The sequence below is a fragment of the Leuresthes tenuis genome, unplaced genomic scaffold (assembly GCF_036924035.1).
Source record: "Leuresthes tenuis unplaced genomic scaffold, fLeuTen1.0.hap1 SCAF_7, whole genome shotgun sequence".
Classification (NCBI taxonomy): domain Eukaryota; kingdom Metazoa; phylum Chordata; class Actinopteri; order Atheriniformes; family Atherinopsidae; genus Leuresthes; species Leuresthes tenuis.
Genome location: NW_027325361.1, coordinates 11788872 through 12364621, shown reverse-complemented (window position 1 = coordinate 12364621; position 575750 = coordinate 11788872). Strand labels below are relative to the sequence as shown.

The following is a 575750-nucleotide window of genomic DNA, read 5'->3' as shown; positions in this document are numbered from 1 at the left end:
TCTTTCTTTTTGTTACGATCAAGCAAATGCTGATCTAACCATATCAGATTTACTGAGAAACTATTTCTGAGTCTACAGATGATAGGTCAGCAAAGTGCATCCAACCCCCACTACAGAGCATTTGGTGAAATTGCTCGATGGAGACAGCTTTGGTTTTGAGGTTAGTGAGGTGGCTTGGGACCTGAAAGTCACTGTTTCACATCCCTCACAGGAAAATGTGGACAGGGCAGTGAATAATACAGTTCAATTCAAAGTTGTTGGTAAGCCGCCTTTGAGCAAGGCATCAAATTGCTTGATTGCTCCCCAGGCAGTGTAACAATTGCTGTTCATGATATCAGATAGTTTAATGAAGAGATCGTATGCCTGTGGGTGTATAAGCATGCTGCCAAATTAAGATTCTTCTTAGTCTAAAAACCTCCTCCCACACCTGTTATCCACTTCTGGGTTCCAAGGTTGGATTAAATCAAGTGAATCCAACGTATACAAAGCATTAGGGAGAGAAAAAAATGCACCCCAAAGAAGTGGATTTTCTTTATCACTGGGAAACACATTATTTCTGGGCAGCCACCCAAAAGTGCTCATAGTGAGACTTAAAATCCTAAATCCTTTTTAGTATTTCCCCATGCCTCAACAACTTTTACCTTTGACAGCATTATTGCTTATGGAGCTAAATACTGAAACTCTCCTCTGCCAAATATATGCTCTCACCAGGGTAGCAGCATCATTGTTTGCGGTGTGCAGCCTGGACGCAGGGCACAAATAAAACAACCTCACAGAACTATCACAAGACAACAGGCAGAACAGATTTACCACCCCATTTAGCCCGTCGTGTTAAGGAAAACTTTATATTCGTACACTCAACAGGAAAAATCTCAGGAAACAGCCACCCAGTCATCAGAGTACAGGGTCTAAGCTTATTTTATGCGCGCTATGGGTTTACGAAGAGATCGCTTTCAAAAAGCCCTCATGATTCTCACAAGGCATTTTCACAAAAATGTGTATGCTGTTAGGTGAACATAATAGCAATAAAACATCTTTGAGTAATATATGTTTTTGATACATTTGTGACCCCTTAACAACAGCGATAATAGATGGTATTTTTTTATTACTAAAAGCTTTCGATACAAGCTTTTATGTCTTTTTTTTAACATAAGAGGTTACAGCGATTAGATTATGGAAAAATAAATCTGACTTAACTCAGTTTTCATAGATCGTTAAGTGACAGGGTCCACTTTGTTTCTGTTTCCCACAGCTCTATAGCTCCCTCTAGTGCATAAGTATGTATATGCAGGCTGTGAACTTTATTACTACACTGTGAATATCATGTTTCAAGACATTGGAAAGGATGTAACGTTCAGCCCACAATAATGTATTTTTAGATACATTAATAATACAATCCAGACCTTTTAATCCTGATTTATATTTCCATAGTTTAATATTTTGGCCTATGGATGACCCAAATGTCATGTTGGTTTACAGCGACTTTGTAAAATCAGACATATTCAGGAGGGTTTTGCTACTGAGACTTAATTTCCGGGCAATAAAAACAAAGTCTTTTCTAACTGATTGTCCTAAGAGACTGTGGAACAACCTCTCTGAGAAGCTTATAGCTAATTCATTATCACATTTTCCTAATGAACACAATTTTATAGACTTGTTTTTATGCATTTCCATCTTATTTTCTCATGCTGCCCTCTTGGTTTCTTTTGAAAATCTCACATATTTATTATCTTTTTACATACTTAAATGTTGTGTTTTATGCCCCCTGCTTGCTTTTGGAAACCATATTTTTGAATATGCTTCATAACATAAAGACATTTATTATTAGTACTGTCATTATGTAACTTACAGTTGTGGCCGTAAAAGTCTTGGTCTGAATCCAAGTTCCCAACGTTAAAGCAGTAAAAGCAGTGAACTTACTACTTCATCTCCTCTACCCTATAAATCTACCAACACCATGTTTATTCCGTTAAATGTCACTAAATGGTAATGCTCCGAAGAATTACAGGTACATAATAAAAAAGCCGGGTGGTGCAGTGGTTGGCATTTTTGGCTAAGGGCAAGAAGATTTTGGGACCTGCTGGTCAGCAAAACTGTCTGTTTTGTCTGCTGGGATGGACTACCCACAACCGTCCACCTGCTGGATGATTTAAAGGCCGGATTTGAAATTTTCACCCAAAATGATGTCTTTACAAGGTGTCATAATGGAATTGGTCATTTAGGAATAATGTTACTTACTGCCCGATATCTAAGTCCCTATAGGTAACAATGTAAAAAATGGACAATTTTACAGTTCAGTGTAAAATTTCCAAATTTCCACACTATAGCAAGCAGTTTCATAAATCAATCTGCTATCTGATTCACAGGAAAGGATAGAGGAACCAACCAATCTATCCTTATTCAGAATAATAATAAGCTGCCCTCCACAGCCAGTTGAACCCTATACTGTCCCACATGTGACTATTAGTACCACCTCCTCTCTCAAAATCAAGGCAAAAAAATGTGTAGCAACTTCAATTTTCCAGTTCCAGTGAAACACAGACGCCCAGAGACATGGCATGTAAGTGCACATGGAATGTTCTTTTTTTTTCTTTTTTTTCATTTTTGAAAACATTTACAACTATTTGAGACAAAAGAAAAAGGTAACAAACAGAATTGACCTGCAGTTTGCATCCATTTTCAAAATGTTACATAAATAAAACTCATATTTATAAATATCTCTTTTTATAAACATATAAATATTTTTTAAACATAAATACATTTATGCAGCGGAAGATGAAGTACTTGAATGTACAGCAGCGGCAGCAGTAATATACAGCTTTGCAGTTTGTAGTTTTTACACCATTGTCCACAATGTTGTAGTATATATCTGTTTGTATAAGTTGATCATTTTGTGTGGTATACATATATGTATATATACCTGCATATTTACTTAATATATATGTATTTATATGAGGATTTTGTAGCGCTGTCATCCCAGTGCTTGTAAGTGCTGGTTCAGGTCACTTTCGTACCAAAAATCTTTTCACTTGATGATTTTTCTTTTTTCCTCAGGTGAGAACAAACTCAACTCTTGTTGTCCAAACCCATCGTCCAGGGATCTAGGAAAAAAAAGGAAACAGAAGACAAAGCTTAAACCGATTACCAGGGACAACTTAGTAAACACACTGTCATCCATTCTGTGATTTGTATGTGTTCATCATCTCTTCATCTTCCTGTGAATTTCCCAATTTACTTGTTGTATTCTCAACAAAAACTGTTCCCCTGTCTATTCACCTAACAACAGAAAGTCTGAATTCATAGCTAACGCAAACTTTCACATTTATGGGTGAGCAATAGGTAGTCACAAAATCACCCACCCTCATTGAGATTTCACAGTTTGCCACAACCACAAAAGGCCTCAGTCCTCAGGACTAATTATGCGTCACCTAGCTTGTGTATTTCTCCATTCACCAGTTCATTCCCAGTAAAGAGAAAATGGGTTTCCCAGAAAGACCCTGACCACTGCAGGATACTCTGTTTTCAAGAGAGTGTATAAATGTGTATGTCTGCATTCCCATTTCCTTCCTCTGTCTCTCCCTGACTTATTTTCTTCCTAAACAAGATGTATGTTACTGTTTTCCAGATTAAACAAATGGGCTCATTCATAATGATGTGTATGAATAAAAGAGTGAACTTCTTAAACACCCACTGGATTGTTCCCAAATACATCACTGTACATCACTTTAAGTGGGCTTTCCTAAAGGGATTCCTGCCCTTCCTGGGAACACCGCTTGACTTGACAATATATATTTTTCCTTTAGCTTAATATCGTTTTAAGTTTCAAGGAGGAGTTGCACAGACAGCTAGAGTCAGTCATATATACTTTAAATGTGATTTCATACATCTACCTGACCTCTCATATTCAAAATATAATCTATCACTCAATGCAACCAGAGACATGGCCTCAGCTCTCAGACTTTTATAATGCTTCCACTGATTCCAGATTTCTATTCTACCCTGGTTTAACAATGAATGCAAAAAGCACACATTGTCCTGAGATGAACTTGAAAAGAAAAAGCAAAAAAACCCCAAACATGTTGTCTTATCTCTTTTGCATGTATTCTTTCACTCATTCCCTCCAACCCTTCCCTCAGCCATTTCTGTAGCTATTCTGTAGCTATTCATAGACCCACTAAGGACCTTTGATAAACCAGTAATAAAGAATCTTTTTTATTTCTCTGTTCTTCCTAATTGTTTCCTTCCCTCTGTCACCAACATTTCAGCGTCACATGATAAAACATCTGCTTTCTTGATCCCTATTTGCCTTCTTTCTTTCCCCATGCTGCATATTCCTCCTTCCCTCATTTCTCAACACCATTCATAATTTCATTTCACCGTGACAGTGACTCAATCGAAGAGTGAAGTGGGACGACCGTTAGACCTCACTCACCCTCGCTGCGCTGCGCCGACCCTAGCAGCCCATGCCGCTGATGGTCCCTATCCTGTCCATCTTATGTCCGAAACAGCCACTCGTGGAGCCCCCTTTCTTGCTGCCTGATTTGTGTTTCCTCGTTGGGGGTTGGTCGTTAAGGAGACGAGCCCACATCCCTCTGGCCCGGGTGTCCATCCTTAAATCTCGCAGTAACCGCATCCGAGAGCGCACAGCGTCTAGCCGCTTCTCCCTCTCCTCCGACTCCAGAAACTCTGCCAACTCCTCGCCCAGCAAACTTCTAAGAGACTGGAAGATTAAAGAAAAAAAATAGATAAACAATGTATCCCGTGGGCAAATACATTGTGCAAAGAGATCGAGTTGTGATGGAATTGCAAATACTTAGTGCTTGTTTGAGCAGAGCACTCGTTTGCTATTTGAGGTAAGCCTCAACTGATACACATTTAAGCACATCCAAATAAGCGTTGGCAAAGAGAGGTTTTGACAGTTATTACGAACGGATTCGGAAACCTGAGCGGTCATTCTCTTTGATCAAAATCAAGCAATGCGATAGATACAAAAATGCGGCAATCCCGGGAATCAAACCTGAAGCAAATCCCCGATACAGCCAACCACTCGAAGGTTTGGTTTTTTACCAAGTGACAACAAATTTCTGTCACTGCGCCATCAGAGACAAATCCGGCTATAAAACAGGTGCCCGAAGCCCACCGCTTTGCTCTGAACTGGAACACCAACTCCAGCCTTCCTAAATTCAAATGATCTATGCAAATAACCGTATAATTTATTTTCAAATAATCTAATTCCTCGCTTTTCAAGGCGACTCTATTTTACGCTTCTTCACTTTTACGCACAAAACTGTGTTGTTGTTTCGTATTGCTAAATAATGTGAGAAAAAAAAAACAAGATAATTGGTGATGATTATCTTCTGATGTCTCTTCTAAAAGAGGTTTCACTAGAAAGTATTTAATCTTTTTTTCGAACTATTTACTGCACCTATAAATGCTAATAGGTATACAAATGATGCTGTGGAGTAAAAAGCTGCATCAATCGGTGTTAGGCATCACTGAAACAAACAGTTTTAAAAAGTTGGTTCAATGGGATAAAACAGCGTTTACAGCAATGTTTCTGACTCCTCATTTGGAAAAAATGTCTCTGCTGAATCGCTACACACAACTGAAAGTATGAAATATGATGCGTAAAACACTACAGAACAGCTGTTCACTCATGAAGCAGCATTCAGCTTCCAACATCCAGTTGAGGGATTTTTGTGTGACTTACCTTCTGCTGCGCCTGAGTCAAAGGTTTTGCCCCCATCTTTTCTGAAAGCAGGGTGACCAAAAGTCCACACGCAACAAAGTATGACAAGTTCATTTTGACAAGTCTCGAACTCTTTCGGGAACTCCTTGGCGGTGGCGTCGGCCAGTCAGATGTTTAATGTCAGATTGAGCACGTCCCTTTCTCCAAAGCTCCTCAAGTGCTCTTCTAACTCTGAGCATTAGTCCTCGCCGCTTTATAGCCAGCCCATAGTGATGTCATGCCAACCTGCGTAATGATCTTCCTCGCCAATTTCTTGTTTTCTATACCTGACTCCGAGTACGTCACGCAAGGGATTAATGAAACGATACAAGCTCCGGTCATCGGGGCTTTAGAGGAAATTATATCGGGTATAAACTAAATAAAAAAACCCACACACTTTTAACTTTCAGACCTCAGGCTGGGATGAAGCAACTGAAACCAAAGGTGCTTTCAAAGGCTGTGCGTCAGGAGCGACTTTGACACAGACATATCAATGACTTCTAAAATATCAGCCGCCCGTGTTGGGAAACTTCTTAGCAAGTCAAATAGTATGCTAAGCGTGAACGGCATATTTGATTGACACATGAAGTAAAGGCACTGACATGACACCGGAAATAAAAGCGTATATGGTCGTCTTTGGTGCCATCCATGAAATCCACTCATATCTCGGCTTTTGTGCACCTTTTACAAGCATCTTGACTAAGTGTGACTCTAAAAAGAAGCCCGAGTTTGTTTTTTTTTTGCGGCGAAATTCAAAAGCTTAAATGTGATCACAACTCTTGATTTGTCAAGGTTCAAGGTTTCAAGGCTCGAATGGTTCATGCGACATAGAGGACTTATACAAAACAAGAAGATTCTTATTAAATAACTCATGCGTCTTGTTTGTAAAGATATAGTGGTCAAACCCATCATCTGGACGGGATTTGTGATCTGGTTTTGTGGATCCAAGAAATGGGCGCTTTTATGTCATGATGTGACGTCTGTCATCTGTCATCATTCACCATTAACCAACAAATGTGGGAATGACCATAAACTTTATGTCAATCTGGGCCTGAGGCCCAACCTCACACAAGGGGTGTTTTGAATGGCCATGTGTGAGACAACAACCTGGCCACACTAAAAAGGAGACTGATTCAGACTCATCTGGAACTGCATTGGCACTAAGATGTCACTGTAGGCCTACTACGATAATTTTTATTTAACAAATTATGGTTTTGCATGCTAAAAGAAGATAAGGCAGTGGTATCTTTTTGTGTCGGCATTCTCTGTTGTTATTGAAAAAAAGTTTAAAGTCATTAACGACTTTTCCTACTGCTCTAATGAACCTTAATCACCTTTTCACAGCATCACAAAGCCTTCTGGAGTGCATGGCATTCTATTGCTGATCATTTCAAATTTTGTAAGAATGCTTTTTAGAAAAGAAAAATGACACCAAAGAGATTCAGTAAAAAGGAAGCATAGAGTGCAGATGGTTTAATGGTAATGGTTGAAGGTGTATTTTTAAAGAGCCATTTTCCGATACACTATCAAGCCTGACATTGATATTCAGTTACCTTGACGACTTATGTTATCTCCAGTAATCAAAACGTGGGATAATCTCCACAGGGGTTTCTCAAAAACACAGGACTTTTCTGGTGCACTTGCACATTATCAAAGCATATTTAAACCAAGCCACGTCACCATGGTAATTCACTTAAGAAAAATATGTACACAATATGTAATGACATAAAAAGTATTGATGAATTTCTGTAGTTTGTGCTGTGTGAAGTCAATGCGAAGCCGTGTGGGTGCCCTAAGAGTGGAGTGACAATCTCAGGCAGCAACTTCTATTTTGGAACACAGAGTGGCAGTATTTGCTGTGCCGAGAAGGGAATACGCTTCACAGTCACCTGTTTAAAGGATCAATACTTTCCTGTAAAACGACAGTCAATGCTCTGGTGATCACGGGCATATGGAAAAACAAGTTACACTGATAGGAACAGTTAAGGCATATATGTGATTTTACCTGAAAATGTCAGACATACAGTATTAGCAGATTTAGCTGGATGTTTTGGCCTTAAAACATAAAGAGTGTATTGTATCTGTGATGATGATGTTTGAATCATAGACAACTGCATTGTCACCCTTTGCATTTGCCATTGTACAACATACACAAAAAATTGTGAGCGTTAAAGCCTAATTAGCGTTGTTTTGTTGCCACACAAAAACCCAGTCATTAAGGGTATCACGCCACCATTTTACACGGATAAAGAGTGAAATGATCCAAAATAAAATTTACCATTGTGACTCCAATTACTCAAATTTGATCTGTCCAGTTTCTACATCTGCTCTGTCCTGGTCAGCACTGAGGCTGGAGTCTGTCTGATATTTGGAGAGAAGCAGGATACAGCATGGAACCCCGAGCCTATCACAGGACACACAGAGGAAGGTAACATGCACACTCATTCTACAGCTTCTATGGCTCATTTAGAATGTCATCAGAACATGCATGTCTTTTAACTATGGGACAAAAGCTATAGAGGCACAGGGGGGACATATAAGTTCAACACAGAAAGGCCCCAGCCAGGTTTGAACCAGATGCCTCTCCAAACAACCACAGACAAAAAGTCCAAACTCAGAACAATGTGCAATTGAATCAAGACATTAGCCAATCAAAGAAAGCAGCAATATCCAATAAAAATCTATTGTAATACTGTAAATATGGATCTGAGATTATCATCAGTAGGAGATTTGGTAAATATTGTGATGATCACTTCTCATACCAGTTCCCAGCTCACTATGCCCAGAAATAAATGTAGGAATTGCCGGGCAACATTTTGCTGGAATGAGCAACCAAACAGTGAAACAAAAGAACGCAACCTTTCATGGAATTAATGAAATCAACAATGTGAAGCTGATATTCATGTATAAAAAAAACTACTAAAAACTAAGAACTATAAAAACTATTCAGGGGTGTTTTGCTTCATTCATTCTCTGCTCAGAAGTGCCAGCCACAGACAGTTTTTTTTCTTCAAGAAAAAAAAAAGGAAGTTGAAAAGAAAGCTGCTTTTTTAATCACCAACAACATGTAGGTTTCTGGCATGAGTCATATATCTTTAAACTTGTAGGGTGCATCACTAAGTTGGCGCTACTCCCACTGACTCACACGTGTTGACAAACAAGCACACTGTTAATGTGCATAGCATGCATCATTCATTTAATGTAGCGCCTTTCTCAAAAATTATGCTGTTCTTAAGTGAGTTTATTCACTTCAGTCAAATTTTGTCCAAAATATAGTTGTTAGGGAGTGGGTTTGAGGATGAAGCGCAGTCCTTTTGAGTTTTATCTCTGAACTTAATAAAGATTTGGTCTTGTAGTAAAGATGCCCAGTCTCTTGGAGGAGCCACTTTATATCAAACCAATCTCCAGCCAACTTCCCTTTATAATAACATAAAACCACTCAACTCTGCTGACATTCTGTCCATGACGGCTTCTCTGGTTTTGGCAGAGCATTTTTCTGTGATTGCTAATTTCTTTATTTTGAATTTTAACAAGTGAGTGACACATTCTTCCTTAATGCCACAGCTGTTGTGTCACAAGTTTGTCTTTTTTTTTGTGACAAGTTTTTTAACAGTGTTACCCACTTTTCCAGATGACATCACATTGCTTACTGAGAGCACTTCTTCTGCTATGTCCTTCTGTTATTCTACATTCTTGTTCTGCCTTTGCCACAAATTGTTATCCGCTTGATTTCCAGTCAGTTTTCTTAGCTTTCAAGTGGCTGAGTTAAAATGAGGCAAGCTAACTTACTTGCATCAAGAAGCTACATAAACCTATGGAGGGACCATGTGCTGCAGTGGACCTCGCAGTGAGTGTGTATGGGAGGGTTGGGTGTCTTGATTCCCCCTCTGGGGTTTGTGTAAGACAAACTACAAGCCTGTTATGGTCCTATGAATAACGGTTTTATTGCATGTGGAATTTTAATGCTTTTTACACAAGCGCTCTGACGGCTTTTGCATCTGCCAACAACTCGCTTGCCTTTATTGGCCATGGGTGAATACTCAAACTTCAGACTAATGTATATACATATATCAAGGTTAGGATTTCCATAAATAAGGGTTTCCCCTTACTATTGAATATTTAGTGGCATTATTTAGAAGTTCCAGGCAGGTATAATGAGCTCTGAAACAATTCTTAAATTTATTGTTCAAATATTGAGATTTGCAAAGGCAAACAATGGTGAGAGATGAAAAAATGTACTACAAGTACAAAAACTGGCCACCTAATTCAATCAGTTTAGTAGCAAGTAAAAATAAAAAGATGGTCAAATTAATATTAACTGTAAAAACAAGGAAATAAATGAATACTTGTTGAATAATGGATGGAAAAGATTGCGGTTAAGTCTTAAATATGTAATTTTATAACCTAGTCATTATGTTACAGTGTGGCATTTGTTGCTGGTTGCCAAGGTAACATGTCAACACTTCAGTTCATGATATGAACCAATGGGCACAGCAGACACTTATTAGCCTATATGTGTGCATGAATATGCACTGATAATATCTTTAGATTTGATTAGAATGTTGTAGACTTAGAGCAGAGAAATATTCAAATACAAGTTTACATTTTATTTCACTTAACGTAGAATTTCTCTCTATATCACAAATATTGTAGGCACTACTGTATTTCATGTTTATGTTATAATTCTATGTTTAGTTTTTTTTTCAGTCTTAGTATCATGAATCTGACTGCTGGAGCCTGCCATCAGGAAAGAGGTCACAGTCTAATGCAGGTGTAATGGTGAGACAGATACATTTTCTTGAAAGTCATGGAGTCCCTCCATAACATTGTTCAGCGCTGCTCATGCATGAAGCCAAATACAAAGGATGAAGTAACCACAAGTGGAATACAGTCATATGAACAATAGAGTTTTATTGCCTGTTCCAAAGCATGCACTTGTGCGTTTATTTTATTGCAGTTCCATAACCAAAATATACTGATGAGCTTAGAGCAGACATTGAGATGAAAAGAAAAATGTGGAAAATATTCAGTCACTTAACAAAGAGTTCAGAATAAGGTTTAGATTTTCTTCACATATGAGTTATGGTATTGAAATTTAAAACCAATTCCAAGAATTCAAAACGTCAAATGTAAACAATATTGCCAGCTCCTTGTTAAACTTTTGAATTAGAAAATACAGCACTACTATTAATGGCATGATGCAGTTGAAAAAACTGCTAATATTTTTAACTGATGTACCAAAAATACTCTACAAACTCTAGTGTCTAATTTATTTGGTCTTATATCATATTGTCTCAGTTAGAACAACATTCCAAACTGGAGGCAGGAAGAAAGAACGTATGAAAGAAGCTTTGAGGTCAACAGCTATTCTTGTACAGATATTTTGTTTTCTGGACCACAAGAGATGCTGTCTGTCTCTCCTTTTACTGCGTTTGTGTTTTCCAGCTACTGTAAGTGATGCTGCGTCCTTATGCTACTTGTACATCTAAGCACCATTGACATTGAACTGTATGTGCAGCTTTTAGAGGAGCATATGCTCAGGGGAGATCTTGCTTATCTGGGCAGGACAAAGCCACACCACATTCAGCGCATATCATGTTCATATTTATATTTTAGCTCTCAACAATTTTGGAAACTGGGTTGTATTAAAACCATGAATGTGAATAATTTTCAGTCTGTTTTAAAAGCATATATTCCAGTTCTCACAGCACTACCACACATATTTGGTGGAGGAAATGTTTTTTCAAAGCCATTCTAATGCTGGTGTGCCACTTTTTCAGGCTGTGTGGAAAAACGCGTGTTTGGGGTTTGGGTGGCACATGCTGCGACAAAACCACATGGAAACAGGACATTGCAGGGCAGATGTATAATCATGCAATAAGGTTACAAATAATTTGCTTGACTGTGAATGAGGAGTCCTATAGCTCATGTCACTGCACTAAAACACTGTAACGCAGTCTTTCCCTAATTAATTTTATTTGAGACCAGTATTTCCATAATATCTAATTTATGAGTAATTGCTTTTAAAACTTGCAATGAGTCACAAGTATTATTAGTAATTTTATATGAACTCCCCATATTCTCATGCTGTGTGTTGCCGCTGTACGACACTGCATATCGTCTCAAAAAACACAGTTGAATATAGATACATTGGAATTTAGCCATCCAGAATAGATTGTTTCATGAAACATTTCATAGACACCATCATTTATTCAATGACTTTTGTCAATGAATGATGTATAAAAATGTTGTATTCTGAGGAGGCCTCTTGCAGGGAGACCCCAAATAGTGTCACTTTATTCACCACACACCACTGAAACATGCCACTACTTAACAAAACACAATCAAAGAACCATATCAGTGATACTAGAGATTATAAGGGAAACGTGCCAATCTGATCTAACTGTGTTTAAGCAAGTTCACCTCCAAAACATCTGCAGGCATATAGTAGATTATTTAATGTTTCAAAATGAATGATTAATAACACTTTCATAATGATAGCACAAATACTATTGATGCCATATTAATTAATGTATGAATAAAGTAGCTCCAGATGAACTGTATACAGTCAGAGTACCCTAATAATAAGTTATGGGTGCACAATAGGAATTCATATTACATCCTTAAATTATATATCAATTAAATCATAGTTAGTAGTTCATTAGTTTATCATTACGTGTGTATTTGAGTTGTACCTTCATTATTAAGTATTATTGTACAGTTCAGATTATGCAAAAAGCATAAGAAATACAACTGGGCTGCAGTGTGGTGGTTAGTACTGTCGCTTCACACAACGAAGGTTCCTGGTCTGAAACTCAGCTTGGGCCATTTTCTGGCTTCTTTCCACAATCCATACACGGACATGTAAGGTTAATTGATGATTCAAATTGTTTGTAAGAGTGAATTTGAGCATGCATGTTTTTTTTTTGTTTTTTTTTATCTTCATGTTGGCCCTGTGATGTCCTGGTGTACCCGGCCTCTCGCCCGATAACAGCTGCAAAAGGCTCCAGACCCCTTAAGGCTTCTGGCCTTATGGTACAAAAGCTGTTCTGTAAAACATGTAACAAACTCAGGTCTTTATAATACATTATATATTACGTATTCTCTATAACTATTCATGTCTCTTTAGAGTAATTTCTGATTCCATTTGGAAATTATATGGGTTTACTAATTAGTATGAAGACTTTCAAGCTCAACAAGATATATTTTATGCATCCCATCACATCACATCAAAGCTTCTGTATGCTTTTCAGCTGAATAGGAAGGCTGTGTCATCAGGCTTCAGCATGGGAATGCACCCCAGTGAGGTCACACGGTTCATGCAGGGCATTTTACTCAACTAAAAGTAAAGCAACCAAACAAAATTGTTCATCACTATGATGAATTAGCTATTAGTTATGTTGAGCACATTTCAAGCCTCTATAAATAGATTTTTTTTGGTATACTGACATGAACTAAAACCAATGAGCCTTTCAAAGGAAGGAAAAACTCATTATAAAATTGACACGTCTGTCGGTAAAGTAAACTTTAAGTACACAGCATTTACTTGACTAAAACCACTGGAATGGTTGTTTAAAGTAGAAAAATAGAACCAGTCAAGACAAAGTGGTGTAATACAATAACTTTACTTGCAACTAAAAAGTAACGGGCTTTAAATCATTCCTGTTGTCATGTCTGAGGACAAACAGCATGCATGGAGCAATGTATCCTAACATCAGCTGAGCTGAAAATCCAGGGCTTCAGACGTCTCATGTGAGGTCACTGCTTTATTCCACTTGAAAAGCAACATGGAATGTGTGTCAAAGTAACCACAAAGGAAATCCAAAGGCTTGGTAGAGGTTTTAGGGCATCCAGCTGATGTTTCTACACAGGAGCCATTTGAAATTGATAATTTGAATAAAAAAAAGCTCTTGCACAGGGCAATTTATCAATGGTTTAAAATAATCAAAAACCAAGTTATTCTTGTGAACTGCGAGGAAAGCAGATGGTTGTTCAAACTGAAATCTGTGCTTGGTAGAAACTGGTGAGACAATATCCCACGTTTCAGGAAGGCCCATTAGAGACAGAGAAGAATAGATTTAAGGGCTTATCATATGCCAAATCACTGCTCAATGTTTGGATACAAAAAAGGAGGATTTTACACACCTCTCAGAAATTCTTAAAGTCATCAACAAAATGATCAAAGTCACCAGCTGTTGACTGAACTGATCAGCTAAACTCCATATACAAACACTAACTAGGAGACACATTGTTCTCCTCAAATTCTCTGCTTAAGAGAATACGTTCAAAATTCAATGTTTTAAGTAAAATGTCATAAAGCACCACAGAGCTTCAATCTATAAATCTAAAAACTACCAACCAGGCCAGAAATCTGGGTGTAGTGATGGACTCAGACCTAAATTTGGACAAACACATTAAGGCAATAACAAAGTCAGCCTACTATCACCTTAAGAATATATCAAGGCTAAAAGATCTGATGTCTCAGCAGGACCTGGAAAAACTAGTCCATGCATTTATCTTTAGTAGGCTTGATTATTGTAACAGCATCTTTACAGGTCTGCCTAAAAAGTCCGTTAGACAACTGCAGCTCATCCAGAACTCAGCTGCTCGAGTCCTCACTAAGACCAAAAAAGTGGAGCACATCAGTCCAGCTCTGAAGTCTTTACACTGGCTACCTGTCCATCAGAGGATAGACTTTAAAGTTCTGATGCTGGTCTATAAAGCTGAATGTTCAAGGACCAAAATACATCAGTCACCTCCTGACCCACTATGAACCTTCCAGACCCCTCAGGTCATCTGGATCCGGTTTTTTATCAGTTCCCAGAGTCAAAAACAGACATGGAGAAGCTGCATTCAGCTTCTATGCTCCACATGTCTGGAACAAACTCCCAGAAAGCCTCAGATCAGCTGAAACACTCAGTGTATTTAAGTCCAGGTTGAAGACACATCTATTTTCAGCTGCATTTGAATAAGCTTGAGTTTCAAAACGGAATCATATTTTAACTATTGATTTTATCTTTCATATATATCATATTTTCTGATTTTATCTATTGTTCTTATTTCTTTCTTTTGTTTAAATTTTAAATCATGCTTTTTAGTTCTTCTGTTTTAATGTCTTTGTAAAGCATTTTGAATCACCTTGTTGTTGAATTGTGCTATACAAATAAACTTGCCTTGCCTTGCCTTGCCTAATGTGAAACCATTTTGTCTTTAAAACTACAAACACACAGAGTTTGCCCAAAGATACTGACATGACTATAGCAGAAATGAGGGCTACTTTAGTGTAATGGGATAAAGGGAAATAAACTTGAGTTGAATTTTTACAAAGCACTGCCAACTAAATGATAAAGTTCAAACCGAATAAAATACAGTCATGTAATCTTAAAAGACTTAACTCACCGAACTTTCTGAGCTGGGAGACATTGCACCTTCCTATCGTATGCTTTGGCATAAGACACAGTCCAACAAGATGAGAGTAAGTTACCTTGTTATGGCACTTGAGAACGAGTTGTTATTAAGTACAGTTCAGACTCATAAGCTTGGAAGAAATACATTCTTGGAATACTGAATAAGCCGTGTCTGTCACAAAGACATCCCCAACTTTCTCCCCAATAAAAAATCTAAATAATAGACACAAATTGATGTGGAAAATTAGACTTTCACACAAAAGGAGTTTTTAGCCTCCCAAAACAACTCAACTATGCATTCATGTTCCTTGATTACTATATGAATGGAGGCAGAAGCTGTAAAAGTCAAAAAGATTGTTTTCATATGACATATTACATTTTTGACACCAGCTTATATAGTGGCTTGCAAAAGTATTCACCCCCTTTTATTTTATGTAGAGATTTTTTTTTTTAAATCAACAAAAAATCTTTGTTATACACAAGAAAAATTTGAAGGGGTGCATGCAAATGTGTTCAGTGTCTGGAAATTGATTGGACATATTTCTTCAAGGCCAGAGAACGTGTCAAAAGCTTGTGTTTTACTGACAAATGATACTGTATTTCTTGCGTTGGCTTGAGTAGATTAACAGTCTAACTCCACTGAGGAGAAGCACCGATGAACTTTTTGTTGTTCAAGATGCTTTGATTTTCACAGAGCAGAAACTGTAAAAAGAAATGTGTTAACTGCACATTTGAGTTTAAAGTAAATGAGACAAGTTGATATTCTTATTAATAATACGACTGAAAGATTTTTTCGTCATCTCATATTAACCTACAGTGCCAGATTGCTGGTGAGAAAACTCAGATGGAAAAATGAGATAATGTTCTAGCTGGCGAGAAATGAGCAGCGATTATGGCTTTGCTTTTCACTGTAACCCCTATTTAAAAGCCATTGCTGCTGCTTGGAGCTGTTATAGCCACTTGCTCACCAGAGCAATTTCAGACCAAATGAAACATTTGACAAGTGTCGTGGTGACCATGTGAGGTCCAGCCCAAATTAGACAAACCAAGTCAGTCTGGCAATGAGGATTTCACAATAACCTTCACTCTTAACTTCCATGTGCCTCTTATTTAGTGGGTGATCTTTGACGTCAACTTAGGAAGACCTGCGCAAGGGCCACACAGGTCCATAATGAGCAATACAGTGGAGACCAAAAGGCAGACTCTTTATATTTACAATATATGTGTGATTTGCATTTAGGGCAATTTTATGTTCTTTGGTGGAGCGAGTGTTTGTTTTAGTGAATACAATACATTCATAGTGTTTAGGAGTCTGGATTTGACTCATAAACTCATTTTGCCTCAGTCTTTATTTAATAAGCACGCATTTAGGGTCTTGTATGACCCTGCAGACGTACTATTGTTTGATCTTGTTTATTTGATTTTAACTGTATAATTTACATAAGCAAATACCTTATTTGTCTTTGAATGACTGCACACAAGGGCATTGCAAAGCAACACGGCAGAGGTCTGCGATCCTTAAGCATGAAAAGAAAGCTATTGGCTGAAGACCTGAGAAAAAGCTCTTAGATTGACAGCAGTTGACTCTACCAGCAGAAGCTAACTCAATAAAGATCTTTTTTCACCCAGTACTCCATAGCCAAGCCTAAAATCAAAGAAGATAGAGACAGCAACTCAAGAGCTTAGAAAGGCTGTCTGCGCCATTAAAGGGATACTCAAGCTTTTGTCATCCAGGCGCTGTTCTAAGCAACTGGACTGGTTGTGAATTGATTTGAATTGAATCTAACGGAATTGAGTTGAATTTAATTGAATTATACTTTATAAATCCCCTATGGAAAAAGTATAACGCTGCAGTATAAAATATTGAGGGAAAGCAAGATAGAATAGAATGAAAATAAAAAAATCACTCCACAAAATATTTTTTTATGTTTAAAATATAGTTTATGATGTGTCGTGCTTGTAGCTTGGCAACAGCTGAGCTGATGACGTCTGATGTAGCATCAGCAAGTAAAACAGGTAAAATCTTTCTGTAGACAACATGGACCGAGACTCCCATCCAACAATGAACAATGACCTATCTCAACCAAACACTAAACTCTTTGTTGGTGGTTTGATTTACACATCAAAGACAGGTTTAGTGTTTGTGAATCACACATTTACCTTACATTGTTCTTAACTAATTCATAACTACAAACATGCGCTTAACCACAAACTGAGCCGCTTGCATCCGCAATGTCATTCTTTCGGTCACTATGCAAATCTTGTGACCATCGGTGAGGGTTGGAATGTAGATGGACCTCACCTTTCCTAACTACAAGGCAGCGCCCTCATTACTGCTGACGAAGCCTGTATCCATCTGTCCATCTCCCGCTCCAACTTGCCGTCACTCGTGAACAACATCCCAAGATAATTAAGCTACTCCGCTTGAGGCAGTGACTCATATCCAAATGAGAACCATTGCCTCAAACTTGCAAGGGCTCACTCTCATTCCAGGCACTCCCACCCTCCTCTGCAAACTGTTTTAAACTGCATTCTCTGACTATGGGGAACTATGAAACTATACATATCACATGTATATATATATATGTCTATATGTATGTATGTATGTGTATGTAGGTAGGTAGGTAGGTAGGTAGATATATAGATCTATATATGGAGTTGATCACAGAAATAAACTTTCCTTAAAAATTACCGCTGCACTAAGTCAAAGTCCTCGTTTTAGCATCAGTTTGAAGGCCGGGCAGGAGCAAAGGACTGTCTGCTTGGCCAACAGTGACATTTCGTCTAAGCTTTTACAGATGAAGGGAGTGAAGCACACCATGGTTTACCTCTATACTGGGATCACCAGTTTTATGAAGGTCCACGTCTCACAGTCACATCCCTGCATCTCTTGGCTTTTTTCCAGCAGCTGGCGTATACTGGAAAGCTTTCACATGGAAAAGCTGTTAAACTGCTTTGGTACCGAGAATGAGAAACAAGTTTCCATCATGTTCTGACAAGCAACAAAGAGATTCACATATTATGGTAGCATATGGATTCATAAACTGTACAAGTTATTTAATATTTGTGTTGATATTTATTTGAAGGCAAGGTTGTCATAATCCCTGTTTTTTCCCCCTTTTCCACACCCTGTATGTGCATTGTCATGTCTATTTCCTCTTGGTGTTTGGGCTTACCTATGATGGATCTGACTGAGCTTGTTTTTGCATCATCTCTGTCTGTTGCCATGCAGACTAACTTTTCCTTTGGCTAGGTTTTACTAGTTCTTCTTAAAGACAAACCCAGTCCTGATTCTTCCAGATTGTATGGCTAAATCAAATCATGGACTGGTAATAGCAATAGTTGTTGTCTGTGGCATAATACTCAAGGGTGTGGGCCAACCTCACATTTCCCCTCCACATTTCTTTCGGTTCTAGTCTACAAAGTGGGAATTCTCAGCTTGTTTTCATCAACAACTAACCAATGGGTTTTGAAGCTAAAACATTAAACAGATAAAAAAAAAAATATATAAATAAACAGGAGAATGTGATATTTCACAAATCAACTCCATGGTTATAGTGTGCTAACTTGTAAATCATGGTTGTTCTTCCATGAATGGGCCCAGTGCTCTGCAGTTGTTTCTAGTTGATTTGAGGTGCATGTTCTAGTCTGTTTTGTGTGCGTGTTTTTTTTTTTTGGGATATACAGGAATCCCACCGCATTTACCCACTTCAAAGCATTAATAACTACACCAAGAGCAATTTTTTATTTGCTTATATTAACTTAACGCCCTGTGCAGATAAACTGTATCACTTTGTGGTATCCTTTTAAATCACTTAGATATGTAAACAGTGGCCAACATATAATAACTCATTACCAACTGTTGACTGCGGCTGTTGTTTGGTTAGTTTTATCCTCAAATGCCCTCTCCTGTGGGTACGTGAACACTGAATTATTGTATGCTTTCAATATCAATTACAAAAAACTGCCAGCAATAAATTTTGAAATGTTTCCAGACTCCACTCTTGTCATTATTACTTTTTTCTTTCTATCACTTCACTTTTTATTTCCCTGCAGGACCCCAAGGCTTTAAAATTATCATGTGGCATTTTGCTGGCGCACTGATAACAGGTAGATATCAATCTTGCATTTCTAAAAATGTATTCCACGCTTCTTTTCTTGGCTTTTGATGTGTGAGATTAGCGCAGTAATGATTACTCTGTTGCTCAACATCTGTCAGTCTTGTCCAGGCCCTCACGTATTCTGACTTGCAGAATTCTCTTAGAAATAAACACAGATACGATCTCTGTTTATTTTGCTTGAGCTGAGTCACTGTCTCTGCACATACACGCCTTTTGAAGAGCATTACAGCAGCAGGGATATGCTAACACTTGAATCAGACATTTATTTTCAGGTTTTTTAAGCTCTCAACAAGCCATTCATAAGAGAATGCTCCAATTATTCTATTTGATAGGGAGCTTGCTTATTAGTAAATAATAAATGAAGGTTCTGATAATACTAAACTGTGCATTTTATGTAGTCATGAGAACTGTGGTCTGTGTTGCAACATGGATATTCTGCAGTTAAGAAAATGCAGTGACATTCTATATGTGTCTAATTATTAGATTCTTTCTGTTGATTTGCATCTTTGTGCCATAGGACATTTCCTTATTCATTACTGCAGTATAAGACAGTCTTGGACTATGCTGAGCAGCAAATACCAAGAAGGATAAGATGGCTTACAATAAGCTTTACTGAAATATTCTTGTATCTGATTGATTCTCTTGTTTGAAACTGTCTTCTTTTGTCTGCCAGTGAAATCACTGCACACTGCCCTGTACAATTTAGGTCTGTTATGCCTGCTGAGAGCTGACCACTCAAAAACAGGTGCCCATGACTAAATATCAGACCTGAACCCGCTGAAGACCTCATAAGCCTTACTGCTCTGTTTTTGATATATATATAAATATGTGTAATAATTCTATTTACCTTTACTTTAAAACTGGATAAGTGATAATCTGCAACCTATACTTTTTAAAATGACTTTAACCAATGCTGATGATACCTGCCTTTCACCCAGTGGTGGCTGGGAGGGGCTCCACCTACAAGCCCACAAAGTAAGTCTTTCTTAACAATGACTTTTAATAATAATGGTTGACCATGTGTGTTGTGAAGCATGATTAACTTCCCTGTGAATCACAATATCTTTAAGGACTGGAATAGAATATTTAATGTGAAAAAGTTTAAAAAGCTCCACTTAATCAATAATCTCTTTGCATGTAATTTTGAGTGTCTTAATGAATGGTTTCAGCATATTCAGAAAGGGCTTTTAGCCACTGCAAACGAACCCTTGTCCTCACCATGATGTAAGGGACATTTTAACCACAAGGGCACCCTTCCACCTTTCACTTGAAATTGTCTGGATGTAAAAGCCTGCCTTTTTTTTTTCTTTTAACAACATGACCTGTAGCTACTTTCCTATTTGTGAGGCACTCTCTCTGAAATTATTGCCATCATTTGTTGCTGAACTGTTCCTGCAGCTGGCAGGGAGCACTGGAAGCAGACTTTCCTAAAACATTATAGTACCGGATGATGTTGTCAAGCACTGGGGTTAAAGGATCCTTTGGCACTTACTGTAATAAGCCATGAAGCAGTTTGGTAACAGCACTCCTTATGTGTCACTCTCAGCTATTATTAACTTACCTCACTGACAAGCTAAACATTAAACCTTTTTCCGAGTTCACATTACAGTAAAGCAAGTTTGTAACCAACATTGCTTAAAAGCTAACTTTATAGGAAACTGACCTCTGATTTGCTGACGCACTCGCTCACTAATGTTCATAAAAAATTTGAATATATTTGCCCTTTTTTTGTTGTTTAGTTTTAAAAGTGATTATTTTTGAAGATGCATAGTTAGTCTCGGAAATCTGACAAATCAGTGGAGTGATCAGACAGTTTGGCCAGGGTACAGAAACCCAACCTCAAAAAACCCTGCTGCCGAGAAGCCGTCTGCTTTTGGCCTGAAGCTATAAATGGCGCAATTGTGATGTAAAAAAAAAAAAAAAAAAAAAGGGAAGGAGGGATGAAAGTATAAACCTCCAGAAAAAAATTATTTGGAGACATCGGATGTGTTTTTGACGGCTCATTTAAAACTCATGTCAAAAGTGACTCCTCAGTGACAGATGATGTCAAACCTGTGTTTGCTATAGACTTTCTTTAAAACAGACTCAGGTGTGTAATAAATGAACAGTTCAAGAACCCTCCATGTTGTGTTTCTCTTGCACAGCTTAAGTTTTATGTAGGATAACATTTAGAAATGTTCAAATGCTGGATTAGCAGATCAATTCTCAACAAATATTGATTTTCTAACCTACATAATGACTAGCTGCTGTCAATAAGTGAGCCCAGTTTGGCTCCCAAAAGACAAACTGACAAAATCAAATGTCCAAAATACTTTTGACAAATTTTAAAAGAATCAGAGAATTGAAGCTATGCAACAACATGGAAAATATTAAGCATCTTTTCACCTTGGTTAGGTTTTTCATTTACACATCCCTAGAGTGGGGGCGAATATGCCGTGCAGAAGCAGTTTGGTTCAATGTCGTGCCCAGGAAGACATCAGCACGTGTGGAAACTCAAAACCTTGATTAGTAGAAAACCTGCTTTATGACATTAGCCATGGCAGGTTTTTTTTAAAAGGATTTTTGCAGCTCTAGTGGCCTTTATTGGAAAGTTGCTCTACAGGAAATGAGGCAGAGAGAGAAGGGGAGGACATGCGAACGCATGCAAACACAAAAGACCCTGAGCTGGGACTTGAATTCAGAATGGCTGCGTCAGGTAGATTCAGCCAGTTGAGCTAAAATCAAAATCATTATAGTCAGAGTCATACCAGCAGCATGGTATGTATGTTGCATAAGCATAATGCTATGATTTTTTTAATTTCACCTCCTATGTTAACAGATTAAAGGATGCACAGATGCTGCATGTGATATTCTTCTCAAGTGTGTCTTAAATCGCGCTGTGCATGTGTGTCATCCAGACTTTTGGCACATTGTCTCCTGCTGTTTTTCATGTGAGGTCAGTATCAAGGAGGGGGATTTCAACAATAACAGACAAAACAGTTGTTGGTCATGATTTATCTTCATATGTGCAACAATAAACGTTGTTTCAGTGCATAAACCATATGATACATATGACATTAAGAATGTATTAGCTTACATGCTATGACAATGACACTGTCTGAATTTACATTACAGCAGGGTTTCTTTAGGTTGAGAATTTCTATGATGCACTTGAATACAGCATCAAAATGTTCAGAATTTCACAGACTACAGGATGTGTTGGTCACATTTGCAACCTTAGACAGCATAAATGATGACCAATGATGGGTTATGGCAGATATGGCACTGATGTGCAAGTGCCTTGGAGAGTAATACCACTAATGACAACTACTTGTATGCGCCAAAACTTCTCTTGCTCCAGCAGACTTTTTAAAAAAAAAGTCAACTTATCTTATGAAGTACTTGGTCAATAATTGCTGTTGAGTTTTTCAAAACTTAATTCAGCCCATGAAAGTGTTGATGCTATCCTAAAGTTTGGATGTGGTGATTTATTTGCGTGTGGTCTCTCTAATACCGTTTGTTCTGGCATTATTTTTGAGATGGCAAAATGTTGTACAAGCTTTATACAGACTAGTGCACATACTCATTTTGTAGGTGCATGGTCAAATCTTACTCGACAATCTGGATGCACATGCACTGTTTACGTGCATGAGGCTGACGGAACTTACATTTAACCAAGGAGAACTTGTTTGGCTGCTGCAGTGAAGTGCTGTGTCAGCCGAGGTCCGCCAAACTACTCTTGGCATTCAGCCATGCACTTCAAGTGTTCCTGCTCCTCTTGCCATGTTGTCTCCTGCTGTGCCGTATCCTCCCTGAGGGTGATTTCCCTCCTCCTCCCCATTCCCTCACCATCTGACTGACAGTCCCTTAAGGCTGTGCATTTTTGCACAAACACCGTCGATCAGATACAAGTTGTAGTTTTACAGAACAACCATTTTAAAATAATCAAGCATAAACAATGTGGGTTAGCCAAAGAACTTCAAGTTTTCTGAACAGGTAATGTCATAGTCATCACAAGCTATGTACTATATGCTTGTTTGTGCTCCTATTTTCTGGTGCACACCACAGCACTATTATCTAATTTAATATATTTATCAATTTGTAGTCTGAATTATTTTTGGTCATTTGATTGGACAGGAAAAATACATGAGAAAAAGAGTTAAAAAGATCAGTCTTTGATCTGCTGATACACTTGACGAGAAAAGGCTCCTTGGAGGGCTATCAAAGACTATAGGAACACGGCTGGAGACCAAGGCTCATCCTGTGAAATCTGTTTTGAGAGTCATCTGAGGTAGACCATTTGGTCTGGGTGGGGATGTTGATTCGAACTAAATAAAGGGTTTGGAACCTAATAGTTGTGCTTTGAGTGGAAAGAAACACCCAAAAGGCATCTGACTAAAGCAATAGGGTGGAACAAAAGGCTTGGTCTCATTAAACAAAATACTATTAGTTTGGATAATGTATTTCTTGACTGTTCTGCATACACATTAGCCTAAAGGCGTCATTAGAGAGGCAATGATCATTGTTGCAAATTGGATTGATATCAGAACACAACGTTTGAAGGAGTATGCTTCTATTACATTAGTGATATATGATTAAATGTTAATTGCTAAATTTGTCTAAAGATGTCGGGTACAGCAGCCAAAATAACGCTCCACTTATCAAAAAATGAAAGGATAAGATGATGTGCAAGATAAATGATGAATGAACTATGCAATTTATGGGCAAAAGGATAATATTTAAAATGAAAAGTGCACACTCCTACATCGAGTGTGCACTAAATGGGCACCTACATCGATGTGTAGGAGATCATCTCTATTGTAAAATTACTTTGATGCAAATAGTCTGAGCTACTGTATATATGTCAAAAACAAAAGCCAGCTAAATTTATCCTTTTAGGGAGCACTGGGCCGCTGCATTTGTGTACACAGGCATTTAAAAAAATATTAAGGTGTCTGTCAGTAAGTGCAGGAGCTGTCTTACTGTGAGACCCCCACACACAGCCTGCAAACTGTTTTGCCCTCTGACGGTGTTGTGAACAGACATTAGGTACTTTTCAACCCCAGCATCCCAAACTTAAATGGCCCGGAGGAGTTCAGGGAGCTAAAAGATTATTTCAGCCCCGTGTCTTTGTGCTTTGCTAAACTGCATAGATCAGGCTAATTAAGTCGGTTGTAGCGCGTTGCTCTTCAAGTCAGCATTACAAATTTCTGCTGACGGTGGATGCTTATATCTGTGCCACAGTGAAACAATGATTGATTTATGTTCTATTGCTGTGATTTACTGCTTCCTTTTTACAATTCAAGCTACTTCTCATTCATCCTGCAGCTTGCTGGACCATTGCAGCTCACTGTGTGCCTGTGTATTTTCAGCTAACTAAAACCAGACTGAAAGACTGCCTGACTTTTAACGTTGTTCATCAAACTGTTCCTGCACCCCAACTTGAGTTCACAGATTTTACCAACTATTGTGGATATTAAACAGAGATAAGTGAGACAAAATGGTGGATTGTTAAAATTAGAAGTACTGATTCAACTGCTTTACTTAAGCAAAAGTGAAAATGTACAGACGGTACAGAAATAAAAAGAAACCCTTGAGAGGACAGTTTCCCTGGCTGTTTTAAAGCTAAGCTAATTGATATTCACATCATAATATAATTTAAAAATGCCAAATCTTTCTTTTCTTAAAATGTTATTAAGATTCATGTCACAGTGCATTTGCCAGGAATTGTTCTTACAGACAACTAATTCAAGCAATTCACTTAAATATATCCATGGATGAGGAACAACTTGCTGCTTTAGAATTGCTTGATCTTTAATGTACACTTTCATCCAGGTCACTGGTTACAGGCTCTTTTTGGCACAGACATCGCATTAGAGTCTTCCTCTTGTCTGTTTAGTGGTCTTTTGTCATTATGACTCCTTGCATCTGTAATATACCAATGGAAAAACCAGCGGATCATCATTTCTAAATGCTACTGTCCCATTCATGTGGGTTGAATTTGATTTTGGTCTTTGAAAGGAGCACAGTGTAATGTGCAGTGATTTCACTGGCAGACAAAAGAAGACAGTTTCAAAGTGAAATAAATAACACACAGTTTCCATCAAATACATTAAACCATAAGTAGCAATAAGGCTCCAGAAAGTGCAGATCATTTAGTTAAAATGTAACAGGCAAATGTAAAAAAGTAATCAGAAAAGATCTATTCAAAGTACAGATACCTGAAAATGACATACAAATTAAAAGTATAGTAGTCGAGCATCTGTCACTTTTTACTCTGGAAAACCTCCTAAAATGCAGCCATAGAACTGCACTCATCTTAACTGTACTGACTGTAATGTGTGCTGAGAAAACCTCAGCCATTCTTAGTTCTAAAGTACTAATCTCATCTCATAACTTGAAATGTCAGTGGATAAACTTAAATTTTGGACCGATCTGTCCACAGCAGGATTGCTTTTCAAAACAGTCCAACACTTCAGTAAGTAAATCTTGAGTTTGTTGACACTGGGCTTTAGAAGGTTGATTTTATAACTGCTTTCAATTAAGGTACACAACTTGTCCTTCTTTGCTGGCAGATTACAGTCTATAGTTCCATATTTATAACATTTTATGAGCCATTAAATTGATCAAAATTATGTTTTTTTTCTGTGTATGTGTGTGTGTGTGTGTGTGTAGACAACATGTCACTTACCAAAAACAATATGACTTTGTGGATGTATAATCTGCCAGTTGCAGAAAAATGATGAAAATAATTAAATCCATTTATGTTTGGACACATGTAGGTACCGCAAACCCCTTTTTGTTGGTCAAAAAATAGCAGTGTCAGTGTGTTTGCTCACATTCTAAACTGACTCTGGGCGTCAGTCTTTCTGTTGGTTTGGACACAAAGGCCTGCACTGGGTAATTTTATGGCAGCACGTCATCTAAATCTAAATGTTTGTTAAAGAAAATCACTGTATTAATGTTCTCCGTGTTGATCCTGACAATATCTTCTGAGTTAAGCTCAGAGTGGAGAACATTTAGCTGTGCCAGTAATGCTAATGCTTGGAGAGTAGCAGACAGAGGGGCAGCTCTGTTTAAAAACACAGATTTACTGTGTAAAGTCACCTTTAACCTGAGTCCGCTTCTACACACTGAGAGATTAAACCTGCAAAAATGTACCAATGATTGAGACAACACTAAAATGTTTATGTCTGTTTATGTCTAAGAGTATTATTTGTGACACAAGTCAACATTTGATGCCAAAATCTAAGTTCAAACATACATCCATGGAGGCTGGAGCCTATCCCAGCTGTTATTGGGTGATAGGTACAGGTCACTAGCACATCACAGAGTCACATAGAGACAAACAACCACCCATGCTCACATTCACATTCAATTTAGAGTCACCAATTTGGGTGGTGGGAGGAAGCCAGAGTACTACCCAGAGTGAACCTATGCATACAAGGGGAGAACATGCAAGCTCCACACAGGATGGCCCCAGCTGTGATTTGAACCTGGAACCCTCTTGCTGTGAGGCAACTGTGCTAACCACCACACCATCGTGTAGCACACATTTGAAAATTTAAACATATGCAATCTTTTCATTTTCAGTTAATGATATAAAGAGGGGAAGAAGTCAATAAAAGAGTACAGATTATGCTTATCTCATTTTGGAACAACTTTTCTCATTTGTTCTTTAAATGTGGGAGTGGAAATTTGATCACCACGACTTTCCACAAAAACAAAATTAAACAAATAGGCTATTGAGGGGGAAGTGAGGGCTTAGTGGCATTTTTTGCAGCTGAGGAGTTGAAGTATGAGTCAACAAGAACAATTAAGACTGCAGAGCATCAAAATATACTTTCTGTTAGTTGTTATTTAGTTTGTGGCAGGAAGCTGAAAGCCTTGGATGCATAATACCTCTCCAAGTAATAACCAAACAACATCCATTTCAGTGATTTGTTTTGTTGTAAGTTCAGTTTAATTACACTTAATTCTTTCTTGTTCTTTCCATTCCCGTCCCCCCTTTTTTTTTTTTACAAGAAGAAGTGTGTGAGCTGTCAGGAAGCATCACCCTGAGCTGTTAACGTGGGTTTGAGTGAGGCATTTTTCTCTTGACTCCTGCTGTTTTAAAAACAGTTACTGTAAATTTTGCAGCCTTTAATGGGTGTGACATGTTTTCTTAATTGGACGACTTTATGGTGTCTCCATATCGCAGATTATTTTGTCACTTGATGTGTCAGTTAATGAGTTCTATATACACCATACAAATGTACTGCTTCAAGAGAGGCTAACCCTAATCCAAAAAATCCAAAAAATGCATGAAGGTGAAAAAAACAGAAAATATGTACAACAACACTAAGAGGTAATTGATACAATCAAACTGTACCAAGCTTTGATAATCATTCCACAATTTAGATTTTCTGGCTCTAACAAACAGGCAATCTGCAAATTAGACATCCTACAATTACAAAGTTTATGATCATGGTTTCCCAAAATGTTTGGCATGTGACCTGCAAAATACACCGATGTCTATTAAGAGATCTATCTAGTAGTTCTGTGTGTATGGTGGCTCAACAAACATTAGCAATAAAACAACAAAAAGTTTACAACAATGTTTGGAGTCAGTATAAAACTGTTTAGCCAACAAAACTGATCTTGAAAGAAACACTATGAAGTCTGCAACCTAGAAAGGACTACTTAATAAGGAGAGGAAAAGTAAATCAGCACATATTCAGCTACAGTACACTTGGAAGAATATGGCAGTTTGCATTACTTCACTTGACTCAGTGCCTGTCGCAAAGAAATCGAACTCCCTGGTCCCACCCAGCTTGGTGAACCACAACCTTTGGACAGGAATAAGGACAGCAGGAAAAAGCTCATCAAACTGCTCTTAACATCTTAGGAAACTGTTACTCAGACAATGATATTAAAGCAGTTCGACTTTACCATCAACCAGCACGTGGCCATACAGCTAACCAGACGGCTTCAGCTTTCGTTCTGTAAAAGTTCAAATAATCTGCTGTAACACTAACCATACTTGGCACTATGACTCTAGTCAAACTGGTGTGACTACCGCAAGGTCTAGCCACAAGAGGTTACCCCGACTGGCATGGATTTAAATGTTACCATATGTATGTAATCCTAAGATGTGTTGCTGAGCGCTGTTTTCATGTGTATTTGGTTATGGTAGTAATAGTGATATAATATCATCAGAGAAATGCACTTCCTTTGGCTGTGTGTTTGTGCCCAACTGTTTTGAAGTTCAACTAATATTCCTCAATATCCTCATTTCTGTCATCCTGGCAGCATCATCTGTGTGAAGCATTCACTGCTGTGGCATTCCTGATCCGTTCCACCCAAAGTTCACTTGTCAAACAATGTGGTTTATACTTTAATGTATTTTCCTTGGATTTTCTTTTGATGTCAGTGTTGCTTATACCCGGGACCGAGGACTGTATCTCTGTATTTTCCTGTCTAATCAAAAGTTACTACAAGAAAGATGAGATATTGTCACAAACGAACCTGGTTTGATAACTTAAGATCTTGAAAAGCGGCATTCGAAAATCCATTCATCGATCCATCGCTCAGGTCGCGGGGGGGCTGGATCCTATCCAAGAGGTGGGGTACACCCTGGACAGGTTGCCAGTCCATCACAGGGCCACACAGAGACAAACAACCACACTTGCTCACACCCTAAGGACAATTTTAGAGACACCAATTAACCTAACATGCATGTTTTTTGATGGTGGGAGGAAGCCAGAGTACCCAGAGAGAACCCACACATACACAGGGAGAACATGCAAACTAGACACAGAAAGGCCCCAGCCGGGAGTTGATCCTGGAACCCTCTTGCTGTGAGGCGATGATGCTAACCACCGTGCAGCCCACATTCGAAAATCCATCGCTAAAAACCTGCAGTCCAAAACTAATATGCCTTCTAGCCAGCAACAGAGGAAGTCACAGAGCCAAATCAATGTGTGTCTCTGTATGTGTTAAGGAAAGTCGAGTAGAACACCTCTCTAACCAACAACACTCTTTTAAATCAGCAATAGCAGCTTTCTATTACGTGCTTAACACTGTGGCCCTATACCACTTCTATTTGGTCAGTGTGAACTATCAAAGGGGAACAGCAGGGGCTCAATGAGAATGTTTTTTTTATGCCAATATAAGAGTTTTCTTTTATTTTGTCTTTCTTAGCACTATAGACATATTTTTATACTGTCTTCCTCTTGAAAACAAGCCGACGGGTCATTTGCTCAAGCAAGACAAAGATTATGCAACTTCTAATGGTTGTGAATGCAACTGCATGTGCATTACAAAAATGGTATCTATGAAGGTGAAGGTTGTGTTGTCTTTTAGCCATTACCATTGTTGCTTTCTAACCCTAACCAATCAGTTTTAATTTCTAACCCTAACCAAGTTATGTTATTGCCTAAACCCAATCGGGTATTGATAAAGTTTTGGCATAACCTGTTAGGTTAACATGTAACCAAGTCAATAAGAAAAATAGCATCAATGAGGAGTATGGTCGTGTTGTAAAAAGAATGTATTTTAGCCAGAACCAAGATTTTTTTCTTACTCTAAACAAGTAGTGAATTTTATAAACCCAACCAGGAAGTGACCAAGTGTTGACTGAAAGTAACTCTAAAGTAAAAAAGCAGACAATGCCGCTCTTGCACATGTGTCCCGTGTTTGAAAATTTATGAATGATTGAAATGTCTGCGTGTAACCAAGACATCATACCCCACCCCTTCTTGCCTCTTTAATGTGGCTAGTTAAGAAAACACTTAAGAATGACATTTGCAACCATGCAGAAATTATCATATGAGTGTGTTTTTCCACCTTCTGATTGTGGGGGTGATACTTTACAGGACGCTTTTATAGGTCATATTTAAGAGTAAGAACAAGACCTACAAGGTCATTTTTACTGGTGAACTTGTTGGATTATTTTCTGAGTTCCAGCTTAATTATATTTCACCTCAGACTAAGTTTTGACGACACAATTGTATGCTTTATTTTTAACACTTTATAACATCTTTGAAAGTCATTGCCGAATGGCCCATGTCAAACTAAAAAGGGAGTTTGATCAGCGGTCACAGATGTGTAAACGCCTCGTAGACGTGGTTCGTGAGGCTTGCTGATATGTTGCACACTCTAACTAAGTATATAGTAAACGAGATGGAAGAGAAGGAGTGAAGTATTTCAAGGTGGTCGCAACTATGAGAATGCAAGAGATGGGGTGAAGAAAACAACAAAGAAAAACATTGTGGAGAACATGGCAAATAATCTTCTCGATGTAAGAAACTGAGCAAAATTTAGTTGAACTTTGCCTTGAACACCTGCACCTTTCTGATGTCTCCAACATAGAACATAATGACAGAATCAAGACAGTGAGAGGGCATAGAGTGACTGAAATTGCATTTCAAAAACAACATGAGTAAAAACGGGTAATTCACCTGAAGCTATCTGTATCATAGTGTGAGGTTTATGACGAGAGATAGACCTGCTTTTATGATGCTTTAGGACAACTATAAATGCTTGATAAAGACCAGAGACCCCATGTTACCAACTAGTCTTGTAGTCTTGTGAACCCACTTGACCTCAATATCTTTGATCACAAAACAAGCACACCGTGCATTGTGCACAATTCAACAATCAAACACCGCTTCTTTTATATACACAACAGAGTTACTGACTGATCCAACCAAGTAGTCCTAATTGCTTAAATTTGCCGTGTTTTAAAGATGAAGCCTAGATAACAGATGAGCCAACCATTCACTGTCAGAAAGCTAATATCAAAACATATCATTCCTCCCTTTTAACAGCTAACGCCTAATGAAAATCAATTCCAGCTTATTTACATGACGACACTCCACACACCTTCAAGCAAGGAAAAAGGAGACTTGTCAACCTGTCAGAATTTCTCATCATTATTTCAATGAATCCTGTTTATCATGATGAATCTTTTGTTTTCTTCTAGCATGTTGACGGGTGATGGTGACGGGAAACAGATATTTCATAGCACATGACTGAAGATCAACTTGCTGGATTTAGTGGGTGATTATGAGTTGGTCCCTGCTCATGAACAGACCCCCACCCTCCCTTTCCTTCCACCCATCAGCCCTCCTTGTTATTCTGTTCAGATGTTTCTGTTTTGTATCAGCCTGGTTTTCCATATAACAGTTTTTTTGTGCAGCTGTATTGCTCTCCGTGAGACCTGGTACACTGTGGTCTGGTACACTGTGGCCTGGTACACTGTGTTAATTTGCTTCAGAAACTCAGCTCTGTTACAGTTTTGCTCATGTTCAATCCTCACACATTCACGCATCCAAACACGAAGTGGCGGTCATCTATGGTGTAGTTGGCAGTACATAGGGTGCATGTGTGTGCGTGCATTAGAAAGGGTTGCTGGGACAAATTTTCTTTCATAGTTCACCAACTTCTAAACAAAATAGCCCATTAACTTGAAACAGTGATAAAAGTGTGTACATATATTTTTTTGTGAGATATATAAGTGAGATATTTCTTGAAAAAATTACATAGATTTGAAATAATTGAGTTAAAAAAATTATTACATTCTCAAACAACATGTGGATTATTATATCAGTTAAAGTATCCCAACTTGAAGGGAGAATTGTTTTCGAGCTTTGCTGCTTTAAAGTCTAACATCTGTTGGACATGAAATTCCTGTCTTTGTAAAGGGCATGATGACCTTTCAATAAATACCTCAAAGCTATTGTAAACTCATGCTTTCAGTTTTTAGATCGAACATGCTGGACACAATCAGCAGGCAAATTACAAAACGTCAGAATCTTGTGATGTGATCTTTTCCAAACCACTACCAAATCTGACCCAGGAACCCTCATACTTTAACAAAACAAAAAAAACTGCTAAAAATTAAAGCTGAAAATGTGGGGTTGCAATGGCTTAACTCTCCCGGTTCACGGTCTAAGGTCCTATGCTATTCAAGTTCAGCATAGTGAATTTGCATAACATTCTATGAAACTGCCATCCCTATTAATTTAGAGAGTTCCATACTCTTTGAAGTTCAGGGTATAGACAAAGGATCCATGTAGTTTTTTTAGACTTGAGGACAGATAATCAATCTTCCATTTCGAAGGAAAACTATGACTGATACACGTGAAAAAATCTTGTTCATCTAGCTATCTCTTAAGAGCATAAACTCAAGGATACCAAACCAATTTAAATAAACTTCTCCATATTGTCATCACATAAAATTCTATGTCAGATGCATTGTTGATAATAAGCTAATTGATAATGTCAAATTTATAGCGTTAAGTGAAATGATAAATTCTGCAATTTGGTCATTCTAATATTATGATATTAATAATATTATATTATTGATACATTCAGTGTGATTATGTAAAACATTATGATTAATGTAAATTGCATCATAATAGTTTTAGGAGAAAAATTATACTGTTGTGTCTCTGAACAAATCTTCAGGAAAGGTGACAAGCTGCACATATGACTCAAAGATAAGAGAAAGGGTTTCTTTTTGGGAGTGGTAAGTATTTAGTTTCAGAAACAAAGGACTTGAGCTATGTTCCTGTTAATTCTTACATGACATACGAGTGCAGGGAAATGTCAGCGTGCAGCTTCCGGTATGACTAAACCCTGCCGCTAAATATTCAATGATAATCATACAGTTCAAGGATTTGATTCTTTTGTTTCAGAAGACACAGCTGTGCTTGAAAAAGAAAGGTCTGGTATCTGGTAAGGTCATATAGTATATTTTAAGTTAAATGTGATTTCCAGTAATATTCAGAGTTTATAAATAACATTCTATCCTATCTGTTGTTTTAGCATCACAATATTACACAGGGTCAGTTCTGGTTTCTGCCCTCAATTTAGAATTCAGCTCACTGAGAAACCAAGGCCTTTTGATATTTTGAAGCATTGCAATCCTTAAGGGCGCTTCTAGGCTTGCACTTAAGAGGCCCTTGATCACAGCTTGAGTAATGTCTGAGTAAGAGCCAGTCAGCAAGCTTCCCTTGTTTGGAGATACAGAGCAGGAAAAACTCCACCAAATTATTACTGCTCAGGAACCTTAACAATGTTGAGGAGGTGGAGAACCATGGGCCTCTCTGATAACCTCCACCCAAAACAATAACCCTTTTTCTCATCCTGTCCCTCCTTGTTTAACTTAGCTTTTCCTTCTTTAAGTATCCCTCTCATGAGTATAGCAACTTTGGTATCTTCCAATCTTCATTTTTTTAAAGAAGAAAAGACAAAAAAATCTGTATATTATAGTGGAAAAATCTGAATTAAGACAGACACAATGTCTATAAACATCTGCAAACCAAAGAAATAGACATTTCTCAATTTTCTAATCAAACCAGTCTGAACTGTCAGAAATCTTTGTATCTTCCATGGGAGAAACAAAAACTTATATAAGCTCACCAGAAACCAAACTCCATGAGTCTCAGCTGGCAATTAGTAACAAGAGCCATGTGAATTAGTAACAGTGACGAGCTCTGCGTCACATTTTCCCTGGTGGCATTGTCTGTAGCAAGAGTCAGTTTAATCCTATCAAAATAAATGTTGGAGAGTTCTGTAGCACCTGTAGCACTGTGGGTATGACTGGTCTGCAGTTCCATTTGAGAGATTTAATTGTCTCAGACCAACCACCACCCATGTTCAGTATACATATTGTTTCATTTTTGAGCTTGTCTGCATGTTTGCATGTCAAGCCACTGACAAAGTCATAGAGACTGCCATGTACACAAACCAAATTTGAGAAGTAAATCCACATCAACACTATCTGCATTACAAAATCTGGTTTGGAGAAATGAAGCACAGCGCTGCTGAGTTGGTTAAACCTTGGGAGGGAGAAACTACGCTTCTGCTGTATGAAACAGGAATACAGGACATAGAAGTTGTACTGGCTCAAAATGCATCCAAACCACTAAAAAAAGCTTTCGTCTTTAAAATCAATGACCTCCTTTGATTTTGTCAATAAAAATCTCATTATTAATTCTATTGCACTATATAGTCGAAATTGAATCTCTAAGTTTGCTCTGTAATGGAATAATACATGTGGACATAGGTGCTGAAATAACAAACTACTATATTTAAGGCAGTATCTGTATATGAGGTAATTTAATGGGATTGAAGGGAGGTTCAGCTTTAACTATCCTGCCTTTTGTGTTTTTTTACTCCTTAAGATAAGCCAGAGAAATGTTTTCCTCCACTCTTTATGATTTCAGCATATATGCCAAAATTCACTGTTAGAGCCTATTCTACTCCTGTGGCTTGGTACCGAAAATTGGAAAAAAAAGTAAATGGATGATTTGCAAATGAAATCCTATTGGTGCATATTATTTTATCTAAACTAGAGTAATTGCATAGTTTTTATATCTTTATGTGCTGCATAGCACATATCAAACCAGTCTGCAACTTGATAAATTGAAGAAATTCAGTTCAATAACAGATTTAATTGAATAATATTTCTATTAGTTATGTAACAACAGATGACCGTATCCTTCATGACATTCCATGTTATGGGATGCCTTTATTGTTTGACTTCAGATATGTTGAAAAAATAAATAAATAGAAAGAAAACATCACTTTAGACTAAAAAAGACAAATAATTCTGTTCTCACAGTTCAACAAAAGCACAGGATAAATACATTGCAGGAATGATCTTTCCTTTATCTAAGTCTTTGATAAGGGAGGACCTCTATACCTCATTTTGTAGAGTTTTCATCCTGAGAACAGGAGCTAAGGCCTCCCTGCGACAGGCCCTGGCTTAAGTCCAACCCCAAGCCTTTTACTGCATGTCATCCTCCACCAAATTGAACGCATTCAATCCTCCAAAATTCTGTTAACACTACCCATCTGACAACAGACATAAAAAAGAACACAAAACACAATGGCAAACTTGAAAAGAGTGGCAGGCTGTATCTAAACCCATGCCTTATGGGTTGCACGTGTCTGTGCATAACAGAAGCTCAAATCACATGTGAGAACATAAACAAACCTGCTTATCTGAAGATGACTACATGTCTTGTTTAGAACTGGGCTTCATTTTAATTATATAACACAATAATAGCTGTAACATCTCATTGTGATAAAACCATGTACAGTAAATATTATTCCAGATTATCCAAATCTCAAACTGACCTGTTTTCATTCTATACAAAGCAGAGGATTTGAAAGGGGGGTCTCAGTAGGTTGGTGAATTAGCTGAAAATTTCTATTGCTTTCTTTGGCGGAGGACCACTTCCTCTAGCAGTGTGAGTGCTGCGTCCCAGGTGTGCTGTTCTTGACCTCGAAGTTCTGTCTTAAAACACATGCGGCAAACCGCACTAAGCAACATCCACCAGCCACTTAAAACTTCATTCAGATTCATTGCTTTTTGCCTTTTGCTTGTGTTCACAGCGAATACTCACATCATTCAGCTGGTGTTGCTGCAATGCACTGCAATGCACTTATTCAAGGCTACTAATAAAACTAATTTATCATTATAAATGGTCAGTTTACTGTATGAGTAGTTTCGATCTTTCAGTCCCATCTTGTTTGATTCACATCTCTGGCTTTCAATGACGTCGCTGTTATTCTAGCTTGGCAAACATGAGTTTCACCTCCTGAATGTTAATTTGGGTGCTAAGACTCTGTTCTTCTTATTATCAGTGGGAGCCTCAAATGAGTGCTGCCTGGTGAAATGCTGAATTTTATTTATAAAGCACATTTCATTACATGTAAAATAAACACACTTTACATTTACAGATATTATTCACAAATATAAGCAAAAACATAGAGAAATAATTGACCGTATGTATGGGAACTGGAACGTTTTAGGCTTAATTCTGAATTCAGACATAGTGACAGATCTCAGGTCAGCAGGTAGTTTGTTGTGATGAGCAGGACTACTGTAAAGCAAACTTGGACCTGATTCTGGGATCCACAAGAAGACCTGAGACGTATGTTGGGTTATACAGAGTGAGAAGGTCAGAGATGGATTAGGTGGCTCAATCATTAAGGGCTTTATGCACTATTAGGGGGATTCTGATGGCAAGCCAATGAAGTGACTTTAGTTCTAGAGTAATATGTTGAAGTCAGTGCCATCCTACTGACATTTCAATTGGTAGAAATCAGCTCTACTAATGACAGTTTTATGATTTCAAAAATTGAGACCAGTGTCCATAATGCCCAGTTTTTTCAGTTCCGCTTGTTGATGAGTAATATAACATAAAACAAACAACAACAAAAAAATATTACAACATCTGTATCTACATACATAATTCAATTATGCCTCAACAATTAAATGCAAAGAAAAACTCTGACGTTACTGTTACACAACCAAATAGGTTTGAGGGCCTGATCACACTTTCCACTTTGCAAGGCATGTGCTCTGGTTCCAGATGTTCGTCCTTGTGTCAGAGACTTGTGTCGCCAACGGATATTCTCCTTGTAATCTCAAATCCAGATTTCATTTTTACATCATGTTAACCCCGAGCACCCAAAATCAAGACTTGCCCTGCCTGTTGATGTAATGTGCTCCACTGCGAATGAGCCAGACGTGGCGGTCTGATGAAGAAAGTCATTCCAGAATTGGATGTTCCAGCAAGTACTAAAAACAATGAAAACCACTAAATCTATTCCCACTCATGATTAAAAAACTTTAAAATGCATCTGTGGCCGAAGTACTTTGCTGTGTTACAGTATACAGTATGTAAGTGTCATGGAATACAACATCGATCTATAAATCATTTCATTACCACTGTCATAATTAAGCATATAAAAGAAAGTCAAACATAAAAAGAATGTATTCAAAAAGAGATTTTGTACAGTTATAGGCCGACTCATGAAGGAACAAAATGTGTCAACCCAACCAAAACAGTGCATCTCTGTTTATGGTTGTTATTCCTGGGTAAGCTGGGTAACTTATAACTCATTAGTGTGGCTCAACATGTGGTAGTTATCTACAACAAACATAAACATATGAGATAATACATCCTCTGGCTCACCATGGAGCCACAAGAGGTGTGGCTTTGTGTAGACCCACTTTGTTTTGGAATCCCACATAGTAATTTGTCTCATCTTTCCTTGTCTGCTGTCGGCTGCCAAAATATGGCAGACTTCTGTAATATAAAACAGACTAAGGCTCTGTCCCTGAATTCCCTTAGGAGCTTCTGTTCCTGTCACTTGCTGTTGATGTGATGGCTAGAGGAGAAGTAGCCAGCTGCCTGGGTACCACAAGCAAGAAAAGTTCCCGCTTATGAAGTGTTTTGATTTTTGCATTCAGCTGCTGCAATAAAGTTGCGCTGAAGCTGCTAAAAGTTCTTATCTTGGGGTTCAAGTTCTGCTGTTGCACTGCCCAGCAGGAAGGGAATGGTGACACTGATTCCGTTTTCATATTCCCATGACGACAGTCTCTGTGCTTCCCATTAGGTGAACACTGCCCTGCTTCCTTCCCCACAAAACTGGAAGAAAGCTGAAGAGCTATTTTTAAGTCTGAGTGGAGCTTTGCACTAAAGTGACCACAACTTCCAGTGACCCACAGTAATTTGAAAAGGAAGTGTGTGAGTTTACGGTTGGGGAAGTCTTTATCACAGCTTATAGAGTGGTGTGCATGATGACTAGTTAACCAAGCCTCATTTTTAAGGGCTTTTATTATGTGATGAGTGACATTATAAGTCTAAAAAAAAATGCTTAAGTGGTTACCTCAGTCTTCCAGCGTAACCTGTCATCTTGTTAGATGTAGTGCAATAGAAACACATTATATGCTTAGCTTTAATTTGTACATCTGTCAAAATAGATTTAGATGTGTTTTTGTAAGTTCTGTAATAGTAGCAAGTATCTGACAGTGCTTAATCAAGCCTATTAGAAAAGCAGCATATGTAACATAAGAATTAAAATGGTCTCCCATAGCCCTCACCCCATATAAATCCCTGCAGTGTTGTAATCACTTTAAATCAACATGAGGACTGGTATGGCCAGTAATTGGACCATGATGTTCTGGTTGATGAAAATGCCTCTTTTGCCAATTTCTGTACAATATATATTGTGGCGTAAATTAAATTAAAAATTTAAAAAGAGAGGTATAACATAACATGGTGGGGACTTACAATCTGCAGTTGCGAAGAAAGTTGTAATCCAGCTATCTCATACTAAAGAAGGCTAAATGGCTCATCCATCTGACCAAGATGCCCACCAATCACATTGTTTACAGCCATGTGGATTACATTCATGAACTGAAATTGGGTTTTGTACAACAGTTTGACAGGATATATTAATCTGTAATAATTATTTGGTATTATACTGTACTATTAAGGATACTGCTTTAGAAATTTAGCGGCATTATTTGTAGATGATGCTGTGAAACTGTGATGATGGTAGTGAAACTGTACATTGCGAAGATCACTCTCATTCCAAGCAGAAACTACCCTACTTCAAAGCCAGTGTTTAGTCTGTTTATTATCACAAGTATATCTACCATGTATGTAAGTAATGCATTGGCATTAAGGCTAGCGGAGACCAGGGACCTGCATGAGGAGACTGTTAATCAGGCCCCTGAACAATTAGCTAAGTGAATTTACCGCACATCAGTTTCAGAAGAATTACACAGCATTTGAGTTCTGATACAAACACATTTGTTACAAACTCTAAGAATGTGTAATTTTATCTCTAAACCAAGCTTACATACTTGATGATCTTCATTTGAAGCATCAGTAGAGAATCTAAGAATCTGCTCTTGGGCTCTTGGGCTCCTACAGTTGAAGAATGTAATACCACTGTTGTGGAAACAAATCTTCGTCTAAGCCCTCCACATGCAAAGCCATACACGTGACTCTGTTGTCATAGTGAAGACAGTCACATCAACAACTTCAGAGGCCACAAAACATTTCAAGTGACAATGTAGAGTAATGTTACGGAACCTAACAAAAATAAATCTGCATAATTCTACAAACTAAGATTTGAACATAACACTGGTTCACTGATGGCTCATATGCCTAAATCGATGATTGAAATTTGGCTGGCATGCTTGTATGCCATGAGGCAATACCTAGTCTGTTGTCTGACAGATGAACATGATATTGTGATGGCTTGTGATGAGCACGGCCTACATTGATAATAATATGATTATTCTAAGGTTATAGAACCACACAAAGCCTTATTTTCACCCAATTATACACTGATGAACACATAGTTTTGAATATCATATTGCATTTCTGCAAACACATTGCCCTAAATGTTACACACTTAAGCTTTAAGGGAAACCCTGCAAATCCATCATTGTTTATCGCAGGATACATAACATCATTGACATGATATCTAACAATATGGGAAGAAATGTTGAGTTTCCATCACTTGGGCAGATACATTTTAGGGAAATTAAATCAAGAACAATAAATCATATAAAAAAATAACTGGAGAACAAACAATAGTGTAAAGTTCAGAGCTGGAAAGAAAACCCACCTACCAAAAACTAAGCTCTCAATATCTACAATGAGTTAGTGGCAAATACGCTGAGTGTAGTTTAAGTAGGATGGCAGTGAAACGGGTATATAGTATCAGGTATCTACCGATAAAACAGATGCAGAATTAACAAAGATGAAGCAACTCACTGACCTTTTAAGATAAAGCCTTACAAAGTACCGTGGAAGTGCAATGGAGTACTTAGAATTGAAGAGAGGCTTGATGATTACCCACATACCCCTTTGTTTTGTAAGTGAGTGGGAAGTATACACTGTAAAAATGAATTACTCAGTGACTTTTCCTTATAACAAACCAATAAGTACCTTCATATTTCCAAAAACTAACAATATAAAATACGTACTTCATGATGTTCTTTGAAGACAGTTTATTTCCCCTCTGAAGAGGCTCCCTATTTGTCATTCTAGAGCTTTACTAAAATTGCAGTCTGAAGAACTCGTAATCCAGTTTTCTGGATTTCTTCTTCAATCTTTTAGAGTGCAGTGACCACTGCTCAGTGCCGAAAGTTCAGAATAAATTACTGTCCCGATAATAAAAAAAAAAAAGAAAAAGAGGGAAAGTCTGGCAGGGGTGTTTTCTCTTTTCTCACTAGATTATGCTAAGAAGACCTCCTGGTTTTGTGCTTGCAAACCCCTTTAGATTGAAGGATGATTGCTGGCAAAATGGCACACTCATTATGATAAGTTTAAAGACCCGTCCTGAGTTGGCAGCAATCCCAGTACTGTTTTCACTTGTGCTGCGCTTTGATGTCTTTGCAAGTGTGAGAGACTTCTTTAGGCCTGTTCAAAAGGCTGACTTTACTTTTGTTTTACTACTGACGGCACTTTTCAGGCAATTAGTGTTCAATAGAGGAGATGACTGCAGGGAGCTTTTACAGAACAACTCATAGACTAGAGCTGCTCAGTGGGGACCACTACAAGTCTTTACTTGTCTTTACTTATGGTGGTCCCTACTGAGCAGCTCACTTAAAAGTGTATTTTTGCATGCCTGTTTTGCCAACTCACTTATTCTTATCAACCTTTATGTTTGTTAGTTATAATGCTCAGATCTAAATGGAAGTCTTCATAATCTGTTTAATCAAGGGGAAGCACCAAGTACACAGTTTTGAACGTTCGGCTGCTCAAAAGAAGTTATCACTCCATTCTCACAGATCATTTACTTGCAGTTAAGGCCAAATTTTGATTTATGTGAATTTCATTTAACATGATTTCTTCAACTTTGGATTTTAAAGTCTAAAGTCAAGTCTTACCATTGAAAGTATAACTTTGCATTCCTTTTTAAGATTAATGTATTCATTAAGCATTTTTTTCTCTTTTTCAGTATCCCATGGTGACAATGGGAGGGAAGTTGAGCTCTTCCTCATCAGCTCTGTCGCCCATCAATCATTTCTTGCTTGTTTAATTTTACCTAAAAAATCATCACAAAAAAAAAAAAGAAGCTGACTTAAAACTAACAGTAAGAGGGACATGTGCTAATTTTGAGCTTAAGATATAAGACCCGCAACCCTAAATTGGATCAAGCGGGTATAGAAAATGGATGGCCATATCAAACAGAGGAAGATCAGCACCACATTAACACACACAATAAGTTGACATCATAGAATCAGCTGAGAAATTTAGAACTAAAACATAGGCAGCCTCTACAACATTAACAATACAAGCTCTTTACTAACAAGTTCAGAAGGAAAGTTGCAAGCTCTGCGTCTGATTTTAGTTCTTTACCACCCGTAACCCATAACCTGTCTCCAGAGATGAAAGCAACACCAGAATTGACTTTTGTTTTGGCTCTTTTTCTGTAATTTCAGATCTTTGCTGCTGAATATGGTTTCTTTGTGGGAAAGGGTACTTGCAATGGTGATATTTGCTTGCCTGGAGCGTTTACAATTGTTGTGTGTTCTCACTATTACTTCTCTCTATGCTCTGTTAGCTGGTAGTTTGTTTGTTTGGTACCGGCATTGCTGGCCACTGCCTCCTTCTTCTGTTGGCTCCAGGGCCGGCTAGACACTTTGATGATTCACATCCCATCTAGTGGCACAAAGTAGCTTTACAGGAAAGTCCTGTCTGCCCCCCAAAAGTTTCCCAGTATTTATTTCTCATTTTTCAGAACGTTATATGTATTGCTTTTTTAAATTATGTTGATATATGTAGATTAATTCCTGATGTTTTAAACATTTTTTAAAACTAACAGCACCTTTAAACAACAGTTTTCTCTTGGTTGGAAATTACATTACCAAGTGAGAAAAAATAGGCAACCTTTCTTTCACATTTTTACTAAAAAGACAAGTATCAAGTATCAATCAAGACAAACATGTCTTGATTGAGAAGTGTATCAGTCTGCAGAAAAACTTGACTATGGTAAAAGAAGTATTGCAATGCTATATATCTACAGAGCAAACAGTTGTTTGCTGTTGTGTTAGGGTTTTAGAATACTGTACATTAAGACTTTAAGATAGCTATAAAAAAAAAGGCCTCCTTAACCATCTCTCCTGCAAAGGTCTAAAAAAGCCAGGTGGACCTGATTGATGGCCAGTTGTCTTCCTCTGACCGTGTTGTTTCTGTTTCTAAGTAATATTGTTTTGAACTCTGCAACATAGGAAAAATCAGGCTGTGTCTGATTCAGTACACCACCTACTTTATGGTATAAGACATAGTTATCTCTTACCTTGATAACCGCAATGCAGGCCTCTGTGTTTGCTCAATAGAACCCCTAAAAATGGTCCTGAATGCCAAAGTGCATGTGGTCTTTGACCAAATGAACATGGCTGCTAGAATCAAGTCACTAATTATTGCATACAGAATGACTGCACTAAGCTATCTAAACTAAGTCACACATCCTCACTTATATGTTGCTTAGAATAAAAGCATCTGCTAAAAATACTTATTAAAATGTAAATGTAGAAGTAAAACCTTCAGAAGTCAGAGAGAGGTGGACAGTTGGTCAAAAAGGAAACCAGTGCAGACAAAGAGCAGGCACAATGACAAAGACCGGAGGCAAACCTTAAATCTAAATAAACAATGCATAACAACTTGAAATGACTAAGAGTTGTATGTAGGCAGGAATTCGACGTGAATCATCACTTGAAACATAAACTGGATTAAATTGTAACTGGACTGGAATTGAACTGTATGTTACTGAAGCCCTGTGATGCACTGGCGATCTGTCCAGGGTGTACCCTGCCTCTCGCCCAATGATAGCTGGGATTGGCTGCAGCTCCCCTGCAACCCTAAAGCTAGATTTATGCTCTTCCAGAACATCGACAATGTCAACGTGACGTCGTCATTGAGCATTCGAAGTTCTGCGTCGAGGGAACACGTTGCTCTGCACAGCACCATGCCGGTAGGGAGGTGTGGCTGTATGTTTGTGTGGTTTCAGGGGTTATAGCCGAATCCTTGCTTTTTCTTCTGGTCACAGTTAACGACAGTAAACAATGGCAACCGAGGTGGAGCAGCAGTATTTGCAGTTGGAGCTCATATTGAAGAACAAATGCTTAAATTGCAAATGTTGAAGCGCAGGTGACAGAGAAGACATTCGCGGGGGTGATCAGTACGACTGTCTGAGGCTGGGAACGGGTGAATTTACAACCTGGATGAACAAATGCACTTTTGATAATTTCAAATGTCAACAAGCTTCTTCGCCGTATACAGCCATTAAGACCGGAAAAGGCAACTGCCGGAAATTACGCTCTGAGCGGACCAATCACAGCCCTTACAGCCTGCGTCTACGCGACGTGTAGTTAGAATTCTTTGGAGGTGCATGTCAGGCTACGGCGGAGGGGTCAACGTCGACTTAGTACAAACGTCGTCGACATGACGTTAAAGCATAAACTATGACTAAATTCGATTAAGCGGATATATAAAATGGATAGATGGATGTTACTGAATTTAAACTGAACTTGTTCCCTTTCTTTGTGAAGTGCCTTTAGCTGACCTGTCTTTTAGCACTGCATAAGTCACAACAAAGCTGGCTTATTTCACATGCAAGTATAGTTGTTAAAGTCTTCATCTAGCCATCCACCTCGCTTTCCACAGTGCTCGGGTTTAGATTAAAGAACAGCTCAGTGCAATATGGTGTAAATCTTGTAGTTTTAGTCAAATTCACTACAGCTGTGTGACTGAGAAATTAATACCGACATCTTAACTGAGCAGAACTTTAGCTTTGATGTAGTCTGTATCCAATTGTTTTTTTCAAGCTTGAACAGCCCGACTTGTCACTACAAATCGTTCCATTTGGCTGAGACAATAAACAGATCACCTATTTGTCATTGTTGAAAGACGGCAAAATGTTCTGCTTTAGCATTAAGGGCAATTAAACAGCTCTCCTTATTTGTCACTATGTCTTTCCCCTGTTTTTCTTCTGCATACTGCCTGATCTTAATGGTAAGATATTAATCCCAAAGTGTTGGCTTGTCTCTGCAATAACTAGTTTAGGATATTAATCATTTATAGTGGCGATGAACAGCAATAAGAATGATATGCTGCTGTAAATGGGTAATCATTCTCAACTTGACAGCTAACAATTAATCTTTTGGTACCGCAATAAGTCAGAAAATCTTAACGTGGTAAACCGTGAGTAGCAACGTCTGCAGAACAGCTGGGATGCTCTCTTTAGTTGACCTTATCACTGAAGTTAGAGGCTCAGTAAGTAGCTATATCTTCCTGTAAAGAGTGTTCCTAAGTAATATCATTACTCTAAAAGATAGCAGGTAATTAGGTACAATGTGGCTAATTGCTCTAATTACCTGATGAGAAAAACGATTGTCTCCAAGGGATATGCCACTTTCTAGCTTTGGAACCACACGCAGCTGTTGGGTGACTTTAGCTTTATAAGAAATAGACCTCATTACAGAGTAATTCACAGACATTACTGTCTGTCTAATGGACATGCAGTCGTGAGAGGAGAGGAAATTTGGGATGGTGGGGGATGACGTGCGGGAATCCAACCATGCTGATACTCAAGAAAAATCGTTACACTACATAAAGGGGAACATCAATGTTTTAAAATCCTTTCTGAGAACTGTCCATGTTTTTAGCTGTTGATGAGGTAGAGGAAAAGGAGCTTCCTATTTTTTTCACAGCCAGATTTTTCACCATACAATTTAATTTTCCTACCTGACTCCCCATCATCATAGATTATTGTACAGTCGCATGATAAAAACATACAAAACAAAATCTAATAATAATTTTTAAAGTGGCTTGTAATTAGTCACAATAAAAGAAAATCTCCTCTGCAACTTCAAGTATCTATACGGCTGAAATTCTGTAATTTTCAGGTATATTTTCTTTTTTATAATATTTCTTTTATTTTCCCCATTTTCATCTGCAGCTGCTATAATATGTCTCAAACTGTGAAACTGTGTGCTATTTTCTGTCACAAGATGGTAGTTTGCCTTTGGCAAAGTGAGATCAATGCATTTAAATGTGGAATTGAGGGTAAGGGCCTGCCTTTAATTCCTTTAAGGATGTGACCTCAGACATGAAAACATGGGAGGCATGTTGAGCCACTTATGGGTAGGGAACATCAGTGGAACCCGACTGTAAGAGGTTGGGCACATTGTTAGTGCTGATAGGAAAATTACTGCTGAATCACTGAGATTTCCCTATAGTCTATAGCATTGATAACTCATTTGAAGCTGACTGCCTCAGTTTGTGTGATCTGTATGTATGTTTTGTATGTCTGCATGGTGCATATGCTCTTTTTTTGTGTTTGGTTAACAGAACTACAAAGGAAGGCCGTAACCTGATTAATCCGTCATGCTTGTCTGCAATCCATGTGTGATACAAAAACCTAATTTGGCCAAAAAGTCACAGAATATCATTAGAGCATTAGAGGGCACAGTACTTTGTTCCATACAACCTTTGAGATAGAAAATTTGTTATCAGGCTGCTGATCTTCCTCCACTTAATTTTCAGGTAACGCTCCCTGTGGCTAAGATCCACTTCGATGCAAACATACTTTGAAATGATTTGTGTCTCTATTTCGATTCAGCGTGATACTTAAAGTTTATTTAGGTCTTCGGAAATGTTTAGAAACGCAAATATATTCAATAAAAGTTTACAATAACTCCAGCAGCCAAACTTCTCTGTTTAAGAAGGTGGCATTGTGACTAATGTGCTTGTAATGTAGCTGATTTGGGAAATAAGATGCAGCTGAGGAATATGTCCAGGAAGAAGTGGTTAAATTACTCATACTTAAATGTTCAGATGGCTCAAGTTTTTCAATATAACTGTTATATGAAGCTACGATAAGTACTACGTTGGGAGGAACAAGAAAACGGTAAATATATATTAATAAATATTACAAACAAACACTGAGTAACTACAGCACTTTTGTTGATTTGCCTGACACCTTGACAAAATAAAATAAAGCCGCATTAACACATCAAAAATACATATTTTCAAAAAGCACTATTTTCAATGAATATCTGCGCAGTTGCATGCACAGTTGAGAACTACGGTAACAGTTTGACTTCGCAATGCAAGGGAGCGAGACTGATCAATGTCTAGATGTTGCAACGTTGTGGGCCGTACGAGAAAACCTTCAAGACATTCTGTTGCTTTAAATAATTTTTTTTTGTAGGAGATCATTGTACATATTTTTGCCAAAGTCATTGCACAGACGATGGCTTTATTTTTCCTTGAATAGTTATTTGTCAGATGACACTGCCGTGAAGATTTTATTAGAGCTGAATGTCCAGAAATGCTCAATTGCAATAGCACTTTTAAGCTGTCTGACAAAAGAACGGGAAAAACATGCAAATGTGAACAGGATTATTGAGAACTTGGCTATATTTATACGCTTACATTTTAAATTTTTTTACGTCCTTCTGATGCTAGAAGGAGTAATGAAAATCAAGCTAGGATAAATGTCAGTTTCCATTTAAAAACAAAAAAAAAGATCACGTCAACCTATGGAGCATGCTGTATTGTTATAATTGATATGGTGAAGGTAAAGCAGTGAATGATGTGGAGGGGGATTAATGCCCCAATGAATCCTCGGCGCTCCCTGTGGTAAATTCAAAATGGCGGTATCCGAGACAGATTTTGGAATCCGGTGCACACATAAAACACACTGGATTATATGGCGCCGTTTTTGGGGAAAATTTAAGGCTTTTAAGTGCGCCTTATGTTGCAGAAAATACGGTATGTGCATCCTCTTTTCTCCATTGACTTAATTTTTTTTCCCATTCCACCGTCTGAGGATTTCAATATTCCCTGAAACAAGGAGGGTTGAGGAGCTCTGGGTGAGGAAACAGGTGTATCAATTTTTTTTATAAGTGGTGTGATGTATAAATACCATGGATCTACATGTAGCACAGATTTTCATATCACTTAAAACTGAAAATGTCCCAATCTGTGTATATTTCTATTTAGTCTCCAGTTAGTTTAGCCTTGCCATTTCCTCACCTTTCCTCAGTTCCCTCCTGCCAGTCGTCAGCTCCACTCCCTTCACCTATGTTAATTATCCTCAGCTGTACCTTCTCACTAATCACCCTCCCCACAGTACAGTCTCCCAGTTCTCTTCGTTCGTTGTCAGATCCTCTGTCAATTTACCCATGGTTTTCCCTGGCAATCCAATTCATATTCCTTGTTACGTACAGTCTAGTTTTTGTTATTTTTCCTTCGGTGTTTGTTGTTTTTTTCTAGTTTTGTTTTTTTGCTACCCCAGCGTTGTTGCAATTTTTAACCCTAACCCCCAAATTTAGTGCTTAGTCATAATCCAAATCAGGCCTCCATTGCTATACCTGGCCTTTCTATTTTCTATTTTCTATCATTAAAAAGGGTGTGTGTGTATATATATAACCTAGATTATTATTATTTTACTCCTATGCAAAATGTCATTTTAGATTATTGTTATCATATAGTTTTGTATGGTATGTATTTATAGAGTAATAGTTTGTTTTTCTTCAAGCTGTTTTCTGTGAAAGATGTCTCTTTGTCATTACTGACAGCACACTTAAACATCTGTCTATAGTTATATAATTTCTGAAACCCATCCTTGCAACTAGACTTAGGAAGGAATAGGAATGAATAGGATCATGTAGCTCCAGATCTGGTGGCTTCTATTGCTTTGTTTATACATGTTCCACTTACAGGATACGGGAAGCCTTTCAAAAAGAACAAACAAAAAAAAAGAACAACAACCAGACTCTGCAGGTAGTTGAATGTTTGCATTCTTCGTGCAAAGTTTAATTTGAATGGGTGTAAGGGAGGTGTTTTCTCTTACGAGGGTTTCTGTAAACTGCTTGCACTTTGGACAGTAATTAAGGGTAGATTCATAATTGCCATGGGATTTGCATGGAAATCAACTGAAACACAACCACTGAATGTTTTTCCTTTCATCGTAAAGAAAATTCTGGTAAATTACCCACCTTTCTTCAATGATCTACTTAAGAATGTTTTGTCATATGACTGTTTAGGATGCACTCCTCAAACATAGTGGTGAGTAATGTGTAGGATCCTGCTGCTCACATTACCCCCATTCAGCATTGCAGTATGAGACTGAATGGATGAGTCAGTGTAGGATTTTCTGCATTTCCCCACCAGCAGTGAATAATGTAAAACTGTTGAACTTGGCAGACTTTGATGTTTTGATCTCACAGCAGAGCTCGACTGGAGGTCTTGTGTGACTGGTGGCTTTCAGACACCAGGCTGTGGGCTGTCATGTTGGTTTTATCAGTTTGCTGCCTGCCAACTGCAGAGACCTCTTTGTCTCCATCCTTGTCCCTAATGGGCCACAGTGGCACTGAGGAAATATTGAATCATGCTTTTAACTGATGTATTTTATGGAAGACTTCAGTATATGCCTCTTTATGAGCTAACAGCAGCACACAAAAAATACCCTGCTGCTGCTTGTGTGATGAAATGTCACAAAACACAGTCACTTTCAGGCTTGGGTAGCTTACTCAAAGCATGTGATATTTTAACAGCACAAAGAAATGGGCACATTCCCTATGAGTACTGAAGCTACATCAAAGCACATTCCGCTTGGTGTGAAGTCTGTAGTGTTTTTTAATTGATACCAGCACTTTCTGTTTAATAACCCATCTGAGATTAGAGGGAGCCTTAATGGAATCACCCTTTGGCTTCCAAGGGAAAGAATTTCTTGGGTTGAAATCTGTTTTTGATATGGGAAGACAAATAATCAGGTCATTAAGGGTAACCATAAAGTGTGTCGGAAATTTGAGCAAAACACACGGAAAAACCCGACTGTTGTGAGACTGGAGGGAGGCTGTGTGGCAAAGAAACTCTGAAAATAAATTAAACTTCTATAAATAGTGCAGAATTGAAGAAAAAAGAAAAGGGATGTTAATACCAAAACTGGATTTGCAAATGATGCCAAAATGAAATAATAGAAACTTTCTTCTGCATGTATTTTCATTGTGAGTTGGCTCTGGGAGTAGAACTGGAAGTCAGTGTTACATGAAAAAGCCCCACAAAACACACCTTTTCTGTGGTGTCTGCACATGTAGACTGTTGCAGTATAACTGCTGTTTTGCTTCTTTGACCCCTATTATAAGTTTATTCTTTAGACAGAAGCATGCAAAGTCACGATAAAGGCAGTAAATAAGTTGATCCACCCTCAAACTCATTATCCAGCTATAAGTCAGGCAGCCCTGGATGTGAACAGGCGTCAGGAGGGGACAAAGGTCTCAGAACAATGTGTGGGGTGGGGGGTGTTGTTATCTGTTGGCTCCACTTTGTGTTGCATGGATGCTTTTCTTGTGCATCTTCCAGCCCAAACATTGCATAAAAGGATATGTTGACCAATAATTAGAGTGTGTCTTGTGATGACGTGCATAGGTGCCTTTTATTTAGCCCACTTACACTGATCAGTGTCATTTTCTGTTATCTTGTGAATCATACAAAAACATACAGTGGATGTGTAGCTTTACCTGATTTAGGAAGATCCACTATATATTTATATATATATATATATTTTTGGATTTGAAAAGCAGTTTGAATGCAGAAAGAAAGATAAAAGAACATTATCTTGACACAGAGGCATTATGCATCTGGCCTTAAGTAAGGGATTATGAACTGCTTTAAAATTCCAACATTCAACTATATAGGCTGTTTCTTGATCTGGTACAAGCATATTCTGTTTCACAAACAACTGCTAAAATCATGTTATGGTAAAGAAAAAAAAACACATGCATCCAAAAGGACCTTTACTTACATCCCATCATCCTAGAAATTCCCAGTAAATCTCTGCACTAGTCTTGTTTAAGAGCATGGAGGCCATTTGATTCCCTATGGGGAGGATTTTTACAGACCACTGATAAAACTCAGACACCAGTTCATTATGGATATTTTAAGCCTGCTTAATTTTTCTGACAGTGAATGAGGCAACATTATGCTGTTAAAATTAATTTACCAAAACATTTGAATGTGATCAAGCTTAGTTTCCTCTGAATAAATTGTTCTCCCTGCTGTGGCATTTGCCACTTTCCAAATCGAAACCACTGTACCTGTAAAGCTTTTAGACCTTTCTGGTCATGATTTTAACAGTGAGATGTTTGATGTGCTAATTCACATAAAAAAAGGGGGTCCTGGGCAGGTTTTCAAGCAGTAACAGGGAACATTTCCATTGAAATTCCATGAGACTGTTTATAGAGGTGTTTCCCAGTGAGAATGTTGTGTTGCAAAAGCTCTGGTTTTGTTTTGTTTTTGCTCTGGATATTGGAAAGAATGTGTTTCCAACATAGATGAGCCATGCCAAAGACCTCTTGATGATGCCTCGTCCTACAAAACCACTCCCAGATGCTCACCAAGTTTTACGAATACACTTTCCTCATTATTTGGGGATTTACTTGCTTGGAGTCACACTGGCCATGTTTGCCAAAAGTGCAAAAGTGAATGTTTGTTTGTTTTTAATCATAAAATGTGAGAAAGCAAAACTTACAGATATGGGCTCCACTTAAAAGTTTATGAAGACAGCAATATCATTTTAGATTGTGTGAAATGGGAGAAACAAAGAACACAGCTTTTTTTTTCTTAGTGTTTACACTTGCAGTTGTGGTGGGGTGGGGGGTGGGGGGGTCTACTTATCTCGAAATCAAAGAAATATTATTCAGTGAAGATCACATTGTAAGGTTGACATGTCAAAATATTTTCTTATTCATACAAATGGAAATTAAGTTAAATTCAGTGTATATAAATTTGGGATCATAGGGTTTTATTCAGCATTATCATTCATTTATTTGCCCTAACTGCTCTATGTTCTAAGGACTGCAGCCTTAGATGAGAGCCCTGAACAGGTGTTATTCCAATCTTAAAGTCAATTTCAGGTTTTGAGGTTGGTTAAAGCAAATCCTCCCTTTCCCATGACTGTAAAAAATGAATGACTTGTTACATTCAAAGGAAAATTATAAGACCTGCTGATTTTCCTTTAAAGGTTATCCCACCCTCTTCCTTGCAAACAACGCAGCTTAAACCTTAAACCTGCACCTCGGTTGGTTCTTGTTTAATGACGTAACCCTTTTACAGCCTGGTTCTGCTGGTGCCTCTTTAGCTAAGTGAAATATCCAACCCAAATAACTGTGGGTTTGGGGGTAAAAGGAGAAGTGTTTCTTTGCATGCAGCATTAATTTGCACTGTATGAAACTCACTGCTGTAATTTGACTGCTTAAAATAGATCCCCAGTGTGGAATAACTGTGGGAAATGGAATTGTGTTTGGTCATAAATTCAATAGCTTTATACCTTTTTTCCCCATTGAACATTCTTTGATGGAGTGAAAAACTGTTAATTTAAAAGTAGGGATGTTTCTCAAAGCTGCAGATGCAGATATCCCACCTCTCTGTAAAATGATTATCAACTGAGAGAAGAGAACGGGAATTGTTAGGTTGTGTCTGAAAGTCGTGCTTATTATACAATACCTTTGTTGCCGATATGTTAGCTTGAATTGCTGAGCAAGTGAATTGTTGTTGTGAAAAGTTATTGTGCTTGATAAACAAATACAAAACAAAAAGCTTTGCAGCACACAGCCATTTAGTTTCTGCCATTTAAAGGCTATCTTTGTGATCAGTTGGTCAAGTTGGAGTCAGTCGATCTTAGTCAGACCCAGATCATTAAGCTGTTTGATCTCACCCCCAAACACAGCGGCACAGTGTCTCCTGACATGTCCTGGGAACAGGGAATTTCACAACAAACAGGTGATTAGCATCGGAGGGGAAACAAATGGTGGACCTGACTCAGAACCAGCAATGCAGCCTTATAGGGAAGATTACTGGCAGGTGGGGCCAATTGGCCAACAATGGTCCTGTCGCGGGTTTGAAGGCCAGATGATTGCTGACAGATGGAAGCCTCCAAGTCTAAGAAGAAAGCAATCAGGTGGGAGAGGAGGATGTGGGGGGTCAGTTAGAGGAGAGTAGCACCAGGCTACCAGGCTACAAGGCAGATAAAAGGTCGGTATGATGTCAGCCTGACTCAGCGTACACAACCACACTTTCCTTGGCCTCAAGCAAAGCTGATGTAATGCCTCCCGCTCAATGATGGATAAGGTTATTTGTCGCCATGGGGGTTGGAAGGGTCACAAGAAGCAGCTGAACTACTTTTACTACCGGACAACTGCAGCTGGGCAACACGAGAAGCTGAAAGCTATCACGTGAAGCCTTTTAGAGCTTCCCTTCAGTGCTTCTGCATCACTTGGCTGCTTGTATGTACTTTGATATAAGTTATTTGTGAATACATTTTATTAAATAACATACTTCTGTAACTATCAATAAAGCTAATGGAAAGGACTAAATTGTTTTGGTGAAAGTTTGTGTATTCAGTCAGCAGTGTTGTGCACTTTCCGAAGAACTTGTTCAAAGTCCAGTTTATTTGCTTTATCCCCCTCTAATTAAAGAAGAAATAAAAAAATAAAAAATAAACTATCGCAGTTTATTTCAGTGTGAGGAACAACAGGATAAGGGTGAATCATCAATAAGCTATAATCAAAGACATATTCACATATCGCATGAATCTGACCTGGGAGTTCACTTTAGAGGATCTTTTTTTTTTTGCTGTCGTCCAATATCAGGAAAGTCTTACATCACTATACAGACAATTGCAGCAGTCCTCACTGTAGTTTTTCTTGCCCACTGTGGTGGATTCTAACTTTGAACTCATTTATTCAGATCATTAAGTCAGCTGGAAAAATCAGCTAGAGAGGCTAGAGGGATGTGTCATTTTTCATCAGTGCGTTTTGCAGATATAGGATGGATGTAGATTAATAAAGATATACCACAACAAGTTAATGACTTTCCAAGGTATAAGAATTACTCTTATCTCATGTAGGAGCTTGAAAAATGATCTGAGAGCTTTTACTCTGGAAAGCCATTGGTCATCCAAGGAGTATGGCCATACTTTTCATCAGATTCCCAGCTTTAGGCTGCTAATGTGAGCCCCTTATGACCCCTCATGGTCTTAAAAAGCTGATTGAGAATAATTGTTTCTTTCAAATGTCTGAGAATTTAGATAGAAGCCAGAGTCAGTCTTTCTATGTCAAACCAACTCAACCTTATATGTGGATGTAAAAACAACAATTTTCTCTTTATCACATCAGTCAGTCAGGATAGCAGGAACAATTTACATAAAAAAATAAGATACTCAAAAACAATTGTTCAGGTGTATCAGTGGTAAATGTAGAGTCAGGAGACAAAAATGATCTTCTGAAATCTTTCCAAAGCCAGCATGAGGGGTGAACACTCATTACCTCTGCCTGCTTTATTTTTCTATAAGGTACAAATGTGGTCATTCCCAGAGAACGCAGAGCATCATGCATAAAGAAATACATGTCTTTAGGGTTCATGCTCAAAAAACGCATTCTGACATGTCAGAATAACGCACCACACATATTTGTGGTCAACATTGATGACTCGTGGACTTTGGGGAAATGTGACATAGACGCAAATGGAATTTTATATATAGAGATGCAGCTATAATTAAACATAACAAGACAGTTGCCGTACACCTAGAATTCCTCCCAAGTCATACCAGATGTTACCATAGCTGAGTCTGGACAAATACAGCTGGCAATTACGTTTGAGACAGAGACAGACTAGAAAAGACAGTGTGAGATATTCAGAGGAAAAAAATCTAGATAGTGGCAGAAAGAGCACAATCTAACATTTCCTCCAACCAAGAGGAAAGAGAGTATAAACAAGCCAAGGTACTAAAGTATGGTTAATATTCAGATTGTGGTGGGGGGGTTCCTGACCGTGACACTGTATGTCCATGCTACTGCATCCTCAGCTGTGCTTACTCTGACTTTGTAGCCATGTAGATGCAAAAGATAATGTGATGAGCCACTGTAGATCACCCAGCTCTCTCAGTGATCACTGCTGCAGCTGTCTATAGCCATGATTACAATTGTAATCATGATCTAACATGGATATCATTGCAACCATGGCTGTAACCATGTTTGTGTTTTGGTAATTCTGATTATGGGTGAGTATCATTTGTTTATAATGTGTGTAACAATACCTAAATGCAGCGGTAAGCCACGGTATTAATAAACACCTGAGGTTAGTTAGCAGCACATATGTAATCTGACAGAAATGCAGGAGTTTAAAACAGCCAAAGACATCCATAACACCCTAGTTTTAACCGCACATACAGCCAACGTCTAAGCAAAAACCATATCCACAGTCACTGCATCACCCAGTGCAGCCAGGCAAATCAGCTGCAGCTGTGCTCATATCCAGTAGCTGTATTCTGTTTCAGGTTGGCTTTTTGGAAGGAATAATGAGCAATAAATACATGATGCAAAGTGTCACATCATTTCTCCTTGCTGTATCTGGTGAAGATTCAGTAACTGTTCTGAACTAATTATTATGGGTCAGAGGACTGCAGACATTGTAAAGGAGTAAAAGACATGAGCAAAAGCAAAAGTATTGGGATGGAAGACATGATATACAGATATAGATTTAGATATATAAAAAATAATCATATACATGGAATCCTGTTCAAATAACCTGGCAGTTCACTTTCTCATAACGCAATCTTGTCTTTTTAAATCATTTTAAAACTCCAACATAATGACCTCACCAACGGAGAAAAACCAAAAGTGTATTTGTGTTAGTGTTACAATGAGGTTGCTTTACAAAAATAGTGAGACAGAGTGAAATATAACTCATTTCCCTCCACCATTTCCTCTGGCGCCACCACTTTCATTTGTCAAAAAACCAGAAGATGTCCAACAGAAATAATTTCAGAGATTCACAGAAATGTATTTTTAGAACACGATTATGGCAGTTTATACATATTTTCCAATAAGCAAAGAGGGTCTGCACAACAAAGAAGGGGTCTGCACTCCAACAAAATGTTTCCTTTACTATGCGCAAAACAGTGACCATATTCCAATTCCCTTGGACAGCGCTAATCGGCTCTGTAGCTGAGCAACATACAAACACACAAAGGTTCATTTGTTAAGCAGATGGATCAGTTACATGATACCCTTCCACTTAAGTCATGGTCTGGGTTCCTGGTTTTCTTATCCCTGGCAGCAAAGCAAAAATGGAAAGTATGAATTAAATTAGTTTTATTTTGCAGCTTTTCTGACTCCCAATATAACTTTCTCGTGATTGTGCCACCATTGAGGTTTTGCATAATAAGAATTGGAATTTTGTGAATTAACTCTCCTCTCTCTCTGCCTGAATTTAATGTATGACACGCACATGTCAACAGAGTTCAGGATCTGTGTGTCTGGGGAAAATCCATTATTGGTCAGGAACATGGTTAAAACACTGCTTTGTACATGAATTATCAAGACTTTGAGAAACTTTGTGATATTAGACACTAACATGTGTTGCAAGTTTGTTGGTGGACTTTTAACTGATTAATTGCCCAGATTTACTAAAATGGGCAATATAGCGAGTGGTCATAATCAGAAATTGTGCACTCCTCCAAATGGTCCAGAATTAACTGGACTTAACTAACATTAACTAACTGGACTTCGTTGGCTACCCATGCTCCAAACCATATTCATGTAGTTAATGTTTGCCAACAGAATGACAGCAGCATATGCACCCAGCCATCTAAACTTAGTTCCGTTTCGCTCTTTGTTATGAGGAATATGCATATAGTGATGGGTTTAGATTTGACTTATGTATGGCATAGGGGACATATTGCATGACTATACTGTATAACTATACTATAAACTATACTGTACTGTATAAAATGGAAACAGGAACATGAATGGAATATTCTACTCAACGCATGTAAGCACCATAACTGCAATACTGTCTAATTCAAAATGAGATCATTTTTCAGAATAGTGGTGTCCATGTGAACATGAACATAGCCACTACTGCACTGACTATTTTTCTTAATGTAAGCTAAATAACTTGCACTTCGAATTTAGCAATTAATTACATATTATTACCACAATACACCCAGTATATGTCACCATATATGCTTGTGCACATTATCCAACAGGCCATGCACTTGGTGTGATGTTTGATCTTTTGAGAAAAGGAAACATTACCTCAGTCATTCAGGCAAAAAAAAAAATAGCCTCTGGTTAGTTGTTTACATTTGATTTGGAAAGGTGAAGAAACGAGAAAGTGAGATTGTGGTTGAAATAATGTGGAAGGAGGCTCAAATGAACTAATATTTCAGTAAATGTAAAATCAGCTGGGTTTATTTTAAAGCAGCCCACTATTTTTATAGTAATTTGTGCTGCTCATTTCATAATGTTAGTTTTGGACCTGGCTTGGTGAGAGCGCAGAGCTGCATTAGATTAGCCATCTGCACAGTGTAAACACAGACCTATTCGGCTAAGAAAAGGAGTGCAGGGAGGGTTGAGATAATCTTAGTGATATCTTGTTAAAGTCACACATAGGACCAGCCCCATAACTTGTTCATGCTCTCTGTAAATGAGAGAGGCAGTTGACACGGGTAGAATTAATCCCCTTCATAACTATGACTATGAGTATAATTAAATCATGTGTGCACACAATCCAGACTCAGCCACATCAAAACGGTGTAAACCTTCCCTGCTTCGAGAGAAGCTGAGCATGATGAGTACATGGCAAGGGCGTTGTCCATTAAAAAGAGCCCCTGATTTTTCTCACACATTTCTTGGTTTTTAGAACTGCTTTTTAGGTGGTCCTGTGGAAAGTCAAGCACCAAAGGGCTCCAGGGGTCTGTATAGTGTTGAACTTTTTTTTCTCCTGGTCCTTGTGTAAAGGCCAAATGTTATTTTTCTCCCCTCTCTTTCTCTCACTCTTCCACTTGTTTTCGCTCACCTTAATGAGACATCAAAGGCCAACAGGCCAGAGCAGTGATTTGCTGTTATGTGAAGTCATCGAAGAGGAGGTTTTCATGTTTGCCAGTGTTGGGTCAAATATTCACGCTATCGAGTTGCAATTAAACATATGAGCTGTGGTGTAATACAAAGGTGGGGTATGGTGGAGATCAGTTTTCTGCTGAGGCTACTGAACTCTTGCATCAAAGATCAATTCATGCTGCAAATTAGCAGAAAATGTTTGTCTGGGTATGAAATAAGCATTACTGTAGAGAAGGTTACTAAATTACTGAAGAAATGAAAGAATATAACGTTTTGCAACCTGCTCGCTCATTATTTGCCCTGGGATACAACAAAGATACGCTACCGCCAATGAATGAAGCTTAGACTACATTGCTCTCTCCTTCGACTTTGTACCGGAATGTGAGAAAATAGCCCTGAAAAAATCCATTCATTACCTCTTTTTTTTCCTCTAACACTTGAGAAACTTTGAAGTCTGACTTCATTTTGCTGACACAACATCCTTTCAGGAAGGGGAGGGTTTTCATTGTTTCTTAGATAGAATCCAAAGTTCAGTGTCAGAGTTTGATTTTTTTTTCTTTTTCTTACTTCGTTACTCTGATCCAATATTTTCAGAGAATCAGAAAACATCAGTTGCTATTATTATACTAGGTACTCTACAATGGTTTGTATTTAAGAGTATGAACCTATATATACCTATATGGCTATTTTGATTGGAGGACTTGTCTTTACATCTTTTGGATGTTTTGAATTTGACCTTAAAATAAATCCAACCTTCAACTGGTTAAACTGTTCCACTTGCTGCATGATAATCTGAAAGCATGATTGTTCCACCGCTGTGCTTAACAGTTGAAGAGGTGTTATTCTCAAGAAATTGTTTCAACTTTGCCTCAACATTTCTTTCATCATTGCAAACTGAAAACAAAATTGTATTCAATCAGCCAAACGGACTTCTTTTCTGAATGAATTTAGGTACTGAGGCAGGTTTTCATTTGCAGACTATTTTGTTTAGATAATATTTGCGCAGATGTGATTGTGCAGGAGATCCGAAAAACATCACACAAAATCTGTTAAACCCTCCTAAAGATCTTTTGGAGTCAGACAGAGGTTTGATTTGTCCCTTTACAAATTCTATGAACAGTTCCCACAATTTTTTTAAAAATTTTTTTATTTATTGATGTGAGAAAACAGCAGTCTGAAAATACTTAACACTCCATTTTTAGTCCTCTCCTTCTTTGTGGGCATCAGTTATCTTAGCCCTCAGAGCCCCAGGCATCTGTTTGAAGAAGCCAATGGTTGCTGATTGTTGGAATAATCTGAGGTGTCAGAGTCAAAGTTTCAATTTGTCCAATTCTGAAACTTGCGTTACTTGTCTCATCCCAAACATAACTGTGAGCAGGCCATGGCCCTAATAACCCACTTAGATTAAAGTCTGAGAAATTAGGAAAAGTTGTCTTTGAGTTCAGTTTTCTTTAGTTGCCCCAACTTTGGCACTCTATTGTTTATTTTCACACAAAAAAAGGTTCCCTTCTGCATGATATTGATTATACAGCAACCTTGGAAAGCACTCTCTAAGTAGACCACAGAGAAGAATATTGACTTAAGAGCATCATACATTTTAAAATATTTGAGTTCCAAAGAAAACCTGAGTGCAGTAATGTTTCTTTTTCTTTCTTTTTTGTCCTGCAATCACAGATGCCATCAGATTAATGATAGATGAGGACTCCCCTGGGGCCCAGAAATAATCATCTTTGGCAGGTATCGAGAACAGCATACAAAGTCATTAATTAAAGCTTATGCAAGTGGGACAAAGGGCTTGATAAGAGGAAGAAACATAGGATGTGTTATTCATGAAAATGTTTACCATAGATGACGACATAGGGTAGACAAACTTATCTTTTCATGTCATGCCACAGTTAATATTTTAAAATTCAACTTGTAAACATATAGTACCAGTCACAACTTTGAACACATTCACCGGTAAGAGTGGGCAGATGTGCGTAAATCTTTGATTGGTACTGAATTTGATTCTATCTCATATATGTATTATTTCTCTCTTTTCTGAAGACATATTCATAAAAATATCTCCCCCGATAATTGGAAAGCAACTTGAAGCGGAATGCACAGAGGAGCAAGCTTATATTATCACTAATAAAATGTTGTTTTCTGTTGTGCAGTAAACCCATTCCAGATGCTGTTCTGATTCTTCATTATCCCTAAAACTTTTAAGTAATTCTGTCTGTTCATGCAGGTTTTCTATATGTTGTACACTAACTCTGAAAACTTTAGTTTAGCTTCCACTCCATTCGATTAGCTCCCACTCCATGTAGTTGCTCATTTGCTCATTCTAAGTTCACAGAATAGAGATGTTCTTGTCTGTAAACAACATTTGAATAAATCCAATGTGCTTCCTAACACAATGGACTCCCAATCAAGAGGCTTTGCAAGATAAAACACACAGTAGAGATGTTTTGAATTGCATAGAACAGTATTTATTTATTCACGTATAAGATATTATTTTGCAAAAACAGTGAGAAACAGCTTTCTCCGTTGGGGTCTTTTTGACTATGTGTATGATCCTGATGTGAGTATGGAAACTGAGCACTTATCACTCCAAGGGTGAATAACAGTAAGTTTTGCTTCACAGAGAATTGTGGGACTTCATTTGTTGGAAAGATTACACCAGATAATGCTGGTCTTCAGTTTGCAAAGTAAATCATTCACTGATTATGAATAACACTCAGTGCATGTAGCATTTCTGAGTAGTTGTTGTTAAGCAAGGCTTGATTACAATGATGGACTTTTTTGTGCATCTAATATTCTCTCCTTTTGCACAGAAGCTCGCCGTGCACAAATTGTTCATGTCCGTCCCTCCTTTTTACTCTGTCTTTTGATTTGCTCACAGTCGAGGATGATTGTTATTCTGCAATCAACAATGATTCAGTCTGTTTTCCCCGCTGTGTCCCACTAGAGTAAAGTACGTGGTCAAGCTGCAGACCAGCACACAGGTCGTCAGAGGGAGGGAAGAAACTGGGGCAGAAGAGAAAAAAAAAGATGTGAAGCTTGTGTTTTAGAGTCACAATACCAATGACCTTAAGCTTGCTTCTTTTTTATTACTAATTTGATTCCATAAACTCTACATGATTCATTTCTATCCCTTTTTCTGAGCGAGACAGTGTTTTCAATATGATGAAATGTATTACTATTTTGGCATTCTGGTCCTCTTTAAAATTCATAATGTCTTTCCTGCGTCAATTCTTAATGGTCTTTTTGAAATATACCAGATTCATGTTGCAGGAAAAGGTCACTAATGATTCTGAGGAATAAATAATTCCAATGAAAATGATCGGTTACTAATTTGACTGCAATTCAAATGATCCAAGTTCTCTCTTGGTTCCTTGGCAAGTTGTCTCTTCTGACCGTCTGAGGGTTATAGTAATTTCTCAAGGTGGTTTTCTTAAGAGTGGTAAAATTATTGCTTTTTTTTTTACTTTCTTCCTGAAACATTTTTGCAGATATACATATTTCATGCTATTTCAGTACTGTAATTCAAACATTTACTACTTGCGTCACATCACAGAAAACATATAGTCTCAATTCATTGCAGAATAGTAGCAAGTTAAATCGAGCCATGAAGTGATGTCATGTAAATATTTGGTCACGACTTCTGCATCAGATAGTTATGTATTCTGAAGAACCAGAGTACGGGGCAATCAAAGAGAACGTTTAAAAAGAGAAAGCCAAAGGCGCTCAGCCATTGTAAGATGTTTTAAGCATTATTTTATACTTTGTGTAATTACTGTAACATTCACTACTTATATTTCAGTGTCCACATTAGCTCAAAAAAGGATGTTTTCTTACAGACTTTAGGGGTCTTTGTCTGATCCCTGTATATGCAGGTCAAATGATCTGATGATGTGAGAGATGTCTTTGCCAACCCACGCAAAACTTTAGGTGTGTACACTGAGATCTGTTACGCACCACCCGTGAACCCCAGATGCACAAACATAGAAACAGTAATGTGATCTGCCATCTTTTCCCCTCTAGGCAGATTTATGCACATAAATCATTTCCTACTCTGTGTTTTGGGGGATTTATAGCAAAAATAGGCCATCTCTGCCATTCCCATCCAGTTCCCTCGATGCAATCCCTGGGAAAAAACCTCACAGGTCTTAACTTTTGGTCACATCAGGTTTTCAATTGCAACATTACCTTTTCCTAACCTCAAGCGTGAACCTAATCATGTGTTTCCATAGAGTTACCTGCCTAATCTGATCTCTAAGAGTTTTGAAACAGAGGCAGGCTAGAGTGTTACAATGTTTTGGAACATGTACACATGAACCCTCTCTGCTTTTTGATCATGTTGATTTTACAGGGAGGGACCACTGGTAAAACATGGAGATTGCCTGTACAATAATATCGCCACTGTCACATCTAATAGATGTCTTGAGTGTGTGTCATTCGCAGCTGTGAAGTTCATTATTGTTTTGTCTATAGCAGAGGTGATGTTGGGTATGTGTATGTTGCAGTGTTTTTTTTTACACACGTTTTAGACATGACATGGTCACGTAAGTGGGATTATCATAGAAAGTGAAGTACAACCTGATTCCCCCCACCCAAAAATTTAACAAAAAGTTTGCATACTAGACTTTATGTAAAAAAAAAAATCAAAATGAAATGCAATAATTTGCTAATCATTGAATTCAGATAATCTAAGTGTCTCTTCTATTATAATATTTGCAGAATGTGGTTTTGTATTGTCTGGTTGAAATATGCACTGCTCTCTATAAAGGAAAAAAAAAGACAAACCTATATATCCTTCAGCATTCAGTGCCCCTTCATGTGCATGTTTCCCATGCCATATACACTAATGCACTCCCATGCTGTTTAGGAGGTTGACCATCAAACTGTGTGCTGATAAAAAGTTGGATAATGCCTTTCCTCTTTAGTCTGGAGGATGCAGTGTCCCTGTTTTCCAAAGATGACTTCAAATCCTGATTCTTCAGACCACAGGACAGTTTCCCATTATGCCTCAATTAGTTTGAAAAGTGCTTTTGGATCATTCTCATAAATTATTTCATTTCTTATTTTCTTTTTTTTTTTTTTACAGTAGAATACATATTTGCAGTTGTGGCTGCCACAACTAACTGTGTTCTCTTACAATGGTTTTCAGATAATTTTCTGAGCCAATACATCTGTTTTTACTTCAGTTGTTCCTGGTGATCACAGCCATTCAACAATTATTTTCAAACTTGTTCCATGCGCATAGATATTTTTCTGGATGCTTTTAATCTTTTAAATGTTTTTTGGTCTGTAAATGAAGAAAGCGCCAATATCTTTGCAATTTTCAACACAATGAGAAACGCTAACACCCTGTTCACTTAAAATTGGTTAATCACAATATTACTGTGCCAGGGCAGCTGGTCACCATCATAATCATTTGAAATCTCAGAAACTCGGTTTTTGATAAATAGATAATTGTTTTTACAAAGTTGCATGCACAATATGATTACCAAAAGTGCCTGAAAGCAACAAACAAAAAATATTAGATGTTAGATTTCTGCAGTGATATGAAACTACAAAAAGTGCATTAATTGCTATGACATGCTCTTGGACTTTAGTGATTTGTTTGGACAATTAAATGTGCACGTGGCTGTTGATGGACTCAGTGACATTAGAAGAGAGCAAAAGTGAACTCCATGGCACTGGGCCACCCTGCTGCCTCACAGAGGGAGGGCACAGCTGTCTGAGCAATAAATGTGGTTAGTAGTAATGGAGGATAACACCATCCGTAAGCCGAGGAGCCTTTTCAAGGTTCTCTCCTCTTTATGACCACCATTAAAGGATACTACTCACTCATTTCCCATGAAGTGACTGTGTAACAGTTTTTATAGAGCAGCACAGGTTCGATATCAGAAGTCTTCTTTTTTTTAAATCCTCAAGGAGGAGTTTTACTGCTTAGTTCATGGGACCCTCTGAGGGAAGAAAGAAGAAGGAAGGGTGGATTGCTCAAGCTAGTGCTGGGAGTTAAACTGGTCAAAAACCGTTGAATCAGCACTATCCCCTCTGCTTGTCCAAACTTAGATAACCACTGTTTTTAAAGTGACAGGGGAGGCACCATTGACGCAGTGAGGCCAAAAGTGCAGCAGGGCGTCTGAAAGAACTTCCTAAGTTGCAAACCTCTCGTTTATCTGCTTCCTGTGAGTATTTTTTTTTTATTTTTATTTTTTTTACTTGCAGAACAGTTGATATAAGCAGGCGGGACTTTTTTTAAAGTTGCTGACCCACTAAAACTACCATCTCAAAAATGTTGCCTGATTTTTGTGCTGTACGTTATATGAGTACTGGCAAATAAAGATTACATAGATTATCTTTGGTGTCTGATCTGGTAACTAACCCTCTTCCAAAGTTTGAAGAAAGAGACAAAGCTGGGCGACATCCGTGAAATATGAATTTATAGTTTAAGATGTGGGCAAGTTCAGTGTGATTAAATATTTCTTCCTTATATTTATAATTTTTTTGTTTTTAGACATTTGCTTCTCTTTACACATAATTGATTAATTTGTTCATACTTTGCCTTTCTTATAATAATACATGCTGAATTCCAGCCAAGCTTTTTCACACCATAGAGTGATACAAATGGGAACTAAAGAGAACGTCCTAAAGGACACAATGTCTTTTGTTGATCATCTGTCACAGAGTGAGGCTGCACTATGTTTTAAGAATAATTTAGTTTGTGTGATTCATGATGCTTTATGTGTAAGATCTGAAATGATATACACAGAAACTTTCTTCTTTATAATTGTGAGCTATGATGCTAGACATTTAAAATCAATTCTTTCTGGTAGATGGAAAAAAAAGAAAAAAGTAAGACTTTGGCTTGTTGTGCTTTTGCTCACACTGCCAAAGCCTGTTACTTCACAGCACAACTGATTAGACACTGCTGTCTCCTTTCGATGTGAAGAGCTATCACCAAAGAAGTGGGAGAGATATTTTGGTTCAGCCAATCAATGACATCATTGAAAAGTGCACCATCGTTAGCAAAAGGGAGGGAGAGCAATTAGCCTTTGCAATTAACCTTTAAAAGGCTGCCTATCCGGAATGAGCGCGGATGAATAATCGTCAGGTCGCATGTATAAATCTAAGGCACTGCCATCCAGAGATCCTCCCGAGAGACTGCCTAGGTAAATGGCTGCAAGGGCACCATTCGGGAGTTTACTGAGTCAGGAATAAGAGAGATTGCAAACTTCAACTTCGGCATTACTAGTGGAGTTGGTAGGTTTTAGAATATATTTGTTTTTAGAAAGAAAATATCACCTCAATAAATGATTGCCTTCCTTCATCCACCTAACATCGTTTTCTGAGACATCTGCAAAAACTGAAGATGTTACATTGCATGGAAGTGGTGACAGCATTTAAAAAAAGCTGTCTCCCATTCAGGTGCAGTGAATCGCCATTCTCACGTTTCCCTCCCAAGACTGGTTCAGTGGAGGAAAAAAAAGTAAATAAACAAATAAATAAATAAAATTAAAGCCCTTCCAGCCAATATCTCAGAATGTAATTCAACCTCTGCCTTAATATGAAACACTTATTAAAGTGTCAGAGCCGCACTGTGCAAGAGCGACTGGCTGAAGATTAGAAAACAGGAGCATACATCACTCCCACAATTCCCTGCACTGACAAATGCGACAGTGGGATGTCGTCAGAGTGACGTCTGAGAGTGCTACTGGTGTGAGAAAAAGGGCTTGTGCGTGTTTAGGTATGATAAGGGTCAGTGTGCATTTGGGGTCATTGTTTCCTCACATTAAGTTCCCACTGCCACCTTGGCTGCTGCCACCAACTAGCAAAGAATGGGTACATGTGAGTAATGTGATGATTATTCTTCAGTCTGAGAGTAGAGGCTGCAGCAAGATTTATTTGTGTGTTAATTGGGTGAGTGAAACAAATGAGAAATACCAGTTTTTTTTTTGTTTTTTTTACAACATTTTTATTGTTGTAGCTTTCGTATTTTCTGCCGTCCTTTACCCCGCATTAGAATCAGCGGTACAAACTGACATTCAAACGCATATCTTTGTGTATACAGTACCACACTACTGTTACATTTCCTTAACAGAGCTAATGCAGCCCAAGGAAAGAACAATGATTCTAATTACCCTCACAGATTGTTTCTGCATGCATTGGCATTCACCCTGTTAAACTATTGTTCCTATTTAAGCATTGGCTGGTTGTTGACGATATCTATTTTTAAACTATGACTTAATGAAATGATCCATAATGGGGAGCTTCCATTTTTACAGGTTACTTACTTTCCCTTGCACCTTCAGAAAGTTTCACATGAAACACCACTTAATATGGAGCTACACTACATGTTTTATGGTGTGTTGACTGAAACCTGGAGTGAGTTCTCAGATGTCACGCTCGACTGTGTTTTATCCTGTAAGAGCACTAATAGTTTTCCTCAAGCAAGTGTAATGTTCAACAGTTGCAGCAATAAAGTCAAGTTCCTGGTTTGTTTTAATGACTTTGATGGTGTGACTGTATTTTTGGAAGGTGCAGAGGTGTTAATTATGGAGTGAAACATTCATTTGTCTGCAGAAGATGATGATTAAGCTCAAAGCTAATAGAGACAGGCATAAATATCTTTGTGTAATGGGATGCACAAAAATATGAATTACCAATTCGTATATGTTGTCTGTGAAGATGGCGGTAGTGTGAGGACAGGTACCTATTAACATGTGATCACAAACAAACTGGAAATGTTTGTTTTCCTTGTTTGAACATCTGCGTTAAACGATAAAACTGCTTCTACTTTGTCATGTTTCACAGGTTTTTGCCATTTCATTGTTATGTGCAGTCGATGTATATGTGGTCATACGCTACGTGAGTATGCATGGGTATTTTTATCATGTGGCTGTATGTGTTTGAGTTGTTTTTGAGCACTTATTTTCCTTAATCAATCCTAAACACTCCTCCTCAAACCTTGTTTTGGAATTACCAGCACAGCCAAAAGAGATGAGGGATAATGCACGTACTGTAATCTCAGCAAAAACAGCACCGAAATGCTCCAATCTCCTCAGCCGTGTTAAAGCAACAATTACAGACGTTATCGAAGTGGTTTGATTTACTGCCAGTCAGTATGAAATCATGGCTGAAACAAGTGTATCCCCACAGAAAATACAAGATGGAGATCACAGTAGGGCCCACAAATGCACCATACCCACACCCATACAAACACCTACTCTTGCTGATATAAAGTATGCATTAATTTGTTTTTTTAATAACATCATTTTTGAAAATATAAAACTTTTATGATATATGAAAATCATTTAAACGCCACAGACTTTGTGTCTGAAGTGGATGTAGGTAAAGCTTCAGTTACTCACATTAGTAGATGAAGTGTATTTCCAACAGATGCAAGCCATTACAGTGCAACTGCTACACTGATTACCCTGCAACGTACACTCAATCTGTCTCTCACACACATCTTGATTCTTAAAAAGAGCATTATGATACAGTTTTGTCAGACCAATCCAGACCCACTGCAAATGCACAGGAGGCAAAAGCTTATAGTAGTGTGTCTGTGACTGTATTGCAGTATTTTAAATTCTAGTCTAAATAGGTAGTATGCAGAGTTCTATGATGGCATAGGCGCCTCCCTTCCTTCCATCCTCTGCTGTGGGTTATAAGGTCTTATTCCTCCACATACAGTAGCTGCAACAGTACCTTATTTAAAGATTGATATCTGCTTGAGCAAGGGGAAATAGTGAACTGCAAAGAGTGGTTCAAATTCAAAATGTGCACTCTGTAGGTAATTCAGACCATAGACTGCAGACAAAATTGCATCAATTTATTGAAAGTTCGATGCCTTGTTATCCACCAAAGGACCCTCTAATATTGTCTTGAGATTATTTATGCCCCGTTTACTTTTTAATATACTAAGCTAATGTTATTTCCTGCTAAAATTAAGTAACCTGACAGGTAAACCCGAGGAGACAATCAAACCACCAAAGCAACTGTGAAGCATTGTTTGGAAGTATTTTTTTACTTTACAGCATAGATGGTAAAGTAGAGAACAAACAGAAGGCTCTTTTGAATTTATTCAAACTAGCTTTGCAATGACAGCATACTCATGTAGTTTTACAGGTTATTTGTTCACATTTTGTGTGTTTTGACCTGTCATTTCTACTAGTTTTGACTAGAGCCCAACCAGGTCTTAAAGTGCGCAGCCAGCTGTCTTGCAAGTAAATAAAATACCTGATAACAGGCCGATTGGAGACGGAGTTGATAAATACTCTTAACTACTGCAGGGTCCTTTGAGACAGGACTGAATGGAGATTAAACCATTTTTCCAATGCACCAAAAGCCACATGTTAGTTGATAAATGGGGGTGGGGGAGTGTGTGTGTAGGTGTGTGTGTGTGTGGGTGTGTGTGTTAGAAGGGGTAGAAGACTGAAGAAGGCTTAAAGAGGAAGATAAGACCTGACTATCTAGATCTGGTTTTACCAAGCCGAGAGATCTAGAAGCCCTCCTTGCCGTTGGAACTCTATCAGCAAATATTCACTGACTGCACTGAATCATTATTGTCACTGAACCAGTTCGCAGATTTTGGCAGTAGAGCTCCACACTGGTTAGATTTTGCTCCCAAGTGTTTAATTCAGCATTTAAGGAGCTTTTGGCTACATCTTACAGCTGTCTGCAGCTGTTCTGGTTCAAAACCATCACACACTACAAAACAGATTGGGGCAACAAGGGAAATTTTTATATTTTTGCCCTGTAGGCATAATAGATTATCGGTTTATGAGGGAATATAAATCAGAGGTTATGATGATAAGCAAATTCACTCATGGCCAGTCCTACATTACTGGCCTCATAGCTCTAAACAGCTGTTCCAGCTGTAACGATGCATAATAGTAACAGCTCAACAAATTGAAAAAGGCTTTTCTGGGAAATATTGTCTGATAATGCAGAGCAGCATGACCCGGACACACAACACCTCAAATCTGGAACATGGGGCAGACGATTTGGGAAATTTAAATGATTTATTTAAAGGTAAAAGACATAAATGATAAAAATTCTAATCAAGTCATTTCACTCTTACTTCTACTTGGTCTCAGGCCATAAACAGATTTTCACTGTGAGGCATTTACAAAACAAGACATACAAAACAGAAGTAGAAGGAAGGTAATGGCACAAAGGACTGATGAGCCGCTGCATTCTTAAATCTTCATCATAAACAACCTAACAGGAAGTCATAAAAAAGTCGTCCGATGTGTATGCTGAAGTAATGAGTGCGTTTTGATTGAGCAGCCTTGTGTCATTTCCCCAAAATTTAATAAGATTGAACACAGTAAACAGTTGTGCATAATGACACTGCAGTGTGGCTCTATGCTTTTATTTATCAGCATACAGTGTTGCCATCAGTCTCCAAGGACTGAAAAAAACAAAAAAAAAACAAAACAAAGCTGAAGTTTTTAACAAAGTATAAAGTAACTGTAGACCACAGGTGCTGTAAGGATCACTTAAACAAAAGTCTCAATACAGACTGTTTCATATATCAAGCCTGTTTCATACAGACTGACATACTAGAGAGATATGGTTCTGAGATCTATTCTGAGAGTTATGTATTTACTTGTTTTCCACCAAAATACCAACAACTGACTTTCTTTTTCTTCATTTGGATGAATCTTTACAGTGTTCCTTCTGTCTCCTCAGGTATAGTGATTGTTTTAAGAGGCATCTGTGTGTCCTGAGCGTATCTGGCATTTCTCATGTTTTTTCGTGGCATTTAAGACTGTTTGGATAATGACATTATGTGTGCAGTTGTTTCGATCACAATTACTGAAAAATATGAAGACATATCTCATATGTGGCAACAGTGTAACAAGCACTAAAATCCAAGTGCTTATGGCAATTGTCAACTGCCATGACTTCCAAACACTCAGTATCAGCTATGGAAAGTTTCAAATGAGAGGAAACTTTCTTCTTTTCTTTTTTTACCTCTCCATGTGCACTTTGTTTAATGTAAAAGTTGGCTGATATTTACAGCAGAATGACAACTCTTATAGTCTCAGGTAAATAGGCAGTTTAGGAAAATAACATGAAATTGACCTTTAAACATCACTCTGTGGTCTAAACTTTCCGGTTCTCTTCAGATTTAACCGCACAGTGATCCTTAGCCATGTGGCAGCAGTTTTGAATGAAACAAACCATAAAGCACAGCGACAAAACAGTGTTTTTCCTAAGTCTCACATTGAAAACTTGTTTGGAAGCCTTGTTTGCTAAACAACACTAATTAACATTCCCCATGTTACTGAGGACTTCCATTCCAAACAATTAGTATTACTCAAGTTTATCTACATATACAACTTTAACTACTAGTCTTTGCAAAATTAACTTAATTTCATATGATAAATCTCCTATCCAGTAAAAGCTCAGTAATTTTATTTTTATTTTTGACATTAGCTCTCGGATCACTGAGGCCTTGGTCCGTAAAAGCCCACTTCCTTCCGACTGGCAGGCTCTGCGGACGTTTGACAAGAGGCAGCATCCTGCATATGCAAGTACTGCCTCATTTTCATGCAGGTGGGAAGGTTGTGAAAGCAAACTGTAAACCCCCTAAAAACTATTTCTTGCTCTTGAGTAGAAATGGCGACTCTCAAATCCATTAAATCATGTTCTGACTGTGGATTTTGTCTTTTAGTCATGGTCTCTAAAAATCTTTCTTCATGTTCAATTTAGTTTAGTTTTATTTGTATGGCGTCAAAACACAACAAATGTCATCTTGAGGTTCTTAAAATATACAGTCCAATTAGAATAGGCCATTTAGAATCCAGTTCATTGTAAAACAGTCATATTCCAATCAAATCAAATTCATTGAATATTAGTCAAATTAGTCCAAGTCATAGAAAGCCAATTAAAAAGATAACTTGTCTAGCTAAGGAAACCGATAAATTGCATCAAAACTTTGAACCAATCCCCCATCCTGAGCATGAACGAGGCGATGGTGGAAAGAAAAAACTTTTAAGATGAAGAAACGTCTGGCTTCACCAGCTATCTGCCTCAAACGACTGCGGTTTGAGAGGACAGCAAAGAGGGGAAAAAAGCACCATGACACAAGGCCAGGGATACCTGCAGAGAAAGAGAAACACAAGTTAATAACAACAATAATGTTATATGTATGTGGAGAGGCGTATCATAGGATGTCCTTCAGCAGTCTACAGCCTAGAGCAGCATGAATATGGGATGTTTCAGGGTCACCTGAGCCACCCCTAACAATAGATTCCATCAAAAAGGCGGGTTTGAATCTAATCTTTAAGGTAGAAATGGTGTCTGTTTCCTGAACGCTACGATAGCTACAATATTTTTTGGAAATTCTAGGAACCACAAGTAAACCTGCAGTCTGAGAGCAAAGTGCTCTGTTAGGAAAATATTTAACTATAAGATCGTCAAGATATGATGGAGCTGGGTCATTAAAAGCTTTATATGTGAGGGGGAGAATTTTAAATTCCAGTGAATTCAACAAAACAATTGACTGAAAGTGACATGACATCAAATATTGAAGGTAACATTGCTTGAATGTAGCCAAGGAGTTTTTACTTCAGCTTTCAATCCATACTTGGTCATATTAAGAAAATTTACTATTTTGTTTGGTGTGAGCGAAAAATTATTTATAAATAGCATTTTTAGAAAAAGATGAACAGCTGGACATTACTTGAAAAAACAGTAAGAGAACCAAATTGTTGTTATTTTCTGAATGAAGTGCAGGCTTGTTTGTTTTTGACATCATTCGAACCAGGAACCTTCTTGCTAGGAGGCGGCAGTGCTGACCACCGTGCAGCCCACTGACACTTAATCCAAGTTTAAAAGGAATACACAACACTGTAACACTATATATAGAACAAAATGAGTTAGGGATGTAAAATATCAGATAACAATACAACAGTAGCTTTTCTAAACAGTGCAAGAACAGCAAACTCATGCAACACTTGGCAACTGTAAATATCATTGTTGTGGCATGGATATATAGTTAGTTGAAGTTTTCTTAAGTGTGTTTGTTTGTTCAATTGTCCAGCAATTGTGTTTTCCAGATCTGGTGTCTTTGAGGAGGAATTTGCTGTACAAACATTTTCTTAAAGGAACGGTTTTTCACATAAATGTTATTCTAACTTTAGTCTCTAAAGTTTTTCAGTTTAGATGTTTTATCTGGCTTCTTTTGAGCGCTTTATAAGGCTGAAAAGTGGTATCATTTGATTCAAAATTTTATCAGCAGTCACGTGTATGGAGTGTTGCACAATCAGGAGGACAGTGTGTGTCCTTGGTAGCATGGCCGCTGGTGATCGGGGGTGAAACCGCTTTTATCTTTGAAGATGATTGCGGCGAAAGATGAAGAGAGACGCACAGGGACAGAGGTAGCAAGACTACACCAGTGACCCTTGGCTGAGCTCTCTCACAACTTACACCAGCAGAAATGTGGGCGGGTGGGGGAGCACTCACAAGAAGTGCAGTAACACAGAAATAGGGAAAAGAGCAAAAGAGAGCAAGAAGCTAAGGGGAAACAGAAACAGAGGGGTGGGGCGGAAACAGAGAGAGCAAGACAACGATTAGGGGTTCAGGTTTACCAAAACATGACTTAAACGATTAACCGTGAACAATCTAGTCAAGGATATCAGCTAAAAGTTGAGGAGCAGTTCCTGAAAGCAAAGCCACCGCCAATTAATTTAAGCTGTACTTCCGACTGGCTTGTTGTCATTTCAGTTGCCTTTCAGAAAATGGTCAAGTCTTTGGTGGCTGTCTGATGAGAATATTCTTTTTTTGTTATTGATTAGTTATTTGAAGTAATTAGTTATTAATGTTATTAATTATGGACCAATATCACTTTATTTCTTCCTAATGAGAAAATCAGTGAATTTTCTTTTCTTCCACAGACATGTTAATCTTCAGCAATATGATGTCCTCTCATTAGAGTTCTTAAAAATTTCTTCACACCATATGATATACAACATTATATCCATAAAACTACTCCTTATTCAATATTTTTGTTGTGCTAATGGTACAGCACAAGGGGAAAGATTTCTGAGAAATCCCTCAATTGAAATGACAACATCTGTGTCACCCACGCTGCATGCTTCCATCCACAAACACTATTGAAAGGAACTTCGTCATTTGCTTACGTCATTTTGATCCATGTATAACCAGGGATGTGGTTGATTGACTAATTTTATTAACATGCCTTAATCTTAATATTCTTTCAACTTTATTTGAAGGTAAAATGAGCTTTGAAATAGTGTAGTAGTTGTTGTTGTGTAATACTTCAGTCTGGGAGTTTCTTGACCATGTCCAAGTTCTTTTGAGCTCAAACCTCTTTTGAGATCTGTCCTACAGCCTTCACCTACCATGCAAATGTGTATTTGAACACAACTCTTAATAACCCTTTAGACATTTTATTACTGTATGTGAGAGCATATAGTACATAGCCTGAGAGCTCACACTAGCACACAAACCAAACTGAAATCACAGTAGCACAAACCAAACTGATAGAAAAATATTTTCTATGGTAACTTTAGTCTGAAATACATACATTTCCTTTATCAACAGTTCAGCTACAGGTCCAATATAATATGTAAACATTTTTAAATCAGTTTGTACGCTGTCCACATCCAGGGAAGTGGAGTCGCAATCCAACAAGTTCATTTGTACAAGAAACAAAGGCTTTCCCAAGAGTGAAAAGAGAGAAAGGGAGAAAGAAGGGGAGAAAAAAGAGGCTTTTGAAAAAGTGATCGATGAGGTAGCTTTATTTGACTTCAAAGACTTTGAGAGTCGCTCAGGCTCAGATTTGGCCCTCTCATTGCTCTTTCAGAGGTTGCAGCAAAACAAGTGATATGCCTCAGCTCTCACTGGAAGTCTACCCCTGCTGTTGCAAACAAAAAGATAAAAACAATACAACTTTCTCTCCATCTGGCAAAACACATCAGTGGCTATTTTTCTCCATTCCCCACATTTTCCGCCTTTTTCTGTCCTTTTGGCATTCATTTTTAATGGCTGCCTTGTTTAGTAGCCAGTGCCCAGTGGTCCTCAAGTAATAGATGCCGCTTTTCTTTCCATCTCTTTCTTTAGTGAAGAGGTGCGTGCTGGGAATGTCTATTGCTACTCATATCAGAGGTCATGTAAACCCCGTCTTTAGGGATTTATGTGTTTTAAAAATTTTTTTCTTTGTATTGTTTCTGAGTGATGCAGAACATTGTGACTTAATGAAGCAGCTACTAATCCAATCAAGGAGGCTGACCTTGTTTTCATATGCAAAAGTTCTGTGTCTCTGGGCATGTGAAAAAGGGCCAAGAAAAAGTTCCTCAAACAATTATTATAAGATAAGATTTAGAGCTTTGTCTTGTTGGGTTAAAAAGAAGAGAGAATTTTTTTCCCTTTTTTCTTTCACTATAGCCAGTATGATCTCATCTTACAAAAATAAAATTTCAGCACTACAATTATACAATACAACATACTAGTAAGCAACTTTTTTCCGCACTGTGACGCTTTTATTTTTCCCATTTACAAAAAAAAAAAAAATGCTATGTTCATTGCAGTACGGCCACATCATCTACTACACAAAGATGCAATCAAAAGCCGAACAATCTGTAAACTATCCAGGCTTTGGCTGTGCCTAAAAATTATGTCCATATAGGTTATGCCTTTGCAGAATCCAACATCCACTTCAAGTGAGTTTGATTTACTGCTGGTAATGCATAATGAGCTCTCACTTTAGTTGTAGAGGGGCTGAATGATGAAAGTGCCTCCCACAGGACAACCTGAGAAACATGGTCCTCAGCCCTCTCCTCTAAAGTATCCATGAAACACATGGAGACTGTTTGGGTGAAGTCCCAAACACCATCTACCAGCATCTTGTATTATAACTATCCCACTTCAAACCAGATCAAATGGATTTTTGAAAGAAAACTCAAAACTGAGGTATACTTGGAGGATCAGTATCAGGAAACTGAACAATCATATTACCAGTAATGTGGACCAATACAAATTTAGTTTGCAGTAACCTGACAATGTCAAACATTTTATGATTTTGTATATACTTTAGTATTATCAAAAATGTCAGATGCAGACACCTTGAAGGGATCAAAATACTCTGCATGAATTATGTTGTAAATTACGAATTTTACAATTTTCGAATTCTAAAAATGAACTTGAATGAAAGGTATCCATACGATATTTATTTATTTTCTAATTTCTTTATTTCCAACAAACTTTTGTAGATATCTATGGAGTTTTAAGGCTGTGTGACACATTTTCTCAGATGAAAAAGCACATGTGGGAAAAATAGCACACACATGATTTAAATACATGTAAAGAGCCAAATGTGATGTATCAAATTTGAATTTTTATAAAAAAAATATTATGTAACCTAATTTTTGTGACTAAAATTTTAATGGCCACCATTACTTAAAATTCAGTCCTTTGAATATATTGAAACAAAAAAGAAAAGAAAAATGTGACAAAAATTTCCACTTATAGATTTACAAGAATAGATGTCTTTCAAAATATGATTGAATATGTAAATTATGTGTTATATTAATCAATAGGCCCTAAATCAATACTAAAATGTAGATTTGGACATTTTTCAAACATTACGTAAAACTGAATTTCACAAAAGCAAATAAACCCAAATATTAGCATAAATTAAAGAAATGACCAAAAACCTTGTAGCCCACTTACATATCTGTCCTCAAAACTAAAATATGATACCTAAGATCTAACTTTTTTCAGTAGTTTTTTTTTTAACTGCTAAATCTTCTCACTAATTTAGGTGATTTATTAAAAACTCTACATAACTTTCATAAACGTGGCTGTTACCTGATTAATATTTCCCTCAGGACGACAGTATTTTACTTTTATACATTATATCAATGATCTTTTTTTACCATAGACTCAATTAATTCAAGGAAATTTTCTTTATTTCCTGTTAGTCTCACGTCTTGGTCGACGTTTAACACTAATAACATTTAATAAAAACTTCCACAGGTTTTTTTGTTTTACTTTGGTAATGTGGGCTCCTTCTTTTTATGTGGGGTGATTCACCATCTTTAACAGCCACCAGTAAGTCAAAAGGATTAAGTTTAGCCCAGGCAAGCTTCTTTCAAGCACAGAAATGAAGTAAAGAAAACTGAGTCATAGAAACAAATTTCGAAATTGTTACGTTCTTTTGAAATGTAAACTGTGCCTTTTCATTTTCCTGTGTATTACAGTAGAAACCAATGAGTAATGTATACCAGACATAGTCTTTTAGAGTGTGTGCTGGTTGTCACATTTCCTCATACTGTATATGTTGACACATTCATTTTTATAACTCAGTGAACCATAAAAATATATATATTCAGTACTTCAAAGTATTGTGTAAATGAAGAGCAGAAGAGAGTTCTTTGGTGCCTACTTTACACTAAAAAGCATTACAAGATAGAATGTTAATTTCCTGAACCCTCAGGCTGTGTTGAACATTATCCAATAAGTCCATGACTAAAAACATGTAGCCTGTCTTCAAAAATCAATGTACTTTATGAAAATATGTATAATAGCTATTGCAACCCTAGAGGAGATTCTGTACAAAGCCAAAATTTTACCACCCTGAGCGCTTTGGAGAAAACAAATTTGGCATGGCAAAACTGTTTTCCCATGGGAGTATTCTGTGTTCCTTGCCATTCCATATGCTTTGTCACATCCAGATACAATATGCTGAGGAAAGATGCGATGATTTTACGAGGCCTGACAATCACCAAGGTATGACTGGCATAGGCAGCTTTGACGATAACAAGGTTGGAAATACTAGCCTTTTTGTAGCTTATCAACAGGCAACAGCAAAGCACATAGAAGTTGTGGCATCAGTCACATCCCATTTGGTAGCTGCACACTTGTTTATAAGTAACGAAGAGCTCTTTAAAAAAATCACAGGGATGAAAAGATCAGTAAGTAATGTAAGCAAAAGGATAAATCAATGATCAAGAAGACTAATAAATGTTTAAGTAAGGTACAAAAAGCATTTTTATTTTGTCAAAGCACACATTTTTGCACAATTGCTTGTGGTCTACGAAGGGTGAAGTTTGCAGGGCTGTTTTAGAAATCAAAGTTGTGGCAAGGTTTGCCTCACAAATGGAAAAGGAACTTGTTTTAAAATAGAATATTGCCTTATTTTATTCTATTTTATTTTTCTGAGAGCAATCAAAACAAATCCGTGCTGATGGGCGGAATGTATGAGGCGCATGTCTGCTGTAGCATTTGACTGCTTTGCGTTGCCTCAAATATTTCCTGCTGTGGATACAGTGTGGAACCACTGAGCTCATACCTATGTTGTATCTGCATGAGTTCAGTTTACTCTTGATAAATATTTTCAAAATACTCTAAACCCAGAGGGAGATTTTTTTCCCCCCTAAATTTTTTGCAAGTGAAAATGACGCATTTTGTACCTGGTATTGCTGATGTTGTGACAGTACACATCATATCAATGCATTACTCTGTTACAATTATAGATGTCATAAAAACAACTTAGCAATTCTGTACAAAAATAATGAGATTTGACAACTTGTTTTCCTCAGTGTCTTGATGACATTAGCAAATATATATTGGGCTCTGCATGCTGCCACAGCATGGGTGATCTACATGTCAGGGCTGTGCCTGAGCGTCTCCTCTGTTTATACAGACACTGAAGTTGCTAATGTGCTTTTCATGCTATGCTGTCTATATAAACAATGTAAGAGTCAGCCCCTTGGGCGGCAACATTCTTTGATCTGCTGATTTATTTTTTCCTAAATACTTTAAATGATTAGATAACTTTTCTTCAATACACCTCATTTGTAATTACAGAGCCAGGAGCATCCCCATTTGTGCACAGTCTGGCAAAGTTGCAGTACAGTCACTTTATTCAACTCCTTTTAAAGAATTGAATGCCTTTTCATCTAGTCACCAAAGCTATTATGACAGGGGAAAATGACAAAACAAAGTGGCATACGTAGGTATGAGGCCCCAGCGTCCACCTAGGGACAAGGACTGGGTGGGGAGAAGGGTGAAAAATATTGAACTTTTAATATGGGAGTCTCCAGTCGTTTCCCATTTCCAAACAGTTGTCAGTGTTTCTTTTAACCATGACAATTACATAACCTTTATTATTCGCAACCATGACTACAAAGGTTCTTTGTTTTTTTTCAAAACCAAGTTTTTTTTTTCATCTAATGCAGCCAAAATGGTGAAAAACATCTGTGCTATACTTACTCATATTTGTACTGTAATTTTCTCGTTATAAACGGTAAGATGTGGATAAGGTGAAATAAATAGAAAGCGAGAATCCTGGCCACTGCTTCAGTGACATGCTTGCACACCATCACACAGGGCCTCTCCTGCATGGCTACTGAGAGCTCCACAGGTTGACCAAACTGAAAAGCAGAGGTTGCTGTAAGTAAAGGCAGAGCTGCATATATACAAACCTTTGTTTTGTAGGCGAGGCTCACTGAAGTACAGTCTGCTTAATTTTTATTCTGCCTCACCCTGTATATACAACCCTATCTCATAGCAATCAGTGAAATAGTTACGTAAATTGAATGTGATATGCATATGTTATTTGTAACATATAATATCTAATGAGCGACTATTGTTCCTTTTTGACCAAATTTAATAAGCTAAGATGTCATGGTTTTGGGTTCCAATTTAGTTAGTTTCCTGTTTTATTTTGCCTCCCTCTCTTAATTGTTTATTGCCATTATATCCCCTCCTTCCTTCTATAAAATATATAATCCCCTGCTTCTTTTGGTGTATGTCAGATTGTCTGTATATGTGTCAAGCAAGTTTTTTTCTTCCCTGATTTGAATTTTTTGTGCACTTTCCACTTCTCTTCTTTCCTACTGTTTTTTTTCTTTTATATTGGACTTCATTATTTGTTTAGAAATCACTGCTTGATAAGTTTGATACTGGACTTGTTTATAATGAAAACAAAACTAATCCTCGGTCATGTATTTCACTCAGACCTCACTTTTGTCACAACATGTCATATTTTTTTTTTAGAGAAATATCTCTGAAAACTGCAAAAGAGAGCATTTTGCTGAAGAGCATCCCTTAGAATGTGATGGTTCCTTCAGTGGACCAAGACTAAATAGCCATGGATGCGTTGCTTGGTAATCCTTTGTCTTTCCTGGGACATAGAGGTGCTGTCTAGAACAGCAATAATCTGGGATAAGGCATCATCCAAAGATCAGGTCAGGCCACCAAAGGTTGGAAACTCATGCCTCTTGTAAAGTATTTAGCTTTCCACTGTATAACACAAGGAACTAAAATGTTTTTGCTGTGTGCTGCCCTGATGATTTCATCCTGATGTTTTAAAGTTTTTCATGTGCATTGTTAGGCTCTTTTGTGTTTGTGATGCCAAATGTTGTAATGTCAAACTTGTTCCACCACACAAAGGTTGACTTAACATCAAGACCATTTATGTCCTCAGTCATCTCTTGGCCTCAAGGAATATGAACTAAAATGCCAGCAACATACTGTATTTCCCATTGATTTTGTGAGAGATGAATGTACTGTAATATAATTATTCCCGCCAGAGAAAATAGTACAAAGAACAAGTGTGTCTTTTGTGTGGGTGGTGCCAAGATGTGGTTGATGATAAGTGGTCTATTTATCTGATATTAGAGACCTCAGCTGCATTTTTCCGACCTCTGCTGTTATACTAAGCAGGTAAAGACATGTCTGACAGATTTTATGTTTTGAATTTAAAGTAAACAGTGTTACAAGGCTTTATCTGTACATCATTTGGCATGTCCTTACTTTATTAATGATCACCACTGTAGTCAAAATCAATACAGTGTAATATTAATCACTGAATTGTGTTCATTGTTTCAATACATACTTTTTTACTTCCTTCTCCGTGTATACATTTAATTTGTATTGAGACATCTATAAGAAATGCTTTGCACTTGATAAAACAATCAAAATAATTAAAAAAAAACTATATCTGGTTTCAATAAATGGTGACGGTGAAATCAAAAAAGAAAAACTTCCAACAATGCGCAATAAAATTCATACATTCACTTTTGCCAATTTCAAAGAAGACTTGATGTACTGTATGTCAGAGGGAAGAGATAAAACTTTGGAAATCGCATTTACCCTGGCAAAGAATAAAATTACATGACTCACCAGCTGTTTTTGGTCTGGGCCAACAAACAATAAACTCACATGTCTGACCGGCATCATCTCAGGTATGATATCCCAGATATTCCCAGAGATTAACGTATTTCCTGAAGAAGAGCAAATTTATTTATCTTTCTATGTATTTTTCCTTCCTTGAGATTTGTTTCCATTTAGGAGACCCACTGCTTCAAATGAAATATGACCACTAGCAATGTAGCTCATACCACCACTCTCAGGCAAAATGCCCAGACTAATTTATTCACTTAAAACCAGTCAATGGGAACATTTCTGTTTTTTACATTTCTTTTTTTGAGCTTTTTAAAAATCCCATCGTATTTGCATAAATGGAAACCTGGCTTCTTAGTGTCCTCAGAATTCTGAAAACTAATGGTTTTGGTCATATGATGGTGTCATTGAAAAATAAAACCTGAAGCAGTCTTTGCAAGAACGTTCTTCCAAAAGCTGATATAAATGTGGTGAAATTGCATATTCCTGTTATTAATTTATTTGGAATGCCACATTATCACAATACAATTTTGGGGCCTTGGGACAGAGAGGTTGAAATTTCTACATTTTTTTTTTTTTAAGGGGATCTACCAGCAGAAGGTTTGTCCAGGAACAGGCTCTCACCAGAGGCTTGGCTTTGTTTCTCAGCGTAGGACCAAGTAACTCCACTGAAGTTACCGTATAGTTTCCAGAGCTTGAGTGGAAAATTAGGCTGTTATCCTGAAAAAGAGACCACACAAGAGCCGCTTAGGTATTAAACTTTCCCACTAAAAGTTTATTGAGTTATTTTTGTATGCAAAAAAAAGAGAAATAAAATATCCAGCATAGTAGCTTCTCACAGTAAAACCAATCCCCTGAAGCAGAAACGTGCTGGGCAGGTAAATGCTAGCAGGGAATCCTCAGGATGTTTCACAGTGTGAAGGGGTTTCCCATAGTTCAGGAAGTGCAGAGCTAAGTGCACTGCAGGCCTGCCCATCTGTCTTCTGACAATTGTATTTCTCTTGCACTCCTGAACTTTAATGGTCTTGATTCTTCCCAGACAATATCTACAAGTTCATTTCAGTTGACATTATTCCTTCTCCTCTTTTCAGTTGTTTAAGCGGTTGTTCGGTCAAACTGCCACCTGATGACTTATTTGAGACTTGGAAAAGTTAAGAAGTCAATGGGACTTGTAATAAATCTGCAGGGGCAGACACTTGGGTTCTTTACAGACGTATTGAGAAATGGTCTGCCTGCTTATTCTCAAGTTAGGGCCTTCACAAAGAGATTTATGTTTTCCCAAGAGCAAAGAGGATAATGACAGATAGCATGTAGGAATCACCCATGGTTTCCGGATGACAGTCATGGTAATACACTACTATAATTAGAAAAGCACCCTTAATGAGTGTGAATCTCTATAACTACTTCCGTCAGGCTGAGCAGCAATCATGACATAACGAATGATGTCATCACTCAAGGGGATTTCACAAGGGCATTTGTATCATCTCTTCAACAAAGTGGAAATCCTTTTTCATCATTAGCTCCTTTGTTTCGTGTCCTGCATGTAGCAGAAAACTATATTGAAACTATATTTCACTGATATAAAATCTTACGTTTATATGCCAGTGAAAAGGTACATACTGTACTCTGAACAAACTGACAAGTTTTCACAACATTTTTTTATTTTTTTAACTGCTGATGCCTATAATTGTTCATTTTCCCAGGCCAGTAATGGAATAGCCTTTGTTCTTTGGCAGCAAATGTGGAAACCTGGACAGATACTGACTTTATGAACACAGAGGCCTCGGGTTAATGGGAGTTGTATTGGGTGGTGAAACACCCACTGTATGGAAAAGCGAAGGGTGATACTTTTTTGACCGTAGTGTTGGGATACAAACTTTTCATAATAATCAGTTTCTCTTAGAAATAAGCTATTTGGGCACTGACTGACACTGACACAGCTGTATATTTTAGATTTCAGTAGTCTAGTTGCACCTCTATGAAACAGAAAGAGGCTAATGTTATTAATTAGTCTTGAGTATACATATATCCATTTATGAACACACATCTGTCAGAAAAGCAACTTAAAGACCATAAACCTTTTTTTGTAATTCTTTTTGCTTTCAAAAGCTTTGTTAATAACTCATAAAACTCAAAGCATTGGAGAAAGAGGGGCCCCTTTTCTTTGGACTTCAGCCTAGAAGCTTGTGAAAAGACTTGATCCCACTACAGTAGCTGCTATTTCAGCCATATTAGAGTTTCATTTTTGACATGTTTAGGATGCCACATATGGATTTAATCTTTGGGTGATATAGAGCATGTTGCATTTCAGAGTGTCTTATACACATGTGGTATTTCTAAAGATATGATATGAAAACTTCTGAAACCTCTTTTAATCTTGCTGTTTAGTCATGGATGTCAACTATTTTCAAGAAATCCATTATGCTGGTGTGTTTCTTTATTTTCATGTGATGACTGCTCAGCATTAAAAACTGAATTGACTTAAAGCCTCTGACCAGCCCTGTGTGTCATGTTCAAGGCCAGTGGCCAGTGTGGAGCTGTTCTTCAGCACCATAGCTATAAGCGAAGAAAAAAAAAAATCCCTTCCTCTTAACCTCTGTGCTGCTTTTAAAGTTGTCTTTAAAAAGGAGTTCTATGCGGACGTAGATGGAACACTGAAAAAAGGAGTCACTGATTATCTGTTATTAAATATTTTTATATATTTTTAACAGCATGGCAGCGGGTACATTTGAACAGCATTAGTCTCTCACATTAGCATTTCACATCACGTTTTTTGTTTAATAGAACACTATTTGTTTCATTAAAGTCCTCTGCTGAGCTATCCTTTGTTTTTCTTTTAACACATACCTAGCTATCATGATATATGATATGAGGATATTTTTTTTTGGTTCTGTTTTTTCTCATGAAAAAAACAATTTCTAATTGAATTACATCGTTTGACATTCATTAATGTCATGGACCGCCAATCCACCATCTCCTCCCTTTAATGAAGTCATTGTTTGGGTTTTGACTTTAACATGCCCTGATCTCCTTCTGTATTTGTATTAGTCACAACTTCCTCAAATATGACTCAGCTATCCTGAAAAGGTAGATCAAAAGCTCTGCTATCAGAGGGCTAAGCAGTCTCCTCGACTTCTGCCTTGACCTCCCACTGCAACTTGCAGCACCCAAACAATTGGGATGAGAGGCAGAAGCTAAGATGATTTTCCTGTCTCTATTCTTTCAGTTCTCACTGGAAAGGCGTGTAAAACAGTTTTGTAAGTATTCTAAATTTTCTGTTATAGCCATTGTCAAAAAGATGACACACAGCTCACAATTAAATTTATAACTGAAAGTATTTACCACAGTTTTAGTTAAAACATCAATTTCATTGAACCAACAAAAATAAGTTAAGCCTCGATGGCATCATTAGATTTTATAATATAGCCCAAGATGGATATATTATCAACCCTGGGTTAATGATGATGATTTATGAGGTGGATGACTTTTGTCTCATCAGAAAATACCATGCTGTAATTACGCACTCTGTTCTCTATGTACCCTGTTTGAACTGTTCCGTTTACAGATAACTTGATTCCAGTGTCACAACAGAGGCCTGAACTGAGATTTAAGATTCTGTCAAACCAAGTAATGCAGGTTCCCTTTGCAAAGTCTGCCCAAAAGGAAATGATTCCTTCACCCAGCCACTTTGAAATTTAATCAAACTCTGGGTCCAAAGGGAAAGGGTTTTCCATTCAAGTGCCTCTCATAGAGCACAAAATCCCTTTAAAGTATGAGTTGGCAGAATGACCTTGGAAGATCAAACTGCTGCTGTTGTCAAAATAGTGACATCATCAATTTAAACCAAATTAGAGATGACCGGAATATAAAGAAAAACTGAACTTGAGTTAATTTGGCTTTCAATTACTGTGACCTTTTCCAAACTCTGACGTCTTAAGAAAATTAATCAACAAAACATTCTGTTCTTGGATCAGTTTTCACCCATAACATAATTCACTCACTGTTTTGTAGTCCTACTTTTGATGCTGAGACACAAAGGTATGTGTAGGCACGTGTCTACTGGACCACAGAATGGAGGAGAGATAGGACAAAGATAATAAACAGATTTGAAAACAACAAAAAAACCTTTAATAATAAGTTGAAAAGCTTACGGATATAACTCTATTACCTGTTTTATCTGATGTTTTTTGCAAGAGCGCGGTGTACAGCAACATTTCAGTAATTTGAAAAGAGGCCACTGAAGAACCTTCAATTGATTTTAACAGTACAGTTTTTTAAATACAAAATAAATAAATAGCAAAAATAAAACTGAAATAGATGCAGTGCTACCTGACTTGCTTGGATTATTATGTCTAGCAGATGCCCTTCTTTTTCTCCTAGTATGCTTTCATACCATTATCCCACCTTAGTTAAATGAGAAAGTCTAAATTTGGTAATGGAGATGCTGATAGAAACGTGGGTCTTCTGCTGCACCATCATCCAGGTGACTTCAAGTGCCCTGTGAGTTTTAATACTTTTAACTTTCCTTTTTTTTTAAAGCCTTTTTGTTTTCAGTTACTGTTTAGTAAGATTTGGACAAAGGAAATACTTGGTTATAGAAGTTCTCCTTTATTATCTGTGAACACTGAGCCAATGCTATCATGCAGCCCTGCCTCCTGCTTTTTTGACTAATTTCTTACACTCTGAACTCTGCAGTAATTCCTTGATTGATTTATGTCAGTTCAAACTTTAAATCAGACATTAAAATAGCTGCCATACATTCAACCCAAGCCAGTGCACACGTGAAAGCAGTTCAGCAGAACAGAACTGAGCATAATCAGCCTCCTGAATGTAATTTACCATTTAGCAAACATTACAAGCTAAACTAAGATAGTAGAATTGCTCAATGACCAGTTTTAAGTCAACACTTAATGCAGCAAAAATGGCATAAAAGATTTTAATGTGATTCAAGTTAAAACATTTGTGAAGCTCTGAATCTAATCTAATCTATGAATTAACACAAGCAACGCCTTCTTGTCTTATGTTAGATAAAAAAATTCTTTCTTATGTTAAACCAATGCAATGGTCTCAAGGCAGCATGACAGAGACGCTTTTGAAATTATAGATAAGCGCAAAATGAAGCAGTTTCACATTGAACACTCAAAAATAGTAAAAGTAACACAATTTGAAGAATCCCATGTTTGCGTTTAAAAATCTTGAAACATTTACATTTTGTATTGAGTAAAAATGTCACACTAGTGTTGTTCCAGTGGCAAAAGACAACTTAGATAACAATCAGTCAACAGGAATCCAGCCAAAATGAATGGACATCATGGGGAAGTTATGCTGGATTTCAGGTGTTAGTTTTGTCCCATTGAGAGAAAAAGCCATTTTGAGACTATGAAAGCTACAAATTGCTGCATTACTCAAAACCTTCAATGACAGAAATGGCTGCAACAAAGAATGACATGCCCTCCTATTCTCTAGCTTTTCAGCCGTCACATAGAGCAAATCAACCCTCGTGGGAGAGGACTCCCAGCACTTCTAAAAGTTTTTACACTGGGACCTTAAATCCCAACGTTGAAACGACCTTCAGCAAGGCTGCATCACTCAGCATCTACCATCACAGACTAAAATAACTTTTGTTGAATAAACTTTTATTTATCAAAATGGCTAATATTTACATGTTTTCAAAAACTGACCGATGGGATGTTCATCGTAGTACCTCCCAAAAAAGAAATAGTGAATAGTGTTAATAAAGAAGTGTTGTAGTGTAGTAGCTGCAAGCCAAAGTCTGTACAGTAATGATGTGTTAAAGGACAACCCAGTCTGAGTGGACGGTCAGCAAAAGAATTGATTTTAACAAATGCCACCACTGCTGATTTCTAGTTTCAAGCTGCTTCTTAGTTGCCATTGCATTTACATAAGACAATGAGCGTTCATCTGTCTTTATTCATTTTCCTAAATCTAAGCTGGCTATTTCTATGACTAAATCTAACCAATCAAGAATGTAGAGATAAAAATAGTCTAACGTGTTGCTCAGGTAGGTTGTTTAGATATGTACTGATTTGACTGCATTTATTGTAAAATGTATTGTTCCCAGATTCCACATGAACATTTATGTTTATGCATAAACATTATGTTGGTGAATGTATATATATCTAATGTATTTCAGCCCCACCTGTCCAGGGTGTATGCCACCTCTCACCCAATGACAGCTGAGATAGGCTCCAGCCCCCCCATGACCCTGAGTTGGATTAAGTGGTTTATGTTTATGCATTTAGCAGACACTTTTATCCAAAGCAACTTACAAATGAGGATATAACATTACAGCTAACAATAAGCTAGGAGGAAACCACTTGTCAGACTATGTCAGAGGTGACAGGGGTGACAGGTGTAGAAACAGAGTGCAGGCATAGACGGAAGTACAGAAAGAGAAAGTGCAGTAGAGGGGGTAGGGAAGAAATAGATTAAGTGCGAGGATAGGAGATGCTCTCTGAAGAGCTGGGTGTTAGAAGAGTTTTTTGAAGATAGACATATAGAAGAATATATCTACAGTATGCCGAAAAGAGCACAACATATTTAATACATTTAACCCTCCTAAATTTAAAATCTGCAAGCACAACATTTGCTGTTACTGCATTGCTATGTGGCAGAGGGTGCTCTACTGGTTTGACTATGCGTTTGGACAGTTTCAAGCTATGTTGATCTATCACCAAACTAAAGTTAAGAGGCTCTTCTTAATTCTCTTATTTGCACCTCCTCATCTTCTTGCAACCATCTTTCTGCCTATTATCTGGAAATCAATCTCAGCACAAAAAACCAAGAAACTCTACCTGCAACTGGAGGGTAGAAGATAAAGGATTGAGAAAGCTTGTTGGAGGAACTGTGAGTGAAGATACACAGGTGTATTATTTGTAGAAGTTCGAGTTAAGGCTCGAACAAATGAAAAGAGGACGATTTCAGATGGGAACGGTAGTTACTTTACAGGACTAGCCTTCCTAAACAGATAATCATGTCACAAAGCCATCTGAAAAGCTGTGTGCGGAAGTATTTTGTAAATAATGGAGAGCTGTACTTGATCTGGTTAGATGGTTCTTGTGAAAAAAATGGTTGTTAAAGGCGTGTAAAGCATGACCATTCAAATTAATTTAAAGTTTATTTAAACTTCCATTCATCTATTTTCTATCCCGTCAATCCGTCGGTCGGGTAGCGGGTGGGCTGGAGTCTATCTCAGCAGTTTTATTTAAACTTGATTTTTGGAAAAAGTGGCCACTCTATTCTCTAATCCTGTAGAAAAGGATATAACAAAATCCAGAATCTAAAATCTTTATCTATTTCATAGCTTTTATTTGTTCTGCATCAGCTCTCCATCTTTCACATGATCCTCCAAGAAGCAGAATTTCATCCAATCTCTTCATCGCTAAGAATACCTAATGTAAAGCATAATCTCAACTTTCATTATCTGCTCTCACTCTTTTTACCTACTCCTTTCATGCTTTCTTCCTCCAGCTCTCTTTATTATTTCTGTCTCTCTCACTTTTCTTTTTCACTGTTGCAGTTAACCACTGTTCCCATACGCTTCAGGCGTGGTTATACCCAAATCCAAGAGGGAATTACTGAGAAAACATCTCTGGTTACCAAAGTCTCTGTGGCTATGCTCCTTACCAATTTTTACAACTGGTTTGTTTGAAGTCATGAATGACAAATGACAATACCCTCTAGTTGGTGAGAATTGTTCAGAGGCAATTAGAATCCTCACATAAGCAATGGATGTAGGTGTGTTGCTCCTGCTTCCCATTTCTCTGATCAAAAATCTGAATCAAGGTTCTGCAAATGCTTCCAAGAGTAAACAAAGTGCTTCCTAAAAGCTATGCAGGCACAAAATGGTAAAATAAGGTTAGGGTTTGTTAGTGGTTAATAGTGGTTTAAAGGAGGCATTGCACGGATAAATATATTCTTCTCCAGCAAGTCTAGAACAATAATTAATTTTTTTAGAGTAGGCTTCAATTTTAAACAGAATGATTTTTATCCATATAGAATTTAAAATGTTACAGCCATGATACCAAATATGTGTTAGTTTGTTTGCACCTACTGTAAGGTACCTCAATAGGCTTAAAGGTTTATGAATGCAAATCCATTGAATAAATTGTATATCCTTCTCTTTCTTCATAGAAAATGTAACATAGCAATGCAGCACTAATTTGTACTACTCCGAAAATGTAGAGTAAAATCTCGAATCTGCACTTCATGTCCTAAACACATGCCTTTACAAAGGCCAAGTATCAAACTGCAAATTTTCAATTTCGATCTGGTTTTTCCAAGCGCTCTGCAGAAACTACTCAGAATAAGGTAGTAAAACACTGAAAGCGCCACTGACTTCTTATTTTTGAGTACGTTGCTAATTCAACCAAACAAAAAACAGTTTAGAACAATTTATCCATAAATGTTGGTGGTTGCACTGTGGCGCAGTTATTTAGAAGACCGATTTAGAAGAATGTATATATATCTAATGTATTTCAGCCCCACCTGTCCAGGGTGTATGCCACCTCTCGCCCAATGACAGCTGAGATAGGCTCCAACCCCCCCACAACCCTGAGTTGGATTAAGTGGTTAAAGAAAAATGGATGGATGGATGGATTTCCACCCCGAATGACGATCACTTTATACCCATAACAGTCACATTATTGCCCAAAGCCAACTAGGAAGTGAATAGATGTTGTGAACTGTTGTATTTATATGTACAGTAACCAGGGCAACCAGGACAAAGGCATCCCTGAAAGTAGCAGTCATGTTGTAATAGTGGTCATGCATTGGTTGTGAACATGTGTCATGAAAGCATGAATAACTGAAAGTGGTGCTGCCTCACCTTCTGCTGCTTTCAAGGTCACCACTCCAGGTCGTGTCGAAGGTTATGAACATATGATTTATATGGCTGTTTTGAGTGAGAACTTGTTGAGTAAGGAATAGGAAACATAAATCATGAAATTGCTCCTGTAAATTTGAACATCTGTAATGAGGACAAAGGTCAAAAAACTCTCAATTAAACTCTCTACACCTACAACCAAACTGATTTTGTGGTCAGAGCTTTCTGCTCCTTTGCCCACACATTATGCACTGGTGTCTTGTTTTTGGCTGCTTTAAATTAATAATTTTGTATATACATAATTTACTTTGACCACTGGAATAGGCTCCAGCCCCCCCTCTACCCGACCGACGGATTAAGCAGGTGTAGAAAATGGATGGATGGATGGATAATTTACTTCATAATTTGACACATTTCACTGTGAAAATTGTGAGGCATGAAAATTCACGAAATGATCATTAATAAAAGTCATGTCAAGTATTTTTTTTTCCAAGACCACTCTTGCTGCTGAAGTTAAACACAAAAAATTGTTTTTATGCCTGAATAAGAGGGATATTCGAGCAGAGCTGTTCTTTGTGATACTACAAAGGGGGAAAAAAGCAATGTGCCCAGAATTTGCCTATTAATTGCCTTTAAATTAAGCTCATTTTGATGTTCGAAATTGAAAGCTTTGCTTGTCACTGGCCTAAATGAATAAATGATCCTTTGAATTAGACATTAACAAACAACCCCTCACTAAAGCACACCCACACAGGATTTACTTCTCTCCTACTGCCTATTAACCCTCACTCCTCTACACAACCGACCACTTAGACAATTACAGAGTCTGCTCATTTTGCCTTGGGAACTGTTGGCAGTTTATGGGCCAGATACTCCACTTAGGAAGAAACAATTTGATACAGTCATGAAACAGCAGAATAAAAACTACCATAAAAAGCTTTGCCACGTGGTGTAGGTATAGTAAGATGCTCTCCCCTGAGATAAACGGTCAGACTCGTACCTTTTTCCATCTCTGAATATTGCTATTGTGGAACATTAATGGTAAAAGCTTTATGACAGGCAAAAACAGACAGAACCTCATTTCTATTTAGTAAATTATCATTTAAAACCTGCGGCCAAATATTTTAGTTGCCATCATGCGGCCTAAAGTCTGGTTCCTTCAGACATGGTTAGCTAGGAATTTGCAGTGGCATTAGTGACCAAGACATCATCATCAACAGTTCAAGTCCTGGTCGTGGATCTGACTTCTTTTGTCAATGTCTGGCACGTGACACGTGATTGGCTTCAGATCTGGGGATATTGGAGTTCAGTTCGTTCTCTTTCTCATGTTCCTCAAATGATGAATGTGCTGTATGCTGAAAGAAACAACTGCCATCATTGAATATCATTGCAGTGATGGTGGTCTGCAACAGTGTTTAGGTTGGTGGTACGTTCTGTCATCCCACTTTCCATTTCATTGCTGTCTTTCGAAATACAGCTCAAAAACTGGTCCCTCCTGGTCACAGCCCAGTCAATTTATTTGATTATTTTCCCTTTGACCAATACACTATTATGCTGTAATATCCATCGCCTTTTTTTTTTTTTTTTTAAACCATGAGCTCATCCTTGGTGTACATATCTTTCTGTTGTTCTCCACTCTCCTGAGTGTGCATCCTTCAAGGTTGCTGTTCTTATATCTCATATCCACGGCCCTCAAGGCTGTCCTCTTCCCGTCTTCTGTTCTTGTGAGGTTACTTACAGGTTATGCATGCAAAACACACAGTTAGGACAATACATAGAGTGGCAAAACATCAAGGCATGAATGCAGCTGTCTCTGGGGCTTCTTTTTTCTCTGCATTTGTATCCCTGTATCCACTGGGAAAATATCAGGCGACGATAAGTAAGACTATGCTCACCTAAAATTCACAGAGATGATGCTGCTAAAGAAGGAACTAATGTCTCCAGCTTCTCCACCTAAGCAGTCGAGTTTTTAGAATATGATACTGGAATTTGTTTAAATACTTTTATTTTCCAAATTAATATAGGAAATGACTCTTACTTTTGTGAAAACATTGAGGTGTCAAAAAATGCTATATTAGCAAGCAGTTATTTAAAACTATTATACCCTGAACTGACTTTAAGTCCAGCCCAAGTACCTTCAACCTCTCGTGAAGTAACCACTGAACAGACAGTGAACAGATGCTGTTGTCTGCATCTGGAAAAAAAATCTCCACGATGACATCTTTGCCAAAGTTCTTTTCTGTTTCTGGTGATGAATGGTGACAATATAGCAGAGCAAAAAATAACCATTTCGATCATGTTCAAGCCATCAAGTGCCCCTCAGGCCCTGTTTGATGTCTCTTTCAAACAAAGGGACAGAAACCCCCCACAGAACAGAACAAAGGCACAAAACACTTTCCATATAAATGTGGAATGGAAAGAACACTAAAACCAGAGTAAGAGTGAGCAGATGTGCCCAACACAGAGATGACACCATGTCGCTGGGCTTTGAAAAAGCCACATGTGTCTGATGTTGGGGACATGTAAAACATCTTTCGTCATTTGAGAGGCAGAGGGAAGAGGATCTGTGGTGGAGAAGCTGTTGGGTCTGTTGTAATTTTCTTTTTTGGGGGTAAATTATCAGCACTGCTACTCCTGCCACCTTCTGGGCCTTTTTTGGGACATATAAAACCCACAAGTCAAAGCATGCAAACGACCTCATCCAAGAGGAACTTCTACAAGAGGATGCAAGGAAATTATTCATTAATTGTGATGCTGACAATATATAGTCATTTTTTTTTGTGATATAACTTGATTTTTACAAATTAGTTTGTGCAACTTGAACAAAAGGCAGACAATATAAAATGACTCTGAGCAGGGAACTAACAACTACAGTGGCTGAAATTCATGAAGAGAGGCAGAATATTATATGTGAATGATATGCATCTACAGTACGTATGTTAGTATGATGTGCTGTGTAGTTTGGCATAAAAACTATTTCAAAGTGGCTCTGAACCAAGACAACAAGCTTTATTTCTGGCTGGTAGTTATATTGTTTTAAGGATGAAACATTATTAGAATTCGAGCCTGTCATATGAACCAATACATCATTTCTGTTTTCAAAGACCAAACATGAATCCAACTTGTGATCTAACTCGTGACCTGTGATTAAACACAAAGACAACATTGTTTCACATTTTGAATTATTAATTTCTACATGTACAACTTACTTATGCTTTAGTTAATCAAAACAAGGAGAACTTTTGATAAGGTCTGAGTGATCAGATCAGAAGCTTTCTCCATGCATTCTAAGTGCATTCTTTCAAAGTAAGCTGTGCATTTATGATCATATCATCACAGACGCATCTTAATATCATGTGATTTGACAAGGAAACACTTTGCAGCTCTTTTTTATACTCCAATGGGTGCAGAAAGTGTTTTTTTAAACACTGTTTTTTTAAACCATTTAGCCCCCACGTGGATTTTATAAAAAATGATTCCAAAGACTTTATTTTGTACTGCAGTACAAATTTATTTTTGAAAAGTGGAGGGAAAATACTTTAGAAAATAAAGTTATTGCAAGATTTTTGTTTTAAATAATGTGATGCAGATCAATGCTTGGTGTGGCCATCTTTTAAGCATTCAGACCGTTTGCTGAGAAATAAAAGGTACCGTGACATTGGTGTAAAGCTTTCTTAAAAATACTCGTACTTGATATCGGACTTAATATGTTAAAATAACAAATTCTACTGCAATTGCAATCTCTTTTAAGGTATTATGCAAGTACCGTAGTTAGGTTCCAATCATCTTGGGAGAATTTGTTCTGTGGCTCTGTTGACTCATACTATAGGTTTGACTGTGATAGATTTCAGTTGCAAATTGTGATGGAAGAGCACCTCTTCTGCTCTTGTGTAAAGTGCAGAAAGATACAAGAGCTTGATACTTGGTTGTGTGAAAACAAATACATAGACACAGAATATGCTTTAATGTAATGATATTTCATAAGCAATGTTCTATACATAGAGTAGCTAAATTGTATTTTTATTAATCCAGCTAAGTGGATTTTTGAACCATGAATACCCAGATAAACATAGATAATTATCATTCTCTTTTTTTCTTGCCATAAATACAGGAATCCCATTGAGTGACTCTAAAATTAATTTGCCTGGTTTTATAAATCCTCACAGACATCAAACTCTTTGATTTACAACTGTCTTTGTATCGTATTATTTGTGGCTGTTATCCCTGCAACTGTATCTTTAAAAAAACTGGGGCTTACATTGAAATAGATTTCAAATCTCATTAATATTAATCTTGAAAAGGAAAAAAAGGCAAAATAGAAGTAATACAGTCAGTGGAAAAGCTTCAGATAGCTCTAGAAAGCTCCACAGTTTACAAGACCAGGCCGTACAATTTGGGTTCTGAATGACCCATATTCCAGAGACAGGATACTTGTCCTCAACACCACCAGCTCCACACACAGCCCAAGCCAACACAGGTTAACTGCAGAGGGCCTATTGATCGTGATCCAATTCGACCCAGTGCTAATTCTCTGGTGAAAGCCACCCAGACGGTCCAGTGATGCCTCAAAACCTCAAGGTTTATATTAACAAGCTCTGTCCTGAATGGGAACCCAGGAACTAGGCCGGTAATAACAGACCTCAGTAAAAAAAAAAAAAAAAAATGCTTTGACCGAAGAGAGCACAGTGAACAGAAACTTACCCCATTCACCCTCTTGTTTTCCTTCCCGGCAGGTTTTGGGAAAATGTTGAACACGCTTCCTGTAAAGCGATGTAGTATTTATTACAGCCTCCGTTTTTGATGGCTGGGGTCATGTAGCCTGCTGTCTATTTATCCTACAGGTCATTTACTACATTAGGCCTGGTTTCTGGGCCAGGAGAGGAAGAGAGGAGCGAAATCTAAGATGCAGGAACTAAATTGGTAGCAAATGTAGAGCCTCCAACCTGCCTGTTGGCCTCAATGCGTTTTTCAAGAGCCCTGCCCACTGTGCTCCAAGACGTGAGGACGGCTTGCCTCTGAAATAATATTTCAACAGTGGCTACAGACGTTAAACCGGCGCCATCTCTCAGCTTGGGTTGTTCCCATCAAAGTGCTGCATAAGGGATTTTCCTTTTAAATCTGGGAAGATATTATGCTTTGCTTTGTAGTGGTGGTGATCCTAAGGTGAGAAGAGACTCATGATCAAAAGGCTGCAGGTCTGAATTCCCATGATGGCAAATCAGAAAGAAATATGCTAACTTCCTTTCACAGCTCTGCCAAGGAGGTGCCTTACTCGGAGGCTGAAGTGCCATTCTGCTACAGCTAAAATCGAAAGATGACTTTGACCATCTGATTTTCATTTAAATGGCTCAATGGAGTCCCATTTGCTCTCCACTTTTGTGCAGCCCAACAGGCTCAATAAAACCTAATGAGCTAATACAAACAGGAAAACCAAGTTGTTGTCTTATGCAGATGAGCATATGGTATGCTCAGTGTGGCTGCACATGGCAGCACTCCTTCAATTTCAATTGCTCCTCTTTATCAAGTTGTCCTCTTGCCATCTGCACAGTTATGGAGTTGCAACTCGAAGTTTCTTTTGTCAACACTTTACAAAACTCATTCAGATGTCATATGCAAATATCTTAAAGCTTGATTACATTGAGATTGGTTATAGTTTTTGCTGTTATGGTTACATTCTATTTAAGAACATGGATATTTTACCTTTGAGGAAACATTAATATTTTTACTTCCATTTTAAATATTTTATGCATATTACTCATGAAATGAACTCAACATATTGAAAGAGTGGCTTTATGTGCTGTTCTTCATATCCCCCAACAGAAAATCTCCTACAAGCACCTTTACCTAACTGTTAAAAATATAGAGGTTTCTATAGATGGTGCATTTTTCAGCTTTTGTGAAAGCAAATATTAGTGTTGCTACACCTTCAGCAGGTAAACTTATCTCTTTTCAAGACTTTCTGAGAGAGACATATAGCATCACATCCAGTTTGTTGCTTCCTCAGGAATCAAACGTCACAAATTGTCGATTCCTAGCAACTTTACTTCCAACTCATCTGTTCTCACCCAGTTTTCAGCAGTGTTTGAGGATCGCTCCCAAGACCTGAAAAAAATAAAGAAGCTGGATGTGCCTCGTCAAAATGCCAGGTTCTGATCAGCAGCCATGCATGTAACTATCAGGATGTTGCAGATGTTTAAGAAGATGTCTCCTTCCCCGAGGCAAAGGGAAATTAATGGTCTATTTATGAACACCTGTCACACAGCCTTGATTGAGCAAAGCACAAGGACTTCCAAAACCAATGAAAAACAATGTTAGACTCTGTAGTGGTTTCTACCTAACCTTATAGTTAATGACTGTTGAGATGAAGTCCAGCAAACATGGGCTTCAGAGAAAACCCAAAACAATTTGTGGACAACCATGTCTGATTGGGAAAGGAACATCCATCCCTTTTGGATGGTACACCGCCATAGACCTATTGAAAGTCAAGTGGTGCGTGATTTTAACCATAAGGTGAGCCAGCAAGTGAGTTGACACAGTATTGGTCTTAATACATACAAACTCCTGATGTACACGGGCGGATGTGGCTCAGAGGTGAGAGTGGGTCGTCCAATAACCTGAAGGTTGGAGGTTTGATTCCCACTCTCACTGCTCAAAAGATTGGTGAACTGACAGTTGGAACTGGATGAGGTGCCCTTGAGCAAGGCACCATACCCCAATGCTCCCCAGGCTCTGTGAATGGCTGCCCACCGCTCCAGTGTATGACATCTGTCTCTGTGAGTGTGTGACTATGTGCATATGTGTCAACAGGTGCCAACCTGGATGGGTTAAAAGCGGAGGACAAATTTTGTATGTATGCATGACAATAAATCTGATCTTAATCTTAATCTTTAGATTAGTACTCAGTTGCCATGGGCTATTCTTATTAGTTCCAACTGACTTGTAAAGTGCAACAAAAATCAATTCACTATTGTATGTATTATATGTGCACCTACTCCGGTTTGTGTCCAGAGAGACCTCACACTGAAGAAGCTGAAGCTATCTGCATCCATGGCTTGTCTTTGTAAATGAGATGTTATATTTGCTTAGTAGAAGTTAAGCTGTGGCAGTTGATGGAACAGATTGCAGGTTTTACTTTGTCCATAGCCAATGAATAGCTAACCCTAGCTAAAAAAAAAATAAATACCACGCTGTTGTCAAGAAGTGACACTGCATCATTCATTCCTCTTGTTTAGCAACAATGAGAATTTTCCATTCCACTTGAATATTGGTTAATATTAGCCACATCGCTATGTCTGCCTTTATTACTACATTCAATGTACTCACAATCACTTTAGACCCTCAATGCCTTGAGTTTTTTCACTTTGACTAAAGTCACATTCCCTGACTTTACTTTTGACAAGAATATGGAAGCAGCCATTTAAATAAAAATAGCTTATTGTCATGCTATGACAATAACACAGGACCCAGGCAATTTGTCAAAACAGTCAGGTTCCCAATACCTTAAGAGAGTGAAAACAACCAGTGGAAACCAAGTTGATAAAACACACCATATCTTCCATATCATATCATCCCAACAGCACAATTTGCTGTCACAGTCTAGATAGTTTGGACTGACTCAGGTGACTCTGAACTATCCTGAAGTCTCAACAGTATAAGCCCATGTTTATGGAGGACATCACATGAAGCGCTGAACACCTCTGATCTCTTTCACTTCTCCTGCATTTACACCAGTTCTGCATGTTGATAACATCAAGTCCTCCTTATCCATGCATTCTTTCTGCAGGTATCTCTGCCGCCAGATTTACGAGTGTTCGATCTAGTGGTCCATGACCTGTTCTAAGTAAACCGTCTGTTGTGTCGCAGTATCCATCTCCTCTCTTCACTCTCCACACTGAGACAGACTCTGCCACAAGTTTCTACCTGTTAAAACTGAGTTTTGCTACCCCATTGTTGACATGCTCGAGTGCTCTCTTTAACATAGAAATGGCCTTGCATTTAATTTACAAAGTTTCTTGACTTTACCTATATTGTATTTGGGCACTATACAAATAAAACTGATCTGAAGGGAAATGTTTTCTTTTTCTGTGGGCCAGAAGCTGCAGGGGCTGCAGTGGAGGAGGTTATCCACTCTCTGGCTCACATTGAAGGTTTGTACTCTCAGTCTTCTCTCTCCTGTAGTTTTTGACAGGAAAATGTGTGTGTGTCATAATTAGATTAATACGATTATTTGAATGAATAGATTGCACCTACCTGTTAGGATATGTTACAAAACAAACTCTGTGTTCATTACATTCTATCCAAGACTGATGTTGAACACAGACACCTTTTGCATCAAGGAGCAGAGCCAAGGACTGTAGCTTCCCAGCAGCTTGAGTCGAGTCACAATTATTTGGTAAATCATACATGAACGGAAGTTTAACTCTCCTGTATGTCTGTCTGTTTGCCTCTCTCCATTGCACATTAATAAGGAAATATGATGGCAGTAATCTGTGGGGGACTCAGTTCACTGTCTGAATATTCACACCATGACCACTAGGTGGACTAAAACTTTATAAAACATGTCTGGCGAGGTTATGTATCTTTTGAGGATATCATGGGACTCTTTAAGATGTGTCTCTGACTTCCATAAACTTAATTTGTAGTAGTAATTTCAACCATTTGATGTCCAATCCATTCCTAAATTTGAATAATTTCACATTCTCCAGTTTTAGATGTGAGATCAAATATTACATGGACGGATACTTCTGCTTAAATCTACTATTTAAATAGTTTTTGAAGGTTCTTTGTGTGTTCCTTTTTTAAATAACATATGTCATCTAATAGGAGTGAATATATTGCATTTGACCTCTGTGAACACAACTTGAAACAGTTAATATTTTTTAGATCATCTCTGTCTTGTGACAGTTGACTTTCCATTTTAAGTGTGTTTCTGCCCTCTATCTGAGACAGAACTGTACTGCGTCTGTTCTTATTCTATTTTCTGTGTTCAGGGTGTCTCTGCTATGGGTATCATAGTAGCTTTCTGTGACATCTCGCATTTCTGTTAACATTAATTAGAAACTCATTAAAGAGTTGAAGAGAAAAAAAACGAGTGAAACGTGTATTTTATTGTAACAGAGGTATCAAAATAAGCAACAGCAGACAACAAAACAGTTTAAAAAAGGTTCAGTTAATGAAAGCGACATTTCATCAATGCTATGAAAGTCCAGCTGCTAATGAGTACGGGTGTTTTATTAGAAAATTATTCTGTTGATAGTCGATACTAGCTTACCATCTATGGACCATTGAGAAATGTCCGCTGTACTTATGACTAATCCCAGCAAAATAACAGTATGAATGTTAATTCATATTTTCACTATATCGGCCAAAAGCTGAAGCAGACTCACAACATTTGATTAATCTTTAAATTGTTTTAATTATTCACTTTTGTAAAAAAGAAAAAAAAAGAAAAGAATTACTTTGATGCATAAACCTGAAAACCTCATACAGATGCTTTATTACATGCGTGACAGAGAGGGATTTTGACCCTACAACTAAACATGTTATCCCCGAGGATTCCCCTGAATGTAGCAAACGCTTCCCACTGTGAGTTTTAGCGAAGGAATGCAAACCTTCACCGTAGGATGTTCCCTGCTTTGATATTTGATAAATCAATCAAAACCTTGTGGCGTCACGACGTTTCCACTCGGCTGCCGTTATAAAACCCTGTTTTCTGCGGTCTGCAGTATCATCTACAATTTTTATTCATCCGCATCTACAAGTCAACAAAAAAAACACACTTTGGACAAAACGACTGCTGGACATCCAGAAGCTACACCTTGTAGGAGTTCAGTCGCTTTCTGAGGATTCACTGGAACTAGAAGAAGAGGAGGAGGAAGATGAGGAGGAGGATTCGTGTTTCCTTTTCTTCTGTCTCTTTTTGTGATGCTTCCCCTGCTCCTTTTTGTTCTTTTTGCTTTTCTTCTTGTGGCTTTGTTTCTTTTTCTTCTTCTTCGCCTCCTCTTCGTCTGACGACGAGTGTGATCTGTCGCGCCTCTTTTTCTTTTTTGAAGTCTCGTCACCCGATGATGAGTTAGATCTAGGTGGAGAAGAGGAGCCAATTGAAATCCGGCCAAATGGATGTAATTTCCAATAAAAGTAAAAGAACACAGAAGAAACTCTGTAAACAGAGTGTGCAAACTTAATAGTCTGACTTTAAAAAGCTTTAACTATTATATCATACACTATTCAAAGTATTATCAAGTATCAGTGGAAGAATCAGTGCCTTGAAGTATTTATCTGCCTTGACCATGTAGGATGATATCGATCATATTCAATCAACAGTAGCTTTTACTCTTGTAAAAAAAATACTACATGAGAGTAAAGAGCAATGCTTTTAGGTTCACCGTGACATCAGAAACATATTAGCCCAAGTCAAAGATTACCTTTTTCTTGATTTTCTGTCTTTGCTCTTCTTTAGTTTATGCTTCTTCTTTCTATCATCATCATCGTGGGAACCTACCACACACAACATTTGGGGGTGGAAAAAAAGCACAGCACTCGTAAGACCAGAAGATCGACTGAGATTAACAACAGAACCATTTACGACAAACACTTCAAATCGGGCTAAATAGTTTTTCTTGACGTAAAGTTACGCCGAGGTTTGGATTTTTTTTCATATTTTTTCAACTGATTGTATTTTGACAAATGTACAGTAAATGGAATCCAACCTTTCCTATACTGGCCACTTCGACCCAGCTTCTCATTGTGCTGTGGAGCAGGTATGTCGTCTTCGCTCTCCTCAGTGCTGGTGCTGCTTACATCCAGAACAATGTCTTTCTGGGGATCAACTCTGACAAAATTTCGGCACTCAAACGTTAAATGGCCCGCTGAGAAACAGATAAATTTAATTTAATTTAATTATTTTCTTTATATACACACACACACATACATGTTCCATTGGCAATCCCCCTCCTCAACGTGGTAAGGTCGTTTCTTCTTGGCTGTCCAGGCACCCCACTCCCTCCTCCAGTGAAAGTTTGAGGATTTTGGAGTTGGAAGCCCTCATTGTTCCAGTTAAAGTTTTAAAAATGATCCAACTCAAATGGTGGGGCATACTTAACCGTTGCAGTCCCTCACAGACATTAGTGAGACAAATTTTACGGACTTTTGCCTGCTTTCTAATGTGTTGTGTCTCTGTGAAAAGGGAGGGGGGGGGGGGGATCAACTATTCCCTGATCATGACAACTCAATGCAGCCCATATTAATATTTACCACAATTAACAGATATGAAGAGGGGACTGATAGCAAAACACACACAACAAACTCGTTTTCAAAGCGATTGAAGCTTTACTTACGATATCCACATTTTTTACACCCAGCTCTGATATTGTCCTTATTGGGACCTGTAAGACATGAATATGAATTTTGAAAATAAATGATCAAATCATGATCATGATCAAAAAGTGATTACTAGTGTGGCAAAGCTCTTATTCATAAGAATGATAGCAAAGACTAATCGGAGTGGATGTTAAATTTCCTCGCTATTAAACACAGAAACGGTACACAGAACATCCACACCGTCTGCTCTTTAAATACTGTGTATACCACAGCAACATGATGTACACATGTGAGGAGATATGTGCAGTGGCTGGTGAGATGTTTATCGTTAGAGGTCCTTAAAGTTAACGTTGAGTTATCGGTAAGGTTAGCACCTTAGCACTTAGCTTGACTAAAATATCCGGAAAATCGTCACATTTTGAGTGTAAATTACTAAATCAATAAACCAGAAAATAATAACATTAAACAAATACCTGGCACAGCCATTATACTTGACGCGAAAAAGCCAAATAAAGCACTAAACTTATATTTGTTTTAGCGCGAAGCAATTTATGTGAGTCCACAAGCAAAATAACGTCGACCAGAAACTTGTGTTCTCGAAACTACGGTTCCCTGTCGCATTTCTTCTTTTTCCCATTCAAAGGCGGTTTGAAAACTATATTTGCGGCGCATTGTCGCCCCCTGCTGTATGGGTGCTTGGCGCGTCAGACTGCACAAAGCCTGGGTCACGAATAAATTCCTCTAACAACACTGACAAAAATTAGAAAAGCATTTTAATCCACATTCAAAGAACTTGGAGATGTTATAAGTTGTCAAGCCTGGAAATTAACTTGTGGGCTTCTGTTATAAATCATTCAGCTGAGTCTGTGTTTTGTCCATTATGAGGTTTTCAAAGTGCCACATGGTTAACACGTGGTTGTGTGCCAAAACCATCACACCTCCTTACCATCACATAGAGAGTTTGTATTTCAATTGAGTATATCATTTTACTGTATTAATACTCTGTTATAACAAGAATTACATTTTTTCAGTAATATTTGCTCTATTCCTGATAGCTTTCCCAGTAAAACCAATTGTGGCTTTTGTCAGGGGTTAATTGAAGGCTGCCAGAGTCAGACTGGCAGCTGGAAAATGTTGACAGATGAGGGGCTCCCAGACATGCTCTCATCATCATGCCTGTGGCAGTGACAAAAACACACGCACAAAAAACACACTCTAAATTCTGAGCTTCTGTTACTCCTCCAATTATTTTTATCTATTGCAAAAAACTTTAATTGTTAGTGCTGTTGAATAAGACGATTCCTTATAAAATGCTGCCACACAGGTCTTGATAATAGCTCATCCCGGAGAACTTTGATCTGTTAAACCCCTCCTTATCTTGTGCTCTTGCAAGCACCTCATAAGCTTAAATAACACATAATGTTACACTTTTACATTTCAAACCTCTGGTAATAGTTGCATAGTTTTGCATTAAAAAGTTGTTTGCAAATTCCTTATTGATCGCTCCTTAAAGCCTTTTATGTTCAAAGATTTTGTTCTTTAGATATAAGGGATAAGGGTATTTTTTCTTGTTTTTTTAGTTGCATTAGAAACTGAATTTGATCTTTTTGTCACAGTATTTTGTCTCTTCAGCAAGCTTAGCTTTTAAAACAAGTCTTTCTCAATATTGTTAAAACAAAGTTGAGCCACTCTAGACTCTAGACTTACTGTTAAAAAGCTCAACAAACAAAGCTATGACACAGATCAAAGGTGCATGCTTTATCCCAGCTGCTTTACTGCCTCCACAGAGATAGAAGCAAAGATTATAGGTGAGAAATATGCAGGTGTTTGCACAGACTTGTTTTTCCCTTTTTTTGTGGAGAAAGTTACCAGTTGATTCACTTTCAGTCAGTGGAAAGTTCAAAGAGCACTTTGCAAGAGGCAGAGACATATAGTGTGGTTGAGATTAGTGGGTGAAATTGCTGTTATAGTACTGAGAACAAAGTCAGATACTTAATCAGTGAATAACACAACATCTTGGAAAGTTCATGCATTTATAGGATTTAAGTTCATCATGGGGAGAACTGAAGTGCGCACATTTACTGTCTAGAATTTAGTATTAGATTATTCTCTGTATACCCAATAGGAGAAACCTATTGGGTATACAGTAATGTCCATAACCTATACCAATGTAAAGGATTTCTAAGAATAATACAGTCAGCTAACCTCATGTTGCTTAACAAGGGCATATTTTTCAAGCCAGTGCAGGCTGTGCTGTAAAGTGTGCATTTTTGATAGCTGTTATTATCAAGTAGAGCAAAATTATTAGAATTAGACTCATTGCCAGTCTAAAACAGCAATTTTGAGAGTCAATACTACTCTGTTCCGAAGACAAATACATTGTTTTTTATTCTAGAGATTAAGACAGTATAGACAGTAGTGTAGAGTCAACTTTACATAGTCTAAAAGTAAGTGCAAACTCATTGAAGATTCCCAACCTACTCTATATTTCTATCAACCTAGTTTATATTCTGAATTATAATCAAGAAGGAGACTAATTAACAGGTTTTTTCTTATATTCTTACCTCACCAAATGTAAACTCTAGTTCTCTGAAAAAGGGGCGTATTGAACTGCCCTCGTTTTCACATGTGAAAGCTCTCTGAAAATCCTCATACTATAGTAGAACATACTTTAGAGTTTGTGTCCTCCATTTTGCCCTCTATTATCTGTATAAAAAACAACAACAAAGAACAGATGTATTTGTGAGTATTTCGAGTCTCTCAAGAAAATAAGAAACATAACTTTTCAATTGTCAGATTGAAAAATTTCAGTAAGCAAAAAAAGTGCCTTCAGTTTGTGTGTATTTTTCATGTCTGATATTTGATTTCGGAGTTACAATACATGCAAGATGTCCCCAGTGTAATCAAATACATGGGATTGACTGTTACTTAGAAATAAGGTAATAATGCTGTAAAGAAACACGCACACAATGTTTTACACTCTGAATAACAGTACATTAAGTGAAAATGCAGAAATGGACTTGTGGTGATCAAAATTCATCTGTGGTGAATCATTACCGTCACACATATTATAATCATTACAAAATGACTGATAAACCTTTGGCAACTCGTTCTTGAGAACAGTTGGAAATATTTAAAACAGTTGAACTGGAAAGCCTCACAGGGATTTTAAGTTTGCAGTGTGCTCCTGGTTTACCAGCATGGATTCAGAGTCATTTCTTCAGATGTTTGTGGCACAAACACAAGTCAGAGACACAGCTCCAAACTGTGTACATCAAGTAAACCGGTGGTTCCTCGAACCTTTTTCCTAACCAGACTGTTGTTGTCAGATGTTTTTTATGTTACTTAAACAAGCGTCTGGAGAGTTGAGCTGGGGTAGCTGAATGATTAAATGTTAGGGACTAAACAAGAAAATCTAAAAACAAGAAAAGTTTTGATAAATTAAGCTTGTTCTAGACACAAAGGAAAAAAAATGATTGTGTTAGTCGGACCAAAACCAGACTTGACTTATAATGGCATCCAATAAAGTATTGCCCTGCTTGAAGCAAATGTGACACATAAGGGTTTTCACACTGAAGCTGACATCTGTGTCAAGCCCATTGTTTAACAAGCCACAAAATCAGCCAAAAGAGGAAGGAAGGATCATTGAATGAAGCGGCTGAGTGCTGTGGTTTCAATCATGGAACTTTGTGAGATGTAAGATTGAGACCAACATATATTCCGCCAGTCCCGACAGCACTTCACTTTTTGCCACTTTCTGGATGGGTTTAGACAAAAACACAAACATTTTGGTGCACTTACAAAACATTATGGCATGAGCTATTTTTTTCTTTTAACAACACAACAATCACAAGCATGGACACCATTTGACAGGTTGCCCCGGGTACATGTAAATACAAAATATCACGATAAATCTGTCATTTCCGGCTTCCTTTTAGGTAGTAACATAATTCGGTTTGGGTGAAAAATTTATAATTTTGGCTGAAATACATTCTTTTTACGACAAGACGTGGACATCTTGAACACCATTTTACATTTCACCCGCAGTTGCTCACATGACCACTAGAGGTCACATATTCCTTAAACATAATTATAGTCTGTATATACAGTACCTGCATGAACATAAGCCACTTGGTTACATTATGGTGAGGAGGAAAGTTTTTAAAATGCATGTAAACATGTTAGTCTGACCAAAATCATTCAAAATCAAACTTCTGAAAGTTGGACTGACACACGTGGATATACACGTATCAATAAATATACTCATGTATCAACTAGACTTAACATGGTGGTAATATGTTGAAACATGGGTGCATACCCTCTATAGAGAATCTGAAGGCACATCACACTATGTTTCATGCTGGGACACATATGTCATCATGAAAGGATTTCTGTTCCGTTACCTCTTTCGTTGTTGCCTTGTAGCTTTTTGTTTTGCTAGGCTAAAAACAGACACATCTAACAGAGAAAGAAAGAGATGAGAGAAAAATATGGACTTGACCAGTAGTAATTGAATCGCGCCACTAACTTTTTTTAGCCAATTCATCAAAGTAAACTAACCATAAGACTTCCAAATACATTCAGCAGTGTGTTTGTTTCATGGAGTCAAAGTCTCCATACAAAAATAAAGATTTTTTGTTTTAATCTTTTTTTTAATTCACAGTGGACAGATATGTTTGACATTTGGTTATGAAGAGTAGAAATGGAATGAGACATGATTTCAGTATTTGATTATTGAGTTTGATAATAAAAACACTATTCTTAAGTTAGGATGCAGGGTCCTTGTAAATAAAAGACTGCCTCAAAGCAAGCAGGAATACAATATGATTTCGAAATAAGCCGACATGTGTCCTCAATTTTGCATTCTTTATAGGCTGGAGCATGAGAAAGGCGTGGAACAAACCCACGAGGGCAAAAGTTCACTGCCTATGAGGTAGAGATAAGTAAGACTATTTGGTAGGTATCAATTCAAAAATACCCCCTTCCACTTACTGAGCAGACTGTTCACACAAGCTTAACCACTTCACTCACATGATGAAAACATGTTTGACAAGGTTTTTATTCTTTTTCCAGAATACAAAAGAATCAAATGAGCAAGTGATGAAGTAAAGACTTGGAAAAACATAGTATTTATGCCTTTCCAAACACCGTGATAGAGTTTAGTTTCACAACTTTTCAAAACAGTGTCTGTGCAGTGATTACAGCTATACTAACATGTATGATGATATACTACAGAGAAAGTAACAAGCAGCAGAATATCTTGAATGTTCTCTTACAACATTGTGGAATTGGACCTAGTTTAATGTTTAATGGTTGATGGAAATCAAGGAAATCAAGGAAATAAGAAAAGTGGCCAGTGCGAGTTTATACCAAATTTTCTTCTTAATCCATCATGCTGGACTGAGTAAATAGCAATCTAAAACCTTCATCATCAATAGCCTTTTGATGACAATAGCAAAGTGGTGTCTTATCATAAGACACAGTTGGAGTTGCAGTGCTTGCAGGTCACTGATGAAGCCTGTGGAAAAACGTGTGAATTCCAACCTATCGGACAACAGTTCCTACAGTTCTCTGGGTGGTCCAGTGTGGTCTCAAAAAATTTCCACCACATGCCGACTGGTAATCCAGGTGGGAGTGAGTGAACTAAATGGCCAATTTGTAAATGGAAATGAATGGCTCGGTACTAGCTGAATGTGGCAATATGTCCATCTCACAGCAGTTCTTGTACTATTAACACATTCCCTCTGGTTGGCACCTGGGAGACACTGAGGACGCTGCAGAGGATGTTTTTGGACAGAGGTTTTACTGGGAAAATAAACCTATGTCTGACCTCAAGCGCCAGTCGCAGAGTCTCCTGACCTCACCATCTGACAGTGCTCCTCCCACGAGCACAGGCATCATGCCTGGGTGGCCATGTCGGAAAAGGGAACTCTTTTTGGCTTCCTTTCAAAAGGGAAAACAAAAGCTATGAGGAAGAAGAGCAAGACCCTGATTTATACTTTTTGCCCTTCATTTACTTCCCCTCAAGCTGAAAAACTGATTTATGAATCTTTTTGCACATTGTTCTTTAATAACTGTTTCTGCCTTCCTTGATTAAGTTCTTGCAATGTGATGCAAATAGCAGCACTATTTGTTTTAAATGATGCCTCTGTATTCTTTGGGTGTGTTGCTGGTCTGCCTTACCCCCCCCCCCCCCCCCCCCCCCCAGCTCTGTTTCCCCTCCCTGAACCTGTATATGCATGTGTGATGGCTTCTGTAATGAGAGTTCTTTTGATGTAGAGGAGATCTGGGGTAAGCAGAGTACTTAAATGAGTTAGAGGTAAGGAATGCAAGGCAAGTAGACCCAAATTGTGTTGATTAAAACCAGTCTAGCATTAAACTACGCTTGACCAGCCTGAATATGAATGCACCTCTCTTAATTTCCACAGTTTCTCTGCACAATTCTGCATCTCGTCTCTTACATATTGCTTTGCTTTCCTTAAATCCTTTGTCCCACTTTGACTCCTCTAAAAGAATTCAGACATTTTCTGCAGCCAACTACAAAGCCTGGATCTATGTGATCTTCTGTCAGACATCTGTCCTCAAAGGACAGAAAGAAAGAAACACTTCTGAGTTGATGCATTGTGTGGAGAGGGAAATGGGCCCACTCTCTGATTTGATGGATATTTCTGACGTAAACTGGTAAAAGGTGAATGTGGGTTTCTACTTCTCTCGTTGCCTTTCTCTCAAACAAGAGATTCAAGCCAAGGCTACAAAATAATGATGGTGGGAGGAAATTAATTTGACTTTTTTTTCACTACATCAGTTATTTATTGCTTCTCTGGACACCTTGGGGGTGAGAAGGTTTGCCAACCATTGTTGCAGAACTAGTTATGAGAGGCAGATTGATTGCTTGGTATTTAGAGACCCAGGAAAGTGAGAGAAGAAGAAGAAGAGCAACAAAGAGGGAAAGCGGACTAAACTATAATAGTGGTGGGAAAGGAAATGTGGCTCTGACTGCTGAAGAGATTTCAAGGCTTGAATGATACTGTTTATTATCATACTGCTCCTGACTGAATGTGGCTGTACAGGTGAGTCAGAACTTTTGTATTTGAGGTGTTGCTAGGGGAGAGCGTAAAACAGAACAAAGGCTAGAAAAACAATGAGTTAGAGCAAAGATTTGATGTGGTCACCATAAGCCCATGAAAGCATTTTTTTATGACATGATGTCAAGTGCAATATATTCTTGAATGCACACAGTAAAAGTGGAGCTACACTCAATGCCTAAAATGTATTTATTGCAATTTATGTTCCTTTTTTTCCCCATGTTATGACTTGTTGGTCTGAAATCAGACATAACACAATTGTAATACATCATAGTGGCAGACAATGTTTGAATACACACACCCACCCACACACACAAACTTGTGCATATGTTCTCATTAGGAGAGGGAATTAACTCAATTTCATTTCAGACAGGCTAACCTAAATCCTAACTTTAACATAAATTCAGCTCACATCTTATCCCTGACCTTAATCATGACAACTAGAATTAATCTAATTCTAGCCTAATTGGAACAGGCCTTTAATCTGAATGAAGATGATTGGTCCAGGTTGGTCTGGTATTATAGGAGAAAAGGGTCCCTAAAAGGTAACATAGTTAAAAACACACCTACACACAAAAACAAATCAGAGTCTTTAACAGATTTGGATAAGGTTACTTTCAAACGTTACCACTTAGAGATTACAATATTACCATTATTTCAAGTAACTACATGCATAACTAAGTTTGTTGCTGATAACAGTAACTCTTGAAAGTTAGCTACTTCTGTATTGACAAATGCGAACACCCCTCTGAAATTTGATACAAGACTGGCTATGAATCAAAGGCCTGGTCTAGTGAGGCAGCTAACCTGTACGACTGTAGCATCACCGGTGTTGTAGAGCTGTGCATCTGAAGAACGTTTTTTTTTTCTCACTGTAATGCCGTTCATGTCCTTTTCACAAATAAAAAATCATGTAAACAGTATGACAAATTGCTGCCCTTTGTCATTATGCCAGCTGAATGAGATGCACCTTCCCTCTAAAATGCAGGACTGGCTGCCTTAAGACAAGTATAAAAAGTATTTTATGTATTTCGAAACACTTTTTGAATGAATAATTTTACATATAGGCAACTTTCACACTGCAGGTCTTAATGCACAATTCTGATTTACTGCTCAAATTTTTTTTGTTTGGCTGTTCACATTACGTCTGTAAATGTGGCCTGTCTATGGATTGCTGTGTGAACAGCTCATGCTCCTGAAGTGACCCGCATGCGCAGTTGATCATTGATGACATCACGCCCATAGACCACGCCACAATGGTGTTTACGGAAGCGACCATGGTAACGGCAACTGGTACTGCAGAACTGTATGGCTTAAAGGGGAACTGTCAGGATTTAGGTTTTTGTTTCATGTATTGTTTTGTCACTTCCTGTTTTATTTTGAAATATTGGCTTCTCCTCTCATTTCAGATAACTTGCTCTTCCACCCGTGTCCAGTGTCTGGTTGTCTTCCCTGATTCCCTAAGTGTTTCCACCTGTTCCCCTGGGATCCTCATGTGTTAAATAGTCTTTGTCTCCCTTTGTCCCATGCGAGTGTGTTGTGTCTCATTCTTGAGCCTCTCATAAACCTCTGAAACCCATGTCTTTATTTCACCAATACTTTAAGACGAATGAAAGAATGAACGCGTACTACTGCAGTGGTGAAATAAAGACAAATAATGCCTTATTTAGAGGTCGTATCGTCTATGCCCCCTTCATGCCGTTATATGGATCTTAAGAAATCTAAATATCTTCCGAAGGACGCCGACTTTCCCCAAACTGCTCTCTGTGAGTAGTTGAATGTATTTCATGCCAGAAATAATGTCTAGGTTTAAAAATACCAGAGTTCCCCTTTAATGCTAAAAATAGTGTGTGGTGGCAGCCGGCAAATCTGTAAGCAGGTGACATCACGAAGGAGGAACAGGAGGAAGAAAATTTAGATGTTAATGATGGCTCTATGGGAGCAATAACCGCAACATCCGCCCAGAGAAGTATTTGGATGCGGCGTCGGATCCAGGAGTGGGGGGATCAGGATGTGGCTGGTTACACGGTGCAGGAATTCTTCCAGAACTTTAGAATGTCGAAGAATACCTTTCATCACATTTGTCAGCGCTCTCCCCGAGACTTTCAAGAGGCTTTCGTTCGGGAGATCCATCTCCTTGAGAAAGCGAGTGGGAGTGGGGCTATATTGGGTAGCAACGGGGGCGGGTTACCGCACCTTGGCCAACCTGTTTGGCATCGCAAAGTCCTCCGTTTGCGCTATTGTGGCTCCTGCTAATCCCCGCCTGTGGCACACTTTATTTTCTTTTTTCAATTAACTTTATTTGTCATTCATTTACAAAACAGTGCAGTGCGGGTCAGAATGACATCAAAGTCACATTAAATGCGACCTGGCTGTTCATGTTGCAGTCGCATTAAAAAAATCAGATGCATATCCGATTCAGTACCACATTTAAAAGTGGCCTGATTCTGACTCGAAAATGTCAGATTCAGTACAACTTATTCTGTTCACACTGTCAAAACCAAATCAGATATGGGTCACATATGAACAGAAAAATCGGATTCAGGTCACTTGCAACTACAGTGTGAACGTAGCTATATATGTGCATATTCAGAAAAGATTAGAATGAGAATAAGACATGCAGGCTTTGTGAAATAGGATGTTTTAAGTTGCATTCTACTGCATCCTATTTAAAATAGGATATTTAAAACTTCACTGTATAAGGCATAGATTGCTCTGAAAATTTGTTTGAACACAGGATCTGAAGAATGTGTGATATGTAAATATTGTCACTGCACATCTTTCTTTCATAAATGTCAGTTTTAAGAATTAATTTAAAGAAGTAATAATCCGTAGTACTTTTAGTGTTACTACTGACACGCAGGACCGACACTTTTGCCATGAGAGAGTCACAGATCAGAAAACTGTATTTGTGCTAATGGGGACAAATATTGTTATTTCATTGTTCCTGACACCAGGAACATGTGATCTGGGTGTCCAACACATTTGTAAGTTTTGTTTTTATGCTGTAGTTGGGACTTGGTTAATACCAAGGAAAACTATATTGATATGCAATGCCTTTTTTATAATGTCTGTTGTAATGCAAGCCATGATGTTTTCCAAACCTCTAAAATCCATTTTCACCCATGTAATACTTAATACCTAACCTTAACCAGATCGTTATGTAACTTGTAAAACAGTGACCAAATGTGAGTGAGATGAAGAATAAGAAAATAGTAACTCAATGCAGAAAAATGACTTGAAAATTCTTGCGGTCAGGAAAGGAATCAATCTTGACTCTCCTGCGTGGGGGTTGTGTGTGTAATGCCATCCCCCGACACCTCTGACCTCCAAATGTGGACTTTTTTTTGCCTATTAAAGGTGAAGCAATTGTCAATTCGTAACTATTTGAAAAATGGTGACACTGCACTTCTGTTCATGTCCAGAAGCAGAAAGAGTGAAAATTGTGTCTGTGAATGTTTTTTTTTTCTCATGTTTTTCAGTTTTCATGACACAACACAATTTTCCATGAGACTGGTTTGGTGGAACAGTGGGCCTTAGCAATTTGGGATTAAGAGGATTGAATGGCTGGTGGCAATGGAATAAGTTCAATTCTCGTTTGTTCTGGATATATGGGTTTGAGTCCTTTATAGGCTTATAATCAACCATGTTGATTGGTTAGGTTTAACTATCAAACTGTTGCATGAAGGTTAGGGTTTTAAATACGAACCACTCAACCCTACATATTCCAAAGTTAGGGCCAGAGTGTGAAGAGTTTAGAAGAGTTTAAAAATGGGCTCTCTTGGTTAAGGAATATTGAAATTAGGTTTAAGCTGATTGGTGTTTCTCAGTAACAAAAAAGGCCACCATCATATTCAAGTGACTGGGGTGCCGCAGATAGTTTTCTTTTAAGGTCCCTCATGCTCATGTGATCACTCTTTCTTGCTAAACGAGTATCTTTAATTTGCTCTGTCAAAACACATGCACACACACACACACACACACACGCACACACAGTGTAGTGTAATTAGGATAAGCTCCATATTTTTTTATGAGTCAAATTAAAAACTAAGAGGGGCCACTTTTCAAAGCTGTCAGACTGTTTGATGTTAAGGGAGCAGCCTCTTACCGTAGCTTCTGTCTGAAGCTGTCTTGAGCATGGATGTGGGTCTTGTGGTATTTCACCTCTAATTGTTTCCCTGTTGAGTTGCATGTCAGCTGCAGATTTTTTACAACTGGCTGTCCAAGTATTCTGAGATATTAGTCACCGATGCTTCTCATAAATAAGGGTTATATTATTTATGGTACCTTCTTAAATTGATCTAGATACATTTTTCCATCTGTTGTATGGATGTAACTCGCTGAGTATGCTTTTGAGACAAAGCCAAAATAGATCACAAGCATCACTGCAGACATATTTTAATTGTTCCACCAGCACTGTCTCTGTTTTTATTCTCTTTAATAGATGGCAACCAGTCTGTTTTTCCCCTCTTGAACTCACACTCTCCTTCCTTCCTGATACCATCTATAGCAGTTTAAACCACCATTTTTTCCCCTTTATCTTTATCATTTACAATTTTTCTTTTAAATGCTGCCTTTTACAAGTCAGGGGAAAGGATTTGGATCTGTCTTTGGGGTGGTGTGGTCTGGCACCACCCATATGTATATACTCGCTTTGACAACCTGAACCTAAACATTTCCCTGCATGAGCTGTAATCTAAACGCAGAATGTGGCCAGCCACTGTAATCTACACAATCTATAAGTTAAAGGAGCTCTGCGTGTTATGAGGAGGGAGGAGGCAAGGACAGCATTTGTAATTCACTGACAGAGGAATCAGACTCAGGAGCCTGGTGCTGAAATGAAGGAATCCTTGTGTTTGCTTTGTGTGTATGCTGATATGGCCAATGATTACATTAAAGGAAAACATAATCTCTGGTGGTCATAAGTTCAGCTTCGTGTGAAGGGTAATGACAGTATGGTTGCATTCTGAAAAGAAGTTTTGTTTTTTGTTTATCTCGAACCATGATTGTTTTCTGTGTTGTTGTGTTACACTGATGCTAATGTAAGTCCTATTTCCCCACTGCTGCTTGTAGGGGCGGTACTTTACAGGACACTGTTATGAGTTGTATCGATGAGTATGAACTAACAACTTACACTGTAAAACTGTTTTAGTTGGAGGACATATTGGTCTGAAGAGGTATGCATGTGACTGTGTTTTTCCATGAAAACTTTAAAGAAGTCTGCCCTTTTAGAGACCAAAGGTCATTCAAATAAATAAGGAAGTCAATACGACTGAATTACGACTAAATAAGTATTATCACCTGACAAAACTAGCAAAAAAAGAGGAAATTACTATGTGATCTATGTAAAGCAGGTGGTTTTATAGATTTGAAATGAGAAGCATGATAAAAGCAAGTTTTCTGCCAAGGATACATTTAACAGGTTTACAAAAGTGATCTTGGTCAGTACTGACATTTATACAGTTCTTTCTATACGTATGCTACATCCCTTTTAAGTTTTATGTCAATAATTTTTGTGTTATACTGGTGATAGACAGACAAAACAAACTACAGTGATCCTAAACATTCTTTTTAGCTCTTGCCTTGGGAAATTAATGTTAAATAATACTGTTTCAGCAGCAGTTGGAATTTGTCCCCTTCAAATGTGCTCTTTGTGTCATAAAAGACAGGAAGTGTAAAGTAACCCCTCCCCCTGTTCAGCTTCCACCAATTTGTGATGTCAGTAGAGAACACAAGTCGCCATCTGCTATACTATAAATATCACATATGCACTCAATGTCCACCAGAAGCCAGGTTAAGAAGTGATGACTGTTTTAGTTGGTGAAAATAAAACGCAACTATGTTGTGAAACCTCTTATCCCAAATTATTAAGTGATACAAAGGTATGATCTTAAAATAACTATTTGACAAGTATCAGGGAGATGCTGTTTGAAATGTTTTTTTAAAAAGTGCAGATTTACAAATCATTTTCAGTGTTGAAGTTGAAATTTCTTTGCATTTGCATTTCTTTATTTGACTTCAGCAACATTTTATACAGCATCCCAAACATTTTGTAAACAACTTTTTACAACATTTGAACATGAGAGTGGATCAGAAATATGGCTTTAATTTAGACTTGTTCCAAATTGTTCCATTTGACTGTATTGAGTCAGTCACTGAAATGTAATGTAGTATACATTGAGGTTGTTGTGGTGGTGTTTTATCTTGTTTATGTTTGTCTTCTGAACTCCCATGAGTTGACATGTTTCCATGACCAATACTCGGGATTCCCATATAATTAGCCATCAAAGGCTCCAAAGCATCTGATCTGTGGTGAGAATTAAAACAGCCACCAGGTGTTTACACTTGTCATGCAAGAAACTAATTTGACGTTCAGAACATAAGCTAGACTTTCTCTCAGGGGCAAACCCATAGCAAATCAACTGAGAGTCATGCCTACACAAATCTTTCAGCTCTTGCACATTGCTGCTGTGATTTCCAGTTCATGTGGTATGGACCACATCATGTGAGGCCTCTTTACCCAGATTGCTTCTATGATTTTATTGCAGTCTTGATTAGGTACATGTGACCGACTGCAAACCCCTGTTGGCAATAGGAGAGTTGTTGGAAAGCAGAGGTCTTCCAGAGCTCTTGATTGTTACAAGATTCAAAATGTTCACAAAGCAAAAGCAGTTCACCAGGAATTTGATTCTTCTGGGCTTGTGGAACAAGGTTGGCCCAACTCAGCCCATTTCACACATTAACTGTTGTATTTGTGTTGCCGAGAAGACATTTTCTTTCGGCAGACGGGCTCCACTACCTCATGGAAGAAAAATGCTAACCCTGCTTCGCTTCCCACAGAAAAAACAGCCAAGATGGCTTGGTGAGGGAAAATACTGGGGTCGTTTACATACAAAAAATCAAAGGGGGAAGTGGAAATATGACCTTTTCCTTACAGAGAAAGCAGAGTACATTAAGACTCACTCATGATATTCTCAAGAATAGTTTGGACTGTTTTCCATTTCTTGCTTTGGAGTGCTTTGCCAGGGGATGGGGGCAAGAAATGGAAAGAGACACAGTTGTAATTTGTATCGTGTTGGATGCCAATATAAATTGAACAGCCATTTTTTTCTTTTCCTGTTAGAGTGATGGCTGCATAATAAAACATAAAGACATTTACCACATCAGAGAACCATTAAGATTTCTATCACACACAGAGCTGGGGAACCAGGGAAGGTAGGAAGACCAAATCTGATGCAACATTTTTTAACAAAACGGAACTAGGGCAATTTTCAAAATCAAAGTAAGTTGTGAAGCTGAGATGCCACACGTCTCCTGTGTGGTCTAAACCTTACCCGCTCCTTCTCTGTCTCTCCCCTTGCTCGTCCTCCTTCTCTAACATTCTCTCTCCCCTCTTTTGTGGCTGTTAGCCTATGAGCTGGCGTGGGCCCTTCCTTATTACACACCCCAGCGGGGCTTTATAAAGGCAGGGCCGGAGGTCTCAGCAGCCACTCACACTCTTTGCCTGTGCCTCTGTTTTTTGGTCTGGTGTCTGCTCTGAAAGCTGGCTGTGTCAAACTCTCCAACCCCAGGTCGTGTGGATTAAGGATGCTGTCTGCACATTGCAGGAACTTCAGTCTTCAGGTTATTGTTTTGGGCCCCATCCTGATGGCTATAGGCTTGGCTACTATGGACAACCAAGGTGAGAGTTAATATTTCTTGCCCAAGGTTGGGATATTTGTAGTACTCTGTGGGCAGACAAATGGACAGAATCAGGTAACTTCAATCTGGAAAGTGTGTGGAGTGGAGAGAATTTTTAGAGAATTTGAATGACATTGATGCATGATCATAAGTCAGATGTGTAGGTGTAATGGAGAGCCAGGGTAGATGAACAAAACCTTGACTCAGTATATATTTTTGACTGTGTCAACCTGTTTGCGTAAACTGTGGGAAGGACTATTTGTCTTTCCGTTGTTCTACTGTTTTTTCTGGAGGAATGTTCCTTAAACTATACTCCCTTCACTGTAAGCCTCTCAGTGAGCATGAATAGACAGATTCCAATTTATCTTGGCAGTTACTTACTTAAAGTCACTTTGACACTTCTTGAGTAACCCGTTCCTCATCCAAAGGCAAAATGTGGGTTAAAGTGTCAGGGAAAGGAAAAGAGAGATGAATGTGTGCAGTCAGGGACACATTTGAATTCAGGTGAATTCATTCTTTGGCAGAAAAATCTCAGAGATCTGCCAGTACCTAACTACACTGTCCACAGGCCACTGTCACTTTCCATCTGTGTGTTGTCTTTGAGCAGTGCCACATAAACATGAGAAGGAGCCAGCCTACTGGGATGCTCAAGCAAAGCAAACACTGGATGCTGCGCTGAAACTTCATCCTCGACAGCACAGGGCTAAGAACATAATCTTGTTTCTCGGTGATGGTAGGTACAGGCTATTGCCTTCCTAACTAATATAAACTGTCCAATATTAAAGGACAATGGGTGGTCATGCTGTTTTTCCTCTTTAAACAGTGGATTATACAGAAGACTTACATGGTGGGCTGTGGGAAGTTTTGTTAATTTGTGTGAAGTCATGTTATGTCTGTTGGATAGGAGTGGAATGGAGTGGATATTGGACTATTATTTACCAGATAGCAAGACACATGAGTCCTAAAGAATTGTAGTAGTCAAATCTCTGACTGCCATAAAATGCATGTACTTTGTTATGTACGTAGAACATTAATGAATTTTACTTTGTGTCTTAGGCATTCAGAAGGTCAAATGGCTCTCAACTTCAATTACAGGAACATAATGCATTTACTAACTCTTAATTGATAACATTTTTGCCATTATTCAATTACCTATATCAAATAACATTCTGGTACTCTTAAATTTGTCTTTATCCTGATGTCAAAACATAAAACAGTTTCTAAGAAGTTACCAAATTATGTTAAAATCCATTCAAACAGCAATACATTTCATTTTGATCTTCTGTACATGGTGTCATGTATGCCCCTTAGTCAGAATAATACACGTGTACAATAACATGTTCCTTTTTAGCCACATAACTTTTTTTTTCATTCACTACATGCTGTTTTGCAACTCTGTAATCCAGTAGAGAGTCCATTCATTTATGATTTTTATCTATTTAAGATTCTCCAAAACGGATAGGTTGACTTGTTGGAGAGTAAGGTCAGCTAAAGTTTGTAAACTTCATAGTATTAATTGTAAGTTAGCAATTAACACCATGTTAATGTTTCTTATAGCTATAATTTGTTTTTCTATCAGGATGAAATTATGTAAATATGTACAATTACACAAAATGAACAAACAATACTATACTGAAATGAAACATATAAGAAAATACAGATGAAAATCCTGTAATTCCATGTTTGAACTGAGAGTAGCAGCATTGTCTCAGTCCTGCAACCCCTAAACCTATACTCACCGATAGAGAAGTGTGCTTTTAGTGTAGACATAGTTGCACAAAGATGCTAAAAAGAGATGCATTACAACATTTTATCTAGATAACACATAAATAAAAAATATCTTTGTTTTTGCCATAATATGCGCTGTAATCAATGTAAGCAATATGATTTTAGTGTGAGAGTCACTGTTTCACATAAATGTCTGTTGAAGAATGACCTGAGGTATGTAATGTATTTAAAATGTATTTAAAAGGTAGAAATGTAGAGCTGTCTTTCAACAAAGTCATCTTCACCAAAACAAACCAAAAGTGCTGAGTGTATTTTCCCCCAGGCAACGTTTTTGCAAAGTAATTTAATTACATGTGTTATTTTGTGCATTATTTGCACCCATGTTTTCTTGATGGCTGGCTACTTTGTTGGCATATTGCTGAATCTAATGGCACCAGGTGCTGATTAGCTGTGGTGTGAGTAAAGCCTGTAAACAGCATGGTAAAAGACTTGGCAAAAACCATGTGCTTTTGCTCATGCATGTACACCTCCCCACATTTTTAAGCGATTTATAATTAAAATTTCTTGGTGTTCAATGACTTTGCAGGTTACTTTGAATGGATGCAAAATATATCCTCCCCTTGTTGTGTCATCTGGCAGTGCAGTGTCTGTAGGGACAACTAAAAGCCAAAAGGAGACACTTTACATCTGGATTAGATAAAAGCTCTGTTTGTGTGGTATATTTACTGCTAGCGATGCATTAAATTATTCTTTTTCATAGAAACTATTTAAAGGCTCAAAGATTAAAGAATTGTTTTCCAGTTAACTACTACAATATCTGCTTTAAATCAAACCTACTTGTTCACGTTTCTGGGTGGTCGGCGCTGAGTTCTCTTTGTGTGCCTCTCCTACCTTCCTTGCCCAGAGCCTATTCTCAGTTTTATGACTGTGATTTTTGTGTTAAATCCAAGACAGCTGCTTTTGTCAGCTACAATATTTTTAAAGTCAAGGGCAAAGTCCAAAAGATAAAACGCATCTCTCAATTGTTTTAGCCACGTCATCAAATGCACATTTGTTTCAACACAGCTGTAACTTATAACAATAAAAAAAAAACAATTGTAATATTCTACCAATAGTATGTTGAAAGTTACTCTGCAGACTCACTCATAGTGTCTGTGTTGATTTTGTAAGAAAAATATGTTTTCATATTCTAAGTTTATTTGAGTGCTGGTTGATGTTAATGGAATTAACGTGTTTGCATATTTACTTATATGTATTACTGGATAAAAATTATTTCCTCATTATATAATTTGAGTATTTCTGGTGTAGATATTTTTAGGTATTGATAAACTGGGCCCAGACTCTGTAGGGTGACGTAACGCCACTTGAAAGGGTTCAGAAATGTAAACTGATAGAGATAGTCAGGCTAAAGAAAAAAGGAAGATAAATCATGTCTATCATTCTCTGGCAGGAATGGGCGTGTCCACGGTGTCAGCAGCTCGAATCCTGCGTGGTCAAATGGATGGTCAGTCTGGGGAAGAAACACAGCTCGCCATGGACACATTTCCATATGTGGCACTGTCAAAGGTGACAACACACCACTGCCATCATGCAGGTTTTCAGTCAACAAACCATAGAGCAAAAAAAATATTGCTTTAGAGACCCTATGAGGCGTCATTATATATTCTTTTTTAAAAATGCATAGGTTATTCACAATTTCATTGGTTATTTCCCACCTAAAACAAAACATAATCATTTCTCTTGCCTGTTCTGATCTGATGAGTACTTTTTTATACACAAAACCATTTAAAGATACATCTACATCACTGGCTAAGAAAAGCATGGTTCTTAGAGTGGCTATCCTCCAAACTGTCAGTTTGATCCCCAGCCCCATGTAACAACTGCATCTACAATGTCAAAACATATGATAAAAAAACACTGTCAGAGTGTTTGTGTGAAAAATATTAAGATACGAGATGCATTGTAGGGCACGTTGCGCAACCTAAAAACAGTAATATCACCGATTATGTATTTTCATTGCCATGTTCCTCAAAAAATTCTGTATTAGCCAGCTCATTGAAGACTACTTGTTTGGGTACTTTTCAAAATACAGAAGAGAAACAGTTATGACTATTGAAAGAGTTTCCATCAGCAGTTATTTTCATGTGCATTAATATAAATCTTTACATGTGCGTGTGGTGGCTGGCTGCTTGGTAAAGCAACACAGTGAAGGGTGGGTCAGGGATTTGCATAATTGTTTATTTTTCTCATGCTTTTCCTCAACATGCCACATCTTGTTTTATAATGGTGCCCTGTAGTCACAAGTCCTCAAACCATTGTGAGAGAGGAGATCTAAGGGATTTTGTTAAACTCAACATTTCAGCTGAAAATGCTGACAATGACTTAGAAACAGTGAACAGAGATTTATAGACCCATGCAGCATTCTCGGCAATCATAATCCCTAAATTATTGTAACTTGAGAGTGATTGAGAGGTTGTGTAAGTATCTAGTATTTGTGGTGTATTTATCTCAACCTACAATCAAGACAGAGTTTACACTTTTTTGAGAACAATATATATAACATTTTCCAGGAGACTAGACTTTGTGGATCTTTCCCAGGAAAATCTGCTGCCTGAGTGACAGGCATATTTTTTTTGTTTGAATTGACTTTTTAATTTAGTGACATTTTTACACTACATTTTTTATTTCATCATTAAAGAATATTGGGTGTGGACTGATGTGCAAGGTTATTACATGCGAGTGAAGAAAGTGAGGGCATCTAAGGTTTAATTCACTGTAAGTTTTTTTGCTACCCTGTTTTTAATTATGTTCATGTCACATCTCTGCAGACCTATAGTGTGGATAAGCAGGTAGCAGACAGCGCTAGCACAGCTACAGCTTATCACTGCGGGGTGAAGGCCAATGCCAAGACGATAGGAGTCAGTGCTAACGCAGTCGCCTACGAATGTAATACCACCTTTGGGAATGAGGTTTTCTCAGTGCTCCGGCGTGCTAAAGCACAAGGTAAAGACAGTGGGTGACTGACTTGACGTACAATGGAAAGGTCAACCAGTTGTGATTATACTTATCTCAATATATAGACTAAAATGTGTGGAGCTAATGAATGATCCGATAAGTATGCTACTATGTTCATGTCATATGTTAAGTTTGGCAGACAGTGCAGCACATATACAATGTAAAGTCAGTAGATTTACCAGCTGTTTTCAGAGATTGAGCCAGATTTTTTGCTAAGTTTAAATCAGTGTCACCAAATTGAACCCCTTCACTCTGTATTTAATTTGTAATCAACAGTATTAGGTCTGATTAGTGTGTGTCTTTGTGTTGTCCAGGTAAATCAGTAGGTATAGTGACGACCACCCGTGTCCAGCATGCCTCCCCAGCTGCTGCCTATGCCCACTCTGTCAGCCGCAGTTGGTACAGCGATGCAGACCTTCCCTTCGGTGCCCACCAACAGGGTTGTGTGGATATTGCCACCCAGCTGGTCACCAACGTTGACATCGATGTAAGAATGTACAATTCTGTCCTTGACTGTTTTTTCATAACAAATCAGATTTGTGGTTAATTAATTACTGTATCGTGTATGTAAAAAAGAAAAAAAAAATCTGAAATGAGCACTCTTCAACGTGACTACATCCTGTCTGGTGTCTTTTTAAGGTGATTCTGGGAGGAGGCAGGATGTACATGACACCAAAAGGCACTCCAGACCCAGAGTACCCTACCTCTAATTCTCGCAAGGGGGACCGCAAAGACAAGAGAAACCTCATCGATGTGTGGTTAAAGGCCAAACCGGTAGAATTATTCAACATAAGTGTGACCTATTTTACTATTTTTTCTTTGTTAAGATAGCAATAAATAACATTCATGTGACATCTGATTTGTGTTTCAGAACAAGAAATCCCACTACGTTTGGCATAAGAAGGAGTTTGATGAAATAAATGTTAAAACTACTGACCGGCTTATGGGTTGGTATTCACCACAGACATACAGTTTATTTGGACTTGTTGACAAGACCTCATAGTTACAATACATCTGGGACTCAATTTTGGCTGTCATTTCTTGTGCTTTACATATATAGTTATGGCACTGTCTGTATGTTATCTTGGTTATAAAACCTACCCTAGGGCTTAAATCTAGAGTTGTTTCAACTCCCATCTTTACAGCCATGTGAATTAGTCATGCTAGTCTATTAAATTTACTGTCAACTGGAATTATCAACCCATACTACAGTGATAACAACTCAGAGGTATGTTCCTTCTTGTAATATATATCACTTTTATAAAGATGGCTGCAAACAGCACGGTTATATCAACCTGTTATCATCTTGTCTACTGATATATATATAGCTTTCAAGTCCCTACACTTGCACTAGACTTCTAATCTAGCTTTTTATTCAAGGACCTCTTATTCTCTATCCTAATACTGCTAATGTAGCATTTCTGTCTGCAACTGCATCCTTTTTTCATATCACCAACTGATATTTTACTTCCTTGTTGTTGGCGGTTCCAGGTCTTTTTGAGCCAAAAGACATGAAATTTGACGTTTACCGGAATGAAACGCGGGATCCATCCATTGTAGAGATGACGGAAAAGGCCATTCAAATCCTCAGGAAGAATCCAAAAGGATACTTTCTGTTTGTGGAAGATAAGTACTGTATAAATAATAATAATAATGATAATAATAATTCAAAATTGCTGTGAGCATATTTGTCCGTGATGGTAAAAAAAATGTTAATATCTTAACCATAATGGTTTATCATTATAAAAAAGGGGGAAAAAGTCCATACCAAATGTTTTCTGGCCTTGTCTAAATGTCTTGCTTGTTATGCTTTGTTACGAGGGAGAATTGATCATGGCCATCATGATGGCGTTGCCAAACTGGCACTGACAGAAGCTGTGATGTTTGATCGTGCCATTCAGCGAGCTGCAGAGCTCACCAGAGAATCTGACACGCTAACCGTGGTCACTGCTGACCACTCACACGTCTTCACGTTTGGTGGTAACACACCACGAGGAAATCCCATTTTTGGTATGATTTAAAATACAAGCACTTCAATATAGTCCATATCAAAAGTTACATGAAAATTATTAAAATACTACGAGATTAGAGAATAACAAGACAAACTAAATGGATTTGAGTTGATATCAAATATTAAAAAAATTGTGGAACTAGACATGATAAGTCTAATTTTCAGTCGCATGACAATGTAAGATTGAAATTACTTAACTCAAAGTCATATGTGAGTGTTTATTTTGTTTCTGTGTAGGAATACTGCACATGACCACTATGACTCATATTCCCCCATCATCCTTCAGGTCTTGCCCCAAAGAAAGCTGATGACAAAATGCCTTTTACCAGCATCCTTTATGCCAATGGCCCTGGTTATGTGCATGTTAACGGAACCAGAGGGAACATCACATTGGTAGATTATTGTGAGTACAAACTAATATCTTTCAGATGCAGGCATTTGTCTTTGCTAATGTGTATATACAGAGCTTGAAACGATGTGGTTATTGCTGACTCATGCCTGTGTTTTTCTTTGGAAACCAAGGATGAAATATGTCGTTTATGGCAGTCACCGTTCATTTTTTCTTTTATTTTCCCTTTATTCTCTGGATAGAGCCCACTATGTCCATGTTAACTGTACTTATAAAAGCTATTTGCATTTATTTGTGGAACACTGGACTGTAGTGATCCAGTTCCTTCTCTTCTTGTTCTGCACCATCTACTTTAATCATTGCATGATTATGTATATCTTAAAGAGAAAATACCTCCACTGCGAAAGTTTCCCATGAACTACCCGGAAAAACACCCAATTTTGTCTTTTTTAATGGACTGGCATTATTTTTGGAACCAGCATGTGTCTCAAAAGTTCACACTCAACCCATTTCGCACCTTGAAAGATTTATTTTTAAAATGTGTCCATCTGGATAAGTATGAACCGCTGCGAAAGTCGGCATATGTATGCTTCTGATGAAGGATAGGAGATCTAAACTCTACTGCAACATTAGAGAAGTAGAGGTACAAAATAATAAAGCTTTCCAACTAACTTTTCTAAAAATCTACACGCATTATGGAAAAATAACTCTTTATCTAGTGCATGTAATGTTTTTATCATAATAATTAAAAAAATACTTGACCTCACATGCATTACAACATTAGTTAATTTCACATAAAAAGTCGGGACTAGTTCCCATAATATTCATCAAAAGGACTTACAATTAATAACCCTCTGGGTATTTTAGAAACTGTAATGAGTTTTGATTAAATAAATTACAGAAGATTTGCAAAGCACCATCTTATAAGCCAAACAGCAATAAAAATACATCTATGAAGTAAATGCAATCAAGGTATAAATCCAATCTCTTGTACCGGCAACATTAAAAATACTAAATGCCAGTGAGACAAAGACGGGATACTCACAACATTTTTCTTCAATAGTATTATGAGCTGTCCCTTAGGAGTTTATGGGGTTGCAGGCAACAAAGTAACAGTGGAGGCTTAAAGTAATCTAGATTGACATCACGGTTAGTTTATGGTGGTTTTTGTACTTGAAGAGATATTTAGTTTTTTCTTCTAACTGGACTTCTATGAAGTCCTTAGGTACAGTCAGTAAGCACATTTACATGCGCACATGAGTCGAGCTATTGTTACAACTCCGCAGTGGGATAGAGCTGGACTACCATCTTTGTCCTAGATTGAGCAAAATAGTTATTGACTGACATGTGTCAGGTACCACAATGGTGCGGACTGTGTGAGTAAATGTTCAAGACATTCTGTAACTTCTAGCTCTGTGTACAGATGATGTTGCTGGTTTAAAATCAGGCTTTTATTAGAGAAGAGCAAGAATGTGATGAAAGAAATGGAAAAGTCTGTGGTGAGAACCGCATTATTTGGAATTTGCCTATACACTGATACTTTGAAGCATGTACAGAGTGCCTACGCTCACTTGAGTCTAGTTGAGTGGAGAGTGGATACCCGACCGCATTATTTCCAGTTTTGGTCTTACTGTCACAGTTTTTATAGTGTCATATCTTGCCTAGAGTGGACAGCAGTCAGAGCACTCTTAGTTTTAGGAGCCAGAGGATTTCCTGATGGAAGAGCTAAGCCTCAAGCTACTCAGAAAAGAGCCTCACTCAACTTAAACATCTGAAAAATTCCATATCCTTTTTAGCAAGAGCTATATTGTGGATATTAACATCACATCACATCACACATGCACCAGTTGTTAACTTCATTCACTTTATGTCACTACATGTTTTCAACTTCAGAAAATTTGTGTAGCAACAGTGTGTTTCGAAACGGCCCTGGCTGCAAGAATGTGTCACTAAATGGGTCATGTTACATGGACCCGCTCTATGTAACAGTATGATGCAGAAATTAAATGGTCTAAAATATTGTAGCACTCACTCCAACTGCTATGACAATTTTGAGGTTTGACTTGTTTTAGATGGAGTAAAATCCAATCATCTCACTACACTACAATATCTCGACTACACCCAAAATACCTCGCATATCCCTGCTTTAAAAGAAACTGAAATATAGGTTTGATATTGATGGCACTTGTTTTTCTGTAGATGATGAGGAATACATGCAGCAGGCTGCTGTCCCATTGGATGCTGAGACACATGGAGGAGAGGATGTGGCCATCTACGCCAAAGGCCCAATGGCTCACCTATTTCATGGGGTGAAGGAGCAAAACTATGTGGCACACGTCATGGCCTATGCTGCCTGTTTGGAGCCATACACGAACTGCCCCCCTCACAGTCATCCACACCCTCACAGGCATTCATCAACTGGGTGTGTGAGCACACATCTGGGCCTCCTGTTTGGCATGCTTGCCCTCCTCTGGTGGTTCAGATGACCCCCAAACATACACATCAATACAGTTACTTTGTATGCAGCAGTACGAACTATGCACTAAACACACACACAGCATATGTATGTAGGCTGGCAGATCAGAATGCAAGGACAAACACCTATGGTACTGTATTTGTTAACAGAAAATTATTCACATCAACTACTCTTTATCCACATACTCACACACATACACATGCACACACACTTTCTATATGTATTAGCTCCTCTCAGGTGAATACTAACAAAAGCAAGCAATGCTATTCAGGTGTTTGTTGTTACCGTGCAAGCAGTTCTTCGGGGGGGCACACCTTGAAACTGTTTCTATTGCAAATCCAATGGCACTTCCAAAATTTCATTTAAACAATATACAATTTCAGCGAAACTACTACCTTGCACTAACTTGTCATTTCATCCTTTAGTTTTTCCCCTCCTCTTTTTACTTATGTTATTCACAGTCCCTGCTCTCTAAAACATGTCAAACATTTCCATGTACTGGCAATTTAGAATGTAAACATTAATCTAGTCTTGCCCAGAATTACAAAAAAAAACAAGCGGCGGGAGGTTCACTGACAGGCTTCAGAACACATTGACAGAAGACTCAAGGGAACATGACTGTCACTGTACTAAAAGAAGACATGACTCTATACTGAAAACAGATACCTGAACAATTAGCTGTCACATCATGCCAAGCTGTAACATGTCGAGATTTTTCTTAAGATGTTTGCTTTAGTACAAAAGGTACCTTTTTTTTTTATTAAGTATGTATTTTGACATCAGTAGTTTCTAATCCTACCTGTTTTATATCAAATGATCATTATGAACATACATGATATGAGATAAAATCTGCTTGAATTGTAAATGAATGTATTTTGTAAGCAAAATGTAAATGTATTTTTATATAGGTTTTTTTTTTTCTTGAAATGTATGAGCATAAAATATCTACCTTTCTTCATGAGTCTTTTCTCCATTTCATTTCATAGCAGTTTTCTTGACCTGTTCAGCCATAAGACTCTTTCTATGGGTTCCTGTTTGAAAATGCCCTAAATGATCTAAGTATTTCTCTGCAATTACAAACCATCTTGGTATCAAAATAAAGCTAACACTTGTGAGACTTCATCAGAGCTGGATCAAACCAGATATTCCCCTCCTGTCCCCAGTTCTGGGGACTCCACGGTTGAATAGATTAATTTAGCATCTTATTTTGTGGACTTCTCAGTTTCATTAAGAGAACCTTATTAGATATACTGTATGTGTATATTCCCTGTATATGGCTTGTTCATTTTATCTATTTATTGAAATACTCAAGTGGACTTGGTACAGTTTTGTCCAATCTACCCAAGTATGAACAATCAAGCATTTGGCCTTTAGGTTTTAACACAAGGTCTGAATATAGTAGGCTCAAAATAATGGTTAGTCTTAGTCTAACTGTCAAAGTCAGAGTCAACCATGGTTATCACTTTGTCACAGTTTCGCCAGAAAACAGTCAAGAAGACACTCCTTCTTATAATAAACAGACATAGCCCTTTTGGAGAAGCAGACCTGATGTTGGTATATTTAATGTGCTGTGGATGTGTCAAGCTTGATATGTCTATGGAGATTGAATAAGGACTCAAGGTGCTGACAGCATTGCACAGGGAGTTAATGTCAAATAAACAAAAACAAAACAACCAACAAGTAAAACACGATGGACAGGAAACTTCAAATCAGGGCAGGGCACTGGAACAGGATAATAAGGAATATCTGGTAGTGAGCACAGCAAACCTATGAATATAAATAGAGAAGAAAATGATAAAGAAAGAGGAAGCAGATGAGCTTATAAGGAATAGGGAGCAGGTTGGAAGTTGGCAGTAGGACTGATAGTGAGGTCACAGGGGAATCAGGGTAAGTGGAGAAAACCACTGGAACTAAAGTACAAACTAGAGGAAGCATAACAATAATGAAACCACAGACTAACTTTGATTGTCATAATGAATTTAATTTGAACAATAAAAATGAACACACCTTTTTTTTTCCATATGCCATTTTTATCAAATCTTTAGCTTTAATAGGTCAAAATACAGCTCCAGCCCTGCCCCTGTAACCCTGAGTTGGATTAAGTGGGCATAGAAAATGGATGGATGGAAGTCAAGATACCGACTAAGAAAAAACTCTGAAAATCTTTGTGAACACCCTGTTCAATATTTGAATTGCAGGTTAAGTCAGTCTAGGAGTGCTACGGTTTTTAATCATACTGCTGAAAAACACTATTCAGTCTTATACAAATACTCACACGTCTTCAGATGATTTAGCAACAAACTCTTAGTTTAGTTCTGTAGAAAACTTTGATGTAAAAACTGATTGGATTCATACCCGCTATGTGCTATAGAGATCAGTACTACTGCATGGCAGTCCAAGATAACATGAAATATTCTATTTATCATGAGCCTGCCATAATATGATCATTTATTGGTACAATAGAATAATAGTGTAACTGTGGTTAACAATTACCAGAGTGGCCTGATATACATGGTGAAAGGTGATATTAAGATAAAAACTGATAATGCATTCATTAAGTCATATTTAAGATTGAAGAATAACAACCTCATTCCCTCTCCTTCCACTGTCAGACAAATAGTTCAGAATAATAAACTTATCAATTGAGAAAATTATCAATGCTATAATGTGTTTTTGATTTAGTCAGGGAAGCATTAGAATAAACAGTAACAAAACTAAATGTTGTAATGCACAACGAACGTGGGACTGCGTAAAAAACCTTTCACGCCAGATATTTAGATGGCACTAGTTGTGTGAAAATATTTCTCAAGTTGCCAGCAAATCTGCTGTCCACCCTGTAATGTATATAGTAAACAACATAGACTCCTGTCATTTACCAACTTATTAATCATACCCAGGATTTCTACTTCGGGAATCTAAAGCTTGAGAATTTGGATATTTTGTAAGAGCTAGTTTACTGCTTCATTGCCCTTGTGTGTGTGTGTTGTAAATAATCATGTGCTTACATTTCAAGACTTTTCCAAGTGCTCTTTGCTCCTTGACTGCAGTTATAAAGGGACCTCAGTTAGTGGACAAGTAGAGTTTTATAAATCCACAAGTCGTCAACACAATGGCGAAGAGACATAACCTCATTCTTACTGGATTGTTGACTATCATTTCAGTGCAATGTACTTTGTGCTTTTCAGGTAAGGATTTGTTAGATATTTCTGCTATAAAGTCTCTGGCAAAAAATTAAATATTGCTTGCAGATGAGACCTGTTTTTTAAGGACACTGTAAAAAAGTTCCAGATATTTAATTCACATATGTGAATGAAAATATTGTCAATCTATATTCTAACAACTTCAGATATCAGAAAAATGGAAAAAAAAAGACTTCAAAGTAAAAAATTCAACTTGCATTTGTTCCTTTTTGTTTGTTCCTTTATTCGGCTGTCAGTTTGGTTTCCTCATCATGCAATCATTATACATTTGCTTGTACAGTTGATGCAAGACTTGATTAATCAGAAATTTCATTCAAACCAACTGAAGCCATCATATGTTGTATACTCATGTATACAACATGAGTTACATCTGTGGTTGGCACCTTCATACTATATTTTTCTTACTCGTAGAAGAAGAGCTCCAGGCAAACTATTGGAACAATAAAGGGAAGCAGGCTCTTCATACTGCCCTGAATATTCAGCCCAATGTGCACCAAGCCAAGAACTTCATCCTCTTTCTTGGGGACGGTGAGTCTTTCCTTCCATTTAAGCATTTTCTTTGAATTGTCAAGTGTTTCACTCTGTTTATTCCTTCGAGTCTTTTGAGGTGTAATTCACAATCAAAACAAGATGCTGCAATTGAAGCCAAATACACATTTGACCCCAAAAATGATGGGCTTATGTGGAAGCCATTTATGAGGAATAGCGGCGAAACAGTCCGCACTGCACCTGATACCAATTATCATGTGATATTAATTGGAGTGAAAAGTAAAACAAAGAAAGAAGCATAACATAAAGATTTGAACAGCTCCAACTTCCATGGTTAAACTGTCTTCTATTAATGCTCAATATTTACTCATTTCATTTTACAGTAAATACATATTTTCTGGGAACCCATAGAGTGCTTCCTCAGATGCATTGTGTGACATTTTAACACAATAAAGTAGGAAAATACTAAATATATACATATATATATTACAAAAGCTAACATGATGCAGTCTTGAACATAGCTTTAGGCACAGACCCTTTTTACTATAAGATACAATAATAAAGGACACTTTACAAGCCCTTATGCCAGTTAATATTGTGCTTCAGTGGCATTTACTACCTGATAAATATTCAATCAAACTAGCACAAATCACTTTACACTCTTCACTTTTTCCACTAAACAGTACTATGGGATACTAAGGACTATGGAAAACAAATTTCCTGTAATTTACTGAGAAAAGAATCCTAATATCAACCCAATCCTGATCCTGTTACAATGACAATGACGATGTTGATGTTTTTTGGTTCATTCTGTGATTCAAAGTTCTCATTTGGCCAATCCACTGTACAAATTACACATTTAAAGAAAAAATGTCATTATGGTGGCATGGTTACAGCTGCATCCACTCCCTCCCGCAAACATGCTGATTACAGCACATATTTATCAAGATTTTATCAGCAATTGAGATTGATCAGTAACATTTAGTTACCTCATAAAAGCCAAGTTTATGACAACAGAGTTATTTTTTAAAAGACCTGATGGAGATGTGATGTAAAGAAGGAAAGTAATATTTTACCTTAAACATAGACAACTTCCAGTAAGTTCCAATATTTTGATTTTCCTAAAAAGCACAATTTCTGACAATGAATGTGTAACAGAAATAAAAGGATATTAAAAAATGTTGTATATTTTTGATTTTCACAGAGTACAGTCTAACCAGGTGTGTTTCCAACTGCTTTCAGGTATGGGTATAACCACAGTGACTGCTGCTCGGATCCTCAAAGGTCAGTTAGAAGAAAAATCTGGAGAGGAAAGCAGTTTGGTTATGGATACCTTCCCTCATGTTGCACTCTCTAAGGTCAGCCTACTCAAACACCACATTCAGACACCTAAATAGGAATGTGTCTTCAGTTGTTAAACAACTGCATAAGTAATGGTTTTGGAGTTGCATACAGCTTAAAATGAAAAAGCCAACAGATAGAAAACATAGTAACATGAAGTAAAAACACTTCTACATTTTTTTAATCCTGCAGATTCAGTATGCACTAATGATACTATTTCGGCTGTCTGATTGTTAAAAACATCCCAACTGATTATATGACTTTGTTTAGTTAGTCAGAAAATTTACAAATGAATTGCTAATTAATTCTGTTTTTCAACATATTGTAATTTTACCTAAATTACGGATTTTTATATTGAAATATCCTCCTTACAAATTCTCTTGTACTGGGACACAACAAATGCCCCCCCGACAGAGGCTCCTTGACAAAGACGGTTAGTTAACTCAGTCGCTATCTTGATGGGCCCAAGTTCAAGAATCTCTAATCTAAATGTTGTTCACTATGCACAGAAGTGTAGATAAAATTTATGTTACTACAAAGTCACGTTCTCCATTACTGCCAGTAAAAGCAGATTAGTAGCCAGACTTTTCCTCAGGCTTCAGACAATGTACAGTTTATGTGTGTTGCTATCAGCTTACTGAAACAGTAAGTTACTGTTAATTTCCTGGAGGTGGACATTTATCATTTTTCACAGATAATGTGTCTCGTCATCAAGAATAATGCTGTTGATGTTAGATGTATGCTTGGCTGGCATGCGATCTTGTAAAGTAAGCCATCTGACCCCTCACACCTCACACAGCCACACATCCATACCGCCATAGCTGGTCTCACCCAGTGATTTTCTATATTAACAGGTGCATGCTGACCCCAAATCATTGTTTAACTAACACCTTTTGCAACAGCTGACTAAAAGAGTAGAGTATGATTCCCCCGTCTTGGTTTCCATGGAAGATGCTAAAGAACATCAAAATATCAATAAATCTGATTTGTACCAATTGCTAGATTTGAAATAGCAGAGAATATGTTTCTTTACAAGTAGCTGGGTTTCTGATTGAAGCTCATAACAGACAAACTACTTAATCTGTAACGAAAGGGTAGATAACTTAAGTTCAGGTAAGAGCAGCACATGATTTAAACTGCTCCCCGTCCCAGTTCTGAAGGCTCGCTGTAAACAAACTACATTCAACTTGTTACTATTAAACTTGTTAAAAAACGGAGTCACTCATTAGGGAGAAAGAGTGTTAATTAGCTGAAATATCAAAAGTGAATGCATCCCTTTCTTCAGCTCTCTTTCAGATGTTAAACTCCTACACACTGGGTTATGTGGCTGAAAGAGAAATTTCATGGTCTTATACAGTATGGAAGTGGAAGTCTCTGAAGCTGAGTGAAAATATAGATCTATTGATTTAAAAAATACATTTCTTGAATGTTTACAAGCTACAGTGACCAAAAAGGAAGTCGTAGGTTTATGGTAAAACTAACCAGAAAGCATTTTGTTTCCTTGCAAAATATTTTCAATCATGCCTCAACCCAAATAAATCAACTGTGATCAATCAACTTGGCAATCATGCCTCTAAGACTCCTCCAAAAATTTGTACAAACAATTACTATGGTGCAGTGAGTGAACCATATGTCTGACAGCAGTTATTTCAGCTTCACAAAAACAAGTTCAGAATAAATGTAGCTTAAATGATTACCAGGACATACGTCACATGTATAGTGTCACCACAAGCATAATCTCTACCGTTGCTGGTTAGATAATAGTGTTTTGTGAAATATTCTGAGCAACTTTGTTCTTCATTTACAGAGTCAGGGCTTAACGCACAACCTGAGAATTTTACAGTAAATTTACAGAACTGAATCATAGTGGATTGTGACTTGTTATACACTAGATATGATAAAAACAGCATCAGATTAGAGCGACTGAATCAACCTTTACCCTGTTATTACCCGATGCAGCATATGAGAATACAAATTCCAAAGTTAGGAGGTTACCACAGTTCTTAATTAAATAAAACAGATACACTCAAAATGCTTGTAAAGGTTGAGGATGCATTATCAGAGAAACCAATTTATTTGACTGTTGTTCTGAGTGTAAGTTATTATGTATAAGAAACAGCATACTTGAGGTGATATATCTTGATGTTTATGCATTTGACTATATCTGGTCCCTGCAGACGTACAACGTGGACCAGCAGATGCCAGACAGTGCTGGCACAGCCACAGCATACTTATGCGGTGTGAAAGCAAACTACGGCACCTTGGGCCTCTCCGCCGCCACCCCGAGGTACAACTGTAGTGCCAGTCATGGGAATGAAGTTAAATCTATTCTGCACCGCGCCAAGAAAGCAGGTTGGCCCCCACATACACAAAGCTTTCCCAAAATATCTTGACTCCAATGAATCAGATTGGGATTATGTATATAGACCAGCACCTATACGATATAAATTATATATGTATATATATATATATATATATATATATACAACACAGACTGCTTTGGAACTGTTTCTTCACACCATAAATGTTTGTTAAGGGCACAGGGAAAATAGGGCTAAGATTTGTTCAAGCTTAATCAAAGCAACAAAAAAAAAACTGAAAAATTTACTTTATGGATAAGTCTATAATGATGGCTTACTAACCGACTCACTATCCAAATGCATTAAATTAAATGAAAACATATGGCCTAGTTGAGTTTGTACACTCTAAAATACCAAAGAAAAAAACCTTCTGTAATTCTGTATGTCTATATCTGTCTCCTGTCATGTCAACCAAAATTGTTGAGTTTTGTCAGTGTTTGGGGGCTTAATCAGCCATTATAAAATGTGAAATCTATAAAGAATACATAGTTATTATTGATTTATGTTCACATTAAGACAACTGTCTTATGTTTTAGGAAAATCAGTTGGAATTGTCACAACAACCAGAGTCCAGCATGCCTCCCCTGGTGCAAGCTACGCTCACTCAGCTGACAGGGACTGGTACTCTGACGCTTCTCTCACCTCTGAGGCTATCCAAAATGGCTGCCGTGACATTGCTTACCAATTGGTTCACAACACACAGATAGATGTAAGTATGGATAAATCGCTGCCTCTGTACATTTTCAAGACCAAACTTCAGTCTAGTTTTCTGTAACTTGGCTGACAGAGAGGACCCATTGTAAAATATCCTCAGGCAGTTGGTCCCTCATTCTGTTGAAGCCTTTAGAGGGGGAACTTTTAAACACTTGCAGTGTTTAAAAGAGAGAATATCAGAGAGACAGTGGTGACACACTGGAGAAGTGGAGGTGCTAAAATTCATAAGGATGAGACATAGAAAGTCTTCTCATGTCTTCAAATCCAGGTCATTCTCGGTGGCGGTCGTCAGTATATGCTTCCAAAAACTACGCAAGACCCAGAGTATCCAAGCCATACAGGAGAAAGAAATGATGGACAAAATCTTATTGTGGAGTGGGCAAAGAACAAAACAGTAAATATCATTTTGTACATATGTATTTATAGATTTACATACAATTCCTTTGTTTTATTGTTGTCGCCCCCCCTGATTTATTTTCCTGTACTGTTGTATATTAACATACACGCTTTCTAACTCTGTTCATTTGCTTGTCTTTGCTTGTGGCCTACAGAGAGCTAAATATGTTTGGAACAAAGCTGATTTTGATGCTGTCAATCCTCAACATACAGACTTCCTTCTGGGTATGAACTGTTTAATACACAAGTAACAACAACATTCTAAACTGTATAGAATATATACAATAGGAAGAGTGACAACTTTCATAATCACAAAATGTTTTTCAGCACTTCATCAAGTAGAAAGCCCCCATGTTCCTGCTTAAATGACCACCTAAACTGCTTGAAATGCCTTAATCAGAAGAGAGATGGGCTTTTTTGTCCATATACAGTCTAAAAAGCAATGTTGAACGATCAGACAAAGACCTCCTTTCAATGAAAATCTCACAAATAAGAATTGACAAGAATTAGATGTGAAAACTGAGATCTGAAAATTTGCTCTCCGTGTAGGTCTGTTTGAGACCAAGGACTGCAAATATGAGTTGGATCGTGATCCGTCCATGGACCCTTCACTTTCAGAGATGACAGAGAAGGCAATTAAAATTCTCCAAAAGAATCCCAAAGGATTTTTCCTCTTTGTTGAAGATAAGTATACATTATTTAGTTTTTGGTGAGCACTTTTTTGCGAACAGATATAGTGTGACATATTTGTTGGAAAATACAATCAGACCACAACCCAAATCTGGGTTTAAAAAAAAAAAAAAAGCCCAAAAATTTATATTTATATATGATTGCATGTCTCCACTTCATCTAGAAGCGCAAATTTAGTTTTGCTTGCCTCAGAGACATTAAAAAAACAGAACAACATCCAGACACAGCTTGTGCTTTTTAATCTTGAACACACATGATGCACAGATTTGCTACTTTATGGACTTCCCTCGATGAATATTTGAACTTACATGTGGAAATGATAAATGCTCATTTTCAGTTTCCCATTGACTATTTGATGCATCAGTCCCTTTCAGTCACTTACAACTCAGACTCTTACGGCCATTCTAGTGTCTGGATATAACATGAAAGCTCTTACAGTCTCAAATGTCTCAGAATTTTTGCACGACAACGGGACTAATAAGAGTGATAAGGTACGCCTGCAGAAACAGTGGAAATGATGTCACTGTAGAATTTTTAGGAATGTTGGATGAAATGTGGTTTTGCGCTCAAAGTTGTTCAAACTGGATTGTCAGGACCCCAGGCAATGAAAACCCATTTGTCAGAAAACATTTAATTTTGATTGTTGACATTTGGTAAACGCCAAACGCTTCTGATAAATCATATCACACAAGTTTTGATTTCCACAGTACGTCGCACCTCACAAGGGGTTATGACTCTCCCTCACTTTTTCTTCAATTTTGAGCCATAAAAATACAAAAGCATAAATTAATGTAGTTAAACTGAAGAGTAAGCTATCACATGGAAATGATATGCGGTTATGATGGAAGAATTGATATTTTTCAAAGTACTACTGATAAACAATCTTTATTGAACTGTACTGAATAGTGCATCTAAAGATCCAACATAATTTGACCTAAAGAATATATTGAATATTTTTCCTGAGCAGGTAATTAGATTCATGCTTACATGTCTTAATCATCAGTGTGTTTGTTTCTTTGCCAATCTGTGCTCATTTGTACTGCTCCTGGCTGACTGCTTGGGCCATTAATGACACAAGCTGGTTGTGCTTGTGTTAGTAATGACTGAGGATGTCCCCACAGAACATGATGCTGCCATCTGCACTATTTCTTATTTGCAACAGCACACACATTTCTGTGTGACAGTCAAAATGAACCATTGTGTGCTTCTGCACTGACAATGGAATTCAAGAGACTTAACTCTTCTGATTAGCTACAGAACATGATTTATTTTATGGAGGAAAAAAAACATTTTCCTTTGATTAAAGTTAGGACTGGGCCATTCCAAAACACTGACTTAATTTTTTTTATTAACTCTGCTATTCTGAGTAACACTTCTTTTTATTCTTTTTTTTTTCGATTTAGTTCATGGATGGATTTCCTGATGTTTCCCTTTTAGAATTTACTGATAACTATGAATTTGTTGTTCCATCAGTGATGGCTTCAGCATATTGTCTGCTCACACCTGATCCTACATGCACCTCTAATTTCTCTTTTCACTTTTCAGTTAAACGCTAACTCTCTTATTAGTTAACTTAATTTAGCAATTCACTAATAATGGACAATTTCTCATAATAAATCCAATGTCATGTAAAAGTTTTATGTTTCTTCTCTAAAGAAATACAGAAAATTCCTTCATTATTTTTGTTTAATTACACATAACATGAACTACTCTGTGAAAGTAAGCAGAATACTCTTATTGAAATATTTAATATTAATATGAATATTTATTGATATTTAACTTATAGCCCTGGGATTAAATCAATGTTGTCAATGAATGATTATTTACTAATCAGATGTACTTGTGATGCTTATTTGTGTTTCTTTTGGATTTTTCAAGTGGGAGAATTGACCATGGTCACCACGCTGGGGTAGCCAAAACAGCCCTGCATGAAGCTGTAGAGTTTGACCGGGCAATCGGCCGAGCAGCTGAACTCACCAGTGAACTGGACACCCTATCTGTAGTCACTGCTGACCACTCCCATGTGTTCGCTTTTGGAGGATTTTCTCCAAGAGGAAACCCTGTTTTAGGTAAAATGCACTTTTGGTAACTGATAACAGCTGAATATGCAAAGCTTTTACAATACAAAGTGATCTCCTATCATCTCATCTTGGTTCTAAGACACGAGTTTGCCCTTTAATTTACAGGGGTGTCCAGAGTACTGGCATCAGACAAAAAGCACTTCACTACTGCAGTGTATGGGAATGGACCGGGATATCGGAATGGAACTCGCCCAGATATGAATGAGTCAATTTCATGTAAGTGCTCACTAGTAATCTTTATAAAGGAGACTTAGTTGTACAGTAGCTCCATCTAATGGTGTAACAGGATATCTACAGAACAGGCACAAAGTAAAGTAAATCTATCTTTTTGTCAGACCAATGACAGAAATGTTGTTTTATGTTTTGGACATTTCACACAGCATATTGCAATTAACCACAATTACAAAGAGAATGGATAGAAATATTTAAAGACAGTCTGATATTAAAGTCTATGAAGAAACATGATGCATTGCTTTAATGACCCTCAAGACTGTCAAAAGCATTAAATAATATCAAGTTTATGATATACGTGCTATTTAGATTTTATCATATCATCAGTTGTTCTTTCAATTTCAACAGCCTTATGGGGTGTGTATAAAGAGGACCCAAACACATGTTCACAAGCAACAGCAAGGTGGATGAGAATATAAACTGAAACAAAGCTAAAAGTGTTGCTGTGGCAGCAAACCCAAACACAGAAATCCAAATCACTGAGCTTAAAGAGGCAGGAAGAGAAGAACTTAATTTGGCATGAGGGATGATATACACAAGAGCAAACAAAAACTACGATTTGGCACTGAACAGAAGAAACCAGGAAGTATTTGCCCTGACCAAGATCGATAACTGAAACCGGAGAGAATAACTGGAAGTAAAGCTTAACACTAAACATGGTAATCTAAACGACAAGATCAAAGCTAAAACAGAAACAAAGAACACAGCAAATCCCATAAATATGACACAACAAACAAAATCCATTGACCAGGATAATCCCATTTCAGCATGTCTCAACCACTTAATCTCATCCTGTCTCCCTAGCACAAATCACACTTGCAGAACGTTAACAGTTCAAAAAATGACATTGTGACATTCACAGATGTTTGTTTCCATTTATGGACTTATATTTATGGCAGATATACTGTTTGCTTCCAAGTGATCTGTGGGAGAGCTTTGAAAACACTGATCCAAAATTAGTTAATTCCCTCACACCCACTGTGTGCTAACAGTAAGTTTTCAGTGTGTCTGTTTATGTGGCATAAAACTAAAATACAACTAATATAATTATGCTTTATCTCATTTTCCATTAGCAAGCAATGGCTACCTTCAGCAGGCTCCTGTCCCTCTTGTAGCAGAGACCCATGGTATAGAGGATGTGGCCATCTTTGCCAAAGGTCCGATGTCACACCTTTTTCACGGCGTCCAGGAGCAGAGCTATATTGCACATGCCATGGCTTATGCTGCCTGCATAGAGCCCTACACAGACTGCAACCTCTCCCCGCCAAGCTCTGCTGTAACATTTCATCCCAGCGTGCTGCTCCTTCTGATGGCCCTCCTTCTTACACTCTGCTCTGCCTGAGATCTCTGTCCCAGGAGTTATCCAGATTTTGTAAAAAATCTATCAACAACTTTGACTGAAATGTAAATTAGTACTTAACACTGTGCTGTGTTGAATTAAGTATTATATATTTGCTCAACTTTGAGCAGTAGGCTACAGTTTTGTGCAATTCTTACTTGTTCAGAAAACTTTGTAATGAAAAGCATTACTATCATTGCTGCATAGAGTCATGACTTTCAACACTATTAATCCTATGCATCTTAAACTGGTTGTAATTATTATTTAAATCTAAATATATCCTTGATTAAAGGGCAACCTGTCCAAAGTATGCACTGCTTATTTACTCTTGCCAAAATGCATGGACTGTCGGCACACTAACTGTATAATATATAAATGGATTGTCAATACCCTGGCAGTGAGGCATTATTGATGAATAAATACAACTTCTAAAAGCTGTTGCAGGGTATGAGTGAAATGAAGCAAAGTTATACTTCAACAGACTACAGTGTTATTTGTGGCTAGCTGTTTTTAGAAAAAGGTGACCGGAGTAATACACAAACTGTACAGTAATAGACAATGGATTTCAATTATAGCCCCACCTGATTGGTGAAAATATATCCAATCAGGGAGGCCTCTGGGCGGGACTTCCGTTTGCTCATTGGAGGGAATTTTAACCAAAATATACACGCAGTTTAATCGAATCTGTGGATAACGTTTAACGTAGTGAATGTTTAAGAGTATTAAACTCACCAACATTTGAGGGGCAGATGAACTGATTGCATTAATTTGTTGTGGGCTACTTTCCCAGAAAAAAACGTAATTAAATCCTTGAACGCGATGGATAGTCGCCTCTGGAGTAGCTCCGTCAGCTAACCTCGACTGGAAGTTATCCATTGCTCACTGTTTGATTTTCAGGCATGAGCTGAAGTGGAAGATGTCAGTCACAATTCAGGATAACTTGTAAACTAATATCGGTGACCATGGATCGCAACAGGAGGAGGCTCGCGAGTCAGCTTTGTGCCGCAGTGATCAATGGAGATCCCAGGTTATGATCGACCCTCTTTGTCTCTGTTTTTGCCCAGACATGTCCTTTGTTGGAAAAGATGCGACAACCACACGAAGCCTATAAATTTCGATTCCTCTGTGTGTTTTGTCATCTTATTTTGCCACATTTTAGGTTGAACTGTTGAGCCATTTTATAGTAATCGAGTTAGAATCGCTCTTTTAGTGTATCCTGAGAAACTAATGCTTGCAAACATCAACCCAATGAAGCTCACGATCCTCTATGATTTAGTTTATTATAATATACTGTGTTCATAGCTAATTGAAAATAAAAAAATAAATAGTAATAGTGACATACTAAATTGCTACGATGATGCAAAATTCTTAGATAAAATTGTTTTGCCACTGTAGTCCGGCCGTGACGTTTATGCTGACCATAATGCTCTTATTTAACGAACACAAATGTCACTGTGGAATGTAACAAGTTTTTATTCCGTGACAGATCTGTGCAGCAGCTTCTTTCGGAAGGTGCCAGCCCTCACCTGGTTGGCAGTAAAGGAGTGGCTGCTATGCACTTGGCGGTTGGTAAAGAAACGGAGAAGAACGTGCGTTGCTTGAAAATGTTGCTGCAACATGGAGCAGATCCCAATATCAGGTAGTGAATTCAACCCCCCCCCCCCCTTTTTTTTTTTCTTTTCCTCTCTATTTGACATTGCTTCAATTCTGCAACAACCAATACTGATAGCTCAAAATCCTATTTCTCTCAGATCATCTGAGGGCCTGACTCCTCTTCATGTTGCTGCACTGTGGGGATGTTACCACAATCTCAAGCTGCTCCTGATGAATGGTGGGAACCCAACTATGAAAGATAACGTAAGGCTTGAATTCAACTCCTAAAATGGTATTGGATGGATCACAATTTGCCAGAGCAGAACACGAGGAATCAATTCCTACTTAAATTTCCCTGTTGTATGAGTGTTTAGAAAGTGCTTGTCAGTGCTGTTTAACAGCTTTCTTGACATAACGTGAGTCTTGGTTGATCTAATCAAAAGGAGATGGCTGATTTCAGTTCAGCCTTAGGTTGAAATAGGTTAGGATTGTTCTCCATACTCCTCTACCCACTGGTCCTGTAACACACAACGACAGTTTCCCCTCGCTCCAATGCTCCACGTTAAGTTCCATCACGTTGCATTGAAATCCCAGTTTGTGAAACAGAAATATGAGGTTCAGCTCTAAAGATTCAAGATGAATATTGAAGAGAGGCCCCTGGAACGAACCTACTGAACAGAGCCAAAGACTACTTCAGACAAAAACAGAAATAAAGAGTCATTTTCTATAAGTGACACACGTTAAGACTGATTTTTGTTTCTGATACCATTTTTTTTTTAAACCCAGTAAACACATCAGGCAAGTAGGTTGCTTTTATAGCGTAAAAAGAATGTGGCCATATGTGTCCCACACCGTCTCAGAATGTGAGTGACAAGATCTCTGTTGGTCCTCGGTTTAATCACACATGCGCGTGGAACTGTCTGCTTAAAATCCAGACTCTTATGACACACATGTTAACACCGGGTGTAAACATGGCCTCGGGAGATACCTGAATGATGGCAAGATCGAATTATTTTTGGCTTTAACTTCGTGTCTCAGTTTTCCTGACTGTGTCTTGTGTTTGCTCGTGCAGGAAGGGAACACACCAGGGCAGCTTGCAGAGCAACAGGAAAATCGACAATGTGCCCACCTCCTTCTGGAATACCAGGGCAGCTCAGCAGACACCGAGGAGGATGACGAGCCCAAATTTCAATACTGTACAGTAGCTTCTTTCAAATATGCATCGTGTATCTGATTGCTCAAAGAATTTCATCCAGAGAAAGTTACAGTTGATTGTCCAGTTAGTTTTTTTATTTACTATCACAACTATATTTACTATGTTGACTATTATATTTGTCTGCCAGTGGATTTTTACATCCTAGCAGCTGCAGAATTGTTCCGCTAATAGCAAAATAGTAACGTATTTGGCACTTTAACTTATAATACTTTAAAGTATAAAGTCCTTTTTTTTCGAATTAAAGGGGAGCAATGTATAATGTGCACCTTATTCACTTCAACATTTCCCACAAACTCACCATTTTCCCTTTTTAGATAAACAAAAACACAAACTAGCTCTGTTGAGTTCAAAGACTGTCATATAAGTTGTAATTCCAAATACTGGCTCACAAGTGGAAGTTTATCATCATGGTATGAACTGCATTGATTTATACTGCCTTCATTTCTTTCTTCTCCACAGCTGTGTACTCAGACCAGACCAACATGTCCAGCTATCCTGAATTGGACTACAGCTTTAGTTCCCAGTCATCTGTGATAAGTGACTTTGGTGAGGCCCCATTAAGCAGCACAAGGCGCTCATCTTTTTTCAACCTGTCTAACATTGGTAGAAGACCAAACTGCAGAGGAATATCATTTGATAGACCCTCTGGTCCGTCCATCCTTTCGAGCACTCGCTTGTCCGCAGTGGAACCTGCACTTTCAGAGCGTGCTTCGTGTACTGATGAAGGCATGTTCACATCAAAAGGAATGGAAAATGCAGGTGGTATTATCCCTCCTTCCAGACGAGACACTCTTCCAGCCTTTTCCTCCAGGCGAGCAAGTCGGAAGAGCGTGAGCTTCAGAGATGTAGACACATATTTCCCTGTTTTCAGCCCTGAATCTCACCAACAGCACCCTGCTGGTGAAGGCGGCCACAGCACCAGCAGCTTACCTTTTGACGTGTCTGAGTTCTCGGACTTCCTAGATTCGGAGCGCATGGCCACTGTTTTACCCAGGCAGGGCATTGATGTCACGTCACCGGATCATGTTTATGTTTTCTGCAGGGAAAGTAGCGACAGCACAGAGGAGGACTTGGAGAAAACTGTCATCGGCCATTTTGCTTTGGAAGTGAGTGTCGATGAACCGGAGGAGCAAAATGTGAAAGAACCTCAGGTGATTGCATCTGAACCACAAGCACATTTCCATGTTGGCAGCAGCAGCAGCAGCGGGACCGGTAGCAGCCATTATAGTAGCTGTGACAGTGACCATTACACCAGCGCTCTGGATGCTTGCGTAGACCCTGGGCATCTTTTACTCCCTGTGGTAGAGGAGGTTTCTCCTGTGGCTGAGTCAGACAAAAGCACTCGGGTCTCTACAGACTCTGATAATGAAATTACAAGGCAAGATGAGAATCTTTCTCTTGTTCAAGCAGAAACTGATATAGGTTCAAAACCTGAAGCTGTAAAGCCTTTACCTGATATGCTCGACCAACTTACCTCGTCTGAAGGGAAACGCCCGAAGATTGAGGCATTGGAGGCTTGTGGTGTTACTGTCATGGATGCTTCATGTAAAGGAGACGTCGCCAAGCCCTTGTTTGATCTTACTCTCACTCCCAGTCCTTTTGTGACGGGCAGGACACGCTCGAGGTTGAGTCGATGCTCACTGAGAACAAGCAAAGCCCCCGACAGCCTCGTTACGTCTTCACTCTTTGAGGATACCCTACCCACACCAGTAAGAACACTCCGACAGACCCCCAGATCTCAGAGCAGCGGACGTTGTTACAACTCCCCGCAAGCACCTTGCTACACATCATCCTATTCGGGGGGAAGCGAAGAGGGAGACTCCTTGTCTATGAATAGCCAGGACACACAGATCGGCACCCTTAGAGCCACTTCAAGTGTGAGTAATAGCCAAGCTGATACTCTCATTCTTCCTAAGACTGTACCTGACTCTGCTGGCGAATCCCAGTCTTTGTCTGACACAGTTATACTAGAAAAAAAACAGGACGATTCAGTTAACGCTTATGAAAGAAACCTCGCGGACATCATTCGTGCTATGCGAGGACAGAACATGGCTCTTTCTGAAGAGAGGGAATTTCTAACTGATGATCTGACTAGCGGAGATGAAGCAAGTACAAAGGGAAAGGCGAACGATGCCCCTGCTGAGGACCTGGTAGACAGACTAAAAAACGAAGACGTTTGGATCGCTGAGGACTGCAGCTCTCAGTCAGACTCTGCTTCATCTTCATCAACGTCCAGCTGTTTTTCTCCAAGGAGGTCCAGGGAGGACTCCGACCCTCCTTGTACTCCAGGCACAGGGTGCACCCCGAGGTACAGCATGAGCAGGCTGTCAAGCGGCCGTCAGCCACAGCGCCTGGCTGACCTGTCGTACACCCCTGGCGGCCGTCCACTCATTCAAGACCTGGACGAACCAGTGGAGTACCTCTACACTGATACAGAACAGGGCCACAAACTGATTGAGACTCATGTCCCACCTACAACGGACACCTCACTCAGCTCCAGCATGAGCACTACCGGCAGTGAGGAGACTATTCTCTACGACTGGCGTTCCTTGCAGACTGAAATAAAGGGCAACGATGGAAAGGAGAACCAGCGACCCCAGATGATGGTACAGGAGGAGCAGAGTAGTGACTCTGCGGACACTTTGTTGCCAGAAACCAGAGGGATGACTGACAAGGAGCTGAGACTGAGGTTGGTGGAGTTTGGGGAGAGCCCAGGTCCCATCAGCAGGTGCACCAGGCCCACCTACATGCGAAGGCTGTGCCGCCTCTTACAGGAGTCCAAGTCCTGCTCACCAAATCAACAGAAGCAGTCAGAACTGCCACAAACAGGTGATGCCAATTAATAATATTCTAACTTGAGCTATAATTCATAAACGATAGTACATGCTGGTGGGGTTGTGGGCAGTTTTTGGAAGAGAAGGGGTGTGTTGGATAAGACCAATGAAACATGAAAGAAATGTATAGAATAAATTGATTATCTGTTTTTGGGATCTAGTTTGTTATAACAATCACTCTTCTTTAGAAATGTTATTTTCTATTGCAAGCATTCAGTCTCTTTGGGGGTGGATTACATCAGCACCCCGAGTGTATTAGACATCTTGCTGCAATAGCTCTCAGACTGCTTATCATCACTGTCATTAACACAGCATTCACCTTTTGTTTTTTTAATTTTAATTTTGGTAGATTCAAGTTATAGTCCAGAACTGCGTTGGGTCCTGCAGACCTTCAAGCTGCCCGACTGCCACGCCGATGAGCAGGCTTTGAGTCAACAGTTCGACCAGCCAGATCAGAACAGGAAGTGGAGGGAAGGCATAATAAAGTCCAGCTTCAACTACCTGCTGCTTGACCCAAGGTCCTTTGTCTTCTTGTTAAATATACTACATTTAGTTAGCTAAATGTAATATTTTATGCCATTTTTAGCTTCGTATAACCCACGAATGTGTCAGCAATTGTAACTCACCACAAACTGGGCTACCAGGAAAGGTTTAATGACAATTTGGTCCCTACCCAAACCCAGCCCTGTCATGCAGATAAATGCCTTTCCTCTTTCTCAAAATAATTAAATGGGTGTTTTTTTGTCCCCCCCTCGATAGAGTGACGAAGAACCTCCCCTTCCGCAGTCACACCATGACTCCACATGAGTGTTTCCAGACTTTTATCCACGCTATATTCTATGTGGGCAAAGGAAAACGCTCCCGCCCCTACAGTCACCTTTATGAGGCTTTAGAGTACTATAAAGGTGACAAAACCTCCAAGGTAAGGCATCGTCTGTCTTGGTACATTAAAACTGACAAACATCCAAAAGAAAAGGTGTGTAAAACCTCTTTGTCCTTCCTTGTGACAGAAACTGTCCCTGAAAGTGCAGCACATCCTACAGGTGTGGAACGCCGGGCAGGGAGTCATCTCCCTGCATTGTTTCCAGAATGTTATTCCAGTGGAGGCTTACACCAGAGAGGCCTGTATGGTGGAGGCCATTGGTGAGTGTGAAAGGGAGGGGCAGCACTTAAATTCACAGAAAAAAAAAGTATTCATTTACACAGCCATCATCTACTGTTGTAACATGTTCTAACGGCACCCCGTTAAATATCAGCCAATAGATAAAATCTCAAATTAAATGCACAATGTAACTGAGGTGAAAAGGCAACACAAAAAGCTGATAACTCTCGACTTCATTCTGACTCCATCTAGACTAAAGGAGCGTAAGAACAGTTCAATTAAAAATGTGTCCTTTTTTTTTTTTTTACTTTTTGAAATGAACTTTTTTTGTTCTTCATTTTACTATCTTATATTTGTTGGCTTTAGTTCATAAATATGCGTCTCCTACATCGACCTCAAGGTTTTAAACATTTTTTAATGCCATCTCATGCAGTTCCCTGTCAGGGGAAAGTACCTCCAAACCTACTTCTAAATAAAATATTATCATTAAACCAGCCGACAAAGGCAGTGTAGTGGTGGTGATGGACACGGGGCAGTATTTGTGGGAAGGATACAAACAATTGAGAAATGACACCCTAACCCAACCCTAACCCCATTGAGAAATAACCCTAACCCATACTATTCCAAATTAAAGAAACCAATTTACTTAGATACATTAACCCAAATTGTCGCCATTTTCCAAAAACTATATGAGAAAAAATGTATTAATGCTAAACTTAACTTATAGATTTATACATGGATAACTTCAAAATTGATGAATGAGTAACATCTGCAACTCGCTGAGTTAAGAAAAGAACGCATGTGTTGGAACATCATAGGTGATATATGAGAAATTGCTCAAAGGCAGCACATTCGGACACAGCGTTCTTACACAAGTACCAATTTATTCCCCCCCCCCACTATCTTAGGGCTGAAGATGCTCACAAATCAGAAACGTGGGGATTTCTACGGCGTGGTGTCCAACTGGCAGCTGAAGAGGAAGCGGGAACTCGGCATCCACTTGTTGTATCGGGCCATGCAGATCTTCCTGGCCGAGGGCGAGAGACAGCTCAGACCAGCAGACATCAGGCAGTAGAGACTCTCACTGGAATGGTCTGTGAAAAACTGCGAAACGCCAAGACGCAAAGGGGAAAATACCACTTCTTTAGAATACAAAGCGGCCCCATCGTTGGTCAAAGGCTGCGTGACGTTTAAAACCTAAGGAGCACTTGAGCTTTTATCTGGAGTTTAACTGCTTTTCTCTTGTTAATTAACTCAGATTTCTTAATCTGCTGCAGCAGGATGTGGTATGTAGCATCAGGGCTGGGGTACAGCACCTTTTTTTTATATTCTAGCACAAAATCTATCTTTATACACAGAAAATCATGGATTTTGACCCCAATTGTTTAAAATTCAGCATTTGAAACAAGGTAACTGAACGTGTCAAATAATTAATTTGTCAAACTCATTACCATTTAAAATTCTGTTATGATGTCATAATGTTTATGAACTGAATAATTTGATTAATAACAGCCTGATGTGACATCTTCTGGCAATTTTTTTTTGCTTGTTTGTCTAGTTTCATCTGCTTATGGATTTCACAGATTTTTGTACATTGTTTTGTCGGCATTGCGACAAAAAAATAACGGATCCAAGTAAGATGGTGGAACGTAATCACTTTCAGAAGTCTGAGGCAAACTTATTCAGGCAGTCAAATCGATGCACGGTGAAGTTCAGGTGCATTTCAGCCTTTTTATCTGATTTGGTGTCACATCTCAAGTAAATAAGTTTGACCCGTAACATCTTAAAAAAAAACTACCAGATATTTACAATGAAATAAAATAAAAAGAAATAGGTGATACCTGGAAGTTAAGTAGGTTGTAGTTGTGTATGTACAGAAGTCAGACTGATGTTTGCTAAAGTATTTTAATACTTGTTTACATGGCTGGATGTCCACGTTGTGGTTTTTTTTTTTTGTAAACAGCTGTTAGCTCTTAGAATGATCGTACCCAGTAGTGAGTCTAGGATGTACTTTTTGTCTAAAAGTGTCGGACGTTTGGCCAAATATATTAATGTGTTCTCAGTAGATCCACAAACTCTAAGCTTTAGTCTTCAGTCTTTGAGTGTGCAGGGTAGTCAGACTGCCTGCCGCATCTCTGGGGTTGCAGCTGTTATTCGGTGTCATCATTTTGTCATTTTTCTCATTTATTACACATCAGCGGCCCGACTCGTGAGCCCTCAAAGCGCTCATTATCTCCTCAGGTTATTATGCTTACTGAGTTATCTTGAAGTAGCACATATATTTTTTTATTTTTAAACCACCAAAAAATGCATTATTACTAACAAAAGCAGACTTTGTATTTCAAGAAAAAAAACTGTTTACTTTATATCCCAATCCCCGGGTTTAATGTCGGGGCATAGAATGGTCTGGGAGTAAAACACCTGACTCAGAGCATTAACTTTCACTTTTGATGACTTGCATTAAAGTTGTTCGCTGTTTGGATTCATCTAAAAATTGTTAAAAAAAAAAAGTGAAAGGTGAACGGACACCTTCTGATTTTACAGGTTTCCCAGTTTTAAAAATAAAGCCTCTCAACTGTGATCTACTACTTGATGTGTTTTCTTGACTGATTTTCGATCCATCACGTTCAACGACACACCTGAAGTTAACGAAGGGCTCTTTTCCGTTGTGATTACATCAACTGCAGCTTAGTTCTCCCACCGTTTCATTGCTGTCATAATTTTGTTTATTATTAGTTTATGTGAATATAAGGGGAGTGAATGTAGAAGGCATAAATAACCTCCTGAATTCACAGGCTTATTGATGTACTTCTCTTTGATGTCCCTCTAGTGGACAAAGGAAGTAATGCATTTTCATCCTCAGTACAGAGCCATGCCCTTCATATGGTCACAGTCTTCACCTACTGCTTTGTGGTTAATTAAGATAAGTGTTGTTATTAGTGGGCGTCTCGTTCATGTGAATATTTATTTTCTTTTAAAAAAAAACAAATACCTCTAAACTGCAATTTTAACAACCTGAAATTTATTTCTGTAATACTAAAACAATTTGTACAAATGCCAACATGAGCCTCAGTGGCCTCATTCTCACAAAAATAAGTTATTGATAATAATTCATATAAGCATACACTTACTTTGTCAGACTGAGTTTTTGAAGGCGCATATCTAATTTTGTAAAAATGGTCTTTTAATTACCGTTAACATGACTCATTTGGGTACAGCTGTAGCTTCTTGCTCGTGGTTAGGCAGTAGTTTCGTACAAGCGTCATGGTCCCTCTGACCTGACTTACAATAAATCCTCTGAAAGACAGTCTCAGATCTCTTCTGAGGATTCTCTTAAATGTTTACATGTTTCACAATTTAGACTCCTTAGCAATCTTCAAATGTACAATACTATAAAGAATTTCACAAATTCTTTGGTGTAACTGGAGAACACCAGGTTATGATGCTATTTTGAAAGCCAAAGACTGCCGTGACCAATGTGTTGTGTAAATAAAAGTAAAAGACCAGGGGTTTTCCAGTTGAATCATTACTGTTCATCATATTTGATGGTCAAAAAGTGGTTTTAATACAGAATCGGCACTCTAAAGTCCTTCATGTCAACACTAAAGCTGGTACTTTCCTGACAGGGTAGTGTGGCAGTTTTTAAGAGAAAAAAAAAAAAAAAGCCATCGGCCCCGTGATGGACAGGCGACCAGTCCAGGTTGTACCCTGCCTCTCGCCCAATGACAGCTGGGATAGGCTCCAGCCCCACCCGTGACCCTGAATTGGAATAAGCGGCTATACAAAATTAATGAATGAAAAAAGCCATCAAGTTCACCCAGCAGTGTTGTGTAAAAGTGGAAATATGGTACACACACACACACTTAAGAGACAATGTATGAGACGTGTTGGAACACATCCTCATTAAAAATATATGCAAAAATCCATATAGGATAGAATAGTAAAGAACAGAAATATCTGTTACACTTAGTATCCCAGTTTTTACTGAGGTATGAAGTACTTCAAGCAAGACCCATTAAAAGGGGTGTTTTTAGAGGTTGTCACCATCTATGACATGTTCTTTTCACTTTGAACACCCCTGACTGCTCCGTCATTTGTTTTAGTTGCATTGTGTGCACATTTATCCCAAAAAGCTTCTGTAACTATGTATGGGTTGTGCCACCTACTCCAGGATTAATAAAAAATACATGGTCATAAAAAATATATAAAGTAAAAGACCACTTACACTACATAATTTAGGTCCAGTTTACTCACTCTTCATTGCACAAAAACTAAAAAAAAAAAAAAAAAAAAAAAAAATGTTGCCACTGTGAGGAACTTTTGTAAATACGATAAGCAATCATAATTGCAGATTTTACTGTACATTTGTCAAGTAAATGAGTGTAAAATTGATGAAATGCTGTCGTTAAAAGCAGAAAAACAAATATGGAAGCTGTTTTTAAAAAGTAGTAAGACTAAATGTAAACCAGATTTAAATGTGCATCACATCTGTGGCGTGGCTCTTTGATCAGTAGCATTAATACACTGCAGATAGCTTCTAGTTTTGTGAATGTTTAAAAGAAAAGGCTTCGAGTGCGTTACATCCAACCTCATCAGTTTCACATGTCCTCCAACCAAACCAAGACGCAACATGAAAGACCCACAACATCACCGAAGGCTGAATGTGAGATCATTTATTTGATTAAACTGTATCAAAGAAAGAACATGCAGTGTTGTGACAATCAGGAACACGGTTCAATTAAATAACATGAAAACTCCTTAATGGTTTGCCACAAAAAAAAAGAAAAACATTACAAAAAATGTGTAAGAATTTCTTCCAAATCTATCATTTTTTCTATAATCCTCTCCCATTAATTCATATTCATATCTATTCACATTCAGCACCTTGTTTATTAATATCTAAAAATAAATCCTGTCCAAACGCAACTACATCTCAAATATATATATATATATATTTTTTTTCTCCTGCTCTTATAGCCAAACTAAAAAAGAAATAGCTGGAACATCAGTTAACACCTTGCATGTGACCGTTGTTGCGGGTAGGCAAGGCAGAGGAGAAATAAATAATGCCTCCTGCAGCATACTATGACAATATTCCTTGTGACGGTCGGATGAAATCTGGGACACAGTTGCATTCATCGTTCAGTGAGCTCTTCCACACAGTTAAACCCACCGACAGCAATGAATGTTGATTGTGACCTTTGCTGTTAACTGCAAGTTCTCTGCTTGTTTTTGCAGAGAAGGAACGTGGCGTTCTGCGTGCGATTTTTCATGGAGTCAGTGGCCACGCCTGTGTGCAGGTTTCTGCTGGACTTCTTTTTTTTTTAAGACACCAAGTGACAAAGGCTCACCACAGGGTACAGTCAACGGTCGATGGTTTTTTCAATTTAGCTCAAACTCACCGACAGCGTTGAATGTTCACTGGGGCAAGAACAGACCTGATGGTGACATGGGATGACAGTCTGCTTAGAGGTGAAGAGGGAACCCATCTCCTCTTTTGTCAGTAAAGCTTCTAAAATTCGCACTTAATCTTGCTTTCATTCTCAGAAAAAAACGAAGAATTATGTAAATCCCACCAAACAATAAGAATTCACTCTTTTTCCAATTTTAGCTTATCAGACAACATCAGATGCACAGATTTAATATTACCCCACACTTATATATTAGTTGCATTAGTTATTAAGAGCTACAAAGAAAAAAACGTGGCAAAGAAAAAAATTTAGCTTTTTTTTTTAAGCAAGATTACATAATATAAATTATTTCTGCAGGATCAACTATGAAAAACCTACACTGCTCACATTGTTTGGACCTTTTGTTCCTTGTTCACATTCAGTATTTCAGAGGAGGCATAAAATAAAACGAAAAAACACTTTAAAAAACGAAAATACACAAATGCAACTCAAAAGTTCTTCCTCTAAACATTAAACTATCGCCCTTTATTTAATTGCAAAATTTTGAAAAAACAACTGCAGCCATTCCACCACAAAAAAAGAAACAAAAGTGACTCACCTTTAAATCCTAGCAATGTATTCCAGTGTTGTAAGGACAACTTTACTCCCAGGACATACAGTCTTTATTACACCCCTTGTGAGAGCATGGGAACACATTTCATTTTGCTGCAAGTAGCAGTTAGAGATGGGAAGTCATCTTGAAACTCCTGACTCATTGTAGGTTTTGGTAAACACGCCACCTGGGCGAAGGCCGCAGCCAGTTGTTGTGTGCTGTACAGAAGCACAGCTGCTCGGCCTCTAGAGAGGCACAAGCGTGCCTCAATGGCTTCATGCAAGGTGGAGCATGAGGAAGACAGCGAGTACGAAACTGTCGACTCACTCTGATCAACAACGTCCTTTGTTTCATTATGATGGTGCGTTTTCTCCTTGCACAAATACCAGAAAACTCTCCACCAGTGTGCTGAATCATTGCTTATCGTAAGAATAAAGAAAAGCAAAAACAAAAAGCGCAGTTTGCGAGAGGCATGGAAAGCAAATGCCACAGAGCCGCTCCAGCCTTTAGACATGACGTGACGGCAACTGTGGCAGCAAGTCAAGATGTGGTCAGATGATAAATACCATGTTGGGACACTTCCAGAGCAGGATAAGGAGTGACTAAGATGATGTGCATTTCTCCTCCTGCTAATTGCCCCCTTCACACATAAAACTTTGGTTTGAAAATAACTGCACGTCTTACTTTACTACAAAGCAGCAAAACAGTGAGTAATAACAATAGTGCAGATGAGTAAGGCGCCTCTTTCTCACACCACAAGAGCTGCTCTTTCTGTGTCATGTTACATATACGTGTTCTTATGAAAAACTTTTCAGTTCGAAGCTAAAACAAAATAAACCCTTAAGACGTCAGTCCAAAAAACAATTTCTAAGCTGATGACATGTCACCAAAGCTTGGACCAAAAAGCACAGTCCTTGCTGCGAGGGACACTGCTTACTTAGTCTCTCACAGTCCTCAACGCTGATTTGAGTGACACTTTTGGAACTGACAGAGGAGGATGAGAAGGAATGTAGCTTTATAAGGTCTCCTCTGGCCGCGGGATGAGGGTGACAGCGGGAAGAAAGAACCGGGACACGCAACTAAGGAGAGAAGAGCCCTGAGCTGACAATGTGGCCTTAATCTGAATGACAAGGTCTGCACATCAGCCCTCAAACCAGCCTGGGTTGAGTGAGTGGGGGGGTGGTGGATGATGTGGAAGCTGAGGGGAGAGCGAGAGAAATAAGAAGAGACAGAGGAAGGAGGAGGGGAGGGTGTCCTTCCTTCAAACATGCTGGCCTTAATGGCACGGACAGCTCTGACATTTAACCACTGAATCATTTTTACATAAGTGGATGCGGTGAGGGGAAGTTGAGAGTCAGGCTAAATATAAGGAGCTTTGAAAAAAGACAAAAAAAATAAAAAATATCGCTTAAGAATAATGCTGATCTTGGGTGATCGAGCCAATGAGTGAAATCATATCATTTCAAGAGCAGTGCTTTGCCACTTCAGGGGTAGCAAATCAGGAAAAGCTGTGCAGGTCATCTGAAGGCTTTCTGTTTATTTTGAGAGTCATTTTCAGGTTTTCTTGAGGAACGATTCAACGCAGCAGCTCAAAGAAGCTGCTGGGTGAGACATCAAAACTATCCGAGAACTGAAGGCGTCCCTCAAAGTAGCGATGCAAGATGTCGCAAACGAAGGCTCCATCTGCCGAGAAGACTGAACGAGGGACGGCTACAAAAAGATTTCTCAGCAGGAAGATAGCAGAACAAGTTTGTGTAATGAATACTGTCTGTGATAAATAATTAATACTGTGGACTGTCAAAACAGACTTATGGTTCCAGACAGACAAATCATACAGACAGGGCTCTATTTTAAATGGTCTTTCTTCAAATTTTTAACTTATGGGAGAATGTGGAGATAAAAACAACGTGGCCAGTGGAAAGATGGAGCATTTGGAGACAGCTTTTTTAGCTACTACTCATCCATACAAAGCTTGTACTTTCACCCTCGTGTCGATCTGATGCCGCCATCTCTTTTCATCGCTGGAGCTAATTTTAGGCTTGCAAGAGTAAGCTTTTGCCAACGGAAAAAAATATGCATGAAAGTTAAAAATAACATCAAGAAGTCAAGGTTTCTATAAAAAAAAAAAAAAAAAAAAAACAGTTACAAAAGTGGCAGAAACAAAGAAAGTCATTTCTGAAAAGCAACTAATGACATATGAGGAGAACTCTACAATAAAAAAGCATCTTTTTTTAGTTTACAGTTTGCCTCAGCGCACTTAATTTAAATATGATGAAGTTTATGAATATCTTTATATGCTTAAGGTGGCTTTTGATGTCACCCAATTTTCGAAATCTTCTACATCGTTTTCATTAATTTACTTTAGAAATACTATGCAAAAGATGTGCCTTATAGTCTAGAATCTGACCAAAAAAAAAAAAAAAAGTTAAGTCATTTTGTGATAATGAAATAAATAAATAAAAATGTGAACTGTGGAGTGTTTGGGACGGGTTTAAAAAAAATGTAGGTTTGCAACAAAAAAAAAAAAAAAAACTGGAAAGCCCAGTCTGCATCCCCCCCCATCCTCTTCCTCCCACCGCCAGGAGTGGAAGGAAATTCCTGGCGAGGGTGCTGTGAGCTGTTGCTCTCTGCCTGCAGGTACAGACCGGCCCCCTCTGTCTGCCTGTCTGCAGATATCATACCGCGACGTGATCTGTTTAGCTCCCTGACTTAATGCTCACCTGTTCATGCGCCGCCGGCTCTGCATGTGTTTGGCTGCATCTGTGTGTGTGTGTGTGTGTGTGTTGCCTTCTTCTGTCTCGTCACAGCTGGAATGGCGTCTCCTTTTTTATCTGCTGCCCTGCAATTACAGACACACACACACACGCGCACACACACACACAAAAACAAAAACAGGCAGTGTGATAGATGGATTTTTACAACAAGAACAAGACATTTTGGAAATAATTTTAATCATCTAGCGAACAATATGCTGTAAACAGGACTGCGCACAAAGGTCTGAAAATCTCAAACGGAAAGACGTGGGTTCATTAAAGTAATTACTGCAAAGTAAATATGAAAAACAAATGGTAAAAATAAATCATGAGACTTGCGAGAATTATTAAAAATGGATAAAAAAAGGATAAATCTCGTGAGGATATTTCACTTTGAATAGATTCCGAGTACATTAATGCTCACTGTTTATTCAACTTGAAACATCCATTTCTGTGATTTGGCAATGTATTCTATTAATCTTGTTTTTTTGTTGTTGTTCTTTCTTTTTGTTTATTTTCTCTGGAGGTCTTTACTGCACTGACAGATGCAAAGTGACTTGTACAGCCACACTCGAAAAAAAAAAAAAAAAAACACACACAGACACACTTGAGCTGGGGTCTGAGTCCAGCTGGAGGTGGTCTCCTGCCAAACCTGCAGGCAGGCTGACTGTATTTATATTCATCAAACACCCACTGATTGGAACTGGCAGGACACACACACACAGCTGGGGAAAAAAAATAAAATAATCTACTGGTGAGCAAATCAATATTTCAACTGCAACTGGCTTTCCTAAAGATTTCATAACAAGAAGCTATTTTGTTGCCTCGGTTGCATTATATACGACTTATTTTCCTGGTATTTTACCTGCTGCTGTGGGAAATGTATTTGCAGTGCACATTTAAATAAAAGAGGACCATTGATCAAAAGGCAAAAAGATGTGGATATGGAAAGGAGGCAGCCATGAGTGGATGAAGAGAGGAGTGGAGTGTGCAAGAAAAGTGAGAAGTGAATAATGGACAATAGGCTGGGAAGGCATCAGTACTGAGAGACACAGAGGAAGAGAACCATTCTGGACTCTCTTTGTCTAACACACACACACACACACACACGCGTGCGTGCACACACAAATAGCGGAGAGATACTCTATGGGGTGCCAAATAATAACCTTTCTTGTCATTATCATCGCATAGCCAACCCGCTCTCATTTCAGCTCCTCCTCCACCTCCTTCCTTCTTCAACACAATCACTGCCCTATCGTTTACAGCGCAGTGCTAAATGGGAACATCAATAGACCCATCCATTAGCAGCGAGTTCTTTCCTCTATGATATTCAAGTGCTTTAATAGCTGGCATGTATACGCGCATCCCTCTCGCGCTGCACCCTGACCGACAGTTAACCAAGCCAGCTCCACGCAGGTGAAGCTGACCTGATCTGAGTGCATCATTAAAGCTGCTTAATGACATGGTTGCTGTCAGGATGGTGCCGCCAGTTAACCTGAGCCTGGAAGTGAATGCTACTGCTTTCCTACATTTGTAGTTGGTGTCATCAAACAAATTATTTTATTTAAGCCCCGCCCCCCATTTTGTTCATCTGTGTAAAGTGAGTGGCTCAACGTAATGACATTTAGAAATATAAAGCAGAATACCAAGGAAAATTAATTAGTTTTTATATGATAATTGTGTTGTGTTTGTTACTAGTCATGGAACAATTTTTCTTTAGTAATTAAAGCATAGGCTATAACTGTAATTATCAAAGACCACCAGCATGAAAAAACATTTGGGACTACATTCATACCATTTTAGCCTCATTCTGACAATGTTGATGCAAATTAGCACAGGCAGCTGTATGTCAGTTTAATGAACATTTAAATCAACCCTGCCCGAACTCACCCGAAGCTGAATGAGTACCAGATAAGGAGGGCGAATACGTCGAAGGGAGGGAGGGGTTTCCCACAACGCCGCACTGTAATTTCAGCACGTAGGTTGGGGTTTTTTTTTTTGGAGGGTGTGCTGGGCAGGATGCTAGGAAGCCTGGGAGGAGCACTGGGTGGGTAATATGGGTCGGTTATGGAGGGGTTGCGGGACATGTGGTATGGCTGTTAAACTTATGTGGGCTGGTTTTGACAGACAGAAATAGAAAGGGAAAAAAAAATAAAAAAATGAAGCAGGCTTCCCTAGCAGACCGAGACGCCTCAAAAATGACTTTGACGACAGAACACACGCTTCAAAATAAAAAAAAAAAACGGCTCAGTTTTTAAAGTATCTTGTGCTGTAGCTGAAGTCAGATATATTTCTTTCAATACTGAATTCTTTAACAATTGATAACAGAAGTTATCCATTTCTCTATGAATTAAAGTCAGAAAAGAAAACAGCAGTGGATAATGACTTTGTTTTTACATTCCCACCATTACAATCCTCCTGACTCGGTGGTCTATGATTCTTACCGTAACATTCATGCGTGCGTGCGTGCGTGTGTGTGTGTACGGCAGGATGGTGGTAGACCGCAGACAGCCTCTAGGTGCCATTGCACTGAGCATGTGTGTGTATGCTTGCGTGCCTCCTTCATGTCTGGACCTGGGCAGAAAACAGAGCAGAAGAAAGAACGACATAAAAATCAGGTGTTGTTTGGTAAACCGTGTTGTTAAAATGTTACACACACACACACATTCACAAAAGGACACACTCACTGGATGAATTAAAAGGCAACACATGCACAGACACTCAAAAAGGCACACACACACACACACACTCACAACTAATTCTTATAACCAACTCAATGTTTTATTCCACTATATTTTAAAGTCTTGTTCTAACTCTAGGTGATTCACATATGGCTAAAATTCCAAAACCGTTTGTCGTGGTGAGCAGTTATTCAGCTGATAAACTAACAGTATTTGCTTTAATAAGTCGACACTTCAAGCCCTTTAAAGAACACGTGAGATCTTATGCATACAACAAGCCCACTCTCAAGCAAAGTGCTATCCACAGCCTGGGTGGTCCTTAGTAACACTTACAAAGAGCCAGCATGTGTGTACATTAACATGTGATTTATGTAAAAAAAAAAAAACAGCCTCTTTTACTTATGGAATCAGCCCCCAGAGTCACTTGGAGTCTGTAAAATCAGGCCTTGATAAAACATACTGCGGACTGTTTGTTGCGACGGCTGTTATGTCTCCTTCCATTGAGCTGCTGTGTAAATGATGTTCTTTTATGTGGTTCTCCAAACATAAAAAAGAATCTCAGCATTATGGGGCACTGACTGTAATGCATTATATGCAGCGTATCTCAGGCAGGCATGCCCACAGCACGGTGAGGCTGAAAGGAGACGTGCGCCGACACAGAATGAATCATCAAATAGAATTTCCAAGTTCAAAATTCTGAACTGACCAGATGGAGACGGAGAAAACTATACATACAGAAAATGTATTCTTGGCTTAGCGAAACTGTTGTAAACGTGGAACACCCAAAAAAAGAAAATCTAGGACATGACGACATTTCTTGTTTTGCTGAATCAAAATTGAACTTTTTTTTCCCCTTCTTTTAGAGAAACTCATTAGGTGCTGCGTTCCAACCTGTCCATGCCTCCCTATGATAATTCTGTTTGGAGGTTTATTGAACAGATTTAATTTCTTCTTTTGGTAAAACAAAATCTACACGCCTCGACAAAGTTGGACAAAAGTGGACACACACCCATATTACCATGACCGATATTATTGATATTTGTTTAGAGTTGAATCATCTCCGTTTCTCCCGTCATGTTTTTCTCTGCATCCACTGATGTTTTCTTTTGTTCGAGTGTCGTTTGGAGTCCCATTGTGACGGATAATGAGTCATACTGTGCACTCTGAAATCTGCTGGTTCATTTGTGGTCAATAAGCACATCAAAGTTTCTGTGGAAGTTATATTCATTAAAGCTTTTTTAAGCCACTTTAGCTGCATTAATGATTTCTTCAAGGGCCCTGCTGTTCATAGTTTTAAGTAGTCCCTCGGAGTCCTTTTTACTTCCATCTTCTTTGGTTTAAAATCTTCTTGCCCCTGAGCAAAAACTCTAGCAAGTGGTCATAATTAGACGTGGCAAGTACAAGCGCTTGTTACTAAAGATCTAGAAGGCTTAATGGGCTTGGTTTAAGTTCTACTTCTTGTAAACAGCACAAGTAGAGCTTGTGCTGCAAATCATGCAGAATCTAAGTTCAGCTTTAGCATTTTATAATTTGTTGTAGCAATCTTTTATCTTCATATCAATCTTTTTTTTCCTTTCATATTATATGCAGTTAAATGTTTTTATGCATTTAAAAGCCATGTACAGTAACTCTAATGGCACTCGTGCTAAAGAATAACACCACAGCCGTTATAAGTGGACCTGACAAAAATACTTCCAAATGAAAACTTGCAAAAAATTAAATCTGTCTAAAAGGTGATTTAAAAAAAAAAGGTAGCTTGCTAAAATAGACATGTCAGTGAAATATGGTTTCTCTGAACTCCTCTCAGCCGGATCTGCATTCACAGAAAGAACAATGATTGACCTTGGCCATAAGAAAAATTGCTTCAATTGTTCATGCTTCACTTTGATCTTTCATTCAGTGAAACGGGGCAGCACAGGAAAGCTGATTGCTACGGACGAAGGAGAAATTAAACCTTTTATGCCGACTAAGAACTTCCTCCCGCGTTTCTCTTTTTGAAATTTCCCCTCAGTTCTATGGCTGGCATCTGCCACTACCAGAATATATGTGAGATTTACTATTTCAGCCTGGAGGAGCTAATGCATCATTCAGTTACTGCTCTTTTCTAAAACACATTGCTGTTTTTTTATTAACTATTTCCTGCATCATTTCTCCTCGAGCACTCGGTTTCTCCGTGTTTTTCACTGCTCCATCTCTCTCTCTTGTGCCTCAGTAACCAGAATGGTGCAGACCAGGGAAGGTGCCTCAGTCATTAAAGCCACAGCACATTCACCAATTTCTACTCTCAGTACATTTAAAAGAAAAATAAAGACAGAAAAAGAATGGGGACCACCCGTGTGAAAATGCAACAGGAAAGATCTGAATTCTCCCAGCTGGCTAATGGAGCCAGTTGACAAAAAAGGAAAAAATTAACAGATATTTGAGGGCTCGATGAAACACATGGGGTGTTTACGCGTTAACGAGAAGACGCTATTAATCAGGATTGGTCGAAAAGCCCTTGTTGTGGGATTGATAGGGATTAAGTTTTCTTGGATGTTTGCATTTTTTTCCCCCAACAAAGTAAAGGAAGCCTTAAATAAAAGATTTATGATGCTTTAAATGTTATACAAACTTCAAACAAGTAACTGCCTAGTGCTGTAAAAGAGAGATCGCAAAGCAGTGTGCTTGACGGCATGATGCACAGTCACAGGATATTAAGTCTTCTGACATATTCCTCTCTTCCTCTTTAAGGTGAATTCTGCACTTGTGGTCCTCTGTGGTTCAATGAGCAGAGAACAACACACAAAGGTTTGGATGAACTACTTCCACTGGGCCACCCAGGTTTAAAACACAAAATACAGGAGGCTAAGAGATGATAAGTCATTACTGGAAAAAAAAGCCTGCCTCTCTGTCTCAGCTTTTGTCAGGGTGCTCTAAGAAAGTCATTTAAAGAAAATAAATGCATATCAGAGACTAGAAAAGCATGTATGGTTTTTATGGCTACCTTACATACATAAATATAAACCCCTTTAGATCATCTGGCTTCTTTTCAATGCCTAAATACAGGCTCGGATTAAGGCTAAAGTTAGCAGCGTGATGAAATGCAGGAGCCACTGATTCACAGTTGCTGTTACTAAAGCAAAACAGTCATGTTTAAGTGCACATCTATGACAGTCAGGTAGTCTAACAACAGCTTTGATCAGAGGTACCAGAGCAGGAAACGAGTGACAAAGTTGTTTTTTCATGCCTATATATGCTAATCTTTGTGAGTCATCAATGTCTATTAGTTCTTAACACATTGTGCCTGTTTTTAATAAAACTAGTGCAGACATGTAGAGCTAGACCACCCAGAGGAGTTACCCAAACACCCTCCACAAAAGGACAAAAAAAAAACAAAGATAAAAAAAAAAAAAAAAAAAAAAAAAAAAGGCACTCGTCTTAATTATATCCATTCTCTGGGCGTGTCCTTCTGCTCAAAACAGACATCTGAGCCACCCCCCCCCCCCCCCCCCCCCCCCCCCCCAACCAATAGGCCACAAACCTCATGACAAGGCCTTATGGAAAGAACTTTTTGGTGAACACGCCGACCTTCGATGGAAATAAACATATTCAGTGACATATGGGGTCACAGTTCTTAGTTGTTTGGGTTTTTATTTATTTTTTTTTTTGTTTGTTTTACTGAGTCTATGAAGAAAATCTGGCAGGAAGGTGATTATTTTTTTTTCTTTACAAGATCACAAGAAGCTAGCTGAAAAAGGCTATAGTTAAAACAAATACCTGACTGACAAGACTGAGCATTTCATAAACAGGGGGAGGGAGAGCATGTGAATTATGTGCATGTACTGTATTATGAATGCAACGTCTCCACGGAGGAGCTTGTTGTGACGGCACAGTCTAGTTTTCAACTTGGCAATGTGAGGGGGCAACTGTGTGGGGTGCCCGTTAAGACATGAAGGCACATGAGAACCGAATGAGAGAGCGAGATAGAGAACACAGGCAGGACCCCAGCAGTTATCTGCCAGACAAATCCAACCAGTGCTTTGATCCGCTGCCCACCTTTCCCTTTGTGGTTTTTGTTTTTAGGCAAACAGCTGTGATGTTTAGGGGAAGAGCAATAATTCCATGGCCTGAAGGAGAGATCTGCTGAAAAAGGAGCTAATTTGACACATGAAAAGGCTAAAAATAAAATAAGATCATCACACTCTCTACAGCTTATTTCCTCACATTTTCAATATGCTATCCTCCGAGGATCAAGGGGTTAATCTGCCTCTCTCATAGTTTAGCTGAGATGCTATCGAAAGCCATTTGTTCCAAGTAGCGAGGCTAATGACCCTGATCCGACGCTTGGCGTTCGGCAGGGAGCAAGGGAAGGTAAGTAACCTCATATATTCTCAGGGGGCCCGGCTAATGAGAGGGAATGGGAACACGAGCTACGGTCCATCATCTACTTAGGAACTAGACAGCGGTGCTGTCTCGTCTCCACCCCCCCACACAAACACACACGTACGGGAGAACGCTAATAGAACACCCAACTCCTCTTCTGCACCTCATTTTACTCCAGTTGTGTTAAGTTAATGTAAAAAGTGTCACATTTTGTCATCAATAAGTCAATAGCCCATTAATTCTGGGATACTGGTATTATTACTGTAAACAAGGAGTTCCATCATCAAGATAGCTGGCTGTTTCCACAGCATTTCACCACTTGGTTGGAATTTGTCGACCTGTCGGGTTGCTTTACTGAACAAAACTACTTAACAACACAAAACAAGGGTAAATGTGCTTTTTCTCTAACACAAACAGAAGGAAGCAATGTCTTGGCAAACGGTAAAGTAAATCTACCGGTTTTTGGCTTTTTGCTAATGTTTGAAGGTTTTTATCGTTTTCTTTCTTTCTTTCATTTTTATTTTTTTTTTAAACCGATTGATTTTCTCATTTAGGAACAATTCAACTCCAGCTAAACGTTCAACGAAGCATTTCAAATGTGTTGCACTAAATTCTTCTCGTTCACATATCGTTTCTTTACGTAGGATCTCATAAACATCTCTTCTCTTATAGTTATCTATGTATGCACACATGTTCAGAGTACTCTGCATTCTTTATCAATAGAAGCTAAAAGCTGCCCAAAGTCTCTGCCATACATGAAGGAGCAGAAATGCATACCCAGACAATATATAGCTGGGCACTGATGCCTCTGCTATGTGAGGCTGAGTGAGTTCTGCTGCGATGGGAAAGCAGCAGGGGATCCACTCCTCTGCATTTATTCGATTCAAGTCGAGCCCGGCCGCCTCTTTCACTTTTGGCTCGCACGGGAATATTCATGCGCGCATATATGTGGAAAAAGAGAATGGGTGCAGGAACAAGTACCCCACTGCACTCTGTGTATGTGAGCATGTTTGTGTGTGTCAGTAATAGCTCCAATGGCAGACTAATGATAGGTCTTATCGACACCCAGCAGTGAATGCGGGCCTTTGTCTCCTCTCGGGACGCATTATGAAAAGCTTAGGGGGCTGCCTTTGACTCCTCTTTCATTCGTTCAGCCACTGATAAAACCCGGTACAAAAAAAAAAGGCAACTGTTATACGGCTCCTGTAGCGTGGCAAGTTAAGTCACAATACAACCCCCCCCACCCACCCACCACTGCTCACTCGCAGATGAAATGGGGAAAAGTTAGAGGCGCAGCTCAAAAACTCATAAGTCATGAACAATAGGTGAAGATTAAGACTGGAATTTAAATTTTTTGCAATAAACAAAATCACAATGCCCCAATCCCTGCTCATTTCAATACATTACGAAGGCCTGGATAGGGGTCAGGGGGTGGAATCTGCTTGGAGCACAGTTTAATTTTTTTTTACTGATACTCACAACACAGCACTGACAAATGATCATGCCATATAATCAGTAATATAGAATTTGCACCAGCATCTGTTCATCTGGACATATTGTGATATTTTTTTCCAATCTGTTGACCAAATACACATTTTTGTCAATGAAACTTTCATAATAATTCACAGTAATTGTCTGACTGTGCTTACTGCTGGGCTAAAGGTTGGAGCCGTGTTCCTTAGGCAAGCGGTTTATGAAATGAAAAGGTTTTCTTTTCCAATAATGGTAAATGTTACGTCTCACATCTTTAAGCATCTTTATGAGACACTGAAGACGACGCTGCACTGATCCCAACCACTTCTCAATTTACCAGTTCCACAACGTCCATCATTTTTGTCTTTTGCGAGATAATTCTGTAACGCTCACTTTAAAATCTGACGACCGGCATCCCTATCCTTCTGTTGCCGATTCCTCTCTTTCATCTTTCCCGTTTTCCCATCCCTACCTTCTCATCCCAATCCATCTTTCATCTATGCCTCCATTTTCAAATTTCAGTGGCTTCAAACCCCAGAAAAGCTTCAGCACTTTCTTTGTGACCGTGTGTCTGTGACAGAATAACACTCTGTTACCATTTTTCCCCTATTGTCCTTTTAGGTTTTCATGGTTGTTCCCCAGCTAAGTACGTTTCCGCCCTTACCATTGTAGACCATTCTGCATCATTTGTGGGTTATGTTGTGTGAGCATGAAACTGACAATTACTTGCTTTGTCCCCCATCCCGCAGTGAATCAATACGACATGACAGAGTGACTCATTTGCCTGTCATTTTCCCGTATGCGTATATTTGAAAAATGAACCCTCGTGACACACTGTGGCTTGAGCCTTGCAACCTTGCCTCCATCTACACAAACAGCCACCGAAAGAGAACCCGGGCGCTTCTCGAGTCCTGCTGCTTTAAAAGCCAGCTTAGACAGACTCTGCTGCCCCTGAAAGACCTCCTTCCATGGGAAGACACACTTGAGAGGAAAAAGGGGGGAGAGGAAAGAATGGTGGCATGTCTGGATATTCTCTTACAACATCCTCCACCTTTTTCCTTTCTTTCTTCCTGAGACCACTCTTGCATCATTTGACAAGTCCCTAAAACAATGGGGTTGTGTGAAGTTGTACAATTTATGCCTCCAATAATCCCAGATGGCCAATACAGGAGGCATCTATCAAAAGAATGATGAAAGGAGGAATTTCTGTCCTTAAACATGTTTCAAAGCACTTCCATTTAAAAATATTTCTTCTTGTCCAGCTGGGGTGAGACCCAATAATTATTACTTTGCTCTACACCTCATAATCCTGGGAAGTCGTTTCATCATCACCATGTTGTGTCTTTTAAAATGTTGAACGTTCCCCCCCCCCATCTTAGAGGCATTAATGGCAGCAATGAAAGGCAGTAAATAAAGATCAAGAGTAGGTGTGTGTGCAGGAAACTTGAAAGAGGAGAAAAATCTGAATTTGAAGGTGATCGCTCAGGAGTGAAAGAACTGAGAGGAGCCGAAAATGGGCTCAGGCACACAGAAAAATGGTGATACAAAAAAAATGGGCTAGAAGAGAGAACTGAGGACAGCTGGAATGGGTTGATGATAGGAGGTAACCTGAAATTAAATGCAATGAATTTAATTTTCTGTCTTCTGTGTGCAGTTCATATTGAAAGTTTCGAACAAAGAGCTGGAGTAGGGGACAGAGAGAGAAAAAAAAGTGGACATTTTCCCTGATTGAGCACATGGGAGAGAGCAACACATACAAAGACTGAATCTCCCAAAAGAAAGGAAATAGAATATGTGCACAACTGCACATTAAGTTTTTATATAATCTGAGAGAAAAATAAAGAACGAGAGATGGAAATTCTACGTCTAAAAATAAGAAACCCTGGAGTAAACCCAACAAAGCTTTGGTAAAATATCTAACCATTGCTTTTGCGACTTCTATGCGGAAGGCTGAAGTGGAAGAGTGTTTCATCAGAAGGAAGGTTGACAAAAAAAAAAAACATATTCCTCTCACTGCATCTGCTATTTAACCATCCCCGTGTCTGGTGGCAGCCATTCTATTCATGCCTGCATGGTAGAAAATGATTTACTGCTGCTTTCAGGCTCACACAGAGAGTGAGAAGATTACTCTCCGCGAGACTGCTCACTTTGGAAAACACTGAAACACAGTTAAGACAATAAGGTGGCTCCCCTCCCAGTTTGTTTTGCCTTGTGGGTTTGTTGTTCTCCGTCTGTTTTTTTCCTTCCCTACACAATCCTCACGATACGAAATGGATTATCTGTGATACCACAGGTAGATTTAGTATACAGTAAAATAAGGTAAAACTCTTTTGCTCACTTTAACTCAAGTGCTCCTGACCAACGACTACGTGAAATGGAAGTGTTTCATACATTTCTTAGGATTCATGTCAGTGTGGATTTAAAGTTCTTCTCTTGGTGTTAAATCACTAAAAGCTTATTTCTGTTCCTCAAAAATCCCCTTTCTGCAGTTTTTTTTTCTTTTTCTTTTTTTCCCTCCTTATGAAAATAATCCTCTCGTGACTTAAAACAGCTTAGATGTACTTCAACACCTTAGCCTAATTTAGAATGCATGGCTCTATGAATATGCTAATTTGTCCACGCCTCCATTCCCACTGCTCGCTTGCAGCCTGCGTATACCTGCTCATCTCCAACTCTGCTCAAAAACTGCATGGGCAGAGGAAATGCAGAGAAGAACAGGGAATTGTTCGCGTTTGCCTTCAAGTCGATGTGTTTGAATGGTAACATATTTTAAGGATTGCACTCAACAGTGCTAGAAACGCGTAATTCAACGATGTTATGGAACGACCGATACCGTGTCGGTAATTGTTATTTAATCCTTCTTCTGCGTTTTTGAGACTGTAACTGATACGCAGCAGTTCCAGGGTAGAACTGCTCAGCCACGGTGTTGATGGCTCATAAATACATCTCCATTAAGATTTTATTTATTTTCTTAAGAAATAAAAAGAAGAAAAGCACTGCGCTGCACTGAAAACAGCAACATCAACATGACAATCACTGACATGTCCCTCAGAAAGAGGTAGAGAGGATGGAGGAGGAGCAAAAATAAGATAAAGACAATAGAGATGCAGTTGATGACTCAGACAGGATGCGTTTGTCACCTGTTGGCCGTGGCTTGATGCAAGGATCACCCACACAACACAAACCGTCTTTGGCAAACGCACGCACGCAAACATCAAACACACCAGGTGCAAAGCTGACACAGAGACATACTGTACAACTAAAAGCAAACTTAGCTTTCTTACCGCTCACTTCTTTCCTCGTACTTTGCCTTGTGGTGGATGGAGGGTGGGGGGGTTCCAGCTTCTTTCGTTGACCTGAAACAGGAAAGAAGGAGAGAAAGAAGACATTAAGCGACTCTTTAAGTCGGGCAGAAACCGCTCTACGTGCACCTCAAGCGAAACACATACATAAGACTCTCTTTTCAGTTAGTGGGGCCTTCTGGGAATATTCAGGTAAATTCAGCTGTTTTTCACATCAGCTTCTTAATCGTGGCATTAAAATTTGAGGAAAAGACACATTAATGGAAAAAAATGTGTATAAAGCCAGGATACATCTGATGTGTTGCGTTTCAATCCAAGTGTTGAATGAATAAATGTTTTATAAGGGACAATAAAGGACTGCATGAGTATCCCAACAAACAAATATACTAGTGTTTTATTTGCTGTGCAAACAAAATGGCTCACCGTAACAAGGAGAGAGATTAAAGTTAGGGTCTGAAAGCACTAAATGGCAGACAGTGCCAAAAAAGAGACGTTAGTTAATGAATTAAGATATTAGAAGTGTTCTCTGGCTGTATAAGGGGCATTACAGATTGCATACCTGTTTTTACTGTCGTCCCCCCCTTCTTCTTTTGTTTACATAAACTGAGTTGACATGGGCTGTTTGGACAATTTTATCATGTCTGCACTGCTTTGCAACAATTGCCACGGTTTGCTTTGTGAGTGTGCGTGTGAGGAGGTGTCTTACAGTGCACTGATGAAATTGCTAACAGCTGTGACAGCCGCCATTGAGCACACAAACATCCTTTTCGCCATATCATTTGTAGCATACAGCTGCACAGATAAAGCATGAGGGTTAAGCAAATATTGCACAATGACCAGAATACAATGCACCAGCCCCATCCCACCCGTCCAACACACACACACACACACACACACACAATCACGAAGTGTAACTGCAGCTTTGCTAAGAGTGTGCCAGCTGCGTGTGAAAAAAAAAAAAAGACTGGCACTGCTTGTCCTCTTTATTACTGTGAACAGAACAGACACCCCTGCCACCCTCCCATTCATTCTAATCTCTTCTCTTAATGATAAACCTCCTCAGTCACACTCTCTTCATCTGTACCCCTCCAACCGCACCCCTCCAGTCTGGTGTCGACCCTCGAACAAGGCAGCAACAGTGCTCCTTTGTTTGTCCTCCTCCCCTCCTCTCTTCTTGCCCCCTCACCCTACCCGTGTGCGATGCTGGCGTTGGCGGGGACCGAGGCATGCCTCAACAGGAACAACGAGGAAGGAGGGGAAAAAAAATGTAGGTTGAAGGGTTCACAGAAAAAAAAATTATTATAAAAACATATATACACATAGTCCATTTTTGCCAGGCTTTCGCTCCTCTTTTTTATTTGCACACCTTTCTGAAGGAGCTCACAGAAAGCGTTTGTGGGGAAAGATGATGGGTTTCAAGTGACCACACCCTCAGTGAACCCACCGACTCAGCATTGCACACAAGTCTTTCGCAGAGGGCCGCCGCTGTTTTCACCGGGGAAGCTAATTTTAAACTCCTCCGTAAAGATGGAGAAGGCAGAAGAAAAAAAAAAAAGAAAAAGAAAAAAAAACATTTTGATTTTATTTCAACTCTTTGAAAAATAGTTCTGTTCATTGGCTTTCATGGCTGGCCCCCCCCAAAAAAAGAAAAAAAAAAACAGAAAAAAAAAAACGTGGGTGATATTCAAACAGGGAATTCTTAAAAATAGCCTTTAAGTACACAGCGTATAATTTCTCTTTTATGCAAAGAAAACCCTGGCCTGCCCGCTGAGGTTAGTCAAAACATAATTTTAGCCATTTCAGTCAATTCCCTAATAGCAAAAATACTGCTTTGGTAATGGTGACTGGGGAATGTCTCATTTGGAAGTCAGGGAAACAGCACAGTTGAACAGTATCTTTCAGCCCAAAACACACATGCGCACGCTCACAAACACAGTGGGAGTTCGGAGGCAATCAGATCATTAACCCCAACTAATCTACAAACATTATCTTTACTGAGAATGCCTTTCCAGCTTAGGTGCGTACACAACTGAGCTGTGTTCATTCATTTCGAGCGAGAGGAAACCACATACAGTGTCATATGCAAATCACGTCTCTCAGTATTCATGTAGAATAATGTGTCAGCTCCTTGTGCCTACAGTGTATGCTGTGGCAGACAGAGAGAACATGACAGAGACAGTGAAACAGTGCGTGAGAATGCGTGATAGCATTTGTGTGAGTTTGTGTGGCGTGACTATGTCAGGGTTGCAGCTCGCAGCCTTGATCTAGACTCCCGCCTCTGTGTGACACCCGCTGCGCCCGTTTCATTAATCAATAGGACAGATGAAGACAGACTCCTGCCGCGCTGCGAGGGGAAAACGGTAGCTTGTGTTCACAACTGTGTGTATGTTTCCGCATGTACCACAACGAGGATGCCCTCGGGTAGAATGCGGCAGACATGATGCAAACCTTTAAGGCTTCCTGCCCACACACATCCTCTGCACTTGATTTGCCTCCTTGTATCTCCAGTAAAAAAAAGTTTGATCATTCAAATACACCGATGTTTGCCAGTGTGTTATCTCCAACATCTGCAAAGCTTCAATTTCTTTAAAAGAATTCCAAGAAAAAAAATTAAAAAACATTGACATTTTTACCTTTACATTCGTAGGACTATTCCATTAAAGTCCACCTTTTTCTAACATCTTTTGATGTTGTACGAAATGCGAGTGTGAACGGAATGTGGTACGGCAACTATTTAGGGAATTTAAATCAAAAAGTAAATAAAATCATACGGACTATGAAGCTTGTTTTTAATAATATCAAAACTATTCTCACTCATCTATATTTTGTTATAAGCCTTCAGAAGTACCATTAACTTTTTTATATTGGTCAGTACACACACACACATAACTGTAAGTACTTCCGCCAAAATGCACACGCACAAACAGCTATTGGTGTGTCTATTTACAGTCCCTTCAAACCTAAACTATATATATATATATAAAAATTTTTTTTTTTTATATACCTCAAGGCAGTAAAAGCAAGTGAAAAACTGCAAAACTAACCAACACTTTCAGGTGAGACCAATGAACTGGGCGGGACTCGGTGGGAACACATCAAATTGCCACTCACACAGGCTACAGTGACCAAAAATAGCGTCTTGGGTGCAAGAACTTATGTGGCTAGATGAATGGATGATGTGCACACACAAAAACCATGTATACACCTTTTCCTGCACAAATAAAAGGTTTTCATAGAAAAGTTTTGTGTACTGACAATATGCACACCTCACTTATTCTTCAGACGATGCATTCAAATGTTTTTAGAGCAAGGAAAGAGGTAGATACAAAAAAAAAAAAAAAAAAGAAGGGATATAATTGAATATAACTGACAAAACAGACAAATTCAAGTATCATAGGGACTTTCTTTTGGCCGGACTTTGTTTCTAATTGCTAACGTTTAAAATATAGTCCATTTCAATATTTCAATAACGGAGGCTGAAAGATACGACAGCCATTAGTAAAAGACGTGCGTAATGGTTGTGAAAGATTTTGCTAATGAGACTTTTGGCCATTACGCTTTCTGTCACAGTCGAAGCACCGCTTTCACATGCTCACAGGAAAAGTACGACGCCTAGTTGTCGTAAGTGGTATTACACATGAAAACGCTCGTGGCTTTGTGTATTATCTATATGATCTATGAGAGGGGGTAACAGAAAAAAATTCCCAGCTGAATTTCACAAAACTCGAAGTTGAGGTAGGAAATGGGCAAACGGGAAGAAACCGTAAAAGTTCAGGTGTTCAACTAAATCAATTTCCTTAAAACTAGCCTTAAAACTGAGTGTGAATGTTATCCGAGTACACTTCTAGTTAATGTCTACGCTGACTTGATGAGCATCTGAGTTTCTATTTCTCATTAATTATTCCAAAATTAAACAAGACTGAAATTACAGGACAGTTTTTCGAAGTATCATGTATTACAGTGCATGTTAATATGGAGGAATGCTGACAAACTGGTGTCTAAAGATATTTAACTTTTTCTGTGTTTGACACCAAATATCTATTTTTAAGTGGTGGAGTGCAATCATGTGAATGATTCAATTTCATAATTTCTAGCAGTCATTAATGGTAAGTATTTAGCCCGAATCACGTAGAAATTGTAGGAAGCTGGATCCAAGATTGTTTTCTTACTGGGAATGTGGAATGTGTGTCATTTCCTGGCATTCCAAATGGCCAATTGACTTAAATGCAAAGCCACAGGAGCAATTGCTCCCATAGAACCTAAATCCAGTAGAAGTGTTATCAGTCATAGGGAGGCTTTGCCTCCTCAGTGTGCTGCAAGACCGTTTTGTGTGTTTTCAATGTAACTTGTAATATTTGGCCCAGACTCAGTGCCCTCTTTGTTAGCCATTGTGCAGAGATGAATGAATCTTTCTTTCAAATTTCATAAAGAGATGCACTGTGTGAAACCATAGAGACACCTTTGAGACCACTAAACTGACGCACAGACTGTATGTGTGGCCCTTAAGAATAGGACTCTGTATATGAACTGCCAATAAGTAAGCAGCGAGATTACACAACAATATACGTTAAAGAGTTTTCTACATTTCTTTCTGGATGTTAGCTAGACTCAACTAGAACTTTTTTTGTTAAAACCATTTTCTTTTTCTTTTAGCTAGTTATTTTATTGTTTTTCAGATGAATCAAAAGAAACATCATTCTGGTTAAATGATGAGTAATTCTCCCTCTTTTGTAATGGGTTTTCCTTGACATAACAGTTAAACATCAGTGTGATAGAATATAGAGTGCTTGTCGACTATCAGTGACTCATACCAAAACCCTTTGTTTACTCAAAGAAATCCACCTCAGACCGATAGGATTCTGAGAATATTCTTTGGCAACTTCACATGCATGACATGCAAGTCATTTACAGAAATTCAAAAGCACACGATATACCTGCAGAATGGAACAAGAAATCTGAAACCATACTGGTTTTTAAATATTTTTAGATCAACATTTAAGTGACGTAAGATAAACTGAGACCTAAATAAAACTATTCTGACAGTAGATCGTCTGTTTAAACTCACGACTCGAAATTTGAGTTGCTGATAAAAGAAAATCCAGACACGAAATTCTGCATCTCTACTTAACCCGAGGTGCCCTGATCTCAGAGGCACATTGTGTGATTTGACATTGTCTGCCTGACACTCAGACAAAGGGGCTGATGTAGGCCTCAAGGGGGCAGATGACAAACACTCCTAAACCAAGGCTAGACATAATCCCCCCCACCACCACCACCTCCCGCCAAAACTTACAACAAACGCAGGGTGGAGGCAGACTTATTCAGAGCATATTAGGGAGGTGAAGGGGGCCAGGCACAGAGGGACCCTCTTCACTCGGCTGTCCTAATCGTCTGAGACAACCTCTCCAGAGGCAGAGCTTCCCGCCCACAAACCCCACCCCACCCCCATAAGGCATGTCCCAGACACATCCAGGAGTGTTTACAAGGGCAGGCGGCCATGAAGTGGGAAAGCTGACCAAAATGAACAGCCCCCCTGGGAGCTGTACTTTAATTGTCCATCTTCTTGGTCCAATTTAAACAAGCTCGAGTGCGTTCAAGTATCCATACGCATACACACCCTGCCCACCACCGCTACCCCACTTTTAACAGACTGGCACGTTCCAGAGAGAATGTCAGTGATGCAGAATGATGAGCGAGACCCCATTGTCTCATTATGTTGTCTTCAATTATGGGGAAGATGATGGGAGACAATGAGAGGAGCATTTGTAATCATGAGCCTCCCAAACTCATGCTGGGAAACAGAACTTCATTATGCCCAATGGTCCCTCATCGACAATAAAACTTAAAATATGCAGTTCATCCTTAAGAAGTTTACAAACATAAATGGCTCAGAGAGAAGTGAATTGCCAGGAAACACTATAGGGGGTTTCGAAACTTAAGATAACAGACACGGGCAGAAGCATTTATTCCTTTTATTTGTACTGCCATTGAACAACAGATTCCAACCTATGAAATCACATCCTTCTGCTTACTTACCCGTCTCATGCAAGTATACAACTCCCATCTCCGATGTTTTAATAGTGAGAATCTGAAGGGTTGTAGAGCAGTGAGTGGATTAAATTGGAGAAGAAAAAAAAAAAAAAACTCAGATAATATCTGAATAAGAACAAGGAACTCGGTGCTTCTCCAAGCTACTTTTTCCAGGAGTAAATTTAAAGGCATTAAGTGTAGCCATGGCGTCTTTTCATCTTCACTCAGCAAGAGTTGTACAAGCTAAGCTACGAGAACAGAAGCTCTAGCAGCACCGATGTACGAGCCATCTGTAAAATGAGACTTCTTTTACAAAAGAGAAACTCGAAAGCGCATTATCTGCATTTACCTGGAGAGCGTTCAGCTGAGAAATGACTCTACCCCAACATCTCGCCAGCTTTGTAGCTCCCCATGTCATTTAAATCACGTTCCACCGAGGCTGTTGGGCTTTGATAGAACCATCCAACCGGACAAATACTGCTTTCAGAAAATTGTGCAAATGATTTCTTTCAGCTGGGATTGTGGCTGTATTGTTTCCCCTCCCCTCCATCCCTGACGTCCCCACTCCTCCACCTTTCCTCTCCTCACGGCACAAAGAGCTAATCTGAGGCGAACACTCGCACCAGCTCTAACACACTGTCAACGTAAAAACCGGGGTGATCTTTATTTTTTTTTTTAAATCATGTAAGTGAAGCATGAGGTGAAAGCCATCATCCACAGAGGACAACAGAGGGCCTCAGAGAAAAAGCTGCATATTTTCTCCATTTACACATTGTTGGGTCATATACCGTGCTTTATTTTACTCATCTTCACCTTCAGCTGATCTTTCACATATACAATATGAGAGAAGCACCGTATAGATCCCAAAATTGTCCGACTTGGCCCATGTGTAGATGAAATCAGTCTGCAGCGGATGCCAGTCAGAGGGATCTGTCGAATCAAGCTGCCCCTGGGCTGAACATCCTTTAGAGCAAGGCCCCGTTCTCTTATCTGATCCCAGCAGACGGGGTAAGAAGACGGCCATGCCAGCCAGAGCCTTTGATTTTTTTTTTTTTTTAAGTATATCCCCTTGCTTTCACACTGCTTTATTGATCACAGACAGACCTAATTTTGTTCCTCTGCTTCCAGAATGCTCTATTTGTAATGTGATCACCCAGATGAGGATGACAAGGAGGTGAACAGATACTAATCCTCTTTTTCCCCTAGCATCGTCCGCAATGATTTTTAGCAGGTTGCCCCTGTCAAGTCTGCCACTGCTTGAGGCTCTGCAGACTCCTCTCTTCTCGGGTCAGGCCATGATCCACGTTTAAAATCTATTTTCTGTGAACAATGGTCCTCATTCGCCCACTTGCAAAAAGGTGAAATGAAATCAAGCCCATAAAACTAAAGCAGCCTGGCCAGTGCTTCTCTCTTGAGCAGCACTGATTTTCAGTTAATTCTCAAATGTTTTTGACCAGAGGCTTAACGTTAACGTTGTGCTCACCGATCTCTGAGCACTTGACACATTCCTCCATGTTGAACAGCACGAGGCAACAGAGAAGACTAGGAAGCATCTGCCCTGTCACTCTACACAGATGGTAGCAGAAAGTATGTAAATTGGTTCATTAACCTTACAGTGCTTTAACCAGTGGGCCATGCAAAGGGCTCATTCAATCTGGGTTTTCTTGAATTTTTATTAACACCCATTAATAACATCAGGAAACTTTCTCTAATGGCTTGAGGTGTTTTTGGTGGCGATTTCAAACACTAAAGTAATTACACATGACGTCCCTCCGATTATCACTTCTGTGATTATTATGCCATCTAAAAATTATAATTACCCCCCATTTTACAAGAGTTATCCATTTTCTTGGTTGGAAAACATTAAGTAAAAACATTATCACACCACTCAACCCATCACGACTGGCAGGTTTGGATCTTTAACCCTAGACAATAGAATGGCACGAAGAAAAAGAAGCAGGGGGGTGAAAATCTGAAAGGGAGCTGCGTTTTCATGTGGCGTTTCCCCCAGTGCTTGCGGACTGTGTGAAATTGGCTTGTAGTGAATGTCTGTGTGTGCTGCCAGCAGTGAGGGCTTGCACCTGGAGCAGGGAGGAGCAAGCAAGGGGCCAAGGGTCACCTCATAGGCTAAACAGGATTGGAGCTCTCCCTCTTCCTAAGGAGGCCAGACGACCCCTGCGGCTGCATCGCACAACTCAAACCTTTCACGCCCCTTCCTTCCTTTTCCCTTCTCCCTCTTCTCTCCTGGTTACCTCCTTTTCTTTTCTACTTTGGAAAAAAGGCACAGCAATCCATAACCCACTCAACTATCAGCGGCTCAATTATCCCTCCAGTTTCCCCTATTTTCTCCCCTCGGATAGAGATTCAAAAACAATTAACCTCTTCACGGCTGGGGACTTTTCCCAGCAAAGGGCACGGTAGTAATTGAATGACTCTGCCATTTACATTCCTGACCATGACTTCACTCCTTCACGCATAAATCTGGTTAGCAAAATCCTAATCTGTGGCTTTGTAATTGCCCAACATCATTATCGTGGATGTTGTGTTATCAAGCTTTGAAGACAGTATTTCACTTCAAGCAGGATTTAACCCCATCATTTGTTAACATTTACAAAATACTCCTGTGACCTACTTCTGTCTTGATGAACTGATGGAATATCTGTTCCTAAACGTGTATGTGTGAAGGCGGTTTTAGAAGAGGATGCCTTTGTATGACAAAAACACGCCAATTAAATTTAAGAGGACAATACTTTTCTGAAAAATGACACAACTGGACAATTTCACACCAAGTGTCTATAAGCTATAATGCATCCCCCCACATCCTCAGCCTTCAATGAAATGTTCTCTTCTCCCCCTTCGTTATGGAGGGGCCTCCTATTCATCTCCAGGTAGAGAGCCTCAAAGTGTAGGAGGGAGGAACAGTCTGTTTCACCCATTGAGCTTTTTATTACTTCCCCCTTCAAAGGGTGGTTACAGAAGAAGAGACAACCTAAAATCTCCTTGATGACACGATGCACAGAGTCAGAAAACACATAGAAACAGGGGGAAGATTTTGGCTGTGTAGATTTCACCAGCACTTGCTCTTCAAAACATCATATTCGGGGAGATTACATTGTTGTTGATGTGGAGAGCCCTTCCAGCTGTTGGGGGATAATCCTCTAACAAACAAGTTTATCAGAAATGGACATGGCTGAGAAAAACAACCGCAAATGCACCAAAAATATTACCTCGTCTAACTCGAAGCAGTAAGGGATGGGTAACAAAGACTCCAACCAGCCATTTCCTGAAAGTGAAGCTAGCTCATGATCTAACCAAGCCAGCAGAAGCAAAAATGATGCAACGCCTAACCAATACAAACCAAGAAACAAAGAGGGGTACCAACACTGGTGAAGATGCATTTTCACCAACTTTCAACCATCATTTTTTCCTATTTCCTTGATTTCAGATGACACAACATCTTAAACATCAATCAATGAGGAGCTCAAGTGCGTCACAAACTGAGCCCCTGTGAAAAGACGAAGTCATCAAGCAGGAATTATCTTTAATATTTTTGGGTGTCGTTTTGCTGTTTTTTGGTAAGTATGAGATTTGACTCCTGCTCCTTAACGATGAGGTACGGGTGTTTCGATGACTGGAATCCTTCTGAACGAGATCAAGACTAAGGCTTAATATCACCACACAGGAAGGAATTAAAAACAAGAAAAACATCAAAGTCTCCCATGCGTGGTGCGGGATAAAAATTTCAACAAGAGTGATATAGCACAAATAATGAAAAAAAGAGTCAGATAGCATGAGGCTAGAAATAACAATGTTCCTGTAGATGCTCGCCTGAACAACATAGCTTAAATCTCACCCGCATACACACACCCAAGACACACACAATGGAACACAGAAGAAGTCTTTGATGTTTCCTCATGAGTGTGTGCGTGTGTGTGAGTGTGTATTGTAGCTATGTGAGTCACCCACACTCCATCCCAGATCCTTACAGGCTGCACAGCGACAGCAGCACAGTAGCAATGAAACTGCAAACGTCGTACCACACACGCAAAGGCACAAAGTCACAAACAACATAGAGCGTCTTGATTGGGGATGAGGAGCAAAGAAAAGAGGCATAGGCACAGGGCAACGCAAATCAGGCCAGCAGAACCAGAAAAAAAAAAGAAAAAAGAAAGCTTAAAACAACTGGTTGATCTCCAGACAGACTGAAACTTCTCTTGATCATTATGTCTAGCCCTCAGGTGTCTGGGGCCGGGCCGACTGAACCCAATAGTTAGGTTCAGGGTGGTGGGAGGACGGGGTGGAGGTGGGGTGGGTGACTGAAGATAACACAGCAGCCAGACAAAGACGGAATAAGAACGCTGCCTACATACCAGCAGCATCAAGGATGGGAGGGTGGGAGGCAAGGGGGAGAGCGACAAAAAGAAAAGAGGAGGGTTATAAAAATTTGATTAGACAATCCTTCGCTGAAGTGACTTTCTGTGTTGGTTTTCTTTCTTTTTTTTTTTTTTTTTTTTTTGCACCCCCTTCGCCAGTTCCCCTCCTTTCTTGCTCCTCCAGACCGCTGCCTCAGAGAACAGGGCAGACAGATTTTATAGGTCCTAATTAAAGCCATCTGAAGCCTTTCAAAACATCAAATGGCCCTGGTCTCCCACTCTTTCCCTCTGATTGCGCAGAAGGCACGGAAAATCAGAGGGCACCTATTTTTGCTTCGACTCCCGAATGTACATAAATTTTGCACCCTCCACCCAGCCTTTCCTGACCCCAGGCACCCCCTAATTTCCAATCAATAAAAGGGTTCAGTGAGTGACACGACCTCAAACAGTGAAGTTCAATTCACTGGAATTTGACATGAGTGCACGTTTGAGTAACTCGTTTTTCAAAGTTGAAAGAAAAGAAAAACATATAAAACATTTTTCAACATTTTCCTGGTCATCTCTTGCATTTGAAGTGACACATGACTGAATATTCAGCCTCATCCTGCGTGGCGGGTTGAAGTGAAGTGCAGCCTTGTTTTAGTGCGCTTCAAGTACTCCTTTTATTTCTCCTCCTGTCGCCCCCTCTAATTGTCCTCTTTGAGCCGTGTGGACCGGTTGTACAAGCCTGCCTGCCTGCCTGCCTGAGGTCAACGGGTTGACCGTGTGCTTTTTATCTATATTTCATGCCATGGCGCTGCGCTGCGCGGAGACAGCCACACATTCACAATGAGAACATTCACAGAGACGCACAAAGAATGACGACAGGAGAGAAAAAAATAACTAAGATCATTCAAACACCAATTGAAGTCAAATGAATGCATAAAAGACTTGAAATCGGTTTAAAATGTTTAAATCCCCTTTAAAGGGGGGTAAAAAAAAAAAAAAGAAGAACAGAACGAACACGGTGTAAAAGTGACACATGCAGTAACACATTTAAAAATGAAGTAGAGAACAAAAAGACGACAAAACATTACTGTCACTTTCAGGATTGGTAGCGATAAAAGGCGGCTAAAAGAAGGGGAAAAAATAACATCGACACTCACAATTCATTTCAATAACTTCTGGGCGTTATTGTCTCGCCCCTGCGCCTCTCTGTGTGGACACGGAAAAAGTCTCTTCCTGCAGCGAAGCGGGGGTCATCCTCATCGACGGGGTGGTCATCTTCATCGGAAGGAGATAAAGTTTGCGAAAGATAACACCTGGCCAGCCGTGGAGAGGACAGTGGACGTCCGATTCCGCCGATGTCAGGTCTTCAGTGATGCCTGCCCTCGCCGGGATTGAGCGCTGAGAGGACAGGGAGCGCACAGAAAGGCGTCATGTGAGCCGGGGAGAGGTGCGCCATTGGCCAGTCGGGTGTAAGTATGATAAGGCTACTCTGTGCGCCATTGGCCCAGGACGGACGCGGAGGCGCCTCCTCACTTGACTGTGCTCAAGAATGTGCGTGCGGTTTAGCGTTCATAATTTTCAACAGAGTAGGTGGGGGTGGGGTCCGTTACTAACAAATTGTTCTTTAGACATTTAGTCCTTCTTTTTTCTTTTTTTTTTTTTTTTACAAATTGTGTTTGTTTTTGTCTGCTTTTTGGTCATGAACGGGAGGTTAAAAGCTCTCTCGCTATAGATAAAAGAGGGATGGGTGAAAACATCTGGTGAGTCCACATGTCAACTTTTGAGTGGCTGTCAAATTGAGCACGCGAAGGCTTTGAGGCAAAATGCGACCTTTAAGTTTTCTGTCATTATGACGAAGAGTAAAATTACATTAAGAATCAATCTGCAAATATCTGAAACAAAAGTAACTGCAGCAACTGTATCATTACACATAGCTTTGTGACCTCCAACCATCTTGTCTTATTTTACTGTGATGTAGAATAAGAAATACAAGCATTGCTGATTAGTGGCTTAGCTTGATGTGTGGAATAGTTTTCCTCAATAATTTCCTGGTTAATGAACTGATGCAGGCTGATCAGGAATTGTGTTAATAAGATTCTTAACACAATCATGTTATGGGGAGCTCAGATGCAACTCATTTTCACATGCATGACAGAAGCTGGTAAAGTGGGGAGGAAATTCAAACCCGTTAAAAAATTAGACAAATATCCAACGGTAAATGAGACATTTTCACTCTTACTTTCCACAAAGAAAATGCATATTAATGAATCTTTTTTTCTGTAGCTTTATCACTATAGCTTGAGAAGACCTAAGACAATCTTAACAATATATATTTTTTATATCCTGAATAGTTCCCAAGCTGATTAATTATTTAGGAGACGTGGAGATAACAGAGATAAAAGAAAGGGAAGGGTACAACCTATAGATACTGAGATAACAACCAGATCAGGAGCCTGACTTATATTCCCTTTTAAACTAATTAAAATAAAGTTAGCATATTTTCCTCTTTTCTGTCCTCTTCTTTATTTCCGCATTGGTTCTCTACACTGTTGGACATCAGTGAGGGTAACGACACATGAAAAAGCATCCTCTCTCTGTCTCTCTGTGGTTCTCTGGAGTGTAGAGACAGAGGAACTCAAGGTTCTGTATGGGTGGGAAATAGAGCGCATGTAATCTGGAGCACGCATCTTCCTCTGCTCAGGCTGCAGCATTAAATCGATATTACGCAAAGCTTTCCCTTGTTTTCATATTCACTTGACTGCTGCCGTAATGCACTGTGAGGGTCGAGCAGCCGCTCCCTGATTTTTGTGGCACTTGCACCACCCCCCTGCCCCCTTCCTTCATCTTCCTTCTCAACCTCCTCCTTGAATTCACTTCACTTCACTCCATGGCAGACACCCTCGTTTGGATAGCTCCAAGGCGATGCGCCTGTTCTATTTGTCTCCTGTGCTAACGGGCGGCGGCAGGAATAAGGCAAGGCGTTATCTCGACAGAAAACATTATCTTCGCTTTGCTTCTCCAGTACCGTGAAACAGTGATTATTAACTGCTAAGGAGCATGTTCTGGGTTTCTAGGCTTGCCGCCACACTTAAAGAACATGAAATATATTGCACAACATGGTACATGCACTAGATTTGAAATTATTTTGACTGAAGACAACGCTTCCCCTTTTCTTGCCCTTGTGAGCACTTTCAGTACTGTCTTGCCTGTCACCTCATGGGAGTATGGCTAACAGCATTATGACTGGATGTGTGACAGTAGCATTTTTTACCAGAAACCAGCTTAGCACTTCCTTTTCAAGATTAAAAAGCTTGTCACACACTATCATCTGGGTGTAAGAAGGTACCTTATACCGAGCTGGATTCATACACTCACCCGTTTACTCACTCCATCGTTATGAAAGCAAAACCCTGCCTCTGCAAAATGGGTCATACACTGCAGTCATTTTATCTCAGCAAATGTATTGTGCTTATGCGAGTGTGTGAGTGGTAGATGTGTGCATGTGTGATTACACATCAAAGGCAAAACTCCAGTGTTGGAGCATGGGTGTCTTTGCTGAAACAGGACTTGAGCAAGTCAAGCTACTGAATGTTTCCAGGGGTTTCAAGCTTGTATGATATAGTTCGCCCAGAGCGCCAAAATGTCACTCTGTCTTTAATACTTACACACAGCCGAGAGGAAGGTGCTCTCGCTCTAAAATTAACCCCAGTGGTGTCATTTTTTATTCTACTCTAGTCTCTCCCATATGCCTGACACAACAGCAGCTTCACCCAAACATTTAAACGCATAGGATTTTCTCTGTATGCAGAATGAAACGTTCACCTTTGGTTCATGTACGAGGAGACACTGTCAGGCTAATATAGATACACACATCTGCATATACATACCCGCTGTGGAATGGATTTTAGCTCTGGGGTTCAAAGCCATGCCACTCAAAGAGGAAAGACAGCTTCGTGCCGCCTTCTTATAGACCCATCACTGAGCAAGCTAATCTGCGGCGTACTCTAGCCCTATATTTAGACTCATGTTTTGTGAACACTTGGTATAATTCACTGAGACGAAAGAAGCTTTTCAAAGCTGTTAACCTCATCTCTTTGAAACTCATTTGCAGTTTTTTAACTGCACATTCCAAAACACCTGTTCTCATCTTTGTTGTTCTCTGAATGCTCGCCAGTTCTGTGAGGGAATTGTTATAATGAATGCCAAAGATTGTGCAGTCTGACTATGAGATTGTGGCCATAAATGTGAATAGTTGATTCCTTTTCTCAGCTACTCATCAGAAAATCAGTATAATCAACTCCAAAAACAGTGCGAGCTTTGGTTTTAGAGATGCCGTCCGATCTCTGAAATAGTATCATTCAGTTTTTATCATCCTCTTTATTCGCCTCTCTATAATCATATAATCTAGCATCACATATCAACTGATCATGTCCTTATAAATTGGAGCGTAAGAACAAATGTCAGGATAAACACCATGCCTGGTTATCATTCAGTCACAATTTATTATTATCTAGAGAGTGCAGCTTATTTCAATCGGTGTGTCTGTGAATGTGTGTGTACCAAATGCTCTGATCTGGTCCAGGTGGGCCGGTTGGAGTTGGTCATACAAAAAGCCTTTACCTCCATCTGCCGTGTGGCCTGTACAAGCACATGCGTTCACACACAAGCACACAGGCGAGATGGCCTGTCTGGTTCAAAAACCTGTCCCTTAAGCGTTAAATGCTATATGCTTTGGCGTCAAAAACATGCCACACTGGGGGCCTGCATGGCATCTGCCTCCCAGCTCCTGGAGCCAAGGCATGGGGCTTAGGGAGGAGCCTGGGGCCAAGATAAGCTCTTCCTCCCCTGGTCACCACTACGCCATGGGGACAGGACAGGCCTGGAGCCTCAGCTGAGCACCACTGATAATATCCACATGAGTGTCTGTGCGTGTGCGGTTGGATGATTTGGTGTGTAGAGCAAGAGGAGGCTGGATTGCTGAGGTGTGAGTGTGTATATGTATGTGATGGGAGTATGCAAAAACACACACACTGACCTGTTTGTCCAAAACGTCAAATATCAGAGCTAAGGCAAAAATGCCAACTCAATAATTACAAATGTTGTGCAGTATTATTCCAAATGTTCCCAGAAGTTTGTACAGTTTTGTACAGTCTTGAGGAATGCTTTTGTTCTCAGGAATCTGCAAAAACACAAAACAAAGACAAAACACAAAATATGCCTTTGCAAATGCAAAAATCAACTCTAACATCTTGATCATGCATAGAATTCTTTATAGCATTTTGCACTGTTTTAAAAATGCCAGTACTTTAATTCCAGCGACAGTATGGAAGTATACTTATTTGCCTTCCTTTACTGCTGTTATTTTCACAAAGCCTCAATAAGTAAGAAGTGAAATTATCCAATTTGCAGATTGATGTGTGTCTTTTAAGGACAGTACATTAAAAACATCAGAATACACGAAATACATCTGACACGAAAAAATGTGGCTTTCACAGTGGTGCCCATTGTATTTTGTCATCATTTGAATTATTTTCTGCACCCTCATTTACGATGTAAGATTGATTGCTGCACTGCTAACTGCAAATCAATCAGTTCTTGTTCACTCGCTCAAATTCATTGTTTATTTAACACAAGTGTTATCTGCTCTTTTGCTGCATGGCAGAAATAGGTCCCTCTTTGTTCAGCAGCACTGACCTTATCATTCTAACTTGTCATATTGGAATACTCATTTACTCATCATGTTAAGAGTCATATCACGTAATGAGGCAGGGAAGCAAATGTAATTCATTTTGGGCTACTTTTAATTGTGTTGATGTTTGAAGTAAGAGGGCATGACAAAAAGGTCTGGGTGACGACAGAAACCCTAAATGGTAAAAAAAAAATGTAAAAAATGACAGAAATGAAAGTATAATTCTTAATTCATCCAAATTAAAATATATTAAGTAGTAGGGTAACTGTAACATTGTGCAAAAGAGGAGTTGGAGTAGGTATTGTGCAATACATAACATTGTAAATAACATATTTACTGACTTTAAACTATCTATATAATGTGTTGTGGGTATCATTTTAACCCCAGTTAATCATTACCATGTTGATTTTGAGAGGAGAATCTAATAATTAATTGTGCAGCTACAATTGAAACCACTGCTGTGGTGACCAGCTTTAACAGCTCTGCATTTTAAGTTCTGTTTTATGAGTCAGATTTAATGGGGAATTTTGAGATTCTTTAACAACACATAACAGGAAGAGGTCAGTTTCATTCTTTCACATATATGGCTGAAGCTTTGAATTGAAGGAGGCGAGAAAGTCTCTTTCGGGCTTGTTCATCATTGCAAATTAAACAAGATAAACTTTCTGGTTCTCTTTGCAGTGTGAGGCAGTAAAATTTATGGAGGAACTGGTTTTGAATTTTAGGAGCACTAATTATACCAGCAGTGTATGCTATGCAGAGATATTTAGTAAGCTTCTGGGTTCTATTTCAATCCTTGCAGCATTAGACTGTTTTTCTCACTATGGTTTATGTCTCTGCAGCAACTCAATTAATCAAAATTTAGGCACACTCAATTTTTTAGTTATTCTGTGCTGTCCAGTGGGTCTGGAGATCTAAGTTGTTTAATTATACTGTCCTCGGTATGAATGTAGTAAAAAAAACAGTGCATGTCATCCCACATTTCCTACTGTTCCAATAAAGGAAGCAATTTTGCAATAACACACCAACCAGACGCATATCTAATAAAGTGTGTTTGCCTTATGAATCAATGACTGAGAGCATTACAATGTGATGGCCTGGGTCTACGTAAAATACAGATATATGTTTGAAGCAAGAGCGGGTTCTTTACAAATTATTGGGTCAAGTTCTTCGTTCCACACATTGACATACTCTTGACCAAGATACCAAATCTCACAATTTCCTCCCACATTTTTTATTGGTGTGTGTTTACCGGAATGCACACTATTTATAGTAAAAACACTGTATGAATGTTTGGGTTAAAGTAGCATGTGCTGTAAAGTGCTCTAAGTGGTCAACAAGCCTAGAAAAGCACTGCATAAATGCAGTCCATTTCCACATCCCCCACCTCCCTTCATGAGTGCGCCATTCAGATCTAACCAACTTTTTTAACTATTGTACATGTTTTCTGCTTTAAGAATATCTGTTTTATGGAAAATAGTACATTACTCATATTTCCCTCTTCTTCCCACTAACTGCCTCATCTGCAATCTCTCTCCTCTACATAATGCCATTTCTGCATATTGGTCAAGAAGAACATATCTGCAATAAGATGAATGATTAATGTGTGATACCATTCTAGAGTTTAATGAAGTATGCTAGTTTGAGTCCCTGGTTAGGAGGCTTGCCAAATTAAATGAAGAACAGCGAACATGGTGTAACATGCCATGCCCTGTCTTGTATGTAATTCTGGGAGTTCTTGCATGCATGTGTTTTGACAGGAGAAGCGAGAGACATATACATAGAGAGATAGATCCAGAGATCCAGGTCAGCTGTGTGGCCTCAGCTGGAGTGGAAGGCTACACCTGTCAGCGCTTGGGGGCCTCTCCCTCTCTCTTTCTGTCCAGCTGGACGTGCAGAGCCTCTCAACCCCCACCCAGCCTCCACCTCCCAGATCCAGGCCAGCTCAGTCCAGCCATGCGTGGCCATCTCTGGGAATTTATTCCGGATGCTTCCTGTTCATTGCATCCACTCCTCTCCTGTGCTGTTCTTTCTCAATCTGTCACTCCTCTCCATGTCTTCTTTTCTAAAATCTATTCCATTACCCATCTCTATTTTGGCATGCACTTGCAAAAAACATCTCACTTTTCTGTTGGTTTAATACATTTTAATACACCTATTTCCAAAACAGAAAGGACATTTTGGCTCAATTTACCACTCCCACATAGTCTTACTCAAAAAAATAAAAAAATACCCACATCCTTTCTGAGTTTCACTGTTATCACAAATTGCATTAAACCGGATTCAAACAAATGAAATAGCGTTACGTCCCACAAGCTACAGGCAAAGACATAATTCTTTCGTGCACTTACTATATTAGGGAAGATGATGGCACAGACATCCAAAGTTTCCTTTTCCTTGTTAAGTTTCAGTGGGAACCACTGATGGAACACAACACATTCCACCCACTCGTGACTCCTGCTGTGCATCCAAAGCCTCCTCTCAGCATAGTCAGCAGAGACTGCAGCTGGAAACACTAAAATGTTACAACAAGCATCCTTTTTATTCTGATATTGTGTCTACATCCCGTTTTTTCCCCTAAGTATGCATTTACTGTAAAATAAAAATACCAAACTATTCTTGCAGTGTTAACTACAGTTTACAATGTCAGTAGAGCAGAAAAAGAAAAAAAAAGAAAAAAAAAGAAAAGAAATTGTCCTCTATCTTCAGTATATGTATGTTTGTGGATATCTTTCTGCTTTATGTGCTTTATGAATTAAAACACTCAGCATGGTAATATGTTACATGCAAGCCTTTCAAGACAAGATATTGAACAGGAGCAAACAAAATAAATTTTCAATGGTTATGTGTTACCACACATCTGGTGCTGGTGGTGAGCTGTACACGATAGAAAAATAAAGGGCTCACATGTCAGACCGAAATATAAATATGCTTATTAAAACAAAAACTACAGATCAGATACAAAGCATGCTGTGATGTAGACAACTTTGACCTATAATCAACAAATGGAGACACGACAATTGATACTTTCCCACAAATTTAGGACTAAATGAGAGAAGCTCTGTTACTTGTTCTGGCAATCCTGAGCCCAATGAAGTTCACCATATCTGTGAACATAAAAAAGTAGCTTTCATTCTGCTTCAGCTTTGGCACTCTATAATCAAACGCAGGCTGAAATTATGCCTGAGTTAGGCATTAAATCCTGTTGAAGCTGTAGTTTTTCACTTGAAAGGGAGCTTCATAAATGCTGGCCCACTTTTTCGAGGTACACCGTTTCCCTCAGCTACAATTCAATTCTCATGTTCCCCATGTTATTCTCTAGCAATATCATCTTTGATTTCATATTGTTTTGGTGGGGCATTAAGACAAAGATGCAGCCAACACACAGCTTTACTGAGAAAGGACATAGAAAATACATTAGTTACATTGTGTACCACTTTTCAAGTCTCATCAGAGTCCAGCAATTTCTGAAAACATTAATGTCACAAATGAGTGTGTTCTCCTTCCTTGTAGCCATAATATGATTCCTTTTTTTTTGTTATTCATAATTCCATCTGAAATTTGCCTTTGCTTAATGGAGACTACCTAAAAAGATATTGGGAATACAGAGTAAAAGGCAGATAACAGTAATGGGTTTGGCTGTGAATGGTTACAGTCAGATATAACATGTAGTAAACTTAAGTATAAAATGTGGACATGTTTTATTGCTGTATATGCTGATTTATCGTTGATCTTCACAATGACGTGTGCTGGCATTAAAAACACCACTCAGATGTTGTCAGTGTCTGAATTATAACATTGATCTTTGTCTGTTGGATACATGAAAGGTCTCCCGGATAACCCACAATTGAGACAAGCTGGTAAAAATCTGCCATTTAACCCCACCAAATCTAAATTTTGTCCTGAAGCACGAAGAAGCAAGGAGTTGAATAACAGTAAGCTTATTCTCCTGCTGCACTCATACCACATCCTATCCTACACGCCTTTTGCTGAATTATTCAGCTGTTTGTACCTGTGAGGCATGCAGACCCCGTTAAGGGCTGCCCCGGTATGATCTATAATTAAATATAAAGCAACATGAAAGTGCATAAGACATGAGATGAGGGTTTGGACAAGTCACTCAGACTTCCTCCTTCTTACCCATCTTATGTAGGTTTATATGCTGACTGCAGCTGTTTTTTTTTTTTTTTAGAGTATTTATTTTTCAAGCTCTTTTTTAGTCTTGTGCAAACTGTAATCGTTTGCTTCTGCTTGCCTACTCGCTTATCATTAATGGTTGCCATCAGCAATTGATATTAGAGGACCAATGAAATCAAGTCATGTTTGATTATGTTATTACTGTCTCACAATCACTACACAGCATTACACCCCATAGGGCCACTGTCTGTTGCAGTATGTTTGATTTGCTCCCCCTTGCAGCTCAATCATAGAGCCTTTCATAGCTAACACTTAAAAATAAGCCCGCTGTGCATTTAAAAACTTGACCATAACAAAACCATTCACAGGCTCCCAAAATTGACCATTTGGGATACATAAACCTCAGCAGCAATCCATTGTTCTCAGCAAGATTCCAACTCTTCTGAACATAGACACAAACAGTTCTGAAACTAAAATTCCTCACAACTACACTGAAAAATCACTAAAATCATGTTAAATGTGAAACTCTCTTTATGTCTTAAACATGTTACAGAAATTTCACAGTTATACACATTTAATGTATTTAGATATCTGACAATTGAAGGCCTTAATGTTACCCACCTACACACACACACACACACACACACACGTAAAGCAGAGGGATCCTTGCATCTGTCCAAATGTGAACTGCTATATCTTCACCTTGCAGGCGGTTGTGGGGAGGAGAGGCTTAGTGGCTTGCTCGCTTTCTTCCTTCACTGGCTGTGAAGTGGAGTCTGAGGTGTCAGGAGTTTTTTTCTTCTTCTTGCTATCCGCTCTCTCGTCCATTCTTTCACTTTCTTTACTCTTCCTCTCTCACTCGATTTTTTTTTCACAGCGAGAATGTCTCTATAGTGGTTGAGTCTGTGCTTTACAGGGAATGCTGTGAGCGCATGATAAGAAGCTGAAAGCAAGATATATACATCCTGGAGTGAGGTGCAGAAAAACAGTCAGGGAGACAGTAAACAGATCATATACGTTACGTTCCCTGGATTTACATGTGCCGTATGATACAATGGTGCTAGCATAGGGTGAACGTAAAATGCTGGCAAAGTTCTTAGCATCTAAAAGCATAGTAAAGGTATGCTAAGCAAGACAATATGGCAAAAAAAAAAATCACTTGTCACAGTTTATATTATTCCCAGACAAATTTGATTGACCTTTCCATCAGTGCTCTGGTGAGAAAAAAAAAATCCAGAATTAATATCCGTCAACAGGCAATAAAAACAGACTCTGTGTGTATTCCCTCTAGCGATGGGCTGGGAGTGTTTAGAGGGATGTACCCCCCAGTATAAGCTTTTACTTCATCTCTTTTATAAAGACCCAGCAATTACTCTGGTTTGCTGACACCCTGAATACCAACACAACAATGCCTCTTATTTCTCCTCAAGACGTCCCCCAGCATCACTTGCAGTACCATCACACACACCCACACACACACACACACACACACATTGATTTCCATGCTACCCTCCCCACCCAAAAACCCCTTTCACCCCACCCTGCTCCCCTCCTGAAATACAAGTTGCCTGTGGTTGCTATGGTTACAACAGGAGTTCCTCAATCCAACCACAGAGGGACTCCTCATTCCTTGAAAATGATCTTTTTTTTTTTTCTTTTTTGGCGGGTGGGAATTGGAGGGGGTGAGATACAGCACACAGGGTAAAGGATTTGGATCAAGAAGGTTGAAGGGATACAGTGGAGGAAGCCCATCCTTCCCTCCACCACGTGTCCTGCTGAAGCAGATGGTGCCGTGCGGCTCCGCTATGCCACTACAGTCGCCTTGTGAGTGCGACTGCCATAAGGAGGGAGGTTAGTAGGAGATTTGGGGTGACGGTGTTTGGCAGGGGCTACAAAGTGAAGATGTAGGAAGGGAGAAAGCGCTTGGTGCCTTGGGCTGAGACCAAGGTAAGCTGCTGTTATGTTCCTGTCTCTGTGATTTAGTGCCCAAGTGGTAGAAGGAGTGGAAAGCCAAGGTAGCTTTCAGGTTTAAGATTTAAGCATTTCAGGCCACACCATGGTGCATTTTACTTTTGTATATAACCTTCTTTACTGGTTATGCCATTATGATCAAAGTCAAATGCTGCATCTATGATCAAAGTTACTTCACTTTGGCCATGGAGAGGAAAGAAAAAGGTTATTATATAAATGCCTTAGAATAGACTACGGTGTAAAAGGTGAAACACTGGATCCAACTTATTTAGCAATCAGCTTTACAGCGCAAAGAGAAAAAATTGCTTTCAAGTGGCAAAATATATAAAAACTTTCACCATTTTAATTAGACTGTTCAAACATGAGAATTCTACAGTCTTTTATCCAAAGCAACTTACACGTGAGGAAATACTTTGGGGTTAATTTGGGGACCAGTGTCTTGCCCAAGGACACTTCAGCATGTGAGCTGGCATTCAAACCTGCATCCTTCCAATTAAAAGATGACCACTCTCCCTCCTGCTACAACTGACCTCATTTTTGTTAACATGATAGTTTCATATGTTACAAGATATTTGATAAGCAAAATAAGCCATCACTGTTGTTGGGGATTTCTGCTTTGAATCTGACGAGCACCACCCCCTCGTCTCTGAAAGGTGAGAAGAGAACTGTAAACGTAATTGACAGGTACACTACCTGTCAATTACGAAGAACTAATGAAATGAGAAGGTAGCAAGCTACAAGCTTGGCCCTAAAGTTATTTAGTATGTTTTGCTTGCGTAAAAATAGCAGACTTGACATGTACTGTTTATGACTTTTATCCTTTTGAGTTTTTGATAGTTTAAACTTTGATTCAGTTTATTTGGAGACATCAAAATACCAAATAGGATGCAGTTCTGCAGTTTTCATTTTCAAGATGGACTTCAGTTAAGTGAATTTAACCAGAAAACAGCTAGGTTTTGGTATTTGATTAATTACACAGACCGATGCTGTTCCAACCATTTAGCTGAGAAAAAGGTACTAGTGGCAATGTTGTTTAATCAGTAAGATCAATTTTATAATATTATGTCTCTCTATCCAACTCTCTTTAGAAACTGTTGCTCTGAAGCTGCTCAGGTTTTCCCCTCCGGTGGCTGGGGCATATCACTGGGTAGGGTTGCACTGCCTGTTTGCCAATCGCACCGACAGAGCTGCCCTTGACAGACCCACAGGAAGACACACTTGAGAGACCTGAGCTACAAGGCTCATTAAACAGTGAATCACAGGCTCTCCAGTCTCATTAAACACATTTACACTACAAAAACATGATTTTTTTGCGTTAGTGCAGACAAAACCAAACTTGTCAACAAGTCTGAACAAAATCGTACAAAATCAAGCTTCAACAAAACTTAACTAATGCATCTGGACAATGCAATTGTTTGATTTACCATGTATACATTCAAGTAGAGTCAAATGGGACTCAGTCCTCTGTAAATGCTACAGATTTTCTTCTTTTTGTATCATTTGTGTTAAAATGGCAACACAGCTGAATTCCCAACAAAGCTGTTCTCATTCACATATTTTTCTATTTCTTTTGTAAGATGGCTAACGAAAATCGGTCCATCAAGAACTATGTGTCAACTTGGGGCTGCTTAAAGCTATTCCAGATTGAAATCAAATACTAAATTCATTCATTGCGAGCTGTAACCATAGCTCGACTCAACTGTGGATGTAACTGTAGTGATTGATTCTGCCTAGGGCATAGAGCTGGACCATGGCAGCTGGTCGAGGGCTTACTGCTTCGGGGCTTGTTGCTCAAGGGCATGCTGCCCTGGCAGTTCGACAACAGAATAGAGAGCTAATGCATCAGAAATGTAAACTTTACAGTTAGCCATCATGCCTGTTTGAACCTTGCTTGCATTTTCACTCAAATAAATGATGGAACAGCATCATTCTTCATTGCCCAAAAGGCTTGCACGGAAGTCCCCCTCATCATGATTCTCTGCCCTGTTTTGTCACATTAAGTCAGTCAGTAAAAAGCCCAAGATTTTCAGTGAGCGTTTGTTGTTGTTAGTGGCCTATTTGACCTAGATTTGGGCAGTTGGAGAAGACCTTGCAGAACTGCAGAACTGGCAAGTGGATATATGGGTGGAGCAAGCATATTCATACATCCCCATTCACTGAATGAATAAGAACTTGGAAAGTAATACTTGATGTACTTGATGCAATATCAATAGCATGAGCCATTTCTTCTCTGCATACACTTCAAAATATAATTTTTTAGACAAGAGATACGTTTTTATGAAGATTGATAACTTCTGAAATGGGACTTTACAGAGAAGAGAGCTGTCTAACAAAAAAGAATAAACAATTCAAGCTACTGGCACAACTTGGTAACCTGAAATGGACCTCAAATGACCTGACACAGTTTGGAACGGTTTCAGCCTGTACCATACAAAGCACATTGAACATAATTTAACCCCACTGGCATCAGACCAAGGGGGCTGCGGATGTTGAAAGAAAGGTACAAAAATAAAATAAAAGATGCTACTGTTAGGATGATGTGTTCTGGACAGAGGAACCGAAAGTGGCGTTATTTTTGGAATGCAGTTTAACATTTTGTTTTTCTGCAACAAACATGGACTAACTTTCATACTCAATAGCAAAACTGCATATAGGGATTAAACTTAATCGTACATCTGTTAATGATGGCATAGGCTCAATGTCATTATGAAGCCTAAAATGAAAAGAACACCCAATCTAGAGTAAAACACGATAGATATTTCGTCATCCATTGGGAGAGGACTAGAGATACTCGGTTTAAAAATGATGACGTTGGAACTGCACATAAAAATAAAATATTTTACACTGTGCCTGAGGCAAGACCATGAAAAAAAAGGACAAGCCATTGTAAATATTCTTAAATACTGTGCTCAAAATTCAGGAGTGCTAATATTTCTGACCAACATCGTACATCCACTCTGACATGTTATGCAAAAACATGACAACTTGGTCTAGTGCATACTGGCCTGACCACAGTGAGATGAGGTGGAAGTGATGGAGTGGGGGCCCATTGTGGTAGGATGGTGGGATTGACAGGATGGAGAGTAAGAGGTGGTTGCAGGGGGTGATCTGAATAAATTATCTGAATACTCTTGCACACATATTGTATATGTATCTGTCACATGCCAATAGTCATGCACACATTAGCTCCTCACTTACATGAAACAACCTGGAGTATGTGGCTTGTCTACAAATGGCAACAGCGAATCAGTGTAAAAACACAGAACCCACAACAGCAGCCTTTAATCCACAACATTCATGCATGCACACATATTTGCTGCTTTCCACACTCTATGCACTGTATGCATCAGTGCTCTTTAACACATACACAAAAATGCTTATAGAGACACACCAACTTTCTCAATCCATGGTGTGGAAGAATGGATCCACTGTGTGTGAGGCCGCTAGCAGACAAGGGCAGGGCCCAGCGTTTTTCAGGGGCATGTGTGTGGCTGCGTGTGTGTGTTTGTGTGTTAAAGAGTGTGTGTCTGGGGTGCCGCAGGCATGGAAATGTGGGAAGGTTTTGGGAGGGGCCCTGGCCAATACATTTGAAATGCATTTAAGTAAATACACAGAGACACAAATAGAATCTGAGACATTTTCAAAGTCACAGTATGACAAACGGGTAGATCTGTAGTCACATCTCATGTACAAAGCTCTTGTAGGATGTGGGAGTTGATTGTTGCAGACTAGTTTGAGAATAAATTATTAAAATTATGGATGTTTCAATGTTAAATTTAGAAACTCTCAATGGTTTGGGCCAAAAAAAAGAAAAAAATCCTAAAGGAATGCTGAACAGAGGATCAAAAGTCTGTCATTGTCTGTTCACCCTCTTATCAGCTGTAACTTTACTGAACTTCACAGTGCCAGCAAACAGTGAATTCAAACCCATAGATCTATCTTAGTCTATGGATAAACCCAGGAAGTGGATAATTATTGAATTTCATGCTGTAAATTTGTTCATGGAATTAGACAATAGAATACTGGAGGCCGCTGCAAAAAGGTGAACTGCAATTACATTATGGAAATACAAAGAGATTGTCTATTTGGTCATTTTACAAATCTTACCTAAGTGTATAATACATTTTAGTTTGGTCCTTTTAAGGTGCTTCAGAAGCGGCCTCATCATCATATCGTCATAGTGGCACTGCATTATTTTTAAGGGACTGAATGTGAGATAGGATGTTAATGTTTTGCTCAAGCACTCTTCAGCGCAACACACTACTCTGCCTCTTACAGCAGTTAACTGCTGTATCAGTAAAAGCATAATCTCTCCAAGCTCTCCTTAATGCCATTACCCAGAGTTGCATTTCATCAGTATGGTTATTTCTTTCTTTAATGTGAATGATATAAATAGGTCACTTGAGAATTTCTTGCTAACTTGGTTGCTTTATATAGTCTTCTTTTAACATAGTAGATAAATGTAGTTATAGATAAAGGATCTGTTTGGTTCCCAGCAACACTGAATAGTTTGACGCAAATCTTAACTTTAGTAACATGCACCTTCCATTTGTGCACATTGAGCCCATGTTTCTATCACAGTTGTTCAGTGGAAAAAAAATCTAAGGTAATGTCTAACAATAAAAAACAAATGCAACCATTTCTGAAAAGTCCCCTGCCCCGAAGTACCTTTGTCTTACTGAGCTCACACAGTGGGGGTTTTGATATAGTGGAAAACTTCAAAGTCCAAAAAAACCCATATAGCTGGTCCAAGTTCATGAAATAAAACCACCAAAACTACAGGTGTTCTCTATACAGCAGCTAAGTTGTGCAACTTTCATGCAACGTTGCTGGAAAACTTTTCCATTCACACTGAACTTCCTGGATTTAATCATCATTCATGCCCATGTATGTGAAATACAATTAAAAAGGAGGACAGGGTCCAGTGTCCAGCACTGCAAAAGAAGGTAATGGATGAAACAAAAAAATGCTGATAGAGAGTCACAAAACTTGTGATTCATAAAACTTGAAATACAACTCCATTTGTGTTTCAAGTCATTAAATGTACACCTTTGTAAGAAGCCTGATGTCAGATAAAATTTCCACCACTGCTCCAAATCATCCATTTTTCTGCCATTAAGGCACATTGTTTCACTCCCTGCTCTTTTCTTTTATTCCTTTTCAATCATAATTTTCTTTTCAGAGAAGCAGATGTGAACAAGTGTGCGTGTGTGCATATCATTTTTGCGGTCAAAAGTGTGTGTGTGCTTGTGAGAGAGTAAGAGGGAAGTTTGCCAACTAGTCTTCTCTTTTGAAACCCAGAGGGCCTGGCTGACTCCAGTCCTCAACGTGGTCGCCGTAAATCACAGGGAGAAAGAGCTAAGTTAATTGCACAGGCGTTTATGAAGGAGAAAGCCTTGATTTACTCCAAAAGCTTTACATCTCCCCTGCGGATGTGGAGTGATGAAAGGAGTGGAGCAAGAGAGAAGGGGAGGTGTAGTGGTGGGGGGCGGGGCAGCAGGCAGGGAGGGGGGCATAGAATATGTGGGGTGTGAACAAAGTTCACTTGGAGCACATTAGATTAGCTGATTTGTAAACTAGATTGTAGACAGATACACATCTCTTGCCCTGGGAATAATTATTAAAACTTGAGAAAAGTCAGCATGAAGGAAAGTTTTCACGATAGAGTCAAAGAGAAAAGGGAGGACAAACTTCACATACAAATTAACATACATTAGCATAACGCGAAACAAAATCACGCAACAACTAATTGCATCTTAGAGTCTCACATATGCAGACACACATTGGAAATGTTGTAAACTTTCTCATACCCGACAGTCATTTATGAGGCATGCTCATGACATAGAAATAAAGATCCCATTCATTCAATAGTATTTTGTGCTACTTTGACTTCATGACAGGAAGTAGTTTCTCAAAAAATAAGATGGAAAATTTAGAAGTCAGCCATAACAGAACCTTTTCACAATGTGTGCTTATACATGGAAGTTACGTGATTATGTGGTCAGTAATATTATTTTTGTCATCAAAATAAAAAATTTTATGCTGGAACTACAAACTGTCAGGAAGCAGCAACTCTTCTTACTTTTCAATTATGCTGAAATTGATTTAAAGAGAAAAAAGGATAACTTTTCATTGGTTGGGTGTTGGTGTAAATAGCCAAGATGGCCTGATGAAATACATGTTATAATGCATTTAGAATGAGGTGGGATAGTGTCCCTTCACAGCAAGACGGTTCCTGGGTTTTTTACTTCTTCTGGGGCCTTTTTGAGATTTACATGTTCTCCCTGTGCCAGCATGGGTTTTTCTTGAGTGCTTCACTTTCTTCCTCTCTCTTGAATGATTACAGATATAACTATGGCTCTGTGATGGACTGGGAGTCTGTCTCTTGCTCAGGTTTGGCTGGGATGTGCTCCAGCCACAACCTGAATGGGATAAAGCATGCACACAGAATAGAAAGAAGACTTATATACTTACAGGCATTTCTTATTGTCATTAAGATAGATTTACTTTACACTTAGTTTCAGTTTACTTTAGTTCTCTCCCACTGATTACTCTTCCTTTGACTGTTTGCTGAGAGGAGCTGACTTACTAACTTACTCACCTAAACCCCCTGCTTAGGTTTAGACAGTAAAACAAATTTGCTCGAGTTGAGAAATTATTAAACTAGACCCTCACAACATGTCCAAAAGCTAAACTCATGCCCATCTGCAAGGATTCATTCATTTTCATTCCATGTGCATATTATATAACATGAGATTTCACTTAACAATGACGCAAGGCTAGTCTCTATATCTTAAAACAATTATTTTCATCTACTGCACACTTCACACCTGAACACTACCCTCTATGACTCCGGAGCAACTTTCACAAGTCTGAGCAAAGTTATCACAAATTTTTCACCAAGTTTGTGTTGAATCACTTCTGAATATCAGCCCCTGAGCAAAAGACGAGATTCTGTTCAGATTAGAAGTATCGTTGTAATCTGTATAAAAACAAGCCGACAAGGTGTGAATATGGAGCTTCATACGGTGTGCTTTTTCTGCAAACTATATGATTTTGAATGCTGACGCAGCATAATGTCTCCTACCTGAAGTCACGACTCTTAAAGTGTAAACTATGACACAAAGTTATACGCCTAGCACTTTTATTTTAAATGATTCAATTACAGTGATCACGGTCTCTCACTCAATGATCAGGCAGGGATCAGGTAAAAAAAGTTCTCCAAAAAAAGCAAACTTATCATATCAACAGTATTTTCTTTTAGTGTGAAAAGGTTTAGGGTGGGTACATGTCTTCACCCTCCCTTTCAGAGCTGTCTTTGTGTGAATATCTAGTTACAAATACTGTGTAACTATTTTTGGCTAATTAGTAGTGATAATAAACTTTGGATAAGGATATGCTACTATTCTGACCTCCACAAAGAAGCCACAGTGAAGAAGTTTGATGAGTTCCCATGCTAGCTGAACATCTGTTTCATCCACAAAGAAACAGATTACATGTAGCACTCAACCCCACTTCTCCCCTCTCCTCCAAATTTAGCAGCACAAACTAGTGTCTGTAGCTCTCTTGCTTCTTTCCTGTGTGATGATGTTATCAGGGTTTCAGATGCCTTTTCAGCAGCTGTGTGCTGTATGCAGCACACACACACACAGTAGAAAGAAGGGTGGAAGCGGTAAGAAACCGTTGAGGCCGTGGTTTTGAAGGTAGGCCTATGTGGTTGATGATGGGAAATATTCGTTACAGTAGGTTAAAGAGGCTGAAGCCACGACGTAAGAAGACTGAATAATGGAGAGACAAAACGCATTACAGGTAGTGAAGATGAGAAAAATGTAAAGGGAGAGCTGGATGCTCGTCACGCGTTGCACTTTTTTGGGTTTTAGATTAAGAACACAGGGCATTTTTTTCCTTTAGTTGTATCACCTAATGTGTACAAATGAATAAAATCCTAAGTTGATGAGTCCATCAAAAACATGAAATGTAATTCAATTATGAAAACAAAAATATAACACATGTACATATGCTTTTGCAACAGTTCCTGCTGCAAGGGAAGACAGAGCACCACTCAACACCAAGGTAAGTCTCTGCTTCACAGAGAACTTAAAATGCATTGAAACTAATTGGAAAATGAAAAGGTTGTGGTAATAATAAAGTATTGTCTGCCCTTAAAGTTTCACATCTCTCTGCTGCATAGTACATAGGTGTTTTTTTTTTTTTTGGTAATGCTTGTTCTAATTCTGTTTATGACTGTAGTTGAACGTTTGATGTTTTAACATTTTTTTCTTCAAATAGCCTGTGGAAAACCTGTTGAAACACACCTGATAAAACATGTGTTAACAACAAACAGGAGGTGCAAAGCCAAGGAAATATTAGTGAAAATGTATGTTGGCAAAATATGAGTTTGCAAGTTGTTTATCAATTCATAATGTACTATTTGCTTTGTTTGCCATTTGTACATTTTTTTCCATCTGTTTTTTAGATGAGACAAAATATATTAAACCTTCATTTTTCACTTGCAGGATCTGAGTTGTGCTTTAAGTACAAGATACAAGGTTTCTCTCTATATTACTGTAATATTTGCATCTTAATACTTCACCAGTGCAGGTACCGCTTGCCTAGCTAGTTGCCTCGCTCTCTATTAATATAAGTAAATGCCTTGAAATAATCTTCAGCTTTGATGTATTTACCCATGCAGTCAGTTAGTACTAATTGCAGAGACAGTAGAAGCTAATGAAATACAGGTGTATGCATAAAGTAAATGAGATGCATCATTTTAACATCAGGCAAAACTTTTGCTTCTTTTATCATAACTGCTATTTTTCTGATATAACTTGTGTTAACTAGAGTGAAAGTTTACATCAGTAGATAGTGAAACTTGTAGAGGTATGGACGTGGAGGAGTACACCATGTGCTAAAAGAGTGTGGGCAAGTAGACCATCCTGCTTGTTGTAACCACATGTATCGAAAGCCAACCTTCCTGATGCTATGTAGAAGCATTCGTGCACATGGCATGAGTAACTTGTTCATCTGTTTAAGCAACCTTTATGTTCAACATATGTTGCCTGCAGTTCAAATCTGTCATCAGCTAAAGAAAGGTTTTAGCTCATGAAATGAAAAATTGGACCCTGAAGTCTTAAACTGTTACAACTTATCAAGCAAGCATTGGAAAACATTTCCCTTTGAAACTGTAGTAATGGTCTGCTTATATCATACACTTAGAGTGATGATGAAAGAAGAAATGATGCAACCAAGAAATAGGCCTTGGTTGGAAATAACATTATGATAAGTGCTTCAGGCAACAAGTTCAACATCATTATTCCTTTTTTTCTGAATAAAATAAAACTTTGCATATGTTTTCTAAATATGATTATTAATCTAACATATGATTTGGATTATTTGAATATTATCATTATTTGGTTAATATTTATTTAACACTTCTACTGTATCATTTTTGGGAACAGGGTTTTAATTCTCATCAAAACTTGCAGGTCAGATAAAAACCTGAAAATATGTTTTGTCTTGTGATAAGTTTGGGAAAGTCTCATATGTGCGCTTGTCATTTTTATAGTAATGAAATTTGTTGCAATCATATACATTATTCCCTGTGTGAAGAGGGTTGCTGCTTTGTTACAGTGAAGGATATTTCTTCGTAGTCAAAAAATTCTTCAAATGTCTCATACAGAGATCTGACCTCAATAGAGAAATCTGCAATTCTTCCTCCTCTGCTACGCGCTCAATGTTCTCAGGTGCTTGAATCCCTTTAGTTTTACTCCAGGGGGGATTTGACGAGCATGAATATGGATATGATTATGATGAACCTGATGATGAAGGTAGTTTGGTCTTCCTTGAGATAAACGCTAATCGCATTTGGAGACCGTAGCAGGAGAGCTAGGTGTAAATTTGGCCAGCAGCATTATCTGGATGGGGATGCAGGGTATGAGTGAAGGTGCTTTAGTGTGCACATTTGTATGTCTATGTTGATGTGTTAAAGAATTGTTCAGTGCAGCCTTGAAACATTTATCCTGAAATGGAGCAGATCTTTGTGGGGGTGAGCGGGGTGGAGGATGTTATCTCAGCGCATATAATCCCAAACTAGGGACTGATCTTTTAGCTCCTCCTTCATGCTTCTTTCTTCCTCTCTCTTCTTTCTTCTTTACATCCTCCTTCTTGTCCTCCTCCCCTCTTCATCCCAGTTTTTTTTTCTCCCTTATTCAACTGCATATTGCTTGGTGCAAATAGGCAGCTGGATGTTGGGTTATAATTAGCCCAGATATCCTTATTCATATTCAAATTTCACATCTAATCTCACCAAGGATTTCTAACAATGAAGAAGGATTGGCTTGCCCAGTTCCGTCAGAAGATTTGATGGGTCACATTCCCAAGGAACATAAACCAAATCTCTTTTAATACGTTTCACTCAGGACTGTCCAATGAAAAATAACCCAGTTAATTTGTGCATATAGCTGATATTGTATGACCCCTTATTATATTTCATTGTGACAGTGCTCTGTAAAGGCCATAGTAATTATTACAAAAGCAAAAGAGAGAAGTGAGTTTAATTAAACAAAAATTGAATTACATTTTTTTTTTTTCTATTTTGAAACCTGAATTCTAAGGCCACAGCCATCAACTATAAACGCTACATTTGAAGAGGAGTCAACAAGGCCTATGATGAAAAGTACACCATTCCTACTGTGAAAAACAGAGGTGGATTGCTGATGTTTTGGTGATGTGTGAGCAACAAAGACACAGGGAACTTGGTCAAAATTGATGGGGAGATGAATGCAGCATGCCATCAGAAAATATTGGAGGAAAACGTGCACTTATCAACCGAGAAGCTGTGCAGGAGACGCACTTAGACGTTCCAACATGACAATAATCCAAAACAAAAGGCCAAGTTAACCTGTCATTGGCAGCAGAAAAAAACTGAAGGTTCTGGAGAGGCCATTCCAGTCTGCTATCATTGAACCACTTCGGGGAGATCTCAAATGTGCAGTTCATGCAGGATTTACAGAAACTAGAGGCTTTTTGCCAAGAAGAGTAGGCAGCTGAGAAAATCAAGTGCCTCATCCGTAACTACCACAAAATACTTTGAGCTGTCATTGATGTTAAAGAGGGAAATACACGACATCAAGAACTAGTTTATGAAACCTTTTGATCAGGGTCATTTGGGTAGTTTTTGTTGTCATTATGACTTAAAAAGAGCAAACCCAACCACTAACCATGAATGAAACAAACGTTTTTGTATTATCGTTCAATATTCCACGTGATATATGGACTAATGTCCCATTGTTTTTAATGTAAGGAAATGCATTTCTTTTCAGATTCTTTCTTCTTTCTTTTCTTTCTTTTCAATTAAAATTTCACTGCAGTATAGGGAAAGACTATTTTTTAGCAATTTCTGGTCTTGATGTGCACTGAATTACAGTGACAGAATAACACCTATATTACACCTGAGTAAAACAATAAGAGAGGCTCATCTACCTGTTAATTATTTTTGGAAAAAAGATGTGGCTAAAATGATTGCAAACCACTACATTCTGTGCGTTACACAGCTTCACATAATTTCAATGCCAATCTTGGCTAAACACATTTGAATGTGTTCAAATGTCCATCATATAGCACCACCAAGTCAACATAGCTCTGCTTCTTGTCTGGTAAACATTTTGTCCTTGATGCAGGTGTGCACAAAGCCACGTTTCTTCTCTCTTTTTCTTCTGCCTTCATTCAGTTTGGGCATAAGAGTGTGTTGCCTGATTTCCTCTTTTCCACTTCCACTTCAAATAATGCATCAAGTTCTTTTAGTTTTTCAAAGCATTAATGTCATAGATCAGTGTTTTATTTTTAATTCATGATACAGAACAAAATTGGGACTTTTTCGAGCAATATAACATTGTTATGATTTAGACTGTAATTTAACTTTCCTACCTTTAAAATCGATAGAAACCGCTTGAAGTACAGTAGTTGTTAATATTTTGTTTAATTTCAAATATATATCAACAATGCTATTTTAAGCAAGCTCATATCATGTTGGCCAGAGGAAAAAATAATAGACAGGCCATGAAAGTATACAGAAAGAAGATGCAAACTCATTGGAAAAAAGGCCTAAGCTTAATCAAAATGCATGTTAAAGTCATGCTATTGTTACCTTTTTGCAAATAACATTTGCAAAGAAAACAACTAAAAAGAAAAGACATCTTTGAAAAATATTGCCAACATGTTTTTTTTTAAAATGGTCAGATTATATTTCAGTTCCCCAAAATGAACGTCATATCACAGAAAAATCTCCATGTTTACTTTAATCCTCAACATTTTACCTTTTCTTGTGCTGATGATAAGCCTGTTTTATTTGTGACGGGCCCCTGACTTCTCTCTCTCTCTCTCTCTCTCTCTCTCTCTCTCTCTCTCTCTCTCTCTCTCTCTCTCTCTCTCTCTCTCTCTCTCTCTCTCTATATATATATATATATATATATATATATATATATATATATATATATATGAGAAAAGAAAAAAAAATGCTCCACTCACCTCAGGGTGTGCGGTGCATCCATGGTGTATGACCTAAATGCTCGCTCAAGCTTAAGCTGATGTAGCCTCTGCCTCCCTGGTGCGGCAACTCAAAGTTTGTCATTTATCTCAGATGGATTTTATAATGCGCTGGAAGAAAATTTGATGTTTTTGGACTGAGGGTCACACAGTGGCAATCTCAACAGATATTTGTATGCATTACTCATAGTGTTAAGTGATGTGCTATGCATTTAGATTCAGAGACATTATATGTTTTTTTAAATTTTTTTAACAAGAGCAAGAGTAGCGACACAATAGATTCAACTTTGTGATGCCGGCCTGTTAATTCATGATGTATGGCAGTTGGCAAACAAAATGACATACAATGATCTTTAGTGATTGTGGATCAGAAATCTAATAACATATTCATATGCATTAGCATCACTCATGTTTTAAGCAGCTTAATCATTAATCATTAAAATATATGTTACAATACGTAAACTAGCAAAAAAGATGTATGAAGCAGCCAAGTTTAATGGCACACACTCTTGCCAGCCACAACTTATCTGGGGAATTACCTGCTCAAATCTCATGTGGTCTATCATGGCCATTTTCTGGACTTCATACTGGAAAAATGTAATGGTTAACATGTATAGAAAGTCCTAGTGTGCTGGATGCAGACGTTAGCATTCTCACATGCTTTTAAAAAAGTTTTGAAAAATTCAGGGCTGCAGTGCATATATTGAAAATCATACTTTAATAAGTGTAAAAGCTGTTCTATGCTAACAAGATCACATGTTTATTTTACAACGTCAGTACCTTCTATGCAGTATTGAGGAGATGAACGTAAAGAAGTGAATGTGAGAGTAAACTATATGATGAAAAGTCAGCACAGACAAGCCACCTTGTGCCATGGCTATTGCAACTTTAAATCTGTCTATTGATTGACAGCAATGACATTTCGTGGTTGAGAGGCATTCTTTCTGAGTGCTTTGTCTCAAGCTTGACCTATCACTGTGTCCTTCCCCTATAAAGTGTTTGAATATCTTTCTTGGTCTTTTATATGGGTTTTCACTTTAGATATTCTTTCTTTAAGCCAATTTTCTGAATGTCCATCACTGGGAAAGGTTACAAATGCTATGTAGCTCATGGATGGTATGTCACAGGCAGCCAGTGATTCGAGATGATCTGTGGATTGATTCTTAGTTAAACCTTGATGGATGTAACACGACACAGCTGGAATTCATGTGTTGACTGAGTGCTTCCAAAACCCTTTTTTTCCAGATTTATTTATTTGTGAGAAATCGTATTATTAATTTGCAAAAAATAAATAAATCATAGCGATTTCTACAGTGTAAATTTTGCCTCACGTTCTACCTCCTTTGTGCTTTAGACAGATGTTCCCCGCACCGCCTCCCTCAGTTTTCCAGCTGACAGCACATCTCTAGTTGAAAGTCTCCCACTGTGAAGCACATGTGTGAACACCAACTGTGGAAAAAGTTCACGCCAAACTGTTTGCACGTTGTCTTGAAAACTGTTTATGTTTGAGAGTGGAAAAGGTTCTAGACTGAAATTCAAACCATAGTTTCATTTGATGTTTTACTTCAATCAATCTGACTGCAAACCTTTGACAGAGGCCAAGGACAGCAAGGAAGTTAACAATAGCTAACATGACTAATTTACAGGTTGATGACAAGAAACAAGCTAAGTTGCTTATGTCACTTTTCCGCCTTGAATGATGGTTGAATGATACATACAATATACAAAATGTACTTGCATGTTTGTTGTTACATATGGTATGCTGCAGGCAATAGTGTCAACTGAGAAAATCATCCAAAACCCTGAATTTAAGCACGCTTGAAGTCTTACCTCGTCTTATTGTGTCAGACAAATAAGTATCTGTTTATTTATTCATTTTTTGGCCATTCTCTTTCTGGAAACTTCTTAATCTTCTTTTATATCCAGCAGCACATCACTGATTCATACTCATAGCTTTTTGATTGCAGATTAATTTTCAGTTGGTTTGTCAGAACTCCAGTATACAAATCAGTGGATAATTGGATACTGTCAATTTTTTTTGATACATCATATGCAATTTGGAAAGAGATTCATTCCGCGTCTGTCCCTCCTGAAAAATAATACAAATCAATATCCACCCAGCTGATTCACCGTGAATATACCGAATGTGTTCCTGAATAATGAGACAAGTTCAAACACACTGAGAAAAGGGTTTGTGTGGTGGGTCGACGGATTAGTAATTTTCCAAAGTTAACACTGAACTTTCATATGAACGAGGAAGCGATGAATTTTTGGCATCGACATAATGCCTGTTTTGTCAGCTTCAAGTGTAGTGACAACCAAGTGCCAAATAATTTAAATAAATTGAAAAAAAAGAAATCTCTCGTCTTCATTCTAACACCAAAATCAAGCAACCAGGTCTTTAGGGTTAAGGGAATTCTGAGTCAGAGACTGTCTGTTATTGTCCTGGCCTCTGAGCATTTGTCATTACGTTAACGCATTTGGGTTTAAATGTAACATGTCTTCACTAATCAGTTTGTAGTAGATCTTCACAATTTGAGTATATATTCACAAAGAATTCTGTCCATTTCAAACACATACTAGATAATTTTTGACATGAATCATAATAGTATATATTTTACCAAGTAAAGAAATTGTATTGAATTTATTCTGTTCTGGTGGTTTATCATTTTTTTCTTTTTTTCAATTGCTTTTTTTTTAGCTGTGTTTGGGTCCTGCAGGAGATTTAATGGAGTGTGTCTTTTCCAGACTTTGGGATGCGACTCCCTGCTGATAATGCAGTGATAGAGGAGCAGAGGAGCAGCCTGACTAACAAAGACAGCCGCCACCTCACCCAGGGTGACTGACTGAACTAACTCCATCCTGCACACTGATAACACAGCATCAGTGGCTCTTGTTGCTGAGTTTGCAGACCAGTGGTATTACTAATGCTATTTTGTGTTCAGAATAATATATTTCTTACAAGTACAAGAGTGTTACAGTTCTTCACTTTATGCTGAGCTCTGTTCAGCGTGTACTATATCACTTTACCTTCTTCATTTAAATCTTTTAAAAGATTTCTTGGAGACATCGAACATTACACTGACATTGTGTTTATTTAATTCAAATCTTTATTACTTAAATTGTGTGACTCTCATTTGCCTGCCATACAAAAATGAAAAAAAAATTATGTGACCTTGATTTTTAGGAATTATTTTTCAGGAAAATATAACCACATCTATGAATGTACAAGAACACAAGACTGTATGTTGATCTAATCAAAATCACAAGGAATTAAATACAATAACAATTTGTGAAATGACCTTTTCAGAGACATATAAACTATTTTTTAAAGAGGCTTTCACAATTTTTCACAAATTCATCCCTTCAACCCTGAATAGAATAAAACAGGTATGGAAAATAAATGAACGAGTGAATGGATAAATTAAAATTTGTCATACAAATTCTGGTAATCGATTAACACTTGCTGCTCCTTTTGGGATGTTCCATTGTCATGAGATTAGCCTGTATCAGTATTTAAGTGGGTGACACATATCAAAGCAACATCAATATGTGACCCAAACATTTACTTGATGATTCACAGGTTCTGCAAATTATAGAGTTTGTTCTTTTTTAATGTAAAACATAGCTTCTTGGCTTTGTTTTTTTCGTCAAAAGTCATATTTTGGATTGTTGAAGTTATGCTTGAATATAACAATTTTTCTGAGATATACATTCAATTGTTACCTAGAGTTGACATAAGTGGACCAGTGCCAGCTATGTTTGAAGATGGTTAGTAGTGAGAAAGCATCAAGATTACTTGGCAGCATGCCAAGGCTTGTTATAGCTTTATGGAAACATCAAATGAAATTCTTTGGGATTGGTTTTAGCTGCAGAAAATGTATGGAATTTATTTACAGGCTTAGCCTACTTTCCACCCAACTTCTGCTCTGCCCAGTTCTTCCAGATGTAACTGTAATCACGACAGTTCCCATGTAAGGTTTTCATTCGAGTCCACAGTCTCAGGCATTGAAATTTGGCTACACTGTCTCCTAGTTGCCTCATGGAGACTCTATTAAAGCAGCAAGACAAGATATGAGGACAATGTCTCAGGACTGATCACTGTCTGAATGATGATGATGATGATGTCTTAATTTCTTGCAAGTCCACTCAGTCACCACCTTAAAGTTGATTTGATACAGCTGATTTAAACATTAAAGAGAGCTGAAAAGAGATGGCAGAAAATCCAGTTTAGCAATAGTCTAATGAATAAACCATGGACTTAGCTTATCCAAACTGCAGCCTATACACAGCAATTGAAAGTCAACAAGACCCAAGGGAAAGAGGTCTAGGTGTCCATTTGAATGTGAGCCCATAGTACCTTTGTATCTTGGCAGAGAGAAGTTGCCTTCCGGCTATGAGGCAAAACCATTCCTTCATTTCTTTGGAGATGCTGCCTGTTGTTGTCTGTTTGTGTGGGCAGAGGAGGCATGATAGTGAGTCAGGCAGACAGTAGTAATTAAGGCCAGCTTCTCAGCCAGATGAGCAGAAAGATATAATACGGACGTATACCAAATACAAACTCTGTATCTCCTGCTCTCTCACATACGCACTTCTGTGATACACGTGGTTTGTAGTCTTACACAAGTGCATGTGCACAGGATGAAAGCGTCAGAAAATCTCTGTAATGAATTGAACAACTAGGACACTACTCATTAGAGATGCATTTGTGTACATGTGCAATGGGCAATCTATTATTTCCAGCCTCGCAAATTCTGGTGCAAGTCAGTGGAATAAGAGAGATATTTAAATGTCTTCAGCCCAGAAAATCTGTTTAGTTACTCAGGATGACTGCACTGCCAAACGAATAATAAACATTTGCTTTCAATAGCTTTTTGCTGTATTTTACATTACTATGGCATGCCAGGATGAAACAAAGTTAAAGATTTAGTTTTTTAAGAGTGATGGTGAGAGGCAGATGAAAACGGTGTGCTTAAAGTTCTATCAAATTAAAATATGTCTTTATGATTTTCCTAGTCTCTGTAATGTGAGTCATTGTATTTATTCCTGTCAGCCATTAAAAACAAAAAAATGATGCTGACAGGGAGCCTAAAAAATACACTAGCAAATCAACCGAGTCAGCTGTCCTCCGCAAATGTGTTACAACTCAATCTGTCCTATGCTAGCACCTTCCAGCTGGTACACCCCAACCCACCTCAGTGCAAGGTTTGCACTGCAGCTTGAGTGACAACAGATTCAATAAATCAACATGTTAGCACCCTCTGCATCCTAACTGACCTTGCACTGGAAGTGCAAGAAACAGTATGTGGGCTTAACTAACTAGCTTTATTGCCTAAACCTGTGGGGGTGTACAAAAAGTATGTTGCTTCTGAAAGCATTGCATTTAGATTTTCATCTAAGTTGTTTTTAAATAATGAACCCACATTTTTCTGAACCTAAGTGTTCAGTTTTCATTTTATTCTTCAGCCCAATGAGCCAGATCGTAACAAACATTTTGTGTGGTTTAGGGCCATGGTTAACCAGGCCCTTCGTGCTCCAAAGCACCCATCGCTTTTGTCATCAGTACGCCTCATTTCCCCTTCACCCTGAGAGCAGGAGCAGCAAAGACAACAGAGAGCTCACAGGCCTAGTCAAACACACAATTACAATCATGTTAACCCACCATTGTTTCCTAGTCTCTTCTATTGGGGTTCTCGAAGAGTGGTAAACTGAAGAGCTCATTGCAATTAACCTCTCGACATGTTTAGAGCCCCATAGGCTCCTTTCTGAGTTGGGATATAGCTTCTGGCTATGTTGTTATTACTATCCCTCTTTAGCAAATATGTGCTAGCCTTTTTCCATACATGGCTTAGATAGAAAGCTTTTATGTTTAAAATGTTTAGCTGCACAAAATAAAAAAAATCAACTTCATTACTTTTAAATACTGGATGGATGGAATAAATTACTTTAATTTTTTACTGGAACCTGTTCTGTAAGCCAAGGTGAACCATATAAAAAGTGAGGAGATCAGAAATGTCACATTATGGTCATTGTAAATGTATAACTTTTCTATGACACAACGTATTTTTTTAAAGTACTGTACTGAATGTTGTGTTTCTTGATTACTTGGTACAACATGTGACGATTTACTACTGAAAAAAAATCATCAGGTGTTTTACAATTCTCTTTCAAAAGGGTGCATTTCAAAGTAAAGTCTGCAGGATGTAAATGTCATGTTTTACATAGCTTTAAGAATTCACAAAAAGGAAAAGTGGAGGTTTCAGTACAGCTGACATCAAACAGGTAAGTGGAGAACAGGGTGCTATTTCAGAACAAGGAACAGGTGACAAAGTGGCCAAAGTATAAAAAAAAAAAAAAATGTTTTGAGGTTTTTTGTGTTTCCACATTGTTTGGTTTCCCCTGCTTCTAGGCTGTGATGCGTGCTGTCATAAGACCATTCTGCAAAAGTGTAATTTTTTTTGTACTATTGATAATAATAATAGTAAACATATGTAACAAAATGTTGCTTACACCGACCATAACACCTATCCCCAAAATATATGTTACCGTTAATGTCTGTTAAACTTTCACATGCATTCCAAGAAAGTATAGAAGAAAGGGGATGAAGCAACTTTTTTGGGCGTAATTTAATAACTAAAAAATTAAAGAAAGAAAATAAACTACAGTATATGAATTACAGAATGCAGTGCTTACCAAGACAGCTGGGACCACAGCATGGACAGTAGCATGAAAGAAAGCAAAGGCATAATGATGCTAACAAAGCTCACTAGCTAATCTTCAATCTGACTCTGAACCAAAACTCCTTGGAAATCTCTTCACCTCTGAAATAGGCAGATTTGTACATATTTGGCACTAAGCTACGTCTACATTCCCAACATAACATGTTGGGAACATGTAATGTGTATGATCTTTATATTTATTATTTATAGAGATGAAAAATCCTTTTTCTGAGACCTAGAGATGTGACAGCAGAGAGTGGACACAGAGTGATGCACCTCTAGCCAAAATGCATATTAAATAGACTTCTCTGCTCAGTAACAAGCACTCATGACTTTAAAGAGTGTTAATTTTTAGCTTGAATACACAGTTACAGAATAAATATTCTTTTCATCTGTCATTCTGACTTGCTTAGTCACTTAGTCTTTCCCATACTGAATGTTTGACACTTTAACAAAAAAATTACAACTTTTCACAGACTTTTCATTGCATTAAAGATTACTGTAATTTCTGTGGTTTAACCGTTTTTGATTGTAAATGCCTTAGAAAATGTGTTAAATAAGCTGGCCTAACTACTATTATTTGCAATAATGCTATTGCAGAACACATTTTTTTATGTCCAAACCAAGAACAAATATTTTATTGGGATTTATTATGTTTTTCTGGTCAAAGTCTTTCGCTCGGTCTTGGTAGTGATCTTGGTCTCAAACCTCAAAGTCAAGTGCAGTTAAAGTCTACTCTTGATCATGTTTTGATCTCAGTTTTAAAAAGCTTACACCCACATGTTGATGACGATGATTAACTCTACTATTAAAACCCTATTAACATAAAAATCTGAGTATGAAACAAGACAAAAATGACATGCACCTGTAAGCTAAACAAATTGCTTTTTATACATATTTTCGCAAGTTTGTATCTGATGATAAAAGCCCCTTTCAAGGACTCATTGAAAGCATTGAAATGTCCAACTGTAGCACACCACCATTTAAACACAAACACACTTACACAGTCTCAGGACATAAAAAAAGGATTTGAACAAAGATGAATAATGGGATTGACAAAGTAAAAGTAGGTTGGAGGTGTGTGAATGTGTGCACTTATTTGCACACAGTTTTGTGTCTTAGTGTTCGGTGGGATTTGTAAGGGCATGGGTGTGCTCTTTGCTCACACCTCTCTTTGTCTTGGACTAATTCCACAATCTTGTCCCCAAGAATAGGACTCCTACTCAACATGTTTACAAAGAGCCCTCAAGCATGACCCCTCATTATGTACGGCCCCTCCCCTTACAACTGACAGGGCCCCTTAGGGCATCGAGCATCAGCAGCAGAAAAAAAAAAAATTCACACAAACCGCATTTGCATTTGATTTGATTATCCTTCATGGTTGATTCATGGCCCTCATAGCTTCTGTTGGGGCACTTTTTATACAAACCATCAGTCTGACACAGTTATTTGTGTATCACTAAAGGTTGGGGGGGGGGGGGGGGGTGGGGGGTTGGAACTCTTAATTTCTCCAGTCTCAAAATGTGATTTCGATTTTCATCAGGAGGTGCTTTCAAATAACAGCTTACAGCATATTTTACCAAGTAGTAAGAAAATATAATATAGAAGGGAAAAATGATTGTTTCTTTTTCTTTTTCTATGTTTTTTTTAAGCTAATGCACTAATGTATTGCAGGATAACCGCTTTACACCTGTGAACGTTTCCATGACCAAGAATGATAGATGTGTAAACGTTTTTGGTGTATACACTTGAATTCGGTCTCCAAATTAGACATGTGTTTTTGGCTGTGAAGACTGAGAAGTTCATTGAGATGATGCAGCAGCTACAAGTATCACCACCTAACACGAGAAGCAAAAATAATTGTGCAACTAGCTATTTGTGTTATGTTGACTTCTAGAATTACAGTGGAATCCAAAAACACAAGTCAAATACTTTAGAAAAAAATCTTTTTTGACTATTTAGAGAAGGTTCTCTTAAAAAAAACTTTAAAACGGTTGGTAATATCAGCAAGAGTAGAAATTACATATGAGTGACAAGCATACTTCGGAGCAAGGGACAAAGGCCTCTGGATGTCATGGCAACTATGAGGCAAAAGAGGAGGTATTATTGTGTTACAGAGCAACAAAGTCCACATAACTATAACAGCCTTAAGGAATAGATAAACATTGTCAGACTGCTGATGAGATCAGATTAGAAATATGATGTGTTATAATGCAGGACTTGTGACCTCTTTGCATCTTATAAAACAGATGTTGACTGAAGGGACAATCATGTATTAGAATTGCATCACTGGGCCTTCAGTTTTGGTCTCTGTTACCCAAATCGGCACATGAAGAGTACGTTTTAAAATCTGCCCTCCATGTGAGACAGTAAAACTGTGCTTTTGTGTTTATGAAAGTCATTATTAAACCAGTGAGATTGCACACTTTTGTAGCTTGTTTAAAATGTCCTTTTCTTCCCAGTCCAAGAATGTTTGATTATTCTGTTGATCCACAGCACAAAACGTGGGAGTTTCACAATGATAACTTCAAAGGTGTAAAATGACCAGTGAGATGCAGCTTACATCTTGATACGTTATCACATCTAATACAAGTCCATAAAACTTACTACATAATGGCGTTCAAGTATCCGTGGCTCACATCCACTTTCAGCATCTTGCTACATGTTTTTTTTTTGCCCCGAATCATCATTAGGAGAAAGGAGTGTAGAGCAGAATGCACACCAGTTTACACAATCCTTCAATCTTTTTACTTTACTTTTAGAATTAAGATACTTGGTTAGGTTTAGATGTAACAAAGTACATGGTTATGGGTACAAAAGTGTACATGGTTAAGGCTTCCACTTTTTACTGTTCATCTCACACTTCACACCCTAACCCACATATTTTTCTGACTAGGTTTTGGTGATGTGGACAAAGATACCTTTTAGACATTTTTTAGACTTTCTGTCACGAGAGTGCATGGGCTAAGAACAGTTAAAGTCACTGGCCCTGAACAAACAAAACTAAGACAGCTATGATAGCTATTTTAGGGCCAATTTCCACATACTAGCATGCTTTGCAGCCAAGAAAATAAATTTGGATACACTAAGACATTGATTTCTAATACAGTTTACTGTTTCATGTTGACGTTTCACGGTCATATATTGTCTTAAATTTGAGTCATTGTGTACTGTAAAATCTTTGTAGTGTGTGGAAATAAGAACTGATCTCTTATGTTGTTTGCTTAGATCATTTTTTATACATGAATGGTTTAAGTCAGACAACAGAAATATGGTTGTTTGCTTCTGCTCCGAGGCAGTTCAGATGTTCTGCTTTCCTGTTCCTGTTTGCCTGGTGCATCGGAGTGTGTGCATGTATGTAAGTGTGTGAGCACATGTCTGCAGGGCAGCTGTGTCCTCGATATGTGGGGACCTGACCTAGCTGTCACTAACCATACTGTGGAAGGTCTCTCTGAAAGCACCAAAATAAAATGTATGTTTGTTTCTCAGCAGGAACTGACAGGGAATTGTCAGTACTTCATACAGTCAAATGAGTTGCATCTGGAAACGTCTCAGCTTTAATTTTTCATCTAGTTTTTGATGAGGGTTAATGCAGGACTACAAAACAAGGCTTAGTCCTTACTGTCGGCAAATTATGTGCAACAAGGTCTGCTGGTTCAAAAGGTGTTTATGGTGTTCCCTTCAAACTAGACCTTAAACATTATTGTTGCCAGTTGGATTCATGTGAATGATTAGAGAAAATATGTTTACAACCTGTATACATGTGTTAAAAACAATAGTCAACTTGTCAGTAACTCTTACAGATTGTATCACAATGGCACATATCACAATGGCACATATGACAATGGCACCATGTTATATTGATACTTATTACTTATAACTGTGTAGTGATTTGACTTGTTCTATATAAAGTCAGGTCACAAGGTTTGACATAACTGGGCAATCCTATAGCTGCCAGTCTGCAAATTACATGGGTACAAAAGCCCCGAGCACAATCTATAATTTGGTTCCTGACAGGTTACACTAGTTTGTCTTTATTTTCATAAATGCATCATCTTGCAGAACTCTGCATAAAAAGTGTATCCTTTATGAATTCTTCCTTTAGTCTACAGTGCACATAGTGCTCTGGGGTTAAATATAATGCGGACAAGCCCTTTAAAGCAAATGTGATCTGAAAGGCTGGCAAAGGCGAAGGGACGCAGCTGTCGGCAAAGCATATCTTTTTTAAGGGCTGCCCCTAATGATTGGAGACAGTTGGCAATTACGTAAGTATTCACTTTTAGGCCACTGGGCTGTACACTGTGTCGAGCCCCTTCAGATCCTGGCACACATGCGAAATGGGAAGAGGAGGATGAGGGAGGATGGGGGTGGGTGAACAAGAGCGCGAAAAGAAGAGTGGGGGAGCTGGCTAGAAACCAACCAGAGAATGGCAACGCACGTGCCAATGTAGAGAGAGCAACATATACAGATGGACGGAAAGAGAGGGGGATGGAAGAATAGAAGGAAGGACGAGGAAAACAAGTGAGCTTGAACAAAGCCGGAGTAATCATAGATGAAGAAGCTGATACAAAGAGAGGGGATAAAAGAGGCAGAGTAAGAGCAGATAAAAGATGAGCTACAGAAAGCTGCTATATAAAAAGATGTAACCATTTCACAATTTACATCTTTACTGTATAAAAAAAACCCCAATGAACTTGTTTTTTATCAAGAAATTTACAAATGAATAAAATGGTAAGTTACAGATGCCAGCAGATGTTTCTGCAGTTGTTATCCTCTGGCTATATTTACTGAGGTATGGAAATAAGTGCAGGGTCTGTCAGCTTGTGAGTCGGAAAACTTTCTGGGGTGATGAGCAGCAAAGACTCAAAAGGAGAGAACAAGTCTACTGCACACTACCAATGTATATGAGATGTTTGTAACATTTTTATTCCAGGTTATTTGGCTGTAAACAAACAAACTCTTTAGCACACAAACTGGGCGATGTTTAGTGTGTTATTAGCAATGTGTCAGCTATTAAATTGCTTTTAGTTTTTCCTCCGAGCCAAGACTGTGTGCTTGGCCCCACCACCTGTTTCTCATTCAGACCTGGAAGGCTAACAGCTGCCTGGGAAGAAGATTGATGCACACACACTCACAGACACAAACACAAGCATACTCGCACACATTGCATTACTTATCTAGTCAATGAGGATTCTGTGACTATCCACATTGTGGCCATCGCAGTCATACTTTATTTGCTACAATTTGTCTCAAGTGTCACAGAGAAGGCAGGGATAGTATTTGGTATTTTTTTGGTATTATAGTATTTTTCTCACTCAGTTTCTACCATTAAAATTATTGCTGGTAACAAAGCATCTAATTGCTTTTTCATTTGCTCCGTTGTTGATTGTGTTGACTGGCTCACAAAGTCTCTCAGTGTTTCTTTTCAATTGTTCATGGTGTGTGCCTATTTGTTTTGGGGTGTGTGTGCGGAACAGTCTTGTGTGAGGACAGGGTATCCTCAAGTGTGTGAATCAGCTGAAAAGTGTGCGTTTCCACTGCTATGATATTGAGTGCAGTATCCCACGCAGGAACTGCTGATGGCCTTTGCGTTTTTTGCAGACTTTTCTATGGTGCTTGGAGTGGCATCCCACAGAGTCCACTCATCTGTTGTCAAATATTTATAAATGTCACACAGCTTAGGCGTCCAAATGATGCCAGCGTTGAGGGTTCCTGTATAATGAGTTGTTTGGTTTATCTAAAGTCTTTGGAGTGAGCATGACAATGAAAATGAATTCAACCCATCTCAACCTTTTTTACTCTTCCCTTGTCCAAGCTGCATTAATTAAATGTTTCACCTACACGATTTAGTCAAAAAGAGTGATCTATTTTGTCAGTGTTGCTTATTTTGAGAAAAAAAGAACAGGCCCGTTGAGCCTTGAGTGTTGAGAATCACACAATGACAATGCTTATCATAAAATAAATAATTTTCCACCCAGAGAAAAGCTATGATTTCCGCTTTTTTCTTCTTATCTGATTTTTACAAGGAATGTAAATATGTAAATATGAAAATACAGCACAACAGTACTGAATTTAGTCCTTAATGTTGACATAATGATTTTGTCAATATTGCACTCGTTTTGTTACTGCCATGTCAACCACTAATAACATATAGTGACACAACTACGAATAGTTTTTATGCTGTTCGCAGTCTTGGCATTAATTCAGCATTCTGCGTCACCCTTTAGCTTATTGCAGGTCTTTTACTTTACTTTACCATCATCTCAATTTGATATATTTGATTATAAAGCTACACAAAGGTCAGCCCTTGCAGTGGGACTGAAATGGGCTGCCAGCTGTCTTGGAACTAGGTGAAAATAAATCAATCTAGACTCTTTTTTCTGCAGGTTGTTGCTGTCAGTTTCTCCATGTGAGTTGTTATGGGCAGTAAACATGTGTTTCTGTAAAGAAAAAGTGAGTAGCCACTGTTCTTGTAGCACCTAGGGTAGCACACTTACTGAAAAAAAGGCATGTGTACCTGGGTGTTGTGTTCCCATCAATGCTGATTTGAGCTGGAGCCAGTAAATACCCCCTACCATCACAGAGCATTTTTTCCATAAGTTTATGACTTGTTTAAAAAAAAAAGGCTTGATGGATAACAACATTAAAAAGAAAAAAAATACATTCAAACCCTCCTGGGATAAAACAGTGATTCCCAAACTCTGTGCTGGGGCATGGCACAAGCCCAAGTGTGGTGTGGGATGTTTTTGACAACCATACATTATGATTGCAAAATACAGCTAGACAAGGAATTTAGAGGTTTATTAATTACATCAGCCCTCTGTGCGAAGTCAGTTATCCATGAACAACGGTTGGCTATTTATTTGTAGCAAACAGTGCAACATTTGTTGTAGCAATAAATATGATCAGCTAGTTAAGCTGATTTCAAGGATACAAAAACAACTAAAATAATTACCAAAACATCCACCCACTAATTGGTTAAAAATCTGTAGGTAATGACCATTAGCTACTTTACAAAAACACTGTTTTGCTGGAACTGCAATACGGTTTTCTGTTGTGTAAAACAAACTAGATTTCTGGCAATCTGACAGCTCTGTTGCTTGACGTATTGGCCACCTGAGACTTAGTTCCACACTCCTGGGTTACACTACCCTTAAGGTTTCTCTTGGCTGGCTTTATATTTGACCTATATTTACCCAACTTGAATTACACCAGTCTTAAATCAAGTTGAGATTTAACAAAGTCATGTAACAGTGGCAAAAGTTTTTTTTAACTTTAACTTAATATCACATTGATTAGGTATCCCTGTCTCACTTTTTTCTGATTTTTTTTCTTCTTCTCTGTACAAGCAGCTAAACTCCACTTATTCTTTTACAACAATTGCTGAGAGAGGCACCAGCAGTGACTGGCATTCACTTGCACGCTTTGTTTATCTGTTTAAAACACTGTCCCAGCGAGGAAGCTGCAACAAAGGAGCTGTGTTTATTCCTTCAGACAGTCCTTGTCACATTTTGTTTGTTTTAGCAGAAAGATTATCTTAATGGATTAAGTCTTTGTCAAGAGAAAACACTACATAGTGTGCAGAATTTGATGCACATACTAGGCATGGCAGCTCTTTTTGCATTTTTCATGAGTATGTTAAATTTTTCTTGGGACTCATTCTTTTAGTGTCTTAGTTTATGCTGTATTGGAACCCTTGTTATGCAGACAGAGTGAAAATTTACATCCACATGTACGTTTCTGACCACTACAACACCATATCTTACAATATCAAGTCACATCATAAATCATGTTTGTTCTTCTAATAGGCCTCTGCAATAAGTGCCTCCATGCATCATAGACAAACAATGCCAGAGAGCGGCAATCAAAAAGACAGCCGCTTTAAAGCCTGTAGATCTCATTTGCATACTTTACTTCCTGCATCCTCGGTACTCTGTGACATGTCAGGGAGTTTGTCTCCTGTCTCATCGCTCCTAAATTCCAAACGGATTACTCCCCCCCCCCCGTCTGTGACATGTTAGTAAGAAAAAGCTTCAATTCTTAAAAGTTAAATAAATGATAACTTAGAGGGTGGCTTGTCAAGCTGCGATTGCTAATCTATGAGGGAGGATTTGAATAAGTCCTCGGTGGCGCCACACTCTCTCTCCTATCCTCAATCTCTTTCTCATCCCTTGCTCGGCAGCCGACTCAGAAGGAGGGCTACTCTTCGAGAGCCCGTTGCGCTAAGTGAGATTAATTTCAACATCATAAATAACTCAGAGCAGGTCATTGAAGGGAGCTGGGAGACTGTGTTCTATGTTAGAGAAGCAAATGTATTTGAATGTAATTCACCAATTCAATCCACATCCTTAATCCTGTCTTTGTTTCACTGGAGCAGCAGTAAAAAAACGAAAATGGGACCTGTTCCAGTGACACGTTGCATTGTCTCATGCACGCTCGTCTACATGTTGTTCAAAGGAGACTGTTAGTATTTCATGAATAGATCTCATATATAACCTGTCCACCACTTTGACAATCACTGTTATTCTTTTGTGAGGCATAACTCAAACCAGGACAGCTCAGCCAATAGAGACATGCAGTAAATTTGTTCACTGAAAGGTATCAGATGCATCTGTCAAAATCTTGAAAAAATACTGCCTTGTCTCTGAATGCAATTCCCCCTTTAAATTGGACAGTTGTGATGACAGCCCTTTTCTTTGGGGAAAATCTTATATTTCAATGTGGATCCAGATGTTAGCCTAACCTCAGTATTTTCTTATTTAATATTGTTATGGGTAGCTAATTGTCCATGTAACTGTTATCATCAAATAATAACCTTAAACAATCTTCAGACAATAACATTGCCTGCAGCTGTTTGAAAAACAAAAGTAAGTGGTACTATTGCTGACCAGATACCACTGTCATGCCCTATGCTTCTGTTTCCTCTCTATCATTACCATGTAATCCTCATCGTTTCTTCTGTGTGTCTCTGCTTGGTTGAGGTGATGTTCCTGTGTAGAGCTGGAGCGAGTTTTCAGCTATCAAGTTTCAGCCGTTCAGTGGACTGCCCAGTGCAAGTGCCTCCGCCCAGTGGAGAAACCATCACTTTCATATGGGCTAAGGAAAAGTTGCATTGGCACAACAAGGAGTGAAAAGTTCACTTGTGGAGGCAGCCACGGTTTTCAGGAATAGTTGACGTTTTGTGGTTGTGAGACCTGCATTTGAAGAGTGGAAATGGTGCACAGTATTGTGATGGGGGAATAGTATTTCTGCCCTTCCCATGATCTTTTTCTAGCCCTAAACACAGTCGTTTTTATTTCCATTGTCTAAACCAAACCAGAAACGAATGAAAGTGTTTTGTTAAAGCAGTCTCATTTTATTGCAGAAATGTAACCTGAAAGTGAAAGACACCAGTTGTTGTATCTTAGTCTTAAACTTAAGCCCAGTTGCTGAAGGCACTTCACATACTATATTGGGCCCCAGCAGTTGAAGCTCAAACTAGATTAATGAAGTATTTTAGTGACCACTGATTTAGCACAGATCTTTGTAACTTTTGTGTGCTTCAAACTGAGCTTCATAGCAAGAGTTTAACTTCTGCTCTTTGACATTTTGGGTACCAATAACTTTGCAGAAAAAAGCTGACAGTAGTTCTGCTCTGATTTTCAGTTACCACTGGCAGAGCTTATTGCTCTGCACCCACTGTGAATTCACACGAGTATTATGAGCAATCTAAGTAGCAGATTTACTAAAGAACAATATTGTTGTGTTGGCTATAAGGTCAACTGTCAGCTTTCAGTTTATTGAACGAGGCTCTTGTTTGAGCTCTGATTAGGCAGAGTTCTGACTTAAAACATAGTTACATGGTCTCTTCTAAGACTAACAAAAATATGTATAATATCAAAACCAATTTCTACAAACTGAATGTACCCATAAATGTACAGTATATAGTAGTTATGTTCCCATAAGCTTCTGCTGAGCGTACCTCTGTTTATACTCCATGTGAGTGCACCCACTGTGCTGATACTTTTGTAAACCCCCCACCCCCACAAAACATACAAACACACATCACCACAAAAAATAACCCGAAAACACATGCAGACACTGTCACATTCATTACAACATCAGGTCTCAGAATACATGAATAAAGAATTTTCTTCAGAGTAAAGCTCAACAAACAGAGCAGAAAAAATGGCTTATAACCAAAGCAACCTAAACAGATTGACCTTAACTTAAACAAACCTCCTCTGTTCCTCTTAATTTGTATGTGTTAGTCTCCATTTATTTTAGGGTGTCAGGGCCTGTTCTGCTTGTTTACTGTTAAGAGGATGAAAATGAACAGCCAAATAGTGCTCCATTTATAAGCCTGTTTATACATGCTAATACCGGAGGCTGTTTTGCACCCACTGCATCACTTCTGGATGCGACTCAATCAACACAAAGGTGCTCCCCCCACACACAAGCATCTTTTTAACCAAGTATGGAAGTGTATTTTTAGAGTAAAAGGACAGTAGAAATCTGCTTTAGTGGCCTTTGACTCAAAGAATACCCAAATCTTATGTTTCATGTACAAGGCTAGCTGACTATTCATGAGAATGAGCTCCAAGAACTAGTTGTCACATGTCACTCAGTCTCAAGTAATGTAATCCTCTGCAGCAGTGTCAGAAAAGTTTATTTTTATTCATTTAAAACATCAAAAACACAAGTGAATATCAGAAGAGTGTTTGGCTCTGTCCTGTCTTTCATGATGGTAAGCTTAGAAAACAAATCTGCCTATCTGATGTAATACAGCATTTGATATTTTAGAGGATGCCGTGCAAAAATAGCTATAAGTGGATTTAAAAGTTTGAACAAAACACCAACATTAGTCAAACAGAAACATTTATTGTATTGCAAACAGAATGGGTGTCTATTAGCGGTATAAAGATTAACTGTTACAAACTGGAATCAGATTTTAAACATGAAATATGTAAATACATTATTATGTGGAACCTTTTTATTCAATATAATGTCACAAAGAGGTTAAATTTTAATATTACCATTCTACCATTTTGCTGCAGATCCTAGGGTAAAGAAATAAAAGACAAAACTCTTCCTAAGTTCTTTTCCTTGACCTTGATGGAAAATGTCAAGTGGTTATGGAAAGATGATAGGAAGAATTCTTAAGGACTTGGGAAAAAAACAACCAGTTTGCAATAAAAAATGTAGTAGATTAAAGACATCATCCAGCATGCAGCATTGAAACTAAAGAATGAACTAAATGTAGAAATGTGTGTGTGAGTATCATGTTTGAGATAATATAGAATATTAGTTTATCATCAAGGTTTGTAATTTAAAAAGATGGAAGAATCTTTAAATAAAAGTCAAACAAAGTGTTGTCAGAGGCTGATCACACTTACTATCCTGTCCTCATATAAGGGAATATTAAAGGAATCACTGAAGCTATTTTTCTTAGTATTTAGAAAAATTTGAACAGCTATTATGGCAGCTGCTGCTCAGATGCTTCTGGATCACTTTCTTCAATTAGGAACCTTTCAAAGTAAAAAAGACAAGACCCCTACAACGCAAAGCAAGACTTCTGCATCAATGTCAGAATAAGAAATAAGAGCGGGAATGCAGCATTACGAGCCAGGTGCACGCCAATTAAGCAGACTCTGTACATCTAGACAGTGCATCAGCTGGCCTGTCTGCTCAGATCTAGTTATGACAAGCATTTACACACCTATCATTGCTTGCAAGGTCAAAACAAAACATGTCTGACAACTGATGCAGACAGAGTTTACAGTGCTCTATAAGATCAGACATCTGGAAATCATCTGGATTTTATAAGAAGGAAGGAACATTGGACAAATGTCTGTAGAGCATCAATTAAGTACAGCTGTGGCACAACATAACTGAATTTGACCAAATGAGAGGTAAATCCTTGGATGCTAATAAAGCTAGAAGCCACACACCTTGCAATGATTTCTATACTAGTTAGAGTAATAAATACTATACAACTAATGCAACTGCATTGGGACAATAACGACATGTGTATAGATGTGTAGAACTACCTGGCAACAAACAAGAAAGAAGAGGGGGGTGGGGGTGGCGGGTACCAAAACAAAAGGAGGCTTCAGAAGGAAGCTTTAAAGGACTCGAAGAGAGAGAGGCCAACTAGTTGAATCTAAAAAATGTAGTGGAAGCTTTTTCACAGCAGAAAGCCAGAATAAAACACCTGTAATGTTAAGTTGGGCTTTTGTTTTGGCCTTGGCACAGACAGCTGCATATTCACTGACTCTGTCTTCAGCTGTGTCATGCACTCTCACTCAGTATGATTGTATCTGCTGTCACGCTCCCACGCCAGATTTGTCACACAGATGCTGTTCTGTTTTCTCAGTTTCTTCTAACTGTATAACATTTTACAGTTGCTTTTTGTATTTGGAGTCACACTTTGTTTTTTTTTTCACTTGTTACTGAAGTAATCTTACTGTATGACACTGGGCCTCTGCTGGATGATAAGCCTCATTGTGAGGCAATGATAGGGGTATGCATTAAGTACATTTTTGTTTTAGCCACTGTTTGATATTTGAATACCTTGATGGTTAGTAAAAAGAAGAGATACCAGAATATACCAACTACAAAGTATTACATCAGCAATTGTGTGCCAGATTTTCAAAGTAAAGAATGAAGTGAACAAGAACCATCAAATGCCATATATCTAGATGGATATAAAATCACTTTTTAACAGAGAGATACACACCTCTAGTGTTGATTACCAGCGTATCGCAAGAATATTTAGGATATTTAACTTTGTCAAGTTGAAACTATAAATGACAGGAAGCTACAATAACTTCTATTGTTGGCCCAAAATGGACTTATACAGTGTATTCTGTGTGAAAAAGTTAGGTTGGTGTTACTTTTAAATCCACACAGAACTATCCCGGGGCATAAGACGACTACATTTGCATTTTTTAGAGTATAATCTACCTTGGTCAGTCAAACAGCATCTCCATTTGACATTGTCTTGGACAGGATTAATGTGTAAGGCAGATCCTTTAGGGCACGTAAAGTATTCAACACCTCTTGACAAGTGAAACACAAAAGTCAAAGCATTAACAAAGGTGATATTCCTACACCTGCACTAAAATGCCTCAAGGAGCTTTCCACAGTTTGGTAACAAATGAATGACACAACGGATTAAGGAAAGAGTGTATTCAAACAAACTTTCTGCATAATTTGACATGTTTTAAGCAGTGATCTGTTTTCTTTCTTTTTTGGAAAAGTAGAGTATTGTCCAGGCTCAATTAAAAGCCCTATACCCTGGAAATATGCGGAAAGTAAACTCATACCAGCTGCGTACATTTCTGGAAATGTCTATAGATATATATAAATATTCTGAATAGTTCAGTTTAAGTGTACAGCTCTTATGGTCACGTTCTCTAGGTGTCAGCAGTAAATGATACATAAACTTTTATCATAATAGGCACCCCAGTCTCATTAAAATCAGTAATATTGACATCGGTCCGCAGAATACAACTTTTCTATTGCCTTACATGCAGAAATGTCGCCCTTTTCCTGCTGTTTGCAAAGTTAAACACCACCAAAAGTTTCATTCAGGTGTCTGAGGTTTGAGTCCTACTTGGGAGAAAAACTATTTTTCTGGTTTCATACATAAATTACAAAAATAATTAGTACTGGGTACTGGCCATTGGTCACATTCTCACTGACCCAGGTTTCACAATGTACATCCCTGTTTTATACACTGTTAAAGCAGTACAGTTTGTCTTTTTTTTGTCTTAGCCATAAGTGTTGACTTCACTCAGTTTAAAACTCTTTTATAAAGCTATCAGTGCTACTCACCTCCACCACACATACAAGGCTAAGTCTGTGGTTCATATATTTCAGAAGAGGACTTTGTAGTTTCAACACATGAATGAATTCTATCTCGTAATATTTCACACACTTCGAGGCAGGGAAGCTCGTCAATCAAAACAGCTCGTCCAACTTAAAGTAAATGTGGATGGATATGTAAATGAGGTCAAATTAAAAATAGCGCAGTATTGTCATTGCTTTCAGCACATATTGATTTGTTGCCATCTTACATTTGTACACAGAAACTGGAGCCTGCTGCAACTGTAAGCGCTGCTACTGTCCTGGCAAAAACGGAGAGTTAGACAAACAGACAGGCTTGAAAAAGCAGCAGCTCAGCAGTTGCCTGTTGCAATCATACAGATTTATTACTTATGCACTCACTGTGGACATTTCACAGCTGTGTTTACCTTGGACACAGCCTTACGTATTGGGTGACTGGGCCAGGGGCTGCATGTGTGATAACCCGTTCACAGACACACTACCTTCCCATACTCATACCCCCCCCGACTTTTTAATACTTCCTCTGACTCTGTTAATAAACACATATCCCAACAAGCATTTTCCTAAAGACCATAATTCATAGTTTGATGTTTTCTTCTTTTTTTTTTTGTTCATTTAATTTTTGAGGGGTATTTAGTTATAACGTCATGACAAATCCTCGGTCTGATGTTCTCCTGGTGAAGTCATCACTGACAGCCTCAGGAAACTGTAACTCCGGGAATGCTTCCAGCACTTCTCTGTTGGAAAGATCAGCAGGGTTGCCTGGAGGCATTGCATAGAGTGGCTTTGTCCCCTCTGAGTAGCCTATAAAGTCATTCAGGGACCTTATATAGGAAATAGGAACCATACTGTACTAACTCCAAAAAAAATGCTGGTCTGTGGATCATACCTGAGGGAGACTTTAGGTTTCCTTATTTCAGAGGTGGTACAGAGGAAATGAAGGTGGAAGCCTGTGTATTGTAAGTCATGCTAAAAAAATGACAAAAAATGAAAATGCTTTACTGTTTCCAAACCTTTAAAAGTTAACCGGATGCTTTCTCCTTCTTTATTATTGTTATTATTATCATTATGTGGCATTTTGAATTATTGAGCTTTTCGTTCTCTCAGTGGAACTAGTAACACTAAAAAAAAGATTTACAATGTTCACAATAACATTTTGACGCTCATCATCTTTCCATAAAATCAAATATTTTTCTGACTTACATACCAAAACCTGTGAAGCAGATTTATGTGAACGTAGACTGATGACTGTATAATGAATGAAATAGTTGAATGAGAAGGCATCAAGCGGCCTCAAAATGCTCTGTCATTTTCACTTTATAAAATCCACTCCGTAATGATCCAATTTTGTGCTCTCACTCAGAAAAGTAATCTATGCTGAAAGCGAAAAGACTGAAACTGGCGATTGCCTCTGCCAGACATTTTCTCATTTAACTCCCAATGTATCGGACGATTACCAATTCACACACAGTACATTTAAGGGTGAAGGCTAAAAAGCAAGAAAATTAATGGAGAAGAAAACGAAGAAAAAAAAAAAACAGGAGAGGTACGACTCTGCCCTGCCATAAATTGTCACCGTCACAAATCCACCTTGTTTATACTCCCGCACTTAAGTCTGTGCCATATCTGACAGACAGTAATCCCATATGTATAATATGTTTTGGCTAGCCCCATCCTGTGTGGCATGATTCACAGCAAGCAAAAGCCACTCCCAACATACTGCCAGCACCATGCAGAGCGCCATAAAATGGAACTGCGAATGTTGTGCCCGTTTAACTGGGGAGGTAAAATAATTTTTATCATACCATGGATAAAAAAACATACATCTGGTTCAGCTCCGACTCTGGAGTCACTGAGGTTCTGTCCTCAAAGAGCGTGAGTTGGATGAAGAGACATATGTGGCAAGATGTTGCTTGTTACGTTACGGTTCACATGTTTTATTCATGCTTGGCTGCTTGTTAATGAACTTAACTTATGCGTCAGTTCACATGCACGAGCATATCAAGCACATATGGATCCACTTTGACGTGCTAATGGGGTCAGACAAAAGCTGTTGTGGATAAAACATGATTACAGTAAAGGATTGTCTTGATCAGTCTTGTTCATTGGGACATTGTCATGGTTGAGATGCAGGAAAGATCCAGGAAGGTGGTGGAGGCGATACCTGCAGATGGTACTCATTTGGACTTTACACACCTAAGTACTTTTTTAAAAATTCAATTTAAAGTTTCTCTGCTTGTGTGTTACAAATCGTTTAACTGGAGAAAGAGCATAGCTTAGTATGTAGGTGCAGTAGGTCATGTGTGACGGAATGTACATGCATGCATGTACACATGTTCACACACATGGAATGGCCCCTCATAGTAAAACTTACACATGATTTCAGATGCGCTGGCATTCTCACACACAAAATTTTAACTGCAGTTGCAACCGACTAAGATTGAACTGGTGTTCCTGCAAAGTTCATCCTATGTTGCAGTGGTTTCTGATAACCTTGTTCAGCAATGCCAGAGATTTTCTGTGCAAATTTTCAATGTATTGCATATCCCACTGTTTTACACTGTACAGCAGTAGATTTATTTGTAAAATAGTTTTTATTTGTTCCCGCTTTTTGCCATAATCTTGCCCATATAATTGGAGGGGTGAAGTGCTACCCTTCTAAAATACGCTTGAAAACATGTTTTAAGTAGAATTTACATTGTACATCAGTCACATATTGGACACTTGCAAAATAATATCTTAAATTTTTCCTAAGAGATCAAATTTCCAAATCAGCCAAATGCATCCAACACAAAGATGGTCCAATTTAACTGAAAACTTAGGACAAACATATTTCAATACAGTGATATTATGAGCAAAAAAAGAGCAAAACGACGTTTTATCATGATGGGCCTGTTTGATGCTCATCCAGAGTACAACTGCATCATAATTTCTACAACCATAGATTTAACAGATGTGTCTCTCTTGACCCTGTATCCTGTAAATAATCATTATCTGATTAGTGAAACATGATTAATTAAAGGCTGAACTGAAGTAAGACAATTACCACCATTAAAAAGGTTCCTACAACCTAAGACATGAAGAGCTCCATCATCTCTTCCCATCTGCCCCACTCACCCCCCAAAACAAACAAACAAAAAAACAGAAACATCCCAATCTCCCTCTCAGGATCAAATCAGAAAATGCAAACAGCGAAGGGGATCGGGGGTCCAGCAGCCTGTCAGCTTCACTCACATCTTTATCTTTCTTCTGTGTCTCTTTACAGGGAAGACAAATGGGAGAGGGCCCAGCCTGTGGCATAGGGAAGAAGGAAATGTCCATTCTAATATCCTGTCTGGACCATATACTCTCTCTGTCAGGCCAACATCTATCAGTCCATCTTGCAGGATCTGGTGTAGGGGGATGCAGCGGCTCTGATATCTGATGTTCTCCTTGTTCCCTCTCTTTTTATATTCATCGGCAAGGACATGAGAAGAGGAGACACATATCCTATGTCATTTATTAGGTGTGTGTAGAAAAAATAACAGAAAATATAATACGTTTTTAACAAAGGGAAGTGTTGTCTTTACTTAAAATCTGATGTTGTAGCTTTATTAATTTATTTAGATGTTGTTTTATTTAGTACTTTTTTTCATAATATAGTTGCTTTATGGGCACAGGTTATGCAAAAGACAATTTATTGTCATTAACTGTTGAAATGCAATTAAAGAGCCCTGAAAGCAGTATTTAAGGCAAAATAATGTTTGCAGGACAGATGGTTTTATTGAAGTGATTTGATGAGCAGTTTAGAACCTTTAAACCAAGGAATCTGTCAGCATCTATACAGATGATGTATGACTTTGACACCACTGACTCATAAATTCAACACAAATTATTTGTGCCTGGTAGTGTGAGTGAAGGTCTCACCATACTGAATAATTTTTAAACCATTATTTGCTTATGCCAGCGTCTCCCTGTTGGCCTACAGTTGTAACCACTGAGGCAATATTGACTTAGAATGCCAGTGAGCAAACCCCGCACCTCCCATTTGTACAGCCATTTTTTGCCAAAACCCAACAAAAATTTGTAGGGGCTGTACATTTACTTACGACATTTACTTAAATACAGACACATTTAATTTAAAAACTAACAGCACACAACTCTCGGTGTTCTATTTACGCAATAGCTAGTTCTCACTTATGCAATTGAGGGGAGAACAGTCCCTGAAAGAAAGTGGAGGAAGTATGAACAGGAAACAGAAAGAAAAAAAAAATGACAACTCCACATCTGCCAGAGCCTCATTCATGGCACCTCTCCATTTTGCCTTGCATGACCTTCTCATAAAGTACAGGCTGTGAGATTGTTCCCAGTTTAAAAATAGCTGCTGCTAAATTCTACACTGCACTGTATTATTTTGACTTTTTTAAAAATTTGTTTTCTTTCCTGCCAACACTTCCACTTTTACTTCACCCTTCACTGCATATTGTACAGACAGTGTGCCAGAAATCTGCCCAAAGGTGTGTAACAACCACCTCAGATGTTTACCCTTAACATTCTCATGATTTTGCTATACAAAGCTCCCCTCGTGCAAGAGCAGGCTTCAGGGAGTACAAAGTAGTCTTTCTGAGACTTATTGTTCTGATGAAATACACAAAGAGGGAACTGCCTGAATGCTCTCAGACAAGGTGTGAAATTATTATTCACACACTTAATTTTGTTATTGAGTGCTTGCATTGCTCGAAACAAGCTGGAAACTGCTGACATAGTGTAAATATAGCTAGAGATCAACACAAACAAAGGAATCATTGTTAAGTTGGTAAGGACTACCTGGTATATAGAGGATCCATGTAGTCATGGTATATGACAGAGAAAGGAAACTTGAAGCTGTCTGATGTGTATGAAAAATGAAAAAAAAATGCAGCTACTGTGTTGTATGCAGCATGGAAATCATTACAGATGGAACAGCATCAAAATCCTAAATATCAACAATATCAATTCAGTTGAGCATGGGATTTCATCCCACCCCCGACAAGAAACAATGTAACTGCATTTAACCTGTGAAATAAAATTAGTTGTACTTAGATTATATGTACCTAAGCTATGATTAGTTGGTGCGTTCTTATCAGGTCACCTTAATGTTGTCTTAATGGGCAAATTAATGTTGTGACAAAGTAGTGACATTTACTGCATGTCACATGTGTCCTGTTGTTCACACTGATTAGAAAATGTCACGTCATTTTTTCTTTCAGTATAAAGATGCTCAGTGTGTGTGTTTGTGTGTGTACTACTTCTACTTTATACTATTGTATATCCACCATATGCGACCTTCTGAATCCTCAATGTTTGTCATGAGCATGCCATTAAATCTTTTTGGGTGCTTAGATTTGGAAAGGTGGAGGGTGTGTGACAACAATTCTGCATGAGTCCCAAGCATAAAAAACAAAACAAAAAGAGAGCCCCAATCACCAGCATGGGGTGCAAAGTGCAGCTGCCCTGCTAATGAGATTTTAAAATGGGCCATAATGCCCCCTTAAATGGCCCCTACATGGAGAATTATATGCTTCATGTGTCAATTCATTCAAGGGGGGGATTATACACACGTACGCATGCATCTATGTGTTTTGAATGTCTGTTATTTTACACAATAGCCTGGAGCAAAGTCGACCATCCCAAAAGTGTGTTTTATTAGACATCGTTCTTGCACTTCCCCAATCTGGCTGACCATAGAAAATGCATAATATAAATAACAGAATACTTGAAAAGTAACTCAACAGCTACATTGTCCACAAAAAAGAAAAACGTAAAAAAAAAAAAGATGTTTCAAATGGGCTTTAGATTCTGTAAATAGAGGGTGGCCAATTCAGTTTGCAATGCCACCCAAATTGAATACTAATCAATGCAATAAACATTGCTAAATCAACATAAATGCAGTTTCAATCATGCAGAACATGCATATGATTGTGCTCTATTCCCAAAACAAAACCTCCCTGACCTGGTCTAGTGCTTTTCCAAGTGAGCTGCAAACATAGTTAATTGCCAAGATACAGATAGAAATATCAAGACAGTGTTTTTATTGTACTTAAAAAGGAAAGAACAAACACCACGTACAATGAATGGATAAATGATTGAGTTTGTTGTTGGGATGAAAAAGGATGAGAAGGAGAAAAGTAAACATTCCAAAAAAAGACAATGATCTCTTGATTGGGCTTTTATTCTTAACAAGCTGAGGGGATGTAGTTGTCTAAGGATCAAACAAAGACAGTCAGCTGAGAAAGAAAAAAAGAAAGAAAGAAAGAAAGAAAGAAAGAAGTGGTTCAACCTTTTTATGCTATGTTTTGTGTGTGTATCTAACCACTAGCGATAAGATCCACTTGCGGAGCGACAACCAGCTGTGAGGATGAGTACAATCGTGTTCACTCGTACATCACTGTGTTTTTCAGTTCGACAGCGTAGATGCACCGATGGTCGTGTCTGTGTGCATGTGAGTCCCTAAAGTGAACGGCCTTGTGTGTGAACCTCAATGCATCAGTGTGTGAATCAGACAAGCAATGCTGTATCTGGCCACTGAAATGGGACTTTGTCAAAGTGTAAGTGTGAACGTGTTTGAGAATGGGACAGAGACGGAGAGTTACGGGCCTGTGTGAAGCCATCTTTTGTATGAGCTATGTATGCTCTTTGTGGAGGAAATTTGAAAAACATTAGCATGATAAAGGCTGGCTAGGGTTGCCTCGCTGATCATGTGACACATTACTGAAGCAGCGCATAGATAGAAAATGACAGCAAGCTCATTCACGCAACATAGAAACCATTGGGTGTGCCAATAAGGTTTGGAAGAGGCACCATTCATGGCATTCAGTGCAAAAGCAGCATCAGTTTGCTATAAAAGAAAAAGAACAACACTTGCTACTTGTCTTTTTTTTTGTAGGGGGGTTGTAAATACACAAACTATTATGCTATGCTCTTCTCTTTGATCTCCCTTCTCTATCTATAATTTGCATGTGTGTGTGTATGTGTGGAAGTGTGGTGTTCATGTGTACAGTATGTATGTATGTGTGTGTGTGTGAGTATGTGTAGGGGGGGCGAGAACACAGGCATCTGTGGGCCTCTCTAATTAAAGAGTGTGGCTGGGCCAAGTTCTTGTTTTTAAGATCCCATTTCAAAGCTGGAGACATAGAGAGCTTATTTTTGGGCTGGGAACGTGTTGGTTTATCCACAAACCTTACTTGCCTGATGACTGACAAAACCAGGCTTTGAGGAAACAGCAAGAGTGATTTGCAGTCTGGAACAGTGTTGTTAAAAGGTGATATACAGACAAAGGCCATGCTCTCATCTGCCACTGCATGACTCTTTAAATTTATTGAAAGTGATGATTCAAGAGGGACAAAAGGCAAGAATTTCTATACTGAGTCCCACACTTCTCCCTTGTGGACAAAAAGAAAAATGCATCCAATTAAAGCCACCAGGCTTTCATGTTTCAGAATCAGGTCAGCTGATATGAGGTGAAGTTATCCGATACAGCCTTTGTATTGTCATTTTAAAGGCGTCTTTGTACTAATGCGTAAAACATTTATTAAATCAATGGCTGCATGTGTGTATATGTACGTTGTTTTAATAATTAGTACTTCTACAGCATTTCCATCACTCTTTGATTGCTTTGACATTAAAGCCAAAACCTTGTTGGTACTCATCATAGTTGGCAGTGTAAAAGGGTGATAAGATGCTTGAACATTCATAAATGAACACCTGTGTATCTAATGGTCACAGCCTTCCATTTCTACCAATAAAAAATGAGGGTGTCGGCTCACGGCCCTATAATTTACATAAATGATGGTGACACACCCAGATTTTTAGAATTGCAGACAATGTACTGCTCTTCAGTGGCGCAGCACTATGTCAAGAAATCACATTCAGAACACATGGTCCAGAATTTATGTATAACAGCTGTGTTGTGTGAATGAATAGGGCCCTGGTTCTAAGAGAAGGCATTATGTAAAAGCAATAAAAAGTTTGCATTTTATAAAAGTGGGGCCAGCGCTGGCTAAACTGCTTGGGATGGTTTAGCTCCATTACTGTAGAGGAAACCTGTTAGAGGTGAAAGGAAAAATACAAAAGCTGTGAAATGAGCTCTGAATAGGATGTTTCTTTTGGCCCGCTGAATTTTGATAAAGGGTCAAATGCTGTCCTCTAGTGACAAATGAAGACATGGCAGCCAGATTTTTACTTTCATGGCGTGTATTCTATTGGCCAGCAATACGCTGTTTGTGAGGTTGAATATATATCTAAATTTGAGTCATGAAACACAATGTATTATCCTGATATTTTCCTTTGATGTGTATGCCACTTTACTTTGAATTACTGTGAATTTGTCTTAGTCACATCTGTGATACTGTACTCACAAAATCTGATAAAAGGCAGTATATCAGCAACAGATCTTTGGATTTCTAATAAACTATATGGTTCTGTATCTTTTCAACAATTTATTTCAGATTTAAATGACTGTCCATTACATGACACACACAGATGAGTAATATCCCTACACAGTCCTGGTATATAATGAACCCTCCTGGGTCAGAGGGCAGAATTACACCTTTATTTCCTCATAAATTAAGTTAAATATCGTAACAAACATAAATGATCAGAGCTATGTTCACACATCAACAAAGCACCCATTTGTAAAATACACATGTAGGACCACTAAAGAGGAGCAACTGAAATGAGAAATGCTGCATACAGTCAGGTTTTGCACATTGTATTTTAATATTAAGAGGCTGAGGCATGACTCAAGACAGATTTCTGTTCTGCTGCCAGTGATGGAGAGTTTTTTCATTATTGCCAGCAGGGATGACAGCAGGAGGACTTTCAGGTCAGGGAAAGTGTTACAGGGTTAGAGTATCTGACAGGTGCCACATTTGATCATTTCACAAGCCAGTTTGTGTCAGTGCTGATGTACTTTGCAAATATCAAATTATTGTTGGTCTAAGCAAAACATAATAAAGTACTCGCAAATTAAAGTAAAGGTTTGATTCACACACCAGTAGAGTATGAACAAGGTGCTGAACCCCATCTTGCACAATGTTCATCAGCTGCAAAATTATACAGAGCAATGTCCAGTGAATATATACAGATTCACCTAAATGCATGGACAATATCTTTTCCAGTCCCCAAGCTTCCACTCAGCAGAAACCATCAGCCAGCCATTGTCTATGATAGGTGGGGTGGGGAAAAGAGACAGATGAGAGCCAGGATGCACCACACCACTTCACCTTCTCTCTCCTTCAACCTGACAGGACCTGAATTACAGTAAATGATAACCCTCCTTGGCCACAAAGCGATTTGACCTGCCGCCATTTCTTTTCTTTCACCCCGTTCTCCCACTCACTCACCCTCCTCCCCCCCTAATAGGTCCCCATAGGGTGGTCACACTCCCTTGGGATCAAGAGGGACAGAGTCTTTGGAAAAAAGAGGGATGGAGGTGAGAGGATTGAGAAGGAGGCCAGTAAAGTGAGGATGAATTACCAGTGAAACATTGTTTGCGGCATACATACTGCTACTGGCTACTCTATGGAGCCACAAATTATCTTGTAAATAGGTAGCGATTCAGCAAATATAGAAACATCACAACAACAGTTCTAATCTATAGATTAGAGAGAGACATACATCTAACTACTCCACCAACCCAACCCCCATCCACACTAACCTTCTAACATATTGCATATTTCCACTTCTTTTACAGAAAAAAGAGGATTACATTTTAAACTCATACTTCACTGCAAATTTAAATGTAAAACTTGAAAGAATATAGTAATGCTATGAGAGTGGAGAGCCATGGCTGGTATATGTATTTCATGAGGCCGTGTTTTGTAACCTCTTGTCCTTTTTTTTTTTTTTTTTTAATTAGAGTAAAACAAATTTTAACTGCAGCGCAATTGAAATTTGTAAGACATGATGAAAGCGGGAAAAGGATAAGTGTGATGGAAGACAGGCCAGTGAGCGGCTGACCTGCCACTGACCTGCAACTCTGGGTTTGTTGTGCCGTTTGTGTATGCATGTCATGTGTGCTTGCTTGTGTGTTGTCCTGATTGAATAACACTTTTTTTTTACAAGAGCTGAAGATTCATTGTGCCCCAGGGTTATACAGGAATGTTTGTCTATGTTTATTTCCTTATGCACAGACATACTCATTGCCTGTATTTGCAGTATTTTAGGAATTGTGCAACATTAGTAATGTAAAAATCGCTTAACAGTGTGTCAGTGTGTCTGCTTCGATTTCACAATGATTTTGAAAAGTAACACACATGTACAATACCTCATGGTACAAAAACATTTGTAAACAAGTGTAGTGTTGGATTAATTTTTTTTCTTGCGCTTGGTCATTTAATTAAAAACTAACAAATGGCGTGGAGTTTTCTTCCTTTCAAATAATCTAGGATACAAAACATCTGATGAGCATTCAGCAAGATCTAAGGGTTACGATCCAGCATCAAATCTAAGATCTGGACATCTTTAGGATTTTATGAGAGCAAAGGAAAGATGGAGAAAAACAACATCAAGTGATTACTCGGCATATCTTAACCGTAAGCTGGTGAGGCATCATGGTGTCTCTAAAGATGCTATTACAGTTTGCACAAGCAAAAACAACAACTGAAGATACAGACATGGATACTGAAGACTTTTTCCAACCAAAACATAACCACAACTCTGTGAGGTCAAAGGTAATTTTGAGAAAAACTGACAGTACTTCACCAACAAATTGCGTGCCAAGGTTTAATATCAAAAGCAAAGAACAAAAACTATTAAATGCACTTTCTCCTGTGCCAAAATACTTACACCTGCAAATCACAGATTTTTTTTTTTTTTACAGACTGAATACATGTATAAATACACACATATTTGAAAGTAGTTAACCAGTGTTGATCTTTTTAAAAATAATTTGATCAAATATAAATATCTACTTTATGTTAAAAGCTGTACCAGCCTGCACCGAATTGCTCAAAACACAAAACTGCTCTACATAGAAATATATTGTTACTGAACTGTATTATATCCTTTGTATCTCAATATATGTATTAAATCATCTAAGGGTAAGATACACACCCCTATTTACTAAGAAAAAAAAATGGATTGAAAAAAATTAAGGCAAATGGTAATGGTCCCACATTAGACAAGAACATCTGTCTCTTCGCTGAAAGGCTTTTGTTTGAGACTATCACTCTTATTTCTAAGTTGTGCAGACACGAGTTTGCTGGAAGCTGCTGTTCCTTTTATCTTTGGGAAAGGGACAGATTCATTTTGGGTAGGGCAAAAAACAGAGAGAGAGAGGGCACAAAAGAGCTCAAATCTTTCTGTGTGTATGAATATGTGATCGCATATGTTTGAGTGCCTGTGTGTTGCCTTTTGGAACCACACTTGTGAAACAAGCTGTACTACCGCAGTCCCATATGCGATCACATAAATGCAGAAGCACCCAGCAGACTCTCTTTTAGAGGATTCTATTTGGATAAGAATCTATTTTGCTTGCTGTGGGATTTGAGAAATATGGTCTCGTCTTTGAAACTTGAAGGAGCGATAAGTTTATTCCAATAAAGGTCATGCTGTGTGAGGAGGGACATTTAAAGGGGATGAATTATGGCCTTTTGCAAAGGATAGATTTTTATTAGAAAGGTCATCAGGCCAATTCAGTTTGCTGATCTAAGCCCATTAATACATTCAAAGCCTAACATAACTTTAAAATAAGCAGACAACTGTGATTATTTCTAACTTACAATTGATGTACTTCCAAATGTATTTTTTATGAAGTCATTAGTATCTGTGTGACTTTAATGGAATGTCCATTATTCCTTTGATAATACAGAGATTTTGAAGATATTTTTTGTAATTAGTTTAAAATCTGATGGTTCTAAGAAACAACAACGCAGAAACAAATCTCTTGAAAGCATTCTGACATTATTCAAAATAACATGAAAAGGCTTCTATATGAAAATAAAAAGAAGCTTGTCTTGATCTCTAGCATATGTGTGCGTAAATGTGTGATATCGAATAGAAACTTCTGTAAAGAGAAATTTCAAGTACAGGTGTAGCCTGTGAGGTCTGTCCGTCATTAGATGGCAGTGTTGTTTTAGTAAAGGGCAGGCAGTTTAACGGTCTAACATCCGTTCTCTTATGATTTTTCCTTTTTAGTCACACATTCTGTTCATCAAGTGTGCATTTCATTCATTAGAAAAGCTATAGTGATATTTCCTTTTTATCATAAATAAAGTCTTTCCACCAAAGATTGAACATCGTAACATTGTTTAATGTCTCAATCAGCATAACATAGCACCCAGAAAATGCTATGAAATCAAAAAATGCTGTTGAATAAGTCAGTGGTCTGGGGATAAAAAGTGGTGCAACGTCTGTCTCAAATAAACCTTTCTATCTTTACTATTTGGAACGGTTTGCAACACTCGGCTGTATTTTAAACAGTCTAAATTGCAAGAATGCCATTCTTACTATACATAGGTCGGTTGGACACTCAGATTACAATGGGCTGTTAACACGTTCTTCATTGTGCTGAGATGTTTATTAAGTGGCAGGCACCTTACACGTAAGTCAGTGAGTTCAGTGTTTTTTGAATTGCAGGCATTTTTATTGTATCACGTTGGTTCAAAACAATCCTTCCTTTTCCCTGATTTTTCCCTGACTTGTCCTTTTTTTATACTGATACTGATATACTATTTTTATACTAATACTGAGATGTCAGTCAATCAGTCTGGTTTACAATTCTGAACAAATACGGATGGCTGGCACAAGGATATCATTTTCTTATTGTAAGTTATCTCTGTTAGTTTGATCTGATTTTTTTCATATTAAATGTTCTTCACAGGAATGTAAAGTATTACATGCCAGGTGTTTGCTGTAAAATAGTAAACATGACATAATTCTTGGCTGGTAGATTCAACATTTAAATAAAAATGCTTGTAATCTCTGCTTTCTTTAACTCTTGTTTTGAAAAGATTTACACCAGCATTTACACCAGGGGAGCAAGCAAATGTGTCCTTATTCCCAGATAAATCTCTCACTGTAATAGCTGAGCCATAGTGCTGCTTCCTAGATGTTTAGAACAGGTGTTTTACTGGACTGTCTTCTTACTGATGACAGGAAAGACACAGAGCCGGAGACCAGCGGGTGAAGTCCCCAAAGCCTGCAGAGCCTGGGAGTGGACCAGCAGCCATATATCTCACCCTGTTCACACAGGCCCCCTGCTGCATGTATGACTTTTTATGTGTTTGTACTGTCTATTTGCATTCATGTTCTCTGTCTCTGTCTTTATCTCATGCATGTTTCTATTTTTATCTTCTATGGATAAAAGATTTCATCTTTTTTACCAGCTCAGATGGGTCCCATTTACAAAAGAAACTTCTCTGCTGTGAACTACTCCATTCATGTGGCTAATTGTAAAGCCTTTACTTAGAATATAGAAAAAAAGTGTTTTTCAAATCAGTGAAAATGACATCACTGTTTCCGTGTTTGTAGTAAACAATATATTGTCCTTCAAAGCTAGAGAAATAAAAGGAAATAAAACAATGACTGCTGAGAACATATAATTTTTGAATGATCCAGCTAAAATACTATCAACTGAAACAGCTCCAGTTGGTGGCTCTAATTATTGTTGCCACCCAGTTACACATAATTAATTGCTCATTTTCCTGTTATGCTACAAATTTTCTCTGTAGAATTTTCATGTTTTGCTAAGCTCGGTTGCAAAGATGGACAAAATTGATCCTCAATGTCAGAATGGATATTGTACAGGAGAGTGTCAGAATTAAGGGGATGCATCACATTGTAGTGTCAACATGTGCAACAGCCTACAGTGCAACAGCATTTAGCAACACATATTTCAAAATTATGATTCAATCACAGGACAAAGAAAACTACAACATTGGTGTAAGCAGCTGAGTAAGTCAGTATCACAGAGCATCAAATGCTTTTAGTTACCTTTAATGCCACAATTTCACATTATCTAATTAACACCTATTGTATGTTGTGATGTTTGAACATTCAAGTCAGTTATTAAATATTCTTATTCACACCCAGACAAAGTTCAGGATTGAAGCCCTGGAAATAGAGAGTACAAGTGGAGGGTGTGATGAGATGTACGGGAATGGTTAATATTTGACATGGGGTCCTGGGAAAATTTGGGATGTCATACAGCTGAAGTTCATTCCAGTTCCAAACAAAAGCATAGGTTGTTACTCACTTCTTTTAGTGAGATTTAAAAAAAAAAAATCAAACCACACTTCAAATTGAAGGATATGATGAGTCTGGATGAGGTAAATGTCAAATCTGACCATACTTTCAAACCAAAATATGTTCTGACATGAATGTAAATAAACCATCATGTTCCCGAATGGCATCGGAAAAATGGGTAATATAATGAGGATGATTATGATAAAATAGGACTGGAAGTGGTAAGATTGCCACCATTCATGTGGGCGGTCTGGGTTCAAATCCCCTGCATGAAAGTTACTACCTGTAGTAGTAGATAAGACCCCCTTATCCTACCAGTGTAAGTCGCTTTGGGTAAAAGCGTCTGCCAAATGCATAAACATGAAATGATGCTGAAGTAAAAAAGTTAAGATACTGCTAAGGTTTGACATTTATATGTTCACCATGTGCTTCTGGAAGAAAATCATCCAGAGGCACATTAAGACACATGATCAGCTGATTTAAATTGACATCAGATACATGTGAAACTGTGTGAGATAAATTATATATAAGGGATCAAATAAACAATGTGAAAGAGAGAGAGTATGCATGTGACGTCATCAGACATGAGACTGTAAAAAAATTCAGCCATCTCAATGCCCACAGGCTGTTTGAGAGGCTCAAAAACACAGAAAACCAACTAAAATGGGAAGTGGTTCTGTGCAATTGACTTACAAACAGATTCAGGAAGAAGTCAGCGTTTTCTTCTGACAAGCTTCCGAAAAAGTCAAGAGAAGAGAGCCAAATTCATTTCTGCATTATGACATCGTTAAGAAAACTAATATATATAGGTTTGGGAATGTGGATTTGCAGGGCACATTGTGTCTGGTATGCCAGACCTTTGGCTTAAAATCAACGATATTTGGCAGAGCAAATATGCAACTTAGTATCTCACATTTGTAGTCTTTGGAATGGCAAAGTTTTTGGATGAATTTTGAGCATCACTAACAATTGCATTGTATTCTGCAAATTAAATTTGCACATAAATTCTCTTAGTATTCAACGTTAGCTTACTAAGCGACTGTTAGCTTTAAAAAAAAAAACACTGCTAGCGCACAGTTTTTATTGTAAAAGTTTAAAGGAAGAAAAAAAACTGTTTGTACAAACCTGTACATATACAACAAGACTGTCACTTAGCGTCTTCTTCACCTTAATTTCCCTGACAAAACTGGCTTTGAAGTACAACCTAGCATCCAGACTTTTATATGCTTTAAGGCTGTCCTTCCTGTTGTCGAAATGGGGTACATTTCTGGCCAGATATTAGTGTCCCTAGTGCACAAATTCTTTGGTAGGTCACAGGGATACCTGTTAAGACTAACACCCTTCACTTTACAAGAAGATATCCGCTAGTCAAACTCCCAGTCACAGAAGTAACAGCGGCAGATATGACATTTTACGACCCAGGTCCGTGCTTATGTTGTCAAGCTAAAACACTGAGGCAACATGTCACCAGAAAATGTCATCACACGTCTCTGTATTGACAAAGAATATAGTTAAGCAGATGTAGTTATTGTGTTCTTGTGAGACTGCAATATTTTGTGCCGTGGATATAATAATAGATTCTGTTGTGAGACTGGCTTGGAGAAGAAGTTCTCATTTGGATTTTAGAATGACTGATTTAAATTAATCATAAACCTGTTTCACCACTAATGGATCATAAAGTCTGTTGTGTGGATATAGTTTTAATATTCTTGTATTTGAACAGACTGTCAGCGAATATGCAGATTGTTTTCATGATAGGGAGGTTTGTTTTTCTTATTTTCTTTTTGAGCTGATGTCAAACTGTTTGGAAACATGTACAAACTAATATGGTTGAGTTCCATGGCAAAATCTCTTAGTCTTTATGATTCTGATCTTATTGATCTAATTCATGTTGCCAAGTATGTTTGCATTTGTTCAGTAGTTGAAACAACAGCCTTGGGTCAAGCAGTACTGCAGCACGCTGGCTAGTCTCTCAGGGTCAAAGCATCAAGAGTGCATGAATATGAAGTCTGTATTGTATACTGTAGAAGATATCTGAAAAAGAACATGAACAATTTTGTTTATTGATGTAGAATAGATTGAGGGTTTGTGAAGGTTACAGGTTTATCAAGTCTCTGTCTACTCTCTAACTATTAGATTTATTAGAGCCATTACTTCTGCACACTTACATTCACTTTTGTTCATATTTTCAAAGCTACTCTGTTGTTATTTTCATGACAGTTGGATAGAAATGTACCTCATCTATGTGTCTGCAACTACTTTTCCTATCCACTCGGATGTGCCTCCCAACACCCCCTCCTGCCATCCTGCAAGTTCTTTTAATGAGATATAGGATATGCGTGGTACATGTCCAAGTTGAAAGAATCAGTCACTGGTGGCAACAGTGCTGATCCATCAAGGATAGCACCTTTTACCCTGAAAATTCTGCCAACTCAGGAGGGCAATTAACACCTCTGCAGCTTGGGTCAGAAATGAGCTCAAGATTTCTCCCTTGTGGACGTTGTGGTCGACGCAGAGCCGCAACGCTCTTTGCTGATGCGCTGGCCTATGGATCCGTGTGTGAGTTAGTTAGTGTGTATGTGTGTAAGAGAACAGAGCACCGAGGGTTTTGTGACTGTGTATGTGAGAGGGAAAAAAAAGAAAACGCCAGTGTGGTGCTGACAGGCAGTGCGGAGCGTTCAGGTAAGGTGCTCCACAGGGTAATTACGCACAACCTCAGGAGACTTCACACTTGGGCTTTGTGGGTATTTTTGTTTGTTTTAGCCATTTCCTTTTCTTCCTTTTTTTCTGTAGTTGTTCACATGAATGAAATATCAAATGTACCTTAGAGGCTCCATGTTAGGTTTAAAAGAGCATTCATCTGCATATTAGGATTGATGCTAGAGGGAAAAGTGATCACGTCTCTGGACTCTAGACACACGTTTCTGATATTAATATGCACTCGATAGGCTCGGAGAGAAGGTTTCATGAATATTCATCAATCTTAATGTGGATGTCTGCAACTGATATCACGACGATTAGAATAAAACATTCTTAATGTTCTTAATTGGCCAGAGTCCCATGACTGTATTAGGTTTTCATCTTATAAACATTTGACGTGTCCAATTCAAATCCTACAGCCTAACCTCAGAATATTAAATCTCTTGACCTTTGATCAAGGTAATTAACCCACTCTATCAATTATCAAATGAAGCATAACATGGTGGACTCACATTCACAGGCAGACACAAGCAACCACCTTGACTGATCTCTCTCAATATCCTTCTCAAGGGCTTAATCACATTACAAAAAGCAAAAACTACTTAGCCTACTGGTTTTATTGGTCAGGAAATTATTACTTTGTTTTCATTGGTACACAGATTTCAGTTAAGTGGCTGTTGCTAACTAAGCTTTAGAGACTTAGAGATTTTTCCTTGTGATGACTGTTCAAAATGCACCAAGAGCTTTGTATTATATAAAAAAAATAGTTAACCTGAACACCTGCTCCAGCTTAAATTAGCTTCCTCTGAATAACTGAAATCTGACCACTTTCCTGCAGCTGCAGCTCTGTGCACCTCTCTTGTTCATTTTAGCCCTCATAAAGCAGCAGAGGAGGGGGTTCACACAGTGACTGCTGGGGTCGCCATCCGTCATGACTCCTTTGCAGACCAAAGTAAGTGGAGTCTAACTGGAGGACCAGGAAATCCGAGCCTCGGTTAGACAAACACATGCTACTTCCAAAATAACAATGCAATCCTGTGACAGCGACCACAGCTCTCTGGACAGACATCAGGCATGCTGGCAATGAAGTGCACAGAGGGGGGATTGCATTACTGAGAGCTTGTAGTCAAAACCACCAACAAGCATATCATGGGAGGACCTGAAGGGGTGGGAAAAAAATAAAGATAATCAGGAGTGACTGAATAAGTTCAGGGGCATGGTTTCAGAAAACAGAAAATGTGGAGGATTCATTCACTTCTTGGTGTGTATATGGAGCACAATTTAAGGGATTAAATATCAAAATAATTCTATTTATTTTTTACAACTCGGGTACAATTCAAGTTTTTAACCTCATAAACTTGAGTTGTACCCAAATATTGCACCAAATTGTACCAAAATATCACTGAGCAGTACTTCTTTAAGTAAATACTTTAACTTTACAAATTACTGAGGTATGACACCAGGACATAAGATGTCAGAGAGAAGAAGTAAGTAAAGTGGTGGTTCTGGTGTATTGTCTAAAACAGCAGATGGCAAAATGTGAGATGATTGAAAATGGAAATGGACACATAGATGTTCGGGTATATGAATCTAGATGGCCAAATATCAACGTTTGGAATTTATCCAGACAAAACCAGACATATAGGTGAAATTAAATTGTCTTCCTTATCTCTGAACTATTATTAAATAATTATTATTGAAATATTATTGTCTTATAGACCCTATTTTAAACAACAACAAAAAAAAACTATCCTGGTCTTCATTGGGTGAAAGGCAGTGTATATCCTGGACAGGTTGCCAGTCCATCATATGTCACATAGAGACAAAGAGTCACACATGCTCACACTAAGGACAATTTAGAGTCACCAATTAACCTAACATACATGTTTTTGGGTGGCGGGAGGAAGCCAGGGTACCTGGAGAGAACCCATGCATACACAGGAAGAACATACAAACTCCACACAGAAGGGGGATTGAACCTGGTGCTAACCACCACACCACTGTGCAGCCCCACATATCTTTATTTTAATCAGTAACATTTTCATTGTTAATAAATAGTGATATTCTTTGAGATAGAACCTCGGATTTTCCACCAAAGAAGTAAAACAGCCATTCAGAGCCAGAAACGCCTCCGGCCCAGTGCTGCAACAGTCGCTGTCTGTGCATTTGTGTCAGCTAAATGTGTACATAATTTGAAAGGGGAAGCGTTCTGTCAGCTCAGAGCAGGTATCTGTCAGCAGGCTGTATCTTTTAGGATTGCAGGAGGAGGAAGCAGCCTTGACTGGGCCCTTTTCTGCCCATCACTGACATACAGCTGCCCCGAAGCAGTGGGCAGTAAATCCACACTTGCAGTATCACACTACACATGCACACACAGACACTCACACACCCACAGGCATGGCTGGATTACACACACATGTGTCTGCACCTGCACTTACAAAAAAGGGTTACCCCACTGTATGTGATTGAAATGTATCAACAATTTTATCACGCCAGGATAATAATCAGTTCAGTGATGTGTCTGGATGATTTGTTAAATATATGTGTTGAATTAATTGATCTCATTAAAAGAAACATAAACTCTACATGATTACGTTTTGAATACAATTCTGAAAATTTGTGTGTGAGAGCTTAGAAGCAGTGGCAGAGCCCAGCAGCTAAACTTCCTGCTCTTTCTGTTCCTGCTTCCATACTTCTTCCAGCTGCTCAGATTTACAGGTGCCACTGACCTTTTCATCATAGGAAGTTGCCACAGCTGCCTGGGTCTCCCTTCAACAGCTCACATTCATCCATCTGTTGCTCCTCCTTCTGCTTCCTGGCCTCAAACACCCACACCAAAAAAAGCGAAGAAAAAAAAAATCCCCCTCTATGGCAAAGCCAGGAATGTTTCTCGATGATTCCATCTAGTGTGCAGAGCTGTGTATGATGGCTTCTGTGAAGTGTGCCTCTGTGTTGCATCAGCCCCCACTGTGTCTGCTGTGAGAATAGTGGTTAATAGTGGATATTGAGACACACAGTGAACTTAACACCTGCTGTTTAGTGGGCATTTATTTCAAACTTATGTTCTAATGTAATAGGTTCATGCATTCTTTTTGGAAGTAAGTTAGGTATAAGTGCAAGTAAACTTTGCAAGTGCCAACCAACAGATGTATGACCAAGACTAATGAGCACTCTAGAGAGACCTGAACAGTTTCTTTTATATGGAAAGCTGCAGCTAGATATTATGTCTGATCATTTCAATATGTTTTGTAGCATAACAGTCATTCAAGCAGCCAAAGCTTGGCATTTCAGATTTTCTTTCATACTTGATTTTTTTATTCATGATCAAAAATATGTCTAGTAAAACATTTCCCAGATGTAGAATCAACAGACTCGTCATTAGAGTGTAACCAGATTTTAGGAAAATCTATAACATCCCAGGAAACAAATAACGTGCATCTTGAGAAAGAAACAAAAACAAAGATTTCCATACTTTTTATTTATTCAAAATAATCAAACAAACAAGATGACATTTGGTTGGTTGTTGTTGTGATGTCAAATGTCAAAGGGCAATTTTTTTGTTTGCTAGATTTTTTTCCTTCTGTGCTACAAGGGAAACATGACAGGGCAACAATTCAGAGGGCAAGAATGAGGACCCAGCTGTTTGTTCTAAGACAGAGTAAACATAACAATTCTATTTTCAAAACTGTTTTTTAGTAACAAAACACATAATTATGAATATAATCATGCCTGACTGCCAATAGAAAGGAAATTTAACATAAAAGAGCCAATCTGAACTGATGACGTCATGTCAGAATCTCTTTCCATCAGTTTGTTTGTTCTTTAGTTCAGTTGACAGCAGTCGGAAGCAATAAATGTGGTTGCAGCACTGCCACGAAACAAAATAAACAAGGAACACAGAAAATGATACTATTTTAAAGTACATTTGGAAAAAAAAGTAGTGATTCAATCAAAAAATTACAAAGTCCAGATTATTTTCCTTTGCAGACTATTGCATGGCCTGAGCAATGACCAAGTCTCTGAAAAATATTGAAAAGATCATTGTCAATTTTTTTATTGTTACAATCATTTTTACAATTTAAAATGATTTTCTTTCTTAACCAAAAGCAGTTGTTCTTGAAGATTTTAACATTAAATTGACATGCTGACATTTTGTTTAATATTATTATTTATTTTTTACTATTTTTGGATGCTATCTTTGTAAGGTTTTTGTGTTATAAAAATTCAACTCTTTTCTTTTAACAAATCTGTAAATCCATGAGTTTGCAATATATTTGCTTCATGCATTTATTGATTATCTCAATAGCTTCAAAATCACGGGACCACAAAGCAAAGTTGGCTCACACTGTGCCACTAAAAGTGATCATTAACATCTCCAAAACAAATATATTAGTGCAAATAGCCTGTTATATGCCTGAAAGCCAATTACACCTCCATCCTTGTAATAATGAACTCATGAACCAAGCTTTATTGGAAATTGCTGAGAGACTGGAATCAATACAAGTGGACTTGAGAAATGAGGGACAAAGTGAGCTAAATTCACACACAGCTGGAAAAGCTTCCCCAAACTCGAATTTATCTGGATGTCAATGCCTGCTAAATCCATCCAGCACACCTGCCCTGCCTGTATTAATTTGTACATGGGGTGATAAACGTGCTTGAGTAGGAAAAAAGCAACCGCTTAGGATGGATTTTTACACATTTGTATACAGGATGATGTGGTAATGGCAAAGTATTTAATTTGCACTCTCTATCTCGAAGTGTGCAAAAAAAGCAATTAGTTGCTCTGAAATTAACCCAAGGGATCATTCAGGAATCCAAGGAAGAGGACTGGCACCAAGTCATACACACACACAAACACACGCACAAGCATCCAACCGACCAGGATCACTGTAAACTACATGTAACTCTTCCAGCTTTTGGCCAAAATAGAATCAAAGTCCAATGACCCCCGTACTCCGTTAAAAAAAACAATTTCCTGGCATATGAAAACACTATTAAAAGACTGAGGCCAGAGTCAAGTAGGGACCAAAATGTTATTAATTTTGGAGGTTACAGATAAACTGAGGGCAAAGGAATTCAGTAGTAGGACATTTACTGGACATTGTAATATCTTCATGAAAGACTGAATCTTTTAGGAATTGATTGATATCAAGAAATAGTGTTACTAGCATAGACAACTTAAAGTCTACTTAAAGTTGTTTGCAGTTAGATCTTATGTATATATTTGGGTTGCCCTCTGATTGATGAATAAGCTTTCGCCAACAATAAAAGTGTCAGTCGGACAATTTTTTTATTGGTTGGTTAATGGTGGGGTGAGAGAGGTGTTAGGACGCTACCATGAACTAATCGCATATAGTTAAATTTTCAGTCAGACCATTGTTATTAGGTTAGAAGCAACACAATACCTTGATTTTAACCTCTCTCTCACTCACATTCATGTCCTTGTCAGCCATCTTTTGGCTTTGTTTATTGATCAACTGCAGCCCACTCATATGATCATTAAGTAATGCACAGATACAGAGAGGGACGGGGAGGGACAGTCCTACACAGAAAGTTATAAACGTTTGCTCCAAATGTTCCTACATTTTTCGCTAGGTACTTTTTTAAAAGACGAAAAAAAAACACACTGAAAATGGCTGTGTAGTTGGCCAAAGTGTGATCAAATGAGCATTCTGTTGTACATGATTATGTATTATTTCGGAGTGTAAGAGGGTAGGGGCAGAAAGAGAGAAAAGGCAGCAACATTTTTTTTGCTAAACCTTTAAAATATTTATCACAAAAGTACAACAAATAGATGAATTTTTTGCAATAAGTTGTGACAGCTGGTCAGCCGTTTTTTCCATACAACACACACACACACATAGATATGTCCAATTTTGTCAAACGATACTGCTGTTATAAAATTAGAATTTTATAAAAGCAGAGAGGTCGTGTGGAAATAGTTTAAGAAACTGCAAGTTAACACGCAGTCTTAATGGGCTAATTTTCAGTTACAATTTCCTATGCATTTTAATGAGAGTGGCTTCATTTGAGATTTTTGCTGTATCATTAGCAATTCCACTTTACTGTTTTAGTGGGCCCATTAAAGATTAGTTAAGCTCAAACATGCAGGATTGATTGAGACCTCACTTCTTAATCTAGATGCATTAACCCTGTTCGGAGAAGTTCATTTTTGAACGATTTCAGACTATGTTTACATGCAATTCCACTTTGATATTGCTAAAACGATACAGTTTTCAATTTTTTTTTACTAATGTCATATACATTCACTTACTTTCTCGGTGTGTTAGTCTCACTTTGAAAAGGTTGATTTTTGTCATGTACATACAAGAAACATCAGTTTTTTTCTAGGGTCATGATAACATACAGGATGTTTAACATTTAAATGTAAATTTTACACAATGCTTTTTCATTTTATTATACAATAATCTCACAATACTAAACTATCTGCATGACATTAAAAGCTGTTTTGAGTGACTAATTGCAATGAATAAGTGCAGAGCTGATGTTAAGGAGGATGAATAAAGCAAATAGTTGTGTTTATGAGTCTCTTAGTCATGTTCCTCTGTTGTGCTTTTGGGTTCATGCTGCAATCTTCTATTAAAGCAAAATAAACTCGTAATAATGTGTTTTAACAGGTAAAAGAAAATTTGTTGTAAAATCTCTTCATTTTGATTTGGATATTTTCATCACTGTCTTGTGTTTTAGATGGAAAAATGTAAAGGTCAGGATGGAAGATGAGAAAAGGAAGGAAAGAGATACAGACATAAGAACAGAGAGCCTTCATCAGGGCTTCATCTGCTGACCTACCAGCTATGTAGCCCATGTTTAGCTCTTAACTTCCAACAAGGAAAAATTATCATTATGCTCAGCAGATAATGATGAATGTTCTAAGTTACTTTATTAAAACTTTACATAAAAAACACCCATTCACAAGTGCAGAGAGCTTCCTCTCCCTTCTTTAATATATGGGTCCAATTTTAATGAGAAAGAGAACTGAATGCCAAGAAATAACAGGGAACGTCACAAACAAAAAATGAGCATGTAGTGTGTATTGTACTGTGTTTTGCTGTCATGGATGTATTCATCCCGTGCCAATTCTTAGAAACCCATTGACGCCACCATCCCAGCCAATTGGAGATATGCAAACACGCATTCACACTAACAATGCTTATTCTCAAGTTAGATCTTTCTGCCATTTGAAGCTCACTTTGTGAATGCTACCCACAGCAGTATAAAGAGACACGAAAAAGGTTCCCTTATAAACACTGTCTGTGTTTAACAAGATGGCCCCTGGCAAATGTGTGCCCTCCCTGATGTAGACATTTTTGTGCGACTAGTCCCCTTTCCTGGTAAACAGAGCTGTACCTGACGCCTTTCCCTAACGTGGGGATAGTGGCACGGGATCCTCAGGATGAGACGTAACTGCTTTCAGCACTTCCTCACATCAGTCCACTCGCTCTGAAGTGCGACTGTTGTGTGCTTTATTGCGAGGCCTGGGTGAGCATGAAAACAAACAGGGGCCCGGCTCAGAAGCTTTGATCTCCCGTTTCCTGGTCCATTATTTATGTCTGTTTCTCACGAAGCTTTTTTTCTTCTTCTTCACGTGATTACTATGCGTTTCCTCACACATTTTCAGCTTGACCCTTGGACAATGTCTTGCACTTTAATAGTTTCTTCTAGCAGGAAGCTATAAAGAACTTAAGAACTTTAGATAGTTATTGTCCTTTTACCTCTGTTTTTTGTTAGAATAAAATGAAAATAAAAGAGTTGCATTTGGAGCAATATTAACAATCCAATGACAATGAGATTATATAATAGCAATTAAATCATATGCACATCTTAACAAATATAATAGCCAAATCATAAATAGAATTTTCTTAATTGCATCTGTTCAAAGTTGGTTCAATGTTAATATTTTTTCCAATCAGAATAATCTTGCTTATGTAAAGAACTGCAATAATTAAAATAAAATCATGGTACATTAATTTGGTGTCGTAAAGCTGCAAGAGGCTATTTTTTTAACTTGAGAGCAACTGTTAAATATCATGTGGACTTGAACTATGGGCTAACAAATAAAAAGGGAAAAAAGAAAAAGAGCTGATGAATGAAATGTATCCCCTACACACCTCCAAGCACCCAACCTCCCTAAAAAAAAAAGAAAGCACAAGTAAAAAGACCGCAGAGCATAGAGTCAGTTGTAATTAACCAGAGTTCATCTCTGGTCTTACCAGTAACTGCTCAGCACATCGCTCACCCTGACCCATAAGCTCCACCAGCTCAGCAGATTGATCAAAAAGGCCCGTCTTGAGTGGAAACTAGTACTCCATTTTGGCCAAGATGGTGGATGTCATCAAGGACCCTGCCACTGAGGGGTCATTGCCTGGCTCAGTTTGTGTCCCAGGCTGATTTTGATATATGATCCAAGAGTTTTTTGGGTGATACTGAACATAAATTCACGCAAACCTTCCAGCTATGTTATCTATAAACACAATGCATATCTAGTCACAAATCTGTGAATGTAGTGACATCTTTCCCCATTCTTTCCATGATGTTAGGTGGAGGTTGGATAGGTTCTTGAAATCTGATGGGACTTAAAATCAATTGATAGATCAGCTTTGCAGGATGAAGCCATGTGGCCAACCTTGTTTTTTTATTTCTTTCTTTTTTTTCCAATTGAGATCCGAGCTGTTTATTTGCCATGTCATTGTCTGAATATGTCTTTCCTGAAAAAAAGTTTGTATTTCTTTTTTCTATTTGTATTGATTGATGAAATGTGAAAAGGGGCCAAATTGTCAATGTCCACCTGTGCATTTACACAGAGGTAACTATTTTTGGAGGAGGTTGATAGAAAGAGTTGTGATATTGTCACATATCTTAGGTCGACACTGCTAAACCCCTTCTCCAAAATACATCTTAAATACTTTTACCCCTATTTCTTCAGTTTTTAAAGGGATTTGTTCGCTCTTGATTAACGTGGTTGAGATGTCACTTCTTATTTCTTTTCATAGGATTTCATAGAAGGTCATTAACTGGATTCCTCCATGTTACAAAACATCACTGTAGAGAATCCCTGACAAGACGGCAGATGTTTCCTTCAAAAAAAACATGAAAGCTTTAATGAAGTAACTATAGTTAAATGAGACAGAGTTGGTTTCAAAACAATCCTACAGTATCATTTGTGCTTTGATGATCTGTTCCATAGCTGTCGCCAATCAGCCAGTCATCTGTCATTATGTCTTTCCTTGCATCCGCTAGTCAGGTTCCGATATCAGAAGCACTCTGAAGCATCAACAGAAAGATTGGAGTCATGACACTTACTCTCCACAATCACGTCACTGGTGGAATAATTGGAGCTCGTTTGAGGGGTATTTAAGAAGACATAACTGGAAGGAAAGTTCTGCAGGGAGAGGGGTACACTTGAAAGGAATTGAGGGAGAGAGAGACCAAGACCTAGGGAGAAAGACTAAGACTGGGAAGTGAGTCTGGCCCATGCATGTTTGAAAGCAGCAGTTGGGACCCTGATGACAGAGTGGTCTTTGGGAATTTAAGAGCAAGGGCCCAGAAGTGGGCGTTTCCTCCCACAGAGGACTGAGCCAGGAAGGAAGGCTTTGGCTTTCAAAGCATCCACAGCTTTATTTATATTACATATTTTCATCGCCAGGACTTTTTCAAAGGGAGCAGAGAGCTGTTTTCCAATTTCCAATACTCTTTGGCCTCTGTCTTTTATTTCCTTACTCTGCCTCAGACAATGTATTTGTTTCCGGAGCGACGTTTGCACTGGGTCTGCGTGTAGGCACTGAGTTTACCATTGAAAGATACGAACAGGGTGTTATTGTCAAATGTGAAGAGAGTGATGGGAGGTTGCGTGATTGTTTTGCCTCACCTGTTTTCCAGTGGGGTCCAAAACCAGAGAGGAACAGCTAAAAGAACAATGGCACAGAGGCCTTGGAACAACGATATGATGAAAGGTACAGTCTCCACACTGCAGAGGCATCGACTCCTTTTATTGAAAGTTGCCTTTGTTTTCTGTTTTGATGAAATTTACATTTGCCTCTTGTTCAAACTACAAACAATGAAAGATAGTTATAGCTGTATTGTTTTGTATTATGATTTTAGTGTCAACAGATATATGCTTTTCATATACTTTGGAATGGAGGGTTCTCAAGGATGACTTCTAGTTAAAGTTCAAAATAAATCCTGAATGGAAAATTTTCATTGTCCAATTTATTTTACAAGTCTGACATTTTCTTTTTGTGTTAAGATTTGCTCTGAGGATATTTACTCAGGGAGGATATGCACAGATCTGTCCACAGATACACAGCCACATTAAAAAAATGCAAGAATCCAAAACTTCAAACCCGTACACATCACCTCCTATCTGAAAAAGGCACAGGTTGACTTGTGACATCATTTGGCATCGTCAGGTAAAGACAGCCACTGATAAATTAGTCATCCATCCAAGGCTCCCATATCACATGTGGTCCCATGATCGTTTTTAGAGGTAAACAATGTTGTCATCAGGAGGACTGTCCACCTACTCATATATCTGTCTCCTCCTGGGAATTGATCAACCTTAGCGGAATTAGAAGAAGAAGAAAAAAAAAAACAGCACAACACTTTTCACCTCTACGTGCTTGAGAGTGAAGCTGTTCCAGATTCAACTGGATAAAATTAATATAAGCAACTTCTTCTATCCCTTCCCAAATAATGCTGGTGGCAGGTGAGGGTTTGAATAATCATTTTATGAATATCAAATGTGACAAGATGCACCAGGTTTGAATAAAAAAGAAAAAAAGAAGTGCTTTGACCTTGTTTGTTACATGTCAGACAGACTTCTGAAGAAAGAAATTTAAACATTGGATCCAAGTTTAAAATGTGTTATTTTTCTTTATCTAGTTTGAAACATCTTATGCTTTCACATGTTTTCATGTTACATTTGCTCTTAGATAACAATATAAAAAATATATTTTTTGATTGTAGGGTTAAAAGTGTGGATTATTCCAAAATCTTTTGTTTGTCAACAACTGTATGAACATGTAATGCTGATGGTGTCTCTACTTTGTACTGTTTCTATGCTGCATCACAGCTCAAAGACTGAAAATGTCATGTTCATTATGACAGTCTCTAAGTGCAATATTTTCATTGTACTTTAGATGGTAACATTTTTTTGTTGATCTCATTGTGTTTACTGCCTCTGTGTCTTAATATGTAGCACTGTTCATGTGCTTCTTCATAGCACCCTTGAGAGCTTTCCTGTCGGCACAATGCTTAATTAATTAAGAAGGGGGTGTCAGTTGCCCCATGGACTCTGGGGTAATCATACAGGGCAAATTACAGCACACTGAACTGTGAGCTGGGAGAGATGAGCCATCAGCGCTGTTGTCATTGTTGATTAATTTCTCTGCATAAATTCTGACACCACTGTGCATGTGTAACCTGCCACAAAGCACTCATGTGTCCGTTCATCACTGTTTGGAAGATGCAGATGTGTGGATATGTGCTGATATAGTGCATAAATGTATATGTAATTGTGCAATGTTGTGTGCTTCTGAAGGAGCACACAGTGGATGTGGCAGGTGGACACTGCTTGTGCTCTAAATGTATGTACAAGCGTTTGGTTTGATATGTTTTTTGTATGGGAAATAAAATTATAAGTGTGTTTTTGCTTCAAGTACCGTGTTAGCATTTTTGTAGTACCTGCCCTTAACGTCTATCTGGTTGTATTTCCATGTGTAAGAGGCAGGTAGCACCACTTTATAAACAAAACTGTGATACCTGATGAGATCAAGTGACGTTACTGATGACAAACGGCTGATACTGTCTTGGGACAGGGAGGACTGTGAGGAAGTGTATTGATTTGCCTTATTACCCAAAGCATCTGTCTTGGGAATGAGAGAGGGAAGAGAGGAGGGGTGGGAAATTAGCCGGGCTCCACCTCCGATGACGGACTGATTGCTCAGGGGACCCTGAGGAGAACAAATGGCCCCTGCCTGTCTACACACACACACACACAACCACTCGCACACGTGCATATGAGCACTTATCACCCAACATTTCTTCTGTTTTTAATTTTCAAATCTAATTTAAACCTATAGTTTACAAATGGATTATGAAATAACTGCACATTTTACAGCTAGTAGACCAGATTAAGAAAAAAGGGACACATGAACATATAATTAGTATCTTGGTGTGCAAAATGACCAAACTGTCACCACACTTTCCTACTTTTGATCGTTGTGTTTGGTAGACACTTGGTATATTTGTAGCACATGTTTACATAGTTATGATTTGGTAAAATCTGATTAATGTAGCAAGTTTTACTTTTGAAGTTTAGCCAAGACCTGCTGGTGAGGAAAATTGATTTATTATTATATTCATAATGGAAAATCTACAATAAAAATTAAACTACACATCTAAACATTTAAGCATTCTATGCAAATTTAGTTGAAAACAAACTTGAAAAGAATAAGCCATTTCCTATTCAACAAATATAAATAATTATCAGTAATATGCATAAGTTCTTTTATAGTCTGCTTCCAGAGAAGGCTTTTCAGGTTGTTGCACAGTTATGCATCCACAGTGTGAGCAGAGGTATTTCTTGGTGTGTGGTTGATTTCTATTACATCTTGAAAATAAACAGCACATTTGAAGCTTTTTCTCAAACTGTCACACTCAGTGCATCATTTTCCAGCAGTATACACAATTTTCTCATAATTTTTCTTAACAACAAATATACTGCATTGTGTAAATTATTTAGTCCAATAGTTTAATTCTATTTCCCTGTATGCCTTTCCACTCTACCCTGTGATACCCTGTTAATCACATTTCACTGTAATGATCTACTTTCCTGAACATATTGATGAAAGTGCTGCAATTACTTAGCTCAATATTTCCCACATTAGTCGGCCTCAGAAGTGTTTCACACGTCCATTTATCTGCATGGGGTTTTAAGTGGCATAAAGCTGGCCTTTAAAGTGCATTCATATTTTATTCTATGGAGATATTGCCTGGCTGATGGGCTGCTGGTAATTCATAACCCTAAGTAGGAGTAATTGCCCATGCATGAACTTTCCTGACAGGAAAGCTGTTTCCAGTGGAAGGGGTTTGTCTTCTACTGCTTAGACCAATTTTTCTCAATTACTAATTTCTCTGTCAAAAAGCTAAGAAATATGTGGCTGGTTACTTACAGACAGAGCAAAAATGAAGAAAAGCTTTTTTTTTCTCACTTGTATATTTTTCTTTTTTGTTTTTCTTTTGACCTAAGATTTTGCATTAGTTCTTGTTTGTGACTGGGGTGGGAAGATTACTTCTGTGAAGTGCTGAGTTCTGTGATGCTCTGGTCTATTCGGGTCACTATAGGTGTGACCGTCTTGGTACTATAAAAATGAGGTCACTTTTTTTCTGCTGTTTCACCAAATTTTCTCCAAGGTCGGGACAAGAGGATCTGGAGCTGTTTGGCTTCACTTATGCTTTCCATTCCTCTCTTTGTTTTCTGTTATGCTCTTGAGAATTCCCATAGTGGTTGAATTTAAAATCAAAACCAACACCAATTACAAGCCTCTGACACCCACCTTACAGCAATCAATTCAAATTCCAAGTCTGCTCCTCTTGACTCCTCTTGGCTAAAAATCATTATGTTTCCTTTTGTTTTCTGATTACTTCTTGGTTAAGAAAAGCCCTTGCTTCATTTAAGCACTCTGCATGGAGGGAGGGGGAAGATATGATGTTAGTGGGAGCGATCGATACCTATCTTCCACTTGCCTTACTGTAAATGTGTTGAAGTATTTATGAATTAATTGACTTCCTCATCAAAACAAAAGGAATACTCCAATGTCTCCTGAGCTGCAGTGTGGAGGTCACTTGCAGTCCTGGTAATAAATAGAAAACATGTTTGTGGTTAATGCAGCTTAGATGTGGATGAAGTGACAAATGAACTAATACTGTTATATCAGATTTGACTCTTTCTCGTCATTTGCAGGTGCTTTTTTTAGATAAAAAGATATAAAGACAACTACAAATGTGCTATAAGTTTCCATTTTGTAACACAGGTAATGGATCTTTTTTTTTTCTCACGTAACACTATGGTGACATGCTCAGTGAGCTTGTTGATGTCAAGGTCTGGTGATGTTGTGGATAGATTAGTATGTCTATGTGTCATACGTATGCACTGAAGGTCAGTCTCTTTGTGGCAAAGACCACAGAGACACAAGAGAACCACAGAGACAAATTAGATTGTGGAAGAAGGATGTACATTTTAATGTCTTCATTGCATCATAGCCTGAATCAGTGAAGAGCAGTAGAGAATAGAGATTCTGCATTATACATCAAGTATACTGAACAATGAAGATGCGCTCTTGTAGGCTCCAGTAGCTTGCTCAGGCCTTGATAGCTGTTACATAAATTGTTCATGTACTTGTTTTGTCAATCAGAGGTACAACTCTAATCTGTATGACCAGCTGTCACAAGCTTAACCCATCACCCATACAGTCAGAAACTGTTGGAAGATGAGGAAAATAATTTATGCTCACACTGTAAGCCCTAAGGTTGTACACAGGTTCATTTCAACTCAATACTCTCACTTCTACCATGACACCAGCATGCCAGAAACAATAACTACAATGCAGGACCACTGTCCACAAGAACAACAAATTGGAATGACTTTATATGTTGTTAAAAGTCATTGTCTCTGCAGAGAGAATATATATGTGTGTGTGTGTGTGTGAACTCATACATTTTGTTAAATCTCTTTCAGTGTTATTTTTGCAGTCAATAATAAATATAAACCTAATGAAGTCAAATGATCAGGCATACAGTAGTCAGAGGGTTGAAGTAAGAAGCAGAAGGTTGATCGGACTTGATCTGATCTTATTTCCTTTTTTTTTTTTTTAGATAACTTGTGAAGGAGAAATAAATGGAGCATTTCACTTTATTAATCCCATCCGAAGACTATTACTTACCTTTCATGACACAAGCCACTGCTTGTAATTACCAACCACCCTGGTTCAGTAATACTATGTACAACCGCAGATGATTCACAATATCTATAGCCTGTGCCAAATAATGAAACTTTGGAAGCATTTCCAAACTGAGACAATATTGTAATTAGATGAAAAACAGTGGCGAAGTCAAAAATGTCCCTTTATACTAGTCAAACCATAAAAAAACTACTCAGTTATCACAGCAGCAAAAATAGCATACTCTTTGATGAATTCTCTGTGTCTTCTGTGTACTTCAACACGTGTACCTCTCATAAGCCTTGTGGAACTTGATTTTTACTCTTGGCTGCATGTTATTAATGCATCCCGGATTATGGACCACCACTGTATGAGGTAAATTATGTTTTGACGGACCCAACATACATTGGTAGCCTGTATTTGAAGCAGTATAAATCATGTCATGTCACAACATTCATTTTAAATGATTTTTGCCTCTCTTCACATGGCATAGGAGACTTCTCAACACTTGGGTGGTATTGGAAAAGCAGGGAGTGAGCAAGCTTTTTTTTTTTTGCCAAAAAAAGGGAAACATGTTGAACAAGCTTCTTCCCCTGCCATGGTCTAGCAACCGCGGGTGGAGAACAGTGTAACCAACCACCCTGAGAAAACATTGTGGTTTGACCACCACTTATGATGCTGGACTGGATATGAAGAGATGTTGGTGGGGGTTAGTCTCAAAGGACAAAGAAAGGAAAGGTTTGACTGCAAGCAAACACTCCCCATGATCAGCATGAAAAGTTGTTCTCTTAGCAGAAATCATAACTTTAGTTTCGAGTTGGTCGTCAGTTCAGTGAAAAATAGGCAACATCTTTTTCCGCTTTATTGGGGAGAAATAAGACATTTGGGCCCTGACCATAAGGTTTGCCGCTTTCCAGCTGTGATATTAACTCTTTTCTTAAAGGACAGACCACACGTGAAGCCCTCTCACCCTGGAGAAGGGAAACAGAAATTATTTTTAGAGAAAAAGCTCCACCACTTTCAGTTTTCCTGTAGAGATTTATGGTCCCCTGTCTCAACACAAATAAAAAAGAACATCTGAATGAACTAAGAATATCAGCCACCTACATAGAAAACGAGACTTGAGGATATTTGTATTTTTCCATGAATGAAACAAAACTTCAGCAATTACCATTTTTTTCTCTATCTTTTAAGTCTGATTTAGCAAAGCAGCAGATTTCCACTTTTTGAAGCTGTGTCTTGTCAGTTGGACAAATTCATAAACGAATTTCTAAGTGTTTTGGCTGTGGAGAAATTGAGGGAACCAAGGCAGATCTTTCTGAGAGGTTACTTAAAGCATTGCAATGATCTGTCATTATCTTCTGTTAGAGTGATTGCACATGTATATTGTCATTGTTTGCAGACAAATGCAACAAGTGGCAACATGATCAACCACACTGCATATCATATATGTATATACATGTGCATAAATATACATGTATACATGTATTGAGAGCCTGGTGTGCATGGGTGTGTGCGTGTGTATATGGGTTGACAGCCCTATCTGTATCCTCTTTGGGTTCGGTCCCATTTCCGTCTTGACAGTTCCAAAATAACCGCCTCCCCCTTCCCTCCACGCACCCCGCACATTCACAAACTCACACATACACACACTTGTTGCTTCCTGTGAACGCTGGAGCACATCGATCAAGACTGGACCTGGACTTTATAGCACTTCCTGAGATAGTCAAGAGCAACTACACAAACAACACATACGCACATACACAGACATGCATTTTGGCATGTTGTACATACAAATACTATGTGATTAAGTCATCCAGCAAACATACAGATACTCTACCTTCGCATGCATAACCAGCATCATAACTTTTCCTTTTGTCTCGCTAGAGGGTTTCCTATTTATTGCCTGGTTTCATTGTTTAAGCAGCATAAGACAGTTTGCCAAGTACTGAGTCATACAGCTTCTTTGGTTTCAAAATCCATTACACACAAACAACTACCCATCAACAATGAAAACTTTCCTCAACAAAAAACCTAGAAACTAGGAACTGCGTAGAAACAAGTGAGGATGCTCAGATCACGAAAGTTGTCAGCAAAAAGATTTTATTTTAAACAAGTGACCAAAGTGCTGTAAAAATGAGTCAATATACTTACATAATATGATAAGCGGTCCATACAACTTGATAAAAAAAAAACTAAAACGAACAGAAAGCCACTAGACAAGTTACATGTTCACACAAATGGTATGGCTTCTCTTTCTCCTTTAGAATCCCAAAATACCAGTTGCACGAGTCCATTGCCAAATCCAAAAGCACGTTTAGGGTGGAGTCTATCACTATTTCTCAAATCGTAGACTCTGGGATACTTTGCATGTTTAGTTTTGAATGTACATTCACTCTGACAAGTACAGCTTCATGCAGGGCTCTATGAGTTTCCTGATGGTTTATTCATAATGGTCAAAACAGTGTTTCATTTGCATGTAGACTATTGTACACTTCTCTTCTTCGATGGATGGCACCTTGACAGCTTCAATAAAGGGAAAGCACCACTATCCAGTTTTCAGGAGTGTTCATTGTTAATGCTGGTTGATTTTATTTATTTTTTTATCAGGCACCGTTATCTGTGTTACATTGGTGTTTATTCCTGTTCAAATGCAGTCTTCACAGCAGTTTCTCAATAATTCCTGTAAAAATGTAGCAGTTAGTATGACAAGCGTGGTCAAATTTTAGGACTGGCAGTTTCATTAGTTCACAACTGTTAACTTCTAACTTGTTTTATTTGATACAAAAACCCTGTCAACTCTTCATGCACTGAGCCAGTACGTATAAACTCTACATTGTGTACAAAATGTTAGTTTAGTGAACACAAAAATTCTGGATCACACCACTGTGACATAGTTTTAAGCACTGAGTTCATGTTTTGGGCATCGACATTTTTCAAAATATGTATGAAGACCCATGGAAATTATGCAAGCCAATAGAGTAGCAGTTCCTCAGTTACATAGTATCGTGGCAAGCTGTTTCGTCTGTTTAACTCCAAGTGAAACAATCATTGGCTAAATGAATAATGCTCTGTAACTTTTAATGTTCATAGTGCGACAACAAACTCACTAAAAGATGTTTAATGATGTTGCAAATTGCAAATATAATGGGGTGCATTTTTAAAACAGAAAAACAATCTTTTTTTCTCCATTTCTTGGCTGTCATTGGAGTTGCCTACTGATTGCCATGAGCAAAAAAAAAGAAAAAAGGAACACAAAAGTACTTAAAAACCACTCTAATACTGAATTTTTTTTGGCTGCTGTCCTTAAGAAGCAAATTAGTGGACATGCTTCTTAAACTGAAACTCCTTATGTGGTTCTTAAAATTATGAACATGCCCCAGAATTCATAACTCAAATCTTCAAACACAGATTTCTTTCATAACAACCTGTGCTACTTCAGCACATTTTTCTGCTTGTTCGTGGTTGTGTGTTCACATGTCCGCTTGTTTCCACATGCATCCAGTTTTGCGCTTCAGTCTTTGCTGGATGATGAAGTTTGAAAGCCAAGCGTAATCTCCTATCTTCTCCCTCTGTGATCAACAAACATGGATCCCAGAGGAATGTGCTGCAATCTGCACACAGTAAAAATTACAGAATGCTCCCTCAGAGAGGCACATATGTGCACAAAAGATATGTAAACACAGATTTGTAACCTGACATGAACCTCCATATGTTCTCATTCCACTCAAAACAAAAGACATAAATTAAGATATAGCAACTCACACAGATGCACAACATTGCCATGTACCTACACAAACACACACATTTAACAGATTGACTCTATGTACAGGATTTTTGTAGTTTCAACTAAATTGTCTTTAGAACCTTCTCCTCTATTTAAAAAAAAAAATTCTGACCATAAGAGCATATATTTGGGTATCTGAAGTAACTACCGTCTGAAGAACTCAGAAAAAAAACAACAAAAACAACTCAACATTTTGTTTTGCACCCAATTCATCTGAAAATGTGTCATTCAGTGAGCCGTTCAAATTGGCAGGGTAAAGTTATGTCTTTTTTCAAGGCTATAAAGCCTCCCCCTCTCTGTCTCTATTTTCCAGTGTCAGCTTCAGACGACACTGCATTTGCTGTATATCAGAGGTGGGATGTTGAAAGTCTTTTACTCTTGCATCCAGTTATCATCAGACATATAGTTCACATAATATAATACATAAACGATCCAATAACATTCTATTAGTTATTTGTCTTGTGTTTTATATCCTGACAAATAAATCCAACGTCTAAAATGTGTCCTCTGATTAACCATTTGTCTTTTAATGCACCATTAGTACAGCACTTGTAGCAGCATATTCAAAAACCAACATCTGTAAAAGCTTAAACAAAACACAGACGAAATGTGCAACAGTTCTCAGGTTTTTTTTTTCAAAGTTTGAATAACCATTGTGGTGCTGAGAAAGTTGTGTATATGCTGAAACAACATTATTTACATTTACATTTTGTGTTAGGTCTATAGCTTTTATCCAAAGTGACTGACAAGTGAGGAACAACATTAAAGCTTTGGCACAGTCACAGACCCCTGTCTGTTGATTTAGTGCTAAATCAATTCAGATATATTTACATGACAGAGTAAGCAGAGCAGGTACAGCTGAACAAAGTAAGAGTCTAATGTAAGAAAGCGGGCAGAAGACATCTCAGGAATTTTAGAGGTGTTAGTAGGGGTGGTGTTCATTGTGGAAATGAGTCTTCAAGAGATTCTTAGAGATTCAAGAGGCAGCCAAATACTGATAGAATTTCTCAGCTAGATCCATGAAAAAGAATAGTCTGGATTGAGTCTGCTTTGTTTGTTGGAATCACAGTACCAGAGTCAGTTCCTGAGAGGAACAGAGTGGTCAACAAGGTGAATATGCCTTTATGACTGACTTTAGACAGCTGGGAATAAAACACCCTGCAATCACTCTGGAAGCATTAGTGATCTGAATTTGAGCCAATGTTCAAAGTCAGAAGTAGATGCATGTCAGGATTTCTTTATTTGCTTTTGTTGCTTTTTGGAAAAATACACTTTTTGAAAATTCATGCATTTTCATCTGAAAGAAATTTAGGCAATGCTCTGCTGGCCAAAAATATAATCAGAAAAATCTGTGCATCAAAATTTATGTCAAATATGTTCACACCACTCAGCACCCACAGCATATACACTTTGAATGAAAACACTCAGAGCCACGTTACGTTGGAGCTCTGTGATTCAGCCTGGCTCCCTCCCATCTTTACCCCAGGAAGGGAGTCTTTTCCTTGGGCTGCTCTAAGCCCTCATCCCAGTTCTCCCCCAACCCCCAACATCTCTGGCTGTGCACAGCCGGCAGGGCTCCCTGTGCTAGACCCGCTTGCCTCCACAGATATTTCCTGAGGAAAACATATCACCTCAGGCTAGACCCGTCGGCTCACTATGCTGAGGCAGCAGCAGCCCCAGCCCACAATCCACCGCAGGCCTCAACCTCATTCTCCCTCCCTTAACTTTCTCTCTTCTCTCCCCCTCATTTTCAGATTCTTCTTTTGTTCTCCCTTTCTGTAAACAGAACAGAGGTTGGAAAAATAATTACAAATCTATTCAGCTAATAATTTTTACAATATAGATATATCATTTACTGACACAAAAGTCCATGAAAAGTATTTGTTAGTCCTTAACATGCTGAAAGAGGGCAATATGTACTGCAAAAAACTGCAGCATTCTTGATATTGTGGCAGAGAAAAAATACTTTTGATATGCAGAATTCTCATGTTTTTCATAAGCACATGTTCTATTTTTTAATGATTTTAATTGACAAACCTGCTCTAAAATATGCAGTTGATCATGTTTTGCTTCAATCGAGACTGACAAAAACAAAGCTCAACGTATCATTGGCATTTTATTGTATTTGCAAAAATGATAAGCCTAAAAGAGACGCTATACAAAAAACATCTATCTCCAGTATTAAAACCTGAAAAAACACAGAGGACTGTTTCAATCGATTGTAGGCCTTTGGGAAGTAAGACTTTACCAGTTTTCATATCATTGTAAAAGTTATGGTATGAATAATTGTGTTGGTATTCTTTTATTTAGTGCAGGTGATTACATCAGTTTTCCAGTACAATGCCACCCAATCATAAAAATCTGTTGACACATAATAATAATTAATACCAACTGAGTTTACCTGTCCTTGTTTTACCTACTGAGTCAATACTGAACAGTAGTATAAGCTATCAGTGAAACAAAAATAACTTTTCATACCTTTGCAATATTGTTCCAACATCAGTTACAATCCTTGTCAGGACAAGTGACAGAGTGAACTCTTTCACCACTTGCTAATTTTTAGACTCTCTGGAAGACACGTTATCATCGTATAAAATGACCTAACATATTTCAACTTTTTCTCCTCCCTTTTTTTCTCGAATATGACGCTTGTTAAAGACAAGATAAGGCTTCTCTTTTGGCGAGCCATCCCCATCCTCCAGTATATATCAACATTGTCAACATCTCTGTGAGCTGCAGAGGAGAGGAAGGACCCGGTGATGTATTTTATGTGGGGAAGGAGGGTGGGAACAGTAAAACAGAGAGGACATGTTAAATGTATTGATACCATCACCCCAGGAAATCCCCCATACACAATGTGTTCTCATTTCCCTGTCTCACTCTCCATCTGTCTTTTCCCTGGTCTCATATATATTTGTTGTTTTTTTAAATAACATTTGGTTTTCATTTCCATTCACAGACAAGAGGTCATTGGTTTAAAAGCCATCACTGTGGCACCATTAGGATCTTAGTGGTAAATCTACCTCAAGGTACTTTTTTTTGTGTGTGTGTTTGGTGTTGTTACAAGATGCTAAAACTAATGTAGGTTGGTAAAAATTGGAACGTTATATGAAACACTGTTGGATGGAAATTTGATGCAGATACACAAAAGCAACCCAGATATCTTGATGGGCAACATAAAGTGTATAAAGTGGTCTTTGGCCATCCACCACTTATTTTTATACGTAACGTTTTCTTTTTTCCATTTTTTGCTGTTATACATAACTATTGGCTACACGTTGTTCTAAGGGCTACTTGGGTCTAACATGGACTTTGTTGATCTGGACAAATGGACAACGTAAATAATGATCTTCTTAGTTAAAGTGTTATTGTGACTGTTTGTCTGAATTTCCCTCTGGGGATAAATAAAGTTGTCTGAACTGAACTGAACTGAACTGAACTGTCAGGATCATGTCTGTTTCAACAGGGAGTGGTGAGTGAGTGTCTGTACAAAAACAGATGCATAAAGTGGTTTGTAGTGGATACTTGCTTCCCTTGGTATAATAAAAATGTAATGTAATTGAAGAACTGCAATATGTGAATTGACAAAATTCAATTGAAAAAACAAACAAGAGCTTTTCTGTTAAAATCCACCTTGAAGGTTAAATTTACAATATAAAATTTTGAATATTGATATATTAATACATTTCCTAGATTAGTACTTTTGGGATGGCTCTACAGTTGAGGTATTAACATGTATTAACATCCAAAAGATTGAATATTTCTTTCTTAGAAGACCCAATACATTTTCTGATACATGGGGTATAATGCCATTCAGGGACTATATATTTTTATACAGAACGATTTGGTGCCAGTTGATGCAGCTTGTTACACTTATTAACATTTGTTTAATGTCACTATTCACTGAATGAAAAAAAAGCCAATTCTAAAAATATTGCATTAGTTAGCTAAACTGTCCTCTTTAATTAAAGATCAGGGAATGATCTTGTATCTTCATAGTTCTTCATAGTTCCTGTTTGACTTGGGGCTTTATTTTGATGTGCTAGTCTGACACATTTTTTATATATTAGATATCTAATTGGTGTAATTTACCTCAGCTCTAATGTGCTATGTATCATGTCACAAAAGTAGTCACTCCAGATCCTTAGCAACAAATGAAGCAGCAGATGATTGAATTAAATCACACTAAATGTTTCTGTGTAAATAGTGTCCTTAAATCACACTTTACTCCATGTATCTAGATACATAGGCTCTTAGGACCCTGCAGCACAAAGCTAAAGCACCAACAATAGCACCAATATAACTGCCCAACTGTCAGAGTGTGCCCAAGTGGCAGCAAGTTGTGTGTATTTGCAAAGTCCCAACTTAGAGACCTTGCAAAAGTATATTCAAAGGATTATAAGGGAAAGGATTTTTTTTAATACACACAGATAAAGTCTTAATAATAATGTCAAAAAAGTTGTAGCTTTAAATTGGAAAACAATTTAAAATTCATAATATCCATTGTGCCATAACTTTTTAAAATTTATTTTATTGGCAACCATTTAATTTTGGATCCAAACTATTCTGCTGCTGTTTGACCCAGGTCTAATTTCCATCTTATGCTGTCAGTCAGGGTTAAGGAAGTCAAGGCAAAAATGTCCATTACACCTCAGGGTCTCTCCTACTGTGCGCCAAGACAATCCCACTTAGCATGAAGAATGACTCTATCTGTCTATTGTCTCATTTTTCCTGTCCAAATGCCCCCACTGGCCCATGCCTACCTGCACATTGACTGCTGTCATTGTTTGTCGGGATCTAATCCCATGAATGATAATGGATTTAATTGAAGATGATGAATGGAACAGTTTTATGGAGCATAAATCATAAGTTGTTGACAGTCAGGGGACATATGTAGAAAGTTTATGGGTCAAAAGGCAGGATGAGCTTGTTCTGAATTTGATAGGTCATAGCTGCAGAGGTTTGTCTGGGCCATGCTGGAATTTGATCATTTTGATCAAAGTTACAGCATGTGTGGAATAGTACAGACAATAAGGCTACATTCACACTGCAGGCAATAATGGCCCAAATCTGACTTTTTTGTGGATTTGTGACCCACACCTGATTTTCTGAACAGCGCAAATCCTTTTTTCTTTCAAATCAGACCTAGGCCATTTTCATATGTGGTCCAAAATGGGATACATATCTGAAGTTTTTCAAAGCGACACCAGTCTGAACAGTCATGTCGCATTTCCTCTAACTTTTACATCATTAAAGTGAGACAGACGTCACTATTCTGTGCTGGGGGAGGTGGGATGTGGCAAGATCAAATGTAAACAATGGACGAAACAAAGCATGGAAGACATCCTTGATGGAGCTTGTCAGTGGAAATAAAGTGAGGTTTTGGACTCAATTAAATTCCTCATAATGTTGTCGCCTCAGATTGCACAGCAACTTCAGAATTGACACACACACTGACATGTGTAGCATCCATATTTACTTTCGTAAACGCAGCGTGCTGCAAATGACGTCACGTCTTCTTCTGTGCATGGGGGTCACTTCAAGGCCGTAGACTGTTCACACTGGGGTCTGATGGCACTAACATTTATATTTTAATGTGAACAACCACACAAAAAAAATAGGATCTCAGCAAAAAATTAGAATTGAGTATTAAGACCTGCAGTGTGAACATAGCCTAAAATAAACTTTTACATGAATATGCTACATACTGTACAAGTCGTACTCTGTCTGTGAGGCGCTTTATTTGAAAGAGATTGAGTGTGGGAAAATAATGAAGAGAGAGTCCGCCACGCAGGTCACAATGTTTCACTACATATAAGGCTTGATGAGTAGGAAATTAATGGGAATGTCATTATTTATGTCAGTGTGAGGAGCCTTATATTTAAGTCTGTTAGTGTTCCCTCATGCTTGCATTATATGTATGCATATGTTGTTTTGTTTCTTTTATACGATACATTTAGCTTTTATCACTATCATATTCCCTACAGTCTCTTAAGTGTAGATAAGCACTTAAATCTGCTTTAACAGCGGGCTACTCTGCAATGAACACAATGCAAGCACACACTCAAATCCTGTAACAGGAAGGCCCCAATGAGATCCTGTTTGATGGATAAGTTCCCATTGCTGTCTCACAGGTTACAGATGGCATGTTATAGTATGTCTGTGAATTTGGTAACATAGAGTCCAGACAATCAGAAAGAAAGCTTTTATGCCATATCCAAATACAAATTCCCTTCTTCTCACATAGTCAAATAATGACAGGTTTGGCAAGGGATTTTATGATGCAGCCAGACTTGGCACCCTTATTTAAAGATATGAAAATTAAACCTTGAAACAAGAAACATGTTTAAAACCTTAGTTTCTGTACAAATTCATTGTAACAATCTGCACTTTTGACAAAAATGACATCACTGAAAGTACAGCTTGATAATTAAGCTAAAAACAGGATGCTATCCTCCACAGGTTTGACCCTTTCCGGATTACTTTCTGTACCCCTACATCCGTCCCTTTTTCAGGTTAAAGTTACGCACCTTTACTTTCCACTCTCCCTTTTCTCTGTCACCCATTACATCTCCCTTCCTGTTTCTGCAAATCCAGTGTGTGTGGGAAGAGGAACTGGAAGAAAAGCGGAAAACCCAACTATTAGTTCCATAAAGTAAATGGAGCTGTGGATTCACTGTGCAGCTGAGACAGGAAAAGAGCACAAGTGTAAAATGTTAGGAAGTGTGGTTCTTTTTAGGAAGGCAAAGAACAAAATGGGGTAAGAAGAAAGACAGGGTCTGGGGAGAGAAAAAAACAAAATATGGAGGGAAGACATCTAAGAAGAAGCAGAAGCAAAGTGAGACTAAAAAAGATGGATCAAAGATAAAGGGAAAGCAAAGAGAAAGACAAGTAAGACAGGAAACAACAGGAGTAAAGTGGTGAAGTTTAGAAGAAAAATGAAAAGGGGGTAGAAAGAAATAGGGAGTTAGTAGGGTGTATGCTGCCAGGATCCAATTTCCACATTCTTCCTATCGCCCCACCTAAATCCTTAATTGTGTGGCCACAGAGAAAGTACTGCAGAGACCACAGTGCTGCTGCTAGCTGGCGTTTAGCTGCTGAAAAACTTGCTGTTTGAATTGGTCAGCAACCCAGTCTGCATGCGACTGGGGTTTGGGAGAGAGTAAGAGAAAGAAAGAAAGAAATGAAAAATAATACCAGGAAAAAAAGAAGAAACAAATGAGAGAAAATCCTTTTCGGAATTCCAGCTTGGCAAGGGCAACTAAGAAAATAAATATGAACATTACTGCAAATCAAATCGCCACCACACCATCAGCATGTCAAATGTTTTATGGAGGAGAGTGGCGCCTAACATTTTTCAAATCATTCATGAAGAAGAAAAAGCTTTACACTTGAATGTATTTTGTTACATGGAGTGAAACAGTAATAAAGAGCTTGAAGTATATTAAACAGACGGAACCACAATACCATATAAACCCAACATAGTACAATTAAACATAGTTTGACCATATTAACATGTAAACACAGTACAGTACAAAGAACAGTGCAATGTCCGTTGATCCTTTCTGTATCCCAATAACAACTCCCCTTTTCACAGAAATTGTGGAAGTTCTTACATACAGCCACAAAGACCACAAGAAAAACAACAAAGATAGGGATTGAAATATCCCTGTCTGACCTCACCTTTAACACAAACATCTAAAACGAGGGCGACTGCGTCTCTTCATGGCCGCAGACTAGCATTTATGTGGGTTTGTGTTTTGGGAGTGCACGTGACATTAGGATGAGTGACTTGAATTGAATGTGGAAGGATGGGGGTCTGGTTGTCTATGAAATAGAAAACTCAGCGAGAACATCATTTTCCTAGTGGATGACAGGCCTCAACCTCCCCACCCACATCCCAACCACTCCATCCGACATGCTGTCTCTGATCAATAAACCTCTATTTTCTCCCCCACACAAGGTTTCCCATTCAATACAGCTGCCACTGGCTTTAAAAACATAGAAGCATGATCCATTTATTATTGGCTGTTACTATGATCTATCTGCTCACCCCACCACCCCACCTCTCTTTATGTTGCTGCCTATTGGGAAACAGGGGTCTCTTTATTTCCTGCCCATGCTGCTTATTGACAGGCCATCACTAAAGCCCATCATTCACTGCACTCTGTACATGAATGCAGAGATATATGGCATATTGTTTGGAACTGTATGCGATTTAGATGTTTGTTTTATGTATATGTAGGTATAGCTTCTGCATTTAACATGCTTTACCAGGACAAAGTAAAGACTGGGGACAACTGTAAGGAGCAGCTTTATTAGTTTTTTAAAAAATGTCTATTTTTTTTCAAGATGATGTAGAATAACAGCAACAGGAAGTAAAGCTGAACTGAATCTAAAAAGCAAATAAGAAGGAAGTTTCCAAATGTTATGCCATAGCTTGCAATAGTGTTGTAAATATGGTGAAAAAATATATAGGATATGATATATAGGATTCAAGAATTTACATTTATCGACATACAGAGGTGCTTGATGGTTTGTAAAACGTAACACTGAGTTAAAAACAGATGAAGAGAACCCATTCAAACATCTTTTGATCAATTTTCTATACCTTCCTAATCCAACTCAGGGACACCGGAGCCTATCCCTGCTGTCACTGGGCAAGAGGCAGAGTACACCATGTATGGGTCGGCAGTCTATTGCAGGGCCACACAGAGACAAATGAGACAAACAACCATTCACGTGCACACTCATTCCTATGGTCAGTTAAGAATCACATAACATGCACATTTTTGGATGGTGAGAGTAAGCCAGAGTACCCAGAGAGAACCAATGCACACAGAGGGAGAATGTGGGAGTACTCCACAAAGAAAGGCCCCAGCCGAGATTCAAACCAGGAACCTTCTTGCTGTGAGGTGACACCACTGTGCTGCCCACATTCAAACATGTGGCACAAAAATGTAATAGTTCCTTTAGTAGCAATAGTAGTTGTTGCTTTGCAGTCAGTTTTTGCAGCAATAACTGCACTTCATTGTTTCTGGCAACTGTTGATTTATTCACATTATTTTGGAAGAAACATATCCTATTCCTATGGTGTATAGAGAAACTTAAATTTAAAGACGTTAGTGCCACGTATTACTTATATAGTATCTTTCATTGAGGCCAGAATTCTGACTTGACTATTCAAAAACATTGACTTTATTTAAACTGTGTGCTTTGGGTCAGTAAGTGTTGCTTATGTTAAACAGTGTCTTAAGAAGGAGAATTTTGGTGGTATAATTCAATCTTCATTGTCTGATTAACTGTAGCAAGCCATCATGCAGCAAATTAGGCCTAAACCATGATAATGCCACGACCATGTTTCACAGATGGTGACAGAAGGACATCAGTGTTTACTTTGGATAGATTTTCTGAGTTAAAATTGGAATAAATCATTATCCCAAATATTGAAAACTCCTTATTGCAATTTAACCTTCAAATGATCCAACTGCGTGCCGAGGCAAAATTAACAGTTTTTTTTACACAAACTATATTAATTATTGAAAATAATTTTAAAAAAGAGAAGGTTTCATCATTTTCAATGGCTTCAACTCTCATTTCTATTTCACCCACAGATATGCTATCTCTGAAGAAAGAGGTATTCTAAAGTCTTTCTTTCTTGTATAACTTTTGTGTTTTCAAAAACATGCCCATTTCACACAGCAATTGGTCAGGCAAGCATGTAAGGATGGCTTAAAACACTGCATCAAGGCCTGTTTTTCATTTTTCACACAACTATTTTCACTTGAGTGCTACACCAGAATGTTAATGAATGGTATTATCCATGGGTGTTATGTACAAACACATTCTCAAAGTGATCGTACTGAATGTCATTGACTGCATTAATAGCATTCAAAAGTAAATATTCCATTGCAGGCATTGAGACAACTGTTTGTGGCTCAGCTGGGATTCAAGCAATATTATTTTTTCATTAAAACCTCCATAAAAGACAGGAAACTTTTTTTTCTTTATATAGTAAAAAAAAAACCTGTAATTTGATCATTAGTGTGTCTCATGGAAAAATTAACAACCGACAGTCAGCGTTCAAGAATCTTTCAACCGAACGGTACAATGTCAATCAGACTTTATCTCCATTCAACATATGCAAGAATCTAATTAATTTGAAGCTAAATTAAAGTTTATGATATTTTTCATTCAATTCATATAATGTGTTTATAGAGAATTGGGTAAGTTGTAGAAGAGATCTAGTTTCACACTTGTGTATGTTAATATTGTTGTTCTTTGTCTCTTTATTTCATAATAAATAGTCCCCATAGATACATAGAAAAATGGAGGCACACATTTTTTTTCAAAACCCAAACTGGCTCACCATTTCCCCCAGAGGATGAGGCCATCAGCTTTTGGCTGCCACAGGCCCAACTCTACCTGACCACTGCAACTGGAGGTCTTCATTAATGTGGTCTCCAGCGTGCCAACTTTTAATAGTTACACACAAATGTACATTATCAGATCATAGGACCAAAGAGGCAGACTCACCGCGGTCTATAAATACGACACACAACTTTTCTCTCCCACTCTGTGTCAGTGCCAGTCTGCAATGACCTCATCTTATTTCCAACTCATGGAGTGCTCTTAAATATGGATGCCAGGGGAGAAAATTCAGCACAAAACCTTAATTTACTGTGGCAGACGAAAATAAAATAATAGTCACAGAGAACCTGTGTTGTGTCTTGTTAAAGAAAAGTAAATATGGAAATATTTGTACACCGATTTACTGATGAAATGATTGAGGAGAGAAGTAGCAAACAAGTAAGAAAAAGAAAAAAAAAAGAAATCTTATGACATACACTCTTAAACGTCACCTTTAAACTTGCTTACCACAGGATGTTTTGGCTGGTCAGCGGAAAAAGACGAAGGCGACCATTTTGTCCAGATGATGAATGGGCTGGGCTGACAGGTCAGTTCTCTTTCTCTTTTTTTATCCTCTTTCTCCTTCCATCCTTTCCCTTTTCCCCTCCTTTCTCATGCCGAAGCCACCATTTGTTCCCACCTACTGTAGGCCCAGCGACAGATTCCACCAGGTGACAGATTTATCAGCGTCAACATGAGGTAAAATGCTTCAAATGCCCGGTAACATCCAAAGACCCACTGGCAGTAAGATAAGAAGCATCATTTATATCTGCCGGGGTCCAGGTAAAGAGTTGCTCCCACATATCTCTACAACTGGGGACTATTCATTTCTCAGAGAATTTCTCTCACTTATACATCTAGCTGAAAAGCTAGAATTTTCTCCAGTCCTTAAAATACATCTTGGTTTCTTCATTGAAGTTTCCCTGCATTAAACAAATGAGTATTTGAACCATACATATAGTTAAATGATTTCCCTTTTTAGCCCTTAAGAATCGTTTTCACCCCGGCCAACATATTTAAAGACCAAAGTTGGAGATTTGGCTTGAGGTTTGCAGTGACGAATTTACAGGTGTCAGAAACCAAGCCCCTACTCCCCCTCCCCAACCTGCCACAAAACCACCTCACAGGGGGACTATAATTTATCGAGGTCCAACCTCACCCAGTAATGCTTGAGGCCTATGGGTGGTCCACATCACACTACGAACAGATACAGACATTCACAGACTCTACTGCACATACAGACGGTGCTGGAATTACATTAGATATATCACTATGCTTCCTGTCTTTCTGTTTCTCCAACACACACTGTTACAGGCAACATACAGCCTGCATCAGATTACCCAGCTCTGAAAATATACTTTACTTACTTACTCTGGAAGTCAGTCAGCACACTGTGTTAGCTGTCTCACTGTGAGAGCAAGTCAGAGAAAGATAGCTAAAAAAAAATTAGCAGTAGTGGAACAACAAGTTAAATATCAGATGACCGGTTGTCCAACTAGACATCTAGCTAACTGACCTTTATCATAAGTATTTTTGACCATATGACTGAATCCTAAGGTCTGGGCAAGTTAATCAGCTGTCAAACTGAACCCAATGGCTGCCTCACAACTGGCTGACACACTGGCCACCCTGCAGAAAACATGATTCAGAGCAGAGGGGACTCCATCCAGAAAAAAAATAACTCACATTTCAACTCTCCTTCTGTCCTATCTTCTGCCAGAAAACATTCTTGCCAACGTCCTTTCTCCACTCTCAAATCAGCTCAATCTAAATTGACTGCAGTAGTTTTGGTTGTTATGTTACATCCCACATATCAAGCATTTAGCTCACTGTTTTAATGTCAAAGCAAGTAGGTGAAGAGTGGTGATCTCTGCGATCAGCTCCTGCCAGACCAGAAAAGGATAAAGGAGAAAATCATAGTATCATGTCACAGTTTAAATTTCAAAGAAATAAAAATATGATTGTTGAAAATATTGATGTATTGCTCCAAAAGTTCACTTTGTACTTGTTAATATTTGTGGGCACATATGTGATTTTGTTTTAAACTTTCTATTGCAGGTTGATGACCAAATCCCTTATTTCAAGTTTTGCATATATTTTTTTTAGATTAAATAAAAACTACACCCAAAATGAATCACTTCTTCTCTTGTCAGAGCAGTTCACATCTCACAAAGAAGTAATCTGTATATTCATTACAATACTTTTTATATCATGGCACTTTTTTCATCCTCAGTACTTTATCAGTGGTTTAAATAAATTGTCCCTTCATTGTTTCATTTGCTAATTAAATTACATTTGATTCGATTTTTTCTTTCATAAACTCTAAAGTCATAACAATTTCTATCCATGGATTTTGACACCATAGCCTTTTAGAGCTATAGAAAAATAACATTTTTTAGACTGACATAGGTTGATATCTTATGTAAAACTTCAACCTTGACCAGATGTTGCAGTAAGTTACAGTGAGTAACAATAAAAAAAAGAAAATATTCAAAACTATGTTTCATTTAGAATCTAAATGCTTTGCTCAAATAGTTATATTTTTGTCATCTTAGATGAAACTATTATTAACTGTTTGTGCAGTAGGTTCAAGAACACTGGTGTGACTGTCATAACTGCAATCGCTGTCAGAAGACAAAAAATCTTTGTCAAAAAGTTGCTTTTTTTCTCTTTGACAGTAAATCTAGCCAACCAATATAGATGCAGTTAGTAGATAGTAGATATCAAATGGGTGGATGGCATGACTCCTATCTCCAACTTGACCACTTGATATCAGAATTTGTAACACATTGTTCCTTGAAATGACTTCACAGGATTTCGCTGATGTAAGCAGATATTGATGATGGATCTTACATTTCACTTCTAAGTAAAACATTTTCATGCAGGACTGTATTTTAACTGTAAGCATAAATAGCAATTGTTTCAGACCAGTGCCAATACCAGTGGCCTTAAGGTAGAGAAAGGCTGAAACTAAAGTGTAACAGTGTTTGACTGTGCCCTTCAAATCCTTAAAGCCTCCATTCTCTAAAAACTCTAGGCTGTATGGGTCCTAGGTTGTAGGCACACATAACATAGCCCTTCCTTATATTAAATGCAATTGTTAGCATCAGATATCATGTAGTGGAGTCATACTTTTGATTCTTAGATTTTCTCTGTTATCATCATGTGGGTTTTGTTGTTGCTGTTGTTTTTTATGTACATAGGCTATGAGAGCAATGCCTCTTAGTTTATAGACTGAAGAGTCACACAAACATTTTGAAATAGCAACAGCCAATGTGAAAACTAAAATTCTTGCCTGGCTGATCCTTGGTGCAACTTCATCACTAATTCACAGACATTTGCAATTATAAGATTATAACAAATTATAACATTTGCAAAACAAATACAGAAAGCAATTCTTCAGGTCAGTCTAATATTTGTGATCACGAAACCCTCATTCATTATAGATTAGTGTTATTTGAAGTGCAACCCCTGTCCTCTCATCCTGTGTGCTCTTGTGCCCCCTTTTTTGTTGGGTTGAGAGATTAAAACAGAAGAACAAAAGAACATAAATTTCCCACAAGCAAATTCCTTAAGTCAAAGACAGGAACTGGCCACAGATAATGTTTCCTTGTGTCTCCATGACCAAACATTATGCCACAGTTAATGGTTAGGATCTCTGTATTTACTCTCCATTAAGTCTTACACACATAGCAACACACACACACACACATAAGCCGCCAAAATGAACAAGTGACCTGTGCGTCACCCACTTCGGCCTGCCACTTAGAGGTAAGTAAACACACACAGAGAAACATGTCACCAAAAATTATTCTCGGGAGGTAAGTAAACGTACACACACTGGACTGGAGCAGGACTTTATCAAGGGAGAACAATACCCCCCACCATCTCCTCTTCTAAACCCATAAAACAACTCTCTCAGTCTCTTCACCTGTCTGATTTTATGGATCTCTGAGCTGCAATTAGGCTTTATTAGCCATTCTCCAAGTGACACAGCACAAGTGATGCCCTAACTGAAAAGCAGGACATTGATTAGAGGTGTTATCCCTTCAAACTGGAAAATATGACCAGAAATGTTCACGTCACAAGAATATATCTATATGTGTGGATTTGCCAAGGTAGCAATGTAGGATTCTCACACTGGTGATAACCATCTGATATCGACATGTCATAAAGTACTTCTCTTAAAGAATACATAGTACATAAGCACACAAAGACTTTATATACATTAGGTGTCACTGATTGGGTTGGTAACAAGAGACTTTTGCTAAATGTGTAAAATCTAAAGGCAAATACATTGAACTGAACATCTTAATGTTATGCATATTGGCAGAGGTGGAGATGTGTATTTCTTTGATGGCCAGTTAGTCGTTCTGTCTCATTAACACAGTGTTGGATGGTATGGCAGGTTTGTTGAAAGGGCCAGGGGTTGTATAAAGGGACAGGAGAATGGTCTATTGGGCACAACTGTGTGTATGTGTGTGCTTGTATGTGCACATGTTTGTTAATGGCAAAGGGTCAGCTAGAGGGGATACCATGTGTCTGTCACAAGTGACCGCTCCACGACCACAGACACCAGTCGACCAGCTATTTGTGTGTGTGTGGGTGTGTGTGTGTATGTTAAAGGCAGATGGAGTGAGAGCAGTCCATCCTCTTTCACATACTTCTTCTTTTTCACTATTCAGACTGTTACAGTCAACCGCACACCAACCCCTGGGTCACCATGAGTGTGTCTGTCTGTCTCAGGTAGGAGCAGTGAAAATCCCACATAGTAAGGATTACTAGGATTATTACGAGGATAGCTTTTATAGATAGATGTGTGCGTTCATAGGTGTAAAAGCACATCTGTCATGAATGACTGCACATTCACCTGGTGACAGCTGCCCCAAAGACATTTGTTCCTTCCTCTTTGTATTCACATTGCTTTGTCCGTATAGCATTGATTTTCCATATCATTGCTGATGATAAACTTACTTCAGTCTGAATGTCACCATTTTGGAAAGAACTGGATTGAACTTTGTCATGTTTTTTTTTAATTTTCCATTTATTTATGACAAGACACATCAACGTCATGGCTGAGAATCGAGGATTTGATTCTGCAGAGCACCACTGAAAATCTCAGCGAGATGAGGTCAGACAGTCTATGTGTGGCACTTAGCGAGGCATGTGAGCCAACCCAAAGCTTGCACACACTCCTTGAGCCAGTGGCATCTGTGGTGAGCGAGTTCCTGTTCTGCTTCCAGCACAACCAGTATTTCACTCTCCTAACTCCCAGGAACTGGATTATGTCTGGGAACGCCAGTCTAACTAGCAACTGTAAGTTAGTAACTATAAGTTAGCCCAGCTCCTGGAGCAGAGTCATTATGACTTATTGTACAGAGCACGTTGTCATTATGATGCCCTATTGAGCTTGGCTTTCTTGAACATATAGTTATAGTAAATTGAATATCTAAAAGTATGGCTGAATTACACCAATATTAGAAATCATCACTGCATAATAGAGGCAGGGAAGACTGGTTGAGGTCGAAGATATCGCTGGGGTCAGATGAGCATAATCATATATCCCCATTCTCCAAATGAGGAAGAAAAGCCAGCTCTGTCCTAAGCAATTGTAAAGGCATGAGGGTTTTCTTCTGACAAAAAATTCAAATTGGAGCTGTAAAGATGAGTTTTTAAAGAATTTTTAACTATAATCGTTAGTAGATGCAAGAAAAACGAACAGATGGAAATTAAATATTATCTAACCTTTGGTGTTAGCTCTGCATATTATCAGAAATTAGATCTGGATTAATCTATTCAGATTAGTCATTTCACTCTTTTATTCCAGATTCAGTACATTCCTATTTCTTCTTTCACTAGTGTAAAACCAACTTAAATTTTAAATGAAACAATTGGTCAATGCATGCACCGTTGAAGATAATTATGGCCTTTATAAACATTTCATGTTTTCATCCTCTGACCTTTAGTGTTTTAGGTCAAGGCAGAAGAATCTCTTATCCACATCTCAGCAGTGTTTTGTTGACTGAATAAATGTCTCCGCATGGGAAGTTTTGGCACAACTGAGCTAAAAGTTAGCATGGATAAAGCCATATGAGCGTCTGCAGAGTTACAGAATTGGAAACCATGTACATGGCCCTGTTTGCCTTAAACTATACTACTGCCCAACTCTAGATAAGAATTCAGAGGAGACAATATACGTATGATATATAACTTGTTGTTTGTCATCATGCAGCCATCTTTTATATCCCTGTGACATATAATCACAGAAACTGGATTTCAAACTATAAATACAAAACATGTGAGTAAAAAGATGCGAATTTCAGAAAAGCAAAATAGTGAAATCCTTTTCATTTTTGGGTATAAACACAGATGGTAATTTGTTAAACTAACAGCGATGTAACTGAGGACCAATATGTTGTAATTTGGTGTTAAATAAATAAAATGGAGTGGAATTTAATGCAATTATTAAAAAATGTTGGACTTCAAATTTAACAATAGGGTAACTGCCATATGGATAACAGGTAACATGAAACTTCAAATCCGGAGTATTTGTTATTAAAATTTCAACTGGGTGTCATTAAATTAATCTGTAACAGCTTAAAAGCTCATCACAGTTAGTAGCTACAGATGTCCTGTAATTTTCTCAGTTGTGCCCTGTCAAACATTTACAGTTTTGTGAAAAGCCCCAATCACACATGCATGACAAGAGCAGCATGTTTGTCTGAGGAGAACAATGGCATGAGCTGATATTCCAGCTGCAGATGTTTGTTTCTCTTAGATTCCCCGTTGAAAACCTCCACCTGCAAATTTCACTAGATGATTCCGAAGCTACCAACTGTAATCAAATGTCCACACATAAGAAAGTGCAGAGACTTGATAACGTATCTCATTAGACGATGCTCACACTCTGCAACAGCATGCAAACAGATTGTCTAACACACACACATAAGTACTGTATTTACACTCTAAGGTTTGTTTATCTTGTGTTGCAAACTAAACATCTGGCATTGCTGGTGAGTACTATTGTTCCTCTTGCTGGCTTTTGAAAATAGGAGCCTATAGGAAGCAATGAACAATGACTGTTACATGACCTGCTAATGGATCTAGCAGTCACTCTGTGCTTTTTATGTGTGCAAATAAGTGTTTAGAGAGCAAGAGACAGGGACAAAAAAGTGTGACAAAAATATATCTGTGATTACATACATGTTTTTGTGGTGTCCTTGGAGCGTATATCAATATATGTGGAGTGTGATGTACATATGGAGCACCATTACACAGAGTAAAGAAAAAACACATGTTCTTTAAAGCTGCATAGCGGCTCTCAGGTCTCAGCATGCTTTCCCTCTGAAGGACATAACACGAAATGGGCCATATCTGGTATGTGTATTGTGAAAAAAAGACTTTATGTCCACACTTTTAAATTTGGCATTTAGAATACTGACCGGTTTTAGTTCAAATAATTCCACAGTCTGTCTGACTGTAGTAAACTCTCAGTGATCCACATTAAAGACACGAGCAAAAAGAAGCCAAGGGTCAGAGTTTCAGTAGTCTATCAGTAGAGAACAGATACGCTGTGTTCCTAAAGAAGTGCTTGGAAAAGAATCAAGAGGCTGGCAGATTAATTATTATGTTCGGCATGTGCGTGTATGTGTGTGTTTGTGTGTTTGTGGATAGAGATGTGGTCAGGCTGTGTGACTCACAGTTACCACAGCATGTATTCCTGGACATTCTCTGGGGGATGATGTTTATACTAGAGTGAATTGTATGTGTAAGTGTGCTTTCTCACCACCACCCCTCTCCATCCCCTCTCCAAAAACTCTTATTTTCCATATTTAACATCTCATCTCATACCTTAATTTTTTCTTTCCCTTCTCTTCATGTCTGCTGTTGTCTTTCATTTTCTCACATGCAATTTCAAGAATGCAAATTAAATAGCCATGTGTCTCCATAACAGATTTGTTCAAAATCCTGATTTCTTTGACGCCTGGTCTCTTCATTTGCCCTCTGCATTAGGCTACAATTTCTTTTTGGATCATGTCATACATACAAGTATCTGTTAATGACTAGTTACGCAGAGGCACTGGTGTTACCGGCTGTAACATCACTGATTCTATCAGAGACTGGCTGTTTTTAAATTAAATTTGCGCCTTGAAAAACAGCGTTATCAAGCAACACAAATGTCACTCATTTTAACATAATAACATCAATATTATTACAGATGTGTGGGTCCAAATGGTAAATTATGGTCATGCTCATGGAGTAACTTGACTACATAATATACAAGTGGATAGCAAAAAAAAAAAAAAAAACTCAGCATTGTCTCAATAAGAGTTGAGACTCCATGAGCTACCATTAAAGGTTTTGTTCAATATGGCATGAATTCTACAGCTTTGCTTAAGAAAAAACTGTGTGATTCATTGCAGTGTTCAAGATGACATTCTATAATCTCCCACTATATTTGACCTGTTCAAGTCAGGTGGCTGTAACTACATGTGGCACACACTCACCAAACCATTCAGTGACCTTATACCCTACTCTGCTATACCCTATTCTAACTTCCCATGCATTATGATACTGATTAACTGACCTAGCTGCAGTGAGAACTAGTGCCAAAATCATCTTTTTGGCTGGCAGGGATTGAAGAATGCCTGAATTTATGTCGATGACTGTAGGTCATATTGTAATCTTTGTTGTATAATTTCATCTTGAGAATGTGACTATGTCTTAACAAACATCACATAAACATGTTTAAGTGTTGTGTATGTCCCTCTGATATGATTGTAATTTGTTACATTTTTAAATTTTCTGTCACTCACAGTTTTGTGTAAGTTCACACTTCACAAGAACTAGTTCGCCCAGATTTAAATGAATGAGTTCATGCTCACTCATCATCATTCCCAAAATGAACTAGTTCCAGTTCATTTCCTCTGAATGCTACTCTTTATATAATGCATATCCAGAGCTCTGGAGTTTTGAACCATGAGTCTTCTGAGCTGCTACATTCACATCTCTGCATTTGTCTGTTTTACTCCTAATCATCAGGAAATTCAAAATCAAACTGATAAGAAAATAAAAGCATGACGTTCTCTGTACATAACTTACTTAATTTCATTTGAGTTTATTTGAGACCTGACAGTCATCTTTGTGGCCTTAAATGCAACAACTTTCCTCTCAAAAGTAACATCCACGATACCGCTCTATCACAGAAATTCTGCATCTCGCATGTTAGATCAATTTAATCACTCCAAATGATTATAAGATAAGATGCAGATCTCTAATCATGTTACATTTCTAATTAACATAATACAGGTTTTGCACATGCATCTGCACATTTGCATGGTACACCATTAAAATACACAAAATAAAATGAAATTATTTTGATTTTAAGTCTATATCTTCCCCTTCCCCATGTTTGAGTCAGCGGTCTTTTAATCTATGCCTGCTTCCTCTTCCCTCCTTCCACTGCTCTCCTTCCTTCTAGGTCTCCTTTGCATTCAACTCGCCCCTCTTATCTCTTTTCAGGACATTCAACTTTATGTAGATCTTCTTTAACCTCTTGTCCTCTTCCCTCCTTCTGTCAGAAACATTAAGAAAGTTGATCCCCACTAAGCCTCTTAATTCCATCTCTTCTTCCTGTCTACATAAAATGTCTTAACTGCCTCTCAGTCCAGAAATCTAAGACGTTTCGGGACTCGACCAACTTTGTGTTTCAGTGGCCTTCTGTATTGTAATTAACTCAACTCTAAGCAGATGCAACAAATTTCAAAATACATCATTATTATTATGATTAATTAATGAAATGAGGAGAAACAGATGGTAGCCTATTTTAAAGGGTTATAAACTATTTGTAATAACAAAGTCCTCTCACTTCCTGCAGCAAAGACCATAATGCTGCCAGCTCAGTCACCAGAAGAATACATACTATTTAATGATTTAAAATGTTAAATGATTTTACATTCTCTTAATACAGACACTGTGTCTACATGCTTATTGCACCTGTACTAAAGCCACTTAATTGAATTTAAAAATACAACTGATTTAGGTTAAGGAAAAATGCATGGCTTAGTGTTAAAAACCAGCAGAGTCACCAGTAAGTCAGGCTTGTAGACACTGTGCTTATCTGTTTAAAAACATTAAATGTCTATTCTCACATCAGCCATATTTCTGGTTTCCAAAAACATAAATGTTAATGTAATTTTCTGGAGGCTGGGCTGCTTGCTGCTTGTCCCTTCTGATGGTCATATTTGGCAAAAAAAAGTTTTATGTTCCTTTTCTTTTTAAAATAAATAATAGGTTGTCCAGTCCACAACTGACATTTGCAAGACTTTATTTCACCCCAACCAAAACTACTGTTTTAGAGTTTTACAAACTGTACTTTTTTGTTCATAAATTGAAATGAAAATGAAAATGTTCTTTAAGATCTGTTATGCAGCTTACCTCACTTTTAAGTGTTCCCTGTCATTTGAAACAGAGATAATCAAACCTCCCAGACAGTATCAACACCATCCACTTAAGGTCATCAGTGGCAAGCTTGCAACAGGGAAAACTCTTTACACAGACATGCATGCACACACACTCCTTTCTCTTGTCAAGGGAGTCTGTCTTTGTTTGATCCCTGTAAGGTTTATCTCCTGAGCCCAAATGTCAACATGTGTTGTTGACAGACTCAGTTTCCTCCAATAATCCATTGACTGACCACATCTAAAGACCTGGGGACCAGAAGTTTGACCTAGGGGCACTAAAGAAAGTCAAAAGGACAAAGGTATACTCTGGGTTTATAGAATTTTGGAGAGACCATAAGAAAAGAGTGACATGAATGAATGTAAATTATGAAAACACCAAACATCAAACTAACTAATTAACTTCTTCTAAGTGATATATCAAACAGGTGCTGGGATTGAATCAATCATTTCTTTAATGTTAGTGTAGCAGCTTGCACAATGCAGGTGTTATCATTCATCTGTAGTTGTTTTTTTTTCCATGAAGAGCAGAAAGCAACAAAAATTTGAATAAAACGTAGCCTGACAACAGGTTAATTCTCTCCCACAGCAGATGATGGACTGAATAAATAATTTCATTGTCACTTTAAGGGGTTGATTGACAATTTCCCATTTTCAAGCAATGCAAAACAACATCTCAAAGCTCCAATAGAGCTAATACAATTTATAGCTAACACTGCAGCCGCAGCTCAGTATGTTCCAGGTTACTTCTGCAAAGTCTGCTTTCTTTGCAGGAAATATCAGATAAACTTACAGTACACTACTGCAGACAGCATTAGAAACTATCTGGTGAATATAAAGCGCCTAAGGTCTCCCCCAGGAGTTGGTGGATATTGAAAAAGAGCTAAAAGCAGTGTGAACAGCAGATTTGTATTTATGGGCTGACCACACAAGATTCCACAGATGGAAATGTGTAAATTGTGACTGTTCTCAATGGCAAATTTTGGAGCTGATTTCATGTCAGAGGTGTGTTTATACCTTGATTTGCGGCTGCCACATTCCAGAAAATGTATTTTTTATTATTTTTTTTGCTTGATTGCTTTCATTTGTACCTACCAACATCAGGAGATCTCTTCTGCCCCTTTCATCTTTCTCTTGTGATTCGTTTACTTCAGCGAAGCTATGCTTGTGCCACACAGCCACCTTTTTTGCTTTGTTTTATACATAACTGCTCGGTAATTTGGATCACACTGGCAGTATTTTTAAAACAAATGACTGTTTACATTACACTCTCAATAGAGAAAAGAGTGCTGGGTATGGGAGAAAGGTGTGCATGTGTAAGCGCGTGTGTCAGTGAGTGGATGTGAAGGGGTAATTTCCTGGTTATGAATAGGAAATGTGTGTTGATAATGATTTCGGTCAATTATTACAACATTTTTGTGTCGTTATTATTGGGCAGATCCTTCATACATGTAGACAATACATGAAGAAAATGCAAACAGAAACATCCTGTTTATGCATTTAAGCAGACTAACATGATGTCCACACTTGTACTCTGAACCAAGTTTGACATAACCGGCTTTTCTTTGCATTTGTCAGCTTGACAAATCCAAAACCATCATCTTCCTCTTTTAACCCAGCTTTTTTTTCCCTTTAGGCTTTGTACCCCTTGTGTAAAAGTTTCACTTGTCACTTGACTTTGCATCCACACAAAAAAAAAAAAAAAATTAGATACCAAGATACTTCAGTACACAGGACATAGAAAGCCAAGAATATATATGGAAAAAAAAATGCTGGGGGATTATTGCTCATCATGTAAATTTGTAAGTTACATGGACTCTTGATGCCTGCTGGTTATTTCTAGCAGACAGCTGCACATAGGTGACCTAACTCACCAGGAGGTTTGTTAGACACATGAAAGTCATAAATGCAAGACAAACCTTTAGAAATATACTTACTAGGTGGGGGGATTGAACATCTTTCTATCCATCAACAAATAATAGAGAGGTTAAGCTGAATGTTAAGATTTGTGCACTATTTTTTTCTCTATCTCATGAACTCCAGCACAAGGTTCAAGGTGATATACATCAGGTTTCTTTCATTTCTGAATCATGTTGCATGTATTTTGCAGAATGGATGTCCTTGTTACCCTATAAACCAGAGAAACAGAGTCTGTAGCATGGTGTAGTCATTGAGATAGATTTTATTTTAAAGCACACAACATTTTTATGATACAAACCAAGTAATCTTTATTGCCCAAACCTAAACAAACCACAAATAAAAGCAAAAGTACAACAAAACTAAAGAAAATTTAGAAAAAAATATTGTGCAAGAGGAGACAGTATTTTAAATCTCTTAGAATGCAGCGTGGTGTGTTCCTCAACAGACAAATCTCACAGCTAAATTTAGATGTTTTACATCAGTGTAAATGTTTAACACATTTAGTTTTCTCAAACGTTATCATATAGTTTCTACTACCTAAACAAAACCTTGACCAAGTTCGTAATGTGTAGAATAGCAAAATAAATTAGCTTAAAAACACAAAAAAAAAACAGTGGCTGAATCTTAAAATGAAATGACAAAATCTTTAAAACCTCAGCAGTCACGATGGAAGTCAAACTCCCATTGCTGCTCAGTGACAGCATTTTTTTTCCTCCCTTTCAACCTCCAAATGTTTACTTTTTCACTTTATAAAAGTGATGAAACTGATGTTTTTTGACAGTTTTTTGTGACATGAAAGTTTTGTTATTATCAGCAGTGTAAAGCGTACTTAACAGCAAATCAGGATGTATTTATGAATAATCTGAAACAACAGCAGAATAGAACCTTATTTCTATGGTAACACAAGGCAGACATTACGCAGACAAACCTTAAAGGCTTAATTTTGTGACATTGCTAATATACAGCTCAATGGCTTTATCTTTGTATTGTATTATCTCCAGTGAGATTTTTTATTTTTGTCAGGAATGGATATAGAGAAAATAATGAACTTTTTGATTGTTAAAATATCTTGTCTTTTACGTATGAATAAGATAGAAAGCCAAAAATATGTCACCTTTTACTTTGTGGACCTCTATAAGTTCTAAGCTCAACATTTAGCTATACTTTAATTTTTTCTCTGCCAGAGGTTTTTGTATCTTACCTTTCATACTAATGAATATTTGTAATGTCAGGGTGTTCACATATCTATTCCAGAGATATGGTTGTACATTTTGAAAGAGAGGTACATGTCGAACAAAGTGTTTATAGCTTGCCTCAAGTGGACATTTGAGGGACTGTAGTTTTCAAACTGTTGGCCTAATTTTTCAGGAACTGCCTATACATTTTCATTCAAAACTCTCAGCATAACCTCCTCTGAAGCAGGTTCATATCATCATGGTGATCCACACATGACACTGACAAACTCTGGCTTTCGACTCAAATAAAAGAATTACACACAATGATGTTTGTGCTTTAACCTCAGCAAACATGAGTAGATTACTTTTTACAGCCAGTTGTTGTTTAAGTGTTTAAGTCTTTGTCAATCAGATATAACTCCTAACTTGGAAGTGAAACATGGCAGATGATCAGACCAAAGTTTGAGCTGTGCTGTTGACAAAACTTTGTATATCCTTTTCACTGATGTTTACCACTGTCACAAATGTCTGTTTAGTAAAGTATCAGTGACATAATTTGGTCCCTCCATCTCTTTTTTTTTATGTTTTAAGTTCTTGTGCTGACTTCTATGCCCCCTTATGTCTTCAGTGCCTCTCTGTTCCTCACCTTTCACCACATCATCCTTTTTCTCTATATGGGTTAATCATTCCACTGAGGCTATCTTGCCACAGAATGTCTTATCAGCCTCTGTGTCATTTTATAACCTAACCTGCAGCCTGAATCTCTCCCACCCCCATCTCATAGCCCTGCCTGCCAGTTCCCTTGTCATTCTCTGACTCCACCCAAATACCCCTGCAGGTAACCCAGTTTTAACCAATCCTGTCCAAACATTAGGGGTGTTTGGGGATTGGTGGGGTCCTGAGCACTATGACAACAGTGAGGTTGATCTACTGGTCAGCAAATTGTGGTAAAGAAAAAAGGATTGTGTCTCTCTGTAAGAGAGTACTGATTATCACTGGTTTGAAAACTAAGCTAAGTCTTACTGACTTATTTCAAACCCAAAGCATCTTAGATTCTTTCACATCATTTAGTGTTATATATTAATATTGTTAACAAATCGAATATATTGGATTCTGCTTGTTGAAATGAATAGGAAAGAGAAAAGAAAACTTCAAGTCAGTGTGTGGGGAAAATGATCCAGAAAGATCAGGTATGTGTGGAAAATATATGTGTACACTGGGAAATAAAATAAAACATGTTCATGTGGGGATTTGGAGATAAAAAATAAGTAAAGCATGAATTGAAATGTTTAAAAAATTAGACAGTTGACATGGTTTAGGGTTCAGGTTAAGGTTGGGGTGAAGTGATGGATTATATTGGTGAGTGTCCTCACAAAGAGAGGAAGACACAACTGCATGTTGGGCCAGGGAGGAGGCATTTGGGGGAAGAAAAAAAGAAACACTAAAGAAAATGTTCCATAGCCATTGCTTCAATAATCATATAGATAGATAGATAGGTAGATATATCTAGAGAGCGTTTTAAGAAGAGAAGTAAATATAATGCTGATTGTTTGAGACCCACAGTGATAATCTGATATATATTTCTGCATATACTGATTATTCCATAATCGGTTTTTTATTACGTTTCTAAAGATTTACACATTTCACCCATTCATTGAAGCCTTAGATATGAAATGATGTCACAGTGCTTTTGTGTATGAAAGCCAAATGGAGGTTTATCTTTCTGGGCTGCGTTTTTACAGATTTTGAGTTACAGTTGTGTCGGTGGAGAATCCTGACAGTGAGTTCTCTCTTCTGAGAGAGAGGGATTCATAAATATTTCACTTGGAAATTAAATGTAGCAAAAGAGAAACACGTTTCCATTGTTGTTGTAATACAACAATCATAAAGAATTCTATTTAAATGTAATAAGTTTTTATCTGCAGACACCGTGTGTGCATGGGTGCGCGCCTCTGTGTGTAGCGCGCCCTTTGCGACCTCTCAGGTGTGTCTTCTCCGTGTGACCCTGCGTGTCCACTAAGGATTTTAGCAACCTCATTGTAGGGACATAGGTGCATAATTGTTTCCTATGTTTGTGTATTTATACCTTAAAGAGTAGAAATAATCCGAATCTGACGTCAGATCACTAATTGATCCCTGCTCAGTCAATTACTGATAATAATTCAGAGGTAAAGGTATAATTTATTGCATGAGCGTAGCCTTTTATCCAACATAAAGGCCATTTTAAGCTCGGGGCCAACACCGCTCATACGTCTTCCTAAAACTGAGCAAATAAACCCAAAAGCTATCAATGCTGCACAGACTCTTCAACATTTTGTCAATTTACAGTGTCGTTCGCCTGCACTCTAAAATGCGAGATCATAAAATGGGAAAGAAAGAAATGTAGGCCATATATTACTGCAATATAGCCTCCTTTACTGTGAAATTTTATGGAGTTTCGGATGAAGACATTATGGTAACTAATGAGGTTGACTAAGCAGTACAGCAGAGTACACACAGCAGATATATTAAGGTAAGCAGTTTTATGAATGGAAAAAAAAACTTAAACTGTCAGAGGCTTGTGAGCACGCACACATACGTGCGTGCATGTGCCACAACATATTTCAGTTTCACACACTTCAGTCGACATACCTTTGTGCCATGCCTTTGTACTCCTTGCGTTCATAAGGAGTCTGCTCTCACATGCAGTTGCATCACCTCTCTTGATTTCCTCGTTCTCTCTCCGCTTTTAAAGTCCATCATTAACAGGATTAAACAGCTGAGGTTTTATAGAGATAGAAGTGGAGGGTTTGAGGCGATGTGTCCCGGTCACCTCGCCTGATTGGACAAAAGAAAGATGATGTCAGACGACCGCATGCGCCCCGGATTGGAGAGAGCGGAGTAAACAAAGCGGCGAGGAGGAGGAGGAGGAGGAGTACAGGTCTCCACATCTCCAGACAGTCCGACCGACACACTGAATCCGACTTTACGCACAGGGGAGGGCTAGCCCGGCGGCGCGTGCTTGTCTACTAAAGGCTGAAAGTTTCTCTGACAGTCTTACGCTAATTGGTGACGCACTGTAAAGAATTTTGGAAAAGATAAAGGGAAATTTACCGTCGTCTTTCAATCCGGACGTTGCGCAGTTTTCACATTTAGTCAAAGTAGTGAGTGATTCTCCAACTCAGCTCGCAACTGCTCCTTATTAACTATCAGAGGAATTGTCCATATGGGGTCTGCGTTGTTTTAGCTTAATTATTTATTTATTTATTCTTTTTATTTTTTTTCCCCAAAATGCTATATGAAAATTTAAGTCAAGGAAGTTGAACCAGAGCAGACTGCGACACCGGGTATGCAACACGCCTGTTCAGAAAAAGTCTGAATTGTTACAATCGGGCTTCATTCTCAATATGGTCCGATAATCGGACGACAGAGAGAGGCAAGAAATTGAGAGAAAAAAAGTGCGAAAAAAGACCTTCGGGACACTTCGAGGTGTGTTTGTGTGAACGTCTGCCTCTCACATCCAGGTGTCCCGCCGAGCGGTGCGCAGTCTCCAGCTCAGGCCGGCAGTGCTGACATGCTGCCCAAAGTCGAGACTGAATCCTTGGGACTCACTCGATCGTATGGGGAACAGGGGCACATGCCAAGGAACATGCAAGGTAAGCACCGTCATCGCTCTGAATCCCTTTACATTGATTAATGCAGTTTCGTGAGTTAAAACTTTACGGAGCTAACCGGGCTGAAGCCGTCAACATCTACACAGGACAACTTTGATAGGAGCGCGTTTCCGTTACCTTTTTGCAGGTGGACCGACAACAATGTAGTCCTGTGCGATAGAAGTCTTCTATGATTCCGCTTGGAGCTTCAGGGTTTACAACGAATGCACCGTAATCTTGAGTTTGCATGTTCTCCCAAACTTAACTCTGCTGATATGACTTTACAATATATATTTAGATCCAACTTGGAAACGCATTTCTAGTTTTGATCAATGATCTAACAATTATTATACCTAGCTGTCACTCCAGCTGTGTGCGTAAGCATGCTGCGTAAAAACCGAGAAACAGAGCAAAGGTGTTCTGGGTATTTTGCTTTTTCATTTCTATGATGCTGTTGTTTTGTCTTTTTGTTTTTTTGTTGTTGTTTTTTAATAAACTGAATGAGCTCATCGCAGCAGAATGCCAACATGGATAAAACACACGTTATTTCGTTTCTATATAATAATAGTCCCGATGGAATTGTTGTCTGCTTGTCAAGAAGTAAAAACTGCAGATAATTAAGGTTTGAGTGTTGATATGACCAAATATTTCACATCGGACTGGTAAACGTTCATCAAAGAAGCCTTCAAGTTTAGTCTAATTTAATGACACTATAAATTGTTTTAAATATGTGATAGAAAAAAATGGACTAAATTATTTTATATCTTCTTCTTCTATGTTCTCTAAATTTAAGTTTCGCAGATTGATAACGTTTTTACCAAGAAATAATAATACTCTTACAAAACAATGTTAAAGGCAATGGAAAAAAGCAATTTGTCTTGACCCTAAAGTCGCGCGCATGGAATTTCACTGAGATAACTTCATTGATATTTTTTTTCTTTTTTCATAACTCTTACTGATGGTACCAAAACATTTTGGACAGAGCTGTTTTTGTTTCCAAAATTCAACATTAGAGTTATGGTTTTACAAATGCGCCTTGGCTGCGCACAAACTTCAATGCACTTGTACATTTTTCAAAATGAGCAAAATTATTCAAATTCCCACGAGCATACATTAATAAATTTTTCTTGATCTTCCTGGAAAGTAGACTACACATGCAGCAGCGAGCGTTTAAAGACCGCCTGACTCCCTTATTCCCAGCATTCCACTGTCATTCCACTGCAGTATAACCCGGCAATCAATTAACCCGGTCTAGGTTTATGAGACGTTGATAACTTATACCCTACTTATGGCAAGGAGTGGTTTGTTGCGGGAGTCCGTTATCTGTTTTAGAGCTAAAACGCAACGTGGCTGCGACTGAAAATTTATTTCAGTTCATTTGGAATCATCAGCGTGTTTGACAAATGCCCTTTTGTGTGACGGTGGTAGTGACGGTGGTTACCGACGTGTTTCTCCAACATTTTTTATCTGACCACACTCTATATTCACACCTGTAGCTGCCAGCGAATAAATGCTGCTAGGGTTGTTGCACTAAGTTTCATTTACGCATATTTTTACGTCTAAAACGACTCCTCAGTATGTAAAGCTATGCCCCAGTTTTTAATATTTCAATAACTCCTTAAAACGGGAGCCTGTTTGTTCACATGATAGACTAAAATGAACAGATGAACAGAAAGTTGGAAGTGATAGATTACTTAAAGACAGAAAATACGGATCAAGCCTAAGAAACAAACGTTTTATTTATTTGCGGCGTTTGGGGGCCGTCTAGAGATACTGATTTCCAACTTTTAATTACCCCCACACGCCACCCCTTAACCACCGCTTTACCCACAACTTATGCCCACCTAATATTTATGTTCTTTATTTGTTTGCAAATCTGCAGTGATCGCGCGTCATGTGAGCACACCCTTTTTGCGATTTAAAGCAAAATAAAGTTCATATATCAAGTCTGCTTTAAGCTTCTTTGGGGGAAAAAAAATCGGGATCTTGGTGGAACTTGTTGCTTCAGCTAGAATATTCAGCGCGCATCCCAGCAGGGCAACGCGTTAACAAACTAGAAATCATGTCTAATTAAAGGGTCTCAGTGAGCGGACGAGTGGATTTTTGAAGTAGAGCAGTAGTGTGTGTGAAGGCCAGGGAAGGCGTCGAGCTGACAAAATATTTCCACTTTTACAGCCACATCCACAGAGGTTTTCCTGTTTGATCCTGACTGCTTTTTATGATTAGTACCATAAATGCTTTTGTAACTGCTGTAAATGTCAGCCTGACTTTTTGCTTTGCGCTGTCACACAGTCTCATACATGCAAGTATTTATGAAACTCAAAGCAACAGGGGCTTTAAGACAAATGTACCCTAAAAGTATTTTTTAATGTTTTTTTATTATTATTATTTCAAGTGAACCATGTTTCGAAAAATGTGCAATTACTACAACATTTTATGCTTTTTTTGCGGTAATTTGAATAGCAACGATTTTGCAGCTCTTGCCTCTGTCATTCATGATAATGACTGAACTTTTTCGGAATCAAAATACATTTTTCTATCAGACCGAGAACAGACAAGGGCACATACGATGCTGCTGCTACTTTTGCACCACTTTAAAACATAAAATAATATGAATGCATCAGCCCATAGCGTTGAGGGTGATTCTTTGAGACAGCAGCATATGTTGGTTTTGGATGTTTTTCTACTCGCCTGCAGAGATTAGAGCTTCTCTGTGCGTCTTCATTTGTCTGTGGGCGGTAACTTTTTCTCATCCAATCCTCAAGTCTAATAGTCTCCGTATTTCCCCCAGCGATTTCACAACTTAGATACATGCATATTTATGAGGATGACTTTCATGAGCCTTAAAAAAGAAATAAAGAATTGGCTCCTGTCTGCATCGAATACGGAAGACATGGCACTACCAGGGAGAAATTGTTGCGCTCTTTCAACTTGCTCCAAAATCGACAATTTTTTCTCCTCAAATTAGAAGCTTGATGAATTAGAAGTTAAGAGAACTTTTAAAAAATCTCATCCAATCGCGACGCGGGGTTCCCCGTTCGCCTTGATGGATAAGAGGAGGCTTTTGGGAAAAAGACCGCTCAGCTATCAAATAGACTTATGTGTGTGTGTGTCTCCCCTGCAGCACCCCAGTTAAAAATGATGGACTACTCTTATGACGAAGACCTGGACGAGATGTGTCCCGTGTGCGGAGACAAGGTTTCAGGGTATCACTACGGACTCCTGACCTGCGAAAGCTGCAAGGTTTGTCCCCTCAGCCTGAAACATATGCCCTATTACCTTTAATGGCATCTCTGTAAAAATATAAATGGCATTGTTATGGAGATTGTTTTGTTTCAGTTTTCATGTCTAAACAATTCCAGTAGTGTCTTTGGTAGGGAAGTCTCATGGCTAATTAATGGTGGGCTAATTGATAGAAAATTCTTGTGGTACTTCAAGGCTTGTTAGTGTTAGGTTCATAGTGACTGATGGTTTGTAGTAATAGTAGTCAGTGTCCTTATTGGGTATTTAATAGAGAAGCTTGAGTGAGTTTAACACCTCTCTGTTGCTTTTCCCTTTAGCATCAGTCGTTTCCATGTAGAAACTTTGAAACAGCATTTTGCACTTTGCTGTGCTAATATCTTCTTAACCTTTACGTTGAGATGGATTTTTATTTATGCATGCAAGGCATTTAAGTTCACTGTTTTTTCGAGTGACTCGCAGCAAGTGTAACAGCATGGCAACATTTCTCTAACATTACGCTGAAGAGGCCGAGGGTCAAATGTTGTTGTGACAGTTGATCTAACAAACTTTTCCTGTGAGTGTCAGTGGACTTTTTTTTTTTCAATTGTGGGATGGCTTTGAAAAGAAACAGGAGTTCAAAGGCACGCCAGGGGTTTTTGCAGTTTTTGCAACCATCAACCACAGAAGGTGGGGGAGGTTGTAACCCCTGAGGCAAAGTACACACAAGCGATGTTTCTGTTTGCACGAGCTTGAGTCCTATACTGTCTAACTCTCATCACGAGTTCATTAGGAGCTCATCCGCGTTGTTGCAGTTTGACGATAAGGCTGTACAGCAAAGCAAACTGTAGACTTTCATTTGAACTCTGTCAACAACTGATTTGTTCCCCTCTTCCACTTCTCCTCAATCCAGAGATAATAAGCCAACTCCCAAGATATTGTGTTCAGTCCAGTAAAGCTGTCAGAGCAAAATTAAGCTAAGACAAATGTCTCTGTGTTAACACAATTCAGTGTAAAATTGCAGCTCACAGTATTGATGCAGCAGCACACATTTCTTGCCTATGTGGTCATTATTCAAAGCAGATGTTATAGATTTTATCCCATATTTTGACCTTGAGATGCTGAGCTTTTGCTTGAAGGGAGACGTCAGTGGCATCTCTGCTGCTTCTCAGCCTCAGCACAGACGCTGGAGAGCCAGTCCACCCGTTTCCCAGCTGAGTTGAAACACTCTGCTCTTGTGCACGTGTGTGTGTGTGTGTGTGTGTGAGCATGCAGGATGCAGATGAAGAGGTGTCTTATAAAAATGTTGTATATCCTTGTTGAAACATTAATGATATTGATAATTACCTGAAGCCTGTCATTGATTATCTCTAACATGTAGCAGTTTGTATGATCATCAGGGCCGGACAGATATATCAGTCTGTTGACACGTTACAGGTTCATTCCGACATTAAATATATGCTATGAGCTAGGCAGTGTAATCCATCTCTATAATAATGGAGGCGTATCACAGTCTAAGCCGTCTACAAGCAGTGATTAGATTTTATTTTCTTTGTAATTCATCTGGTAATTTTGGAATTAATTAATTTTTTCTTGAGTTTTCAATCACAATCCACTCTTAATTCTGTTTGCTGCACCCCTCCTTAGACACTTTCAAACCTTCACAACACAACTGGGAATAGGACACAGTCTTCACCAGGAGCTTTGCTTCGACTGCTTTTTTTTTGCCGAAGAATACACAGACTTATACACATGCAAAAGGAAAGTACAAATCATATTTACAGTCTAATTGTATCTATAAACAGACACATCACCTTTTATATAAGCTCAGAGACAGTTTTAGTTTCTTCACGCCAGCTCACATAAAGTAAACATGTTAGCACATCATATCCGTTGGACGAACAACAAGAAGCTGGGCTGCTTGTCAAACTGCTTCTTTTTTTTTGGAAATTTGAGCTCTGAGTCCACCAGAAGAACACAGCTGTAATCTTAGATTACCGATGTTCAAGCAACGACGAAGAAATGTATGGGTCAGACCCATGTGGTGCAGAGACAACATATCAAAACATGATTCCCTCAGAATTGAACTGAAAACATATATGAAAAACAACCTGAGGTCAGACCGATTGTTCTTTTCTTTTTCTTTTTCATCTTTTGAATCATTGTCAGTGAGAACACAAGAGCTAGCAGACAGAGTGATAAGACGAGATGAAGAGGTAGCATGAATTGTGTTTTTGCTTCTTCTTCTATTCATTATGTACAGGATGTTAAAATTTCCAGTTTGCTGCTTTTTTGCAGAGGGTGGGCCGTTTCCCTGATGGAATACAGGGTCAGGGATACCCAAATCAAACATTAACATTATTTGTTTGAATGTCATATAGCTTTGCAGCATACGACTTCAGACTAGTGACATTAGTTTCATGCTGTTTTATGGGGGCAATTTTTCTAAAAACAATATCTTTAAACATCTGCAAAAGTAGCAAAAACAGCAGGCAGCAATCTCCTCATGCTTGAAAAAGACCATCAGCTGGTGACTTGATTTGGATTGTAACTGTAAAGAGCTCTTTTCAGTGAGATGCACTTAATTTCCAGAAACCATGTATGAATCCAGTTTGGCTCTGATATTTACTGCGCACACAGTGTGCTAAGTGGAAAAAATGGAGAGAGTGTTCTCTCTGAAGTATGTATCTTTTTTGGCACCGAGGAGTCGATATTCCAAAAGTAAATGTAATGCTTTCCACTCCTCACCCCCTCATCCCTTTTTTTTTTTTGGTCTGATCAGGCAATGCAGATTGTCAATTAAATTTGTGTTTGGTGTGATATTGACAGCAGCGCTCTCTTTTTTTATTTTATTTTAAAGACCAGGTTTAAGGATTCTCCTCCTAGGTTATAGATCTAGAATACGTTAATATCATCTTCCTTCGTTTGATTTTCACTGCTGCTGCCAATAATAAATTCCATGTAGTAGGTATGAATCACTGTAATCCCGGAACTGTGAATTATGGATATAATTTATTGGATTTTTTGGACTCATGTGCCCATATTTTTCAATAATTAACAGGAGGGCTGAAAAGATGCTTACCCTATAATTCCTGGAGTGAACAGAGAATATTGAAAAGTAGAAACTAAATTGGATTTAGTATCTTTTATGAAAAATATGCAATGAAAAATTATGTAATGTCATGAATGCGAAGAGCTTTGTTTTGTCCTATGTTCAAATCAGAGCAAAAAGAATATATGGCATAAATGTTAGCTTCCTGATTAAATTCCCTAACAAGAAATATTTTCTTTCTTTCAATAATTCTCAAATGAACTTTTTTTTTTTCAAAGGTACTGACATTAGTTTCCTTTGTGAGAAAAGTGTCTCGATGACCTGCTTTATTATTTGTGTTTTCATGTGTTTGTGGCATTGCATCGGTAGGTTTCGAAACTTCCCTGTGTGTGTGTGTGTGTGTGTGTGTGTGTGTGTATCCATTAAGCCTGTCCCTCTCCATCTGTCTGGGAGTGTGAATGGGCCAATTACCATCGCATTGCAGGGGTCAAGCGGGTTGACGTCTTAATTGGTTCTCTCCGCAGGGCTTCTTCAAGCGCACCGTCCAGAACAACAAGCGTTACACATGTATAGAGAACCAGAGCTGCCAGATTGACAAGACCCAGAGAAAACGCTGCCCATACTGCCGCTTCCAAAAGTGTCTCACTGTTGGCATGAAGCTAGAAGGTATTTATTTTTCATTTCATTTTTGTTTATGTTTAGCTTCTGCAATTTTATCTGTCTCCAGCTTTAACACGAGGTTGTGGTGAGTCATAATAAAAGGGATTTTTGTAGTAAAGGTGCAACGCTGTCCGTGGATAGTAAGTGGTATAGATGAATAGGACCCAGCTGTTACCATAAGAGGAAAGGGTGCTCACTACCAAACAAACAGCAGTTGTAATCGACAGGTGTGATTTCAGTGTCTCGCTTTAAGATTCTCAAAACGAAGTAGACACTTAGTAGTTCTGATCGTGTGAGTGTACAGTAACAACTGGAGGAGATCTTAAAAGTCCCCCGCTCTTGTAGAAGTTACAGTACAACAAAATGAATATTCTACCATCAAAGTGTCATGAGGGAAAAGGTTTGATTTTTGTTCATGGTGTCAAAAGTAACAGACTTTAAATGCAGATACGTGTTAATAACAATATAACTGCTAGTTCTCTAAGGGTATAAAAGAAAAAACAGTAAAAAGTAAAACGTGTAAAATGTTTACTTAAATCAACTGTACATTAAGCAGCCCCCCACTTCTGTTTGCAATAAGTCAGCATCGAAGCTGTCTAAGCTGTTCAGGGGTTTATAGTAAACACCGATCACTAACATATAATCTAGATCTTACACAACACATCTGCATTAGGGGAAAAGGAAATTCAGTCACTGTCAAGAGCCCGTCTTTTTCCATTAGTTCACAACTGAGCAGAGTTAGTCATGGCTCGTTAACGTTCTCTCTCTCTCTCTCTCTTTTTTTTTTTTTTGGAAGCTCAAGAGTGAAAATATTCTTCCAGTGTTAATTTACAAGTGAATTGCTTCCTCACAAATTGAGATATCCACCATTTAAAAAAAAGTTGATACCTGCTCTGACAAAATGATTGCAGTAGAAGAAAGAGGAAGATTATATTCATTCAAACATTTAACAGTGATCGCCTGAGTAATATCCGCTCTCATAAATATATACCAAGAACCTTGTGAAGTGAAGCCTTTCATTTCAACCCATGTGATGAAAACCAGTGTTGCTTGTTGGTATTTGGGATGGGGTCAGAGGGAGTTGGGGGTATCTGGTAGCCACTGTGCACTTAAACTTGCCAGTAAAAGTAATAGATAAAATGTTAGAGTTGGCGGCAGGGTGAGAATGGTAATGATGATACTTTTGGCTGGCCGTTTCGAGGCCTCTTTGTTTAACTTGAACACAGCTCAGGAGCTTATTTATATTCGGTTATTCAAAAGTGACAGAACTCCAGGACGAGACATATTCTTGTACTGTTCAAAGATCATATTTGAAATCAGCCCATTAAATGGCAAGTTTCAATCTGAATTCTGAAACACTCATTTCAGAGAGAATAAAGAGCCATGAAGGTCATCAAGATTTAAAAGGTACAGGTTAGAGGCAAAAAATAAACGATGAAAATTGGATTTGCTTTCCCTGAATCTGAATACATTTAAATGTTGTGTCATTCATATAGTTTCTCATTTTGAGATGAACAATTTCACGCATTTGTAATCAGCTAAACTAAAAATTCCCAGTCCCCTGAAATGATTGCACACAACTCAGATAAGTTATGTAAAAGAAACCTGAAACTATGAAAATAAAACAAAGACAGCCCTGACTAAAATCCTTCAGGAGGCTTTTACCTTTGTTTGCCATGTGCAGTTTAATTAATTGCTGTTAATTGTGAATGGCCGCTGGGCAGAATGTCCTGGCCTGTCTATTTCAAGCTGACATGGGTGGGGAGGAGGGGTAGTGTTTGATTTGTTTTGCCGGCGGTAACTTTCCGCTTGGGGCAAGACGGGCCCTGCAGCGTTCTGTCAGGTGCCAGAAGCTCTGGTGGGCGACTCCTGCCACAACCAGTAACTACCTCCCACACAGAAAGGCTGACACCCCTCACCACACACATACATACACACAGGGCTATACACACATGCACATTCACCTCTTTCGTGTAAACACATTCATTTATTCATGAAAAGCCCAAAAACTGTGTTTTGACGGCCACAGGCAGGAGGAAGAAACTGTCATTTCATCTTAAAAAAGATTTGGGGTCACTCGTTTTGTTATTACAATGCTCTCATTCCATTAGCCATTAGCTTGCAGCGACATGTGATTTTGAGATATCAAGCGGGAGCTAAATGTGAGGGAACAAAAAGTTGATTCAATCTATAATTCTCCTTGTGATCTTTTTTCTTTTCTTCCTCTTTTTTTTTGTTTTGTGTTCACTTTTGCTTCTGGTGATGTTCAGATTCCCTAATGTGTGCTGAGAGGCCGATGAGTGAGACAGTGTCAATTTTAAGTTTGCTGTTTTGGAGATAAAAGCAAAGAGGCCTGTGCATTTTTTTTGTCTGCCTGTGTATGCGTATGTGTGTGTGTATGTGCATGTTTGTGTGTTGGTATTAGTGGTCTCTCAACCTCACTTTCATTGGCACACAATTAAAGACAAAATAAAGATGCCCAATATGTATTGTCCATATGACATTTTGACTGTTAAATATTTATTTATTGACCAACTAACCAATGAATTGCGCAGATCAATCACCTGTAATGTTTCAAAGTTGAAGAAAGGCAGTGAATCCTGGTGAAAAAACTCTGGCACAAAAAGTGCTGTGACCCATTATCCCAGCAGTAGACCTGTCGTATTATTGTGACAGGATAACCAAATAGAAATGGTTGCACAATGACAGAACACATGGGTTAAACACCACAGCCCAGGTCATATTCAGAAGAGTGTTTAAAAACATTGTTGTGTATACATTTCTCTCTTTTGTTGTTGTTTTACAACTAATAAGAACTAAAATACATGTTTTTGTCTCTTAAAACAATTTTCAGTTAGTCTTAGAGACGGTTGCTTTTTAATGAAAAGAAACAACACTGCCAGCCGTACACAGATTTAACCACTCCAACACACATAGTGCAGAGTGCTTGCTTGTCTGTTTCTCTATGCTGTAGCTCTTCTGCCAGCATTGTCTCATTGAGAAAACAAGATTTGATCCATTAGAACATCAGTCGCTGAAGTCAATGAAGCATACTATATCTGAGCGGCTCCCACTGGCATGATTTTCTTTTTTGCTTGCTAATAGTTGTCTTGTATCATATGCTTCACTGAGCTGCCTAATGTTTCCTACACTTATGCATCATCTTGAAGGCAGAGCACAACAGTGGTATTTGAGATGCTGTGAATTTGAATACATTTTAAATCCACTGTGTGCCATTTAAGAAAACAGACGTTATATCATGTTTGAAAGATAGACACTGAAAAATAATGACGAAAAGGGCAGTTTGCAAATTCTGTAATCCTGTGATGAAATGCTGACCTGTTCCAGCACAGTTTTGACTAACTGAAGTGTGAACAGGGTTTTAAACAAGGAGGAAAGTGTACATTGTATGCAATAAAATGTACTTAAATTGTTTGGACTTTCTGCTCTCACAGCATCACAGAAAAGATTCACTGCCTTACTCTTCTTTTGATTTTTTATATTGTTTTCCCCACACATTTTATCCTCAATCAAATTGAAATCTATTGATTACTTACACTTGAATAGACACTTAGTTGAAATTAGCACCACCAGCTGTGTTTCTACATCCAGCTTTGCCACACACCCCCTCTCCCTCCACATTATTTCCTCCCTGTCTCCATCTTTCTTAGTCTGATTTGTCTTCCATCAGCCTCCCAGTACCAGCAGTGGAAGCCAAGGAGCTGTCCCATTACTTATGCATAGGTATCATAGGTATTCATGTGTGTGCATGGGATGGGGCGCATCCGGAGCATGGGCCAGGTCCCCGACATGACAAACAGGGTGTCAGCATGGCTCCGCGGGACCCATTAATATGCCGGTAGCCGACAGGGATCCTCACCAACGCACGCTTAATATTCCTGTATATTAAACAACCATAAATCAGAGGATATAAGCACTGAGAGCTGTGTGTGTATGATGTGTTTGACTGTGTTAGAGGCTACGAGTAGGTGTCTGCAGAGAAATCGTGCAATAAAAATGCACTGTATGTGTGTGTGTGTGTTTGCTTGTGCTCATACAAGTTTGAGAGGTGCATTAGGCTGTTTTGGGGAATAGGAACAGGGTTTTAGTTGTATCAGCTTGGGAATTTATGGATATTGTGGGCCAAAGTTTGTTCATTTGTGTGAATGTGGTCTCAGACATTAATTCAGAGAGCAAGACAGCATCAGCCACTTAGCCTGGCTTATAGCCCCAAAGCCTAACTGCTGACATATGTGTCAGATTTTTAGGTGAATTCAGCTTTTCATCTTGCATTTAAAAAGAGATAAGAAATATTTTCCTTCCTTGTGATTTTTTTCACTGCAGATATTAATTTTCGGCTTGCCTTTTTTTTGTGTGTGTAGTTTCGTTATGACCATTTAGACTTTTTTTCCCGCCACCTCTTGCTTACCAGCGAGTTCTCACTACTGATGAAGAAGAGTGTGCAGCACCATAGTCCTGTTTTTACAGATTTTTCTACTGATAAAGTTTGAATATAGGATAAGATGGACCTTTATTTTTCCCACAAGTGGAAATTCCAGCTAGACTAGAAAAGTGCTGTAGAAGTACAGTCCATTTACCATTTGATTACTTTCCCATCATAAACTCCATCTCTGCTGCATCCACCAAAAAAAAAAACCCTGCTACCTTATTGAAACACACACATTCAGCCTCACCCCTATTACACAGGCATGCACTGTCCCTCTTCCCCCTCCCCCCTCTATATTAATCCATGTTACATGAATGCAAATCACCTTGTTTAATTAGAGACAAAAAATATGTGTTTGTGTGTATGTGGCGGGAAGACCTACACCCCCAATTCTGGTATTCATGATGTGCTGTGGGTCCCTGGGTCCGAGGCAGGCAAGAGAAGCAGTCAGGGCCTAATTTTGTTTTCCCAGAAGGGCCAACTATTAGTTTCTCAGCTCATTAATTACGCTGTTGTGGAGAATCATTAATAGTTAAAGTTGCCCTACAATAATGTATAATGGATACATTTGACGGGGCTCCTGATTTCTTCTTCTTTTCTTTTGATGTGTGATCAGTTTTTTAACGGTCATGCTAATCCCTGCACTTGAGTAAGTGGACACTGCACAAAACTGACCTCAAGCATGTTGGGAAATGACTGTGGGAGTAGGAATAAAATCGCTGTGTTTAAATTACGCAAAATTTAAGCCGTCAGGGGCTCTTCAAGGTGGCGGAGTGTCTGGCACGCTCCCATCTCTCTGATCAGGAGCATGATGTTTTTCATGTTGGCCACTTTGTGTTTTTATGTGGTTTCTGTGCATATGCGTGTGTAAGAAGCAGTCAGTGTGTTTGTGAGTGTGTGTGTGTGGGAGGGGGGGTAGTGTCTGCTCTCTTGGCTGTACTTGCTCAGATCAGTGACAGGCACTTTTTGTGACGGAGGTCATTAAAATCCCTCCCAAGGCAGATTGTCCTGTGTGTGAGTGTGAGTAAGAGTGTGAGTGTGTGTGTGTGTATATATGTCTGCCCATCTTTGCCACACCGAACTTCAATTCTCCAGCACACCCCCTCTTCAATTTTCCTCTTCTGTTCTTTCACTCATCTGTCAAGAAATCACAAGCTGAAGTGGATCCAAGATGAATTGTTATCTTATTTGACTGTTGAGCATGTACAAACAGGTCAAATATACATGCATGTATTAGCATATTCAGTTATACATGTGTGTTTCTTTAAAATGTAGAAGCCCAAACTAAACTCAGTAGAATATAAAGTCTAATAATCTGTAATATTGGTATTAGTAAGTGGGGTTTTTTTTCTTCTTCGTGTTTAAAGTCCCAGACGTCCGTTAGCTCTGTGCACGCTGGGCTTTGCGAGCCGTGTCAGAATAAGAGGTAATTAAGTATGAATAATTAACACCAACGGCCCCCAACCGAGAGACAGCAGAGCAGCTTCCCCATGGCAGCAGTCGGCCAGATCACACATGGTCTTCAGCGCAGTCCACTGTGTGCCCAGTTCGTTCATTAGAAATACCCACGGCACAGACTTGTTGTGATCCTCACCACAGGAACCTGCACTGACGGGGTCAGCAGGGGGCATCATGAGTATATTTGTTTCATCAGAAAAAAGAGCCCAGATCAGATTGTTGTCAGGCTTTTCAGCCTTTGGTTTTTCCAAAGAAGAAGTTTCTGCTAATTGACTGTGACATTTTGAGGGCTTTTAGAGATTGCTCAATCAGTTAGAACATGTATTTTGGAAAGACTAGAATTTTGTAACTGAAGTTTACACCAGTAATGAGCTTATGAGCGGCAGACTAGAGATAACCAGCTGTACAATGATCATTTGGCGGAGTGGATCATTTGAGTTTGAGTCCCTGGTCAATGAGTAACATTGGTATCTGTTAGTTCTGTGGGCTTTAAGAGTCAACAGGCTAATGTCAAGTGTAGTCGTCATAGGAAAACCTTTGCCCTACATGAAGGTTACAAATAAGGAATTCACTCTCTCCTCAACAAAACTATAGTAGTTTTTCATTTGGGTCACTGAACTTTTTATATGCTCAATGGATTTATCATTCAAGCTTAATATTCCTACTTTAAGCATGCATGTATCACAGTTTCTATAGTATTGCATATATTCATTTCTTGCATAATATTTGTCAAAAATAAGTAAGTTTCACATGCTATGTAACTAATTATTTTAATTTCTTTTCTGTTTTTTTTATCATCTGTCTTCTTGTCAGCTGTGCGGGCGGATCGGATGCGTGGCGGTCGTAACAAGTTCGGCCCAATGTACAAGCGTGACCGTGCCCTTAAGCAGCAGAAGAAGGCACTGATCCGAGCAAATGGCCTGAAGATTGAGGCCATGAGCCAGGTGATGCAAGCTGTACCCACTGACCTCACTATCTCCTCAGCCATTCAGAACATCCACTCAGCAGCCTCCAAGGGCCTTCCACTGAGCCACCACGCTGGCCACCACACTGGTCACCACCACCACCACCACCACCACCATCATCATGCCACCGCCCTGCCCCCCACAGACTATGATCGCAGCCCATTTGTCACTTCCCCAGTCAGTATGGCAATGCCGCCACATGCCGGCAGTCTTCAGGGCTACCAGGCGGCCTACGGACACTTCCAGGGTACACGCACCATCAAATCCGAGTACCCAGACCCATACACCAGTTCACCAGAGTCCATCATGGGCTATGCTTATGTTGACGCCTACCAGTCAGGTTCACCACCTAGCTTTCCCCATCTGATTGTAGAGCTGCTAAAGTGTGAGCCGGATGAGCCACAGGTTCAGGCTAAGATCCTGGCCTATCTACAGCAGGAGCAGGCCAGCCGGGGCAAGCATGAGAAGCTCAACACATTTGGCCTCATGTGCAAGATGGCCGACCAAACACTCTTCTCCATTGTAGAGTGGGCACGCAGCAGCATTTTCTTCCGTGAACTAAAGGTAGGTGTGCATCTTCCATTTAAGTTTTTTACGTACAAGGAAATGTTTGTAATTCAAATGATAACCTTGTTTTTCATAGTTTGAGCTACCATCATATTCATTAGAGCTGCTGACTTTGTTTTATATATTTCTGCTTTCATTAAATCTACAAGATTTAAATATATTTGTCCACATTTTGTTCCATAGCTAAATCCCTCACCATGCTGTCATCCACAACTGATGACACTTAACTCAGTTCATTAACATTAGCTGATCGATCCTTTACATTCAGCAGAACTTTAATCTCCCTCTTTAGGAAGAATGTACAATGCTGTGAGGGGCAAGTGAAGGTCTGCTCATTGCTGGCACCACTGTCTGTCCTACTGTATATTAAAATTCAGCAGGAATTGTATAACATATATTTGCTGTGGATTTTGAAAATGGTGCAAGCTTCAGACACATTTCATCTTAATTGGCGCCCATTCAGAGGGTTTTATTTGAACATAATTCTGTTCCCTTGAAATATCTCTTAGATGGGCTACACACTGATGATATGCAATTATTTGACCATTGAATGCTGAAGACTCACAATATCAACAAATTGTCTTTTTCTGTTTCATTTTGCCTTAAGTTTTTCTTAAGTCAACAGTCAACAGTTTTTCGAGTTGACTTTCTTTAGAAACATTTTCTCAAGGTTTATGCAATATGCCAAATCTCTGAAAGGCTCCCTATATTATCCATTATGATAACGTTATTATTATCATCATATGTCCAAAGATTGTGTAAGTCAAGTTTCAGCTTAACATACTGCAAGTGCAAAGCATCCATGCACGGCCCAGTTTTTGTCCCTATTTCAAATGGGCTGCAGCAATGTCCGTACCTTACATGGAGATGCCCCTAAATCTGCAAAAGTGCTGTTGCTTTCTTGCCAGTCCTTTGGATATTCAAACAAAATCAAGGAAGGATTAAGTAGAGAAAATCTGGAGAAAACATTTTCTACAATATGGGAAGTTTTAAACAACAAAGATAAGCATCAAAAACAGTGTGTCCTTTCTTTATGGTTTATTACAGTCAATCACATATAACCATCTTCCAAAGCCACATTGTAAATTCCTGCTCCGATTCATCAGAGAGCCCAAGGGAGAGTTTCTGGTGTGTGTTTGTTCACTCGCAGCTTTATTTGCTCAGAATGAAGGTTAATGTTTGGGAGCGACATGAAAAGCATTTGATTAGTCTGTGTTCACCTGTTTTTTCTCTTCCCCTTTTTCCTTTTTTGATTCTTTTTTCTGTTTTCACGCTGTATTGCCAAAGGCTCAGCTGCATATTCATGCGCCTGTTGCAAAATCCTCTCCAAATATTTAATCTAATTTTGTTTTCAAAGGAGAAAATAACAAATGAAAAATATTCTATATGAAAAACTGAGCCAATTACAGCACAGATAAGAGTCCTTGAAAAACGCATGTTGACATTTAGCACGCGCTGTGTCCCCACTATTGACATTATTGAGATCTGTATTTGCATTCAACATAAATGCATAGTCCACACACACAAAGACTCACTGAAGGGTGTGGCCACAGTTAATAACCATGTGTGGTTTGCTCATTAACTTTGAATGATCATTTCTGCTCCATTGTGGAGCCACTCTATTTCTCACACTGCCCTCCTAATTCAATTATCTCACCCACTAGTGTTTGTCACTCCCTGATTTACCACTGAATGAACTGTCATTATGTTTCCCTAATGACTACTCATATTACTCTAGCTTAATAGTAATTGAGCTGAGTGCCTGTTACAAAGGTACAAAATGACCTAGGCTCAATGCAGGCGAAAGCTCCTCTCTGTTGCGCAGGGGCTGTCGCTTTCTGGGGAAGGTGAGACTGCATTTCACTCAAGTGAGGGAGATAATTGAACTTGCCCCACTTCCCCCTGTTTTTAAAACATCATCCAAAACACAAGGGGTTTTGATAAATAATATGCTAGCTGTGGGTCTGGCAGATGTTCCCACACATTCAACAGTCCTCTCTTTCTTGCTTGTTTCTCATTAACAACTATCATTAGGACTGCTGAGCAAAGATTAATTGTTAGCTAACCAAATCCATCAGCACTCCTGTTTTAGTGAACACATTTGTAAAAGGTCGTGATTTTTGATTTTAGGATATATCCCTATAATTACTTGCTTCATAAGTTCAACTGAGTTTTGACTTGTAGTTTGTCTTCTGTAGTAATTGTGCTCTGTGTAGTTTGAGTATGTGTAAATGTTGGGTTTATCTCTTTCACTGCAGTTCAACATCAAATTATGTAGAGAAATTTCTCTCCATTTTATCTTTCTGTGAATTTTCCTGTGTAAATTTATTAATCATTTTGCATACATTTGAGTGTGTGTGCTCACAGGATGTCACACCTGCCGCTCAATTATTACGAGCATTGTCAGTGTTTGAAGGTTTATATCCATAGACACTAATTTGTGCTTCATATCAAGCCAGCCACTAAGAGTGGTGCTTGTCTCAGCGTTTTAACCTCAGAATTTAAAAAATAAAAAAATAAAATAATTTTGAATCCATTTGACCTTCGACATCTCCTCGCAGAGATCTGACTATCAGACATAAGGTAGAGCCTTGGACCAAAGAGACAGGAAACAGAGTTGAATCAAAGGTTTGTTACAACAGTGGTGTGCCACTGTAGGAAGTTATAAATACACTTTCAACTCACACACACTCATAGACACACATACCCACATTAAGACACGGACACCACTCACAACGCTCAGCCCTACTCACTATTATTAGCTCTGTAAGAACAAAAGAATTTCTCTAGTAATAGAGCCAAGCTGGAAGGGTGTGTGTGAGGCATCTGCCAAAAAAGCGTTTAAAGATTTAGTTTCCATAAGTTGGCCTCGGTCACGGGACTCATAAATATTTTGCCATTAGGAGAACCTTCTAAAGAGCTCTCCCCATTCTTTTCCAGTGTGGCACTCAACCTTTCTTTCTCCCACTCTTTCCATCTGGGAATGAGGCATGACGTGAGGGACATTTATTCCTAACACCTTGGGGCCTGGAAATTGGAATTGGCCCTTTTTGCCTACTCTACCTTGGTTTTGATCAGTTTAACACATCAACAGTTTGAGTGTAGCAGGTCTGTTGCACTGGTTTTAAAATCAGAGTCATGATGAGGGAAAGTTTTGGCAAGACTGGCCATGGTCACTTGTGGTTACTTTTATAAAATCTTACGTGAGCTGAGAACAGGTGCTTGTGTGAATGTGTAGGTGTGCGTTCATGTCTTTGGAATCTGGTGTCTAGGAATTCTTTTGTATGTGTGCAAAAACTTTGAGCACGTTTTTGTCAACGTAATATTTCATATTAAAGAAAAATCTGTATGTCTCATTTGTGTACTGAGCTTTTTTTATCACTATTATTATTAAAATATTAGATATATGCTCATGAGTACAGTGCCTTGAACTTTGGCTTTGGTACAGAAACTGTTGGAGTGTTTTGAAATAGCTTGAAGTTTGACAACTTTTCTTTACTTTATTGTTGAAAAAGTACATTTCACAGATGGTTGTGTTAGATCTGACTGGATGAGTATGTGTTCCAGGATCAGTATATTTTCTGGGTTTAATTGTTTTATAAAGGAGAAACACATATACTTGACTTGAAATTTGTGAATGCATTTTGTGGTTTGTATGAAACAGCTGTGGTTAATCCAGTGTGAGTGTGTCATTTCACAGGTGTATCCCATTGTTTGAGTTTATTCAGAGCGGATAAACCAATGTGTTTGTTTCTTACTGACAGTTGCTGGTACGCTGCCACCACCACCCTTGCTACATTATCCAATCCTGTCCTGCCATGAGCCTTTCTGCTCACCCCATCCTGGTGCCAGCATTAGCCATGTTCATGTTTAAGCAGGAATCTACTAAAAGCTGCTTTAAGACTTTTTAAGGACAGCTACTGGCAGTTCTTGGCCTTGGATTTTTGAATGATTTTTGTTGTTTGGCAGCACTGCATCTCATAGATATTGGTTTCTCAGTCGATAGCAGCATTAGAAAAACCACAAGCCAATGCAACCAAACGAATGTAGTGTTTTCAGGCAGTTCTTGTTTTATGAAAGAAAACTTGACAGGCATGTTTGTTAGTGGTCATTCTAGGAATTTTAGAAATTGATTAATAAATTAAAAAAAATACAAGAGTCAAGACGAGGCAGGTGGGACACAACACTTAATTTGAGAATTCCAACATGAGACATCATGCATATGCTGAAATCATGCTTAAAACCTTTGAATGCAGTCATCTTAAAAACAGCTCTTTTAATTTATGGTTAGCATTTTGTCTTTCCACCATGTGTATGGTGGTGAGTCATATTGTGGTTGGTCCAGTGCAACCCTCTCCTTCATTGTTTCAGCATGGGGATGGCAAACCTGACTCCCACCACAAACACAATGGGAAAAAAGAATTAGCGGGGCGATCGGGACTATTGATGATTCATATGTTTATGTTTTACCTTCCTAGCTGTACTCCCTTTTCACCAAAGCCACCCCACCCTCTTTCCTCTCTACACCCTTTAATAAGAAAAAAGGATGTGTGTTTGGTGGTGGGACTTTTACGCGCCTTGTCAACACACAGCACACAGACGTTAATATGGAAAACACAACATCAGACGAGATTTAAATGTGAACAGGTGTGAGAAAGCTGTTGCCGTTCAGCTGTAACACAGTAAAGGCAAAAATAAATAACGCACCCTGACATAGGTTACACTGTTGTGTAATGGATCAACATTATTTCATGTTATTTTTTTAATAAACACTTTCATCTTTTCTCAACTCACTTCAGCATTACCTATTAATCACATGCACTCTGCATCTCTTTTTCAGCTAGTCAGTGTTTGTATTTTCCATAATGTATATTATCCAGTCCACCGTGACCACTGAATTCTCGCTTACAGACAGAAAGAGTTTTGGGTTGATGTCAGTCTCAAAGTGTGTATCAACTTATTGTCAACAAATAAAGCCAGACAAAAAGACAGGTTTTTGTACTTCTATATCTCTTCCTTTTTTCTCTGTTTTGCTTTTCTCCGCATGTAGTGAGAATGGCAAAAGCAGAACTGAGGGCCGTTATGTTGAGGAGGAACTGTATTAGAAGTCATGTTCCCTGGGAAAGCTCCCAGCTGAGATGGGACAGTCATATTGGATAAACAGATGGCGGGGGAGAGGAAGGGACAGAAGAGGAGCGCGGAGGTGAAACAAAGAGGGGAGATGAAGGAGAGATGAGCAAAGGAGGAATGTAAAGAGAAAGGGTGAGAGGGAAGGAAAGAACAGAGAAGAGAGATGAGAGACCATTGTTGCAGGCAGGTCACCCCCCCATATGTGTCCTGTTACATTTGCTCTCACTTGTACAATTTCTTACTAAATATAAACAGCAATGCAAAATAGTAATGATTTGCTGCATGTAATATAAGAAGGTGTAAAAAGATGCAAAAAAAATCACAAATTTTGCTGAAATCTACAACAACCTTAATTGCTTGCACGTCAGTCAATCACACTATATGACAAATCCCCATGATAGGACAGAAGTGGGGGCTGTGAGTGAATATTCTGCACTTATAGATTTGCCTGAGTGAATAATGTAAAGTCCTCTGGTGCATCCCACTCTACCCTGCTGCATATTTTCACCCATCCTCACCTCCATCCACATCCATAAACATTACATGAATTTTCTTTGGTAAAATTATACTGACACCACCCACCTACCTAGTTCAGACTAAGGGTCTTTTCCTACACTCTTGGTTATCCTCTTTCTGCTCACACTCACACCTTTTTTTCCATGACTTGTACAGGAGCAGTTTTTTTATTATCAAAAGTGCATGCGCATGTTTGTGTGTGTCTTAGTGTCTGTGTTGGGAATTAAGTGGGTGTACGGCCTCTGTTCAGACCGGTGATTGCACCTTTTCTTTTTTTTCTTCACACCCCATAACTGAGTGGAAATTAATAAGCCGTTTTAGGCGTGATCTGTGAACCCTGGGAAGTGGTATATCTATACCACACACACACACACACACACACCGACAGACACACACAAAAATTCAAACCCTCAGGCTGCAATGTCTGTCTTGTCACAGAGGTCAACGGTCCCAGCTGCAACAAACTCCCCTCTCGACACCCCTTTCCTGACAAACTGCAAGTGTGATGAGGTTGGCGGCCGCACGCCGTTGGCAGAGATTTGTAACTGTGTCCCTGGTCCATTGCATTTGAATTATTCTGCAGGTTGTGCTGCAGTCCCCAGCACACAATCACACCACATAGCATAGATAGGATAAAAGGAAAGAAGTTGTAGAGATGGACAAGAGGAAGGGGAAGGATAGAAGAGAGAGAGTTTAAATAAATTACAAAAAAGGCAGTGAGGACGATCGGCAAAGGCTGAGTAGAGAGGAAGAAAGTCTCAAAGAAAGAAGGAAGGCTTGGTGACCATGAGTGAAAACACATTTACCATTGGAGTTAGAGATACAGTGGATGAAGATAGATACAGAAAGGTGAGTTGACCAGGAAGAAGGAAGAAAGACACAGAGACCAAGAAAGAGTTTTAAGAGGTAATGAGGGATGGTCAGAAAAGGACAGAAAGAGGGAAATTAGGAAGGGGGGGTCAAATGGGAAGATGAACAAGGGACTGTCAGAGGCGACGACCAAGGGCAAGAGGAGGAGGTGGAGGCGAAGAGGGGGCATAGTGAAAGACAACAGGGGTGGGTGAAAAGGGAACCGGTAGGTTGACAGGGTATGGTGGGGGTGTAAAGGGGGAACAGGTGGAAGGTTAATGGGCCTGGAGCGGATCCACCAGACGCTCTTGGGCTTGATATATGGGCCTGAGGCCTGGCGCAGGGCGTAGGCTTTCAAAGATATATTATTTCATTTGAGGAGCAGCACCATTCTAGCTGACACCCCCTCTTGCCACAATCACCCATCCTCACCCCCCCAACCCCACCCCACCCCCCCCAATCCCACCTCCACCAGCAACCCCCCACAGCCTAGCATTTGTCCAGTGATAGATGACACCCCCAACCACCTCAACTCAAATGCACACACATTAATAAATACAGCTACAGTATTGTTCCCCCAAAACACACCCACTGTTCTTGTACAGACTTTTGTTTTTGTAGTGTGAGGCCAAGGCTAAATTTTTATATATTTTAGCTTTTTTTTTTGTCTACATATGTCTATCTATTATGTGTGCCTTTTTTTTCTTTCGATTTACCTTCCTTTTCTTCACTCTGTCCTGCCTGCTGAGAGTGTCCCAGACTGCAGGCAGGTCTTATGGCTGGCTGTGTGCTTTTTTAAGTTGCTATTTTAGTGGTAACAATATCTGTTTGATCAGTAGCACTGGGTCAGAGCAGGAGTTGAGGGGATACTTAAGGGGAGGGAGAGACTGGTGGAGGTTCACAAAGGCCTCTTTTCATTCATGAATTATGAATCATGTAAGACACCACACTCTTTTTCATAAATACTGTAAAACGGCCCTCCTGATTCTTTTTTTTTAACCAATACTCATACGAAATGGATACAGTCTGATATATGGATTAGTTTTAAGAACACTGTGTGTGGTCAGTCAAAAAAGGAGAATAAATAACAAAAAAGAGGCAATTGTGTACCTGGAGGGTACTTCTGGTACATTACTGATATGACAAGTTAAAAATGGCAGATAAGTATATAGTGTGAAGTTCCTGTGATGTAATATTACTTTCTATGCATAATATTTCCTGACCTAGCCAGAGCCAGGCTGTTTGACTGATGTGGCAGAAATCAAATTTCCCGATCTTCAGATCCCCCATTGCCTGTAGACTGAGCATTACGTACAGCCATTCCACATACTGGAATGGTTTTGTCCGATCTCAGGGGATGGCAGGAGGCCGGAAGGAAGAACAGGAAACTTGTTAAAAGAGAAGATTTAAGGTCACCTGTCCCAGAGGAGCGGCATTTTTAAGGAGACGACAGGGGTTGGGAGGTTTTAGCATCCACAAAATCTGCTCATCCACTTGTTGCTTTGATGAGGGATGAAAGGCTGTCATGAAGTACTAGTTTACAGAGCTCTGAGCAATGATAGACTCAACTGTCCTCAACAACATTTCTTCTCCTCATACTGCTTCTTTCTCTCTCAAGGAATTTTGGCTTGCATTTCTTTTTTTTTCATACGACAACTAAAATTGCCACTCAGCACAAAAAAACACTGGCAGACCGCTCACAAGACATGCAGTTGCTAACAGATGGACATTACTGGATCAGGTCTATGCACTACCCTACTAAACCTGAAGTAGAGATTTGTTTTTTGCAGCTTCTGTGTGTTTCTGCTTGTGTTTCTGCTTTCTGTTGTTGCGATAAAAAGCCAAGATCGCCTCCACCTCCTTTCTAGTCTTTCATTTACCAGAAAGTTAACACAGCCTGATTCGCATTTGTGAGCACTTTGGGCATTCGGCACAAGAAAAAGCAGGTTGTGTTTAAGTCTTGTTTGAGGATGATCAGGGTAAAAGCCTTTTTTATTGGCAGGTCATGCCGCTTGTTAAGACGGTGACGTAGGTGACTAGGCTGTGATGTTAGCCTCAGTGAGCCCCAAAGCAACATGGGTGTTCTTTCACAAGTTGGCAATAGTAAGTAAAATCAAGTGGAAGAGAGAGACAGGGAGATTGAAAGCAAAAGAAATGGGAATGAAAGACAAAGAAATTGGGCAAACAAAGTGGATATGGGGACTTGATTTAGTTGACTGGGATGCTAACAAATCAACTAAACAGCATGCAAACACTCCACCAAAAGACAAAGCTGCTTTTACGTTCCCTTCTCCTGTGCTGTGGTTATAGTTAATGTAAAAAATATATTCTATCCTGAAAATTTCCACCCCATCAATACCTCCTATCAGAAACTGTGCAAGTAAAATAAAAGGAACTCTGCAAGTAAAACAAAAGGACATTTACCTAAAATAAAAATAAATAACCCTGTTGTTATCTGCAGGCATACTGAGTGGTTGAAGGTAGCAATATCTTGTCAGTCGAGAGACGAACACAGTCAGAAGCACTGAAATTTTTGCTTTAAATTGTTCCTGGCTATAGGGTTTCCTGGGGGTCAGAGGGTCTGAGGTGTGAGTGCTGCAGCCTTACACTGACCTCAACCTTTAAACTAAACCCACTATACAAAACTATGCAAACATGTCAGTTAATTTGTCTTCCTCTTTTGTATATCCATAAATTCCTATTCAAAGGAAGGATCAAAAACAGGAGAAATCTGATATAACCTAATCTTGAACATAGTTATTGTACATTAATAATATGTCACAAAATTGTTATGGGCCAACAGTTACCTGGGGAGATCAGCCCATTTAAATCAAATTAGCTGCATGTTTTAATTATATGTTTATCTTTAATTTGGGACACAGATAGATAGATAGATAGATAGATAGATAGATAGATAGATAGATAGATAGATAGATAGATAGATAGATAGATAGATAGATAGATAGATAGATAGATAGATAGATAGATAGATAGATAGATAGATAGATAGATAGATAGATAGATAGATAGATAGATTAAACGAACACACATAAAGTTGCGTGGCTTCAATTATCTGCATGTAATCCAGCCTGCCTAGAGGTTGTGCCCGTGTCTGCCGCTTTCGTCACCAGGCTGTCAACAGTTGTCCTCCGATGTCTATTTTTGATGCTTATTTACAGCTTGTCTATTCTGGACAGGGAGTATGGGGGGTTGGGAGGGGGGGATCAGGGATCCAGGAGACAATAGCTAAGACAGTGGTGGAGAGCAGAGTCTACAGTCTGCCGTCTACTTTTACACTTAAAGAGTTGAGGGGTATTTATATTTATCTGGTAGGGCGGATGATTGAATTTGCACTCTGATGACTGATGCATGCAGTTCATATGCGTAACACTAGACATTGTGGTTGTGTTGTGACGATGGGCGAGAAATTTCAATGGGGACACACCAAACAGCGACTGAGCAGAGAAAATGGCTTTAGGTCCATTGACAAAGTAGGACAAAGACACCTGTTCCCTATTCCTACTTTAGGCGTCTCTCCCTTTACTGTTTTCTTTATTTTCCTCTTATTTCTATTGCATGGGACCAAGACTTTTTTATTACTCTCACACCATTCTCTGTTCCTCACCTTTCAATCTATAGTCTATTTCTCTATTTCTCCCCAATTTGCCATAACTGCTAACCTGGCATGAGCCATGGATAAATGATTCCATACATGTGAAAGAAAGGCATGGCACTAATAATAGCCATTACAGCCCTGCGTTCTTTTCAGATTGCGCCCTCTCAGAGGGGGATGAAAGGAGGCTTTTCAAGCAAGCTGAAACAATGACGAGTAATAAACCAAATATGCTGAAAGGGGACTTGTTGGGAAAGGTGTCGACAACACCATTAAAGCAATGGAAATTAACCAGAAAGCTGAGCAAAATCCAACAAAGACAAGGATTTCAAGCAGGAAAACACAGTCTCTCTGTCCCATAGGCCAAAGGTTTATACACCACCTGTGGCACTGCATTTCCCATCAGGTCTAGCAGCAGCAGCAGTCCTGTAGCAACAGTGCTGTAGAGATCTTTTCCCTAATCCAGATGCATTCGTGGCAGTTTTAGTCAGACAAGGCCTGGAGATGCACTTCAGGGAGAAGCAGGGCCCCATCTGTTCTGCGGCATTGCGGTTTTAATGCCTCATCTTCCTTTTAGCTGGATGGTTTACATATCACAAGACTTCTGGAAATGCTCAATTAGGTAATTCAGATATTTAATTTGTGCATCAAGGGCTGCGATCTCTGGAGTTGTGCCATATAAGGTTATGAATTCACAGCTGTTTGGTCTAAGATCCAGCATGAAACCCCCTTTCACCCCCTCTTTTCCCCCAAAGGAAAAACAAAGAACACCCATCCCGGCACGTCAAATACTAATGGGGATATGTGTCTTCCACCCTCTCAGACAGAAAGCATCACAGAGTCAGTCTCTGCATTTTAAAACAGTTTTAGTCTTCCCTGTTGTGTTATGGTATATTGCTTACGTGAGCATCTGTGGTATGTGTGTGAGTGGATGGAGGTGTGTGAGAGAAACAGAGAATTTAAGGAGGAGTGTCTCTGCTATCCTGAATAATACAGAAGGGTGAACCCTTTAGTCTCTTGTCTTGTTTGTCTCTCCTCTTTCCTGTCTTCTTTTCAACTTAACACAGAGACAGCAACGTGAGGATTATGGGCTCATTTACCAATGTCTGCCATCGGAGTACCATCCACTCAAAAACTCATGCAGCTGAACTATAACTTACTGAAATGTAAATGTTACATAAAGGTCATCATATTAATACCGTAACTCACATTTGACAGTCATGATCATTCAGAAAATGCGGTGTGACTGATAAAAATCACTTTTAGCTCACGCAAACATGCACATTTATACATATATATTAATTTCCTCACCCCTTTATATTGCATCCCTTTCGCCTTTCATACTCGGCACCCAAACACCAAGTCATAAATAGCAGCATTAGCTCAAATAATGATTGCACAATGCCAAAATCCAATAGCTGAGGTTTAATGATTCGGAATTGCCTTGTAGATTAAATTCTGGGTGTGTGTTTGTGTGTGCTGGGTGGACTCTGTGGAGGAGGTAGGGGGTGCTGATGGATCAATAGGATTTCTATGATCAGAACCTCCCAGCCATGAGTCTCATAGTCAATGTACTACACCAGCCCTACTCACTTTACATTTGGATGGCATGCATTTTCTCTGTCTGCAGTTGATGGAGAAGGAAGGTCTGTAGGTAGGAGACCAAAACAACAAGAGGGCAGCAACTTGTGTGTACAGAAGTATGCACCCATGTATGGATGCTGTTGTAAAGGATTTGTAAGAGTGTCTGTGTAAGTATACAGATCTTAACATGATTGTATGTAAGTGTGTGATTGTGTATTTGAGTGAAAGAGGAAGGGTTACTTTTGGGAGATGCCATTCCCTGGGCTGCATGTGTATTAGTGGTCTAATGTTCATCTGAATAATTGATTAGGGCCTTTCTGTGTTTTTGATAATTAGTTGATAGCTTCTTAGCTCTAAGCCCTGAGATTGTGTGTGTGTGTGTGTGTGTGTGTTACGAGGGTAGGTTATCTAGTTATTGCGATAACAATAGTGTTTTAAGAAAGAAAAAATATTGTTGCTTGTAAGCCACGGATTAACTTCATAAAGAAATTAGGCAATGGTACGTACATATCTTTCTCATAACCTACTTAGTGTTGCTGGATTTCTCATCTTCTTGGTAGTGTTTCACATATTATCACAGTTAACCAAGCTGAGCTCAACTCACCTCTTTCAAGCATTAAAAGATTACATGATTAAAAGAAAATTCTCCAGCCATTACAAGAAGCTGTTGGATGTTACCCCGGTCAAATTCATGGTAAAAACAATGATAAAATTTGAGAAAAGTAGACAATAGACAATTTGTCGGATCACAAAAAGTGGTATTAACCATCCAGACAAATTATTAAAATGGCAGTTGATTAAAACAATTGCTATTTATATACAATTAGGGTTCAAAATCTTAAGAAAATGAGCAGTGCTCTCTCCTTTTAGCTGTCAGAAGGCATGTCTGCTGAGGATGCTGACTGACAGTTCTCAAACCAACTTAAATTAACTATACTAACTGAGTAGATTTTATAAATGGAAACAAACTCCTTAGAATAAAAAAAGCACAAATGAACACTACAGAGATTAAATATTTCCATATCATTCCAGCTGTGAACTGAGTTTCCAAAGTTGTTCAATTGTGCAGGGTCAACTTTTCCATCCATCCGTTCATCCATCCATTTTCTATACCTGCTTAATCCAATTTAGGGTTGAGAGGGGGCTGGAGCCCAACCCCGGACAAGTTGCCAGTCCATCACAGGGAAGAGTCAACTTTTGTCCTTATATACTTATATAATTTTTTAATCAACTGTTGTCTAACATATAAAGTATATACATATAAAATATAGCCAAGCTAATCTTTGAATTTGCTTTACTCGTAATTTAAGTGCCAGAAAAACAGCTTTAGTACACCTTGGTGTGGCTCTTACAAGTCTCTCACACTCCAAGGCTATTCCCTCCCTTGGTGTTTTGATGAGCACAAATCGACCAGCATCTTACACAGGTGTTAACTTAGGTCAATCATAAAGGCCTATAATTCACATCCTTTCCATCCTCATCAAACCAGTGACCCATTGCTGGGTGACACCTTGTTGCATGGGTGCAACATTGTCTTAGAGACCAATCCCCTTCAGGAAAGAAATGTTTCATCACAAGATAAAGTTGATCACTCACCATAACTTTGTTCTAACCTGCAGTGATCATGCCCTCTAAGAGAACAACTATATCTAGGCCATAGCCGCACAAATGCATCCGACCCCCTCACTGTAAGGGTCAATAGTTCAGCTTTTCCTTTTGTCATCCTTCTGTATCAGGAAAACAGACTTAATGTAGGAGACAATAAACATTGCATATATGAAATGATCCATTGAAATTCAAGTCTGGCCTCTCACTGCTTCGTTCTCTTGCCATATTGATTTTTCTATCTTTCATATGCTTATGCATCGAGTAAAAACAGAATAGGAAAGTTTGGGTGTGCTTGCTTCATCCTCAAATCCCTGCACTGATATCAGAATGAGTGGAAGGCTTGTTGCTATCATCAGCGTCCTTGAGAAAACAAGACGTTCCTCCCCCTGCAACACACAGACCCACAGAGATACTTTGTTTTTCCTTCCTCATGAATGTAGTGCCATACTTCTCTCGGATTCTCACAGATGTGTTTCTGTGTAGTTGTGCATGTGTGCTTATACTGACTAAACAACTTAACCTTATACACCATAATCCACGATTGTTTTCACTGCTAACAGCTGCTGTATCAAGTTTATTCTGACAGCATCTTTGATGTATTATTAATTTATGATCTACATATTTATTTAGCACACACTTTAGACTTGTTTGCTTCAGTATGCAGTGTTTGCCTATCCTGTCTGTATCGGGCTTGTATTGAAGTCAGGCCCAGACAGAGCAACACAGCCTTATTATGCCCTCATCTTGTTTCCCGTTCTGCTCAACAAGGCTCAGGGCAAAAGCGTCATGTATGGGGTAAAAGAACAAACAGTCGTTCTCAATCACCAGCTGAGATTTTGGGGTGTTTTTTCCCCATTTCTACAACAAGTCTAGGGCAAAACAAAGGATGCCACAATTTGTAAATGAATGAGAAAATGTGAAGGAGGGATGAGGGCAAGAGTGTGGCCAATCGAATGTGGAGTGTTCTCAGGGTCAAAGGTCAGTCTTCGGAGTCTGTTAATGCAGTCACCGTGGGAACCGATCAATCCCAGTGCCTCAGCAATATCGATCAGACATGGGTGCACACACACGAAAATACTCTTCAGCACACAAAATTCTTTGTGGCACACACTCATACAATGAAGCATTCATTCACTCTTATGAAGACATTTGTGCTCTCAGTTCAACACACTGTGATTACAACCAGTATGCAGGAAAATACACATACTCTGTCGATATAACATTCCATACTGACATGACATACTTTTAAAGTTTTTTCACGTCTTTGCTACTGAAAAGCCACATAGAATAAAAGGAAGGCATCCCAACTCTCAAGTCTGACTAGAATAGTCTTGAGAACTTATTCAAGTGTTTTAGAGCTACTTGCATACGTACACACATAACAAGTCAGGGAAAACTTAATATTTTGAACTGTCATATATAAGAGACAGAGTTTTTTACTTTTTATTAAGTCACTTGTTATCCTTAGGTCAAAACATTTCCTTTACTCTGAAACTGTTTTCACACATAAGCTCTTCGCAAAGTCAAGAGAATCTCGTATGGATACTGTCCACAGTTACCCTTTCACAGATGTACCAGACAAAAGAAGATTGTGAGAGACATGATTTCACTACTGCAAATAATCCACTGTGATGTTTGATCAGAGGGAACAGGAGGAAGAATATGATGCAAAAAGTACACTTTACCACATAAGGAAAGATGGACAAGGTTACGTGCATTATTGATTACTACATGGTAAATAAAATAATGCAGTACTCAAACATATCTGCAAAATTTATGAAAGATTGGAAAGTAAGTATTCAGTAAACGAACCAATACAGCAATGTAAAAGTATTCTATCGCGTGAAAATTCTGCATAACAAATTCTTCTCAAGTACAAGTATTAGCAGCAAAATGTGGATAAGATATTAAAGGAAAGGTACTGATTTCATCCTTCTGACTAATATCATACTGTATATGACAGCATTAGATTACTGATAATGAGGCAAGGTTAACTGACACATGATTGTTGCAGTTTGCAGAGGTGGAACCAGTTTGAACTACAACATGTACCTTTATATATGTAGGGACACCTGATTATTGGGTTCATGCTGTGATTAATGAGAGCAACATAAAGTGATAATGCTCAAGTAAAGTTCAAGTAACTCAAGACTAACCTCCAATACAATACTTGAATAAATATAGTCAGTTACTTTCCATCAATGAGATATCATCATACACACAAACAAAACAGAAAATAAAGCAGTAAACGTCATCAGAGCACAGAATTGTTCGTGGTGAATCCTTTGGATATTTACCAACTCTAATCAAACATGAACTCAGACTGCCAATACCTGCACTTTGTACTAAGCAGCTAACATATTAATTCTGCACAAAGTCACATCTGGCTGATTTGGGCATTTTTGTTCTCACATACAGTCATCTGGATCATATCTACCATAATAATGTACTGTTTCAGTGTCCACAATCGTGGGGCTGTGAAATGCTAAAAAACCTACAGTAGTCCCAGCACTTTTCTGTATTTTTAACAAAACCTACTTAACCTTTGTGTACTTAAACATATATCTTGAAAGGTAGACATGCAAGTCCTTTGTATTGATAATGTATTGTACTGATATTGATTGCTTTATAAGTGTCGAAGCACACTGAATGAATATCAAACAACTTGCCATACTATGGTGGCTATATTGCTATATAAAAGGGAAACACATGTAAGTTTCTAAAGCAAGTTTTTTTTTTCATGGAGAAAGACTTTTCTACAGTAACAAGGCCTGCTGTGTCTTGTGTGATATTTTCTGAGCTCGCAGATGGCTTCTGGCATCTCAATGGCTGCTAAGAGACATAACAACAGTCTAGGATTTCTGTGTGCTCAGTTGGAGATAAACCTACAGGGGCATTCTCCACTACCTGATCTGCTGGATTAGAGATACACGCAACTAAGAAACAGGTGCCAGTGATATGAAATGCTGATAAGCATTCATGCAATGATATACATACAGTCACAACCCTTCAACGCTGAACAAAGGAGGGGAGTGAACACATGATTTGTAGCTAAAAATAAGTTTTAGCCATGTCACTAACAGTGAAAAGGGCAAAAATATAAACCTGACAAATCAAAGTCCGGGTATGGTGAGTTGAATATTGCAAAAAGATTTTTACTCTGAGTCAACCGAGCCAATGATGACAAATAACTGCTGTTCAAGCATTCTTTCGGAGTTCAACAAGAATACTTTCATATTATTGTATGGCCACTTAACAACCCTGACTTGAATCCAGCCAGAGACATGACTTATTCTTCCCACATAAACAGTTTCTGTATGAAGTGCTTTCTAATTAAGACGAAAGTCAAATTTACATGACAACAACAAGAGTAGTTTCTCTGGCTCCCTGCTTATCTCATTATGCTTATTCACAGAGCCAGTGCACTTGAAAACATTCCCTCTATATTTTAGCCTGTGAAGTAAATTGCAAGACAACAAACATGTATGAGTGGTAAACAACCGATTCTGGTTGCTTTAATCGTCAGCTTTGTCTGTAGTCTGACAAATTCAGTTTTACTGAAGCTCGCTGCTCAGTACATTATCACCAGTATTATCATTCTTCTTTTCAGCATGCAGCCCCCTCCAACTTGACTAGCAGCACCACCTGTCACCTGCATATTTTCCCAGCATTCTTATCATCCTGCCAGCCATAAGATAGAGGCCCAAATCGACCGAAAGGTGATGGCGGGTTTTGTTGAAGTGAAGTTGGGGAATACAGCGTTTTATTCTCATCAAACTTATCAGCATATAGAAAGGAGCAGTCTAGAACATGGACACCTCTCCTCTATCGCTTATCTTTCCACATAGCTGGAACATCCAGGGGGTTAAGTCCCTTGTTTGTTTTTCTCACAGGCATGATTATTTTGGACTTGTGAAAGTTGTGTCAAAAATCATTTGCTGTGGAATTTTGCTGTTTCATTTCAATAAAAGAATAATAGTAAACAGCAGGATGTTCATATTAGATCAGCTAGGTTGCATGTGCTTCTACACTTAGGGGTATTAACCACTTCATGACATGTAACGCATTGCAGGCCAGTTAATTCAAATTACCAGAAATCATCAATATATTATTGTGAGTGATGGTACCCCACACTGAGGCTCCTTGAGTAAATTAATAATCTGAAATGGAAATGAGCTACAGTACACTGACAAGCATGGCATAATTAAGTGTGTGCAGCACAGAGAACAACAGGCGCTGTTCTAGGTAAATTAATGCCTGTTCCCAGGTGAATACAGGGCCTTTTTGGCTCAAGGCGAACAGATGCCAAGACAGGGACTGCACCAAAGGATGGCTGCTAGAGATGCACAAGCATTGATGTGAGCTTCAAATCTCACCTGTAGTACTCTCAGACAGCATTGATTCTCGTCCAGCAGAGAGAGGAAAGATAGAAGCACAGCTATTGTTTATGTTCTTGTCTTTTGAGGCGGAAGAAATCACAACCACAATCTGCCTATGTGTGTGTTCTCCCCTCTGCTTAAAAAAAAAAAAAAAAAAAAGTCCACTCTCTCCATTCATTAGGGCTCCACAGAAGGAGATTCCATTAATCTGTTCATTAGGCTACATCAAAAATGGAACTACTTATTAAAATCAGATCCAGCTGTGTACTCTCGTTAAAGCCCACCATACCGTACGGAGCTCAACAATGCTTGTGGCACTCGACCAAAACCCAGGCACAAGAAAAGGGATGGGGGGGATTCTAATATATTGGCCTGTTTTGACTCAACACACCATGATAATTGCAGTGCTCTTAGCAGGGGGCTATGAATAAACATTACTTTTGTCAGTAAGCATCTGAATGCTCCGTTTCCAATTAATTTACATTTGCACAGATATAGAGGGAATATGTGCTCTTAATCACTATGTTTTATTTTCTCAATTTCCCCCAAGTCTTTTCTCATTCTCTCATTCCCTGTCTGGCAGTTCCATTCGCTCTCTGTACTGGGCTCTCCTTCTTTTTCTACCTCTCTCTGGAAAATCCCATTAATCTCAGCCAGTGGTTTTGAACAAAAGCTATGGGCTAAGCGATTGATCCGGGCATTGATCCCACTCGCCTGAACGATCATAAAGGTGTTAAATTGGTTTCTTGGAGGATATGTATTTTTCATTGCTGGCTGCTCCAAGTAGAAGTTCCTACTTAGAAATTTCTTTCATTTTTTTATGAAACCAAAAATTGGTGATGATATTTAAATATTAAATAGATTGCACCTTGAAAAGTAGCCCTAAATGTGGATTTTGAGGCCAGTTTGAAGTCATTTCTGGAGAGCGTGTTTTCTGTATGAGCATGAACCTTAGTAGCTAAATCCTTGTAATGAGTTTTGGTTTGTCCAAGGACATGTAGAGACTTGGGGTTTTACTTTTTTCGTTTATCTTGCAGTAAATAATTTCTTTAATTCATACTTTATTCTGTAGCTAAATTGGAATATCGTGACTCCAAGGGTGAGTTATTTTTCAACTGTGAAACAATAAGGTGTCGTTTTAATGTCAAGCCTTCAACCAATAAATAATTTCAGTATTCAAAAATAAGACCAAGGTCATTACCTTTAATGTTCATTGACATTTAGTTGGAATGCAAGTTTACAATGTGAGAAACAGTATTATAGGACTGACATATGCCAGGAAAGAATGTTACTGAAGTGATGTACCACGTTGATAACATTTAGATTTATTTAGACACAGTTTCAACCACCATACTACCCTGCTGCCCTTTTAAAAGATATGCTTTTAAATCATTATTTACTTCAAAATGGAAAACAGCCTTACAATTCACCCTGGGTCTCATATTTTCATCTGCCCCAATTCAATAAAGAATATTATGTGTGTAATATCAGATTAATAATAGCAATTTTCTTTTGGCCATGCTTAACAAAAATGGGAGGATAGAGATGTTTGTGTCAAGCAAAAAAAGCAGCAAGTTTATTTTTTCTTTCTTTTTCCCCTGTGAGTCAACATGCAGCTAGAGGTCTTATCTAAATTTTCCATGACGATGTGATAAGGTTCAAACAAATCCAGGAATCACCGCTTTTATTGCCCTTATGGAGTAGCAACAAACTTTTCAGTTGTTTTTTTCATAATTATCTAATTTTATCCCTTTTTTTCGACATAGAGTATAATCAACCATTGCACTTTCATGAAAGCACAAGACAAACTGGTCACCGATTCCATGTCACAGTGTTCATATTATCTTAGTAAGCATACAGCACATATAGTAAGATCAGGCTTCATGACTGCTGCTCATTTGACAGAGCAAAGGAAGAGCTTGTCAGGGAAACAGATCATGTCACTGGTACTTAAAAGGTCAGTGAACTGAACCCTGTCCCCTGGTCCGCCTTCACGCCTGTGTGTCTGTCACCAGTCCTCCTATTTCCAAGTGATGTCCTCCTGCCTTGTCTAGGATGCTATCACCCATCGTCAAACCCTCTGAACTGCCCCCCCTTTGATGACCCAGCCCTCTTGTCAGATCGGTGCTTTCAGGCAGCCAGAGTGAGGACAGGCCTTTGATGAGGACCCCGACACTTGCCGGCACCAGTGACAAGCAGCGGAGTCCTTTGAAGAGCTTGGGCTTTACATTTATCCATCCACGTACACACACACACACACACACGCTCATCATACATGCTTCCAGCATCCTTAGACGGAGAGACGAAGGGAAGTGAATGAGGCTGCAGTATAGAAAACGCCCTCCTTTGACCGCTTTCTGTGCTCTGATGATTTTAATGAAAGAATTTGAATTTTGCTTTCGTCTTTTGCTGGAGATACAAAAAACAGATGTAAAGGGATGGGATGACAAAAAAAGTCCATGATGCTGTCAGAAAAGTGGAAAAAGGGCACAGCAGCTTTGTTGTATTTTTTACTGAACTGATAAAGGTGAGAGGAAACACATGAATTACTCCAAATTTGGTTATTTGTTGCTGCAAAATGTCACCCTAATCTTTTCTCAATGTATCTCAGCGCAGGCATGATAGAAGCATTATATCAGGGAACAACAAATGAGAAACAGCATTAAGGGGGATCGGGGAGCAGTAGTCATCGAGGCCTTACCACTATAAATTAGAGGGATAGGGCCAAGTGGAGGAATTTGGATCTGGCCCACATGTGCATCAGTGCTTTTGTTATGGGTCTGAAATACTGATAAATACCATAAATCTTCAAAGAATATCTTTACCACTTTATGATTAAAAGAAAAGAGAAAAAAGTTCTTAACAGAGTACTGTTTTAATGCAGTATGTAGAATGAAAAATGTACCCAAATCAGAGGCTCTACATCTATCAAAACTGTCAAAAACAATTATGGTCAAACAGTCAGAGTATTCACATCCTCCAGCTGTGTGTAGTCTACTGTTATGCCTGCCTGAAATTTAAATAGACTCGGTTTAACACCAGCTCTAAATCAGCAGTCATAACAATCCTAATCAACAATACCTACATCCCAGACTTGGCCACATCCACAGCCTTGTCATAAGAGGTAACAGAATGTTTGATATTTGCTGGCAGAGCTACAATTGTTGACATCAAATGACTACCTGAGGTCATTTGATTTCAACAAATGGGTTAGTGTACAATTTCCAGACACAAACACAAAAACACATTCCTTTCAGGTGTCTTCACACTGCACCTGCCTGTGTTACAAAGCTATAACATTGATCCACATTCCTCACCCTTTGAATGGTTTACATTAACAATGACAACAAAAGTTCTCACAGACTCAAATCGGCAAAGCAATTCACACATTACCACAGCGTGCTAGCATGCCCACATTATTCCCAGTATCCCCACAAAGAGCACAATGTTTGTTAAAAATGACGGGGAGAAAAAAAACAACCTCTCATGCGTTTTCCTCATTCCAGTCCTCTCAGTGTGGCCTTTTTTGTCTGTGTCTGGCTATGCAGAGTAATGATTAACACACTCGGGCATGGGAAGAGAGTAGCTGCTACAATAAGGGGGATTGTTTTGGTTCACAAATCCACTTTTTCACCTGTGTCAGCTTCCCAAGTTCACCTGGCAGATCCCTGGGAGCCAGCGGCTGGCATTCGGAAGGAATGAAAAAAACTCCCTACTTAATCATTATCATCTGTGGAATCACTCAGAGACTTCTGGCAATGGGCAAACAGATAAACCTAGTAACATGGTTACGTACGTAGCAAAGCGCTTAGTTGAGTATGGAAAGGTTCACATGAGAAAGCTTAAGAGTGAGTGCTGGGGACTTTTGAGCTTTGTGTAAAGTCTCAAAAACACCCACCTGATCAATAGCGATTGACCTGTGAGTAAGTTTACCCTGCAAACAGCTGCCTGTGATGCTCACAAGCTGCTAAAGCAGACAGCACATCAGCTTTGTGTTTTGAGGGTAACTTTGCACCAGATGTAACATTTCTGAAACAAAAAAAAAACAAAAAACATCTGATTGTCTTTCCCAATTCACTTTTCTTCCTTGACCCTGTTGGAAAATGTCATGAGGCTGAAGACAGGTTGTAGGAGAAATGTGTAAGGACTTCACATAAGAAAGCTGTACTGCAACAAGAACCTCACCCTGGCTGCAATGTGTGACCATTATGTTGTTGTTTTGACATGGTGACTTAATAGTCTATCATATTACCTAGTTATTAAGATATTACATTTAACCTAATTATCAGGATTGGCAATTTAAAATAGAAGAAAAACATTTGCCGCTCACCTTCCTGTCTACATATTTATTGTCTTGCTTTGAATGTTGCAGCAACACAGAATTGTGGGACGTAATCACATCCTTTCTTTTATAAAGGATATCTCATATAAAGAATGGTATAGTGTTTCCTATGCTAAAAGCAGCTCTGTTTGGAAATTTCTTAGGCAAAAAGGACTACTCCACTGGACTGTCTGATTGGGTTGCTTTGAGTGTTTCCTTCTTCAGACAATGAACATTTTCCAAACATCACTTTTGACATTAGTTCAGTTTGTACATGTCTCTCTGCTTTGTTCTCTTAACCCAACATGCACATGTAACATGTGCTTTCATCAGAAAACTCCTCTATATAACATTCTACAGAGACAAGAAACAAAAAAAGAGAAAAAAAAGATAAACAATAAAGGGGACAGTGATAGACATACAATCAGCAGTGGTGACAGGTTTGTTACTGTGAATATGACGCTCAATCACACAGACAGGGACTGTTGTTCCAGCTGTATAGGAGAGGAAAGAAAAACAAAAGCCCTGATGTTTGTTTTTTGTATGTGTCTTCAACCAGGTGGATGACCAGATGAAGCTACTGCAGAACTGTTGGAGTGAACTCCTCATCCTCGACCATGTTTTCCGGCAGGTGGTGCACGCCAAGGAAGGCTCCATCCTGCTGGTCACAGGCCAGCAGGTGAGTTGGTGAAAACCCACTGTGAAAACTTTCAGTAACTTCACTTCAACTGTTTAATTTTTTCCTCCAAATCCCTGCCAACCATGCATCACTCACCCTCTGAAACACATTCAAATCCCTTAGAAATAGATTATTGATATAGATTAATATCCCAAAGTTAATCTGTTTTTTCGCAGTACATGAATACTCCAACAGTGAATAAACAAAGCACTCAGATAGGCCTATTGTAGCATTGTGAGTAGGTGGACAGATAATGAATGTGGCTTAATGTGTTATTGTGTTTTACTGGTGTCTTTGAGGAAGTTGGTGGGAGTCAATGCCTGAGGCCCTAACAGAAGTCCTCCATGTTTCAGTCTGCTCTGTGCTGATTTCTGTTTCGACTTTACACACACACACAAAGTACATGGTCAAACAGAACACACAAAAACCCAAAGCATATAACGATGCTCATAATCTCATCCACTCAAAGGCAAAATTTTAAAAAAGAGACCTGTATACATATAAAGGTGAAAAGATTTGTTGTGAATATCCCTCTAACCCATCACATGGCTGTCAGCGAGAGGTCATAAATCATAGATTGTCTTGCCCTCCAAAACCATGCTTTTCAACAAAATGTTTTACAACAACACATATTGGCATAAATATTGGAACAAGATGAGTGCATTTGCCTTGTGTGCTGGAAAGTCATTTCTAATTTCAGGATTCTGAAGACAAGGGCAGGATAGTTTTTTCAGAACTGGGGAGTTACGTCATGTGATAAGTAAGCAGTACTGCATCTAGAGTCAGAAACATGTTGAATGGTACTATGCAGAAGTATTTTAAAACTTTCGTCTAATTCGATGCAAAACAAAAGAGTTAAAGATAAAGAGAACATAAGTAATTAAAAATACATTTATGGAAATTGTTAGAAGGAGGAGAGAACAAAACGGGGGATGGATGGGGTGAATGAGTAGAGAGCTGGTGAACAAGGTGGCGTGTCAAAGAAAAGGCCAAAAAAGGAGAAGACTGCAAAAATACCGGAGAGAAAATAGGAGATGGAAAGGCGAAAGAGGTATTAAAAGAAAAAAAACATTAATTATAAAAGAATAAGTGTTGAGAAGGGATGGGAGAGGAGATTATGAGGTGAAGCGAACGAGGCAGTTTGGAGAGGAGGAGGAGGGAGGGGCTGATAGTCAGGGGAGGTGCAGGTCAGCGGTTTCGTTTGCATACTTTGGTTAATGAACAGCTGGTGTTGCAGAGTATGTGTAAATGTATGTAGCAGTGTGTCTCTGTGTTTGCGTGTGTGCGAGGCTATGAAACAGTTCATTATCTCCTATTATTCTCTGCCTGGCCAGGGGTGACAGCACGGCGATAATACCAGTGATATTTAAACCACAGTAGTAGTATCACCCTAAGCAAATGCAACACAGAGACACAAAGAAGATTTGGGTTAACAAACAGTGAACGTAGGCCACATTAGCCTGTAATATGATGTGTTTGCAAAGCTTTGGAGCTTTTTGAGTCAGGAGTCAGTTGAAGAACATTGTGGAATATCTGATATGACTTTACAAAAGTACTTGAATACTAAAACAAGCTAAAAACTTAAAAATACCCTTTCTTTTTTGTAAGTCTGTGATTTTCTTGAATTTTTTTGAGCAGGAATTGAAGATTGAGGAAATTTGAGGATTGAGATTCAGTACATGAAGGTAAACATATAATATCTTGTTGAGGAAAAACAACATAGGTCTTCTTTATTGGAACTGGGTGTCAAAACATGCATCATGCATGTAAGTCCATGGAATAATTGTGATAGCTCAACATTCTTGGACGGTGTGACAGTACCATAGTCACATAGTCCCGGTAGTAAAAGATAGTGGAATTTATTCATGGTACAGCTAATAATTCAAACATGCAAACATTGTTGGAAACAGTATGTGAATCAAAAACCGAGTTTATAGAACTCTAACAGAATTAGAAGTCAATATTTGCTTTGAGCTCTTTTTTTCTTTAACACAGCCTGTGCCATTTTAAACCATTTTTCTTGTAATTCTTTAAAGCAGTCTTCAGGAATAGTTACCCAGGTTTTCTGAAGTATGTTCCAAAGCTCTTCTTTGGATGTTGGCTGCCTTTCGTTTCATTCTCTGTCAAGATGGTCCCACAATGCTTCAATAACATTGGTTCTGGGCTCTGGGGAGGATTCATCACTCCATAAGACCTGTTGCCACTGATCTTCACTCCAGCTCTTGTGTCATTTGGCATACCTCAGCCTTTTTTTTTTCCTTTCTTCAGAATGGCTTTTTGACAGCCTCCCTTCTGTGGAGAATATTTCTGATGAGGCTTCAGGTAACAGTAGGTGGATCAGCTGAAAGGCCATCTGTCAGGTCCTGTGTCAGGTCTTTGCTGGATCTTTTCCAATTTCTTGAGGACATCACTTCCAGATACTATTCATCTGCTATAGGTTGTTTTTGAAGCCTGCCAATTCCTCTTTTGTCCTCCACTAGTTTCCTCATTCTTTTAGGGCACGCTACACACAATGAGATATGCCAAGTTTTCAGCTAACAGATTGCTGGCAATCATCTTGTTGATGGAATAATACTATTTGATGCCTGTCAAACTGTGATATATTTGTAATTTTATGTCAATAGAATAGATAGATATAAACAAGTTATGTGTTTTGTGACAAGATGCTAATAAAAAAGTTCCAAAATAGAATAGAAAATGGCTTCTTTAGTGAATGTGTGTAGACACATCATTGGTTCAGGTTGAGTTAGGTACCTTTTTATGCTTGAATGATTCACACAGAATTGGCCAAATAATATAACACAAAGATAACTTTGAGAATAGCTTTCGCCTCATGATTTGTTCAGTTTTGCTGAAAAGCATCTTCTTAATGTGCATCAATTATTTTTATTTTGAAGTGTACGGTGTATCACCACAAATATCATCAATTCATTTCAGAACTATTGGCAACAAACATAACCGTTAGTTATTTAAGAGAAAAATGGAGCTTTGTTCATATGGAACATTTGAACAGATGTCTGTTCCCTTTTGCTTTGAAACAAACTGCCTCTTTGCTGTTGCCTGTCATACAATGCTCTCATACAGACATTTGAAAAGAAATCTTTTGAAGCAGCAAATGAACTGTTACAACCTGTCACTTGCCTTTTGCTATTCTTTTTCTCTTGTCCTTATCTTTGTCATTTCTTGCTTGGTAATTCCTATCTGTTCTTATATTTTACTGCCTTCTTTTTACTGCTCTATGTTGTCATGTCACCAACATAAGAGAGAAATGGCCATGAGTGCTTGTTCTTTATCCTGTCATAGGATCAAACACAAAGTGTGACTTGTAAAAATGTATGCAAACATAAAATGACAAAGATTGCACTGATCTCTTGAATGATTAAGCAAGGCCTTGCGGCTTAGCACCCATTATAAATCCTGATGTTTTGAGAGCATAACACTTCTAGTGCGGGCTGCATGAAATTCAAATTAGATATATAAAAGAAAAAGCAGACATTCCTCCAATAGTCACACACTGCTTTGCATTCAAACTTGGCATATTTTCCATCTGCATCTTCAAAACACATCAGAGACCTCTAAGCAGCCAACTAAACTCTCCTTCCATATATTTTGTAATGTTCAACTAGAACCGTTCATCATTTTCATGATAGTTTGAAATTTGAAGGTTTATTCATATATTTACCTTCTATATCCCCCCCAGGAGAGATAATAAAGTAGTATTGATTGATTGATTGATTGATACACAGGTCACCACTGCCAGAGTTAGTGCTAAGTCTGCTATAGTGACATTATAGCATTTTCCCCCTCTCTTTTTACTTAAGGCAAGGAGGTAATAACCCAAGGCATCGCCATCAACAATCCAATCCTTCAATGAACTTATTTCATGCACAGTTGATTTTATGTAAATTGATTGACACCTTGGAAGGGGGGCAGGCAGTGTCTGCTTTTCACAGAGTCATAATTCTTTATGTCTCATAGGGGTTAAGAAGGAAAGAGGGAGGGACAAAGGAGTTGGGACAATGAGTCGCATAGTAAAAGCCTAAGAGGAGGACGAGGCAGAAGATGAAACCTGGTGCATTGTCAACATTTACTTTGCTTTGACCATGCTCTTTTTCAGCCAGATGAAAAAGATGGGAAAAAAGGTTTCGGTCATCCTATTTACACAATAAAAAAAAAACTCCAAACCCCGGGGCTGGTTTTAATTGCAAATGTAAGCTCGCAGGGACTCCCTTCCTCTCTGAGCTTTAGGAACTGCACACGCCAATGTCTACCTTGCCCTGGAAACCCTTGCACAGTCAATTATGGTAATGAATCGTCAATAAATATAAAAATTTAATATGGTCCTGCTTATTCTGAGTGGCAGTTAAGGACTTGCCTCCGAGACAAATGTGCTGCGGCTGCAAATCTAAAGCGCACCTGAAAAGTAGTGTGTATTTATGTATGTTGGAATGGATGACTTGAACCTAAGTAAGAAAGATGTGTTTGAATGATCTATCTATACTTTTTTCTCATATTTATACTACAGTTATATTACAGAAACTGTTCAAGTAGAAAAAAATTCTACAATCTGCTTCCAGTGTCCCATTTCGGACAGGAGTTACTTGTTTTAATCTAGTCATACTTAGCTATCCTATAAGTTGCTACAATATAAATGTTGAATTCTTGAAGTCAGTGTTAATTGGTAGTGTGTGTTGCATTATAGCTATATTTTTCAACAAAAGCTCAGTTTCTACCCAAGTCAGACTCTCATTCGTGTTGCCCATGTCCTAATGCTACTCTCTTCCTGCTTGTTCCAGGTGGACTATGCAATGATTGCTTCACAGGCTGGTGCCACCCTCAACAATCTGTTGAGTCACGCCCAAGAGCTGGTCACCAGACTACGTTCCCTGCAGCTGGACCAGCGGGAATTTGTCTGCCTCAAGTTTCTGGTCCTCTTCAGCCTAGGTGAGTTTCTAAAAATGTGTGTGTTTGGAGGTGGAGGTGGAGGGTAGATCTTTGCTTCTCAATTAGCTCTGGTAAAGTAATATAGGAGTTTTTTCTTGTTTCATCTGCTCTTTTATGGATGGCTTTGATAGCAGTAATATTTTTTCCGACTTCTATGACTGATTTTTCATGAAGGAAGGAAGGAAGGAAGGAAGGAAGGAAGAAAGAAAGGAACAATATGGAAAGTGGATAAGGGAAATAAGAATTGTCTTCCCTCAGTTTAATCAGAACAGCTCTAAGGAAGGATCCACATGGACTTGCAGCTTTAATGCTTGATTGTGAGTGTGCTTGATGTTTGAAAATGTAAGACCAATCAGTCACAAAATTAGTCAAGAAATGAATGGCTTGTGTCTGCACAGTCATTGAAAAAAAGTTAATAAACATTTTATATAAAAAAGATATGGCCTGTGGATAATGGATGAATGTATCTTTATTTTTCATCCTTTTACCTGAAATGTTCATCATAGACAGTTTTGTTCTTTTAAGTTTAGCAATCTCATTAATATAAGTGTATCACCGGCACAGTGGAAATCCCTCACCCCATCTTTGGCTGCATAGCCAACTTTGCGGATCATAATCTACTCTTAAAAGGCGAGGTCAGTATTAACAGTACAAGTAAAAGTATTACTGACATTTAGCATTGTTGGAATGTATCTGTTGCTCTCTTGTGGTGTACACTTCTTGGAGACAGGAGATGAATTTGCATTAGTTCCTGGATCAACAATACCAGAAGCCATCGCTCATAATAAGTGCTGGATGTATGATGAAATTTAACTCAGTATCAATGAGAACTGCTAACAGGGAGTTTGGCTAGAAAAAAGAAAACATATGAAGAAGATGAACAGGGAGATGGGAGAATTTGTTTTGGAGAAGGATGGGAGGTGAGGGTTTTTTTCCCCTCTGTGACTTCGCTTTAGTGTTTTGGAAAGGAAAGAAGGAACTTGGAAGGAAACAGGGTGGAAGGGAGGTGTGAGATGGAGGAGATAGGCAGAGGATGAAGTGGAAGAGCATGGGAATTGGGAATTGGTAGGAGGTACCTGCCTGAAGTATTTGAGATGGACAGGTGGGAGAGAATTGAAGCTAGGAGGAGGGATAGAGCAAGGGATTTGGGGGAAGAAGAATTGAAGGAATAAGTAGCTTAATGAGTTAAGGGACAAAGAAAGGGTTACAATGATGGGATGTGAATGTGTGCGTATGCTTGTATGTGTGTGTCCTTATCCCAAAGCTGCTCTCAGCCGAGGTCAGACATTGCCCGGGGACTGTCATCTCCAACTCTTTCCTAATGAGTCTGCAAAAATGGCCTCCCAGGGAAACACACATACAGTCAACCAAATCCTTTTTAACATCCCACATCACTGAAGCCAATAATTTTGAGGTAGCTTCACTCAGTCTGGCCCATCCATGGCGCTTAAATAAACCGTGGCATATCTATGATGATTATTTTCCTTATCCTTAGCTTCAAGTCCCTTCTCGCAGATAGGTGTAATTCACAAGGGTCCGTTTTTCCCTTCTTCATGTTCTCTGAACATTAAAGGGGGACAAATAAACAGCAGATGCACATACATGTGAGCAGGCAGAATTAATATTTGTGGAAATGGAATCTGTAAGGAAAGCGAGAGGATAAGGGAGATGCAGTAGGACATTGGAGTGTGTATGTCTGTGCATGCTTGTGTTTGTTTTGTCACGTTTTTATATAGAGAAGGGATGTTTCTGGGGCTCAGGGTCTAAATAATTTGGCAGAAGCATCATCCATAATGAAAGGCCCACCTGAGGGATGTGTATCGCCCCCGGCAGTGCCTGTTCTCCGGCATTGCCCTGGCCTCCCGCAAAAGAAGACAGACACAGGCGCCGTACATCTGGCTGAGATGATCAGTGTTAGAGGAGGTGGTGTTGGTGGGGATGAGAGAGGGAGACAGGTTAAAGCAAAGTAAAGCCAGGAGGTTTAGAAGTAGTGTGACTAATATCATATACAGCTGATCAGAGATGTGCATGTGATCGGCTGCAAGAGGCCTGAGATACGTACCTATTTCCTCCAGGGAATGAATGTGCATAATGTGCACAGCAGTTGGAGAGCAGGTGTATATCCATGCATATGTGTGTCTGTGTAGACAGCCAGCTGTGCCCCAAGCAGAACCAGTTAAGAAGGAGAGTAATGAAATGAAGCATGGGAGTAACTATGTACTGATGATTGAACTAAAAGATCAGATGCTGCCTCTTTATTAGCTTAATTTAATCTTTAATGATGGCCACTGTGCTCTCTAATAGATAAACAATGTACTGATACCATGAACCGCTGTTTACTGTACTTTCTTACTATACAGATTATCAACATAAATTAAGTGGGCAACATTAGTTTTTATATGTATATATGTCAGCTAATATATGAAGAGACTCAGCCTTATCAGCCTTATGGAAATCAGGAACATTAAGCTGAAACTTTATTCTCTTGGAGAATACTCATAATTTCTTTATGAGGAGAGCTTTTTTTTAAAAAAATAAACAAAAAAAAAACTGCTTTTGCACTCCTTTCACAATTGCTGTTGCGATTTCTCAAAAAAGATCTAATAAATAGCAATCATTTATCATATTAGCCCAATATAAGAACCGCATCCATCTTGATGATTCTGCTTTTTACAGCTGCAATGCAACAGCAGTACATTTTCTTGTATAGACAGGAGTCTTTTCTTTTGCAGGGGGATCAACTTTTTATTGTAAAAAGTATATTTATAAGGGAAAGCAGTCTCATCATTTCAAGGCAAACCAAAACAAAGAGAAGGAACATATTAATTAATTTTAATCTAAACTTTGTTTAATCATTCCAGCCCCTTTTTGCCCCTTAAGAATTTTTCAAGTTTAAGAAATCAAAGAATATGTTGAAATTTCCCATAATCAAATATATATGTATTTATATATAAGTATATATATATATACACATATTCATAAAAATATCCAGTCTCTGTGAATAAAAAATATTTAAATTTGATGTAAAATGTAATAGAAACAATACATTTAATATTTAATATTACTGCTCCTGTCTGGCAATACAGTTGTATCCTTTATGGTAGTACTAGTACCAGTAATATAAGTAAAGATTTCTCTTTTGAGTCAAGAAAGTACTGTAGTGGTGTTATCTGTATTTCTGTCTTCCTCCCTGCCTCCTTTACTTTCCCTCTGATTTTTTGTTGTTTTGTTTGTGTCATGATTATTTTCTGAGTTCCTCCCTCGATCAGCAGTCCCCCCCTCTCCTTCTTTTTTCTTGTGTGTGGACAATCAGTCACCTCCTCACCCCCCCACCCCTGGCAGAGGAGCTTTTAGTTAAGCCAGTTGTCGATAAAGACAGGGATATAGATGTCAGCCCAGCTGTGAGGAGACACTTGTCGTGATCTGTGCGTGTTTGTTTTCAGAATTAGACATCCTTTCTTTTAATTTATTGCCTTACTTTATCTCATTCTATCTCTCTTTGTACCATGTCACTCTTCCTTGTCTTCAGTGAGGGCTTTTAACCTCTGTCAAGAAGGAAATGATCACTCTGTGATCATTGATCTCTTAAGTGTTTATAGTTCTTAGAGCAATGATTGTACTGTATGTCTTCGCACTGAGCAACACACACTCAAGAGTTTAAGAACAGCCTGGGTCAAAGTTCAGTAAAGGATTACTACAAGTCGTTCAATATCAGGACACTGTTAATAGGCCTTTGATTTCCTTTAAAAGGTTCAAAGGCCTAACAGAAAGAATGACAAGTTGCATGCAGTAGGTGATAGAGCATCACTAGAGGTGAGGAATAGGTCACAAGTCTGAAGTCTGGCCGAGGAAAGTGGATTTAAGATTCTCTTCTTTCATTCTTCAAGGAACTGACACCTAACTTAACTGTTGGCTGTGTTCAATTTTATTTTGTACCATGAAGCTCCAAAGTGTAAAGTTATGGGAATAGAACAGCAAAGTGTCATTCCTAAAAGAAAATGTTATCTGTGTGTGATCTATGCTTCTTTGAATCTCAAAGTGAAAATGCAAGTATTTATCAACCCTCACCAAAAAGCATGCATGACTGCTGAATCACAGAGTTACCATGAAACAGATGTGATGACAGAGGTCAGAGAGTGTTCAGCCAGCAACCAGTTAACCCAGCTTAGTGGGTCAGACCCCATCGGGTGTAATTGGGTGAGACAGGTGCTGCCAGGCCTTGTCAGTGGAGAGGAGAGCCAGAGAACCTGCCAGACCAGCACCGGGTGGTAAATGATCCCAGCGGAAAGAGCGGAAAGGACTTGGCCTTAAAAGCTGTTCTTTTGCAAGAACAAAGCCCATAAAAAGTGTATGCAGTAGAGAAAATTTTAAATTGTGTTCAATTTTTTCACAATGTAGGTTTATCTCATGAGTCTCACGAGTAGTTTTCTTAAGTTAGATTTAAATGTATCCCCTTAGGTTGCTTTAGACGCTTAGTTTTACAAGGAGGTAGGTGAGCTCATTTTTTTCAATTTCTGTTTTTTTCTAAAGGGATACATATGATTTTGCAAATGTGCCAACAGGAAGAAAGTGTGGCTAAGATGACAAAGAGTTGCAGAAGTTCAAGACAGGCTTGTAAAGCCCTCTTGTCTTAGCATTTCATCAAAAAGGGGAAAACATCTCGGTTTCATGTTTCCATTAATGCCGGCTGGAGCTGGATACCAGTTTCAACCCTTTTCTACTGAAGACAAAAGCTAGCTGTTAGTAAGTGTTAGAGTGTATTTTGTACGGTAAGATCAGAAGTGAACAATGCAGTCAAATCATAAAGGAAAAAAAGAAGGGGGAAGATGTGATTCAAGAGCTGCCTCAACATCACCATTAGCTAGCTGTCAAGTGATTAGTCAGTCTCTGAGGTTGGACTTTAAAGACACCCACCTATCAATTCCCTCCCTCCTAACCTCCATCCCTCTTCATCCATCCTGCCCTGCACATTGTCTCTTGTCTTATCGCTCTGCCCTTTCACTCCATTTTTGTCCACATTCATCTTTGTACACCTTGATCTATCACAGCTCTATCACCACCTCCACTCGTCCTCATTCATCTTGACCCTCCGTTCATCGTTTTTCCTCATACCTCAACTGTTCCTCCTCACACCTTGACCTAAAATGTCCTCCCAACAATCCCTGAAACTTGTGTTGAAACTTAGAATGAGCTTAACTAATTGGTTGGAGCTATTTCTCCATACTCATTGAATAGATCTTGGGAAAAGCTATGATTATGCTTATATGATAATTGACAGAAGTTAGTGCCTTAAACAAGTTTTATTTTATGGAAATCTAAATCAAGTCACCACAACATTTTGGAGACTTTCCCATCATTTTTCATTTCTTTAATTCTCCTTTTCATAAAGAAAAAAGCTCCCTACACCTTGATCCCAGCAATATGTCACATTTATCATTACTATGATGTGATTTTAGCACTGCGAGGTCAGACACCAATCTGTTGACAACACTAACACAGCAAACCTAATTAATCTGGATGAAACAGATTCTTTTTCTTCTCTTCTCTTTCTTTTTTTCTGTCTTTCTTTCACCAAGTTACGAAAAAATGTAATTCCCAGGCAGGTACACCCTAATTAAGAAAGACCTGAGGCTGCTCACAATCAATGCCCTGATCCCTGGCTAGTGAACATGCACACACTCATGAACCACCAATAAGCCTGGCAAATATTCATTTCCTGAAAAGAACTAAATCATTTAGAATGCGGTTGGGGATTGAGGTAATGTTGGTTCAATACTGATGCTCACAGAGACCAATGTATGGGTCAAATAATGGAGCATATAACCTGTATTTAATTAAGTTGTAACATTTGACAATTTAATAGGGACACAGCAACATAATAAGGATTTTTTTTTCTTTGTGTGAGCCAAGCTTTTGGCTGGGATGCAAGTCAACAAAATGGAGTCTCATGTGCACCTTTGACCCAATCAATACACAAATGAAGAATAGTGAATGTGTGTGTGAGTTGTTAGTCGCTGGTCTGTGGGAAACCTTGACCTTACATGAAATGTGACAGCCTTGCATTGCTCCAAAAAGGGACAAGAAAATCTCAAGAAAAGCAAGCAAAGTGTGTGTTTTTCAGAAAACAGCTAAAAACGATAGAAAAAAATGTAGTTTAATCTGTTTAACCTTCACTGTAGGTACAGATAACAGCCATAAAACTAATACGCAAATTAATTGCATAAAAAAGAAAGCACAGGTATAAAAAGAAAAAAATAGCACAACATTTCTCAAGGCTTTTGTTTTGAGAAATATTTGATTATTATACAATTTAGTTCTTTATGTACAATGTGTTTACTATGTGGAAGCGATAAATATTTGTTCACTCAGAGGACTTGCATTCCAAGTATAGTATTAGACTATAAACTCTTAACACTGAAGAATGGAGTTATTTTCAGTCTGACATGACTTGTAAGAACTTGAAGATGTTGCACATCTGTGCTGTATTTTTGCTTTCAGTATAAGTCTCTAACTAGGACTTTATTATATGTCAAATAGCATTTCAAATATCAGTAGTTTGTGAGGCAACCCTTAAGTATCCTTTGATTTCCTTTCAATATAAAGGTTGTGTTATAAGCCAAAGATTCTTTTCCAAAAACCAAACCAAATAGTTAGGTTTCTAAACCTGTTCAGAGTTGCATAGAAGTAGAAGTTGCATATTCTTTGAATATAATTATTGGCCTGCATGAACCACCGCCATATGGGCACGTTTTGTGGAGTTTGACAGTCTCTGTATACCAGATGTGTAAGACATACAGCGCAAATCATGTTTCACGATGTGTGCGTATAGACACAGAGCCACAAATTGGAGTGAGTGGATTGGTACAATGACCGCTTTAATGAAAAACACTGAAGGAGTGATTGCAAGAACCTCAGACTGTAAACTTGTGTATAAGGTTCATAAAATGTAATCCATGCACCAAATGGCTGCTTCTAGTGCTTTTTCTGTTTTGAAACTCACTGAAGTACTGAGCAAACACATGCTGATTAAAAAAGATTGGATCCTCATCTATCTTTCAAACAAATCTTTTTTACCCTCCATCTGTTTACTTCATGTATCATTCTGATGCAGGAAACAAACACTCAAAAAAAAAAAAAAAAGTTGTTCAAACTTCAATCCTGATGGAGCCAAATCCAGCTGATCATGTGTGAGTGTCCCAACTTCTCTTTCATTTTCTTTCATCTCATCAGGAGTAGGTGGTAGTGTGCCCTGAAGTAATGAACCTAATCCGCCTGTCTGTTTTCTGTCAAATTTAGCTAAAGAAATCTAACATGGTGAGCAGTCAGCTCCTGATGCAGACAGTCACTTTGTTGGGAATTCCACATAATGAAGCTGTCGAAAAAAGGCTTTCAGACTTTATCAAGCTATAAAAGCTCCAGGTCTACAGCCTGCCACTATTACCTGGCAATACTCCGGGATGTCATCATTAAGCAGCAGTTGCAGTGAGTTCTGATGGTGGAAAAAGCATATTGATGATCGCTACCTACTGCTTCTCACTCCCCCTTTTAGTGTTAGTCTCACGTCTCGCTTGCATGCATTCTGATTTTTAATAGATTTTGTCTTTCACCAGATTATCATCAAATGATCCACATAATTTATATGTTATGCTGCTTTTCCTTAACACTATCATCATTATCATTTTGGTGGGCAGTTGTCTATGGTGGTTAGTGCCGTGTCACATGATAGGAACTGTGACTAATGAATATGAATGTGCATACTCCATGACAATTTATACCTTTTTTAACTGCAACCATGCATTTTTGAACATCTGAACCCAACCATGTATTTTATAGAGAAAAAAAAGCAATCTCCAGCTTAAAGGCTAAGAGATGAAGTTAAACTAAAAATAGAATAGGTCAAGGGGCGTATAACACCACCTACCGTCACTAACAATGCATTTTTGTTTTACTGAAGAGTGACAACTATTAACATCATTACATCATCATATTGCAACAAGAATTAAAACATCATCAGGAGCAAAACAGAATTGGTATCACAGAAAAGAACAGAGGAAGGAAAACATGGTTCTTATACTTTCGTATATCCCAATGTTAAGTCTCTATGTCTGAAATCTTTTGGTAAAGTTTTGAGCTTAATGAGAGCATCTCCATAATCCTTATTATTTCAGCCCCATGTAACTATTGTGACATTCTGTGCTGCTGGACATGTCCTTTTTTAAGTAGACCGTGAATAGACACATTTAAAGAAACCTATATCTGTTGTCCAGACACAAAAAGAAACCTAGTGTCCAGAGGAAAGATTGCTGTCCCATGAAGAGTTATATTTTTGGCGGACCCCATGGGGCACGTGAATATGCAGGCAAATAAACCCTATCACTAAATTTATAATCATGAGTGCAACTGTATTTGGTTTGTAAAAATGGTGTCCATGAAGGTTGGGGTCTCATTGTAAAAAGGAAATATATTTTAGTCTTAACAGTGACTGTCTTCTGAATATATTTAGAAAAATGAGCAGCGCACAAGTAAAATAAATCTAAAGCAGTGATTTCAATACAACTGAGTGCTTCTGCAGGGCAATAATTTTACTTTTCTCACCATTTACTTGCAAGATAATCTCTTTGTGAAATTCAACACCAAGTTAGAGTCATAACATGTGCAGCCCAGCCTTCAGTTCTGACTGAATATGATGACTGCTGCGTGCTGGCAGCAGGTTTTAATACACTTTAACTCACTGCTCTGCTGAAGCAGTGCAGGATATATCCCCTAAACTTCCCCTTCATCAATACACTCATTAACTCCACTGCCAGTGAGCACAAATAGACAAATGCTCATGTGAAAGTTTGGTTTGTTTTTTTTCAAACCCTTGTCAACCCCTTTTCCTTCTGCTCCTCTCTCCACTCCCATGTGGGATGATTTAAAGGCAGGGTAGCTATGGAGAAACTGTTGCCCTCCATCTCTCCCTCCTCCCTTCCACTCATTCTCGCTCTCCCTTGGTCTTATTACAGGCTGTCAGTTTATTATAAAACATTAGGAAAGCAGAGGGACACTTGCAGTTACTGTCCTATCGATCGGCAAGGATAGATTCTGTGATTTAGAGTCAGCCTCCGCTCACGACCTCCACGTTCTCGGTCTCCTATTAAGGCCCCAGCGCTTTGCTTTGGCTATTGATGTCTCAACATTAACAGTTACAAGCTGCTACAGAAAATCAATGTTCAACTTTTATTACCAGCTGCATAACGCAGAGGACCTCCCACCAGCTGGTACTTAGCAGTCAAAAGGAGGCACCAATGGTTTGTCTTGTACATCAGGTGTTTTCTAAGAGTTTCTGAAGTGTCACCAACCTAGCATTTGTGGGCTTTCCCGAGCCAGCTGAGGACTTTAAGTATATAATATGGAAAGATATAAGATATCGAACAAATTAGCACCTTAGAAATTTGGGTCTCTGAGTCAAAACAGAGACTTAAAATGAGAACATACAGACTAGAGTGTCTGTAATCCTAAATTTGCAACAATTGCACCTTTTTCTAATCTCTCTGAACACTATTTCTAGTTCTCTGACACAAAAACTCGCAAGTGCATTACACCACCAAAATGTCATCAAGTTAAAATATCTATCGATCTCCTCAACCACAACCACCAACCAGCCATCCATCCATCATAAACATGAACCTGGATGTGTGTGTTGTAACAGAGAATTTAAACCCAGGTAGGGTGGATCCAGAGCAGCTCAGGCCTCTCAAACATTTATGAGGGGCTACCGAGCAGCAGTAAGGCAACCCTTCTGGGACAAACAGCCCCCGGTTCTGTACTCTCAGTCCCGATCAATGGAACTCAAGTTCATTACACACACTTTTCAGTCGAACGGCGGCAACTGATTTTTTTTTCCCCCTCTTCTGATAGCTGGGGCTGTATTACACTTGCTTGTTTACGTGAATGCGTGTATAAGAGAAGACGGTGAAAAGAAGCGTGTACTGATGTGCATTTGTATGTGTCCGTGAGTTCATGTGTGTACATGAGCAGGAGATGGTCCCAGTGGGCAGAGCTTGAGGTTATCATTATGTACATGCTGGTCTACTGCAATGCTAATACTAATGCATTCTCAGTGGCTCTGGTCCCAACGCTGTGCTTGCAGAGCTGCTGCTCCTCTCCAATTAAAGACTGAGGCATGTCTGTTTGGGGTAAGGAGGACAGGCCTAGGTTATCAGGGGCCCTGCAGAGAATAGGCTCACATTAGTCAAGGAAAACACATTCAGATAACAAATTGTGCATACATTTGTGCAACCTCAGAAAACCCCACTCTTGATTACACTGATTTCTTTACAAAATATTATGCAGTTTTTGTCTGTGTAGTTTAATCACTTATTTATAGGACTTTATAGGAAACATCGTTGTTTCACTCATAAGTAGTTATACAACAGCTGTGATTTGAAAACCATGTATGAGGAACATTACATACAAGCAACAGCAGAGACTTAAAAAAAAACATATGGAGCTCTCCACACCACCCTTTCATGGTTACAGTTGTACTCTACAGTATAAATGTAAGTGAGTATATGCTCTAGACTAGAGTATGGTTCTGTGGCCCCGCATTCTTCCTGCATACTGCCGGTCAAATGTTCACTGAAAAATAAAGCAATCAGTTGGACCCCTGCTTTACACAGCAGCCTTGTCAATCATTTGTGAAGCTGTAAAAGCCCTTCACTCAGTCTCAGTAGGAGCTACAGTATTACTGCAGCAACTGACATTTCAAACAAATCTTTATGGTGAGACATTTATGACTGCTGCAGCTAACAATATGTCATTAGTGTTACTCATTGGAAGATCATTACTTTACACAAAACGTGAAAGACAGACTCAGGCTTTTAAGGATTAAGTAAGATTAAAAGCCCATGGGTTACTGACTGAGACTCATCACTTTGTAGTTTAGAAATGTTGAAACTAGTTTATGGTTAACTTAAATTAATCAATCTGTTAATGACTTCTGGCTGACTTTAATGTTGCAAGTGTGCAACTTGCGGGTTGAAAAAATGCTGACTGGACTGGAAGTAAAAATAATCCTCTGCATCAATCTACCAGTCTGATATTACAAATGGAGCTCACTGGAATGACAGCACTGCCTGGTATGTGGATTGTCAGTCATTGTGTCCCTGTGTGATTATGTATAGTGCAGAGGCATGTGCTCAAACTATGGAAAGCTATCTGGTGGTCAGGTGGCTGCTATAAGATTATACACCCTTTGCTCTTTGAGCTCCTGTGTGTATGCATGTGTGCCTTCGGACAATGTGGTTACAAGATACCTCTGGCAGGGCAAAAAACAGCAGAGCTTTAAGGTGATGAGTGTGTGCATGCTGTGGTGTGTGTGTGTGTGTGTGTGAAACCAGAGACAGTGATTAAATGTTTGAAAGCACAGATGATCCAACAGTTGCTGCCTCTTGTTCTCCCACCCTTTCTCTCTGTCTCTCTCCCCCACCCACCTGTGACCCTCCTCCCTCACTCCTGAACTACCACAGCTCCTTTCTTGTCTCTTCATTCTTGTCCTGAAGGATATTTTAAGTAACAAAGCTCTGTGAGTCCGCTGTGTTAAACACAAGAGCCAAACACTGAGAGAAGTCATTCCTTGCCTTTCTTTAAAACAAGGAAAAAATGACAAGGAGGAGAGCAATGAAAGCATTGGTCATTCAACCCTCCTGTCACACACATAAGAACCCATGGTTCACACATACATGTCATCACAAAATAATGCTACACAACATAAAAGATGATCGCTGGGCAATGCTAGACATTTGTTATGTCAACTCTTGGCCTGTGCAAACTGTTTTAAAGCATGAGGTTGTACTTTGGTGCCACCTGGCACTGATATTCAGAGCTCCTGTTGACATCATACTGGAGGTCTTTAAATTTATACAGTGCTGAGAGGTTTTTGTATGACACATGGGCAGAAAAGTCAGCAACCCTATAAATAGTGTTAGAACTTGTTAGAAAAATCATGAAGTTATACTATGTGAAAAGCTATATTATGGGGGGAGCCTTCCTCCTATCTTTTAGTTCTCATAACATTGTGTATAGTGAGACTGTTTTTGACTGTCTGAACTCAATGTCTCATAACATTACTGTCAGAACTAATTTTCCCATAGTAAATAGTAGTAGTATAATTTTAACTCAGACAACTCTGGGCCAGCTTCCTGATAGGTTGTGTGGACTTGTCTCCTTCTTGCAAGAATACATTTTATTGTGTTAATTGTCTCCAATTAACTGAGTCTAATTTTGAGAGAATTTTTCTGACAAACTACCGATATAAATATAAGTGTTTGTCAGAAATTACTCACTCCATAAACGGTAATTGCTTCACAAGATTTAGAATATCTAGTTATGTTGGGCAGAACAAATTTGAGGATTAGCCGCTTGGTTGACGGTTAAACACTGTGCCAAAATGTAATGAACAACTTAATTGCCAATGGCGAAACAGACCTATTGAGTTTCTTAGAGTTTTTCTAATGATACTGGTAAATTCTGAAACAACAGCACGTGCAGGACAGAAAAAATACTCCCATAACCACAGACAAATTTTGTTTTTATTTTGATTAAACATCTTTGAGGTTTATCTTAAAAAACAAATAATTTCCTCTGTATGCCCTTAATCGTGCATTTGAATGTCCCAATATTTGGCACCATAGTAACAAGCAGTGAATATTAACTGTGTGTGTGGAAACATGTCACCTAACATTCAATATTAGGAGGAGGCCTACTGTCATTCAACACTTAAGAATAAATTAAACTTTTATTTGCACTTTTAGTGGAGTTAGGAGTGTAGTGAACTGTACTGGGGGGGGGGGGGGGTTCCCAAGAGATGAGGCAAAAAAAAGAAGGGATGGAATATTTGTGGCACAGTCTGTCTTTAGTCAGCACTCTACCTACTGACTCCCATCATCAAATGAGAACCAAGCAAAAGAAGAGGGAGAGTAGAGGGTAGATGAAAAATGAGAGTAAGAGAAGAAGTAAAAGACAGAGAGGGAAGAAACTGACACTATGGATTAACTGTCCTTCATGCTGAAAATATACATCCCCGGGCGCTTGGCACTGAATTATTAATTCAAATTTGTCAGAGAAAGAATGAGAGAAATCTATTGACGGCGACACGGGCCCTTTAATGGTCTCATTAAAGGGGAGGCTTCCCACACTATGCACCTTCTGTGCTGCTGCAGGAGTTTTCAGGGCAGTGGAGGGTTTGAAGGGGGGTACTTGACCCCCCAATGATTTTCTGTCACTTTATCATAAACAAGAAAGGTTGACATGCCCCCCCTCCCACATACACACACCCTCCAAGCACCACCAAACAAACCCTGTGTGTAATTAGCCAACGGGTGCAAAAGTGCGCTGAATGTAAACAAGGTTTGCATGCATGCATTGACACGGACAGACAGAGACAGGCACACACACACACACACATTACAAGCTGTGACTGGTTGAACTGTTACTGACAGGTACAAATGAAATACAAGGTAAAGTCACAGGGAGCCTGAAGAGTTATCTCACAGGTATCAGTAATGATTTCTAATTCATGTGAATTTGATTATTTTAAAATTCCAATGCGCCATAGATAATTTCCATAGATTTCACCAAAGACAGCAAGTTTTCATCTTGACTGCTCATCATTAGACTTGAACCTGTCAGTCAAGTGTTTGTGTCATTAGCTACATACATGACTGAGAGCTGTTTGAGTGGGGGGAATTTTAGCAGAGGAGCTCAATCCAGACAGCAATCAGAAGGTGGGTGAGCAGAGACATGTGGGTGTGCCATTAAGACTGAGGCTGGCTCATTGAAAGGCTTTTGGTTCCACCTCTAGGGGGGCAAAAGCAGGGGGCAATATAAAGCAGAGGTGGGGAGGACTGGAGGGACCACAGAGGGCTAAGCAGGGTTCATTGCTGATTCAAGTCTTTCAGTATCCCTCTGGCAAATGGATTTTCATAATGCTGAGACAATAGAATTTTTTTTCCAGCAATATGATTTTTTTTTTTAATCTCAGCTTCTCTAAAGGATGTAAGAAATGCAAATAAGGTTTATTTTCATTATTTATTCATCTAGAAATATTTGATTTAACTTACAGATTTATCATAGTTGATTGAACTAAATGACAACATGCAAATAATCAAGTTTTTGCACCTTTAAGAGTCACACAATATCATTAAGAGAAATTGACACCATCTAGTGAAAAATTGATTATAAAAACTACAAACACATATCATGTCAATAAGTCTTAGCTTTCTCTTCTTATTTGTTCCCACTGATATTAACCTCCCTGGCTGTGTACCCCTCTATTGAAGCCCTCACTAAAGCAACCTCAGACAGGACAATGAATTCAGGGTGTAAATTTGCTTTTCCCTTCACCTCAAGATAAATCCCCAGCACCTCCCAGCCAGCATAGGCAATGAGAAAGGCTTGGATCCTTACTGCTCCGAGCACCGTTTCTCTTGTTTATTTTATCAGACCTAAGGCACATTTCTCCCCTCAATGTCTCTCGATCTCTCTCCACCACCCCACTGAGCCCGTTGACCCATCCTTGGGCGACAGAACTCAACCAACCGCTACGCCGCAACCTGTTTAGCTTAACAAGAGCAGCTATGTCGTTGGCGGGGGTTCAAATCTGACTTAATGTATCCCCAACTGGACTGTACCTGCATAATTCTCTTTCATAGCTGCATTGCGTTTGGTCCCTTAAGAAGCTAAAGAGAGGGTTTGATGGGTTGGCGGGCAAATTGAGCCTTAATGCTTTATTTTGACATGCTGACAACAGGCCATCCCTATTGATGGCCTGTTTCCAGGAGCTGGGAGATCCTTGTTATTATGCATTGCTCGCAAAGAGGATATTTGGCCTCTGGACATTGGGCTCTATGCTAGCTTGAGGGCATGTAGCTACAGTGTGTAACTATATGTGAGTGACAAAAAAGTCACTGTTAAAGATAAAAGACCACTGTTCAGACCTTAATGATCCTTTGTTAAATGATTTAGGAGAGCCAAGGATACATCCTGACATAATTTCACTTGATTATATCCAAAATAAACTGACAAGTGGTCTTGTCAGGAATCATGTTTTAAGACAGTGGATGAGGCGTTTCATTGTTAACCCCGAACTAAGACCAGCATGTCCATGGCCTAAGGGAAGCAGTATGAGCCAGGTGGTGGGCAGGTTGGATAATCTAGCAGCTACTAAAGCTCTAACCTACACACATTTACCTCTTCAGAAACAAGGACTGTGTTTGTGAATGTAGGTAACTAACATAAACTGGCAATCTGAAAAACACACCACCTTCACATATAACTAGATGAGAAAGATAGCAGAAGTTGAACTATTTTCGTCCTAATTTAGTCCTCTTAGTGGGGGTGTGTGTGAGTCCAACTTTTATGCTGTTCAAAATGCTATTTATATTGGTGATATTGATCACATCATTAGCATCATTAGAAAGCCCTAAAATCCAATATCAGCAAACCAGACAATGCCAAATGTAATGCCATACATCCCTGCTTTACAGTTTTATTTAAAAAAAAAGTTTATGTTACATAAAATAATGTGGCATGTTTCATATGTATACTGAAATACAGTTTTTGTACGCTATCACCATAAGAACTGGTATAATAATATGCTAGTTCAAGTAAAGGGAGAAATGTGATGTACTCTGCTTTAAGTGAAAAATGTGTGCAAAATGACTGGAGTATATCAGAGTATTGGATGTTGGCAAACATCCAGTATCATGATACCCCCATCTTAACCCCCTATGTACTCCAGCTTGTACTTCAAGGTATAATTTAGCTGCTACAACTGACAATAGACACATTATTTTGAACTCATAGATCCCTCTCATGTATCCTTTGATAGGATAGTTGTGTTACTTGTTATCGTGTTAGCCTTTGGTGTATCAATTCTCAGAGATCCCCCATTCAGTGTTAAGGAGCATAGAACTTCAGTTTACCAGCTTTTTATTTTCTTCCTTGCCTCTAACGTAGAGGCATAGTATCAGATAAAGGGAATTCCCCAAATGGGACTTACAGGAAAACAGGGAAGCTGTGAGCTCCAGGGAGCAAGGAATCTTGTTTTCTGGTGAGCACAGATAGATGAGGACTGTAATGCTCTAATGGGGAAGCAGAACCTCCTGTAGATAGGAAGAAAAAAAAACACTTCCACAAAATTCTGTCTGTGAAGTATTGATGTGAGTTGAGGTAAGTGTGCCTGCATAACTACAATATGTTGTTTTGTGTGGTGTGGTTCATGACTTTATGATGGTGTGAGAGTATAGAGAGTAATAAAAATTAATTTTCACCAATACGAGGCATAGCATATGTATCAAGGCATTGGAACATAACTCAGATAAAAAGCCTGCTAAAGAGGTACCGTTAACCATGCGGCTATTGCTCCTTGCCCTGTGTCCTTATTTGCTTTGATTGCCCCTGCTGCTCTCTCTTATTACTTTCTAACAGACACACACCTTCTCCCAGTGTACGTGAAGCAGTACACAACTATTGTAGGAAGTCCTTAGTCCTCACTTGATTCTATCAGTCAAAAGTCATCGGGTTCTCTTCTACCAACGCCCCCATCCCTGATTGGAGTCAAGCTGATAATGAATCAAGTAGCTGTGGACAATGTTGTCTTGATAACAGTCCAGTAGGGTGCAATAAAGAGGACTTAGCTGGGATACAGGTTCAACTCCTTGCTCTTTGAAACACCGCTGCTGTAGTAAATGGTGCTTCACCTTTGATAGGCTCATATAAATGTCTGTGAAACTCTCCTATTTGCAGAGCCAAGCCCCTAATACTTGTGCAAGCAGGAAGTAACCAGTTTGTTTTCCACTCACGTTTAATCGGCCAAGTTTACTGACAGCAGCTCAATAACTGTTTATGACTCAGGAATTTTATGTGTTGTTCCTGGACCCAGCAGAAAACACATGTGAAGTTTGAAAAGCAGAATGTGTATTGGTTGCATGTGACTGAGAGGATTATTGATTGGGCCAGTGAAAGTATAATATGAGACTATGGGGTTATTTTGGCATGGATTGGTTGTTGGCCCTATAGCAGTGTCTTCTGTAAAGAGGGCAGCATTTCTAATGGATGATAGTTTGGTGAGAAAATGGCATGACAGAATATAAATGTGGAGAAGTTCTTCTTTTTTTAGTATCACAACCTCCTAACGTTTTAACCCTCCTTTTTAAGTGATAAAAAAATAAAACTAAACTTTTAATAAACGCAGGATTTTTTTGTGTAAACTATGTGTTTCAATTTAAATTTTTTGACATAATTCATCAAATGTAGGCCCCATAAAGGTGAGCATCAGATTATAGGCATCTAGCATATATCACCAGGCTACCTCTCTGCATAATGTCATTTATATGTCTTTGCTTTCTTAAAACCATAAACATAATGACACAAGTTTGGTTTTGCAAAGGATGATGAACTTTAACATCAGCTTATGAATTTTTTTTCCACACCACATTGTCCACTCTGAGGCATCTCTGGGATCAGAGAGTGGAATAATATAGCAAGTATTTGCCTGAGTGAATGTGCAATGTCTCTAAATGCTGTGTGTGTCTGTGTCCCTGGAGCTGGTTGATTGTAAGGGTCGTGAAAGTGTGTAAAAGCACATGCAGGCATACATGCACAGCACAGAGCAGATCTAGTCTAATTAAAAAGCACAGTTGAGATTTCAGGGGTTCTGTGAAAGTGTGTGTGTGTGTGTGTGTGTGTGTGTGTGTGCTTTTGCATTAGGTCGCTGGCTTCAGCATGATCGGCCGTCAAATGAAACAATGTATTCTGTGGGACCTCGGGGTTTCCATTTGAGTATTCGGACGCGGCACTGCAACGAACTGTGGCTGTTTTATGTGAAAAAAAAGTTGATAATTAGTCCCTCAGTGACTGAAGGATGAGATGGAGAGGAAGAGGAGGGGGTTGGGGAAGGGGGTGGGCACTGAAGGCGGAGAAGAGAGTGCTTAGTGCATTTTATACTCCATCCTGACACTGTCTGGGAATCATTGATCAGTTGTTTATTTTGTTGTTTGTTTCTTTTTATTCCCCACTTAGCTATACTCTCCCTCTTAATCCCACATCCTGCCTTTGATTGATCAGTAAATGGAAGCAATTTATTTGATTTAATTTTCAGCTAAATTAAGACTAATTTCTTTTTAACCTGAGTATCTTTTTGCCACTTGCCCACTGGTTTTTGCAACTGGGACATGATATCAAGCTATTGTCATTTGTGCTTGTTCTTTTTCGGAAGCTCTGATTCATTATTTTTTCAAAAGAGGCACTGGTGGTAATTAGCAATTAAAATGCTGTCTTTTGCCTTATTTTTCTCCTAATTAGCTTGACAGAGACATTGGGTACTAATTCTCTATAATCCCGCTCCCCCCCTACTTCCACGCATAAATTCATGAAACTCCTCTCCATGTGGGTATACTGCAGACATACAAACAATCTTTTAGGGAAACCATGGTAACACCTCATATGTTTTGGCTGTGATCACGACTCACCTTGTCATGTTTCAGAAAAAGTAATCAAACTAGAATTGAAAGAAACTCTGACATCTGTAAATCGATTATTAGGCAGCATGTGGTTTGCTACTGAAAATATCTATCTATACTTTAGTTTTAAAAAAGACAATCCATGCATTAGTACCAGGGCTGTATCTTCTGATAATAATGTGCCCCCGTTGTCCTCCTCTATTTTTTTTTCCCTAATGAAATAAAAAATCCTAGACATGTTAAGCAAGTAGCTCTAGACATTACTTTAATTTGAAAACAATTAGGCTGGCAGGATATGAACCGGAATAAAAAAATATTTTGTTGTTTTGCAGGTTCCTTTTGCATGAACCAGATAAACTGAATTGGACATAAATTGTGAACATTTTTCTGTAACTATCTGACTAGCTTTAAAGCAAGCAAGAAGAAATATTTATTTAGTTTTTCCCACTTTGCAGAAACTAAAAACATTTAACCTGAAAAGAAGAGTTGTATTTACCATATTTGACTCAAAGCTCGTTTCCATCTGCACCAAATCACTTCCAATTCACAATTTTTGTTCTTGGTTTCAGTAAGATTTGACAGCAAGTGCTTATTTTGAAGTTGAATAGTGGCTATAAAGGATTAGCCACTTCTCTAGTATTTTATTAGTGAATTAGGCAGTGAAATTGAAACTTTGAGAGCATATATAGACCAAACTTTTCCCCACATTTTCCCAATCTTCCTAAGTAATGTACTTGCTTTTCATTTCATTTCTTTCCCACATGGACTGATAGAAATATGTTGGTTTTTTTTCTTTCCCTTGTTGACCTGCGTAGGATGTCAACATGTTAACGCTTAAAGCACACTGTGCTGGGTTAGCTTATGTAAGGTTATATTAACGGTTCTCTGACGGTGTGAGAGCTAGTTCAGGAGTCTGAGAGGGGGCCAGACAGCTGAGTTGCAGCAGGAAAAAGCACATGTCATGTTTGTTTGGAGGCTCCGTTGTCACAGGCAGCACTCCTCTCCCTGTTCCTGCCCTCATCTTGGTCTTGTTTTTGCCCCACAACATGTCAGCCAGAGGTCAGGGCGAGGAGTTACATGCAAGTTACACGCAAGTTCACACATACGCAAGAAACACAAGCGCACACACGCAAACAGATTGCAATAGCATGGTAGAGTGCATCATAGATGGAAGTGCCTTGAAGGACCTGCTTCTCATTCTTTAGACCTCATTAGCTGCTGATTTATCCCCCCCCCTCCTTCCTCCTAATGCTCTTTGTGGGTGGATGGGGTTGCATGTGTGTGTGAGTAAGGATGTGTATGTGGGAAGGGGTATAGTGTGAGACAGAAAGAAATACCATGTATATGTTTATATATTAGAGTATATGTATATCAAAGGCAGAAATGTAGTCTGAAAAATGGGTTATTTTAGCATGTCTGTGTGTATTAATGCAGAAGTGCCATGTATACATTGGGTTCCTGCCACTCCAGAATAGCCCACTGTGAGCACACTCGACCTGGGGTCAAACAGATTAATAAAAGATCACACACACGCATACAGGGCTGCTACCTGATTAAACATTCTGCAGCCCTGCGCTTCATAATCATGACAAATACACAAAGCGCTCTGGTTCGCCATTATCCATTTAGCAAATTTTTTGTCCTGTCTTGCAATAATCCTTAAACCCCCAGTGAGCTTATTATTGTCAAGGAAAAGTGCTTATAGCTGTGCAGAAAGGTGGAATTTTAGAAAGATGCACAATGTATTTTGCACAAGGAATTAATAGTGAAAGAAGACTTTCCACCAAAATGAATTCCTGCTCATTTTTTTTGCCATCATTGACGTTCTTAGAAAACTTTAATCTGTTTTTTAATACGGATTTGAAGAAATTTTATTTTCTTGAGATAAAAATTGAATAAAGATGAAAAAAGGAGACAGTGAGGGTTTTAGGTTAAGGAGCAGCTGTGGCACTAACAGAACAATAACTCTGCCCTACATAATTCATTGACTCCAGGGGAATTTATCTCAGTAGAACAACCTTCTTGTCTTTACCTGATTCCCTCTACACTGTTGTCCCAAGGGACAATTCAGAGGGGAAAAAAAGAAAGCGGGGGGTATTTCGTCATGCCGTGTGTTTTAAACCAAGTGAAAATGAGCTACAACCAAGGTAGTCAACTTGTAATGCTGTCCCTTGATAAATGAGAACACCAATTGCTCTAACCTCTATGTGTCTGTAATATTAAAAGTTACAACCCTCCGGGTTATTTAGGCTCAATACTTGTTTTGTCTCCAGTTTGAGAACTCTGTTACGCCTTCTAACTGCTTTGTTTGAAACATTAGATGTCTCCAATCATCGTTTTCTGACAGCAATTTACTGTAACTAAGAGAAAATTTGCACCCTAAAATTTTGTTCATTATTTCCCTTCATCCGCTTCCTTACTAACACAGAGACAGTGTTGAAATGTTTGTGCTTACTGTTCTCTCCTTCCTCCTGTAGATGTGAAGAACCTGGAGAACTTCCACCTCGTGGAGAGCGTCCAGGAGCAGGTCAACGCAGCGCTGCTGGACTACGTCATGTGTAACTACCCACAGCAAACGGACAAGTTTGGCCAGCTGCTCCTCCGGCTGCCTGAGATCAGAGCTATCAGCCTGCAGGCTGAAGAATACCTTTACTACAAACACCTGAATGGCGATGTGCCCTGCAACAACCTGCTCATTGAAATGCTACACGCCAAAAGAGCTTAAAATGAGACTGTCGCAACCTGTACTGCAGCTGCGAAGACATTCTGAGAGTTTTTCTGTTGCACAAAAACTCAACATTATGCTTTCACCAAACCGAACCTGGAGCTCATGCTTGACTGTGTGGAGATCAGGAGAGTGAAGAGCAGAAAGTGTCACAAACTCTTGTTTATACTGTGCTCGAAGTAACTACTTTAAGTGCAGATTTGGAGACTCATAATGCACACAGATATACAGCGTCCCTTTATTGAAAAAAAGAAAAGAAAAAAGGTAAAACATCCACAAGAAGTTGCTTCTCCTCAACCACAGAAAAGGACAGTATTGAGAGGAAAAAAGAAAAACACTTGAAGCAAACTCTGCATTTGACACCACACGATGATAAGCAAGACTATCAGTCTGCCAGGCTGCAACCTTTACAATTAACAGCCCCCAAATGATTTGGCAATGGTAATAACACAAGGGGTTTCTGTGCTGAGAAAGGAAGCTGAATAATACTGCCCATCTTTCAGACAGCTTTGTAACTACAGGTTGACGATCCTCCTGTGACTTCTCTCACTTAAACTGGCTTTCAGCTGTTGTTGGTACTGTAAAGTCAAATGGACACGCAGCCAACCAGGCAAGAGACTCTGACCCACCACCATGTCTGTTGTTTTTTTTACTCCCATATGACGCCTGCCACGGCAGCTCGACCTAACTGAGAAAGGAGGACAGACAAATAAAAAAGTAAGCTCTAAAAAACAGAAAGTCTTTAATGAACAAAATGTTAAAATAAAAGGACAAGGTTTTTTTTTTCTCTTATAATGGAAGTAGTTTGCTCTTCACAGTCACCTTGTTATTCCTTTTTCTTATTCCACTTCCCCAGAATCATCTTTAACTATTTACCTCAGAAAGACCAGTGTTAGATAAATTCAATGAATAATGTCAGCATAAATAATTGTATTATAAACCATTTTCCACCCCCAAAACATCCTTCCTTTTGATAATTTCTTTCAAACTGGAACAAAAAAGTGTGATTTTGGAGTCAAAAACCAAAAAAAAAAAAACTTTGGAGAAAAATCGATCTAGCCTTTCTCTGAAAAGACCAAAGCCTGCTGCAGAACAGAGGAAGGAAATTACTAATACCTAATTAATCAGTGTTATAAGAGGAAAAAAAAATGTGATGTCACAGTTATGTGAGTCCTGCCTTATTTCATTACCATGCTAGCTAACCACGCAGATGTGAATGATCATATGTACAAATATATATATAAAGTATTAATGGTGTAAAAAAAGTAAAAAATAAAAAGAGTAATTCAACAGGTGTTTACATTCATGTGGTCATATGGGAGAGAACTGTGATGAAGCATAAATTGCAAAGCAATGATTTCCTTAAAAAAAAAAAATGAAATCAGCAAAATGACGAAAAAGATCCCTTTGGTTTGCTTCCTTTGGTGTGTGTACAGTGTTTAATTTTTTTTAATTTGTTTTAAGCAGTACTTAAATGATGTCGTGAGACACTAAAATCAAAGAGGAATCACACTTAAAATTATTAATTTTTGTGTCTGCTGGCATTCAAATATTTGTTCTTTGAGCATTGCTGTGTAAGGGTTCTGTTTCACTCTCAGCATTTTATTTGTAAAGCCTTTTATTTTGCTTTTTTTATTTACAATTCTTTGACCTATTTGATGTACAGTATGTCTCATGTTACGCTTAATAATGAAGATAATTTATTGCGTCGTTGGGTCTCCATCTTTGTGTTACATGACGTGATGTGTCCACGCCAGAATAAATTTGTTTACTGTAGCATGCTCTTTGTTTTGTTTCCATGAGTGGTTCTGAGATACAGAAAAAAAATCCCTTCAGTTAAATGTTCCTGTAGGTCTGTACATTGAAAAGCATATTGTATTTAAGTGGGTTGTTGTAAAAGATTTGTGCCACAGCAGTTTTTCTTATTGAATTTCAACCTGCATCAATGTTCTCTCTAGTTTGCTTTTACACCAAAGATTGCATCTTCCCGTTAGCTGTGATTTCTAGTATTGTGTCCAAAATGAACAAAACTGGCTTCTTTTTTTGTGACATATTGTAGCCCACATTATCCTCACAATCGCTCAAATTTCTCCACTTGTACAGTAGTTGTTACAGTTTTTATCAAAATGTCCCCACTCCTTACTCGCATTACGACCCTTGGTGTTTATTTGTTTATCATGTCAACATTTTGTTAAATGAGTCATGGAATGATCAAAAGTCTTTCTCGTGGCATGTTTAATGTACAGAAAATTCCCTGAAATCCCGTGTCAGTAAGCCGTTTCTGATTCTGAGTCTCACCATCTGTTCCCCTACTTTATTTTGTCTCCTGATCAGACAATCTTTTGTATCGTCCACTCAAATTCAGTGTTAAGGTTCTGCAGCTGCCTTGGACTTTCTGTAAAATGTCGGTGAACTCCATACCATATGCAGGAAATACAACTGCAAATGAGGCCATTGCAGAAGTCGTGCTTTTTGAATGGTTTTTGGCTATCCAGTCAGAAGTTTGCTTCACATCAAACTAAATTAAGCTTCATGAATAATGTCAAACAGACTTGTATGCAGGTGAAATGCTTTGTCAACGAGATATTGTCAACACCTGGATAGAGAAAACATCAAACTGCCATTCCCTTCCCGCTTGTCTTTGACTTCTGCTGTTCTTGCTGACATTCTGAATGCTCCTATTATGGCGAGGTCCTGGGCAGAGCCTCTCTCTGAGGCTAACAGAAATTTTCCTCATATTTCAATAAACAATTATTATGCTTATAAACACCAGATTCTCCCTTCGTCGTCACGCCAATGCTGCCCACATTCATTTCATGGGTTCACTGTGCAAAATGATATAAAGCATTCCCTATAACTTCTTATAGCACCACAGTCTGTAGGAATGACAAATAAAATAAATAAATTACAAAGTTACAGCACAATGAAAAGTAATTACGTAAGAAAAAACTGTCAAACATAATGGCAATCCGTATGCAGAAATAATACACAGCTTCACTCATTCATCTTTCATGTAACATTTTGTGGCGTTCTGGCTTATATTTGTTGGTTGACAACCAAATGACAAAAAATACTGTAAGAGTAATCATAAGAGATATATGTCTGCACTTAAATTAAACCACGGACATTAATGTTACACAAAGTGTAATCAATTCTATTGTACCTTTATGGAACAAATTGACACTTTGTGAATGAACTGTACAGCTGGAAAAGTCAAGAAAGATTTAAAAAAAATTATAATTATAATCACACACAAATGTCTTATGAGCAAAAACTTGAAGGTTTGATAAGATACATATTGGTGGCATCATGCTAACCTATCACCCAGCACATCTGAAAATTTGTGTTAAAGGCAGAGTGAGGCCTTACTCACCGAAAGCATGATACACAATAACGATGATACACAGAATAGACACATTTTCCTGTTTCTCTGTCATTACTATTGGTTACAGACAATAACTGTCTAAAGACAGGAGGAGAAAGTTGAAATAATAAAAAGACAAACGCATTGCGCAAAGTCTGTTCAAAAACACAAGTCACAATATGAAACCACAATCATCGTCACATAACCCAGATCAGTCTACATAGCTTTTCTGAGGTGCAGGACTGCGAGGGAAACAGGAATCTGCAAACTCAAGCTCCATGGGAACATGAAGATTACAACCAGGCGGCGGCAAGGCATCTACTTCTGGACGAGGGCTCTCCTGGATGGAGGAAAGGGATGGGTAAGTATAGAATCAGTTTAGATAAACAGCATCTGGTCAAACTTGAATAACATAAGGCTGACATCAGTGAACATGTGAAAGAGGACAGGACATCTCCAACTTTGCATTAGGACATTAGGACACCACATTGTCACTGAAGGTGCTTGAAGATGTATTGCTTTTGGTGTCAGCAGGGTAATATCCTGCTTAATTTGACCTTTACTACTACAGACACACCCATTTGTAAATAGAATTAATTTATATATTTCTTTTAATTTCATTATAGATATCCGACTGCTGCAGTTATAAAATCTGAGACGATGCTATATTAAAATCATGAATTGTGATTCAGTTACAATTTCCAACACTTATTCCTCATGATTTAAAATAACCTTAAGAAAATTAACCTGAATTAAGGTCTTTCAATAATCTCTTTGAGTCAAATAATAATTTGCTCATTTCAGCAATTATTTTCTGTGGAGCTGTTTAACTCCTCCTGTTTCCATTTTTTGCAGCAATTATAGTTTCAGTTATAGCATCATCACTTTTGCTACTTCAAATTGATTTGGCATGAGGTTCACTAACATTCAAAGGTCGTAACTATTGTAACAAATAAAGCTATGTGAAATTACATAGCCTTGGCTCGTAAATCTTTTTCTTTATTTCCTTGTTTCTTGTATCCAGTACTATACATGGCGTGACAATAACTTTGCTGGTCTGACATGAAACTACAACAGCACTGTTTCTTTTGTTCAAGCAACTCTCTAATTTACATCCAGCCTCGCTTGTCGTTCTCTAAAGTTTTCTGTAAGCAAATGAATGCCCTCTAAACTAAACAAGAAGTTTCTAAAATGCTACAGCAAATAACCAAATAAATCTTAAAGAAAGCAATAATAGCCAACAGGTTTCTTTCTTTACAGTGTATTTATGAATCGAACAACATACTGAACTTTTAACAATATAAATACATTCTTTGAGCATATGTTATGAGGGATCATTTAATTGCTGAGGCGATAAAGATAATATTAGCGGTGTTCACGTGCAGCATTAAGGATGCCGGTCACAGATGGGCAAGCAGCCAGCTCGATTCCCGGCGCACAGCGTTGCAATCCTCACTTGGAGCTTGGCTTGCAGTGCCTGGCCTCCTGTCTGTAAATGTGTTAAACCTGCTCTCACTCGCTCTGAATTTGTATAAATAATGTATATACATTTATCCACAGACTCTAACAAGTGCAGCCTCAGGTGAAAATACTCAGAAATGCATGCTCTGCGCATCCCCGAAGGTGGACATCAGCTCCAAACCAACTAACTAAAAAGATAACCACACAGAGAGCATGAAAAAAAAAGAAAAACACATACAAATGAATAACTTGCCAAAAGCAACATAAACACACACACAGTTTTTTGCTCTCTCACACATAGTTTTGTCAGTTTTTAAACAAGTTTTCCTTTCCGTCACACAAACAGCCCCAAGTTGTGTCTGCCAGTGTTACGAGAAGCTTTTAAACTCTGGAACCACATCACTCGTGTTTACCGAGATGTGCTTGTATGTTTCCCTGCATTGTCAAGCACAGTCAAAAGGAATAAGACTGAGGGCAAATGAGAAAAAAAAGAAACAGAAAAAGGAAGAAAAGAAAAGAAAAGGAAAGGAAAGAAAAAGAAATAAAGCTTCTGGAAGTGCTACAAGATTGCAAGGAAATCTGTAACTGAATGCTGGAATAAGTGAGTTTGATATTCAGTCCAGCTTGAGGCAAGGCTTGAAACAGGCCACATGGTGACAAATATATATATATATATATATATATATATATATATATATATATATATATATAATTTTTTACTGTATATTATTTCCCTTAATTTAAAGCAGTTTTCCAGGTATCTACTATGAGTCTCACTGTAATTTTGAATTAAAACTTATCATAGTTCATGAGTACTGGATTAATTAGTGTGTGTCATTATGCTGAATGAGTGCTTAACTGGCTTTATGTTTATACTGCTGATATAGGACGCTCCCTAGAATCAAGAAGACAAAAATTAAACCTTTTTGCATTAAAACTTATAACAAGCACTGCCACAACAAGGAAAACAAGCTGTGCAACTGACCAATCCCACCATCAATCAATAAAGTTGTAATGTGTCTATGAGAAAATACTAATAGAACTGTATATTTTGCAGGAAATGCTGAATTATAGGAGCAAGTCAATAAATAGGTAGAAGAAAGCAAAGTTTTACTGGAAGCTCACAGGTGAAGAACACAGAGACTAAAAAGAAACAGAACAACTCTTCAGAGAGGCAATTAGCCCACACTGTAATCACTTACACCAAACAGCAACTGGGGGGATACAATGGTTGTGGCCTGATGGACAAACTTTAAAAATGTACCGATCAAATTAATAAGCAAGTATTGTTAATGGGAACACTCACAATTATTATGCAAAAGCCTCACTGTGGCATGCAAAACAAATACACTACGGTTTGGAGATGGAATGGTTTGAAGGCCGCTGCCGTTTCATTTCAAAGCATGCATAATACATCATTGTGCATAAAGAGGAAGCCTACAGCATTACGGTGTTTTCTTTTCCACAATGATTATCCTTTATTAGTCATTAAAAAGAGATTGAGAGAGAGAAAGAGAGAAAAAAAACCTAACTTTTAAGCACCTGAACCTCGCTGCCAGCATTCCATTAATTGCCTGCACAAAGGGGACAGCCTTTGGAGATTTTTCAATTTCAAAAAATGAGGAGCATGCATTCAGTCGTGCTCATGTTATACCGGCACTTAAATCCTACAGAGCTCACATAAAAAAGGACTCAAGGTTGCTTCCGATTGAAAGCCTCCAACTACAGCCACTTTAGAAATCCATTTAGCAAGCGAGGGGTTAGAACATCTAATTCAAACAGAGTCGCCCTGTTAAAATGGTTGCACCAATGTCTTTTAAAAACACACACAAACACACTCTTTTCTTCTGTGTTTGCTTGGCTCCATTGTAAGAACGATAGCAAGACACAAAGAATTAATCTTGCCAGACCCCAGCCAAGTGGCAAAGATGAACTCTGGTGAATGACTGCATGTGGAATCTTGACCTTTCCTTCAAAATATCAATAGGAGTACTCTGTGGGAGCGACAAAAAGAAGTATGTGTTGATGGTTATGACAAACTGAATATTTCAACACTGAATCTGGAGTGAAAAGAATATTTATATTTACAGTATGACAATACCGTATGACAATAAAAAAAAACCTTTAAGGCAATTAAACTGAAAAAGAAAAAAAAAGTACTTACATGCAGCAAATTTTTATTTGCTTGCATACATACTCCATGAGTGCTTAGGCCACTACTTGCCCCTGCAATTTTTATCCATTGAATTGATATAATTCAATTACTGACCAGTAGACAGTTGTTTCATGTACTGTTGACACATTCATCAGAAAAACCTCTGGCATCAGAGACAGTAAGGACACCTGACCAGTCACAGCTGGATCATGGGTTTTAAGTTTGTAGTTTTGCTCTCTTGGACACTAATTACATCACAGTTCTTTTCAAAGACACACTTCGATAGTTCTCCTTTATATTTTTTCAACCTTTTTATATCTAGCTTGTGTTTTCAATACATCTGCTTACCTGGCCACATCCTACAATTTAAACCATTAAAGACAACATAAGATGGAAAAAGAAACACTTTGGGTGTTTTAAATAGCTACTAACTCATAAAGTCAGAAAAAAACAAAACCCTGGCATTTTGTATTGTGGCCTTTGTCTGAAAATGCATTCTTTGAATCATTAATTTTTGCAGCAGAAACTTGTCACTCCTCAAGGTTCTCCAGCTTCCTCCCTCTGTATCTCCACCTAATCTCAACTTCAGATGATGCTACATTTTCTGTACCTCAGAGGTGGAAAGCTGAAACTCTGTTGCTTTTACTTCTTGTTTTTCCATACATCCCATTTCACCTTTTTCTTTATAGTTCACTTAACTGAAGACAAAAAAGAGAGCAAATAACAGAGATCCCCATGAATCTGTGCCTAAAAGAGTGATTCTTAGCCTATCAGCCTTCCACGGTCCAACTGCAGACAAGGGAAATTTAAAAAAAACAACAAAAAACTGCCAGTCAAGTATTGTCAGTTTGTTGTGTGTTCTGAACTCTTTGGCAATTTATTCTATATTCTCTCTTCCCTTAAAAACATGCTCCACATGTTACTAAGTACTCCAGATCTCAAAGGAGGCAGACCCCGAGGAAGAGAGGGGTGGAGAGGAGTCGAGTGCCTCGACCATGCTCTACAATGATATGTTTGAACAGAGGTGTAAATTAATGGAAGAAGAAGAAGTTCCTGCACAAGCTCTCTGTTATTTTGATCAAAGGATGTCACAGACATTTCATTAAGACCTTAGGAAATTGTGTCAGCTGGTGAAAAAAGACAGCGGATTACAGATGCTGTTTGAAAAAACATTCGAAACCACCTCGTAATACCAAGGTTTCCTTTATCCTTATGTCATCAATGACTAACGTGCATAACTTCTTCGACCGCACTCTTTTACTGCACTGTACCCATGTACCCAATAAACAGTTGTAGACTTGGTAATTGCCATTAACCAATCTTCCACTGATCACCATCCTTCTCATTCTATTATGTATATCTGAGTAATTTCTAGTGGCCACTACATTACAGTGGCTCTCCCATTCTAAAATGCTGCCTCTGGGTTTTTCCTGGGGTTTCTCTGGGATTTAGTTGGTTTAATGCAAGCATGGTGCAAGGTGTCTGCATTATCTGTGAAACATGTTGAAACAGGTGAGTTGAACTTGGGCCTCTATACTCTGTAGTCACACGAGACTGCAAGACTCCAATTCTTTACAGGTGTGGATTTTAGGTCAAAGTAGAAAAGAGCAATGCTCGCACAGTGTTTTATTGATAGCTGGTCTTCATAGCTGCTCTCCCAACAGACAGTTGAACTGTCAACAAAGACTCCAGGATCGCTCATCACATGGAATAAAGGTTTTAGGCTTTGTGGCAAGAACTTTTTCTAACATACCACCATAGAGTGGATGGGAACTCCAAAGCAACAAGGGACATGCTGCCTCTTGACATCAGAAATTCTTGGTTTGTAAAACTGTCAACCTGAATCCTTTGAAATAATTTTCATAACCATAAGTATTACATTATTACTCATGTAAGTGGCTGATTTAAATTGTTCTGTAATGTTTGAGGTTAACAATGAGAAGTTTTTGATATACTGTCTTTGTGTGGGGTAAACCTCCATGTGGTGTTATTATTATGCCTTTTCTTGGTTGGTAAAGCAGATGCAACCCACACCACCAGAATGTGGCTGAGCCTTAAATAGGACTACGTGCTCTGCGTTTTGCCTCAGACCACATCATTGTCTCAATCTGACTAATATCCCCCAGGCAATACATGGCCTTCCCATTGTATCTAAAGCAGCAATCTGAAACCTTTAGCACCATCACACCACACCACGATGTATAATGACACAGCAGCAGTCGGTGGTGGTGCATCGATTAATCGCTTATTTAGCCTTTGTCCCTCAAGCAAAACTTTTTAAATATAGTAACACCTCAGCGAGCTAAAAATAAATTTTATTTTGTGTTCTCATGACTCCTTTATCTTAAACAAAGGGATTCATAAAGGGCAATAAAAAGAGAACATCATGAAAACACAAAGACACCTTCCTGCTTATGGAACTGGTTTAAACTTCTTAAACTTCCATTGTTGCCAAATTTGTAAGTCTTAGCAGAGCTGCCCTGCTGCCATTCATTTTTGCCTGGCAGGAAGCCACCAGGAGCACCTTTAAATCTTTAAAATCACTTTAGGCTACATAAGCCTTCTAAAGTCAGGGAATAGTGTCAGGACAGTGCATTTGTCATCCATGAACATCATATCACTACCAGCTATAAAATAAGTGGAGAAGTTAAGGGGAGAGACATAGACAATTGGCTGGGTTAGACAATCATTGCAAAGGTGCCCTTGAGCAAAGCTTTTAAAACCCTTGCAGTAATGGAGCTGCCCAGAGATTGATTGCATATGTATGCATGTAGAAAAGTGTGCCTGATAAATAAAATGAGGCAATAAAGTGTATATATATTCTGAGAAAAAGAAATTTTGTGACAATATGATGAGTACTGAGGACGATACACAAGTAGAGGAAACTCAGAACTCTGTATCTATTCAAGGCTTTGAAAGTAAATAGTATTCATTTGTATATTTTCAAAAACAATCCTCGATTCAAAAGAATTCCCCCAATGCAAGACTGACAGCAAGTGGGTGGTGGAGATCATGTTGACAAGTGATTTGTCTGGGAGTGTAGAAGGGCCTAACAGTGCAGATCAAGTCCACAGTCTAATGTGAGGTGAGTGATGTAAGGTGAGGTGAGAAGGTGTGAAGCCTGAGGCTGTGAACACCAAAGCACAGGGCAGCAGTTAGATCAATATCAGCTCAACCACATCTGCACAAGATTGCTGTGGTGGACAGCAGAGACTGTTAAGCTCTTCATAATAGACTTGCACCACGCAGTAATGTGCACACAATTATTCTTAACTGATATTGTCATCATTGTTGACAAAAAAAAAATACAAATATACAACATAACAAGTAATTCAATCAACAAACTAATGACTACACAGGTGAAAATCAACATTTCATTAGCTGAAAATAGGTACAATTTGCAGTCTGACTGCTGACTAAAACATACAAAAAATATATCTTAATCAAATTGTAAAAAGCTGCACTGATTTTGGTGCAAGAGGAGATCAGTTCACATTAAAACTTACTTGATCACCATTACAACATGAATGATTAATTGCCCTTTGTGTGAGTCATCACCTTTGGATTACATCCCTTCATCTATTTCCTTTTCGGTGTGATATCCTGTGACCAACACAACAAAGCAAGTACACATATATAAGTCACTGCATCCAGCTGTAAAATGAGTGTTTTACCAACAATTTACACTCTTTTCTTGAAGGACACACCCAGAAACTGACATTCATAACTGATAAAAATGTCAGATGGAATTTGTAAAAACTTATAAATAATGGATGCTTCAAGAAGGCAAGAGAGCAACTTCAATGAGCCCAGAGTGCAGAGCATACCGTCTCATCTCCAAATTGAGCAGCCATCTTAATGACTGCGCCGGAGACCTAAGGGTCTCCACTAGCTCCCCCTAATTTCATCAACCCACCGATTGGACCCCCCTCGCCCGACCCATCAATGCTCCCAACCACAACATATCGTGCAGAGGGGAACATGAGCCCTTAAATTAAACATTGACAGCAGCGGCAGCTGCCTCTTTTAGGCAAATCAGCAGAAAATGAAACAATCAGGGTGCCACAGGAATATCCATGTGTGTGCAATTGAGACATTTTTGAGGGGTGACTGGTGGGGTCTCTGAAGTGTTGTGGGGAGCAGAAAAGGCCAATAATGTTGAAAAACCATGTTTGCATAGTGGCTACCACTTTTTTTGTGTATAAGAGACTCTTTTGCAAGTTTTCTATTCTGAAATGTTGGAAGGATAGAAATAACTCTTTTGTCTGGTCAAAGGGCAAAAACGGTCAAAGGACTTCACTTTACTACATTATAGCATGTTACAGTTTGACCCACATTCAAACCCGCTCTCACATACCAAGAAACATGCATGGCCGACAAAAGCAATCTGGGGTTCACTGTCTTGTCCAAGAAGGAGCCACAAGTTGACTTTGTTTAAAAAAAATAAAATAAAAAGACAGTAGACTACATAACATCCTGTATCATTGGGACATGGGGGTACAATGATGGTATTTGAGGTAAGGGTGACCATACCCCTCTCCTGACCTACATTCAGACACAAACAGGAAATTGTCTTCAGGAAGGAAGTCATATTTTTTACAGCTGTGCCCTGCAATGAAGACAACTCTGCACGAGAGCTAGATTTCCTATATGTGTAAGAAATTTACTCAAGATCTCTGCAACAAGCTAGTCAGTATCATAATCAACAAGAAAATGACTAACCAGATAGAGTAACAGCAATTTTTCTGTTTTGATAAAAAAAACTGAGGTCATTGTGTTTTCATCTCAACGTTAAAAAGTCCAAAGTCCTTGTGCTTTCCTGCACAAGCCACAGACACACCTCTGTCTCTTTGTTTTCATTCTTGGATGAAGATCAAGGCTCCAGGTTCAGACCCAGGACTTGTAATCTGTCATGGAACAGGGATTTATAAGGCACTTTTACTCGTGCAATACTCATCACATCTGCAAGTCATGGCAATAAATCATATTGGCAGGCTGCACAGAATTCAATACATACACTGGACATAAGAACAGGGATCCAAAGATGTTTAAAATGTTTTAAAGATAATAAAAAAAAGCAGCTGATTGAGGTGAGCTCAGAAGCCTTTTCTTCTCGTTAGTTATTTCACCATCAGGGCAACTCCTTAGAGGTCACTCACAAGAATGTGCACTTTCATGTAGATAGATAAAAAAAGACTTGATCAGTTTCTCTGTCTTCCAAAAGTGAGGTTGAACTGTGTTGAGAGCTGGAGGCTGAGGATGTAGGGGGAAGCAGTCCATAGTCCTACAGGAAGTGATTTAATGTCCAAAAAGACATGCACTTGTTTTTGCTCTGTTCCTTTCCTGTTGTGTTCTGATAGAGACTTCCTCTCCCCTGTGGGGGTGGATACAGTGTCATCCGTCCATCCAACCCACCCACCTCCACCCACCCATGGCTCACGGAAATGTCCTCACGCTGTCCTAGCAGAAATTATTATTAAACTCTTCAGAAAAGTGGGTGTTTCTTCTTCTGAGAAGGTACAGAGTTAGAGATGAAGAAAACATTCTTGTTGGTAATTTCATGCACTGAGGTCTTTGTTAACATTTTAAGTCTTTTCTGTGTGTGCTCTTTGTATGGTCCTGGGGGAGCCAGAGGGCTTAACCTCAGCCATGGTAACACCAGGATGATCTCTTCCTGTCTGTTCCAGTATCTCTATGGCCAACTCCCTTCCTTCCCACTAAAACGCACAGCGACACAGCACAACATCACCTGTGTGTTACCACAGCTTCAATTGTCATTCTTTTCCAATCCTTACCCTTGTTTAAATCTGAAACTTCTTATCATCACTTTGACTTGTGGGTCCTTTTTTTCTTCCAGGAATTGCATGTAATTCAATACAAATCAGTCCAAATACTTATTGATTTTCGTAGCAAGGACAGTGTAAAAAAATCATCTAACATTCTGTGTACTGGTAATATTTACATCTTTTGACAACTGATTGATAAATTGATAATAATTTAGGAAGATCTACTGTAGCTCAAACATGGAGTTTATTCCGCTTGTAGCAGTGGGATTTTACAGAGCGCTTTTATAGGTCATAGTTTACGAACAAAAAATGACTCGTATGGGCCTTTAGATTGGAGGACTTGTTGTAATCAAGACTGAACCATGCCTGTACTTAACAAAATATCCACGTAACAACTTCAAATGGTAAAAAATTGAATTGACAAATTTCATTTTAGTTTAAAAACAGAAGGAAAAAGTCAAATAAAAGTCACACACTTCAGATTTGAATTGATGAGTCTGTGTTACCATAGTTATGGATCACATTAGAGATGCAGAGATTATTTATAGATTTTAAATAAACAGCTTTACTGTTTAGTGGTGAGAGCTGACCGAACAGTGTTAATGTCCTAGCTCTCTGTGGCATTTTCAACATTGATCAAAACATCACATTACACACTTATCTGCTCTTCTCTCTGTTGAGAGATTCAATACCAACACATCTACAAAAATCCCGCTTTTCTTTCTCATTCACCCCATCTACCAACACAATAATACAGTGTTAGTCTCTCACACGCACATGCGAACACACGCGCACACACTCATGGAACATATGCACCACACACACATTCACCTACAGATGGAGGAAACATGCTCAGCGCTGCCTGTGTCTGTTAAGGATGTGAGGTGTAGTGATGGCACATTAACGATAGGACCCATGACAGCAGTATGCATCAGCCTCACTGAACAAAGCAAGCTGCCAGTTTTTAATTCAATAAGGATTGTTTAACTGAAACAATAGCTCTTGGCCCCATCGAGAGTAAGGAAAGGGTGAGAAAGGTGAGTTTGTCAATGGGAGTCGACCAGTGTTTTTGTGTTTCAGTCCATGGATGATCCCGTGGGTTTGATGGGGTCGTGGATCAGACATATCACTGTGGTGCAAGGGACATCCGCTGTTTTTCAGGTATCTAAAAAAATAGGCTGACAATGACTGGGCTGAAAGGGAAATACAGTCAGACAGGCTCACTATGGAACCATAAAGACTATTCAGAGCCGTTATGAGTCATTTATATTCATATTTTGGGACTATATTTTTAGTCATGCTTTTACAGAACACTTACGAATAGCCAGATGATGAACACCTTGCGTTCATGAGTGTTTTTTGTGATGATATGATTAGGAGAGGATATAGTCCATTTCTAATTAATCACTACAGCAATAAGTGGCAGTAGTTACTGCTGTACACAAGACTGAAGTCAACAGGAGACAATCCTCTGGTGAAATCCTCCACCAATATACAGTATCAACCTGTGCTGTGGGGTTTGAAGCTTGAAGTTCATTTTTCAGAACTTCTCTGCATTTCAGAAGACACAACACTTGTTTAATCAAATGCAATGTTGTACAATCAATTTGAAAGACAACATAACAATAACATACCTTTCTACTCTAACAGAAACGTGCACTATAATGGAATGCACATGGGTTTAAGAGATATGAGACATTTATAATACCAAAGTCACACAAACTATGATAATGTAAATTTTTATATCTTTATTTTCCTGTACCCACAAATATGAACTAAATAGTAGGAAAACTGTATTGCTTGCGTTTTCCTTTCTGTCTTTTTGGGGGTTTTTTTCTTTGTATTCTCACAGTCTTTTTGGTCTATGCTAATGGAGTCTACTCATGCAGAGCAGCAGGACTTAATGAAAAACCTTTGGCGGGTGATCAGTGTTATTGATCAGCCTGAGCCCTAGCTTTAAGCAGGGCTAATTGATCAATCACCGCAAGTTGCTTTGGATTAATGGAACATGACTGGGATGGCCCCACCCCCGAGGCACACAGTACCCACTTCTCATGAGGAATGCTTTTTGTGGGAGATTCATTGTGGAGATTATTATTTGCATTTGTAATAACGGAAGTCTGTTTGATTACATGTTACCAGTAAAACAAAGATGGCAAAATATGGCAAAATAAGACTAGTTGATAAAAGACTTAACTTTTACTTTAAATAGAATAGACTATTCTAGACATGTCACAGACTGAAATCAATAAAGTCTATAATGCACATGCATATAAAAAGACTGACCTGGTGATCACACTGACGAGTATTGTATTGGTACCCATCATGCCACCAAAAACAGCTCTAACTTGTGAAGGCACCTCCAGTAGTATCTAGTGACAGGATGCTGGCATCATATACTCTGGGTTCTGTGGGTTGCAAGGCTGGCCTTGTGGATTGGGCTTGTTTCAATGCAGCTGACAGATGGTTGATAAGAGAGAATTTTGGGGAGCTTGATCTAGAGAAGTCCTTGTGGTGTGGTGTGGAGGAGCACAGTGTGCTGCTTTGTGGAGTGGTGCTGTCGGGGAAACCATTACCATATTGTCATAAGCAACTTTAATTCGATGACTTATTACGTCTATATCTGACAGCTATTTAGCTTTTTTACGAGGAATTGTAAAAAGGGCATTCCAAGAGGATGTCCTCCACCAAGGCTAATACAGTCTTTCACAATTTTAATGCAGATTTTATTTACAGTAAATCCAATTCACACCTATATTTAATAGGTTCATCATCTGCCCATCCCCTGACTCTCTACCAAGTCCCATGAAATGTGGCTTGTTGGTTTCAGCCTGATTTTCACAACACTGGTAATAAAATGACAAACCCTTGGCTCTTGCTTTGACAGAGGAACAAACGAAATCAACCATATAACCTCTTTGGCAGAGAAAATATTACACAAGATATCTATGGGTAGTACAAAGCATGTGCAATCTGGGAATCCTGACACTGATAGATCATATCAATGTCCATAGTGATGAATCTGCTCAAAGGTGCATGTTTCCAGGTTATCCATATAGCAAAAACACCTGTTGCACAGTATGCTACAATGCAACAGTTAAAAGGAAGGCACATGATCAACAGAAACATCACCAAAGCTCAGTGATTCAGTAACAGTGGTGCCACCAGCGGTGCCCATAAACTTAACTAGTGTGTGCTACTGTTGGTGCTGGAAAAAGAAAATTCTATCCAGTTTGTTTTGAGTGAATTTAGATTATCTGTCTGTAGAAAATACAATAAACAACTCACTCAGGTTTAAGGATATGTCTGCCAGTCGACAAAAGAGTTCATGAGGACAGCTGGTTTTCTACAAAAAGCGTATGAGTCACATGTTAAAGGCTGTTCCACAGACTAACCTAAACTGGAAACAGTTTATGTTTCTTGCTACTTCTAAAGGTGACAGATATGACACCAGGAGTCCCCTTTCCAAGAAAGATGCAAAGAAAGGCCAAAACTGAAAGTGCATACACATACACACACATCCAGAAACGAAGTTCAAAACCCTCCCATGAAATGACTGACATGCTGACCGGCCAGTGGGGGCTGCATGGGGGATTTCTGTTTCTGTGTGTATGGAAGGATGGACTGAATATTCCAGCTGGCCTGTCATGGGACTCCCAATCGCGTGTGAGTGGTACTCAAGGGGAGCTGTAGTTTACAGGGCCAACACTGAAACTCTTAACAGGATGAAAAGGTCAGCTGGGGTGAACACAACTGGGCACAACCAGGCAAACTTTTTTTCCTTCCTTTTTTATGCAATAGACCACACAAACCTAAATAAATTGATAAATTACATTTAAAATGGACATGAAAAAAGAAAGAGATTAAACATAATTTAGGTGGAATAAAGGCAAAGACTCAAAGCATCTAACCACAATGTAAAGATATGGACCACATCAATAAGAAGACACAGCTGAACACTATTATAACACTTAATAACACCTTATATTTAACTGTTGTTGGACAGCACAGCCTGTCAAATCAAATCTCAACAACCCAACAGCACAGTGCCTGAGACACTCTTATGTGCTGAAACCAGAGGACCAACCAGACAACATACACTCTGTCTCCCACCATTTAGTTAACCTTGACCAACTAACCAGCCACACATAAACAACTCACACCCTCCCATCCTGAATCGCACATTTTGTGGAATGAGACTGCGCTTCCACCCAATAACCTCTGGTGTGAACTAAATTGTGTATACTCAGGTATTGGGTTTCGCAGCATGCCTGGGTCCCACAGCACTCAAAGAGAAACAGATGCAGTGAACTTGACAATGAGTGAGAGGGTGATGCAGTAAGAGAGGAGAGAAAGAGAGAGACATGGACCACCCAACAGCTGCGAAGAAAAACAAAGCTGGGTGGAGAACAGAGTCTGATTCGATCAGTTTGGAAGTAGGACGGTTGAAAGTTTTTGTGTGGTAGCTGTTTGCCAAGGCTAAAAGAAGCAAGGAGGAAGTGAAGTGCTGAAAAAGCCAATTGATCCTGGAGTCTGTTTTAAACTGTATTTACATCAGAGGCATTTATACATTTATCCCACTTGCAATTTTAATTAAGAGATCAGAATTCTCTTTCTTCACAGTGAAATAGAAAACTGAATGAAAACAAGTAATTTAATTAAAAGCAAAGTACCTTTTTGTTTGGTGACATCAAACAAACTTGGCTGTTATCAAAATTTAAATGTAATATAGATAATGAGCCTGCTTTCCAACATCTAACCCACCATATTAGATAAATGGTTTAGTTAGTTCATGAAGCAGAATACAGCATCATGATTGAAAACTCAACAAGTGGAAAAGCAACAGACAGTAAAGTGAGTTAATTATCAGATCGGATCAGAATAACCATTCATATGTATTTTAGCAGGGTATCTGATTTCTTACTGTATGGATCTAAAGCACAAAACAGTATTAGTTGATCAAACACAAGCAAAGGCAGCTTTTTCTTAAAGCAAATATACTTCACATATCTAACAAAGCAGTGATTTTATTAATATACATATCTACATGGTTAGGTTTATTCATTATCAAAATCATGTAACTCTAGATGTCATGTTTTCTGCACATGAAGTTGCAAATACATTAAATTTATAGTGAGGGGTATTCTGAGTAATGTGTGATGTAGTTTTAGGGATGGCCACCAGGGGGAAAAGAATGTGCAGAGAGTTGAATCTGTGAGTCGGAGGATTTGATTTACTCCACTGTAGATGCAGTCACTCAAGCATTGGTGAGTATGAGAGAGTTTTTGATTGATATAGAGAGAATAGAAGACAGAATAAGGACATATGCTGATCCCTGTAGGTTGTTTTGTTTTGTAAACTCACTACAGTATAGTGACTTGTAAAGTCCTCATATTTTACCATGTATTGCCCTACAGTTTAATGATTAAGATAACTCATGTTTTATTTTTAATATTTCTTTTATCGCTGAATTGCATTGCATGTGAGGTATAATGAACTGTATGACCAAATATTTTATATATATATTTATATAACTTTGAAGTGAAAACATTTTTAAAAGAACAGTATTAGATGCAGGGGTTCTCCAGACATTTTTCGTTTTAAACAAAATACTAAATAACACACAAAGGTCCCAACAATAATACTACATTGTTGGTAGCAATGTTAATAGAAAAATAACTAAGTGCAAGATGATGCATATTTAACACATGGATCCCTAATTAAAGGAATATATAGGCAGTTACACACACTGAGCTGTTGCATGTTTTTTGGATGAAATGTGCTTTTTTTGTTTAAGTTTCTTGCTTGTAAGTCAACAGGTAAATAGCATAATATATGACCTTAGGAAACTACTGTGGGCGGAAGCTGCTCATTCCTAAACAATACCAAAATTGAAACCTAAGGTGGAACTGCAGCTCATAAATATGTATATCTCAGATAATAAGTCTCATATTGTATCCCTATGTCTGTGAGAAGAAGAAGATGTGAAATTAAGTGAAAGAAAAGACTGTGTGTATGTGCAGCTAGCAGAGACAACAGAGATGCACCCAGATATTTACTGTTGAATTGAATTCAGTTCAGTTGTTTTTATATCACCAAATCACAGTAAATGTAATCTTAAAGCACTTTAAATATACAGTAATTACATCAAATTCTTTAAAATCCCAATAAGTTCAATTCATAAAATGCAAATAAACAAAACAAAAAAAGGAAACCAATAGATTGCATTGATACTTCTGTTCGATTCAATCTCCCATCTTGATCATGCACAAGGCGACAGTGGAGAGGAAAACGCTCCGATCAAAAGAGCTTACCGCTGGACTTCTACACTTCTACATAAGACTGTTCTTCACTTTGTGACTATACTTTCTTAACCAAATCATGTCTGCAGTCCATTCCAAAACAGTTTGCATCGCAACACCATGTGGCAACAGAGACTGTGTGTTAGAGACCTTGTTCATGTAACCGTCTGATACAAAATTGATGCACTGTAAAAAATCTGAACTTAACATTTGCTCAAACTGCTATGACATTGCTTAGGTTTGAGTTTTTACACTGATTAAGTACCTAACACAAACCTGAAGAGATACTTGTACACCTTGTCTTTGCTATGCAAGCAACAGAGCAACTAGGCACTTTGTGAGTTTCCTGAGGAGCTTAGATATATAGGACTCTGCAGAGCTGCCATGGCTACATTCTGCATTTATCTCAATTACTTATCTCAGCAACTGGTGGTTAAGTAGTTCTAATGCTAAAGCTCCAATGTAAGGCTGGGACACTGTCTCGTTGAAAAGGGCAAGAGACATGGCTCATCAAATTTTCACAGCCTTCTTTGATTTGCATAATTATGGGCAGGGCTGCTTTGAGTGACAGGTAGGTCCTGTGCCACTGTGCAATGGACCTGCATAGGCTCTTTGGCTTATCAGTCTGATCCTTCCCTTGCATGTCACTTCTGTCACAAAAAACAAAACAAAATGGCAGTGGGTCAGAAGTCAATTTCAAAGCTTCAAAACAACCGCCTAAATCCCTCCTTTATAGAGTCTGTTTTTGGATATAAAACAGAGTCTGCTCTATCAATTTTACGCTTTTGCTATATTGACAGAAATTATTGAAATGAAGGCAAACTAGAAAGCAATCAAACCTGTCCTTTAAATTCCCAAAACTAAGTTTCAACAAACTAATCTGGGTCAAATTGAACTCTTCTAACTCAATAGGCAGACGAAGTTGAATACGGAAACCCAATATCATAATTGTTTAATACCTGATGTCTGTCTTTGTCCAAAGGTCAAAGATCAATTTTGTAGCCTTTGTTGAATAAGATCAATATTCCAGTGACAAACCTAACTGTGTATGTGTGTGTAGGAAGTAAGTCACCTTGCTATCCAGATGAGGGCCTTTAGAGGTTCGGATCTGGGACTTTTCCAGTCTGTCTGGCATACAAGTAACAGACAGCTGTCCTGGAGACAGATAAATACACCCACACACAAATAGTTAGCTTTGCAAACAGTGTTTATCTCCACTAAAAACTGACTGAATATACAGATACACACAGGAAGTGAGTACACAGGAAGACAGAGGCATGTTAAAAGTCATACAGCATTGAACAGTAACATTTGGAAGATCATAATTTACATATTTCAAGTTAATGACACGTTAGAACTTTTCTTTTTAAAAAATGGTTATACTTTCCGCGATGGTTCTATTCTGATAATTGTACTAAATGTGAAAGGGAAAGAAAATGATTTAGGAAGGTCTATTTTTAGCTTCTTAACAACAACCACAACTCCATCCATACATCCATCCATTTTCTATACCCACTTAATCCAATTCAGGGTCACTCCAGCTGTTATTGGACTATACACCCCGGACAGGTCGCCAGTTCATGAAAGGCCACACAAAGGGAAACAAGTCAAACAACTCCCACCCACTCCTACGGTCAATTTAGAATGACCAATTAAACTAATATGATGGCAGCAAAACACCTCAAGAAGTTTGGAAAGGTCCATTTCTACCACTATATAGAGCAACAGTTTGTAAATGTCTGGGGACTAAAGAGACCAGTTGCCTTTAGGAACTGGTAGAACTGGTAAAGAGGGATACTGGGAGAGAAATATTGTCCCATTGTCTGATATATGATTGTAGTTGTTCAACTGTCCTGGGTTTTCTTGTCACATTTCTTGTTTCATAAAGTGCCAAATGGTTTAAAGTGGTGATTGGTCTGGACTGCAGGCAGGCCAGTCCAGCACCCAGACTCTTTGACTGTGAAGCCATGCAGTAGTAGTAGATGCAGTATGTGGTTTATTATTGTCTTTGTGAAATATGGAAGGCCCTTCCTGAAAAAAGACATCATCTGGATGGGAACATATGTTACTCTAAAACCTGTATATCCATTTTTGCATTGGTGGTGTTTTTAAGATGTCCCAGTTACACAGGCACTAGTACACCCCCATACCAGCAGAAATGCAGGCTTTTGAACAGATAATCTTTCATTTGGTGGAGGTGGTGACCACGATTTCCAAATAGAATTTCAAATTTTGATTTATTTGACCACAGAACAGTTTTCCATTTTACCTAAATTCATTTCAAATCAGTTTTGGCGCAGATAAACCTAGTGTTTCTGGGTCATGGTCACATAAAGCTTCTCCTTTGCATGATGGAGCTTTCACCTGCATTCTTGGATGCCACTGTAAACTGTGATTTCTGTGATAAAGACAGTGATTTCTGAAATTGTTAATGAGCCTGTGCATTGATTTCCATGACAAAAAAATAATGCCTGCCTTAATGCACTGCTGCCTGAGGGCCCAAAGATAATGTGCATCCAATATTGATTTTCAGTCACATCCCCTGCGCACAGAGATGCTTCCAGATTCTCTGCAACCCTTTGATGAAATTATGTACTACTGGCACTGCAATGGGCATTGCCAATATGGGATGTGCCCTTTAACACTCGACCACTCCGATGACAGAATATTTAAAGTCTCAAATTTAATTAAACATTAATTCTGAAATTTAAAAAATGTGTAGCCTTTGTACAGCTATTCATCTCTACTTCTGGGGGATTCTTCCATTCTAAGATGCTCTTTTATTGCACAATTATGCTGCTGACCTGTTGCCAATTAAGCTAATTAGGTACAATATGTTCCTTGTTTCTTTCTATAATCGTTTACTTTTCCAGCCTTTTGCTGCCACGCCCCCAAATTTTTGAGACATGTTGCTGCCATTAAAATCAAGATGTACTAATATTTTCATGAAAAACTTTCAACACTTGAAAATAATGTCCCATATATGTTAGATACGATTCTAAACTTGAATAAGGACTAGAAATTCCCCTATTCGTGACCTGGATGAATCTATGTCAATATACAATTTTTCTATTTTCAATTTTATTTTTCCTTTTCTGCGTTTGTGTCTAAATGGATCTGGAGTCAAATTAAATGGAATTAAAACATTCTGTGGATTTCTTCCATTTGTGTGACCTTAAAGGTGTTCTGATATGAACCAATTACTGCAGCGAACAAGAGAGAATCACAATCAAACATAGCAGATTAGAAACTGGAGCCAATTAGAACAAGAATTTAAAGAAGCAAGATAAGCATTGCTAATAACACCATATCGATCAAGGATTGAAACTTATTTTGTATTTGAGGCATGTAGCTGTTGTTATGATTTGGACTGTCTTTCAAAGACAAGAGTGATAAGACTGGAAAAGTGTTATTCAAAGACACCTCAGAAGGCCATATGATGAAGATCAGTGCAAGTATGTGTTTGTTAATAGCTACTAAAAACAAACAACTGTGAAATGAATGATTTCTTACACTAAATAATAACCCTACCTTAAGCAGAAAATGTCAAATGCATTTTGTTGATCAAGATTTGCAAACTAAGAAAGAAATGAAACCAATCCATCAGATATCATGGTTAAGGTAAATTCTCCCACACTGCCACACCTTGTTTCTCATGCCTCTCAGGTGATCTGGCATGAAACATACATATACATGTATATGGGAATGCATTGTTGCAAGGAGTTTAAAACAGAGGCAGGGTTAAAGAAGCTAGCTTTCATGCTGGCCGGTCAGCAGTGTTAACTGTCACCAATCTGGGTCAACTGTCATCTGTCTCTGCTCATCTATAATAACAAACTTAATAATCTAAAGATTTCTTGCCAAACTTCTGATAAGGTTGACTGTTTTCTTTACTTTTTTTGTTGTCGTTTTTTTTTTTTATCTGGGCAATCCTGTAACCACCAAGTTCATATACATTAGTGAAAGATTTGGAGTTTAGTTAATAAGTTTGTGCTAAATACAATATAGTTTTGCATGTCAGGCTTTAAAAAAAATGGTCTGTACATGATTCATGTCAAGAGCAGTCCAACAATCTGTATATTAAACATCAAAGTTTCACATATGCTGTACTCTAGATATATGGACTCAATCTGTGTAGGTTTATCACTGTCATGAACCCATCTACTCCATCTGTCTGACTACCCGTCTATCGCTCTCCTCTCGTTCAGGGGCTGTCATGGCTGCTCTCCAACAGGGTGCCTGTGTCTGGATTAATCTCCTGGGATGACTGCTGATGTGATGGTGGGATGTCCACCATCCAGCAACAGCAAAACTAATTTCACTGAGTCACTGCATGATACTCCCACCCACCATAGCACACATGCATCCACACATTATAAAATATCTCCATCCGTCTCTCTCATCTGCATCTAAGAATGTAGGAGGGCGAGTGACTAGTCCAAAGGAAAAAAGTCAGCATCCTGAAGGAGTTCATCATTTTGAGGTGACAGAGCTGCTTCTTTGCACAGCATATGAAGGGGAGAGAAGGGGATGAGATGGGACCAGCACACAGAGTGTGTGTGTGTGTATGTGTGTTCGGGGGGGGCTGTGATGGTTGATGTTAATCAGGTTAGTGGTTATTAACCAAGGCTTTGTCATGGCCAGACAGTCATCATATTGTTTGTGTCCTGATCATAGCAGAAATAGTAAAATCACTCACTCTCACACACACACACATTGATTAATTTGATGAGTATTAATCTGTCTGCCAGCTAATATGTTACTTCAACCTGCCATTGGTGGTGCAGCATTTTAACAACCTGAGCCAGTTTAACACATGGCTCATGATGACATTATACCTAAAAAACAAATCAGAACCAACTGTCTGTGGTCAACTTGCAGACAAAGGAAATGTAAGTATTTGAAAATAAAAAAAAAAGCCAATCGATGTCTGGTCTGATGTGTGAAGTTTGAGCTTGTTTTGCTGTTTGTGCGAGTATCAGCTTTCAGGCTAGGTACTATGTGCTCTCTCATTTGGGATTAGCGTACTTAAACCGTTACTGGGAGCCTTTTCTGTCCAATTTGCATGGTAGCTCAAAGCTTTAGGACAATCTCAGTTAAGACACAACGTCAGAAGAGAGGGGTGGAGTGGAGTTCAGTTGCTAACTCCACACCCTAAAACAAGTTGCAACGAAAATAGCTGTAAGTCCACAGTTTTAAAAGAAAGAATTGGAATGTTTCTCTGTCCTATTTTGACCTTTAACTGTATATTCAGGACAGACATAGAATACAGTTTGTGCAGTTGTTATTTTCAATTTAAAGACATAATAGTACATGATATAGTACCCTGAGTGAAAACAGTCTGAGAGCTAACTGCACAATACTGCAGCCACTTCAAAATGTACCACTTTTCTTATCAAATACCAGCCTGAATGCAAGGTATTCTCCTGAAAGATTTGAAGGAAATATTGGAGGTGAGGGGTGGAGGGTGAAAGCTGGGTTCAGGAAGTTTTCACTCTTTTCTTCTGAGTATGCCCCTGGCCTCTCCAACTTCCATTAAATCGCTGAAAAAAGCCAGATGCAGGCAGGATAATCACCACTTAATACAAGGCTATATTGAAAGCAGGCTGGCAGTAACATACTACACGTTTGGAAGGAGTGTGCACACATACACACAAACAAATACACGCACCCACACATAGACAACTGAATGAATATGTTCACATATAGTTGTGTAATTATGGTACGTGATGACAAACTTCTAAAAAGGAACAATCACTCAAAATCAGTATGGAAAGGCATATGTGCAAAAAACAGCACACACTCATACAAACACACATATCTACTTCAGACCCAGATCATCTTTCCTACTTCTGACTTTAGTCTTCTACCACCATCCTAGAAAAATGTTAGCATATGGAAACATTTCAATATACATCTATCGATTTTCCATACCCACTTAATCCAAGTCAGGGTCATGGGGGACTGCAACCTATCCCAGCGACCACTCACTGACAGCCAGGGTACAGAGAGGCTGACGGTCCGGTCTGGTCTGTATGTTGGCCATACAACAACAAACGAGACAAACAACCATGCACACTAACCCTTACTTCTAAGGTTGATTTAGAATCACCAATTAACCAAATATGCGTGTGTTTGGACAGCGGAAGGAAGTTGGAGATCCCGCAGAGAATCCCAGCATGCATAGGGAGAACGTGCAAAATCCACAAAGAAAGGGCCTAGTTGAGATTCAATGCTGCGAGGAACGTTGTTGTTGTTGTGAGGCAACAGAGCTAACCACCACACCAAAGTGCAGCCAAAACCAAAAAAATAATAAATAAATTGTTGTAAAATTTGTAATTGTTCCATGGTAATATATTATTATAATTATCGATATATTATCCTAATAATGTATCGATTCAGAATCGGGGAACGGGATCCCTTCGGATTTTATACGCGGCTGTTTTTATATAACCTTATGAGAGAATCCGAGGCTTAGTCTAGAAAATATTTACTCTTGAAGCGTTACGTGTTTCACTGAACATATAAAAAGTGTATCAGAGTGACAGTGAACAATATTTCTTTGTGGTGAAAGTTTCCAAACCAGATGTTTCAAACACCTGTAAAACTGCTTATTTTTTGCAAATTAACAATTTGACGTAATTTGAAACACCACAGTTGCAAGATGAAAGTAGATTATTCTATTGCATGTCACGCAATGTTTTATCTCACAGTAAAATTAAGAAAAAAATTAAAAAATGAAAACTCGATTCATGAATTACTGTGGTTGCAACCTTTTGTGTTGTTGCAGCTTTTTTTCATTTTTCATTATTCATTAACAAACTTAAAAGCCAACTATAATTCATAAATAAACTACTGCTGTGATAATTCATGTTGCTGCTAATACAGCAGGACGACACTGCTATAATGTTGGAGTCTCTCGGCATACTGCTGAAGTTCTCAATATTATTTTTCTGTGTTCATCAAAAAAAAATTATGTAAATCAATGACTTGCTAAATGTAGACTTGTGTAGACTTCTATATGTAAAACCACTTTTACTCAACATGTTTTATTTAATTTGCATTTCTCTTTGGATTATTTTTGTCATTTTGTCATGTCATCAACACCCTCCCTTTTCGCTGGAGTGTTACATTGTCTCTGAGTAGCATCTTGAGAATGCACTTAAACAGGACAGGTGTGCATTTCTTCTCCCAAATCATTCCCCTGTGTGCCTTTGCCAATATTGAATCAAAACTCAGAGGACGTTCTTTGGTAGATGGAGCTAAGTAAATTTTTGGGTAAAAAAAACACAAGCTTACTAACTTGCATTAGTCAAAAACTGTTAAAATGATGATACCATTTTTCCAGCTAACAACTGAGACTGTATCAGATTTTCAGTAGATGATTATTAATGATTAAAAATGTCATAAATATTTTACACAAATATCCGTAACAAAAAGAGAAATTGATTATTTGCTTTTTTTTTTTGTTTTTTTGTTTAAATGAAATACACTTAACATGTGCGTGCAAGGAGGTGGAGCAAGAGCCCGTTACTATAACTACACAAAAGTCAACAAAAAGAACCTCAGAAAAATGCCATAATTATCATTATCACAATATAAAGTCTTAAATCTTTAATATAAAAAAGATAATATGAAAAGTCTGGTTTTACAGCCTTATGAAACACCCTGACGGGCTGTAACTGACAGATTATTTCATAAGGATGTTACTTTGCCAAGTAAACATTGTTTAAAAAGCCAAGCACGTGCATAGTTACAGCCCTCCCTGATGGCAGTGGCCTCTCAGAGCTAGACAGAGTGCTCCACCAGCAGCAGATCAAGGAACATGACAAACAGCTTAAGGTTTTGACCTGGGCCTCTAAACTCCACTGATTCAAATCCAATCAAGCAGCTATGGGATTCACTACAGTAAACCTGACACACAGACAACCCTGCATGCAACCCACAGGACCCAAAGGATCTGAGGCCAGACTCCAAAGGACACTCTAATACGTCTTATATCAATGCCCTGACAGGCCTGGGAACCTTTAGCAGAATGAAGGAACCTAAACAATGTTTTAGCGAAGGTGAAACTCAGTGTGCAGAGGAGAGTGATCAGAGAGAGCAGGTTTAGAGGGGACATGACTGGTGCTGGACGACAACCGGTTTGAGTTTGAGGTGATGGAGGAAATGCTGACTCAGCCTGCTAAAACTATCTCTTGCTATAGCATTTCTGCTCCCGTGATTTAAAAGGCTTGGATTTAAAAGGCAACTGCACAAGTTCAGCTTTAAAACACACAAACACTCCTAATAACAAAATGTTAATACAATTGTGCAGTGCCGTGTCTTGACGCACACAAAAGTATCCATTCTCATAAATAAACCATCGCACTTAAAATCTACACAAACACACAGAACCATTCATCCAGACGGACACATCTCCCCTGTGTAACAGCACACCTAGTGTCCAACTCTTACAACATCAGCAGCATCAAAACGGAGAATCTATATTGCCCCCTCTGTCTTCTTTTTTTCAGTTGAGTGACTATGAGCGGCAGCAGCAGCAGCTGCAGCATCTCTCCCTGCCTGTGCTCAGTCGGAGTAAGGCAATAGGTTTAGCAGGCGAGGAGGCGAGGCAGATTTATGGTGGTGGATGTGACCTCTGGGGCCGTAACACGGTGATGGGTGAGTGGCTTTCAACGGTAAGCTACTGGCATTTGACAAAGTGCCCGAAGCAGAATGAATTTACTTCTCTTTTCCTCAATCATCAAGCAGCCACTGCCCTGACCCCCATCCTGACTGCTATAACAAGATCTCCCATCTCACAAGGGCCTGAAAAATTTACTGTCACATCTACTTTTCAATGAGCTCAAGTGAGCACTTCTTTCACCTTCAGCGGAGCAGGTGCTGGTATAGAGGAGGGCTAACCTGCCCCAGCAAGTGTTTGTAAGAGTGTATGTTTTGTGTGAGCATGTGAGGGAGACGGACAGGGAGACGAACATAGCTGCAGAGATTTTTGGACATACATGCAAGCTGTAAACTCCACTAACTAGTCCCTGAGTGAGCCCTTAGTCACTCAAAGTCACTGTCACAAGCACTCATGAACATACACATTCACAAACTTTATTTGCATTACACAAGATAGATGAAAAGAAAAGAAATAAGAACACCAAAATATATGAAAATATGTAATTTTCCAATGCAGCACAGAAGAAACTTCTATCACCCATTTAACACAGACAGAGGACAGGGACACAGAGGGCACTGCTATACGGACGTCAGTAGACACCTCTAGCGTTTATATTAGAAATCAATCTACCTTATCACATCTCTTATACACACAAGCACACACATCACGTATTATGGAATTTTTGTGTATGGAGGCTTTCATCAGCTTGATGGCAGTAAAGTTGGACTTAATGATCCTGGTATACTTTTTTTTTTATATGCAGTCGATAAATCTTGATGCAAGCACATTTAAATTTCACCTTTCTTGCACTTTAGTAGCTGAGCTGAAATCCCAACGAATGTAACAGAGAATATAATAAACCAGACCAGCGATTGGTAGATAAGATGCATTAGGAGTACATTAGGAAAGATTTTCTTTATCATTTTTTTTTCCTTGATTGGTGATGTTTTATACATCAAAAGTCAAATTTTGCTTCACTTTTTCTTTATCATAAGAATTCTGAGTGTTAAAATAGATAAGGGGGGGAAAGAAGATCAAGGTCAGGTTGGGGGCAAAAATATGTGCAAAACGGGAGAGGAAGTGCATTGAAAGAAAATTATTTTACATACATTTCTAATTTTAAAGTAATGTATTCAACCATGCAGAGCTTTTTTAGGTTTTGGAAAAGCTAATGACATCAAATAATTATTTGCTGTACACCAAAAAAAAAAAAGAAAAAAAGATAAGAATGTGTAAGGGCACACTTAGATTTTACTCACATCAAACAATCATCTCACGTGTTTTTATTCCTAATTCAAAAGATGCAGTTAACAGTAAATCTTGTAGACATCTTGTGTGTATAATAAAGACTAATTCACAAGAAAAAAAGGAAGGTATAATAACTGGTGGAAGACCCACTTCAACAGAATAGGGTTTAAATGGTTACTGTGAAAAATCACCAATGGATACAACAGTTATAGTCTCATTCAATTAACTGTACATTAGATAAAAAATGTTGGTTATGCAAACATTTATATTGCCACGTTCAGTCTTTAAAATGTCATTACTAATTGAACCTCTTTCCTTTTACAAGCCTAGCTTCATCAGCTTGAATAATGTTATCGTGATGGGCCAGTAAAAATCAATGATTAAACATGTGTAATTTTCCAAATACAATGTATTAAAATTTATTGTCTCTCTCTATCTCTGTCTCTATAACGACTCATCACATCAGCCCTGGAGGGGCGAACTAGTCTGCGGGTTACAACTGAAAATAAAAGGGGGCATTAAAAGCTATTCAATAAGCCGCTGTAAAATTGATCAGGCTATAAAAGCTACTATGCACTTGCTCCTACTCTGCTGCCCAACCATCCAATAATAGGATTATTACTGTGGAAGAAAAGTAGGAATGGTGAAGAATCAGAGATGAGACAGGGACCAATGAGGATGAGACAGGATTGCATCTCTGGGGAGAAAGAAAAAAAAAAAGAAAACAGAAAAAAAATTGATATGAAACAGTGAGAGCAGCAGAGATTAGGAGTCATTTGGGTTATATAATTCATATGGGACATAAAAAGGAATTAAAAAATAAACAAACTTGATGAGAGCTTCATAGAGTGGCCTGAAAAAGATGATGCTATTCTAAAAAGAATTTGAATTCAAATAAGTGCTGGTCATGTAACATTGAGGTAATCTGCAGGACATGGTGATCCATATCTCAATGTAAATTCATCGGGGGGAATAAACTTAACCAGAAGATGCTTTTGGGTAAAGGGGCACAAAGATAGTTATGCTTTCAAAAGTATCTGTGTAAAACTGTGTAAGAATACTGTATTGTTTTACTACTACTATTATTATGATTATTATTTAACCTTTATTAAACCTGGATAAAAAAATAAATACATTTCAAGAGTGTCCTGGGAAAGGCAGACAACAGCTCAGACCAGGAATAATATATAAATTTACCCTGATTGCATTAAGTCTGTTCAAGATTCAGAACAACACTGTAATTTACAGTGGCGCAAGGGAAAATAAATACATTGTTGTGGGGTATTTTTTCTCAGACTTTTGACAAAAGAAGATATTCCATTACTACTGCATCCAAACAATAATGGGGTTTTACTGGCTATATGTACATCTCTCATCAACCAAAAAAAAAACGTGGGCAAATTTAGCCCGACAAAGAAAGTAACTCAAACTGGAAAATGTTTTCTTCATTCACATTCACAAGGATCACTGCAGAAAACTCTGTGGGCCAATATTCAACATTAACCCACGGAGATTCACTGTCTCAAAAAATCAACATGGACAATGTTCCCCTTGGGCCTATATCACCTTTCAAAATCATAAGAAATGGGAAGAAATTCCAGTGGCTACAAATGGTGCCTCTGGCTCAATCAGTAGCAGTGGCTTGGCAAACTGCGTTTTTCTTTTAACTTTCAATTCTCCTAAGCATCCGTGCTTCACAGCCCCTTGGGCTATTGCCTTTCTCAATCTGTCCCTGGAGAGGCAGGAGTTATGGTCCCTGTCGATTGAGGAGAAAGGGATGTTATTCCCCTGTCACCTCCTGGTCGCGCCGCCATCCTCCCTGCCCTGATCTACAACCTAACCCCCCACCACCACCACGTCTTACTGCGTTCCTCTCTCCATTTTCCCCACTTTGCTTTGTCGAAAGCTGCAGGCTATGTCGTTGCCATGGGCTGTTGAGATGAGGATGATGGAAAAATGTTCTGGGGGAGGGGGTGGAGGTGCTGATATTGGTTTAGAGGTGCTGTTTGGAGCTGCATGGAAAGCAGCGGTGAATGCCTTGGTACCATATTAAGAATTGAATAGAAGGTTGGTATGCTTGCTTTGTATGAAAATGCACTTGTCCAAACAGGAATTTCATATGCAACAAGAAAACAAGAATAAAATATCAGTGTTATTTATATGAATCTAGTTCTACATTAAATTATTGTATAAAACAGTCTTGTAAATTGCATATTCACCTATACAGAGCACAGTGTCCCTCTTTGCAGAAAAAGATGCCATGGTGTGGGATGGGGAGGGGGGTTGTGAGACAGCCTGGCCCAGGGGAGGTGACCTGCCCCAGGGCACATGCAGGTCTCCAAATGACACGCTTGATATTGAAGCAGTGACAGGGTTTAAACATGAAAGGCAGTTAGCTGACGATTACATGTGGTGGCTGCTAACTCATGCCACAGGACTCCCTGAAGATGTAGTTTTATGTTGGTTGGCTGACAGCTGCTGAATTGTATCAATCAAATATTCTTTAAATATACGTCCTACATTTAAGTACCTGGGTTTACCTGGGTCAGTCTTGTCTGGTTTTAATTGTACATCTATATATAGAATGTCCTAGATAAACTGTAATGTGCTTGTAATGTGCCAGACTTAAGATTGCAAACAATCTCCACGTTTATTTCTGTTTAGATACTCTGAACTAATTCTTGCAAAGTTTGAACTTGCATGATGCAAAGATCAGTTCACACATAATAAAATGAAGTAGTTCATGTTCACAGTTAATTCACCATTTGAAATACTGAACTAAGTTCACAATCCCAAAATGAACTGTTGTGAGCTCATCTGAATTATAAACTTTATATGATACATAGTGTTATAAAGTTCTGGAACATGGGCAATCTAAGCTGATCAGTGCATGCAATAAACAAACAAAAAATAAATCGATATAAAATCTTCTTCATCGATTTTGTTGCCTGTTTATTACTGGCTCCTTTTATCTTTACTGAAAAATCATCATTTGTGCACAAACATATCAAACATATTAATACTGTAGCTCTTTTCTCTCATAGTTTCTTCCTTATTGGCAAAAAAATATATATCCCCGTTAACTCACAGCTGATCCTCTTTGATCATTTATACATACCTAACAGAGGTGACTTAGCCCCTCGTTACTACACACAGCAAGCCAACATCATACAATCAGCTGAGAAAACTTGTAACTGCAACTTAAGCTCCATCCGCAAAGTTTACAACACAAACTTTAAAAATGAAAGTGGCACATTTCAATCAATATATATTTGATGTTCTAGATTTATTTTTTATTGACAAACAGCACCTTTAAAAAACACACCGTGAGAAATCATTGCAAAGTCTGGTGGCTTCCGCGAGAGTTCGCTCATATGTGCTGCATGCAGATCTTGTGTACAGGTGGTCATGTAGAGTTGGCATCACTGGAGGGCTAGCAACTTTCAGCTAGCTTATCTAAGATTACAAACTGAGTCAACAGATTCAGAGGTTGGGGGTTTCAACACTGGCACTTTTTTCAGAAACACCAAACCTTGACCATACAATGTCACGTTTCCATGGCACTAATTTGCTTGTCATACATGAGTTGTAAAGTAACAGCCGTACAGCCAACACAGATGCGATATTTGGAGAGTCTATCTGTGTAGGATGGAAGTGTTATATTTTTAACTCAACAACGAGAAATGTGGCTCCACTATGTACTTTTGTTGAGTCATGGAGGCAAACCGCATAAACTGGACTAGCTAGTAGGCACAACTTAGCACCGTTCTCTTTTGAAAATAAGATACAGTGTCACAAGAGTGAGTAACACTCACTTCACAATTAAAAGTCTTTGTTCAGCCTTGTTCAGTTGAAATTTTCTGAAAGTTTGAACATGCTTATGTACAACACCATGTGATGATTAAAAAATAAAAATAAAAACTTCTCACTGAGACACTGATTGCTGTGTTCTCTACTTCAATTTAAACTCAAAAAACAGCAGACCACTTTAAACCATTAGCATCGCCAGTGAAGATCCACACAGACAATACTAAACCCACCACATGTACAACAGAGGCCTTCCAGATATCAGACTGCACAACACCATTTCCATACAGGCCAACACTCAGCTTTTTTTTTTCTTAATGCACCTTAGGCAAATCTTGTGTTTGCGAGGGTCTCTCTGGGTGAAAGAATAAATAAATAAGCAGATAAACAGATGAATAACCCAGAGGGATGGTAGCCCGTGCGGCATGGCCATCCATCATATATCCTATTACCCCACACTCAGCGGCTCCTGCAGTATGTATAATGTAGTCAACCTCCGTAAGCAGATACAAATTCAACTTTTTTCCACCACAATTTGTTATATCTGACAACGCCATTGCAGGTGCCTTGTTGTTTCTTTGAATTATGAATAGATTCCCTTCACCAGACTTTCACTTGTGCATGATAGTGTGGCGCTGTTATGCAGAACAGCTGTGGAAAACAAATTTGTAAAGCCTGGCATGCTTTGTAGTGGTTGGGCAAATATGCATAAACAGTTGCGCTTAAAGCCACTTAAGAACAACAAAATGGGCCCAATTTTTCATCCTAGGACTTGTTTCACTGGCTGTGATAAATAGAAAATACCAGGATGTTACACAAGTGCAGTAAATGCAGCTGTTTAAGTGTTCCAAATGATCTAAGAACTTATTTATCTTATAGCGAACAATGACAAAGTGGAGAAACGATTTAAAAACTCTTGTCAGAAGGTCATCTTCCAAATGTATCCCATGGAACCACAAATATTCCAATACAATCCACAAATCATGAGGAAAAAGAGAGGGGTGGGAAATTCAAGAAAGAGAAACAAAGAGAGAAAAAACAGAGTAAATACAAATGAACAAATCAGATGCAAGAGTGAGAGAAACCAAGTTGAGAGAGGACAAGGAATGTAAATGCATGGCAAACTAATAGCACATTTTAACCACTGCCTGTTTGTTTGGATATTTACACTATGAGACTACAATCAAGTCTTCAAAGCTTGAGCCCACTTGACAAGAGCCCATTTCAGGGCCACACATCCTCTAAACAGCCAAGCCAAGTCTCATTCTACACAAACACACTCGCATACAAAAGCCCAAAGTCACATCCAGTTAGTTTTCTGTCACTTCAAAATGCAAAGACTTTGCAGGGAAAAGGGAGTTTAATCCATGCACAGAGAGACAGCAGGGGAGGATAAATTGTGAGGAAGTGATTTTTTGGGACTTGGCTGAACTCTCGAGCCCTGTTTGGTTAGAGCAGATGTAGAATTAGTACACATCACTTTGCATCAGTGAGACATTGAACAAAAGCTGTGTCTCAGATGCCAAATACCTCTCTGCCACACAGACACACTCATGCACACCTCACCTCTAGTGTCTGTGATTCTGCTACAGCAATTATCAAGATGATGTCAAATCCCAACGGGAACAAATTCCTTGACTCATTCATCGAAGCACTGTGTGCCCCAAAATACCTGTAGCCTGTTAAAAGAAGCTGAAACTAATAGAAAACATAATTACTTTTTTTAGTGCTATTGGACCTGTGGAAAAAAACATGCCAACAGTTCGAAGGTTAGAGGTTAGAAACAGAACTAAAACAGCACATACACTCAGCTTATTTATGAAGACAGTAATCTAAACAGTTATTTTGCATACGGCTTCATCACACTACTAAATCCTGTTAAATAAAAAACATTTTTAGAAAGAATAAATAAGTGTTACAAAGGCAAATCTAATTATTCTCGTGGCTGCAAAAGAGCTTCATGAACATTTATCAGACTGTAGAGTGGCGGTGCACTACACCACACAGAGACACCTGCAACACCTCATCCAATTCTGACACAAGTTTTATGTGGACTGATGAAGATTAGACAGAGCTTTTGGGATGCAATGGGTAAAGGTACGACTGGTGTGGGGCTGACTCCGACTCTAAATATTCCTGGTTGACTAGAATTCGCAATTTGCAGTAAATAGTTGAATATTTGTTGTAATTTTAGAAAGTGTATAATCTCTCACTGACAGACATGCTATACTGACTCCTCATTTTAATGCACATATTTGATCATGGATATGAGGAATGCTTTAACGATAACTATACTTTATTTGTGGAATTAATCAAATAGCAGCATATTCTACAATTAAGAATGACATTTTCTGTGAAAAGCAGCAAACATAAAAATGATGGCTTCTACAACAGAAAAAGAATTCTTATTATACCTCAAAATCCACAACAGACATTTAGAGGCACAAGCTGAAGGTCTTGCCAATAACCCTCACAGTTCTCAGAATCAAACACAAATGATAATCTGATGAACCTTGGAGTAGTGCACGCAACATGGCTCAAAAATACCCCAACAAGACCTTAGAGACTCTAAGTTGGGTTAAAGAAAAAGTAATTGCAAAGTGGGACACTTTCTAAAGGAAATATTGGAAAGTCTTGATCATTCAGGGTGCCCAAACTTTAGCTTTGTGCCCTCTTGTATTTCTGCTATTTTTAAACTGTAATAGAAATGAATCCCAGTCTTCTTAAATTATTTAAGGGATGTGCAAAACTTACTTACATGGAAATCATGTTATCTTTTATATCCTAAGAAATCAGAAACATTTGGATCTAAACATTTGCAAGTCACAGCTGCTGCTTTGGTATAGTTTAGCTTAAAGGTATAACATTTTCATCTGTAACTGTTTATGGACCATTTCTCATTAATCAGTCTTCGTTTAGTTGGCATGGCACTGTTAGAGTATGCACAGTACATCTTTTGGCTCCAACATTTTTATCTAACACAATATATTATGACTGGTATAGTTCTACTAGTGAAGACATCAGAGTCAAATTATGTGACTTTCTTTTGTGTCAAGTATTCAATATGTATTCATATACATGTCATTTACGCATACTATTGTGGCCTTTGACTTTGCTGTGCCACACTAGTCCACACACTAGGAGAATTTACAAAGGCAGAAAATGATTCAACAAGTATCTGGAACAAAATCTAATTGCTGCCAACACATCAGTCCTCAAAAGATTTTTTGTTTCTTTTTTGTTTTGTATTCTTGAAGCAGTGAAATCCTGCTGCATGTCAACATAATAAGTTAAACATGCATGACATGTGGTGGTGTGTGGGAAATAAAAAAAAGTGGGTCCCATGGTGATGTCAGCTAGGATCTGTGTGTAATCTGCAGAAGATGTATGCTATAGACCACCACGCTCTTTTTTTCCTTTTTTTATCTACAAGTTCCCTAATTGCAAGGTGTGCTGAAAAACACATGTGAGAAGGAAAGAAAGAGTGTAAGATGTCAGCAATGTGCAGGCATATGGTTCCTACAAGATGGGTTTCGTAAACTGGAAATGACACCAGGACTCAGGTTTGCTATGATGTTCAAATACAGACAGCATGATACTGCACGATACTGATTCTAAATTATAGTCACCTGGTAAACAGGTGACACAAACGGATACAGACTGAATAAAACAAGACTACCAATCAGTTTGTCTATGTATCAACAACTAATACTGTAGGTGCTAAAGAAATTGAACTCAAACCTCACAAAATAAAATTTAAAAACAATTATTGTGTACAACAGATAAAACTGTGTAACATTGAAGGGCATCACACACAAGCAATTATGACAGAAACAGGATGAGAATCATCATTATACAGTGGACTAAACAACGCCACATGCACACCTCATTCAAACACTGTCCAATGTGAAGAGACAGCCACTTTTGGGACTCAAAATGACCATAAAAGAGAGGTTACAGTTTGGTTGTATTTGCTTGCAGAGTAAGAGGCTTTAACAAGGCAACAAATAATGTGAGGTAACACTGGTGACCTAACATATTATTGCTGTTTAAAAGGGCTTGCAACCTTCAACTCAGCTATTGTGTTGGGCCCCTTCTCATCAGAAATGCAACACTCACTCAAATACACAAACGCCCACACAACCCTTTCAATTCACCCCCCCCCCACACACACTTCATATCCTATTCCTTATTGTGAACTTGTCCTTCTCTAGTGCTCACATCAAATATGTGCTCTGAGCTCCATGTGCCCTGAACATACAACAGTATCTCCTCGGGACAACCAAAAAGATGGAAGAAAGAGTAGAACCTTTTATGGCAAGAGCACATATGAGTACTGCTTATCAAATAAATAAATACATAAAAAAAATATTTTTGAATTATAATGACGGAAAGAGAAACTAAGAGCACATCTTGCTGAAGTCTAAATAAAGGTCACATTTTACTTTTCTTTGTAAAAAAAAAACCTCATCTGTGATTTTAATCAAACAAGATACAACTGTCCATTGGTTTATCACCAACTGCTATGTGATGTAACTGGGAATGTTTTAATAACATGATGTATAAGATGCTAACCTGCTGAGTTAAGATCGGTCATGATGATTAGTTCTGACTGTGCACATACGCCTGCTGCATTTTACTATAATGATACTGTAAGCAGTAGAACTGTGTGAGCACTTGGCCAACATTTGCAGTCATAGCACTCAGTCACAAGAATTTGTATGTACAATATGTAGCACTAGAGGGGCAGAAAATGGGCTAAATAATATCATTAATTATTTCTGCATTTGTGTTCTATAAGAGACATTATTTTTGCTGCTCAGCAGGATGTGTCTGTTGCACTGAAGGTTTAGCATGTTACTGTACCACAGGGACTGATTTAACAACTGTGTGCAGAGTGAGTGAAAGTGAGTAATAACACTGAGGATCATGCAAATCACCTGGAAAGGAAGTGCTGTAAATCAGTCTGAGAGGTGCTCAGAGCACCAATAAGGGGCAATAACGCAGAGTAGATGTACTCTCCAAATGTGAGTCTCATTACACAATTTATAAACCATTATCCACACTGTATTTACAGATCAAAGACCCATTATCTAAGTGATTCCTTTTCCTTTTTTATTGTCAGTCAACCAAACAAAGGGTTAACAAGAAGAAGCATTTTCTTATCAACAATACATTTCTTTAAGTTCAGTCTCATGAGTGCCTGAGAAATGTGAAACGAAGAAGAAAAAAGATTTGCAATTCTGCACCATTTCCAGCTGACCAGGTGAACTCCTCTGCACTAAAACGTGAGATTTATCTTTTACAATTATGCCCTCATTCAGAGTTAATTAGCCTGCAGCTGCTGTTTACCTTTTATGTGGTTGTGCTTCAGGTTTCCTGCACAACATTGCTTATCAATTAGCACCAAGACTGTAGAAATCAGATGCCAGGTGTCCAGGTTTTTTTGTGTCTTAAAATAGCGAGAGTGAAGGCCCCAGTGAGGGGGGGCAACCTTTTCCAGGACCTGGATCAGATTCACCCAAAACAGGATCAGGCAGACCACTAAATACTAAGATAAAAACATTAATGTAATTTTTTCAAAGATTCCTTCTTTTATATAAAATTGCTAAGCCGATGCACTAATTTGTCACTGAAGACATTCATACTAAAGTTAGAACCAAAGCCATATAGAGGTGTTTTCACCAGTGACCATTTAGATCATGCTGTGTAAAAACACAATAGAAGTGTTAAAGGGTAATAAAAACAAATAGAAACATGTGAGCAATATACAGATTAACTGCTTTTTCAGTCTTTGGAATAAGTAAAATACTAAATTCTGGTAACTCTGTACGTGCAACATTAGATGGGAAGAGCAAAATTAGGCCTCTTTCTTGGCCATCTTTGAAATGAGCACCAGCAATCTTTTCCACAGTGAAATGAGGCCTGACTTTTCTGAGTGCATTATAGGTCAGGGAGTTGTACAGAGCCCGGGGTCTCTGGTTAGTGTTAAGAGTTTAACGTGAGATTTCTGATGTCTGATTTCACTCAACAGACCAGCTGCTACTCTCTATTTCAGAATACCTTGCAGTGATGCCTTGCAGAAATGCCTGTGGGGGAACAGCTGAGGAACACACTTCTAAATTGAAACAATCATAAATTATCAACTCACTTAACCTATACTGCATATTCAATACTGTATGTTTGATAATATTAAGGGCATCATCGAAATGATTCAGCCCCAAAGAAAGGAAGAACAACTCATGTTACTTTATCGTCCTAAGCCAAATGATTTCCACATTTCAAAATCTGTGCCAACTAAATCACCGCAGACAATCATAATAATACGAGAGAATGAAACTTCATTAACCAACAATCCATGATCCATTCCATTATCACTTACCTCAAACAAGTGTAATGTCTTCAAAATTCAGTGTTCTCTCCTATAAATGTGAAAATCCTTAAAACTTTAGCAGGTTCAAATAACTTTCACTTGATCTAATGCAGAGTGTACAACGAACTGAGCACAAACTAACAACAGCTTCCAAATGAACAACTCACAAATATACAGTGGTGGACAAAATTCAAGACTGTTTTACTTTTAAAAGACGCACTCTAAGGCAGGAATTTTATATGGTATAAATAGTATTTAACCACCAAAAATGTGTGCAACCAAGCAACATACTCGCACCACCCACAAATCTTTCAGTGAAAAAAACAAATAGTAAATAAAATATGTCTGTGAAAAGGCTTAGCCAAATTTGAAGCCCTTAAGTGAAAAATAAAAACCTTCTTTGGCATATTTCCACTGCTCTGCTGTACGTTTCTGAAAGCACATCTACAGGTGCTGCCCTCTTCAAAAGATAAAGTGCGTTAAGAAAAAAAGTACACAATCCACAAAGCATTTAACTAATTCAAATATCTTCTTGAACTCAAATTACAAGACTGTCACACAAGAGAAAACCTTCGTGGTTCATTTTCACTGGTTGTGCTTTTTGAGATGCAAGGCCAGCAGGGTACTCAAGATATCAAAGCAATGTTGTGACCTGCTATTATGTTAGGTTCCAAAGACAGTCGTCTCACATCCGCTGATCAACTAGGAACAACAGTGAAGAAAAGTGAATCAGATATGCTCTTCACTCCTCTGAAAATTATACTCTTATTTAAGCACAAACTGTGGCCTTAACACCATCCAGAAATATAGATGTGGAAATAGATTAATTTCACTGGAAGGTATTTTGCATTCATAATAACAGCATTAAGGTTAATGGATAGATTTACTTTCCCAATACTTTCCCAGTATTTCCTGGAGGCAGTATTTGTTTTTTTTTGGGTTTTTTTTAAAAGGAAAAGATTTTGAAAGAAGACATGCTTATAAATGAATGGTATCACAAGGATATTACTGTGTTAGTTTAAATTGAAAAAGTGAATGTTTCATGGATCAGGTGATGGTAAGACTGAATATCGTAACAATTAGCTCATTATCCAGATTGCTTGTTGGATTATTTTTTCATGCTGTAGGCTTTGTCTTCTACACAGATTTGAGTACCGCCTGAGTCATAATTGAAACACAAATAGGTGCACAGATGGGATACAGATGGGACAAGGCTCTTATGATGGAATAATCCTTGAAATAATGCTTGAGGTTCACATACATTTTTCCTCTCAGATTCAATTCAAGTCAGTTTATTCAAATAGCACCAAATCACAACAAACGTCATCTCAAGGCACTTCAACGTAATATTGACTATATGTAATACTGACTAATTTTCCTCAATAAACAAACAAACAAGAACAAGCTTGTGTCCCAAGTCAGGTTTCCTTTATCTACTTTTAGGACGTAACATTAACCCTAAATTCTTAAACCCAACCCTGTGAAAATCTGGCGATATTTGAGGACATATATAGTAAATTTCAAGGCACCACCACTGAGGCTCTTCTTTTTCTCTAATTTTTCCCACATTTGTAGGAGTGGAAATCTGTCCAAACAGTTTCCAGGTTTTACACAAAGCAAGGAACACATTTAATAGAATAGAAAAATACTTTATTCATAATGATTGTTATATCTAAGATTATTCTTATAACGATTGCTTCCAAAAGCAGTGCTTGTTAGTATCAGTGAAAGCTGTGTGTCAGTAACACAAAACTGCCCCACAAAGTTAATATAACAGCGACAAAAGCCCCGACCTGCCTTAAGGTTGTACAATATTGGTCTAATTGCTCACCTCTGGTTCCCTCTTCCTCCATCTCCAGGCCTAGAGTATTAATAGACGGGTAGGTCTCCTCCTCTTGGCTAGGGGTTGTTCCAAGTGGGAAACTGACCGGACGAGAGTTGGTAACCGAGCTGGATGGTCGGGAGCTGGCACAGTTCTGTAAGGAATCAAATGGCATTGTCATCTGGTATCAAGAGCAGGTTCCCTGGTACTACTACTTATCCAGTTTTGCTTTCATCTCAAGGGTTATCTGCTTCAGGAATTTATCTTCTGGATCAGTTCTAGATGTTTTAAATTGATTTCCAAGTGTAATGTATTTTACTGTGATTACTTATAGTCACAGTTAGAAATAAATATTACATTTATGTCATGGATTATTTATTGTTGCCTACTTTTATGTTGTTTCTGTGATTCCTGAGCAGCTGATGTATGAATTCAATTTAGAGTTCCTTGTTTCACACAGGCATCTTCCAGGCAGATCAAAATAAACATCAGTCACATAAAATCCACTTGTTTGCACGAGTCACAGAAGAGGGGGGGCTCCTGGGCCTCCTATTTATGCCTATCAGGCAGAAATACTCTATATGGAAAATGCTCAGGGTTCGCTATTTTGGCTTTGTGTATTGTTGATATTCATCTCAAATGCATTTGACACAAACACAAGTGGAAACTGACAAATACAGTCACAGCATCATGTCATTGTAAATCTTTCCAGTTGCCAATCCATCCAAACAACATCAAAAGTTATTCTATTTTGTCTTTTGTCAAGAAAGCCAAAGTGCAACTAACAAATATAAACTATCGTTTGTTCAAAAGTGAAAATCAAATTCCTGTGCTATCATTGTTTTTTTGTTTTTATTTCAGCTTATCCCTACATGTAGCTGCTTATATCTTGTCAAAATGTGAATTAAGATCAAAAAAACTAATCTGCTTTCAATTTATATCTATATTTCAGGGGTGTCAGGGGCATGAAGTACTGAGAGAGAAGGGGAGGGGGTTTATTTGGGTCCAGCAACTGACAGCTTTATTTCACAAAGCAATCTGGCTGTGTGTGTACAAGCAGGAGGTCAGGGTGGGTCAAGAGGTGTGGGGTATCAAACGGGCCGGCATTACTGCTCAAAGGAGCTATGTGTGTCTGTGTGGGTGTGTGTGTATACATATATAACCATAAGCCCTGGAGGTGAAAAAAAAAAAGCTGTGTGTAAGACCCAGCTAGTATAAAGAGCTACAGCAAGGGAGAAAAGGTCTGAAGAGGTCAATGGTAGTGTGGTATTAAAGACGGCAGAGTCTGTAATCAGGTTTGGTGGAATTTATATTGGATGGTTTCAGGCTCCTAGTGTCATCACACCATACGAAGAGCAATGTGCAAGTAATGTAATTGCTTGCATAAATTGTTATTTTTTTCCCTTTCTGTTTGTGTACTTTTTAGTAAACAAGAGTGAGAAAGTTCTAAGAAAATAGAATAACTAACATGTCAATGACGTGGGAGCATTGGCCAACATGTCTTGATCTTGGTTACCTATCAAAAATAATGATAAACTAATGAAGGGGATATCAAAAATGATTATTTCTATTCAAATTACAACTCTAAATCCTGAAATTGAAGTTGGAGTGGATTATCCCATTGGAATAAATCTTCCCTGGTACATAATATGACATATAAATCTTTTATATCAGACAAGTGCAATTTGTCTTTAAATTATCTAAAATGTGGTAACACCGTGAAAGTATCTTGACCCAGAAACGCACAATACCTAATCCTATGTTTTACAACAAGGGGATATATAGGGGCATGTGCGGTCATCTAGAGCCAAATGTCTCCCATCTAACCAAAGGACAGGTAGATACAGTATTTCAAGCAGGATTTATGGCACAAAACAACATTAGCTAAAAACCGTCAGGCAGCTAAAAAACGCTTTCTGGTAGCGGAACCTGGCAAGATTGGAAAATTGCCACGAGTGTGGAGAGGAAGCAGTAAAAATGACGCTAGATGGGGGTTCCTCACTGATAACATGAGCAGCCAATATATCAGATTGCACCTGGTGGCAAGCCCCCTCCGCAACCCACACACCGATACACACACACTTGTTTATTTTTTTATTTGATTTCCAGCGAAACTCACAGTGTCCATCTCAGGGTGGGGACGGTCAAAGGGAAGTAGAAGGGCCACGCTGAATTTTAAAAATCAATCTCCTGTTCAGAAATGACTCCATGACTGAGGGGGGGTTAAAGTACATATGTGTGGGTCAGGGTACGTAGGGAGGGGCAGGACAAAGTATTGCTGGCCATTAAGCGTGACAGACCAACCTGACGAGATGCATTTTGTGCATGTCCACGTGATTGAGGATGCACTTGCTAGACAGTCTGGGTAACAGAGGGTGGAGTGATGAGTGGGTGTTTTTCATGGTGCTAAGGTTTATAATTGTATGTGTGTGTGGTAGGTGCATGTTTGTGTGTGCTAGACTTTTAAGTACTTTTAAATTGCATTGCGTAGGCTATAATCTTCCTGTAGATACACACAAATATTTGCACACAAACACACACTTGCAGCAGCCCACAGTCTGAGCCAAACAGCAGCGTCCAACAAGGCATAAATACTGGCTTGACACTTTAATGTCAGGGGACGGCTTGTCCTGGATTAGAAACTTGTAACCCACTGTAGAGCTTGACATTGCCAGGATGAAGGTTCTGCAATAGGCAGAGGGAAAGAGGGGGTAGGGGTGGAAGTACTGGCGGGGCTATTATGGAGGGTCTATATTTGATGTATAAGGGCATCTAACATGGACTGTCGACTAGTCAGAGACTATCAGATCTTGAGAGCAGCTTTGTGGCCAACTTTCGTAGGCACTGTTGGAGTAGTAACTTTTTTCTCCCATGAGAAGCAAAATCTGTAAGGAAAATTGTGTTGGTCTCAACAGTGTTTTACACACACAAACACAGGCATATGAAGGCCAACATACAGAAAAATTAAGTGCTTTTCTCCTCTCTTTGATCCTGTTGACTGTGCTCCGAACCTGGAAGAAAGGGAGAAAAAGATAAGTACATGTGTAACACACTCTTAAAGGGAGCTAAAACAAAACGTATTTCACGGCAAATATCTGCAAGTGTACATATAAAGAACCAGTAATGCAATGTGGAGGGGAAATAAATAACTTCCTTTGAAAGTTCTTTAGCAGAAATTGATGTGCAGTAACTGGGACAGCGTACGTCTATGTGTGTGCATGTGTGTGTGTGTGTGAGAGAGAGAGAGAGAGAGAGAGAGAGAGAGAGAGAGAGAGAGAGAGAGAAAGAGAGGGTGTTCCAGTATGTCCCAGTGGCTAATGGGACTTGAAAGTGACACATAGAGCTAGCAAACTAAGAAGACGACTTCAAGCTATCATCTGTCAACACAGAGCACCGGGTCCAACAAATGGAGCTATTGGAGGAGAAGGGACCGCCCTAGCAGAACAGATTACATTTTTACACTTGAGATGAAACGATGTACCTCACACTTTTTATTTAACACATACAACACCAGACAAAAGTCTCATTAATGTAAGAGATATAAAGTACAGTGCATACAATGTCAGTATCTAGATTTAACACTCAATTTTAATTGGTACGTTACCTTTTCCATATAGTTAAATCTTTGGAAAAATATTACATTTATTGCAAATTTTGAAAAAATTTATTATGTAATGGCCTACCTACTTTTTGTAAAAATGTAAAAGTTCATATAAATGTAATGTCATCCTTACAGAATAGTCCTAATCGAGGTGACTTTGAATAATGTTCAACTGGTATATTAAAAGAGTGTTAAAATGTGGTTTTCAATTGACTTTTTTTTAAATTGTTGAATAATTGATCAACTCAGTGGATGTTCAATGTGTAATTGTACAGTTAGTATCATGAAAAAGGAGGATTATTAATCCAACAGTTTATTTATTCTTTCTTTTAATACCTTCAAACAACAATACAGGCAACTGTAAGATCAGTGATTACAGGTCCCTCAATCAAAGGCTAATTAAGCATTTAACATTTACATCTAACATGATAAGAAACAAATTTTGAAATTTTTAAGATTCATCCTATCCCTTCAACAAATATGTGTATATATATATATATATATATATATATATGTATGTATGTATGTATATACATATAAATTGCAATTATATTCCTAACAATTTCATGTTGGAAAAAAAAAATCATAATAATAACTATGGGATAATTTACATTACTAGCTCTTTGTTATAAAAAACATGAGCAGTACTTGTAAAAACAAACTCTATGTCAGGATACAGTTTCCTTATGTAGGCTAGAGTCCTCCGTGAAATGCTTTTGGCACTTTGAGGTCTGTCTGTATGTGAGCATGTGTGTGTGTGTTTATGTCTGTGCATTTGCTTGCACACATTGCCAGCACTAAACTGTAAATTTGTAGCAGCTGGGCACTCATCACTGTAGCCCGGCCCAGCCCGACCCACAACGTTTGTGAATATGCATTATGGCTTATGGCTTCATTAAGTCACACTGTGTTATAAATTATGACACCACATCAAACACACACACACACACACATTCTCAGAGCCAGCATGTGTACACAGCGGATGGTTTGCATACATACCACTGTTGAAGGGGTACATAATGAAGAGAGCCCAAGCCTTTTGACAGCACAGAATCAACAGTGCCAACATCATGTTTCCTAAACCCTTTCATTATTTCTGACAACATCCTAAGAGGGCCTTCAACACTGTACAGATGTTGGCGAAACAACATTGTATAGCATTTAAAGGGGGAAAATAAGACTTGGGGATTTAACTGATATCAAACGCAGAAGGCATGCTGAGGCAATTACATGACACAACTTAATTAATCATTTGACAATGAGGGGAAGGGTATTGTTTTAGATGATCGTTATGCGTTTAAGGGGTTTTGCGCTTACTCAAGGTTTCAAAATGATGCAAAGCATCGTTCCCCATGCAAATAGCCGCAAAGCGATTACCATATAAAAGCAGAGCGCCCCAACAACACCTGCCAACATCCTTGGAGTTGATAGAAATAAAAGGTCATCAAAGCGTGGGATTACAAGGTGACCACCAAGGAAAAGCTAATTGCAGTGAATAATGGGAAGCTGGTGTCAGGTAATTAGCAATTAAAACGTTGCGTTTTGAGTGTAATTGCGGCAGACGCAATCTTTCCTCCACGCCACATTTTGCAATTATTCAGCATGAAAACCAGCACTATGAATGGAGCATATTCTAACTTTAAGGCATTAGTTAATTCACTACCCTTCTTTTGCATATCAAAGAACAATTTTTCACAAGTCAGATGGGTAAATACTAATTTGTTCTACCAGTAAGAACTATCAGCAAAGTTCTGACACAGAGCAGTGCTATACTTTTCAGCATAGCTGCCATGTGTCAGATCAGCTGTGAGTTACATTACATGTCGAAACACACTGCTGACAACAGCTGCGAAATTAAACATAACGCCACAGCAGAGTATATTCTTTCCATAGCAATCTCTCAGTCAATAATACTGTTTTTATGCCAGAAATGTCCCTCCACCACTGGAATAACTGTTCACTCACACTGGTTTGTGAACACGGTGGTGAACTAATGTGTCTGTTATGACATAAAAGTGGAGGTTATGACATCCACCTATTAAAGCTGGCTATCTTGAATGATACAGACAGAACATGCCTTTCATTGTCTCTCTTTGTATTGTCATTGACACCCTGATTAGAGACAAATAGTAAATAAATGTTTTGACAGCTTTCACTCAGACTTTCTATTCTTTTTTCTTTTCTTTTTTTTTTTTTTATGGAGGCTAATCTTTAAATTCACCAGTTCTGTGTGAAAAGGTTAAAGATGCAAAAAGACAGACAAGCAGGGTGAGACCCAACAAAAGTAGTCTCTTCTAAACGTAATAGAGGTTCAGACGAAACATGTTTAGATGTGAATAACGGCAACATTAGAGACATTTTTTTCCTCGTCTTAACCCACATATATTGTCCTTTTAAAAACCAGAACATGAACACAAGCTGCTCACAAACTATGAGAATCTCAGGGTCAAGGGCAACTTGAGTGTAAGGAAATTAATTCCAAAGCACCAAAAAAGCCACTTAAGTAAGAATGCAGTGTTGATTTATTTTACAGTGCGAAGGGTCGGGTTGGGTCAGCCCCCCCCCCCTGCCTCTGCATTGTTAGTGCAGTGCCTATGACTCAGGGTCAGCTATTCATTCTCTGGAGAAGACTTGAATGACAGAATCTGAAATCAAAAAAGGGCAGGAAATCCAAACATTAGATGAGAGATGCATACATTCTTGGATGGTCAGATGGACGGAAGAGATAAAGAAGTGAAGTTAGATAAGACATTGAAAGAAGGAGGTGGAGGGCCCATGTAATGATGCTCATTGACCTTGTATAATCAGACAAAGCAACACAGAAGGTAAATGAAAATATGTGGTATGCTTGTATTTATCAGAACTGAAAGAAACTGCGATTAATTTCAGCCAAAGACAAAAAAACAGCGTTTGTTAGCGTTTACAAACGCTGGACTGCACTGCCATTCAAATGTTCTTTCTCTGTGCGTGATGTGATACTAACTTGAAATCATACTCCTGCCGTGGCATTACATTTTCATTTGAGGTTTCAGTCAAATCAGATCTTGTATTCTTAACTGTGCGATAATGCAGGTCAAGTTTCCCTTTAACGTTTGCGATGGAAGGTGTCTAAAAATGTGAAATCGACCAGAGGTTTAGAAAAAGTGTTCAAATCCAGTACCACCTATGCACATCTGAAATTACCCTCAGCTACATCGACTACGAGCCACATTTGACTAAGAATCATTTTCACGACTTGAGCCTCATCCATTCAATCAGATTCTCTGTCTCTGCACTCACTTGCCCACTCTCCAACCTGCACAGCGATGGTGCATTTAAATGGTAATAACACAGCATCTCGATATGATTCTTTTTCACTCCTCATTACATATAGTTTGTTGCATATTGTTTTTCTTCTTTTGTCCTATAGTGGTTACTACTGCTTGGCACTCTGCAAAACCCTGGCCAGTAGCTTTGTCAGGATGCTAAATGGAGGGCCGTGAGTTTAAAAACTTAAAGAGGCAGTGAAATATTAGCCAATGTGGGTGAGGAATGAGTGGCTGAGAACCGCGGCGTGTCAGTGTTAAATGGTCGGACTCGGATGCATATAAGTTAGTCCAAGCATGAAGGGCAGTGGGATGCTCGCGTGGAAACGATGTCCCCTCCCTCTACTCATCCACAGACACACATTCACACATACATACACACTCTGTCACACCCCACCCACACAGCTTTTAAGCAAGGAGCCCATCTGAAACTTGTCATTTCTCTCATTCACTCCGACAACCTTGAGACACAATGCAGACTTACCTCTGTGTTGTACACCCCATATATCAGAAAGATGAACAGGCCCTGGAAACACAGAAAAAGAAAGAGAGAAAGAAAGCGAGAGAAAGAAGAGGAGGACAAAGTTGTAAATGTTGTTTTCTCACTTACATCTTTCCTAAAAAAAAAAAAAAAAAAACAAGGGGAAAAACGTAATGTTGAGCACAATGTACAGGTGAAGCAGATTTGCTGCCTCTCCCAGCAACACAAAGCTGGAACAGACTGCAGCAAAAAGTGATGAGAGATGAAGTAGGACAACTTTTCCAAACTGGGACACGACTGTAAGGCTCAGCTTGCATTTGTTTCGTCTACAACACTTCTGCTCCTCATTTCAGACAGCACTAAGCCATCAAAGGCTCAAACCCAAGGTTCCACACAGCTTTATTGAAATAGAAAATCTCATGTGCATGTGTTCAGTTTGTGTTCTTTGGCACTTAAAAATACATATATATGTTCAAGTACCAACAACACAAACTATATATGCAAACATACAGCCTACATATTCATAAACATACGCAACAGACACAAATAAAAATATAATAAGAATGAACATATATATTTATATATAAACACAGACACACAAAGAGAGCAACCTATGTCAGACAAGACTATTAAGGAAAACTATTGGAGGAAAGCAGAGAAAGAGAGAGACAGAGGGAGCATAATGAAAAAAATGACACATAAAAGAAGATATTTCATGTTCACAAAACTCACGGCTAGTACCCAGGGCCCAAGAATGCCATGCCCTTGGACACATAAAGGCTGCACTTTTGGTCACAGAAAACAGCTATTTTTCATTCAAATCCATTGTGGCATCCACTGAATGTACAAACTGTGCATTCGCCTTCGGACCCGAATGAAATCCTGTAACCTCAATGGAAACAGTGAGAACAACATCCTCAGAGCACTGATTGAATTGTGCCACTAAAGATGTACTGAAAAATGAAAAGGCACTTAAAATCTCATAAATTTCAAGGCTGATAGACACAGCAGATGCTTTGATAAGAAAACTGCACATCAGTGTGGGACTAACACAGACGCAAAGGCACACAGACAAAAAAGTAAAAGTAAAATAGTACATCTCTCTTCTTTCACTGCCAAGTGTTTGTGATGTTACAATTTTAAACGGGGGTAAGAACACGTCCTGAAGACAGGCAGGCAAAACCTGGTCTAAACATCAATCAAGTTGAGTTTGGAGCATCCAATTTTTACCAGAGGGAGATATCGATGCATCACCATTGACAACATGATTTGGGAACCCATCCAGAGTAACAGGGCGTCAATGATGACCTCTAGCCCAAGCTACTGCCCATTCACCTCCTGCTGGCCACTGTTGTCCCAGAGGGATTGAATTGCCCTGTCTGTCACGCTGTCAGGTGACAACTCAGGACATCCATCCTCTCAAAACTGACAATTTCACTGGCCTCTGACATGTTAAAGACAAAAGATACGACAGGAGCTCTAAAGGGGGATCTCTAAGACAAGCATTTTTATCTCTAAACTTTTAATTACCGGTAATGTTGGCAAGAACTTTACACAGCACAGACTGTGGTTGAATTGTACAATATTTACTGTGGTACTTTGCCAATATCACTGACTGAACATTTATCTTCATCCCCAATTTGACACAGCAAGTCACATGACGAGAAACTGTTGCATGTGATCAGTTTATATAGTAGCAGTTACCATGTAGCAAAATATTTTCCGGCGAAGGCTACATAGCCTTTTCTAGAAGCCAAAAAAATCAAGAAAGAAGTTTGTGATGTGAGAATGTCAAATTATCTTTATTATAATCACATCTCATTCAATTATTCAAAACTGAGAGGATGTCTGAATACTTGTATAGGCCAACAATGCCATAGGCTTTTGAGAAAGCTTTAACAAGAGGTGAAACAGGCCGACTGTAATACTGTAGTTGGTCGATTGATGCAGAGTGTCTTAATGTTAGAATTATTATGCATGCTGTAAACTACCAAAAATTAATTTAATGAAAGTTGGTTGAGAGTTGAAGCATGGTTAAAGGAAAAAAAAACATTTAATACTGCTCCAGATAAGGACCATTTTTGCTAAAACTGCTAAATACAGCATTGCCACCGGTGCAAGGTGTGCTTTCGGAGAAATATTTTTATTGAGTTGGAGCAATTGAAAAATTTACAGTCACAGAAAACGACTTGAAATCCGCAATGAATTTAAACTCAAACCAACTTTCCATCTCCATTCCGTATATCATTTATGTAAATTCTTCTGTGTAAAATATGAAAGCAACAAACAAAACACATAGAACAGAGGATAAGAAGAAAAATGAAGATCATAACAATAACTGTGCTTAAAATGCCTACAGATACATGGCAGTGAGTAATCAAAGCCCCTGGCTGGTTCAAGCAATATGGATGTAAACGCAAAGCAAGTTATGGCCCCTTTTGTCCTAAATGTTAGTGGTCAGTATCTACAACCCAAAGTTTGATGTCTGGACGTTGTTTTTTTTTTGTTTATTCTAGTGTGTGTACTATTGGAGGCTATTTGAAGTCTTTTCAGTTTAGCCTGTCTGCTATACATGAAAATTCTAATGTGTAAGAAAAATGTTCCCAGTGTGTAGAAGTGTGGTGTAATCACATACTCATTCACACACCGACACACAAACAAGGGTACACAACAATATGCATGCAATAACAGTGGGTGGTTAATCTGCAACACATACTCTATTGTATTGCATTAGAATTGCAATTTTCAACTTATTGTTGCAATTTGATTATCATGTTTTTGATCATTCCTCTTATTTGTAATTAATCTTTTGTTGTGCAGTGAACAAAGTGGGGAGAACAGACAGAGCATATTAGGAAAAATGATCTATTAAAATCTAATTTAGTTAAAAAATAAGTGGCAGTACAACAATATAGATGAATTGTTTAAAATGTTAATTCATTAATTTCATCACTAAAAACAAACACGAAAGAAAATGGGGCGCGGTATTTAAATTCAAGAGTGCCTTTCTAAACTCAGTCTTGTTTCGTTTGAACTCAGCGGAAGATGCTACAAATTTATGCACAGAATGAACACAGTTGCTTTCAAAGTATTACTATACTGTACATCAAACAGGGGAGCATAAATTAATTTGCATAGCACTAATTAGGGAACAATTGTATGTTTAAAAAGTTAAAGCTAACAAACACTAGGTTTGACCAAAAACATTGTGACCCCAGAGAGATGTACTCGGCTGCTAAGCAAAACAGAAAACAGTGCTTGTTTAAATCAGCAAATGATCATAACCAAGAGCTTTGACTGAGAGGGCAGAAAGAACGAATCAAAATCAAGAGATTGATTTACTTTTAAGAACTCTAAGTCAAGTCAATTAAGTCAACGTATGCTGTGCTTCTAACCCTGATACTGTTCACCGCTGGATGCTTGTGCTGTTGACAACTTCTTTTTGGAAGTTATTTCTCTGCTGTCCTTGTAACTCAGTTTGCGTAAAAGCATCAACTGAGTGCACCAAATGTTTACGGTGATCCATTTACCACAAGTAACATTTATATTAAAAGCATTATTACAGAGTTTATGCCTGTACTTTGTAAGTGAAAACGCTGCACCTCTTCCACAATGAACAAAAGCAAAAGACCTTTGGCAAATGAAGATGGTTTCATCGTCTACCCACATGTATTTAGACAAGCGAGTCATTAGATAAAAATGCAGATTTAATCTTTTTTTTAACTGAATCCAGTTCAATGCAGTTATATTCTATGAGGATACAAAATGAATGAAGATGTATGGGTTGAGAGTTTAGCTGAAAGATAATAGTCTCAAAATACAAAGCCAACAGGAACACATCTGTGACCTTTTGATTATTGTTACAATCCTTAGCTGCTACCTTAGGTACAACATAATGGACTGTATGTAATACAAAAAAAAAGTAATCACAGTTTTTGTAGATTCTTCTAAAGCACAATGCCACTAAGCAATTTCAGCTTGAATCAATGCATAACACATGCCTAAATGGTGCAGAGCCAACTAGAGTAAAATCTAGTTGAATTTGTTTAAAAGGTTTTGAGACATTTAGACCACGATTACCAGCTATCTCCACAACTACGATTTCAGTTGGGAAGAAACAACACCACAATATAATCATTGTGGCGTGAACAAACTCCTGCCCTTAGAATTACCAACAACACTGAGCAACTTGACTGAAACTTATATGAATGGGATAAATGTGGTTCTTGTTTTAAAATATAGACATCCGGTTTTGCTGGTCTTTGTATACGGAATAGATGTTTTTGTTCAGTTAATTGCAGTCTTTTCTCAGTCAAATAAATGCTCAATCAAATGTCATTATTCATAGTAACCTGCTGAGGTTCAATACTTAAAGATTTCTAAAGCATTTTCATAACATTCAATTATATTATAATTTGGTCTAAAACTGAATAATAATGCTACACAATCCTGGTATTTGTGGTTAAACAGGTGATATTAAAATGACTTCTGTTTCTGTACATAAAACATCTGGCAATAGTTTAAATCGAAGAGGTCTTTTCATACCTTTAACATATCTATGCCACAAAGAAAAAGCTATTTATTTAAGCAAATTGCAGAATATCTTCATGCATCTCTTATATTCATAGTTCTTTGTGTGATACATAAATGATGTGATTGTCAAAAAGTGGTCAATATGTTGCTGGAAATTGAAATTCTGGTTGGGAGTCACAGTGGTAAAGGAGCCCCAAATATAACCTACAGTTGTACCTGCCTGAAGACAGTTCCATGAGAAACACTGCATCTGTTTTGTTTCAAACATGCAAACCCTGACACAGTTCACAGTCCATACACTTTTCTGTGCTACAAATGATTACAAATTCTCAGTGAACAACACCTTTATATTTCCCCCCTCTCTCACCTTTCAGCACCCGTATTTCTCATCTCCATCAACCTCCCCAATTGTGTGGAGTTGGAGAGCAGAGCCCGGGTGGGTAAAAATCTCAGAAAACAGCAAGTTTATGACATTGTCCTTGAGAAACAAATTTCCAATGTACAGATATGAAAACTATGATTAAGGGGGAAGGGCAGTATCTTGGCAAGGAGAAAGGGACTGACGGGGCAGCTTTTTCTTTCTTGCTGAAATAAATTGCTTCTGTCAACTTAGTGCTCCCTTTTATAAAAGAACCAGGTAAAACGTTAACATAAGTGAACATGACAAGAGACAAGAGTTATTTTTGTCAAATATCAGCCTCTGCTTGTTTTTTAAAGAAAGAAATGGATTATAGTAGCGATCAGGACCTAAGTAAATGACATTTTCTCATCAACTGGTTCACATCCTGAATATTATTTTCATTTAGTAGAACAAAATGGTTTGCCATAATGCACATACAGAGTTGTTCATGAGGGTAAAGTCAGTCTTAAACACAAAAAGTGACACATTAGAGTTGTTAGAAATGTCTGCTTTGTTACTGCTTTGAATAAGTTGAGTTGTTTTAATGGAGGAACCCTGAAGAAGAGGAATTTCCTGTATTGGTGTTGCACAAAGTAAAGTTTTGGCAACTTTAGCACGTTTCCATATTACAGTTTTATCTCAAAATAAATATGAACTCAGACTTCTTTGATAAATTAAATAACAGTATTTGATTACCTTTTACAAAGACCACATTTCCATGCAGTGAGAACACGTGGCGCTAGCATTGCTCAATGTGAATAATAACTTCTACTTTTTTCTAAACTAACTAACATCAAAAAGAAAAAAAAGACAGTTTTCAATCAGACCAACCTCTTTCTCTTAGGCAACTAAGGACCACAACTTTTACATCTTTCTAAAGAATTCCAGGCTTCGGTGTCACCCAGTGCCAAAAATGAGAGCTATTTGAACAAGTTGGACTTGCTGTCAAATATCCTCGCCTAAATTCAAACACACAGAGACACTTTTCACAAATAGAGCTATCTGCATCTACACTTGGCAAAATCACGGAGGAAAAATTCAGCCCTCACACCTGGTAATCATTAAGGAAATGAGAGACAGAAGAGGTTAAAACGCTGTGATGGGGGAAAAGAAAAGAAATTCACACTTCTGCGCTGGGACTTGCTAATGTCTCTGACCCCTCCACGCATAAACAGTTTAATTAACATGTATACATAACTTTCACTTTAACTGCTCATGGCATGTCAAATCAAAGTGTCTGTCAAAGCTGTGAAATAGAGAGTTGATACTTTGCAGGTCCTCAGTTCAAATCCACCTCTCTGTAACTGCTCCAGCTGGCCTTAGAAGTTGGCAGGAAGACTTGAGGGCAGTGAGATATGCAGGTACACAGGCAGCCTGCCATTCTGTCAGTGTTAAAGAGGTAAACACCTCCCAAAAAAAACTTTGCAACTTCCTTTTCTGCTTAAGCTGTGCAGTATAGATGGTCTAAGTGTAAAGTAAAATACAAACCTAACAGATCTTAGTGAATTCCAACAGGTTTTTAAAATCTGGGTGCTGCTGACATCAACAAACTTGAGATACACATCCAGATAAGTTCATGTTGCTTTTGGTATTCATGTACATCCAGACAAAATGATCCACTTATCTCCATACTCTGCAGTTGCATTTAGATCAATTAATACACTGAAGTTTGCTAACTAAAATAAGAACAAATTTCTTCTTTGGGGGTGTCTAATTTGAGTTTTACTTCTTACAACATCTAAACTGAAGAAGCTATTCACCCCATTCGGTTCTGCTCACCACGACACACCACACTGTGAACACTGTACGTGAGGGTGGGGCCAACATTTTCTTCCTGTTTCCACTCTATTGTACATTATTAAGGAAAGTGGATAAGTTATTCTTTGAGATGACCTATTAGGATTCCCTGTTTCTCAACCTTACACACATTCATTCACTTGGGCTGTCAAATTGAAAAGGGGACCCCCAAGCCAGAATGCCTCAACGGGGTATATAGCTACAGAGAGCTACAGAGAAATACTGAGAGTACACACACATACACATACACACACACACACACAGAAAGACGCACTGAGGCCAGGAGCAACACCAGTGCTGGCGTGTGATGGCTCAGGAGAGGAGGGAGAGTTATTAGCTTAGCCCTGAACCACCTACTTAATATAGGGGCCGGCGGTGATCGCTAACAGAGCCTGGCAGAGGTGACAGCTTTTGGCCCTGCTTGAGGAAATCCAATTGAAAAGCAGCCAAGGGGAACAACAAGCCCGAAACAGATGTTGCTCGCTACCACTGGTGCAACTTGGGTACACACAAGCCAGCGGCAACAAACTGCGATGGCACAGCTGACACACAAACATACACACAGTGGACAAAGAGGGTACAGCACACACATTCACCACCTAAATCTGTACAAAGTTGACATGCACAATATAGCAAAAGCAGCACAGACACAAATATGCACGTGTTGATTCTTGCTGCTGCTTCCATTTTCTGCAATGCATTTTTTTTTTTGTTTTATTTAAATGTTATTAATTCATTTTCCATCTGGGTTGTGTATCTCTGTTTTTTAACCCACTTTTCACATGTTATTTCATATCTTATACATCTACTAGAACACATACTAGACATTCCAGATTGAACATTGAACTTTATCAATAAAACTTTTTTTTTTTCTATGCTAGCTCACAAACAGTAAGGAGATAACTGAAAAAGTGGGAAAGAAAGATAAATAAAAATACAAGTCCAAAACAAAATCTTTATCCCAGAAGAAAAGTCATCCATCAATCGCTCCTTATTTTTTAACATCTCCTGTAAGGAATCGCTATGAAAACGCAACACGCAGGCCCTCAAATCATCACAGCCCCTTCCTCTAATATTAATTGAGTTTGGCAAGGCCGGCCATCCGTTAGTCATAATAACATTCATTTATTTTTTTCAATCACCGCTACTGCAAAAGAGCAAGGAAGACAGGGGGAGGAGAGAGCACCACAGAGGGAGACGGGGGGAAAATGGGCCAAAATCAATTGTGACATATCTTTATTACCAGTCGATGACAAATGACGACACATTTGCCATTGCTCTGGCATTGTGTCAGTGTGTGTCATATTGATTCTACATCAGATGGACAAATGTTATTGATGAAGTGCCCAAGAAATAGATGAGCACTCTATTTTACTTGTTTTAACGTTGAAATAAACCAGAATGACAGTGAATGAAGGTGGTGGGCTTTTGGAGAAGATTTTTCTTTGAAATTAACTTAATTTTGAGGCATTTAAACAAAACTAGCCTGTTGCAAGACCAATGGCAGCTGGTAACTACATTCTAAACCTCATCACACTGCACACATGTGGTAGTGTAATAGGGGAGTGGTAAAGAGAGCAAGAGAAAAAGAGCGAACTGTAAACAAACTAGCTTTTAAACAAGACAATTTAGGGTTGCGTATCTTAGGCGCCAAGAAAAACACAGCCATGGAAAACTGATACAAACTTTTAACACATGGGTCAGAGCAAGAGTCTTTGAACTGGTGAGAGAACGCACAAAGCTGGTGCAGAGATCTGTTTAATTAAAAATACTTAGGTATCCGATGGGTTTTTCTGGGGCACCCTCTTGTCAAATTCTATGTGAGCTTGCTGTCAATCTTCCAGTGTTTTCTAATTGCATAGTTTTCCTCTGACAGAGAGGAAAATGTTTAGGGAGAACAAGTTCTAAGGAACTGCAGCTTGCGAGGAGGCTGGTTTAGAGAAAATGCATGGACACACATGCTATATGTATGCTTGAATTGTGTATATACAGACACTCACATATCGATGTGCAAAATCACATACAAATTTAGGACTACAAATGCCAGACAAGTGTAATGCTCACTTAGTTAGCATGTTATCTGGCATTACAATGCTACTGTATATTCATTATGACAATACATTGAGTGGTCAGCTTGACTAGAAAAGCCCGATATATGTACAGTCCATTTACCATTTCCAATCTAATCTCAAAATTAAAATTGGTTTCATAAGCAACACAAAAAGTGGTCCCACCAGGTATTAATTTTAGATTTTTTTTTCTGGATAAATTCCTCAAAACTGCTTCAGAAAGTGCTTTATCATTGTCTGCTTTATTATCGGTGCCTTGTGTCAACTACAGCTCTACCTACACAATTTTACACAAAGCCATTCAACTATACAGTAGATGGAAAACAATAAAAAAAAATCCCCAAACTAATAGAATTCAAAGTATCAGTTGTAACAAAAATATCCTCTACCACTGAACATGTTTCCAACAGAGTACAGCATGCACTAGATATATTTGCATAACATGTAACTTAAAATTGGCTATTAGCATCCTAAATCATTAACCAGTGTGCAGACATTGCAATGTTAATGAGCATGTGTATTTTTAATTTTACACTGCAAAGGAAAGCAAAATGTCTGTGACAACCCAAACACTGCTGCAACAATTAGTTTAGCATCAAAATGGTATGAAAGTGACTGTTCAAAGCAAGTTTAAATCACAAGGAAGTGAAAACAAATTAACAGAAAGCTGCTACTTATAGGACTTACAGTACTACTTGCAATATGTTTTTCACCTAACAAGCAGGTACATTACCGAGGTGCCAATCACGTGTTGCTATCTCTTGATACCAACCTATGACAGACACTGGATCCTCAGCCCACAAACATTAATTGTGCTCATAAGCAGCAGATTTTAGCCAAGGTGTTAGAGTGCCTTGTAGTACCGATGACCAAAAAGATGCAAAATGAAAAGTCTGAACAAGTTGCTTTTGGGTACAAAACAGGAAAACATGACTCCAGGTAAATTATGGCATATGTTTGCTCTCCTGTTACTCATCTACTACAAGTCAAGCTGAGGCGAATATCACATGTCAGCACTGAGAATCGTAGTGAAGTGTAGAAGTGTATGTGATCTGTGCAGATAAAGGCGAGAGATAAAAAAAAAAAAAAAAAAAGTTAGAGGGACAGAGAACATATTTCTTTTTAGTTATGTAAATAGTCAAAAACTACATTGCTATATCACTGTATTCTACCTGTAGCACACCTCTTTTTCTTGTTACCATAGCAAAAAATAGTTAAGAAACTAAATTGGCAGAAAGATTACTTCCTAAAATTTGCACAATTTGAAAAAGGATCTGGAGCAACCTCACGTCTTTTTCCCCCTGTGTATTTGGAGCTCCACAGCCCGTGTCTGTGTCTCTCTTTATTCATGTATTTGTCTGTGTGTGAACGCGCCTGCACGTGTGCTGCTGCACCACCATGGCAAACGGGGTGTATCCATCATGATAAACCGGCAGACTCGGTGACTGTCACATGCAATCACACTTCACTACGGTTCGCAGGACTTCAAAGTGAAAATGAATGGTAGTTCATCGACATGAAGACTTCATATATCTTCGTTTTTTTTTTCCCTATCCTCTCTCTTTTTTATGGAAGAGACTTGTGTCTTTTTCCTCAGCCCCCCGTTGTTCAGGGGATTATTGTTTTGTCAGTGTCTGAAATGCACAGAGAGACACCTTTCTTTTTGAGAATAGAAATACATAACATCAAACGTTTTCATCTGGGCATTTTCAACTGAAGATTAAAAAAAATTAATAAAATCGCATTTACATCACTTTATGATGAATAGAATATATGTGTAAAATCTGTGATGTACATTTAGAGAATCAAAAGAAAAATATATCAGAAAGACAAGATACAATCAGCTTTCCAAGTAATTTTGTCTGGTTTGGAAAAAGAATTTCCCAAAAACCCAGAAAAAATCTGATGTGGGCAGCGTTGTGCAGTTTTACAAAAAAATTAAGTTATGGTCATCTCCAAATATGAAACAGGCTTCTCTGAGTATCTGAGCTGAAGTTGGTTGACTATGATATTGAAAAACTGGGTTTTAAAAGCAGGAAACCATAACAAACAAACTGACAGGCAGAATGATAAAGCAAATACAGTCAAAAGTGGCAGAAAACTGCATAGAATTTAGAGTGAGGAAGCCAAACAGGACGAGTTTCACAAAGGAAGTGCTTTGATGAGATATTAACTAAATACGTACATAGAAGCCTAAAATAATCAAACAAAAACTCTATTCAGTATTAACTAAGGCCAGTCTGTTTAGATATTTTCGACTGTAAGTAATTTAGCACCAAAATAAGAACCTTCGTTGCAATTTAACTTGTTACAAAAAAAAAAAAAAGATTTCCACATTACGAAGTTGAACTGAATACACTCAGTGTTCAATGCAAGAATGACACTAGTAACCACTAAAAAAAGGCATCATAAAGAAAATACTGTAGCTTCTTGCAATGCTGGCAAGGCTTTCCTTTAATCTTGTAATGACTCTGAGTTGACACCGTGCTTTTAAAAACTGTGAAGATCAGGCTACAGGTCTCCCTGCCTCTCCCCGTCTCTTCTCGCTCTGGCCCAGGCTCTCCAAGCAGTTTGATTGGCACATGCTTTCACTTAATGAGGGATAATTACAAAGGAAAACAAGTGGGAGACCACATCTGCGCAGTGTAAAAGAAGTCCAGGCCCAGTGCAATCTGTCAGACAGTGCTTTCAGGTTGTGTGTGTGTGTGTGTGAACGCTTTACCCACCATCACCGGCCTCTCAGTCCAACACAAACCCTCCAGGACCTCCTCCTCCCTGCCCCGACGAGAAGCAGATTAATAGGAATCAGCATGTGGCTGTAAACACTCAGCGGGAAGAGTGCATATCTGTGTGCGTTGACATGCATAGGAAATGACCCAGGGTATCTGTTGAGGGCTGGCCAGGGGCCACAGCAGGAAGGGCAAGAGGCCAGTAGGGACAATCAACATCAACATCCCAATCAGTGTCCTGCTGCAAGAGTCGTTGTTCTCCAGCTCCTATCACCACTGTTTTGTTTACTTTCACACAATGCTCTACTGTAACGGTTGTAAAATACACAGGTAGCCGCCCTCCTTCCCAGACACCTCGACACACTGCCAATAAATCATCTCTGCGTGGGATATACTAAGCGTTAAACGGTCTCCTAATGGCTTGCCCATGATTACAGGTTGTTGTCTTAATTACTGCTAACAACATAAATCAAACTTTTAAAAAGGACTTTGTCATCTCTTAATAATGACATTTAAAAGTATTGAATTTCCGTACGTATATTGATTAAAAGGAAGAAAAAAACAAAAGTGAGATAATTCACACACTCAATCACCAATTATAAAACCTGTCTATATGTATGTGTATATATATATATTTATTTATTTATATTTATACAACAACAAAACCAGCTGTCATTATAGTAAAATGATGTGACTGAAACAGACAGCTTGACAGAGCCTACATTCCTTTTCAAATGAATCAAATTAGTAGCCATGTGATTCAAAACTATTTTGAAGATATAGATTATTTCATTCCTCTTCAATTTTCGTGGAGTAGATCAACAGAAAAAAATACGGTAAAATGGAATTTTACAGAAATAATATGATGAAGAAAGTGAGAGTAGTGGTCACTGTTATTGTTAAAGTTAATGCAGCAAAAAGAGAACTGTTCACATGTAAATTGGAACCGATATTTGACAGCCTTTTAACCTTCCTGCATCCTCGCACCCTTAAACACCATCCCAGCATCTCCTTACCACCCAGCCACTAAAAGAACAACAACGTTTTGCTTTCTTGCCCTGTGTTGACCCAGTTCTCACTAATAACCCACAAAGTATACATCAAAGCCGGGCAAATCTACAGATCTGTGGCAACGTGGCAGCGTAAGGAAAACCAGGTCCATCCCTAACCTAGTCACCCCAAGTCAACACTGATATGGCTGTTTGAGTTTGTGGGAATTCGTGTGTGTGTGCGCATGTGTGTGTATGTGTGCACATATGCCAAGTGGTGTCAGGCAATACAAAAGGCAAGGCGGTGAACTTATAAATAGAACGGTCATTGTTTCAACGTGGGTAATTTAGAGTGTCGGAGTTGTTCCTGACACTGTCGGCTGTGTGGGTCTGATGAGGGGGAGGAGGGGTCGTGGGCTAGTAAAGTCATGAAGTTGGAAGTCAGCTGATGGGTTAACATGCAAGCAGACCTGCATACATACACACACATTAATGAAATCACAGACAAACACATCATTAATGGCATCAAAGCATGAATAAAAATACAAACTCAGATGTGAATTAGGCAAGAAACTGATAATAATCACACTCTTTTTCTTACACAAAAAAGCACAAGTGCACACATACAGGTACGGTTCGGCAGGGGCCAGAGGACATGGTTTGCTTTCTTATGACACAGTCTATTACCAAATTGAGCTGGCAGGTTAATTCTAAGGCAAATAAATGCCAGCGGGTTTAACACAGGGAGAGGTCTTCAGGGTGGCGGCAAGAGCAATGACAGGAATTCTCTCGCCTCTACTGACAGGATGCCTATTATTCCCAGTGCTTTATTTTCCTAGGCCAGTTTTATAAAACTGATCTCTCCAATAGCATTTCATTCCCACCTAAAGGAAAAAGGAAAAAAAAAAACAGTCTCTCTTCATCTAAATTGCCTCAGCTGCAAGCTTGCTTTTGCCTGTCTGTCTCTTCACTCCTAGACTTAATATTTACATTATAAGAGAATAAAACTTCATGTTTTTAAAAGGCTCTTCAACATTTCAGTTCATTTCAAGGTGTACTTTCCTGACCACTTTGACAGGGAATCTTCTGTGAAAAAAAAAAAAACCTTGCTGGCCATATTCTGAACTAAAAAATAAAAAAAATCTCCTTTCAAGCAGGTCAACAAACAGCATTATGACATTTTCAACACAGCTCCAATTGTAAAGCTTTAAAAAACAAAAAAAATAAAGAAAAGATGAAAAGAGACAACAGGGGAAAAATGAGTACAAGTTGAGACAAAACACACTATAAATATACTACTTAAAACAGCTGCGCAACATTCTCATTATAAGTGCCATTTCCGAGTAGAGTGGTGGGAGTCGGCGCTGACCTTGGTATCACGTTTGAATATTGTTTTAATGTTGAGTCTGGTAATTGAGGATGCAATGCAAACAGTGGACTACTTTTCAAAGGGAAAGTTATCTTCCCGGGCAGTAGGAAAGAAAACAATCATGTCGTTTATCTGTTTGTTTGTTTTTTTCCCCAACTCCACCTCATAATTATCCAAGACTCCAATTAAAATATGGATTTAAAAATAAATCTACATGATTTCACCGATAACTGCACTTACTTGAAATGTTCATCATCCCTCCATTTCTTTTTTTACATATTCGAAAATATTTAAAAAATCTTTTGTCTTTTGCACAAATCTCATAAAACAATTTTCATCATACATTTTTTTTTAATTTCGTCGTACAATTTCTGTGCCGGTTTAGTGACAAAAAAAAAAGAACAGAATTCACTTTTGTGTATATATGTAAAAGAATATATATAGTTTAAATATATTGTGTAGTATAACATAATAGGTAAATAACGGAATGACAGGGAAGTGGCTAAAATATGCTTTACACTAGTATAATAATGAAAAATGCATACTGTCCCAGTACATCCAATGAGTTCCACTGCACTACGAGAGACAGCCGTCGTTTTGCGTGTGATCTGAGATACCGCTGACAATGAATAAGGATGTCAGGGGAATACGGTTCCTGTTTGCTCAAACACTCCAAAATGAAAAACATTTCCCCCCATAATCTCACCAGTGAGAGGTTTGCCATGTGTGCATGCGTGTGCAAGTATGTACACAGTGTGGGTAGGCAGCAGGAACTGGGTTACAACCAAGACTGGCCAGATATATGGTTTGCTGAAATTGGGCATTTGAATGCAGAATAACCTTTGCATCATGTGTGATCGTCTTAACTTGCTGAAATGAATCTAAATAACATTCAATGCCACCTCAACTACACATGGTAGTGCATGCTCAAGAATTTCAATCAAAATGAAATTGTAATGTGTAAAAAGATTTGGATTATGTGTTATTGAATATTAATTAATCCAAGTGCTGCAAAAATCTGACACAGTATCAAAAACCATATATTAATATAACTAATATTATGTCAATATTATTACAATTCTATTGAATATAACTATAGTTACATATTCTAATATTTTTCTGAAATCTTTGCTTATATCTTCAGCATACTGCTCTCGTTTCTGAGCAGCTAACAAAGCCCTCTAAAGATATATGAAATCATGGAAAAATAGAAGCTGCATGCTGATTACCAGAGAGTAACAGTTGGGTTTGGGAAAAAAAAAAAGAAAAAAAGTTTACAGTCACAGCAAGATACATCAGGAATTAACAAGGGAGGGGAACTGGGAAAGGAAAGATATGTCTTCAAATGATCGGGGTGGTGCACGTCCAGATGAGTGAACTGGCGCTGCCTGCCTGCGAAACCGGATCAGAGTTCTGTTGTTTTGGTTTCTTCTGCCAAATGAGAAATAAAATAACTTCTAACCTCTAACTTTGTGTGCAGCACACTGAAGGTATTGGTGGCAAATAATCTCTCTCTCACACACACACAAATGCACCCGCTGACCATACTTATGAGGGCTTTACATGAATACGTGACAGCTCTCTGTAAGATTGGAAGTGCTGGATCTCACATGGAAACACAAACCTATCATTATGTTTTAGAAGGTTTTGGCCAACGCAAAACACATTGAGACAGCAGCAGCAAACTTTTTCAACCCAACAAAGTTTTCACTCTTGCATAGCAACTAAAGACATAAACACCCACATTTGAGCTCTTTATTACGCTTCATTTAGAGACGTTTTGCTATTTTCACTGAAGAGAATCTCTACCTGTGTTATCAACTATTACTTAATGATTACTTACTTGAAATATTTCTAAGCATGATCAAATATCAAGTAAAAAAAACAAGCTGCCATTTCTATTTTGCCAAACAAAGCAAAATATAGCTCTGTTTGAATATTTCATGTAAAAATGAGTTCATTGTGTGCTGATCTCCGTATTCTAAACTGGTGAATATTTCATTCATTTCACAGTTAGAAAAATAAATAAGGTTGAAATGAATATACATGTGAACTTATGAATGAGACGAACAGCAAGTTACTCCTCTGATCTGACTGTGAAGCTAAAGTTGGTGGAGAGCTGTCTCATCATCACTAATATGAGCAGAAGTAAAACAACATGACAAAGAATGCGATGAATCAACGACAATATTACTTTTTTGCATATAAAATCAAAAGATAATAGTAAAATAAAAAGTGATGACTGGTTGTGAGCAGTGATCTCAGAGGTAGCGCACATTACCAACTGAAATACAATTCATAAAATACTGATTGACTGAAAGTACTATATCAGAACCCAACTCATCCATATATGATAAAGGTATACTTCAGGGATAAACCCACTGACGGTAGCAGTACAAATACAGTTTTGTAGTCAAAGAGCTCCTGAGATAAAGGAAAAAAGAAAAAAGAAAAACCTTATCTCACACAATCGCTTCACATGCTATAAAAGCATTGCTTACTCCCACAACAAATCTCCCATATGGCAAAAATCAATAGGCAGAGCAACACTCTATTGATCATATCTATATCGTGGATATACTCCGATGTCCAATAGCCAGGAGTGTGCGTATGTGTGTGTGTGTGTGTGTGTGTGTTGATGTAAGTTTGGGGGATGATGCTTTCATTCCACTGCAAGCGATATTCCTTTTGAAGACTTAAGTTGCTTTAAAACTATTTATCAGGTGAAAAAGAAAAGATAAATGAAAAACAGTTTTTTTTTCAGCTCTGTAAATGTCTCAAGTGAATTTGTGAATGAACTCGCCAATTTAAACTTCAAATAATCTTATGGAACAGCAAACATGCACTGATGTCATTCAACAGTGTCAAATACATTTGTGCCCTTATCACGTGAAAGGTCATGAATGTATTACTTCAAGGACTGACTTAATGCAAAAAAAATCATTCTAATATACAGTGATGGCATTCTTCAGAGACATGTGCAGTTTTTCTTTGTCAGTCATTTCTATTCTTCAGAGAAATCATAAATTTGACTTCTAAAGCTTTACTGAATGCCTGTAAAATCTCATTACCACTCACTAGTGTATTATTTTTTTTAAAGAAAATTATGTTATTCTCATAAAGAAACTTTAATATAACGTGAGTGATACGTGTACATGAGATTCTCTTATTGATTTCGCTTTAGATTTGAACTGTAAAAGCAAAGGCACAGGGCTGCCCTCCACAGGACACAAGACAACATGACAGGAACACCGTCTTGAAAAATGCCTTCCCTGCAAAGTTACCAAACAGACTAAACAGAAACTATATGCACTACCAACGACTGGCAGAGGACGATAGCTACCCAAACATTTTCTTTTGAACTTCCCAACTTCCTTCACCTCTCGATTTCTTTCCTGTCTCCTCCTTCCCCCCACCCCCAACGTGTGTCTGCGCCTTCAAGTTATTGATAGTTTAAAGTTATGGGCTAATAATAAGATGGACACTGCATGGGCAGGAGCCTATTATACGGGGGTAATAGATAGTGCAGGGGTTTTGAATGACATTGCCCAGAGATTAGATGACAGAGGGTGGAGGAATTTATGGTCTCTTTCTTTCTCTCTCTCTCTCACACTCACACACACACTCTCTCTCACACACACACACACACACACACACACACATACACATAGAGTTCACTTCATACTATTTATCTCCAGCTGATAAGGAAGCAGATGAGGCATGTCTGTATTTATGGTGAGGATGTCCATAAAAAGAAAACTAAAAAAAACCACGAGCTCAAAGCTAAAAGTTTGAATCTGCTCAAACTTTGTGCTGAACAACGCAAACTCCAAGGAATTCTTTTTTTTTATATCTTGACTGTAAAATCAGCATAGTCTTTCTCATAAAGGTTACTGCATCTGTGAACGCTCAGTTTTGAGAAAATCACAGATGATGACGAGATGAAGCGTGATGAGCAGCAATCTATTGAAGAGTAAAGGAAAACCTGCCTTTGCGTCCTCTTGTTTGGTCAAAGGAAATAAGTAAACGACTTACGTCAGTTTTGCGTAACAAAGAAGAAGAGCGACATAACGATGACACAGGTATGGTACTTTCACATGAGCTGGCTGCACTTTTATGCCATGTTGGCAATATGTTTGCTTATAACGGCCTGTTCAGGTATTGGCTGTAATAACAGTAACATTACATACTTCAGACAGTCTTGTGAGGATGGAGGGGGGAGAAGAGGAGTGAGGAGGGCATCAGGGAGAGCTATGAAAAAGGCTTGTCAACATTATCTGTTTTATTGATTTCACAGTAAAAGCTTGCCACTTAAGCTTTATGTTGCTTTGGCTGGCCCCACTGAAAATACAACAGCTGCAAATAAAAAAAAAAACGTATCCTCAAAAACTTTCTATTAATTTATATATTGACTTATTTTATGTCTTGTGTACCAGGTTTTGCATGCATCATTCTTATGGTTAGACGCATTTCATCATCTTTATGAGTGCCCATTAGTGGGACCGTGTTTTACTCTACTCTCCCTGCCAGAATGATCAATGACAGCGAGGACGGCAGGGCTGTCTTTTACATGACGATAGTGATGCATTCCAACATGGGTTCTAATCAACATATTAAGAGAACCATAAGAGAGGAAAAGGAGAAAATGACCTATGTTCTATCAAAACCGGCCAGGAGAGCTTTAAGTTAAAGCCTTCCGTTTATCTAGTTTTCTTATAAGCCTAACTAGGAACAAGTTCCGCAAATTAGCTATGACTACAAGTCCTAAATACAATGCAACGGCTGCAATTCTCTTAATGTTACATTATTTGTATGCATTGTCCCTTTCAAATGAATATATAAATAAGTAAAACATTACTCCACATTGTGGCACCGGATACAAACCATAGCTAATAACATTTCTATGTTCGCTACTGGTTCTTTTTTTACCCTGTCACAAAACCTATATATTGTATTTATTACTGGGCAGACTGGAATTGTGCTGTAGTTTCACCTCGGATATTCTGTTCAAATCACATGTCAGCAAATCACTTAGTTCTGCTTTCACTCTGTGTTTTCTAAGTTTTAGGTATCCAAATAACTTGGTTAGAGTTATAAAACAACACAACACAGTTGCAAGTGAGACAGGGTTCTTCATGAATGATAAGATTATATATTATAGAAAGATTATAGAAACCCGTGTTTTTCAGAAAATATAACATGGCAACATTTCACTCTAATGACTGATCTAATTCCTTCTGATTAGCATTTTGTCTGGAAGATCTTCTCTCTTAAATGAAGTCATGTTCACACTTTGTTACTGCTTGAATTTTAACTTATTAAACAGAACTAAATTAAACAGAATTGTGGCACGAATGACTGTCGGGGTTAACAAAACAAATAATATATATTTTTAATATATTTTGCTTTATTACATAGTTAAGAGTCTAATAATACAGAGCCAGGAAGTACAGAAATGCAATAGATATAAAGAGGTAGGCAGACAAAGAGGTTGCAGAAGTGACAGATGGATAGCTGAACGGACACAGGGAGACAGAAATATGCATGAACCAAAGAAGAAATCCATACTACATATTAACATGTGAAGCAGAGCAGTCGTCCAGTAAAACCCTCTGTGTTAATTACTGTCGACACGGAAAAAAAGATAATTAGATATGAGAGGGAAAAAGAAACTATTCATGGTAACCAAGGGGCCTGGCTTAATGATCAGAGCGCAGCTAAGACCTCTATTGATTTTTCCGTTAAATATACAGCTCAATTAAAGATACAGCTGATTATAAGATGACTGCAACTCACACAAGCAGATTTAGAGAAGCTGAGGATGCTGAAGAACATGGGGCCGCCTGCTGCAGCGAAAGAATTACATGATTCCTTCCAAGCCTTCTCCATGAGTAGTGAAGTGCAAAAATAATGATAAAAGTAATGATTCTAACCATGTGAAAACCAATAATTTATGATTTATTTACCTTTTTCAAAAGGCAGTGATGCTTACTACATATATATATATATATATATTATTGTAGAGTATATACAAGCTTGAGACAAAGCAAGCTGTAATATTTCAGCACTAAAGCAGAAAACCAGCATTGATAATCCCCAAACAACAATACAGACCTCGAAATACACAAAGCAGAAATAATCAAACAAACAATATAGACCTACATTCTGTGTTAGAGTACTTGCTGAACACAAGCCCCAACCCATCACTGCCAAATAAAAACCTTGACAGCTTCTGTCCTTTACATGTGAAAAGGGCAGAATTACACTTTATAATGGAAAACCTCTCTGTTTATCATTGGTGGCAAAAAAAGAGAATAGTTTAAAATCTAGAAGCCTTTTTAAGTTTAGCTGTTACACAGTTTCGTCTCATGTTTATACCTCTACATGGTGACTGACAGATCGCAGTATATAGGATTGTGCAGGTGGAAAAACTCACAACAACAGTCATTTTATAATGTAATACATAATCATCAATCATTACATACACCTATTAGTCCCAACATTAAAACCGACATATTCCTAATATTGTGTGGGTTCTCCTTGTCCCATCACAGCATCTTTAAACTTTCAGCAAATTGAAATTAGACCCACGAGGGTGTCACTGTGGTTTCTATCAACAAGACATTGGCAGCAGATCCTTATGCCAGGTCAACCCCGGGAGCATATGTCTGGTGAGGGTCAATACCATTCTGGTGAGTGCTGTCACTTTGTAGGGTGCATGTGCTTGATCAAAAATGTTGCTACAGAACATAGTAACGTCCTTATAAATAACTGGTCCAAATGGAAGATTAAACTTTGAAGACATGATCAATTGTCTCCCACTGTCAGTGTAGTTAATGCTGTGGCAGGTCAGTTTATTTTAAAAGGATATTAAATGTGTTATTTACTCTTATTCTCTAGTTCTCTTATTTCTCATGTGTTAGTCTTTGTCTTACAATGATTCAGTTGTTATAAGGCTCTATTCTTCAGTTATTCTGGTACCACCCATGCTTTTTTTTTTAAACGTATGCACATATCTATCGAACCTGTCAGAACTGCTCTTTTTTAGTCATTCAAGTGACCTTGTATGGCCAAAAAGGCAATCTATCACAAAACAGACTTTCACAAGACCATTGTGCTTGTTTGTGTATTCATATGGTTGTAACAAAACTTTTTTCCTTTTTTTCTCTTTTTTCACGTACTCTTAAAATTTAGATTCAGGGACGACAATGTGTGTGTGTGTGTGTGTGTGTGTGTGTGTGTGTGTGTGTGTGTGTGTACCTGTAAGGAATTAAGGAGGATAAAGATGTAGGCCATGACAATGGAGAACGGTACTAAAACGCCACACAGCCATGTCAGTCCGAGGATTGGCAGCAACACCAACACTGCTTTCACTGCAGCCCTGTGCTCACACACAGAAAAATAATTCAAATAAAATAAACCAGACATACACAGATTGATTTTGGCAATGAGACATATGACCTGAATAGGGGTGGTATCATCTTTGATTTCTCATACTGATTTGATTCCATGTTGGACATGTCAGTCCTGATTCTGATACTGATTCAGCTGGGGACATTTCATTTACAACAAGTCTTTCTTGGATATGAAAGAAAACCAACAGTTTGCATCACCAAAAAAAACTAATGGGGATTAAATCAAAACAGACATATTGAAGATTATACAATCTGTTTCGTGACTTCATGAATTGATATTGGATCATTCAAAATAAGATCAGTCTGAACTGGGTCAATTCAATTGAACTACTGACAATAAGTTTCACCTCCTCTCTGATCATCTTGAGTAGAATTCTGTATTTCTCAGATATTCAGGTCTACGAGGAGCTCGCAACTCAGCAGCTCTGGAGGCTGACTGTTCCACATACAAAACTATGTGGTCAGGAAGGCTCATGAGGTGACAACTTCCCACCTTCAATCCAACTTAATTCTGTTTGGAGTGGAATTAGCTGCCCGCTCAGGTGATCGCCAAACCGCAACAGCTGTGTGTGTGTGTGTGTGAGTGTGTGTGAGTGTGTGTGTGTGTGAGAGAGAGAGAGAGAGAGAGAGAGCCTAGTTTATTCAGCGGAGGAATTTGTTTGAGTTTCCAAGATGGTTGCCACCCAGGGGTGCAAAATGGTTCAAGGCCTGCTTTGAAAAAGCCTCATAGAGCACCCACTGTTCTAGTATGTGCCCCAGTGGGCTCAAGAAGTGAAACATGGAGAAAAAAAGAAAAAAAAACTCGCTAACATTATTTTTAATAATAGTATAGAAATTTGCTGAAGAGAATTCTAGAATTTCTTGGTACTGAAACAGGGCAAAAAGTGAACCCAAAGACATGGTACATGATATAAGGAACTAATATGAACTTTTTTGCTTCCCAACATTCCAAGATAAATCCTTCCATACAAAAAATGTAATGATGATAATGACTTATGCATCCCCTGCTTCTACTATACACAGTAACACTGTAAAAGAAACTAAGCTGGTCCAGAGTAAAATACCACCTGTTCAAACTAAAATATTACAAGTAATTGAGCCTTGAAGTTCCTAAAACATGCATATTACTAACACAATCCACTCAGAATAAATCCCCATCTTCTTTGATAACCTAAGCTGCAATATAACATTACTCTGTGACTACGGCTCACCTATCACAAGGCCAGTGACCAGTGTAAATGCATTTTTAAAAGAGGACAAATGGCGCCTCCCAGTGATCACTACCTGATTTGCTCATAGGCTTGCTCCACAGGACTCGTGCCCTGAGCCAACATGATAGACCTTCTCTTTGCTGTGGAGATGGTAATAATCACCACCCTGGTCAGTACCAAGATATTCACCTGGAAATTAAAACAGGAGGGTATGAGAGGAGGCTATGAACACAGAAAGGGTGCACAGAGATAAAACAGAATAAATTAGAAAATAATCTAGAAATATGGAGAAAATACACGACATGTAGATATATCCATATGTGTATATACATATATAGGCTGATCTGGCTATGGTAGAAAAATCTGAAGTAAAGGAAACAAAAGCATAGAGTTTATGAAGAGCAACACAACATCTCATCTCATCTCATCTTAACTTTCAGTTAAACCTAAACTGGAGTACATTGCACAGGCCACAACAGCAAACACACAACTGCCAATTGAGGCCATTGCATGCAGCAAAATAACTGAATTCTAATTAAATTTTCTGACCATGATGATGAAGATTACAGGACCAGCGAAGCCCCAAATTATTCCGTTCTGGACACTAAGCCAACAGTAGCCATCAGCAGAGTATTTGCCTGAAGCTGATGCTAGTGTGATAGTGACTATCAGCACCGGCAGACCTGGTAGGAGTAAAAAAAAAACAAAGAAAGGGTAAAGGGAAGGATTAAAGGTAACAAGACTGATGAACAGGATGATGAAACGAAGGGTGGCAGAATGATTTGGCTTCCTCAAGCCACTATACCCCAGCCGATGAGATAGTAATACTTCATATGATGATCCTCATTTAGGTTGACTGCGACCACCTTGCTCCAGAGCAACAGCCCCTCCACCAGCATCCAGCTAAAAGCTGCCATGAAGAAGAGATGAAGCAGCGCTGCTACAAGCGTACATGCCACCTTCAAACACACCAGCACAGGCATGGGGATAAATGCACAGGTGACATTTTATGTTTCAAAGCTGTGGAGTAACGTGTCATGAAAATTAACAGTAGAAAAAAATACATAGAGTGGAAATTTAAATGATTTATACAGAGCTTTACTAACACACTGGTATGTAAGACAGTCAGCAAAATGGCTGTCACAAATTTCTCTTCTGACAATACAGTAACAAAAACAAGAATATAGAGATGGGAATTATTTCATTTCAGTTGACATCAAAAGAAGGGAGTGTGTGGTGTTTTAATAGCTTGTATAAAATAAGGATTGTTTTGGAAAATATGCTGCATGAGCAATGTTTCTACAATATTTTCCATTTGATACTTTTATCTTTTTTTAATCAGACCTTTTATGTCCCATATGTAATTGATATCTTAACACTGTAAGGGATTTTAAAGTCCTTATTTCTAACATTTTAATTTAGCCAATAATAAAAATAAAAACTACAAAAATAAAATTGCTCAACAAAAATCTTGATGAAATGTTCATCTTCAAAGTTCGGCTCTATTCCTCGAAGTTTGAGAGACTCAACAAGCTATATCTATAAATGGTCACCAAAAAATTACAACAAACTTTATGGTGCACTTGTACTAATCATTTACATTCGTTCCCATATCTGTTTCTTGGTATGACAACATTAGATCATATACACTGGCAAATGAAAGCAGATGTGTTAATTGTCTGCGTGTTCTGTACCTTGCTGTGAATGGCTGAACCGCTACAGAGCAAAATCACCTGGGCACAGATCAGAGCTATGAACAGGTTCTTATGGATGGATGTCCGATCTGATTTGGGGATACTGTGGATAGAGACATAGACAGCATTACAATCAGGATACATTACAGAAATGCTGACTAAAAATAATTAATTTAAAGGCATAGAGCGGTTTTCTTTTTTATGAAGGAAGGGAGCTTGAAGGAGGGTGTTATCCTCTCACCTTCCCATTATTAGAATCTTATTTAATTTATGTTTAAATACCATTGTTCCCTATCCAGTTTATATTGGCTCTTCTTCATTGCTAAAGAACTTTCCATGATCTTTTTCCAAAAATAACGCTTCAGAGCAGAATTTAGACGAAATCCAGTTCAACTTAAATTCTGGAGCAGCAAGGATAATGCAAGCACGGTCACTTCACTTAATGCATGTGAGGTGAAGCTTGGTACAAGGACAAAAAGAAATAAGAAATAAATCAGAAAAAAAATGAAGCAGAAAAAAGACAAAAAAAAAAAAGAATGATCCTTTTTTTTCCACAGTGAACATTTTTATGTACATATATTATTTTCTGATGCCAGCAGATGTAGCTGAAACCATGTATTAAATCACTTTAGCTGCAGACATTAATGGTCTCATAGCTGATCATAGTGCTGATCGTAGAATGAGAATAACATTTAAAGAAATTCTCTTCTCCAGGGATGCTTTGCAATCTGAAGCCTATATCAAACGTCCACAGCTTTACATTATTCCGACAGCAACTGAAACGGTCATCATAATGTCTGAATGACAATAAAAGTGATAAGCATCACTTTTACCACAGTCTGAATCGCCTGCCATCACAGTAACATATAAGCTTTCGAATGCAGAGTAATAAAAAATATGAATGCACCGCAAGAAATCCTTGAGTGTCTCATACTATTTCACAGAGAAAAACAAACTACTTTACCGGCAAATCTGCTTTGACCACATCAAACATTATTTTTTGTGATGATTGTAAAAATGCATCTGCTGTTTGGAGAATGCTTTGTTCAAAAAGTTGGATCCTCTGCATTGTTATTGCTGTTTTTATCCTGGTCTTCATCAGCAGAGAATCAGCAGCAGCTGAATGAAACAGTGTAACCAAAAGACATTGTTCTGAGACATCTATTCAGTTCAAAGCCTATGACCTTGTTTCTGAATACAAAGAACGCACAACAACCTGTTCGCACATCTCTATGTGCGCCGGTCAGCAAGGGTACCTGCAGACTGAATATAACAGACAAACAAAGCACAGGAGAAGACTGAAAGGAAACACAAGTGAAAAGGCTTTCATTAATTCCTGACAATTTCAGTCGATTATGTTTATATATATAAATGTATCACTACTTGACACTCAGCACAATTTCACAGAATGAGAGAAATCTTCGGCTTTGTGCACCTCTGCATGTAAAATGTACATCATAGAGCACCATGTCAGAAATGCATGGCTGCATTCTCTGTTTCTTAGGACAGTCATAAATTGCCAGGGCAGCTCCTCTCCAGCTGATTGTGGTCACTGATCCCTCAGTGACCATAATGTTAATTAACGGCACCAGTTTTCTGCCATAAACCTTAAGAGAGGACTCACTTGTAGAAAACAGTAATTACTGGATTAGCACAAGTCAATACTGATAGAAGCCTTAGGGACAGGAGAGATGGAGCTACACTGCCAGCAGGTTATCCTAGAGTGTCGATTATTCTTATTCTTATTACTGAATGATGTGATCTCAATGAGTGATTATGGGTCATTTTTGCATATAGCAAGAATAAAACCAATCAAAAATATTAAGCTTCTGCTCTTTAGAAAAATAATGAGAAAATAAGAGATAACTGGAACTATATTGTATTTAGCTCATGCTGTATGACCATTATAAACCCTTTGTGGTACTAAGAGTGTTTAGCAACACAAAGGAATAAGGCCGAGCTGTGTTTGTCACCTTAAACACTATATTGGCAGCGGTTTCGCATTGTAGGTAAAAACAGGAGAGAAAAATTTGCAACTCACTCCAGCACAGTGAACAACATCAAGGTTACCACCAGCGCGCACAGAGATGCACCAGAACCAATGAATGTGAGCTTGGTCAAAATAAGCTCCTCTTCCGGACTCCACTGGAAGAAAAGAGAAAGGTGGTGATGGGAGAAAAGAAGACCAAAATGAAAAAAAGAAAGGTCAATGTTGTCTAGTCTGGTGGTAAATAAGTAGTCATACTTAAACAAATAAATATAAATCACAAGTTTTATTACATCTAAGTCATTGTTCAAGACAGTGAATCCCTATCTCTTAACTAAATAAAAAACAATATATAAAAAACCCCACTCCCACCTACACAAAATAGTACACATTCTCCTCTCGCAAACCTCAAATCAAGCATGAGTGATTTTTCTCCAGCATCTCAAGACATCTTAAGTTACCTGAGACTCCAGGTAATTCATCAGCACCGCAAAATTGGTGGTGTGGTTGCACAGACAGGAAGTGACAGTGGAGCCCACAAAGATCACAGAGCAGCCATCACTGGACCAGCTACTCGAATGATTGTCTCTATTCAGCAAAATCCAAAAACACAGATTCAAAAACCAATTCACTGATTCAATAACTTTAAGAGTAGTTTCATATGAAGCAATCTGTCAAATAAACTGATTAGCCTCCAAATTACATACGTGGACCATGTCATACTGAACTGTACATAAATTTCTATCATTTTTGTGTTACCGTGTTTGATGAATGTGTTTAAAGGGAAAATCAAATAAAAGAATAATAATAATAAAAAAATAAAAACTTTAATTACCGTCCTTACTATTTAAGATCAGAGAAATACACAATAATTCATCAGGGCATTAAGGTGGGTGTGTCGCTGATTAAACTTACACCAGCATGAAATTCCAAAAGGCACACATAGGAGTAACTCGCTGTGAATACCCAACCTAAAAACAGAAACACAGGTTTGTATTAAATTCCCTGGTTTGTCTCAATAAAGAGCCAAAACATTATGACCCTGCTGAATATGTAATAGGTCTTTCACATGCCATTAAAAAAATATATTTAAACTCACAAAAACATGCAATGGTCATGATTTCACCAAAATGTTAACAGCACATCTTTTCTTTAAAGCTGTGAGTTAGAGAGACACACCGGCACATTTCTCACACCCTACCAGGTTCCCTGATGCTGCTTCATGTTTGTGTCATGCGGTATCTGACCACTTCGAGTACCAGTGCAAACAGGTAGCATCACAGGGACCATACCATAATGATTTGGCCCTGGTCAAAGTAGTAGAGTTCTTTACATTTACTAATTTCTGCAGAATTTAAGACATTTTTGTCTACCTCCACAACAAACCTCAATATGCCCCAGTTTCACAACAACACTATTCTTGTGTTAGTGGTCATAATGTTTTAATGTGCTTAATTTAGCTCTTCTTTACTTGGGACTCTTGGCAGCTGTAAGTGTGGTGTATAACAGTCATTATATTGCTGGCTAAGATAAAACAGAATGTATTGAGATTATTCAAAAACTCTGATACGTTGCCACATTCATGCTGTAGTTTAATCAGAGGCTGTGGCATCCACTAAAATTAGGACTGTACCACATGTGAAGAAGAAAGGGTGTACTGGACAGCCACAGGGATGTTTTGCGCCTTCAAGGCATCACGGACGGTGGCTGATATGACAGCAGAAGTTAGGTGACCTGGGAGATTTCTGGAGAAGCAGATGGAAGTAATTATTTAAATCAGAAAGAATTTAATCCAGGCAATAATAACCATGAATGATTGCGGCACACATTCGGCTTGCACAAATAAACTGTGAAATTACAATTTAATTGGGTGAAACAACAAGGATTTTCTGATCAGCTGATATGAAATAAGTAACTAATTTATATAACTAAGTACAAGTAAAATAGTGAAATGTTGAGGTGAAAATAAAGTATGTTTCTGACATTTTGTGTTCTTTGTCTGAACGGCAATCAGTGGAACAACAGCAACCAACCTTTTCGTTTTCTCTCGTTGACTCAGTGCAGGCTCCTTTGCTTCAGACACAATCTCACTCAGGTGGCTGTAGTGCGTATGAATAAAGATCACTTCCTCATATCCTAATTTGATAAAGGGGATAAGCGAATCAGTGTTGTTCAAAACCTACACCTGCACATGACAACTACAGTATGTACAATAATGATTAGGCAGCCAAAAGCTACGATTATCATTATTCCAAATGTATCTTTAATTCAACATTTAATCAGAAAAGGAAAATCAGCATTATTTATTGAGCAGTTAAAAACACAGCTTACAAAGTGAGCTGAAAGGAGCTTGTGTGGGTACATGTGAATATAAGCAAAGTAGAGCTCATGCAATTTGTTTCTGCAGAGCACCTCCACAACGTCATATTTGAGTTTTGAGGGTTAATCTCTATTGCAAGTAAATACCATGCGTGGAAGTGTGCATGTGTTTCCCACCTAGTGTGTGTAGCCTCTTAAGTTCTAAGTCGGGGATCAGCAATTCATCAAGAACACTGCTGCGGGTACTCTGAGATCCGATTGCAGATGGCTTGAAGACTTGGTTACAGCTCTCTGGAGACAGTTTCTGCCACTTCATGTACACAACTGATGGCACGGGCATATCATGCAACAAAAACACACAACAGCAGTAACCATAAGTAGAAATGGTTTTTTTTTTTCTGTGATGCAAAACCCACAACAGCCAGATATTTTTAATCAATCTGGTAATTCCATCTTGCTGTTATCTCTTATAGATGTTAAGTTGGCGCAACAAAAACAAGGAGACAAAGGCATCAAAAGTTAGAGGCCTAAATGCATGTAAATAAAAAGGACCCATCATCTTACCAACGTTCTTACTAGAAAGAGTGAAGTCTTTGCGCTCTGCAGACAGCATGTCTGCCAGAGCTTCTGTGAGACTATCAATGCTCTTTACAATGGTGAACGGTCCAACGCTGACCTGCACAAAAGGTTCACACAGCAGGGACATCAATTGGGGTGAATCGAAGTACAAATACACACAAAAAGTATACAATACACACATGTTGCAGATACTGCTCAGAAACAGCTGGTTAATTTGCTGGACTGTTTTTTTGTTTCTAGGACTCATATATATGTCATATACTACAACGGTAATTTTTTTTATAAAATTCAGTCCCTCACCCCATCCTTAGTCCGACCCATCCATTGTGTTGCCATGTGTGGCTCCAGCATCACACTCGCAATCTTTACATAGTTGGTTGCAATGGACTCCAGGACATTTGTTGCATTAACTCCTGCAGAGTTAGTGCTAGATGCAATCATGTCAATCATCTGGGAGAGGAAGTAAACATCACTGGAGGTCAGGAGGTGAGGGTCACCAGCTTTCATTGTATATAGAACATCCTGAGTTAGCTGCTGAAGCAAGGTCAGATCTCTGCTCCAGGAGGTGTTGACACTGAGCTCTTCCATCACCTGAAGAAAATCACAATTTAGGATTTTGCCCTATATTTTCCTGTGCAAATGCAAGTGGAGGGTGGTGCTGCTAAATCACACAAAGAACATCAGATTGTCTATGACTCTGAGTAGTTCTGACAAACATCCGATGTTGAGGTGAAGAAGAAAACAACCAAAAACCTTGAATGAGGAAAGTATTTCCATGTCATATCAATGATTCTGTGTCTGGTTTCAGAAGTCTGTATCTGAGATAACATTTAAAAGCTGCCAGTTGTAGCTCACCAACTTCATGACAATAAACTAATATATTTATTGTGAAATCCTTCTTCTTACTCTGTCAACATACACAGTGGTTACTGTCATGACAAGTGCATGTTAATATATAAATAACAGTATATGTCATTACACAGCTAAAGTGATGATGTCCTGCTTATTGCTAAACTGTCCAACTCACTAGTTTAGTCTTCGGATCCTTGTTGAGTCCACTGAAAAATGGGGACTTTGGTAAGTTGAAAACATCCAGACCTTCTGCAGAGACAGAGACAATTGAACTACAACATAATGCAGGCTCATAAAATCAGAACATACAACAGTCGTTTTTAGAAATTTAGCCCTATTTGTCAAATTTTAGAGCAATCAAAAAGAAAACATGAGACAAATGCAGTAACTGTTACAGAACAAATGCACGGGATAATAAAACAATGTTCTGTTCTCTTTTAGAGTCATCAGATTGAAAAATTATTTTACATTAACATTACCCTTCTTAAACTGACAGACAGCTCCTCTATATGAGTTGCACTTGATTAGGTCAGAGCTCCCAGTAGCAGGGTTGAAGATGCCACAATCTTCGTAAGGCGTGGGGCTACCAAACAACTCAAAGGAGAACGTTTGATTCTGCAAAGAATTGCCCTCCAATGGGTAATCTGACACTGGAAGTCAAACAGTATTCATTAGGTTATTTGCTGAAAATTAAAGACATGAGGTTTAAGCAGTCAAGGGGTTTAAAATAACTTTGAAATTAGCATTATGTAACTTTTCCCAACAATAAATATGAACAAACCATTTAAATAATTTAAAATGATACAAAATAAAATGATCTAATTGAACTTCTTACAATGCTGGAAACACTGTACTTTTACACTGTACTGTTAGTTTATCTTTTAATGTCGAGTGTAGAAATAAGTATTAACTTGTTTGCAAAATATATCCATTATGGTTAAATCAAGCCAACTGACATCACGTAGTTATAGTTTATAAAAGCTGAGATCATGACAAATAGCATTCAGTAAAGTTCAGGTAACATCAGTTAGGTCTGCAGCATATGTCACTTGGTCATTCTTACCTTTGTTACTTAAACAATAGGATAAAAATCTAGTCAAGGACAGGAACACCTTAAAGACCTTAAAGTACTTCTTAACATAAGCCATACATAAGTAAGAGTAACGCATGTTGTTTATAAAGAACTTCCAATGATACTTAAAGATGCTTTACAAATAATAGTTTGAAAAAGAGTTAGAATTTTGGATTTATAGTTTAACAATTCCGGATGCTGGATGAGACATGCACTGGTAAATATAGCAACTAATAAAAAGAATATGTAATATCTTTTTATAGTTAGGATGAGAGAGTAGTGTGACTCGTACAGTATTAGGGAGAAGGGAAATTAAGAAGTGCAGCAAGCACTTCAGCACTGCAGTTTCTATAACTTGAATACTGAAAGACATGCCATGTCTTCTGCAACTGTCTCTGGAATTTAATCTGTAAAAAGCACAGTTTTGACACTGTCAGTAAGTCAAAATCATTGAAAAGAAGCAAGTGTACTGTTCAGTCTGCATGTTTGTTCGGGGAGAGGGAGTGAGGCTTTTGGACTCGCTTGCTCACTGGGGACCATGATGTCAGAGAGGGAGAAGCATGTTTTGAAGGGTGGGACTCAGAGTGATGCGAGTCACCAAACATTTACAAGAACTGTTAGGACTCCTACATTTGCCCATTACAACTCAGTCACCATTTCCAGTACTCATTGTAGGGATAAAGTGAGAGAGGAAAGGAGTTTGAAAAAGTCTGTTTAAGTGTAAGTTTGCCAAAACATGCAACAATTTCAGAATGTATTAGGATGACCTGATTTTTTCTGCTGATACTCAAATGAGTCATTTAACAATGTACTGCATACTAAAAGTGCATATACTGACACCTAGATTAAAACTTATACTTTCATACAATATATAGATATGAGCAGTGCTCAGCTAGGATAGATTAGGTCAACAGAGCCCCTTATTTGATTAAAAACTATGTTTTTCTATTGAACAAATCTATGATTTATGATTTATGATTTTTGTGCAGCCATCAACTGAATTATATAAAAGAAATGACATAGTCACCATACATAATTACTACATAATTGTTGTGCTGGGAAGTGCAATTTGTGAACTTTTTAAACACTGGACAACTGTAACTGGAAATCAGGGTTAATTGTGATAGCCTGGAACAGATCAATGTAAAAATAAATTAAATAAATTAAAAAAAAACAATCTGGAATTTACCAGAAAAAGCAAAAACAATGTTGGCATCTTTTAAAGTAAAAGGTCAGATCAGTCTATTTTTTACTCATTTTTAATCGAACAGATCTGCGTGTACTTCAATCGGAATATTTTCTTAAAAAATTACCATTTGCCACTTTAAGAAATATTAATAGTCAAAAGCCATGCATTTTGTATTTTTAAGAAAGCCTCGCTGCAGCCACCATCTAAATGACGTAATCACTAAGTAAATATGGGTGTAGATAAAAAATGGGATAGAGATGGAACAGATTTGGGTCTGGTCATATATGCAATGTTTTTCTTACATTTCTTTTAGTCGGAAGGGTGGAGTTTACCATATTAAACCATCTTAGAGCGTTACATCTTACTTAAAAGTGTGTAAACAAGAATTACTTTAAAAGGGCCTTAATGTGATTGCTCTGATGCATAACAACCCCAACCAGCCCTTCTGCCAAACTACCGTATTTTGCGCACTATAAGGCTCACCTGATTATAAAGCGCACCCTCAATTATGGGGTCCATTTCTGTACTTAACCCATACATAAGGCGCACCTGATTATAAGGCGTACGTATTACCTAATGTTTTCTGATTGGTTTATCTCTGCCAGCACTATTACGTCCCTGTGTCAGCGGAAAATGGTCCGACGGTCAAGGACAACATGGTCGGTCATTTTTTACACTTATGAACTTATACACTGCACATCGGTCTGCATCACCCATCTCAGAGTGAAGAACAGGCACTCAGTGGGACATGGGCAAAAGCATTAATGATGACACGATTCAATCGCTAAGTATGAGCTCCATACAATCTTGGCCCCATTCAGAGTGAATGGCTGAGATCCGCCTGACCCTGGATTGACACCGAACACAAAGCGAGCGACGGAAGTGGCCAGTTGCCATTCATTTCCAATGTACAAGAGCGAAGAGGCGCGGCAAAAGTGAACGTGTCGGTGAGCGGCGCGAAGGGAGAGCGGTGAATGATGTGGAGGGGGCTTAATGCCCCGATGAATGCTCGGCGCTCCCTGCGGTAAATTCAAAATGGCGGTATCTATGACAGATTTTGGAATCCGGTGCACACTTAAAACACACTGGATTATATGGCGCACGGCCGTTTTTTTTGTGAAAATTTAAGGCTTTTAGGTGCGCCTTATGTTGCGGAAAATACGGTAGCTAAATTGTAAACAACTTGCAGGTTTTGACATACCACTGAACCATGTGGACAGATTGGAGTCTTTTTCTTTCCTTTAAGAGAGAAAGAAATCCATGTAATCTCTGTGCTTGATGATCAAATTAGCTTTGATATATATTTCAGCAAAGCCACCCTCTTTCTCTATTCTTAGGTTACATCCGATCTAAAGTACCTTGACATGGGCTGTCTCTCCACTGCTTTATAAGGGAGGGCTCTATATCCATGGCGGTTTCATTCCACTTGAACATCAGCCCACTTGAGACGGGTGAGCACTCCTTTTCCATGGTGAATATTTGGCTGCTGTTCAACACCTTATCCCAAATGTGCAGCTCTGTGATGCTCCCTGAGAACGATTCAACAGACTTAAAGGAGCCTCCAAACGTGTCCTGCTCCTGCCCGATAATGAAATGGCCATCAGGGCCAATGCTGTCGGTACCGTTTAAGCCATCACCCCTTGAGACCATAACACCATCAGTATATAACGCCCAGCGTCCACCATTCTTGTTCCAAGAAACACACACAGAGTGCCAGGAGAAGTTATGGGCAAAGGCCTCTTCATAAGGCCCGTGAATGCCGTGGACCAGAAGAGCCAACTTCACAGGCTTGCCCTGGGATAGGTTTGCTTGAAGCTGGAACTCATTAACGTAGGACTGGATGGAATAAGAGAAGATTGTGTAAATTCCAAAGCAATCTGGATCGAAGCGGAGTTTTGTGCAAATAGTGACTGAGCTCAGGGAAGGGAACTTGTGCACGAGACGGGCATGCTTCCTGTCCGAGTGTCCAGAGAAGTCCAGAACCAGGGTCTCAGAGGAACCTTCAGTTTCATCATGAACAAAGAGAACAAAGTAGCAATGAGGAAAAAAGCCTGGCCCAAACCTTGGAAAAGATGGAAGCTAAACATAAAATTCCATTTTGCAGTCCTATTAATGGTGTAAATAGTTGAGACCCAGTTATTAACTGAGGCAAAAAATGTTAAGTAAGTGAGGAGGCGGAAATATGTCTTGGATAAGAAAAACAATGACACTACTGACTGAAAAGAAAGATTGCTAACATTCAACTACAAATTTAAACAAATGGCATGGTGAACCTACTTTTCAGATGTTTCGAGAGTTTCCTGGCAATCCACACAGGCTGAGAGATGTTCAAGGACTTTAAAAAGCTGGCCAGCTCATGGTTCTCTGCAGAGTTGGAGACGGTAGCTAAGGCCCCAGAGCGCTGGTTACACAGTTCCTCTGCAGTCTTCCACTGCAGACGATCAGGTACATACTCATAATAAGACTCATCATAAGTCTGGGTTCTGGTTTCCACAGTAAAGGCTGATCCAAGTTAGATTAAAAAAAAAAGAGAAAAGGAAAAAAAGTTGTTGAAGAAAGCATAAACAGACATAACTGGTGAAATTCAAACTAAGACTTATGATGTGTTTCTGACATCCCTGGAATATTCTAAAACAATTCAGATCATGCATGTGACTAAATATAACACAGACTGCTGTACAGCAAAATAGTTTTTAAAATGCAATTTATACAATATACACCAAGAGAAAGTCAGGTTTTCAACTTGAAACCAGATGAAAGAACAAAAAAAGCACAATTTCTAGCCTTTCTGTTCATTTATCAAAGGACAGTTGAGTGCCTCTGAAGCATCTGCTAGAACTCTCAGTTTTTTTCTGCACATATTTAAAACATGCATTAATGGGCGGATAAATTACACTCACTGAGTACAACGTGCCATAAGCCAAATGATGATGTAAGCATTCAAAAATCTGGCTCTCTCACTGAGAGGAATCCCACTCCGATTAGCCCTTAGACTTTCCTTCTCAAGTACTTTCTTTTAAATGGGTTTTCTCTTGTAGTTTTTAGGTTATATCCTCCCTCTGACATACAATTCTTAGTCTTATTAGTTAAATATACTAGCTAATACATTTCTGTAGGTTTGTATCAAATCTAGGTGTGTGTCACACAAAATTTAGTTGGGTGTGTTGTGCTAGCTGAAGTACTGTTGTACAGGCAAGACCATGTGTAATTTGGATGAATGCTTAAAAGACATATGTCAACTTATTTGAAGTTATTTAGGTTTCTCACTTAATCAGACATACCAGCATGAATATATTACTGACTATTAATAGGGTCCCCTTGAGTTTAATCCGAAGAATGCCGCTAAAGAATACACAGCCGACGAGTTAGGCAGACAAAATGGCTACAAGTAAAAGTAATGGCTATAAGGAAACAAAATGACCACATTGACGCGTGGTGACAATGAACTAAGAAAAAACAAAAACACATGCTGAGAGGATACACAGTGAAATGACTGGAAAAAAGCAGAAAACAACTATTTAGCCGCACTTTTAGTTTGGGTATCCTGCACCTGTGTGGCAGCTGAAGACCATCTTTAAACAACATGAGTGAATGAATGAATTAACTTACCTGCTATAAAGCTGTGAACACAAATCTGAAACACAACCAAAGGTTTAGCTCATTTTCAGAAGATAACACAAAGATGGTGGATGATTTGTTTTTATTAATCAGAGAAGATGCTGACCGACTCAATGAAAATAAAGGACAAGGTGAGTAACATCTGCTTCTTTATTAGTTTTACTTGACATGTTATTTGATTTTAACTGTTCATGAATTGGGGCGAGTGGGATTAGATGAGCCAGGGGGTAAATTGACACAAGCTTGGCCAACTTTCCACTTTTATTATTATTATTTTTATCATCATTTGATCATTTATTGTGGAAGCACTATAAATATTGTCATATCAGATGTAATGGCTACACTGCCAGTTTATTCAGGTCTCAAAATGTCTAAGTTGGATGTTGGTAATTTGTCAAGGTATGAAACCATGCAAATAATTTCAATAAATATTTACCTGAATTGGTAAGCTAGCAATTTTTTATTTTTTTTTTTAATATCTGGCATGGGGCAAAGTGAGCCAAACACTGTGGGGTAAACTGAGTCAGACTGGAGTTTGATCAAACTGCAACGAAGGAGCAATAATTTACATGTCACTACAACCGTGATGAATGGAGCACTGGAGTTCAAGCTGTGACTGTTGTTATGTTTCTGAGTTCCTAAAAGTGGAAAAAGGATGGGTTTTGCGTGTGATATCATGCTAATGTTACTTTGGGCAGCATTTTTATGTTTAATTTCAGACATATTACTTGATTACAAAGCTCATTAATTTCAGAGACACTTAAATATTAACATTTCAGAATAACACCGCCCTAGAGACTGGCAGCCTGCTGCAGTAGCTCTACTGGGTTTTCCTTTGCATGTTCTTGAGATCTTTTTCTGTGAAAACACTGATTTTTGTTACATTTTTCTGTGCTAGCTGCGCTGCTGGAGAGACTTCTGCTGTACATCTGTTATGATGCATGACCACAGCAACAGGAGAGTTATTAACCTGGTGGAGCAGCTAACTGAGCTTTTCAAAACGCAAGTAATGCCTGGCATAAGACCCCAAATCCAGACGAGTTGAAGAGGAGACTATCTAGGATCCAGGGTTCAAGAGTAGGAGCAGAATGAAGAAAAAGGTGAAAGAGGGTTAAACTATTCCTTCACTGACAGATAAAATGGACAAGCTTGGACCCCTGATGAAGACACAGCAGGAACATTTTTTCATTGGGACATGGCTGCAGGAACAACCCTTAACACCTCTTTCCTCAGCTTTAAGACTATACGGGTGACAAGATTATTACAGTGCTTGTTAACAACAGATGGTGTAATCCTGGACATATCACCGAGAACAAGAGTGTCTCTGCAACCCAGATGTTGAACTGCTGGCTTTGAGTTCTTATGTTAACTGCCAATGCTGCATGTGTACTTATCAGCTAAGCTGTTGCCAAGCTTCAAAAACAACACCCCAGCCCGTTGATGGCGACTGATGAAGAAATATCTACCACACCTTTCTCTCTGTTACACTTCAACTTTCTACATGTTTGTCACCTGATCAAGATTTGATTTGTTATTGGTATAACCTGTCCAGGGTGTCCTCTGGATTAAGTGGGTATAGAATATTTGTTTCTATAGTTTGTTTGTATAGAAAATTTATCTAGTTTTATTCAACAGTCTCTCTGTTTTTGGGAAGATTACAACTTCTGTGTACTCTTTTGTTAAGTTTTATGTTACGGTATCTTTAAGAAACAAAATATGACTGTTCGTATGACAAAAACAGACTGTTGAACTAGTTTTTAAAGCAGCAAGTAATCTTAAATTGGTCATGGGTTTTAATTAGATGGTCAGTTTCACTCAGTATAGTGCAGCTTACCCACTGACCCGGACCATCTTACTCCTAACCTGAGGCAAACTGAGCCACAGGAGTGACAAAAAAAAGAAAAAGAAAAAAAAAAACAACAACAACAAGCCATGTGAACTGTTATGAATAAATACTGAATCTACGTACTGATAAAATACCGCTAAATTTAATTGGAGACTTTCGTTTTACTTTTGCCTCGTTTTCTTATCTTGAGGACCGCATTAGTTAAAAAAAAAAAAAAGGCTCATCCTACCCCACTCTCCCTTTGGATGAAAATTTAACTGGACACTAGACAATGAAGTTAATAGATAATAAAGCGAGAAGTCACTTATTCTCCAAATGAGATGATTAAACAGATACATCACAGAAACATATGACAACAGGTAACGGTTTTCATTTTAACCTGTGACACTATTTATAAAAGGCACATAGTTGGTGCACAGTGAATCATTGCGTGGTGTGTCTATTCATGATGAAAGTTGTCTGTTAAAAACGGATCAACATCTGCATCTCTGTAGAAAATACCTCCTACTTGGAGGCTGACACATAAACCGACAACATAAAGACAGCTACTTACAAGCAGGCCTAGACTTGGGAACAATAGCAAGTGCATCCTGAAGAGGAGGAAAATAAAAAAGCTTGTTAGCTGGGACTGAAACGGGATGAAAGCCTACTAGGTGTCTTCTGACCGAACGGACAAAAAGACTATTTTACCTGAGTTACTCGTTTGTTTTGTGCGTCTTCTCATTCCAGTCGCGTCTTGTCTGTGAACGCTGCTTTCATCCTTTCCTTTGGACGGTGGCGTTTTTCTCTCTTAATTCTTTGGACTACTTTGGAAAGTTCCCTTAAGAGTGTTTTTCGTCCCAAATGTACAAGAGTAGAGCCCTAGTTCAGTAGAGCGGACTTCTGAGTGCATGTAGGGAAGATGCGTAAGAGGTTGCACAGAGGAGTGGGTGTAACCTACAGAGCAGCAGAGGGTTGACAAAGTAGGGTTCAGGGACGCGCGGGGGCCTTTGGGTGGGCTCCGAGAGGTCTGGTCCAACTTTGGGCTTGCACTATCACCATTCTAAACCCATCATTAAAATGAATGGACCAGGGAACTCAGATGTAATTTATAGTTAATGTGTTTATGAGAAGACCGGATGTTCCCCAGCAATGGATGTACAAGTAATATAAAAGGGTTCAAATGACACAGTGAGCCACTGAAGCTGCAACTAGATTATGTGGGCCGCTATCAAATTTGAGTAACTGACAATAAGATGGCTCAATAAGAAAATGCCCACATCAGTGTTATGGTTAACATAATAAACATTCTAAATTAGGGGTGGGCGATATGACGATATTAAATCGTGAACGATTGCAACGTGAAGACGATCCGTAACGATCTGTCAAACTGCAGAGATCGTGGGATCGTCTAGGGCACAGTCTATAAATTTCAGTTCAACCTGACCGACCAATCACAGCGAATTAGGGGCAGTGACGCGCTTTTTTACCAGCCTCCTTGTTTGTGTGTAGCGGTAGCCGCATGGAGAGTCATGGCTGAAAGGAGTTGGTGGCTAAAAATAAATTCCACCTCCATTATATGGAATTGGTTTGGATTTTCCACAACTGATCAAGCGCAAGCAAATGTAATTTGCAAAGTTTGCACAGAAACGGTTCGCACCCCACACGACGAACCTGTTCAATCACTTGAAGAGGAAGCATCCCAAACAGTACGCTGAGAGCCAAACAGCGAGGGGCCCGGCGGCACCGGCACCGCAGGCCGAGGCAGCAGCAAGACCAAAACAGACAACATTAACACAGACATTTGACAAAGGCACTCCGTATGACAAGTCAAGCAAGTGATAGAAAGAGGTAACAGAGCTGCCCAACCAAAAATACTTCTGTAACACTGTCTGTTTTTCACTTTTCAATTCAAGATTGTGATAAAATTTAAATTGTGATTTTATTTTTAAGAAATCGTGATATATTTTTGCCATATCGCCCACCCCTATTCTAAATATTGTTTGTATGATATTTCAGTGGGGAACCACAACAGCTAAAGAAGGAGGGGGGGGGGGGGGGGGAGTTTCAATATTTATAAGACATGCAGTTGCATTGCAGTGCAGTTGTGCAGGAAGCCATTTTATATCAGCATCTTTCTTTTTTTTTATTTTTTTTTTTTATTTGATATCTTTTAAACAGGGGTACAGATCACAAAAAGGGGAATAAAACGGCACCTTGTTTACATACATATATGAAGAGGAAGTCAGAAGACAAGTCACTGAGTGCAAATGTTGATGTGTTATACAATATATAAAAGAACAAAGCTTAATGCATTTTAAAAAAAAACCAAAAACAAAATAAACTTCTTACTTTTCAACCTGTACAGTTGAGAATGGAAACGAGTCTATTACAAAGCAGTGCGCTTGTGCGGCTGGGTATCGAGACAAGACTATTAGAAAAGGAAAGTACTATATTTTTTTCAGAGGCCACTAAAATGTGCAACAGTCAGTACTTTGAATGCTCTGTTAAATCAAGCCAGATTACAACTTAACTATACTCTTTAATTAGACTGCTGTCCCTTTCCCAGCATGCAAGCACTCGAGGGGAATCAGTTTCTTGACAGAAGTTAGTCCAATTCTCTTACAATATCTCCCCCTTTCAGCTATATACTTTTAGGCTTTTTCCAACTAACCTATTATTTCAGGCAAAAGCAGCTGATAAAGAGTTTACCACGTTAGTACCATGTTGAGCAGTAAATTGGAGAGCTTTACAGCTCTGTACATTTTGTATGCGCTATATTTTTCACTTTTTTTCTCCCCCAAAACAAAATAAGATGAGCAACATCCTTTGTTGCTAATCTGTCATTAATGGCGTCTTCTGTTACTTTTGTGTTAAAGCTGGTGACAGAAGCTGTGGGGCATGTCGAAGCGTCAAAGCCAGTTTGGGTCCAATTGAACTTACTTGTATACAAGGGCAATACAAACCCTGACCGAATCATCTGGGTGTGATAGTGCAACTTTGAGAAACGGGACTTAACGCAATTTCAGTTGGACTAACATGTTAACATGCGTCTTTAACATCTGGTTTTAGTCTGAATAACATGAGTATTCTATCTTTTCTAATGTACTAAATGATAGTCTGGTCCAGCACTGGCATAATATTTTCTTTATAGCCATTTACCCTGAATTTACCCCGTTTATCCACCTGAAATTTCTGTTAAAATCTAAACATTCTGGTGAGTGAAGCCATTGCTCCAACTCAAAAACAACTTGAAAATGCTACAAGCAAGTTTTACCGTGGTATGAGGAAAAAAAACAAAAAAACATTACTAGCTACACAACTACAACAGCCGTATTAACATCACGTTTAAAGGAATAGTTACACAAGCTGTTGCTGCAGTTATGTGATTCAGAGGAACGACTGTGTGGAAACAACTACAATCAGTGGACGCTACAATCCAGCAGACTTTACAGCGTTTGCTGCCTGTAACATTAAGTCAAAGAAATTACCCAAAACCAAGCAGGTTAACCCTAAAATCTTTTTTTTTTTTTAAGGGAATCCCTAAAAAATGGTGTACACTCATCAAAAACCCCACAAATACACATTATACCCAGTGTGGGCTGCCACTGCAATGTTCGCCTGGGGCCAGGGAGTATACAACCTTACTTACAACTCGATTTCTAACAGCACTGTGAGTGATAACTCCATCTTTGGTCAACGAGTCATATTCTGTACTCTGCTCAGAAGCGGCTGAACTTCTGCTTTCTCTTTCTGCCTGCTGGGTCCAGTAGGAGGAGGAGGACAGCCCCCGCAGGGCAGCGTGGAGCTCATCTCGTGCAGATATCACGGTTTGAAGACATGGAAGCTGCAGGGACAGAGTTCCTGCTCCATCCTTGGACAGGCCAGTGATCAGCTCATCGACCATCTTAGCAGAGGAGGAGATCAGCTCTCTGCAGCTGCTGAGGTCAGAACTTCGATCTTTACCTGGAAGAGTCATGGAGGACTGATTAGTGACACATATAGCAACAACAAAAACTTTTGAATTGAGATAAACTACTCAAATTTTAAAAACATATTCGTCTCACACTAAAACTCTTGCCCCCGCTCTGAACCTAGCTCCACTCAACACATTTTGAAGAACAGTCGGAAAAAGCCAATGCAAGTGTCTGATGACCTCTTTAACCAAGATACTGGCCTTAACAGTACCAAATGTGAGCCAACTACAAAAATAACCAATAGTGTGTCAAAAAATTTGTTTAGAAGGTGATTGTGACACTTTTTTACCAAACTATCAGAGGTCAAGAATGCTGCAAGGATGCATAAACAAAGTCATTTGTTTAGCAGATTAAAAGACACCTGCTCTTATTTCACAAACAGGCCCAAGGTCTTAATGAAGTTTATGTGGCATGCTATGGTAAAAATGCCACAAAGTAGAACAGTTGGACATCAGAAAACAAAGATGGAGACTTAAAAAATAAATAAATAAATCACTTAAATGTAGCAAAAAAGCCTTTTTATGCTTGCTTGAGGCTTTTAACTTTTTTTGAAAAGTAATTAATACTTGCAGGTAGAAAGGTGGAAACACCTTTCAATAATAAGTTTTGACTCAAAGTCAAATTTATTTGTATAGCACATTTCATGTACGAAACTATTCAAAGTGCTTTACATAAAATAAAAGCATTGCAGCAGGGGGCAGAAAAAACATTAAAAATATGTAAAAGAATATAAATAGAAATAAATAAAATAATTAAAAGAAATAAAAACAAGCAGCAGTCTAGATAAGTTAAACGATATTGTGAAGATTTCATGCATAGACACGTGAGAAGAGAAATGTTTTTAACCTGGATTTAAAAATGTCTACATTTGGTGAAAGTTTGATCTCCTCTGGCAGTTTGTTCCACTTGTTTGCAGCATAACAGCTAAATGCTGCTTCTCCGTGTTTAGTCTGGACTCTGGACTGGACCAGCTGACCTGAGTCCTTGGATCTAAGAGCTCTGCTGGGTTTATATTCTCTGAACATAATCACAGATGTATTTTGGGCCTAAACTGTTCTGGATTTGTAAACCATCAGTAGGCTTTTAAAATCTATTCTGTGACTGACTGGAACCCAGTGTAAGAATTTTAAAACTGGTGTGATGCGTTCAGATCTCTTAGTCCTGATTAAAACTCAAGCAGCAGCGTTCTGGATGAGCTGCAGATGTTTAATGCTCTTTTTGGGAAGTGCAGTTAAAAGTCCATTACAGTAATCGAGTCTACTGGAGATGACCGCATGGGTGAGTTTCCTTTAATTCTGTTGATGTTTCTGAGTTGGTAAAAAGCTGCCTTGGTGACAGCTTTGATGTGGCTGCTGAAAGTCAGATCTGAGTCTATCAACACTCCAAAGTTACGAACTTGTTCAGTGATTGTAAGGGCCTGAGTCTCAAGGTATTTACCAATGCTGACCCTCTTCTCTTTGCTACCAAACAGAATGATCTCAGTTTTGTCTTCATTTAATTGTAGAAAATTCTCTCTCATCCAGGAGTTTATTTTCTTCCAGACACTGATACAGTACATGTCTGCTGGGCTGCAGTCGTCTGGTGACAGAGACACAAAGTTGTGCATCATCTGCATAACTGTGATAATTTATGTTAAAGTTTTGCTATATCTGACCCAAAGGGAGCAAATACAAGTTAAACAGAAGAGGTCCAAGAATTGACCCCTGGGGGACTCATGGCCACTCGCTCAGATTAATAGCTGCCAATTGTAACAAAATAACTCCGGCCTTCTAAATAGGACCTGCACCAGTTAAGGACCGCTCCAGAAAGTCCAACCCAGTTTTCCAGCCTGTGCAACAGGATTCTGTGATCTACAGTATCAAACGCAGCACTGAGATCCAACAGAACCAGGACTGAAACATAACCAGAATCAGTATTCAACCTACTGTGGTTTAACACTTTGACCAGAGCTGTTGATATAGGGAGTGTGGTACTCGTACAAATATTCATGTTTTCAAAAGTTTCAAATTTACTAGACAATTTGAATGATGACATTAGCTATATTTCTAAGGGCACAAAGTGTCAATAGTTTGACGTGTATAAAATGGCGTGAATCATACGCCATGGCCGTCAGTCACCAGATCTCAACCAAACAGAACACTTATGGGAGATTGGCCAGTCTTCCACTACCATCAACAGTGCACCATGTGAAAATATTTTGAGAAGAACATTTTCCATCTTTTCATTAGGGTTCCAGCAAAATGGCGACTCAATGCCAAGGCATACAAGCAGACAAGGAAAGAAAAAGGCTTGCTGGTGTTTCCTTTAATTTGTCACTGGTCTGTAGCTCCACAGAACTTCCTTCTGATACTTGTGATGCAAGGATGTTTGAAGAGGAAGTAATTGTGGATAAACCAAACCACAGTCTTATGTTATGTGTAAGTCATAAGCTTCACCTCGCAAGGTTGAGGACAGACAGGTGTGCAGCTGTCGGATGGCCTGGTTCAGATGGAACAGTTTGGCTGATGCAGTCCTCAGTCTCTGTAAATGAGAAACTGAGGCCTCCTCTTTTCCCTGCTCCATCTCCTCTAGGTCAGATTCCCTCTCCTGTTTGAAAACATTAACACATCCAACACAGAGTAAATGGTAAGTGTGAAATGTAGAGTAACACTTAAACACATACTTTACGATAGATGCCAATGGCCAGTGTAGCCTTAAACAAATCAAGATAGATTGTTAACCACAGGACAGCCCTGGAGTTGAGATCTTAACTTAAAGCTACTTCAACAGAAACTGTTGTACCCAAAGCTACATTTTCTTAGTTGAAGTTTCTTTCAGACATTACGCACACATATGCATCCACATCCATAAATGCATCCCTGTGTTACATGCCTTGTTCAAAGGACAAGTAACTGTTTGAGGTCATAACTCAGGTTAATTTGACAACAATTACACCATGGGCAGCAAAATACGCCTGCACCTATATCTGTCCATTGTTGGTTTAACAAAAAAAAAAAAAACCCTGCTAGTTTGTGTGACCAAGATAACAGCAAACAAGCCTGTTAGCTGTGACTTATGGCACTTCATTCAACACATTCATTACGGGTACGATCATCAAGGGATGACTGCAGGGAGATAAGCTTATAAAGGATTGAGCTTTACAGGCGCAATAAAGGCTGAGTGGCATCTTTAACAGGGTTGTTGTAGGCATGGGTATTAATCTGTAACATTTAAACCTCTGTCAAGATGGAGTAATTGCTTTCTTACTATGACACAACGAAAGAAGATTGGCTGTGCTGCATGTAGCTGATGCCACTAAGCTGCTCTAATATTACACACTGCACATTTTTTCCAGTTAACAGAAGCCTTTCTATGCCAGTTGCTCCAATTGTCTTTTGAGAGAAATCTCTGTCTAACACTACCCACTCCCAACCTTTAATAAACACTACGAAAAATATAAGGAAACCAAATAAAAAGGTGACAGAGCAGCAGCAATTGTTTGTAGTTGTTACTTTGAGGTTATGCTGAAACTCACCGAAATATGGCAATTTATGTAGCTCTGCAGGGCGCGAGCTAGATCAAGAGTTTTGGATTTTAGGCTCTGCAGGACCTGTAAGTAGAGATGATAAGCAACCGATTAAAACAAAAGAAAAAAAAAAAACAAATAAGTAAACATTTGCTGAAGCTTTATAATAAAATGTAATGTAATAGAATAGAATAGAATTACTGGGTTTCTGGGATAGGCCAGCTGAGCTTCTCTCAACATTTCCCTGGTGATAGTGAGGCTCTCGTCTAAAAGCGAGCGGACGCCCTTTTTGGTTCCCATCAGCAAAAACGTTACCAGAGATTGCTGAAAAGATACAATGAGATAATCAGATGAATCACATTTTAAAAAGGCGCAGCTTCACCTTTCCAGGGACCAGAGTTAAACACAATGAACAAAACAATGCATCACGGTTGGTGATTAGTACCAACAGTGATGATCAGTTATCCAATGTGGTCAAAGTATAGTGACACTATATAGAAAGAACATCAAATCCAGGCACAAAGGTGAGCTATAGTACAACATTAAGCATCACATCAACCCCCCCTGCCCTCAAATCCAAGAACTGAAATATTGCAGTTGTTTTCCAGAGTATTTCGATATTTTAAGCAGCTTAAGGCTTTCTAACGTTTGGGTCATGACGTATAAGGAACAAATGTAAAATGTAAAAATCAATATTCAGTCGCACTCTAGGCATATTCCAAAGGGGATTTCTGGGTAGTTAGTTTTACACAGTTGTTCATTTGGTTCACTCATTCCGTTTATCACTGCTGGTGTTGTATCCTGAGGTTGTTTACGCTGGAGTTTTAGTAAAGGTTCAAACAAGAAAAGTTTACAGATATATGCAGATACTGATTATGGTGTTTGGTCGAAAATAAAACCGAATCTCGTTGTGTCCTTCATTGCTACCTCACGTTGAACACTGTGCTCCCATCAAGACAGCAACAGTTCTGAGCACACCCTTACCATCTATTTAATAAAACACCACAGCACTTGTACATAAAACAAATCCAACACACATTTATATTCAGATCATTAACTCCCAACCTCTTAATATCTTACTTGCTGAGAGATCCGCACAGCTAATAGTGCATTCTCTGGTATTATGAAGTCGGGGCTTAAATGCGGTGAACCTTTGAGCCTTAACAGAGATGGTAGCTGCTGCGGTGTTATTGGTGGCGTTACCTTGCCTGTGGCCTGAGCGCCTGGCCCCATGATGTTCAGCGGCATGCCTGTCACCGCTGCCATGTGGCTAAGCACAAGCAATGCTGCATTCAGGCACTGACCGCTCTTCCTCCGTGCCTCCATCACCATTGATGTGATCTCAGATTCACAACCCTGGATTTAAAAAAAAAAAAAAAAAAACGCCCAACATCAACATACACAAACTGACTAACAGGTGGAATTAGAATTGATTTAATCGTGAATCAATGCTAGCCAGCCAACACAACGGTCCACAAAGTCTGAAGGGTCAGTAAATAAATTAAAATGCTGGAAAATATTATAAATCAGGACTGAAAGGGGAAAATTGTGTGTTTAGGTGTTGAGACTGGTAAGGAATTTAGATTTATTTTCCATAAATTCATGTTCTGTGTGGGGCTCAAGGCTGAGAATTCCCTCTGCTTTGCCATTTCCATAGACATAGCTCAAACAGCTCAGAGCTAAGACCCGTCAATCAATGCTCTGCATTTTGATAAGCCACCCCATCTGCAAACTGCACCAAATTGAAAACCGTTTTGTCAGCTTAGATTTTGCACTCTTTTCAACTTTTATATCACCTGAAAGTTCCAGGATTACTCCGGTATCACGTCACTGTAAAGGCTTTAATCTGCAATTGTTTTTTTGTGTTTACCTGTATAAGCATCTGGATGAAACCTCCCATTTTCTTGACTTGGCTCTTGAGTTCCTCAGCAATGGTGTAGAGCAGGCCAGAGGAGGGTTTAACACTGGACAACCACTGCATGGTAACAAACACAGCAGTCTCTATTGCTGTGGTGGCCTTGACCAGCTCAGTCTGTGCCATTGTGTTACATGCAAACACTACAGGAGAAAACAAAAGTTTGATCAAAATGAGGCTGCACCTTTGACCAGGAAGGCACTCTTTGGCATTTTAGCTGCACAAGCAAACCTCTCGTTTTGCATTTACATAGATAGAATAAAAGAGCAACACTATCTTGCTAATACTTTCATCATTGACAGCTTGGAATCGAGTTAAAACTCACCGCTGTCCTGGCTGTCATCATCCAGGCTATCATACAGGTCACATATGGTTTGGACCGCCATGTAAACCAGGTTCAGATCAGAGATCAGTCTATCTGCCAGGCTCTCTTCTGTCCCACTGCAACTACGCAGACGGGACACTGACTGGCCAATCAGCTCCTTGCAGATGCCAGCAATGGCAGGGTCTGTGGTGGTGGAATGGGTGGAGTGAGGCTTGGTCACACCCATCAACCCTGGGGGTCAGGTAGAGGTGGTGTGCACAAAAAAGGCTTCATGAAACACTGCAGTAACTCTGTGTCAAATGTTTTTTTTTTTTTTTTTTACAAATCAGTGAAGAAGGGTCTATTTAATAGCTGGAACACAAAGACTTTTCTTTGTAATTCTCCACATTTTAACACTACAGCATTTGAAATCGAATATAAAAATACAAATAAAACAATTTTTCCCTTTTACCGCTCACCAAAAACTTGACAGAAAAAGATTGTTGGAGACAACGCTGACAGTGTTTTTTATGATAACTTGTACCAATATTCCTACAACTGGGCTCACTACAAAAAAAATTAAAATAATTAACTTGTATGATGTGACTCAAGTTGTTTTGTTAATTCTCTTACCAGCAGACCCCGAGGGGCTGTTGTGGAGGCTCTGAATTGGATGGACCCGGATCTCGTAGAGACGCCCTGAGATTCTCCTGCTCTTCAAAAGACTCCTGCTCCTAAAGTTCAAGCAAACAGAAGCCTTGTCAGTATGCTGCCAAGTCATTTTATATTCACATTTTCTTAGAAATCCAGTTACTGCGCTCATTTAAAATGACTGTCAATACAAACAGATGCAGATATCATTATACTAATTGCAGCTCAATGTTCATCTGCCAGTTTTTCTTTCATATTGTACTCTTTGTAGAATTATTATTATTTTTTCCTTCTAATATGCAGATTTCTGGACTGCATCTCTCTCCTACCATTTATTTGCTGTAGTGGGATAGTGAAACCGGTAGTGGCAGGCAGTGCATTTTCTCTCACTGCTGTGGCAGAATATCTTTAGCATGCTTTGAACATGGTAAGAGTAATAATTTTAAAACAATTCAGTTAGCAAAGGACAGAAACACTTGCGAGACGGGAGCAACAGATGTTATACGCTTATTTCGTCTGGAGAAATCTAGAGTTAGGACAATACGTGAACAACAACAATTATGGTTATGAGGCCTGCGAGTTGGATAGAACAGTATAAAGTCGTATTCATTTGGCTGGATCTGGTGGTAGTTTGGGCACCGGCAGGAGTGCTGCTGACATCGAGGGGAGAAAATGTTGGGGGTTCAGCATGTACATCTGGTGATGTGTATGCATGTTTAGATTATGCAACATGATGTGAGAGACAGATCTTTGGTACCTTTCCCTTTCCAAATGCCCTGCCAGGACCTTTGTGGACATGAAATTATTAAACAGAGGAAATACAGCGAGGTGGGGAGTATTCTGTGGGCAGTAGTTTTATAAGAGAAAGAAGCATGGCTCAGTGTCAAAAATATGTGCCAGGTTGTAAATTACACTGTTGGGAACATTGTGAAAATAACTAAAACATTCTGCTGTACATTTTCCATTCAGCCTACTTTTTTTTTTGAATTTCCAAACATCCTTTTGCTTGAACGTTGTTCAGATTAAAAGAGCTGGGCTTTGAGGCAGTGGATTCAGGACACACATTTTAAAAGCCTGTGCGTCGAAGCAACACGATGGGCATGTACAGAGAGATATTCCTGCAATCTCCTGAGGGAAAAGTAGTCTTTTTGAGGGCTTTCATACCACCTCATGTCATGCAATAGAACATGAATACAACTTAATCCTCAAATACTTATTTTAGCACTATAAATATAGGACGCTAAAATATGGACTGAAGATAGAAAGAGGAGCTCGATAATTACCTTCGGCGAGAAAAGGACGATGTGGAAGCAGAGCAGGCCGATATATCTTGCTCCCACTCATCATCAGGGTCATAAAACACGCCGTCATCTTTAGAGGTGGAATCCCCCTGCAGAGATTAAAGTACTCTTGACATGCCCGGTCTCATTTACACAACTTAATGAGACAAGCATAGCAAAGAGAATCAGCTTCCATCTGCTGGGCATAAAAGCACCCCTTCTGGGCTGTAATAAAGTCAAATGTCTAGAAAACGGGTGGTTGAGTGTGAGCTGATCTCAGTGAGTTTCTGAAAATGCAGCGAGGAGGAGAGAGGATGACAGTCAGCATATGTTTTAATCAATGCTCATTCTGTACTATGTTATAAAAAAAAGTCAAACATTTCTCTTTCATAACATCTACAAATCTGACCAAAACTGGCTGTCATTTCAACATCAGAAATCAGCTGCATTTGTAAAACGTCAGTAAAGTTTTGCTCAGGGGTCCGATTATATAAACGAGTTATCCAGCTATTCGGAAAGTTAGAGTTGATTTTAGGCAAACCTGCACGAGCTCCCTCATGGCAGCCATGTTGTTCTGGAACTTTTCCAGGCTCCAGAAAGTGGAGATTCCCAGCTTTGTGTTTTGAATCCGCACCTGCACGGCACCTTGTTCTGGGTTCTCATTGTCAGAGCTCTCATGTCTGGAACAGAAGACAATAACTTGATTGCTGGCTGATTTCGATATAGATTACGGCAGCTTTTAAATTGGACAACTTGCTTACATTTTGATTTTTCTTTGAGAAACCATATCGTAAATCATCCTTAAAATTAAAGCAAAACCTCACTGGTATTGTACATTGCTGTGTTTGTGAGCTGTAAACTTTAAATGTTGGACCTACCTGCTGAAGACTGTGCGTTTTTTCAGTTTATCACTAATCTTATTTGCTTCCTCAATCATTAAAGACAACTTCATGGCATCCCACTGTGGAGAGGCTAGAACACAGAAATGAAAAATTAACAGCCAAGAACATCTTACATGAATGATCTTTACTTTTGGAGCAGTGAATTGTACATTCATACATGTGACAGTAGCTGTCCTCATCACTCTCTTGGTTATGGAGGAGGAACATCTAACCTTGTACTGCAGACTTGATTTAAACACTACTACCAGCAAATGTAGCCCCTCATTCAAAACACAAAACTCTGCCACACTCTCTATGAAGGTGATAGGAAAGTAGTATCAAGAAGTCATCAACTTTCCAGGTCTTTTTGCCAAACTGACAGATGCAAATGTACAAGGTACCGAAGGGACATGCACACACAAGGGTCAGAGAAGAGTAAAATGAAAATAATAAAGACGTGATGTGCTTTAAGACCCACTTCAAGCTGTACACAGGTGATCGGATCACCCAAAACACGGTTTAATTGTAGGTTTAAAAAGCTTCATGACCAAAAAAAAACTCACCCTTTCTGGGAGTTTGGTTTGCCCTTAAAGCTCTTTTCTTTAGCATATCCTCCAGCTCTTTGCCGATCTTCCTCTTCTCCGCCTCCAGTGCCTCAACAATCTTTGCTTGGCACACTCGGCGTTCTTCCATAGCCTGGGGTGAATCATAGCAATGTAAATAACGTTAAAAACCATCAGGCCATAACACGTAGCCTTAAGCCAAACTCTAGCATGACTCAAAACACATCCCGAAAGGCCCCTTAGTTAAACACAAAACCAGGTGTCGACGTATTTGCTTAAGCCTCCAAAGCTTGCTTTATATCATTAAAAATCATGAAGCAAATCATGAGCGAAAGAGAGAGATGATGTCAGTAATAGTTATAACTCCTCTGTACTTTGACTTCAGATCAGAAATGGTGAGACTGAAAGCTGACTGAAATAAGATTGGTCATAGTTCTGTTTTCATGGAGATTGCAGATCTATCACATACGAAGTATCTCTGAATGCAGGCCAGTTTTCGACAGTCTCCTGTTGGAAAGTAGTCTTCTTATTCCAAACTTATTTAGATCTGTATCGGCAATACTTTTAATGGTCTGAGATTCTGCACCACACTGTTACCAAACTATACCGAGTCTTTATCTTCATGAGGTTTTATGAAGAACAACAACACATATATTTTACGTAGCTGAATTAGGATTGTTTTATCTCCGCTTTAATTTGAACAGAAGTGACAAGTTTAACATAAATACTGAATAAGAAGAACAGTGCTTCAGTGATTGAAGTAAAAACAAATTGTTAAAACCTTCACCATGTTAAAAAGGTGTAAAACACAAGAAGATATATCAGTTCAGTGCACGGGGAGAAACGGTGCATATTTTTGACAGAGCGAAACTCATTTGGCATAAAGTTAAAATAATAAACTCTTTAAAATGAAGAAAAGCACTTGAACTTTCTGGTATTCAGACCTGGGCCTCCATGTGGAGACGGAGGCGTTTCTTCTGGGTGTCCACCTCCTGCTCCAGCTCAAGCTTGGCCATCTTAAGCTCCGCCATCTGGCTGGCCACCCGCTGCTGGTGCAACTCCTGCCGACGCTTCTGCTCAGTCTCCTCATTCTGACAACAATGACATTCAATAGTGACTGCACAAGTTTTAAGCATATACAGTCTATATTGTTTGATGGCTGTGGAATAAAGTCGCACAATGTTAAAGAAATAAAATTAGAATGAAGATAGAAACAGAAAGGTGTTAACGTTTACCAGCTCTGTCTCTAGGGCTTGGATCCTGTTTTCATAAAGAGCTTTCTGGTTAGAAAGCTCCTTCTGAGCCACCTCTTTTGCCATCTGGATTCCCTGCATCATCTCCTCTTTTGCCTTTAAATGGGCTTCTTCAATTTCTGCTTCAAGCCTGAAACGTCCAAAAATGGCTCATAGGGTCATCTGATTTTGACAGACAGACTGCAAACATGAGGAGGACTGTTCTTCATCTGAATAACCCTCCAACACTCACTTCGCTCTTTGAGCAGCAAGTAGCTCATTTTTGGCAAATTCAAAGTCCTTATGGCCATCGCCTGCACTCGTCCAGCATGATACCCGCTTCCCAGACTGCACCTCTGCTGGATGATTGAACCGGAAGTAGTGGTCTCCACCGAGGATAACCCTGTCGCCCTGGAGGTCAAATAAACAGACAACAATGCGGACTGAAAATGATTCATGAAATCCTTTGGACAGACAGGCTGATGAGTTCGATTCACATTTAATGAGTCAACAACTCCCATATTTACACTGAAGGCACTGAAACATTTTTTTCTCTACTTACATGGTGTAAGACAGTGGATGCAGAGACTAGGTTTCCATTAACGAAGGTCTTGGCATTATCCATAGGACTGATGCTTACAGTATTGTGGGTGTTGGATATAACACTAAAAAGCGGAATAAAGTATAAAATAAATTAAACATCTTGAAATCAAATTATCTCTAATTTTGAACAGAAATGCTTTCAGGCCTTTTTTAGTTTGGTTTCACTTTCTTTCATTTGGCTTTAATCATACTGATTGAAAACAATATCTATACATGTGAATTTCAAGCATTAAAAGAACATTGCATGTATTTTTTTCCCTCTGAAATGTAGTTTAATCTTCCCATACTGATGATTATCCACAACATCCTTACTGTATTTATACACCGTTTTAAATACACACAAGACTGCAAACACGGTACCCAACACTTACTTAACTGAACAAATTGATATGGTATTCACACCCTGCCCAGGTTTTGTTCTCACCAGTGCTGGTCAGCAATGAGAGTTCCAGTGAGCTGGATGTCATGGCAGGAGCCAGGTTTGAGCTTGCCCACTGTGGTTTGACCCTCTTTGATCATGTAAAGAAGCATCTCAGACAGCTGAGGATCCTCGTTCAGATTCACCAGGTTAGGAAGACGGTTGTCGACTTTGAATGTCACACCTACTTTCTGATTGGACAAAGCGAGAAATATTTTCCTCATTTTTTTTTTTTTTTCAAAGATGAAAAGTTTCACAGTTTCATGCAATAAGATCAACACTACATAGCAAGATAAAAGATGGTTTGAAAATCAGATACCTGTAACTCCTTTGTCTCTTCCCGTTTACGGATTTCTGCTTGCTCAAGTTTCTCTTTCCATGCCCTGCCAAAAAATAAAGCATCACCAAAAGTAAACGAAAATTCTGCCCTGACCTATCAAGATGCAACTAAAACTTCAAACTGTGTGTAAACCATGAAGAATCACAACAAGGTTTCTCATAAGTTATTCACTTTGGATCCCTGCGACCAAAAAGGTTTCAAGGTTATGTCAGATAAACACAAATAATAATGGTAGAATTAGTGCAGCGGAGCTGACCGGTTGGCCTCGATCATCTCTCTCTCTTGCTGACACAGTTTGTTCTTCAGGGTGACGATCTCCTGCTGGAACAGCCTGACTCGTTCGGGTTCAACGCCCAGGGAGCTCATCTGGGCTGCTCGCAGTTTCTCCACCTCTGCCTTCAGGTCTGAAACACACAAAAGTTGGGCCAAACTTCTTTAAACTAAACAGTAAATGCCAATGTGAAATTGGAGAAAGTCGCACAAAAATCCTTAGAGGGTTTAACTTTAAAAGAGGCCTTGGAAATATTCTGACATTGTCACTTATTGAGCAACGCTGTCCCAGTTTGAACATCGAGTCTTACACTGAGCAGTGATGTGAGAGAAGTGCACAGCAAGAGCTCCCCTTAGTGCTAAAAGCATCAAACAGCAGCACATCATCATATGACAAAAATAATACTTGCAAGACAGTTAGCTGCCAAGTGCGACTGACAGTGCATAAATATGGCCAGGAGGCAAGGTTAGGGCCAGGCTCTCATTTCAGCTGGAAAGCAAAAGAGCTATTGATAAAAGGGAGGATGGAAGAAGGGGGAAGGAAATGAAGAACAAGCCCCAAAGAGAAGGATTTTATTGTAATATGAAAGATTAACACAGAAAGTGAAATATAATGTAGATGAAGGAGGAGCTAAAGCACAGACAGCAGATGGAGACATCAGCTTCGTATTTTTGTATGCGATTAAGCTATTATTCTGGTTCTGTTAGTATGGGATAGCTGTAGTGAAAGAAAAGAAAATCTCTCAAAATTGTTTTCCAGTGGTAAAAAGGTAAACTTAAGAACTGAATTTCAACCCATAGAATCATTTCCAGTGACTGGGGTTGGATATACAAAGGAAATTAATCAGGGCGGGGAATGATTGCAATGGAAATCAAAGCCATAAATCAGCCAGTTTCACAGTAGATCTGTTCAAATGTGTAGATAAAAACACTCACAGCCCTGTAGAAATATGTAACATTACCAAATCCTGAATTAATGCAGCTGCCCCCTTTTACTAGTCGATATACTGTTGGCACCGCAGCCTAACACAGCTGTAAAGATATACATTTGACACGTAAACAAACTGAATTTGCCAACAACTTGGACCTCAGTGGACATGCAAAGGAATCAGCCCTAAAATAATCCTTTAGCTCATTGAAAAAAAAAAAAAAAAGGCCTGAGGCACTTGGGTTCCAGCTGCTTTTGGTTGAAAGGCATCTATAGTGACCAAGGATTTAATTACCAGTTAGTCACACAACCAGCACTGCGCTCAAACAGCATGTGTGTCACAGTTGCTGAAAACCCAGCCACAAACAAAAACTGTGCAGATTGAGCTTCACCACTGGACAAACATCAAAGTGGAACTATCAGTCTAAAGAAATGATAATAGATTAAAAAATAAATTAAAATTAAAAAAGGGCTGTATAAATAAACTTCTATAAATCCCCCACACACTTTTGAATGCGTATGTTAAGGATGCCTGACCTCTGATTAGTTTGGCGCTTGTGTCCTCATTGACTTTAGCCACGTTAATGATTGTGCGGGCCTGCTGGGCGTAGCGCAGCGTGCTCAAGCTCTCTTCCACATTGCTGCCCGCTGGGCTCACAGTTGCGATCATGGTTGTCTTGGAGTTACCGCCGAGGCTCTCTTTTAACAGCCTGAGGATGAAGATAAAACAGCGCTTGCTCAGAAAATAAGAAAGTTCTTACAGTTATTCAAACTGAATTTATAATTCATTCAGTTACTGTTTTCCATTTCCCTCTTTTTGTTTTTCCATTGATAAAATAATAAAAACACTAATGAAAGAAGGTCAACAACAATCCAGGATAACCTGTACGGACATACTGCTTTCTTACCACGTAAGGACAGACTCTCTGTATGGGATGAAGACCTTCTTCCTGGTCAGTGCCTGTTCTGATAAGGCAGAGATGACCTTTCCCAGTGTTAGCAGGGATTTGTTGATGCTAGCGCCCTCCTATAAAGACGGAAAAACTAGAATCAACTGTTTGTGTCTTATTGAGATTACAAAAGTGAAAACGCTTCAATACTCCACATAGACCTGAACCTTCATAAAAGTGGCATTTTGTTATAGTCTGGCTTTAACGGCTCAACTAAAGGCTAATCTGAGATGAATGGCAATCTGAGATACAACTGTATCTCAGATTACTCATGGTGGATAAAACTAATGATTAGTTAAGTTCTGGCTTGAGTTGTCAAACACAGTGTGTCCGTGTGTGTGTGTGTGTGTGTGTGTGTATACCCTGAGTCTGTCTCCACTTGTCTGGGCTGAGTTACAGCGTTCGCTACCGGCCAGATCGACCAAGTTGATTCTGCTGCTGATACTGTGGTCATGCTCCTCTCCCTCCACAAACTCACTCTGAACACACAGACAAAAGTTTTGATAAACACTCAGCTAAAACCCGCGTCGGAATGAAGAGTCACAATCTGTGCTGTGAATATAAAGTAATGTCAAGAAGCCATACTTTAGTCTGAGTCATAACCAGGGTGAAAACAGAGTGAGATCTTGAGCTCTTGTCATTCATTCCCGTTGCAGCTGTGGCCCTCTGCTTGTTACCAAGCTCCAGCCAGCCCTAAAAAGAAAAGAAAAAAAGCAAATTATGACTCTCAGCAGGACATCTTACATGTAGATTCATAGGTCATTCTAACATGCTCCTAAAAGTATCAAGCACAGATTGTAAGAAGAAAGACTGGAACAGTAAGTTCAACCGACCTGAATGTCACCGTAAGAGCTCACCACATTCCTGAGAAGGGAAAAATGAAAATGCAAAACAAACCGTTAAGAAATGTTTTTCTAGCTTTTAATGAAGTTTGATTTAGCAAAAGAAAGAAAAGATTTTCTCACGCAGAGAGCTCAGCAACATAGGGACCATGCACTGGATGCTCCCTCACCCTCAGCTGAAAAACAAGTCCGTGAGGTTTTATCTTTTTATTTCTGATATCACACAGCACTAAAAATTAAGAGCAAGACTGTAAGCAACTATTTGGAACAGATGTTCTCCAATATGTAAAAATAATGTTGCTTACTAGGGAATATAGCAGCCTTCATTCTTGAAAAAGTACAGTACACTGCTTTCAATAAAATCTTAAAATAAGAAAAGGTCAAAGGCCACTGCGGAAAGTGTGAGATCCAAAAGTAAAGGCTGCAGTGGACCTTCTGCAGCAGTTACCAGTTTGAGTCAAACCACTAACCGGCATCCTCCTTTGGTTTGGCTCATCTCTGGTCACCAGCAGGTCATGGATCTTCTCATTGTACACTTCAAAGTAGCTCATCTCGACATGGCATTTGACCTGAAATGCAAGAAAAGACCAGATGTTTTGATAAGTGATGGAACCAGACTGAAAATAAGACAGCCGGTGTGCTCATCCAAGTTTTGATTATTGGATAATCATTTAATTGTTGGGTCAGTCATACAACCTAAACCCTTTTCAAGTTAAACTGGCTTAGACAAAAAAAGAAACAGCAGGTGACTGGCACCGACGATGCTTCTGTGTGACCCATTACCTCTTCATTTTCTATGGAGGCCAGTTTCACAAAAAGCTCCTGACAGAAACGTGGGATAACCCCTGCCTCCTCCTCAAAGCCCATCATCCTGCACAATCACCATTTTAAACAAATCAAACTGGTTAGATTTCAATTTCAAATGCAGCATCAATATCTCAGAAGTGCCGGAGAAAGTCGATTCATTGATACAAACACTCACGTGTATGATTTGCCAGAACCTGTCTGGCCATAAGCAAACAGGCAGGTGTTAAATCCTTCAAAGGCCCTCAGTAGCAGAGGTTTGGCCAATGTCTCGTATACAGTCTGTTGGCTGGCAAAGGTGGGGTCTTTTTCATCCACCGAGCAAAGTGAGAAGTCATATGTGAAGGAATAGCTGTGTTTGGTCTGTGGATGCTGGATGACAGTCTCCTGACCGTTCATGAAGATTACCTGCAGTGTCTTCTCTGCTTTCTCCCTGTCACAGACCAAATTATATACAGTCAGACAATTAGGTGAAGCACTTTTACAACTGTGTAAGCTCTACATCCTCACATAAAGTGTCACAAACCTGGCATTGAAAGGCCGAACACGGACAGCCACAGTCACAGCACTGTTTTCCATCTTTAAGGAGTCCTGCTGCTTCGGGGCCTCACTGGGATGGCACAGAAGTTGTTTACTGGGGGCTGGAGCAGAAGAGGTCCTTACCAGGGTCGCGTCTCCCTTTTGGTCTGAGTTGGTTATCTTTTTCTCTTGCACTGGATTGTTGAACTTGTTCACAGCTGCGGTGGCCTTGCTGACCCGAGAAGCTGGCACGGGTTTGGCAACCTCTGCCTGCTGTGCCCGGGATTTGGGCCTTTCCAGACTTGCGGATTTGACTGCCACCAGTTTTGGAGCTTCTTTACTTGCCAGTTTCTCGAAAACGTCTCTCTTGGCCGCGATTTTTTCAAATGGGGTCTTTTTGGTGGGTGTTTTAAAGGTATGTACCTGTTCCTCTAGCTGTCTCCTTGTGGACGAGGGCGTTTTGCCGTGAGCTATCATCCCCTGCGTTTCCTTGTTCTTAGCGGCAGTTTCCCTTAAACTCGTGGACCTGAATAAAACAGGAGTCCTGCCATTTGGTTCACCGAGAACTTTCGGTGTTGGCTGTTGGCCAGTACCACTGACACCACGCTGTCCACGTGCGCTTTTATCCATTGAGGGAGTCCTCGTCCTGCGTTGCAGAGTGAGTCTCTTCTCTGGAGCTGGGGTGGTGTTCTGGCTACTTTCAGCCATAGTCCTCTCCGCTGTTTCAGCCCCGGTCTTCCTCCTGGATCTTCTCTGTAGGGTGAGTCGGCCTCGGTAAGGAGTCTGCTGCCCACTGCCACTCTTTGACAGCGCAGAGGTCCTGTTTACCGGACGGCTTTTATCGGACGACCTGCGGTCTTCACGCGCAGATTCAACGCTCGACATGTCACTTTTTCCTTGAGATGTGTCTGTTGCCTTTTGCCCTGTCAGGCGCTCCTTGCCGGGTGTCCTGAACGTTGATGTTGACAATAGATGATCATAATATGCTGTTTGTTTCCTTGCCTGGACGCTAAATATCGACATGGCTCTTAATTGGTCATAAAAACTCCAAATTAGTTAACGGTAACTGCTCTGTGGTTTTTCAACCTGTGACCGTACACAACAGTAAAAACATGTAAGACCGACGCAAATACGTCTAAGTATAATAGTTAAAATTATACATAAATACTTTTGAATAAAATACTAGCTATGCACACGAAAAGAGCTAACTTTGTTTGTTATTGTCTCCTCCGCTTCCGCCTTCACCCGCCTCAATTTCAAATTGTGTCCGTCACTGACCGCTGATTGGCTGAACTTTCTACGTCACATTTTAATGGCGACATTGCAAGCATATTAAAGTAACGCTAGGTGGCAGTACAGATTATATCATAAGTGGACTGAGATCAGTGGAAATATTTTCTGACACGTCTTTACATCTAAAATTAGTTTTCTTCCGTTAAAAGAGTAATGTACCTCCATAGTGGAAATGTCATAAAAATGGAAGGAAAAAAATCTGACTCCATCTGCTAAGGACGGCTACAAAAACCTCTAAATGGTACCTTGGAAAAAGATCTTTTGTCATTCCTAAATTTGAAATATATACTAATTTCTTAGGATAATTTATCTTTAAAAATATGCCATGTTTTACCTCATATTAACGGCATAATGTATTCAGGTGCTTAGCTAAAGGGAACCTGGCCTTGGATTTAAGTGTGGGGATTAAAGAATAATTCCTAACTGAATAAATTTTCTTACAATAATCACACAAAACATTATGTTACAATACATCAAATCCATGTTTTAACTATTTATTTTTAGTTCATTTTTTTTTTCAAACAATATAGAAACAAAACATCAAAGCTTTTAATCTACAAATAGACCGGTCCTGCAGCAATGATTTATGGAATCGGTTACTTCTTGCGACGGTCATGTTTCTTAATGATGTCTAGGAGATTGTTCTTGGTAACGAGTGTGTCCTCATGTCCCGTTTTGGTTTTCTGTCTTTCCCTCCTCTGCTGTTCGTGGAGATGGGGTGAGTTTAGAAGCTGAGGGGGTAGAATGGACCCAGTGGGTTTGACCCGGTTCACCACCCCCAGGAACAGCCGCTTGTTGTTGTTATTGAGGAAAGTGATGGCTGTTCCCCTGTGTCCGAGCCTCCCCGCTCTGCCCACCTGAAAGATAAGAAATAAAGAAGCCAACAGTAAATTCTATTAACTGAGGAGATAAACACCCTGCTATTTATCTTTGTGCAGAGGGCTTCTAAATCCCACCATTAGGAAGGTATTGCATTTTGCCTTTTTAAACTTCTAGTTACTAAGAGTAAAAAGCACAAAAGGAGCAGGAGTGCTGCTTGACTAACCTGGTGAACATATTCATCCATTGTGTTTGGCATGTCAAAGTTAACCACCAATCTGACGTTGACAAGGTCCAGTCCTCTGCCTAGAACACCTGTACTGATCACCACTTCAAAGTCTCCATCCAAAAGGCCCTGAAGAAACGGAGCAGATATAGCACTGCTAACATTGTAAGAGTACAGTGATTCATAGAGCAGGCCTTTGAAAACTAATACTCCAAACTCAAGTGGACTCAATAGCTAGTCCACTTTTCTTTTTTTTTCTTTTTTTTCTTTTTAAATCAATCTGGGAGCACCTGACAATTCTATTACGCCAGAGTGGAGATTCAAAAGCTTAAAAAAACACCAGAAATATTACATTTAAATACAGCTAGTACATTTTCACCTGTACCTGGTTGGTCAACGTGAAAATAGCAGAATCTTAGAAACTCCTTTGGGCAAGTATAAATAGATTTGTTTCTCAGTAACAGTGTTAATCTGGATTACTCTGGACCATGTCCGTCTGAGTGTGTGATTCCCCATTCCTCTACTTTCCGGTTTCCTTTGTCTCAACACTGAGCCTGTCTTTTTGTGTGTATGATTAGCAAAATATGGTCCTGAAAACAATTTGTCCGGGAAGACCAACCAAAAAGGTGTTCAAATCTGTCTGCAGTCAGATTTGGTCAATGCGACAGCTTCATAACTCTGCCGAAGGGCTATGAGACTCCCCCCACTTTACGCCTCTGATATTAATAGTAGGTGTTGTCTGAGAACTATTCGCCCATGTATCTGATGTTATACCAGTGCAATTCAGTCTCAAGCTGAGAGTTTATTTTAGTTCTGTTCTACCTCATTTTTTATTTATGCATTTTGTTATTTTTTAGTATTCTTGCCTAAAGTGAAGGAATTAAATTAAAATTAGCAGTCATTCTACACTTATAGTGGTATCATTTTGCAGTCAAATGTTAAGTTAAGTCAGGGCTGTACGTGTTTGTGGTCTTCAAGCTACAATTAGTTCAGGAGCAAGACTCTTGTCCAGCAAACACGGGAGCACTGTTGTTCATGTACATGTTCTGCTTGGCCACTGGTCTCACCCTGAGGATGCGGTTACGTTCCCACTGGTTCTTGTCAGAGTGGATTGCCACGGTAGTGAGGCCTGTCACCTTGGTTACCGCCTCGCACAGCAGATCAGCGCCCAGTTTACAGTCTACAAACACCACCACTGGAGGCTGGTACAGTTTGCTATCCTGGAAAGTCAAGAACAACAAAGGTGCTGAGTGAGATTTTTTATCAGTTTCCTCAAACAGATATCACAGTAAGTCGAACACAGACTGTACATGTACTGTATGTATGTTAACTGTGTGGGTATGTCACCATGCTAGAGGGCTGACTTCCAAACTTCAGTCAAAACTCTCCAGCAGATGATCTCTGTAGTCATGACTGTCTACTCGGCATTAAAACATATCCCATGATGACAGTTTACCACAACATACGAGCCAAAACTTTCCAAATCACCAGCTCTTAATTTATTTGTTGCCATTCATACCTGAAGTAGCCAGAGACGACTTTGCACATCATATATACATGTCGTTTGTTTGTTCTTTGCCTACAGCAAGTGAATTGTTAATAGTGGGATTCTTTCCAGTCATCACAGAGTTTTAGTTTGATCCTTCACTCCCTTTTGCCTGTTCACAACAACTCACCATAACGTAACTTGCCTCTATATATAAGAGGTTGTTGTTATTTAAACTATGGTCTATCAACACATTTTCACAGGGTTAACTAAAGCAGACCTTATTGGTCTTGCTTTGTTTAAATGGTGCAACCCACTGCTAGGATTCCTGGAGTGGGGCCACGGCTCCAGGCCCACCCATTTCCTCCAGATAGGGGCCAGAGCTGCAGTAATGACGGTCTAAATATGGAGCTGTGGGGAGACCGGTCATTGAAGCGGGAGGAATTCCCTCCTCCAACTTCGAGGTTAAAAATACCAAGCTGGTACCAGTGCAGGTCAAAGCCTACCAAACAATTTTATGCTCTCAGAGTACATTTACACTTAAACTAATACAAATAAGAAGATAAAAAGAATAAAGAAAACCGCTGACTGCTTACTGAAAGTGAGCTTACAGTGATACTCCACCTAAAGTCACCCTTTTGAGATTTGAACTGAATTAGTTGCTTTTTTTTCACACATGTCCCAAAAAGTAAAAAAAAACAGTTCTTACATTAAGAATCTCAAAAAGCTTCTTCTTCTTGGAGGGTTCCTCCACCCAAAGCAGGATCTGTCTGACGTTGGAACAGGGTTGGTTCTTCTCACCAATAGCAATGCGAACAGGGTTCTGGACCAACCGGGCGGCCAGCTCCTCTGTCCCTGCTGGGATGGTGGCCGACGCCAGCAGAGTCTGGTGTTCTTCAGGGACTTGATCCAGAACCTCCAGCACCTGCTGCTGGAAGCCCATCTTCAACATAGTGTCAACCTACACGAGACGCCACAAGATTCCTGTTCCAGCAGTTTCTCCATTTTATAATTGATTTGAGTAGTTGCTAAATTGTAAACATGCATTAACAGATATTATAATAAATCCTGGGTTTTATAACATCTTATGTGATATGCATTTGACAAAAACTGAGATTGTTGTTTGTTATGACGTCAAATTTAGGTCACATCCACCACAAATGAAATTTAGTTGATGCATCAGTCATTTGTGGATGGATTCAAATTTAAATAAAGCCACAAAAAAATTGAGACTGGAAATTCTTTCATTATGTTCCTCTTACCTCATCGACCACCACAACTCTCATTTCATTAAGTTGCAGTGCTTTCTGCTTCAGGATTTCAATCAGCCTTCCAGGTGTAGCTATGATAATCTAAAGGAGATTAAGAAAATAACTAAATGATGTAAATGATTGAAAAGACAACGCTTTGACTGGGTGAGGAGGAGGGGGAAAAAAAGGTACCGTACCTTGATGCTGCTCTTGAGACGGTGGAGCTGTGGGGGAAGTGGCATGCCGCCCACCAGCAGCGCAGTTCTCATGTTGGGCAGCCCTATCACCAGCTCCTTGGCCTGTCTCTCTATCTGAATGGCCAGCTCTCTGGTGGGGGTCAGGATCAGAGCCACAGGACTGTACACACTGTGTGCTGGAATCTAAAATAGAATTGACATTAACGATTCTCTGTCTTTAAGAAATGCCTCTTTTTTTCTCAATTATTTGTACAATTGTTTTCCTTTTTTTCTTCTGCAGACACAAATCATTGCTACGGAGAGTGCAGTTTATACAGCTTCTTAAAGGGTTGTTTCAGAAAGGCAGATGCCTATTATTAAAGGAGTCCGGATCAGCTCTTGCCTATTTAGCAATCAAGTAACCCCAAATAATTCAGATTAGAGTAATTCTCCTAACAAGGTCGGTTTCTGTTTTTATTTTTCCAAAAAGCTCCGTGTTGGTGGTGCTTTGGAACGGTGGACATCAAGGAAATTAATATCAGGACAGAAATCTTCCCTGCAATAAAACAGAGCAAATAGTGTGCCTTAAAGCTCATGTCAAATAACAAATAAGATTTCTTATTCTATAATCAAAAATGGGTTGTTTATGGCTTTTTAAAAATAATGACAAAGACAAGCGTTTTCTTTTATCAAAACAAATTACCAGGTTATAGAAAAGGACACTGAAATCCCTGATTCAGCATTTACTTATAATGATATATATATATATTCTTTTTTACCCCTCAGACCTATATGTTTATTTATATACACCCCCCACCCCACCCCACCCCCAAAACATGAAGCCTTAGGTCTGAATTATCTAAACCAGCCAGCAGCTGACTTGACTTAAGTCTCATATTTTCAATTGACAACCTTTGGCTTCCATCTGCCCTTGGCAAAACATTCTCTGAAATTAGGGAGTAAATTGAATAGATCACAGTGGAAGAGAGAGACTTTATGATAGCTGCAAGGAACACTTGAAGGCAGTCAAAAGGTTCTGCAACCAGATATCAGTTTTAGGTGCCAATAATGTGTCCACGGTCCATCATGCCTGTGTTTTTTTTTCATATTATTAAAGTTTTTCGTCTTTTTCTTTTCTTCAGTAACCTTGAACATTTTACAGAAAAAGGTATTCAGATAATATAAAGTCGGGTTATTTGCACTGATTTCTGAGGATATTGTGGATTCTGTGCTTGAAATTCAGAGGGGCCAGTAAATCTGACTGTGTTTATGCTGTCTACTCTGTTGACACCTATGGTGTGTATGAGCAAGTAATCCATCTGACATCAGCATGTATAAATGACTGCTGAGCTTCACCACAGCTGCCAGATCGGTGTTTGATAGCTGTTATTGCCTTGCATCTTACATATAATGTTTCCTGTATCAATAAACATCCTGTTGGTGTAAGTGGTCAGTTAAATTGCTTAAATTTCTGTCGATATTAACAAATATCAAATGAACTGTTAGATGTATAACTGTACCTCCAGTGCCCTCACTACCACTGGCAGCAGGAATGCAACAGTCTTCCCCGATCCTGTGTCAGCACTGGCAATCACATCCCGGCCCGTGAGACCAACTGGCACCATCTGCATCTGGACCGGTGTGGGTGTCTCATAACCAGCTTTTTTCAGGTTGCCATTTAACGTGGAAGGGAAGCCACAATGTTCAAATTCAATGATGGGTCTGTTGACATCATTCCCCTGAGTTTTAATGCCCAGCTCCTGTTTGATTCGCTCCACCTGCTCATCCGTCAGGCCCGATATGAATGGATCTTCACTATAGGAATAGCATGTTTCACTTACACCTGTACCAACAGTGTCAACTGCTTGAGGTTGAGGAGTCCTTTCACCAATGTTTTTGTCCTTACTGTTAAATGCATCTTCCCCAGTACCCATTCCCATTTTCACTAAATGATTGGCTTTGCATTCAAGACTGCAAACATCATTATCAGTGGCATCACAAATGTACTCCCCATAGCGACCACACATTACACAGGCAGGCTCTCCTGGCTCAGGCCACCTCTGGCTCTTTTTAAAAGATTTGACCGGCTCCTCTTCTTCCTCATCATCCGAAGAGGTCATATGTCCATCTTCACATGTGTCACCCTCATTCAAAGGTGCAGAGTCTCCACATACGTTTACATTTTCATGCTGTGGTTTCTTCTCGTCAAAAGCTTCCTCTTTTTGCTCAGGTATCTCTGAACTACTTTCTTTACCCTCCTCTTGAACAATCTTAATTTTCTTATTTAAAACCTGGCCTTGCTGCTGGGCTGGTCGCTTCACTTTCAGGGCTCTTGGCATAAACATGTTTGATTGAACCTGTAAACACAAGAAAGCAGAGGTCATTTAGAACCAGGTCTATTATTTCAACGATATAATGGTGGAAACTTAAACCATTAACTGAAGAGAACATAATGACATAAAGGTAGTAAAACTAATTATTCCTGTCGTTATTTCGCCACTCGATGTTTTACAAAATTGAACATAACTAGTGTTACGAACAATTGACTTTTTTATGTTTTGAAATACATTAATTTAAATATCATTACAACAAATCTGACTTATAAATGCTGATACATATGTAAAGTGAATTGTTATATTGATAAAAAGTGTACTACATACCTCTCCGCGTCAAATCATCCAACGGTTCAAAACAATCACCGACGCATAATGATGACGTATTGCAGCTTTGCACGCTGGGAAATGTAGTGTCTGCTTCAGTGTATTTTTTTTATTACTTTTTGCGTGGAAATCTAAAAGACGTAAAGCATATTTTTACCTTGCAGAATTTCTGAGTCTCCAAGTGTAATGTCTTGTGTTGTGAACCCAGATGGATTTTTTTCTTCGAGATCAACAGGTAGCTACGTTAGTGGGGAATAATCACAACACAGAAGCCTAGCATGTCTAGGACACGTTATTTCAACAACTTCATTCTGCTTTGTTTTCTTGCTTATTCTAAACATGCTGTATTCTTCATGTGGCACATTTATATGTTCTCGTAAAGCCAATAGTAATGCAAAGGTGTTATTTAGTATCGTTACACATTTTTAGACAGCATATCACCATGATTACTTATCATCTTAAAACGTCTTCCGCATCGATTGTAGGCATATACTGTACTGTTGCGTTATGTACGGTTTGTTTTAAGAAATGTCGTAAAACTTGTTATTACTGGGGAGTAGAGCTAAAACGATGCAGCATGATCAGCATTTAGTTGTGTGACATCCAAAAAACATAATCAACATAATCAAATCAAACACTGATCTAATCAAGAGATACACATGGAGATGCAATTATATACTATGCGGCTAATGTTGAAGACATTGTAAGAACTACAAATAAGTGCCAACTTATCCGACAGAACCTGAAGAGAGCATGTGCACATGCGCATTGCACAACAGAGGTGCAGAGCCAGAGAGCCTTGGTGCGGCTGAACAACTGCATCTCAAGGCTCTATGAGACTTAATTGAGGGGGAAATCCTAAACACGTATGTTATTTTTCCAGAGTAATATGGCTATGAAAGGGAGAAGCCAATTGCTCCTAAACTATACAAATAATGGAAAAGCTGCGGTTTTTACTCCGGTCGAATGACAATTTTTCTTCTGAAATCATCGGATACCTGGCTTGGTCCGACGGAGTCCATTTCAACTAGTAGAGAGCAGAATGGATGATTAACACCCAGAGAAACGATCCATTGTGTCAACGAGACTGAAAAAGGCTTAGAAAAAAAAAAACGGGACCAGCCTAGCATTTTATGACTGAAAGAAGCTGTGAATAATCAGTGGAAAGACATTTCGCCTCTTCAATTTCGAACCTTTAATTGTTTTTCCATGAATTCCAGCAGTGGGATGCGTTCCCGTTGTGTTGCTTTGTAGGGTTCAGCTGGACAATAACGGGAGAAAAATGGGTGAAGTTCAGGACGTCAGAGATGTGAAGAAGACCTTCGTTGCTCCAGCGATAAAGCCTTTTGAGCACTATGACTTCTCTCGAGCCAAAATCTGTTGCAGCCTCACATGGCTGGTGGCCAAAGCATACGGGACAGGTAGGTGCAGCCCTGTAAGATGCATCATGAGAGTGTTTCTGTATTCATCACCACCTTGATCAGTTACTCCCGCGCCAAATACAATAAACATGATCATAGTAGATGTTAATAGATCATAACACAATCCAGTCGCTTTCACATACAAGGCCTGCCGGAATTAACACCATCAGTACTTTTCCACAGTTGCAGATCCATAAACACTATTGTTTGTTGCTGCCGACTATAGGTCACCTTAGGCTCACATCCTGTAACAAAAAGTATTAGAAGTATCCATTAAGAGGCATGGTAGATGGAGAGTGAGTATCCTGAGATTTGTGTTCCACTTGTTTCAGATTGTGTGACCTTCAGGGAGCTGCATTCAAGTCCAAATTAGAAAGAGAGGTATCACGTGTGGGACTTGATTCTCAGAGGGACACACAGCACACACAGCTTGTATAAGTTAGGAGCATAATATGAGGCAATTGAAATAATTACATGTGTAGTTATTAACCCTCACAAGACAAAAATCAGCCGTACCGTCAGGTATAATAAACTGTCTTTCCTGATGTGCATTGCGTTTGTGCTTGTCACTGTAGTTACAGTATGTACAGGTCTCTGAAATTATACAATATCAACTCTGACCGAAAGGAAAGTCTTCAACAATTAGATTGCTTATATTTCATGCCACTTAATATGAGATTTGTAATAACTGGTTACAAATGCAGGTAATGTAGGGATATTACCTAGTTATTAACTGATGAATCCCACCCACAGCTCCAAAAATACAGTGAAAACAAACAAAAAAATAAGGCAAGTGATCTGAGACAGGTTATAGCATGTCATGTCATGTTGTGGTGATGCGGATGTTCAGCTGAGATGAGTCTTTCCCCCAAAACACAATCTCTTCATAAAAAGAAGTGTTTCCCCAGAGGTCAACAGCTGTATCGTTTGACAGTGGGTGGCAAAACAGCACTGCAGTCATTACTTCAGTCCACTAGATAAGAGCTGTATTTGTAACCAGACCTTTGAAAGGAAGAACTAAGAAAATTACACAACGGTAGAGGACAAAGTAATGGCTTCTATAGGCCTCCCAAAATGATTCCGTTTGAAGTTAATGCAAAAAAACACAATTGACAATAAGGGATGCTTTCAGGGTTTTAGTACTGATTCAAACAGACTGAACAGTCATTATTCAGTAATAGCAAGCCTGCTATAATAAATGAAAAATTAAGCTCCTTTCTGTTGGCTCTTTTGTCCATCTCTTCTTCTTTTCCAACCATTCCTTCAGCAATGACTGTATGGTCAGAAACTCTGCTTCGTTTTCAGCTCTGAAATAACAACACAGCTGAGTTTATTTGAGTGTATTTATCTGCTGCTGTTTTGTAATAGACCCGAAAATATGAGATCCCTTGCAGATCCTCCATGTATTTTCAATCAGGACTGAATGAAATGGGCTGATTACAAAAATACAGCCTTCCAGAGGGAGCAGGAGGGAGGAGAGTAAGAGAGAGTCAGCTGGCTCATGGATAGAGCCCAGCCTACACTGCTCTGAATATTGCACATGCATCTGGTCTCAACACAATAATACGGGAACGCATGAAGAATACATGGTCATGTGTGTAAAAGATGTGAGCCACACAGCAGATCATCTGCTGGCATGACTTGTTGAACACTGACATAACTGCTTTAATGTATTGATCCCGAGCTTAGATAAGGTTCATTGTGACCTTGGCTGAAAGTAATCCTTTCCACATTTCTCTGGACAAGACTATTTTGATTTTGCTGGAACCATTTACCTCCGAACATTGGTCAGTCTGGTCTTTTGTCAACAACTGAATGAAATAGTGCAGATTCGAAAGAAGGCTGCGCAGACCTACTGGCATAAGCAAAGCCTTAAATACTATAAAAGATACTTAAGTATTCGAAGGTTGCAGCATAACTGCAGTATACTGCCAGTATGGCACAGGCAGCAACATTTATGAGCAGAACAGTCATTGTGGCTCACTCAATGGCATATTTCTGTCTGCTTACACACACACACACACACACACTCATAGTAGTTATCAAAATTGAGATCCGACTAAGCGATGACCTTCATCTGGCGTGTGTACATGTATTTTAATGTTTTCACACAGTTAATCATGGTGTTGTTCAATCGGTTGTAGAAAAAGAAGAGCCTCGGTCAGCCTGGCTGTGTGAAGCAAGGTTGCTGTTTTTAACTTTATTAAAATGCATCCCCCGTTTAGCAAACGTCGCCCATGAAAATGCAGGACAAAGGTGATTTAAAAAAAAACAAAACAAAAGAACAGTTTTCATCGCAATGGACTTTCCTGAGGCGATGGGCATGCGCAGACACCCTCTTTGATGAAGCCAAACAGCGAGAAGGGTGTTCCCAGGGAGCTGGAAGCTGCAAAGATAAAGCCTGGATAAATCGATCAGTTTTCGCTCCTCCTGCAGTTGCTATAGCAACGCTGAGGTCTGTGCTCACATCACATATCCACGTCAAGATATTGTCAAACCACGGCGATGGGAAAAGGTAGCACCCTTAAAGGAAAACAGTTCTTAGAATTTGGCTGATTTGGTGTTTAAAAAAAGATTTCTGGATGAATTCGTTGCATTTTTGTCTTTGTACCCTGATGTTTCCTTCAAGCTATTATGGATTATTCAACTAATCTAGTTTATGCATCGCGAGAAAAAGATATTTGTTGTGCATTGTACATGTTGCTCTCATTTCACAACATATAGCCTACTCCTTTTACCTCTGTTACACTTTCCCGATGAGGCAGGATTTTGTCAGAGGTGATGGTATTGTTCTGATTTAGGAATCCAGACATGCTACTGGCTGCCAGCATGTTAACATCTAAAGTGCAATAAATTAAACACATGAGTGCCGTGTTCTTCCTGTTCAGCATGGCAGAGAGAAAATCATCTCTCCTCTTTGGTACGCAGACAGCATCCCTGCAGACTTGAGGGACCCCTTCTACACAGACCAGTATGAGCAGGAGCACCTGAAGCCTCCCGTGGCCAGCCTCCTGCTCTCGGCAGACCTCTACTGCAGGGCCGGCAGCCTCATCCTGAAGAGCGACGCTGCCAAGCCGCTGCTGGGTCACGAGGCTGTCATCCAAGCACTGGCCCAGCGTGGTCTCTACGTCACTGATCAAGAGAGACTGGTCACTGAGAGGGACCTGCGAAAGAGGCCTTTGCAAATGGTAAGAAACTTTTTTTTCCAGGCGTCAATATATAATTGTTCCATATTTCAAACAGAATTTGACAGCAGTACTGTATCCTACAGTGATGACTCTGCTTTTTCTCTGTAACTGAGGGATGATTCGTGCACATAATATTTCCTCATTCCATCATTCCATCCAGCGTGTTTATTAAACTTAAGTAAACCAGGAACATGGGTATAAAAGAGAAAAAAAACAGGAAGTCATACTTGTATTCATATGTTTGTGTGAATGCACTGTTACAGACAGTGGCTACAATAGTTTGATATGTTGGTCATCAAAGTTTCTCTCTGAAAATATTTTTGTTGCTTTTCTGCTGCTTTTATTTGACATCTTTAAAGAACAAAAAACTAATTCAGCATATTTCTACATTTAAAGTCATGTGTTGTGGCATAGGCACCGATTAAATTGACCTGCAGAGTCAGTCTAAACAGGAAGCTGTTCACTTGCTTCCTCTGCATATTTTTTAAAATGACTGTCCGTGTGATCATTGGGTTCAGCGTTTGTCAGACAGCTCACAAATAAGTTGAGTGCAATGGAAAGCACTGTCTCCTAAAGTCCAGAGTTGTCGATTTCAACAGTTTTTATGAAACACCCCAAGAAAAAAGTGCAACAAGCCATTTTCTAATATCCTGGAGATTCAGACTGATAACCAAACAGCACAGACTTACCTGGAATTCAAGGCCTTTCCTGCCCTTGTCTGTTTTTTTTTTTTGTTTTTTTTTCTCCCCACATAAGAGCCTGCATTCCAACACAATATCACAACTCACACATTTTTGCTTATCTTTGTCTTTTCAGTGTTGGAAATGACACGACTTAGCATGCCTAGTGAGTGACAATGGGGCATCCTCATTATTTTGGGGCAAAATCTCAATTGGAGGCTTTATTGCTTCAGCGATTAGCAATTTAGATACAATTAACACACAGTATGCCTGCAGTCTGTTTGTAGATTCCTGCTGGGCTTTAATTTCCTTTCTATGCTAATTTAGAAGTTATTTAACTTTTGTTGGGGTTTGAATTTCTAAACACTTTACATTGTGAAGACAATCAGTACTTCGTGACATCAGCTCCTGTTTTAGAGAATTTCATCAAGTGTTTCTCATGGGTCCTGATGTTGAATATGCTGCTCATTTGGCTGTTATTGGGAGCAGTGTGTGTACTGTTTGTTGATTTTTGAGTCTGTTTCATGGCTTGTTCCTGTATTTATTGTTATTTAGTTCATTCACATTGGGTACTGGGTCTAAATTAGATGGCCAAAGTTTGAAGTTGTTTCATAAGACTCTGGCAAAGCTGACCTGCTGCTGTATATGGAAAGTAATGTAGTTTCCTTGTCTTTTGTGTTTGTATGAACAGGAATCTTGTTGTCTGATTGGATAGGGGAGTGGATACATATAGACACGAGGATATTCTAAGCCCATATACCTGATGAAGGCCAGGCAGATTGCAAATAAAGCCTCAGTTGTATGATAGCGTGCAGGATCCCTTTTTTTCTCCCTTATTCAAGTGAGCAGCTTTGGAGTACCTTAGCCTCTAAAAGTGCATTTCTGTTATGTAAAATGTTGCTGTGTAAAAGCGTGCGTCCTTGTGTGATTTAGCAGTGCACTGATGGGTGCACAGTTTTAGTGTCTGTCTGACACTGTCTGGATTGATCGCTTCTTGTCAGAGATTACAGTTGAATTTGTGTCCCAGAGCTGTAAAAGAGGTTCACACTTTAACCCAGCAACGGTCTTGACTCAGTGGTGAACAACAGTGTCTGTATTTTTAATGATTTTTTTTTCTTTTAATGTGAAAGTGAGTTGATAGAAGATGGAGAAACTGGCTTTTTTCCGTTGTCTCCCTCTGCTACCCAGAGTTCCACCTTTTCTTCTTACATTGTTTCCCCTTTAGTTACTTCTCCTACCCCCACACCTGCCCTTCAACATGTTATTTTCCTCTGTTCTTCCTTCTTGCTCACCTATCCAGTTCTACTGCCTCCTCTTCCTCATGTACTTCCTCACCCTCTCTCATTCTTAATTCTCCCGTGATGCTCTCCATAGCTTCTTCGTCTTCATCACATTGAATGCACCTTTTGTTCCAGAACCTGACGCACCTGACCTATATGCTGCATCTCGCTTTTACAAATGCATCTCACTCAAGTCTTTACCATTATATTAAAAACATTTGGTCAGTTTTAATGGTATTGAGAAATACCTAAAATATATAGCGCATTATCAGTATTGTTCGCTACGAGGCCTGAAGTTTACCTGCTGCACATCTGAGCTATTAATTATTAAGACCTGTGTCGAGATCTGACGTGGCTGACAAGGGGACTGTATATGCTATGCTCGTGTTGAGGTGTGATGGAGAAGAAAGAAGAGCAGACGCAGTGGAAAAACGACTAAGGGAGGATGGTTCGCTATTTTGATATGTTTTAGCAAAAACCTGAAGAGGAGAACATCCCTAGTTCTCGATCTGTAGTTGCCTGTAGAGCAGAAACAGACTGAGCACCTCGCTGCAGTGGAAATGTAAGCTGCTCCTCATTAAATACTGCTTCCTGGCATTTTATCAGTTTGTGTAAGAAACTAGAATTTTCAGAATCAGCAACTTCAGATTATGTTCAAGGCTGTCTGAGCGGGTAAGTCAGCAGAAGACTGAGATGCTGATGATGTCTGATGCTGTTGTCACAACTCTGCACTACATACTGGCATTTTCTCTGAGTTGCCAATTTGACTTCGCTTAGTTTTATATTTCTGCGCTCTGCTGTCTTTCCACCACTATTATGTGCTGTTTTATTTCTCTCTTCTGCCTTGTGACGGATCTTTTTGCATGTGAAAATGCCGAATCCAAATCGCAGCTTCCGCCCACTCAGCCGCCTACGCACATTCTGTATCGCAGGCTCACTCTTCCACCTAAAGTGCTCACAGAGAATGAGGGAGAGATGTGGAGGTGGGCCGACGTTCCGAAAATATTATTCTAGCATGATACATTAGAGCCCGTGGGAAGCACCAATGTGACATCAATAATTGCAAATGGATATTAACAAAAACCTTTTTCTGCGAAGTTTGCAATCAGCAGACAGCAACTCCAGATAGTTTCTGTGCATCTTCTAACGAGTAGCAAAACATGAATTTGCATTTGACATTAAAACCAATAAATGCAGTTCATTTTCTTGGCATAATGTTAATATCTCTGCCCAAAGTCCGTTTGTTACCATGGGGAAATTGCTTCAGCTGTAATGAGTGACATAAAATCAGAAAAAAAGCCAAAGAATCAGGATGTAGAATGAAAATAAGATCTGTGTTTTTGTACATTTATACAAACCAACACATCTGATTCGTGTGTGGATTAGCATTAAGGTTAGATGTTTGTTTTTTTCCTGTAAAGTAGCAAATAAAAGATCATCACATTACTAAATTAAAGGTACAAACAAGCTGCTAAATTCAAAGAAACTGTGGTTGACATTTATTATATTACTCGTCACCACAGTCAGACCGCAGATCCGTAGGATTGTAGGATGATAGTGAACTGTCTTGCTCCAGGGTAACTGCAGTAATATTCATCATCAGTAATCACTGCTCATATTGACTCTGACTGTCTTGGCGAATTAGCACCAAAAAGATGCAGTGTGTGTTCATTTAGTGCAAATTGATCAAAGTCTTTTCCTACTTGGAAGTTAAATGGCTTTTGAATAGCATCATTCTAGTCATATGAACAACATACAAGTAAGTTTACTGTAAAAGTCATGTTGAGACATATGATCACGCAGCGCTATTCTATCACACATACATTCACCCACAGATGCTACATCAGGGGAAAGGGAGGGTTCCTTATCTTGCTCAAATACGCTGACACGTGGACAGAAGGAGCTGAGGATCGAGCATCCCACAAAGAAGTGGATGACCCACTCAAACTGATCAGCCACAGCTTCAGTGGAAAAGCTAAGGCAGTAAATCCCACATCTTCCTAAGAAATGGGAGCAGGGTTTCAGGCAGTGTTATTTTGCATTCTAATCGGTTATCTTAAATGAATAAATAAAATAAAAATGCAAAGAGTGGAAATGTTTTGGTATAAGTACACTAATGAAATAAGTATGACTCATAAGTCACTTGTCATAAGTGTAATTTACTATTAAGTTTATCATGTGATGAGATGCCTAACCTTGGCAGGATAGTTATGGGGGGGGTTGTTACTTAATGTGGTGAGAAGCATTTTTATCTGCAGCTGCTGAACCATGGATGTCCTCACTTTAAAATTTGATAAAGCAGCTGTAAATGGGTCATGTTGCTGTTTTTCATGTATATAAATCAGATGCTGATGCTTCTATGCTGTGGATGTTGATAAAAAGACCTCGTGTGGTTTATTATTAGCTGCATGTGGGCTGTCTCTGCGACTGATTTTAGATGCGCTATAAAGCAGACATGTTGCTGCTTTAAATGGAGAATCAGTCTAAATTTTACTTTAATTGTGCTCCAAAACTATGTTTTATATATATGTATAATTATTTATGTTCCATGTTTAGATCAAGGCTGTTAATATTTCTGTGGCACATCTGTGATACTTTCTCAATACAATAACACATACAGTGTCCTGAGAGGGAATCATACTCACATTTCCCTTCATATGTTGATTATTTAAGCAATTTTGGTGTTTTTTTCTTTAAAAAGCGGTGTAAAGAAAAGAAAAGAAAATAAAAGGACAGAAAAGGTGACCCTGGCAGAGGTTGAAGGAAATGAACTGACTGCGAGCTCTTCCTAAAGCTTTAAAGTCATTTGTACGTTCAGCTGCAGCACTTCATGTTTCACTTCTACCCCGCCATATCGGGCTTGATTGGGGGTTGAAAAGGTCCCATATGTAGTGTTCACTCATGTAGAAGACTTTAGGTATACACATTCTTCCAACTCGCGGTATTTTTGCGTGTTCACTTGATCACAGAACTTGACCTGCTGTTTATACAGAGACTAAATCATAACATGTTGAAATGACATGTTGCTCAATGGGATCCTGTGGCTCTGGCTGAAACCGTATTTTCTAATGAAAATAAATATTTTCTTATTGTGAGTTTGCAAACATGTTTTGTATATTTTACATCTCTCGTTATAAGTGAAGGATAATTACGCTCAGCCTATTGTTGACTTTTATTAGACAAGGCCTGTTTGCACAATTGATTGCGCGTCATCTGGAGAAATAAAGAAAACAACATGTGATCTGGCTAATTGCTGCAGATGAATTACAGCACAAGACCAGCACACTGGCTTTAAGACTAAATTAAAAACAAATGCTTGCTCAGAGTATAAATCTGTCCCAGTTACATCTCACTCATATAAACAGCACGTGTGCCAGATATTAGTTTTATAATGTAACAGATTGATTCATTAACTCATGTTATAAGCAGAGAACATTTCCTCCCGTTATTCCCCATCTCTGTTGCTGCTTCCATCACAACCGTATGGGGAGGTGCTTCGTTTCCATGGTTACACTCCAGTAGGTAGGGTGTTGTGTTTGTGCGATAGTGAGTGCAAGACTGGGGCAGATTGTGCCAGCACTGTGAGCTTGTGTGTGTATAAATTTGCAGATATACGTGCGGAGTGGGATGTTGTACGAGTGGTGAGCGCCACCCCGCTCTGAAAAAGGGAACGCTGAAACATCGGATTCACAAAAGCAGGCGAATGGCATTTCTAAGTCACTGCATTTCATGTGCAGAAGCACCGCCTTTCTCACACGTTCACATGCAGAAGTAGAGAAAGCTAACGCGAGTGCCAGGCAGAAGGCTCAATGCTCAAAACATCAAACCTCATGGTTTTATGAACAAGGACGAGCTGAAGCAGCGGGATGGATGGGGAAGCCTGTCCAAGCACTGTCTGTTCTCGTCAGCCTCAGCAAAGTCACAGCCAGTATGTTGTGTCCAATGCCTCCCAGGCAAGTACAGTATGGCTGGATAAGCAGTGGGCACACTATGTTTCAGGGTCATGCGTTCATCTTTTTGATTTCTTTATATAATATGTGCATTACAATATCAGTGTTACATGCTTGATCTTCCTTTTTTTTTATCATAGGAGCATGTTAAGCTTGTTTATCTGTGTTTTTTAAAAAGCTCATTAGATTTTAAAGCAGGGTTATTTTTCACTAATGAGCTCCCAGTCTGCAGGTTCTGCAGGCTATGGATTACAGCATGGTAACGCACTGATAATAAATGATATTTTCACATGTGTTGTACATGCAATCAGGTAATACTTTGCAGATAATCTGCAGTAACATCAAGTTAAATGAAAACCCTCTCCTGAGAGAGATTGTGCTATTTTGCCGCAAAGAGGACCCCCTTCACGAAGACACTGTTTTATGACTTTACTTATTCACGCTGACCCAACAGAGGCGGTAAAGCTGCATCCCAGTGTGTCAGTTCAAAGAGCATGGTCAGAGTCAGAGGTGTTGCAGAATGTTCCATAGAGCCAACTCTCCCTCACACACAGATGCTGCAACTTTGCCCGCTCCATCACTCAACCTCACAAACGGGATGGCGAAATGTATTCTCAGATTTAACAAGCGGTGCAAAAGACACAAAAAGAAATGTGACTTAGATAGTGCTGCACTCTCAAATAAGCAGGACTTAAGTGTTCTATCTGATTTTGCTATGGGCAAATTTCCATTTGAGGTCACATACAAAGCGAGTTAGGATTATATCTTCATTCTCATGCTATGTAAAACACCTATTTATGTTTTTATTTTATTTCTCTGTGTTCAAACTGTTGTTTTCACTACTCAGTCTTTCTTTTTTTCATCCCAGAGGGCTTTTGAAACATGATGTTATGACTTGGAGTGCAGACATTATACCAGTGTCTGTCAGCACTGGCTTGTAGCCACGATCCGGTCCACAGATAGTGCTCTTAGGTTTCCTTTGAGGTTTCTATATAATTGCTAGGTTGGTTTTGGAGCATATGGAGGGAGAAGGTATGCTGTGCTTAAAAGCTTCATACCCACAAGTGATGCCAGACCTCACAGTTGGCATTTTAAACATCCAAAAATGTGCATGTTTGAAATTGTGTGTGACTTTTTTTTTTTGTTCTGCTTTGAGTCTGGCAGACTATTAAAGAAGTCCTGTCATCTATCTATCTGAAAAGCAAAAGTAGTGCTTTAAAAAGCAAATGCTAATGATAGTGGAGAAATGCCCCAAATTCAAACTGGAGCTGTGTGATATACTAGTAGCTTGTTTTAAACGCACCTTTACATGATCAGCTGGTGGATTTACAGGGAAATGTCATGATCTGGTTTTCTGCTTCTGTCTTTGCCTTGAAACGTCTTGACAACTGTTTTTGTATATTGATAAATTTGGTAAATGTGTAAATATTTCCTACAGATCAGAATTTCAGTTCAATTTTAGTATCACATTTCCAGTTACTGTTGTTTAGTTCATTCTTAAACTTTGCTGTATTTTAAACTCTCTCCCTTTTCATAAAAAAGACATATATGTGTATATATATAAAACCTCTCGCACCCATTACGGATTTTCACCCTCGCAGTACATTTTTTACCTCCAGAAAAGACCAGATAGAGGCACAGCTGAGTGATTTTCCATGTCCAGCTGAGTTGGCGTGAAGTTACCTGAAGCTAGACGGATTCAATTTTTAGTCATCTGCCTCCGTATTTAGCCTTGACAGGAGAGCTGAAATGCTAAAAGCAGACTGCAGTTCAATATTACATCAACCTTCGAGTTAATGTTAGATTACTCTGTGTATGCGGGCAGTTCCCTCGTTGTGTATGTGGGAGAGGCTGCAGTTTGGAGACTTCTTAAAATGTTCTGCTCCCACTTTGTATAATGGAAGTTTTATATTATAAATAATCAACGAAGCCTTGAGGTCTAATTAAAAACCGGCCCAGACTGATCAGTAGTCATGTGTTGCAGACCTGTAAGCTTTCCATGTAAGGCACGGGAAGACCTTACTGTAGTCATTACCTCGATCCTGATCGTTCTGCAGTAAAATAAAGTCTCTGTGTTGGAGCTAATGAATTAGCAGAGACCTTTCATTAAGCTTCTCCTTAGTAGCGGTTAGAGTGAATGTATTATTCATATTACGATCGCCAGGGTAAGATCCCAACAAACGGCTTAGAGCTCTGACAAAGGAGATTTTTTGCTGACACATTACTGTGACGGAAATTATGTTACAGATGGTCCTTTGCAAGTCTCTGTGATTCATATTTGTAATTCTGTTATGTGATAAGTTAAGCTTGTACGGAGGATTTCCATCATTGCTTTTTTAAGGGCGAGGGGAGCTTACCTATTTCCGCAGAGAGCCAGCACTTTAACAGTACAATGAAAACAGCATATTGACTGTGAAGCAGCGTCTTCATACCTACTGAGAAATCTGTACAAGCTGTATGGACACAAATAGCTTAGATGAAAAAGGGAAAAAAATTAATATATTTTACCAATTGTGAGTAAGATTATGAGGTAGCATCGTCAACACAGATTTTATAGTCAGCGTATGAAAAATGGATGAATCCAATGAGAAGCAGCCTTAAAATCAAATTATTTTAAGGTTAAATTATTAACTCTCAATTTTGAATCTCAAGAAATCAATTAAATAGAATCAGTTAGCGCCTTTAACCCTTCTTTCAGCCACGTAGATACCCCCCGTGCGAGGCATCTGATCACTGAATGCCCCAGTGGAGCTGATGTTGACCACTGAGCTTTTGCTGGCCAGCTCCAAGTTATAGATATGTGCCGCTGGAGGAAGATGACACAGATCAATACTAGAGGAAAGCACATGTGTACAGCAAACCTAAAGGGTAGGTACCATGACACCATGTGACACAACAGAGGAAACAGCTTTGTGGCAAATATCAGGTAGATCTGTTGTAATAAGAAAAGCCAGCTCTTTGTTTTTCATGTGTTCCTACCTTTTTTTGTCCCCCTTACATCCATGCACCAGCAGAGGCTCTTTACGTCCCTCAAAATTTCATCTGCCATTTGCACGTGATCCTCTGATCCTTCCCTGAGTGTCCATTGCAATGAATGTTACACAGAACCGCTGCTTAACCTTTAAAGTAGATAATTTGAAGCACACGGTTTGCTGTGCGTGCACGACATGCTTCATAAGGGGCATTTATACATTCAGTGAAGTTCAATGACAGTTACTGTTTTGGTACAATGGCAACTTTTTAGAAAAATAATTCAGCACTTCAAGTACAGCCCCCAAAATGAGATCATAATAAAAAATAAAAGTGCGAAGTAAACATACAGCGATTGAATTTTAAGTAACAAATCTGCCATTGTCCTTCAGCAGCAATTTTGATTGTCGTTGTAGTGGGTCATCATCTGTGTCTAATGATATCTTCATCCCTTTACTTGCATTTTTACAGGGATGTTGTTTTGTTAACAGTGAATAAAAGCCAATGTTTCACTCCTGAGATATGCATGCAAAAACAGTTTGTCTGAACTGTAGCTAATTGCTGATTTTCTTAAATTCTGAAAAGAAGCTGTGGTCACTTCATAACGTATGCTTGACTGCAGTGTCAGAAGCACCTTGATATGAGCATGTGGTCCTACACTAACATCTTCTTCACATATTACCACGTTGACATTCAATATGATTAGGGACTGTGGGTCTCTGGTTTAGTGAACAAGATTAATTATCCTTGTTTATTTAGTGTCATCAGACCACAGCAGAAACAAATCAATATCCTCAAATTACACAGCCGAAGGGGGAAGAGAAGAGAGCACTTCCAGTGTTAATGCTGGTCCCTCGGCCCCTTTTAAAATTGGCTTTAAAATTGTGTTCTGAAAAGACAGATTTGTAACTGTTTCCTGCAAAAGGATTTTTGCAGAAGATTTGTGTGTATGCGTGTTCATTTGGTTCGGTGTGGGATTATGTTGTTCAGTGTTTGGACAGGCTAAATAAAGGCCAGTTGGAAACAACTTGGCAGTGTATCATTAAATGGGGTTGCTTTGCTGCCTGGAAGCCAAATTAGAGATCGCGGAACTCAAACGTTACACTAATGCGATTTCATACCGGAAATTCATTTCAGTGCTCCAAAATGCAATCGCATTTGCCAACTTGAGAGCAAGACTTATTAAATATAATTTTGTCACGCTGTGCTTTAGGGAAAAAGTCAATGATATGATATTGTGTGTATTGTCTATCGTGACTATATAGACAGTGTCTGTATTCCATGAGTGCAAATTACAATCTGAATAGATGGGACAGTGCAAACTTAGTGTTATGGCCAAGGGGATAAAAGAGTTTGAGTCTTTCTGTCGAGCCGGATTGGGACAGCAGCCTGCCATTGATGACACTTCTCTGCGTGATGACTGCAGAGGGTGGTGGGCAGTGTCCAGGATGGAGAGCAATTTGTCCCTTGTGGGTCCAAAATCTGTGCCCACCACAGAACCAGCCCTCCTCACTAGTCTTTCCAGTCTTGCTTTTATTCCCCTCTTCCTAATGTTGAAAAGCAAAGGCTGAAAATGACTTATGACAGCAGTGTAAAAACGAGGGTAACAGAGAAGAATTGGACTGCTATATATGGCAGGATAAAAGGCCTTTTTAACTGCAGACATTTTTGGACAATGGACAAGCTGTGGCGTATTGATGAGGGCTACATAAACTTAAAGAAAGCTCCGCCTTTCAGCATGTTCTACACCTAACCATCATGCACAGGTGCAGAAGTGGAAAGCAGCCTTGTCAATACAAAGTATACAGAAGTATTTGTTGATATCATAAGTCATATCATTATCGCAATATTCAACAATGATATCACATATGGCCTGTTTTTCAGTCTCTGAAATCTCTTCTTTAGGCATTTGAAACAACAGCCATAGCTGTTATTTTTTTAGGATAGCACCTAATTATACTAAATGTCTTTTGCACTCAAAAAGTGTAAAGTTGTAAAAAAAAAAAAAAAAGACTAACTTCTAACTGTCATTTTCTCTACACATGTGGGATGTTTCAAAAGCTACTGGAAGTTGAAGTTCAGTGATGCTTTATTAATTAATTTATTAATGTTTTTTTAATAATTGATAGCATTGACACTTTTATCATATATTAGTGTCACTTCTCAGATGTTATTTTTTGCTGTAGCTAAGAAAACATCTGCTTTATAGATGGAACGCCTCCATGTCACTGCAAACAACAGCAGTGAGCTAACTGGTGATTACTGGCCGTGTTCCTAAAGATAGAAATAAGGCAACAAGAACTGATGTTGAGAAAAAGGATATTTTTCACTCCACGAACATTAGACTGAAATAATCGGAACTTAAAATCCTCGAAAACACAGTTTTATTAATGTTGCGAACTGGAGAATTTGCGTATTGTATTGCAGAAGTGATTAGCGCACCTTTTTTGCACAACTCCTGTTTCTTTTAGGAGAAAGGTGTCGTGATCTTGCACCATAGTTCCTTCTCAAATAGAGTCAACATCTTCTAGCGTGTAGCAAATTTAATACATAAAAACTCTGATTGTCTTGAGATGATGATGAATGATTTGCTTTAGCAGTTTACCCAGATAAAAATACTTGATCAAAGTATGATGGATGGTGAGGTATAATACCTTAGGAACCATAATAAGTGGAGCGGCATATAACATGATATGATTCAGTGACTCATCGAAGGCTACCATTTGCTGTGAGTTAACTGGGTCTTGTAACAAGGGTTGGATTCACTTGTTTCTAGGGCAACAGCCACAAGGGAGAATCCATCTGAAGACTGTTGGATGTACTGTACAGAAGAGGATTTAGATTCCTGGCCCAATCCAGTAAATCACTGCAATTTCAATGCCTTACCCTCCACTCTTTCATGTGATGTCAGCTGATAAAATAATTGCTTCTCACTAAAAATGTAACATTTTACTGTTACAAGTTTAGTTCCAGACCAAAGTGAAATATGTTTGTGTAGAGCTGTGTTCCTGTTTTAGTCTGAATGTGACATGTTGGTATTTATCAGACCTTTTTATAAAATCTTTTTTGCAGACAGTCACACGTGTCTTACACTTGGTCTCAGTGGATGTGACAGGTCTCTGTCTGCAGTGTTTTTATGTATTTTCATCATCTTGATCCTGCGAGTGTCTCTTTAGTCTGACATCTCAATCTGTTACTGGGATTGGACACATCTCTCTCTGATGTGTGTCAAGTCGATAAAGTAGGCTCAGTTACTCACGTATCCTCTCGTGTCACACTCCACTCTGAAACTGAATGTAGCCTTTTTCCGTTGCACAAGCTTTCATCATTGAGCTCATAATGTTTGTGAACCAAATATGTTGGAGTATATTGTTGTATTTACTGCTAAGGGACAAGAAATGACAACATCAGCCTGAGATACCTATTCATTTTACCCCCTAACCTTTGTTTTTTTTCTTTCAGAGCGCCCACCTGGCAATGATTGACACTCTGATGATGGCGTACACGGTGGAGACCGTTACTGTGGAGAAAGTAATGGCCTGCATTTGTCAGTATTCATCATCACCCTGCAAGCCTGAGGTGGAAATGCCATATGACACAGAGGATGCAGTGACCACCTGGATTAATAAGGTTTGTAATGGTGTATGTGTGTATCGTGGTTTGCATGTCGGTGTGTTTCAGTTAATGACCTAAACACCATGAAATCTGTTTAGAACACTTGTCTTGCACGCTTGATCCCTGCTTTACGTTCAAAATCAGATTTCTAATTATGAATTTAGTGCTGACAGAAAGTTTTTCGAGCTTTTCCTCATTATTAAGACTCATCTTAATCAACACTTTTTGGAGTGTTTTGGTGATTTGATCAAATTGTGCTTGAAAACATTTCAGGGGGCATTTCAAGATTCAGAAAAAAGATGACACCGAGCCAAGGTTGAAAGCATTGTTTGTAGACCTATAAGACAGGATTGTGTCAAAGGAAGAAGCACTCATTTGGGGAGTAGCTTCCACAAACAGATGAAGTTTGGACCTGCCAACATGCTGCCTGGATCTGGCTGCTCAGCCAAACAAGACAAAGAGCCTTGGTCAGACAGGAAACCAATAAGCCAATAGTCACTATGAATTACATTTAGAGTTTGTTTGGGGACATGGGAGAATAATATTGTAGAGTGGCCGGACAGAAGCTGTTCCTCACTAAAAGGCTAATGACAGCCCGCTGGGAATTTGATCAAAAAGCACTTGAATGGCTCTCAAAATGAAATTCTCTGGTCTGATTAAACAAACAGTTCTACAGTGTGTTGTTACTGTTTTTCAGCAAATGTGGTTGGAAATCATACGAACGTGCTTTGCCCTGTGTAATCACGTTTTTTTTTTAACTGAAACTCTTTAGTAGTTGCTTGCTCGGCATGCGTGCACAGATGGCACCGGCTCCTCCATACAGTACAACAGAATCCAGTCTGTTTACATTCTTCTTTGAGCACTGGGCTGCTGCCAGCTTTGAGCTTTACTCACTCAGAGAGAACAGACAATAGCTAACAGGAGGTGTGGTGGTGATGTCCCACTGGCCAGGCATATGGCTCCCTGTTGGAGCACATTTCTTTTCCAAAATTCATAGTTTTGACTACCTTTAACCTTTCCTCTTATCAATTCAATCCCACTCATCTGCGCATCACTGTGATTTAACTCAGATTTATTTAAATCTAAAAAAAAAGAAAAATCCATAAGATATGGTTGTAATGTAGGCACAAAGTGTGGTTCTTTGTTCTGGTTACAGTGCCCATCTACTGCTGTTTTCAACTTTTTGATTATGAAATGAAAGCTACTCTTTGGAGAAGAGCTATATCGGTCAAACTTAGACTGGATTGAGATTTGCTCATTGATTCTGCTTGTGACCAAGGTAACTGAAATCTTGTTTGCCGTCTTCCTCTCAGGTAAATGAGTATCTTAAAGATGTTGCGGCTCAGGACCAGAAGAAGAAGGAAATCCAGAGTGCTGAGCCAGCTGGCAGTCCTCGGGTCAGTGTTTTCCTTTTCCTCTGCTCTCCCTGCTGTGGCATTTCACATTCCACATACACTGTAAACATTTCAGGTCTGATGGACTGTTTCAGGCAAGCTAAGGTAAATCCTTGGCTCCGTGCAATGGATTTACCAAAACATTTGCCTTTTCACTCACACTGCTTTGTCCCAAACGTCTGTGTCACTTTTATATCTGGGACAAGCTTCCTCGACAGTAAGCCATTTAAACTCAAGAACCACCGAAGAATATTTCTCTAACTTGTTGCCAAGCTTTATATTAAGCTCAATGTGCAACTGATTCATTAAAAAAGAGAGAGAAAGCCAGGAAACAACTTCAAAATCATAGCGTGTTTATCCACCTTGACCATTTGACTCACTTCATTTGTACCTTCGTTAAAGAGCCAGCGCTTTCCAGTCTAGTTAGGCAAGCAGCCTTTTATTAAGAAGGGAGCCTTATTCAGGGTTCAGCTCACAGTCCAGACCTAACATGTAACTGACTGTGGAATCAACAGTAATGTTTAATTCCGTTAGACATCAGCTGTGGCCTGTGTGTTAGTGTGCGTATTATGTATTTAACCGGAGTGATCTCTGTCTGCATTGTGCAGTTTGGCTCCGTATTTGTCATAAATCATTCTCTGATCCACTGAATAATGTCTTCACTCACTGGTGGAAACAAATTAGATGACAGAATACCACATTGATTCAAACATCGTATAATCTCAAGACAGAGTCTTTGTTAGCTCTTATAAGCATGTGTGCATTTACAGACAAACACACACAAATACACACAGGGCTGTCGAGTGCTTGGATGAAATAGGAGGTGTGCTGTGTGATTTGGATTTTTCATTCATGATATGAGATTAGACAGATGTCAGTGTGTCATTTTACTCTTTTAGACTGTCATGCTGCAGATACAGACCATACAGATTCAGATTGTGTCTGCTGAGTGTCTTGGAATGTTTTAGAAGTTAATCAGGAAAAAAACAACTATTCTGTGCATTCACTATGCATAAAAATTAAAATGATTCAGTTACAGACATATGAATCTCATTTACGCAGATATCGTGGTCCTTTATGTCGTCTTTATTGAGGAAATTAATTTTCCACTGCAACCAAAGTATCTTGTATATATTTGCTGTCTTTATTACTTCATTGTATGCTAACCGTCAAGCTTTATTTATTTATACAAAAATGGCATCACAACCACTTCCTATGAACTCGACAGAGCAGAATGAGAGGAGGAGAGGGGGGAGTAGATGGATGATGTCACTCATGTACTCCCCTCCATGTTCATCCTTCATGCTTTGCTTCTTCACCTCACCTCCACATCCTTCATTATGCCCCACCAGCAATTTTCAGGAATGGATTAAAGTGACCTTTCTGTGGTTTTTGAAATTGCATAGTGACTTATTTTTCAGAGTCAAATTGACCCCTGAATGTCATGAAGACCCTCAGTGCTTGTTCTGAAGCCAAGGAAAATGTTTGTTCCCATCCATCAGCAACAGTTTGCTCTCTCTTCTCACATTAATGTATTTTTGTCAAATAAATTAACTCCTCTCCTCTTCCTCTTTTCATCTCTACCAAGTTAAGTGAGGCGACGCACTATGACACATTCATTACAATCAGTGATGCTTCTTTGTAGAGATATCTAAAGAGGGAAGTTTTCTATGATGAAAAATAGAAGACAGCCCTACTTATGTGTTTTGTCCTGCAGGAATGTAAAACTGCACTGTGTGTGTTTCCCATCGTCATCCCAGAGCTGCACAGACAGTGTTTGACTCTGATCTGACCAGCCAGTATGCAGACTCAGCACAGCATGCTTCAACTGTCCCACACAAACACACAGCAAGATACACGCTCAGACACTTTTAAAAGTGAAGTAGTCTCAAAAACAGCTGGCGCAGCATGTTTTTTTTCATGCTTATTGAACATGGAACAAGACTTTATAATACTGAGTGGCAAAAGAGGACACTATTGCAATCTAGACACTCTGTCACCGACTATCTCATATGTGGAGCTATGTCTGCTCATTATTCCACTTGTTTGCCCCCTAAGCTGGAGGTAGCCCTTCAACAAAACGTCCACTTGAACCTCTGGGCAGCTCATATGCTGATGTCTATGTCCTTCTCATGACTGCGTCTTTTGCTTATGGCAGACGTTGTTCCCATTTAAACTCACCAGAGGGAAAGTCAGTCCCGGAACACTTTGAGATGCGCTGTATGTGTCAGTCTGCTTGCAGATGCTGATGGTCTTTTTTTGTTTGTTCCTTTTCTTTTCTGTTTTTTTTTTTTCAAACGACTTATAGTTCTAGTCATTTTCAGAGAGAATAAATTGAGCCATCTGAGGAAGTAATAATGAAATGCTGAACCATCTGAAAAACATTTTTCAGTTTGTTTCTTAGCTCAAGGCCTTGCTAGCTCGTTCACAACAATATGTTACATAATAAAAACTACTTGTGTTGGCAGGCAGTTGTTTTTTTTATGTGCCTTTGTTAGGCTACAACTGTAAAGCCTCTACATGTAGATGAAAACGTGTGAACATCTACTATAGAACGGCAATCGTGACTATGGATTGAACTAAACTGCTTGTTCAGTCTAATTGTCCTTTGTCTCTGCTAATTTTTTTTGGATTTCTTTGAATGCCAAAATGGCAATTCTTATATTCTCAGTGAAAACAATCAATCGAGAAAAGATTAAAGATTTCTTAATGATTAGCCCTGGAGAGACTTGTATCATATTATAGAAATGTGTGAAAAAAGAACAAATTGAAACGAGTAACTAAAACTGCACTAACATTGAAAAAATAATTACTGCTGTTTTTTTCTATCACTAGCACCCACATCTCTCCTTCTCTCGTCCCTTCATCCCTCTCTCCTTCTGTCTTTGCTGTTTGACTGCAGTGTGAGTCACGCAGGCAGCCTCTTGTCTGGCAGACTCTACAGAGACACTGCTGAGCACCATGGTGTTGTTCTCCTAGGACAACGTTATGGTACTCGCCAGGTGATGGTACTGAGTGCTTTTAAGAGAGCTTTTATTCGAACCTACTGCATTATTTGTGGGGGTAAGGGTGGATGGAGGATATGAGGAGGAATCTGGAAAGGCAGCATCAGGACAAGGAAGGGAGGACTAATCGTTTTAGGTCTGAAAAGCTGAGCTGCAGCTCAGTCGGGGAAGTCTGCATGAGAGGATGAACTTTGCAGCAAAAGGCAGAGTCGCAGGATAGTTGATGTTGGTTAGGTGGGATGTGTGTATGCAGTGTATGAAGTGTGTGTGTGCTCTGTGGAAGGAGATCATGCATCTCCCCAGGGGTTTGATTGGTTCACATTCTACGACCTTGTTTGATCCACAGTCTTGAATTATCATTTTAGCAGCAGACAGTTTTCTCAACTTTAAACTGGGAGACTAGGATATGTAGTTTGGTAGCTGTGATGTTGTAAGTAAACTTTCAAACAAAGGCAGCAAAGGTTCAGGTTGACCCCTGAACACGATCAAGTTGACCTGTAAGTCTGCTGTTACTTTTTACCGAGGAGTGCAGCTTCATTGCCTCTCGGTCTGAAGAGGTGAAGTGAAGGCAGAGGAGGTTTCTGTCCACAAATATGCCTTGTTATCCCCTGGATTTTATTCCACTGCAGCGTTTTATAAAGGTCAAGGAACTCAGTATTTGAGTTTCAGGGAATTAATTATTATTTTCGGATACATAAATCATCCATTAAAATTCCACAGCACATGTCATAGATAAATGCAATTAAGAGAGCCAGGATTGGCTAACATATTTTCTCAAATGTACAACGCAGCGGTAGCGGAAGCTCATTCACTTAGAAAATAGTAAATAACAGGTAAAGTAACCTGCCGGTATATTAAAACAGGATCACTCAAACGGGATGAGACCTGTGTGTGTACTGTGTGCCGAAGTAGTCCTGAATTTTATTGGGAAATTGGAAATGTAGTACATTCGATGAAATGCACACTCGCTTATCAAAAAAAGTCATGGATCATCTCTTCATTCCCTATAAACTCATTGATTTCTACTCTTTTTATTACATGACTAACAATCCACAGATTCAGACAGCTGTGGGGTTCTCAGCCACGTTTCCAAAGACCGTCTGGCAAATAGATAAAACTGATTAACTAATAAATTGTTGATTAAATTACATCAGATGTGTTCTGCTAATGGCATCGGATTCTGCTGGAAGCTCAAGTTACAGTCCAGAGAGCCACGACACTGATCACATGAGGAACATCCAAGAGAGGCACTGTTGGTCCTCTATTTCCCACCTTGAGCCTTTCTATATTTCTTTTGAAAGTTTTGTTACAGAGCGACTGTATTTTCTCACTCTTCACGGCTTACCGTTGAAGTGAAGGACTTGCCAGACACTGAGTGGTGTGTACATTTTGGGTCTTTGATGTCTGTAGGTTAAGTGGGAATTAGCTGTTAACTGAGGCAAGCCTGTTCTGCTCAGCTTACATTGTCAATGGATGGCTGACAGTTCATGCCGTAGAAATGTTATTGGATTAGTTTTCTCTTCTGACAGTACTTCAGTAACGTGACAGTGATTTAGTTGATTCATTGTTGAGTGGTTTACTTTCAGGACACACGCTCTCACATATATGTATACATATATATATATATATATATGTATATTTGGATATGTAACACTTACTTTGATAATCCCCAAAGCTTTCTGCCAGCTGTTTAAATATGTAAAAGTTCAAGTTATGCAAGAAGAAGTCCCTGGTATCCAGCATTAAGGGCCTAACTGTAAATGTGGCCTAAAAGTAAGAATTCTCTTGGTGTATGTGTGGACGTGCCACCACAGCTAACAAGGCAGTCTGTGGGCTGCAGATATTCCATATTGTGACCATTGTGTTGTTAAATTGTTTGCCTCAAAGCTGTCAAAGACCTCCTTTTGAGTTTTAGTACATCCACTGCAAAATTAGAATGCAATTTGTTGATATGGAGCACTTTTGGGTGCTGCTAAGATTCTCTCTCATGCTCAGTTCTGAATTTCTGCTGATTTGGGGAATACTTTAGATTCAAGTACACGCATAACTTGTGCCTCATGGACATTTTAATTTATATAACAAAAGGCAAATTGACAGACATAATATATTGTACATATGCATCCCCAGGTTCAACGATAAATATGACTTAATACACACAAGTAGATGGTTCTATGGTAAGTAGTTTTCACAGGTAAAAGACTCGACTCTACATGTTCCACTCGAGTCATTTTCAGTCAGGCCCTTTTGAAATGTTGCTTTTGTTTTGCTGTTGTGACATAAAGGATTAAAGTTAAATGTTACGAGTTGCCGTGTCATTTTTTTATTTGAAAAAATGACCAAGAACCTCCTAAGTAAGCTTAATTCAGTCCAAGCACAATGTAACTTTCATTCTGAGGATGTGCAGTCTGCACAAGCCAGATTTACACATTCCAACATTGCAGTGAACATAAATTCAGGGTTATTTGAGATGAGTGGGATGTCTTTCATGTGCGCTCCCCTTTGCATCCCAGTTGTCATGTCTTTCTTTGTAATACTAATCGCCTTATGAACTAATCTCTCTAACAGGTATGTCTTTGTTGTTTCATTTTTTTCCTTTGCTGTGCCGCTGCAGTCTCCAACCAAGTGGTATATGAAGCTTGTGCCTGTAAGTCAACTAATCACTGCTGCGCTCATTCTGTGTGTCTGTAGTGGCCGTCTTTCCTCCCGCCTTTCTCTTCCTGTCACCATTGCCGAAATTTTATTGCATGTGTGTTGTCAACCTCCAACTTCAGTTACATAAACACAGATTTTCTCTGTCTGCTTCTGTTTTGATTAACAAGTGATTCCATGCTGTGTAACCATGTGTTTTCACATACAGTAAATAATCAGCGCAAATCTGTTGATTGCATTTGATTGCTTTTTTTTTTAACTGCTGCACGTAACACTGAGTTTACTAAAAGCCATATAGACATGAAGGACGTTTAGCTTACAAGTTTGCTTGTATTTGCTGATGTGAAAGTCCTTGTGGGTACCCTTGGGGAATCACTGAATTGGTCCCAGGGGATTAGTCAGAAAGAAGAAAGGGAGAAAAAAAAATCATTTACAGAGATTGGATATCTGGGGGGCATGAAATGCTGACAAAGTTGTCCTTTACTGAATACTTCTGACAAATCCAATGTTCAGAGATAGATTATTTTGGTATTTCTATTACAAGGATAAAACAATAAAATCAGATCGCAGCATCCAGACAAAACAGTGACTGGTTACTCTTTTAACAGCTGTTGTTACACATTCGCCCCCTCGTGAAGATTTCTTTTCTGTAGTTGAGACATTTTACTAGTAAGGCTTCAAGGCTCCAGATCAGCTTAATTACCTTCCTCCTTGATTAGATATAATGAAGCCAGGCTGTGTTTTAAAGTGTTTGTTGCTGCTTTAAAGCATAGCCGTTGTAAGGGTGGCTTCATTATGCAGGCCTAATTTTTCAGCCATTGTTAATACATGAAAAAGAAAAAGAAACAGGACAAATCTGGCCCAGCAGTTGCTGCAGATGTAAACACGGTAATTATGTGCAATCCATTTTGTGTCATGGTTTTATATGTCACGCAGGCCCGCTATAGGAAGGAGCAGGCCTCAACCGAGCCAGCTCCCCAGATCCCCCCAGTGGACAACCTGCTGAAAGACAGCACAGACGGCTCGGCCCTGGGTGCTCTGCTGCACTTCTACTGCCCTCAGCTACTATCACTAGATGGTAAGGAAACAGGAACAGTAGGTGGACAGATTGATCAGTTGGACAGCATTGTTGGACATACATAACCATGATGAATCAGCAGAGGGAAATATAGACTTTTGACCAGATAAATGATCTTAGCGTGTCACTTAAGCTGATGAAATTCTTTGAATGACTTTCTTTTGTACTCAAACCAAAGCAGCGGTGTGATTCTGCCCATTTTCAACACACCGCGACTGTTTTTGTTCTGGATTATATTTTTACAGAAACAACAATTCACATTTTATCGTCAGGAGGGATAATTACTCTGGCTGTGCACATTTCAGCATCATTGTCTCTCCTGCCTCTCGGTTGTTCATTTAGCTGATTGAAGATCAGTCACTAACAATAGATCCAACATATTCACATTGTATTAAGGGTTAAGCCTGTAAATAGAGGTCAAAACACATTCCAGCACATCAGTTACCTGTATGCAAATCATTTACCAAACCTAAAAAAAATAATCAAAGTTTACAACAATCAGCTTTGTTTTCTCTTGAATATATCAGCTCACACCTCCTAGTTGATGACATTAGATCGCTCTCATGATTATTCAGACTTTCTCTGAACTTTGCTCTTATTCCACCCATTGTTCCATACCTAGTCCCAGCCCACTTCATGCCTCTCTGTACATAAACAACCACCATCAGTACGGTAAAAGCTACTGAAGTGATTGTTTAATCACTATCACCCTGACACCTGATGGCTCCCTCTGTCCCCCCAGATATCTGTCTGAAGGAGAATATGACTCTGGCTGATCGACTGTACAACCTGCAGCTCATACAAGACTTCTGCAAAGACAACCTCAACAACTGCTGCCACTTGAGTCTGGAGGACATGCTCTATGCCTCCAGTACCATCAAGGTAAAGAGCATGCGAGAGCTTTTGTTGGTCTTTTGTACATATTGGAACGTTGATTGCAGCGATTTTGAAAACATGTTATTTAGAAAATATGCAGGACATTTTGGTGAATTTTGCTCTTCCTTTTGGGTTCATTGTTAGGACATTCTTGCTCCAAAATAAGCACTCTTTACTTACTCTTTAATTACCAAACTGGGAAAATGTCTTCTGGATGTAATTCCAGTTCAAAGTGGTAGCTGAACAACAACAACAAAAAAAAAACTAAACTTCTTGCTGGTATCCTTATTAGTTGGCACAATATAACTGAGTTAAGTTGTTTTACCAAAACACTGTTATTTTGTTTTTACGTTTTAATGCAATACAGGTAAGAAATCCATATAGTGTGGTTGCATCAGGTCAGATGCGTTAAATGAGAGAAGAGAAATAAGTGGGACTGTAGGCCAGTGTAGTGAGTCATGCTGTGGAAAAAACATCTCAGTCCAAACTGTCTCCTCCAACCACAAGCTTGGAGAGACCCATAAAGCCTGCTTTCCCAGTTACACACTCTTTCCATTTCCTTCTTTAGGTCATTAACCTTTCTCTTCTCTTCTCTTATTCTATTGTATCTTTTACCTAATTCTTTGTCAAGTTTGTTCCTCTTATTAACTCTTTCTTTTTTCACTGGTGCCTTATGATTATAAGGGATTTTCTTTTTTTGAAAAAATGTCCTTATTCTCCTGTGGTCTCTTAATTGATATCCGTCTCTGTGTGACAGACAAATTCACTCTATCCTGCTAATAGCCCAGTTTACATATACTTCAGTTCCATTATATGGCCATGCAGCCACTGTGTTTTGTGATATGTGCACATTTCTTGTTATGTCTCTATGCCTGGAGTGCATCTGTCATAGAAACCGCTCCTGTTTTTTACATTAAGCATCCTCCCTGCCCTGCTTTTCTTTCTTCAGCAGGTAAAAATATACAATTCTCACTTTAGATTGGCCAATTAAACTTGTAAAAGCTTAATTGTTTTTAATATAGTTGACAGAGATTTAGTGGAACTAGAGAGTTGTGAATTTCAAGGTACTCATAAAAGTTGTGTGACTCGTATGACTGTTTCGTTCCCTGTTTTCATATCATATTCTGCTGGCCTTTTTTTTGTGTACACATGCTTCACTCATGTACATGTACAGGCACACAGCACTTAGATTATTCTAAGGGTCTATATTGATTCAAAAGCAACAAAGGGGATTCAGTTCATGGTGAATTGCTGCGTATACATGCATTTATGTTGTTGCCTTTACGGTTAGGCCAGTTACCACAGTGTCTCAAACAGTCACAGACACTTTTTTTTCCCTACATAAAATGTTCAATAGTATACATGTGGATAATATAATAGCTCCTCTGGTGTTGTGATGTAACTGTCCTTCCCCGCTGCTTGTTTTGTTCCTTTTGAGTCAATCAGTGTGTTATGCCTGAGAGCTGCATAAACACTAAGTTGATCTGTCAGGATGGATGAACTTGGCTTTGCCTTAACTGTCGCCTCAGCATTTCCTCAGAAGCCGGACTGTTGCTCTCAGCACAGGCAGAATGCAGGTCACTGAATGGACAAGCCTCAGTCTAAACTGACTTAACATGTGTCTGATACCTTAAAAAAAAAAACAGTTCAGTCCAGAAGTGATAAACTTGCCTTGCAACACTAAAATGCACTGACTAGTAGTGCAAATCAGCAAAACGGCAAAGGAATGGCTCAGTGGAAGCAATGGTAATATTAGTACTGATTGAGGTATATTATGATCAGTATGTTACATCATATTTGAACGACAGTTTCATTTTGCACCAAACTGCAGGCTCTCTTGCACCAAGCAACCCAAAGCATGCACTTTTGAGTGAAAATAAATAACGATCGAGTTGTGGGAGCAGCCAGCAGCATTATTTTGCTGACACGGATTTCTGGAGTGATAATGTAGTATATAATATCGTGTCCCAGCTGGCCAGAATTGTTGCCTGAGAGAAGCGGCACAATACAGCCAGAATTGCACAGAACCAGTTAGTCTCTATAACCTTGACCCAGATTCCAGACGGGCACATCTTCAGTGGCACCGTCGCACTAATGGAGACCTTATTATAGAGACTGAGCTGAGACATTAGAGGGGAGGCAAAGTGAGAGAGATGTTGAAGGGGAGGAAAATGGGAACAGGAGAGAAGAAACAAAAGGGAAGGATAAGAGTGTGAGGCAATTAAAAGACAGAAGTGACTTAGGGGGGTGGGGGCACTGTAGAGGGGCACTGTCTGATCAGTTAGACATACCCACTGACACACAGCCTTGACAACTACCTGTGTTTCTGTCATTGCTCATCTACATACCGTTACATTATTGATGAGTTGCTCATTATATACATCAGGAATACCCTAATAAAAACATTTTAAACAATTCTCCTCATAATGAGAACATCTTGAGAGATGTTCTCAATTAAGATGTTATCAATTAATTTAATTAAGTATTAAGTCATAGTAACCCCCCAAAAATGATAGCTTCAAGATAAATAACTGTGTATAATATATATATATACAGTTAATAATGTATATATGCACTCCAAATGATCAACACTACTGTCAAAACATTAAACATTCCTACCCCGATGTAGCTCCTGTAGGGGAGACAATCTAAGAGATATCATCGGTCATTCAAAGAACTCAGATGCAGAAAATTGGAACTTAACATGAGGCTTCACATTGTGAACATTCAACACCCAAGTCTGTATCCTCACGCACCCACCTTCACACACCAGTCTGTTCACATCAGATCAGGTGTGAATATGTAGAGCACTACACAGAGAAACTACCTTAGTGAATGGATGTGGTCACTCCCCTCTCACAGCAGTTTGCTTGTTTAGTAAAGACAGGATTACTCAACATCATGTTCATCATGCCTCAATAAAGGACAATACATTAGCCCCCAGAACCCAGCCGCCAAAGCCGTATATTACATTGTGTAGGGCCACTCTTTGCTAATGGGTTCAGGCCAGTCAATCACGTCAACCCACTCCCATTTAATGGCTTTACCTTTAATGAATTCACAGCTCATCTAAATGACCATCTGTGGATACAGGGAGGAGAAATTAAATTCACCATGCCTGTTTTTTTTTTTGTTTTTTTTTTCCACCAGGAGCTTCGTAGCAAACATGCTGGGGTTGCCCTCAAGGAAGCAAACTAACACACTTACTGTAATTTATCAGCTGCCTTCTCAACATGACTACCAGTCATTTGTCCATAATCTGACTATTATAGATGGCAGTAATATAGAGCAGCAGCTCCACGGTGAGGTTTCATCTGCCAAAAAGTAGCATACATTGTTAAAACTGACCTACTTGCTCAAGAATTATTGGTTTGGCTGCTAAACACAAACTGATTTCTCTGTTTAATTTAAAATGTAAAGCATTAAATGTGGCTGACACGTGCAATGATTGTTGCTCTTGAATAAACTTCACTACCTAGATCACCAGGCAAGCTCAAGTAAGAATACCTATTTTCTGTGTTATGATTGTATTTCATCACTGGGTTTTCCAACATTAAATTATGGTGTTATCAGGTCTCTCTGAAGAGATTTCTTTTTTTACTCTCACATAACTTCAGGTTTTTCAGTGGGTGACTAGCAGCAGCTTGATAAGCTTGGAAGGAAATGAAAGATGGGGTTTTCCAGATCGGAGTGAGTCTAGCTGGCAGGCTGACAGCCGGTAGACCGAGATCCTTTAATCAACCTTCTGGCCCAGTGATTGTTGAGATTAATGCCCTCTGAATGCTCAGTGTGTGGCTGGGCCTTGTCTGTTGCAGATCTGAATAACATAATTTTTAGGGTGTGCATGAGTGTTCTGTCATGTGCATTTTGATGGATTAAACCGATACACATTGCCCTTGCATTTGGGTGTTTTCACCATGATTGCGTGTGAAGCACAGAGGCATGCCTATCCCTGCAGAGTGGATTAGCCCGCCTCCTCCTTCGACCAACTACAATCAACTCTGAGCTCTCATCCCGCACCACCAATCAGGTTCCACTCCTCAACCTGGGAGTCATACACTCAAATGTCCAAACAGCCTAATCTAGCAATGCTGCAAATCCAGCAGTCCACGAGGTAGTAGAGCAAGTGAGTGGGGAGATAGGTGTGGCAGTGGTGCAGTAGTTGGTTGTTGAGGGACATGTGTGAGTGCCTGCTTAAGGATGGTATTATACATTTAACCCTCACACCTGGTGTGACAGTAGTAGACAGGCAAACAGATGGGAAAAGAGAACAAGGAAGGTTTGATTGTTTTCAACAGCCGGGTCAATACGGATAAAAGGAGATCAGTCCATCTTTCTGTTTTTGTTGTTTTTTTGTTTGTTTTCCCTTTGCCTGTCTTGTTCTCTCTTTTGTTCATCATGGCCATTGAGGAATGCTTCAAATGCTGAACTCACCTCAAGGTAAACCAGATGGTTTGACTTAGCATTAGTTAGTGATTCTAGTGATTAGGATTAGGTGTCTAAAGTATTGTTAGGTCCTCATGCTAAGAGTTCAATTTGAATGTAAAGTTGATAGATGTTTTTATTGGCTTAATTTTAACTACTTCGATAACAATGTGCTATTGCTATCACAAAAGAATATGTTTTAGTAGCTCTGCACACTAGGATGTGGGTAAGTACAGGCATGCAGAAAAAGATAATTGTAAAATGCTGCAGTATGAACTGAAGCAGGCCAGTGTCACTGATGTTAATTGCCTCTGCCCCTCCTGGTGTGCTTCACGGGCTGCAGTTTAAGGGCTTAAGAGGTGTCTGTATGACGCGTGTGTGCTGGCGTTTGCTTGGCAGAACAAAATGTTGCTGATGAGGTGAATCGGGCATCTTTGGAGCTGAGCCATGCTCTGCCTTTGTCTGGGGACCATGGACTGAGGGCAGAGAGAGGGTGTGTTTCCTCAAGGTCGTTCCTGCTTCATTGTACTCACTTTGCATATGTATGTGTGTGCACATGAGCAGCTGTGAGAGTGGCGCGTTCACAGTTACAATGCCTAATTAAGCAGAGCATTTAATTGAATATTGAATCTTAATGTACATTCAAGAGGCATTCAGAAAATTATTAATTCAGTTTCTAATGCAAAATAACTTGCCCTTTAGTGGAAGAATTTGACTTTTGGCTGACACTTTTATCCAAAGCGACTTACACTTATGTCCCAGGTAGGCATGTAGTGGTCTTGTCTAAGGACCCCCACTGGATCGGGGTCAGGATTCAAACCCCGATCACCCACATGAAAGACAGCAATCTTACCTCTACACTATCCAGTCGCTTGTTTTTTTCTTTGATTAATTTTTATTTTTGTTGTTATAGCTGAAAATATTAGATATTATTTTTTAAGTAATGCTAAAAGGGGCTAAAAAAATCTGTTACACTGGTTGAATCAAGGTTTTTTTTTTCAGGAACAAATATAGTGTAACCCCATTTTGCACCCAATACAACCCCTTTTTACCTTTGTAAAAGAAAATAAACAGCAGTTGGGAAGATGGAGACATACCACTGAGGGATAAATCTCCTTCCAATGGTTATTTATGCAGTGCAGTGTCCTCCAGCAGTGTCCCCTCCCACTGTATACTGACCTCATTCAGACATGGACATAACTTGGACATAATTTACCCAGTCTCATTCAAGTTGGCTGGTGGGTGACTGGTGGGAGAGTCGTCCTCTATAATACAAATGAGGTTAATGGCTGCATTGCTCCTGTTTACTAGCACAGGTTCTGATACTATTTACATTATCATGTAAGTGGAAGATTATTTTATCAAGCCTGTGAAAAACCATGATGATGATTACATTAGCTTAGCTCGCTGAAGAGAGTGCCCTGGTAAATAACTTCCCTGCAGTTCGACCTTTGAGTTTATGTAAAATGCCATGTAAAATGGAACAACGTTGAAGTTATTTGAGCACACTGGAAAATTGATTGTTTACTGTACTAAAAAGCAATATTGATTCATAGTGGAGAAATCACAAGTCTCATTAGTAGGGATCGACAGTGACACCTGCTGGAGAAAGAGATGTAATGCAACTAATATGCTGTTGGGGATAAAGTGTGGCTGGACATTCAGAATTGTATTTATTTATTTGTCAGCAACAGTCAAGTCTCTCTTTAAAGTATCTTTGATTTAGTTGATTAGACATTACTCAATATCGTGTTTTTAATCTTAGTACTGTTTTCTCTACCAGAGTAACTACCTGGTGTTCATGGCAGAGCTGTTTTGGTGGTTTGAGGTGGTCAAGCCATCTTTTGTGAAACCAAGAATGCTGGACAATGAAGGCACAGGCAAGTGTAAAATTGTAAACCTAGAATTTGATTTATAGTAGGAATAGAATCAATAGTGTCTTGTTTGTAATGAAGAGGGAATAAATAAAATAAGTTATAGTCCTAACTCAGAAATATTTGGGTAAAATTGTTTGTTGCATTGTTAAAGCACAGTTTCATCATTAGTTTCTGTTGTATCAGATTCCTCTTCATTGTTGAAGAATATACCAGTCATCCCCATCTCCAAGGCAACTAAGAGAAGTTTTATGGAACGACCCCCAAGTCCTGAAAGACCCAGGTATGTTAGTCCACATATTCAGTGTTAAGTTTTGTGGACTTTCAAGTCAAATATAACAAAATAAAAAAGTAATGACTAACACTGGAAATCCTGATGGATGTGTCTCTTTCTGCCTCTCATTCTCTAGCTTACCACTCCGTCCCCAGCCTCGAAACTCAGGTTATTATAATGATCTTGACTAAACTAAAATTATAGTATTAGGTAGAGATATAAACATATCATTACTTGTATTGCTTGAGTTTTACTTTTCTTATTTATGTAATCCAGGAGAGATCAAGAGGTCAACTTCAATGTCTTTTGTTGATGGCAACCTTGGCACATGGCCCAAAGAGAAAAGGTTAGTAATGCTTTTGTCCTGCTTCTGTGCTGCTCAAATACAGTATTCAGTCCCCAAGAGATGGAGTCATTTAGAGATTAAGATAAGCTAATTGTGATGCTGCCAAGTTGCTCCTCAAACTAGCCATTCACATTCATTTCTGCTATTTCTGTTAAGGTCTGGTCCTTATGGAGTGTCTTTTGACATTCCTTTTGATAAAGAGGATTCTGCCCCTGCCTCACTTTCCTCCACACGTGGGATGGTCAGGTCTGTCAGCACTGATGATGGTTCTGGTTTCAAGATTCACCAAATGCCCCGTGGAATGAAGCGCAATCTGTCCTTCCAGCCAGTGAATGGCCAAAGTGTTGGCATTGAGGAGGAGGGCTGTCCAGATAGCCTAGCAGGCATGGAGCCTAGCAGGCAAGCATACCCCAACGGACATGGAAGTGTCATGGGAACAGCTCCCTCCATGGAGGAAGCCCTCCAGATTATCCACAGCCCGAGTAAGCTCCCTGTAGAGGGCATCAACAACGGTTTCTTCCTGCACAGTCAGCACCATGGAGCTGATGTTGGCAGCTTAGACCCAGTGTCAGAGATGGACACCAAAGGATCTGTAAGTACCACGGACAACACAGAGGTCGACACTGGCATTCATATCAGAACAGAAGACATGCTTGATGAAGATTCCTCTCTGAGAGACTGCTCTGTGAACATGGAGCTGGATGTGGACACACCAAGCCCTTGTCCGAGCAGTCAGAGCAAATCCCCCTCAGGAATGAAGATGACTAGCTTTGCGGAACAGAAGATGAGGAAGCTCAGTCCATCAGCGCCTGATTCAGGCAGGGGCAGCAGCAGCTCCCTAAAGACCACTCCAGAGGGTTCAGAGTTTGGCCTTCCATTATCTGTGTCCTGGGCACCAACCCCTGAGCATAGCCCCATCCGTCAACAAGCCACACCACCCGTTCCAACTCAGACATCACCAACTCCCGTCCAGCTTCCACCTAATGACCCTGCCCAAGTCATGGCAACAGAGATGGTCCAGCTAAGAATGAGACTTGAGGAGAAACGGAAAGCTATTGAAGCACAGAAGAAGAAAGTGGAGGCTGCTTTTACAAAGCATCGGCAAAAAATGGGTCACTCGGTGTTCCTAAATGTGGTAAAGAGGAAAGGCGATGGGGCTGCCAGTGGAGAAGAAGGGAGGAAAACTGAGGGAGAAGGAAAGACAACAAGCACAAGTCCCACCTTTATATTTGGAAGGAGCAAGGTGGACACACCTGATGGGGCAGAGCAAAGCAGCACAGCCTCCTGTTGGCAAAAAACACCAGGTGCAAGTGAGGAAGGTGGGCAAAGCCATGCACAGCTAACTGAAGTGGATCTATCAGAGTATACACGTTCCATAGAGAAGCTTAACCATTCTTTAGCCTTCCTCCAGACTGAGATGCAACGCTTAGCTCAGCAGCAGGAAGTCATCATGGCCATGAGGGAGCAACAACATCAGCAGGCGTGGGTCATCCCTCCTCCACAAACAAACCCTTCACCGCAAAAACACACTCGAGCTGGAGCTGTGACTCGATCCTCAGGGCCCTCTTCTCCTGCCGACTCACCTCGTTCCACCCATCGCTCTCCAACCAGCATCAAACGTAAATCTGCCTCCTTCCACTCACGTAACCCTCGCACCGCTCGACCCAACGAGCTTAAGTTGGCTCCCTACAATCGCGTCCTAACTGCTCCACAGTCTGTCGACAGCATCCCACGGCTACGTAGATTTTCCCCTTGCCAGCCATTAGCAAGCTCCTTCATTTACATGGGGGAGAAGCCAGCATCCACTAGTCCACAGAAAATAGCCCCAGACCAGGATAAACACAAGGAGACAAATTCCCTCCTATCCTCAGAGGGGGAGCTGGCAAGTATATGTGCAGCCAAGTCACCCCCCAGCTCTCCCAACCTGCTCAGCAAAAGAGAAGAAACTGAAGTAGATGCAAATGACCAAACCCAGGAAAAAGTGTCCCACAATCATTCCAAGATCTATGGCATGGAAACAGATTACCAGAAAGAGCACCTTCAAAAGTCATTTACAGACCTCAAACCTAGCATAGAGTCGTCGGTCCCTGAGGTTCTGGCCCACCCTGTGGTAGAAACCTTCACACTGACGCCCACAGAGATCCCTTCACAGCCAGAACTCTCCTGTCAGGCCAAAAGCACTTTGATTGAGGTTCCTCTGTCAGTTATGAGGCCACTTGAGGATCAGACAACGGATGACTGTTCTGAGGTGGAGCAGGGAGACACGGAGGATGACGAACAAAAGATGTGTCGTGGTTTCTTTTTCAAGGTGATTTTAAATACTTTCGATTGTAATATATCAATAACATCTGATTAATGTCATTCTACCAGTTATCGTTTTCTCAACAAAGTTATTTGCAACAAGCCCATATGTGTAATATACAAGAAAGAGTGACTTCAATGAGTTGAATATGATCCACCCACTAATACTAACATACGAAAACATAAAAATCACAGTTTGCCGAGTTTGCTTTGCAGCTGTACACATGACTGAAAACCTTCAAATCCCACGAGTTGCTTCTGGTGGAAAAAGCAATTCTATATTTGCTTTGGGCAGCCGTGTTTGTTTTCGTAAGGAAACCATCTTGTTCCAAACATGAGGCATTTAGAGGTCCAAGAAGCGTTCCGCATGGGGACAGCATCATCTTCCCCTTTAACGTGTGTGAGATTGTCATTAGCTGCCGTCTGGGCTTGGATGTAGGTCAGAAAACTAGGGCTGCTGTAAATAATTCAGGCACAGCTGCTTTAGAAATAGGGTTTTAGAGGGCTTTACTAAATTATGAGGGTTTAACAATAAACCATCACCTCAAGGAAACTGTAGATTAAACCAGCCTGTATTTAAATTAGAGGATAAAAACAATTGGATTTTGTTAATGGATATTAGTTTGATTATAGCATAATTTTATGTTTACAAGGTGAGCTCTCCTTTAAAGTTTAGATTACAATGAGATGTTGACAGTAGAAAACCGTTAGAACATATCCTAAATAAAATCAAATAAAATCTCTGCCACCTCTCCAGGCTGTTTTTATAGCCCTCAACATTGAAATAAATTTGTATTATCTCACCATGAAAAAAAGAAGAGACAATAACAGTAATTATGACAGACAAGAATCGAGTTTCACTCACCCATCACATCATAGGGTAAGACAGCTGACTTTGTTTTCTTCAGGCGGATGGAAAGGCAGAGGAGAACATGGCACAGAAGAGGGCTGCACTGCTGGAGAAAAGGATGAGAAGAGAGAAGGAGAGCCAGGTGAAGAAGATGCAACTAGAGGCTGAGCTGGAGCAGAAGAAAGAGGAGGCTCGGTATGTGGCTCCTCTTACCGAGGACATACAATGTCTTTCTCATTGTGACAGAAGAAATCATAACAGTCGTTTGTCATATTTTTTATTTGGTGTTTTACTAGAGAAAATGTGAAAGTGACGCCTCACGTAGATTGGTTCAGATCAGCATATTGCATTCCCACCATCTCTGACGCTGTCTTTTGTATGGAAAAACCCAGAAATCTGACTTCAGGAAAGTGATTCTATACATCTGTCAAATTATTTCTCAGCTCATGTCTGCTCCTTATAACGGTCGCTTAACATCAGCTGTGAGTTAGCAGATATTGCAATTCAATTAGTCCTGGTAGGGTCCATTTTTTTATCTTAATTTCCTTTCTGCATCTTGTAACTCCTCCATTAGATTTGGCTGTTCTTAGCCAAAAACTAACACAAAAGCTTAGTAGGCAAAAACAGCAGTAGGTAGACAACACAGCGTCCACCTCCTCAAATTTCTCTTTGACTTTAATTTCTCAGTTTTATTTATTTTATTTTTTTTTTAGATAATTTTACTTTTATAAATAATCTTAGAAATTTATTTGGACAACACTGATTGGAATTTACTTTTGGGATTATTTTTGATATTTTTTTTCATTACATTAATTAATTGATGAGTTTAAGAAAAGAAAATCCTCATATATGAGAATCTCACACCAACAATTCTCTGTGGAATTTTAATCAGTTGTCAAAATTTTTTAGATCAACTAGTTAATTGACTTATTATTAATTGATTTATATGATGCTTCTAACTAAAACTAAAATCCAGTTTCTTCTCACTTCCATGGCTCTTCTTCCATCTCATCATCTGCTCAGACTGAAAGCAGAGGAGGAGCGTATCAGGAAGGAGGAGGACAAGGCCAGGAAGGAGTTCATCAAGCATGAGTACCTCAGGAGGAAGCAGCTGAAGCTGATGGAGGACATGGACACCGTCATCAAACCTCGACCAGCTGGTGGAGCCAAGCAGAGGCGAGGCCGACCCAAGTCTATCCATCGTGAGAGTACGGACTCGCCCAAAACACCTGTCAGAGCTGCCACAGGTAACCATGGAGACAGCCCCCATCCAGTGAGGTCAACCCATCTGTAAAAATCTGTCCTGCTGCTGCTCTTCCTTGTGCCACCAAAGATTATGTCAAAGTTAATCTTGTTTTTCTATATATTTTAATCGAAAATTACAGAGATGTTGTGTTAATTTATACAATCATTGTATCCATTAGCCAAAAATAACAAGCAACGCTGTTGTAACAAAAAGCTAACAATTTACCACACTATCCTGAACTGACAATGCAGCACAAGTATAAGTATGTGTGAAGCTAATTTAGCATTTTATAACTTGAGGTCGTGCACATTTAATCATCTTTATTTAATTCTTTATTTTCCATGTATTTTACGGGATGTGTCATTTCATTTTAGTCACAGACATTGCTCTCTGATATGGTTGGCACAGAACGATGTAAACAGCCGGGTGTTGTCTTCATTTGTGATGTCCGCGTTATTGTGTCATGTTGTACCACATTTTGTTGTGTCACATTCAGGTTCACGGCAACGTGTCTTTTCAGTTTCCAGCTTGTCCCTCGCCTCCCTCAGCCTGGGCGACAGCAGCAGTGTTCCCTCTGAGAAGAGAGCGCCCAGGTGAGATGTTCCTACGGGTCTTTCAGTGCTGGTGAAACATGACAAACGCAGTAGAAAGATCTGGTATTTAAATGTGAGCTGTTTAGTTTAGCTTAGTGTGAGATGTTCAAAATCCTGAACACTTTTTAACTGCAAAAATCCCTTCAGTCACAGCACCCTTGTTGTGCTGTTTTTTTATTATTTAAACCAGTTTCAGGCGCTTTGATTTCACAGTTAATGAGCCAATGCAAATCAGCAGGATTTTTGCATAATATATAGAGTTAAAAACACAGTGGAGAACGCAGCGCAGAAAATGTGCGCCGCAGATGTAGCATTGGATGTTTCTCCTAAACAGAATTTGAGAAACACGAGCAGTGAGTTTGGTTGGACATCCAGACTGACTCTCATTACCAGCTCTAACATCTTTTAATCTTTTCTCTTTTAATCTTCCCCTTGTACTACTTTCTTTCCTGCTGTTTCACATGTCAGGAGTTCTAGTTTAGCCTCTAGCAGTCTCTTCTACTTTCTGAGCTCTCCTAAACTAAGAAGGAGAAGGTTAGTTTCTTCTTAAGTGTTAAATTTGAAGGCACTTCCCGCTGTCCCAATCCTGCACCGGAACCCAAAAGCAACACATTATATCTTACTTTTAATTATTTTATTTTCTTTTTTACATAAGCAGCAAATTTCAAAGCACCAGTCTAATGCTACTCTTTCTGCATCATCTTAACCACAAAACACTTGATTACCACAGTAATCATGGTTCTCTGAAAGCATAGTGACGCATCTCATGGTGAAGCACTTCACAGCCTCTGTGTACAGAAAGGTTTAACAAGCCTGCAAACGCGGCTAATTTGGTTAATCTGTCTTCTCAGGGCACTGGCCATGTTTTAGAAAAGTGTCGCAAAAGTTTGTCTATTTGAGATTAAATGTGCAATGCACACAGGCTGTAAGATGCTCTATAGAGAGGTGCTGCATGAGCTTTGACAAAGAACAATCAGTTTTATTTTTCCACTCACCGCTGCTGTGCCTTCCTCGCCAGTTTTCACTCCTACAGGTTTTTTTTTTCCTTTTCTCCACTAAAAGATGAAGATTAACTATCCTGTTTAGAACAGCCACTACAGATGTCACCCTTCATAAAGGACCATCTTATCAAGTCATTGCCATATACGATGCATTAAAGTGAGTCGTTGTTTCAGATAGTCACTTTACACAGTTGTTGCCAGTGTGTACATGTGCCAGTGCGAATGATTGCTCTTCCACTCTCAGTATAAAAGAGCAAGTGTAAGCCAAGTGATGCACTATTTTTGATTGGCCTCTTTTCTTGACCTGACATGCACCACACTGCACTTGCTGCCTGTGCTTGCAAGCTTTGCTGCCTTACTGGTTACTGTAAGAATGTCAAGACAAGTCCCTGCTTTTGATAATCAAACCAAGGAACAGCCCCGCACCTCCTGCACTCTGCCTTGCTGAGTTTTCAGGATCAGCTCACAGAGCTAAAAGTCCATCTGTGTTTTTTAGGCCCGACTCTGCAGATGGCTTCCTGTCACCGAGTCGCTCCAGCAGCAAGAATGGAGAAAAGGACTGGGAAAACGGATCCACCACCTCATCTGTTACATCCAACGCAGAGTATACTGGTGAGTCAGCTTGATGCAAATCATGTTTACTCCATGAACGTTTCACCTGGCAGGTATTTGTACTTGTGCACTCATTGCTCGCATTCCTTTTGTCAGACTAACTGATGACACCCAGAAATCTTCATACATGATTTATCAAAAGAGAGCAAAAATATGCATGAATGGTCTTTTGGTGCTGTAGCTGGAGTGGTTGCTACAGCAACAATCTCCTCCTGATGTTCTCTGCTCTGTTTTCATTCAGGACCAAAGCTGTACAAGGAGCCCAGTGCCAAGTCTAACAAGCACATTATCCAAAATGCTCTGGCCCACTGCTGCCTCGCAGGCAAGGTCAATGAGGCGCAAAAGAACAAGATCCTGGAGGTAACAACATGGAGCATTTTCTGACTGGTTCATGCAATAATGCAGCTGGGATGATGATGAACACTATTTAAATGATGTCCTAAATAGTATTCCAGTTTGTTGTAATGTTTTTATGATAAAAGCACAGAAATAGTACATATATGAGCACGTTTTAAAATATAAAGTGGCAGTGTTTTAAGATTCCCAAAGCATATGCTTCTTTGATATCTAATTATTTTTGTTTCCTTGATCTTAACAGGAGATGGAAAAATCAGGGGCCAACAACTTCTTGGTTTTGTTCCGAGATGCCGGCTGCCAGTTTCGCTCTCTCTACACTTACTGCCCGGAAACAGAGGAGATCAACAAGCTCACGGGCTTCGGCCCCAAAAGCATCACGCGCAAGATGATAGATGGGCTCTACAAGTACAACTCAGACAAGAAGCAGTTCAGTCAGATACCAGCGAAGACCATGTCAGCCAGCGTGGATGCAGTCACCATCCACAACCACCTGTGGCAAACCAAGAAGCCAGCCACCCCTAAAAAAGTAGTGCCTGTGCAGTCTTAATGGAACTTGATACCCCCCAGCCCTCCTTCCCAAATACATGTCAATTTGCACTTCACTGTACATATCCATGAAGATTCAAACACCTGCAATGCCAGTTAGATGAATGCATATTTGTCTTTTTTAATGTTGGTTTCTCCTCTCAATACAATCCTGTCCTTGTTTATCCTGCATACACCATACTGGATGTTACAGGACTTAAAAGTTAATGAACTGGAATGTATGACACTGTTGAAGAATGACGTCATCGCTTGTCCTTTTAGAGATTGTCACAATTGAGTTAACTTATGAAGGCATGTGTGAGTTTGTTTGTTTGTTTCCTATGTGCCAAACGTCAAAAAAAAGAGACACTATGAATGCTAGGACATCTTACTTGTTACACTGAAGCACTGAAAGTTTTTAATCCATGTACAGAATGATTTTGTTAGCATTATCCTGTTGGATGTGTGTGGCCTTATGCGCATTTTATGTTTGTGTGTGAGTGCAATGTTTGTAAAGCAGAAGCTTGCTCTTTTTTTTTTTTTTGTATTTGCTGGAAAGCGTTTTTTTCTTCATCTCTGTGGGTAAAACTGTTTGTATATTAAGTTACGTAAGACTTAAAAGGGCCAAAAAAAAAAACCAGGAATTGCATACAGCTAGTTTTAGCCACACAGTACGTGTGAGTTCAGCTCAACAAAGCCAAGCGGTTTCAGCTTTTTCACTACCCTTTTTTTTTTAGAAAGGTGATTTTTGAAGAATGCAGGAGATACCTACAAATCACAGGTTCTCAACATGTGGGTCAGGCCACCTGCAGATGACTCACTCTGATGAAGAATGTGTGATAAATATATTTCTAAAATACAAGCATCATGTCATGTTTGTAACTGTTGTGATAACTTACTTTTCCTTTGAATATACGAAAGGTGTTTGTAATGAAGCTAAACGGTTAGTTGGAGGCAGAATTAACCCCCAGATTTGTTTGGACTGACTCAGCTGAAAATGTTGAGAGCCATTGTAGAAGAACATTGTGCTGCTGGTTCACAGCAGGTTTGTGAACAAATTAAACAACTCAGTGTTATTTTTATTATTAAAAAATGTTGCCAACAGCACCATCAAAGGTCTTAGCAGTATATGAAAATAATGTATAATCACACTTCCAATCGCTGGTATGAAAAATATGACTAAAATCCAAAGACCAGTGACACATGTGGCGTATTGCTCTTTATATTGACCAGTGAGTTAAATTGTACTGGTATTTAAACAGTATTCGATTTAAGATTCCTGCTGAAAAGTATCCTAATAATGTCTCCACTCATTAAACTATAGGGCACTTCCACAAAGAACTAACATGTCGTAAGTATAGTGCATACACTAGATTCCAGGCTGAGATAATTTTTTCTCCATCACCACATAAGTGGTTTTTTGTTTTTTTTTACGGAAACAAATCTTAAAGCGCGTGTACTTGCAGATTGGCAGTGCTTTTATCTGTCACCTTCAAAGTCAACATCTCTTAGGTCAGCAATTTTGTTTGATATCCTTCACTACCAATTTATTTCTATCACTAGTACCAATTCACCCTATAATGAAACCCAGAATTGCACCGGTGGATCCTAATTGCTGCTTACGGGTAGAGACTTGCCATCAGGTTTCATTTACGTCAGTATTGTGTGTCCTCTGCTACCGAATGTGAAATCAACACCGTTTTTACACGATCGTATGTTGTTTCAAAAAGGAGGGACATTTATGACCAAAAATGAGCATGTTCACATTTTTGAAAATGTAATTTAGTATAATAGAGAGATGTTCTCCATTTCTGATCATTGAAAGAAACTCTACAGAAAGCTCTGTCCGCCTGCTCTTTGCTGTTTAAGTCCAGGGAAAAAAGATAATTTAATGTGTAATAATACTGTACACTATGTTCATGTAAGTTGCCTATTCATCCTGATTCCTTTGTCAGATGCTGTCCATTCTTTCAACATAACGCAGAACATGTAGTCTCATTTTGGTTTGTTTTCCTTTTGGTTTTATGTTTAATAAACTTAAGCATGGCCTCATCTTTCATGTGGATTTTTTTTGTATCTTTAACAAAATATATGATTAAAAAAAGACCATAAATAAAAATTTTAAAAGCCTTTTTTTTTTTTTTTTTTGGAAAAAGAGGATGTACGAAGACAAATAGCTATCATCATGAAGGTTTTGTTTTTGTGGAATTGAACACATTTTTGTAGATATTCTCTCTTTCTTCCTGTTGTCGATCGCGTATTTTGGCACGACTGTTTCAAATGAGAATTAGAATCAGTCCAATCCACACTGCATTTTTGTTGCAGTCTTCTTTAATTTGACAGAGAAAAACATTTTAGACACCCAGCATTGAATTTGAACTCAGTAAATCTTTTCAAGGCGTACACTATCCTGGATGTACAAATAGATGTTTTGGCGCTCTCTACGACCTCTTATCTGCAGTACAGGTTTTCAACTAAAGAGAAAATGTTTTGGGTTTTTTTCTGTCAAATTCTTACCCATTCAGCACAGCATATCATTGCAGTGGCCTAAAATTAGCAAGGGAAATTTTCATTTTGAACGATTTGACTTGAGTTAATGGAACTAGACTTTTTAATATTTCTATTGACAGTTTTCTGATTCACAACAATACGTTTTATCTCGTATAACAGAGCTAGCTATATTAGCAATATATGCCTATATTAGTTCAAATTAGCATAGCTTAGAGACACAAATTCCCAAAAGAGGTAAAAAAAAAATACAGATTAACTACAGGTCAGTTTAGCAGTTTCTAAAATCAATCTCAGGCACATACAGCGAGGGCCTGACCACCACAACAATGGTGTCATCACAGGGTCAAACTACTGCTTCTGTGTTTTTTGGATTTCCTTTAAAAGTTTTCACGTCCGCGGTGGATTGTGGGTGTGGCCACGGGGCGTCATCGTTTCAGTTGATTGGTGGTTTGCGTGTGCGTCCGCATGGCAACCGCGAGCTGTGTACAAGAAACAAGGCAGAGGGGAGCCTTCTGGAAAAATAAGATTTCAGCATTCAAACACCTGCCTGTCCCCCTCTTTGTGTTAAATTCAGAGTCCGCAGAGGGAGAGGAGCGGCTCTAATGCGGCGTGTCGTTGGCGCAAACTGACAGGTGAGGAGCTGGTACAGATTGAGCCTGCGGTGTGGTCTTCTGCGGGGAAATTTATATGGCTGTCACTGCTTGTCCTGGATGTGTCGAGTTAGCTGCTTTGCGTGCAAGTGAACGTTAAGTGATGTCATGCTCGTGCAAACAAGGTGTGTCTGGGTGCAGATAAAGTGCTGAGCCCGTCACATTTGGGCCGCAGACCCGCTGCCACATCCAGGACCAAAGCTGCAGCATTGTTCTTTTTTTTTCTTTTTTCTTTTTTTTTTTTTTTTTGTGCAGGCGGGGGACAAGGCGGTGTCGCCAGCTGCCACCCGGAGGCATCACTGCTCTCTCAGCTTTTCACGAGTACACCGTGCACAGTGACGACCCCTTAATGTCTCGCTGTAACTGCCTGTGTGAGGTTGCAGTGTTTAACCATTAATATACCTGTCCTAAACAACTGCATTTTTAGGCATTCCCTTGTATCCTGTATCCTATGTATGCCAAAGCCTGGAATCTATTTATTGCTTGAAATTGTTCCTAACTTTATTTCTCAATAAATGTATTAAAAAGAAAGAAAAAAAGAAGAAGAAGAAGGGAATACTTTTGTATATGAGTTTCAGTGAGTGAGCCACTGGGCACGGTGTGCAATAAAAAGAGTTATGTGACAAACGTTCGTCAGTGTTTGCATCATTAGCATTGATTACTAACTGTTAGGTGTTTGTGCACCATCACTGCTCATCCTTATTTATTTAGTCCCTCATGCCTACACACACTACACTGTTTGGATTGCTTAATAAGTACCTACATTCTGCCTAATTTCCTGTAATTTTGCAATGATCTGCAAATCACTCAAACTCTATTTGACTGGAAATAGTACAAAAGCACATTCTAATGTTTCATTATATACGTATGACCCACTTATTTATTAATTTGAATTTGAGCATATATATTTAGCTCAAATTCAAATCGAGCATATATTTTCTTAAAAAGCCATTTGTCAACATACGGTGTCAGTAAAATGGCTTGAAAGGGTGGGAGAGAAGACTGGAAAAACCTATCCAAGGTGTATATTTATGTCTGTTCTCCTTATTTCCTCCCCCGCAGATTATGTGAACAACTTTGAAGTGCAAAAACCTTGGGTCAGGCAGCAACGGCATACATGTAAATAATGATTTAAGCCTTAAGTCTAGATGTTTAATAGACTTGATTGGAATTCCTAAAACTGCTGACAATAAGTAAAAGAAAATTAAAATAGCCTTGTTATACACTGAATATAATAAACCTTTTGATTTAGGTCAAAAGCCTTTTTTTCCCTCTTTTAATACAACTTTGCCTGTCTGCTTCTCCCTTTCTGTTTTCCAGTCAGCTACAAGCTGCCACAACACGTCTGTAATCATGACGGCAGAGGAGACCATCAACATCAAGGAGGTGGAGGTGATCAAGCTCATACTGGACTTCCTCAACTCCAGGAGGCTGCACATCAGCATGCTGGCCTTGGAGAAAGAGAGCGGTGTTATTAACGGACTCTACTCCGATGACATGCTCTTTCTCAGGTATGACTGCACACTCGTACGATATGCAAGAGGAGTTTTTACAATGTGCATCAGCCTTCGAAGCATTGTGTTTGCAGGTGTGATGGGGCCGACTGTTGCTGATGGTTGCTTTTCGGTTACTTTCAACAGGCAACTCATTTTGGACGGCCAGTGGGAGGAGGTGATGCAGTTCATTCAGCCTTTAGAAGGAATGGACAAGTTTGACAAGAAAAGGTCAGGGAGGAGTTGTATTTGCATGATTCCCATCTGCGCTTTACTCACTAATGTGTGGAAGTAGAAAGTAGAAGATGTTTAAAGACAGGAGGGATTTTCTGATTGGCAATTATGAAGAGAAAGCTGGCCTATCTGAAACTGAGGCTTACTGAGTTTGTGTTATCTACTCTTCAAACGTTATATTAGTTGCAGATATTGTATTAGGTCCCTTCACTTCCACACTGACTTTGCCTGTAAAGCAGAGGGTTGGTAGCCTCAGGGACTAAACTGGGTCAAGTTCCAGTACCGTAGCAGCATGATTATGTCATCATACTGGTGTCCTGTTCCTTACCTGCCACTCTGAGCACATGGGGAACATTTTAAACTCAATAAAATTGTTATGGTCGCCCCTATTAATCATCAGAATGCACTTCCTAATGCTTAAATTTGTGTTTCTAGGTTTCGTTACATCATCCTGAAGCAGAAGTTTCTGGAAGTTTTGTGCGTAAATAACGCCATGTCAGCTGCTGAAGATCCTCATAACGTATGGATGTTTAATGTTTAATTAACTTGTACAGCTCATAAACTTGACTTATCCCAGAGAGATAATCCACTGATCCATATGATCCACTGGTGAAGCAACTCTATAGAATTGATAATAGTTTTCAGATTCAGATTTTCCCAGAATTTTCTACTTTTTGGAGAGTGTGAAAGCTTTTAATGGCTTTCATGAAGCGTAAAAGTCCCTCGCTGCTTACACAAAGTGATCAAATTGTCAGATCGTTTGACTGCATAAAGAGACCAAATTATGCTCAGTTACTGGTTTATCATTTTATTTTGGAGCGTACACGCTCTAATGTTCATGGCCACCCTTTGAAAAGTCTCTGTAACAAATTAGGCATTTCAGGAGCAGTGTGTTCTGTCAGATGGAACTTGTACGGGACAGAAAATGCCATCCTTGATCCTGAACTCCTGAACATCCTGAACTTAGCTGCTAAATACGTCAATATAATCACATCGTCAGCCTCACCTTTCCCTGAATTTCCTGCCATCTGCAGCTGGAGCTCACCATGCAAGAGGCAGTCAAGTGTCTCCACTGTCTGGAGGACTTCTGCCCGACCAAGGAAGACTATAGCAAGTTGTGTCTCCTGCTCACCTTACCTCGCCTCACCCACCACGCAGAGTTCAAAGACTGGAACCCGAGCACAGCTCGTGTCCACTGCTTCGAGGAGGCCTGTGCGATGGTAGCTGAGTTCATCCCCGCAGACAGGAAGCTGAGTGAGGCAGGCTTCAGGGCGAGCGGGAACCGCCTCTTCCAACTCCTCATCAAAGGGATCCTTTATGAATGCTGCGTTGAGTTCTGTCAGGTATAGTAATACTCTGAAGATTTAAAGGGTTACAGTGTAAAATAAGTTAAACAATGCTAAAGGTTCGGTGCTCAAAGCTCATGCTACCTCTCCAAATTGGAAGAAATGCTCGAAAATCCATTGTCATCTTATAAGATAACGCATTGTTTTCTGGTGCAAAACTGAATCAAGTTGTATGACGTGGTGTACAGAAGTTATTAAACAGGACAAATCTAATGCACGTTTGTGTTTTCTAGAGTAAAGCTACAGAGGAGGAGATCAGCGAGGGTGAAGTGTTGCTCGGCTTGGATTTGCTGTGCGGGAACGGCTGCGATGAGCTGGATTTGTCTTTGCTCTCCTGGCTGCAGAACCTCTCCTCAACTGCCTTCACCTGCGCCTTCCAGCAGAAGACCCTGAACATCCACACAGACCGCCTGGTGAAGCCCAGCAAGGCTGGACATGCTGACCTCCTCACTCCATTAATCAACCGTCTCTCCCCCTGCCCCACCTCACCCTTTCGTCAGCGACCTCATTCAGCTGACACCTACATGTCCAGATCCCTTAACCCCGCGCTGGACGGTCTGTCCTATGGTCTGGCAGCACAGGACAAGAGAGGCATGGAGGCCAACATAAAGTCTAATCTCAGCCGGAGTCTAGTGGAGAACAACGTACATCACCAGGATGATTCACCTGAGAGGTGGGTTCCAGAATACTGTGTAAGACAAGTGTCATAGTACATGGGAAATTAAATGGTATGATACAGTGCAAACCATTATCCATGACTTTAAGTTATTTCAATTTGATTTAAAATGTTTGTTTTGTTTTTGTTCTTTTTTTAGATATGTATAAAAAACATATAGTGATGTTTTAAAGTTTGTAATTCCGACAGAATAGTTTGTATTTATTCTAAAATGTATATATGTTCGATGTATGTTGAATAATCTTTGTTTTTCCTCATCCGGAGCTGTCTTACTCAGCTGTGCATCTAGATGTTCCTGTATGACTCCATCCATAGCACCATTAATCCCATTAGCCCTACCTTAAAACACTTGTAATGCATTATCTATTAACATTGCTGCACACAGCACTTGATACACGTGTAGCTTGATGGATGTGATGACATCCTGCCATAAAGCATTCTAAAAGAAGGCTTTGAATTAAAGATAATTTTCCTGTGTGGAAACGGGAGATGTTTGACAGCATAGGTATGATTTTAGCAGGGTCCACATGGTCAATTCATCCACTACACAGACACAGATCTAGATTTGTGTGTGTTATGACCTTAGTCATGTTCTCAATCACCGTTTCATCATCAGGTTCACTGCTGTTGAATGTCCTCAAACTGCAGCTTCTCGTTGTTAGATTTAAAGAAATAAAATAAAAGCTAAGGAAATAAGGCACAATGGTTAAGTCCACCAGCTCATTCTGTTCAAGAGACGCTGACAAGTTTGCTTTACAGTGTGATCTCAAATAGAAAACTGCAAACAAGATGTTGTTAGTTTCTCTCTGTCGCCACCTGCTGGATACAGCTAAAGAGTACAACCAGTAGACTCTGTTTATTGAATATACTGCTTTTTATTTCATTGTATCGATGTGCTATGGCTTTGTTATTTGACCAATTTGCACCTTTGTGAAACGCTTAATTACTTTTTTTTTTATGCCCCCTGAAATCTGCTCAAATGGACTGCCACACAGTAATTTTATATGTTTTCCTGTCTGCAGGAAGCACCCACAGGGGCTGGATGGGCCCAACGCAACACGTACCCCTTTAACTCCTGGGAAAGATGGCGGGCCACCCTGCAGTTCAGAAACACATGAGGTGATATGAACGGCAGGCCATGAATCATGTTTTATAGTTTGTGCAGTTTAGACCTTAAAGAGACCGTTGATCTATCAAGGGTCATCCTATGTTATCTTTGGTGTAAATGAGACTGTTTGAATCTGTGGCTGAATGTTTTCAGGTGAAGGAGGGATCTGTGTTTTTTATTTTTTTCTTCAGATGTCTCGAGTCATTATTGCTGATTTAAGGGACATACTATTAATTCCCCTGAATCCCTGAACTGCCTGGCTTTAGTACTTTTACCATGTCGTAAATCTTGCCTAAATCTCTGTTCGAGCTGACCATGGGGTACTTACACCCCACTGCCCCCCTGTCTCAGTGTAGGAGATGGAGATCATGGAGCCTGGAAGCACATAATCTGGTTTGATGTGTGATTGCATCCAAGATGGCCGACTGCTTCCATCATCACTCATATTTATGCATCCCAGAGGAGCAAAGCACTCTGAGATTAGATATTGTTTGTTTTGTGTGTGTGAGTGTGTGTGAAATGTGGGGAGAGGCACAAAGGAGAATAACCTGTGTAGTGCCTTGAAAACTTTTTTTTATGGGATATTGATGGAGGACACGGCCTTGAGAGCTGAAGGGTTGTTAGTCGTTGCTCTTGGAAAAAGTTTGTCAGGCAGTAAAAGATATTCTACCGAGTTCCTGGTCCTGCTCAGCTAAAACATCTGCTTTCTGAACAATTTCTTCTGCAATTCCTACAACCAATATTTGCTCATATTGGGCCACGGCCTGTGTGTGTGTGTGTCTGTCCAGCGTCGTGACTCCACAGAGCACATCCAGGAATATTACAGGCAGCGGCTTCGCGTGCAGCAGCACCTGGAACAGAAGCAGCATCAGAGGCAGCTTTACCAGCAGATGCTGCTGGAAGGAGGAGTGAAGCCTCAGGATGGAGCCCAACACAACCTAACTGAGACGTTTCTCAGCAGGTGAGGAAGTCAGATGAAACGATTTAGGCATCGCTGTCGAGTGAAGCACAACCTCAGCGCAATAAGAGATCTCGTCTTTTGTCTAGATCCATTCAGAGGTTGGAGGAGATGAACGTCAGTATGGACCACAAAGGAGATGAAGTGATGAACCATTTGGGGCAGCACTGGAACGGACTGACAGAGAACAATAGCACCTCCAGCCCAAGAGTGACCAACACATGCCACACAGCAGATAAAGGGCTGTCGAGTGACAAGCCAGATGGGGTTAGCAGCAGCAATAATCCAATAAGCTCCGGGAACCATGGTTTGCCTTCACTCAGTGAGTCCACAGTTCCTGCCAGTCAAAGGTAAGAACTTGCTTCTGATAACTTCAGGTTATCAGACTTCACAGAAAATCGGATAAAAGTTTTTAAACTATTGTTTAGGATGCAACTGAATCGGTGTTTACATTGTCATCATCAGTGCTGAAAGAATCAGAGCGTCTGGTCCTACTATCCACGACGATTCTGGCTCCTCTACAACATGTGCCACACATAAGGTAAAGCAAAGTATCAACAAAGCCAACAGAGTAATTAATGTAATTTTACATTAATTAATTACATGACAAGTCTTAATGTAGCGAATCCTCCTCTTTACAATTTATATTCAATGAAAAATCTAATTTGCCGACTTAATGAAACGTATCATAATGCTAAGGATGACCTTTCTGCTATTGTGCAGCCCGGGAAGTCCAAAACACAGTTTGTGAAGCTGAGCCAGCTGGAGGACACACAGGCGGTGCGTGCAGTGGCCTTCCATCCCTCCGGGGCTCTGTACGCCGTCGGCTCCAACTCAAAAACCCTGAGAGTTTGTGCCTACCCAGAAACGCTGACCGCTAAGTAGGCACCATTCACAGTTCCCACCATGAAATGTTTTAAGATATAGGAGGCGTTTATTAAATAGTTGCAGAATAGCTGGCGACTTGATAGATGCTGGATGATGTGTAAGTGCTCACTCATGTACACTGGGATTTATGCATCTCATAGATTTTAAACACATGGAGTAAACCATCTTCTGTTTGTTTTTTGTTGTCAAAGCACAATAATTAGATGTGTTGAATGCATTTTATGGCAGAGGTTTTATGTCTCAGAAATCAACGCTGTGGAAACATGAAGACTAATTGGTCTAAATGAGGAAAATAAGCTTTTCTCCCAGTTTTAGGCTGGGAAAGTCACGCTCTGCAGTTTTCCAATCCGTGTCTTATGCGCTTGCTTCCTCAGTGGTTCTGGTGCAGTCAAGCAGCCGGTGGTGCGCTTCAGAAGGAACAAACATCACAAGGGCTCAATCTACTGTGTGGCCTGGAGCCACTGTGGACAGCTGTTGGCTACTGGCTCCAATGATAAATACGTTAAGGTCTTGCCTTTCAATGCGGGCAGCTGCAATGCTACGGGTACAGTCAATCAGTTTTAAGATTCCATAAGAGTACATAGCTTCTTTTTTTTTAGTATCTCCTTTAATGTTCATCTATGTGTGTGTTTGTTTGTTTATTTGTCTATTTTTTTGCCAAGTTCAGAGTAATGATAATAGCTGCTTGATTTATCTACTTTCTAAGTAAAGTTGCCTTAGTGCCTTCTTTTCTTTTTTTTTTATAACCTTTTTATGAGGTTATGTCATCCCAGAAATGATAAGAAGCAGCAGTATTCAGCGCATCATTTTTCAAGACACTCTCACACTATTTGGGATGTAAAAGATAGCCTGGTAAAAGTGAAGTTGGGATCTCTCTGCAGTCCATTTGTCTTTTCCAAAATCCTCAACTCCATGGAGAGTGTCACAAATTCTTGTTGCTTTGGAAAAGACAAAAGATGATGTTTATTGAACTATTTTAGTGCACCCTTGGTTTTTCTTCCCAAACTTGGCTGCATCACCATGGGACATATTTTCCTAATGCCACCCTAATGGCTACTTTGACATGCCTCAGACAAAATATGAGCAATTTCCTCAAAGTTCACTGTTTCAGCTGACCAGTGAGTGCAGACTGGGCCTCTCGGGAAGGACAGGAGCTAAAACTGAACTTTTCAGACAGAAAATGAGATGCTGGAGCAATAGTTTGAATGAGAAAAAGTATTTTGTGTTTTTTTTTTGTTTTGTTTTGTTATTTGACTGTTAAAATTAAATCACATGAAACATGCTGGTTATCTCTTGGTAGTGAATTGCTTTCAAATAACCCTTTGTTTGACCACCTTGATGTGCACCTCTGATTAAGGCCCAGACCTTGAGTTCAGCATGCATGATGGTACCATAAGGGACCTGGCTTTCATGGAGGGCCCTGAGAGTGGAGGATCCATCTTGATCAGTGCCGGGGCTGGAGACTGTAACATCTACACCACTGACTGTCAGAGAGGACAAGGCCTTCACGCCCTGAGTGGACACACGGGTATATTCCAGTTCTTCACTTGCAAGCGAGTGAAAGAACCATCTTTGAGGAAACTCAGTTCACAATTACAGAAGACCATCTGAATAAGCCTCGGTGCACAAGATATTTTACAAAAACTATCAATTATGAGAGGCTAATATAGTTATTATAAATAGATATTTACATTTATGTGTGTGTGTGGCATGTATATAACACTGTTATTACTGTTATTTTTGAGCAGGGCATATTCTGACTCTGTACACGTGGGGAGGTTGGATGATCGCCTCAGGTTCTCAGGACAAGACAGTCCGGTTCTGGGATTTGCGTGTGCCTAGCTGTGTTCGGGTGGTGGGAACAACTCTGCATGGCTCAGGTGAGACGAATCAAGACAAACTTGCACTGGCCCTGACCCAACTGCAAATGACTGATACCACACTGTTACAGATCACCTTTGTACTGTAGTTAAAGCACAGCTTGGTAACTTGAATAGCTATTTTGTTAGATGTCCTGACAGCCATAAGTTGAATTTTGTACCTGTATCAAATTACACAGTGAGGGATAATGATAGGCTTTAGATCATGGTTACATTAGGTCATGGAAATATTTAAATATCTGCTTCTCTGTCTCACACAGGAAGTGCAGTCGCGTCAGTGGCTGTGGATCCCAGTGGCCGTCTGCTGGCCACTGGTCAGGAGGACAGTACCTGCATGTTGTATGACATTAGAGGAGGACGCATAGTCCAGACTTGCCGCCCCCACAGCAGTGACATTCGCTCCGTGCGCTTCTCATCTGGAGCCCATCATCTCCTCACTGGCTCCTATGACAACAGGATCATCATCAGTGACCTACAAGGTACCAACACTTCTATAGGGGAGAAAGAAACAAAATGATTGGGCCTGGCGTGCATAATTCAGTACAGATATGCACAGTAAATTAATTATTTGAATGGAATTGTATATCAGAGCATTTGTTTTGAAAAACTGCTAATTTGATGCCAATTACCAGAGACTGCCAAGGGTTTGGTGTTTGACTGCACTTTGTGCCATCTCTGTCAGACGCTTTTCTTCTCTCTGACGACAGGAGACCTGACAAAGCCCCTCCCTCAGACAGTGGCCGGAGAGCACTGGGACAAGGTCATCCAGTGCAGGTGGCACCCACATGACGGGACCTTTCTCTCCTCATCTGCCGATCGAACCGTCGTCCTCTGGGCTCCGGGCCCCTGAGAGTCAAAAATGCTGCTATTAGCAAAAGCAGCAGTGAGTTCAAGAGCAGTGTCCACATACCTCCCAGCACGGCATCACTAAGTGCTGTAAGGTGTGTATATGTGCATTGATAGGCATACATATCTTGAACATCGGGTTGTTAACAAGATGCTCAGTTTAAAGCTAAGTGTGTGTATAGAAGCTGTGACAGAGCCATTCATTCTGAGGCATTCAGAGGCATTAAGTCACTTAAAAGACAACAGTTTATATCGATGTGTGTGTGTGTGTGTGTGTGTGTGTGTGTGTTTGAACGCCACTTTGTACTGTTCGTATGTGGTTGTGTGTGTTTGCAAGTAAACACGATACTGTATAAGTCTGTGTGTACTTGGCTTTACAGTTGAACTGGAAGTGAAGTTAGAGGAAAATGATAAGAATATTTAGCATATGCCAAAAAAAGAGGAAACAGTAATATTTTAGCGTTTCAGTTTGGGATCCATGTCACTAAACTCTTAAAAATATTGTCTGTGTCTGTATAACTGCTTCGTGGTTTTCTTTTTGGCTTTTGTAACTACAGTGTACAGATGAAGTGGCAAAGTGTTGACAAAATGGCAGATAACACCTTCCTCAAAAAACACGAGCGAGTTCACTGCAAGCACACTTTGAAATTAGCTGCAGCCTTCTCTCACAATCCGCTGGCACGTTTGAGTCAGCTATAATCCCAACGTGGTACAAAAATGAGGCCAGTTTATGAAAGATTTAGCTTTGGTGTGACATAACATCAGCATTTTAACTCGATTCATCAAAGCATGACTCTGTTATTCTGGTTTCTACTGGGAGCGAGGACTGGACTCCACGTTCAGTTATGCATATCATGATGTGCCTTTTTGTAATGGTCATTGAGATTTTGGGATGTTTTAATCGAGAGATTATTTATTTGCATTTTAATTTAGTTTTTTTTTATGTCACTTGTCAACTGTAAATTTTGTAAACATTGTCACTAATGCAGAGAAAAAAACATTCATGCTCACTTAGAAAATAAGAGTCTCTTTCTCTGGTATAATCAGGAGATTTTTAGTTGTTGTTGCTTTATATGAGGGCTCAAATAATAGAATTTGTAGAAGTTTGTCATTTCAGTGGTCAGGAAAGTCATTTGTAAAGGTGTCTTTGACAAAAAATTCGTAGTTTTAAACTACAAAGACAAAGTTTTCTTTTGTCAGTTCTGGCATGTGCACATCGATGTGCAAGTTCATGAGGTGACTCCGATGGCTGTTACATTTGCTGAAATTTTAGAGGACGAGCACAGTTAAACCAAAGCTTAGAACAGCTGTAAGAAATGTCTGTTCAGCTCTTCATAACGTTAAAAATGAGCAAACGTTACATAAAGTTGTTGCTTCCAAAACAAACCTGGCTTTTCAAAACATGAATGCAGACTGAAAGAAAACGTTCAGGGAGGTATGTGGTTGTGCTACAAATCTGTGCGTAGTTTTCTGTATTCATGCATAACTACGACCTGATCGTCGGATTTTCTGAAGCTTCTGCCTTGTTCTCTTCCGTTTTGTCCATAAAACATTTTTTCCTGTTTAGATCAGACTTCATTTTCCTCAATGGCTCAAAATTCCCACGGGAGACATTTTGGTCTTATTTGTTCATTTCTGCGAAAATCCGATGATGTTTTAAGGTCTATTTATGTAGATAAACGAAAAGTTTGAAATTTTTCAAACACAACTGCTAGTAGGCTTGATATTAATGTAGCGAATCAGTCTGAGAATAACAAAAACATCGATTTCTTACACAGAACTATCAAAGAAGCTATAGGACATGTCAGCAGGTTGAAGTGATGCACTTAAACAATGGAAATGGAAATGGCAAATCGGGTTTCTTCTTTGAATTAATTTGAACAACAAGCACCTGATTTCATCCTCACGTTTCCTGAGCACCTAAATACTCACCTTGTTCAGCAAGAGAGAGAGAGAGAGAGAGAGAGAGAGAGAGAGAGAGGCTCATGCAAGACGAGAGAATATGTCGTCTGTTACCGAAATGTGCATCTCTTATTTTTTTTTAACTTCATCTGTGGCTCTTGATGGAATGTTCAGTGTCTGTGTCCACCTGTGTAGTCTTTAAATGACGTTTATGCACAAATAAAGAAACCACAGAGTTCACGGGGCTCAAGCTGTTAAAACAACACAAAAAGAGTCAGTCACGCACCTGTTTTGCTTTTTAATGCATATGTATCTCAAGGCACTTTAGAACAGTCTGATGGAATAAAGATATGAAGTGAAAGACTGTGCTCTTTGTGTATTCATGTATGCAGCATGCACATCATTGAGTGCACATGGTAGGTGACTGCAGGGGCCGGATGTACAGAACCTGCATTTATTGTCCTTAAGCACAGCATGACTGTGCCTGTCCAGAATACTGGCATCATCACTGGCACCATCACTGGCACCATCACTGGCATGGCTTACCTGTGGGTGTTGGAAAAGCCAGTGACAGGATGGAGTGTCAAATTATATTTACCGTGGCTGCAAGGTTCAGGGCCGATCAGCCTTCTTTTCAGAAGCAATGAAGACAAACCCGAGAAAAATGAAGTCATGCCTTACACATGGAGAACCATCAAGTGCAAGAGGGTAGAGATAGTAGGGTGATGGAGGGATGGAGGTAACAGCAAAGAGGAGGGCAAGAGGGGGATTTACCGTCACTCACATGCTGCACTCGATCATTCCCTCTTTTGTGCCGCGGACAATGAGAGCCAGAGGTTCAGGGTTTAAAAAGGATAGGCACACTGTCACCGACAGCAACCCTGGAGAGAGACGAGCCAAACTAGAGGTATCAGAAAATAACCTGGATTTACACAGAACCTGCATTTATTGTCCCACCAGGAAGATCTGACTTTCTTTGAGGTCTTGAAGAGAAAATCAGTGAGGCTGTTTTTGGGGAGCAAGAGGAACTACAAAGGCACAGGGAAGATTAAGTTTAAGGATCTGTACTTTTCTAACAATGATAAAGACCTGCACAGCTTACGAACTGGGCGTCGGACCCTGATATTTGTTGTTACTTATCACAAAAGGATCATTGTTACTAGACACATTTGAGACATATTTAATTTGGATGCGCAGTGGTATTTTGACAAGTTTTGAGAGCTGCGTTTAGGTGTTAAAATCAGGGAATGAAATCACCGGTTCGCTGGCTGGGTGACAGAGACCAACAGTGCTGACAGTTCAGTTGCTCCGTATTGGAAGAGTTTGTGGTGTATAGAGAGGAATTAGTGGTGGACAAAAGCTTTGAAATGCCTGATGGGCAAGCCTATTGTCGTAAATCAGTTTGGATCAAGTGCTTTGCTGGCTACAACTAATTTCACCGCATGAAGAATTATTGATTTTGTTCATCTTCTATGGGGACAAGTATTGATTGACATTTGTGTTTTAAACTTTCACTGGTGTGCATCGTATTTGGAAGCATTTAAAGTAAAAGACAATGTGTTCATCTCCTCCTGTTGACCATAAGAATTAAACTAAGCAGTATTACATAAGAAATTGAGAGAGACACTGTTTGTCATAGTAGTTTGCATTAATTAATGGAGCTTTAAAGCCTTTAACTTCACAGGAGGATATGTTTCCCTAAATTGAGACAAGCAGCAAGTTCTGGATTGTCAAACTCACGACTTAGAATATCAAAGAGATGCATCGAAATTTAAATGCAAAAAGAAATTGTGTTGTTTTTAGTTGATATGTAATAGATATATTTGGTTAAAGTGTCTGATGCAGTGCTGAGTTACCTGCCTTTTTAGTTCATAATCATGACAGTAGAATAACTGTAAAATCCAACAAAATCAGAATACTGTTGTTAAAGCAATAGAAAAGGCTTTTTTTAAATAGACAGTCGTAAATGTCTGAGATCAACTTTAATGATTAGTCCTGCTGAATTGTGTGTCCTCTCCACCCTGAACAGTTACTGAATGTTTAGGGGGACTGTGTTTTCCCAGGCTTCTCCACGATGCTGTATACTTTAGCAGGAGGGGGCACTCTGTGTGGTGTGGCCGCCCTTGTGCTTCTCATTGTTTCCACAGCAACGGACTTCTGGATGCAGTATCGGTACTCGGGTAGCTCAGCCAATCAAGGGCTTTGGAGGTTCTGCATCAACCACAAATGCCATGCCCACACCATAACTGTGGGTAAGCACAGCAGGAATTGCCTTTGGATATTTTTGTGTAACTAAACTAACTAAATTAACTCAGCTGTTTAAGATCTGTACGTGTATATTCAGTATGTAATGGTGGTCCTGACCATTATGTGTCCAGCCTTCTGGGATGCTACACGAGCCTTCATGCTGCTGGCGGTGCTTAGCTGTTTTGCTGGTGTGGTGCTAGGCCTAAGCGCCTTCACTAACGGCACCAAGAACAGGAGAGTCCGCACGGGTGGCATCGCTCTGGTCCTATCAGGTAACCCAGGAATGTCAAGGAATACTCCTAACACTGCTGTTGTATTAAACTGTCTCTCAAGTCTGAGACTTTGATATAGTTGGAGTTGATTTGGTGTCACCAAGAGTTTAAGTTCAAGGTAACTTGTAAAATTCTTAGAGGTTATATGAATAGTTTATATGAAATAGGCTTCTCAGAAAATGTGCATCTTTCTTTGTGTGTGTTCTCATGACTAACTCAGTGGAGTTTCATATTGTTTTCTATCCCAGGTTTTCTTTCTTTGCTGGCTTTGGGAATTTACACAGGAGTGACCGTCACTTTCTTTGGAAAACGCTTCCTGGACTGGCGCTTCTCCTGGTCCTACATCATAGGCTGGGTTGCTGTCATTTTGGCTTTTGCAGCAGGTTTGTATTATATTTAAGACATACAGGCCAAATTCACTGTCGGAGAAACGACACAACAAATTGCACCTTTTTGGGGGACGGGGGGTTACTAAGTTAATAATCAGATACTTTGATTTTAGTTTCTGTCAAACATCAAACTTTATGCTTTCTCTTGTATAGAGCAACACTACCTAACACACAGCGTCAACACATTAGTCCAAAGGCTGTAAAATAAATCCAACAAAAGACCTCTGGGTCTCCTGGATTAAAGAAAATGTCCACTAACAGTGACGACCAACAGTCCATGCTTTTAAGTTCTTATCTATCTTGATGCAGCTTTTCTTGACATAGGTTGCTGTGCCTGTCATTCACAGATAATCTAAAAGGCTTCTGTCATTTCCTTTAGGTGTTTTTCAGCTCTGTGCTTACCAACGGACCACCGCAGAGCCTGCTCCTTCAAATAACCCGGACAGCTGAACAAGATCAATTCACTGACTAGCTATAGTACTGTCGCAACGGATGTTGCTGCTGCTGCTGCTGCTATTGATAACTTAAAATGGAATAAATAGAAATCATGGAATCCTCTGTGGTTTCACTGCAGCTCTGATACACATTCAACAAGGTCTTTCTTACTCAACTCCAAAAAATAAGAATCTTACCTTTCTTACCCCCTGCAGATCTCCTTTCACTCTGAAACATATCGTCCTCACCCAGATGTTTTCTTTAATTCATAACTGGAATCATTTCCATCCATTTTCTATATCCGCTTAATGCGTCGGTCTGGTCACGGGGGGGCTGGAGCCTATCCTTATCGGGAGAGAGGTGGGGCACACCCTGGACAGGGCCACACAGAGACAAACAACCACACACACTCACATTGACTTCTAAGGACAATTTTAGAGACTGGAATAATTTCAACATAATTTTTTTTTTTTATCCCACCATGTGAAATGATGACTGGAGGTATAATGAATTTATGTCTAGTAGTTCATTAGTTTCTGAGATATTCTCTACAACATTATGCATTTAAGCCACAAGAATTAAAACACTCCTGCAGCAGGGGTGACTCACATAGAAACGGGAGGTCATTCAGGGTCTTAATTTCCCTGGCACCTGCAAACTTTTAGGATTCTGGTTACATGATGAAAAGCTGGCAGCCATTTGGCTTAGTTATCTCTGGATAATTCACCAGATAATAGCAAAGCGCAAGCAGACTTCAAGATCTAAAGCCAGTCTTGATTTCAGCTATCAATTTCAAATCTGCATTTAGGAAATCCAAAAGACTTCAGTTCCCATCTAGCTTTTAATGTTTTGAATTTATATTAATAGCTAAGCATTGAGGAGTAAGTTAAAATATTAATTCCTCGATTTCTGTGCGAGATGCAAGCAGATCTAACACAGCATGATTGCTTTTACTACTTTCCAATTCATTTGTCCCTCCCAGAGTTAATTTCCTGTTAATACTTACCGAGTGGTGACCAAAAAAAAAGAAGAAAAAAAATGCAGATATTTTATTTTGAAACATTTGCTTTATTTTTAACAATAGCAAAGAGATCTCACAGAGACCACTTTGAATTACACGTAATGCAAATAAATATCCATAGGAACACAATAGAATTAAGGACATTAACAACCGGTACAAAATTATTTACAACACTCTGAATAGTGCAAAACCACACAAATACTGCCCCATCCAGTCATTTGAGGGCAGTGGTTGTGTGTGCTGCCCCCTGGTGGGGGGTAGTAATTGCTGACAGTACTGTATATGGCGTGGCAATAACCTTTGCTCAATATGATAAAGGACTAATGGATGAGGATGTAGCAAAAGTTGACCGATTGACTACGACTCCTCGGAATGAGCTTCCATAATGAGGGTGATTGTTGAGATGTGGTTTGGATATGCATTGTTATGTTATTTTAAAAAAAGATCAAAACAGGGGAAGAAAGAAAAAAAAACAAGCATTTTGAGGAGCCGAGTGCAGGTCTAGTGATTAAAGTCAAGTGAAAAATTGCTTTTTGTCCCCTTTAAAAAGGATTAATGAAGAAACCATCAAAGAGATGCAAAATGTGAAACCCATCATGAGCACTTGACTGTGAAATGACAAGCTGGAACACCTGAAGCCACATGGCAGGTAGCCCACTACCCCTGAGTGAAAACAATACTAAAAAAAAAGTCTTAGCACCATCAGATACCACAGAACGCCAGCGTTGCCATTTCTTCTCAATCCAAACAAGGTGTTTTAGACTGCAACAGGCACGACACATTTTTTTAAAGTGCGCTCGCTCTCTTGAGCCATTCCTCTCACTTACTTCTTTGTTTTTTCTTACACAGTTTGTTCCCCACATACATTAAGCTCCACGTAAAAACTGCACACAAACATGAATTACATTATTTTTCTCCATGCATATTAATTTGTTGCATATTGAAATCTTCATTTTGGGACCACTTGTGTTGCTTTTGAAAACATGGACCTTGCAGCAAATGTTACAAATTCGCCCTTCTAGGTGACAAGAGAAACATTGCATATACACTATCAGTCAAGTGTGAATGACAGCAGACACATGCATTAGAAATACATTATTGGTGCTACTTCAAAATAGCCTGATAATGCTGTTTGGTCCACAAGAGGCCTGTCAAAGAATTTGTACTTTAAACACAGGTGGGTCACTTTCCTGGCAGACAGAACATCAACTAAACATCTGAACCAAGCAGATTTTAAATCTACTCTTGAAGACCAGAGTCCTAGAACAGCGGTTAAGAAAACACGTCTCTGCCTCTGAGACGACAACCTCCTCATAGCCTATGGTACGAAGTACTTGTGCATTGATAATGTATTCATCAAGTAAAGACTGGAGGGAAATTAACCTCTGAGCATTGATCATTAAAACAGTTTTAAATCATGTCAAAGATGAGGAGAGTAATACTGCAATCATTACTTATTGGAGATAGAGAGAAAGGATAAGACCATCAGGAAAGTATCAAGCCTCCGTGGTCTGATCTGCATTTAAGATTTCAGTCATCATTTCAACCCACACCTGATTAGAAAGATTAGAACCATTTGAAGTACCCAAAACTTACTGAATATAAAGATGAAAACAGGACTGAATATACGGTTTAGAAATGGAGGGTTATGTAAGAGATAGAAAAGTCAGCTCTGTGCACTCATGCAAAAGACGTGCACAGTGTGCATCTTTGGCTATGCATAGCACTACGTCTCCAGTGTTGAGGTGCAGTAACAAACACTACAGCAGGCTAACGCTGACTGGTATAGCCCTGTTCAGACTGCATGCTCAGGGAGAATAAGACAAAGGACGACATAAATTCACAGGAGTGGAAAAGTTTCTGAAAGAAAGATGCCCATCAACTTAGCTGATGTGGCACCTTGATGAGTTCGAGCCATTTGGCTTTGGTTTGAACAACAGACACGCTGCAACCAGGCAGCGTGAGCATACATTTGGCTTGGCTCTGTGTGACTGATCTGCGGCATGTCCTTTTGTTTACTGCACTGAGGGGGGGTAATAGCCCTTCAAGTCGACATCTCTGAAATTGCACAGGTTGAACGCTCCACCTCTACGTTAACAGCACAGGCCATCGTGGGAGCAGAGTGTGAGTACATTACAATTTGCCCTCTGGGTTCTGTTGAAATTATTTTCCAATCATGAGTCTCCTTCCGTCACTGAGTGTTATGTGTCTTTGTGATACCTGTCAAAAGATAAGGAAGCAGTTTAGAGCAGCATACCAACAACAAAGACATGCTACTTAAAGTATTTCTTTGAAAGTTAGGCTACACCCATGACAGGAACTTATTTTCCACTGACAGATAAAACAATAAAAAAATAAAAAAAACTACATAGTGATAAATAAGTGAAAACTATACAGTCACATCTCGAGTTACCTGAAAAGGCCATAAATCTTTACAGTTTTAATGAAAAATTACTGTTACTCTAAAAAAGTTAAATTGTGCTGGCAGAGAAAGCGGCTAATGGACCAAGATGAAGAGAAAGGCCAGAATATTATGGCTAACTGCAGGGAAAATGGAAAGGAGGCAGAACAATGTTGACAAAAATGTACACGAATCTATGAAAAGAAAGTGGTGGGAGGTGATTAATGTAGAATGTGGCTTGTTTTAGTTTGCTCATTAGGATTTCACTTTTGTTTTAGAGTCCCTGAGGGAACGGGGCGATACTCGGTAAACATTCTACGTAATTTGCTACATAAAGAGTTTCGGTACATTAGTTAGGTGAACAATATTATTCTCATTCCTCTGTGAATCTGCAGTTTAGATTGCCAATATGGCATAGAAAATACAGAAAAGAGGTCCACGCTGGGCTTTCCAATGAAAAGACAACCATCTGACCACTAGGTGGCAGTAATGTGACGAGTTTGACACTTACTACAAGCTCAGTCATATTTTTTGGGGAAACAAACAGGACAAACTTTCCTGGGTCCCATTTTAATTACAAAGTGGATGTGAGACATTGTTGAACTAAAAATCTATGAAATGCTTCCCACAGAAGACTAAAATCAAAGTAGAGACAACTTACCCGCTCTGTAAAGTGAACTCAGGCAATGCGCCAAGGGATGTAAGCTGTTCCTCCAGGGCCACAATACGCAAACCAATGTAGCCAGACGACAGCAACAGCAGCACAACCCTGCAACATAGACAAAGATCAGACAATAGGTTCAGTCTGGTGCCAGCTGGACCAGAGTGGTCATTCTAAACCAATTGCATGCTCAATGGAGACTTTACAATACAGATAAGTAGATTAAGAAACCACTGGCTTTAAAAGGCAGACATGCAAATGTTTGCTCTAATGCAGTGTCTGACATCACAAAAGTGAACAGGTTAGATTCTCATCGAGGTAAGACTTTGGAAGATAATCTGGCTGATGAGGAGGTGAAGTTTGTAAACCTTTGCTTTCACAGGTTTTTACTTTGAAAGTGATAAACAGAGATTAGCTTATAGGTAGATAAGGCCCTGGATTAAAGGGGATCTTGGAGAATCGACGGAACAGACGAGAGACGACTTACAAAATCAAGTAAATGAAGAGGAGGGTGTTGAGGGTGCTGGCCTCTCTCTGAACCAGCAGAGACTTTGCTTTTTCAGTCACATTCCAGACCCACGATCCTCCTGAAAAGTGAAAGGAAAAGGAAACATAACATGAACATCATGGCTATATCAGAAACCTCATCGACATAATGATGATCATTACATTTAAAAAAAGAAACCGTGTATTCCATGAATATGTAAGAATATTATTGACCTGAGAACACAATCTAGAAGCCCCTTAAAATGCCAAAAATGATGGACATCCATCTTTTCAATTGGTTGGGCAGAGTTTTAGACATAAACTGGGAACTAATGCCAACTACCAACCCCTGTGTGAGTGTGTGTATTACCTGACTCTGACAGCTCCTCTGAGGAGTCGTCATCACTTTGCTGCGTGTGCAAGCTCTTGAAAGTTGAGCCTTTTCCAGTAGGCACTGCCTCTACAGAGGGAAGAGATAAAGGAAAAAGAAATCAATGTTAATACACTTTGAACCTTGCGTGTCTACCGTCGAGAACAGAAAAGAGAGCATAAGATAAGACCAAAACAAGCTTTTTGCTGTGTGTGTGGCTTTGACAACCACTGATCATTACAAATGTACTGTATGAGAAATTGCAACATCCTGGGTCATCTACGAATATTTCTCCATCATACATAATGATTCTATGCATCTGTAACTTCTACTATGTGAACTATTTGTTACCTGACAGGTTAACACAGTGTTCAGCACTGAAATCTTACCTCTGTGAGGTCTCTGCGGAGTCTGGTCCTGTAAAGACTGAGTTTCAGAACCGTCCAAGTGGTCGAAGCTGTCTTCCAAACTGGACTGACTGGAATTCTGTTCATGAGAAACGAAGGGTCACAATTTCAGAGTCGACCGGTTCAGATGGGAGGGAGGGGGGGGTCACATATACAATATGAGCCCATAATAATACTCTACATCATGTATGCTGACCTCTATGATAATAAGTTAACCATGTATATTTTTCACAAAGGAGGAAAAGGGCTCTCACCACAAGTTTGCTCTTGTCAAAGCTGTTTTCGCCTGAGGAGAAGATGGGGCTACTATTTGTGCTGCCATCCTGTAACAGAAAATCAAAAGATCATACAATGATGTTATTGCCTTAAGATTAAGAGAGATTTCAATTATACAAATAAACAAACAGCCACCTCAAGCTCTAATTTAAAGTTGCACTTTAACAAAAAAATGGCACTGATTTGCCATGTTTTCACAGCTTAGTATCTGAAACCATGCATTTTTACAGCCTTATTAAAAACAAACTTAGCAACAAATCTGATCCCAATTGGTGAGAATATCAGTGAAGTTACTCTCAAAAGAGGTTTTGATAAACTGTAGCACTGCTAATTTTTGGGTACTGTGGAATGTTTGAGCTGAGCCTCTCACCTCTATCTGGGGACAGACTGAGCGCAGCAGCTTGTAACATGATTCTCTGTTCCTCAGCGACACAAACAGGTACTGAACAATGAGAAGGAAAAGAAGGAGAAAAAGAGGAAATGTTAGCCGCCTACCTATCAGGAAACCTAAAAGCGTAAAAACCCACCACGTCATAGATTGTATCGCACACGCAGCAAAGTTCAATGTTGCTGAACAAAAGTCACTTCTGAGCATGACGACAGACTGTATGGCTTTAAAACATTATGTGGGGCTAAAGGGGAGAGACTGACCTTGTCTCCTTCTGTGGTACGAAGTGACAAAGCATTCGGTACCAGCAACGCTGTATTCTGCTTCTTCACCATGTGGATGCAGGAAACTGGAATCACTACCTGCAAAAGCACAAAGCCGTACATAAAAGGTCAGACTTAGAAGTCGGTCAAGCCAAACATTGGGCTAAAAAAAATTTAAAAAAAGAAAGAAAATTTTAGGCCTGGTCTGAGTTGATGCCTACCTTAGTGTCCTTGAGCAAAACGGAGGAATAGAAACAGGCGTGGGTGTCAGTGATGTACAGCCGACCATGGTAGGGCACCTCCCTCTGCAGGGCACAGATGTACGCTGTAGGGAGCAAACCTTTTCAGTTACATACAGACCTCCATTATCAGCTGAATCATCTATACTGGTTCATTTTTACCCACCGTGTATCAAGTCCTCAGTCTCAGGAATGTCTGGAAACAACTTGTGGAATGTCTTGTTGTGCTTTGTGAAACTCTGGAAAGACAAGATCGTTCTTTTGAATTTAAATCCAAATGTCCCTCGGTACCCTAAAAAGTAACAGAAATGTGTAGTTCCCACGTAAAAAGTCTATTTGCTAAAGTTAACTTACACTTCGTGTGCTGGGGCCCTCCACCTTCTCAAAGACTCTGCTGTCGACATCGAACGTCTCAGACCTGCTGACACAAAGAGCTCACTTGTCAGTTTAAAATAAACCTGGTTCCAGTAAGATTGCGTTAATGTGTTAAGATACAGATTGCAACATGAATACACTCTTCTGTTTAATACATTTTCATCACACTGTGGTACAATTCTCCTTCACCTCATTGAACCCGAAGAGAAAAGCAGTTCGGGGTGCTGTCAGCAGACAGTTTAAATACTGTAAGAAAGCTAAAGAAATCTGTACGTTCCAAAAGGGGCCTATGAGGGCGGAGCAGGATGGGCAAAATAAAATGATTCCTTATATTTTCTCTGACAGTGGTGGCCTTTTTTTTTTTTTTTTTTTTTTAAAACAGCGGGAGGGCAAAACTGCTTAAGAGGCATCAGCGTGTCGCCTATGACCACACAGATAAGAAAAGGGAGAAATGTAATCATAACCTTCATCGCTACTTTATCATTTTTACTTCAAACGGCTATCACAGATCTATTTCAAACATCTGAATCATGTGAGGAGGCTGTCAGCTTTACAAGGCCTGTGCAGTCATGTGTGTGTCACGACTGCACAACAGCTGAGAGTCGGGTCGGGTCTTGTGATGCATGTTAGGAATAGCTGAGAGTTTCCAATACAGCATATGTGATTTTAAAGTAGCATTTATTGTCTTATAATACCACCACATATGGACGTGAAGATTATTCAAATTTAAGATAAATTGACGCTGTATGTTCGGAGAATGTAGAATATTCTGACATCGTCTCTAGGTCCACACACTTCTTGTGCTTTTGTAAACGATCCAATTCACCTCCGGGAGTCCTACCTGATGGCTACTTGTCTTGTGAGGGTTTTGTGCTGTTGCTGGATCTCAAGCTGGGCTGCCTCTAAACTCAAGGCTTTCCTCGTCTCCACCTTCTTGATCCCCCCATTGCTCAGACTGCTCCTGCTTTTCTTTGATTTGGCTGGCAGCCCGCCACCACTGCTCTCGACTGGGTAGCTGCTGCTGCTAAAGAGGGGGAAACAACACAGTGATTTAGCCAAATGCTAAAGATTTTAGCACTTGCATGTACATGTACAATTAGCATGGAGAACGCTTTGTGGGAGAGTTACTGTGAAGACAGACATGCCACAACATGATTACTTGCAATATAACTAGTATGTGATGCAGATCAACCACTGAAAACACTCATTGCCTCTGTGAAAAAGTACATTCAGACATAGCACTAAGATCTACCACAGTCATTTCACAGGAAGTGAAACACTTGTGGTCAAGGCTTTTTCACATCAAAATAAAAACCAGAGGAAATCATTGGAAAGCAACCGCAACCTATGAGTGTCCACTTAAAAACACCAATCACCTGTGGAATCTAGTCAAAGAAAAATAGATCACTGATCCTGTTCTGAATTAAGTCCGTACAGACGGGATAACGTCTAACTGACAAAGGGTTTATCTTTACAATGAGCTGGAAATATGTACATCATTCTCTTAAAGAAAACTTTTATTGATGCATGTTATGTCACCACACAAGACAGTTTAAACGCACTTCCTGGCTGTTTTATGAGCTTCTCTGTGCATGTTCTACAGCTGACAAACCTAAACAAATACAGCACATCTATAAAGCGGGAAAAAGGAGTGTTCCATAAAAGGCAGGTTGCAGTTATTATGGGTCGTTGAGGTCTGTAACCTGTCCTTGACCAGTACAAGTCACGATTTACTGAAAGGTCTCCTCAAAGATAACACGAGTACACGTCCATAAACACGCTTCCCATAACTGATGACACATAACTCATAGCATAGGCTCAATGTGAGACTTGGAGAAGATCTTCTATCTCGACTGATAAATATCAAAGAGCAAATCAACTTGAACACAACTGCCAGAAATGGAAATCAACGAAACAACTTACCTGCTAAATTTAAATCGCTTTGATGAACGAAAACTCATGTACCTACTGACAGTAGGCATTTCCCGTTCTTACAAACCAAAAATAAAAAGCTTCTTAGTGACTTTCTTTTATGAGCTACACTCACCGGCCTCAGGTAAAACCACAACAAAAAGATTTAAAAAAAAAAAAAAAAGTAATTACAAAGAACTAAAAAAAGGTTTTTTGTTCTTTACGTGTTGTTTTGCTATTCAAGTTCTTTGCCACATCCTGGCAGAAAAAGAAGCTGCTGCTGTGTTGCTGTATGAATGTGCTTGTAGAGAGGAAGCCACTTTGTGTTGAAAGTGGTGTGACACTCCGTAGTGGCTGACGTCAAACTTAGGCACTCCCCCAAAGCCCTTAAGCATGAAAAAGACCAATACACACGACCCCTTCTCTCTCCTCCCTCTTACACAAAGACACACACGAACTGGAATGCACCACAGGCACAGACACGTATGAGAAGAACGAGGCCCATCCCACAAAATATTCCACCAAGCCACGAAAATCACATCTACATTAATCTTTTGGAACAAAGTGGATATGACAGTTCTGTGTAAAAATAAGTAAGCAAGTACAATTCTTGTGAAGTGCTCAGACTACACAATCTGATTCCATGTAGGGGTGCTTCAATATCCGCACCTTCTTTAATTAATCAAATGCCAACAATGGAAAATTTCTTCCCACAGCTCAGTCAGTAGTCTTTAAGATCTACTGCAGTCAAACTCATCTCCCCTGAAAATTACTATTGTTCCTCAGAGTCACCTGAGGAACCAGAGAAAAGATAAGACAGAGAAGGAACAAAAGAAATGTTGTGCAACTTTACCCATCTGTACCTGCTTTGATTGACAGTCGAGTGGCAGCCATCTTAAAAGCACATTTAAAAAAAACGACTTGTACTCGTCAATGTTAAGAAATCTAAAATCTGCTTTTGACTCTTAAGATGTAGCTGTAGCTTCTTTCTCCGGGAAAAACTTACGAAACCCTTATCTCCCTGGTTGCCTTATTGTTAACACTTGTGAAAGACAGCCATTGTGGGTGGAGACTCTGCCAAAGCCAGAGAGAGAACAGTTTCATAACCCGCGTTTAAAGGTTAGCCAGGTGTGCATGATTAAACACGACCCAGTTCTGTTTAGCAGCAGGATAAAATAGGCAGTGTTTTGATGCAATCACGCTCTCTTAACATCTGTTTCTTTAATTAGTCAGGACAGGTTATGACCCGTGAGAAAGTTAAAGCTGCTTCTTTTTAAACATACAGAAAGCTGCAGTGTTCCATTAGGATGTGCTGTATTCATACACAGCTGAAACTTTAGTTTTCTATGATACTTTTACTTCTAAGTCCCTAAATATTACTTTGATGAGGGACGCTAGGGTTCTAATTACTGCACTCTCACCAAAACAGCAAGATTAAAAAAATTTTTTAATAAAAACCTGATTAATAGCAATCAACCTTTAAATTCTCCAGTTCAATAAGGATGTTCCAAGAAATTACTATTAATGTCATTATTCTGGTCCTATAACTGCATAACTTTAACCATGGATGAATGGTAATAACAATTAAAATCCGCAGATAACTAAATAAATAATCAATTGTAACATCCAATGTTATTTCAAGTCTGTACATTTCATGCCAAGGACAACTGTCCCGAGTGACCATGACAGTGTTCAAAGCCATCTAAGTCGGATGGGTAAGTCTCACCGGGGGGAGAAGAAGATCACCAGATGACAACAATAAGGAAGAAAACTTATCAAAGAATAAAATGTCCTGCACAACAGTGGCGTCTCTAAAGTGCCTCACGACATTTACCGAGCAGGAGGAGGCCTGTAGAGGCGTGTGCTGTTCACACGGAGAACATAACCTCTGACCTACTTTGCTGTTCAAGTCTGAATTACAAACTAATAAAAAGAAACAGGAAGAGAAAAGACTAATCGAGTCTTGCTTTGTCCCCACCCAACATTTCAAAAGGAGCACAGGGATACCAGCAGATTGCAGGAAGTTATTAATCACTATTAAAAGTTGTCTGCTTCCTAAAGCCCAAACAACAACCTCTCTTGAAGTTGTATTTTTTTGACAGATACTTTAGTCTGATCTCCTCATTTGCTTCAGTTTGGGCAACTAAGGAAACACAAATAATTCATCACAGACTTGGTCTTGATGCTGTCAGACTAACTTTTTCACAGGACTTTCAGATGATCTATAAGAAATCAAAAAGGTAAGGATTGTTGGTCACAAACGCATATTTAAACTGATGTGATGACAAGAGAAAAGGGAAAAAGGTTGCTCCCACGGGTCAGCGCAAAAAAGTTCCAGCTGTTATTAGAAAGTAGATATTTTACCTTTTCGGATCCAGAGAGCAACCGACATCAACTGAAGCACCCCGTTGGTTCGGCAAGTCTTTCCCTTTCTCCATGACCAACTAAATTTCTCTTATCTGTTCCCCAAATAGCCAAAAAAAGCTTCTGGCCACCTCTGGAAAAAGACAGCTGAATGACAGAGTATGACAGTGCCTTATGCACTTATACCCGTAGCAGCCAACTCAGATGGGAGTAAAGGTCTTTCTTCCGAAGACTGTTGAAATCATAAAATTGCACAGCATAAAGATAAAGCCACAGCTGGAAATACACTGTAAACCAAGTATCAAGTGAAATAATCTAAATTAAGAAGATATATATATATATTAAAAAAAGAAAAAAGAAAAAATGAGCAAGAGCAAGAGTTTTTCAGTTTTAAACCCAAAATCCTCTCACAGCCTTCGTCCACTCTGGTGCTGCATTAAATAGTGTTGTTGTGGAAACTGGTAACAGTGGGAGGTAGTCGGTGGACATGTGGGGGTTGAGAGAAACACTACAAGCCTATTCTTGGTTTGGAAAACCTATCCACAGAATTCAATACCCTATTCTCATCACCAACAGGGAGATCACTTTAAAAGCATCAAGTACAATATGCATGACAATAGCTGGCTTAGCCTTTGTGGAGGCTGTAAATGGGGCAATGGAGCACAAGAACAGCTGTTTGACAGCAGGAAACATTAAAAGCTTGGAAAACCCAATCCAAAACACACATATATATATATATATATATATACACACACACACGTTAATGTAAATGTACTAAAATGGTTTCATTTGCATATCTTGGCTGGAAGTTACTCCTCCTCAGCAGTTAATTTCCATACTCAACACGTCACCATCTGTGAACTCAAAGGGAATCCAATTGCCCATGTGACATAAGTCCTACTTGAATCATTGTGAACCACCGACTAACCTCTCTCTCGTCTCAACATCAACGGCCACATTCTCACTGTAAACGAGTAGCAATTACCAACTGGATGAAAAAGTCCTTGAGCCAACATCCATTTGTCTTGGATACAAACACTAAAATCTAAAAGTAGGGTTGCATGCTATATCCACAAATCTTATTGGCTCAATGAGCGGGCCCATGGGCCACCGTTTTATCTGTTAATCAATACAAAATTTCACTTTCTTAACCGCAAAATATTAAATTACTGTGACATAAAGTTGACTTGAAAGCAGGAAAAAGCAAGCTGGATATATAACTGAATGTAATGTATACATAAAAAATATTTGCAACATAATCTGAGTAGGCAAAAGGTCACTTCTTAACAAACAGTACACTGATAGTGACATCATACATTGAGTAAGCTCTCCAAAAAGCAATATGAACTTTTATCTACAGTAAGACTTGGACAATATTTTTGAAGAAGATCAAGATTATTTTTATCTTCCTGAAAAAGCACTTAAGCCTAAAATCCTCTATAATTTAAAGAAATAACGAGCATAAATATACAGTATGTTTTAAGGCTCTGAGGTCTTGCCATGACTGAGGTGGAGACTAGTTTCTCAAGCACAGGACATTCCAGTCAGCATATTAACTCCTTGGGGTGGAAAGATCCAATGCTTTCATTTTGTGTCTCACGTTGGGACAGATGATCCCAGGAGTCCTGCTCCAGGCATCAGTTATGTCAGCTGGTCTGCAGTGCTAGCACCCCGAAGACAAAGTTGCATCTATGCAGAATCCTTCCCACAACCGACGCTGCCGCCGTTACAACGTGAGTCCTCAGCTGGCATGTGAGGCTTGCACAAGCTTTACACCCCACGCAGTTTGAGAGCACCCTCTCCTGGACAGTTAAGGACTGCTTTTAAACACCATCACCATTTCGGAACTCACCATCTACTAACACAAAGATAATCCAACTGCACCTATTCCCGTTCATCCATTCAAAATCGGTTTGTTCCACAGCAAAACTGATCGTTGCAGCTGTGTTTCCTCACACCAAATCGAACAGTTAAGTTATTCAAATCAATCAATGACTTTAACACTAAACGCATCATGGCAATGACAACATGGTGTTCATAAACAATTAAAATAGAATACTTTATTCATCCCCCAGTGGGGGAAATTCAAAAGAGGAATAATATGACTTTATTTACACCCATGTTCAAGTCATCACTACGAACAAAGCAGAAAAGCTGAGAAAAATCAAAAAAGGATATCTTCAATGAACTGTAAATATGTAGGAGCTTACTGTATTGAGGGCAGTTATTAATGACAGGGAAAGGAACCTGAGATCAAGGCAAAATAACAGTTTGTGGCCCCTTGCCAGGGTTTCACAGCAGGAAACTATGTATGAGTGCCAAGTGGAACAGAAAGTCCAACTGTTTGCATGCGTTTCTGAATAAGTGTGTGTGTGTGTTCTGAGTAGGAAGTCATGTGGCTTTGTGCATGCAGCATCTCCCCAGACTTCCTCAATGCAAACAGAGCACAGAGACAGTGTCTTTCTTCAAACTGACTGTATGGTGACAAGGCATGTTTACAAAGGAAATAGTGTGACGGTGGGGGCTGCAATAACCCATATGGGTTTCAAAAATCATAAAATACTAAAGCAAACCATTGTACTGAACTGGAAGCTCAATTTGAGGGAATAAAACTCAGTTAGGTTCTAAAAAAATGGCTCATCTCTTGTAGTCTTAGAAATCGGGTAATAACCAGTTGATGACCAACATGCTATCCTCTTAAAACTTTGACACACTGCCTGTTAAATGACAAAGCGGAAAGCCTTATCTCTGCATTATGAAGGGTAAAAATTAATCTGCAGTAGATGTTAATGATAAGCAACAGTTTGCTGAACATACACAACAGATCTACACCTCATGTTCTTGAGCATACTTCTATATCATATCAACATAAATTGTGATCCAATTCATTCAAAAGGATAACATTTGTTAGAAGCAATTCAATTGAGTCGTTCACACTTGTACACTGGCTTGTAAAGTACAAAAAACTCTGCTCACACATTGCTCACACAGAGAAAGTGAAAACAGCAAATAGTACACATCAATAACAGCAGTTTGTTTGCCTCAGAGAGGCACCATCAAAAAGTACAAAAAAGTAAGCTTTAATCCCACTTTTAGATGAGCCTCAGAAAAGCTTTGTGTCTGAAATAAGAATAACCTATAGGAACAACTTGTAGTGGAATTCAGCAGGCCACTGCAAGTAACAGATGTGAAACAGCTAAGAAGAATATAGCTTTTTTCTCTTGGCTGTGTTACAAGGGCAGTGGGGTTGTCTTTAGCAATAGTCTGACAGAAGCAACACATAACTTCAACCCTGACCAGATGGGTAGTTTGCAACCCTCCATTAAGCGATAAACAGTCCTGCAGATGTGGTTTTCATCCTCCAACTTGGGTTTTCTCTCCAAGTATGGACACATATCATAATTTAAACCCACAGAGTTTTCACAGCCCACAGCAGCAATGAAGCTCTGTCCTGGGAGCATCTTCCTGGAGCCAACAGGACGCCTGCAAAGCTGCCCCACCCAGCCTATTTTAAGATACTCCAATTCAAGAAGCTTTGCAGCTGTACCAGGTTCTTCCAGGCAATTCATATTTTTCTGACAGCGCGCTGTGTGAACCTGCACACAAAGCAACTTATAATGAGCTTGTAAGCAGATGCTCAGTTAAGGCCTGCTGTGCACTTCCCATCATCATCAACTGTGTTCCTTTAAAATGTATTCATTTGAAAATGTCACCTTTAATCTGGAGATTGACGGGAAAGTATACCAGGGAATTAAATCACTTTAGGTGGTTGCTGCATTTATAAGGTAAGAGCATTAGCTCATTTAAGCCTTCCCATCATAACAAATGTGCTTATGTAGTGGAAACTGATAATCACCCACCATGCTACACAGCAGACACACCATAACTGTACTGATAACCAGCACGCCACTTCTGATTGGCAGGGCTCTTACACTTCAGCAAATGGCTATCTATGGGGAGGAATGTTAAAGGCAAAGCTCAGAGGACAGGAAGTACCAACAGTGAGATTCTGGGAGCATTTATATAACACTATGTACCACCTGTGGTTGACTCATGGGGTCTAAAAATAAGCTGTCCTGTGAAAACATAATGTACGTACTGTCCAATGTTTGACAAGTGTGTGCACGCATGTTTCTCTTCATGTACAAAGTACACACCACACTGTCTTTGTAAATGCTTATGTAGTGATATTCACATGGTAAAGTGTAAAGCTTGACAACTGTGGAACCAAACAGGCCTGGATTAATAATGATTGAACAACAAATGTTGATGGAAAGCCAACCCACATGGGGGTTGGATGAAGTCATGATTTCTGAGTAGTAGGCAAAGGCTAGATTAACAGACCAAATCTGGACCAGCTTTTCCTTACACCATTTCCTACATGCAATGCCGCTCATTTAAAATGACTGGATTACCCAGCTACTACAGACAAAAATAACACGCATAACACAACCAGGCAATACTGGATACTGGACAATCCTTGTATTATTGGGAATTACCAGACTGAGAAACGTTTCAAATTAAACACCCTACCCCAGGGTCTGTAGATGCACTTTAAGAAACTGCTTGCGCTAAGTTATATTGAATAACAGGGGGGAAAAAAAAATCTGACGACTTCAAAGTCTGCCTTTACACATGTCACCATGGTCAGGTGCTTAGGTCACCAGTTCAATCACTGAATAAGCTAACGACATTGGAATCATACTAGAGGCACAGTGCAGATTTCCCTGTGTTGCTTAAGCAAATCAACGATAACAGCAGATAAAACCCAATAACCACCACCGTATGTAGTCACGAGTAGCCTATTTTAGATCTAAACTTAAGACAATTCAAATTAAACTTACGCATTCATATCAGGTGTATTTAAAAACCAACACATCCTCAGCCTGGCTAGCATGCTAGCAGCTTGTACCACAGGGAAATGTACTCTTTGGCATGTTTTTACGTAAAATAACATCTTAAAAAATATTTCGTAGTCCAATATTTAACAGTATATTAAAATTATCCCCAACGATCAAATGTTGTCAGTCAGGATGTTATCAGCAAATAAACGCTAAGCGTTAGCATCCACCTTGTTGATGATGCTCACCGGCAGATAGCGGTTCAGCTAGCAACATTAATTCCGCCTACCTCTCCTTCATGAAGTGCTTTATTCTGACGATGGCCTTCTCGTCAATCTTCCGAAGAAAGGTTTTCAACCTCTCTCTTTTGTTTTCGAGCATTCTCCCCTCAGCCAGTGGTGGTCGGTTCGTGTTGAAACGACTCTCCACGCCAAACTCCACCGTTCTTCTTTAGCTTCTGCTCTTTTTTTCTCTCACTTCTCACTTCATCCACGGCTGATTAGGATAATGATCCTAAATCGGACCAAGTCAGACAACCAATCACAATCGACAACGACCTGAGAAAAAATAGTCATGTCAGACCTGTCATCCAATCAGATTGGGGTAGTTGGCTCACACCAACCGCCCATTGCCTTATTTGGCAGTTGGGCTGTCCCTGCCTTGAGACCTATATAAAGCAGGGCCTGTTATTACTGTGCTTGTGTTGGCCTTTTAATGTGTAATTTTGTCGAAAATGAGACTTATCACGTGTTATGGGGATAGGGCACAGTATTTTAAAAACACTCGTCCATTCTCCACATCACTATAAACATTATCTGTTTGAGAGGAACACTGTCATTGTTACATATACCTGGGTGGGGCAATACTCTACTGTTTTGCATACTGCTTTTCATGCAGAAAGCTTACAGTTACTGCATGGTGGTTTGAATTAGCATAAACCCTAATGTTACGAATGATAACAATAAATAGTATTTGCAGTTGCCTGATTAAATTGCTTCTTTTGTAAGTTAAGATTTGATTAAATATATTTGCTTTTATACTACCACGAATGATTCTACTGCTTTAAAAAGAGCACCTGTTAGTAACTAATTACTTTTAAAAGTTAAAAGCCGACAGAGTTTATAAAGTAAAATCTGAATTCAGCTTCATCATATAGCAAAGTCTCAACTCCTTATTGATTAGCTTCCTGCCCTTATTGGTAAGAGAAAAAGGTAACATTTGGTGCAACAAATGGCAATGACTTTCACCCACTGTACAATCACCAGACTGATATCACAAGGCCAAACTTTAGGCTGGCAGCTGTCAGTTCACATTGTAGTCACACTGTATAACTGCAGTTGTTACTCGTGACTATCATTTTTAAAAATGGAATATGTTTAAGGGTGTGTTAATATTAAGTAGACTTTCTTTATATGTAAATAGTGTGGATTTGAGCTACCAGACACAGCAACCATTTAAAGTGACCTTGAGTATTGTGTGAGTGTTTTCTGTAGTTGACCCTGAACCTTGGTCAAGAAAATAATATTTGGCACAAAAGAAAAAAATTGTTTTGGACATTTTTCATTTTCCTGCTGAACATGCTTAAAAAGTGCTCACACCACGTTTCCTTCTAAGTTTAATATCACTGATTTGTCCTAATGGAGATCTTTAAGACATAAGATTATTACCAAGTAACAGTTTTGAGAAAGTATGCAAATATTAGCAAAGAAAGACTTTTTTTTCTCCTCACCAGGCAGCCCAGCCACTGCCACGTTACCAGGAACAGAAGAGGCAGTGTATTGCCTCATGACACAGCAAACACACCACCCTCACACAATCTGTGCTACACCAGCCAGCCCCCGTTCATCCCCTCCATCCTCACTGCCGGGAGACAAAGCAGATAAAGGAAATCACGCTTAGGGAGGAAGTGTGTAATGTAATAGTGTGGCGTCGATGCTGCGTAGGCAATAACAGGCTTTTCTGTGTTGAATCATCAGCGTGGATGATGGATTATTAATTGAACAAAAAGGATAAGCACCCAAGGACACAGCAGTCACAAAAGCCCACCCTCACAGTGTGTCGACTGGTTTTATGCATTTGGTTAATCATGGATTTTATTTGATGTGTGAATATTACACAACGTCTTTGAGGCCTTTTTTTGTGACGAGGCAGTGTTAACACAATTCTTATGAGGATCAGTCTTTGACTCACTTGTTATCAGAGGATCTGCAAAGATGTGATTTTTGATGATTACAAAATGGGGGAATCCACCCGAGCAGAGCTGGTGATTACTTTATCTTTCCTCTTATGGTTTAAGTTAATACTTTTTGAAAGTGATCAAAAATCAAACAGATGCTGCATCGTTTTATTGAAGAACACTCAACGAGCCAAAGATTATGTCTCTGGTTCACATTCAACTGTTGCATATTTCAGCATGTTGGAGCGTGTAAATTACGAAGAAATGATTCGCATAGCTGAGCCAAGGCTTAAATCGACATAAATTCACCTGCAGTTAAGGATGTGAAATCATATCCAACACAGCTTACCGTTACTGTTATGCAAAAGTTGTGTCAAGTAATACCACACAATATGCTAATATTGACAGACTGGGCTATTCATTCAGATTAATCTCCCCTTGAACAGGTAAATATTCTAAAAAGACTTTGCAACACTGAAAAGAAACCACGTGATTACTCAAGAGCCAGTGAGAGCTGAGCGTGTCACAATAAGGACACGTCTAAAGCATGTTTTATCAAACATACTTTGACTCACTTTCATTTTCTGCCCTTCATTACACTCTTTTGTTACCTCTATTTAAGTCTGGAAGCATTGTTTGCCTTTTCAGAGAGGAACCTTCTACGTTTCATTATTATTTGCTTTTCTGTAGAATCTGCAACAAAGACAAACAATAGAGCTGAAATATAATGCCTAGATCAGACTTTAACTGTTTACCAACCTTTTTACTAACCGTAAATGATAGATAGATAGATAGATAGATAGATAGATAGATAGATAGATAGATAGATAGATAGATAGATAGATAGATAGATAGATAGATAGATAGATAGATAGATAGATAGATAGATAGATAGATAGATAGATAGATAGATAGATAGATAGATAGATAGATAGATAGATAGATAGATAGATAGATGTGTCCTATGCTTAGAAGACTACTGCTTACTTGAGAGGACTGTTTTGTGAAAGACATTCTTATTATCAGCTGCTGGAGGAAAGACTCTAACCTTGGTAGGATAGCAACACCTTGACCTGGTAACATCAGGGTTGTGACGCACACACAGCTGCAGCCACTCACCTTATTTCATAGGTGCAGAAAAATGCTTATGAAGCGGAATAACAAAGGACACCACTGACTGTACACCAACTAGATCCTAAGTGAATACATTCTACTTTCAGTCAACTTAGGGACATACTGCATTAGGCTGTTTGAAAGAAAAATACAACATTTGTTCAATAAATGGCAATATGATATTTGTCAGAACTAAAGTGATGCAGATGCCAGGAGATTTCAATAGGATTGTATGAAAGCAAGCTTTCTTAGCACTGGTAAAAGTGCCAGTAAATTGAATGTTTATTATCAGGAATTGAAATCATTCTGCTATGTGAGATCACAGAGTAGCCTTTTAATAGAATTATTAGATGAGAACAAAAATGCTGGTGATACCTAACCAGCTGGAATGTTTAAAATTTGATTTATGTGGATTTTTGTACCCTGTCAGGAAACAAAAAGCTGTTTTCACTGCACAGAAAAACAACTTTTTGTATCGTAAGATGAAAATTTCCCCAATTTGCATCACATGGAACGATGTGAGACAAATATGGTGTCATGGTGCACATGATCACCATAGCAGAGTGAATTGAAAATGTATGACCATCGAGGCTTTTCATGACAATTTCAGTGACTGGGTCTTAGCAAACATCCATGTGTTTGTGTGTGCTGATTTGTGTGAGCTTGTTTGTGTGAGCTTCAGGTCAGGTGATGAGTTAAAATTCCCTTTCCAAGCTATCCCTGTCTCTCATCTCTTTCTCTCTCTTCCATCAAACCACTATTTCAAAGGCTCGCGAGACACGCAGACGCACATTTTACGATTGAGGAAGTGATAAAAGAGACATTTTAAAAACTTTCCTATTTCCAACTTTCCAAAGCACCAACCTTTTAAATTTAAACTTCTGCTCAACGGCCTAAACTGTCATCTCATGTATCTATTGGCTGGCTCAAAAAGGTCAGTGCTTCACCAATGATTCACCCCTGTGAGCCTTTTTTTTCAATGAGGCCAGTGGGAAGGGACAATTTACCGTGGTATCATCTTGCCTGTAACACTGGGACATTGTATGTCACTGCACAGTGTAGGAGTAATTTTTTAGTAGCAGTCATACTGGGCATTTTCATACTTTAGAACAATGTTCACTCATTAGGGGTCGTGTGTGCATGACATGTCTTCCTGCTTGACTGACGTGGGGCATTAGATTTTTGATTGATTGATTGATTGATTTCTATATTTCGAACACAGGAAAAAAATGTTTAAAAAATAAAAATAAAGAAATAAAAAAATATATATATAAATGCCAGATGCATTCACTATCATGTTAAAAAAGGAGTAGGAGGAAGTAACAAACTTTTGAAATCCTACCCTTTTTTAACCCTTTTTAACCGTGTTATGTATAAAAAAAACCTTTACCAGGTGTGTTTTGTTCATGTTCTTTATGCGTGAGCTGCCAAAGGCTCAGGTATAACACATACAATCCTCAGCTCAAAGGGTGTTGGGTTTCTACCCGGCTGGGCCTGGCTGGCCTCTTTCAGCTCCTGTTACCAGGCTGCACTCATCACTAATTTATTTGTGTTCCTCACCCTAAAACTCTGGGTGAGCAGTTGGTTTGTTGGGTGCTTGGTCATCTATGCCTGGAAAAGGAGAGTGCTTTTCCCCTCTGTTAGTGCAATACACCTGCAGGGCTCTGAAAGAAGGATCATTCTGAGCTGGGGGCCGATGCAGAACGGGGAGACTATGAGCCCACAGGACTCCAAGGCAGCAGGGGTTGAGGCCATGGAGGACCAGAGGGCCCAGAACCAGAATCAGGGTTGTTTGGAGCCCACGGCGCCTCCGCTACCTCCCCCTTCACCACCACCATCAGGGCCACCTGAATACCCCAGACCAAGGCTCATCTTCCACACTCAGCTGGCTCACGGGAGCCCAACAGGCCGCATTCATGGATTCACTAATGTCAAGGAACTGTATGCCAAGATCGCAGAGGTGTTCAACATCTCCCCGTCAGAGGTATGAATGTAGCATTATAAAGTCACATGTCCAGTTAGAATGAAAATAGTCGAGCAATAAAATAATTTGGGTTGTAGGCTGGCCTAGCATTTCTGGTCTTTTACGCCAGTTGTGAAAAGGTGTTAGGTTTCCATAATGTACTATTGGAGATCATTTGTGTAACAACTGTGTGCCAGACTTTGTACTCATCTGTGCTTTAACAAGGATCACTAGCGGAAACAAATGACTAGATAGTGTTTTGTAATCAGCAAACACAAGTACATTTATCTCAACAAGGCATGATTGTGACTTCAGAGCAAAACAAAACTAGCAGATAACAATTTCCCCTCAGAATCTATTCAAATAATAGAATAATAATGCACTCAAAATGCAAATATCAATAAGCCTACAAACAATTACAGTACCAAAGACAATGATTAAAGCATTTCAAGTATGTTTTTCATTTTTAAAGGATTGAAACTCTTGTGTGCAGTCAAATTATAGTTTTCAAGAAGACATCTGAACACCAAACCTTCAATAGGTCAGCGTTGGCCAAACCTGCACACTGCACCCTCACTCTGTTTTCAGTGGTATCAGAGACTTCCACATATCACGTCTTCACACTTTAAACAGATACCTACAATGGATTACAATATATCCTGAGCAGCTAGTAGTAGGTGTAACAGTAGATCAAAAAATGAGAAGGTAACACGTTTTGGAGGAATAAAAATGTAGATGCTTTTTTTTTAGGTCTGTTTTGAACATTTGCTAATTTCATTTCCAGAAAGTAAAGAAGCACAACATTAATTAAAAACAGCAGCTTTTAACCACTTAAAACGATTTGTCTAACAACAATGACAGATGTGGTTGCTACCGTTCTGCTGCACTACTAGTTAAATCATATTAACACACTCAATAAAAGAGCAATGACTATTCAACACTGGCCTTATCAAACACTTGTTGACACTGAAAGTCACCATGAAGGCCATCTCTATCTTTCCCCATCAGCTTTTCCTATCACAAGTGCAAACACTTATAGATGAAGTGATGTAAGCCTGTGTACCTTCCAAACTAATCAGAGTTGTTGATCTTAGGCAACCACCAAGCATAATTGTCTCTTCTTTCCTGTGAAAGAGAATTAATGAAAGATAATGTCATTTGATAATATATATGTATATATATATATTACTATTTGATGGAGAACTTTCTGTCATGATATGGAGTCTGCCTTGAGTTTGTATGTTGTGTGTAACTCTCAGAAGCTCCTTTCTAATGACCCTAGTATTAATAGTAGGAAATGCAACAGGTGGAGACTTACGTTGTAACAAATATACAAGTAAAACTTAATCTTTTTAATCTGCATTTCAAGTTTCGTTAGTGCCCCTCTAAAGTGAGTGTTTATCTATTGAGTAGAGGTAATGATAAAAAAGTTTCTTGGGTTGATTTGGGTTCACGTAAAATGCACAATAATTCAATGGCAAAAAGTTGTCTTTGAAGAGGGATTTGATAACTGTATGACTACTATATCTGCAGGACCTTGAGATTCATGACGACCTCTAGATACAAGAAACTCTACAGAAAAAAAGGCCAGGCAATTAACCAGTGATAGTGACCTCCAAAGGACTGAGCAGCAGCAGCAGTTTACAATGAATGTACAGTCAGATGCAGGAGAAGACCTTGAACTTTAGTCCAGACAGTCTGTTCTCCTTGCCAAGAAAATTACAACAAACTGTTCCAAGATAAAAGTTCATTTAGGTTATCTTACGTTTCCTGAAAGGATTATAAAGCAAAACTTGAACGTTAACTTCAGATTGCAGAATCCTAAATTGAAGACTTGAAGGATATTCTTTCATTTGCTTTAAGCTGAAAGCATGAATTAAGAGCAACAAATTGGCTCTGAATGTGGAACACACCACTCGAGGGAGGAGATAGAAAGAAACAATATCAAATGTGCATGTGCTGCCATTTAAAAAAATGAAAAGTAAAAAGGTAGAAAATACTTGACGTATCCCAAAGAGAAATTATATTGTTTTTAAAAACAATCATAAGCTTTCATTATGGATTGTTATTATCTTGAGATAATCCAATGAGATGACAAAAATGCTTTTGACAGAGGATTTAACTATAATCATGTGAATTCAATATTTTTCTTGTATATACTTGTATAAAGAATACACACACACCTTTGAACTTTTCTAAGTCCAACACATGATAAACAAGCCATAGCAATTCTAATTCATTTGGCTTTACTGTCATCTGCTGGTCAATATCAGTACTGCATGACTAGAGAAATTCTGATGGGTTGAGTCTTCTTTTGTAATGCCATAGTAAAGAGGATGGACATGATTGGTAATGCATGTGTGATGTAATGTACAGACCAGTGGCTCACTGGTAAAACAACAGTTTTGTAACACTTTAATATACAAAGTATTAAAATCTCTGTTCTACAGTCACTGATTCACCTCAGCGGTAACTATTGCTTGGATGTTTTTGAAACTAGAATCAGTTGGTGCAACTTTTTTTTACCAATGTCCTCCTCCCAGATCCTTTTCTGCACACTAAACTCTCATAAGGTGGACATGCAGAAGCTACTGGGGGGACAGATTGGACTTGAGGACTTCATTTTTGCTCACGTCAGAGGGGAGACTAAAGAAGTGGAGGTGACAAAGACAGAAGATGCATTGGGTCTCACCATCACAGACAATGGAGCAGGATATGCTTTCATTAAGGTGAATGAGAGGTAGAACAAAAACCCTGAAGGAGTGAATACTTATGTTCTTTTTGACTCCTTGCAAAATATCACAAAGAAATAATTAGTTTTCTGCTGGTCAGGTTAACCTTTCAGTTCATGGCAAAGTGTTAAAAAGTATAAAACCTCTAACAGGGAGTCTAAGTTATTATTCATTGCCTACTGTTACAAAAACTTATAGTTTTGCTTACAATATCACCACAGTCAAACGTTTTGCATGTACCTGCACTCTTCTGAGAAAAGTTTAGGATATAAGTATGATATGAGGGTAATAGTGAGATACAGTAAAGAAAAAAAACATCACAAATGTTACCCTTTCAGAAAAAATATTAAACAATAATGAAGACAAGAAAATTCTAGATTTCAATTTTTTTTGTGGCTATTTTTCAGTTTGGATTGAAATATTTGACATTTTGATCTCAAATATGAAAACTGTGTATCACTTACACCTGTAAATGTGACTTATGCCATCTTCTCCCCAGAGAATAAAAGAAGGCAGCACCATAGACAGACTGAAGACGGTATGTGTTGGTGACCACATTGAGGCTATCAATGACCAGAGCATTGTAGGGTGTCGACATTACGAGGTGGCTAAGATGCTAAAAGAGCAACCGAGAGGCATACCTTTCACTCTTCGCCTTGTGGGGCCCAAGAAGGCCTTTGGTGAGTGGAAAACATTAAATGTTGCATGGGACTTATCGTCATGTGCTTTACAGACAGATATTAGAAAATCCCTTATATAGACTTTGACATCAGTCAAAAATACTGGTCAGGATTACACTGACTGGATAAGTAGCACTGAAGTTGTGCACTGAAGCCATTACACTGATCAACCTTGACACATATTTAGACAACGAATTACATCATCCATTCCTTCTGAGACTGTATAAATTCATACCTCTTCAAATGATAGAATGGAAGCAGCGTGGTTCTCAGTGCTTATTATCTGTGCTTCTGTCATAATCGAAAGAGAAACTTCCCTTAAAGATATATTTCTAGCACGGGGTACCACTCAAACAAACAGGAAGACAGGATGTAGTTGCTTAAATGATCACTGGTCCTCTGCCAATGATCTTAGCAGCTAATCTTAGCATCTATGATCAATTGACCAATCTTATTATGCTGTTTGGTAACACTGAGTTTTGACCAGTAATGGTCTAAAGTGGCTCTTCAGGAACAAGTACAGCCCAGTTAGGATTTGACTTGATACACTAAAAGAATTGAATAGAAATACACAAATAAAACACATACTGTATATTAGCTATTGAAAAACAGACTGAATCTCTGAATCAAGCAGTGCACTGGAAATCAACTCCTTCAGTTCCTTTACTCATATAATTTAATTCTCAGGCAGAGACAGACATTTGTTACCATAGGGAAGAAAAAAGGCCCCACAAAAGGTCAACACTGGATGACAGTTCTGTTAATGCTTGACGACCATCTTCAGGAACTACTGAAATGAAAAAACTCTCTTGTACACATAGAAGAGCAAGGAAACAAGTGTTCTCACAATATAACACTATGAACTGTGTGTAGTGCAACATGAGAGCATTGAGGCAAACTCAACCAAAGATACACAGAAACAGAAGACAAAGTTTAACGTGGGTTACAGCACTTCAGCTGTCAGTGCAAAATAGATTGTAAATATTTGTTCCAATTGACATTGTTGGAGTTAACTAGCTGTACTTTCTATTGAGTTTGAAAGCAGCTTTTATTTACATTTCAGACGGGACTAGAAATGGGTTAACAGATTAGGAGAGGTTTAGCTTTTTCTTTGGTATATGCTACATGTATTAAATGGTTTGTTTAAGGTTATAGTCGGATATTTTTTTAAGTGAAGACATGCTGGAGATGTGAAGGAGCTTTTTTAGTAGCCTATATATCAATTGACATAAGCTGCTCTGTGCTATCTCATGGCAACATGTGCTCACACAGTTCAATTATTGAAGTTTGAGTGTGAAGTTCTAATTTCTTTTTCAAGAAATACTTTAGCAGTACTTCAACAAGACATGTGTTTATAGCATTAGGTTTAGAACATGGAAAGCACAGTAGGAAACTCCCTTCTCAATGTGGAACTGGCTGCTTATCAGGCAGGAAACCAAATCCATGGTCGAATGTCTGACTTCCTTCCACCAATCAGTATCTGTTGTCACATCACTGTTTGGAGACAAACACATTAAAATGCCAGCAGACACTAAACAGGAGTAATTTTGTCTGAGGCCAACCTGAAGCCAACTGCATCAGTTCATTACAATTCTGTGGAGTTAAAATGGATACCAGAATTAGTGATCCACGCACTTGAATGACAATGGGAAAAAAAAAGATCCAAAGAGGTTTTCCAGCCTCTGGAATTGCATCTGGGTTGTATAGACCACTGTACATGTAACAGCTTACATTGTAAGCTAATGAGAATAAGCTATAGACTGCACAAATATCTCTTCTTTGGCTGCGATATATGGGAACTTGCTTCTTGAGCTGCTGGGTATTCTATTTTACCACTGGGACAATTTAGTTACAAGGTTGGGTGGTAATAATCCTCTAAATACATTTATATATTAGTCTTCCTCTGCTGTTTTACATTAAGTTTAAGTCTCCCTCTCCTGTGTGTGAGCAAGCTGTCACTCTGGTGCGATCATCGATATAATCACTTCCACATAGGATGATTAGAGCAGAATTTCGGTACACAAGAATCTTTAAGATGTTAAAACCTGAAACAGACACACAAATGAGCTGGTTGCCAAATTTGAATATTACGGTCTTGATTTAATCCATGTTGTACATTAGAAACTCTCACATGCAGAGGTCAAAGCAAAACTTGTCATAGAGATCTATCTTACATGGTTTTGCACTGTTTGTGCAAATTTTTCAGACCAAACGTACACTATATTGCCAAAAGTATTCACTCACCCATCTAAATAATTGAATTCAGGTGTTTCAATCACTTCCATGGCCACAGGTGTATAAATTCAAGCACCTAGGTGTGCAGACTGCTTCTACAGACATCTGTGAAAGAATGGGTCCCTCTCAGGAGCTCAGTGAATTACAGCGTGGTACCATGATAGGATGCCATCTGTGCAACAAGTCCAGTCGGGAAATTTCATCACTCCTAAATATTCCACAGTCAACTGTCAGTGGTATAACAAGTGGTATAACAAAGTGGAAGTGATTGGGAACAACAGCAACTCAGCCACATGAAATGATAGAGTGGGGTCAGCGGATGCTGAGGCGCATAGTGCTTAGAGGTCGCTAACTTTCTGCAGAGTCAATCACTACAGACCTCCAAATGTGGCCTTCAGATTAGCTCAAGAACAGTGCATAGAGAGCTTCATGGAATGGGTTTCCATGGTCCAGCTGCATCCAAAACGTACATCACCACGTGCAATGCAAAGCATCGGATGCAGTGGTGTAACGCACGCCGTCACTGGACTCTAGAGCAGTGGAGACGCTTCTCTGGAGTGACAAATCACACTTCTCCATCTGGCAATCTGATGGACGTGTCTGGGACAATTTCACTCCTAAACTATGTGGAAAGCTTGCCTAGAAGAGTTGAAGCTGTTATAGCAGCTTATATAGAAGCTGTTATAGCTGTAAGGGTGGGCCGACGTCATATTAAACCCTGTGGATTAAGAATGGGATGTCACTTAAGTTCATATGTGTGTAAAGGCAGATGAGGGAATACTTTTGGCAATATAGTGTAGCTTACTGATACCTATTGTTGATCTTACACAAACACTGACATACATAGCAGATGCTGACATGTGACCTCCCACTTGACCTGTTTATTTGTCCCCAGGGTGTTTCTGACCTTTCATCCTGTTAAATAAAAATAACCCACTGAGAAATTGTCAAACTTATGTCAATGACATGCAAACAATTTGTCAGTACAAGAGTTTCTTTTGAATTGAAGAGAAATGTTTTAGTGGTATGCAGTGAAAGCCAAGAAGGTCAAATAGACTTATTACCAAAAAAAATCTAACTTTAAAGGATGAATGATAAACAAATAAAACACATGACCACTAACTAAAAAAACTACTTGATTAATGACTGTCATCTTGTGTGTGTGATTAGATATGATTGGAATGAGGACTAAAGCACCAAAATCTAATGAGGGCAAGATAGTGAACGGGAGGGAGACCCTGCGACTTCGCTCCAAGGGCGCCGCCACAGTTCAGGAAGTGGTGAGTTTCACATGCTCTGTCGAACTATGACTGCCTGAACTTTCTGATGTGTTTGAGTACCAGATGCCCATTAATATGTACACACAGACACAAAACTTTTATCGGGCAATTAGATTTCTTATGAACACTTAAATAGTATTTTACAGTTGATCATATGTCTATTTAAGCTTGTCACATGCATTTTTTTGTTTGAGGTTGTTTGAGGTGCTTCCGCTTATTTAGGCTAAAAATTCACATAGTTCAATACAGGCCTGACCTGACCTGAAATGAACCAAGCATTTCCAACTGTTCCCACACACACACAAACAATCAAACTGAAGTGTTTTGCTGGAAGTAAATCTTATCTTGAATGTAATTTTTTTCACACTAAACTGATCTGTAAAGTGAACATTATTGCTTTAAAAAAATTGAAAGCTGAAAAGCATGAATTAGATACATTCTATAATCATTTGTAAAATAAATATACCTTCTATCAATTCTAAAGTTTTACGTATCAAGACATAAAGAAATTCTGGTCCTTACCAGGGATTAAAATGAGGTAAATACAATCTCAGATGAACAACAGCACATGACATAAAACATGTGTCGTTAATCATTGAACAAAAACTAAGCAAAATATAGAAGAAGTGTGATAAACTAAGTACACTGCTTCATGTTTCAACAATTTGTCGAACCCTTAACAGCAATGATTTACTAATCATTTTCCCTATGAACTCATTAATCCGTCACATTGTTTGTGGAGAGAATTTGACCCACTCTATTTTCTAACTTTGCTTCAATTCATTGAAGTTTGTGGACATTACTTTATGAACAGCTCTTGGTTGTCGAAAGGACAACCAAGAGTGAGTCATGGGTTGTTCTAATGCAACTTTGTGAGCCTAAGCTGTGCGGCCATGTCGTTTTTAGAGAGAGGAGGCTTTCTTCAGGCCTTATTCAGCTGTTTTATAATGGTACTGTCAGGAACTTTAACTGGGCCTGGAGAGTTTGAGATGAAGCGCTTGTTTTTTGTTTTTTTTTTGCATTGTTTTGTTTTTTATTGCAAGGTCTGATTTTGGGGTGAACTTGCTGGGACGTCCACTTCTGGGAAAATTGTTGCAGAACGGTGCACTGTAATTTGTTTGGAAATGGCCTTATAACCATTTCCTGATTTATGGCAAATTGTGTTTGCAAATAGCAAATACAATTTATTTGGGTGCTAACACTTGCCGATAATAAATTAATCAAGAGCATTTGATTAGGAGAGTCTTGTCTGCTATTCCAATAAAAGCAGTAAGGGTGTACTTAGTTTTTCATACGCTGGTTCTGCATTTTGGCTTAGTTTATGTAAAGTAATGACAGAGGGTAGCATGCTGTGATTTGCTACTGTTCTTCTGAGGTTATTTTTACATTGTAATTCCAAAACATGGTAGAGATCAGATGATTTATTTCTATTATGTCCTGATAAATAAAGTCAGTGTGTACTCTCTTTTTAACACAATTGTGTATGCAGTCATTATTTCTGTACTGAGAATGTAATCATCTATGAACATATGTATATTCACTTTACACAGTATGACATTAACCACACCGCCAAAAGTGTTATTGGGCCTCATGTGCTTTGGCAGGAGAATATGTTAATCTGTTGGAGTTTATGTAACCATATTTCCATAAACACTTCTGTGTTTGTCTGGGTGCTCTTTCAGCAAAATGAGTTTGAAGAACAGGCCACCAGGAAAGTGGATGACCTTTTGGAGAGCTACATGGGCATCAGAGACTTGGAGCTTGGTAAGACCACATAACACTTGTGTCCTCAAAGTGGACTTCATCTTTATGTTCACATTTGGACTGCTGAAAGTTGTTTAGTCTGGGAGAGTTACTAACCAGGAATCACTGAGAAAATCATTGAGATTCCTTGTAGTTTTTATGCTTGTGGTACTTGACTGACTGCTGGATGAAAATAAATTCACCCCAACAGATGACCACATAAGAATTTGGAGCATGAAAAATGCCCAGAACCGCTTATGTCTTTTTATGGTATTTCAGTAGTTTCTAGTGCACTTATTGTCCCTTCAACATTTTTTACCCTTGATTTAATTGTTTTTTAAAAGGTCTTTTCTTTTAATGTTAAATATTCAACAAGACTAATCTTGAGAATTTTTTTTCCATGTATTTCGTCTGTGTTTCAGTCTCTTTTCCCTTGCTGAAACTACTCAGTTGTCATGGGCACCAAATGCATGCCACTTAATGTGAGCAACCAGTAACTTAATTGGCCCATTAAAAAAGGTTGAGAACTCTAAAATAAATGAAAGAAAGATTAAAAAAAGCGGAAATGGATTTTGATTCAAGTTTTATTTCTTGTTAGGGTCAGAAATTTTCTGTGACGCCCAATCAAAAAATCTCCGAAGCTCGGGCAAACTGGCAACATCATCAGTTAGCTTCTCAATTTAGTCTTCACAGAGTATCAAAACAGCTTAGCAAGATGAAGAATGATAATCACTTGGGATTTATTGTAATGATCTTCTGGCGGATGTCACTGTGCCCTTTCCCAAAACTCTAAAATGATTTCTAAATCTGCTCCTTCCCTTTTTGATAGCTGGGATTCGCCCCTAAATAAAATTTGTTTGTTTGTTTACATATTATGACACAAATAGAAGTGGACAGTGGGAAGATGTGAATATGAGAGAAATAAAAAAGGAATTCAAGAGATATCTACATATCCACAAGGTTTTACTATGGCAGTCCTGCATCATTATTGCTGGCTCTCTATATTAAAAAAAATAGTAAAGGTAACATTTTTTGAAAAGCATTCTTTAAATTCTTAAATGATTATTAAGAATATGATTGCAAATATTTTATGCTGTTATGTTCAATGTTCTAAAAATGCTAAACTTCTCTTGCTAAAGTCAAGTACAGAATAAGTCTATGTTTTTCTATCACATAGGCTGTACTAGAGAGTGTTACATAAAAGTAAATTGGCTGCCAATTATTAGTGAGGAATTTTAAAAATGGAGCTGGTTAATCAAAGTAGGTGTGCCACCATCCTAGAAAAAAAAACATTTTCCTGTTCTTGTCTGCTATCATGAATCACACAGAACACAGAGGTTGTGTGGGTTTTTCTTGAGAAAATAGATTAACTATGAACATTCCTCAAGGCAGAGCTGATCCAGCTCTCTGCTGAAAGCTATGCACAAGATTCTTAATTAGTTTTAGGCCTAGACTTTGAATAAACTATCTAAGGATGTTTAAAAGTTCCCCTTAAACCCCTGAAGTGTTTATTAAGCAGTGAGGGTCATTGTCACTCTGAATGGTGAATCTCAATCGTCATCCCAATTCCCCAGAAGACTGAGACATGATTTCCTCAAGAATGTCTCTGTATTTTACACCACCCAACACTGACAAGTATCCCAGCCCCTTCCAATCTATCTATGCATGGTTGATATGTATAGAAAATTTGGTTTATATATGTAGGAAATATAGAAATCTAAACATTACATTTGGCATTATAGTAATATTTTTCATAAGTAGCTTGCAAAAACATTGCATAAAACTAGAAAAAGCAGTTCCTGCTAAACAGCAGTGAGAATGCTGAAAAGCTGCATGGGGATAGCTGACCATGCTAAAAAAAAAGCTGATAAATAGTGTAAACTCAGAAGAAAGTCATTTTCTGTAGTTTCAAAAGGCATGAAAGGTATTTGTGAAAGGAGCTGGATGAAGGCAGAAAACTACAGAAAAGAGAAGAAAACAGCAAAAAGCATTGGCAGTTGGAAGGTACTGCTGTGATTGAGAGGCTTTTAATTAAAAAGGTGAAGTTCTGAAGGCTATGAAAGTCACATTGGCTGAAAGAGGACAAATTTTCCTGTGTTTTAATACTAAAATTATAGATGTGGCTTAACGATTTTGGAAACAGTGACAGGTTAAAAACTTTTTTTCTGAAGAATCTTTCTGTATTCTTTCACTCTGCCAGTTGGAGCCTCCACTCTACACATGAACATTCTGTTTCATTGGAATGCATTGTAAACACATAAATCATCAAGGATTTTACTAATTTTTAAACTGTGATAGTTCAAAATTGGCAGGATATTTTAAAAAGCTGCATTATTCAGCAATAGCTGAATTGTTGTTTTTACAAGCATTCTCACAATAACCATTTTGCAAGAAACAAAAGTCCCTTGCCACAATAAAAACAGTTCTTGACTGCAGTATCCATATTTAACCTCGAGTTCAATCTTAAAAAAATTCAACTCATGTCCTCTTTTCTTTGCAGCGACCACCATTGTGGAAGCGGGAAAAAACAAGAAGAACCCAGATGACTTTGCTGAGGCACTGGATTCAGTTCTGGGAGATTTCGCATTCCCTGATGTGTTTTTGTTTGATGTATGGGGAGCTATTGGAGATGTTAAAAATGGCAGAATTTAGACATTAGCACTTTGGAAAGAAAGAGCTAAGATCTTTGAAACATCTCGTTGTAAAAAACAAACCAACAAAAAGCATGCAGATTTGTTTAAATGTTGTTGTCCCAGTGCTTTGACTAACAGCTTTCTTTAGTGACCACCATTGCTGTAATTATTTGCCTTCGGAAAATCAGATTTGCTCCTTACAGATCATCACAGCAAATGTAATAAATTCAAAACAGAAAACTGCTGTGTTGTTTTAAGGCCGTTTGTGTTGTAGTCTGGGTTGAATCTCTTTTCAAGGGGTGGAAGATGAAATGGTAATTCTCAACATTTAAACATTCAAGAAAACATACGTTTTTCAAGCTGAATTATATTTAAAAGCTCATGTTACGGCATCAGTGGACATATGTGAACCATCTGAGAACAAAGAAAGTATTCTCTCATGAACGTTTGCTGGGAAAAACAGAACTGGAGTCATTATTGAGCACGTAGTCTGCATATTTTTACTTCTGGCAACAATTTGTATGACTATACCGGGCAGAAGTAGCTATAGATAGATATCCACTCCTCCTATTGGCTGTGGAAGGAAGCATGTACAATGAGTGTTTGGCCACTTACAGGCCTTTTCAGACCGTATTAGTCAGTCCCTTCTCGGAGAAGGATATAGCAGCTGAATAGATTAGGCAGCTGCCCTCCATCCAAAGGAGTGATTCAAGTCTTGTCAACGATAAATTGTATTTAGCACATATGCACATGCATGTGCTCATTTGATTTAAAGGGAAGAAGGAAGAGCTGCAAAAGGAAGGACTTACTTTTACTACTCCAACATCAATAGGCAGCAAACTTGAAATCTGTGGGCACAATTAAAGCAAGTCCAAAATCTAAAATGAGAATCAAATAAGATGAAATGATCAATCATGCAGTCGGTGACCAATCAGAAATATCCCATTTATGGACTGACAAACAAGGATACATCCCTTAACTTCTCATGGACAGAAATGAAAAGTAGATAAGATAAAAAAAAGTAGATAAAGTATAAGAATTTCTGCATGCTTGCACACTGATCTTGTGAGCATGTAAGCTGCTTGATTTGAACCTTTAATCGATTTTGCCTGAATAACAAAATAAAGATCTTCATGCTTACTCCTAATAAAGGAGCACATCATAACCCATTATATTTTTGCCACATTTCAGAGAAAGACTCTATTTGTCAAGAATTAAAATGAAAATACGACACCAATTTGTTGGAGCCTATATACTTCAGTGTCACTGTTGTCCGTTTCAGTGTGTTACTCTGTGTAATGTGTTACTAATTTTTCTCTTTTCTTTGTAATGCACAGTATGTACTGTTAACAACAAGGAAGAATCAAACTACATATTGGAGTCTAAGAGTAATGTTTTATGTCTCAAAAAACTATGACAGCAAGGGCCCCACTCTAGTCTGCTAGATTTAAAAAAGGGTCAAATCAAAATATCTTGACCTCATTATCTGAAATTTTGGCGACAGTTAAAATCAACTTTTCTTTTGTGGTCAATATACAGTACAGTATCAGTCACACTGTGAATGTACTTTCTCAGTATGGAATTGAATGAAACGTTTGAGCATTTATCATCATAATTTGATTAGAGGACTTCAGAAAAGCTTGGTCTTTTTTATTTTTATTTTTTTAGATCAGTTTATCACAAAACATACATACAGTCACATTATATATACTAGACATATTCTTTCAAACCGGCTTTTAATTACACTTTAAAGTCCAACCAACCACTAGGTTTTATGACAAGGAATCATACTTGCTGAGCGTATTTCTGCACAACAAATCATCAAATGTCACTTTTTATTTATTCAAGCAGCACAAGTGCAGTTTAAATCCAATGTAAAAATATCAAAGATCAGTATCTTAAAACCCGGGCAAAAACTATAAAATTGTCTCAAGAAGTACACAGCAACAGTAGTCAGTGAAAATAAAGGTAAAGAGAGTTTTGAGGAGAGTTCTAAATCACTAATGACACCAGTAATCATGTTTAATCTTCACGCTTTTCACAGCACTCTAAGTGACATCCATTCTGGATACTATATTTGCATTTCCTGCGAACATCTATGTGTATCTACAGTGTGACATGTGACACACAAGGATGAACACTGAAGCAGAAGATCGCAGTCACGCATTAACAAAGAGGAAAAAATAAAAGGAGTTATTTCGTTGCATTTTTCCTTTCACATAAATCTGTTCCAATTGCAAACAAGTTAGCAGACAATTATTATTTATTGATGATACTGAAACATGATCAGTTCCATTTCAATTGATATTGAAGAATCATGAAGTATTATTGGAGATAGGGTTACTTGACCAACTTTGGAATAAATCAAACATTGAATTAACCATTTTTAACACAACAAGACACAAGATAAAAGGCTAATTTTCACTGAAGCATCTCATTTATGTCTTTATTTCTGTAACATTATGTTTAACATAAAAAAATAAGCTTAGAATATCTAAAAGAAGCATGCAGATAGCTTTAAAGGTGCTTTAGCTGACTATTAACACACTTTTTCTTGTGACAGATTAATACTACAAAACATTTTAAAAAAGGAATATGAAATAAAATTCAATCCTCTCACATTATTGGTGCAACATATTGTCATCTTAATTAACATAAAAAATACTCATGAAAGAGTATGAACACAGTGACTTTATTGTCAGTTTGCTGTAATCATAGCTCAAATCCGTCTAATCATGGAGAAGGAGGTGATGGTGTCACATCTGATTTCTCCATTTCTTCTCCGCCATCTGAGCCCAGGTTACTCCCAAGTGAAGATCGCGTCAATCTGCGAACTGTCTCCCTGAAAGATGGGTATATGGATGTGATGGAGCTGCGGGACCAGTCGAGGCGAGGGTGTGCTCTCTTCAAAACTGATCTGCGAAACAGGATATAAACCCATGGATCTAGGATCTGGTTCCAGGTGGCGAAGCGAATCCATCGAAGAAGGTATTGGATCTTTACACGACTTCCAGACAGGACAGTTTGAGCTATGAATATCTGTTTGTAGGGATAAGATAAACACATAAGAATGCAGAAAAGAAAGAGCAAAAAAAAAGGAAAAAATCTAATGTAAGTGCGGAACAGCAATCATATAATAAAAACTTTACAACAGGAAAGATAAGAATTAAAAAACGCAAATGATTGAAATGGTTGACAGAAGAGTTAGAGATAAGGAACCACTGAAAAAGATTTGATTAATGTTGCAAAAGCACATGTGCAATCACTTTTAGTTTTGCCATTGCCCTTGTTAGCAAGAGCCACAATATCACAATTAACTCCTGCTTTAAGCTGCAACATTTGTGTGAGGCATCACTGTAATGATATTACCATAAGAATATCCTGCTTAGCTAACACATGCAAACAAGCTCCTGCTGGAATAACAAGTTGGCTTAGTGTCTATTCAACATTCAGCTATTGGAAATCTGTTCTGCAATACACATCCAAGCAGTGCATGGGAAGCTTTGACACAATTCATGCCATCCTGTTAAAAATTGTGGCATGCACATTTTGATATGGTGTGTAAACACATGTTTAAAGTTTTGTTGAAGTTTTTGTTTGTTTGGCGCACTTTCTTAAGCAGAATCAGATTACATATATGTTTGTTCACATTTCCTAAAATTACTAAAATTCTAATTCTGGGACCCTGCACTCAGTTAGGATGGTTCCTAAGCCCAATAGATTTTTCAACTGGACTTCTACTCTTACCCTAAGGAGGACAAAAGAAAAAAGAAAACAACAATTACTGTGGCAGACATCCACAAAAAGAAAATGATGAAAACGCTTCTTCATGAATTAATTTTGTAAGTTTGTTTGCAGACTGGAAAAGCTGGTGAATCCCAACATTTGTTTCCTTATTTTATTGTAATGTTTACAGTTTCCATTCATCTTTTCATTTTCACATCTTTTAAATGAAAATCAAAAAGGTGTGGTGAATTGAAACTTAAGCTATATCTGTGGGAAAAGGGTTAGTAAGAGTTAGTCGTTTTTTTTCAAACCTTTCTTATAACTGGTATATTTCGGACTGTGGACCAATGCTGCTGTTTTACAGCCTGTGGTTTGACTGGAAGATTGGGTTGACTATGAAATACAGTTTTGTTACTAGCTAACTCTAGTCTGATGTAGTGAGTTATTTTTTAGACCAAGTAAAATAACACCTTTACTTTCAAAGTAATCATAATTCAAAGGGATATTCCTGAGTTAACACTTACTCAGTAACTCATCCAACAATGTCTAGGGTGTTGCTTACGAGGTTTTCAGGTAGGCCTTAGTGGAAAGCTTCTCTACATTTTCCGCAAAGCATCATTATTATTTGGCCTGAAAAACTTGGTGTTTTACAGGAAATGTTTTCTGCAACTCTGCTCAGGAGGAATGTTTGATGAACCTGATGAAACTTCAAACAGAAGAGTGATAACCTGTCATGGTATTGATATATATCTTGACATGAAACCATCTGTGTTAGTTTCAGGAAATGAAATGTGGCACAAGCGTAGAGACAAGGCTTAAAAAATATCAGTGAAACATTCTTTAATGGTCCTGAATGAAATATGATGAGATGTAGAGCAGCAACTAAGATGCACAATCAAAAATGCACAATCAAGCATGCTCTTAGGTATGTAATTCACGGGCATCATTAGCAGATGGCTTTGACAAGCTGATGTGACTGTCCAACTCCAGCCTAAAGTTGATTATGATGAGGGTTAGCAGTGACATGATAAGCTGTGCTTTTGCAACAGCATTTGAATATTCGCCTTGCTTTTTACTCGCCTCAGTCGGCACACTTGAGACACGATGTAAATCCAGGGGTCAAATATCTGATTGAAGGTGGCCATTCGTAGGTAGATCAAAATCATGTCATCGTTTGCAGAGGGTGTCACTGCGCTCCTCAGTGTATATATCTGTTCAGGGTATCACACAACTAAGGTTAGACCGGACTCCAGAATGATATGCTCTTCAGTCTTCTTCAGGGACTTTAATCCTTTTTATTCTTCCCTCTGATTTGAACAATCAGGCCGTAATTTATAGTCAGGTGGACACTGCTAATTTTTATTCAAATAAGAACTAATAATAGTTTGAAATCTCTCACAATATTCATAAACATAGGGGCTTTAAACACAGGATCCTGACATGATGGGGGTACTGTGCTGAAAGAAAGTGATGAAGCTTTAGAACATCACTAAAAGGGGCTAAACGAGATTAATACAAGCAGTCAGACAAATATAAAAGTTATTAAAATGTGAATAGCTTCAGTTTTTAAAAAAAATCAGCTTGGAAGGTTAGTTCTGGGCGTTAGTTTCCAGTCTCTAAAATTATTTGAAGAACTGTGCTGATAACAAAAAGAGCTTGGAGAGGAGCTTTTGTTTATGCCACAAGCTTTTTACGCTTAGTAAGTTGGTCACTGTAAGCCAGAGCGCTTCACGATATCATGAATGGATGTTGCTTTTAACTTCCTACAAAATGCCTCCTGAGTGATGTTAAAGTCTCACAAAGATTTACATACTGTGCATTACTAAAAAGGAAATTGTAAAGATGCATGTGAGAAGACTGAAAGACTTAGTGTACAGATACTCTATATTTGCCTACAACAGAGGAAGGCACACTTCCATTGCTCTTATCAACTCAAAACACACACTATCACAGAGCACAGATAGCTGTATAGTTACAGAGGCTCACCCACATTTGCCCAGGTTGAAACAGGGCCAGAGACCTTCCTGTGGTGGCCCACAGCAGTTTAAAAAGAATGGAGCTGTGCATGTATTCTGCAAAACTATCTCAGTTCACTCAGCAAGTCTTCAGAGAAATGGGAGTGAGCCAAACTGCACCATGATTACCAGATGTCTTTTTATGGAAGCCAAAAGAGGCAATTCTTGAAAATTCTCATCATCCTGAAATCACACGTTGATTATCTCATTACGTCAAGATAACGAAAATCATTTTGTAGTAACAATGAGTTGATTATGTCATTATCAAGATAAAAAGGATTACTTTGTCATAACAATGAATAAGTTTGTGTCATTATCTCAAGATAACAGGTTGATATCAAGAAAATAGGTTGCAATCTATGATTGCAGGGTTGCAAGGCTGCTCTCAATTATTAGCTTACTTAATTATTGAAATTCAGAGATAACAAACTGTATTCAGTAACTATAATAATAATAATAATAATCTTTAGAAACTTTCTTTAATCGCCAAAAGTTGCTATGAGCCAGATTCATATGGTACAATGAGCTGTCCACAATGACTAGGTTATCATATCTGGCCTTAATAAATGAGATTATTGGTGATAGCAGAAAAATGTAAGAAAAAAGTAATAGAGTCATAAAGTGTAAGAGGTCATAAAGTGTAAGAGGTCATAAAGTGGACTGTATAAAAAAAGCTTGATTTTCCAGGAAATAAAGTTATTAAAACTTCCTACTTCCTTCCAGAGGCATCTAAGAAAATATCTAGTTTCTTTATCATTTTACAGAAAAGAGAAGTAAAGATATTAAATGCAGTAATATTAGGTCTACTTAACTAAAAACAAACACAAGAAAAACTGACCAATAGGGGACACCAGCAGATACTAGCAATGGCCATGATCAGGATAAGCTGAATCATCATTTCCACTTCATGGTCTCGGCGCCGCTGGGCCCTGTCTGGTCCACAGCACACCTTTATCAGGGTCACCACGCTCACAGTGTTCAGCAGAAATGACACAGCGATGCAAGTCAGTCCGACAAGAGAGAAGAGCACAGAGAATGCTAAGTCATTCCCCTCTGAGCTGATGTTGAGAAAACACCAGGAGCCAGGAGTCTGGATGTGGTAGCTTCCGAAGCCTATTAGGGGCAGCAGCGATATGCAGCCAGCAATAAACCACACCATCAGCACCATGGAGACTGTCCGTCGTCTGGGCATGCTGGTGGAACGGGAAAATGGACGGTTGATGCCAATGAAGCGCTCCACGGCCATTGTGGCACCAAGCAGCAGTGGGCATAATCCATAGAAGACCATAGACATACCCATAAAGTTGCAAAAGTGGCAGGTAGGGTCTGACTGACGCCAGTCAACACGTGTGATGTAGAAGGAGACCACAACGGAGCCTGTGACCAGAAGACCCATGAAGTCAGTAACGACAAGACCACCCAGGAAGATGAGGAAGAAAGAGCGTGAGTGACTTTGTGTTCGCTGGAAGGATTTAATGAGCACAATAAATGCAATGAGATTAGAGGTGAGGCCCAACGTGCTGAAGGTGGCTGAGTATTGGACATTGCCCAAGTCTGGGTTGTACATAAATGGTGTGCTGGTGTTAGAGTAGCAGATTGGGGTGTTACTATCTGAGTTGTTCATGGTGCTCAGCTGGCATGGAATTCGAGATCACTCAGAGATGGAGAGACAATATAATTAGGAGAAATCTCATTTCTTCATGTAACCTAAAAAAAAGAACAAAATAGAGAGAAGTTAAATTTGAAGACATTTGTGCTTTGGATTGTGGAAATGTACAACAGCTATCAAAGTACATGCACATACAAATACACAACTAGCCATGTGGTGCAAAAGAAATTTCTACAAGTTCTACAAAAGTATATCTTAAAGTGGGCTTGTTTTGTTGTAATTCATCTGTGACAACCTTTGTGACCCTGTTATGTGTTCACTTTAATGCTAGAAGTGTTAGATGATGGTCATAGAACACTTTCGGTGCTGGAAATGGATTATAATCACCCATTCATCTAAAACATATTCTTTGTCCCATTTAAAGTCATGTGTGGCAGGAAAGAAGTCTATTTCGGCAGGCCAAATGAAAGGAGAACAGATTAACTATCACAGTGAATATATTAAAGGGCAATTCTGTGAACCTGTTGAATTTTTAAAAACATTTTTATCTGGTGATAATTTAAAATAAGTAGGCCCAAAATCTTGGGGAAACAAATAGGAATTGTTACTTGATCTTGCTGGGTACAAACTACAAAAACACACAAGACTTGACACACAGACAGTGCTAGCGTGGGACAGAGTTGGAGACAATGACACAGATCACAAAAACAGAGACAGAGAGCTAGCATCCGGGCAGGAAATGCAGTTCTGAGAGTGTTAATGACAGAGTCAATAACAGGAAATTAACATAATTAATCTACAATGTTGACCCTGGTGGTCTGTCCCCAATAAATGACCAGCCATACCATAATTACACAGCAACACATTATGCTGTGCAGTGAAGACATGAAATCAGATATGGCATTGATATGTTACTTATGCAAAAATGTTTTTCTTTGTGGCATAAACAACATTCAGAAATGAGAACTGATACAGAGGAAGTCTAAATATACCACTATTTAATGACTCAAAATATTTTTTATTCAAACAAACCCAAGTGTAAAGTAAACTCATCTACCTCTACTGATAGTGTCTTACTCGCTTTCTGAAAAACATCAGCATGCATCCTGTAAAAGCCGACCTGCATTACCACAAAGGATCACAGTTATCATAGACAGTCACATCTTTGTTGCAGCTGTAGTGAATATTCTTGGTGTGGTCCTTAACAGATGTTATATGTTACTGTTGCTGGACTTCCAGTGCGCATTGTGGGACTTTATCAGTGTGTATTGTGTTCAAAGAAAGCAGATTGCCGGTGTTAAGCCTTTGGAATGTTGTTTTTTGTCAAGAAATGATGACTCTACATAAACTGCAATAAGCAAATGTAGCAAATATTTAAAGACAATAGATATGAAAAAGAACCATAAGAATTGCATTCTATTCACCTCATGCATAGAAGGAGCTTCAATAAATCATCAGCTTTCAAACACTTCCCTCTCTATATCATCAAAAACCTCCCTGAATGAGTCCTCTTAATATAATTTCATGATTGAAAGAGAAATTTGTTGGATTTTGTCTCTGTCTTTTATTTGTTTTCACCTTATATTTGAAATCGTCTTTTATGTGAACCTTTTATGTGAAATTCAGTTTTATGCTGCTACACTGAGCAGGACTCAATGAAAGAAAAGATCTTGTCTAAATGGGATCTTTCTGGCTAAATAAAGGAAGTTAATGAATAAATAAAAAATAGCATTTGAGAGAATGGAACCTGTGTTACACTGAGAAAATAAACAAATATGGGTGTGTGCCTCTGTTAATGTAGTTTGCTCAAGGTGAGGTAGGTGTAAAGCTAAACAGTTTAGACACCATCAATTCCAATTCCCAGAAATGGTGTCACCACAATGCAATGGAAACATTTGTCAATTGCCTGTTTACTTTCCTGAAAGTCATTGTTCAGCTTGCACGCTTACAATACACTTGGAATACTGGTCCCCTTAGACTATTTAACATTAGGGGTGACAAGTTAAGCAAGTTGCTTTTTCGCTTTTGCTCTCGCACTCAGAAAAAAAGAAAAAAAAGACTTTTAACAGGCTTTTGGGGCCAGTGCATGTTGATGTATGAGGATGTCACTCCAACATAGTTTCACAAAACTTTTTTTTTTAAATTCTATTTATATTTAGTCATTATTCAACATGGGTTAGCCCCATGGAGACACAATGATCTCTTTCCCAAGGGAAGCCTGGCCAAGACAGCAGCTTAAAACATTAAGTTACGAGGGTTAAAACAAACAAGGCAAGAGGCCACATAAAATACAGGTCAAACAACAACAACAAAAAAAAACAACAAATACAAATACAGTCAGATCAGAACAATAAAGTTCATGTTTTGTCAATTCGTCATTTCCTGTTTTATTTTGAAATACTAACTTCCCTCTCGTTTCAGGTACCTTGCCCTTCCTCCTGTGTCAAGTGTCTGATTGTCTTCCCTGATTCCAAAGTGTTTCCATCTGTTCCCTATGGCTCATCTTGTGTCTGCGTCTCCCTTGTCTTGTGCCAGTGCGTGTAACCTGTCTCCTTCCTCACTCCAGCGTCCTTGAACCACAAAACCCAATGTCCTGAATCCTTGAGCCTGAAGTTGAGTGATCCTCCTTCAGAGCTATCTTCATTTGTAATTTATTCCATAGCTTTAGTTTAGTTCACGGTAAGTTCTCATAGCATGTTTTGTTTCTCCGTTAAGGAGTGGTTTTTGTTCTTGTTAATTGTTTCATAGACACCCCCGTTAGAGGAGCGCTGCGTTCGGCATTTGGTTTAAGTTTCATAGTTCCTCCGCTAGTGGAGTGATTTTGAGTTTTGTCTTTAGAGATCTTTGCGCCGCCGTTACAGGTGAGCTTAGTGATAATTGTTAAGTTTGATAGTGCCTCCCTTCGTGGAGAGTTTTTTATTTTTTTTCCGTTCTGTAGCGTTTGTGTCCTGTTTATCAGGTGAGCGTCTTTTGTTTAAGTCCGCCTGATTAGGAGAGCGCGAAAGTTTATTTTGTAATCGTGCATAGCCTGTTCTGTTTTCCTCCTGGCGTGGAGATAGTTTTGTTTGATAATTTTCATAGCTGCGGTCCCCTTCAAATATAGTTATTGAGGGGAGTGTCTCAGGAGTTTCACAGCCCCTTGTTTTTGCTCTGTTTTGGAGACCCTCGATCTGTTTATCGTTAATAAACACTCTTGCCTTGAAATCGACCCTGCATCTGTGTCCTGTGGACCGTGACACTCACAAGGTTTTGTCAATTTTTGTGAAACTGTAACAGAAATCTATTGATATGTGTGTAATTTTCGGGGACATGAGTTCCTCTTTGTTTCAATACAGGTAATTATAAATGGGAACATGGTCATGTTGTCATCAGTGGAGTGATTAGCTGCTTCTGACAGGAGACACATGTTGCATAGCCAGACATGGCTGTCAACCACTACATCCAAATTTGTCAACAATCTGACTTTGTTACGCTGTAGTTTGATATATATATATATATTGTCAGTTTCCCTCCACTGGGTATTGAAAACAACTACACCACAAACAAAAAAAAGTGTTTTGTAGTTTCCCCCATCTTTTTAGGAATTGGGCACCAAAATAACTTGATTAAAGTTTCAGCAATAAAATAACATGGGTAATGGAAGACTTGCTGAAAATTACAGCCTTCCTTATATGGGGAAAAAACCCCAAACAAACGTTATGTTCCTCGCGAAGCACAAGTTAGTGGAAAAGAGGGACTGACTCTTGGAGCTTTTGCCTTGTAAATTTTGACACATCTGCATTTTAGAGACATTATCAACAGCCTTAATTTATAGAGATGTAAAATGTCAACATTTCACAATGGGGACTGAGCTGAAACAGCAGGTCATGATATTTACTTAAATCCAACAATTACACCACATGAACTGAATCTAACACACAGGTTACATTGGAGTATGGTAATTCCATAATGGATTATTGATGTACTTTATACATACTGAGTGGTTGTTGTTGAAGTAATCATTTTTTAAATACAATAATTCATAACCTATGAAGCTTTGCTAATCTTCTTTTGTGGCTACATTTTTATCAAGTCCATCAGGGAACAACAATGAGAGAAGATATCAAGCGAAAAGTGGCCGTTAGCTTCATCAGTTACTTTGTCTCAAATTGTGTTATGTTTCACTAAGATGGTGAAATGCTTTTCTACTTAAACTGAGTCTACTAACCAGATGGTATAAAGGTATTCGTCTACTGCTCAACGTGGAGAAAACTAACAAGATTTTTATCTACTTCAGAGGACACCCTTCGCTTTTAACCCATCCAGGTTGGTACCTGTTAAACACACGCATGCACAGAGTCACACACTCATAGAGACAGATGCCATGCACTGGAGTGGTGGGCAGCCAATCACAGTGCCTGGGGAGCATGGGGGTACGGTGCCTTGCTCAAGGGCACCTCAGCCGTGGCAAGGAGGTGGACTGACGGTCCTCCAGCTGTCAGTTTCACCAAGCTTTGAGTGGCAAGAGTGGGAATCAAATCGCCAACCTTCCTGTTATTGGACAATTCACTCTAACCACATCACAGAGGACCTCTGCTGGACAACTCGCACCACATTACAGCTCCAGCATCCATCATGTGTGCCACTGCCCTTTCTACAGTGGCACCATTGCCAGCATCCTGACTGGCTTTGTGACTGTGTGGTAAGGAAGCTGCACTACCCACTGCAGGAAGACCTTGCAGTGCAAAATGAAAGCAGCCTGCAGGATCATGGGCACTCCATTCCCCTCACTCTCTGAAATGTATAACACCCGCCTCAGCCGGAATGCATTCAGCATAGCACTGGACCTAACACATCCTTCCTACCACTGTTCAGCCTCCTGCCATCGCGAAGGAGGCACTGCAGTCTTTGAGCTAGCTCCAACAGAATGAGGAACAGCGTCATACATCAGGCTGTAAGGACACTGAACTCTCCCTGCTCCCCGTTCACCAGCAGAAGTCACGTTACATTGACCTTATATTGACCTTGTCCCCGGTGTAATCTCCAATGCACTTTTTGCTGGATGTTTTATAGCGCTTTGAGAGCAGTGAAAAAAGAAAAGTTTTCTTTCCTTTTTTTCAACTTCACTTTTGGAAATCAACAAGGTTTTACACAATAAACCGTTTAATTTATGTTAACGGGTTGATCTCCCGTATAAGTCCCCTTCATTTACTGATAATGAGCATAGTGAGAGAACACAAAGGCTTGATTTCATGAAAAATTCTGATGCTGCTAAGAAACTGTAATTATAATTACAGTTTATCCAGAAAGACAGAAGAGAGATTTGTGCCTGAAAATAGAACATTTATTCTATTTTCCTTTTCGTACAAAAAAAAGGCAAATCATTGCAGACTGACAAGCTAATTAAACTTCCCTGAACAATTTGGAGCTTTTCCTTCTGTTGACTTGCATGAAATCTCTGAAAACAAAACAGCTGAGAGAGAAGAAGGTGTTCTGGTTTCAAATGCTGTTATGCTTGCAAAATTTCAGGGTAACTGAACTGAAGGGTATCACTGAAAACGACAGATTTAAAAAATAGTACAATGCTTGATGGGATGTTTTTCTACATTCTAGCAATGCAGTCAACTGTGAGTATTTCTTTTTTTCTCCATTTTAAACACTTCATATGCTATGACAACAGCAGCAAAATGAAACTAAACTGCTGAGGATGACAAAAGTATAAACTTTTACAAGCCATGCTGAAAAATGAAAAATACATTTCTTTTGATAGCATTTGAATTAAAATGTACAAGGGGTGAATAACTGCTATCACAGCCTAGGACCCCAGCCCTAATTCTTAGTAAAGTAAGCAGCAGAAGTAAATAGTCTTCTAGAGTTCACTTATGCAGAAATAAAAACACAGCATGAACAAATGTTTTTGTGAAATGATGCTTTTTTTTTTAGTTTTAACTTACCACCTCTGAAGTTTTCAAGGAGCAGGATTACTCTCATTTGGAAAGATTTTACTACTCCATCCAAGTCAGTTCTGTGCTCTTTTACAATCGATTACAACAACAGAAACAGTAACCACAGAAAGGGGTGGACAAGATATCATATATGGTGAATCTCACCTGATGAAAATGTTAAAAAGAGTCCTATTCTACAGCAGACTAACACCAATAACTGTGGATTATCCTGGCTTCCTTCTCTCAGCTGGTTTCTCTCCTACCGCAGCTCAGATACTCATCTCTCCCCTTCTGGTCACACTTCCTTTTGCTCAGCTCACTCCTCCCCGGAAGACATTGTCAAAAAGGGGAAGACTTTAGAGAGACACTACATAGAATGAAGAATGCACATTAGTGAATGCAGTAGAGAACAGAGAGAGGAAAAGGCATTCATCTCTGTTTTTTCTAAATGTGCGAGTGTATATAATGAGGAAGTTTAAGTGGGTTCTACAGAAAAAAAAAAATATTGTACTAAAAAACATGTTACATGTTTAAACCAGTTAAAACAGCTGTGTGACAATGATATTTCCATTCTAATACAGTAAGTAAGTAAGACTATGGAAAATAGTGAAAAACTTCATTTAAAACCAGTGAAATTAGATCCCAAAGTGCCTGAAAAATCTTGAAGATGTTTGGAAGTTTTTTTCCCCTTTCTTGTAATAGAAACCAGCTTGCGCACAGGTCATGTTACCAAAAAACATGCAGAGCAGATGTGGACCATGGCTGCCTCATGCTTGTAGTTAGACACAGGTCTGTATATCAGCTACAAGCAGAGTAAGAAAGACTGCAACTGGATTAACGTTCACAAACACTCTAAAGTCATCATCTGTCTGCACATGTGTATCAAAACAGGCAAAAGTTTCTATACAGCTAAAGTTTGAAGATGCTTAATCCCTTCAGACCTGCATTTTTTTGGCTGGGCAAAATTTTTTAAAAAACTGATTCTGACTCCTCTCCAACATAAAAACAAAGTGGAAAAAACACATTTTTGGTAACTCATGTTTTTAATAGTATTTTTTCATGTCCATTCCAATGGACGCCACGGCTAAATGGGTGTAAAATGTCATAAAAACTTAAGAAAAATAAGGCTGAGTTTTTCTACATAGTGACCAATCAGGTATGACCTAAACATCTGGAACTGGATGTTTGCATGAAAAAAAAAGTCAAAGTCAGCTTTATTTGTCAATTTCAATTATTGCAATACATACACAAGCATATTGAGACTCTCGGTCTCCCCAGATTTAAGTAAAAAAAAAACAGTAAACAAGGAATAAAAATAACAAGTCTTAATATAAGAAGCTATAAAAAAATTAAAAGAAGTATAAGGAGAATGTCCATTCAATCCATAAGGAGAGTATTAGGAAAACCCAGAGCCTGCAAGAAGATAGAAGAAGAGAAATGACGCAATATGAATATGCACATGAATACAATAGAAGTATGACTGTAGATAAGATTACCTGAAAAAAATCTTTTCCTTCAGTAAACTGTCAAAGAACTTCCAACACATAACCATACTTTTTATAGTAGGCTAATGAAGTGATAGCAGGTTTACTTGAAATGGAACTGGAGCTTGATTGTGATGATGTTTTCATGTATTCTCATTTTCGATGAGCAGCCTTGAAGCAGTTTTGGTGTGGTAGCCTCTTTCTTTTCATCATAATTTGGCATGTGGTCAACCATGTCATATTGCACTTCAGGTAAAGGCCTTACATCCTGAACTGGTGTGTGAGCTGGTCTGTGGGGGACACACTGTGGTTCTGGAGACATACTGGGTCTTCCACGTTTCGCTGCCATGGTTTTATGGACTCTCACCAGACACTGGGCCACATTCATTTTGAAGTGGAGGAGATCCTGGATGTCTTTGGTCTGGATAATGGCCCTCTTGGTGTCCAGCCTATACTCCAACCAACTGTTGACCACAGCCATGTCAAAAGCATGTGAAATTATTATTTATTTTGACCGAATTTCTGTACGGTACAGACTGACAAGCTGATCAAGCAGGTCAACGCCGCCCATTGCTTCATTGTACAGCTTAACCACCTCTGGACGGGACACCATCAAAAATTGGACCTTCTTTTTGTCCCACCGCTGCACTTCATCCATTCTGCCAACACCGACGAAGTTGGAGGCCATGACAACTGGTCTGCTGTCATACCATTTGACCAGTGTGGCACCATTTGCTCATCAACACAAAGGTTCTCCTCTCGTGGAAGCTCCAAGCATCTACTGCGTATGACATCATAGAGAGGACGTACCTTGAAAAACACATCATTGTTCTCAGCTGGCTTCTCCAAATTGTTGACCAAATGCAAATGTGACCGGAGCTGGAAGAATCTGTCACGGGGCATGGTGTTTTGAAAAATACCAATGTCCATCCCAGCTTCCCAGTATATGGAGACTCTTGGCATCTTTATCACTCCCATAGCAAGGTGGAGACCGATTAGGGTTCTGATTTCTCCTGGACTTGTTGGTTTGAAATTTAGTGAACCACTTTGCATGGCATAAATATTTGTGTTGTTGGCCATCAAATTGAAGATCTCATCTGATACATACTTTTTGAAGTATTCATAGGGCCTCATGGGATGATCTTCATGAATTGGAGGATTCTCAAAGGAAGTTTCCATGATTGTAGTGAACGGCCTGTGATGCCACTTGATTTCTTCCTTCCTGGTTACTGTCATCTCCTCCTGTCCACCCCTGTCCTCCTCTGTCACTACACTGCCTGTCTCTTCTATCTCAACCTCATCTGCCACATCAATTTCTTCTGGCATGCATCTTATCTCCTCACTGTCCCTCTCTGAATCTAATAACAAAACAATCACATTTTAACAAATTTGATGTATTCTTACTATTTAACTCTTATGCATTCCATTTAGATCTTACATACAAGACATTAAATTGAAAAAAAAAACACATACTAAGAATCAAAAACACTCAGCACTTAATTTCTAACTTACCACAGATCTCACTCCTGGTTTCATCCTCCTCATTTCCTGAATTCAAGGAGTCAAGTTCAGATAACTCTCCATTTACAAGACGATCAAGGAAGTCTTCGACTTTATACTCTGCAAGAACATTATGTAGAAAAAAATATATATTCAAAATGTTATAATCATGAATAAATAAACTGTGTATTTCCCCTAAAGTTTCATTTTATTTGTAATACCAAACTTTCCTACTTAGCGCAAACATTATCTATGCTGCTAGTAATAGCAAGAGTAGCTCTGCCGCTAGCACAGAGCAGAGTACATCCATGGAGCAGAGCAATGGACATCAGACTTTGAAAAAATCCCATAAATGAATGATATATGTTCAAAATAACTTCAAATATTATCACCTGTAACAGTTACAATTCTACTGGGAGCAAATTTGTTTGGCCAGCATGAAGATAAATTTATATTTTTGATTGAAAATGGGCACTTACTCTTCCCTCTCTGCAGTGGCTCCGCCATGGTTGTCTTGTCCGATGTCTATCACTCTCTCAGAGCTCGCTCAAAGTCATGAAATGATTGTTATTGGATAAAAAGGATCCAAACAGTGACCAGCATTGCTGACATCATTCAATTACATAGCATTTATTTGTTTAGAGACAGAAATATATCATGTCCATTCCAATGGATGCAGGGTTTGGTGGGGTTAACCACTGGGAAAAACTATATCCAAAACTATGTAGTACTCAGGCCTATGTTGTTATCACCATGCAGGTAAGGTATGTTTGGATACACAAATCTGATTTGGTCAGTGACAAATAACGATGGGACTGTTAGTCTCAAAGATCAAGTTTGAGGAAACAAATCTGATTTGCCTGCTGTCAGAACAGGTGACAATTGATTTTAGACTTAGAATTGAATACTTAAGAGCAAACGTGCTGCATGTGCCTCCTTCAAAGTAGTGCATTTAATTTCATTAGTGTGTTGCTGAGAATCAGCGCCTCCAAACCCGAGACTATGCTTCTCAGCCGGAAGAGGGTGGAATGCTCTCTCCGGGTCGGGAATGAGATCCTTCCCCAAGTGGAGGAGTTCAAGTCTCTCGGGGTCTTGTTCACGAGTGAGGGACGAATGGAACATGAGATTGACGGAGAAGGAGCTGAGCCAGAAGGCGAAGCTCTCTATTTACTGGTCAATCTACGTTCCCATCCTCACCTATGGTCACGAGTTGTGGGTAGTGACCGAAAGAACAAGATCGCGAATACAAGCGGCCGAAATGGGTTTCCTCCGCAGGGTGTCTGGGCTCTCCCTTAGAGACAGGGTGAGAAGCTCAGTCATCCGGGAGGGGCTCGGAGTAGAACCGCTGCTCCTCCGCATTGAGAGGAGTCAGATGAGGTGGCTCGGGCATCTGGTTAGGATGCTTCCTGGACGCCTCCCTGGGGAGGTGTTCCGGGCACGTCCCACTGGGAGGAGACCCCGGGAAAGACCCAGGACACGTTGGAGAGACTATGTCTCTCGGCTGGCCTGGGAACGCCTCGGGGTCCCCCCGGAAGAGCTGGAGGAAGTGTCCGGGGGCAGGGACGTCTGGGTTTCTCTGTTAAAGCTGCTGCCCCCGCGACCCGACCCCCGGATAAGCGGCAGATGATGGATGGATGGATGGGTGGTGTTGCTGAGATAAATCTAACTTTTTGTTACAGTTTGTGGGAGTAAATCTAAGCTTTCCAAGACATATACAAACGAGATATGTTTTGCTCAGACATTGTCAAGATGTTGGATCTAGTTGATAACGACACAACATGTCATTAAAATTTCACATGCAGCATTTCAATTTACACAACACTATTCCGGTGTCCTCACTACGATGAAGTGTTGACAAAATGTTCCATGCAGCTGATGTCCCTGTCAGATCACTCGTCAGGATGGCAACCAGATAAAGAAGAAGCTAGTTTCAGATTAAAGAAGTGTGTTTTCAAACACACTGACATAATCAAAGAATGTTCTTTAAATCAAACTTCTAAACTTGACCAAAGCACAAATGAAATGAAAAATGTAAATGTAGATTAATAGCCTCGCACTGGATACAAACTGCTGCATGAGAGTCCAGGTTTGAATTATTGTAATATCGTCATTCCTATACATCATCCAGCAAGATGTATGACACTAAAGAAATAGCTTGTGCATTAAATACTGCCATGGCTCTTGCCCAAGCATCAGCATGTGATGAGCGAGGAGTGAGAAAGTGAAAGTGGAGGGAATGCTCTAAGGGCCACCGTTTACATAACGGGCCTATGATCAAACCTCAAGATAGCATGCATTTTTTTTAAACTCTGTTTATTTCTGCATCCTGTTTGAACCTGGACAAAAATACAAAGAAACGCCAGATAATTTTACACCAACAACTTGGCAATCTTCTAAACTTTACAGTTTGTAGAGGCCTTTCTAATCTCTCACAGAAAGGTCCAGACCTTGAGTCTTAGCAAGGAACAGCTAACCAAAGTGACTGAACAAATGGACATGAACAGAGATCTGGCAAGTAGACAAGTAGTGTTACATTTTTGTGAGCTGTATCGCTTCGTGGCGCTATGCCAAAGGGACAAAAATGGAGGGGAAAAAATCTTTTTAACAAACTCAGCGGAATTAATGATAAATCTCCTTCTAAGACTTCAGAGAGAAGTGAAAGACAGGCCAATGCTCGTGGAAAACATATTGGATACTTGCTGTGAACACCTCATACATGCTGCCTGCTCTTTCATGAAAATAATTTAATGACATCTACTACCTTTCAAAATCCTAACAAAACTGATGCCTTTCCGTAGATTTCTTTTGCAACTGACTTGTTAATATTCTCAAAATATGCATTATAGACACCAACTCTTTATTCAGATGTACTTGTGATGAAGAAAAAAAAAGATGTATTGGAATTTCAAAGAATTAAGATCAACTCAATTGACAAGTTGAATTAGGTCTCGTCTTATGCAATCTAACCCCATGTAATCTCATTACACTGATTTCATTACTGTCCTTGTCATTGTGCGCTGAATATTGGATTCATCGTTCAACAGCAGAGCAGTCTGATACCCCTGTTAACTTTATAAGTAAGTTTGCATGGAGCAGTTCCAGCCAATCTGTAAAAGCTGCATATAAATGAGCAGCTATGCACCCTGTGCTCTCTTTGTTGCTTACCTGCTCAGAGTCACTTGTCTCTGTAAACTCATGGTATCTGTGTTAAGGAAAATTGGATGAGCCCCACACAGGCTTACATCTTAAAAAGATTCAGAATGATTTTCTCAATCAGCCCAGACCATAATAGTGCAATTGGCATTTTATCACTCCTAACACAATTTTTTAAACTCACACACAAATAGCAGGGCTTTCTCTCTCTTTGCTAGATCTCGTCAACAACCCCTTATAACTATATATTATGTTCAGGTTTTTATTGATTTTACTTCACACAAACACATTATATATATATATATATATATATATATATATATAGACACTGTTTGTTGTTTGTTTACTTCAACAAAATGCATATTCAGTATTGAATATGTTAATATTTAACATTCACCTTCTCATCACTACAACTGAATATCCATCAGCGTCACACAAAGCCATAAGAATCAATTTAATTACATTTTTTTCGAATTAGGACCTAATGTCCTTCTACAGTCTAATTAATATAAAATCATTATCAGTCAAAACTGCAGTGACATCAACAAATCTTACTAATTCATAGCTTTGCCATTCCAGACCTAGTAGTGTACTCATTTCAATTTGATCAATATGATACAGTAAAATTGATATAATCATGCATGTTATTGAATGCAGTACTGACAATACTTGCTGTTTACCTTGTCGTTCACATTTATAGTACAACTGTTCATGTAACTGTTACGACCAAGAAAACTTGACTGCATCCTCTTTACTTCTTACTGCATGTTGAGACTATGCATCATTGCCCAGGTTCACTCTTTACAAGAGCTAACTCATAGCAGAGTTTATAGTTTAAGATGAATATTCAAATGAAGAAATTCTTCATTCTTCATTCTTCATGTTCATCGTTCAAGTTGAAATTAGAATCTGGGTTTACAGTCACGACAATTATTGTATGTTCATGTTTGATATTTTTACTCAGCTGGTTTGTGTGATTATGTTCTCAGAAGTACTTTCTTTTAACCATCCATATTGCAGCTTTGCAAACAAAATGAATGAACGTCAGTTTGAAACAGATTACAGATAAACTGCTTTTAAACTAGAAAAAGACATTTTGATCATGTGTTATTATCAAATTTGTCATAGTGTCAAGTGGGACAACCCAAAACAGATTAGGTTAAAAATCTAATTCAGGTCAATACAAACTTTGCTACTGTTGGCTTCATTTGGTATTCATTTCTTGTTATAATCATCGTTTTCAGCTCAATGTGCTTGTCAAATTGGTTGCTAAAATTAGTTTGCCACAATGTGCCAGTTGTGTGAAATGCAGTTAGCATTAGCTACGGTAAGAATCTGTATCATTGTTTACATGTTTTGCGCAGTTGGAAATATATTCAGTTATCAGTTAGGACATGAGCATGGTTATTGTTGCTCAACATGTGTCCTGCCACACTTTACAATGTGGTATTTTCTGCTGCATTATGAGCCCCAGATCCCCATAGAAAATAAAGAATATTTAACATTTCTGCAAAACTCAGATACATATAATTCACCAGACTGGGCTCTTTTGGTTAAGAAAACTTCACATAACACATATCAGTAGTATGAAGAAATATAAAATGTCAATATTTTATTCACTAAAATAGATTGGCATTTTGGCAAAACAAGACCACGAAAGCAACTTGCTTTCTTCATGCTCATCATTAAATCCTCCAATATGCAGATGTTGTTTAACTTCAACAAATTCTTGTCCCCTTTGCTCTAATAAGCTGTGTAGTAAGACAGATGAAGAGTGCCAAAACTGGAAAAGAAAAGATAGCTGAAAACAGAAAGCACTGAACTGAGCCTGAAGCTCCTACCTGTGGCAAATGTGTCTCCATGAATGCTGTACAGGCATGACAAAACTGTTTAGTTCTGTGTACATAAAAAGTTGAAATATGCCAACAGCACACATCAGACAACATCTCTCCCCCCCAAAAATGCCTGGAAGAGTTGCAATTGATTTCTTGCCATGAAGTCCATCACTTGGCTAACACAATGAGTCAGACAACCATCCACTATGTCCAGTTTCAAATCAACAACAAATTCCACGTGCATGTCTTTTAACTGAGGAAGGAAATTGCAGGATTGGGAGAATTTTACATCACATTTTAGCAGCCTCAGACATCGACATCGACCCTCTGAAGTGTGCTAAAGTCTTTTTTCCCCACCATCAGAGGATAAGTGTAGACCTTTATTTTTTAATGCAACGTTTCTGTTATACAAATCTGAGCCAGTTCGATGCCTGACTAGAGACAATATTGTGCCAAAAATAGGAATCAGAACAAAAAGGCTGCTGCCGAACTGAGGAGAAGATATTAACTTTGATAACAAAATTGACAAATAATTGTATCAATTCCATGCATGAGCTCAGTTTTTTGTGTGCTCGTGTGAGCTCTTATGGTAGCCACTGTATGCTCTCATATGCTTTGGCAGTCAATGAGAGCAATTTGAGTCCAAATTTAGGTTTGCATGTTTGTTTAGTGCAAAGCTATACCACCAATCTCAAAGGAGGTATGTCCCATGGAAAAGGGGGTGAAATTAGCAGTAGTAGTAGTTGTATAAACTAAGAAAAATCATGGTCTGTTCACATGATCCCACTTCCCAAAGATGACACAACCAAGTTCAGAGGAAAAGGTGAAGAATGGTATGCAGCTTATGCTAGTAACAACAGCAGTAGCATATAAAGACATCCTCTAAAGCCATACTGGTGACATGAAGCACACACAGGCAGTGAATGTTGTTGTTTTTTTTTTGGTTATCTTTTCAACATGATAAAGATCGGTAGATGCGGTGGTAAGTGAACACCCTCTTTTTTATTGATGCTCATTCTCACATATTCAGACTAAGATGCCTGAGTGCTTTGTGCAAATAAGAGAGTGCAGATTCACGAAAATGAGAGGTTGAACACATACAGCTCCGTTAGAAGGCTCCATCTGTGCTGGTTCTGTGAGAGTTATAATACATTATCATCATTTTTCAGCCTAAACTCAATTTCTCAGCTTCTCACTCTGCTGAAATGTGATATCATTGTGTTCAAATGGACATGTGTACATGGAGGCTTTAATGGTTCCTCTGCAGATGGTCTCATATATCCTTAATCATTACTGTAAAATTCATTTGAGAGCGCAACAGAACAGATAGTATTGTTGGATTTTATTCACTGCCATCATTCTTATGCTCTGTTTTCCATTAGAGAAACATTATCTGTACTGTACCAGGCCCATTCTGTTAATGAACAGGGTGTTTCAGATGACATTTGAGACCAAAGTCCAAATGAGATTTTAGAACAGCTTTAGAAAAAGTGTTCTCTCTCAACATGACGCTCATTTTAAAAACTTCTCTGTTGGAGAATACAGCTCTTGTAAGACGCAAACTAAATGATGACCGTTTTTCAAATCTGAGCCAACATACAATCTGAGCATTACATAACAGTATTTTGTATGACATTCCTTGACCTTTTATGGGCAAAGGTAGTGAGAGAGGGAAAAGAAAAGAAGAAACAACTGAAGTGCTGTCTTCTCAACCACTAAGCCAAACTTATTTCCAACTAAATAAACTGGATGAAACACCTCATGTAAGACTGATTCCAGATACAAACATTAGACAGGATGTTTTGCCTCGGGAGAAGAGAAATATTTCTAGTTAATATTTCTAGTTGTATAAATGTTGCATGTATATATATACACACCATAATAGAAAAATCAGAGAATTCAATAAACTGATATGACAACAGAAGATAAGATTGAAGGCCTGAACTCTAATGAAACATGCTGAGTGGTCATTAGCTAAGTATTATAACTATGAGCTTTTTGTCATGTTAAAATAAACACAAAAGGCAGCAATCTTCAAGAAGTACTTTGTTCAGACTTTTACTTTCAGAGGGAGACACTTATGACTGCTCTCTTTGGCCGTTTATCCTGTTGTTGATATACTGTGCGTGTTGCCCGACACCAAGATGTGAAATGTAAGCAAGGGAAAAGGAAAAATAACAACAGTGGATAAAAGAGAGATGGTGGACAAGAGAAGGATGTGAAAGAACTAGGGGAAAGATGAAAGGAGGGATAGGAAACTTGAGAGAGAAGCCCTTCTTTCATTTTGAACAGGAGCCTGTTTTTAATAGCAGCAATCACTCAGTGGTAGAGCTCTGGCTGCACATGGAGACGGTAGAACAGAACCAGAGAACACAAAACAGATTATAGGAAATTGCTGGCCATGAGCACCGGAGTCATGTCACTGCACAGTTTTCAAATGCCACCATTTACAGATGATAGATGTTCAAACATGTAGTTCACAGCTGTGGTTATGTACATTTCAAATATTCAATCATCTTGCACTACTATGACATTTCACTTAACACTCTCAAAGCTGTGAGGATTTGTTTAAATGTTCAGATTCCAGATGTTTGTGTAGGACTCGGTCTGTTTAGCATAGAGAAAGTAAGAGCATCTGGAAAAGACAACACATTTCAATAGATCATTTATGTTAATGTCAGAATTAATTAAATGGAAATAGCTCTTTAGTACTGTCACTATGGCAATAAAATGGCACAGAATATCCTGCAGGTGGCAGCAAAGTCCTTTAACAGTTTTTCTTTTACAGTATCAGATGCATTTTTGACAACATTTTTACCTGCTGAACATTTACATATTTGGACAGTTTAAACTGTTTGCAAACAGCCTACGATCTCATCTTCTTCCGTCAATGTATCCTCATCGTGTACTCCTGTCAGGAATAGTGACATTCAGTGACAATGATTTGATAAGTTGATGGAACAGATCTATCATTTGTTCTTTGAAAACAGCACATGTTATATAAGTAAGAAGGAGCCTCCCGCCACTACGTTTTATTTATTGGCTGCTCACGTACATCTTCAGAGCTGAGCTTCTCCCTTCTTGATGAATCAGTACGCATGTGGCCCCCTGACACCTTTACGGTTCTGGCTGCAGTTCAAATGTCGGTAAATCTCTTCTTATAAATGGCAGTCATAAACATCTAATGGTCTGTCATGAATATTTTAGAGCCCTGAATATCGTACAGAAATGACCTCTGGAAAACTACACTCTCAACAAGACCCATCTCTCAGATGGATAACCTCCCCAGCCAGTGCAACACAAGGCCCCTTTTTCTGGTTCTCTGGATTTTTTCGTGGCATGATTGGATTGATTTGTCATTTGCAACAGAAGGAGCTTGGCCACGGGGCTGTGGATAATCCAATTTATCGCTTTGCCATTTATTACAAATTTCTGTGGCTTTTGGGTCCACTGTCACATCGATTCGTTGATTGCTTGCTTAGCTGGGTCCTAATGAGCTGCTGTCTGAATCACTGCATAATCGCCGCCCTAATTCACTTCCTTGCCTACCCTCACACTCCGTCTGCTGGCTCTTCACTATTAGAACAGAATGGACAGAAACATCTCTCTGAGCAGACAATTAGTAACATCTTCCTTGAAATATGGTGCCATTTTTTGCGCATATTACCCTTTTAAAGTTATGACAATCCCTTTGAGACTCAGCAGAGCATCGTTGGAGTTTGCAGTGTGAGGCGAGGCCTGGTTCACAGTGGCACATCATCATCTACACATGAATCAAATCAGCATGTAAATATAAATGAATGAGTGGCAAAGATGCATTTTTGATGATTTTACATGTTTAGATACCGCAAACCACTATTGTTCAGTTAAGGTGATAAAATTGAAGCAATGTATTGTGATGTATTGCTCCACATTATTATTCTTTAACTCGGTGATGTACCACAATATAATCACTGAGTATTAATGACACAAGGGAAGAAACATAGAGATTAAGTGGGCAACACATTTCCACTTATCGGAGACCCAGAAATAAGTTTAACAGGGTCTATAAATAGCTTTCTAGTTTCATCCCTTTCACCCAGTAGCTTCTAGCCTACATATACCTTGAAAAAGGGATAGCGATTGCGGCACTACAGTCAAAGTAAAGAAGGAGATTGTAC

At 38.9% G+C, this 575750-nt stretch overlaps 15 protein-coding genes and 1 long non-coding RNA gene across 31 annotated transcripts; 8 read left to right on the top strand and 8 right to left on the bottom strand.

Moving 5' to 3' along the window:
- Positions 1 to 2427: 2427 nt before the first annotated feature.
- nppc (natriuretic peptide C) lies at positions 2428 to 5901 on the bottom strand. The gene is made up of 3 exons (XM_072388676.1): positions 5711 to 5901; positions 4433 to 4720; positions 2428 to 3101 (listed from the first exon to the last, which is right to left on the bottom strand). Exons 1-2 carry the CDS (start codon positions 5801 to 5803, stop codon positions 4454 to 4456), a joined length of 360 nt encoding a protein of 119 aa, XP_072244777.1. The 5' UTR covers positions 5804 to 5901; the 3' UTR covers positions 2428 to 3101; positions 4433 to 4453.
- A 91534-nt stretch (positions 5902 to 97435) lies between these two features.
- srek1ip1 (SREK1-interacting protein 1) lies at positions 97436 to 99884 on the bottom strand. The gene is made up of 5 exons (XM_072389338.1): positions 99751 to 99884; positions 99295 to 99342; positions 98668 to 98826; positions 98383 to 98455; positions 97436 to 98036 (listed from the first exon to the last, which is right to left on the bottom strand). The coding sequence occupies exons 1-5, from the start codon at positions 99761 to 99763 to the stop codon at positions 97787 to 97789; spliced, it is 543 nt and encodes a 180-aa protein (XP_072245439.1). The 5' UTR covers positions 99764 to 99884; the 3' UTR covers positions 97436 to 97786.
- Positions 99885 to 113831: 13947 nt separating this feature from the next.
- On the top strand, positions 113832 to 123651 carry alpi.1 (alkaline phosphatase, intestinal, tandem duplicate 1). The gene is made up of 11 exons (XM_072389337.1): positions 113832 to 114043; positions 114650 to 114775; positions 117221 to 117336; positions 118599 to 118773; positions 119100 to 119272; positions 119425 to 119559; positions 119657 to 119732; positions 120277 to 120411; positions 120604 to 120795; positions 121083 to 121199; positions 123345 to 123651. Exons 1-11 carry the CDS (start codon positions 113950 to 113952, stop codon positions 123629 to 123631), a joined length of 1626 nt encoding a protein of 541 aa, XP_072245438.1. The 5' UTR covers positions 113832 to 113949; the 3' UTR covers positions 123632 to 123651.
- Positions 123652 to 126679: 3028 nt separating this feature from the next.
- On the top strand, positions 126680 to 136476 carry alpi.2 (alkaline phosphatase, intestinal, tandem duplicate 2). Its single transcript, XM_072388675.1, has 11 exons — positions 126680 to 126806; positions 127233 to 127349; positions 128553 to 128668; positions 130829 to 131003; positions 131548 to 131720; positions 131994 to 132119; positions 132277 to 132346; positions 132671 to 132809; positions 134690 to 134880; positions 134998 to 135108; positions 136197 to 136476. The coding sequence occupies exons 1-11, from the start codon at positions 126731 to 126733 to the stop codon at positions 136463 to 136465; spliced, it is 1563 nt and encodes a 520-aa protein (XP_072244776.1). The 5' UTR covers positions 126680 to 126730; the 3' UTR covers positions 136466 to 136476.
- Positions 136477 to 137110: 634 nt separating this feature from the next.
- On the top strand, positions 137111 to 144411 carry LOC140311797 (uncharacterized). The gene is made up of 9 exons (XM_072389336.1): positions 137111 to 137489; positions 137949 to 138101; positions 138214 to 138319; positions 139128 to 139251; positions 139731 to 142100; positions 142455 to 142623; positions 142865 to 143027; positions 143116 to 143248; positions 144116 to 144411. The coding sequence occupies exons 1-9, from the start codon at positions 137425 to 137427 to the stop codon at positions 144280 to 144282; spliced, it is 3450 nt and encodes a 1149-aa protein (XP_072245437.1). The 5' UTR covers positions 137111 to 137424; the 3' UTR covers positions 144283 to 144411.
- A 9892-nt stretch (positions 144412 to 154303) lies between these two features.
- Positions 154304 to 175570, bottom strand: LOC140311285 (uncharacterized). Its single transcript, XR_011916894.1, has 3 exons — positions 175330 to 175570; positions 163764 to 163835; positions 154304 to 154537 (listed from the first exon to the last, which is right to left on the bottom strand). It is a non-coding gene; the product is annotated as an uncharacterized lncRNA (long non-coding RNA).
- Positions 175571 to 281466: 105896 nt separating this feature from the next.
- Positions 281467 to 502005, top strand: nr5a2 (nuclear receptor subfamily 5, group A, member 2). 2 transcript variants are annotated; one of them, XR_011916931.1, is made up of 8 exons: positions 281467 to 282313; positions 285435 to 285553; positions 289106 to 289247; positions 295960 to 296675; positions 319238 to 319357; positions 324154 to 324301; positions 345282 to 346171; positions 501365 to 502005. XR_011916931.1 is itself a non-coding variant. In XM_072389335.1 (7 exons), exons 1-7 carry the CDS (start codon positions 282232 to 282234, stop codon positions 345527 to 345529), a joined length of 1575 nt encoding a protein of 524 aa, XP_072245436.1. In that variant the 5' UTR covers positions 281467 to 282231; the 3' UTR covers positions 345530 to 347994. The 2 variants fall into 2 exon arrangements, 1 of the variants encoding a protein (XP_072245436.1); XM_072389335.1 differs by lacking the exon at positions 501365 to 502005 and having other exon boundaries at positions 345282 to 347994.
- On the bottom strand, positions 348025 to 429678 carry LOC140311418 (adhesion G protein-coupled receptor D2). Its single transcript, XM_072388789.1, has 24 exons — positions 429657 to 429678; positions 428384 to 428608; positions 427449 to 428106; positions 425305 to 425324; positions 424325 to 424495; positions 424021 to 424094; positions 423294 to 423584; positions 422979 to 423090; positions 422592 to 422738; positions 422129 to 422231; positions 421729 to 421840; positions 421011 to 421066; positions 420557 to 420683; positions 420150 to 420253; positions 418109 to 418211; positions 417220 to 417373; positions 416964 to 417097; positions 416488 to 416603; positions 415049 to 415169; positions 393906 to 393947; positions 389473 to 389526; positions 386525 to 386669; positions 365670 to 365752; positions 348025 to 349233 (listed from the first exon to the last, which is right to left on the bottom strand). The coding sequence occupies exons 1-24, from the start codon at positions 429676 to 429678 to the stop codon at positions 349105 to 349107; spliced, it is 3303 nt and encodes a 1100-aa protein (XP_072244890.1). The 3' UTR covers positions 348025 to 349104.
- Positions 434880 to 452861, bottom strand: kif14 (kinesin family member 14). The gene is made up of 29 exons (XM_072389330.1): positions 451539 to 452861; positions 451191 to 451445; positions 450992 to 451079; positions 450679 to 450777; positions 450332 to 450384; positions 450200 to 450230; positions 449952 to 450059; positions 449729 to 449845; positions 449325 to 449443; positions 448954 to 449126; positions 447475 to 447622; positions 447198 to 447261; positions 446885 to 447069; positions 446420 to 446522; positions 446111 to 446268; positions 445861 to 446008; positions 445570 to 445716; positions 444626 to 444758; positions 444060 to 444153; positions 443723 to 443861; positions 443185 to 443291; positions 441884 to 441984; positions 441272 to 441502; positions 440902 to 441089; positions 440235 to 440387; positions 439233 to 439355; positions 439041 to 439115; positions 437962 to 438112; positions 434880 to 435515 (listed from the first exon to the last, which is right to left on the bottom strand). Exons 1-29 carry the CDS (start codon positions 452552 to 452554, stop codon positions 435136 to 435138), a joined length of 4887 nt encoding a protein of 1628 aa, XP_072245431.1. The 5' UTR covers positions 452555 to 452861; the 3' UTR covers positions 434880 to 435135.
- ddx59 (DEAD (Asp-Glu-Ala-Asp) box polypeptide 59) lies at positions 453324 to 459732 on the bottom strand. The gene is made up of 8 exons (XM_072389329.1): positions 459442 to 459732; positions 458302 to 459138; positions 456803 to 456985; positions 456618 to 456707; positions 456065 to 456316; positions 454937 to 455089; positions 453870 to 453998; positions 453324 to 453681 (listed from the first exon to the last, which is right to left on the bottom strand). Exons 2-8 carry the CDS (start codon positions 459124 to 459126, stop codon positions 453421 to 453423), a joined length of 1893 nt encoding a protein of 630 aa, XP_072245430.1. The 5' UTR covers positions 459127 to 459138; positions 459442 to 459732; the 3' UTR covers positions 453324 to 453420.
- Positions 460218 to 501027, top strand: camsap2a (calmodulin regulated spectrin-associated protein family, member 2a). Of its 4 annotated transcripts, none has more exons than XM_072389332.1 (18): positions 460218 to 460862; positions 463791 to 464050; positions 476393 to 476560; positions 477859 to 477942; positions 483556 to 483588; positions 484530 to 484671; positions 485414 to 485553; positions 491756 to 491852; positions 492033 to 492129; positions 492257 to 492288; positions 492397 to 492466; positions 492623 to 494774; positions 495676 to 495812; positions 496641 to 496864; positions 497384 to 497456; positions 498954 to 499069; positions 499311 to 499429; positions 499668 to 501027. In XM_072389332.1, the coding sequence occupies exons 1-18, from the start codon at positions 460724 to 460726 to the stop codon at positions 499971 to 499973; spliced, it is 4389 nt and encodes a 1462-aa protein (XP_072245433.1). In that variant the 5' UTR covers positions 460218 to 460723; the 3' UTR covers positions 499974 to 501027. The 4 variants fall into 4 exon arrangements, with proteins under 4 accessions (XP_072245433.1, XP_072245432.1, XP_072245435.1 ...); XM_072389331.1 differs by having other exon boundaries at positions 497360 to 497456; XM_072389334.1 differs by lacking the exon at positions 483556 to 483588.
- A 923-nt stretch (positions 502006 to 502928) lies between the features above and the next one.
- LOC140311791 (WD repeat-containing protein 47-like) lies at positions 502929 to 514786 on the top strand. Of its 2 annotated transcripts, XM_072389327.1 has the most exons (17): positions 502929 to 503094; positions 504175 to 504231; positions 504433 to 504623; positions 504753 to 504836; positions 505275 to 505359; positions 505874 to 506182; positions 506419 to 506858; positions 507884 to 507980; positions 508758 to 508930; positions 509017 to 509277; positions 509393 to 509468; positions 509651 to 509808; positions 510190 to 510359; positions 511173 to 511343; positions 511564 to 511695; positions 511956 to 512174; positions 512403 to 514786. In XM_072389327.1, exons 3-17 carry the CDS (start codon positions 504466 to 504468, stop codon positions 512543 to 512545), a joined length of 2676 nt encoding a protein of 891 aa, XP_072245428.1. In that variant the 5' UTR covers positions 502929 to 503094; positions 504175 to 504231; positions 504433 to 504465; the 3' UTR covers positions 512546 to 514786. The 2 variants fall into 2 exon arrangements, with proteins under 2 accessions (XP_072245428.1, XP_072245429.1); XM_072389328.1 differs by lacking the exon at positions 504175 to 504231.
- A 1731-nt stretch (positions 514787 to 516517) lies between these two features.
- Positions 516518 to 517801, top strand: lim2.2 (lens intrinsic membrane protein 2.2). The gene is made up of 4 exons (XM_072388674.1): positions 516518 to 516695; positions 516822 to 516962; positions 517211 to 517345; positions 517731 to 517801. The coding sequence occupies exons 1-4, from the start codon at positions 516518 to 516520 to the stop codon at positions 517799 to 517801; spliced, it is 525 nt and encodes a 174-aa protein (XP_072244775.1).
- A 1032-nt stretch (positions 517802 to 518833) lies between these two features.
- On the bottom strand, positions 518834 to 534295 carry LOC140311789 (GRAM domain-containing protein 2B). Of its 9 annotated transcripts, none has more exons than XM_072389318.1 (13): positions 534079 to 534295; positions 525515 to 525697; positions 524653 to 524716; positions 524465 to 524537; positions 524281 to 524384; positions 524060 to 524158; positions 523779 to 523850; positions 523387 to 523455; positions 523115 to 523211; positions 522726 to 522815; positions 522357 to 522456; positions 521870 to 521977; positions 518834 to 521027 (listed from the first exon to the last, which is right to left on the bottom strand). In XM_072389318.1, the coding sequence occupies exons 1-13, from the start codon at positions 534168 to 534170 to the stop codon at positions 521009 to 521011; spliced, it is 1170 nt and encodes a 389-aa protein (XP_072245419.1). In that variant the 5' UTR covers positions 534171 to 534295; the 3' UTR covers positions 518834 to 521008. The 9 variants fall into 9 exon arrangements, with proteins under 9 accessions (XP_072245419.1, XP_072245420.1, XP_072245422.1 ...); XM_072389319.1 differs by having other exon boundaries at positions 525515 to 525694; XM_072389321.1 differs by having other exon boundaries at positions 525515 to 525688.
- A 4345-nt stretch (positions 534296 to 538640) lies between these two features.
- Positions 538641 to 550518, top strand: gipc3 (GIPC PDZ domain containing family, member 3). Its single transcript, XM_072388673.1, has 6 exons — positions 538641 to 539062; positions 541585 to 541770; positions 542273 to 542453; positions 545859 to 545968; positions 547651 to 547732; positions 550212 to 550518. The coding sequence occupies exons 1-6, from the start codon at positions 538775 to 538777 to the stop codon at positions 550361 to 550363; spliced, it is 999 nt and encodes a 332-aa protein (XP_072244774.1). The 5' UTR covers positions 538641 to 538774; the 3' UTR covers positions 550364 to 550518.
- A 1499-nt stretch (positions 550519 to 552017) lies between these two features.
- tbxa2r (thromboxane A2 receptor) lies at positions 552018 to 563905 on the bottom strand. 3 transcript variants are annotated; one of them, XM_072389315.1, is made up of 3 exons: positions 563628 to 563905; positions 556924 to 557792; positions 552018 to 553383 (listed from the first exon to the last, which is right to left on the bottom strand). In XM_072389315.1, the coding sequence occupies exons 2-3, from the start codon at positions 557707 to 557709 to the stop codon at positions 553078 to 553080; spliced, it is 1092 nt and encodes a 363-aa protein (XP_072245416.1). In that variant the 5' UTR covers positions 557710 to 557792; positions 563628 to 563905; the 3' UTR covers positions 552018 to 553077. The 3 variants fall into 3 exon arrangements, with proteins under 3 accessions (XP_072245416.1, XP_072245417.1, XP_072245418.1); XM_072389316.1 differs by lacking the exon at positions 563628 to 563905 and adding an exon at positions 558815 to 558844; XM_072389317.1 differs by lacking the exon at positions 552018 to 553383 and adding an exon at positions 554970 to 555281.
- Between the last annotated feature and the right edge of the window lie 11845 nt (positions 563906 to 575750).

Coding starts and splice junctions, on each gene's coding strand:
- nppc (XM_072388676.1), bottom strand. CDS start 5,803: ATGAACTTGTCATACTTTGTTGCGTGTGGACTTTTGGTCACCCTGCTT. Junction 4,721..5,710: donor TGACTCAGGCGCAGCAGAAG/GTAAGTCACACA, acceptor TTAATCTTCCAG/TCTCTTAGAAGTTTGCTGGG.
- srek1ip1 (XM_072389338.1), bottom strand. Junction 98,827..99,294: donor GTGTAAAAAATGTGGATATC/GTAAGTAAAGCT, acceptor TCTGTTTCTCAG/CGGGCCATTTAACGTTTGAG. Junction 98,456..98,667: donor AAGTGGCCAGTATAGGAAAG/GTTGGATTCCAT, acceptor TGTGTGTGGTAG/GTTCCCACGATGATGATGAT.
- alpi.1 (XM_072389337.1), top strand. CDS start 113,950: ATGCTGTCTGCACATTGCAGGAACTTCAGTCTTCAGGTTATTGTTTTG. Junction 114,776..117,220: donor AATCTTGTTTCTCGGTGATG/GTAGGTACAGGC, acceptor ATTCTCTGGCAG/GAATGGGCGTGTCCACGGTG. Junction 118,774..119,099: donor CCGGCGTGCTAAAGCACAAG/GTAAAGACAGTG, acceptor TGTGTTGTCCAG/GTAAATCAGTAGGTATAGTG.
- alpi.2 (XM_072388675.1), top strand. CDS start 126,731: ATGGCGAAGAGACATAACCTCATTCTTACTGGATTGTTGACTATCATT. Junction 127,350..128,552: donor CATCCTCTTTCTTGGGGACG/GTGAGTCTTTCC, acceptor AACTGCTTTCAG/GTATGGGTATAACCACAGTG. Junction 134,881..134,997: donor AAGAGGAAACCCTGTTTTAG/GTAAAATGCACT, acceptor TTTAATTTACAG/GGGTGTCCAGAGTACTGGCA.
- LOC140311797 (XM_072389336.1), top strand. CDS start 137,425: ATGGATCGCAACAGGAGGAGGCTCGCGAGTCAGCTTTGTGCCGCAGTG. Junction 138,320..139,127: donor ACCCAACTATGAAAGATAAC/GTAAGGCTTGAA, acceptor TTGCTCGTGCAG/GAAGGGAACACACCAGGGCA. Junction 143,028..143,115: donor AAGGTGACAAAACCTCCAAG/GTAAGGCATCGT, acceptor TCCTTGTGACAG/AAACTGTCCCTGAAAGTGCA.
- nr5a2 (XM_072389335.1), top strand. CDS start 282,232: ATGCTGCCCAAAGTCGAGACTGAATCCTTGGGACTCACTCGATCGTAT. Junction 282,314..285,434: donor CATGCCAAGGAACATGCAAG/GTAAGCACCGTC, acceptor TCTCCCCTGCAG/CACCCCAGTTAAAAATGATG. Junction 296,676..319,237: donor TTTTCTTCCGTGAACTAAAG/GTAGGTGTGCAT, acceptor GTCTTCAACCAG/GTGGATGACCAGATGAAGCT.
- LOC140311418 (XM_072388789.1), bottom strand. CDS start 429,678: ATGGTCTTCAGCTGCCACACAG. Junction 421,067..421,728: donor CCCTTTCTTCTTCACATGTG/GTACAGTCCTAA, acceptor TTCTGTTTTTAG/GTTGGGTATTCACAGCGAGT. Junction 420,254..420,556: donor TGAATTACCTGGAGTCTCAG/GTAACTTAAGAT, acceptor CTTTTCTTCCAG/TGGAGTCCGGAAGAGGAGCT.
- kif14 (XM_072389330.1), bottom strand. CDS start 452,554: ATGTCGATATTTAGCGTCCAGGCAAGGAAACAAACAGCATATTATGAT. Junction 451,446..451,538: donor GTTCGGCCTTTCAATGCCAG/GTTTGTGACACT, acceptor GGTCTGTGACAG/GGAGAAAGCAGAGAAGACAC. Junction 441,985..443,184: donor TCGTCCTTTTCTCGCCGAAG/GTAATTATCGAG, acceptor CTTGAACTTTAG/GAGCAGGAGTCTTTTGAAGA.
- ddx59 (XM_072389329.1), bottom strand. CDS start 459,126: ATGTTTATGCCAAGAGCCCTGAAAGTGAAGCGACCAGCCCAGCAGCAA. Junction 456,708..456,802: donor GTCTCAAGAGCAGCATCAAG/GTACGGTACCTT, acceptor AATCTCCTTTAG/ATTATCATAGCTACACCTGG. Junction 453,999..454,936: donor AACGTAACCGCATCCTCAGG/GTGAGACCAGTG, acceptor CCGTTTCTTCAG/GGCCTTTTGGATGGAGACTT.
- camsap2a (XM_072389331.1), top strand. CDS start 460,724: ATGGGTGAAGTTCAGGACGTCAGAGATGTGAAGAAGACCTTCGTTGCT. Junction 464,051..476,392: donor GAAAGAGGCCTTTGCAAATG/GTAAGAAACTTT, acceptor TTTTTCTTTCAG/AGCGCCCACCTGGCAATGAT. Junction 483,589..484,529: donor GGTATATGAAGCTTGTGCCT/GTAAGTCAACTA, acceptor TATGTCACGCAG/GCCCGCTATAGGAAGGAGCA.
- LOC140311791 (XM_072389328.1), top strand. CDS start 504,466: ATGACGGCAGAGGAGACCATCAACATCAAGGAGGTGGAGGTGATCAAG. Junction 504,624..504,752: donor GATGACATGCTCTTTCTCAG/GTATGACTGCAC, acceptor TACTTTCAACAG/GCAACTCATTTTGGACGGCC. Junction 509,469..509,650: donor CAACATGTGCCACACATAAG/GTAAAGCAAAGT, acceptor GCTATTGTGCAG/CCCGGGAAGTCCAAAACACA.
- lim2.2 (XM_072388674.1), top strand. CDS start 516,518: ATGCTGTATACTTTAGCAGGAGGGGGCACTCTGTGTGGTGTGGCCGCC. Junction 516,963..517,210: donor CATCGCTCTGGTCCTATCAG/GTAACCCAGGAA, acceptor TTTCTATCCCAG/GTTTTCTTTCTTTGCTGGCT. Junction 517,346..517,730: donor CATTTTGGCTTTTGCAGCAG/GTTTGTATTATA, acceptor CATTTCCTTTAG/GTGTTTTTCAGCTCTGTGCT.
- LOC140311789 (XM_072389318.1), bottom strand. CDS start 534,170: ATGCTCGAAAACAAAAGAGAGAGGTTGAAAACCTTTCTTCGGAAGATT. Junction 524,385..524,464: donor GACTGAGGACTTGATACACG/GTGGGTAAAAAT, acceptor TGCTCCCTACAG/CGTACATCTGTGCCCTGCAG. Junction 523,212..523,386: donor TTGACAAGAGCAAACTTGTG/GTGAGAGCCCTT, acceptor TCTCATGAACAG/AATTCCAGTCAGTCCAGTTT.
- gipc3 (XM_072388673.1), top strand. CDS start 538,775: ATGCAGAACGGGGAGACTATGAGCCCACAGGACTCCAAGGCAGCAGGG. Junction 539,063..541,584: donor TCAACATCTCCCCGTCAGAG/GTATGAATGTAG, acceptor TCCTCCTCCCAG/ATCCTTTTCTGCACACTAAA. Junction 545,969..547,650: donor CCGCCACAGTTCAGGAAGTG/GTGAGTTTCACA, acceptor GTGCTCTTTCAG/CAAAATGAGTTTGAAGAACA.
- tbxa2r (XM_072389315.1), bottom strand. CDS start 557,709: ATGAACAACTCAGATAGTAACACCCCAATCTGCTACTCTAACACCAGC. Junction 553,384..556,923: donor TCTGCTGGTGTCCCCTATTG/GTCAGTTTTTCT, acceptor CCCTACAAACAG/ATATTCATAGCTCAAACTGT.